This window comes from Manis javanica, chromosome 7 (genome assembly GCF_040802235.1).
Source record: "Manis javanica isolate MJ-LG chromosome 7, MJ_LKY, whole genome shotgun sequence".
Lineage (NCBI taxonomy): Eukaryota > Metazoa > Chordata > Mammalia > Pholidota > Manidae > Manis > Manis javanica.
In genome coordinates, this window is record NC_133162.1 from 89,059,839 (window position 1) to 89,636,554 (window position 576,716).

The 576,716-nt window shown below is 41.0% G+C and overlaps 2 protein-coding genes and 1 pseudogene across 8 annotated transcripts; 1 reads left to right on the forward strand and 2 right to left on the reverse strand.

Annotated features, from left to right (window-relative positions):
- The first annotated feature begins 46,006 nt into the window (after window positions 1–46,006).
- On the forward strand, window positions 46,007–448,602 carry PCNX2 (pecanex 2). Of its 5 annotated transcripts, XM_037017071.2 has the most exons (34): window positions 46,008–46,323; window positions 114,910–115,115; window positions 115,715–115,835; window positions 116,536–116,572; window positions 128,668–129,921; window positions 138,470–138,617; window positions 138,753–138,898; window positions 140,460–140,553; window positions 167,693–167,828; window positions 178,066–178,211; window positions 185,222–185,375; window positions 185,462–185,494; window positions 193,483–193,654; window positions 200,807–200,917; window positions 202,059–202,150; window positions 235,542–235,651; window positions 236,831–236,927; window positions 254,296–254,388; window positions 255,218–255,368; window positions 293,250–293,391; window positions 297,198–297,375; window positions 321,959–322,067; window positions 326,919–327,048; window positions 363,328–363,386; window positions 368,614–368,829; window positions 407,657–407,910; window positions 420,589–420,822; window positions 423,530–423,642; window positions 435,517–435,661; window positions 436,159–436,389; window positions 436,905–437,179; window positions 437,844–438,028; window positions 445,607–446,055; window positions 447,619–448,602. In XM_037017071.2, the coding sequence occupies exons 1-34, from the start codon at window positions 46,171–46,173 to the stop codon at window positions 447,790–447,792; spliced, it is 6,348 nt and encodes a 2,115-aa protein (XP_036872966.1). In that variant the 5' UTR covers window positions 46,008–46,170; the 3' UTR covers window positions 447,793–448,602. The 5 variants fall into 5 exon arrangements, with proteins under 5 accessions (XP_036872969.1, XP_036872970.1, XP_036872966.1 ...); XM_037017074.2 differs by lacking the exon at window positions 445,607–446,055 and having other exon boundaries at window positions 46,007–46,323; window positions 447,619–447,756; XM_037017075.2 differs by lacking the exons at window positions 445,607–446,055; window positions 447,619–448,602 and having other exon boundaries at window positions 46,007–46,323; window positions 436,905–437,009; window positions 437,105–437,179; window positions 437,844–438,020.
- A 4,415-nt stretch (window positions 448,603–453,017) lies between these two features.
- On the reverse strand, window positions 453,018–479,480 carry NTPCR (nucleoside-triphosphatase, cancer-related). 3 transcript variants are annotated; one of them, XM_017677229.3, is made up of 5 exons: window positions 479,306–479,480; window positions 474,824–474,986; window positions 474,266–474,362; window positions 459,042–459,247; window positions 453,018–453,654 (listed from the first exon to the last, which is right to left on the reverse strand). In XM_017677229.3, the coding sequence occupies exons 1-4, from the start codon at window positions 479,337–479,339 to the stop codon at window positions 459,071–459,073; spliced, it is 471 nt and encodes a 156-aa protein (XP_017532718.1). In that variant the 5' UTR covers window positions 479,340–479,480; the 3' UTR covers window positions 453,018–453,654; window positions 459,042–459,070. The 3 variants fall into 3 exon arrangements, with proteins under 3 accessions (XP_017532718.1, XP_017532715.1, XP_017532717.1); XM_017677226.3 differs by having other exon boundaries at window positions 459,042–459,251; window positions 479,306–479,460; XM_017677228.3 differs by lacking the exons at window positions 474,824–474,986; window positions 479,306–479,480 and adding an exon at window positions 474,590–474,781 and having other exon boundaries at window positions 459,042–459,251.
- Window positions 479,481–514,122: 34,642 nt separating this feature from the next.
- On the reverse strand, window positions 514,123–517,465 carry LOC108407695 (periplakin pseudogene; annotated as a pseudogene).
- Window positions 517,466–576,716: the final 59,251 nt, after the last annotated feature.

A 576,716-nucleotide genomic window follows, 5' to 3' on the forward strand; every position in this document is an offset into this window, starting at 1 on the left:
ACATGATATTGTACAGAAAAGCCCTAAAGAATCCACTCCAAAACTACTGGAACTAAAATCGTAATTCAACAAAGTTGCAGGATACAAAATTAATACACAGAAATCTGTGGCTTTCCTATACACTAACAATGAACTAACAGAAAGAGAAATCAGGAAAACAATTCCATTCACAATTGCATCAAAAAGAATAAAATACTTAAGAATAAACCTAACCAAGGAAGTGAAAGAACTATACCCTGAAAACTACAAGACACTCTTAAGAGAAATAAAAGAGGACACCAACAAATGGAAACTCATCCCATGCGCTTGGCTAGGAAGAATTAATATCATCAAAATGGCCATCCTGCCCAAAGCAATATACAGATTCAATGCAATCTCTATCAAATTACCAATAGCATTCTTCAATAAACTGGAACAAATAGTTCAAAAATTCATATGAACCACTGAAGAGCAGAATAGCCAAAGTAATCCTGAGAAGGAAGAATAAAGTTGGGGGGATCTCGCTCCCCAACTTCAAGCTCTACTACAAAAGCCACAGTAATCAAGACAATTTGGTACTGGCACAAGAACAGACCCACAGAACAGTGGAAGAGAATAGAGACTCCAGACATTATCCCAAATATATAAGGTCAATTAGTATATGATAAAGGATCCATGGACATACAATGGGGAAATGACAGCCTCTTCAACAGTTGGTGTTGGCAAAACTGGACAGCTACATGTAAGAGAATGAAACTGGATCATTGTCTAACCCCATACACAAAAGTAATTTAGAAATGGGTCAAAGACCTGAATGTAAGTCATGAAACCATAAAACTCTTAGAAAAAACATAGGCAAATATCTCTTGGACATAAACATGAGTAACTTCTTCATGAACATATCTCCCCAGGCAAGGGAAACAAAAGCAAAAATGAACAAGTAGGACTATATCAAGCTGAAATCTTCTGTACAGCAAAGGACACCATCAAGAGAACAAAAAGGTATCCTACAGTATGGGAGAATATATTCATAAATGACAGATCCGATAAAGGGTTGACATCCAAAATATATAAAGAGCTCACGCACCTCAACAAACAAAAAGCAAATAATCCAATTAAAAAATGGACAGAGGAGCTGAACAGACAGTTCTCCAAAGAAGAAATTCAGATGGCCAACAGGCACATGAAAAGATGCTCCACATTGCTAGTCATCAGAGAAATGCAAATTAAAACCACAATGAGATATCACCTCACACCAGTAAGGATGGCCACCATCCAAAAGACAAACAACAACAAATGCTGGCGAGGATGTGGAGAAAGGGGAACCCTCCTACACTGCTGGTGGGAATGTAAATTAGTTCAACCATTGTGGAAAGCAGTATGGAGGTTCCTCAAAAAGCTCAAAATAGAAATACCATTTGACCCAGGAAATCCACTTCTAGGAATTTACCCTAAGGATGCAGCACTCCAGTTTGAAAAAGACAGATGCACCCCTATGTTTATCACAGCACTATTTACAATAGCCAAGAAATGGAAGCAACCTAAGTGTCCATCAGTAGATGAATGAATAAAGAAGACATGGTACATATACACAATGGAACATTATTCAGCCATAAGAAGAAAACAAATCCTACCATTTGCAACAACATGGATGGAGCTAGAGGTTATTATGCTTAGTGAAATAAGCCAGGCAGAGAAAAACAAGTACCAAATGATTTCACTCATCTGTGGAGTATAAGAACAAAGAAAAAACTGAAGGAACAAAACAGCAGCAGAATCACAGAACCCAAGAATGCACTAACAGTTATGAAAGGGAAAGGGACTGGGGAGGATGGGTGGAATCTGAGGGATAAGGGGGTGGGAAGAAAGGGAGCCTCACGATTAGCATGTATAATGTGGGGGGAGGCACGGGGAGGGCTGTGCAACACAGAGAAGACAAGTAGTGATTCTACAGCATCTTACTACACTGATGGACAGTGACTGTAAGGGGGGTTGTGGGTGGGACTTGGTGAAGGGGGGAACCTAGTAAACATAATGTTTCTCATGTAATTGTAGATTAATGATACCAAAAAAAATGTGTTAAATGTTACTTCTTAATAGATTTATTGTTATTAGAAATAAAGCTGTAAATACATATTTTACAATTTTTTGTTTTTAATTTCTAGTACAGAAATTACTGAGATTTAGAAAGAACCCACACAAAAATTCTTTGAGGTTTTCAACAATTTTTTAAATTTTGGAATTATTGATATACAATTACATGAACATTGTGGTTACTAGATTCCCCCCATTATGAAGTCCCCACCACATACCCCATTACAGTCACTGTCCATTTGCATAGTCAGATGCTATAGAGTCATTACTTGTCTTCTCTATGCTATACTGCCTTTCCTGTGCCCCCGCCTACATTATGTGTGCTAATCATAATGCCCCTTATTCCCCTTCTCCCTCCCTTCCCACTGCACCCCACCCCAGTCCCTTTCCTTTTGGTAACTGTTAGTCCATTCTTAGGTTCTGTGAGTCAGCTGCTGTTTGGTTCCTTCAGTTTTTGCTTTGTTCATTTGTTCCACAGATGAGTGAAATCATTTTGTACTTGTCTTTCTCTGCCTGGCTTATTTCACTGAACGTAGTACCCTCTAGCTCCATCCACGTCACAAATAGTAGGATTTGTTTTCTTATGGCTGAATAATACTCCATTGTGTATATGTACCACATCTTTATCCATTCATCTGCTGATGGACACTTAGGTTGCTTCCATATCTTGGCTATTGTAAATAGTGCTGCTATAAACACAGGGGTGCATATGTCTCTTTGAAACTGGGCTTCTGCAGTCTTAGGCTAAATTCCAAGGAGTGACATTCCTTGGTCAAATGGTATTTGTATTTTTAGTTTTTTGAGGAACCTCCATACTGCTTTCCACAATGGTTGAACTAGTTTACATTCCCAGCAGCAGTGTAGGAGGGTTCCCCTTTCTCCACATCCTAGCCAGCATTTGTCATTCCTATTCTTTTCTATGTTGGCCATCCTAACTGGCATGAGGTGATATCTCATTTTGGTTTTAATTTGCATTTCCCTGGTAATTAGCAATGTGGAGCATCTTTTCCTATGCCTGTTGGCCATCTGAATTTCTTCTTTGGAGAATTGTCTGTTCATATCCTCTGCCCATTTTTTAATAGGGTTATTTGCTTTTTGGGTGTTGAGGCATGTGAGTTCTTTATTTTGGATGTTAACCCCTTGTCAGATATGTCCTTTACAAATATATTCTCCCATACTGTAGGATGCCTTTTTGTTCTGCTGATCATGTACTTTGCTGTACAGAAGCTTTTTAGCATGATGTAGTCCCATTTGTTCATTTTTTATTTTGTTTCTGAGGTCTTCAACAATTTTTAAGCATATAAAGGGGTCCTGAGATTTAAACAGTTTAGACTTGTCCTAGGTTAAAGGGAGGATTAGAAAAGGAAAAATCTGCTCTGCTGATAATGCTTTTATTCAAATAGAGGCATAAGAATTGCTCAATGCCCTGTAATGCTACTGGCCAGTACAGACAAAGCTGGGACATTTTAGGCAAGATGGTAGTAAAGGAAGTGAGCCTACAAAATGGGAAATTCCTCACATTCAACTAGAAGGTCTGGCTTTCTCTCATCAGCTTCCACTTAGACCTGAGGACAGGTAAGCTGAGAGAGTCATGTTGACTTTCCCACCTGCTTTGATTTCCAGTTTCCCATCTGAAGGAGTTTCAGTGACTAATAGCAGAAGAGACCATCCCATTCATGGTGGGTGGAGGGTCTAGGCTACCCACAGGGGTAGCCATGACCTCAGAGAAGAGTGAAAGTTGCTATGGGGGTTGGCAAAGAGATCTCTGATGTTTAAAATTTCAGCTTCAGTAGTGCTGAGGGGGATGAAGTTTATGGGAAACAAATGAGGGTTGAAGACTTGGACATGGTAAAAATTAATTTAGAGCTCCCTTTACCATCAAGGAGTTATAAGAGTCAAGGCTAACAGACATGAGGAAATAGCAATGAGAGAGGGCCATCTTTTATGGAATGTATGGAGTCCTACAGCAGTTGAAAGAGGATCAGTGGTAAGGGGGAGTGTGTGCAAGGTGACTAACTGTCCCACATTCCTGGACATAACAACTCAAATCCCAGTGCTAAAAATCCCAGGATGGCTGGTCAGTCTCAGTATGAGATAGTTTAATAGGTGAGAGAAAACTTGAGTGGGGACTTCCAGGGTAGTCCAGTGGTAGAGGTGGATAAGTGAATGGCGAGGATGGGATCCTGGGAGGCTGAAGGATAAAACATGAAAAAATTGGAGTTACGTTGTTCATGGGTTATTGTGTTTACTCAGTTCTGGAAAAGGGCATTTTCTTGGGAAGAACTGAGAATAGAAGCCATATTAGAAAGGACTTTAAAAGCGGGATGAGGTGTCTGGACAGGAAGAAAGATGAGAAACCCTAGAGAGGTAAGAAGGACAGGTGAGGAAAAATATTCCAAGAACTGTGTGTAAATGCTTTACAAAGTGGAAAAATCTTTCGGATTAAAAAATCATTTCCCAGGATTTTTAGTTATATTTCTCAGACCTTCATACTTCTAGATGTAAAAAACAGAATATTAGGAAGATTATGAACAGGTCAATCGAATTCTGTGCCAAAATTTTTAAGACAAAAGGCATCTTAATTGATACCCTGGGACTTTGGAAATGCCAGCTGTTATTACTCACCTTGGGTTACATTTTGGAGATGAGGGTGTGTGTGTTTGAGTGTGTGTGATATTTTACTGATGTGGTATAATTTGATATAATCCATCATTAACTGCTGAGCAATGAAAAGGACTATGGCACTGTGATTAACAGCAAGAATCTACAGACATCCAGAGTTCTGATTGTGACTTCATCACTTCTTGGTACGTGATACTGAGTCGTTTTTCTCCCAGTGTGTCCTGTGCAACATGGTAGAGCAATGGGATTTCCTCCGTGGTATTGTTTTGAAGATTCATTGAGCTGTAAAATACTAATTTTTAGTGCTAAAAATGTTAATTAGTGCTAATAAATTTTGGGCCTTATTATTGGTTAACTATTTATGGAGGGCCCATTAGAATGGAAAATTCAACACAACGCACATTTATCTTTATTTTTTAACATCATTTTGGTATATTTTCCTGTACCAAAGATGAATTTCATCTGCCAACAAAAATTTTACACTTTTCAATGGGTAGTCAGAATTTAAAATTGAATGGTCATTTCCGAGTCTCTTGCGCATATCTTATCTCAAAACATACGATAATGCTTTTTGAGCAAACCAAATTACACATATGTGCAATGAATTATAACTTTTATCCAATTACCAATAGTCTTATTGTGTATTCATCATGAACCATACTAGAGTAAAAACAGGTAATTACAGAGGTAGTTTGTGATAGAGTCAGGACAATACACAGAAAAAAATGGGTTCAATATTCAACCTTTTTTTTTTCAGTGTTAGGCAGTAATCTAAGTACTTGGAATATAAAGGTGAACAAAACAAAGGAAGTTCTCTATCATCATGGAGCTTAAATTTCAGCAGCAGTAGGTGAGAAATAGGAGAAATAAATTACATGGTATATTCAAATTTGATAACTGCTGTATAAAAATGAAAAGGAGAGCAAGAAAACATGGATCAGGATTGGGGGTGGGGTGGAGTGAGCAGGGGCATATTCTGGTACTTGGTGTGGTGGACAGAATGGCCCCATTTAGAAGGTGAGATTTAAACAAAGACTTGAAGGAGATAAAGAATTGGACAAGCAATTATCTGGAGAAAGATTAAGTGAACCAGTGCCACAAGGGAGTTTACAGTATACTCTGATGTTCACATTCGCAAGAAGGCCCAATTCATTACTTCAATATTGTAGTTGAGTAACTATAAATTAATGTAGTGTACGTAAAAAGTAGTATGAAGTACTTCTTGTTTTCTTCCATCTCTGGCTTCCATGTGTGAGTTTAAAGATACAGGGTTAAACGAATAACAACAATGATGATGATACAGCAACAATAATAAGTTAACATTTATGGGCAGGTATTGTATGTGTTGAAGCTTTGAATGCGGTCTGTGTGTCTGGTTACTGTTTATTCTCAACGTTTCAGCTGGTTTTCAGATTTAGACAAAGTAATCATGATTTTGAGAATTTCTGTAACTTTAATCACTGGGTAAGACTGGAGCCTTGCCTGTCTTGCTTAAAGTTACAGATTATTGTCAGTGCTGCTCAAATGGACAGTGAATTACTTCATTGACTAATACAACAATGTAAAAGTCTGAGTCGATTCAGAAAGCCAAGGTCATTTTTAAACCCTTGAAGGTATCCCTTCTGAAGTAAAGCTACAAAGCCCATGACCTTGGGCCTGAGATAAGAAAGTTGCCTTTCTACTCTGAGTTGCCATTTTTGTACAGTTTGTCCCATCAAAATTAGTTTTATTTATATGTTACTGGAGTCTTTTCAAATATAATGACTAATTCTTTATAAACTGCTTGAAATAATAAAAAGAGGACACAGAGGACAAAGATGATTAAAAAAAAAAAGAAGAAAGAGAGCAAGTCATTCTCCTAGTATCACAGTGAATAAACCACAGAGTAATGGGTTTATACTTGCTATGTTTACTTTTTTATCAAGAGCTAATAGCTTGCTATTCACACTGCAAAAGATACAGTAAGTTAACATTCTTGGCTAAACTGTCCAGTTCTTGGACTCATGGGTCTGTTGTGCCAGCAGAGTTTTCTACTCTGAAATTTACTATGTAGTGCTCTTGTGTCTTACCCATTCTATGAAAATGATGGTTTCTTGCGTAGCAGATCTATTTTGGGGATGTTACTTTCCTAAACTAGACAGAGATACACAGCAAAAGTCAAATTTACACTACTGACCTTTTTAGTGACCTTGAGCTTTTGTTTCAACTCTCCAATTTTTAAATCTATACATAAGATTGGAAGAATATTACCAGGCTCCCTTAATAATATGACGACTATTATGATGCCATAACAAAATTAAGCAGCTTCTTTGAAATTCTTAGATGAAAAACACTAAATAAATCCAAGTATGATTTCTAATTTCTGCTTTAAACATGGGCTAATTTGGCACTGATTTATGTGGCTCAGGTTTCTTTTAGGAAGTCAGCTCTTTTTCTCAGTCTTCAAAATCTCTGCTGAAATGTCTTCAGAACTCTTAGATTAACCTACTGACCTTTACTTTCTTTAGACACAAATGTGGAGCATACCAGTTATAACTACTCTGCTGTAATCCCTTCTGCCTGCTGCTGTTTGCCGCAAAGTTAGCTTTATTCTCAGTAAGAATTTCCAGGGCCCAAAGCCACAGCATCTGTGTCAATTTGTGGACTTCCCAGTTTTATGGGTGTTATTCATACTGTATAGGGTTGGTTTTGTTATCTTGAAGGAGCCAATGGATGTGAAGAACTTTGCAAAGAGTCTTCTGCCATATAAATGTAAAGGATTGTTTTGTGTTTGTTACTTAATCAAATGATTGTATGAAGTTGTCCTAATCTCTTCTCAAGTCACTTTATAAAGTTGATGGTTCAGTGAGGGAATGCTTCCAGTAATTATCACTTTCAGGGGCATTTTCTTATCTGATAATGCTCTTGGGCAAACTGTTTTTCCATAACAGTAAGAATAGCCTTTCAGAAAAAAAACAGAACAAAACAAAGAAACAAAAAAACCTCTGCTTCTCAAAGACTTTAAATTAAACATCTTGAAAAAATATTGACAAATTCCAGTATTATTCAACAGGTAGATTCTGAGCCCCAGCTTCCACTTACACTAGCTATTGATTCTCCTTAATATCAGCCTAAGTCCTGGAAATTTTATTTTTACTATTTAATGGATCCTCAGCTGGCTTTTTCAAGTGAAATTAATATTTTTTTAGTGGCTTATTCTTTTGATTAGTTATCTACTTCTTTTAATATTTTACATGTTTAGAATCCATCTAGAAGAAACCTAGAAAATCTTTGATGTATATGTTCTAATTAGTTTTTGCATACAAATATTTAAAATAAAATATTTACTTTTAATTTCTTAATTTTAAAAATTAAAAATTTTTATATTGAGGTACATACAGTAAAATGCACAATACTTAGTGTAAAGCTTGATGAATTTTGACATGTGTTTTTTTTCTCTTCGTGTTTTCCCCCTTCATCTATTTAAAAATATGTATTTTTAAAAAGTTATGCATACAAAATGATATTTGAAAAGTTAATTTTCCCCACACTCTTTCCATCCCCCAGCTATCCATTTCCTTGCCTGGGTTTAATTTGTATCTCTCCAGAGATAGATTCATACAAATGTAATTTATTTATGTATGACTTTATACTATTGATCTTATTTTATACTTTACATATACAAATATGCACCATTTTATGTTTATACATATATTCTATTTTATACTTGTAAGATAAATTCTAGCTGAAATAAGCAGGTGAAGAGAGGCAACAAAAGGCCAGGTAGTTTATTTGAACGCAAATTCCCGGGTGATGTTTCACAGTCTAGCTATCACAGGCCAGGGAAGTCACACCCGGTCAGGGAGGCGGGGGCTTATAAGGGGTTAGGAGGGGGAGGAATGGGAAGCTATCCTAGGGGGCATGGAGAGGTGTGGTTGGCTAAAGGTGACATAATAGACAAGTAGAAACTTTTTTTCCTTCCAAGAGGGAGGAGGCTGACATCCAGGTCTTAGTTAGCACATCAGAAGGATAGAATTCAGGAAGAGCTGTCCCCTTTCCATGTAAGGCACAGACCTTGGGGTCTGGTCTGTTCTCCTTTTATGGTATCTCCCTGTTCTGTTTGCATGTCCTTGTTTTTCCTTCCTCCAGCCTAACAATACTATGTATTTATGGTATACACTTAAAACACTATATAATTTATATTACTTATAATATATTATCCATATTTTAAAAATATTTTATACTATATTGAATCAGGTGATAGAGGGAGGCAGGCAGATAGAGTTCAGGGTTCTGTGAGTTTCAAGGCCCTTTTAAGTCTCAAGAAGATTCAGGGCCCTGATGATGCTGGGGTTCTTGTTTGCGGAGCCGAAGAATGAGCTTCACAAACAGTCAAGGTAGGAGAGCAAGGTACAGGCTTTTATTTAGAAATAAAGTGAGAGAATAGAGCTCCTGGCTCATGCCAGGAGGGGACAAGAGAGCCCATAGTGGTGTGTTGTCTAGGGGGTTTTATAGGCAGTTGAGGATTTTTCGAGAACATGAAAAAAACTTAGGGGTGTGGACTTGCATCACCTGCCCTGTCCTCAAGATGGGCTGGGTCAAAGTCTGATTGCTAGGGCTGACAGCATAGTCATGGGTTATGCTGATACCCTTGCAGAACACTCAAACATTCCAGGCCAAGTTGCTTCTGGCCTTTTAACCTTTAACTGATCTCACTTAAGATGTCTATATTCTTAGGAATCTTTCCCTAGAGAATTAGTGTGACCTTGACTTTGCATAATGCTTAACAGAAGTTTCAATGGGAATTTCTTTGCCCATTGTTACATTGCTCTGACTGTAAATATTCTGTCCTGCTTTTCCTGGAGGCCTCACCCTACTCTGACTATATCCAGGTTCCCTGTCTCATTCCCCCCTCAACAGATAGAGATGCTAACTGCTGCTAGGGAAGGGGGGCGACAACCGCTCTGGCTCCTTCATGCTGAGAGGGGGCACAGTAAGGGGTGCAGCTAGGTCTCCATCAGTGGTTACCTGAGAGGGCCTCGGAAGATGGGCACTTCTATTCCAGGTTCCATTTCTATTACTATTTGCAGTTTTGTGGCTTCTAGGCAAAATAGAACAAATTGTGTTATTAGGTCAAGTAGCAACATCTGGAGTTGGATTTCCCATTCTGGAGGGACTAACTTGATGAGATTAAGAATGCATGGTTGAATATGAGAACTATAAATAGTAAAACTTTAATTGAAATGATAGGAGAAAACTAAAACATCTGGAAAATCATATCCAAATATTTTGAAGAAGCTAGAATTCTGGATCTAGTTTATGTCCCAATGACCAGTATTAGGATTTAGTATGGATAAGGCTGCATTATTGAAACAATACTTTTCTCTAAAATCACCCTCATTTTTATTAGAAGTAACCAGATTAAGAAAATAATTAACACTTGGCTTTACTATTTGCATAAGTGCAGCAAGAAGAGCAATTGATTACATAGGCTCTTTTAAATATGCTTTGCTGGAACTTATTTTGTAAGGAATTTCAGATTGAACTTTTAAAGACCTCTTGAGGCCAGACAGCCAAGTCAGACTTGCCATCAGGTTTTGCCTGCAGTGTTAGGGTCCAGGAACTCAGGGTTTTCCCAAGAGAACAAAGCACACAGGCATGGAGATGTAAGTACAGGCAAACTCTTTATTCAGCCAGCAAGCTGGGGTCGACAGCACCTCCCCTGACACGCAGGCCCAGTCCGAGCTGCCGACCCCCAGGCAACTTTAGGTATTGCTTACATAGGATTTTCACAGCCGTTAAGGTATTGCTTACATAGGATTTTCACAGCCGTTACACCGAAGCCTGCGCATTTCTACAACCAATAATTTTAAAACACATTCTATATTGTAACCTTTTAGGGAACACTCAAGTTGCCTGACCGCTTCAATTGTTATCTCTTGCTTACCCAAGCATGTCTATGTGACTTATCACAGATCACGCCCCCAGGCTGTTGCCCACTTCTAGTTATCTAACTTAAAGCAGGCGCATTTCAAAGCTTAGCCTCGGGTTGTTTATTCAAAACTGGGTGGCCCATGCTTTAGGCAGTTAGGTTAAATGTTATTAGTCCTTTTTCCTGACTCTTGATGCCCTATGCCCTCCTTTACATTTCCCCCCTTTTCTTGATCAGACTAAGGAATGTTCCGCAGCGGTATCTAGGGCCTGATATTTTTGGCGAAGGACCAGGAGTTGGACAGTGTCAAACCTCTCCTGCACAAACTTAAGCAGCCTATTTATTATACACGGGCCGATGGTAAGCAAAAGTAGCAGGATGACCAGTGGCCCTGCAACGGCCGAGAGGAGGGTAGCAAACCATGGCTTGTGCTTAAACCAAGATTCAAACCAGCCTTCGTTGCTGCTGCTTTCATATTCTTTACGCCGCCTGTCAAGATCTTTTTTTAGTTTGGCTAAGGAATCTCTAACTGCACCTGTCTTATCTACATAGAAACAGCATTCTTCTTTTAGGGCTGTGCATAGCCCACCTTCTTTTAAGAACAAGAGGTCCAGGCCTCTTCGGTTCTGTAGGACCACCTCTGACAAGGAGGTGAGGGATTGCTCCAGGTTTGATACTGAGTGTCAGAGCTGTTCTAGGTCCCTGTAGACTGCCAGCCTCAGGGTTGTGAGCCATTTTTCCTGTGTCACGAGGGCTGTGACCCCAGTGCCTGCCCCTGCTATCCCTAGGGAGACAAGGATCCCAATGGTCAGGGCAGTAACAGCCTCCCTCTTGCTCCGGTGGGGATTCGGCCTTTCTTCCCAATAAGAAAGTAGAGAGTCATGAGAACGATATATTAGGCGAGGTAGAATGGCCACCAGCACACAAAACTCATTATTAGTATTGAACACAGAGGTGGATAGGGCCGTGGTGAGGCCTGTCTTTGAACAGAGCCACCAACCTGAGGAGGGTATAATCCACTTTCCTTGCCCCCACGGGGTGCTATTATAGGAGGAGCATAACTGGCTCTGGGCCGTCGGGACTGTGCCTACACATGTACCAGCGATAGAGACTAGAGCGATTGTAAATCTCCACGGTCTCCCGTCCCAGTAAGTGGGATGGGAGTTGTTGATAGTGTAGGAGCCATTTATCCCGATTGCCTCATAGATGGGGGGTGAACCTGGGTAGCATAGCCAACAGGGATCGGTGAGGGAGGAAGTGGTGTGGTTAAGAGTCTCTACTACTGCCTGCACCATTTCCCACATGGGATTATCTAACCCGGAGGGAGTGTGCTGGGCCCATAACTCAGAGGTCAATGGACCCGGTCCTCTCATGGGTTCTGGAGCAAGCGTCCTGGTCGGCATTTTCTCATCCTTTTTGCTGAGGCCCTTATCTTGGATTGAAGGTTTCTGGGGATTTATAACCGGGTTGGGACCTACGGCGGCGGTGGGAGCTAACATGGTTAATTTAATGGTGAGGGTTGAGCCTTCTTCCTCATGTCCCCAAGACTTATAGTACTTTATCCCCCATGTTAGCCCTCTTATCCAACGTGATACCTCAGTCTTTTTGCCCATCTCAGTGAATTGAATTCGTACCCAATCCCGGTCCTGGTCACAAGCCCTGTCCCTTTGCACGTGACATGGGAGGCCCTGGTTGACATAAGAAAATTTGACAGCATCCCCTTTTGTAACCGGCCATTTCTGACCCCCATCGTTCAAGGTTACACAGGTCAATTTGGCACACCAGAAGGGCCCCCACCCACATGCCTCTCCTTTACCTGCTTTTGGGCAGGCATAAAAGCCCTGGGCCTGGGTGCCAGCCGAAGGGGCGATCCCCCAAAGGGTCCGGTAACCTTGGTTGATCCGTCGAAGACAGAAAAACAGGTCAGGCCACCAGGTTCCAAGTGGCGCACTGTGTTCTGTGCTACTGATGACTTCCCCAGTTGCACCGTTGACCAGCACCCAGGTCAGGCCACATGGCTGGGGGGGGCTGGTCACAGATGTGGTTCCCTTTAAGGTCCATACTAAGGCACTTATCAGCAGGATCCCCTTCATCTTCGGCTTAGGTGTAGTTTCAGGGGATTCGCAGGATGCTGCTGCACCTTCCACTCCTCCTTGTGGGCCCCTGGATCCTGATGAGGCAGGATCTTCCAAACGTGGGTGTGGTGCACCCAAGGAGCGATACCGTCAACCTTGAGAGCAGTGGGGGTGGTAAACAATACAATGTAAGGTCCTTTCCACCTGGGCTCGAGAGTCTTCACTTGGTGTCTCTTGACCCACACCATATCCCCTGGTACTATGCCATGTTCCGGGCTTGGAATTTTCCCGCCCTCGTAATACGCTCTGATCAGGGGCCAGATTTCCTGCTGCACTTTAGCAAGAGCTTGCAACACTTTCAGATAGTCAGGGGACGGGTCCTCTACACTGGGAAGCAGCACTCGCCGGATTATGGGTGGAGGAGTCCCGTACATTATCTCAAATGGAGTTAAACTATGTACATAGGGGGAGTTCTGAGCACGGAAGATGGCTAAGGGAAGGAGGGTCACCCAGTCCCCGCCAGTCTCCAATACCAATTTAGAAAGGGTCTCCTTCAGGGTCCGATTCATTCTTTCTACCTGCCCAGAGCTTTGTGGGTTATAAGCACAATGTAACTTCCAATCTACTCCCAAAGCTAGGGCTAGTCCTTGCAGGACTTTGCTAACGAAAGCCGGGCCGTTATCGGAACCTATTGCTTCAGGGCCCCCATATCTGGGGATGATTTTCTCAATTAATCTTTTTGCTACTACCTGGCTAGTCTCATGCTTGGTTGGAAAGGCCTCCACCCACCCAGAGAAAGTATCTACCATAACCAGCAAATACTTGTATCCATACTTCCCTGGTTTTATTTCGGTGAAGTCTATTTCCCAATTCCTCCCTGGAGCCCTCCCCCTTTCCCAGGTACCTGCCGGGTGCAGCCCTCTTGGGGCTGGTCTTAGCCTTGCACAGCTACTGCATTCATTTGTGATCTGACGAGCTGCCTCATTCTGGTGGGGAAACACCAACTGCACAGACTGGAAAAGGCTGAGCAGCTTTTTCCAGCCTAGATGGGTGGACTTGTGCAGATTAGCAAGAATGTACTGCCCCAATGCTTCAGGCAGGATCAACCTACCTTCTTGGTCCCTACTCCAATTTCCCTTCCTAAACACTTTCCCCGAGACTTGTTTCTTAATCCACTCAAGATCCTGGGGAGAATACTCAGGTTTGGGTGGCAAGGTGGGCAGTTCAGGTATGGGTATTTCAAAGGCTGCAAGTACAAGGGAGTCCGAGAGGGCTGCCCTTTTAGCTTCTGCATCAGCATGGCTGTTGCCGACGGCCTCAGGTGTCTTCTTTGATTGGAGGCCCGGTACATGTATAACTGCTACTGCTTTGGGTTTTTTGACAGCAGCTAGTAGTCTTTGGACTTCTTGCAGATTCCTCAGTCCCTTCCCTTCTGCGGAATGGAATCCTCTTTTTCGGTAGATGGCACCGTGGACATGGACAGTGCCAAAGGCATATCTGCTATCTGTGCATATGTTGGCCCTCTTGCCTTCTGCTCTTTCCAGGGCCTCAGCAAGAGTAATAAGTTCCGCCTTCTGTGCTGAGGTGCCAGGGGGCAGAGCTGCGCTCCAGACAACTTCCCCTTCGTGGGTTACTACAGCTGCCCCTGCTCTCCTGACCCCCTCCTGCACAAAACTGCTCCCATCCGTATACCAATTCAGCTCACAGCTTGGTAACGGTGTGTCTTTCAGGTCTGCTCGCACCTGGATAATTTCAGAAAGGATGTCTCCACAGTCATGGATGGGGGTCGTTGGATCTGGGTCCGGCAGAAGGGTGGCAGGATTTAGGGTTACCGGGTCAGAGAAGGCGATTTGTGGAGAGTCTAGTAGGAGCCCTTGGTAGTGGGTGAGTCTTGCGTTCGTCATCCATTTTCCTGGAGGATGCCTGAGGATCCCCTCTACAGTATGTGGGGCTGTTATTCTTAGGTTCTGGCCAAAAGTCAGCTTGTCTGCCTCCTTTACCAGTAGAGCGACGGCTGCTAGGATATGCAGACAAGGTGGCCACCCGGAGGCCACTGGGTCTAGCCACTTGGACAAATAGGCCACAGGTCCCTTCCATGGGCCCAGCTGCTGAGCCAGGACTCCTTTGGCCACTCCCTTCTTTTCATCTATAAATAGGATAAAGGGTTTTTCTGGGTATGGCAGAGATAGGGCGGGGGCCCGGAGGAGAGCTTCTTTTAGTATGTCAAAAGTCTCTTGTCGTTCCTGAGTCCATTGCCAGCCCGGCCCTTCTTTGGTCGCTTCATATAGCGGTCGGGCTATTTCTGTGTACCCTGGAATCCAAAGCCTGCAAAACCCCACTGAGCCAAGAAATTCTCTCACTCCCCGGAGTGTGGAGGGGACAGGGATAGTCAGGATAGTTTGTTTCATAGCCTGCGTTAGCCACCTGGCCCCATTAGATATTTCGTACCCCAGGTAGACTACTGACCTCTGACAGATGTGGGCTTTCTTGGTGCTGGCTCGATATCCCAGTTCGCCTAGTTCAGCCAACAAGTTCCCTGTGGCTTCTTCACACTCCTCACGGGTTTCTGTAGCCAGCAACAGGTCATCCACATACTGCAGCAGTGTCACGTGGGGGTGGCTCCTGCGAAAAGACTCCAGGTCCTGGCTTAGGGCTTCATTGAATAAGGTGGGAGAGTTCTTGAAGCCCTGTGGCAGTCTAGTCCAGGTAAGCTGCCCTTTTCTTCCTCCCCCTAGTTCTTGCCACTCAAAGGCAAACAAAGGCTGACTAACTTCAGAGAGTGGGATACTGAAGAAGGCGTCTTTCAGGTCCAGAATAGTATACCACACATGTGCAGGTGGTAGGTAGCTGAGTAGGGTGTAAGGGTTGGGCACTGTAGGATGGATGTCTTCTACCCTCTCATTGACCTTTCGCAAGTCCTGCACCCGTCTGTAATCTCCACTGCCAGGCTTCCTCACTGGAAGCAGGGGCATATTCCATGCAGATTGGCAGGTTTTAAGGATTCCTGTCTCCAATAGTCTATGGATATGGGGTGCTATTCCTTTCCTAGCCTCTTCCGGCATTGGATATTGCCGGACCCGGATGGGTAGAGCCGCGGCTTTGAGTTGAACAATGACCAGGGATAGGTGTTTAGCGAGACCAATTCCTCCGGTCTCGGCCCATGCAGAAGGGAACCTCTGTAACCAAGAGTCCATTTCTCCCCGGCCCCCCTTTTCTTGATCCGCCTGAAACAGACGATGTTCAGCGGCCAGGGACAGAGTTAACACATGCACCAGTTGTAGGGGCTGCCCTTCTTTGTCCATGATTTTTATCCCTTCTGGTTCAAAATGAATGCGTGCCCCAACCTTGGTTAGTAAGTCTCTACTAATAGCGGTGTAGTGCTCTCAGGTACGACCAGAAATGAGTGAGAGACCTGATGCCTTCCTAGGTCCACTTTTCTGCTAGTGGTCCAGGCACATTTCTTGGACCCTGTCGCTCCCTGGACTATACTTGTGCATCCTGGGTTCAGGGGAACATGGGCCTGGTTGAGAACTGAATATTGTGCCCCAGTGTCTACCATGAACCCAATGGGAGTCCCCTCCACGCACAGGGTTACCCAGGACTCGGGGAGGGGTGCCAAGCCCCATCCCCGTCAATCCTCCTCTCCTAGGTGCAGGGTTTTAACAGGGTTCCCTCCTCCTTGTTCCCTCCTTTGGAGGCACTCCCTCTTCCAATGTCCATATCTCTTGCACAGGGCGCATTGATCTTGTCCTAGTCGGGATTGGCGGGGTACTGTTCCTCGAGGTGGCCTAGGGCCCTCCTTCACCCAGGCCAGGAATACCCTGGCCATCTCCTCCCTCTGCTTCTTGTTTTCCCTCTTCTGAAATTCTCTGTCTTCCTTCCTATTTTTCTCCTGTATTACCCATTTCTCTTTCCTCAGCCTTTCTTCTTTATCTTCCGGAGTTTCCCTAGCATTGAAGACCTTCTCTGCCTGCTGCAGCAGCTCTCTAATAGAGATCTCCCCCAGGTCCTCCCGCTTGTGGAGTTTTCTCTGGATATCAGGGGCTGCCTGGTTGATGAATGAGAGGACTACAGCTGATCTGTGTTCCTCTGCTTCTGGGTTTATGGGGGCATACTGCCTGTAAGCATCAAACAGCCTTTCCAGATACGCAGCTGGGCTTTCCATTTCCCCCTGAACAATAGTTATTACCTTAGCCAGGTTAGTGGGCAGTCTGGCGGCTGCCCAGAGACCGGTCATCAGAGTCTGGCGGTAGACCCGGAGACGCTCCCTACCTTCTGCAGTCCCGAAGTCCCAATCCGGGCGCGTAAGTGGGAACGCCTCGTTGATGATGGGCTAGAGGGTAGTGGGTCTTCCATTCTCTCCGAGGACATTTTTCCTGGCCTCATTGAGGATACGCTCTCGCTCTTCCATCGTGAAGAGAGTGCGGAGCAATTGCTAGCAGTCGTCCCATGTGGGACGATGGGTAAACATAATGGACTCCACTAAACCTATAAGACACTTGGGGTCCTCTGAGAAGGGAGGGTTCTGAGTCCTCCAATTATAGAGGTCACTATATGAAAAGGGCCAGTATTGATATTGTTGAGCGATGCCTGTACCGATGGCACGCACAGGCAGAACCGGCACTGCTCCTTCTGAGGTGGAGGAGGGAGCCTCCCCTTCTTGTTCCCTGGCCCCCCAAGGCCTTAATTGCATTCCTCCTGTTCTACCTGGTGCCCAGCGTGGGGCCAGGGTGGGGGAGTGTGGGGAAGCTCTTTCCGGCCTCCTGCCTCCCTCTGCTGAAGAGTCTGGGGAAGCTGCGGCCGCCTGGTTCCTGCTGGGTTCCCCAGCCTCGTTTTCTATCCTCCCGGCAGCTTCACCCCCCTTCTCCGCATACGGGGGTGGCTGCTCAATCGGCAGAAGGGGGTAAAGAGGAGAACTGTCAGGGAGGACAGGCGGTGCACTCGGGCGCACAGGATTTCTGGCCCTGCGATCAGAGGGCTCTAATTTTTCCTGAGCAACTAGGATGGAGGTCTTTAGTGGGTCAGTATGAGGTTTCCTCACCAAAAAGGGCCTCAGCCAGGATGGAGGATTCTCGGCTAGATTTTCCCAGACCAAGATACAGGGGAGTTGGTCAGGGTGGCCCTCAGGGCCTGGTCGGGAGATAATGGTTTTGACTTTGCCGATAAGGTCCAGGGAAAGAGATCCCTGGGTCGGCCAGCCTACTCCAAAGGAAGGCCACTCGACTGAGCAAAAGGTGTCAAACTTACCCTTCTTGATGCCAAGGCTCATATTTAAGGCCTGTTTCTTGACCTCCGGGAAATGGGAAAGGATCAGACTCTTAGGAGTAGCCTGAGCCTGACCCATAGTGAAAAAGAAGAAGAAAAAGGATATGAGGGAGACAAAGGTGAAGGATGAAGATGCCACTTCAAACAAGATGACTGTTATATGTGCTTGTGAACGGGTGCCTGTCGTTGCACAGTTTTTCTTCTGCAGGGGACGCGAATTTATCTGGGATTCGCGGCTGTGACCCCCTTATCCTGTCACGGGAGTCTTCTTGCGGCGGGCGCCCTAATGGCTCTTAATTGCTCGTCCCGTGCCCGCAGGGAATGATGTAGTGGCAGAAAGGAGGAACAGAGAGAGCAGTAGAGCCTTAGAACAAGGAAACTTAAAATAAGAAGAGCATAAAAAAATATAAACCGAAACCAAAACACAGTAAAATAAACACCAAGCACACACACCAAATCTGATCACACTCGTTCGGACCGGTCCTTCTCTCACTCTGGTGCGCACCACACTCACCACTTTCAGGATCCTCAAAGACTCTCGTTATTCTCCCGAAAGGCATCCACTCAGACCGTCTCAGGGTGACGAGCTCGATCTTTTCCTCCTCGGGCTCCAGTTTTCTGCCGATTGGACTTGCCTTCCTAAGGCCGAGTCACTCAGACCTTAGGGCCAGGATTGGTTACCTGGGCTTCACCCAGGGTCGCTAACCTGGGAGCTGGGACTACCAACCCGGATTCTCTCACTCAGGGTCACTAACCCGAGACCATACACGGGATGGCGACTCCCGCTTTATAATGGATTTATGCAGACACGAGGGGGCGACCCTCGAATTGCACTGCCCCGTCCGGATAATTAGACCTTGCCTCCAGCCATCCTTTGTTCTCAGGGAAGCCGCACGGATCCCAGACGAGCCCCCAAATGTTAGGGTCCAGGAACTCAGGGTTTTCCCGAGAGAACAAAGCACACAGGCATGGAGATGTAAGTACAGGCAAAGTCTTTATTCAGCCAGCAAGCTGGGGTCGACAGCACCTCCCCTGACACGCAGGCCGAGTCCAAGCTGCCGACCCCCAGGCAACTTTAGGTATTGCTTATATAGGATTTTCACAGCCGTTACACCGAAGCCTGCGCATTTCTACAACCAATAATTTTAAAACACATTCTATATTGTAACCTTTTAGGGAACACTCCAGTTGCCTGACCGCTTCAATTGTTATCTCTTGTTTACTTACCCAAGCATGTCTATGTGACTTATCATGGATCACGCCCCCAGGCTGTTGCCCACTTCTAGTTATCTAACTTAAAGCAGGCGCATTTCGAAGCTTAGCCTCGGGTTGTTTATTCAAAACTGGGTGGCCCATGCTTTAGGCAGTTAGGTTAAATGTTATTAGTCCTTTTTCCTGACTCTTGATGCCCTCTGTCCTCCTTTACAGCAGTACCTGTACATTTGGGTGAACTCTTCTCAAGTTCCCCAAGACATCCTGAGGTTCCTGCACCGCCAGGAAGTGACCTTCCTTACTCACCTGGTAAGGCTGCTGGGAACTCTGTAAGCAAGGTACTAGGCCAGTTCTTCCAAGGAAGGGCCTTTGTTGGCTATATAAAGTCAACCTTAGTTCCTAAAGCTGTTCATATCTGAGTTTATGCATGTGTCTCTCAGGTATGACATGTCAGTCAAAGCCTTAGTAGTACCACCTGTGTTTTTAATTGGTCCTCTTACAAGGAAAGCAGGTTCTTATTGAACTTATGCAAATAAATATACTGCCATGAAATATAAAAATAGTCACTGAGAGTTTTTAAATTTTGGAGAGATCAGGTAGAGAGAAAGATAAAGTTTCAGTTCTGCTTATAGATAGTCATTTAATAAACTGTTGTCAATTTAAGAGAAAAAGCTTAAAGCACTTTCTCAGCAACATTTGAAACAAAAATCCACATAATCCTATGTAACCAATACCTGTTCTGCTGAAATATAGTTCTTTACTAGTTTAGGAGTAATAAAACAGTGACTATAAATGAGAGAAGACTTACAAATGACAATGGTTAAAGATCTGATGATAGCTTACTGTAAGACAGTTGACATAAGGAAATTTGGATATTTCTGTAACACAAAACATTCAGTAACAAAGTTTAGCATCATTCCATTTGACAGTGCTTTCTATTTAATTAAGCAGGTAATTATATATCAGATAAATAAGCCAAATTAACCAAATACTTTCTCCAATGAGAAAAAATTCCTCTGACATGGTCCAGGGGCCCTCTGGAAAATATCAGAGTTAACTAAAGGTAAAAGGACCTTTTTGCATTTGATTTTTTTTTTTTTGCACTTCCTTAAATAGGATTATAGGTCGCTATGAAGCAATACTTATCTATTTAACCAGAATGACAACAAAATACCTCAAAGGCAAATAAAAAAGGTTACACAGTTGTTAGCAAAGTTTAGCTTTTAGTCCTTTTAATATTAAGATCTCGTTCTCTTAAATACTCCAACAACTCACAGACTTTAAGCATGAGAAACTGCTTTGATAAAACAATTAGAGAACCCTTTGCAATCTGTCAATATTTAAGAGCAGACTAACAGTTAAGAAAACTTTGTCTGAAAACAAAATTCTAATTTTGCTGTGTACTTGATACTGAGACTCATTTGTTTTAATTTTATATAGCATGACCATATTAAATTCTTCCACAAACTTTCTACAACCTTCTTTTTACATTTAGAGTTCTCTAAATAAACAGCTGTACTTTAGAACAAAGTTACTTTTTTTAATCAAAAGACACATTCTTTAGCATGCAGAAATGTTTTCCTTATTACTTTAAGTAGTTTAATTAAAACTTAAAACCATTAGGTACCTTAATTTTTAGTGAACACTGAGAAGGAGGCTATTGTAAACATTAAACTAACATTCTTTAGATTGACAAATTTATGAACACGTTTTATAATTTCTGTAACCATGAGCTTTACAGCACAATCTCTCACTGAGCACAAAGTATATCTTCTTAACTTAGCGAAACTTTAAGGTTTTAGGTTACCACAAAGATTCTCAGGCTGTAGGTAGGTATACACACTGTAACACACAATTATTAAGGTGTTCACTTGCCACACTTATTTAGTTCACTCATTCCTAACTATGCTAGATTACTTAAAAAACCTTTACTGAATATTAGACAAAGTCAAGCCTCTCAGCATTTTATTCTTGAAAGATTTAGCAGATAACATCAACTTAAATGACTTTAGGTAAACTTAGGCAGCTGATAACCATAAGGACATGTCCATTTCAGTCCAACTTAAATTAACATTAATGCTTAATATTTTCTATTAGAATTTTCTGGAAATTTTAGAATGCCCAATTTTCACAAGTGCTTGTCTTTAAATCAATTTTCTTAATACCATCCGGAGGTAGAAAAACCTTTCATTTACATGCTTAGACACACAAACATACAGATTGAGACATAATGACTACAGTTAACAACACTTTTCATAAAAGAACATATACACAGACAGATAAACTGATACAGAGATTTGAGTTACTGATATCCAATTGCTTCTCCTTTTAGCTTATTTGACTAAAAGTATCTCAGTTTTCAAGAATACACTCTACAGGCGAGCAGTTTATATAACTGGGTTAAGGTTTAGATGGCCCCAGACTAACAGGGCTGATGAAGACTTTGAACTGATAGGTACTGTGTGTGTCCAGGGGGCTGGAAATGAAATGCAAGTACAATTCTAGCACCAGTCATTTAAAGCCAGGCTGTGTTGCAGAAGATACATTTCTTCTGTTTCAGGGAGTCTAGTTTAAAAACCTCTCAATTTTTGAAGATAATGAACCCAATAAGTAGAATAGATTTCTACCAAAATAATTTACAAAACTAGTTCCACATTATAGTCTACAGGACTTTTGACTAGTTTCTTTCCTTGCATTAAAATAAATTTAGCTGCATAACTTTATTATATTGCGTACTTCTCTCAGGGGCCAAGCCTCTCCGTTAGAGAGTTTGTATTGAGGCCAGGCTTGTGTGAAGAAGATAAGGCACTTTTTTCATGGTCTGGGGATCAAAATTGCTCCCAGTTCCTCAGAATGCATGCCAGAGGCATGTCTGGCTTTAACCTTGAAGAGGATGCTTCCATCTGAAAGAGAGAGAGAGAGAAAGACGGGTCTCCAGCACCTGGTCAGCCTCTCTGTGAGGGCATCCTCTTGCCTTGGAGCTTAGGTGATAGTGGTCAATCACCCCCTCTGCCAGGCCTACTGGATTTAACCAGTCCTTACCAGCATGGCCTGCACCTTGCCTTGATTGCCCCCTTGCCTTCCCACTAAGCAAGAGTCGCCTCGGAGCTCTGGATTTAGTGGGACCTTACCAGTGTGCTCCTACTTTACACCTTTTGGGAGTTTCCCTAGTTTTCTCTGCACTAGCTTTCTTTGAGCGCTCCCTGCCTGTCTGATAAGTGCAGGGACTGTGTGACTTCTTGCTGCCAGAGCCCTGATCTAAGTCACAAGCCTGTTTTGCTTTCCTGGGGCTGCAGAAAAGGAAATGCCTAACCCCAGGACAACTTCCTCTAAGGAAAGGAGATTAGCAGAATGAGCTATTTACATGTTGGTCTCAGATTTCAGCTTGATTACTTTACAGACATCATTTACATTACACAGGAGAAAGTGACACAGGCCTAAGAGGACTGCTTTGAATAGAGAGCAAGGGAACTTTTGCTAAGGCCAGAAATAAAATTCAGGGGCAGCCACAGTTATTTATGGGGAGGGCAGGGGCTTTACTCTCAAACACCAGTTTCTGCCACTGCCTGGAAATTATCTCACCAGTCACCCACTATAACAAATCTGATCACTGAGACAAGAGGTTGGGGGTCATCTGCGACTCTCGCATAGGCAGCAGCCAAGCCGGAGATTCACTCAGCGCCGTCGGATCAATTGGCCGGAGCCGAGATGCAAGAAACACTGTGTACTTACTAGTCTGGTCTGCCCTCGGAGTCTGCAGATTAGGAGAGGAAAGTAGGAAGTTGGCTCAGCCACTCCCTGACATTCCCGTCCATCCAGAGGAGGGATCAAGGAGCAGCAGACACCGGGAAATGTTTCACCAGGGTTCTTGTTCATGAAGCCAAAGAATGAGCTTCACAAATACTCAAGGTAGGAGAGCAAGGTACAGGCTTTTATTTAGAAATAAAGTGAGAGAATAGAGCTCCTGGCTTATGCCAGGAGGAGACTTAAGACTGGTAGCCTACACTAATTGTCTTTTAAATGGCTAACCGGTGCCCAGACACATTTTTATGAGATAAAAAGTACGGCATTTAGATAGGAATAAGAGTGGAGCGTAGGTCTCCTACCTTGTGGTGGTGAGTATCAGGTTCCATGAAATTGATGAAGTTAGGAGAGAGTTAGGAATGCTCCCTGCCTAGGCCAGGGCAGCCTGAAGAAGCAGGCTGGAAGGCAGAGAAAGAGAGACGCTCCTCACAGATACCCAGTTGGGCTGTCCAGGTCTGATTCCAGACAAGCGGACCTTTGAGAAGCCACTGAAGTGTAGCCTCAGCCTAGACTCTCACAGTTGCCCATGGCTTTCCTCAGTCCCTCACATCTGAGGAGATGCCTCTGAAAGGGAATCCCGGCCTCCACTCAGCTGACATTCCCAGCTCCCAACAAAGATGGGGGATCCACTGAGGGAGATGCAGGGGAGCCTGTCGCTTTAGACTTTGAGATCGGCAGCCAGGCTAGTCCCATTTAAGTGGCTGACAAGTGCCCGATTTTGTGTGCCATAGACAGCTTCTTTCTATAAGGACAGTGAAAGAAAAGGCAGGCTTGGATGCCAACACTCACCTCTGAAGTTATCCCAGACAAGCCCCCAAAGATGATGCCAGGGTTCTTGTTCATGAAGCCGAAGAATGAGCTTCACAAACATTCAAGGTAGGAGAAAAAGGTACAGGCTTTTATTTAGAAATAAAGTGAGAGAATAGAGCTCCTGGCTCATGCCAGGAGGGGACAAGAGAGCCCATAGTGGTGCGTTGTCTAGGGGGTTTTATAGGCAGTTGAGGATTTTTCGAGAACATGAAAAAACTTAGGGGTGTGGACTTGCATCACCTGCCCTGTCCTCAAGATGGGCTGGGTCAAAGTCTGATTGCTAGGGCTGACAGCATAGTCATGGGTTATGCTGATACCCTTGCAGAACACTCAAACATTCCAGGCCAAGTTGCTTCTGGCCTTTTAACCTTTAACTGATCTCACTTAAGATGTCTATATTCTTAGGAATCTTTCCCTAGAGAATTAGTGTGACCTTGACTTTGCATAATGCTTAACAGAAGTTTCAATGGGGACTTCTTTGCCCATTGTTACATTGCTCTGACTGTAAATATTCTGCCTTGCTTTTCCCGGAGGCCCTCAACCTACACTGTCTCACTTGTACGTTTCCAAAAAAAAAAAGCTCCAATCCAACTCAGCCATTCAAAAGTACACTTCCATAGACCTGAGCTCTGATTGGTTATGCCCTATGCAAATGAAGTATTGTACTTTCAGCCAATCAAGAGTGGGCAATATCATTAGTTCTGTTCTCTTTTAGGTAGCAGGGTTGGGAGGCTGGCTGAGGAGTGGCATTTCCACCTCTCAGGAGGCAATATAAACCCCAGATGCCACAACCCTAATGGCACCAGCTCTTGGATCACCTCTTGATTATCAGGCGCTTTCTCTTTTCACTCACAGATAAGAGCTTTGCTGGTTGCTCCATACTCATGTCTGCTGGCTTCATTCTTCAGTCACCTCTGAGAAATGATCCTGGGAAAAACAACATCTCGGCTGGTAACAGTATTATTTATATTGCTTTCACTTAATGTATCTTGGGGATCATTTCATAGCAGAACATTTAAAGCTGCCTCACTCTGTTAGAGTAGGTAAGATAGGCAGACATGAGCAGGGAAGTAGGGGTGGGGATTTTGGCCATTGTTTACAATCAGCAGGTGTTTACATTTGGTTGGATGTACATTCTACACATTCCATGTAAGCTATTCTTGTGGGATGTGGGGAGTAAGAATATAGATAACAGACTGGCCACAATGGGCTGGTTCCAACAGGAAGGAGTTGACCCAAACTTCAAAATACACTCATTATGCCCCTCCATCATTAACATAGTAGAAATCACACCTCCACATACCAACAGTTCCAATGAGAACCAAATATAGCCCAAAACTCCCTTACCCCACATGAGGGTGGAGCAAGCCTGAACTTCAAGAAAACCCCACCTGTTCCCTTTGAAACCTATCCCCACTTAGTGAATATTCATCTCCCTTTACATTAAAAGGCTCCCTGTTGTTTCCTTGGCAGGACTCCCTCTGGGTCTGCCCACTCACTCTTGAGTGTGTACTTTTACTCTTCTCTATAAACTTATTTTCCAATAAAACTCCTAATGCTCAACCATTTTTTACACCCATTCTTGAATTCTTTCTTGCAATGAGACCAAGGACCTGTCTGCAGTAACTATTTTCCTTAACTGCTACATATTACCCAGTGTGCATTGTACTGTAATTTCTTTGATGTCCTTTGACATCAGGAAATTTAGGTTGCTTCCAATTTTCTGTTTTCACAAACAGTTCTGCAGTGACTGTCCTCTTATATTTATTTGCCATTTGCACAAGTGCCAGCATACAAGTAGGATAAGTTTCTAGGAGTGGGATTACTGAGTGAAAGGGTATGTGCAACTATTATTTTGACAGATTTGGCTAAATGGTCCTCCATGGAGATTGTACTGCTTTACACCCTGATCAGCAAAGTGTTTGCTCATATCCTCCTCAACACAGTGTGAAATGAAACTTCTGCCTTTGCCAATCCAATAGTGACAGCTGACCTCCCATAGTTTTAAACTGTATTTCTTACTGTGAGTGACACTGAACCTCTTCTCACATGTTTGAGTCATTTGAATTAATCTTTCTCTGAACTATCTGTTCTTTTCCTCTGCCCATTTTTGGTTGCCATTTTTTTACTGATTTTGAGGAGGTCTCCGTATATTAACATCTATATGTCTCAAGTATAACGTGCACATATTTTTACTGGTTTGTCTGGATTTTTTTTCTTTGGGTGATTTTTTTATTTTTTAACAAAGGTTTTTTTTGTTTTGTTTTGATTTGTTTTACTTCTGTGTGATTTAATCTTTTCTTTATGGAGTTCAGGTTGTAATAGAAAAGTCTTCCCCAGTTATTGACAATAGCTGAACCTTTTCCATAAGTTTTCTTCTATACTCTCCACCTACTCCTATCTCATTGACATTTCTATCTACTCACGCCCCAGGGCCACAGTCTTCCAGTATCTGCTAGGACTAGTCCTCCTCAGTAATTTGTTTCCAGAATTTTCCTGGCAATTCTTCTTTGCTTATTTTTCCATGCTGAACACAAACTAAACATGTATATGTGAGTGGCACCCAGGTTAAGGAACAGAACATCATCAGAAGCTCTGAAACTCCCTTTTGCTTCTTCCACTCATTAACCTGATATCATAAATTAGGTTTCTCTCTTTGCTAATTTTATAGACATGGAATCATCAGTGTGTACTCTTTTGAACTTACTTTGCTCAACATTTTATCTGTAAGATTCATCCATGTTGCAGTGCATAATTTTAGTTTGTTCCTTTGAGTTTTAAGAATTGGGATGTGTTAGAGTTACAAGTTAACCCAGCAAGAATTGATCTATTTGTAATATTGAATCTTCCAGGCTCACAAAGAAGGGGTGGACAATGGCTTTTCATAAATAATCAGTGGTTTCTTCTACACATTTTTAATAGCAATTTTTAATAGAGATTGCAAATTTTCCTTTGAGCACTATTTTTTTGGTATCCACTGGTTGTGATATATCATGCTTTCATTATTTTCAAGGTATTCCATTCCTTTGATCTTTACCTCTTTTTTTGAACCAACAGGTCTTTAAGAAATAATTTTTAAGAATTCTAGATGATAAGGGTTGTTTTGTTTTCTAGTTGGGTAATTAACTTCTACTTTGTTAAACTATGAGCAGAAAATACTATTTGTACTGTTTTTCCTCTTGTAAATTCATTAAGATTTTCTTTTATGAATATATGATCAGATTTGTGGATGCTCTGTAAATGTTTGAAATTATATATTCTATATAAGTGGGGCACAGTTAATATGTAAATAACGCTATTTATGCCTGTTTTTTCATTTGTAAAATGGGGGTTATTATACCTCCTACCTCAGAGAGTTGTTTTATACACTAAAGGAGTTAATAGATGTAAAATGCTTATAGTAGTGCCTGGCAGATTATTTAATGGAAGCCATTGCTGTCTGTTATAAAATCTCAGATCCATTATAATAGAAGCAAAAACTTACATTGATCCTTTTCAGAGGACTTTGCAACCACAATTCCATCAACTTCTCAAATAGTATAATTCTAAAGAAAATTCTGAGGCCAGTCTAGTATTTTCCTTATAGATAACTAATTTTTTGCCAGGTTACCCAAAGATTCTTCATCTTCAAAGTTTGATGACTTTGTAAGAATGTTTCTCTTTTTAAAAATCATGATTTTATTTTATGATAGAGCACTTACAGAGAAAAATACATAAATATACATACACAACTTAATGAATTATTATGAAGCAAACCCCTTGTAATAATGACCCAAGTAAAGAGACAGAACTGTTTCATATCCCAGAAGCCCTTTGATACCCTTTAAAATCATAACTTTCTCAGTCTAAATTATTTCCTCTAGAATTGGTAAATATCTCCAAGAGAAAATCTAAACTATCTTATGAAGGTGACCAGATACTTTCAAGCATATATTTTTGTTTGTTTATTTTTAAACTGTTTTTAAACTGCTTTATTGAGATGTAATTCACCTATTTAAATCATACAGTTCATTGATGTTTAGTATGTTCTCAAGTTGTACAGCCATAACCAACATCTAATTTTAGATCATTTTCATCACCCTAAAAAGAAACCCTATGCCCATTAACAGTCATTTCCCATTTCTTTATCTCCTACCTACAGCCCCAGGCAACCACTAATACATAGATTAGTCTCTATAGATTTGCTTATTCTTGGTATCTCATATAATTGATTGGGATATACAGTATGTGATCTTCTGTGACTGGCTTCTTTCACTTAGTATGTTTTCAAGGTTCATCCATGTTATTGCATGTATCAGAACTTCATTCCTTTTAATGTTGAATAATTTATATGGATATTTCACATTTAATTTATCCATTCATCAATTTATGGTCATTTGGTTTGTGTCCATTTTGGGATATTATGAGTATTCTTGCCATGAACATTCATATACTTCATTTCATGTGGATATATGTTTTCATTTATCTAAGTATATACGTACAAGTGGAATAGATAGGTTGATGGTGTTTAATGTTTAATTTTTGAGGAATTGCTAGACTGCTTTCCAAAGTAGTTGTACCATTTAAAATTCTCACCAGTAGTGTATGAACTACAACTTCTGCATATCCTTACCAACACTTGTTATTGACTGCTCATAGCTTTTAAACCTCATCTTTCCCACTGTTGCTTTTCCTTATGTTTGGGCAATTTGATAAGAAAGTCTAAGTGGTTCCTCCTTTGGCACCAGCAGGTGATTCAAACCACTCAAGCCTCTACCTATGTGTGTGGGCCCCCTCATCTCTTCCAACTTTCTAATTACAATAACAACCCAATGCATTTTCCTTTCCCGAGTCATTCAAGCCCTTTTCAGACATGCTTGGGAGACCTGCAGTGTTTTCCCCAGAAAACCTCATTATCTAAGTAATAAAATTTTTCATTCTTTCCTGGTGTTTGTGTGTCACCATCAGTCTTGACATTCAAACCAAATTCTGGGTGAAGGTTGATGCTGCCTTTACAGGATATCTACAACATGTCATTGTTATTTAGACTTCTGTTTACTTATTGATCTGCTTAGTTGTACTATTCATTATTGGTAAGTGGGCTATAGAAGTCTCCAACTATTATTGTTGACTTGTCTATTTCTCCCTGTAATTCTGTCAGTTCTCTATGTTATGGGACTCTGTTGTTAGGTGCATATATGTTATACTTATTATATCTTCTTAATAAATTAATCCTTTATCATTATGAAATGTTTGTCTTTTTCTTAGTAACAACTTTTGTCTCCTCTATTTTGTCTGATATTGCAATAGTCACTCAAATTCTCTTGTTTGCATGTTATAGCTTTTTCAACTCTTACTTTCCACCTATTTGTATTTTTGAATCTGGGATGTATATCTTATAGCAACATATCTTGATCATGGTTTTTAACTCATTCTGCCAATCTTTGCCTTTTTTTATCCTAATGCTCAATATATTTGCACTTAATATAATTACTGATAAGCTAAGATTTACATCTGCCAATTTGATATTTATTTTTATATGTCCCATGTCTTTTTTCTATATTTCTCCATTACTGTCTTCTTTATTGTTAATGGATATTTTATAGTATGCAATTTTAATTCCTTTATTGTTTCTTTTGGTGTATTTTTAAAAATTTAATTTCTTATGGTTGTCAAGGGATTATCTGATTAATCATTAAGATTGTTAATCAGTATCTTAAAACAATCTAATTCAGATAATATTAACTTAATTACAATATTATTTAAAAACTTGACTACAGTATAACTGTTTCCTCACATTTCCTTTATACTTTTCTTTTAATACATATTATCTTTATGTATTATAAACCCTTCAACACAATATTGTAATTCTTGCTTTATGCAGCTGTCTTTTAAGACAGATATGAATATAAATAAGTTATAAATAAAAATATATTTATACTGTTTTTATATTTACTTTTGTTTTTACCTTTATTGGTGACCTTTATTTCTGTGTGGATTTGAATTATTGTCTAGTTTCACTCATTTAACCCTTTTATATTTCTTTAAGGCAAGTAATTGAGCTTGGGGTAGAGGAGAGATGAGAATATCCCTATATAAACATCATAGACCCCACTCTTTTAGTTAAGTTCAATAGTTTCTCTTGGATAGATGATTTGCAGTTCAATCTGTGGCTCTGGTTAATTTTCAGGGTTTGAAATTATTGATTTGTGTGCTTTGCCTATGTTTCATTATTTTTTGGGAGAGTGAATTCACCAAGGTCCTTCCTTACTCTGTGATCAGAAGTCAATTTCCCTAGGATCTATCTTAATGTTAATTTTTTTGTTTGGCTGTTTTTGGGGGATTCATGATGTACCCTTTTAATGTTTAGGTAAAATATTTTATTATGAAGAGTTGTTTAATTATGATTTAAAATATACCCTGATTATTTCTATTATTTCTATTCTGTTCTTCAGGGACACTTACTTATTTAGAAGGTTAGGGGAAAATAATTTTAAACATAAATAATACACACTAGAAAAACACACATGCACACACACACAAAATACACACTGACCTTCAGAAGACTGAAAAATGAATCAGGTGAAAAATAGAGCTGTCATTTTTGCAACAAGCTCTCTGGAGTATTGGTTTCATCCTTTGAAGTCTTTTCCTGCTTTGTAATATCAGCAATGTACCACATTTCACTAGGTTTGAAGAGGTGTTCTGGTGCCATCTAGTGCTACAAATAAGTAAAGGTTACTCTGCTTTTTCCTTTCTTTTTTTGTTTTCCATTTCTTCTCCTTACTTTTTACCTTATAATAAAAATTAAAAATTAATTATTATAATAACAGCTGTTTTCTACTTCAAATGAATATGACTGTTTGAGTTGTAATATGCAGTTAAAAGAGCCAAAAAATGTTATTTATATTATATGTTTACTCTTGGGCAGAACTAAGCATGTTTGGGAAAATCTCAAATTATCTTGGAATAAAGGGTTAGTATTCCACATAGTAGAAGTTTCTCCTAAACACAGTCTTGTCCTTATTTCTACACTTCTTTTTGCCTGTTGGCTGAAGATCAGCCGACCTGCTCTCTGCATCCTCCAAATTCTTTATGCTAGACTCTATGAAATCCCTACATTATTATAAATAAGTTTTGCTTCACCTCCAAATCCTACACAATAGAATAACACCTAATCCATGCCTGTACTCCTCTGTGTGACTTTTCACATGTGTCCTCCATGCTCTGACTTTTTTCTATTGTATAATTCTACATCCATTAAAAATACATCAATTTATATTTCTGACCTCTTAAGAAAGGGTTTAAGGGTTTATGACTTTAAAGCTAATATAGGGAAAGTTTGGATAATAAAACATACACCACCCAAAGGAACCCAAGAAGGAGAATAGAAGAAGCAGGACTAATTGCAAATCATTTGTAAGATAATATGATTAAATTCAAGTATATGAATAATCACATTTTATATAAACAAACAAAGTATCTCAATTATTAAGGCAAAGATTATCAGAGTATATAAAAAATAAAAATGTAACTATATACTGCTTAGAAGAGATAAACCTAGAACATAAAGATTCAGAAAAGAGAGTAAAATTATACAATAAGATAGGTCATACAAATATTAACTGAAAGAAAGCTGTTGTGACTATATTAATATCAGGCAACATTGAATTTAAAGCAAAACATTACTGAAGTGACTACATAATTATAAAAGATATAATTATAAAAGATTCATTTCCTCAGAAAGATAAACAAAAATGTAACTGGATGTACCTAATTGAAAGTTTTAACTGGATACACACACACACACACATTATATATGAAGATTTTCTAATAATCTTACTTAATTTCATAGAAAACACTCTGAATGATTTCAAATATTCGAAATATACTGAGGTTTGATTTATGGTAAAGAATATGGTTTATTTTATAAGTACTCTGTATATGTGTGTTTGTATTTGACAGAACTTAAAATAGACATACTCTCAGTAATTCATAGAAAAGCAGAAATAAATCAATAAGGATGCAGATTACTTGAACAAATGAATATCAGACTTAATCAATGCACATTTATAGAACCCTACATCTTTTTACAATTTTTGAGGTACATACAATAAAATGCATAAATCTTAATGTAAAGCTCAGTGAATTTTGCCATGTTTATTACATTCATGAAACCATCACCCAGATCAAGCTGTCAAATATTCTCACTAGTTTTTCCCCTTTCATCTCTTTTACCCATCTCCCCTTCCGTATGATAACCACCAGTCTAGAACCCTGCATTTTAAATGTGCACATAAACATTCTTTTTAAACACACATTTACAAAACTGACTATATTTTTTCTTATAAAATAAATCTCAACAAATGATTGAAATTTCTCAGAGTATGTTCTCTGGAATTAAATGAGATACCATAGGTTATTATAAAGTGGTCATATGTATCTATACATATTTAGAAGTAATACATTTGTAAATAATCCAGGGGTTAATGGAATCCCAATATAAAATATTTTGAACTGAACAATAATAAAAACATATCAAAATATGACATGTGAAACTAATACCATGCTTAGAAGAAAATATATAGGCCTTACTGTGTATATTGGAGGGAGTGAAAAAACAAATGAGCCAGGCATCCATTTCAAGAGATTATCAAATGAAAAACAAATTAACTCAAATAGAATAGACATGAGGTAAAAATAAGAACATAAATGACCAAAACAGAAAACAAAAATTTGGTAGAGAAGATCAGCAAAATAAAAAATGTATTCCTTGAAAAGTCTACGAAAATTTATAAATCCCTGATGAGTGATCACAACAGAGTGAGAAAACACAAACAACTGATTTGAGGAATGAAAAGGTGCATGTAACTGTGTATCTTACAGGCACTTTTAAAAGAAATCACAGGAGGATAGTATAAACAACTTTATACCAATAAAGTAGAACATTTGAATGAGTTGGAAAAATTATTTTTGAAAGTACAATTTACCAAAAAATCAAAATAAATTTTGAAAAGAAAATTACAGATCTATATTCAAATAGACCTAAAATTGTTAAAGATATTGCATTCCAAATCCATCTTGATGCTTCATCTGGGTTTGTTACTCTCTAGACCTGCTGTTCCATAGGCTGTTATGCAGAGAATTCTTTTTTATTTTCTCTTTCTTTATTCAATACCTTATTTCTGGGTCCCATAACTATCCCTTCCTTAGTATATTCACTCTTTTTGAGGCAGCATATTTTCTAGTAGTTCAGAGAATGGGTATATAAGAGTATAGCAATGATTTGTGGTGCCCGGCAACACAGAGTAGGGCCACCCTCAAATACTTAATTGATTTTTGGATGTTAAACCAACATTGAATTCCTGGGATGAATCCTACTTGATTATGGTATATAATCTTTTTTATAGCTTGTTGGAATTAGAGTGCCAATATTTTGTTGAGTATTTTTTACTTTAGTGATGGGGTATAATGAATGGTCTGTAGTTTTCTTTTATCGTCATGTCTTTATCCCTGGATATCAGGGAAATGCCTCATAGAATGAGTTGACAAGTATTATTCTCTGTTTTCTGAAAATGTTTATATATGCTCATACCTAATTCTGTTAATTGCTAAAATTTTCTTCTACTTTGCATTTTCTCCTCTTTAATAAATGGCATGTTATTTTTAATCAATCTAATCTCTCAAATGTCAGAGAATATTAATTTTTAGGACCTCTGGTTTTCTTCATGTATTCTGTTTTAGTGGGAACATTTTCTTAGAGATGTTAACTTTTAAATTTTTAATTATTTTAATAATTTAACTTTTTTTGCTCATTTATAAATGAGCAAATTAATTAATGAGGACTAGTAGCTAGCACTACTTCTATGAGCAATTTTATTAGTCATTACTTTAATTCTCCAGCAGATACAACTTCTTCCACCTGCCCACACTCAGAGCTCTCTGGGAGTCCAAGGAGTATTTCATCCAGAATAGCTAGTGAACAAAAATGGGCCTGCAGTCTAGCTACTCATTGGGGCTGATATGCTGAAAGCAGATTTGCAGATAAAGAGTCTCTCTTGAGCAACATGAATCCTTCCTTGAGCAGCAGAATTACCTAGTCTCAGTGGGAAGGTCAGACCCAGGTAAAACCTGCCATAGATTCTTTTATCAGCCATTCCTTCTCCAGGGCTCTAGACTGATTCCATTCCCCTAGGGTCTGCTCTTTGGCATAGTCATATCTTTATCCTCTGCAGGAACAATCTTTAGTATGTCTATGTCCATTTAGTGTTACAGTTGACAGGGGCAAGTAGTGAAAGAGGCCTTGGGAAGCCAAGCACATTAGTGAGTTTACTACTTTGCAAAGCCATCTTATTCAATCCAACCCACTGTTTATATTGTGGTAACTCAGACATAGCTGAGTCATTCCCCTTTCTCCAGCCATACTACCCATGTTAGGGCTGCTAGACAAGCACACTTAGCAAGAAATTCCTACTGACTGAAGCCTGGATGTGACTCTGATGTTCAAGGAGTGCTGTTCCAGGTTTCATGTAAATTTCATTATTTCAATACCAATTCATTCCAATTCCATAATATTTCAATTTTTTTACATTGATTTTCTCATCCCTAATCAATTGGAACAATGGCCCACACAGGGTGCCAATAAATACTGTACAAGTATTCTACATAGAAAGTATAAAATTTTATTGAGAGACCGTAATAAATGATGGAATACATTTTACTCATCAATGGAATGGCTTGATATTAAGGATATCAGTTCTTTCAAAATTGACTAGTAGAGGAGGAGCCAAGATGGCTGTGTGAACAGGACAGCAGAAATCTCCCCCAAAAAACATATATATTTTTGAAAATACAACAAATACAACAATTCCTAAAAGAGAGACCAGAAGATACAGGACAACAGCCAGGCTACATCTACACCTTCGAGAACCCAGCGCCTCATGAAGGGGGTAAGATACAAGCCGCGGCCTGGCGGGACCCGAGCAACACTCCTACCCCAGCTCCCTGGTGGGAGGAGAGGAGTCAGAGTGGGGAGGGAGAGGGAGCCCAGGACTGCTAAATACCCAGCCCTACTCATCTGCACTGGGAGTGCAGACACAGTGCATGGTGTGCTGGATACTAGGGAAACTGAACAATAATACCTGTGAGCGGGTCCCCACAGCCGGCGCCCCTGGGACAAAACAAAAGCGAGTGCTTTTTGAAAGTCTTAAAAGCACAGGGGCCTCACAACTGGTTGGAAGCATTCCAGCTCACTCAGCCAAGCAGCTAGGAATCCTGGGGAACTCCAGATGCTCTAACCCCTTGGGCAGCAGTGCAGCCTGGAGGCCCCTAATGGGATAAACAGCCTCTCGTCCCTTCCACCTCTGGTGTGGCTTCACCATAGCGGAGCAGTTGCCCGAGGCTGGCCATGCCCACAGGAGCCACCCAGGCCAGACATAGAGGCCGCACCTCCATGCAGCTGCCCAACACACGCTGCTAGGGATCACCATTCTCTCAGGAGAGGAATGTGAGGAGCAAGCAGCAAGGTATTTAGTTCTCCCAGCTGACACACACCCCATCTGCCCATCACCATGAAAAGGCAGAAGAATTTGATTCAGACCAGAATCACAAGACATCCTCCCCGGAGAGGGAACCTGGGGAGATAGATCTAACCAATCTTCCTGAAAAATAATTCAAAATAAAGGTCATAACCATGCTGATGGACTTGCAGAGAAATATGCAAGAGCTAAGGAGGGAGAATACAGAAATAAAACAATCTCTGAAAGGACTAAAAAGCAGAATGGATGAGATGCAAGACGCCATTGATGGAATAGAAACCAGAGAACAGGCATGCAGAGAAGCTGATGCAGAGAGAGATAAAAGGATTTCCAGGAATTAAAGAATATTAAGAGAACTGTGTGACCAATCAAAACGGAACAATATCCACATTATAGGGATACCATAAGAAGAAGAGAAAGAAAAATGGATAGAAAGTGTCATTGAAGAAATAATTGCGGAAAACTTCCCCAAACTGGGGGAGGAAATAGCCTCTCAGGCCACGGAAGCACACAGAACTCCCAACAGAAGGGACCCAAGGAGGACAACACTAAGACACATAATAATTAAAATGGCAAAGATCAAAGAAAAGGACAGAGTATTAAAGGCAGCGAGAGAGGAAAAAGGTCACCTACAAAGGAAAACCCATCAGGTTATCATCAGACTTTTCAACAGAAACCTTACAGGCCAGAAGCATGGTATATTTAATGCACTGAAACAGAAGGGCCTTGAACCAAGAATACTGTATCCAGCATGATTATCATTTAAATATGAAGGAGGGATTAAACAATTCCCAGACAAGCAAGAGTTGAAGGAATTTGCCTCCCACAAACCACCTCTACAGGGCATTTTAGAGGGACTGTTTTAGATGGAAGCACTCTTAAGGCTAAACAGATGTCACCAGAGAAAATAAAATCACAGAAAGAAAGCAGAACAATCAAATACTAACTAAAGGCAAAAAATAAAATCAACTACCCACAAAAGCAGTCAAAGGAAACACAAAAGAGCACAGAATAAAACACCTAACATACAAAGAATGGAGGAGGAGGAATAAGAAGGGAGAGAAATAAAGAATCATCAGACTGTGTTTATAATAGCTTAATAAGCGAGTAAAGTTAGACAGTTAGATAGTAAAGAAGCTACCCTTGAACCTTTGGTAACCATGAATCTAAAGCCTGTAATGGCAATAAGTACATATTTTTCAATAATCACCCTAAATGTAAGTGGATGGAATGCAGCAATCAAAAGATACAGAGTAATAGAATGGATAAAAAAGCAAGGCCCATCTCTATGCTGCTTACAAGAGACTCACCTCAAACCCAAAAACATACACAGACTAAAAGTCAAGGGATTGAAAAAGATATTTCACACAAACAACAAGGAGAAAAAAGCAGGTGTTGCAGTACTAGCATCAGACAAAATAGACTTCAATACAAAGAAAGTCACAAGAGATAAAGAAGGACATTATATAATGATAAAGGGGTCAATCCAACAAGAAGATATAACCATTATAAAAATATATGCACCCAATACAGGAGCAACAACATATGTGAAACAAATACTAACAGAATTAAAGGAGGAAATAGAATGCAATGCATTTATTTTAGGAGACTTCAACACACCACTCACTCCAAAGGACAGATCCACCAGACACAAAATAAGTAAGGACACAGAGGCACTGAACAACACACTAGAACAGATGGAAATAATAGACATCTATAGAACTCTACATCCAAAAGCAACAGGATACATATTCTTCTCAAGTGCACATGAAACATTTTCCAGAATAGACCACATACTAGGCCACAAAAAGAGCCTCAGTAAATTCAAAAAAATTGAAATCCTACCAACCAACTTTTCAGACCACAAAGGTATAAAACTAGAAATAAACTGTACAAAGAAAGCAAAAAGGCTCACAAACACATGGAAGCTTAACAACATGCTCCTAAATAATCAATGGATCAATGACCAAATTAAAATGGAGATCCAGCAATATATGGAAACAAATGACAACAACACAAACTCCCAACTTCTGTGGGACGCAGCGAAAGCAGTCTTAAGAGGAAAGTATATAGCAATCCAGGCATACTTAAAGAAGGAAGAACAATCCCAAATGAATAGTGTATAATCACAATTATAGAAATTGGAAGAAGAAGAACAAATGAGGCTGAAAGTCAGCAGAAGGAGGGACATAATAAAGATTAGAGAAGAAATAAATAAAATTGAGAAGAATGAAACAATAGAAAAAATCAATGAAACCAAGGACTGGTTCTTTGAGAAAATAAACAAAATAGGTAAGCCTCTAGTCAGACTTACTAAGAGAAAAAGAGAATCAACACACATCAACAGAATCAGAAATGAGAAAGGAAAAACCATGACGGACCCCACAGAAATACAAAGAATTCTTAGAGAATACTATGAAAACCTATATGCTAAGAAGCTGGAAAACCTAGAAGAAATGGACAACTTCCTAGAAAAATACAACCTTCCAAGACTCACCAAGGAAGAAACACATTCTCCAGAATAGACCACATACTAGGCCACAAAAAGAGCCTCAGTAAATTCAAAAAGATTGAAATTCTATCAACCAACTTCTCAGACCACAAAGGTATAAAACTAGAAATAAACCATACAAAGAAAGCAAAAAGGCTCACAAACACATGGAGGCTTAACAACATGCTCCTAAATAATCAATGGATCAATGAGCAAATCAAAATAGAAATCAAGCAATATATGGAAACAAATGACAACAACAACACAAAGCCCCAACTTCTGTGGGACACAGTGAAGGCAGTTCTAAGAGGAAAGTGTATAGCAATCCAGGCCTATTTAAAGAAGGAAGAACAATACCAAATGAATAGTCTAGAGTCACAATTATCAAAATTGGAAATAGAAGAACAAATGAAGCCTAAACTCTGCAGAAGGAGGGACATCATAAAGATCAGAGAAGAAATAAACAAAATTGAGAAGAATAAAACAATAGAAAAAAATCAATGAAACCAAGAGCTGGTTCTTGGAGAAAATAAACAAAACAGATAAACCCCTAGCCAGACTTACTAAGAGAAAAACAGAATCTACACACATCAACAGAATCTGAAATGAGAAAGGAAAAATTATGATGGACCCCACAGAAATACAAAGAATTATTAGAGAATACTACAAAAAACTATATGGTAACAAGCTGGAAAACCTAGAAGAAATGGACAACTTCCTAGAAAAATACAACCTTCCAAGACTGACCAAGGAAGAAACAGAAAATCTAAACAGACTAATTACCAGCAAAGAAATTGAACTGGTAATCAAAAAACTACCCAAGAGCAAATATCCTGGGCTAGATGGATTTACCACAGAGTTTTATCAGACATACAGAGAAGACATAATACCCATTCTCCTTAGAGTTTTCCAAAAAATAGAAGGAGTGGGAATGCTTCCAGACTCACTCTATGAAGCCAGCATTACCCTAACGCTAAAACCAGGCAAAGACCCCACCAAAAAAGAAAATTACAGGCCAATATCCCTGATGAACATAGATGCAAAAATACTCAACAAAACATTAGCAAACCGAATTCAAAAATGCTTCAGGAGGATCATACACCATGATCAAGTGGGATTCATCTCAGGGATGCAAGGATGGTACAGCATTCGAAAATCCATCAACATCATCCACCACATCAACAAAAAGAAGGACAAAAACCACATGATCATCTCCATAGATGCTGAAAAAGCATTCAACAAAATTCAACATCCATTCATGATAAAAACTCTCAGCAAAATGGGTATAGAGGGCAAGTACCTCAACATAATAAAGGCCATATATGATAAACCCACAGCCAACATCATACTTAACAGTGAGAAACTGAAAGTATTTCCTCTAAGATTGGGAACAAGACAGGGATGCCCACTCTCCCCACTGTTATTCAACATAGTACTGGAGGTCCTAGCCATGGCAATTAGATGAAACAAAGAAATACAAGGAATTCAGACTGGTAAAGAAGAAGTAAAACTGTCGCTATTTGCAGATGACATGATATTGTACTTAAAAATCCCTAAAGACTCCACTGCAAAACTACTAGAACTATTATCAGAGTACAGCAAGGTTACAGGATATAAAATAAATGCACAGAAATCTGAGGTTTTCCTATATACTAACAATGAACTAATAGAAAGAGAAACCAGGAAAGCAATTCCATTCACAATTGCATCAAAAAGAATAAAATACCTAGGAATAAACCTAACCAAGGAAGTGAAAGACCTATACCCTGAAAACTACAAGGCATTCTTAAGAGAAATTAAAGAGGACACCAACAAATGGAAACTCATTCCATGCTCTTGTCCAGGAAGAATTAATATTGTCAAAATGGCCATCCTGCCCAAAGCAATATACAGAATTAATGCAATCCCTATCAAATTACCAACAGAGTTCTTCAATGAACTGGAACAAATAGTTCTAAAATTCATACTGAACCACAAAAGACCCCAAATAGCTCAAGCAATCCTGAGAAGGAAGAATAAAGTGGGAGGGATTTCGCTCTCCAACTTCAAGCTCTACTACAAAGCCACAGTAATCAAGACAATTTGGTACTGGCACAAGAACAGAGCCACAGACCAGTGGAACAGAATAGAGTCTCCAGACATTAACAAAAACATATATGGTCAATTAGTATACAATAAAGGATCCATGAACATACAATGGGGAAATAACAGCCTCTTCTACAGGTGGTGTTGGCAAAACTGGACAGCTACATGTAGAGAATGAAACTGGGTCATTGTCTAGCCCCATACACAAAAGTAAATTCGAAATGGATCAAAGACCTGAATGTAAGCCATGAAAGCATAAAACTCTTGTAAAAAAACAAAGGCAAAAATCTCTTGGACATAAATATGAGCAACTCCTTTATAAACATATCCCACCAAGGAAGGGAATCAAAAGCAAAAATGGACTATATCAAGCTGAAATCTTGTGTACAGCAAAGGACACCATCAATAGAACAAAAAGGCATCCTACAGTATGGGAGAATATATTCATAAATGATAGATCTGATAAAAGGATTGACATCCAAAATGTATAAAGAGCTCATGCACCTCAAGAAACAAAAAGCAAACAATCCAATTAAAAAATGGGCAAAGGAGCTGAGCAGACAGTTCTCCAAAGAAGAAATTCAGATGGCCAACAGACACATGAAAAGGTGCTCCACATTGCTAGTCATCAGAGATATGTAAATTAAAACTACAATGAGATATCACCTCACACTAGTAAGGATTGTTGCCATCCAAAAGAGAAACAACAACAAATGTTGGCAAGGTTGTGGAGAGAGGGGAACCCTCCTACACTGCTGGTGGTAATGTAAATTAGTCAACCATTGTGGAAAGCAGTATGGAGGTTCCTCAAAAAGCTCAAAATAGAAATACCATTTGACCCAGGAAATCCACTTCTAGGAATTTACCCTAAGGATGTAGCACTCCAATTTGAAAAAGACAGATGCACCCCTATGTTTATCACAGCACTATTTACAGTAGCCAAGAAATGGAAGCAACCTAAGTGTCCATCAGTAGATGAATGAATAAAGAAGATGTGGTACATATACACAATGGAATATTATTCTGCCATAAGAAGGAAACAAATCTTACCATTTGTAACAACATGGATGGAGCCAGAGGGTATTATGCTCAGTGAAATAAACCAGGGGGTAAAGACAAGTACCAAATGATTTCACTCATCTGTGGAGTATAAGAACAAAGAAAAAACTGAAGGAACAAAACAGTAGCAGAATCACAGAACCCAAGAATGCACTAACATTTGCCAAAGGGAAAGGTACTGGGGAGGATGGGTGGGAAGGGAGGGAGAAGGGGGTTAAGAAGAAAGTGGGCCTTACGATTAGCATGTATAATGTGGGTGGGGCACGGGGAGGGCTGTGGAACACAGAGAAGGCAAGTAGTGATTTTACAGTATATCACTACGCCGATGGACAGTGACTAATGGGGTATGTGGGGGGGCACTTGGTGAAGGGGGGAGTCTAGTAAACATAATGTTCCTCATGTAATTGTAGATTAATGATACCAAAAAAAAATTGACTGGTATATTCAGTTCCAATCAGAATGCCACCAGTGTGTGTGTGTGTGTGTGTGTGTGTGTGTGTGTGTGTGTGTGTGTGTGTGTGTGTAGCTATTTTGACATATGATGTTTTGACTTGCTAAGGAAATGGCATCATCAGCAAAGGCAGAAAGGCATGAAGCAGCATGGAGTGTGCAAAGAAATATAAGCAGTTTGGGTTTCCAGAAATAAGGTTAAAGGAATTAAGTGAGGGCAAGGCTTAGAGGACAGTTAACTGTTCATTGGTTTTTAGTGTGATGGAAAACATTTTAAGAAGGGGTAACAGGTCATATTTACGTTTCGTATAAATCACTTTGGCTTTGGGATCCAGCTCCCTTCACATGCTCTGATCTGTGTATTACAGGTAACTACACTCCTCAGACTTCCTTGCACTGTGGCTCCAGAAGGTTTGGCCAGTAGAAAGTCCAGGGAGACGATTGGAGGCTGAAGGAGAGAAGTCAGGTACTTATGTATGCTTCCCAACCATCACCTTTCTGTGCCACCTCCTGTGGCAGCTGCATATCCTCCAGGTTCCAGCTCTCTCCAGACTAACCTGCTGTGGCTCTCTCTCCTGCTCCCAATCCCTGGCTTCTCAGCTCTGACAATACCACCTCTTCTCACTGTTCTTCTGGTCCTAGAATACTGCTTGTGCTTTGGCTAATCTCTGGATTCTTCAATGTCCATTGTTTACTTTCTCAGCTTTTCCATTTCCCATGTAAAACTGTCTGTGTTTGAAAGCTAAGGGTTTTCCCTGTTTTGGGCTGGACCTTAATTAATCTAAGGGGTTAAATTGGAGACAACAAAAACCCATTAGGAAGTCACTGTGTTAAGTTCAAGTGAAAATTCCTGAGGACTGGACCTGAAGTAGTGGCAGTAGGGTTAGAGCAAAGCATATCTAGTTAATTATTTCGAGATTAAATTGATAGGGTTTAGTGATTGGCTGGATATAGTGGCCAGGGAGAGGAGAAGGACAGAGATGAGGAATCAAGGATAGCTCCTGGTTCTAAATGACTAGGTAGATTGTAGCTTTAACTGAGATCCAAAATACAGAAGGAACAATAAGAGAAATAACAAGAAGGGTAAAGCCAATGAGCACATGTTTGAACATTTTAAAGGTCTTGGGATGGGTGTTCACCCAAGTGATGTTAAGTCTGAGGTTCAGAAAAGAGGTCATGGCTTAATACAGAGATTTCAGAGTCACTAACATATACATAATAGTTAAAGCCAGGACAATATAGTAAGACCATCCCAGGAAAAGCAGAGCAGTGCAGAGGCCACATGCTTTATTTTTCCCCATATTAAAAGCCAGTCAAAAGGAACACTTTGCTGGCACTGTACCTGCATTTACATGGATTGAGATCACACCTACCTGCATGGCCTCTAAGGAGCAGCTTAGTTTGGCTGTGTCTACTCCTTCACTACACGTTAACCCTTTTTTGTTATAATGAGATTAGGCATCTCACTTCACCATCTTCAATCCCTAAAGCTGCTATGGCATAGGTGACTCTTAATGACAATTTTGACAACTTTTAGCCTTTGTGTTTGACCTCTTCTATGGCACTTGACAGTCCTCACCATTTCCTTCTTGAATTGCTTTTTCCCACGTAGTTTGTTGGTGATAATAGGGTCTTGGTCTCTTACCCTCCTCCTTTATTGCCTGTGCCTTTCATCCTACTGGGCCACAGTCCTCATGCTCCTTCCTCCACATTCTTTTCCATGAGATTGTCTCCCCTTTTATGGAACTTCATGATGATTTTCCCCAAGCCTAAGTCTCTTTTCAGACATCTCTCCCAACTGAGCTCCAGAACTATATTCATCTTGTCCCCCACCCTGAAAAGTTCCCAGGCAACTCAAATTCAGTGGAGCCATTTTTTTCTGCTAAATGGACTATATTTTATAACCTTATCTTACAGCATAGACACACTAACCAAAATTGGAAAGTCACCTCATTCTTTCATCTCTACACTGAATTGGTTTCTAAGCCCTAACTCATATTTAACCCCTCAACATCATTTCAATTCCTGTTGGTTCAGCTTTTTACCATTTCTCCCTATACTGCTGTCCAGATCACATTCATGCTTAATGTAAGATGGGAGGTACTGGAAGAAGGGACAGGTCTCACTGTAGGAACCCGACTCAAGCCAAGTAAGGAAGAGAATGGCAAATGTCACTCAAATTATTTAACGGTAGGTCCCTAGCTGCAGGTCCCGCCTAGAATATGTGTTGTAGCACTCTATCTCCAGCAATGCAGCATGACCAATCATCGGTGATTATGACGCCCACATCGGCCAATTAGTTCTGTTTACAATGCCCTCAGGGCTCTCCTATCTCCCTTGATAAGCCTGTTGCCCCTCCTGCTGGGCGCGACTTCCCTGGCCTGTGCGTGGACCAGTGAACCTGGCCCGGCATTGTGCTAATAAATTTTTTTGCCGCTTGCGTGGTCTGGTTTCGTTTACCTTACACTTACAGCCTTAAAGTACCTAGGAGAAGGTATGAAGAACTTCATATGACCCACAGAACTGATCTCTGCTAAGCCTTCTCCTTGTTTCCTATTGATCCATTTCCTCCCTTCCCAGTCTTACCTTCTAGGTATATTCAACTATCCTGACATTTTCCCCAAATTGCCATGTTTCCTTTTCCTCATGTATATCTGCCTGGTGAGCTGTTCACATTCATCTGCCAGGAGAGCTAATAGCCTGAAGAACTCAAAAGACCCAGAGAACTCACTGACACCAAACACCCTTGCCTCACAGACTTGAACACATCTCCTCTTTAGTGCCTCGACTTTCCTACCTGTATGTGTTGGTTTGCAACCTTGGGAGTTCCCTGTGCAGAATCTAAAATTGACCCCTTGACAAAGAGGGCAGGGAGAGGCTGAAGAAAGAGGCAAGCCACTCCAGATTGGTAGGTGGCAGTTTTAATAAGGGAACTTACTTGCGAGGCTTGTCCTGTGCAACTGCACAGCAAGTAGATTATCTGCTGGCATCTTCAACAATAGTATAGCTAGCACACAGCACATTTTGTTGTCTTTGTTAATCTCCCCATCCCCTCTTACAGTCTGTGAACTTCATGGTAGGGACTATATTTTATTTCTATTTGTTTTCTCAGTCTTCACAAAAATGCCTGGCACACAGAGAGTGCTCAATAAATATTTGATGAATCAGGCATGAATGAATAAGGGCAGTCCCTCAGTGTGGGAATGGACCTGTTGTATGGCCATTCCTCCAAGATCCACGCACTTGAAAGTGTGAGTCTTTCTCATGGAGTTGACTGATATATTGATTCATTCATTAAACATTTATGGAACACCTGGTAGTTTCCAAGCATTGAGGCCATGTGAAAACAAGCATCCTCTTGTCTTTGAGAATATTATTCTTCCACTGTAGAAAGTAGCATTGTGACATTTGTTAGTCACTCCTGTAGATGAATGCAGAGTAGATTAAAGAGTGGTTAAGGCTGAAGGCATACACAGCAGTGTTCACTTTATTGTTACCCAGTGTACTTTCATGGCCTGGATCTCCTCCTCAGGATACACTCCCCTTATTTCATTTCAGTGTGGGAAGGCTGCATGCCTTTACTGGCGCTGACTAAAGAAGCTCTGAGCAAATGCTGCTGCAGACCAGAGCATGGCCAGGGCTTACAGAGGCACACAGCTCAGAGAAGAGGTGCTGTGTTTGGGGCAGGGGAAGTAGGCATGATGTAGGAAAGGCATGTGTGGGGATTATCCATCCTTCCAATCCTTGCTCTTCCTCAAGGCCCTAACCCACACAGCGCTTCCTCTGCTCATTCCTATGGAAGATAGTTCCCTTTTGTCTCCTCCTTTTCCAAACCCTGCTCTCTTCCCTGAAACTCATTTAAGTTATCAGTTACTAATAATGAGGGCTTCCTTTCTTCTAACAAAGATGGATTCCTCTGTATCCATCTTTCAGAACCTGCTTTCAGAAGAGAATCTAAAGTTGATTTACCATAAATTATAATATACCATAAAAGCTTAGAAGTTGTTAGTTGAATGATACCTTTTAGTGGATCTTCCCACCTAACCTGAAGGGAAAGACTTAGATCAATGTTCTAAATAACTGGCTGATGCCTGGGATTATGTTCTAGGAAATATATAAAAAAACAAGTAGCCTATCTGAGGATACTGAAAGTATTCCAGAAAGGTGGTTATCTATTCCAGGGAGGAGAAGGAGAAAACGTCAGGGAAGAAGAAAGGTCAAGTGCCAAAGGGCAGGGGAGCTTATCTTGGTAGAACTGGGGTCAGCATTCATTAAGGAAAATGAAGGAGTACAGGCAGGGCTCAAGGGAGGAAATGGCACTGAGTGATGTGGTTATCTTGTGTTACATAAATATTTTGGTGCAGGCGGCCAACGAGGAAAAGGCACAGGAACAAATCCTGGTTTGTGCCTTCTGCATTTATTTTTAAGCCTTTCACGAACAGGGGCGGACAGGAGGAGGCAGCGGGCAAAGGCCGAAGAAGAGAGGCTGGAGGGCCTCACAAAAACCCTTCTCACCCCACGCGGCAGGCCTGCGCAGGGGCTCAGGGCGGGCGCTGGGCGGAGCCTCCGGAGCATCCTCGGAGAGGCCGCCTCTGAGCACCATGGGAAAATCCTGCCCCCCTCGGACATGGCGCCCACCTACTTGGCGGCAGCAGCCGGCTCCGACACCGCGGCTCGCGGGTCCAGGCGGGAGAGCGGCTTGGCCTGGGGTTGTGGGGCGGAAAGAGGCAGAGGGGGCGGTGCCCGCGGGTCCGCGTGTTAGAACGCAGGGCGACTGGGATCCGGGGCGCAGGCGGCATGGTGTCCCAGGCGCTGCAGCTGCTCCGGCAGGGCGTGTGGGCCGCGCTCACTGGGGGCTGGTACCACGACCCCGAGCAGAGCAAGTTCACCAACAGCTGCCACCTCTACTTGTGGCTGTTCTTGTTGCTCTTGCCCTTGGCCCTGCATCTGGTGAGTGGGGAGACGCGCGGCTGGAGGGGGGAAGGGAAAAAGCGACCAAAACCCGCGCGTCTGCCTCGTGCTGGGCAGGGTCGGCAGTGATTTTTCAAAGCTGGGGTTAAGAAGTAAACTTGCAATTATAAAATAAATAAGTAATGGGAAATGTGGTCAGCAATATTGTTAACTTTGTATGGTGACAGATGGTTACTAGACTTGTGACCATTTCTCAATGTGTGCACCAGAAACGAATATAACATTGTCACTTATACCTCAATTTTTAAAAAAGGGTGGGATGGGGAAGGGCTTCAGGAATTTGGGACAGGGAATGTTCAGGGAGAGGGGGAGTCACTGGCAGGAAAAATGAAAAGCACTGTGGGGGCTCTGGGACTCAGTAAAAATTGATGCTGGCTAATAGGATGAGTCAGCCTCTGCTTGTTGCTGACCTATGCTGAACCTATTTTGTGGGTGGGCATTCCTAGGCCTCTTGGCTGGTCAGCTTGGGATAATGTTTGGTATAAGATATTGTACATGACAGCCAAAAGGCAAAGTGAAATGTGAACAGCAAAATCCTATTTACATTTTTGATATTTCATCCAATCTCCTCCCTGTTTTAGTTTGGGAAGGCAGGTTCAATTTTAAATTACTCAACTTGCAATCTCCACACCAACTGTGTAAAGAAACCTGTAGAAAGAGATAATAATGGGTAAAGCTAATATGGTTTATGCTAAGCAAAGTACTACAGCACCTAGTTGGGGCTTTGTGCTTTAGTAGGGCTATTATAATTGAATGCTTGCTGAGTGACTACATAGATGATCTTAGGTGAATTAAATATACCTCATTGAAAGAATGGTGAGCCGTATTTGAAAAGCTGTATAGGTAAAGTGCTCATGTCTTATTAAACTTTATGTGCCAAAAATCTAATTTTGATATGCCTGTTTGGGTACTTTATTCCTAAAACATTATTTGGTCATGTTCTCCATAACAAAAAAAATCTTCCATGAGTTTGTACTGCTAATGGATTGCAAGTTTGACATTAGAGGTTGTGCATGATTTGGCTTCTATTTATTCCCTTTCCGGCAGTTTATCCAGAGTCAGAATTCTGGCTCAGTAGGCAGGCTGTCTAGGTTAAATTTTGGGTCCACCTTTTATCAATTCTGTGACCTTGGGGAAATTACTTACCTTATTTCGTTTCTCATTTTCTCATATGTGAAATGAGAAAAATAATACTATAGAAGTACAGTGTTGTTTGGGGGCTTAAATAAGATACTGTATGTAAAGCTATCCATCTGTCAAGCTTCATTTCAGATTGGACTTGGACCTGGTTTAAATTTATTTTGCTACTTATTAGATGTTTGACCTGATATTTGATCTATCTAAACCTTAGTTTTCTCATTGTTAAAATAGAGGTGATAATGATCCTTTCATAGGAAAAATAAATAGAATTTCATATAAAAAGCACTTAATAGGGGCCGATCCACTAGAGACCCTTCAATAAGTGTAAATTTCCTTCTTCTGTGACCTTGTTCATCATTCTTCCTTGGCCTATAGTCACAGAGTTTCCTCTTTGTTGAGAAGGGCAGCATAGCAGAGTGATGAAGGGCAGACTTGGGTTCGGTCCTGGTTCTCCTGCTTACTAGTTGTGTGAGCTTGAGCAAACTTGAGTGTCCTGGTTTGTAAAGTAGGGATTATAGTACCTCCCTTGTGGGGTGAATATGAGGACTGGGTGAATTAATGAATAGTTGGTTGAATGAATGAATGAGCACATTTCAGAACCTGACACGTAGTGACTGCTCAGTATGAGCTGGACTTTTTTCCCCGCCATCATTCATTCACAGAGAATAACCATCTCTGTCTAAACTTCCCTGATTCCATTCAGTGAGAATTAATCTCTCTTCTTCCTTGCCTTTCTAATGCTCTGTATTTACTATTATAGCGCATTTTGAATTCTGCCTTGTACTTAGTTGTTGGAACATGTATGTTATCTCTAATCCTAGATCATGACCTTTTTGAGGATATGAGTTTTGATTTTGTTGATTCATCTTGGTTTTCCTTATTGTACTTAGCAGAATGTGGTGCATTTGGTTAGCAATGGTCTCATATATAATACACTGGTGGAAATAAATCAACTTGCATCTCTTTGTGTTCCAACCAGCATTATATTGTCTATCTCACTACATATTTTGAGTATTTCTTGATAATGAAAGCAATACATATTTCACTTCTAATACCATTCTTCACCAACAGCCATATTAACATTTAATGTATATTCCTACAGATATTTTTTCTATGCATATGAAGTCATTTTTACATAGCTGTTTTTAAGATTTGATGTATGCATGTGATCCTAACCCTTTATTTCTACCTAACTATGCTTTATTGAATGGTCTGATTTCTACCTTGCATTTGTAGGTAAGAAATTGTCCTTAGTTAAGTTCCTTTTTAATTATATTTTAAAATAATATTTGGCCAACTCCCAAGAGTTTAACAAGTAAAAAACTGACACCTTAAATAAATTTACTCTTATATTGGGTTTTTTTTGCTCAAACAAGTTATATTAAAATGTTTATATCTTTATGCTAATGTGCTTTTAATTATTATGGAGTAAGTTTATGTAGTATATAGCCTCTCTTATTTAAAAAATGCAGGTTATCTTTTACTTGCTCTGATCATCTGGTCCTTGAAAGTGACCTTAGGAATAAAAGACCTTCCTTCCTCGGCTGAGGATTGTGTTGTCAAGGTCTTGATACTTAAAAATATTCTTCTGCACTTAGGTGCTGCCTGTGATTATTAACATCTTTTTCAGTTTATTCCACTACAAGAACTTGGTCGAAAAAAGATACCTGGCTGCTCACTGAGAGTGGGGCTTATTCAAAGTTCTATTGTTTAAGGGTCCCTGAATTTTCCTGGTTTTTGCACAGTTTGAGCTTAAGCATGTTTAATTAAGACAGTTCCACTGAAGAGAGATTCCACCTTTTAATTAATGGGGACCTTCCTTAAACATAGAAATTAAAATTTTGTTATTAATTATTGAGACAAACATATCTTTAAGCCCTACAGTTTATTGAAGTCTGCTTTGTAATGTGGAAAGTAGGTTTCTTTTTATTAGCATTTATAAACTTTGTCTTTCTTTCTTTCTTTTTTTTTTTTTGAGAAATGCTCCAAAGTACGCCAATATGGATAATTTGGAAAGAGTTTTACTGTGATTTATTGTCAACCTAATTTTCTTTTGGATGAACTGAAATATGCCTTTGCCCTCAGAGAAATTTAGAGTTTCATTTATTATACATGTTCGTTTACTTACACTTCTGAGATAACTGACAGCAATTCATGTAGAGCAGTAGAAGAGGAGTACTAAGAGCATGATTAGGCTAGTGTCAAAAGACATTCCTGGGACCTTTTGCAAGTCACTTCACTTCTCCAGGCCTCAGTTTTATCATCTTTGCGATGGGGATAATAGGCTACATTTTATAGATTTAGCAGTTGAGATCCAAAGGTAGTAGATTTCTTGTCTAAGCCATCTAGATAATAGGGGATAAAATTCAGAATTTTAGCTAAGGTCCTGTATCTAAGTCTTTGGTCTTCCCACAGCACTTTGTCGTCTGACCTGGTACACATGAGAGCATTTGAGTTCTCTGAACCTGCAGACCCACATAATGTGGAATTCTGATTATCCTACAGGCAGTATGGTCAAGCCCAGTAGAGGGAGAGTTGAGTAGTGGAAAAAATGGAGTGATGACCTTCACGTTCTTCAACAGCCCATGCAGCGCAACATTGTGTATGATTTTCACACAGAAAACCTGGCTTTCATTTTGTGGTGTAGATTTATGTTTCCTTTCCTTTTATTTTATTTTAGCCAGACTTGCTCTGTTTCCAGTTCAGCTTTTTAATTTACCTTTCTTTGATAAGAACCTCTTCATTTCTAATGTTTATAATTACAATCAAATGGGATTACCTGTGAAGTGCTAGTAAGGCATTAGGCATACAGTAGGCTTTCTACACACACTAGCTGTTATTGTTATACCTCGTTGTTGGCTCATCTGCTGTAGTCTGCAGCCCCTCCCTATTTGGGTCCATCCCTATTTTTCCTTAGGTTTTGTATTTCTCTGGCTACCCCTCCTCCTGCCCCACTTCTAACATACACGTTGATTTCATATGAATTACGAAGGTGGTCAGTTCAAAAAGGAACCCTTCCTGAATCATGACTTGGATACTAGACTTCAGCTACCACTTGACCCTGTCAGTTGGAGGACTTTGTGCAGGCCTTGCTGGGCTGCTTGATTGTTCTTACTTGGAGGAGGGGGGGGGCTCCTGGGCATGTTGCTGTTCCCAAAAGGTCACCTCTTATTCTGGCCAGTCGTTGCATTGATATTTTGTTTCCTTGTAAGAAAACTGGTCCATAGTTTCTTTCCTTTGACTCCCAGAAGCTTGTTATCTATCTGCTCCTTCTACCTCTGGGGACCTTATTTACCTCACACTGAGATGCATGATCCTTTGTACTTACCCTGTGATTCACCTGACCATCTGAACTTCCTGACTCTCACCTGAAACAGATTGGTTTGAAGTGGAGGGACTGAAGCTTGGGGCACTTAAAGGAATTCTTCCTGTGCCTTGGGCCTCCAAAGAAGTGCAGACCCAAGCCCTCTAGATTTGGGCTAAGTGTCATCCCAGGCAGCTGTCTTCAAAATTTTGCTGCCCCAGATGGCTGTTTGGACTATATGTGCAAAGGTCTTGGCTTCGTGAGGGCCTTGCTTTTCTGGTGTAAGCACTCTCATTAGGGATGCCCCTTCATCCCTCAGGCATCCTAGACAAAATTGTCGTCAGTCTTTTCAAGTTAATACCCCCTTTCTTGGGTGACCACTCTTAAGTGATTGCCCCCTCCTGCAATATTCCTCCAGCTTATCCTGTCTACCATCTCAGCACATGGATGCCGGCAGGCAGGTTGTGTTTTGTGTCTGTGGTAAAACCACTAGCACCTACCTTGCTCTGAGAGGAAGCACTGAAAAATAGCCCTTTTCCCCCTTTTCTTGCTGTTCTAGTACTGCAAGCTCATGACTAATTTTCTGATATTTAATTTTATGTCTCTCACCCCACCCTTTCTTCTCCTTGAGCTTTTTGAGATTTCCCATAATTAGTAACTAGTTATATTTGGATGCAGCTCTCCTCAGTTAGGCTGTTTTTTTCCCCCCAATTGTAATTTTCCATATGTAATGTTAATGTTAATACTTTAATACCTTTGATGTTTGTATTGAAGTTGATACTTACCAGGTAATCAATTACTGTTTTCAATTTTTTATTTTATTTTTTATTTTTTATTTTTTATTTTTTTTTATTTTAAGAAGGCATCCCTCATATTTATTGATCAAATGGTTAACAACAATAAAATTCTGTATAGGGGACTCAATGCACAATCATTAACCCACCCCAAGCCTAATTCTCATCAGTCTCCGATCTTCTGAAGCATAATGAACAAGTTCTTACATGGTGAACAAATTCTTTCATAGTGAATAAGTTCTTACATGGTGAACAGTACAAGGGCACTCATCACAGAAACTTTCAGTTTTGATCACGCATTATTAACTATAAGCAATCAGGTCAAATATGAATATTTGATTTTTATACTTGATTTATATGTGAATCTCACATTTCTCCCTTATTATTATTATTATTATTTTTTAATAAGATGCTGAAGTGGTAGGTAGATGCAACATAAAGAAGGGAAACATAATTTAGTGCTGTAAGAGGGCAAATGTAGATGATCAGTTCTGTGCCTATAGACTAAGTATTAATCCAAGCTAGACAAGGGCAACAAAACATCCACGGATGCAGAAGATTTCTCTCAAAACAGGGGGGGTGAGGTTCTAAGCCTCACCTCTGTTGATCCCCAATTTCTCACCTCATGGCCCCCCTATAACTGTGCCTGTCTTAGGTTGTTCCTCCCTTGAGGAATCTTACCCGCCTCTCGCCAACCAGCTGTCTTCCAGGGCCATACAGGGAAATGTAAAGTTGGTAAGTGAGAGAGAAGCAATATTTTTTGAAAAGGTTAGCTTTTGACTTCTTTGCAGATTTATGCCCTGTGACTTTTATGCCCAGCATTTGAGGTATCTTTACCACTTGGAGGAATTATGATACTCGGTAAATTCGATATGAGGCACGAATTCTATTTAAGGGTTGTAATTAGGAAGGAAGAAGAAAAGCTATAGAAGTAGGAGATGGAAGAAAACATGGGAAGATTGATTATTTCTTTGACATGACTTCTTGTAGAGTAACATAAGCATGTATAGGTTTTAACAAACTACTAATTAAATTGCATACACACATTAACAGAATAGGAATACAGCTACATAACAGAAGCAGACCTACAATTACCAGCCATATCCAGTGAAACCAAGAAAACCAGTTAGGTACCCTAGGCATTTGTGAAAACTTATCAATAATATGATGGATATTGTCTAACTGAATTTGAATAGTTTGAGAAAAATCAGACAAATTAAAACAACACATTCCTGGAAACTGTTCACATCCCATATGTTCTTTTAACAGTAGATAGTCTATAGGTGCACGATTTTGGAGCACTGCAACTTGCACTTCTCCTAATTCTTGGTTGAGTTCTGACAATATAGATCCAGTCAAATTTGTTGTTTTACTGTATGCACAGGCGAGCTTAGATATCTCCTTCTTCATTCCAATGGCAAGTCCAGGAACTGGCAGGATGAATGCAGCTACAACTGCAACAGCGCCAGAATCTTTGTTGAAGTTTTTTGATGATCATCTTCTGGAATGACTCTACCAGAGGATGTTGATGTTGGAACTTCTTCATATCATATCTTAGTTCGTTTTCTGGGTAGCCAAATTAGGCTTTGATCCTCTGTATAAACACAAAGAGACCTTTTGCCCACACTTTGATATGCCCTTTACACCATTGTGAAGAACTTATCGGAGGTCACCACACAGGAACTGCTTTTTTTTTAAGAGAAAGGAATATTATCAGAAAAATGTATTTCCATAGCTGATTATCTGACACCCTTTAAGTGATCAAAATTAAGGATATTTAAAGCATGTATTAATCATTGATTTACAGTTAGTTTTATCCTTTCAGGGAGTAATCCCCCTTTCCTTTCTTTTTTTAAATTTTGTTATCATTAATCTACAATTACGTGAAGAATATTATGTTTACTAGGCTCTCCCCTCTACCAGGTCCCCCCTATAAACCCCTTTACAGTCACTGTCCATCAGTATAGCAAAATGCTGTAGAATCACTACTTGTCTTCTCTGTGTTGTACAGCCCTCCCCTTTATCCCCGCCCATTATGCATGCTAATCTTAATACCCCCTTCTTCCCCCCCTTATCCTTCCCTACCCACCCATCCTCCCCAGTCCCTTTCCCTTTGGCACCTGTTAGTCCATTCTGTTCCGTGATTCTGCTGCTGTTTTGTTCCTTCAGTTTTTCCTTTGTTCTTATACTCCACAGATGAGTGAAATCATTTGGTATTTATCTTTCTCCACTTGGCTTATTTCACTGAGCATAATACCCTCTAGCTCCATCCATGTTGTTGCAAATGGTATGATTTGTTTTCTTCTTATGGCTGAGTAATATTCCATTGTGTATATGTACCACGTCTTCTTTATTCATTCATCTACTGATGGACACATAGGTTGCTTCCATTTCTTGGTTATTGTAAATAGTGCTGTGATAAACATAGGGGTGCATCTGTCTTTTTCAAACTTGAGTGCTGCATTCTTAGGGTAAATTCCTAGGAGTGGAATTCCTTGGTCAAATGGTATTTCTATTTAGAGCATTTTGAGGAACTTCCATACTGCTTTCCACAATAGTTGAACTAATTTACATTCCCACCAGCAGTGTAGGAGGGTTCCCCTTTCTCCACATCCTCGCCAACATTTGTTGTTGTTTGTCTTTTGGATGGTAGCCATCCTTACTGGTGTGAGGTGATAACCTCATTGTAGTTGTAATTTGCATTTCTCTGATAATTAGCGATGTGGAGCATCTTTTCATGTGTCTGTTGGCCATATGTATTTCTTTTTTGGAGAACTATCTGTTCAGTTCCTCTTCCCATTTTTTAATTGGATTGTTTGTTTTTTGTTTGTTGAGGTGGGTGAGCTCTTTATATATTTTGGACATCAAGCCTTTATCGGATCTGTCATTTTCAAATATATTCTCCCATACTGTAGGGTTCCTTTTTGTTCTATTGATGGTGTCTTTTGCTGTACAGAAGCTTTTCAGCTTAATATAGTCCCACTTGTTCATTTTTGCTGTTGTTTTCCTTGCCCAGGTAGATATGTTCAAGAAAAGGTCACTCATGTTTATGTCTAAAAGGTTTTTGCCTATGATTTTTCTAAGAGTTTTATGGTTTCATGACTTACATTCAGGTCTTTGATCAATTTTGAATTTACTTTTGTGTATGGGGTTAGACAATGGTCCAGTTTCATTCTCCTACATGTAGCTGTCCAGTTTTGCCAGCACCATCTGTTGAAGAGACTGTCATTTTGCCATTGTATGTCCATGGCTCCTTTATCAAATATTAATTGACCATATATGTTTGGGTTAATGTCTGGAGTCTCTAATCTGTTCCACTGGTCTTTGGCTCTGTTCTTGTGCCAGTACCAGATTGTCTTGATTACTATGGCTTTGTAGTAGAGCTTGAAGTTGGGGAGTGAGATCACCCCTACGTTATTTTTCTTTCTCAGGATTGCTTTGGCTATTCGGGGTCTTTGGTGTTTCCATATGAATTTTTGAATTATTTGTTCCAGTTCCTTGAAGAATGTTGCTGGTAATTTGATAGGGATTGCATCAAATCTGTATATTGGTTTGGGCAGGATGGCCATTTTGACAATATTAATTCTTCCTGGCCAAGAGCATGGGATGAGTTTCCATTTGTTAGTGTCCCCTTTAATTTCTCTTAAGAGTGACTTGTAGTTTTCAGGATATAGGTCTTTCACTTCTTTGGTTAGGTTTATACCTAGGTATTTATTCTTTTTAATGCAATTGTGTATGGAATTGTTTTCCTGATTTCTCTTTCTATTGGTTCATTGTTAGTGCATAGGAAAGCTACAGATTTCTGTGTGTTAATTTTGTATCCTGCAACTTTGCTGTATTCCGATATCAGTTCTAGTAGTTTTGGAGTGGAGTGTTTAGGGCTTTTTATGTACAATATCATGTCATCTGCAAATACTGACAGTTTAACATCTTCTTTACCAATCTGGATTCCCTGTATTTCTTTGTTTTGTCTGATTGCCATGGCTAGGACCTCCAGTACTATGTGAAATAACAGTGGGGAGAGTGGGCATACCTGTCTAGTTCCCGATCTCAGAGGAAAAGCTTTCAGTTTCTTGCTGTTCAGTATAATGGTGACTGTGGGTTTATCATATATGGCCTTTATTATGTTGAGGTACTTGCCCTCTATACCCATTTTGCTGAGAGTTTTTATCATGAATGGATGTTGAATTTTGTCAAATACTTTTTCAGCATCTATGGAGATGATCATGTGGTTTTTGTCTTTCTTTTTGTTGATGTGGTGGATGATGTTGATGGATTTTTGAATGTTGTACCATCCTTGCATCCCTGGGATGAATCCCACTTGGTCATGGTGTATGATCCTCTTGATGTATTTTTGATTTCGGTTTGCTAATATTTTGTTGAGTATTTTTGCATCTACATTCATCAGGGATATTGGTCTGTAATTTTCCTTTTTGGTGAGGTCTTTGCCTGGTTTTGGTATTAGGGTGATGTTGGCTTCATAGAATGAGTTTGGGAGTATTCCCTCCTCTTCTATTTTTTGGAAAACTTTAAGGAGAATGGGTATTATGTCTTCTCTGTGTGTCTGATAGAATTCCGAGGTAAATCCGTCCGGCCCTGGGGTTTTGTTCTTGGGTAGTTTTTTGATTACCGTTTCAATTTCTTTGTTCATAATTGGTTTGTTCAACTTTTGTGTTTCTTCCTTGGTCTGCCTTGGAAGGTTATATTTGTCTAGGAAGTTGTCCATTTCTTCTAGGTTTTCCAGCTTGTTGGCATATAGGTTTTCATAGTAGTCTTTAATAATTCTTTATATTTCTGTGGAGTCTGTCATGATTTTTCCTTTCTCATTTCTGATTCTGTTGATTTGTGTTGATTCTCTTTTTCTCTTAATAAGGTTGGCTAGAGGGTTATCTATTTTGTTTATTTTTCAAAGAACCAGCTCTTGGTTTCATTGATTTTTGCTATTGTTTTATTCTTCTCAGTTTTGTTTATTTCTTCTCTGATCTTTATTATGTCCCTCCTGCTGCTGACTTTAGGCCGCATTTCCTCCTTTTTCCAGTTTCGATAATTGTGAGTTAGACTATTCATTTGGGATTGTTCTTCCTTCTTCAGGTGTGCCTGGGTTGCTATATACTTTCCTCTTAAGACTGTTTTCACTGTGTCCCACAGAAGTTGGGGCTTAGTGTTGTTGTTGTCATTTGTTTCTATATATTCCTTGATCTCTAATTTGTTCATTGATCCATTGATTATTTAGGAGCATGTTGTTAAGCGTCCATGTGTTTTTGAGCCTTTTTGTTTTCTTTGTAGAATTTATTCCTAGTTTTATACCTCTGTGGTCTGAAAAATTGTTTGGCAGAATTTCAATATTTTGGAATTTACTGAGGCTCTTTTATGGGCTAGAATGTGGTCTATTCTGGAGAATATTCCATGTGCACTTGAGAAGAACGTATATCCTGTTCTTTTGGATGTAGAGTTCTATAGATGTCTATTAGGTCCATCTGTTCTACTGTGTTGTTCAGTGCCTCCGTGTCCTTACTTATTTTCTGCCCGGTGGATTTTTCTTTTGGGATTTGTGGTGTGTTGAAGTCTCCTAAAATGAATGCATTGCAGCCTATTTCCCCCGTTTAGTTCTGTTAGTATTTGTTTCACATTTGCTGGTGCTCCTGTGTTGGGTGCATATATATTTAGAATGGTTATATCCTCTTGTTGGACTGAGCCCTTCATCATTATGTAGTGTCCTTCTTTATCTCTTATTACTTTCTTTGTTTTGAAGTCTATTTTGTCTGATATTAGTACTGCAACCCCTGCTTTTTCTTCTCGCTGTTGTTTGCCTGAAATATGTTTTTCCATCCCTTGACTTTTAGTCTGTGCATGTCTTTGGGTTTGAGGTGAGTTTCTTGTAAGCAGCATATAGATGGTTCTTGCTTTTTTATCCACTCTATTACTCTGTGTCTTTTGATTCGTGCATTAAGTCCATTTACATTTAGGGTGACTATTGAGAGATATGTACTTATTGCCATTGCAGGCTTTAAATTCGTGGTAACCAAAGGTTCAAGGTTAGCGTCTTTAGTATCTTACTGCCTAACTTAGCTCACTTATTGAGCTGTTATATACACTGTCTGGAGATTCTTCTCTTCTCTCCCTTCTTATTCCTCCTCCTCCATTCTTTATATGTTGGGTGTTTTGTTCTGTGCTCTTTTTAGGAGTGCTCCCCTCTAGAGCAGTCCCTGTAGGATGCCCTGTAGAGGTGGTTTGTGGGAAGCAAATTCCCTCAGCTTTTGCTTGTCTGGGAATTGTTTAATCCCACCATCATATTTAAATGGTTGTCGTGCTGGATACAGTATCCTTGGTTCAAGGCCTTTCTGTTTCATTGCATTAAATATATCATGCCATTCTCTTCTGGCCTGTAGGGTTTCTGTCAAGAAGTCTGATGATAGCCTGATGGGTTTTCCTTTATAGGTGACCTTTTTCTCTCTAGCTGCCTTTAAAACTCTTTCCTTGTCCTTGATCTTTGCCATTTTAATTATTATGTGTCTTCATGTTGTCCTCCTTGGATCCTTTCTGTTGGGGGTTCTGTGTATTTCCGTGGTCTCTTCGATTATTTCCTCCCCCAGTTTGGGGAAGTTTTCAGTAATTATTTCTTCAAAGACACTTTCTATTCCTTTTCTTCTCTCTTCTTCTTCTGGTACCCCTATAATACAGATATTGTTCCTTTTGGATTGGTCACAGAATTCTCTTAATATTGTTTCATTCCTGGAGATCCTTTTATCTCTGTCTATGTCAGCTTCTATGTGTTCCTGTTCTCTGGTTTCTATTCCATCAATGGCTTCTTGCATCCTATCCGTTCTGCTTATATACCCTTCCAGTGTTTGTTTCACTTCTGTAATCTCCTTCCTGACATCTGTGATCTCCCTCTGGACTTCATCCCATTGCTCTTGCATATTTCTCTGCATCTCCGTCAGCATGTTTATGAGTTTTATTTTGAATTCTTTTTCAGGAAGACTGGTTAGGTCTGTCTCCTTCTCTGGTGTTGCCTCTGTGATCTTGCTTTGCCTGTAATTTTGCCTTTTCATGGTGATAGAAATAGTTAGCAGAGCTGGAATGAGTGACGGCTGGAAGAACTTCTCTTCTTGTTTATTTGTGGGCTTCCTCTTCTGGTAGAATAGCGACCTCTAGTGGCTTGTCCTGGGCAGCTGCACAGACAGGGCTTCTGCTTCCTGCCCGGCTGCTATGGAGTTTATCTTCGCTGTCGCTGTGGGTATGGCCTGGCTTGGGCCGCTGCTCCAAAATGGTGGAGCCATGTTGGAGGGGGAGCGGCTGGGAGGCTATTTATCTCCGTAAGGGGCCTCCATGCTCCCTGCTGCTCAGGGGGTTAGAGTGCCCAGAGATCACCAGATTCCCTACCTCTGGACTAAGTGTCCTGCCCCGCCCCTTTAAGACTTCCAAAAAGCGCTCATCAAAACAAAAGAACAACAATAAAATAAAATAAAATAAAATAAAATAAAATAAATTAAATAAATAAATAATTTAAAAAACACTCGCTTTTCTTTGTCCTCAAGCGCCGGCCTCAGGCACCCGTTCATCAGTCTTGCTGCCCTGTTTCCCTAGTATTGGGGTCTCTGTCCCTTTAAGACTTCCAAAAAGTATCCGCAAAAAAAAAAAAAATGGCCTCTCGCTTTTCTTTGTTCTCTGGCGCCGGCCTCTGGTACCCACTCACCGTTTTTGCTGCCCTGTTTCCCTAGTATCTAGGACCCCACACATGCTCTGTGTCTGCGTTCTGGTCCGGATGGCTGGGGCTGGATGTTCAGCAGTCCTGGGCTCCCTCTCCTTCGTCGCTCTGACTCCTCTCCACCCGCTGGGAGGTGGGGGGAGGGGTGCTCGGGTCCTGCGGGGCTGGGGCTTGTGTCTTACCCCCTTCATGAGGCGCTGTGTTCTCGCAGGTGTGGATGTGGTCTGGATGTTGTCCTGTGTCCTCTGGTCTCTATTCTAGGAAGAGTTGTCTTTGTTATATTTTCATAGATATATGTGGTTTTGGGAGGAGATTTCCGCTGCTCTACTTATGCCGCCATCTTGGCTCCACCTCTGTTTTCAATTTTAACCACTTGGTTTGTCAGGTGATTGCCCAAACTTATTCCCTTTTTATCCACTCTACATCTCTTTCCTACATCCTATGGAAGAAAACAGTGGACTAGTTTTTAAGGGTATTCAGATTTTCCCTTATTTTGTGCTGCATTTTACCCCTTTAACATTTATTATTATTATTATTGATTATTGAACTAGGTAATAGTAACAGCTGATGTTCACTGAGCATGTATACGACAGGCAGTGTTGTTGTAGTAGCTTTGCATGAGCTAAATCATAAACTCAGTCAACCCAGAGAGGTACTGTCATTATTCCCATTTTACAGCTGATGAAACTGTCACAGAACAGTTGGTTAATATGCTTAAGGATGCACAGCTAGTTGTGACCTAATCAGAATCAGAGTTCAGGCAATTGGAATCATTACCCAATCAGCTATACCACCTCTTACACAGGTAATTTAACCACACAGGCATCTATTTCCTGCACATTGGCATGTAAAGATACAGAAATTGAAAATGTGCAAAAGAACATATCGTGAAGAAGCTAATTTCCCTCCTACACTTTCTGTAGTATCTCACTCAAGAGGCAACCACCACTTAGGCTCCTGTGTGTTCTTCCAGTGATAGCTCATACATGTGTGGGTGGAAGTTCGCTGTGATGTGCTCTGGGTTTAATCAGAAAGCAGTGTTCTTTGTCATCCGCTGTCTCAAGTTGCTCTGTAGAGTTTTTTTCTTTACTCCTCATGTGTGCAAACCCAGTGACTTTGGATCACAGGTAATACAAATCCTGTAGTTGCTTTATGGCATGTAACACAGACTTGATTCAGATTTCAGAATATCCAATTCCATATATCACTTAAGCTTCAGTGAACCATGGGGTTGTTCCTCCAGCAGGAAGGGGCATGAGAGTAGCATGTGCTTTCCCTCTGTCTTCCGTCCTCACATAAATCTAATACCTATCCTGTCTTTGCTCTTTGATAAACACTTCAAATTAAATATTTTGTCATATGTGTGTGAACATTTATGTGTACCTACCCTTGTTTTTCCACTTTAGGACCATCTTGGAGATGATTACATAAATAGCTATTTTGTTATTTTTAATGTCTACATTGTATTCTGTATGAGTAAAGGGTAATTTATTTGATCCATCTCCTTTGAGGAATATTTACATTTTCAGATGAGTTAACTTAATGCTAATATTTGGTTATTTGTATAGTTTCATTCAGTATTTGAACAGATATATATCAGATAGGATGTGCTAGTTTGTGCTATTGTAACAAATAGCCTCAAAAAATCTCTGGCTTCACTAAGTTTATTCGTTTTTCATATTATATCTGCAACATGGCCAGTGGCTGGAGTCGTGGTTAGGAGGAGGTCCTGCTCCTCCTAGGCATGTAGGTGTCCAGGCTGATAGAACTTCTGTTTGAGGGTGGCTTGGGGCTCTGCTGACCATCGTCCTCATTCTGGCTGATCACTGCCAGTCTCTGTGGTGGAGGGAGAGAGGGGGTGGAGGCATGCATTAGCTCTTGAAACTCCTGCCAGGAAATTACAAATACCTCTTGCACTCAGACTTCTTTGTCGGCACAAGTGACATGGTCACACCTAACTCCAAAGGGAAAGGAAAGTGCAATCCTAGCGTGTGCCCAAGAGGGAATTAGACACATTTCTTGGACAGTACTTATGCTTATGAGAACAGACTAAGTGCCAGATATTCTTCTGGGTGTTGGGGAAACAACAGGCAAAAGGTAGATTGAAATCTCTCCTCATGAAGTTAATAGATAAAGAGACATGAATAACATGATAACTGTGATTATAGGGGAAATACAAGATGCTATATAGTAAAGATAGAAACCCATCCTGGCTTTGGTATTAGGGAAATCTTCCCAGAGGAAAGAACTTCTAATCTGAGACCTGACAAATGACTAGGAATTAGCCAAGCAAAGATGGGCTAACCGTGAGGAGTTTGGATTTAACTCTCAGTACAGTGAGACCTACTAATCGGTTCTTCCTTTGGTCAGCTTTTCAAGTAGGGTATTACTTTTTACTCCCCAATTCTTATTTTTGAAAAATGTCTTGTCTATAGAAAAGTTATAAAAATAGCACAATGAATGCTATGTATTCTTCACTTAGATTCACCAGTTCTTAACATTTTACCACATTTGCCTCATCATTCTCTTCATTTATTTATACATTTTTAATATTGCCATATCATTTCAGAATAAGCTGCAGACTTAAGACACTTTTCCACTAGAAACCTCAGCAAGTATGTCTTAAGAAAAAGAACATTCCCTCATGTAGTTATCATTAACATGCACAGAAAAAATGTCATTGATATAATGCTATTGTCTAATGTATGGTTCCCATCCAATTTCCCATTTTTCCAATAATACCCTCTATAGCTGGAGCTTTTTGTTTTGTCTGGGTTTAAGATTCAGTCAAGAATCTTACATTGCTTTTAGTTGTCATGTCTCTTAATTGCCCTTTATTCTAGAACAAATTCTTCCAGCTTTCTTATTTTCTTTGGTGACATTAAAAGTTGTTTTGTAGAGTGTCCCTTAATTTTGATTTTTTGGATTGTTCCCTTGAGATTAGCTGTGTGATTATGCATTTTTTTTGTGCATAAGTGATGTGTCCTTGTCATGCATTACATCAGAGGCACATAATGTCACTCCCCCATTGTTGGTGCAGCAAACTTGGTCATTAGCTAAGGTGGTGTCACCTAGATTTCTCTATTGTGAAAGTATCCATTTTCCTCTTTGCATTTGAAAAAGTAATCTGTGAGGGGAAGTCTGGAGGATGCTCTTATTGTATTCCCCTCAAATGATTGTAGCGTAAATTGATGATTCTTGCCTAAAATAATTAATGCAGTGGTGGTTGTAAAATGTTGATTTTCTACTTATTAGTATTCTTGTGTAAAGAAAGGCTTTCCTTTCCCTGCCCCTGTAATTGTGCTGTGCTTGTTAGTGTTGTCTCAGTGATTCACTTAAAAAAAATTCACTGGATTATAATCCATTCCTATCATGATTCTTTTTTGTGTTCAAATTACCCAATATTTGGCAAGTGGTACCTCCTTCAAACAGTCCCTGAGTCCTTTGGGTATGTCCCCATCAGTTTTTGATTACTTTCTTGCTCTCTGGCCCAACAAGATTGTCAGGCTTAGCTTGTATTTTACCTACCTCAGCCCTGAAAAAAAACAGCCATTTCTCTAAGAAGCCCTGATCCTTTTGGTGAGGAATGGCATTTGGAAAATAAGATTTGGGAAGCAACATTTGTGTTCATTGCTACTGGATTGTCTTTCCCTCTAGGTCCTCAGTAGATAGAGCTAGGAGATCATTCTATCTGTCCATCCACCTATTATCTATCACCTGTGTATCTATTTACTATCAATAACACAGGGGAAAAACTCATTATATACCCACACATGTGGGTAATCTGACCTAAACCACCGATTTTTCCTGTCCATTACTCCATATTTGTATCTCTCTTTTCCCACAGTCAGAACCCTGGTTCTGAATAGTATTATTTTTTCAATCGTTAAATATATGCAGTAATTACTACTCCCATACTACTACCAAAGCAGAATCCTTAAGTAAAGTTCAAGATTGCTCTGAGTTATTTTTATATTTTAAGAATATACTAATATTGTATTCTAAAGTAACTTGGATTAATTCTTAAAAAAATTTTTTTATTGAGTATAATTGACATATAACATTAATTTTAGGTGTACAACATAATCATTCAATATTGGTATAGGGTTCATTGTTTATTTTTATTTTTTGGTTTGTCTTTGTGGTTATGCTATTAATTTGATATGTGGTTAAGTTCATCTGTGGGTATATAATATGAGTTTTTCCCCCCATGTTATTGATATAATATTTTCTGGAGGTATACGACATTAACATGGTTCAAAAAACACATTAAAAATATATGCTATTTTACTTCATCAAAAAATTTATCTGGCTGCTATGTGAAAAGTAGGTTACAGAAAGAGCCGAAATAGAAGGGAAAGAATAGAGAAAGAGCAGAATAGAAGAGTAGGTTAGAGAAGGAGCAGGAATAGTGGGTTCAGAGGCTATGCTAGTAGTCCAGTCCAGAGATGGTGGTGGCAACAAAGATGGAGAAATGTGAATAGATTTTGATAAGATTTAGTGATAAGTTCATTTTTAGGGTGGAAGAATGAGGAGCAGAGAGCAATCAAGCATGATGCCTGGTTATCAGGTTTGAACAGCGAATGGATGGGTTACCATTGACTGAGATCGGAAAGCATGGGAGAGAACAGTTGGTGGGAAGGGCTGGGAAACCCAACACCTCATTTTATACATGTAAGTTTGGAATTTCGTTTTAGATAATTAAAGTGGAGATATTGACAAGACTGTTGCATATAGGTGTGGGAGCATAAAGGAGCAATGTAAGCTAGACATCTGGATTAGAAAATCATCAGTGTAGAGATACATTTACCACTAAGGGTCTGAGTGAGAGCTCTCAGGTAGAATGTGTGGAAAGAGAGAAGAGGGCTAAGCATTGAGGTCTAAGGAGCTCTGTACTTAGATGCAGGGCAAAGAGGAGGTGTGAGTGAGGCCAGTGCAAAGCCAGGAGAGCATGGAGTCTTAGAAGCAGAAAGAGGAGGACGTTTCAAGAAGTGAGCAACTGTGTTGAGTGCTGCTGAGAAAAGAGAACATCGTATTAAAATTTGCCCTCAAAGACACTGACAAGAACATTTTCAGTAGAGTACTGGGGAGTAGAAGCTAGATTGCTTAGATTTAAGAGGCAAGAGAACAAGGAAAGGTGAAAAAGTGAAGACAGCTGCAAAAGCTTTTTCTTGCAGGGAGCAGAGAACTGACAGATTATCTGGAGAGAGATTTGAATTCAAGGCTGATTGCTTCCCCAACTATGCGGGAATCTTGACAGTGGGGATGTGATTTGAACTTGGCCCCTGGTATGGTGCTTCTTACACAGTGGATAAGCAAATCACTCTTTCCATTAATGAAATCTAACTGGGTAAGGGAAGACACAGTTTTGGGAGTACATATAACAGTCTGTGGTCGGGCCCATTTAAATACACTCACCACAATGCTGTGGCCAGGATCCAGATCACTGAAAATGGATCTTGAAACTGAGGTGGTACTCTTTGTATTGAATTTCTTTAAGGTTTAAATTGCTAATTTTTCCAATATAACCTTTGCTTTATTATTTATTTGGCAATTATGTATTTCTTTGTGGTGTTTAGGCAGTAATTATAAACTTTTTCCCTATCATGGGAAACTTGGACTTTTAAAAAAAGAAGACCATTGGATCAAACAGAATGATTTTTATCTCATTTACTGATATTGATTGATCTTAAATAGGGAAAACAAATACAGAAGTTTTGGACTGTGAAGGTTCCTAATGGTGCTCCATATTGGATTACATGTATGTTTTCATTTCTTCCTCCAAATCTTTACCATCTCAGAAGAAAATCAAGGGAACTAATACTTCTCATTAGTCTTCCTCATCTTTGATAACTTATTCTTCCTTTCAAGACTACAACTAGGTATTTAATATCAGGAAAGAATAGAAATTCCTGAATATACAAAATATCCTTGAACAATGCCTGAACAAATATTTTGCCAAGAAAACAATTGTCTTGCTTACTTCACAATTCTTTCTTATTATGTATTAATATTTCTGACTGTCTATGCAGGAAATAGAAGCATTTGCTCTGTTGTTCTTTGTTACATCTTAAAGCAGCATATATGAATTTATTATTCCATAGTATTGACAGATGATGTGTAGGTGATGATGATGATGGATAAGTGACACTAACGTTTGGGTGCTAATCATGTATCAGAAAATATATTAGTAAAATAATGAACAATTCTGTTAGAAACTATTATTCCCATTTCATAGAAGAAACAGAGATTTACAAAGGCTAAACGACTCCCCTGAGTTTACAAAATGGTTGAATTGAGAGAAACATAAAACATAGATAGACATTTGTCTTGCCAATGGGTTTCAGCCCCAGGCAAGTTCACTATGGATTCAATGTGACCAAAGAAATTGACAGCAATAAACCCTTTGGGGAAAAAGGGTTTATTACCCAACTTGTTGTAGGTCAAGCACTAGTGTCTCTGTCTCCACCCAGAGCTCTGGGCCGAGCTCTCTATATAGCGCAATAATAGCTTATTGCCCAAAGGTGTGGAAGCAGTAGCCTAGCAACCGGCCAGTTACATGATGAGCTGGTTTAAGTTTAGTGAGGATCCTGGCTATAGGAACCCCAACTTCCCCACACTCCACCCCTCCAGAATTCTCTCCTTACAAACTACATGCTTTCAATCTTCTGCAATGGTCCCTGTGTGAGAAAGCTGGAGCACTGTAACCAGATTCCACAATAGCAACAGAGGATAAGAACAACTTAGAGATAATAACAAAAATTAAGATACAACAAGATTTTGATAGGGTAACAAAAATTATAATAATCCTCAAGCCAGAGGAGGTTCCTAATAACAAAAAATTATAATAATCCTCAAGCAGGAGGAAGTTCCCAATTCACAAAGACTTTAGGGATGATGACACGTTTTAATGACACCAACATAGGCAAATCTTGTTCATCAGGTAGGATGCATGCAAAAGAGTGGTCCTGTGATAGGACTGTAGCAGGAAGGGGGTCCCTTCCAGGTCCGTGGGGGTTACTGAAGGGTCTATATATAGTGCTACTGGAGGTGCATGCACTGGCCATAATGATAAAACAAAACTCCCCGGTAAGATGCTCTTACCTTCTGGCTATTCAGGATATACTACTGTGACCTTTGGCGGCCACTCTGCTGTTATTCCAGGAATACACAGGAGGCCAGCTTCCAGGCCTTGTCCCCAAGGTGCCAGGAGAGCCAGCCTTCATTGGTCCATGTGTCGAAAGGTCCAAGGCCACATCCACTCAATGGAGTCTCTGTGGCTCAGTGCAGTTGGTGCTAGCAGCAAATGATTCTTCAGTGATTTTTCCTTGGTTTGTACTTGCAATTGTATAGGGGAGGCAGCCATATGTGTTAACATGTCTGTGGGGTTCAGGGCTCCTTTTCGGGGTCTCTTGTTCAAATGCTATAGCATGGTCCATAAGTGGACTGACCATCCCAGCAGATTATTGGTATCTGACTTTAGTCTGGATTTTAACAAGCAGTTGTGCCTCTCTGTCATGCCTGCTGTGGTAGGATTGTATGGCACATGAAACTTCCATTTGATTCCCAGCTGTCGCACCCATTCTTGCAGTGTATGTCCAGTAAAATGGGTGCCCTGATCACTCTCAATTACCTGTAGTTGGCCATAGGCAGCAAAGAGACACTTCAGGCCTCTTTTGGTTGTCTACTGGTCTGCACAATGGGTAGGAAAAGCAATCAGAAGTCCAGTAGCTGTGTCCACACAAGTCATCGCATACCGATATCCTTCTGATACAGGTAGAGGCCCAATATAGTCTATCTCCCAGCAGATGAGGGGTATAGGCCCCTTAGCTATCATCTCTTGTTGCTGTGGAACTCAGTGTAAGTCCATTTTGGAGCACACGACACACTCCTGCTGGGCTCTACTAACTTCTTCAAAGGTCAAAGGCAAGCCCCACCGACAGGCTACAGCCCACATTGTCTTTTGTCCTGCATGCAACAAATGCTGATGTAACCATTGGGCTACATCAGAGGCAGACTTTCCTTCTAAGCAATGTATCTGGGCCAATTTATCTGCTTCATCATTTCCTGGGGATGCCAGTGGCAAATGACCTTTCACATGGTATACTGTGATTATTTTAGTCTGACCACAGGCCCATAAGTCTTGCCACAATTCTTGCCCCCAAAGGCATCAGTGACCAACTAGCCAGTTGGCATGGTACCAGGTTGGTAGCCACAGGGTCAAGCCCCAATGGACAGCCCAGCTGTCAGTGCAGACAACTATAGGGGAGGGCTCCTGGCTGATCACAAGCCACACAGCCCAAAACTCTGCCCATTGCCTGATCTTCCCTTCACCATCTTCCATCCATATTGTCACAGTCTTAGGATGGAAAGCTATGGCCCTCCATTTTGGGGGCTGCCCACCGCTGGAGCCATCTGTATACCATGCATCTTCAGATATAGGGGCTCTTCCCTCCAGATAGGGACTGTCTGCTACTAATGATTCAAAAGCAAGTTCTTCCTGCTTTTCACTAGTATATGTCACCAGCCCCAATAAGCGCTGGAGTTCTTCACTCAGGGGACTACTGGAGAGGGCACTATGCTGCTGTAGGTAAGCACCCCACTTGGCTAGTGTGGGCGTTTGTGCCACACCACTCCTTGGTTTTTGGGTCCAGTCTCATACCCACCCCAAGATGGGATAGGTGATTATTACCTTTATTGGGGCCATTCCATTGATGGGTTATGTAGCCAGCAAGGCGTGATACATGGCAGCCAGTTATTTTTCTATCAAAATGTATCATACCTTTGCCCCTTTCCAGAGTTGTGACCAGAACTCAACAGGTTGGTGAGTTCATTCAAGCTGCTGCCAGAGGCCCCAGCCATAACCATCTTTAGTCACATGAACATCCAGCTCACAGGGCCTTGATGAGTCTGTCACACTCAAGGCTTGCACGGCCTTGACTGCCTGTTTTGCTATAGTAAAGGCAGATGCACATATCTCATCCCAGTCTCACCTGACGCCCTTTCATACCAACCAGTATAAGAGCTTCAGAATTTGTGCCAAGTGTGGGATGAACACTCTCCAGTAGCCTAAAAGACCCAGAAACTCCTGTAGCAATGCTACAGTTGTGGGGGTAGGAAAGGCCTGGACTTTATCTATAACTGCTTCTGGTATAACTTTGGTTTTACCTGACCAGATGACCCCTAAGAATTTGACAGACAAACCAGGTCCCTGAACCTTATAGTACTGTTCACAGACCATCCTTTCTCCTGTAGATGTTGCAGCAGTCTAGGTGCTGCACCTTCTAGATCTGAAAGAGAATCAGATGTGAGCATGACATCATCAATATAATGGTACGGCTGCACCGTTGGTGGTTTCTCCCATGTAGCCAAGTCCTGGGCTACAAGTCCATGACAGGTGGTGAGGCTGTGGAGGTATCCCTGTAGAAGGATGGTGAAAGTCCATTGCTGTCCTTCCTACATGAAGGCAAACTGTTCCTGACTTGCCTGCTCAATGTCAATGGAAAAGAAGGCATTAACAAGATCTACCACATCATGATATGTTCCTAGTTCATGGCTGAGGGTATCCATCAAGCCTGCAATAGAGAGGACAGCAGCATGCATAGGGGGTATGACTTTATTCAGTTCTCTGTAATCCATGGTCATATGCAAGGAGCCATCTGGTTTTTTTACTGACCACACTGGGGAATTGAAAGGACTGTGGGTGGGCTTTATAATACCACCATTTCCAGCTCCTGGAGAGTTTCTCCAATCTCTTTATGCCCTGCAGGCAGTTTGTATTGTTTGGTATTAGTCACTTGCCGAGGCACAGGCAAAGCTTTGGCGGGTGCCTAGCATTTCCCCTCAGAACTGCCTTCACCACACATACTCTCATTCTGAACTCACCCTCAGTGGTCTGCAACCATAGACTCTGCAGGATATCAATCTCCAAAATATACTCAGGGATAGGAGATATATACACAGTATACACTTTTGGGGGTGGATGCCCTATTCCCAAAGGGATTTGGGCTTTTTTCACTCTGATAGCCATACCCCTGTATCCATCTATAATAGTGGGAGTCCTGGGGAACTGCTCAGGGTTACCATGAATCAGTGAACATTCAGCCTCTGTGTCCACCAGAGCCAGGACACGTTGTATGTTCACTGGGGACCAATGGATGACTATTTCAACATGTGGCCTGTGGACCCCCCTGGTCCCTCAGGGAAGATACATTGACCTTTCCCTCAGTCAAACCGTGTTCCCCAATTACCTTCCTGTGTGGGCTCAAGTGAGGTTGGCTCGCTCTTCCAGCAGGAAGTCTTGCAGACACACAGGCTGGACTTGTGGCTCTGTCTCTGACCTCTGCCTCTTTGGTCTTAATGGCTGGAACTGCTGCTCTAGTTTCAGCTGTTGCCATAGCTCTAGTAAGATCCTATTTGCTTCCCATCTAATTTCCTTCCATCTTCTACTGCCTGTACTAAATCAACCCACATCTGGGTCCTCATAATCTTCATGGGGCCCTGTAAATTCTTCTTGTGAGTAACAGATTTTATTTCTTTCCATGTTCTCATTGCTTCAGCCTCTCCTAAGTCTGCTACTGTATGTGTTACCTCACTTATGGGATGCCCTAAATGAGGGGAAGGAATGGCCACTGGAGACCCAAAGAGGGATGTAGGAGCCATTTGAAATACAATATCTCATCCCAGTAGTGAAAATCTCTTCATCTGGGCCATAATTCTGTGGACTTTAGGTGGCATTTCTTATGCCTAGCTCTCATAACACCTGTTGAAGCTCAGCATACATCTGCCATCTAACAGGGGATGGCAGATCACCCAGATTGGGCCACACAGCACGAAGTACAGCCATAAGCCAATCGAGGAGGGAGTGACTCCCTGGTGTCTGATGTGCATTTTATTATCGCTGCCTCAAGGCGGGCTGCACTGTCAGGGAAGCCATCCACCGCTAAGTCCCAGAGATGCAGGAGCCAAGCTGATATTGACTCAAAGGGCTTCTGCCTTAACCGGGAGCCCAAATCCACCAGCTCAGCCTGAATATAGGGGTGCATCATAGAGTGCTCCATGACCTGTGTAGAGGGCTGCTCCTCTCCTTGGGAAACTTTCAACTGCTGGGTCTTTATTTTCTTTACAACCACTGGGTGTGTTTTCAATACTGAAGGGGCCAGTGCCTCCGGCACCACCCCTTCATCCTTCCCCAGCTCCTCCATTTCTAGGGCTGATGGCACCTTTCTCTCCCCTCCCCAAAGTGCCTTCTCTGCTACAACCTTTACCTTTTCTACTGTTCCTCACAGCAATGCTAGCTCTGTCTTCAGAAGCTCTCTTATCTTTACTACAATGCTTCGCAGCTGACGTTCTTGTGCCAGCTCTGCCTGTGCTTCCCTTAGGAGTTCTTCTTTTTCCTTGATGGCCTCTTCCTCCTTCAGAACACCTGGCAGCGCTGCCATCTCATTCTGTAAGGAATTGTTTACCTCTCTGATGCCACTTTGTTACTGGCATTCTCGTGCCGCCTCCTCTCACATCAATGCCATTTTCTTCTTCAGGAAATCCACAGAAATTTGCAGCTCACGTTCTCATGCTGCCATTACTTAGTTCTCTTCTGTAGACCTTTTTAATACTGTGGGAAGCAGCCAACCCACAGTCCCTGCTGCCTCACAGGCACTCTGTTTCTCAATAGACCTACTTACTATACCAAGGGCCACCCCTACAGCCTCAGGTGTCACCTCCACTTGCCTCCAGTCCTAGGGTGGGGCCCAGTCCTGTAGGAGGCAAGCCACCTCAGATCACATACCTATTGGGGGACAATCCACTGTCTCTCCATTCACAGGGGAAGCCCGCTGAAGCACCCCTCCCATAAGGGCAGCCTGTCTTTTTCCTTGGTCAACAATGAATCCTGCCATCTACACCAATTGTCTTGCCAGTGGGTTTCAACCCCGGCAAGTTCGCTATGGATTCGATGTGACCAAAGAAATTGACAGCAAAATGTTCTTTTTTTTTTTTAATTTAAGTTAATTTTTATTTAATTTAATTTTTTTTTGAGAGGGTATCTCATATTTATTGATCAGATGGTTGTTAACAACAAAAAAATTCTGTATAGGGGGGTCACTGCTCAATGCACAATCATTAATCCATCTCAAGCCTAATTCTTCTCAGTCTCCAATCTTCTGAAGCATAACGAACAAGTTCTTACATGGTGAACGAATTCTTACATAGTGAATAAGTTCTTACATGGTGAACAGTACAAGGGCAGTCATCACAAAAACTTTCGGTTTTGATCACGCATTATGAACTATAAACAGTCAGGTCAAATATGAATATTAGTTTGATTTTTATACTTGATTTATATGTGGATCCCACATTTCTCCCTTTATTATTATTATTTTTTTATTTTTAATAAAATGCTGAAGTGGTAGGTAGATGCAAGATAAAGTTAGAAAACATAGTTTAGTGTTGTAAGAGAGCAACTGTAGATGATCAGGTGTGTGCCTGTAGACAATGTGCTAATCCGAGCTACACAAGGGCAATAAAACATCCACGGATGCAGAAGCTTTCTCTCAAAACAGGGGAGGGGGGTGAGGTTCTAAGCTTCACCACTATTGTTCCCTGATTTCTCACCTGATGGCCCCCCTGCGACTGTGCCTGTCTTAGGTTGTTCCTCCCTTGAGGAATCTTACCCATCTCTGGCCAACCAGTCATCTTCCTGGGCCATACAGGGAAATGTAAAGTTGGTAAGTGAGAGAGAAGCCATATTGTTTGAAAAGGTTAGCTTTTTACTTCTTTGCAGATTTATGCCCTGTGCATTCTATGCCCAGCACTTGTCTCGAGCTTTACCACCTGGAGGAATTACGATATTTGGTAAATTCGATATGAGGCACGAATTCTATTTAAGGGCTGTAATTAGGAAGGAAGAAGAAAAGCTGTAGAGGTAGCATATGGAAGAAAACATGGCAGGATTGATTATTTCTTTGACATATCTTCTTGTAAAGTACCTTAAGCATGTATAGGGTTTAAACTACTAACTAACTTGCACACACATATTAACATAATAGGAATATGGTAACATAAACAAAGCAAATCTATAATTACCAGCCATCTCCAGTGAAGCCAAGAAAACCATTTAGGCACCCTAGGCATTTGTGAAAATTTGTCTATGATATGATGGATATTGTCCAACTGTACTTGAACAGTCTGAGAGAAATCAGACAAATTAAAGCAACCCATTTCTGGGATCCCATATGTTCTTTTAACCGTATGTTCATATCCCATATGTTCTTTTAACCGTAGATAGTCTATAGTTGTAAGATTTTGGAGTGCTACAACTTGCACCCCTCCCAACTCCTGGTTGAGTTCCAACAGTACAGATCCAGTCAAATTCGTTGTCTCACTGTATGCACATCTCCCTCCTCATTCCTATGGCAAGTCCAGGAAACGGTGGGGTGGAAGCAGCCACAACCGCAGCATCGCCCGGATCCCTTTGGAGGCTTTTTGATGATCATCCCCCGGCATGAGTCCTCCAGAGAGTGCTGATGCCAGAAGCTCCTCCTCATATCGTATCTTAATTCATTTTCTGGGTAGCCAAGCTAGGCCTTGATCTTCTGCATAGAAACAAACAGACCCTTTGCCCACACTTTGACATGCCCTCTATAGCGCTGTGTAGAACTCATTGGAGGTCAGCACACAGGAACTGCTTTTTTTTTTTTTATTAAGAGAAAGGCATATTAACAGAAAAGAGTACCTCCATAGCTGATCATCTGACACCCTTTAAGTGATCAACATTAAGGATATTTAAAGCATGAATTAATCTTTGATTTACCAATAGTTTTATCCTATCAAGGAGTAATCCCCCTTTTCTTTCTTTCTTTTTTTTTAATCTTTAATCTATGCTTACATGAAGAATACTATGTTTGCTATGCTCTCCCCTATATCAGGTCCCCCCTAAAAACCACATTATGGTTACTGTCCATCAGCATAGCAAAATGTTGTAGAATCACTACTTGTCCTCTCTGTGTTGTATAGCCCTCCCTCCCCTTTCTCCCTCCCCCCCCATGCATGCTAATCTTAATACCCCCTTCTTCTTCCCCCCCTTATCCCTCCCTGCCCACCCATCCTCCCCAGTTCCTTTCCCTTTGGTACCTGTTAGTCCATTTTTGGGTTCTGTAATTCTGCTGCTGTTTTGTTCCTTCAGTTTTTCCTTTGTTCTTGTACTCCTCAGATGAGTGAAATCATTTGGTATTTCTCTTTCTCCGCTTGGCTTATTTCACTGAGCATAATACTCTCCAGCTCCATTCATGTTGCTGCAAATGGTAGGATTTTTCCACTTCTTATGGCTGAGTAGTATTCCATTGTGTATATGTACCACATCTTCTTTATCCATTCATCTACTGATGGACATTTAGGTTGCTTCCTATTCTTGGCTATTGTAAATAGTGCTGCGATAAACATAGGGGTGCATCTGTCTTTCTCAAACTTGATTGCTGCGTTCTTAGGGTAAATTCCTAGGAGTGGAATTCCTGGGTCAAATGGTAGGTCTGTTTTGAGCATTTTGATGAACCTCCATACTGCTTTCCACAATGGTTGAACTAATTTACATCCCCACCAGCAGTGTAGGAGGGTTCCCCTTTCTGCACAGCCTCGCCAACATTTGTTGTTATTTGTCCTTTGGATGGCAGCTATCCTTACTGGTGTGAGGTGATACCTCATTGTAGTTTTAATTTGCATTTCTCTGATAATTATTGATGTGGAGCATCTTTTCATGTGTCTCTTGGCCATCTGTATTTCTTTTTTTTTATTTTTTTACTTTTTTTTATTTTGAGAGGGCGTCTCATATTTATTGATCAAATGGTTGTTAACAACAATAAAATTCAGTATAGGGGGGTCAGCGCTTAATGTACAATCATTAATCCATCTCAAGCCTAATTCTTGTCAGTCTCCAATCTTCTGAAGCATAACGAACAAGTTCTTACATGGTGAACGAATTCTTACATAGTGAATAAATTCTTATATGGTGAACAGTACAAGGGCATTCATCACAGAAACTTTCGGTTTTGATCATGCATTATGACCTATAAACAATCAGGTCAAATATGAATATTCGTTTGATTTTTGTACTTGATTTATATGTTGATCCCACATTTCTCCTATTATTATTATTATTTTTATTTTTAATAAAATGCTGAAGTGGTAGGTAGATGCAAGATAAAGGCAGAAAACATAGTTTAGTGCTGTAAGAGGGCAAATGTAGATGATCAGGTGCGTGCCTATGGACTAAGTATTAATCCAGGCTAGACAAGGGCAGCAAGACATCCACGGATGCAGAAGATTTCTCTCAAAGCAGGGGGGGTGAGGTTCTAAGCCTCACCTCTGTTGATCCCCAAATTCTCACCTGATGGCCCCCCTGCGACTGTGCCTGTCTTAGGTTGTTCTCCCTTGAGGAATCTTACCCGTCTCTGGCTAACCAGTCATCTTCCGGGGCCATACAGGGAAATGTAAAGTTGGTAAGTGAGAGAAGCCATATTGTTTGCAAAGGTTAGCTTTTTACTTCTTTGCAGATTTATGCCCTGTGGCTTCTATGCCCAGCACTTGTCTCGAGGTATCTTTACCACCTGGAGGAATTATGATACTCGGTAAGTTCGATATGAGGCACGAATTCTATTTAAGGGTTGTAATTAGGAAGGAAGAAGAAAAGCTATAGATGTAGCATATGAAGGAAACATGGGAGGATTGATTATTTCTTTGACATATCTTCTTGTATAGTACCTTAAGTATGTATAGGTTTTAAACTACTAACTAATTTGCACACACATATTAACATAATAGGAATACGGTGACATAAACAAAGCAAATCTATAATTACCAGCCATCTCCAGTGAAGCCAAGAAAACCATTTAGGCACCCTAGGCATTTGTGAAAATTTATCTGTGATATGATGGATATTGTCCAACTGTACTTGAACCATCAGACAAATTAAAGCAGCCCATTTCTGGGATTTGTTCACATCCCATATGTTCTTTTAACCATGGATAGTCTATAGTCATGAGATTTTGGAGTGCTACAACTTGCATCCCTCCCAACTCCTGGTTGAGTTCCAACAGTACAGATCCGGTCAAATTCGTTGTCTCACTGTATGCACATGCCAGCCTAGATATCTCCCTCCTCATTCCTATGGCAAGTCCAGGAGACGGTGGGCTGGATGCAGCCACAACCGCAGCATCGTCCGGATCCCTGTGGAGGCTTTTTGATGATCATCCCCCGGCACAAGTCCTCCAGAGAGTGCTGATGCCGGAAGCTCCTCCTCATATCGTATCTTAGTTCATTTTCTGGGTATCCAAGCTAGGCCTTGATCTTCTGCATAGAAACAAACAGACCCTTTGCCCACACTTTGACATGCCCTCTATACCACTGTGCAGACCTCATTGGAGGTCAGCACACAGTAACTGCTTTTTTTTTTTTTTTAATTAAGAGAAAGGAATATTATCAGAAAAGAGTACCTCCATAGCTGATCATCTGACACCCTTTAAGTGATCAACATTAAGGATATTTAAAGCATGCGTTGATCTTTGATTTACCAATAGTTTTATCCTGTCAAGGAGTAATCCCCCTTTTCTTTCTTTTTTTTTTTTTTTTAATTTTTAATCTACACTTACATGAAGAATACTATGTTTACTATGCTCTCCCCTATATCAGGTCCCCCCTAACAACCACATTACGGTTACTGTCCATCAGCTTAGCAAAATGTTGTAGAGTCACTACTTGTCCTCTCTGTGTTGTGCAGCCCACCCTCCCCTTTCTCCCTCCCCCCCATGCATGCTAATCTTAATACCCCCCTTCTTCCCCCCCCATCCCTCCCTGCCCACCCGTCCTCCCCACTTCCTTTCCCTTTGATACCTGTTAGTCCATTTTTGGGTTCTGTAATTCCGCTGCTGTTTTGTTCCTTCAGTTTTTCCTTTGTTCCTATACTCCTCAGATGAGTGAAATCATTTGGTATTTCTCTTTCTCCGCTTGGCTTATTTCACTGAGCATAATACTCTCCAGCTCCATCCATGTTGCTGCAAATGGTTGGATTTTTCCACTTCTTATGGCTGAGTAGTATTCCATTGTGTATATGTACCACATCTTCTTTATCCATTCATCTACCGATGGACATTTAGGTTGCTTCCAATTCTTGGCTATTGTAAATAGTGCTGCGATAAACATAGGGGTGCATCTGTCTTTCTCAAACTTGATTGCTGCATTCTTAGGGTAAATTCCTAGGAGTGGAATTCCTGGGTCAAATGGTAGGTCTGTTTTGAGCATTTTGATGAACCTCCATACTGCTTTCCACAATGGTTGAACTAATTTACATCCCCACCAGCAGTGTAGGAGGGTTCCCCTTTCTCCACAGCCTCGCCAACATTTGTTGTTGTTTGTCTTTTGGATGGCAGCTATCCTTACTGGTGTGAGGTAATCCCTCATTGTAGTTTTAATTTGCATTTCTCTGATAATTAACGATGTGGAGCATCTTTTCATGTATCTCTTGGCCATCTGTATTTCTTTTTTGCAGAACTGTCTGTTCAGTTCCTCTGCCCTTTTTTTAATTGGGTTATTTGTTTTTGTTTGTTGAGGCATGTGAGCTCTTTATATATTCTGGACGTCAAGCCTTTATCGGATCTGTCATTTTCAAATATATTCTCCCATACTGTAGGGTTCCTTTTTGTTCTATTGATGGTGTCTTTCGCTGTACAGAAGCTTTTCAGCTTAATGTAGTCCCACTTGCTCATTTTTGCTGTTGTTTTCCTTGCCCGGGGAGATATGTTCAATAAGAGGTCACTCATGTTTATGTCTAAGAGGTTTTTGCCTATGTTTTTTTCCAAGAGTTTAATGGTTTCATGACTTACATTCAGGTCTTTGATCCATTTTGAGTTTACCTTTGTATATGGGATTAGACAATGGTCCAGTTTCATTCTCCTACATGTAGCTGTCCAGTTTTGCCAGCACCATCTGTTGAAGAGACTGTCATTTTGCCATTGTATGTCCATGGCTCCTTTATCAAATATTAATTGACCATATATGTTTGGGTTAATTTCTGGGGTCTCTAATCTGTTCCACTGGTCTGTGGCTCTGTTCTTGTGCCAGTACCAAATTGCCTTGATTACTATGGCTTTGTAGTAGAGCTTGAAGTTGGGGAGTGAGATCCCCCCTACTTTATTCTTCTTTTTCAAGATTGCTTTGGCTATTCTGGGTCTTTGGTGTTTCCATATGAATTTTTGAATTATTTGTTCCAATTCATTGAAGAATGTTGCTGGTAATTTGACAGGGATTGCATCAATTCTGTATATTGCTTTGGGCAGGATGGACATTTTGATGATATTTATTCTTCCTAGCCATGAGCATGGGATGAGTTTCCATCTGTTAGTGTCCCCTTTAATTTCTCTTAAAAGTGACTTGTAGTTTTCAGAGTATAGGTCTTTCACTTCTTTGCTTATGTTTATTCCTAGGTATTTTATTCTTTTTGATGCAATGGTGAATGGAATTGTTGTCCTGATTTCTCTTTCTATTGGTTCATTGTTAGTGTATAGGAAAGCTACAGATTTCTGTGTGTTAATTTTGTATCCTGCAACTTTGCTATATTCTGATATCAGTTCTAGTAGTTTTGGAGTGGAGTCTTTACAGTTTTTTATGTACAGTATCATATCATCTGCAAATAGTGACAGTTTAACTTCTTCTTTACCAATCTGGATTCCTTGTATTTCTTTGTTTTGTCTGATTGCCGTGGCTAGGACCTCCAGCACTATGTTAAATAACAGTGGGGAGAGTGGGCATCCCTGTCTGGTTCCCGATCTCAGAGGATATGCTTTCAGCTTCTCGCTGTTCAGTATAATGCTGGCTGTGGGTTTATCATATATGGCCTTTATTATGTTGAGGTACTTGCCCTCTGTTCCCATTTTGTTGAGAGTTTTTATCATGAATGTATGTTGAATTTTGTCAAATGCTTTTTCAGCATCTATGGAGATGTTCATGTGGTTTTTGTCCTTTTTGTTGATGTGGTGGATGATGTTGATGGATTTTCGAATGTTGTACCATCCTTACATCTCTGGGATGAACCCCACTTGGTCATGGTGTATGATCCTTTTGATATGCGGTTGAATTCTGTTTGCTAACATTTTATTGAGTATTTTTGCATCTGCATTTATCAGGGATATTGGTCTGTAATTTTCTTTTCTGGTGGGGTCTTTGTCTGGTTTTGGTATTAGGGTGATGTTGGCCTCATAGAATGAGTTTGGGAGTATTCCCTCTTCTTCTATTTTGTGGAACACTTTAAGGAGAATGGGTATTATGTCTTCTCTGTGTGTCTGATAAAATTCCGAGGTAAATCCGTCCGGCCCCGGGGTTTTGTTCTTGGGTAGTTTTTTAATTACTGTTTCAATTTCTTTTCTCGTAATTGGTTTGTTTAACTTTTGTGTTTCTTCCTTGGTCAGTCCTGGGAGGTTGTATTTTTCTAGGAAGTTGTCCATTTCTTCTAGGTTTTCCTGCTTGTTGACATATAGGTTTTCATAGTAGTCTTTAATAATTCTTTGTATTTCTGTGGAGTCTGTCGTGATTTTTCCATTCTCATTTATGATTATGTTGATTTGTTTTGACTCTCTTTTTCTCTTAGTAAGTTGGGCTAGAGGCTTATCTATTTTGTTTATTTTCTCGAAGAACCAGCTCTTGGTTTCGTTAATTTTTGCTATTGTTTTATTCTTCTCAATTTTGTTTATTTCTCCTCTGATCTTTATTATGTCCCTCCTTCTGCTGACTTTAGGCCTTATTTGTTCTTCTTTTTCCAGTTTTAATAATTGTGATGTTAGACTATTCATTTGGGATTGTTCTTCCTTCTTCAAGTGTGCCTGGATTGCTATATACTTTCCTCTTAAGACTGCTTTCACTGCATCCCACAGAAGTTGGGGCTTAGTGTTGTTGTTGTCATTTGTTTCTATATATTCCTTGATCTCTATTTTGATTTGTTCAGTGATCCATTGATTATTTAGTAGCATGTTGTTAAGCCTCCATATGTTTGTGAGCCTTTTTGTTTTGTTTGTAGAATTCATTTCTACTTTCATACCTTTGTGGTCTGAAAAATTGATCGGTAGAATTTCAATATTTTGGAATTTACTGAGGCTCTTTTTGTGAGCTAGTATGTCGTCTATTCTGGAGAATGTTCCATGTGCACTTGAGAAGAATGTATATCCTGTTGCTTTTGGATGTAGAGGTCTATAGATGTCTATTAGGTCCATCTGTTCTAGTGTGTTGTTCAGTGCCTGTGTGTCTTTACTTATTTTCTGGCCGGTGGATCTATCCTTTGGTGTGTGTGGTGTGTTGAAGTCTCCTACAATGAATGCATTGCAGTCTATTTCCCTCTTTAGGTCTGTTAGTATTTGCTTCACATATGCTGGTGCTCCTGTATTGGGTGCATATATATTTAGAATGGTTATATCCTCTTGTTGGACTGAGACCTTTATCATTATGTAGTATCCTTCTTTATCTCTTTTTACTTTCTTTGTTTTGAAGTCTATTTTGTCTGATATTAGTACTGCAACCCCTGCTTTCTTCTCAGTGTTGTTTGCCTGAAATATGTTTTTCCACCCCTTGTCTTTTAGTCTATGCTTATCTTTGGGTTTAAGGTGAGTTTCTTGTAAGCAGCATATAGATGGGTCTTGCTTTTTTATCCATTCTATTACTCTGTGTCTTTTGATTGGTGCATTAAGTCCATTTACATTTAGGGTGACTATTGAGAGATATGTACTTATTGCCATTGCAGGCTTTAGATTCGTGGTTACCAAAGGTTCAAGGTTAGCTTCTTTAGTATCTTACTGCCTAACTTAGCTCGCTTATTGAACTGTTATATACACTGTCTGGAGATTCTTTTCTTCTCTCCCTTCTTATTCCTCCTCCTCCATTCTTCATATGTTGTGTGTTTTGTTCTGTGCTCTTTTTAGGGGTGCTCCCATCTAGAGAAGTCCCTGTAGGATTCCCTGTTGAGGTGGTTTGTGGGAAGCAAATTCCCTCAGCTTTTGCTTGTCTGGGAATTGTTTAATCCCGCCATCATATTTAAATGATAGTCGTGCTGGATACAGTATCCTTGGTTCAAGGCCCTTCTGTTTCATTGCACTAAGTATATCATGCCATTCTCTTCTGGCCTGTAGGGTTTCTGTCGAGAAGTCTGTTGTTAGCGTGATGGGTTTTCCTTTATAGGTGACCTTTTTCTCTCTAGCTGCCTTTAAAACTCTTTCCTTGGCCTTGATCCTTGCCATTTTAATTACTATGTTTCTTGGTGTTGTCCTCCTTGGATCCTTTCTGTTGAGAGTTCTGTGTAATTCCTTGGTCTGTTCAATTATTTCCTCCCCCAGTTTGGGGAAGTTTTCAGCCATTATTTCTTCAAAGAGACTTTCTATCCCTTTTCCTCTTTCTTCTTCTTCTGGTATCCCTATAATACGAATATTATTCCTTTTGGCTTGGTCACAGAATTCTCTTAATATTGTTTCATTCCTGGAGATCCTTTTATCTCTCTCTATGTCAGCTTCTATACGTTCCTGTTCTCTGGCTTCTATTCCTTCAATGGCCTCTTGCATCTTATCCATTCTGCTTATAAATCCTTCCGGGGATTGTTTCACTTCTGTGATCTCCTTCCTGACATCTGTGATCTCCTGTCGGACTTCATCCCACTGCTCTTGCATTTTTCTCTGCATCTCATCCCATTGCTCTTGCATTTTTCTCTGCATCTCTGTCAGCATGTTCATGATTTTTATGTTGAATTCTTTTTCAGGAGGACTAGTTAGGTCTGTCTCCCTCTCAGGTGTTGTCTCTGTGATCTTTGTCTGCCTGTAGTTTTGCCTTTTCATGGTGATAGAGATAGTTTGCAGAGCTGGTACAAGTGACCGCTGGAAGAGCTTCCCTTGTTGTTGGGTTGTGGCCTTCCTCTCCTGGGAGAACAGCGACCTCTAGTGGCTTGTGCTGGGCAGCTGTGCGCAGACAGGACTTCTGCTTCCTGCCCTTTTGCTATGGGGTTTATCTCCGCTGTTGCTGTGGGCTTGGCCTGGTTGGGGCTGTTCCTCCAAAATGGTGGAGCCCCGTTGGAGGGGGAGCGCCCGGGAGGCAATTTATCTCCGTAAGGGGCCTCTGTGCTCCCTGCTGCCCAGGGGGTTAGAGTGCCCAGAGATCCCCAGATTCCCTGCCTCTGGTCTAAGTGACCTGTCCTGCCCCTTTAAGACTTCCAAAAAGCACTCTCCAAAACAACAACAGCAACAATAAGAGAGGGAACAGAAAGAATAAAAAAGGAAAAAACACGCGATTTTTTTTTTTTGTCCTCATGTGCCGGTCCCAGGCACCCGCTCACTGGTCCTGCTGCCCTGTCTCCCTAGCACCAGGGTCCCTGTCCCTTCAAGGCTTCCAAAAAGCACCCACCCACCGGTCCCGCAGGGAAAGAACGCTCGATATTCTTTGTCCTCAGGCGCTGGTCCCAGGCACCCGCTCACCAGTCCCACTGCCCTGCCTCCCTAGCACTGGGGTCCCTGTCCCTTTAAGGCTTCCAAAAAGCACTCGCCAAAAAGAGAGAAAAAAAGGGGAAAAACGCGCAATTTCCTCCGTCCTCAGGTGCCGGTCTCAGGCACCCGCCCACCGGTCCCACAGGGAAAAACGCGGGATATTCTTTGTCTTCAGGTGCCGGTCCCAGGCACCCGCTCACCAGTCCCGCCGTCCTGCCTCCCTAGCACCGGGGTCCCTGTCCCTTTTATGCTTCCAAAAAGCACTCGCCAAAAAGAGAAAAAAAAAAGTGGAAAAACGCGCGATTTCCTCCGTCCTCAGGCGCCGGTCTCAGGCACCCGCCTGCCGGTCCCGCAGGGAGAAACACGGGACATTCTTTGTCCTCAGGCGCTGGTCCCAGGCACCTGCTCACCGGTCCCGCCACCCTGCCTCCCTAGCAACGGGGGTCTATCCCTTTAAGGCTTCCAAAAATCACTCGCCAAAAAAAAACCGCTCTAGTTTCCTTCCACCCGCCGGGAGCCGGGGGAAGGGGCTCTCGGGTCCTGCCGCGCCGGGGCTTGTATCTTACCCCCTTCGCAAGGCGCTGGATTCTTGCAGGTGTGGATGTGGTCTGGATGTTGTCCTGTGTCCTCTGGTCTCTATTTTAGGAAGATTTTTCTTTGTTATATTTTCATAGCTCTATGTGTTTTTGGGAGGAGATTTCCACTGCTCTACTCACGCCGCCATCCTGGCTCCGCCCCTTGTATTTCTTTTTTAGAGAACTGTCTGTTGAGTTCATCTGCCCATTTTTTAATTGGATTATTTGTTTTTTGTTTGTTGAGGTGGGTGAGCTCTTTATATATTTTGGATGTCAAGCCTTTATCGGATCTGTCATTTATGAAAATATTCTCCCATACTGTAGAGTTCCTTTTTGTTCTATTGACAGTGTCCTTCACTGTACAGAAGCTTTTCAGCTTAATGTAGTCCCACTTGCTCATTTTCGCTGTTGTTTTCCTTGCCCCGGGAGATATGTTCAAGAAGAGGTCACTCATGTTTATGTCTAAGAGGTTTTTGCCTATGTTTTTTTCCAAGAATTTAATGGTTTCATGACTTACATTCAGGTCTTTGGTCCATTTTGAGTTTACCTTTGTATATGGGATGAGTCAATGGTCCAGTTTCATTCTCCTACATGTAGCTGTCCAGTTTTGTCAGCACCATCTGTTGAAGAGACTGTCATTTTGCCATTGTATGTCCATGGCTCCTTTATCAAATATTAATTGACCATATATGTTTGGGTTAATGTCTGGAGTCTCTTATCTGTTCCACTGGTCTGTGGCTCTGTTCTTGTGCCAGTACCAGATTGTCTTGATTACTATGGCTTTGTAGTAGAGCTTGAAGTTGGGGAGTGAGATCCCCCCTACTTTATTCTTCTTTTTCAAGATTGCTTTGGCTATTCTGGGTCTTTGGTGTTTCCATATGAATTTTTGAATTATTTGTTCCAATTCATTGAAGAATGTTGCTGGTAATTTGACAGGGATTGCATCAATTCTGTATATTGCTTTGTGCAGGATGGCCATTTTGATGATATTAATTCTTCCTAACCATGAGCATGGGATGAGTTTCCATCTGTTAGTGTCCCCTTTAATTTCTCTTAAAAGTGACTTGTAGTTTTCAGAGTATAGGTCTTTCACTTCTTTGCTTATGTTTATTCCTAGGTATTTTATTCTTTTTGATGCAATGGTGAATGGAATTGTTGTCCTGATTTCTCTTTCTATTGGTTCATTGTTAGTGTATAGGAAAGCTACAGATTTCTGTGTGTTAATTTTGTATCCTGCAACTTTGCTATATTCTGATATCAGTTCTAGTAGTTTTGGAGTGGAGTCTTTACAGTTTTTTATGTACAGTATCATATCATCTGCAAATAGTGACAGTTTAACTTCTTCTTTACCAATCTGGATTCCTTGTATTTCTTTGTTTTGTCTGATTGCCGTGGCTAGGATCTCCAGCACTATGTTAAATAACAGTGGGGAGAGTGGGCATCCCTGTCTGGTTCCCGATCTCAGAGGATATGCTTTCAGCTTCTCGCTGTTCAGTATAATGCTGGCTGTGGGTTTATCATATATGGCCTTTATTATGTTGAGGTACTTGCCCTCTGTTCCCATTTTGTTGAGAGTTTTTATCATGAATGTATGTTGAATTTTGTCAAATGCTTTTTCAGCATCTATGGAGATGATCATGTGGTTTTTGTCCTTTTTGTTGATGTGGTGGATGATGTTGATGGATTTTCGAATGTTGTACCATCCTTACATCTCTGGGATGAACCCCACTTGGTCATGGTGTATGATCCTTTTGATATGCGGTTGAATTCTGTTTGCTAACATTTTATTGAGTATTTTTGCATCTGCATTTATCAGGGATATTGGTCTGTAATTTTCTTTCCTGGTGGGGTCTTTTCCTGGTTTTGGTATTAGGGTGATGTTGGCTTCATAGAATGAGTTTGGGAGTATTCCCTCTTCTTCTATTTTTTGGAACACTTTAAGGAGAATGGGTATTATGTCTTCTCTGTGTGTCTGATAAAATTCCGAGGTAAATCCGTCCGGCCCCGGGGTTTTGTTCTTGGGTAGTTTTTTGATTACTCTTTCAATTTCTTTGCTTGTAATTTGTTTGTTTAACTTTTGTGTTTCTTCCTTTGTCAGTCTTGAGAGGTTGTATTTTTCTAGGATGTTGTCCATTTCCTTTAGGTTTTCCAGCTTGTTGGCATATAGGTTTTAATAGTAGTCTTTAATAATTCTTTGTATTTCTGTGGAGTCTGTCGTGATTTTTCCATTCTCATTTCTGATTCTGTTGATGTGTGTTGATTCTCTTTTTCTCTTAATCAGGTTGGCTAGAGGCTTATATATTTTGTTTATTTTCTCAAAGAACCAGGTCTTGGTTTCATTGATTTTTGCTATTGTTTTATTCTTCTCAATTTTATTTCTTCTCTGATCTTTATTATGTCCCTCCTTCTGCTGACTTTAGGCCGCATTTGTTCTTCTTTTTCCAGTTTCAATAATTGTGATGTTAGACTTTTCATTTGGGATTGTTCTTCCTTCTTCAGGTGTGCCTGGATTGCTTTATACTTTCCTCTTAAGACTGCTTTCGCTGCGTCCCACAGAAGTTGGGGCTTTGTTTTGTTGCTGTTATTTGTTTCTATATATTCCTTGATCTCTATTTTGATTTGTTCATTGATCCATTGATTACTTAGAAGCATGTTGTTAAGCCTCCATGTGTTTGTGAGCCTTTTTGTTTTCTTTGTAGTATTTATTTCTACTTATATACCTTTGTGGTCTGAAATATTGGTTGGTAGAATTTCAATATTTTGGAATTTACTGAGTCTCTTTTTGTGAGCTTGTATGTGATCTATTCTGGAGAATGTTCCGTGTGCACTTGAGAAGAATGTATATCCTGTTGCTTTTGGATGTAGAGTTCTATAGATGTCTGTTAGGTCCATCTGTTCTAGTGTGTTGTTCAATGCCTTTGTGTCTTTTCTTATTTTCTGCCTGGTGGATCTATCCTTTGGGGTGAGTGGTGTGTTGAAGTCTCCTAAAATGAATGCATTGCAGTTTATTTCCCTCTTTAGTTCTGTTCGTATTTGTTTCACAAATGCTGGTGCTCCTGTGTTGGGTGCATATATATTTAGAATGGTTATATCCTCTTGTTGGACTGAGCCCTTTATCGTTATGTAGTGTCCTTCTTTATCTCTTGTTACTTTCTTTGTTTTGAAGTCTATTTTGTCTGATATTCGTACTGCAACCTCTGCTTTCTTCTCACTGTTGTTTGCCTGAAATATGTTTTTCCATCCCTTTACTTTTAGTCTGTGCTTGTCTTTGTGTTTGAGGTGAGTTTCTTGTAAGCAGCATATAGATGGGTCTTGCTTTTTTATCCATTCTATTACTCTGTGTCGTTTGATTGGTCCATTAAGTCCATTTACATTTAGAGTGACTATTGAGAGATATGTACTTACTGACTTTGCAGGCTTTAGATTCGTGGTTACAAAGGTTCAAGGTTAGCTTCTTTAGTATCTTACTACCCAACTTAGCTCGCTTATTGAGTTGTTATATACACTGTCTGGAGATTCTTTTCTTTTCTCCCTTCTTATTCCTCCTCCTCCATTCTTCATATGTTGTTTATTTTGTTCTGTGCTCTTTTTAAGGGTGCTCCTATCTAGAGCAGTCCCTGTAGGATGCCCTGTAGAGGTGGTTTGTGGGAAGCAAATTCCCTCATCTTTTGCTTGTGTGGAAATTGTTTAATCCCACCATCATATTTAAATGATAGTCGTGCTGGATGCAGTATCCTTGGTTCATGGTCCTTCTGTTTCATTGCATTAAATATATCATGCCATTCTCTTCTGGCCTGTAGGGTTTCTGTCTAGAAGTCTGATGTTAGCCTGATGGGTTTTCCTTTATAGGTGACCTTTTTCTCTCTAGCTGCATTTAAATCTCTTTCCTTGTCCTTGATCCTTGCCATTTTAACTATGATGTGTCTTGGTGTTGTCTCCTTTGTTCCTTTCTATTGGGGATTCTGTGTGTTTCCGTGGTCCGTTCCATTATTTCCTCTCCCAGTTTGGGGTAGTTTTCAGCAATTATTTCTTCAAAGAGACTTTCTATCCCTTTTCCTCTTTCTTCTTCTTCTTTACCCCTATAATATGAATATTATTCCTTTTGGATTGGTCACATAGTTCTCTTAGTGTTGTTTCATTTCTGGAGATCTTTTTATCTCTCTCTATGTCATCTTCTATACGTTTCTGTTCTCTGGTTTCTATTCCTTCAATGGCCTCTTGCATCTTATCCATTTTGCTTATAAATCCTTCCAGGGATTGTTTCACTTCTGTGATATCCTTCCTGACATCTGTTTTCTCCCTCTGGACTTCATCCCATTGCTCTTGCATTTTTCTCTGCATCTCATCCCATTGCTCTTGCATTTTTCTCTGCATGTCTGTCAGCATGTTCATGATTTTTATTTTGTATTCTTTTTCAGCAGGACTGGTTAGGTCTGTCTCCTTGTCAGGTGTTGTCTCTGTGATCTTTGACTGTAGTTTTGCGTTTTCATGGTGATAGAGATAGTTTGCAGAGGTGGTATGAGTTACCACTGGAAGAGCTTTCTTTCTTGTTGGTTTGTGGCCTCCTCTCCTGTGAGAATTACGACCTCTAGTGGCCTATGTTTGGCAGCTGTGCGCAGACAGGACTTCTGCTACCTGCCCGTTTGCTATGGATTTTATCTCCACTGTTGCTGTGGGTGTGGCCTGGCTGAGGATGCTCCTCCAAAATGGTGGTTCCCCGTTGGAGGGGGATTTTCCGGGAGGCTATTTATCTCCGTAAGGGGCCTCTGTGCTCCCTGTTGCCCGGTGGGTTAGAGTGCCCAGAGATCCCCAGATTCTGCGCCTCTGGTCTAAGTGTCCTGTCTGCCCCTTTAAGAATTCCAAAAAGCACTCTCCAAACTAAAACAACAATAGCAACAACAAAAGAGGAAAAGGAAAAAATGCACGATTTTCTTTGTCCTCAGGCGCCGGTCCCATGCACCCGCCCACTGGCCCTGCCGCCCTGCCTCCCTAGAACTGGGGTCCCTGTCCCCCTTAGGCCTCCAAAAAGCACTAGCCAGAAAGAAAAAAAAAGGGATAATCGCGCAATTTTCTTTGTCCTCCAGGCACCCGCCCACCGGTCTTGCTGCCCTGCCTCCCTGGTATTGGAGTCCCCATCCCTCTAAGGCTTCGAAAAAGCACCAAAAAAAAAGGGAAAAGTGCGTGATTTTCTTTGTCCTCATGCACCGGTCCCAGGCACCCGCTCACTTGTCCTGCCGCCCCGCCTACCTGGCATTGAGGTCCCTGTCCCTTTAAGGCTTCCAAAAAGCACTCGCCAAAAAAAAGAAAAAATAAAGGGAAAAATGCATGATATTCTTTGTCCTTGTGCGCCGGCCCCAGGCACCTGCCCAGCGGTCCCGCCGCCCTACCTCCCTAGTATTGGGAAAAACGCGCGATTTTCTTTGTCCTCAGGCGCTGGTCTCAGGCACCTGCTCACCAGTCTTGCTGCCCTGTTTCTCTGGTAGTGGGGTCCGTGTCCCTTTAAGGCTTCAAAAAAGCACTCACCAAAAGGAAAAAAAAGGGAAAAATGTGCAATTTTCCCTGTCCCCAGGCACCGGTCTCAGGCACCTGCTCACTGGTCCTGCCGCCCTGCCTCCCCAGTACTGGGAAAAACACGCCATTTTCTTTGTCCTCAGGCGCCGGTCTCAGGCTCCCGCTCACTGTTCTTGCTACCCTGTTTCACTGGTATTGGGGTCCCTGTCCCTTTAAGGCTTCCAAAAATCACTCGCCAAAAAAAAAAACAAAAAAAAAAACTGCTCCAGTTTCTTTCCACCTGCCGGGAGCCAGGGGGAGGGGTGCTCGGTCCCGCTGGGCCGGGGCTTGTATCTTAACCCCTGCATGAGGTGCTGGGTTTTTCCAGGTGTGTATGTGGTCTGGATGTTGTCCTGTGTCCTCTGGTCTCTATTTTAGGAAGAGTTTTCTTTGTTATATTTTCATAGATCTATGTGGTTTTGGGAGGAGATTTCCACTGCTCTACTCATGCTGCCATCTTGGCTCCCCCTCCTGAGCAAAATGTTCTTTGAGGTGAAAGGGTTTATTAACCAGCTTGTTCTCCTGGCGGTCGTTCCACCACTAGCTTCTCTGCCTTCACCCAGAGCACTGGGCTAAGCTCTCTGTATAGCTCCATAATAGCTTCTTGCCTAATGGTGTGGAAGCGGTAGCCTAGCAACAGGCCAGTTACATCATCAGGTGGTTTAAGTTCAGTGAGGATCCTTGCCACAGGAACCCCAACTTCCCCACTCCATTACTATCATAAATATTTACCAATATTTGTGAAGCAACTCTTTGCTGGATACTAGGCTGGATGTTGAAGGTGTAATGGACAGTGAGACAGACCTGGCTCTTAAGAATACATGTCTCTTAAGAATAAGTAATTATAAGTAAGAAAAATATGAACATTTTGATAAGTGACAAGTGACAGTTGATACAGAGGAATATATATATCCAATAAACATGTGAACAATTATTTTACTAATAATCCAAGAAGTATATATTAAAATGTGATTTGGCATATGTAGGAAGCAATGATTCAGAAGATAATACTTAGTGTGTGTTATATGAGTAGCCATTCACACAATGTCAGAGGGATATATGTACAAGGTGAGTCATGGAAGTACTGTTTGTTATAACGAAAGTCTAGACCCATTTTCACTGTTAGGGAACTGGTTGAAAGAGCACCCACATAGTTGAGTACTATACAATTGTAATAAAAAAGGGAATGAGAAAGTACTATACAGTTGTGAAAAATCAAAAGCTTTTTTCTACACTGAAGAGGAGGGAAATAGGAGACGTATGTCTAGTTGCTTATATTTTCAAGAAGACAATTTGAAAGGACAAATAAAAAAATAAAAAAGTAGATGGAACGAAATAATGGAGCAAGGCAACAGGGCTGGAAACAAGGAAGCTTCTTTGATATTTTGGTGGCATACTAAAATAAAAATATTTCAAATGACTTTAAACCCAGAGATTCCAGGTCTATTGAGATATAACCTAAAGAGAAAAGAACCACAAAGAAATCTTAAAATGCATCCAGTTAAGTTATTGTCATCAATAAGATTTTCTATTATCAGTTTGAAACTATGTATATATATTCAAAATATTAAACACTGGTATACACACACATATAAAGTGCTTAAGAAAACAAGAAAGCATGTTAATACTTTGAGGAATTATGGTTTCAGCAGTCAGAGAAAATAGATACAAGTCAAATCAGAAGTTATTTACAACCTTGTAATCTTTCATTTGAATTGGAAATACTCATCTGAAATCATGATTTATTTTTTTCTAAAAAAATATGTACTTTTTAGCTCTATTGAAACACCTAGAAGCAGTGATGTCCCAATACAAATCTATAAAAAATGCCATTTCCTTCTAAAAGAACTAGGGCTCTTTGGAGAAATGGCACATTTCAGGTCTGGGCCAGAAAATGTCAAAGTGGAGCTGAAAGTCAAAGAAGCAGTTGAAGAATACTAGGGTCATTTTAAAAGGATCTGGGGGTAAACTTGTAGATACTGGTCAAAGATGGGCCCGTCTGACCTCCATGAGGTCATGACATCATGATGTGCATGTAGAAGTGGAATGTGTCCTGCAAGAGGACAAGACATGACTGCTGTAATGTGGAAGCATACTGGTCTCAGAAGCGCTCATCCCCATCACTTGGAATAGCTAATATGTCAGCAGCAAGACACCCTTCCAGGCTGCAGCTGGGCTGTGGTTGGCTCCAGAATGTGGTGGAGTGCAGGGCACCCTTGTCTCCTGCTGCAGACAACTAGAGAAGCACAGCTGACACCAATGAAGAGACATGCGCTCCTACTCACACCCCTTGGTTATCAGAAAACCTTTACTCCTGAGAAATCTCCATGGCCTCTGCACAGAAGGGTACCACTATTCCCACCAACAGCACAATTCTGCATCACCAGATTAGGGCCTATGCTCCCCCTTTCCAACATGGTAATGAATGGACTCTCAAGGTGCTGGTCTCTTTGACATGATTTCACTGCTGCAGGATCCTCTTTCCCTCCACAGACAACATATTTGTCATCCCCAAAGTACCTTATCAGACAGCCCAGTGAGGGAGCCCTGACACCTTGCCATGAGTCAGCTACTTCTTGCCACTTGTCTCTTTCCCTGGCTTTATCAGCTCCTGAGGAAAGCAGGGTGTGTCCTTGCCACTGTTTGGGAGCCTTGGAAATGTGTGATCAGGGCTCAAAATAATTGCTGAAGCCAAGAAAAGGCACAAGCTGACTGTGGGTCAGGCACTGCAGGATGCAAAGAGTAGACTCAGCCTTTGCATTCAAGATGATTATAATTACCAAAAAGAGTCTGTAAAAGTGAGATGGCCTTCTATCAGCTGCACAAATAAGAGCTGATTTGGAAATTGGAGGGCTTAACACATAGTATACACCCAACCATTTACTAATCAACTGATGAATAAAGAATGGTAAACATAACCTGTGATGTAAAGGGGTATCCTGGCTTTCTTTATCCTGCACGTGTCATTCATTGCTTCATAGTGTTCCGTGCATGGCGCCATTTCCCCATTTTCCTTCATGTGGGCCTGCTCTTCAAATCTATCTGTGTATTTCAGTATCTTCTCTTTCCCTTGATAGTAAAGTCACTCTGATGGCTTTGCCTCTTGCATCTGTGCTAGTGGTATGTGCCTGGCACCTGCCATCACTTAGTTCCCTGCTTCTTATCTTGCATATGTTGCCTGCATGACAGTGGAAGCCCAGCTTCCCCACAAGGCCCTCAACAACAGCTCCCATTCTCCATTGTCTTCTCCACTGCTCTACCTGGACAACCTCAAGCTCAGGTAGAACAGATTATCTGAGTGAGCCCTTCAGTTCTGTGTCACTCTGTACTCTTTGTACACAACTTTATGTATATTAATCTTATCTCACCATCTAGGTAGCTCACTCCTTGAGGCATGTTGATTTGGGTGGAGGACAGCAGAGCACACTCTTGATATGCAATGATCAAGAGCCTGGATGCTCAAAGGGGTCTTGATAAAGAGGTTTGGAAATAATAAGAGAAGTGCTAGGGAGAGTTAGGTATAGCTATTTGCAGAGGGCAGTGATGTGATTCAAATGGTGCTTAAGGGGTCTATCCTGAAAACTGTAGAGCAGAGATGGGGAGATGAGCAAATAAGCTACCAAATTCCCCCAGTAGGGATGGAGGTGCACAGAAAGGGCCCAGCAGCAAGTCGTCACCTGGCTGTACCTAGCTTTGCAGCCTCCTCCCTTCCCTCCCACCAGGGGAGTCAGCTGTACAGGCCTTCTGTATTTCTGAAGCTGCTGTATAGCTTTTGCACACTCTGTTCCCCCCACTTGTCTCTCCAAGTTAATTCTAGTTTATTACAGGATTGTTCCCTGACACTCCAAACTGGGTGAGGTCCCCTTATTGGACAAATAATAAATTAATTCTGTAATTAGTTGTAATTTGTCTGTGGTATAATGGAAGTGCCTTGAAGACATGCTTGTCTGTTTTTCTCACAGCTCTTTCCCCAGTGCCAAGCACACTGCCTGGCCAGAGTATATATTCAGGAAGCACTTGTGAAAGGCTAAATGCATGGGTAGGTAGCTTGATCATCCCTATAACCCAGCTAACCACATGGGCTTTTTTTTTGCTCATAGCTCATTCTGGGCAGCAGACACTTGTTGAGTGGATGCAATTGGATCTTGAGAGGTGTTCTAAGAATCTGTGGGCTCTCTGATGAACTGGTCCTGCTTAGCCTCCGCTTTCAGACAGAGCGATATAATGGGATTTGATTGTTCATATTTCTCAGTTGAAAAATGCTATACATAATCTAGAGAGCTGTAAAATAATAATTACCTTTAGAAATTGTGGTAAAATATACATAACTTAAATTCTGCCTCCTTAATAATTTTTAAGTGTACAGTTGTGTTATTAAGTATATTCAAATTGTACTTCCATCTCCAGAATATTTTCATCTTGTAAAACTGAAACTTTATATTCATTAAATAGTGCCTCTTTCCCTGAGTTCCTGGTAACCACCATTCTACTTCCCTTTTCTATGAATTTGGCTATTCTGATACTTCATGTAAGTGGAATCACACAATATTGGTCTTTTTGTAACTGGCTGATTTCATTAGCATAATGTCCTTCAGGTTCATCTGATGGTAGCTTGTGTCAGAATTTCCTTTTTAAGGCTGAATAATATTTCATTGTCAAAACTATACCACATTTTGTAGATCCATTCACCTTCCAGTAGACACTTGGGTTGCCTCCACCACCTGGCTATTATGAATAATGCTGCTATGAATATGGGTGTGCAAATATCTCTTTAAGACACTGCTCTCAGTTCTTTTGGGTTAAAGTAGAATTGCTGGATCATATGGTTGTTATTCTATTTTTAATTTTTTTAAGGAAGTGCCATACAGTTTTCCATAAATAATAAGTTTTTAAAATAAAAAATATAGCAGCTTACCATATGGTAGCTCCTTCCAAGTAATCACTTTGCAAGATTACTCACTTATTTCAATAATCCTGTCATTGATCCTGATGGTCTTGGACAATTTAAGAAATGTCTTTGAAGTTTCTAACACTGACATAAGAGAACAGAGGTGATAGTTTATATCTACATTTGTGTCCTACTTTACAGTTTTTAAAGTGATTTCATGGAAAATCTCAGTGTATGTTTCTTGGCTGGCGTGCTCATAGATGATTTTGTTAAACTCCACCATGGTTCCATGGAATAAGGGACCCCTTTCTGGTCTCCTCAAGACCAGCCTCCTTCCTATGTCCAGCTTCCCATCCATACTGATGATCTTGTAAAATGCAGATACCACCTTTTTCCTCCCATGCTTAAGCAGCATTTTGTGTGCTTTCTTCATGGTGAAGATCAAATTCTGAAGCATATAGTGTCTGAGACCCTCATGTGTTACCACTGCTGCCCATTTCCAATGCCCCATGTGTATTATTCTGAATTGTCTGCCCTTCCTGGAAGATCCTGCACTTTCCCATGCTGTGCTTCAGCCTGGCTTTTCTCAGCATCCTTCATAGTTCTCCTAGATGTCTGCTTCCTATGGAATAATCTCATTGTTGCCTCACCCCAATATCTCAGTCTGAGTTAGGCACAGCTTACCTTACCAGAATTGTAGCACTTGCAACTCTGTTTTATAATCATCTCCTTGTCTATCTCAACTTTGAACTGTTTGGACTGTTTTTTTTAAAATTATTATTAAGGTATTATTGATACACACTCCTATGAAGGTTTCACATGAAAAAACAATGTGGTTACTACATTTGGACTATGTTTTTTATCTCTATGTTTGTACAAAATATCTCACATACATTTATGGGCTAATCTGTGGTTTTCAGTGTGGGGTCAAGTCTGCATCCCCTGGCCAGGGACATTTGGCAATGTCTGGAGACAATTTTGTTGTCTCACTGGAGGGAGGGCCATTGACACCTACTATGTAGAGACCAGAGATACTAGTAAACATCCTATGGTGCACAGGACAGCCCCACAACAGAATTATCTGGCCCAAGATGTCCATAGTGCTGAGGCTGAGAAACTTGAAGCTGAAAGAATGAGGTTCATCATTTTATAATATCACCGGGTGATGTCTGTGACTCTCGTGGCCTTTGCAGCAACATGATCATATCATACCTACTGCTGTAAATTATAGTTAAGAGAGCAAGCTATTCTAGATTGGGAGCAGTAAATGCCCCCAAGGGTATTCACAATTTTTGTAAGGAGAATTTCTGGGTTCAACTCAATGACTATCACATTAACATTTAAATTAAATGTCACAATAGCATTTACAGAGTAGGGGCCAGACATGCAAACATTTTGCACAGTGAGAATTGGTTGGACCTCAAATGCCAATAGAACTTCTATTCTATTGACAAACATGAATAGAAAGGAGCAGAAACTCATCAGATGATCCTATGGCCTTTGGAAGGATGACAGTAAAGAAACTTGCAGTTAGGTAGAAGGAAAGAAGGAGCCTGAGACTTCAAGAACTTCCAGTTTCTTACTAGCATGCTGAAATGCAGGCTGGGAAAAGAAGGTATGCAGAATCTGCAGGTGGACGTGGAGATGGCACAGGGATCCCTTCTAGCTCAGCCTCCCAAGAGCCCTTTCACCTTGAACCGTGAGCACCACCCTTTCCATGACTCAGCATGGTAGCTCTGCTTATTTGTGAAGCAGAATGTAATTTTATGACACTGAACATTTTCTTTGTCATTTGGGTTTTGAGGTTTTAAAAACACAAAGACTCAAGGAGGTTGTTGATAAGGACTCAGACCTTCCAGTAGTTAATGGCCTTGTTAAATCAGAAGTATTTCTAAAATTCCTTATGAAAAATGAATATATAAGTTTAGATTTATGTTGGTGGGGTATACTTTATATTTTATAAACATTCCCATTATTGAACTCTCATTTTTAATTCTACATAACATTTCTTTCTATCAGGAAACACATGACATTGAAAGTCAAAGATATCCAAACTCAGTATCAGGAGAAATTTATGGTTGAGCTTATCATTGCATCATGGTTAACATTGCTTTATCTTTAATGATCTGACTGATTCAATCATCTTATTTTCTCAGTGTACATTAAAAATGTAAATAAAATGTTAACTCTTACCATGACTATTTGAAATTGAAAAGACAACATGATCCAGATTTCCTGTCTATGTATGCTAAGCACTCATTGACTAAGCTTGCCACTCATTACTCCTTACAAGAAGAAAGGAGAGAGAGAGAGAATTGGAAGATTGCACGTGCCAGCTTTCTAAAGTTTTCAAAGCATTTAGACCCACAAAGATTCTCATTTTAATGACCTGCTTCCAATCTACCCTCCAAACTTTGGCTATTTCCCATCTTATTCCCCGTAGCACTATCTTGCTGATCCAAACATTTGCCTGCCACTCTATCACATATTCACTTCAAGAAAGCTCCACACAAAGAGGCCCTGGAGCTCAAAGAAATTAGAGCAGATCTAATAAGAAAGACTGTAGACCTAAAGGAAGTCAAATGGAGTCCCAAGAGAAAGTGTTGTGTGTTGCTTTATGTTCATCTTACTTTGCAAGATAGAAGAACATATAAGGCTATCTTTTGAGAACCAAATCTCTTCATACTCATTATTTTAAAATGAGTATCTGTAAGGCTGGCCTGTGTCTAAGGGGTACTGCATTGAGGCCTCCCTCCCATGCTCTGTAGGCAATTCCACATATGTCAGCATGCATTTTAACATGTATGTCAGCATTCATGTTCACATGTTTGCCTCTGTGAGTTTTTGACCTGCGTTCCTAGAATCCAAACTATTACTGAGCTCATTCCAGTTTTCAATATATAACCAGGAATTCCATATTTTCTGAGAAAATACGAAATTTGTTTATTTTTCTTCATAAAGGAAATTCCTGAAATATGTAATGAATTATATTCAGTATCTGAAAACCTATAAATCCCTTCACATATATAAATGCAGATAAATGATTGCACTTCTCTTTTGTAGCCTGATTTTTGGTATAGGGGACTCCTCCCCCTCCAAGGAATTATAGTGTACTTATATAGAATTCAAGAGTTCTCCTTGAATGAAGTCATTGGAACTAATGCCTTGACACAGACAAGATACTCCACAATTGTCTGTTGAACAGATGAGTCACTCTGTCCAGTCAAATGCATAAACTGTCTATGTAGATATGATGGCTCAAAAAACAGCATTTCCCTTTTTTGAGCCACTTGAGGGAGACAGAGAGTCAAGCAGATGGAGCTCTGATAATCACTGTTATTGCAAGTGAAGCTATTGTTTGGGAATGTAGTAACTTATATCTGCAGTAGATAAACTTCCTAATTGTGAACTCCAGAGTTACAGAATGACCCACTTGGTCAGGTGCAGCATGGAAAGGTTTGAGCCTCTCTGATTTGGGATCTGATGCCGAACACATTGCAACACGGAGGTGCCGTGCAAGACACAGGTCCACAGCCCAGCCCTGTGAGGGTGGCATGCTCATTTCTTGCCCCCCAAAACACTGGTCAGAAATCACTGATGCAGGAGTGAGCCAGTAGCTCAGAGAGGCCAGTTATGTAGAGGGAATCAGTTATATAGGAGTAGGGAGAAATCATTTCCTTCTTGGAATAATGTGTTTGGACTACCCAGAAGCCTTTTTAAAAAGTTTCTTCTGAGTCCTTGTTTCTGTCAGGTCATTGAAGTGACTAGATAAGTAACTTCCAGATAAGGGGAGAGGTCTATGCTCATCAACTGTGTAATATGACCCACTTTATGCTTCAGCTTCTTTGTTTTCAAGATGAAAGTAATCACTTCCAGAAGTCTTCAAAATTAGTTTGTGAAAGTAGATTGATGAGATTTGTGAATAAGTAAAGGTTGAATACCCGAGAGTGTCCTTCTTTATGTCTGTACACTGAAACCCTCAGAAGTGGCTTATTCTCACTGGACACCAGCATTTTTTATAGCTAGTCTTCACCAAGCCAGATTATTGATATCTTTAGGCTCAGGCGGTGGAAAGTAATAACCCATCAGCCTGAAGTTAAAAATCAGAGTGGTGTAAAATGGCATAGCCACTGTGGAAAATAGTATGACTATTCCAAAAAAATAAATAAACATAGAATTACCAGCAATTCCACTTCTGGGTATATACTCAAAAGGATCGAAAGCAGGGCCTCAAAGGGACTGTTTGCACACCTATATTCATAGCAGCATTATTCACAATTGCTAAAAGTGGAAAACAACCATCCATCAACAAATGAATGGATAAATAAAATGTTACATATACATGTAGCACAATATTATTCAGCCTTATAAAAGAAAATCTTGACACATGGTGTGAGTGGATGATCTTTGAAGATGTTATGCCAAGGGAAATGGGCCAGTCACAAGAGGGCAAATACTGCATGATTCCATGTATAGTTGGTATCTAGAGGAGTCATCTTCATAGGGACATAAAGTAAAATGGTGGTTGTGAGGGACTGGGGCAGAATGGGGAGCTGGTGTTTAATGGGTACAGAGTTTCAGTCTGGGGAGATGACAAAGTTCTGGAGTTGGATCGTTGTGATGGATGCATGACAATATGAATGTAGTTAATGACATTGAACTGTATGCTTAGAAATTGTTATGATGGAAAATTTTATTTTATACATATTTTACTACAACAAAAAAGTTAAAAGAGAGGTGGTTGTGAGAGAGCTGGAGCTGTGAACCTAAGGAACAGAGGTGAGTTCTGTGTGGAGGGCTGTGAATGGAAAGGTCTGGGTGTTCATGTCGGTGGGCACTTCAGGATGGCACCAGATCCTGAGAAACTCAGTTTTGTGATGGGTAGAAATGACTATTTGTAATTGCTTAGCTAGTAACAGCATGTTGTTTTTCAAGTTTTGTCAGAAAAAGTTTCGTCAGATGAGCCACTATATTACTCGCTATTTAATAATGAATGGGAGAACAACCTACAGCTTTTCATTGGCCAAGGATATACTTTCGAAAACTTTTGCCTCCTGTTAATTAGAATGTGTTAAAATTTTAAGTTCATGTAAACAAAGAAACAATTATGATTTCCCTCAGAATAAGTAAATCTCTATTCAAAACCTGAATATACCTTATATGGTGAGGAGGGTCTGTGATAGAAATCAAACATGAATTTAAAACTGCTTATCTATGACACGTTCCTTCCTAAAGCCTCCTCTTCTCCCCTCATTCATAATTCATAAGGACAGAAAGTCTTAGAAGCTGGAGATCTCTTTGTTACCCGGCAGTGGATTGTGGAATTCCTAGGTTCTTGTCTTCTCCAAGGAAAGAATTCAGTTGAGAGACCCACAAAGAGTTAAAGCCTCATGGGACTTTATTTAGCAAAGTGAAAGGAAAGTAAACTTCAGAGGCAGAGGAGTGGGCTGACCCCTAGGATGAGTAGCTGGTCCCTGGGTTTTTATTTATTTTATTTTTTATTAAGGTATTATTGATATACACTCTTATGAAGGTTTCACATGAAAACACAATGTGTTTACTACATTTACAAATATTATCAAGTCCACCCCATGCCCCAATCTAGTCACCGTCCATCAGTTAAGCAAGATGCCACAGATCCATAATTTGTCTTCTCTGTGCCACACTGTTCTCCCCATGATCACGCAAACCATGTGTATGAAACATAATAGCCCTAAATCCCATTCTCCCTCCCTCCCTCCCCACCCGCACTCCAACACTCCTCCTCTTTGGTAACCACCAGTTCCTTCTTGGAGTCTGTGAGTCTGCTGCTATTTTGCTCTTTCAGTTTTACTTCTTTGTTATACTCCACAAATGAGGGAAATCATTTGTCACTTGTGTTTCTCTGCCTGGCTTATTTCACTGAGCATAATACCCTCTAGCTCCATCCATGTTGTTGCAAATGGTAGGATTTATTTCTTTCTAATGGCTGTGTAGTATTCCATTGTGAATATGTACCACATCTTCTTTATCCATTCATCCACTGATGGACACTTAGGTTGCTTCCATATCTTGGTTATTGTAAAAAGTGCTGCAGATAGAGCCAAGATGGTGGCGTGAGTAGAGCAGCGAAATCTCTTCCCAAAACCACATATATTTTTGAAAATACAACAAAGACAACTCTTCCTAAAAGAGAGACGAGAAGAGACAGGACAACAGCCAGACTACAGCCACACCTGTGAGAACCCAGCACCTCACGAAGGGGGAGAGGAAGGCCACAAACCAACAAGAAGGGACGTTCTCCCAGCCATCACTCGTTACAGCTCCACAAACTATCTCTATCACCATGAAAAGGCAGAATTTGAGGCAGACAAAGATCAAAGAGACAACCCCTGAGAAGGAGACAGACCTAACCAGTCTTCCTGAAAAAGAATTCAAAATAAAAATCATAAACATATTGACGGAGATGCAGAGAAATATACAAGAGCAAAGGGATGACATCCAGAGGGAGATTACAGATGTCAAGAGGGAGATTACGAAGTGATACAAACTCTGGAAGGATTTATAAGCAGAATGGATAAGATGCAAGAGGCCATTGATGAAATAGAAACCAGAGAACAGGAACGCATAGAGGTGGACACAGAGAGAGATAAAAGGATCTCCAGAAATGAAACAATATTAAGAGAACAGTGTGATCAATACAAAAGGAACAATATCTGCATTATAGGGGTACCAGAAGAAGAAGAAGAGAGAAAAAGGGATAGAAAGTGTCTTCAAAGAAATAATTGCTGAGAACTTCCCCAAAGTGGGGGAGGAAATAATGGATCAGACCATAGAAACACACAGAACTCCAAACAGAAAGGATCCTAGGAGGACAACACCAAGACACATAATAATAAAAATGGCAAAGATCAAAAACAAGGACAGAGTTTTAAAGGCAGCTAGAGAGAAGAAAAAGGTCACCTATAAAGGAAAACCCATCAGGCTATCATCAGACTTCTCAACAGAAATCTTACAGGCCAGAAGAGAATGGCATTATATATTTAATGAAATGAAACAGAAGGGCCTTGAACCAAGAATACTGTATCCAGCACGATTATCATTTAAATATGAAGAAGGGATTAAACAATTCCCAGACAAGGAAAAGTTGAGGGAATTTGCCTTCCACAAACCACCTCTACAGGATATTCTAGAGGAACTATTCTAGACGGGAGCACTCCTAAGACTAAACAGATGTCACCAGAGAAAATAAAATGACAGCAAAGAAAGTAAGCGAACCAAATACTAACTAAAGTCAAAAAATAAAATCAGTTACCCAAAATGCAGTTAAATGAAACAGGAAAGAGCACAGAATAAAACAACCAACATATAAAGAATGGAGGAGGAGGAATAAGAAGGGAGAGAAGAAACGAATCTACAGACAGTGTATATAACAGCTCAATAAGTGAGCTAAGTTAGGTAGTAAGATACTAAAGAGCTAACCTTAAACCTTTGGTAACCACAAATCTAAAGCCTGCAATGGCAGTAAGTACATATCTTTCAATAGTCACCCTAAATGTAAATGGACTGAATGCACCAATCAAAGACACAGGGTAATAGAATGGATAAAAAAGCAAGACCCATCTATATGCTGCTTACAAGAAACTCACCTCAAACCCAAAGACATGCACATACTAAAAGTAAAGGAATGGAAAAACATATTTCATGCAAACAACAGAGAGAAGAAAGCAGGGGTTGCAGTACTAGTATCAGACAAAATAGACTTCAAAACAAAGAAAGTAACAAGAAATAAAGAAGGACATTACATAACAGTAAAGGGCTCAGCCCAACAAGAGGAATTAACCATTATAAACATATATGCACCCAACACAGGAGCACCAGCATATGTGAAACAAATATTAACAGAACTAAAGGAGGAAATAGAATGCCATGCATTCATTTTAGGAGACTTCAACACACCACTCACCACAGAGGATAGATCCACTGAACAGAAAATAAGTAAGGACACGGAGGCATTGAACAACACAGTAGAACAGATGGACCTAATAGACAACTATAGAAGTCTACATCCAAAAGCAACAGGATACACATTCTTCTCAAGTGCAAATGGAACATTCTCCAGAATAGACCACATACTAGATTACAGAAAGAGCCTAAGTAAATTCCAAAGGATTGAAATTCTACCAACCAACTTCTCAGACCACAAAGGTATAAAACTAGAAATAAATTGTACAAAGAAAACAAAAAGGCTCAGAAACACATGGAGGCTTAACAACATGCTCCTAATCAATGGATCAATGAACTAATTAAAATAGAGATCAAGGAATATATAGAAACAAATGACAACAACAACACAAAGCCCTGATTTCTGTGGGACACAGCGACAGCAGTCTTAAGAGGAAAGTATAGAGCAATCCAGGCACACTTAAAGAAGGAAGAACAATCCTAAATCTATAACATCACAATTATTGAAACTGGAAAAAGAAGAACAAATGTGGCCTAAAGTCAGCAGGAGGGATATAATAAAGATCAGAGAAGAAATAAACAAAATTGAGAAGAATAAAACAATAGCAAAAATCAATGAAACCAAGACCTGGTTCTTTGAGAAAATAAACAAAATAGATAAGCCTCTAGCCAAACTTATTAAGAGAAAAAGAGAATCAACACACATCAACAGAATCAGAAACGGAAAAATCACAACAGACTCCACAGAAATACAAATAATTATTAAAGACTACTAGGAAAACCTATATGCTAAGAAGCTGGAAAACCTAGAAGAAATGGACAACTTCCTAGAAAAATACAACCTCTCAAGACTGACCAAGGAAGAAACACAAAAGTTAAACAAACCAATTATGAGCAAAGAAATTGAAACGGTAATCAAAAAACTACCCAAGATCAAAACCCCAGGGCCGGATGGATTTACCTCGGAATTTTATCAGCCACACAAAGAAGACATAATACCCATTCTCCTTAAAGTGTTCCACAAAATAGAAGAGGGAATACTCCCAAACTCATTCTATGAAGCCAACATCACCGTAATACCAAAACCAGGCAAAGACCCACCAAGAAAGAAATTTACACACCAATATCCCTGATGAATGTAGATGCAAAAATACTCAACAAAATATTAGCAAACCTAATTCAAAAATATACCAAAAGGATCATACACCATGACCAAGTGGGATGCATCCCAGATATGCAAGGATGGTACAACATTTGAAAATACATCCACATCATCCACCACATCAACAAAAAGGACAAAAACCACATCATCATCTCCATAGATGGTGAAAAAGCATTTGACAAAATTCAACATCCATTCATGATAAAAACTCTCAGCAAAATAGGTATAGAGGGCATGTACCTCAACATAATAAAGGCCATATATGATAAACCCACAGCCAGCATTATACTGAACAGCGAGAAGCTGAAAGCTTTTCCTCTGAGATAGGGAACAAGATGGATGCCCACTCTCCCCACTGCTATTTAACATAGTACTGGAGGTCCTAGCCATGGCAATTAAACAAAACAAAGAAATACAATGAATCCAGATTTGTAAAGAAGAAGTTAAGCTGGAAGTATTTGCAGATGACATGATATTGTACATAAAAAATCGTAAAGACTCCACTCCAAAACTACTAGAACTGATATTGGAATACAGCAAAGTTGCAAGGATACAAAATTAACACACAGAAATCTGTGGCTTTCCTATACACTAACATTGAACTAATAGAAAGAGAAATCAGGAAAACAATCCCATTCACAATTGCATCAAAAAGAATAAAATACCTAGGAATAAGCCTAACCAAAGAAGTGAAAGACCTATACCCTGAAAACTACAAGACACTCTTAAGAGAAATTAAAGGGGACACTAACAGATGGAAACTCATCCCATGCTCTTGGCTAGGAAGAATTAATATAGTCAAAATGGCAATCCTGCTCAAAGCAATATACAGATTTGATGCAATCCCTGTCAAATTACCAACAACATTCTTCAATGAACTGGAACAAATAGTTCAAAAATTCATATGGAAACACAAAAGACCCCAAATAGCCAAAGGAACCCTGAGAAAGAAGAATAAAGTGAGGAGGGGATCTCACTTCCCAACGTCAAGCTCTACTACAAAGCCATAGTAATCAAGACAATTTGGTACTGGCACAAGAACGGAGCCACAGACCAGTGGAACAGATTAGAGACTCCAGACATTAACCCAAACATATATGGTCAATTAATATTTGATAATGGAGCCATGGACATACAATGTGGAAATGACAGTTTCTTAAACAGATGGTGCTGGCCAAACTGGACAGCTACATGTATGAGAATGAAAGTGGAGCAATGTCTAGCCCCATACACAAAAGTAAATTCGAAATGGATCAAAGACCTGAATGTAAGTCATGAAACCATAAAACTCTTAGAAAAAAACATTGGCAAAAATCTCTTGGACATAAACATTAGTGACTTCTTTATGAACATATCTCCCCTGGCAGGAAAACAAAAGCAAAAATGAACAAGTGGGACTATATCAAGCTGAAAAGCTTCTCTACATCAAAAGACACCATCAATAGAACAAAAAGGTACCCTACAGTATGGGAGAATATATTTGTAAATGACAGATCTGATAAAGGCTTGATATCCAAAATATATAAAGTGCTCACGCACCTCAACAAACAAAAAGCAAATAATCCAATTAAAAAATGGGCAGAGGAACTGTACAGACAGTTCACCAAAAAAGAAATTCAGATGGCCAGCAGACATGAAAAGATGCTCCAGATCGCTAGTTATCAGAGAAATGCAAATTAAAACCACCATGAGATATCACCTCACACAAGTAAGGATGGCTACCATCCAAAAGACAACAGCAAATGTTGGCAAAGTTGTGGAGAAAGGGGAACCCTCCTACACTGCTGGTGGGTATGTAGATTAGTTCATCCATTGTGGAAAGCAGTATCGAGGTTCCTCAAACTGCTCAAAATAGACTTACCCTTTGACCCAGGAATTCCACTTCTAGCAATCTACCCTAAGAATGCAGCACTCCAGTTTGAAAAAAAGCAGATGCACCCTTATGTTTATCACAGCACTATTTACAATAGCCAAGAAATGGAAGCAACCTACATGTCCGTCAGTAGATGAATGGATAAAGAAGATGTGGTACATATACACAATGGAATATTATTCAGCCATAAGAAGAAAACAAATCCTACCATTTGCAACAACATGGATGGCGCTAGAGGGTATTATGCTCAGTGAAATAAGCCAAGTGGAGAAAGACAAATACCAAATGATTTCACTTGTCTGAAGAATGGAAAACTGGAGGAACAAAACAGCAACAGAATCACAGAACCCACGAAGGGACTAACAGTTACCAAATGGAGAGAGAGTGGGGAGAATGGGAGGGTAGGAAGAAATAAGAGCAGAGAAGAAGAAAGGGGGTATTATGATTAGCATGCATAATGTAGTGGGTGGGGGAAAGGGGAGGGCTGTGCAACACAGAGAAGAAAGGTAGTGATTCTACATTTTGCTATTCTGATGAACAGTGACTTTAATGGGGTTTTTGGGGGTGACTTGGTGTAGGGGAGAGCCTAGTAAAGGTAATATTCTTCATGTAATTGTGGATTAATGATAACAAAAAAGGAGGGGATTACTCTCTGATAGGAAAAAAATTAACTGTAAATCAACAATTAATACATGCTTTACCTATCTTTAATTTTGATCTTTTAAAGGGTGTCAGATGATCAGCTATGGAAGTACATTTTTCTGATAATATTTCTTCCTCTTAAAAAAAAAGCAGTTCCTGTGTGGTGGTCTCCAATAGGTTCTTCACAATGGTGTAAAGGTCCTATCAACGTGTGGGCAAAGGGTTTGTTTGTGTTCATACAGAGGATCAAAGCCTAATTTGGCTACCCAGAAAATGAACTAAGATACGATATGAAGAAGTTCCAACATCAACATCCTCTGGAAGAGTCATTCCAGAAGATGATCATCAAAAAACTTCAACAAAGATCCTGGCGCTGTTGCAGTTGTAGCTGCATTCATCCCGCCAGTTCCTGGACTTGCCATTGGAATGAAGAAGGAGATATCTAAGCTCGCCTGTGCATACAGTAAAACAACAAATTTGACTGGATCTATATTGTCAGAACTCAACCAAGAATTAGGAGAAGTGCAAGTTGCAGTGCTCCAAAATCGTGCACCTATAGACTATCTACTGTTAAAAGAACATATGGGATGTGAACAGTTCCCAGGAATGTGTTGTTTTAATTTGTCTGATTTTTCTCAAACTATTCAAATTCAGTTAGACAATATCCATCATATTATTGATAAGTTTTCACAAATGCCTAGGGTACCTAACTGGTTTTCTTGGTTTCACTGGATATGGCTGGTAATTGTAGGTCTGCTTTTGTTATGTAGCTGTATTCCTATTCTGTTAATGTGTGTATGCAATTTAATTAGTAGTTTGTTAAAACCTATACATGCTTATGTTACTCTACAAGAAGTCATGTCAAAGAAATAATCAATCTTCCCATGTTTTCTTCCATCTCCTACTTCTATAGCTTTTCTTCTTCCTTCCTAATTACAGCCCTTTGGTAGAATTCGTGCCTCATATAGAAAATTACCAAGTATCATAATTCTTCCAAGTGGTAAAGATACCTCAAGACAAATGCTGGGCATAGGAGCCACAGGGCATAAATCTGCAAAGAAGTCAAAAGCTAACCTTTTCAAAGAATATTGCTTCTCTCTCACTTACCAACTTTACATTTCCCTGTATGGCCCTGGAAGACAGCTGGTTGGTGAGAGGCAGGTAAGATTCCTCAAGGGAGGAACAACCTAAGACAGGCACAGTCGTAGGGGGGCCATCAGGTGAGAAATTGGGGATCAACAGAGGTGAGGCTTAGAACCTCACCCCCCCTGTTTTGAGAGAAATCTGCATCTGTGGATGTTTTCTTGCCCTTGTCTGTTTGGATTAATACTTAGTCTATAGGCACAGATCTGATCATCTACATTTGCCCTCTTACAGCACTAAATTATGTTTTCTACCTTTATCTTGCATCTACCTACCAGTTCATCATTTTATTAAAAAAAAAAATAAGGGAGAAATGTGGGATTCATATATAAATCAAGTATAAAAATCAAATGAATTATCTGACTTGATTGTTTATAGTTCATGATGTGTGATCAAAACCAGAAGTTTCTGTAATATGACTGCCCTTGCACTGTTCACCATGTAAGAACTTATTCACTATGCAAGAACTTGTTCACCATGTAAGAACTTGTTTGTTATTCTTCAGAAGATTGGAGACTGTTGAGAATTAGGCTTGGAGTTGATTGATGATTGTGCATTGAGTCCCCTATACAGAATTTTATTGTTGTTAACAACCATTTGATCAATAAACATGAGAGATGCCCTCTCAAAAAATAAAGTGCTGCAATAAACCTAGGAGTGCATATGTCTTTTTGAATCTGAGAGGTAGTATGCTTTGGGTAAATTCCAAGGAGAGGGATTCCCGGGTCAAATGGTCTTTCTGTTTTTAGTTTTTTGAAGAACCTCCATATTGCTCTCCACAATGGTTGAACTAGTTTAAATTCCCATTAGGGAATTTAGGACGGTTCCCCTTTCTCTGCATCCTCACCAGCATTTGTTGTTCTTAGTCTTTTTGATGCTGGCCATCCTTACTGGTGTGAGGTGATATCTCATTGTGGTTTTAATTTGCATTTCCCTGATGATTAGTGACGTGGCGCATCTTTTCCTTGTGCCAGTTGGCCATCTGAATTTCTTTGGAGAACTGTCTCTTCATATACTCTCCCCATTTTTTAATTGGGTTATTTGCTTTTTGGATGTTGAGGCATGTGAGGTCTTTATATATTTTGCATGTTAACCCCTTTTTGGATATGTCATTTATGAATATATTCTCCCATACTGTAGGATGACTTTTTCTTCTGTTGATAGTTTCCTTTGCCATACAGAATCTTTTTAGTTTGATGTAGTCCCGTGAGTTCAGTTTTACTTTTGTTTCCCTTGCTCAAGGAGATGCATTCAGGAAGAAGTTGTTCATGCTTATATTCAGGAGATTTTTGCCTATGTTTTCTTCTAAGAGTTTTATGGTTTCATAACTTACATTCAGGTCTTGGATCCATTTTGAGTTTACTTTTGTGTATGGGGTTAAACAATAATCCAGTTTCATTCTCTTACATGTGGATGTCCAGTTTTGCCAACACCAGCTGCTGAAGAGGCTGTCATTTCCCCATTGTGTGTCTATTGCTCCTTTATCATATATAAATTGACCTTATGTGGTTGGGTTTATATCAGGGCTCTCTAGTCTGTTCCATTGGCCTATTGGTCTGTTCTTGTGCCAGTACCAAATTGTCTTGATTACTGTGGCTTTGTAGTAGATCTTGAAGTTGTGGAGCATAATCCCCCCAGCTTTATTCTTCCTTCTCAGGATTGCTTTGGCTATTTGGGGTCCTTTGTGGTTCCATATGAATTTTAGAACGATTTTCTCTAGGTCATTGAAGAATGCTGTTGGCATTTTGATACGAACTGAATTGAATCTGTAGATTGCCTTAGGCAGTATGACCATTTTGACAATATTAATTCTTCCTATCCATGAGCATGGATGTGTTTCCATTTATTGGTATCTAATTTCTCCAAGAGTGTCTTGTAGTTTTCAGGGTATAGGTCTTTCACTTCTTTGGTTAGGCTTATTCCTAGGTATTTTATTATTTTTGATGCAATTGTGAATGGGATTGTTTTCCTGATTTCTCTTTCTATTAGTTCATTGTTAGTGTATAGGAAAGCCACATATTTCTGTGTGTTAATTTTGTATCCTTGCAACTTTGCTGTATTCCAATATCAGTTCTAGTAGTTTTGGAGTGGAGTCTTTACGATTTTTTATGTACAATATCATGTCATCTGCAAATACTGCCAGTTTAACTTCTTCTTCACAAATCTGGATTCATTGTATTTCTTTGTTTTGTTTAATTGCCATGGCTAGGACCTCCAGTACTATGTTAAATAGCAGTGGGGAGAGTGGGCATCCATCTTGTTCCCTATCTCAGAGGAAAAGCTTTCAGCTTCTCGCTGTTCAGTATGATGTTGGCTGTGGATTTATCATATATGGCCTTTATTATGTTGAGGTACATGCCCTCTATACCTATTTTGCTGAGAGTTTTTATCATGAATGGATGTTGAATTTTGTCAAATGCTTTTTCAGCATCTATAGAGATGATCATATGGTTTTTGTCCTTTTTGTTGATTTGGTGGATGATGTTGATGGATTTTCGAATGTTGTACCACCCTTGCATCCCTGGAATAAATTACGTGATCATGATGGATAACGTTTTTGATGTATTTTTGAATTCGGTTTGCTAATATTTTGTTGAGTATTTTTGCATCTATATTCATCAGGGATATTGGTCTATAATTTTCTTTTTTTGTGGTGTCTTTGCCTAAGTTTGGTATGAGAGTGATGCTGGCCTCATAGAATGAGTTTGGAAGTGTTCCCTCTTCTTCTTCTCTTTGGAAAACTTTATGGAAGATGGGTATAGGACTTCACTAAATGTTTGATAAAATTCAGCAGTGAAGCCATCTGAGCCAGGAGTTTTGTTCTTAGGTAGGTTTTTTATTTCCAGTTCAATTTCATTGCTGGTAATTGGTCTGTTCAGATCTTCTGTTTCTTCCTGGGTCAGCCTTGTAAGGTTATATTTTTCTAGAAAGTTGTCCATTTCTTCTAGGTTATCCAATTTGTTGGCATATAGTTTTTCATAGTATTCTCTAATAATGCTTTGTATTTCTGTGGTGTCCGTCATGATTTTTCCTTTTTCATTTCTTATTCTGTTTATGTGAGTACTCTTTTTCTCTTGATAAGTCTGGCTAGGGGTTTGTTTTGTTTGTTTATAAGTCTGTTTTGTTTATTTTCTCGAAGAACCAGCTCTTGGTTTCATTGATTCTTTCCATTGTTTTATTCTTCTCAATTTTATTTATCTCTGCTCCAATCTTTATTACGTCCCTCCTTCTACTGACTTTGTGGTCTCCTTTGTTCTTCTTTTTCTAGTTTCGTTAATTGTGAGTTTAGAGTGTTCATATGGGATTGTTCTTCTTTCCTAAGGTAGGCCTGTATTGCAATATACTTTCCTCTCAGCGCGGCCTTCACTGTGTCTCACAGATTTTACAGTGTTGAATTATTGTTGTCATTTGTCTCCATATATTGCTTGATCTCTGTTTTTATTTGGTCATTGATTCATTGGTTATTTAGGAGCATGTTGTGAGGCCTCCACGTGTTTGTGGGATTTTTCATTTTCTTTGTGTAGTTTATTTCTAGTTTCATACCTTTGTGGTCTGAGAAACTGGTTGGTGCAATTTTAGTCTTTTTGAATATATTGAGTCTCTTTTTGTGGCCTAGTATATGATCTATTCTTAAAATGTTCCATGTGCACTTGCAAAAATGTGTATTCTGCTGCTTTTGAGTGTAGAGTTCTGTAGATGTCTGTTAGGTACATTTGTTCTAATATGTTGTTCAGTGCCTGCACCTTACTTATTTTCTGTCTCGTTGATCTGTCCTTCAGAGTGAGTGGAGTGTCAAAGTCTCCTAGAATGAATGCATTAGATTCTATTTCCCCGTTTAATTCTGTTAGTATTTGTTTCACATATGTAGGTGCTTCTGTGTCGGGGTCATGTATCTTTATAACACTTATATCTTCTTGTTGGATTGACCTTTTTATCATTATGCAATGCCCTTCTTTGTCTCTGGTGAATTTCTTTGTTTTGAAGTCTATTTTGTCCGATATAAGTACTGCAACTCCTGCTTTTTTTCTCCCTATTAATTGCATGAAATATCTTTTCCATCCCTTCACTTTTAGTCTGTGTATGTCTTTGGGTTTAAAGTGAGTCTTTTATAGGCAGCATATACATGGGTCTTGTTTTTTTTATCCTTTCAGTGACTCTGTGTCTTTTGATTGGTGCATTCTGTCCATTTACATTTAGGGTGATTATCGATAGGTATGTACTTATTGCCACTGCAGACTTTAGATTTGTGGTTACTGAAGGTTCATGGTTAACTTCCTTACTAAGAGTCTAACTTAACTCACTTAATATGCTATTACAAACACAATCTAAGGTTCTTTTATTTTTCTCCTCCTTTTTCTTCCTCTTCCATTCTTTATATATAAGGTGTCATATTCTGTCCTCTGTCTATCCCTTGATTGACTTTGGGGATGGTTAATTTAATTTTGCATTTGCTTAGTAATTAACTGTTCAACTTTCTTTATTGTGGTTTTATTAGCTCTGGTAACAGCTATTAAACCTTAGGAACACTTCCATGTACAGCAGTCCCTCCAAAATACACTGTAGACATTGTTTGTGGGAGGTAAATTCTCTCAGCTTTTGCTTATCTGGAAATTGTTTAATCTTTCCTTCAAATTTAAATGATAATCTTGCCAGATAAAGTAATCTTGCTTCAAGACCATTCTGCTTCATTGCATTAAATATATCATGCCACTCCCTTCTGGCCTGTAAGGTTTCTGCTGAGAAGTCTGATGCTAGCCTGATGGGCTTTCCTTTGTATGTGATCTTATTTCTCTCTCTGGCTGCTTTTAGTCATTTGTCCTTATCCTTGATCATTGCCATTTTAATAAATATATGTCTTGGTGTTGTCCTCCTTGGGTCCCTTGTGTTGGGAGATCTGTGCACCTCCATAGCCAGAGCAACTATCTTCTTCCCCAGATTGGAGAAGTTTTCAGCAATTACCTCCTCAAAGATACTTTCTATCCCTTTTTCTCTGTCTTGTTCTTCTGGTGCCCCTATAATGCGAATATTGTTCTGTTTGGATTGGACACACAGTTCTCTCAGTATTCTTTTATTCTTAGAGATCCTTTTTTCTCTCTGTGCCTCAGCTTCTTTGTATTCCTCTTCTCTAGTTTCTATTTCATTTATCGTCTCCTGCACCATGTCTAATCTGCTTTTAATACCCTCCATTTTGCTCTTCAACGATTGGATCTCCAACTGGAATTCATTCCTGAGTTCTTGAATATCTTTTCATACCTCCATGAGCATGTTAATGATTTTTATTTTGAACTCCCTTTCAGAAAGATTCATGAGGTTGATGTCATCTTTCTCAGTAGTTGAATTAATAATTTTACTTGAACCTGGTTCCTTTGGTGTTTCATATTTGTATACGGCATCCCATAGTATCCAGAAACTCCAATCTCTGGAGCTGCCCAGCCCCTGAAGCAATTTCAGGTGTCTCAGGAAGTGGTATTGGTGCCTGGGGGGAAGAAAGAGCTGTTTCCTACTTCCTGACTGCTATACCTGTCTCCAGTGCCTGAATCAGTGGACTGAGCCCACAGGTATATGCCTCTATGCTTTGCATTTGTAGTTGGTGTAGACAGATCTTCCCTCTGGCTGGCCTAATGCCATGGTAGGGTTTGCCAGTTTGTGAGCCAGGTGGGCTAGCTGGGAGAAAGTCGCAGTAGGCTGCATATTATGGAGGGAGTCCTTGGAGCTGTGTAGCCAGCCAGGGACCTGGAGCACCTGAAAATTGTGAAAGCTCCCAACTTGCTGGGCAGAGTGCACCCAGACAATTTTGTCTACCTGTCCTTTCTCCTGAGCAGTAAGCTCTGTGCAATGCTTGCCCCTTTAGCAGTCCTCTTGCTGTTAGGAAGTCTCTCAGACTGCCCACCTCTCTTTTGTCACAGAGCAGCCAGATATGGATCCCTGCTGTCCGCAATTGGCTGGAACCTTAGTCTCTCCAGGAATTCTGCCTGTCTTAGCTTTCCAACACCCTAATCATGAGAGTACCGTGCAAACACCATGAAATGTAGGTTTGTGCTCCCAGAGCATATCTCCGGAGTTAGGTATTCAGCAGTTCCAGGCCTCCAGTCCCTCCCCACTCCATTTCTCTTCCTCCCGCCAGTGGGCTGGGGTGGGGAAAGGGCTTGGGTCCTGTCGGGCCACAGCTTTGGTACCCTCTTCCATGAGGTCTGCTCTTTTCTCCAGGTGTATGCAGTCTGGTGCAGTCCTCTTTTCTGTTGCTCTTTGAGGATTAGTTGTATTAATTATATTTTTGTTTTATTTATTGTTTTAGGAGGAAGCCTCTGTCTCATCTCTCATGCTGCCATCTTTAATCCTGCCCTGCTTCCTGGGTTTTATAATGTGTCTTTTATGGGGATTTATTTGGTTCCCTCCCTCCCATTTTGTCTCTTACATCATCCTTTGGATCTGCATTGCTTCTTGCCCTTGAGCCTCTGTGCCCAAGTTGGTGTTCATCATTCTTCCCGTGAGTGAGAAAAACCCAGGGTGGGGCCAAAACTATAATGTAAATGATAAAAGAATGATATTAGGATGGCATCAGGGCCGTTAGCAACAAGGTTTTCCTTAAATGCATATGCTCTAAAATTGGGAGGATCCCAGTGACCCGTAATTTTCTTATTAGTTCATGCTGAACTGCAAAAGGGATTGGCCTAGCGGAGACAGGGTGGTTTCTGGATGGAGACTGGGAAGAGACTGAGTGGAGAGCGGGAGGTCTGCTGTCCTCCATTCTTTCTTCCTGCTCATGTCTAACTGCCTACTCTAACGTGTTGATTGAGCATAATGATGTCAGCGGTAAAATGGCCTTGAAAGTAATTTTCAGTGATTTCCGTGGTAATGTAGAATTGGAAGAGCCTAAGCAGAGCTTAATTACATAACATAAAAAATGTGATATTTGAGAGGATCTTAGATTCTGTTTGGAAGGTCTGCTGAAGGGAGAGGTTTTTAAAGGAATGAAAGCAGGGAATTTTGGGAGGAATAATGTGCCATTTGTAGCATGCTGTGAAACCTTTCCTCTTTCCAGGGAATTTTCAGTAAAATCTCCATCTCGCTATGGCCTGGTGAGGTTTATGAGCTTTTTTGGGGGCATGAGGAAGTGCCAAGTGGTCATTCACAGGACCTATTCTCACATGGATTGTGAACTAGACACTAAATCTCATGTTTACTTCAATTCTAACTTATTGCCTTCTCTTAATTTCAACATTATGAAGCCAATGATGTAGTCCATATTTGTGAGGATAAACTAAAGAGTAATATCTCTTCCTATTGTGGCAAGTCAGTTCTTTCCAAGTGAGTTTTCCCATTATCGACATATAATCTTTTCTCTCTCACCCTTCCTCCCTAACATTCTCTTCCCAATGCCTTGAATAGCCTTGAGGTTTTTTCAATTTATCATTAATCTAATTTGAATGCTATCTTCCCCATGGATATATAACCTGCAATATTAATTAAGCTAAGCAATGCCAACTGCCACAGCAGGTAAAGTCCCAAATCTCGGTGGTTAAATGTATCAGAGGTTTATTTCTCATATGTCTATTTTGAGTATAGAAGGCCCTTGTTCCACAGAGCAGCCCAGGAATCCAGGGTGAAGGAAGTTCTTTCGTCTGAAAAAAAAAAGCTTTCAGCCAACTAAAGAGAAGAGGGAAATGGAAGAGGCTAGTTTGTAATTGTCTAGGCTTAGAAGTGCACTTCTACTCAAAGTCAGTTGGCCAAAAGTAGTCACATGGCTGCAGCCTTACTGCAAGGGAAGCTGGGAAATGTAGGGGAACACATGGAATGTTTGGTAAGCACTAACTCTCTATGCTACCCCTACTCATAAAAGTGGTGTGAAGCCCAAGTTGTATTATAATTCAAATAATATTTGAATATAATTTATATATTGCTGGATGCTAATCTATTTCCATGAACATTTGCTAGCTTTTACTCCTTCTTTATCAAACTCTCAAACTCACTCTCTAGCTTTAGCCTAAATATTTTAGACCAGAAATATACGAACATGTTAAGAAAAACTGATGGAGGCTGTCAATGACCCCTATCCCACTTTTTCTTTTTTTTCAACTTGTTTGTATATTGTTTGAGGTTTTTCACAACTTCTTATCAAGAGTTTCATGTGGAAGGTGAAACTTACCTGTTTCCAAATAGGGAACTGACTTTGTTATCTATCTATCTAGTACTATCTTATTTAATTACTCATTTATTTATTTATTTATTTATTTATATTTGTTTGTGGACTTTTCCCCCGAGAAATAAAAGCAGGTCAGTGATGGTAAGAATTCTTTAATTTCTATTTGTCAGTGACAGTTTCCTCTTTCCTTTTTTTTTTTTTTTTTTCAGCGTTCTGTTTTAGGAACAGTCTTACCTGGAGGATGCACTGTCAGATAAGACCATAGTAGAGGACATGACTGTGCCCTGCAGTCTACAGACCCAGCTGTGTTCTGGGTTGCAGCATGGACAAGACTGATCACTGGGTTTCTGAGGTCCTTCAGGGAGGTCCACTGATAAAAGGGTCTCACTGTTTATGAGGCTATCTTTGTTATCATCTTGGGATACCCAGGGATCCCTTTTTATCCCAAAAGAAAAGAATTGAGCTTAGGAAGTACCAGAGAACCTGCAATGGTCCATGGTCCAAGGAGAGAACTAGAAAGTTATGTGGGGACCTACAGAGTGGGACAATTCAGTGGATCCCAGTGATTCTTCTTGTTTCTTGAGTGGAGTGAACAGAATTGACCTGACTTTCACCATGATGTCTGTGCTAAGATCCTTTGTCACTGGTGGAAATATCCCTCTTCCTTTTAGAAGCAGTACACCCTTCTGTGGCTCCTTGCCTGGTCACACCACTGGCCCCATGGTGTTAACCCAGTGGGATATCAAGAAAGGAGACTTCCCTTAGCCTTTCTCCCTCCCTCTTTCCTCTGTTCTCTGAGGGGTTTTGTGTTTTGTTGAAGGAAACAGCCCCTCAAATGCCTTCCTCTGGCCTTAAAGACCAGATGCACAGGAAGATCAGATTAGGCTATGGAGAAGGAATAATAGAAAATGGAGAGGCTCACTCTAATATAGCTTTTGTTCTGTGGGGTTCCTGCTTACAAATAAATGCTGATCATCAGGCAACTAATACCAGTGTCTGAAAAAGAGAAAGACTTAAAAATAAAAAAGATAAAAAGACAGCAGCTCTTTTTCCTCAGGTATTACCTCCGGGAAGAGTTAAAAACTAATAAGTTTTGAAATCTTGCCCAGTTTAGGCTCAATAAATAGTCCAAAAATGCATTTAGATTTAAAACAAAAGATAATCTTATAAGCAAATGAATTTTTTTCTTTCTTGTCTCTTCTTTAGGCTTTTCCTCCAAATACCATCACTGTATTTTTTTACTGCAGTGCAGTGACTATATTCTTCACAATAATCAAATTGGTCAGTTATCGCCTACACCTCATGTTTGATAAAGGAGAAGTAATTCAGCAAAAGACCTCCAGAAAGAAAGAAAAACCAAATAAAGACAATGAGACCAACAGTGAACACATAACTAATAACAAAAATCCAAGGTAACACTTTTAATTAATGCATCAGTTAATAATTTTAATATTTTAACTTTGATTAAAGTACTTTTCGTTATCTCTTAGTTGTTTATGAAAATATGCCAGTACAGGTAAATACAAATATGTACATTTTTCTTATATTTAAGTAAACACTTAAGCATTAAGTTGACAGATTGTCAAGATGGCTTAACTATTATATTACGACCTTATACTATGCTCTTGGATTCATTTCCATAAGGCTTAGCACAACAAAATATTTTATTTCAGTATTTTTATGTTATCATTTAAAAGCTTAGCACATACTGGAGTATTTTCAGAAAGAACATATATATTTGTTAATATGAAAGTAATACATTGCACAGAACTAAAATTTTGAGAGTAATTCTTGAGTAAGCATTGTCACTGTTCTTGCCTTGATTTCTGACAGTACCTTAGGAAAGCATACCTTATTTTAAAGTAATGTTATAACTCTCTTTTAAAAATAAAATCTGCATACAATGAATATGACAAAATAGAATCTAGGAAAAAAATTGTTTTGGAACTAATACCAAGAGTCATAGTTATATTTGATAACATCACTGCTTTCTTGTTTCTCATGGTTTAAGCAATAATAGACAGATTAACAATAGCAAAAAGGAAGAATCCCATAGAAGCCTCTCTACACCTCCCCTCCGCTGCAGCTCCAAAGGGCCGAGCCTGAGCTCTCATCACTCTTCTGGGCTCCTGGTGAGTGGGCTGTTTCTGTTCCGCTCCTCCTGCTGCTGTGGTGGTGCTGATCGTGCCCAGAACTGACCTGTGTAGTGGCAGTTACTTGCACACTGGTTGTAAGTACTGGCCCTTGTGTCTGTGGCTGTTGCATCCCAGAGAGTGGAAATGGCTTGAGGGGTACTGGACCGTAAGGTAAACACCCAGTCGTGTTCTGGAAGTGCATTCACCACGGTTCTGCTGCCACCTCTCCCTGCCGGACCTGCCAATCTGGCCAGAAGACCCATTCACAGACCTGCTCCCCTCTTCTCTTGTCTGTCATTCATTTAAATAATCATCTTTGTGATGCCTTCCCCTGGAATCAACTCCCCTGTCCACATTAAATCATACTTGTCTCTTGGAAAGTCCATTAATCACCTTTTTTCCAGATTGACGTTACTAGGCTCTATTCACTCATTTAAAGTAGCACGTCATTCCTTCTTTTCACCTTCATTATCAAATTCCTTTTCATCATAGCACAGTGGCCTTGGTTAGATGTCTATATGTACATATACTTTATATTCATTTTTGCTACCCATTTTGTTAGAAGCTTGAACAGAACAGACACTATATTGTCTCATGCCATTTAGAAAAACAGTGGCTGCTGCTCAGTGGCTGCTGACTGCCTGAAATTGGGCAATGAGCTGAGTCATTATTGATTTTTGTTCTTTCCTTTATTTAGGAGTTGCCAGCGCAGGAAACAGTGGAAGATCTCAAAGGTAGAGTATTTATTGTCATCATTTAACATTTTATCACAGCATTATCCTCTGTGAAATGAAAAATAATTTTTAGAGATCAGAGTGCCAGTGAATTAATTCAATATAAGAACCATACCTAAGACTGCATAGTTACATGTTAATGTCATTTGTTTAACTCTGAATTTTAATTATTTCTCATCAGAATTTGCAAATCATGTCTACATTTACATTGTGATTTTTTATTGATTGTATTTCATTGCCCTTTCTCCAGTCTATGCCTCATTTCATACGATTCATTTATAGCAGATATAAATTAGGATAAATTCATCATTGACATGCAAACTTTTCTTTGTAGTATTTACATTGAAAAATGACAGAGGGAATTATATTGCATTCTATATATCTGCATTTCTTTTGAATTACAAATTTTTTTTCTGGGAGCTTTCTTTTAACCCTCCAAATTTTTGTTTCACTTTTTTTTCTAAGATTTCATTTTATTGTCTTTTGACTGCTTTCAGAAGACTTAGAAAATAACTTTTGGAGGCCTGAATTAACCCCTTTTTTCCTCTACAATTCTTTTTTTTTTCAATGTTACTACAAATAGAAATTTATGCTCTATTTAAATTTTAAAAATAGCACAAAATTTCATTTTCTGGAAAACAACTGAAATTAGTGCCATGGCTCTGAGAACCTAAAATGAAGTTTCTTTTTTCATCACTCAGCTAAATTCCATAATAGTAATATACGAAGGGTTATCTAAATTCTTTTTACTGTATTACTATTCCTGAAATGAAATATGCATTACTTAGGTCTCAAAATTTTAGTTACAAAGTTTCATAACAATATTATTGTATGTCCACACATGTGCACACACACAGACACACACATTTTCCCTAAAATTAAACTACATATTCTTTCAGATGAGATGTACTATTGCTATGAGCACCATAACTTTACTTTCAATGTCTGTTCTGGCCTTTTAACTTCATTCCAGTTGAAACAGTTCCCTTCTTCCTTCCTTGTACTAGGAGTTGCAGTAGAGGTTTTTTAATATGTCATTTTATTCTGAGGCATAAGTAATATGTGTAAGGTGGCATTTACACCCATACCTGGCTACTAAAGCCAATGTTTTTTCAGCACCACTGCACTAAAGCATTTTTTCTTAGACCATTCTCATAATATACCATCCTAGCATCTAGTTTTTCTTGTTGTTGAAAGACATAATGGCTTTCTTTATTTTCTAAACAGCTCCATTGAGATATGATTCAGATGCTATACAATTCACCCATTTAAGTGTATAATTCAGTGGTTTCTAGTGTATCCACAGAGTTGTATGTCCATCATCACAATTAATTTTAGAGTATTTTTATTACCTTGAAGGGAAACCTCACACCACTTAACCCTCACCCCTCAAACTCCCCATCTCCTCTAGCCCTAGGCAACCGCTAATGTAATCTCTGTCGTGTAGATTTCTTATTTTGGACTTTTCATATAAATCAAACCAGATATGTGATCTTTTGTGACTCTTCTTTCAACTACCATAACATTTTCAAGGTTCATTCCTGTTGTAGCTTGTATCAGTACTTCATTTCCTTTTATTGCCGAATAATATTCCATAAAATACCATCTTTTATTTGTTCATTCATGAGTTGAACATTTGGGTTCTGTTCACTTTACTTTTTGGCTATTATGAATTATGTTGCAATGAAAATTTGTATGGAAGTTTTTGTGTACATGTGTTTTCATTTATTTGGGTATGTACCTGGGAGTGGAATTGCTGGATCAGTTAGTAACTCTGTGTTTAACCATTTGAGGACCTATCAGACTATTTTAGAGAACAAGTGCATCATTTTACATTCCCACCATCAATATATAAGGGTCACAATTCCTCCATGTCTGTGACAATATTTGTTACTACCTATGTTACTGATTATAGACATCCTGATAGGTATTAAATTGCATATCATTGTGGTTTTGATTTGCATTTCTATAATGACTAATTATGTTTATGTTTTCATCATCATCATCTTTAGAGGAAATCTATTCTTGTCCAGTTTTTAATTAGATTGTGTTTTTGTTGGTGAGTTGTAAGAGCTCTTTATGCATTTTGGATACAAAGCCCTTAAGAGACATATTTGCAAATATTTTCTCCCTTTCTGTAGATGTCTTGTTACTATCTTAATGGGGTCCTTTAAAGGACAAAAATGTTCGATTTTCATGAAGTCCGCCTTATTTAATATTTCTTTTGTTGTTTGGGCTTTTGGTGTCATATATAAGAAATCATTGTTGAATCTAAGATCACGAAGATGTATTCCTATGTTTACTAAGAGCTTTATGGTTTTATCACTTATATTCAATTCTGTAATCCATTTTGAATTGATTTTAGTTGTTGTTTTTTTGTTATTTTGTTTGTTTTGTTATCATTAATCTACAATTACATGAAGAACATTATGTTTACTAGGCTCCTCCCTTCACCAAGTACCCCCCCACCCATTACAGTCACTATCCATCAGCGTAGAATCACTACTTGTCTTCCCTGTGTTGCACAGCCCTCCCCATGCCCCCCCTACATGCTAATTATACATGGTAATTGTAGTACCCCCTTGCTTTCCCCCACCCCTTATCCCTCCCTTCCCACCCATCCTCCTCAGTCCCTTTCCCATTGGTAACTGTTAGTCCATTTTTGGCTTCTGTGAGTCTGCTGCTATTTTATTCCTTCAGTTATTCTTTATTCTTATACTCCACATATGAGTGAAATAATTTGATACTTGTCTTTCTCTGCCTGGCTTATTTTACTGAGTATAATACCCTCTAGCTCCATCCATGTTGTTGCAAATGGTAGGATTTGTTTTCTTCTTATGGCTGAATAATATTCCATTGTGTATATGTACCACAGCTTCTTATCCATTCATTTACTGATGTATATTTAGGTCATTTCCATTTCTTGGCTATTGCAAATAGTGCTGCGATAAACATAGGGGTGCATCTGTCTTTTTCAAACTGGAGTGCTGCATTCTTAGGGTAAATTCCTAGAAGAAGAATTCCTGGGTTGAATGGTATGTCTATTTTGAGCTTTTTGAGGAACCTCCATACTGCTTTCCACAATGGTTGAACTAATTTACATTCCCACCAGCAGTGTAGGAGGGTTCCCCTTTCTCCACAACCTTGCCAACATTTGTTGTTATTTGTCTTTTGGATGGTAGCGATCCTTACTGGTGAGGTGATGTCTCATTGTGGTTTTAATTTGCATTTCTCTGATGACTAACGATGTGGAGCATCTTTGCATGTGTCCGTTGGCCATCTGAATTTCTTCTTTGGCGAACTGTCTGTTCAGCTCCTCTGCCCATTTTTTAATTGGATTATTTGCTTTTTCTTTGTTGAGGTGCATGAGCTCTTTATATATTTTGGATGTCAACCCTTTATCAGATCTGTCATTTATGAATATATTCTCCCATACTGTAGGGTACCTTTTTGTTCTATTGATGGTGTCCTTTGCTGTACAGAAGCTTTTCAGCATGACGTAGTCCCACTTGTTCATTTTTGCTTTTGTTTTCCTTGCCCGCAGAGATATGTTCATGAAGAAGTCATGAATGTTTATGTCTGAGAGAGTTTTGCCTATGTTTTTTTCTAAGAGTTTTATGGTTTCATGACTTACATTCAGGTCTTTGATCCATTTTGAATTTACTTTTGTGTATGGGTTTAGACAGTGATCCAGTTTCATTCTCTTACATGTAGCTGTCCAGTTTTGCCAGCACCATCTGTTGAAGAGACTGTCATTTCCCCATTGTATGTCTATGGCTCCTTTATCGTATATTAATTGATCATATATGTTTGGGTTAATGTCTGGAGTCTCTAATCTGTTCCACTGGTCTGTGGGTCTGTTCTTGTGCCAGTACCAAATTGTCCTGATTACTGTGGCTTTGTAGTAGAGCTTGAAGTTGGGGAGTGAGATCCCCACCACTTTACTCTTCTTTCTCAGGATTGCTTTGGCTATTCATGGTCTTTGGTGTTTCCATATGAATTTTTGAACTATTTGTTCCAGTTCGTTGAAGAATGTTGTTGGTAATTTGACAGGGATTGTATCAAATCTGTATATTGCTTTGAGCAGGATGGCCATTTTGACGATATTAATTCTTCCTAGCCAAGAGCATGGGATGAGTTTCCATTTGTTAGTGTCCTCTTTAACTCCTCTTAAGAGTGTCTTATAGTTTTCAGGGTATAGGTCTTTCACTTCCTTGATTAGGTTTATTCCTACGTATTTTATTCATTTTGATGTAATTGTGAATTGAATTGTTTTCCTGATTTCTCTTTCTGTTAGTTCATTGTTAGTGTATAGGAAAGCCACAGATTTCTGTGTGTTAATTTTATATCCTGCAACTTTGCTGAATTCCAATATTCTAGTAGTTTTGGAGTGGAGTCTTTAGGGTTTTTTATGTACAATATCATGTCATCTGCAAATAGTGACCGTTTAACTTCTATTTAGCAATCTGGATTCCTTGTATTTCTTTGTTTTCTCTAATTTCAATGGCTAGGACCTTCAGTACTACATTGAATAACAGTGGGGAGAGTGGGCATCCCTGTCTTGTTCCCGATCTCAGAGGAAAAGCTTTCAGCTTCTCGCTGTTCAGTATGATGTTAGCTGTGAGTTTATCACATATGGCCTTTACTATGTTGAGGTACTTGCCCTCTATACCCATTTTGCTGAGAGTTTTTATCATGAATGTATGTTGAATTTTGTTGAATGCTTTTTCAACATCTATGGAGATGATTATATGGTTTTTGTCTTTTTTTTGTTGACGTGGTGGATGATGTTGATGGATTTTCAAATGTTGTACCATCCTTGCATCCCTGGGATGAATCCCACTTGGTCATGGTGTATGATCCTCTTGATGTATTTTTGATTTCGGTTTGCTAATATTTTGTTGAGTATTTTTGCATCTACATTCATCAGGGATATTGGTCTGTAATTTTCTTTTTTGGTGGGGTCTTTGCCTGGTTTTGCTTTCAGGGTAATGTTAGCTTCAATGAATGAGTTTGGGAGTTTTCCCTTTTCTTCTAATTTTTGGAAAACTTTAAGGAGAATGGGTATTATGTCTTCTCTGTATGTCTGATGAAATTCTGAGGTAAATCCGTCTGGCCCAGGGGTTTTGTTCCTGGGTGGTTTTTTGATTACCACTTCAGTTTATTTGCTGGTAATTGGTTTGTTTAGATTTTGTGTGTCTTCCTTGGTGAGTCTTGGAAGGTTGTATTTTTCTAGGAAGTTGTCCATTTCTTCTAGGTTTTCCAGCTTCTTAGCATATAGGTTTTCATAGTATTCACTAAGAATTCTTTGTATTTCTGTGGGGTCCGTCATGGTTTTTCCTTTCTCATTTCTGATTCTGTTGATGTGTGTTGATTCTCTTTTTCTCTTAGTAAGTCTGACTAGAGGCTTACCTATTTTGTTTATTTTCTCAAAGAACCAGTTCTTGGTTTCATTGATTTTTTTCTATTGTTTCATTCTTCTCAATTTTATTTATTTCTTCTCTAATCTTTATTATGTCCCTCCTTCTGCTGACTTTTGGCCTCATTTGTTCTTCTTTTTCCAATTTCGATAATTGTGATTTTACACTATTCATTTGGGATTGTTCTTCCTTCTTTAAGTATGCCTGGATTGCTATATACTTTCCTCTTAAGACTGCTTTCGCTGTGTCCCACAGAAGTTGGGAGTTTGTGTTGTTGTTATTTGTTTCCATATATTGCTGGATCTCCATTTTAATTTGGTCATTGATACATTGATTATTTAGGAGCATGTTGTTAAGCTTCCATGTGTTTGTGAGCCTTTTTGCTTTCTTTGTACAATTTATTTCTAGTTTTATACCTTTGTGGTCTGAAAAGTTGGTTGGTAGGATTTCAATTTTTTTGAATTTACTGAGGCTCTTTTTGTGGCCTAGTATGTGGTCTATTCTTGAAAATGTTTCATGTGCACTTGAGAAGAATGTCTATCCTGCTGCTTTTGGATGTAGAGTTCTATAGACGTCTATTATTTCCATCTGTTCTAGTGTGTTGTTCAGTGCCTCTGTGTCCTTACTTATTTTGTGTCTGGTGGATCTGTCCTTTGGAGTGAGTTTTGTGTTGAAGTCTACTAAAATAAATGCATTGCATTCTATTTCCTCCTTTAATTCTATTAGTATTTGTTTCACATATATTGTTGCTCCTGCATTGGGTGCATATATATTTAGAATGGTTATATCCTCTTGTTGGATTGACCCCTATATGATTATATAATGTCCTTCTTTGTCTCTTGTGACTTTCTTTGTTTTGAAGTCTATTTTGTCTGATGCTAGTACTGCAACACCTGCTTTTTTCTCCTTCTTTGCGTGAAATATCTTTTTCAATCCCTTGACTTTTAGTCTGTGCATGTCTTTGGGTTTGAGGTGAGTCTCTTGTAAGCAGCATATACATGGGTCTTGCTTTTTTATCCATTCTATTACTCTGTGTCTTTTGATTGGTAGATTCAATCCACTTACATTTAGGGTGATTATTGAAAGATATATACTTATTGCCATTGTGGGCTTTAGATTCATGGTTACCAAAGGTTCAAGGTTGGCTTCTTTAGTATCTTGTTGCCTAACTTAACTCACTTATTGAGCTTTTATGAATACTGTCTGGTGATTCTTTATTTCTCTCCCTTCTTATTCTTCCTCCTCTATTCTTTATATGTTGGGTGTTTTATTCTGTGCTCTTTTGTGTTACCTTTGACTGCTTTTGTGGGTAGTTGATTTTATTTTTTGCCTTTAGTTAGTATTTGGTTGGTCTGCTTTCTCTGCTGTGATTTTATTTTCTCTGGTAACATCTGTTTAGCCTTAGGAGTGCTCCCATCTAGAGCCTTCCCTCTAAAATATCCTGTAGAAGTGGTTTGTGTGAGGCAAATTCCCTCAACTTTTGCTTGTCTGGAAATTGTTTTACCCTCCTTCATATTTAAATGATAATCATGCTGGATACTGGGTATAGTATCCTTGGTTCAAGGCCCTTCTGTTTCATTGCATTAAATTTATCATGCCATTCTATTCTGGCCTGTAAGGTTTCTATTGAGAAGTCTGATGATAGCCTGATGGGTTTTCCTTTGTAGGTGACCTTTTTCCTCTCTCTAACTGCCTTTAAAACTCTGTTCTTGTCCTTTATCTTTACCATTTTAATTATTATGTGTCTTAGTGTTGTCCTCCTTGGGTCCCTTCTGTTGAGAGTTCTGTATACTTCCATGGTCTGAATGATTATTTCCTCCCCCAGTTTGGGGAATTTGTCAGCAATTATTTCTTTAAATATACTTTCTATCCCTTTTTCTTTCTCTTCTTCTTCTAGTACCCCTATAATGCAGATATTGTTCCTTTTAGATTGGTCACACAGTTCTCTTAATTTTGATTCATTCCTTGAGATCCTTTTATCTCTCTGTGTGTCAGCTTCTCTACATGCCTATTCTCTGGTTTCTATTCCATTAATGGCCTCTTGCATCTTATCCATTCTGCTTATAAATCCTTCCAGAGATAGTTTCATTTCTGTAATCTCCTTCCAGACATCATCCCTTAGCTCTTGCATATTTCTCTGCAGGTCCATCAGCATGGTTATGACCTTTATTTTGAATTCTTTTTCAGGGAGATTGGTTAGGTCTATCTCCCCAGATTCCTTGTCAGGGGAGAATATCTGGGTTAGTCTGGTCTGTATCAGATTCTTTTGCCTTTTCATGGTGATAGAGGTATTTGTGGGGAGCTGGTGCATGTGTTGGCTGGGAGAACGTCCCTTCTTGCTGGTTTGCGGCCTTCCTCTCCTGGAAGAACCGCGGCTTGTGCTGGGCAGCTGTGCACAGACGGGGTTTCTAATTCTTGCCTGGCCGCTGTGAAGGAAGCTCTGCCCTGCTGCCTCAGGCTGCTACACCATTATGGTGGTGCCACATTGGAGGGGAAACCAGCAGGAGGCTGTTTATCTCTGTGAGGGGCCTTTGAGCTGCGCTGCTGCCCAGGGGGTTAGGGTGCCCAGAGTTCCCTGGGATTCCCAGCTACTGGGCTATGTTTCCCGGGATACTTCCATCCAGCTGTGGGGTCTCTGTCCTTTTAAGACTTTCAAAAAGCACTCGCTTTTCTTAGTCCCAGATGTGCTGGCTGCAGGGACCCACTCACAGGTCTTCCTGGGCTCCGTCTCCCTCCCTGTTCTGACTCCTCTCCTCCCACTGGGAGCTGTCGTGAGGGGTGCTCAGGCCTTGGCTTGCATCTTACCCCCTTCGTGAGGTGCTGGGTTCTTGCAGGTGTAGATGTAGTCTGGCTGTTGTCCTCTATCTTCTGGTCTCTCTTTTAGGAATAGTTGTATTTGTTGTATTTTCAAAAATGTATATGGTTTTGGGAGGAGATTTCCGCCTGTACTCATGCCGCCATCTTGGCTCCCTAGCCATTTTGAGTTGATTTTTATGTATGATTTGAGGTTGGGGTCCAATGTAATTCTTTTGCCTATATTTATCAATTGTCTTTTTACCATGTATTGAAAAGGCTATTTCTATCCCCAGGAACTTTTCCTGGCACCCTCGTTGAAAATCAACTGACCATACATGTAAGGGTTATTATTGGCCTTTCAATTCTATTCTTTTGATTATTTACCCATCCTTATGCCGGTATCACACTGTCTTTATTGTAGTTGCAAAGTAAGTTTTGAAATTAGGAACTGTGGGTCCTCTGACTTACTTTAGCTATTCTGAGTTCCTTACATTTCCATGTTGATTATACATTTCTGCAAACAGGACAGCTGGAATATTGATAAGGATTGTGCTGAATTTAGTAGATAAGTTTGGAAAAAATTGATGTCTTACAATATTAAGTTTTCTAATCCACAAACATGGGATGTCTTTCTACTTAAATGGATTTTCTGTGATTTCTTTTGATAATGTTTTGTCATTCAGTGTACCAGAATTGTACTTCTTTTAAAAATTTATCCCTAAGAATTTTATTCTTTTAGATGCTTTTACAATTGAAAATGTATTCTTAATTCATTTCAGTTTGTTCTATTTTATACAGAAATACAATAGATTTTTGCACATTGGTTTTATATTGTATAAACTTTCTGAATGTTTATTAGTTCTTACAGTTTTTATTGGATTCCTTAGGAATTTCTTTATACAAGATAATATCATCTGTGAATAAAGATCTGCTTTTCCCTTTCTGATCTAGTTGCCTTTTATTTCTTTTTCTTGGCTAATGGTCCTGGCTGGAATTTCCAGTACAATGTTGAATAGTAGTGGTGAGAGTGGACATCATTGCCTTGTTTCTGATCTTATGGGAAAACATTCAGTTTTTTACTATTAATGCATTTGATGACATTAGTTTTAGATGTTTCATAAATAGCCTATATCAGGTTGAGGAAGTTCTCTTCTCATCTCAGTTTGTTGAATGTTTTCATCATGGAAGTGTATTGGATATCTTAAAATGCTTTTTCTGTATCTGTTGATATGATCATGTAGTTTTTGTCAGTGTCTTTTTTGACATATTTTTTTCTGAGTAATATAGTATGTTTTACAGTTAAAGTGCCAAGGGTAGAAGCCAGATGACTATATTAAGTTAGATTTCATTGTTAGGCAACATCTTGGTATAGCCACTTTAGACTATTCAGTTTTCCTGGTAGGTAGTTCATTATTATTAGTTTTACTTAGGGTTGAATAGGAACTGAGATATGACATGCTAACATATTCACAAAAGGTACATTTATAGTTCACAATATGACTTTATTCATTTATATGCAGTAAATTGTAGTTGGCCAACTTCCTTCTCTTGTCCTTCATGATAGTACATTTTCCTAATTTTCTTCCTTCTCAATGTCCTTTGGTTGTTCAACATCTATAGTCTGGAGTGCCCCTGATATTGGTCTTAGGCCCTTTTCTCTTCTATGGATACCAGGTCTTGCATGGTGATCTCATTCCTAGCTTTAAGTACCATACATGTATTGATTAGTAAATCTGTTTCTACAATTTTGACCTCTCTCTGGACTTCAGTCTCATGTATCCAGCACCTTACCCCCACTTCCCCCTGGATAATATGTCTAATAGTCACAGCAAATGGATTACCACCCATGGAGGTCTCTCAGTTGACTTCCCTAAATCTGTAGCTCCTCCAGTTTTCTCCTGACCAGTAAGCAGTCCCACCACCAATCCAGTTGCCAAAGCTCCAAAATCAAGGTGTTTGCATTGGTTGCTCTTTCCTTCCCTACTCTCAGCTTCAATCCACCAACAAGTCCTGTAAATTCTACCCCAAAACAGACCTCAAACTTATCCATGTCCACAACTACTGCTCTAGCCCAAGACACTGTTAATTCTCAACTGCAGTATCTTCCTCACTGGTCTTCCTTCTGTTCTTTCTGTACTTCACCACATTCTATTCCTCATGCAGTAGGCAGAGATATTTTTAAAAACTGAAATCAGATCATGTGCTCCCCCTCACCCCTCTCATTGAAAATCCTGCTAGATTCACATTATTCTTAGCATGAAATCCAAGCTCCTTACTTTGGCTTATAAAGCCTTATGTATTTTGGACCCTGCCTACCTTGCTGATTTCTCTTCCTCTCATGCTCCCTTTGCTCTTTGACTCCAGCTTTATGAACTTTCTTTCTTTTCCTCATAGGAAAAGGCATTAAATATTTCATAGTTTCATAGGCAATATGAAAGGAGTTCAAAAGAAGAGAGTCATTTCTGGTTTAGGTAATCATGGGAAATTGCAAGTTGAAGGAAGGATATGAATAAGCCTTCAATGAGGTCTTCTTCAGTGATGCAAAAGAATATTCTGGGGGAGTGGGAGGATCATGCCCAGAATTTGTACTAGAGCCAGCGAAGGTCTTTTGTCTACAGCAGTGTAAGGCAGGGTCTTTCAGTTCTTTCCACCAAAGTGCCCCTGGAGGCAGAGGACAGTGAGTATCTTCTCCTGCCTGCTCCACACCCCTGCTTTCCAAGACCTGGAGGACATAGGATGAGTTAGCCACGGCAATGGTTAATTAAAAACAACACATATTTTATCTTAAAACTTTTTCATTCTTTCTCATAATATGCCCTTTTGTTTTGATAATAAGGCAATATTTTTTATTATCTCAACTTGTATTATTGGTCTTTTCCTCTAATATCTGAGTAAATGAGAAGTTGCTTAGTCTGTCTTTCCTGTGGCTTTGCAGACCCTTGGACAATGCACCCCAAAGAATATTCTTCATGATAGAAGGGATGAAAAACTGGAGACATTTATTGATTGAATGACCATAAGGCCAGGGGAGAAAGAAAAACCAAAAGAGGACTCCAGGGTTTCAAGCTTAGGAGAGTTAGGGAATGGTAGGTTCATTAGCAGATACAGGGAGGCTAGGAAAAAGACAGAGCTCACTTGCAGCCACTATCATGAGTAAGTATTATTTGCAGATACAACTTAAAATGTTTTGAAAATATACGAATCACATCAGGTGTATAAAGTTATATTATCCTTGGGGCTTGGACTAGTGCATTCCCTTTCTGTCCTTATAGATCCTCATGGCAACCTTAAGAGGCTGGTATAATTATACCTGTTTTGCAGGTAAGGAGGTTGAGGATTATAGTAGTGGTTCTCAGCTGGGTGGGGTGGGGGTCTGCTCCCCAGAATACATCTGACAATGTCTGGAGGCATTTCTCATTGTCATGACTGAAGGCAGAGTTGCCACTGGCATCGATGGGGTGGAGGCCAGGGATTCGGCTAAACATCCTACAGCACACTGGACAGCCTCTGCAGCAAAGATTATCTGGCTCAAAATGTCAGAAGTGCCAATGTCAGACCAGACGTTGAGGAATCTTGGGTATGAAGGATTAAGTGACTTGCCCACGGCAATGTAGCTAGTAAATAGCAAAGCCCAGCTTTGTTGTTCAGACTGTACAGGTCTGCCTCCCAAGGTCACAAAACAAGAAAAGCTAAAAGTCTGAGCTATTAAATACAGAGATATCAAGAACATTTTCACAGTGGAGGTGATATTTTAAAAATAAGCATCCAATCACATTGGTTGCTGGTGATGTTTTTGATTTTGTTATTATTAAGTCTTGCTGTGGGACATTATTCATCCATCTCAGATGCTAGTAAGATTGCTTTTGTTGTTTATTTCAGGTGTCATTCTGACAGAAGACCAACCTGTGGCACCCATGTCATCTGCCTCACCTTGTATCAAAACAGAAACCATGACCATGTCAGCAGTTCCAGTGAAATCAGCTTTGGCAGAAACTCTAATCAGTGATACAGGGAAAGGACAAGGAGGCAAGGGGCAGCACCCTTTCTGCCACAGATCCGAGGGTGGCTTAGTAGATAAAGAAGCTTTGAAGAAGTTGCCTCACCTGTCTCTATCTCAGTATGACTTACTAGAAACAGATGTTTCTTTCCAGCCTTGGGGCAGTGAGAATTCAGTCTTGATTCCAGAATCTGTGAATTATGCCCAGGGCTCCATCAGGGAGCAGCTGCAAAGTAAGTCACCTCAGGAAAGCCTGAGTAGTAGCTGCCCTCAGTGTAACACTGTTATTGCATGTGAGCCAGTGGACATGCCCCACCAGGGACACCCACACTTGAACCAGGAAGCGGATTACTCAGACAGTGAGGTAACTGTTACTCTTATTGATACTTCTCAGCCTGGAGACCCACTGAGTCTCCATGAACCCATTAAAATCGTCATCACCATGAGCAGTACCCCGAATTCCATGACAGACTTGGAAAGCTCACTCCACTTGAAGGTGATTGGCACTGAGAGAACAGGTTTAAGGTCTGATGCTGAGCCAGCTCCCCCAGGGCTGGCCAGTCCTTCTAACACAGAGCAGATAAGAATTCCTGTCATCACTCTCGAGCTGTCTGAGGATGGGGGAGGAAGCAGGATGTGTACCGAAGGGAACGGCAGTGACAGGACTCCAGAGAGACTGATGGTAGAGATATCCTCCAACCAGTGTTCTGGCTATGAGTCTGGGGAGGGGGGAAATGTCACAAAGGATTGCAGTCCTTCCCCAGGAGACCACTGTGACACAACCCCTTCACTCGCTCCTAATGTGGTCTCCAGGTCTGGGCTGGTGAGGGAAGCCCCGGCTAACCTTGACCCATCATCTTGTAAAACCAGCCATGAAAAGAGACATGCCCGGGTCCTCAGTGTGGACAGTGGGACAGATGTCTTCTCGAGCAGAAGTTCCAGAGATATTAACGATAAAGAGAAAACAATACCAACTTCCAAATCTGACCTGGAGGCTAAAGAAGGACAGATGCCAAATGAATCCAACTTCCTGGAATTTGTCTCCTTGTTAGAATCAATTAATACTTCCAAAGTGGTGGCATCCAATGGAAGGAATGGCTCAGCAGAGCAGAGCAAAGAAAGCGGGCTTCTCAGAGGTACGATTTGTGCTGATGATATGAAGGTGGCAATACATCTCTTTGTTTGTTTTCTGTGGTGCGACTTTGCAAATAGTGGGACAGCTTAATGGGCAGCTGTTCACTGCATGCAGTGCTAAGCTATGTGATGAGTATGCATTAAGATTGGCTGCTCCACCAGGAAACTTAAGGCATAGTGATGAATGTTGGGCTTCCGTACAAGGCAAGAATATTTCCAAGGAAATAAGCCATGATATTTTACCACATTAACAAGAACTCACAAGAGATGTCTCTTCCTTTGTAGAATAGATGCATTCTGGGAAGGCTTTTTGTAGAGCAAATTTCTGCTAAGTGAATCTACTTTTCTGTTGAATTACATTATACAATCCTGTATGTATAATTCCCTAGTTATCCCAAGTTGTAAATATAACAACACAGCTCTTAATTTATGCCAGGCACTGTCCTAAGCACTTTATATATATTAACAAGGATGATTGTCTACTGTGGTTTGCCTGAGAGGGTCCTCATTTACTCTTGATTTGCCCACATAATTAACAGCAGCACCACCTTTCACTCAAAGTGTTCCCAGTCTGAACAATACAGTTACTCTCATATTAGCTCATTTACTCCTAATATAATTTCATGTTATGGAGACTATTATCATTTCTTTTTTTGCATCAGAAGTTTTCACTAACTTTCTCAAGTTAATCTAGCAAGTCCAGCAAGTACCAGAATTGAGCTTTGGTCCCAGGCAGTCTTGCTTCTGAGTCAATGCTCATAAAAAATAAATTATATTTCCTGTATGAATATAAGGTTTTCAGGTTACTGAGTATCTCTGAGCTCAATTTCCTCACTCACAAAAGAGTGGTACTGAACTAGAGTTTTTAGAAAGTTGTTTAATTGTCCATATTTCAATGATTTTTTTTTTAGTACGTCATTGATACCTATATTTCTAATGTGATAGTGTCTGTATCGTAGGACTGCTTGTCAGCAGTTGTGGTTACAAAGAACAGCATGTTTTCTTTGCTGTAGTTGATGGCATTTCTTAGTGCTGGGATTGTCCCATTGCTGTTCTGTACTCTCTTGTTTCTTTTATCTTTCCAGTGCTCTGCCAAAAGGATTGCTCTGCATGCTGATTGACTTGCATTAAACATTAATTAAGTTTGCATGTTTAAATTATGTGAGGTGAATGTATTCTCTATTTTACTCTGTCCATATATCCAAAATCTTGCATATAGAGTAATATGAACAGGAAAGATTCAGTTAAGCTTTATCATTGTTAGGGTCTAGGACTCCAGGGTTTCCCAGAGAACAAGACACACACGGACACGGAGATGAAAATCCAAGCAAAGTCTTTATTCAGCCAGCAAGCTGGGGTTGACAGCACCTCCCCTGACACGCAGGCCGAGTCCGAGCTGCCGACCCCGAAGCAACTTTGGGTACTGATTATATAGGATCTTCACAGCAGTTACACCAAAGCCCGCACAGTTCCACAACTAATAGGTTTAAAACACACTCTATATTGTAACCAATGGGAAACATTGTAACCTTTTTAGGGAACGCGCCAGTTGCCTGCCGGCTTCAGTTGTTATCTCTTGCTTACCCAAGCATGTTTATGTGACTTATCACGGGTTACATCCCCAGGCCTTCCCAGGCTGTTGCCCACTTCTAGTTATCTAACTTAGGGTAGGCGCATTTCTCAGAAGCCTTGGGTAATTTACACAAGAAAAGACTGGGTGGCTCTCGCTCTAGGCAGTCAGGTTAAGTGTCATTAGTTCTTTTTCCTGACTCTTGATGCTCTCTGCACTCCGTTACAATCATGAGCACAGACAGGATGCAGTGTGTTGGTTATTTTGAGATACACAGCTTTCTGACAGATTTGGGTGTTCATAATCTATTTAACATCAAGGTTCATGCATGTAGACCAGCACTGTCCACTAGGAGTTTCTGCAGTGATGGTAATATCTCTCATCTGCTGTTTAATACAGTAGCCATTAGCCACATAGCTGTTAAATACTGGAAATGAGATTGTGCAGCTGAAAAACTGAGTTTTTAATTTTATTGAATTTTTATTTGTTTAAATACCTGCATGTGGCTCATGACTACCTACCATATTGGTCAGCACTGATCCAGATGATATGTGTGTCTTCCTAGTAAGCTGTGTGTGGTGCACAGAGCACTGGCTTTGAAACCTGATAGCCCAGGGCCAAATTTGGTTTTGCAGTACCTGCTGGGTGAGCTTGGACAATTTACCAAATCCGTCTGAGTCACAGCTTATTCAGTAAAGCAGGAATATGTTACAGAGAGACTGTGAGGATTAAAGAAGGAAATTATGTGAAAAGTCTGGTTATTTAATGAATTTCAGCTTTCTCTTCTTACTTTCTCCTCAGGCCATATGTTAGATTTATTTGGCTTGTCTACTTAAGTTTCTGCTCTTAACTTTTTCAGTGAGCTATTGTTCAGGACAGTGTTAAATTGTGAATCTGGGGGTGTGCAAAGAGGTATGGGTGCTATAAAGTTTTCTATGGAAAGGAACAGGCTTGGTTGTTGGGACTTGCAGATCAGCACAGAGGGGGGACTTGTAGGGGATTTTCTGCCTCTTCCAGGACAGGACACAGGTTTTAACTGAAGGTGAAGGAGAAAGGCAGTAGGTCTTTTAGTTCTTGGTAAGCAGCCATTGCCAAAGGTAGCAAATGAGATGGTTTTTCACTGGTGCCTTATATCTTTGATTGGTATTATCTTCTTGCTTCTCTATTACTAAATAATAATTTATTACTTATTGTAATCTAAAAACCCAATTTTGGGGTGTATTTATAAAACAACATGACCATGACTGTGTTTAATGTTATCAGCAGCCTAGGGAATAGTGGGTAAAATTGCAATATTTCCAGACTCTTTCGCCTGGCTTTAGTGCATCTCCACTCAAGAGGTGTTTCTAACCTGTTTCTAACCGGTGGAGAGAAGTAGTTCATCTCCATATCAATAGGTAATTGCATGGGCAAGGGAGGGCTTATCTGGAACAGAGAGGTTGGGTGGGGGCCTCTTTTGCAGCCGGGTCACAAGAGACTCAGGAGAGCAGAAGTGAACTCCTTGTAGGAAATAAATGGGTTTCTCCTACTTTATTTCTCCCTTTGACTGATTTCGGTTTCAAAGGTATTTTGCCCCAGGATTTCCCCCCTGGAGTTACAGGCATGTTCCCTAATCTGTCCCTGCTTGATAGTGAAACAGTGCATGAGCTTGGACATGATTGCAGAGAGATACGTGATTCCCCAGGTCCCCCTGGGGAACTCCTTTGCAAGTACAGGCCATTTCCACAGAGGGCTTTACATCTTCAGACGTTGGGGGTATCCTAAGGAGCGAGGCTGTGGGAAACCACACACTTACCAAAAGCCCTTAAAACCATGTTTTTGTTTTGTTTTGTTTCAGTAGAGCTTTATTTTACTTTGTGGAAATCAACAAAGACCACTCAAATGAGAAGCAAGGGCTATTATTCAGAGCATGCTATAATAGCAAGGGAGTCAGCCACTGTCACTTGCATTTTGGCAAAGAATGAAAGGCAGGCAGAGGAGTGGGAAAGCCTTATAGTGGAAAAAAGGGAAGCTTCGGGTACATTATGATTAGAGGCTCTGACCTGGGGCTGTGGGAGGTGGGCTCACTCGAGCATCCTCTCTGTTGGTTAGCGGGCACACTGAGCTTGGTCTAGTTGGTTGGCTTTCTCTGGTCAGAAGCAGGAACACAGTTAGGGAGGCTGTCAGTAAGTCATCAAGTCCTGGCCATTCTGGACTGATTGTTATAGGGCTTCTTGTTGGGCTCCCTGGGCTACTTGCTAGAAATAATGGTCTAACTTGTACATAGTATGTTAGCTTCCTGGACTGATTATTGTAGATAATGAATTGGTTTCCTAAGCTGGTTGCTGTAGATTGTGCATCAGAGTTCAGTTTTTATAACTATTGTCTGGCCATTGTCCATTTGTCCACATTCAGTCTCATTTAGAATATTTCTGAGAAAATAATGAGTGTATGTAGAGATGCTTATTAAAGAACTGTCTATAGTATAGAAAAATAGAAACAATCTAAATTTACAACAATAAGGCTCTAGTTCAATAAATTATACTGTATCAATGTAATATTACATAACTACCATTTTTGGAAGATGTAGAAGAATGTCTAAGGTCATTAAATATTTATAATCCTTTAAGATAAATGTCACAGTTATAAAACAACATCTATTTATACTTAATTTTTGTAAAAAATAAATACATGTATGTCTGAGAAAAAGATTAGTTCTTATGTCAGCATGGTGGGGTCAAGAGTGATTTAGCACTTTTTTTCTTTTCTCTAGTTTTAAATTATATGCAATTAATGTGTATTGTTTTTCTAAACAAAAAATTCCTATAAATGTGTTTTTTAAAGTGAGAAAAGACAAACAATAGTCCATATATTGACATGATATGTACCCTTTTAAGAGGAGAGCTAAAGATATGATAAAAAAATGTGAACAAATGATTCCAGATCCATGTAGTATTTAGGCTGAAGAACTGTCTAAATTTGCCTCTTTGAAATTTTTTTTGCAAGGTGATCACTGGCTAAAGCTATTTGTTATGATAGCACTTTCTCACAAATATATTTCTTGAAAGCTGTGAAAACATCTATCTTGACAAGCTGTTAAATGAAATGCAAACATTTTTCTACTTAAGAAATTCTAATGGTAATTTCACAGATATGCTGGGAATGTTTATCTTCTGCTCACATAGAAGCCAGCAATGTTTCTCCAATTACTGGAAGTCTAAGGATAAAAAGCTTATATACATAAGAATATGATTTATACCCCAAGGAAACTAACCTAATTTTACTTTTTTGGACCTGGGCAGGTCTTGGTGGGTTTTCTGAATTGGCGTCTTGATAGGGCCTGTGGGTTCAAACCACTCTGTTGTGTTCTTCTCTCAGACAAAAATTTACTCAGGAGATAGTCATCAGTATCTTTGGTCTTGAGAATACAGTGGTCATTGTGACCCTAGAAGTGGCTGTTGGGGTTTCTCCTTAAACCAGGGAGGGCTGACCTTTAGGACTGGATTCCATTTGGTATGATGGTGTAAGCTAAGACCCTTGTTATGGTCCATTACTTAAAGAGGATTCTAAAAACTTCAGAATAAAAAACTTCTTTTTTTTTTTGAAGGGACTGATTTTGAAGGGACTGATTCTATCTTTAGTTTGAAATTTAGATTTGGAGAATGAGTGAGAAGGAAAGATTGATAAGATTTTTAAATGGTAAAGGGGACCTTGCTCCGAAATAGACAGGTTTCTTTATATAGTTTCTTTTTTATCTTATGCTGTCCATTTATGAGTTATAAAACTTTCAGGCCTAACTAATCTAAATGGGTAATTTTCAGCTGGCTAAACAGTGGTCACTGGAGTTACTGTAAGAAAGTTCCTGAATCTCTACACAAAGTAGTTGGTTTTATAAATGTCTAAATAATGCCTCTAACATATATGCACTCTGTTTTTCAAATATATGTACATACTTTTGTTAGGGGGGCACTGTTTATTTTCCTCAGTTGTCCCCGCTGATGCCGGGGTTCTTGTTCATGAAGCCGAAGAATGAGCTTCACAAACAGTCAAGGTAGGAGAGCAAGGTACAGGCTTTTATTTAGAGATAAAGTGAGAGAATAGAGCTCCTGGCTCATGCCAGGAGGGGACAAGAGAGCCCGTAGTGGTGTGTTGTCTAGGGGGTTTTATAGGCAGTTGAGGATTTTTTGAGAACATGAAAAAAACTTAGGGGGGTGGACTTGCATCACCTGCCCTGTCCTCAAGGTGGGCTGGGTCATAGTCTGATTTTTAGGGCTGACAGCAGAGTCACGGGTTATGCTGATACCCTTGCAGAACACTCAAACATTCCAGGTCAAGTTGCTTCTGGCCTTTTGACCTTTAACTGATCTCACTGAAGATGTCTATATCTTTACCCTAGAGAATTAGTGTGACCTTGGCTTTGCATAATGCTTAGCACAGACTTTCAATAGGGACTTCTTTGCCCACTGTTACATTGTTCTGACTGTAAATATTCCGCCCTGCTTTTCCTGGAGGCCCTCACCCTACTCTGACTACACCCACCATCCCTGTTTCACCTCCACAACAAATAATTGAAGGGCAGAGACACAGTAGTGAAACAGAGTAAAACTTTATGTAAACTTACGCACTTAAAGTGAGAAAAAGTGCAGGTGACCTCAGAGAGGAGAGGCACCCTGAAAGTGAGAAAGGGACTGTAAATGTAGTCAGAGTAGGGTGAGGGCCTCTGGAGGGGGCAGGACAAGATATTTGCAGTCAGAACAATGTAACTACATGCAAGGAAACCCCCCCTGCTAAAACTCTATGTTAAACTTTAAGCTCTAGAGTCATTCTTCAGTTAAATCAGTTAATGTTCCCCAGATAAAGAAGAGTAGCACATGTTTTATTATGCTAACCATTTATAATCATGTGTAAGGTTCATTTTAGCACACTGAAAGGCCCAGGCCTATGGGCCGTCTTTCCTCCTTCAGATCTGATGAAGTAATTTTGCAAGCTGGGCAACTAATTTAGCACATAAACCCAGGCATAAACAACACAGTATAAGGCAGGAAGGATTCCACCTTAAAGATAAGATGGCATTTTTATACCCAAGAGGTTAAGACATTAGAAATTCTTCACTTACTCTTTAGCAAACAATGCCCCAGCCCACCTTGGGGGCTGAGCAGGTAGCCTTGTTTCATATGCCCCCAGACCAAGATGCTGGTATCTCAGGGAGAAATCATCAGAGGAAGTTGCTTGTGTTAATTCTAAATATTCAGAGACCACTTAACAAGTCCACACCTCTAAGTTTTTTTCATGTTCTTGAAAAATCCTCAACTGCCTATAAAACCCCCTAGACAATGCACCACTATGGGCTCTCTTGTCTCCTCCTGGTGTGAGCCAGGAGCTCTATTTTCTCACTTTATTTCTAAATAAAAGCCTGTACCTTGCTTTCCTACCTTGACTGTTTGTGAAGCTCATTCTTCGGCTCCGCAAACAAGAACCCTGGCATCAAAAGGTTTAAATTTTATTTAAAGAGAGAGAATGTTCGGGCAACCTCAAAGAGAGGTGCACCCTGAAAGGTTTAGAGAAAGTTTTATTTAAGGCAAAAAAGGTACACATTCAGAGAAAGAGGGATGTGGGCTACAGAGAAGAGGCATGCTGAAAGATTGGGGGTTCCCCTTTTAAAGCTTTTTCAGGAATGTGACAAGGGGCTAGGGGGTGTAGGTTTATCAAGTGGTCTCAAGATGTTTATTTTTGATGAGAGACATTATGTCTCTTCTATTATCAGTCCTCCAGGTAATTCTGCAAAATTAACTTAGCACAAGCAATTTACTGATTCGGTTCCTCCCCAGGATAGCAACTTCCCTCTGGGAACATACCAATCAGGACCACCTGCCCTGCCCCCAGGGTGGGCAGGGTTATTGTCTGTTCACTAAAGAATATGTTAAGAATCTTACTTCTTAACTTCATGGGTTTTAAAATATAATCTTAGCTCTAAGATGGAATCTTTCCCATTTTTACTATGCTGTTTATAACTGGGCTTGTTTGGAAAATTAATCATGATGCTAGTCTCCCTGCCGAGGTTGCAAATTACTTGATTAGGGGCTATAGGAGGAAAAAACAGCATATAGGCCAAGTTAGAGAGTAAGCTGGGCATTTTAGCATGCTAAAGTACATCTTACAATAGCATGATCTAATTGACACAATGAAGACATGGCCTATGTTCAGATACTTTTCTTTATCTGGGGAATATTTGAACATTTCAAGTTACTCCTGGCCTTTGGAGCTTCAACTGATTAACTCACTACTGGCCTTATTCTCTCTTCACCCTGTTCATATCTATTTTCCTGATAATTAATAAAAATGAAATTTTATTTAAATGCATTTTGTAGTCATAAGAGCAATTTAGATTTTCTATCTATTCTTGTTTCAGTTTTGCTAACTTGTTTCTAACTGCTTTCAAATTAATTTCTTATTGTCTATTATATTAATGTAGGATCTGAAAAATCAAAAGTTAGCATAAGTACAGCCATCTTAAAGGCTTAAATACCACCCCCTAACCTAGAAGGAGGAAAATTATTAGAATCTTGAAAAACAAGTTAGTCAGCCAGTGTTAAATGTAGTGACCTTTAGTTAGCTGACCTCAAATCAGTTAATCATACACACCAAGCTTATCTTGCTAGAACCACCCTAAACATTCCGAAGGTAATCTTATCTAACCAGACCCCAGGATGTGGCCCCAGCCAAAGATTTATGTGTCTATGAAAAAACACTGTATTGTGATTGTGGAAAATGTTGCCCCCTTTGAAAATGCTATAAAACCTTCTGGCTTTGTGTGCTCAGGGTCCTTGTTGAGACCCGCTGCGTCGGGCTATCTTGGACCCCAGCTAGCTGGTTCCTGAATAAATTCCTCTTGCTTATTGCATCAAGAGATGCCTTTCGTGAGTGATTTGGGGCGGCGTCCTCCTCTGGGAGAATCCAACATTAACACAGAGATGTTTCTATTTTTTTCCAATGTTTTTCAGGTAATTGCTCCCAGGAGACAAAGGAGGAAATCCTGGAAAGTGAAAAGCCCAAAGGACACAATTCCAAGCAAGGAAAACCAGACATGCCAACTCAGGACCATACAAGCACCAGCCCTGTGCTCAGTGAGCCTGCCAAGATCACAACTCTGTAAGGATGACTTACTTAGCTTCAATTTGGTGCAAAGCATGAGACAGCCTCATTTACTGGCTGCTTCTTTAAATCCTTTGTTAAGGATAAAGAGAGGAGTTACTAATAGTTTTTGAAACTTTTATGTATGTTAAGTTTCCAGGGCAATAGACAAAGACAAATAATCTACAGGGTCACTTCCCTACAAGATAGTTCTGTCTTGCAAGTCATCAGTGGGCCTGAAACATCTGTGCAAGATGAGATATCTGTGGATGCTATGCATGTCTTCATTGATGAACATGGTAAGTCTTTAGAGTTCTTTACTAATGAGGAAGAAGGGGAGCTGGCAGCTTTCTCAGGATCCCACATGGTCTCTTAGCCACAGTGCTAGACTTTGGAACAGGAAGACTGAGTCCTACGATGGCTCACATAAAATGTTCTTAGAACAGGGTGTGCTCCCTCCTGTCCCAGGGCCTTTTCACATACTGTGTCCCTTTATGCCCAATATTCTATTTATCCTTAGTGTCTCAATTCTACAGAAAGTTATTCAGGAAAACCTTTCCTGGACCCACCAAATTTAATCAGGTTCCTCTGCTTTTTGCTGCCTGCATACCTTGTCCTTTTCCTCCTTTGATAGTATTACAGATTCTAATTATTTATTTATTGACTTATAATAATTTGATTAATGTTTTTTCCCCCTTGCAATTGTAAAAATTGTAAAATTCAGAAAGGCAATGGCACCTAGTAAAAATCTATTGGATATATTTTGAAAACTTGACCTTGATATATATATTTTTAGTGCCTTATAATAAAGAGGATTTATAATAGAATAAAGGAAGGAAGGGAGAAGGGAAGAAATCATTAAGGGGCAAGTTCAAAGCTCTACAGATAAGAGAGATAGGTACTAGATTTTTGAGGAAGGGTCTTGGCTTAAGTCCCTTGTAGATCAATTAATGCTTATTATTTTACTTTCAAAAGAATCTTCATTTGGATAATAAATAAATTACTCTAGCTATAGATCAGTAGTTTGAAGTGCTTGGGTATCTGAAGGAATACAAAGACACTTTTACATTTTAAAGAACAACATTAGCATTTATATCAAAGCCTCTGGAAGGGCTGAGGATGTCATTGTTAAGGATTCTCTTGGTGGGATGAACCCTGAGTGGAGGTCCAGTGCCCCAGTCTACATTCCAGCTGCTCAGAACAGACCAGGTGAATTATGCTCCTGTGCCCCCTGAAGAAGGTACTCCTAAAATCTCTCCTGGAGAGGGACTGCTTACATTTACAAAGTGAACTGATTTTCACATCTCAATACCCTGAGGCTCTTTAGCAGAGCTAATTTAACTCTTCAAATTAATTCCTCCTGCTTCTTGTTACCAGGCTGACACACCAGTCAGTGAACTAAGCCACTGCTCATCTGCAAAGGCAGAGGTAGGGCGGTCTCATGTGGCCGACAAGTCAAAACCACACACTTAACAAACCTCTTTCTGCACATGATATGAGAAAACACCCAGCTGCAGTATACACAGATCATATGACACTTGATAAGATTGTACAAAAAAATGAAGAGAATATAATATAAAGGTGAATTAAGAGGTAATACAAATTAATCTACCAAAACCAATAAAGTAATAAGTGACTGAATCAAACTTACCTAAGCATATTTATCTGACAGGAGTGTCAAGATTTTCTGGGCTAAATTAAACATTCTGTGAATAAATATAAAGATTGGACCTCAATTACTAATTATTATTAAAACGGTCCAAAATTAAGTTCCTTCTCACTTGAAAAAAGTGTAAGTTAAAAGGATTATGTGGAAATAATTGTGCAATAATATTTTGCTAAAATTTTGTGAATTTGTAGGGGAAATTAGATCCTGTTATTTAAAGTCTGGAAATCAGAAGGAAGACCCTCTACAGCATCAGCTCTCCAATTATGATAGTTTCTCTCATGCACGGTAAGCAGAGCTCTGCTTTCAGGATTGAGAGCTGTTGTGTTGCTGGGGATATGCAACTTAGTCTGACTGTAAATGAAGTAAGGACTCTAGTGTAGAACGAATGTGTTAATTCTTTGTAGGTGTCAAAGCATGTGGGTTTTGTGTGAAAGAAAAAGGAAATCTGATTTTGTATAACAGTCAAAAATAAATGAACCATTTTAATGGTAGCTGTAAGATAAATTCTAAAATGTCAGATAAATTCTAACTGAAATAAGCAGGCAACGAGAGGCAACAAAGGGCCAGGCAGTTTATTTGAGTGCAATTCCTGGGTGATGTTCCCTGGTCTGGGTATCACAGGCCAGGGAAGTCACACCCAGGAGGGGAGACAGGGAGTTTTTAAGAGAACAGGGAAGGGAGGGGGAAGTGGGCTGTGCTAGGGGTGTGTGGGGAATTTTTACTAGCTCAGGGTTGGATGATGGACAGCCAGAGGTCTCTTCCTTCTGGACGGAGAGGGTCTGCATCTGGGGTTTGTTGGCACATCATGGGACTGGAATCCAGGAAAAGCTGTTCATTCCTTCCCCATACAGCAGAGCTACTTGGCGCTGTCTCTGCTCCACCTGCACTGTCTTCATCCTTCCCTCCAGTGCCTCCAGCTTTATATTCCAGCCTTTTGGTCATAATGGGCGACGACTAGATCTGGCTACTTCATGCTGAGAGGGGGCGCAGTAAAGGGTGCAGCTAGGTATTCATCACTGGTCAGTTGAGAGGGCCTCGGAAGGTTGGTGATTCTATTCTGGGAGGACAAATAAGATGAGATTAAGAATGCATGGCTGAATATGAGAACTAGAAATATGGAGAGTTTAATTGAGAATCATAGACAGGTATCATGGGGAAACTAGAATTCTGGATTGAGTTTACATCTCAATGACTAGTATTAGGATTTAGTATAGATAAGACTGCATTATTGAAACAATATGTTTTCTCTAAAATCACCCTCATTTTTATTAGAAGTAACCAGGTTAAGAAAATAACTAACACTTGGCTTTATTATTTGCTTAAGTGCAGCAAGAAAAGCAATTGATTACATAGGCTCTTTTAAATGTGCTTTTCTGGAACTTTTTTTTTTTTTTTCTAGCACAGTAACAATTTATTACAATAAGTTATCCATCTGACCAAAAGTTGCAAAATCTCATTAGAAACCCATGTACGGCTGTCACCACTTTTTAAAATAGATCTAGAATATCCTCTACTATTTGTTTTTTCTTTAAATTTATTTATTTATGGTTTTTTGAAGAACATTATGTTTACTAGGCTCTCCCCTACCCAAAGTCCCCCCCACAAACCCCATTATAGTCACTGACCATCAGCATACCAAGACGCTGTAGAATCACTACTTGTCTTCTCTGTGTTGCTAAGCCCTTCCCTTTCCCCCACCCCCAACATTATACATGCTATTCATAATACCCCCTTTCTTCTTCCCCGCACTTAACCCTCCCTACCCTCCCATTCTCCCCAGTCTCTTTCCCTTTGGTAACTGTTAGTCCATTCTTGGGTTCTGTGATTCTGCTGCTGTTTTGTTCCTTCAGTTTTTCTTTTGTTCTTATACTCCACAGATGAGTGAAATCATTTGGTATTTGTCTTTCTCCGCTTGGCTTATTTCACTGAGCATAATACCCTCTAGCTCCATCCATGTTGTTGCAAATGATAGGATTTGTTTTCTTCTTATGGCTGAATATTATTCTATTGTGTATACCTACCACATTTTCTTTATCCATTCATCTACTGATGGACACTTAGGTTGCTTCCATTTCTTGGCTATTGTAAATAGTGCTGCGATAAACATAGGGGTGCATCTGTCTTTTTCAAACTGGAGTGTTGCATTCTTAGGGTAAATTCCTAGAAGTGGAATTCCTGGGTCAAATGGTAAGTCTATTTTGAGCATTTTGAGGAACCTCCATATTGCTTTCCACAATGGTTGAACTAATTCACACTCCCACCAGCAGTGTAGGAGGGTTCCCCTTTCTCAGCAACCTCGCCAACATTTGTTGTTGTTAGTCTTTTGGATGGTGGCCATCCATACTGGTGTGAGGTGATATCTCATTGTGGTTTTAATTTGCATTTCTCTGATAATTAGTGATGTGGAGGATCTTTTCATGTGTCTGTTGGCCGTCTGAATTTCTTCTTTGGAGAACTGTCTGTTCAGCTCCTCTGCCCATTTTTTAATTGGATTATTTGCTTTTTGTTTGTTGAGGTACATGAGCTCTTTATATATTTTGGATGTCAAGCCTTTATTGGATCTGTCATTTATGAATATATTCTCCCGTACTGTAGGGTACCTTTTTGTTCTATTGATGGTGTCCTTTGCTGTACAGAAGCTTTTCAGCGTGATATAGTCCCACTTGTTCATTTTTGCTTTTGTTTTCCTTGCCCGAGGAGTTATGTTCATGAAGAAGTCACTAATGTTTATGTCTGAGAGTTTTGCCTATGTTTTTTCTAAGAGTTTTATGGTTTCATGACTTACATACAGGTCTTTGATCCATTTTGAATATACTTTTATGTATGGGGTTAGACAGTGATCCAGTTTCATTCTCTTACATGTATCTGTCCAGTTTTGCTAGCACTATCTGTTGAAGAGACTGTCATTTCCTCATTGTATGTCCATGGCTCCTTTATCGATTATTAATTGACTATATATGTTTGGGTTAATGTCTGGAGTCTCTTATCTGTTCCACTGGTCTGTGGCTCTGTTCTTGTGCCAGTACCAGATTGTCTTGATTACTATGGCTTTGTAGTAGAGCTTGAAGTTGGGGAGTGAGATCCCCACCACTTTACTCTTCTTTCTCAGGATTGCTTTGGCTATTCATGGTCTTTGGTGTTTCCATATGAATTTTTGAACTATTTGTTCCAGTTCGTTGAAGAATGTTGTTGGTAATTTGACAGGGATTGTATCAAATCTGTATATTGCTTTGAGCAGGATGGCCATTTTGACGATATTAATTCTTCCTAGCCAAGAGCATGGGATGAGTTTCCATTTGTTAGTGTCCTCTTCAACTCCTCTTAAGAGTGTCTTATAGTTTTCAGGGTATAGGTCTTTCACTACCTTGGCTAGGTTTATTAGGTTTATTCCTAGGTATTTAATTGTTTTTGATGCTATTGTGAATGGAATTGACTTCCTGATTTCTCTTTCTATTAGTTCATTGTTAGTGTATAGGAAAGCCACAGATTTCTGTGTGTTAATTTTGTATCCTGCAACTTTGCTGTATTCCGATATCAGTTCTAGTAGTTTTGGAGTGAAGTCTTTAGGGTTTTTTATGTACAATATCATATCATCAGCAAATAGTGACAGTTTAACTTCTTGTTTACCAATCTGGATTCTTTATATTTCTTTGTTTTGTCTGATTGCTGTGGCTAGGACCTCCAGTACTGTGTTAAATAACAGTGGGGAGAGTGGGCATCCCTGTCTTGTTCCCGATCTCAGAGGAAAAGCTTTCAGCTTCTTGCTGTGTAGTATGACATTGGCTGTGGGTTTATCGCATATGGCCTTTATTACGTTGAGGAACTTGTCTTTTATACCCATTTTGCTGAGAGTTTTTATCATGAATGTATGTTGAATTTTGTCTAATGCTTTTTCAGTATCTATGGAGATGATATGGTTTTTGTCTTTCTTTTTGTTGATGTGGTGGATGATGTTGATGGATTTTCGAATGTTGTACCATTCTTGCATTCCTGGGATGAATCTCACTTGGTCATGGTGTATGATCCTTTTGATATGCTGTTGAATTCTGTTTGCTAATATTTTATTGAGTGTTTTTGCATCTACATTCATCAGGGATATTGGTCTGTAATTTTCTTTTTTGGTGGGGTCTTTGCCTGGTTTTGGTGTTAGTGTAATATTGGCTTCAATGAATGAGTTTGGGAGTTTTCCCTTTTCTTCTATTTTTTGGAAAACTTTAATGAGAATGGGTATTATGTCTTCTCTGTGTGTCTGATAAAATTCCGGGGTAAATCCGTCCAGCCCCGGGGTTTTGTTCTTGGGTAGTTTTTTGATTACCATTTCAATTTCTTTGCTCGTAATTGGTTTAACTTTTGTATTTCTTCCTTGGTCAGTCTTGGGAGTTTGTATTTTTCTAGGACGTTGTCCATTTCTTCTAGGTTTTCCAGCTTCTTGGCATATAGGTTTTCATAGTAGTCTTTAATATTTCTTTGTATTTCTGTGGTGTCTGTCGTGATTTTTCCATTCTCATTTCTGATTCTGTTTATTTGTGTTGATTCTCTTTTTCTCTTAATAAGGTTGGCTAGAGGCTTATCTATTTTGTTTATTTTCTCAAAGAACCAGCTCTTGGTTTCATTGATTTTTGCTATTGTTTTATTCTTCTCAATTTTGTTTATTTCTTCTCTGATCTTTATTATGTCCCTCCTTCTGCTGACTTTAGGCCTCATTTATTCTTCTTTTTCCAATTTCGATAACTGTGACGTTAGACTATTCATTTGGGTTTGTTCTTCCTTCTTTACATATGCCTGGATTGCTATATATACTTTCCTCTTAAGACTGCTTTTGCTGCGTCCCACAGAAGTTGGGGCTTTGTGTTGTTGTTGTCATTTATTTCCATATATTGCTCTATCTCCATTTTAATTTGGTTGTTGATCCATTGACTATTTAGAAGCATGTTCTTAAGCCTCCATATGTTTGTGAGCCTTTTTGCTTTCTTTGTACAATTTATTTCTGGTTTTATACCTCTGTGGTCTGAGAAGTTGGTTGGTAGGATTTCAATCTTTTGGTATTTACTGAGGCTCTTTTTGTGACTTAGTATGTGGTCTATTCTGGAGAATGTAACATGTGCACTTGAGAAGAATGTGTATCCTGTTGCTTTTGGATGTAGAGTTCTATAGATGTCTATTCGGTCCATCTGTTCTAATGTGTTGTTCAGTGCCTCTGTGGCCTTACTTGTTTTCTGTCTGGTAGATCTGTCCTTTGGAGTGAGTGGTGTGTTGAAGTCTCCTAAAATGAATGCATTGCATTCTGTTTCCTCCTTTAATTCTGTTAGTACTTGTTTCACATATGCTGGTGCTCCTGTGTTGGGTGCATATATATTTATAATGGTTATATCCTCTTGTTGGACTGAGCCCTTTATAATTATGTAATGTCCTTCTTTATCTCTTGTTACTTTCTTTGTTTTGAAGTCTATTTTGCCTGATACTAGTACTGCAACACCTGGTTTTTTCTCCCTATTGTTTGCATGAAATATCTTTTTCCATCCCTTGACTTTCAGTCTGTGCATGTCTTTGAGTTTGAGGTGAGTCTCTTGTAAGCAGCATATAGATGTGTCTTGTTTTTTTATCCATTCAGTGACTCTATGTCTTTTGATTGGTGCATTCGGTCCATTTACATTTTGGGTGATTATCTCTAGGTATGTACTTTTTGCCAGTTCAGGCTTTAGATTCGTGGTTACCAATGGTTCCAGGTTACTTTCCTTACTATCTAAGAGTGTAACTTAACTCACTTAGTATGCTGTTACAAACACAATCTGAAGGTTCTTTTCTATTTCTCCTCCTTTTTCTTCCTCCTTCATTCTTTATATATTAGGTATCAGATTCTATACTTTTTCTTTATCCCTTGATTGGCTTTGGGGATAGTCAATTTAATTTTGCATTTGCCTCGTAATCAGCTGTTCCTCCCTTCCTACCATAATTTTCCTACTTCTGGTGACAGCTATCAACCCCTAGGAACACTTCCATCTATAGCAGTCCCTCCAAAATTGACTGCAGTGATGGTTTGTGGGAGGTAAACTCTCAGCTTTTGCTTATCTGGAAATTGTTTAATCCCTCCTTCAAATTTAAATGATAATATCACCAGATAAAGTAATCTTGGTTCCAGGCCCTTCTGCTTCATGGCATTAAATACATCATGCCACTCCCTTCTGGCCTGTAATTTTTCTGCTGAGAAGTCTGTTGTTAGTCTGATGGGCTTTCCTTTGTATGTGATCTTATTTGTGCCTCTGGCTGCTTTTAACAGTCTGTCCTTATCCTTGATTTTTCCCATTTTGATTACTATGTGTCTTGGTGTTGTCTTCCTTGGGTCCCTTGTGTTGGGAGCTCTGTGGATCTCCATGGCCTGAGAGACTATCTCCTTCCCCAGACTGGGGATGTTTTCAGCAACTACCTCCTCCAAGACACTTTCTATCCCTTTTTCTCTCTTCTTCTCCTGGTATCCCTATAATGCAAATATTTTCTGCTTGGTTTGGTCACACAGTTCTCTCAATATTCTTTCATTTTTAGAGATCCTTTTTTCTCTTTGTGCCTCAGCTTCTTTGTATTCCTCTTCTGTAGTTTCTATTTCATTTATTGTCTCCTCCACAGTATCCCACCTCCTTTTAATACCCTCCATTGTGTTCTTTAATGATTGGATCTCTGACCTGAATTCATTCCTCAGTTCTTGGATGTCTTTCCTTACCTACATTAGGATGTTGATTATTTTTATTTTCAGCTCCATTTCAGGAAGAGTCGTGAGGTCCATATCATTTAAATCTTTCTCAGGAGTTGTATTAACAATTTTACCCTGGTCAAGGTTCCTTTGGCGTTTCATGTTTGTATATGGCGCCCTCTAGTGTCCAGAAGCTCTATACTGGAGCTACTGAGCCCCTGAAGCAATGTCGGGGGTCTCAGGGGAGCGGTACTGGTTCCTGGGGGGAGGAAAGAGCTGTTCCCAGCCTCCTGGCTCCTTTGCCTGTCTCTACTGCCTGAGCCAGTGGGCCGGGCACACAGATATAAGTTTTTGTCCCAGAGCAGCCAGAAATGGATCCCTGCTTTCCACAAGCAGCCAGAGTCCCAGTCTCCCCAGGAACTCTGCCTGTATTAACTTTCCATGCAAGTCTCATGAAAGCACCATGAAATGTAGGTTTGTGCTCCCAGAGCTGATCTCCAGAGCTAGGTGTCCAGCAGTCCCAAGTCTTCCACTCCCTCCCTGCTCCGTTTGTCTTCCTCCCACCTGTGAGCTGGGGTGGAGTGGGGGCTCAGGTCCCATGGAGCCACAGCTCTGGTACATTACCCCATTTGCTGAGGTCTGCTCTTTTCTCCAGGTGTGTGCAGTCTGACGCCATCCTCTTTCCTATTGCTCTCTCAGGATTAGTTGCGCCAATTAAATTTTCTCATTCTGTCCAGTTTTAGGAGGAAGCATCTGTCTCTTTTCTCATGCCACCATCTTTAATCCATATCCTGCTGGAACTTTTTGTAAGGAATTTCAGATTGAATTTTTAAAGACCTCTTGAGGCCAGAAAGTTCAGCCAGACTTGCCATCAGGTTGTGCCTGCAGTACTGGTAGATTTGGGTGAATTCTTCTCTTCTTGAGGTTCTCAAGACATTCCTGAGGTTTCTGCACCTGCCAGGAAGTGACCTTCTTTACTCACTTGGTAAGGCTGCTGGGAACTCTGTAAGCAAGGTACCAGGCTAGTTCTTCTAAGGGGTTTTGTTGGCTTTATAAAGTCAATCTTAGTTCCTTAAAGCTTTCTGTGAATATTTGAGTTTACACACATGTCTCTCAGGTATGACGTTCCAGTCATAGCCTTGGTAATATAACTAGTATTTTTAATTGGTCCTCTTACAAGGAAAGCAGATTCTTAGTGAACTTGAGCAAATAAACATACTGCCATGAAATATAAAAATAGTCACTGAGAGTTTAAATTCTGGAGGGATCAGGTAGATAGATAAAGTTTCAGTTCTGCTTATAAAGATAGTCATTTACTAAACTGTTGTCAGCTTAAGAGAAAAAGCTTAAAACACTTTACTAACAACATTTTAAACAAAAAGCCACTAAGTCATCTTCTTTAGTTTACTTAATCTTATGTAACTAATACCTGTTTTGCTGAAATCTAGTTTTTACTAGTTTAGGAGTAATAGAACAGTGACTATAGATGACAAAAGACTTACAAATGACAATGGTTAAAGATCTGATGAGAGCTTAGTGTAAGACAGTTGACATAAGGAAATTCGGATATTTCTATAATACAAAACATTCAATAACAAAGTTTAGCATCATTCCCTGTGATAGTGCTGTCCAGGTAATTAAGCAGGTAATTATATATCAGATAAATAAGCTAAATTAGCCAAATACTTTCTCTAATGAGAAAAAATTCTTTTGATATGTTCCAGGGGCCCCCTGTAAAATAACAGAGTTAACTAGAGGTAAAAGCACTTTTTTGAATTTGATTTTGGAAAGTTGTCAGAAGAAAGTTTCTTTGGCATTTGCTTAAATAAGATTATAGGTTGCCATGAAGCAATACTTATTCATTTAACTAGAATGACAACAAAATACCTCAAAGGCAAATAAAGAAGGTTATATAGTTGTTAGCAAAGTTTAGCTTTTAGTCTTTTTAATATTAAGATCTCATTTTTTAAAATACTCCGACAACTCACTGAGACTTTAAACATGAGAAACTGCTTTGATAAAACAATTAGATAACTGCAATTTTTTAATATTAAGAGCAGACTAACAGTTAAGAAAACTTTGTCCTTTTTAACTGAAAACAAAATTATAATTTTGCTGTGTACTTGATACTGAGACTCATTTACTTTAATTTTATATAGCATGACCATATTAAATTATTCCACAAACTTTCTACAACCTTCTTTTTACATTTAAATTTCTCCCTCTAAATAAACAGCTGTACTTTAGAACAAAGTTACTTTCTTTTATCAAAAGCCACATTCTTTAGCATGCAGAAATGTTTTCCTTATTACTTTAAGTAGTTTTAATTAAAACTTAAAACCATTGGGTACCTTAATTTTTAGTGAACACTGAGAAGCAGGCTATTGTAAACTGTTACACTAGCTAGCATTCTTTAGATTGACAAATTCATGAACATTTTATAATTTCTGTAACCATGAGCTTTATAGCACAATCTCTCACTAAGCACAAAGTATATCTTCTTAACTTAGCAAAACTTTAAGGTTTTAGGTTACTACAAAGATTCTCAGGCTGTAGATAGGTATACCCACTGTAACACACAATTATTAAGGTTTTCACTTGCCACACTTATTTAGTTCACTCATTCCTAACAACTATGCTCGATTACTTACAAGACTTTTACTGAATATTAGACAAAGTCAAGCAAGCCTTTAAGCATTTTATTCTTAAGAGGTTTAGCACATAACATCAACCTGAATGATTTTAGGTAAACTTAGGCAGCTGATAACTATAAGGACATGTCCATTTCAGTTAAACTTAAATTAGCATTAATGCTTAATATTTTTTATTAGGTTTCTGGAAGTTTTATAATGCCGAATTTTCACAAGCACTTGTTTTTAAATCAATTTTTATTAATTCTATCTGGAGGTAGGAAAATATTTTTCATTTACACACTTAGACACACAAACATACAAACTGAGACATAACGACTACAGTTAGCAACACTTTTCATATAAAAACATATACACAGACAGACAAACTGATATAAAGATTTGAGTTACTGATTTTTAATTGCTTTCTTTCTTTTTAGCTTCTTGTCCATGGCTTCTAGAACCGGAGGGCAAGAGGAGCGTGTTCCAGTGGGGGAAGAGGGTGGTGAAGGTGGAAGGAGAGGGGGAGGGTGTGGTGAAGCCACCAGAAGAGGAGAGGTGCAGGACGACGGCATGGTTGAGAATGTACGACTTTAAGATGGCAGCAACATGGGGGGGGGACAAAGAACTTAAATGTGGTGGTGGAGAGGGGTGGGGGTAGCGAGCTGAGAAAGGTGGGAGACTAAGGTTCTCTGGCGGATCTGAAAAGGAAAAAGGACTGGGCAGAGTAAGAGGCTGACAATCTTTAACTGGAGGTCGTCCAGGAGAACTTGGGTTGTTGAACACTTAATGTGAAGGTTTTGGGGGGAGCGCAATGTCCAAAAAGCCTGCACATATGGGATTTCACTCCACTCTCTGCTCCGGTGTCAATAATTAGTCAAGTTGGTGAGGAAGCCAAAATCAAAAGTTCCCTCAGGGGGCCAGCGAGATTTGTTGTCCAAGGGATACTGAGGCTAGGCCTCAGAGCAAAGAAAGACTAGCTTCCATTTGAAAAATTCCTGGGACAAATACAGAGTAGATAAATTAGAAATGAGACACCTCAAGGGGGTCTGAGCCTCTGCTTTTGAGGGCTGGTTCCCCATGTCTGCGCCACTTCCCAACTAATCCTGCTGAGAGGAGCACCCAGTGTCCCAAGCGCACCAAGTTAGGGGAGACGGCCTGGGAGCCTGGGTGAGGGACATCTCCCACACTGCAGGGCCAGGGGCGGGTGTCCTGGATGCCCGCAGCGGGTGGGCTGGATGCCCAAACCTGGACGTAGCTATGATTTCAGACGGACTAGGTGAAACGGAGTTAGGAAGGGAAACAGACTGGCCGAACTGAGGGACTCACTGTAAAATAGTCTATGCAGCGGAGAGCAGGCTGAGGTCCCGGGTCGGGGAAGGAGGGGGAAGGGCCGCTGGTGGCTGGTAGGGGCCCCACGCTTATACTCCTTCCCGGGTTTCAGCACCAAATGTAAGATAAATTCTAAAATGTCAGATAAATTCTAACTGAAATAAGCAGGCGACGAGAGGCAACAAAGGCCCAGGCAGTATCTTTGAGTGCAATTCCCGGGTGATGTTCCCTGGTCTGGGTATCACAGGCCGGAGAAGTCACACCCAGGAGGGGTGGTGGGAAGCTTTTAAGAGAACAGGGAAGGGAGGGGCAAGTGGACCACGCTAGGGGTAGGTGGGGGATTTTTATTGGCCAGAGGTCTATTCCTTCCAGATGGAGGGGTTCTCCATCCAGGGTTTGTTGGCACATCATGGAACTGGAATCCAGGAAGAGCTGTTCGTTCCTTCCCCATACGGCACAGAGCTACTTGGTGCTGTCTCTACTCCGCCTGCACTGTCTTTGCCCTTCCCTCTAGTGCCTCCAGCCTTACAGTAGCCACTTCCAATATGAATATAACATGAAGGTATAAATAGATGGGAACACTGTGTAGACAGTAATGCTCTCTTTAAGAATGATGGTGATGCAGTTGGAGAACATGCTATTAAATTTGTTCCAAGAAAAGGTGTAGAAATTTAATTAGTTCTCATTTGCACTCATGGAGGCAAATTCTTTCATAGATAATCTAAACATATTTCCTACTTCAGTATGTATTGAATAACTTTCTTAATTATGTTTGAAAGAAGAGAGGGGATGCGAACTCAACAGTTGGAGCAGGTTTATTGCTGAACCTGAGAGGGATCCCTCTCCTGGCCAGCAGAATAAAGGAAAAAAGGGTCTCAACAGGTCAAGAAGCTTTTTATGGCCAGGGCTTTGGTGGGCTTTTTGAGGGGAGGGGGCAGGGGAAAAGTGGGCTTGTGCCTTGCTGACATGTTCTCTGGAGGATGCTTGTAGCCTAAGATGAAACCTAGGTCTCTCTGAGATGGTGGATGGGCTTATTCAGAAGGTTGTATTCAGGTCCTGATTCTATCAATGTTAATTAAGTTGATGTTAATTTAATTTGCATATCCAGAACATACATGGATTTATGGTGGCATTGGCCAAGCTGTAAATCTTATTAGTGGCAGGCTGAATTCATCAAGGGTGTGGTTTCTCTTTCTCCATCACTCTCCTATTCTGTTTTGACACCACCTTCAAACACCTCCCCCTGGTGGTCAAAAGATGCCTATGGTACCCCAGAAGTTAGGTCTTTTCTCATTCAAGCCCAGTGGGCACAACATGCTTCTTTCTCATAGCCCCAATGTAATCTCATTGTGTCTGGTTGGTTTTGTCTGGGTGATGTACCCTGAGCCCAGACACTAAGTCAAGTCCTCAGCTTGGGGTCTCTGCTTTCACAGAGCTGAAATTGTAGGTTTCCTCTGAGAATCTATGGTGGAGGCTCTTAAGAGGGAAATTTGGAGCAGAGTAGTTAGATACTGGGCAGAAAAACTCAATAGATGACCCCTGAAGACTCTATTTTTGGTAAAATGGCAATTGCTGAGTTTCTTTAAAAGAGAATAAAGATGGAGTTTTATAAAAGTTACTTTTCCCTTAATGGGAAGCTTTATACAAAGTCCCTAGTCACCTCTAGCATTTCTTATATGTGTATGTATGTGAACCAAGGTCTTGGTCTACCAGCCTCACATGCCAAATTCTAAGTCTTGGTCCATCTGCTCTTACCCTAAGGTAATTTGATAGGGTGCTTGTCTTTGAAGCTCTAGGAAAAAAATGGCACATAGTCACGGGCATCTTCTCTTTCTTGTGCTTCAAAGTTAAAATAATATATGTGTTTGCTATTATATGTATAGACTGTTTGAGAATATACATGTTCTTGACACTGTTTATGCTTTGAAATAAGTTAGTTCTTTAGAGGGGACTGTGTTATGTGGTGGTGTGGCAGTCCAGTGGCTCCTGTGGGCATAGGTGATGCACAGTGTTTCCTGTTTGATGCATGAGCACAAAACTCTAATCACTTGACTTAGCAAAACTATAGTGTGGCACTGTTCCCTGGACAGCTCTTGGGAAAGCAGTGAAGGGGCTGCCATCCGGGTCACTCATGCTTAGGAAGAATTTCTCAGTCCTAGGTAGAAGCAGATGATCCTGTGGATTTAAACTGCTGCCTGACAGGCTATGGTGGGTAGTCCAAAGGTCTCAAATTCCTCTCTGGACTCAGAGATGTTGAAAGCTGGGCCACCCATTTGTAGGAGGCTAATTTCTTTGGATTTATAATAAGGCTTGGCTTTCATGGAGGCTTCTGATGTAATGATGATTTGGGTATATTTGAATTGCTTGTATGAAAGAAAAATTGTTATAACCAGGATAAAAACAAGGAAGCTGGTTCAATTGAAATATTTTAATCCCTGTGTTAACATAGCTGTGTGTGTGTGTGTGTAGGAGAGTGTCATTCCTATCTCTAATGTAAAGAAAGCTATTGGAGCAGAAAACAGCTGACCAAATGCAATGACAGCAGGTCAGGGTTTTGCAACTTGGAAGGACCATGTACTCATACTTTCTACCCGTGTTCCATTGTGCCTCGGGTCTTTCTGTGGAAAGAGCAATATAGCAGCTTCTGCCCCTAAAGGAAACATTTTCCTATAATGGTTCTGGTAGTAGCAGCCACCACGTATTATATATGTATTATGTGCTAAACATTAAATTATCTAATTTCATCTGCATGACAAAACTGAGATAGGTGGGACTCCATTTTATAGAAAAAGCAACTAAGACTGATTAAGAAACATGTTCAATCTTAACAGCTAGGTAATGAACACTTCAGTCTCCTTCCCTGCTCCCTCCCCAGAACAGGGGCTGCAGACTCAGAGTTCTGCTCAGTGTTACATGCTCAGAGTGGTGGCTGTGGTATACTGTCTGCAGTAGGTACTGTACTACCATTCCCTTGCATCTAGTTGTGCCAACCCTGGGGAAAGAGTTCTTCCAAGTTTTTTCACCAGGAGTCAGAAATCCATATTTATCTGTAAAAATCTATTTTGTTCAATGTTGTCAGGATTAATTTTTTTGAAACACCACAGGTCCCAGATGATGTGTGTGATGGGCCATGGGTGTGGTCACCTCCTGCTCTGAAGCCCAGGCCTTTGCCAGGCTGAGGCACCCTGTGGTACAGCATCTGTGTGCCTCTCTGCTCCTCACTGTCCAAGCAGGTGTGCGGCGAGCCCACTCCTCAAACCCCCGTTACAGCCTCCTCCCTACCTCTCCTCTCCCAGAGACTTGCAGCAGCTGACCTACAGCCCTTCCTTTTCCAAGTGTCTTCTCTTCTTTGCCTCATTCTTTGCCTTTTGAGATTCTCATCTTTCAAAGCACAAAATACAATCTGCCTCTTTCATAATTTTTCCCTTTATCCATCCTTACTGTGAAAAGAAACCCATCTTCCACGTTTTTGAAGAGGAGAGCTCATCAGTTCCTCCTGGTACCTTATCTGTCTGTGTAGACTCCCTGTTCTTCCAGGCAGTGCATGTCTAAAGAAAAGTGTGTGCCCTCTGTAGGTAGATAGTCATATGTGTATGAATTGAATCAAACTGAATCAGTGGCAGTGACAGAGACAGCCCCACTGGCCTCTAGACAGTGAAAAGGCCAACTGGGCACTTAGGGAGAGGAGAGTAAGTGAGAAGCTGAACAGAAAAGGGGTGGACCATGGGAGCCAGGAAGCCTGGTTGAGGAATTCAGGCTTTGTTCTATTTGCAGCAGGTGCAATTAGACCTAATAACAGAGAGAAACAATCCAATGAATGTGGGACTATCAAAACAACATCCAAAGCTCCTTTCCCTGATGATGGTTGAGGGGATGCCAGAAGCACTAGCAGTTGGTCTGGTCAACATATTTGAATAAGGAATCTTATTTCTCCTTTTAATGTTCTTTTTTTTTTTTTTTGGTATCATTAATCTACAATTACATAAGGAACATTATGTTTACTAGATTACCCCCATCATCAATTTCCCCTAACATACCTCATTACAGTCAGTGTCCATCAGCATAGTAAGATGCTGTACAATTACTACTTGTCTTCCCCGTGCCTCCCCCTACATTATGTCTACTAATAGTAATGCCCCTTCTTTTTTTTCCCCTTATCCCTCCCTTTCCCACCAATCCTTCCCAGTCCCTTTCCCTTTGGTAACTGAGTCCATTCTTGGGTTCTGTGAGTCTGCTGCTGTTTTGTTCCTTCAGTTTTTACTTTGTTCTTATATTCCCCAGATGAGTGAAATCATTTGATACATGTCTTTTTCCGCCTGGCTTATTTCACTGGGCATAAAGCCCTCTAGCTCCATCCATGTTGCAAATGATAGGATTTGTTTTCTTCTTATGGCTGAATAATATTCTATTGTGTATATGTATCTCATCTTCTTTATCCATTCATCTACTGATGGACACTTAAGTTGCTTCCATTTCTTGGCTATTGTAAATAGTGCTGCAATAAACATAGGAGTGCATATGTCTTTTTCAAACTGGGCTGCTGCATTCTTAAGGATAAATTCCTAGAAGTGGAATTCCTGGGTCAAATGTTATTTCTATTTTTAGTTTTCTGAGGAACCTCCATACTGCTTTCCACAATGGTTGAATTAATTTACATTCCCACCAGCAGTGTAGGAGGGTTCCCCTTTCTCCAAATCCTCACCAAAATTTGTTGTTCTTTGTCTTTTGGATGGTGGCCATCCTGACTAGTGTGAGGTGATATCTCATTGTGGTTTTAATTTGCATTTCTCTCATGATTAGCGATGTGGAACATCTTTTCATGTGCCTGTTGGCCATCTGAATTTCTTCTTTGGAGAAGTGTCTGTTCAGATCCTCTGCCCATTTTTTTAATTGGGTTATTTACTTTTTGTTTGTTGAGGTGTGTGAGCTCTTTATATATTTTGGATGTCAAGCCTTTATCAGATATGTCATTTATGAATATATTCTTCCATACTCTAGGATGCCTTTTTGTTCTATTGATGGTGTTTTTTGCTGTACAGAAGCTTTTCAGCTTGATACAGTACCACTTGTTCATTTTTTGTTTGTTTCCCTTGCCCGGGGAGATGTGTTCATGAAGAAGTTACTCATGTTTATGTCCAAGAGATTTTTGCCTATATTTTTTTCTAAGAGTTTTATAGTTCCATGACTTACATTCAGGTCTTTGATCCATTTCAAATTTACTTTTATATATGGGAATAGACAGTGATACAGTTTCATTCTTTTATATGTAGCTGTCCAGTTTTGCCAACACCAGCTGTTGAAGAGGCTTTCATTTCTCCATTGTATATCCATGGCTTCTTTATCATATATTAATTGATCATATGTGTTTGGGTTAATATCTGCACCCTCTATTCTGTTTCACTGGTCTGTGGGTCTGTTCTTGTGCCAGTACCAAATTGTGTTGATTACTGTGGCTTTGTAGTAGAGCTTGAAGTTGGGAAGTGAGATCCCCTCTGCTTTATTCTTCCTTCTCAGGATTGCTTTGCTATTCGGGGTGTTTTGTGTTTCCATATGAATTTTAGAACTATTTGTTCCAGTTTGTTGAAGAATGCTGTTGGTATTTTGATAGGGATTGCATTGAATCTGTAGATTGCTTTAGGCAGGATGGCCATTTTGGCAATATTAATTCTTCTTAGCCAAGGGCATGGGATGAGTTCCATTTGTTAGTGTCCTCTTTAATTTCTATCAAGAGTGTTTTGTAGTTTTCAGGGTATAGGTCTTTCACTTCCTTGGTTAGGTTTATTCCTAGGTATTTTATTCTTTTTGATGCAATTGTGAATGGAATTGTTTTCCTGATTTCTCTTTCTCCTAGTTCATCATTAGTGTATAGGAAAGCAACAAATTTCTGTGTATTAATTTTGTGTCCTGCAACTTTGCTGAATTCAGATATTAGTTCTAGTAGTTTTGGAGTGCAGTCTTCAGGGTTTTTTATGTACAACATCATGTCATCTGCAAATAGTGACAGCTTGACTTCTTCTTTGCCAGTCTGGATGCCTTGTATTTTTTTGTTTTGTCTGAGTGCTGTGGCTAGGACCTCCAGTACTATGTTGAATAACAGTGGGGAGAGTGGGCATCCCTGTCTTGTTCCCGATCTCTGAGGAAAAGCTTTCAGCTTCTCACTGTTAAGTAAGATGTTGGCAATGGGTTTGTCATATATGGCCTTTATTATGTTGAGGTACTTGCCCTCTATACTCATTTTGTTGAGAGCTTTTATCATGAATGGATGTTGAATTTTGTTGAATGCTTTTTCAGCATCTATGGAGATGATCATGTGGTTTTTGTCCTTTTTGTTGATGTGGTTGATGATGTTGATGGATTTCCAAATGTTGTACCAGTCTTGCAGCCCTGAGATGAATCCCACTTGATCATGATGTATGATCCTCTTGATGTATTTTTGAATTCGGTTTGCTAATATTTTGTTGAGTATTTTCACATCTATGTTTGTCAGAGATATTGGTCTGTAATTTTCTTTTTCTGTGCAGTCTATCCCTGGTTTTGATATTAGAGTGAGCTGGCTTCATAGAACGAATTTGGAAGTATTCCCTTCTCCTCTATTTTTTGGAAAACATTAAGGAGAATGGGTATTATGTCTTCTTTATATGTCTGATAAAATTCAGCACTGAATCCATCTGGCCTGAAGGTTTTGTTCATGGGTAGTTTTTTGATTACCAATTCAGTTTTGTTGCTGGTAATTGGTCTGTTTAGATTTTCTTTTCTTTCTTGGTCAATATTAGAAGGTTGTATTTTTCTAGGAAGTTGTCCATTTCTTCTAGGTTTTCCAGCTTATTAGCTTATGGATTTTCATAGTATTCTCTAATAATTCTTTGTATTTCTGTGGGGTCTGTCATGATTTTTCCTTTCTCACTTTTGATTCTGTTTATGTGTGTAGATTCTCTTTTTCTCTTAATAAGTCTGGCTACGGGTTTATCTATTTAGCTTATTTTCTCAAAGAACATGCTCTTGGTTTCATTGATTTTTTTCTATTGTTTTATTCTTCTCAATTTTATTTCTTCTCTGATATTTATTATGTCCCTTCTCCAGCTGACTTTAGGCCTCATTTGTTCTTCTTTTTCCAGTTGCAATAATTGTGACTTTAGACTATTCATTTGGAATTCTTCTTCCCTCTTTAAATAGGGCTGGATTGCTAAATACTTTCCTCTTAGAACTGCCTTCGCTGTGTCCCATAGAAGTTGGGGCTTTGTGCTGTTGTTTTCATTTGTCTCCATATATTGCTTGGTCTCTGTTTTAATTTGGTCATTGATCTATTGATTATTTAGGGCATGTAGTTAATCCTCCATGTGTTTGTGAGCCTTTTATTTTCTTTGTACAATTTATTTCTAGTTTTGTACCTTTGTGGTCTGAGAAGTTGGTTGGTAGAATTTCAATCTTTTTTAATTTACTGAGGCTCTTTTTGTGGCCTAGTATGTGGTCTATTCTTGAAAATGTTCCATGTGCACTTGAGAAGAATGTGTATCCTGCTGCTTTTGGGTATAGAGTTCTGTAGATGTCTATTAGGTCCATCTGTTCTAGTACGTTGTTCAGTGCCTCCGTGTCCTTACTTACTTTCTGTCCGGTGGACCTATCCTATGGGGTGAGTGGTGTGTTGAAGTCTCCTAGAATGAATATGTTGTATTCTATTTCCTCCTTTAATTCTGTTTGTTACTCATATGTCAGTGCTCCTGTATTGGGTTCATATATATTTATAATGGTTATATCTTCGTATTTGACTGCCCCCTTTATCATTATGCAATGTCCTCCTTTATCTCTTGTAATTTTCTTTGTTTTGAAGTCTATTTTGTCTGATACAAGTACTGCAACACCTGCTTTTTTCTCCCTATTTTTTGCATGAAATATCTTTTTCCATCCCTTGACTTTTAGTCTGTGTATGTCTTTGGGTTTGTGGTGAGTCTCTTCTAAGCATCATATAGATGTGTCTTGCTTTTTTATCCATTCTATTACTATGTGTCTTTTGATTGGTGCTTTCAGTCCATTTACATTTAGGGTGATTATCAAAAGATATGTACTTATTGCCATGGCAGACTTTGGATTTGTGGTTACCAACGGTTCAAGGTTAGCTTCTTTACTATCTAATCATCTAACTTAACTCTTTTATTAAGGTATTATAAATACAGTCTGATAATTCCTTATTTCTCTCCCTTCTTTTTCTTCCTCCTCCATTCTTTATATGTTAGATGTTTTATTCTGTACTATGTTGTATTTCCTGTAACTCCTGTTGTGAATAGTTGATTGTATTTTTTGCCTTTAGTTCGTATTTGTTTGATCTGCTTTCTTTGCTGTGCTTTTATTTTCTCTAGCTCTAGGATTGCTTCCATCTAGAGCATTCCCTATAAAATATCTTGTAGAGGTGGTTTGTGGGAGGCGAATTCCCTCAACTTTTGCTTGTCTGGAAATTGTTTAATCCCTCCTTCATATTTAAATGATAATCGTGCTGGATACAGTATCCTTGGCTCAAGGCCCTTCTGTTTCATTGCATTAAATATATCATTGCATTCTCTTCTGGCCTGTAAGGTTTCTTTTGAGAAGTCTGATGATAGCCTGATGGGTTTTCCTTTGTAGGTGATCTTTTGTCTCTCTCTGGCTGCCTTTAATACTCTGTCCTTGTCTTTGATCTTTGCTATTTTAATTATTATATGTCTTGGTGTTGTCCTCCTTGGGTCCCTTGTGTTGGGAGATCTGTGGGCTTCCATGGTCTGAGCAACTATATTCTCCCCCAGTTTGGGGGAAGTTTTGAGCAATTATTTCTTCAAAGACACTTTCTATCCCTTTTTCTCTCTCCTCTTCTTCTGGTACCCCTATAATGTGAATATTGTTACATTTGGATTGGTCACACAGTTCTCTTTATATTCTTTCATTCCTGGAGATCCTTTTATCTCTCTCTGCCTCAGCTTCTCTGTATTCCTTTTCTTTGATTTCTATTCCATTAACGGCCTCTTGCACTTCATTTAGTCTGCTCTTAAATCCTTACAGAGATTGTTTCATTTCTGTAATCTCCCTCCTGACTTCATCCCTTAGCTCTTGCATATTTCTCTGCAGGCCCATCAGCATGGTTATGACCTTTATTTTGAATTCTTTTTAGGAATATTGGTTATATCTTTCTCCCCAGGCCCTCTGTCTGGGGTTGTCTGAGTTTTTCTTGACTGGATCATATTCTTCTACCTTTTCAGGGCAATAGAGGTGGTCATAGACAGTTGGCATGTTTGTCAGCTGTGAGAACAAAGTCCCTTCCTGCTTGCTGGTCACCTTGCCCTTCTCTGCTGCCTGTGTCGGTTACCCGCACACTGGGAGCAGCCTCTGGATTAATCCCCTGAGCTGTCGTGGTTGCGGCAGCTCTTGGGATAGCCCAGATTTCTGCTTTGAGTGGCAGGCACAGCGGGTGTCTTCTCCTGTTAGAACATTGCCCCTTCATTCCTTGCCCTGGCTTCCTCTGTCTGTGTTGGTCAGCTGTGCGCTGGCGGTAGCCTCTGAACCTTTCCTGGTTAGTTGCAGGCTGGGAGGAGACTCTGGGAGTTTGTTGTGGGTGGGGCCAGTTCTGGCTGTTCCACCACTGTGGCGGGCCAGCACCGACCAGGTGGAACGAATGGCAGGCTGCTTATAGCCATGAGGCGCTTCAAAACTGTGTTGCCACCCACAGCCTTAGGGCGCCTGATGTTCTTTAGGATTCCCAGCCTGCTGGGCTGAGTGTGCCAGAACAGTTCCATCCAGTTGTTAAGCATCTGTCCCTTTAAGACTTTCAAAAAGCACCTGCTTTTCTTTTGTCCCAGGGGAGCTGGCTTTGTGGACTTGCTCACCGATTTTTACTTTTCCATTTCTCTAACATCCAGTACACCATGCCATGTATGTCTGTGATCCTGGTGCGGATTACTAGTTCTGGTTATTTAGCAGTCCTGTGCTTCCAATCCCTCTCCACTCTGATTCTTTTCCTCCTGCTGGCGAGCTGGGGTGGGGGGAGTGCTTGGGTCCCACCGGGTCATGGCATTTTATCTTACCCTTTTCGTGAGATGCTGAGTTCTTGCAGATATAGCCAGTAGCCTGGCTGTTGTACTGTATCTTCTGGTCTCTCTGTTAGGGGTAGTTGTATTTATTGTATTGTCAAAAATATATATGGTTCAGGAGGAGATTTCGCCGCCCTACTCATGCCGTCATCTTGAGCCCGATCTATAAGGAGGAAAATAAACCTCTGCAAAATGACTGTCTTTGAATCATTCTACATAGAAATTTAAATTTGAGAATCAAATTTGATCTTTGAGAACCTGTATTCCATTCATTCATGAGGAAGTAATTATCTCCATCCATAAAGAAAGATGTCTATGTTGGAAAAATCTGACCATGGGAAACCATACTTCCCTGAAATCAGAGGTTTAGTATCTTGTAGCACAAACATAAGTTTTAGTCTTAGATCTCTCCAGTTTCCAATTCTAGCACTAATAGTAACCTCTTTTTGACATTGGGCCACTTGCTTAACCATCTTAAGCATCACTTTTCTAATCCATAAATAGAAATAATACTAGTAATTAACTCAGGTTGCCTTCAGAAGTTAAATATAATAGATACAGTGCTCAGGGCAGTCCTTGCTATAGAGGACACCAGGTAAATGTTAGCTGTTGTTATCTCCAAACAGAAGTAGGAGGGCAGTGGCTGAAGTTCACTATGACTTTACCTGGCAAAACATTATGCCTTTAGGCCTTTAGAAGCCTCTCCCCTAGCACTTTTATGAGTCACGTTAAGAGATTTTAAGGTGGTTAAGTACTTCGTGTTCTCCCTCCCAACCTGTTGTGTTCCAACATTTTGGCCGCCATGGTGATTTTAGAGTAGCTAAATGTTATATTCTTGGCTTTTAATGCCATTAAATTTTGTGTTTTTCTACTATAGTAAACATAAACTTTGATTTTTCAACTTGGCAGGGATTCATTGTTGGGGCTATTTCTAAGCATTTCACCATAGAAGATATTGGAGAAGCAGCCTTTTCCCCACAAGGCAACTTCAGTGCTCGGAGTGCCTCCAACTAGGCCATTAAACCACCAATTCTCATTACTGGCAGGAAATCCATTCCTTTTGCCATTGTTAAGCCTAGTTGCCATGTGACAGTTTTATATCCCTGACTCCCATGTATAAATACGGACTTGCTTGCCTTGTAACTTCCATGTCTCTTTAGGGATTCCTGGAGGAAACCAGGAGAGGAAACAAATTTCCCTCATTGGCCCCGCTGTCACTGTGGGAACCAGTACATTTCTCGTTAACTGCCAAATAAATAAAAACAGTATTTTCCTGTTGTATAATAGCTGTCCAGAAAGCCAGTACCTTTGGTGACATAATCAGAGTTCTGCTTTTCCCAGAAACTAGGATGAGGGAACTGGCTTGAATTGAAGCATTTAGAATTGCTATTTAAAAAATACCTTCAGAGCATTAATGCATTATCCAGGACACAGGATTATCCAGTAGTTCAGAGCCGAAAGTGAGCTAATCTACCTAGAAAGTTGAAGTTACTAATTTGCCTAGAAAACTGAAGCTGAAGTAGGCTATTTGCCTTGAAAGTTGAATTATGTTTCATGTTCAAAGGATTCATTTTGGAGTGGTCCCCTATATAGGCCTTGTAATTGAAGCTTGATATTTTCTGTTCCTTGTCCAGCAAAAAGATTTACGTTTCTTTGTCTCTAAATTCTTCTAAGTAACGTAGGAGAGCTTTCTTCTGTGCTTCAATAGTACTCTGGTTTTTCCAGTGTCATAAGCAATCTAATGAAAATGCATGTGTAATGTGTATCGCCTGCTCTCCAGTGAAATCTGATGGAAAGACATTATTTACTTTCATTTTGAGTGTCTATTACTCATGAAGTCGGCAGAATGGGTTACTGAATGGAAGACATATTTGAAGCACTGTAGTTTACAGGATTTTTATTGGGGATTTTTGTACCTTAATTTATTTTTATTAAAAGGTAGAGTAGGTTGGTAATACTAATAATAGTATAATTAGTTATCTAGATTCACTGATTTTTGGCTTTTATTTATGAGTCATGTACATATTGAAGTAGGTATTGTTCTGTTTGTAAAATAGCTTACTTTTGAAAGCTGCCCTGAATCTGTGAACCCATTGTGTACTATGCGCCAATGGTGGGTTGAAGCCCTGCACTTAGTCCTTATTGCTTCCTCAGAATTCTTATTTTGTTGATGTTGTCAGCCTCTCTAATCCATACCTTAGTGAAACCTCCCTTTTTGGGATCAGCTCTCAGGAAAGCCCTTTAAAGCCATAATGCTTAAGTTTGCACCTGGTTCCCAATGAAGATAAGCAGGTAGGAAGCTGCAAAAAATAGTTATCTCTTTTAGACTCTCTTTTTCACATTAGCCAGTAGTTGTAGTGACCCCTGGTTTGGAAGTGCTGAACCAGAATGTGGGGCACCAAAGTAAGGCAATTAGGTCTTTAAAATGTGGAGTAAGATGTTGTGAATTCTCCCAGTATTGAATATGGCCGACTCTGTATCCCATTCAAGTGTAAGTGTTGAACATGTCAATTATAGCTATAAACATCTGAGAGTATGTGTGTTGCTGCATCGCTCTGTTGGCTGGCGTAATAGAGAGTTGTGTGTTACTGCTTTAAATTAAAAAAAAGCCTTTTGGACTTCTTGGTGCCATTGATCACACAGGGGCGGAAGTGATCCCAAAGAAGCCATGACCCCCAGCGATTCCCTCTGAAGAGCACTAGCCCTTCCAGATCTCTGTGCTCTCTCTCTTCTGGTTTTCAGTCATTACTTTCTGACCCTTCCACAGTAGTCTGTGTTTTGGTTTATGAATAGACACGTTAGAGAGAGATCAAGTTTTCATCCAGGCACAGGGTCACAGGATGGAAGGTTTATGAAGCTGATACTAGAAAAGCATCTGCTCGTGAGGCACCTTCCCTGAATCCCTGGGAAGATGCCTGTCACACAGTGGGGTTCTGCTCCCCAGTCACAGCCTCTGTGGCCACATGGTGGCAGTCAGACCCCATGCTGGAGGCCCAGTCTTGCTCCCACTGTCACGTCTCCCTTTTTCTCAAATGCATAGACGAATTGTGCTATCATGTAAAAGAAGAGCTGTTAACAGACTTTAAAACAAGAACCTCTGTTAAAATTTTAAACACCAGGTTATAGTTTTCAAAGCAGTGCTGCTTCATTTAAATATCCTCCCTGTGGAACCCTTGGCCATGAGTTTCATTTCTAGGCTGCCCCTCTGGGCAGCTTGTCTCCTGTGGCCCCACAGTAAGCCTGAAGCATAGGCAGTATAGACAAAAAGAGAGGCCCTTGCCCTCAAGCTGGTAGCTATAGTTTCTGAGATCTGTTGATGAAGAATTTCAGGAATTTTTTTCCACATCGGTGAGAAAATGAAGAAGCCGCATGTGTATTTCAATGATTTGTTACATGTAGAAGCTTAGATGCATGAAAACCTGAGGAGTACACTATGGTGGAATACAGTCACCATCAGTTTGGGACCCAGCTCTGCCCGTACAAAGTGCCCCGTTCTGGCCCAGATGAGATCCAAGCTTCCGGTTCCTCTATTTCCTTCTAGTGGCTGCTCTGTTTGTAGTTTCCACCATTAATCACCATTTCTGCTGTTGATCTGGGCTCAGTTTACTTTAAATAAATTTATGCTATTGCCTTGCACCAAACTAGTTTGCCAGAGATTAACCAGAGCTCAAGACCAAGTGGACATAATATTGTTCAGAGTGTAGTTACTATGGGTTTGGAATATTTGCATTCCCAGTGCTATCTTAGAGGAGGACATATTTTTTGAAACTTAGTACTTTCATTGTATTTATTAAATTAAGGGGAAATCTCTGGGCTTAAGTTAGTAAAAAGGAGACTTTAGATGATTATGCAGCTTGCAGTCCATAACTAAAAAAGGGAGACTAAACAACAGATGGTCTGAGAAGAGATAAAAGTAAAAGCAGATAGACAGGGATTCTTAAGACTCCCATCCATTGCGTGGTTTTTGTGATAGCACAGCCTCTTTGGCGGGCAGGCTGGTGCACACGGATTACAACTACAACCCCAGGGCCCCAGAGACACTATATTTAAGTAAGGGGATAAATGTCTTCCAGTTGAGCAGTGTTTACCATAGCATTTAATCATCTCCTCCTGGCTAAACAGTAAGCCCGTGGGTACATGATAATACAGGTTTTCTGATGAGGACACATACCAGTCATTAAGCTCAGGCAAAGATCTTTCTTAATATTATCATGCCTTGTCTAAAATAGTCAACTCTTACAAAAGAGGTTAATTAAGAGGAAACGTAATATGTCATTGAATCTGTCTCTATAAAATAAAGAGGATTCAGTGTGAGTTGAGGGGAAAACAATTTTCCCACATTCTTGCTAATACAATCACCTGGAATTAATATGTTGTTTGTGTGAAAAGCAAAGGGGTCATGTTCTATTTAATATGAACATAAGCAAAGTCAGGTTCTATGTTAATGGGAGGAACTAAAAAGATTAGGTCTAATTAGTAAGTGTCTAATACAAGGGGGCACTATTTGGTGATTTATATCCCTAGTCTGATTTAATGCTCACAGCAATCTGTGTGAGGGACATATATAACCTGTTTCATAGGTGAGGACTTGAGGTAGGAAAACAATATCCTTTTAGCCACAGATACTAAGTAGCAGAGCAGTAAGTCAAGCCCAAAATCTTTGTCTGAAATATTTTGAAAAGAAAAACCAAACTATAGTTTTTTACATTGGGTTTTTAAGTGGCTTGCATAAGAAAATAATGTTACTTACTACTATTTTGCAATTGGAAACATGCTAAGTAACATGCAAATACTAAGCTGTAGTGTATTAGCACTTCCTTTGGTGTCCTGTTTCCAAGCAGGACGCCCCAGAGGCAGGAAGGCCACAAATAACAGCTTTGTTACACCTTCCACAACGGTCAAGTCCTAGTTTATTTCAGTTGCCAAGAGGGGGCGCTATATGCTTTCTAGAGTTTCTCATAGAAGCACACTTTTCCATCCTACCCCTGTCTGTTTAAATAGTCCTCACCTACGATATCTACAGTGAAGTCAGATTTATCTTTTGGTTTTAGTGAAGTTCTGGCATTTGCTAAGACTTAGATTTCTCTGTATTAGCAAGGCACCTGCAATTCTATTGTATTTAGCTGTGAAATGACAGAATTATAATACTCAATGGTTTCTGTGTGAAAAAGAAAAGTTTGAATAACTATCGTCAGATAGTCTTATAGGAAAATAATGTTTTTAAAAAAATGTGGAGAAGTTCATGTACATGTGTGTGTTGAATAATGGAAGTATTTTAAGCACTGTTCCTGTTGAATAAGCATTTGTATGTTGATGAATACAGTACTAGGGAATGAGGAAAAAGAAAGATGCACTAGCTTATCAAAGACTGGGTAATGAAATGTGAGATTAGAAAGCAGAGGGTGATTATATTAGTGTAGCAAGTACATTCTTGAGGAAGTTTGGGTTGCCAGTACCATCAGACCCATGTTCAGAATGGGTTAAACACTAATAAGATGTGTTATTTCATAAAACAAGAAGTCCAAATGTATGATCAGGGCAAGACTGGTTAATTCAAGGGGCCAATGCCATCATCAAGAAATATGTTTCTTTTCCACTCTCAGCTCTGCTGTCCTCAGACTCATCCCTCATGATGACAGTGTGGCTGCTGCAGCTCCAAGTGTTTCCTACTCACATAGCATCTAAAGGTCATGAGAAAGATGGTCTCTTACCTTGTTACCTTTTAAGGAGTAGAACAACCTGCTTATGAGCCTCCTTATCCCTAGCTGACTTCCCCTTGGCTGCACAGTGGCCTCTTAGAGTAGTGTTATTCTTATTCTATTATTATTATTATTGTTAATCTAGTGGTGTTTCCTTCAAAGCTAGGCACTGGCCAGGATGAACTGAGTTACCATAATGGGCTATTATGACCAGGATTTAGCCTTTGGGCTATGGATGGGCTTAGTCTGTTTTCTGAAACACATAGACTTGGATGATTGAATAAAATTAAAGTTATGTTAGCAGGAATCCTGTTAGAAATGACTGCAGGTAAGCAGTCAATATTTTCTCTTCAGAGTTATAAGAACCGTGCTAGAAAAGCAGATAGAAAAGTGTGTCCTCATTTTTACTTTCTGAGTCAAAAAAAAAAAATGCCGGGCTGAGACTGCTTAAAGAGTTCTATTGACTTAAGTCCTGTCAGACTATGTGTGACTAAAGACAATAAAACTATTTAGATCTAGATCACCACTAACTTAGTAATGTCCTCTTCTTCAATTCCAGGGGGGACTTCCTTTACATAATGTGCACTTCCTTTGCTTTGGGGGGTGCGTGGAGAGGGTGTTGAGGGCTGGATAATCACTTGTGTCTTCATGGTTGGTGTCTGGGGATTATCCAGCCATTATTTATTGTTTTCACAAAATACGAAGCTGGAAACTGTTCTACTACCTCCACTCCATTAAATAGTTAGAAAATTAATGTCATCTCTAGAACCCCAGGCACCTACCTCCTGACCCCATGCAACACTGCACTGGACAGCCTAATAATCTGAATATGTGCAATGCTCATTGTTCTTCTTTCTGAAGGTAGCTCTATGTACATACAGTTTCAACTCTTACCTGCTTATATAAGGTGTAAAAACTTACCCACTACCTGCACTGGGGACCCCAAGTGTTCCTTATGTGTGTATAGTAAGTAGGTGACTCCCTGTCATCTCAGGTAACCAGAGCTCTTCTCTTGCCTGTCCTCAGGGAGATGCACATCAGCTCCTCCAGCACCATGACTTCTGAGAGTCAGGATCCTTCTTCAGGGGACCCCACAGTCAGCGCACTTCAACAGCAGCTGTTACTCATGATGGCTCGAAGGACCCAGTCAGAAAACCCCCAGGTATGTTTCAGCATCACTGTTTGTGAATGTTCCAGAAGCAGGAATCTTGGGCCTTTGTCCAGGTTGTATTACCTAAGAGAATTAGTCAGGTCTTGTCCTGAATTTTACTTCGCTGGGTTGTGTATAGCTCACTAGTATGGTGGTCTACTGAGTGAACATGATAAAAGCCATTTAAATGACAAGTAGCCTTCTCTTGGTATTAACAGGGTTACCACTGTCTTAATTGCTCTTCCAAACACATTAGAAATCCATTTACATTGATCTTTGGTTGCTGAGATACACAAATCCCACAGAGCTCACATGGTTAGGATGCCTTTCTTTCCCCATGGCTTGGAAAATATCTGGATTTTTATTATTTATTATGGCCTTATATATTAAGCAGTCAGAGATTCTCAAAGAGAATCTTGAATTGAAGAGAGGCTTTATTCTTGGAGCAAATGGCGTTATCATCAAGGGGCTTCCAAGATGAAGCCTCCCATTATTTACTGAGAGAACTTCTCAATGTTAGTTTACTTATTCAGTACACCCTTAATGAGGCTCTGTGAGAGGCAGAGCAAAGAATTCAAAGCAAAAGAAACATGGGAGGTAAGGCATAAAACTGGACATGAACTTAGAGCTATAGTTCAACCAGGGCATTTTGGAGAAAGAAGATGGAGAAGCTCCTTCATATAGACCTTGAGGAAAGGTGGATTTCAGCTGGCACAGGTTAAGGGAACTGGCTATGGATGGGAAACTGTCAAATTAATGTGATGTTTCCTTATTGCTGTATTCACCTTTCTCCTGGCCATCTTTTGAGTTCTTCTGGAGAACCTCACCTATGAAAAAAGCAATACAGTTTTATATTTGTTTTCATGATTGCTTAACCAAATTTTTCCAAAAGATTCTTGATGGTATAGTGGGTTGCAATTTATACACTATTGGTCAGATGTGCAAAAAAATGATATTATCTTCTAAGTGATGGCATTTTCCTCTGAAATCTTTAACTTCCTTACTAGGTGGGTAAGGGGTGGGAGGGGTGGGTAGGGAGGACATAAATGTGTCAATCAGCCCTTTCCAGCTCGAAGGAGTTTTGGTGCAAACAAGCATTCAGTGAACTTAAAAAAAAAAGAAATCAGTCTTTATGGCATTCAGCTTTGCCTCCTGTCTGTTCTAGGGTCTCTGGGTGCAGGAAGAAGCTTTCCTCGACCCAGGGAGGCAGGTGGAGGTGGGTGGGTGCCTCTGGGGCCCAATCATGGCTGAGATGCCTGCCACCATCCTGGTCACTGGGTGTGCTTGGTGGTGCCTGCAGAGGGATGGCTGCTCCTGCCCAGGTAGGGCCCAGTGCTGGGGTCTAACCCTGCCATCACCCCCCAGCTCTGAGGACTCTGCATTCTGCAGCCTCTTCCACTCCACCAGGATCTTTGAGTTCACCATTATTTTCTGTCCCTCCATGTGCTCCAATGGGCCCAGGCCCCAGCTGCATCCATCACACTAGGTGCCCTGTGCCCAGCCCCACCTTGCCTTCCAGTTCTAGGTCCTACCACAAGCCCTTTAGAATGTGGGTTTTCTCTGAGTAACTTGCATTTTCTCTAACACAGGCCCAGGGAAGCTTCAGCTCCCTACCACCCTTCCCTGCCTCCAGAATGTCCATGTTGTATCTCTAAGAGAGGAAGATTATATAAAAGTATCCAGATGGTTTGGGAAGATGTGAATGTCATTGATTCCATGAGTGGCAGAGCCACAGGAAAACTAGGAACTTTGGATTATCAGAGATGTAAATCCATTGATTTAATATCTCAAAAACATCTCAGGTAGAGCAGAAACTTGGAAATAACTAAATGTTGCATGGATAAATCAGAAAGAGTCATGCCATTTACGTTTAAATTTCCATAAGTGGCATGATTATGAAAATCAGCATATAAAACACTAAATTCATTTGTAGTGTTTCATTTTAATCATTTAACCAAATCATTGACAAACCTCAACCTTTTTAACTTTAAGTAAAACTTAAAATTTTAAGTATACAAGTGGAAAAGTGAAGATTGCTATCCAGGCTTATATTTAGACCGACCCTAAGTAAATATTTACAAAGGTCTCATATCAGAAAAAAATTCTTTAGGTCTATTACCTAATTTTCCAAATTTAACTGATATCACCAGGGAATTAGATTAGGTTTTAACCACAAAATAAAAATTAAGGTGGTTTCCTGCTTGTTATCCCCCACATATTTAGTGAAGGCTTACTCTACCTTCAGCCCTGTGCTAGGGGTGGGCTATAGTGGCCGAAAGACTCAGTCCCTGTCTTCAGGCAGTGTAACAACTGGTTCACCAGTTCAGCTCTGTATAACGGAGATTATGGTCAGGATGACTCAGGTGCTGTGGGGCATAGAAGTCCTAGGCCAAGATGCAGGGGATCAGGGAGGTTTCCTTGGTGAGTGACGTCTCAGCTGAAGTGTAGAGGATGAGTTGAAGTGAGGCAGCAAAACAGCCGAGGTAAAGGGTTGGAAGTGAGGCAGAAAGCTAGTGTGCTCACTTCCTGGAGCGTGGATGCCTAAGGATGATGAGGAGCTGTTTCCCAGGTAAGCCCAACAGAAGTAAGCAGGAAATAGAGCTTTTAAGGCAAGGCTGTTTAATGACTTCCCTTCACCACTCCCCTCCCTCTGTCCTTCACAGCTGCCTGGGTGCAGCTGTATGCGCTGGGAATCCCCCTTCTGCAACCTTATGCAAACTGTTCTCATTCCAGCAAAGGGTCCAGTGGTACCCAGAAAGTGGGCCCAGACCAGAAAAAAAGACTTGTTTGGAATTCTTCTTGGCACAAATAAAATATGTGCACATCAAATGAAGTAGCCTTGAAAGGGGGGTTCTCAGGAGGCCTGGTCAGCTTCTTTTTAGATTAGGCAGATGAGTGGAAGAGGTTCTTTTTCATCTTCATAGCTGCAGAGTTCAGCTCCCTAGAACAAAGAGAAGGATAAAGCTTGAAACATGCATGGGGTTGGTGAAATCTGTCCCCTGGACTCCAGATTAGCACTGTAGGGCTTAGAATATTATCAGTCACACTGTCACATTATCCATGTTATAAACTGGTGCTTCTCTGTGCTTCAGTTTTCCCATCATGTACTTCTAAGCTCATTGTGTATATTTGGTAGATTCATTACCATGACTTTAAAATCCTACATTGTTTCATTATGTTACATAACTGAGCATTTGAGTAATCACCTTGAAACATCTTCTTTATTACATTACCCAGGTTACTCAAAGACAGTTTTGGACCCATGACAATATAGCATTTGCTGCTTGCATTTATCCTCACCTGGATCTGTCTTCAAGTTCATTCAGCTTGTCCTACATTTAAAATGATAGTTTACAAAGTACTTTCACATACAAAACTAAGGCTCTATGTAAGTCTCTAAGAGTGACATTATTATTATTGCTAATACTGGGGAAAGAATGAAAGCTAAGTAGTTCATTGGTCCTAAAGTGATAATATTGGTGAGGACTGCAGAAATGGGCACAGCACTGGGCCTGTCACTCCAGGTTAAAGTAAAGGGAGCATTTATATCATTAAAGAATTTGCTATCATTAAAGAATTAATGAAAAGAGGGACTTCCACATTTTACTCTATATATTTCTGTATCATTTGTATTTTTTTGCCACAGTGGTGTAGCCATGAATTGTTATTTCTTAAAATTCAAAACATTTTTAAAAGACAAAAACCAGCCTTCTCATTTGTATGAAGTGCTATATATAATATTTTATTAAATAATCCTTATGTGTAAGAATATTGGCATTTACTAATAGATGAAACAGATGAAACATCAATTATATAGATGAGATGAGGCATCAAATACTTTCATTATTGAAAGTTTATCTTGACTTTAAAAAAACGGATATTTGCATACTTTTCATTTATCATGTTTACAAGCTCATTAAAAAATCTAATAACATCTACATGATTTGTTATAAATTCTGCAATTTTAACTTTTAAATAGAGCTACTGTTATAGTAGTGTTCTATTTGTGTTTTATACTTTTTATCCTTCAGGGTGTTGTTCATATCTAGATTTAACTAGCAATCCGTTAGCATGTTGGGAACACTGGTTCTCTGCAAGGCATTGTGCTAGGCATTCTCATATTTGGTACACATTATCTTTATAGGAAATATCGGCGGTTAGGTATAATTTCACCTTGAATTTGCCATCAGTTCAGAGTGTCGTGTTCCTTGCAGTATTGGCTGGGTTCCACTCAGTATTCTGGTCACTTTGTCCTTTGGTCTTAACTAGGATTTCTAGTTCTGCTTGCCTCCTCTTCAGCAGCTCCTGCCATAATTTCTCATGAGCCCACTTCTGACACCAGAGTCACTCTCAACTCCGCCTTCCCAGCAGGGGGAAGAGCACATGGTGCCACGTAGGACTATTATTTACAGTCTTCACTCTTCTACCCCTTCCCCCTATACTTTCAGGAATTTTCAAGGTTCCAGCCCCCACCCAAAAAAAGAAAGAAGGCCTATAATTTAAATCCACCTGGGTCTGTTCTTACTTTGCAGAGGTCCTATAGACCTGATCACTTGCTGTCATCTACATAAAGGGCCTTCATTTATAGTTTAGCTTTTATAGGGTACAATTCATGTTTCAAGGTTGTAAATTTAACTTTAAAATAGTTTTAAATAGCACATTATTTATAATCCATTATTACTTAGTCTAAATTTTTTTTATCATTGTCCATTTCTGATGGTTTCCTTTTCAAATTTGTGTTTTTAATTTGTTCTTTCACAATTGTACTCATACATGTTTTCTCTTGCACTGTTCTGCTGCAAAGGTGACTTTCGCCTTACCAGTGAGGACTGCCTGATGCGTGGATTGGCCTGGGTTCTCTAGTGTGAGACTGCATCGAGAGACCAGGCCCCAGCTACCACAGTGCTCCTCCTAACGTTAAGACCTTGGGGGAGTAGCCCAACCTCTCAGAGCCTGTTTCTTTTATTTTAAATGGGGACAGTAGCACTTATGTGGAAGAGTTATTGTGAGGTTTTGAGGATTAGAGATAATACAGGGCAAATTAAACCTTTAACAATCAGTGGCCATTATACTTCTATGGAACTCTTGAAGGTGCCATTGTTTTGAACAGAACTTTTCAAGTAGCCTGGGGAAGGGATGTTAGACTTTTACATTCGTAAACATTTTCAGTCTACCAAAAAATATTTCTGAAATGTACTATATACTTCCCTGCCTTCTTCAACTGAATATGCTAATCATCGTTTAAATTCTTCTTGGTAATTCAGATTCATGAGATGGTCCTTGAGTACTATGCTGTAAATACAGATCCGTATGGGGAGTGTGAGCAAAAGCAGTTATTGTATTTCTTGAAAAGAACTCCCCCTGTTCCCCTACTCTTATTAATCTTTTTCTTCTAATAGTAGAATAAACTTGCAGGCCTGGCTTACTGGGCAGTGTGACATGGCGGCTCTTCAGTGAGGCTTAGTTAATGACTGAAAGCCAGAAACAGCCTTTTGATCAGCGTGCCTGTGCATTCCCATAAGTCATAGATGTGAGTCGCCTTCTCCGTCTCCCCTGAGCGTCCTCCCCTCTGCCAGCTCCTTCACTGCTGATGCTCTCTAGGAGCTCTGCCCTGAACCCTTTTACTCCAGAATCATCTATCTTACAGGCTCCCATGGCTCACTTTTCTCTCTCTCTCTTTCTAGACATATAGATATGGATATAGATATGTTTATATTTGTGTGCACATCACTATTATCATGTCTGGTTTGCAAATCTACTCCCCAGAAATTGTTAATCCCCTTTAAGGTAAAAATTCTTGTCTTGTCATCCTTTGAATTCTCAGTATATAGTTTCTGGCTTAAATAATCTATACAAATATTTGTTGGATGAGTGAACAAATGAATGATTAAAATGAAGAGGAAAAATTTGAATTTGAAATTTGTACCAGAAACAAGTGAAGAATAATTGCTATAATTTACTTTTAGCTTTACATTTAGCTTTGAGCTTCCTTGGTATTAAGGCAAAAAAATGAAAGTCTATGAACCTTACTGTCTCATAAGAGAAGTTGTTTTGGGATGATTTGTGTCCCCCCAAATCTGTATGTTGAGTCCTAACCTCCAGGACCTCAGAATGTGACTGTGTTTAGAGACAGGACCTTTAAATAGGTGATTAAGTTAAAATGAGATGTCCCTAATCCAATACAACTGGTGTCCTTATGAGAAGAGGAGATCAGAATGCAGATACACACAGAGTGATGGTGATACACACAGAGTATGTGAGGACACAGGGAGAATAAGATTCAGCCATCAGTATGCCAGGAGAAACTATCCTTGCCCACGCTGTGATCTTGGACTTCCAACCTCTAGAACTGTGGGAACATAAGTGTCTGTTGTTTAAGCCCCCAGTCTGTTTCTTTGTTATGGCAGCCTGAGCAGACTGCCACAGAAGTCAAATCATTTTTTCTTTGCATGAAATTCTGAGATGATTTTTAAACAAGGGTTTTCATTTAAGTGGCAATAAATTGCATAATTTTAATAACTTGTGCAAAAGATGTAGACATAGTTTTCATGTGATTTATTTTTATACTGACCTTCCCTAACAGCAAAGGGTATAATACTAAACCTTGACTTACGGAGAGCATTTTACTAACAATTCATAAGAATGCTATCATCTTTGTTATTGCTTACCCCTGATCTATTTGTGCATTGTATGTGAATTCTCACATCACAAAACAATAAACCGTGGTCACCCTATGCACATGTTACTGGCGATCTTTGGCATGAAACAGTAAGGAACAGGATGTCTTTTTTGGGGGAAGGTTTTACTATAAACCAGAAATTCATTGTCATTAAAAGAATATTCTGGTCTTTCTGACATGACACCAGGCAGTTGCCACTAACCTCTCTTTTATGTTGGAATAGAACCTGGAACCCAAGCATCACTCACAATCTCAACTTCCCTGTAATAATACACTTCTATCCCTCCTATATATTGCCAGCCTGAAGACTACCTTCATGATAGATCAGCTCTCCCATGAAGTGTCTTTTGCATCAGTATTTTATTGTCTGAATAGCTTGATGCTCCATAAGCTGAGTCAGTGCATAAGTATCTGGGGACAAAGTGATGGCAAAACCGGCCCCTTTGGAGAGTTCTGCAGTGGTCTCTGGGGAAGGAGGTGTGCTGCCTTATGCGTGCCAGGCATTTTGACATCAGTGACTTTCACTGGATTAAAAAAATCATGTAATCTGCTCAAGTATAACCTTCCACTTTATAAATCAGAGAGAAATGTGTGAGACCATTAGCAGACAGCCCCACCTCCAGGCTGCTCTTCTGTGTTGCCCTCATCCCCTTTCTGTCTTAGCTCCTTATCAGTCTCCTGTGTCTCATGTATATAAGCCTATATGAAATTAGAACCTATCATAAATCCTCTTTGGAAAAATACAGGGCAAAAACAAACAAATAAAAATATATATTAGAATGATGCAGCAATTCCACATCTGATTTTTTCCCCCATTTTTTAAATTAAGGTATCATTGATATACACTCTTATGAAGGCTTCACGTGAGCAACATTGTGGTTACTACATTCACCCATATTATCATGCCCCCCCAACATACCCCTCTGCAGACACTGTCCATCAGTGTAGCCACAGAGTCACTATTTGTCTTCTCCATGCTGTACTGCCTTCCCTTTCACCCCCCTACATTATGTGTGCTAATCATAATGCCCCTTAATTCCCTTCTCCCTCCCTACCTACCTACCCTCTCCACCCTCTTCCCTTTGGTAACTGCTAGTCCCTTCTTGGAGTCTGTGAGTCTGCTGCTGTTTTGTTCCTTCAGTTTTGCTTTGTTGTTATACTCCACAAATGAGTGAAATCATTTGGTACTTGTCTTTCTCTGCCTGGCTTATTTCATCGAGCATAATACCCTCTAACTCCATCCATGTTGTTGCAAATGGTAGAATTGTTTTCTTCTTATGGCTGAATAATATTTCATTGTGTATATGTACCACCTCTTCTTTATCCATCCATCTACTGATGGATACTTAGGTTGCTTCTGTATCTTGGCTATGGTGAATAGTGCTGCAATAAACATAGGGGTGCATATGTCTTATTGAATCTGTGATCTTGTTTTCTTTGTGTAAATTCCTAGCAGTGGAATTCCTGGGTCCACATCTGATTTTATCTAAAGAATCTAAAGCAGGGAGTCAAACAGATATTTACACACCTGTATTCACAGCCTCACTGTTCACAATAGCCAAGGGGTGGAAGCAACCCAAGTGTCCATCAATGGGTAAATAGATAACAAAAGATGATATATCTATATCGTGGAATAATACTCAGCCTTACAAAGGAAGGAAATTCTAATGCATGCTACAAACATGGATGACCTTGAGGACATCATGCTACATGAAATAAGCAGGCATAAAATGACAAATAATTCCACTTTCAGGGGATCCCTAGAGGAGTCAGATTCATAGAGAGAGAGAGAGTAGAAGAGCGGTTGCCAGAGGCTGGGGGAAGGCGAATTCAGAGTTGTTCAATGGGGACAGATTTTCAGTTTTGCAAGATGAAAAAGTTCTAGAGATCTGTTGCACAACAGTTAACACTGAACTGTACATTTAAACACAGTTAAGATGGTAAATTTGATGTGTTTTTTTTAAACTACAATTACAAAAAATACAGACTAGAAATAGAAGATCTGCCGGGATATGGGGCCGCTGGAGAAGGCTTACTGATATTAGCAAGGAGATAAACCATAGCCAAAGAGTGAAGGAGGAGGTAAGTGGGAGCTTTGTCTTTAAAGGCCTCTGTGCACAGAGAACAGGAAACAAAGAACAATGTGGAAAGTCTAACTGGAGTCTCTCCACTTCATCTGAGACCCCAAGAAGCTGCACTCTACTGTCAGGATTAAGAAAATAAACTCTGACATCCCCACTCTGGCTAAGGGGACTGCATGTAAAACTGCTCGTCTCAATCCTTGGTGTTGGTTACAGGGACAGAAATCTCTCCTAGGGCCTAATAACCACAAGATGATTTCCATATAGGCTTGTAGCTCTTATTCATACTGCATGCATGGACCAAACACCTTAAAGAATTTATTTTAAAATGGTGCCAGGTTGGTATTGCTTCCATGTGCCTAGCAGAAACAAAGGTAAATTTTAAATGAAAAGAACAGAGCTTTACTATTACTCTTAAAAAACTAATATGAATATTCAAGGAAAATATGATTTAGTGAAAAGTTATCAGATATGCTAGAAAACATGCCACCATAAATAAGATCCAGCAAAAATAAGTCAACAGAAAGCAGAAATAGACTCTCAGTGAATTTAGATTTTCTAGGATCAGATTCAGAATATGGATTAAGTATGTCTAATATATATATAAAGACATATGAAATTGAGTAAAATTTAAACATTTTTAAGTTTTACTGTATGTAGGTGTAAAGATGGAAAAATGAACATTGCTATCCAGGCTTGTATTTAGACCCAGGCATACATTCTGTGTCGGAGTTTGAGTTTGTGTGACTGTTTTGATGTCTAAGGAATGTTTTCTTATAGACATTAAAATGCCAGGGACTGAGTGCCAAATTCTTATATTCCTATTTCCAGCCTTGTGTGAGGCTCCTAAAAGTCATTCACTAGATATTTGTTAGACAAATCAATGAAGGTTAATTGTTTTTTCAAAACTGAGTTCTTCTCCACTGAATTAGAGACAATCAGAGATTAATTTAGGGTTAAAACCTGGGATTAAATTTCCCCACCTGTTTCTGTTTTATTGGTTTAGACGTTTTTCAATAAATATTTCAGTTTTTTTATATAAGGTCTTATCAGAGACTTACATATTGTCAATGAAAATCTTTTTACTCTTAGTAAAATTTATTTCAACATTTATCTCAGCATTACACTAAATAAGATACCTTTCAACAATTAAACCATCTAAAAGCTTTTGTTGAATGCTGATCTTTCATAAGAATTATTTTCATGGTAGTTTCTTGGCCTTAATTAACAGTGGTGTTTTGATATGTGTGTTTGATATGAGTACCATAGTTTTAATGGTATATTATAACGGAATTGAAGTGTGATGGTAAAAAAGACCCTTTTTCTTCATCATTATCCTTTCCTTAGAGTACCCATTTTTATGAACTATGTTGGTTTACATTTCAGAATTTGAACATCTGTTTTTTATACATTTTTATTACAAGGTATATTTATGACAATAACATGCCAATACAAAACCCATTCTCTGTTGTTCCTTTGGTATCTAAAGAATCTGAGTCAGGATCTGGAAGACTCATCATGTTCTTCAACACAAGGAAAATTTAACCGAGAGCAGTTTTACAAGTTCATCATTTTCCCTGGCAAGTGGATTAAAGTCTGGTATGATCGACTTACCTTGTTGGCATTACTTGATAGGTAAGCCACTAAGCATGCAAGTGGACAGATGAAAGACATGGTGGGAGCATAGCCATTGCTCTTGAATGAAAATTGTCATGTGCTAAGGTTCTCTGGAACATTTTCAAGTATACGCTCTGCAGACCCAGAGTTGAAGCAGTAAGATCCTAATAACCGAAGAATTATAATTCAGCAATTAAAATAGGAGGTAGTTGAATTAGTAACATGGCTTAGATTTAAGTTTAGCTCTGAGGATAATATTATGTATTGTTCTACTCACAGCTTGCCACATTTTTTAGAAATGTGTGAGGCTTCCCTATGAAGCACAGGGCCTGACTTGACTGGGATGAGTCCAGGGAGATGGGGAGAGGAGGGACAGTGACATGGAGTGATTTCTAGCTGTTTCCTTTGATGATGATTCTACTTCTCACACCTGTCTGATCACACTAATTGGAATATTAGTCTTTCCTTTAAGCCCTTTTACTCTTTCTCACCTCTCCTTACCACTGTTCCTCCGGATAAAATGTTGTGGGGTTGGAGATATGGTTCCTGAGTGCAGAGGGAGAGGGGCAAGGTCAGGTTCTCTAAGGAATGATGGAGATGGGACTCCATGAGGACTTCCCACTTCTGTGCCCACACCTCAAGAGTTACATAGGAAGGATTTCGATCCTCAAAGGCTGTGTAGTTCTGGAGTGTTGGTTCGAAAATTCAAGAGGCTGTTACTAATGCTGTCATCAGCAAATGCTGAGTTTCACAAATTAAATGCCAGCCAGTGGGGGCAGTGGCAGGCTGGTTGCCTGCCTTGCTGTTGGTGGTCGCCCACTGACTACTTGTTATGGTAAGGTCTTAAATGGTGTGATCACATACTAAAAAACTATAGTCGTGCAAAATTACAACGATAAATTTCAGGACCCACAAGTCAGAGAATGGAGTTATAATGGTTTTCCTAACAACATGATGTTACCCAAGGGCCACACACTTATGATGAACATTTCATACTTAAATGAAGTAATCCAAAATCATACATTCTGTTAGATGAGGCAGTTTATTTGAAATATTAATTTTTTTCTGTTAAAAAGGAATTATTGAAAGTTGGGCTATTTTGTGTTAACTCTTCATATTACAGACACATATTTCTGTTGATTTCTAGGTTTGTTATTTTAAAATCCATTCAGTGACAAAAAGTAACTGAAAATATAATTAAAGGCTTTAAAAAGATGATAAAGAAGATTATTGTAGTTTTTTTTTAAGTTTATAGTTTATAGTTTAGTCACCTTTCTTGCATGGTGATTAAAATCACACTGGTTTTCAACTTTGTGCTCAGGGGTGACCTAGAGCCAGGGCCACTCCCTTATACATGGGTCCCTCAGCTGGAATGGGGAGCTCTGGGCTCTGGTGATCCCATGCAGGTCAGATTCAGTCCCTACTACTTACTAGTGTTGTGACCTTAGGATGGCTTTGAAACCTGTGCCTCAGCTTTCTATCTGTTAAATGGGGATAACATATACCACAGAGAGGTTAAGGTTAAAGCAACATAGCCATAGAAAGTGTTCTTTAAATACTAATTGCCATGATTATAATTATTAACTGCAATGTGGCCGAGAACTCAAAAAGAAGAAAAATAAAAAAATAAGGTAAAATTAGGGTAGCCAAGGTAGATGATGTTAAATCCAGACACTGAGATTCAGGCCGTTAATTCATAGGAGAAATCACCCTCTACTCAGCACCCATATATGCCTGCTGTCACTCATCTGTTAGCAAGCTTGATGATCTGGTTTTCCATTTTGTAGTCAGTTAGGAGGGGAGAAAGTAAGTAGGTGAACCCTCAGCTGACAGCAAGGAAAGAAGAAGAAAAACCCAAAACACCGACTTAGAAAACATGAACAGCTTGGGACCTTTGCAAGGAGAGTGTAATTCCCAGGTGGGGCTGTGGATCAGAATCACCTGGCAGCTTTATCAGCATACAGAGTCCAGGCATGGGACGTCACCAATCCAGCACGACCTTGAGTACAATATAGGCTGTATCATGGCACACCTCTCTAGCTCAGCTTCATAGTTAGATCAGTTATGATCTGGAGGTCTTTGTAAAAAAACAGGAACTTAGCAATGCATTTCACACATTTTTTTTGCTATGATAATAAAATTTCAAAAGGCAGAAATAAATTGCCTTTGCTATTCCTTGGGGGATGTTGTAATTAAAGTCCCAAGTGGATCAACTTGAATTCCTAAATTAAAGTTTATAAAGAAAAAGTATGCATAATAAAAAGCAACCTGCAAGGGTTGTGCAGGAATGGAAGAAAATGGCAAATAGCAGTCACTGAAACTACACAAACCACATTATAAACTCCCAGAGGTTATGGCCCACTGCTTGGGATTTTGCAGCTTACTCTGAAATTCAGGCTTGATCTTCCTTGAAAATGCTTCCTATTCTCTAATCGTGCCTTCATGATTCCTATAATTGCACCTCTGCTGTTTGCCTTTGGTTCACCATCCATTCTATTTGGATATTTTTGTAATCATCCCTGTTCTCCTTTCTTATTTTCTCTTCTGTGTTACCACATCTTGTAAAACACATTAGGTTTTATTTTCATTTATCTAGTTTGTCAGATTGGCATCTAAAATGAAAAGCTGCCCTTCTGGGTGTCATTTTATTGATTCATTCATTCCACAAATTAAACAAAACAAAACAAAACCCCAAGAGCTGTCTCCATCCTGGGCTGTGCCCTGGGCATTGGGTATAGAGTGTGAATAAGATAGACATGGTCCCTGTCCTCATGGGGTTTGCATTCTATGGGGGGGGAGATATGCTAAAAGAACAATTGGTGCTAGGTGCCATGAAGACAAACAGAAAGGCCTCAGTTAGAGGAAATGGGGGGACAAGGGACATTGATGTCAAAACAGATGGTCACAAAAGCCTTTCCTTAGGAGGAAATGCACAAACTGAGGTATGAAATAAAAGAAGCAGCTAGCCACATGACAAGTGGAGGACATATCATTCATGCTTCTCACACTGAGACCATCATCCGTGTTATTATTACAAGAACATCTCTCATTTCTCCCATCCTTAAAAATCCTCTGGACTCACTTTCCCTCCTGCTACTGTCTGGTTTCTCTGCCCTTGTTTGCAGCAAAACTTGAAGAATCTCCTGTGCTTATTTCTGTTTTTCTTCTCCCATTTTCCCACAAACCTATTCCATTCACTCTTTCCTGACCCAACGCCACTGAGCTTGCTGACCTCGTTGAGGTCGCTGCTCTGATCCCACCATTCAGTGCTCATTTCACCAGACCCATTCGCAGCATTTGCTTTCTTCTCTCGGCTTCTGGGACTTGGCCTTCTCTCGGGCTTCCTTCTGCCTTGCAGGCCACCCCTTCAGTCTTTGCCCCTGAGCCCCAGGTGCTGCCCGCCTCTTGGTGTTCTTTCTTTCTCTGTCTACCTTCCTTTTTTTCTTTGATGATTGCACTGAGTCTCAAGGCTTTAAATACCACTAGATAAGCCAATGACTCTCAGATTTAGATCTCTAACTTAGACCTATCTCCTGAATTCTAGGCTTGTTTTTCTTTCAGATTGCCACCTTATGATCACAGTCCAGCTGAGCTCTTTATCCCTACATCATCCCAAGCCTCCCCACCTCAGCTGATGACCTCCAGTTTCTCAGCTGAAAAATGCTGGAGTCATCATTGTGTTTTCTTGCCTTTCACCCCCACATCATAAGAAATTAGGTTCACGGTTTCTTCAAATGTGTGTACTGCGTCTCTCTACCTTTAATATTACTGCCCTTATCCGAGCTGCTTTCATCGCTCATCTGGTTCACTGTAATGGCACTGTCTGCTTCTACCCATTCTTCCTGACACAACAGAGTGAGACTTTTTAAGTTTTACTATTCTGCTGTCTGCCCCGCAGTGGCTCCCCATTTCACTCAGAATGAAAGCTAACATGCTCACAATGCCCCAAATTCTCCGGTGCTCTAGCCGCTCATTTGCTCTCTGACCTCACCTCCTGCTGCCATTACAGAATCCTTCCCACCCACACTGGCCTTCCTGATGTTCTTCACTAAGCCAGGTCTGCCTCTAGGCTTGAGACCCTTGTGCTGGCTGCTCCCCCTGCCTGAAACACTCTCCTCTCAGATACTGCATGACCAATACCTGCAACTTTCACTTGTCATTTCACTGAGGCTTAGCCTGACCTTCCTGTTTAAAATTACAACAGCTCCCTAGCCACATACTCATAATTACTCTCACCTTGTCCTGTTCATTTTTCTATTGCACTAATCATCTTCAAAGACTATTAACTTATTGTTTGTGTACATTACTTATTTTCTGTCACTGCCCACTGGAAAGAAATCTGTAGGTTTGCTCACTGATGTACCTCCAGCATCTAGAGTAGTGTGAACACTGCCATTGATTCTGCTGTGATCCTTTCTACTGAAACCTTGGAATCATCTTTATTCTTGCAATCTGCTCTTCACTGTACATGACCCACTCAGTCACACAGGCCTTTCTGCTTTACTCTGTGGTGTTGTATGTTAAAGTCCCATGTCTTTCCAGTTCCCCAGCCATGTCATTTTCCCAGGCCCTCTTCACCTCTGCCCTGGAATGTGGTTATCTTTCTTTGGTCTTTTTCCTTTGCAGTACAAAATAAATCTTTCCAAAATACAGCCTTAATCATGACATTCTTTCTCTAGCAAGTAAACTTTTTATTTCAGTATTTAAGTATGGATACATGAAGAATGGCATGGCAGTAGAGGAATGGAGTCCTGGTGGAGGGGAAAAAGTGATGTATACTTAAACTTCACTGAACTCACTAAAGAATACATAAGTTTTATGGACCTCAACTAACAAAATAAGTTTTATGGACTGCAACTAACAAAATATATTTAGCTCTATAAAAGAGCATAGTAGAAAATAAAAAACACGTAAATTTTCCTTTTCACCAAATACATTTTGGTCCCCCTGAAATTTTTTTTAATCTTTAATTTGAGCATCATACTTAATTTTTAACTTCAGTATCATAATATCTGAGGTCTTCATAGTTCTAGACATCTCAATTTTATACATCTCAACTGCTTGATTAAAAAATGGGCAAAAGATATGAACAGATACCTCACCAAAGAATATATATAGATGACCAATAAGAATATTAAAAGATACTCTACATCATGTATTATTAGCGAATTGCAAATTAGAATAACAATAAGATACCACTATACACCTATTAGAATGGCTAAATCCAAAACACTGACAACATCAAATGCTAATAAGCTTGTGGAACAATAGGAACTGGTGGAAATGTAAAATGGTACAGCCATTTTGGAAGATAGCTTGGCAGTTTCTTACAAAACTGAACACGTTCTTACCATGTTATCCAGTGATCATGTTCCTGGTCCACACAAAAGCCTGCACACCCATGCTTATAGAAGTTTTATGCATAATTGCCCAAACTTGGAAGCACCCAGATGTCCTTCAACAGATGAGTGGATAAACAAACCATAGTACATCCATACAGTGAAATATTATTCTTAAGCCATGAAAAGACATGGAGGAACCTTAAATGCCTTTTCGTACTATGTGAAAAAAGCCAGTATGGAAAGGCTACCTACTGTATGATTCCAACTACATGACATCCTGGGAAGATCAGGGTTGCCAGGGATTAGTGGGGAGGGAGGAATGCATAGGCAAAGCACAGAGGATTTTTAGGGCAGTAGTAATACTCTGTCTGATACTCTAATGGTGGAAGCATATCATTATACACTTGTCCAAACCCATAGATTGTACCACAGCAAGAGTGAGCCATAACGTAGACTATGGATGTTGGTTGGTAAGGATGTATCAGTGTTGGTCCATCCGTTAAAACAAATGTACCACTCTGGCAGGGGATGTTGATGGTGGGGAAGGGGTTGTGTGGAAACTCTTTACTTACCTCTCAATTTATCTGTGAATCTAAAACTGCTATAAAAAATTCTAATAATAAAAATGTTCAGGAGTGCCTGTGTGCCAGGAATGAAGTGGCCAATTGTCTTTCTCTAAAAATGATCATAATTTAATGGGAAAGACCAATATATGCATGCACAAAAACTGATAAGTTAAGAAGTATACTCCTAATTCCCTCCTGTGAATGACCCATCTAAGTCCTGACCTTGTGGCCCACACCTGTTCCCTTAGTACAGTTCATAACTGCACTATAACTCCATCTTGTCCTCCCATAGCAGCCTTCCACCTCTGAAGTCCTAATCCCAGTTTCTGCTCATCCTTCATATTCCCTCTAACTCCCTCAAATGTTCCCAAACCATCTCTGGCACTGACCCTCTGCTTTCTCCTGTCTAGCAGCCCTGCCTGTCCTTGTTGCATCCCCATCTTGCTTAGGTTGCATCCCCATCTTGCTTAGATCAAAACGCCTTTGCATTAGTACCCCCAGACTCCTCACCTCTCCCATTGCACACCCACGGACAAACCTCACCTGTGGGTGAGCCCCCCTCTCTATCCCACACCTCTTCTGAGGAGTCCCCCAGGAGAAAGCCACCCAATGAGATTGTGGTCACATCACAGCTCAGTCAGACCCTTGGTACTGCCATCTCTCTGGCTGGAGCTCTCCCAGCTCCCGAGGCTGGGCAGCAAATTCTGGCTCTACAGATTATATCTGGAAGGAATGTCCTGCTTTAGCCAGGTGTTAATGCAGCTCCTCCCCCATTTAAAGGAGCCCATGAAACTCTTTATCTGAACTGCATTTCAGTGTTGTGGGTGAAATAGTTACTGCTTTCTCCCAGCAAAACCCACTTTAGCATCCAAGTAGACCCAATGAGATTTTATTTCATTTGTTTCAATAACGGAAATCTGGGATTAAAGTACGGATTTTGTTTATAAAACACAGGAATAAGGAAAAGAAATCTTAAAATCTTGTTACCAAATACAAAGGCAATCTTAAGATAACAGCTCTGCTGTCACTGTCAGTCTTTTCAGAAACAGTTGGCTATTCTTTGCTTAAAAGTAGACAGAGAATATCGTTTCCTTCACTTTTATTTGTTTATTTTTCACAGAACTGAGGATGTGAAGGAAAATGTGCTGGCAGTTTTACTCATTGTCCTGGTTTCACTGCTCGGATTTCTGACCTTGAACCGAGGCTTCTGCAAAGACGTGTGGGTGCTCCTTTTCTGCCTTGTCATGGCCAGCTGCCAGTATTCCCTATTAAAGGCAAGACCTCATCTAATTCTTACCATCACTAGTGTATGCTTGAAATCATGAGATGATGACACAGACACTTCTTATTTGTGTTCTAGAGCGTTCAGCCTGATCCCGCCTCACCAATACATGTAAGTTTCCAATAACAGGCAAGTAGCTTGTTTTGTCTGCTTGTGTAGAACAGCCAAAATCTATTTAAAAGGAAAAAATATCAATATACATATATATTGAATATATGAATAGAAATATCAATGCACGGTGGCCCAGTGTAGTGGGGGGAGGTATGGGGTGGGTGGGCTTGAAGAGTGTGTGTGTGGGGTCTTTTGTATCCACTGGATTCATATTAGGATAGAGCATGGAGCCTGCAGGGGAAGACTGCAGACTCGGTAGTCAGATTGCCTCCATTTATTTCCTGGTTCCTCTTCTTGAGTGTTGGACTCCTGAGTAAGATACGTGTGTGGAGATATAAACTCTCCTGCCTCATTATCATTATCATTATCATTTTGTGGAAATAAGAATAATGAAAATGCCTGTGGGGATTAAACCATCCATGTGACATGCTTAGAACAGTGCCTGGCACATAGAAATGGTTTAATAAATGGTAGTTTTCCTTATTGAGAGTATCAGTTATGGAAGCATGAATCATTCTTTTACATGAAGGTTATCTCTTCCTATTCCACTATTATTAACATTTATGCCATAGCTTTGGGCTAATTTATAATTGAGACTCCAGCTCACCAATGTAGCTCTCTTGGTGGTCTGGGATTCTTCGATGAGCTCTGAGGCACAGGGTTTCTGCTTCCCAGCTGCACCTTCCACCACGGGTGCTGTGGGACAGGGTCGGCATTGCCCCATAGGTCTCCAGCTCCGTGCCTATGCACTGAGACCTGTTGAGAAACTGTCTTTCCTTGTTACGGTGAGGTCCTGGGGGACCCTGAAAATACTCTCCCAGTGAAAGAATGCTTGATCTTTCCTCTACTGCGTTTTTAAAAAATTCATATCCAGGATTTAGGACTGCTTTTAAATCTGTGATCACTCATGTTTAGCTCATGGTAATTAAGAAAAGCTTTTAATTGGACAATCACATGGCATACATTGCTATCTTGTTAAATTCCTATTCCCCTTAATTGGTTTACATATAATACATCTTTTATTCCAGAGTCTGAATGTCAAGATAAGTAGAAGTAGCATAATTAGGGTATTAAGATGTATGGTTGTGATTATCATTAGAACTCTTTGGTAGGTGGTGAGGGTAGAGATGTGTGGCTCTGAAATGTTTTGTTCAAGCCCACCCTAGATGCCACATCCTCCTCCTCCTGCATCAGTAAATAAGCCCTCCTTTCTATAGTAACAATACTTCAGTGGCACTGTTTTTCCTGGGTGGCTCCGGGGTGGGACATGATATGCTGTAACCTTCACTTGCTGTGTGTACTTCCAGGAATGATGCAGAGTGTGCTGGTAAAGGCGGGTGGAGAGTACAGCTGAATAATCGTCTGGCTCTGCAATAACTGCTCATTCTCAGGACCCCTATGTCCTTGCTCTAAGTTGGAGTTATATTGTCTTACATGATCTAATTCCTAGAGGAGTAGATCAAGCTGCTATTCCTTTATTTGAGCAAGCATGTCCTAGTGAGATAGTAGGACATGACCTCTCTCACTGTCATAATAAGACATAGACATCCAATGATGTTTATTACAGTAATTAATTCACTTGCACAGATTTCTAAGTAGATTAGTCCCTGATTTGAGTTGACATTTTTCTAACAGTTCTAGTGAGTAAAGAAAATATAGTAGCTATTATAAAACATTTCCTCTTGCAATCTGTCTGAGCCATGTGAGTATATAGAAGGATGATTTATTATCTCCAGTTTATAGATGAGAAAACCTCAGGAGGGAGATGGCCAAGAGACTGAGCTAAGTGTGGGCACAGAGATGGTTCCCAGGCCTGCTGCTCTCTCCAGCTCTGGCTAAGTTTCATTTGTCAGGGGCTGTCAGGTGAACCAAAGTGCTTTAAAAATGACACCGCTTTGTACGTTTGCAGAGAGGGGCTATTAATAAGTTTAGTCAATTCTTAACTGATTTTTCTTCTTTGTTTCCTTCCAAGGGGCAAAGAGGTAGTACATTTTGAGCAAGTTATTAAACCATAAGATAGCAAAATAAAAACAAAACTTTGGCATGAACTCTTTATATTTCAAATATAAATGCAGTAATGACATGCTAATAGATATAGTGCAATAGACCTGGGACCTGAAAGAAGTGCATCTAGTTGTAAGAGAAACAGATTTAGGAGAGCATAAACAATTGTGGGTTGGGGTGGGTACTGAAAGCACTCTGAGGATCAGAGATGCAATATAGTGATGGGTGATGAGGATATGAATTGGCTGACACAGATTTAGGCACAGTTCTAACCAATGGTAACACATTATAATGGGAACCCAGAAAGCAAAATTCCATGGGATATCTGAGAGGTAGCAAAAAACTACCATCAGTTTCATGGAGCTGGAGTCCCAATACCTGCAGGGTTTTTGAGTTGGTGTGGCTGGGGAAGCACCAGGGAATCTGTATTTTAGCCTCACATCCCCATCCCCACCCCGCCAGGTGATGATGTGGAGGTAATCTCAGATCACACGTGAGAAACATTGGGGTAACTGGAAGTCTGCAGGTTTCAGGAATTCAGGCTAGCCTCACCATGTACAGTGATGGGATCTTAGGTAATTATTTCTCTGTATCTCAGGCTTTTCATCTGTAATAGAGGAAACGTGAGACAGGATTGTAAGGGGTTTAATTTAAACAAGATAACATACATCTGTGGAAGCACTTGACCAATGTTAGCAGTTATTTTTTATGAGTAAAATATGGATAATAGTTACAACCCCATTTGGATCTTGTAAAGAGCAAGTTGTACAATTTATATAGTGTGGCCAGTGCAGTGCCTGAAATGTATTAGGTTCTCTATAAATGGCCCCTTGCCTTTCTTCTTCTGCCCTTGCTTATGTGTCCTGTCTCCCTGCTCACAGTGTGAACTCCATAGAGCAAGGGCCGACACTGTGTGTCTAGTCTGTGAACTGCATCTGCTGCACAGTAAAGCCATTGTTACCACTTCAGATTAGATAAAAATCATTGGGAGTGATTTTGTAAATAAATTTTTTATTTTAGGAGTTTTAGATGTATAGAAAACTGACTGTGGCAGTTTTGAGGGGTATCGGTTAGGGATTTTGCAGATTGTCCCTCGGTTGGAATTTATCTGGTATTTATCTCATGGCTCGACTGGGGTGACAGATTTTGGGGAGGAAGACCACAGAGGTAAAGAGCCATTTCTGCCCCATGCTATGAACATGACTGACCATCGTTGATGTTGGTCTTGATCACCTGGTTACGGTAGTGTGTATCAAAGGAATGATGTTGAATGACAGAATAATTTCTCAGTCCTCAAACCTAGAGGTAAGAAGGCCAGCTTAGTTTAGTGGATCTTGATTATAAGTTCAATAATATTTATCTATTTGCTTGTGTATTTACTTTGTTCAATAAAGGTATTCTTTAAAACATGAGCCATTCCAACTCCCTGCTTTTAATTTGCATTTGCTAGACTTCTACCATTAAATAGAGGCAGAATGTAGGTCAGTACCCTCTGCCATGTCTTCCACTGCCATCAAGGGAAATGCTGAGGAAGTGGGAAAATCTGTGAAACAGGTAGTAGCCTAGTGGACAGCTCCCTGGATGTCGCTCTGAGGGATACTCTGATGTCCATTTCACTGCCCCGGGTTGGGACCCCTGCATTTACTCATTACATCAAAGTCCACAGACCTCAAAGTTAGGAACTTGGACCTAAAATAAATTATTCTGTGGAATTAAATTATAAACTTAATTAAATTAAAGTGAAGCCTATAGAAACTCCTTTGCCTATGTCTTTTCAATTTTTAAAGTACTTAGCAAATTCATACCATATTTATTCTGAAGTACATCTTAGTCAACTGTCAGGAATTATTCAGCTCCTCGGTTTCTGCTTGTCCTATGCTGCTCTCTCTAACAGGCTGGGATTTCCTTATGAACACCCTGGATGAGTCATAAAGTACTTGCTGGCTAGTGTTTGACTGGGCTTCTGCTTTCTGTAGGCAGAGGGTGCTGCCCCCGGCAGTTCTCCTTTTGCACCACATACAAGGGGAACTGGAATGTACAGTTAAAAATGTTCAGCATGACTCTACATAGGTGAACTGTGAAAGCTAAAGTAAAAAGGAACTCATCAACAGGCACCAAGAAACAATATTTATTTAAGCAAATGAATCTGCATATGATGAGAAACTATAAAAACAACAAACCTTTGTTACAGTGATGAGAGCTCAGTGTGGGCAAGCACTGTCATAGGGCCCTGGACAGAGCATGCGGTTACTTTTACACCCTCTCCAGATAAGAGCCTTGCCACCTGGTGGAGGCTTTTTAGGAGAAATCGACACCCCAAGGCTGTTGCCAATGCTTCCCCATCCTCTCTATTGGGGCCATATGAGTAGCGTTCACATTATGTGTTTGAAGAATGATGGTTATGAATGAAATTTAGTGAAGTTGATGCCAGGGTTCTTGTTTGCGGAGTCGAAGAATGAACTTAGCAAACACCCAAGGTAGGAAAGTCAAGGCAGAGGCTTTTATTGAGAGATACAGTGAGAGGACAGAGCTCCTGGCTTATGCCAGGAGGGGACAAGAGAGCCCATGGTGCTGCATTTTTTGGGGTTTTATAGGCAGTTGAGGATTTTGGGGGACCAGATAAAGGCTTAGGGGTGTGGACTTATTAAGTGGTCCCTGAATATTAAAAATTAACTTAACAAAAGAAATTTACTTCTCTGATTTCTCCCTGGGATACCAGTGTCTTGGTCTGGGAGCATATCCAACAAAGCTGCCTGCCCAGACCCCAAGGTGGGCTGAGTTATTGTCTGTTTGTTAAAGAGTAAGTTAAGAATCTTACTTTTGACTTCCTGGGTGTTAAAATACAATCTTATCTTTAAGGTGGAATCCTTCCTGCCTTTTACTATTTTCTTTACAGCTGGGTCTGCCTGCTAAATTAGTTGCCCAGTTTGCAAAATCACCTCATCAGATCTGAAGAAGGAAAGACAGCACAGAGACCTGGGCCTTTTAGCATGCTAAAGTGAATCTTACACATGATTACAAATAATTAGCATAATAAAAACATTTACTACTCTTCTTTATCTGGGAAATATTAACTGATCTCACTGAAGAATGATTCTAGAGCTTAATGTTTAACACAGAGTTTTGGTAGGGGGTTTCCTTGCATGTAGTTACATTGCTCTGACTGTAAATACCCTGCCTTGCCCTCACCCTATTCTGTCTAAGCCCATGGTCCGTGTCTCAAAGTCAGGTCAAATCCCTGGGCCTGGAAGGATCGAGTGCCACACGCAGTTGTCTGCCTAGTTTTGTTGGGAGCTGGCATGAGGCAGCCAGTGGCCAGGTCCAAATCCTTGCTCTGCCCCACTGCTTTCTGTTGGGGAAGCCTGGGTAAAACTTCTGAATTTTGTGAAAAATTAAGACATAAAACATACACCTCAGCTTGCTTTTGGCAAATGAGAATAAAGTGTACTTCTTCAAGTGTACTGAGAATTGGCCTCATAAACACATTTAAAGTAGGTGGAACAGCACCTGGGCATGGGAAGGGTTGGCTGTGTACATGTTAGATGGCATTGCTGTGGCTGCCCCACGTCTGCTCTCAAACATCCCAAATGGCTGAATGTGGCTGGACTGGACCGTGTACACACTCTCTAGTGCGAGGTACTGTCTTCTGCCCTGCAGATCCAGGAAGCAGAAATTGACAGCCCTGGTTCAGTCACTCCGAGGCTGAGCTTCATTGCAGCCTCTGGGCCCTCTAAGGTTCTCTCAGGTGCTCATCTGCCTTAAAATAAATACCTTTTATTTAGTTAGTTAGGTAAACCAGTTTGCAGCATTTGACCAGCCCACTTTATCTCTTTTTTTTTTTTTTTGAAGCAGAGTAAAAGTTTTATTTCAAGTTACTTAGAGAGAAAGTGCAGGCGACCTCAGAGAGAGAGGAGTGCCCTGAAAGGTTGGAGAGAAAGAGTTTAAGATTAAAAGGTTACACACTTAGAAAGTGTGGGTGACCTCAGAGAGAGGAGCACCCAGCCCACTCTTTTGATAAGAGGATAATTAAGTCCTTGTGCCTTAGCGTCAGGCACCACCATCTCCACAGGTTGGGGTCCCAGCCATTCTAGTAGGTTTGCTCCTCTACTCTCTCACTGTTTGCCATCAGAGCATGGGCGGTGAAATGGTGTAAGTAGGTAGGGCTGGTGGGAAACCCAAATGTGCACAGAGACCAGCTTCTGTGAAACAGCCTCCGAGATGCCCCACACCTGAAGTTGGGAGCATTCCCCAATGTAATTTAAGGTTGAAAGAAGCATGGGAAGTAGTTGATAGGCTTTAAAACGTTGTGATCAGACTTCACCTGGGGGAGTGCGAGGAATTTTTCTGTTGAAAGAATCAATCCTTGGGGGTTTTGGTGATTGATTCCTATGTGAAAGAAGGAACTGGAGGGCAGGGAAATTTTATCAGTATATGTTCTTAGGAATCAAAGAAAATAAAAGTAACTTTTATGCTGTGCATTAACAATATGCTGGAATGGTTTAGCGTCGAATGGGAAGTGACGTGTGAGCATGATGGAGAGAGCAGGCTCTTTGTAAGGGAGCCTTAAATTTTGTCTCATAAATTACAAATACAAAGAAAGCATTTCCATGCTCAATAAATAAAGGTTAACTTGACAGATCCAAGATAATATCACAAACTTGTTCAAGGCCAAAAACTTCCAATTCCTAGAAAATGTACTTTTCACCTTTTAGTAAAAGGAAGAATCAGAGGAAGAGGGAGGTAGCTGTTTAACTGTATTTTTCCTAAACAGTGTCACTTTGAAGAAATGTCTCATATATTTGTGTATTTATATACTAAATGGATATCTATACCAGCCAATTTATTTTTCTATTCACTTGATAAGAAATGCATTAAGATTTAACTTAGACTTTAGTTTTAATTTTTTTTAATGCAGAAAAAGTATTCCCATACCCATTAATCTATGACCTAATTGGATTCAAAAGGAAATTTCTTAAGACTGCAAATATTTCTTCAAGACTGAGCCTGGACTCAGGGCCAAACATAGCCAGCCCCCATGGACAGCTTGTGTTTTCCTTCCTATTAAAAGATGGTCTCAGAATAGGACTATTTCTATTATAGAAGCAGTGGCAATTTAAATTACATTTCTAAATATAACATGTTCAAGTCAGTGAGTGACTTTAAAAATTCACATCCGAAGCTGTATCACTTTAATCTTTACTTTTTATACTCAAAGTACTTGATGAATTGCAAAGAATATTGCCCTCCTTAATTCATTTTTGTTGGTTTTCTGAACCTTATGAATTGTGCATTTATTTATGTGATGTAAATTCTTCACTGGCCTTTATCCTTGGAAAGTTGCCATTTTTCTTTTTCTTTAACTTTTCTGTCCATTTAAGGGGAAATATAAAAAATGTTTCTACTTATTTTGAGTGTTAAGATGAGATCTCTTAAGTTTTTGTCTTCCTCAGAGGAAAAAGAATATAATAGTGAATTTTAAAAATTGGATTATTCCACTGTTACCCTGAGATATTTTATGCAATCTTTGCACTGTATTATCTGCTTTGTAAGACAAAAGGAAATTGATGCCCACAACTTACAATTCTGATTGTTATTAGGAGTAGAGCTCAAGGTTGACAATGTAGAGAAAATAATGTTTTATATTAGTTTTGTGCTTGAAATTAACTATACAAATGTAGTTTCACTGTTGGGGAAGCATTGAATTAGACCTAGACTGTATCCTAGCATGGTAATTAAATTTCAGGTAAATTTTGTTGAGTCTGAGAGGCATAACATATTTGTTGATATTTTCATTCTTAATTGACAGAGTTTAAGCATCAATTTTTTATTGTGCTGGTGTTTTGTGTGTATCAGCTGTGGCAAGGGAAGGAGAGAATGTGTTATGTAGTATGAGTTGTATGATATGGTATAAACTATTGAGTATGAGGCTTTTGTCAGTTAATCAAAATTAAAGGTGCCATTCAGAAATTGTGTTTGTTTTCTAGGGATACAACCAAATCATAACATATAGCAGACCAATCTATTTTTGTGTCCTCTGTGGCCTTATTTTGCTTCTTGATACCGGGGCCAAAGCTAGGCACCCTCCCACATATACTTTCTATGGCCTGAAGCTCTTCTCTACAGGGTGCCTCCAAACGGCTAGGGACCTCTTAATAGGTGAGTTAATTTGGGGATCGTGGGAGGAATACAGAGGAGGGAGGATATGCTTGAATCCCTATTTGGAAACCGCTGTACTGGATCCTTGGATGCACGTTCCTTTTAGGGCTTGTGCACTTTCAGAGGACTGTTTGAGAGCTGCAGCCCCAAGGCGCACCCGACAAAGGAATCATTCTAAGGGGTTTTGATGTCCATGACCAAGAAGTTGCAGTGCCATAATATCTGAAGATGTCTCTGTGGTGCCTGGTGGGCTATCAGTGGGGCTCCCTGGGGTGGCGGCAACCACAGCCCTTCCCCATGGCACAGACATTCTGGTAACGCTGGGATGGATGTGGCTCTGTCCTGGATATGCCAGTCACCCAGGCTTTCACTGGGACCCTTTGCTCACCTTAAGGTCTAGGCAGTGTTTGATGTAAAATTCTCCATTTAAACCAGTGTCCTGCATATTGCAATGGTTTGGAGCCCTGGCTCTGGGGCCAGATGGCGGGCTGTTTGAATTCTAGCTCTGCCGCCTCACTAGTGTGTGACCTTGAGCAAAATTCAATAAATGGGGACAAAAATAGTACCGCTTAAAAGTAATTGTAAGTTTTAAGCAAGTTAGTATTTTGAAACACACAAAACAGTGCCTGCAGCTATCATTATCCTTATGCCATGGCCAGCCCAGTGTTGGCCTGCAGCTCTGAAGTTTTGACTTCCAACATGCTGAGAATTCTTGTGCTCCAAGAGGTTTACACACATGCTAACTTACGATTAGCTACAACCACATCGAACAAATATGTGGATAAAGGGTAGGTACCAAAGACACCCCTGGATGTCTTTGCTTTACCTCTTGCATCTGATTCTGGCCAGCTAAAAATCTTACCCAAGAGGAGCTTCTCAAAACCATAGGTGCCATGTCATTCTTGGGCCCCATGACAGCTCCCTGAATCTATCTGGTGGGTCTGGGGAGGGCCTCCAGATACAGCATATCTTTGTGCTTCTTACAGGGGAAAACTATGGTAGACATTCCACCCATTGACACTCCTTCTGAACTCCCAACTACCATCTCCCTGTTCCTCTTCCTGCTCTACTGATAACAAACTGTTCCCTCCCCCAATATTCAGCCACCACAGCCCACCTTTGTTGGAAACTTCAACACCTCTCTTTCCATTGCATCATGTGAGGAGCTGAGTAGCTTCAAAGGGTTAAGTACCATGTTTCAAAGAATCTCTGAGCTCAAATAGGAAACAGAAGCATGTTGGAAGAAAACAGATATGGTTTCCATGATTAGACTCCCATTTTGTGCCTCTTGCCCAAGAATATTTGTTTCTACCCTACCTGACACTTTTCACTTGAATTTTTTATATTACCTGAAGTTCTGTTAGTTGGAAACTCCCTGCCACCACCCCCAACCAAAACAAGACTTTCAGTCACCTTTACCTTCTCAGACATTAGCTCACTTATCTTCCTCCAGAGATTAGCTGCAATGATGAAGTCAGAGTTGAGCAGAGTTGCCAAGTCATGGCTCACACAGTTTGGAGTACCATCCACAGCTGCCACCTTCTTTTGCAAACATCAGAGCTTGAGGGCACAGGAGGCCTGAGGAGCAGAGGTGGAGAGGGCATAAAGGGGTTTTGGAAGATGTCTAAGAGACATTGATGTCAAAATATTGCCTTTCCCTCTCGCATTGTTGTGCACCTCATGGCCATCTTGAGCACCAGTTGGAGGTGATGGGGTCCCATGATCGCAGATCCCAAGGACGGGTGGCCTTGCAGCCCCAGCTCCCATGGCCCTTCCTCATCTCCTCCTGTGCCCATTGTTCTGCTGCCTCCCTGACCCCTCGACTGTGCTTGTTATTAATGGCTCAGTTCCCCAAAATTCGGTTTTGTCTTCTATCTTCTTACAACCCACACTTTTCATAGCACTAAACCCATTTTTCATAATCTGCTTTAATGGCAGCCCCTTGTCTTCACTCTTAACAGCTGAGTCCCCAGCACCCAGCACAGTGGCTGGTACATACAGCACTAAAAAACATTTGCTGAATGGATGAACTAATGAGCACAAAGTATGCTTTAGGTACTGAAGAAACTAATGTATAGGTGAACTTTAGGAATACTGCCCCTTCATAAATCAGGGAAACCTCAAAGTCATTTTGGACTGTTGAACTCAGCCTTGAGAGTAAGCACCTTTGGAAGATGACTTGTACAAAGAGATTTAGGGGAAGAAAAACATGACATATCCCATTCAGAAGTTGTTTTTCTGTACGTGGGTGTGTCCCTCATTCTTGTTTTTCTTTAATTTACTACTGTAAAAAAGCCCGTGCTATTAAATAAATGTAGTTATCTTGGCATAGCAAGCTTACCCATAGCATTAGAATGTGAAATGTTAACAGGATTCAAAGAGTAAGACCTTAATGTACTTGGTAAAAGCCAACAATTTTACTTTTAGCAAAAACCCCTGTTCTAGAATAAGCTACTGGCTATGTATATTCTCATTTATTTTATTTTTCAAATCAGTTCCATTGGGGAGTCAAGAGGGCAGGGAATATGTCATTTCTTTTGTTTTTCACTGGAATTCCCTTTCCCTCATTAAAGCTGCTTTTAATGCACATTTTTGTCTGCTTCTCAACAGTGACAAGTAAAAATAGCGGTAAGTAATCCAGCAAGCTGTCTAAATGACTTCTGGGGTAAAGAAGAATTGAAAAATAGAACAATAGCAATCCCCAAGGAATGCATGTGTTAAACATACTGATTTGCACTGAGCAGGAAAAGATTGTGGAGCAAATTTAGAGCATTTATTTTGAGCAGTTGGGAAAGAGGAAGATGATAGAAGCTCATACAATACTGTTTTTCTGACTTTGTGAGGAAAACAAGGTCAATTCAAAGTCATTTATTCTTCTTTGTGGAACTTCTTTGCCTTCTGTCCTGCAGTTTCCAAGGGACCCAAGGGACATAGAGCTGCTTCCATTTTCAGGTTCAGAGCCTAGCAAGGAGAGAAGGAAAAAATTAGAAGACAAAAAGTTACTGGGAAGGAAAAGGAGAATATTAGTTTCCTGCAGTTGCCATAGCCAAGTACCACCAGTGGGTGGCTTAGGACAATAGAAATTAATTGTCTCCTGGTTCTGGAAGCCAGAAGTCTAAAAGCTCTCAGGGCATGAGGGAAGGCCTGTCCCATGCCTCTCTCCTGGGCTTGTCAATGGCCATCTTCTCCCTGGGTCTCTTCACATCATCTTCCCTCTGTGAGTGTCTGTCTCTGTGTCCAAATTTCCTTTTTATTAGGATGTGAGTCATTAGATTAGGGCACACCCTCATGACCTTACCATGATTTGATAAAGCTCAAAGACCCTATGTGCAAAGAAGGTCACATTTACAGGTACTGGGGGTTAGGATTTCAACATGTTTTGGAGGGATGCAATTCAGCCCATTCAACAAGGAGCATTTAAGTAAAACAGAGAAACAAGAACTATGTATTTGTGACATTGTTTATCATCATGTGGACAAAGATTTGATTGTGCCTCTCATACTGTGCAAATGGTAAAAGGGGTCCTGTTCTGAATGGTGCCTGGGAAGGTGAAATATTTCCTAGAGTTATACCTTCTTGGTGATATTCTGTTACCACTGCTGCTCCTGGTTTCTGCTCAATACCATCAACCTATCATAGGGCAGGAGGTGACAGAGGATGAGGAATGGGAAAGGAGTGAGCAAGCCTGGTGTCTGCTGTGGGCAGGCAGAGCTGATGCCTCACTCCGCCTCCCAGGGCAGAGGGCTGAGTGCAAGCCAGTGAAGGTGAGCCAGGTAGGAATTGGGCAGGTGGCTACAGTAGAGAAGCTCCTTTAATTCAAAGAGAGAATCATCTCAAAGGTCAAGAGGAAGTCAGATGATAGAACAATATAAAAAAGGAAGAATGTACAGTGACAGGAGGCAAGAAAGTTGGGGGCTGAAATGGGCACAAGGAGAGGATGAGGTCAGTGTCAGGGACTAGTTGCTTTCATGGGCTGGGGGTAAATTAAGGAAATAGAAATATGGAATAATATTCCTGCATAATTTCCTTTTGTGATCTCTTGTATATATTCAGAATATCATAGTATGTACTTCTCTTTCATTAGAGGGAAAAGTTCCTTATTTTTATTTTCAGGGGTAGGTACAAGGCCTTCTTAGTCAGTATTCACTTCCTGTGCTCAGTCAGAGACTGGTGACCTCTGGGCTGGTATTTTTAATACTCTCCATTTGTATAATGTCAACAAAAGCCTCGGAGTGAGTCTGGCTTTATAATTGTCCTGTGGATGAGAAAACCAAGAGGTTGTCCCTTCTTGGTACCATATTTCGAAGAGCAATAGCCAAGATAGAATGCACTCTGAGGAACCTAGCCACGTGGGCTGCACCAGTCTGGAGACAAGGCAGAAGAATGGGATGTCCAGCCTGGAGAAGAAATGCTTGGGGTGCTTGCAGAACACACAGTGGCTGCAGATTGATAAAACGCTGTCAGGTCGAAGCGGGAAGGATTTGTTCTCTGTTGGTGTATCATAACAGGTCCCAGCAGATGGTAGGTGAATCACAGCTCAGTGCGTGAAAGGCCTGTAATATGGTCTGGGTTAGAGCTGTCCAGCAATAGCATGGGCTCCCTGGGGAAGCAAGGAGTTCCCTGACATGGGAAGAGTCCAGGCAAGATGAGATGGCCATTGGTTGGGGAAGCGTTCCATGCACTGCATGGGTCATTTCCCCTTCTCTACAATAATGCAGGAGCAATAATGTAACCCTTGGAGGTAATTGGAGGTTTTGTAACCAATTACTGGAACATACCTACTGTCTGCACACCAAGACCTCACATTTCTATGCCTTATAAAGACTTGTGTCAGGGCAGCTAGTTAATACACAGACATGGCATGTCAGAGACACACCATGCATACATTTACATCAACTCTGTAGCTTTCGTTTTATGTCCATGTAATTTAATTCTATATGTTTTCACTCCAAATCTGAAAATATAGCAGTGAATATTATTATTTACCTGTAACAAAAGAAATAAGCAAGTTATAATATAAATTATTTATAAATTTTGCTTGAAGAGAAATGGGACTCTTTTCTCAGAAGTTTCTGCCTTTATGGTAATTATTAGGGAAAATGAGTAGTAGGAATGAAGTAAGAGAAAATTATAGACCTTCTTCTCAGTGCTACAGAGAAAAAAAATCTTGTGTGCAGGGAAAATTGCCAACAACTACAGAGACTTATTTGTTACTTTTGGAAAAAGGACACAATTTCAGCAACTTCAAATATAATTTTCTAGGTGTCCTGTGAATGCAATAAGCATTTGGCTGCTTTTTCATTCACATGAACTGCATGCAGCCTGACAGTTCACCACCTTGCTTCCTTCTACCTTCCTGGTTTTAATTTTAAAGCCTACAGATTTCATCCTCTAATGTGTCCTGGAAGATCTAGATCCTGGGCTCCCTATGGACTGCTGTTCTTCTTCTGTGGTTTCATTAGGTTCCAGTTCTGTACACACAGCCCAGACACCTTCAGGCAGGACTTCCCAGTGTCTCTTACCATCGTGTTTCCCTCAGGTGCTCATTCACGGTGTTCCCATTCTCTTCTTAGTTTTGGTTTCATTGCCCAGGGCATTTCATATAGAGAATACTTATTTACCTATGTACTGCTGGACAGTTGCCAATATCTGACTGCGTCTTATATTTCGCACCCATACTTCCCGCTGCAGCTCTTCATTCCCAGTGTTGTCGCACACATAGGCACTTGAGAAGGTGAACTAGTGAAATCTCATTGCCCCCTCCTTCTGCCCCATCCTGGCCGTGAAGAAAATAGCGTAACATGTGGTCTTCTTGCTGGGTTTTCAGTCTCAAAGTTGAGATTAAATACTAGACAATTTGCATGAAATTATATGGATTAAAATTTTGATACTCATAAGGTCTATAATTACATTTTTATTCATTTCTTATATCTTTCCTTTCCTTTATTTATCTATGCCTTTCCTTTCATATATCTGAGTTCCATTCACAAAAACACGAAAAAAGAAAATGTGTCTTATGTAGGTATGTCTAGCAGAGCAATATTTGTATCTTTTTGCCTACTTTGAGAAATGTGTTACAGATGCTCTAGCTTCTTACAATATAATTAAAATCTTGCTACAGAAAACATTACAAGATCAACATGTGTATCAAAATAAGGCCCCAGTCTCAAGAGAGTTGGAACAGTTCCCTTGGTATTGCAGGGACAGGGGGCAGAGGGGATTGTCCCATGCTTACTTTAAATTCTTTATTAGCAGAATGGATGGGACATACAAATACTCTTATTCCTAAAATTTCTCTATGGAAAGTTTGCATTTATGACTTTTCAGAAATAGCAGAAATGCCCTCCCCTATCATCCTGACTCCCATTGATCACTGTGGTTGATGGCTGGTGTTAGGGTATAGTTCCAATGTTTTGGCATACTGCATTTCAAATAAAATTTCCTTAGCTTTTTTAAGGTTTACTAGTATCAGGCTTCATTAACATCAATCCAATAAACTGAGACAGAAAGGAAGACAGATATATTATAATATAACCAATGGGAGGAGCTTCTGTGTTTCTATGAAACCCACCTTAAATAGAAGTGAAAGAGAGAATGATAGAGAAGTTTCTATAAAATGCAGCTCTACCACATTTTATTTCCTCTGACAAATGATCTCTGTGACACACTGAATCATAGTGTATGGGTGTTTTATTCGGTTGGATGGCGAGGGTTTGGGGAGGCAGCACAGCCTTCAATCCCCAGGTGAAGGGGTCCACATGAGAGTCAGTGTGTGGTGGTTCCTGGTTAATCACCATTACATCTGGCTCATCTGTGACTCTGCAATTCTAACTGAATGCTGGGTCTCCAGTGGCCTACCAGACCCCTCCTCCTACCTGCACATCTCCCAAGTCCAGGACTGCTCTTGGAAACAAGACCACTTGCTTGCACTTCCTGTCCTGGGGTATCTGGTCAGCCCTGTACCTCTCCCCAAGGGAGAGCTCCTTCCACAGGCCTATTTCCCACCAAACTTGACTTTTATCCCTCCAGATTTGCTACCCGGACCTGGGTGGGGTGGGTCTGGGGAGCTGGGAGGGGAGGGAGCAAGACTGCAGCAGGAATCTTGGCCACTGTTACCCTGCATTTACATTAATTACGCCTGTTCTCTTTCAGTGTTTTTATATTGCTTTCCTGCAATATCCCTCCTTGGGCTCTTCCCACAGATTAACACTTTCTGCATTTATCTTTTGGAACAAATTGACATGTTGTTTTTTGGAGGTTCTGGTAAGTCACTGACATTCCATTCTTCCTGTAAAAGAGTCTAAAGTTTTGATAAGGGCTAACTAGCCTTGGGCATGGAATGCCAGCCTGCACAGTTAGGCTTTCTTTATCCAGAGAGGTAAACTGCTTCAGTTTGGGTCAGTCAGGTTAATGGTGGGCCCATCTAGATTCATTCAGCCAAACTGAAAGCAGTACACCATGTTGTTAAAGACACAAGCAAAGAAACAGGGAGGAGCAGTCTCTGAGCCTGAGAATCAGTTTGGGGCCCTCCTAACTATTCTTTGGAAAAGCTGTGTGAATGTGTGTGAGTGGATATAAGTGTGTACAAGTGTCCTAGAGCATGTCATGTATGAGTCAGTCTGGGAGTGTGTGAATGCTAGCTTTGAGTGTCATCCTGTGTCTGAAGCATCGCTATGGCTGTCCTGCGGCTGGCAGTTTTGGCTCAGACCAGAGTGGGCAAGACCTGACCTAATGCTTACCTGGAGGCTATTCAGATTGCTTAACTTTAAAGCTTACTCTTTTCTAAATGGAAATAAATGGGCTGATATCATAGGGTTGCTGTAAGGATTGAATTAAATCATGTACATAAAGAACTAGAGCATAGTGGGTGATCGGTTACTGTTAACATATTACACACACACACACACACACACACATACACACACACACACACACAGTTCTACCTTTCTCCTTCTCACTCCTTCCCTCTCTGTCTTCCTCTTTTCCTCTCTATATCTCTGTCCATCTCCATCTCTGACTTGGTTTCCATCTCTGTCTGTCTCCGTATCCGCCTTTCTCCCCTTTGTTCTGTTGAAGTTGCTGTCCGTGATCTTCCTCTTGGCCAGCATCTTTCATCTGTAAGCAAGGTCTCCCTACCTCCACACTGACCTGTTCACGCAGTCTCTTATCTAACACTGGCATCAAAGGTCCTTTCTAAATGCTTTCCACCTGAATTTTTGGTTAAATGGTCAGCCTCTGTCTTACACTAAGTCATCCAGAGCTTTTTGACTGATCCTGTAGATTATTTGTTGCCCCTTTGGTGGTCATTTTGTCTCTGAAAGTGACCACCTTCTCTTTGTTACAACATGTATTGACTGTGAGACTTGCTCACCCAGAAATGAACTGTTGATGTTTTTATTTCCAGCCGTTTCTGGGATGACATCAGCTGTTTACTGCGTGGCCCGGAGTGCCACAGCTGCAGCCGTGCTCCACATGTTCTGCTTCATCGCAGTGAAGGTAGGTGTGAGCACAGAGTCTTCCCCCTTCTCGCATTCATTAAATCAACTGATGGTTTAAGTAAAAAGATATTTTCTTCCAGTTACAAAAGAAATGGTATCTGAGCATATCAGGAGTAGCAGGGCCTGGCAGGTGAGGCCTCAGCAGTGTTAGAAGGCACAGTAAGATGCCTGATTTTCCATGGAACCCAAAGCCTTCCTGGCCTGACCTCCTCTACAGGTGTCACTCTGGCATGGTTAATGACTCTTGAGGGGCCTCTCTGTAACATGGTGGGAAATAGGACCTGTATGTTTGCCTTCACTTTTTTTTCTGAAATACCACTCAAAAGAAAGTAAAAGGATAAAATTACATTAAATTATATGGGCAGAGGCTATGACAGCAACAAAATTTTAAAATCTAGAAAACATATGGACTATAGACATTTCCAGATGGAGAAAATTGAAAGTTAGACTGGCAGCAAGAGAAGCATGAAATGATTAAAAAAGAAGATAAGCATTAGCTTTAGAAAAACAAAAAGTACATAAAAAATATAACTATTATACATGCATGGCTCAGCTGTGAATAGTATTTTATATTTATGATGATCTGAATAATAGTTGCATCTATATGGGAAGAATGGGGAAGGTGGAGTGTGTGTGTGGGGTGTTTGTGGGAGATGAACATTAGGGTGGTCTGAACCCTGTTTCCCATATTAGAAAGTCAGCAAATAATCTCTAAAATTTGAAAAAATCAAGAAATAACAAAATGACCATGTTATTTGGAAATATGGATAAAAATATGTAGATAAATAAGTAAAAAGGAATAGCTGAAGAAGTGAATTTATATCCCCCAAATCCAAGCTTTTAAAAAATGTATGAAAAATAAATATCTAAACTAATGCTGGAATACAACAGAGCAATATACAAAGTCTGCAAGTAAAGGCTTGTAACACCAAAATTTTGGGGACAGCCATCTTACTAAAAGGCAGTAGAAAGAGTCCTCTCAGAAGTGTAAGGACTTAGAGAATATATATATAATTAGTGTTTCCAGTGTTCTTTTGAAATACACCTGTTAATTCTGTCACAGTGCCCCAAGAATTTCATTCAAGAAAAGCACTTGGATTTAGGTATTTTCTGAGTCCTGCACTTCTGAGGACCTCATTCTACTGCCTTTTGGTAACACAGCTGCCCCCAAAATTTTTGGTTCACAAGCCTTTACTTGCAGGAACCTCTGTAGCTGTTTTGTTCCAGTGTTTTCATATAAATGGAATTATGCAATATGTTGCTTTTAGACTTTGACTTCTTTCACTTAGTATAATGATTTGAGATCCCACCATGTTGTTGCATGTATCAGTAATTTGTTTCTTCTTATTGTTGGGTAGTATCTTTGTGGTTATTCCAGTTCTTAAAAATTTGAATAAAACATCTGTAAGCATTTGTGTTACAGATAGTAGTGTAAATATATGTTTTATTTATCTTGAGTAGGTGTGTTTATATACATATAAAGTGAATGACAATGATATTAGAAATGTTTTGTCATTATAAAGTTCTTGCACTACTCAAGAAGTGGTATAGTGTCACTTTGAAAGTGGATTTGAATTGTAATTATATATTGTAAACTCTAAAGCAACCACTAAAAACGTTTAAAAAAAAGAAGTATAACTGATATTTTGATATGTCCAGAAAGGAGAGCAAATGATCATATAAAGTCAATTAAAACCATAAAGGCAAAAAAAGAGTGGAAGCCAAAAATAGGAACAAAGAACAAGGGCAATGAATAAAAAAACAGTAACATGTGGCAGATATTAATCCAACTATGCCAATAGCCACTGTACCCATCAATGGGCTAATACAGTTGAGCCATGAATGCCACAATGGATGGGAGGGGCAAACCCACACAGTTGAAAATCTGTATATAACTTTTGACTCCTCTAAAACTTAACAACAAATTGCCTACTTTTGACTGGAAGCCTTAAATATAAACAGTCAATTAACACAGATTTTGTATGTTATATGTATTATATACTATATTCTTAAAATAAAGCTAGAGAAAATAAACTTTTTTCAAATTATCACAAACCTCAAAAAATTTTTCAGTATATTTATTGAAAAAATCCATGTATAAGTTGACCTGCACAGTTCAAACCTGTGTTGTTCAAGGGCCAACTGTTCACAAATTGAAATACCGAAATTGTTGGAGAGGATCAAAGAACAAGACCTAGGTATATGTTGTTTACAAGAGACCCACTTTAAATATGTTTAAATAAAAAGCAAATAACATGGTGGAGCCAAGATGGCAGCATGAGTAGAGCAGTGGAAATCTCCTCCCAAAACCATATATATTTTTGAAAGTACAACAAATACAACTCTTCCTAAAAGACCAGAAGACACAGGACAACAGCCAGACTACATCCACACCTGCGAGAACCCAGCGCCATGCGAAGGGGGTAAGATACAAGCCGTGGCCTGGAGGGACCCGAGTGCCCCTCACCCCAGCTCCCGGTGGGAGGAGAGGAGTCGGAGCGGGGAGGGAGAGGGAGCCCAGGACTGCTAAACACCCAGCCCCAGCCATCCAGACCAGAGCACAGACACAGAGTGCGGGTGTGGGGTGCTGGAAACTAGGGAAGCAGGACAGTAAGACCTGTGAGCGGGTCCCCACAGCCGGCGCCCCAGGGACAAAGAAAAGTGAGTGCTTTTTGAAAGTCTTAAAGGGACAGTGACCCCACAGCTGGACAGAAGCGACCCGGGACACTTAGCCCAGCAGCTGGGAATCCCGGAGAACTATGGGCGCCCTGACTCCCTGGGCAGCAGTGCAGCTTGGAGGCCCCTCACGGAGATAAACAACCTCCCAGCCATTTCCCCTGTGATGCGGCTCCGCCATATTGGAGCAGCAGCCTGAGGCCAGACACGCCCACAGTAACCACAGAGCTTAACTCCATGCAGCCGGACAAGAATCAGAAGCCCCATCTACGTGCAGCTGCCCAGCACAAGCCGCTAGAGGTCGCTGTTATCCCAAGAGAGGGAGGCCACAAACCAGCAAGAAGGGACGTTCTCCCAGCTGTCACACGTGCCAGCTCTGCAAACTATTTCTATCACCATGAAAAGGCAGAAGACTTTGATACAAACCAAAATCACAGAGTCACCCCCTGAGAAAGAGATAGACCTAACCAGTCTTCCTGAAAAAGAATTCAAAGTAAAGTCATAACCATGCTGATGGAGCTGCAGAGAAATATACAAGAGATACAGGATGACGTCCGGAGGGAGATTACGGAAGTGAAACAATCTCTGGAAGGATTTATAAGCAGAAAGGATGAGATGCAAGAGGCCATTGGTGGAATGGAAAGTAGAGAACAGGAACACATAGAAGATAACACACAGAGAGATAAAAGGATCTCCAGGAATGAAACAATATTAAGAGAACGGTGTGACCAATCCAAAAGGAACAATATCTGCATTATAGGGGTGCCAGAAGAAGAAGAGAGAGAAAAAGGGATAGAAAGTGTCTTTGAAGAAATAATTGCTGAAAACTTCCCCAAACTGGGAGAGGAAATAATCGAACAGACCATGGAAGTACACTGAACTCCCAACAGAAGGGACCCACGGAGGACAACAACAAGACATATAATAATTAAAATGGCAAAAATCAAGGACAAGAACAGAATTTTAAAGGCAACTAGAGAGAGGAAAAAGGTAATCTACAAAGGAAAACCCATCAGGCTATCATCAAACTTCTCAACAGAAACATTACAGGCCAGAAGAGAATGGCATGATACATTTAATGCAATGAAACAGAAGGGCCTTGAACCAAGGATAATGTATCCAGCACGATTATCATTTAAATATGAAGGAGGGATTAAACAATTCCCAGACAAGCAAAAGTTGAGGGAATTTGCCTCCCACAAACCACCTCTACAGGGTATCTTAGAGGGACTGCTCTAGATGTGGGCACTCCTAAGACTAAACAGATGTCACCAGAGAAAATTAAATCACAGCAAAGAAAGCAGACCAACCAAATACTAACTAAAGGCAAAAAATAAAATCAACTACCCACAAAAGAAGTTAAAGGAAACACAAAAGAGCACAGAATAAAACAATCAACATATAAAGAATGGAGGAGGAGGAAAAAGAAGGGAGAGAAATAAAGAATCACCAGACAGTGTTTATAACAGCTCAATAAGTGAGTTAAGTTAGAGAGTAAGATACTAAAGAAGCTAACCTTGAACCTTTGGTAACCATGAAACTAAAGCTGCAATGGCAATAAGTACATATATTCCAATAGTCACCCTAAATGTAAATGGACTGAATGAACCATTCAAAAGACACAGAGTAACAGAATGGATAAAAAAGCAAGATCTATCTCTATGCTGCTTACAAGAGACTCAAACCCAAAGACGTGCACACAACAAAAGTCAGAGGATGGAAAAAGATATTTCCTGTAAACAACAGGGAGAAAACAAGCAGGTGTTGCAGTACTAGTATCGGACAAAATAGACTTCAAAACAAAGAAAGTGACAAGAGATAAAGAAGGACATTACATAATGATAAAGGGCTCAGTCCAACAAGAAGATATAACCATTATAAATATACATGCACCCAACACAGGAGCACCACCATATGTGAAACTAATACTAACAAAACTAAAGGAGGAAATAGAATGCAATGCATTCATTTTAGGAGACTTCAAAACACCACTCACCCCATAGGATAGATCCACCGGACAGAAAGTAAGTAAGGACATGGAGGCACTGAACAACACACTAGAACAGATGGACCTAATAGACATCTGTAGAACTCTACATCCAAATGCAACAGGATACACATTCTTCTCAAGTGGACATGAGACATTTTCCAGAATAGACCACATACTAGGCCACAAAAAGAGCCTCAGTAAATTAAAAAAGATTGAAATTCTACCAACCAACTTTTCAGACCACAAAGTTATAAAACTAGAAATAAATTGTACAAAGAAAACAAAAAGGCTCACAAACACATGGAGGCTTAACAACATGCTCCTAAATAACCAATGAATCAACGAACAAATCAAAATAGAGATCAAGGAATATTTGGAAACAAGTGACAACAACAGCACAAAGCCCCAACTTCTGTGGGACACAGGAAAAGCAGTCTTAAGAGGAAAGTATATAGCGATCCAGGCACACTTGAAGAAGGAAGAACAATCCCAAATGAATACTCTAACATCACAATTATTGAAACTGGAAAAAGAAGAACAAATGAGGCCTAAAGTCAGCAGAAGGAGGGACATAATAAAAATCAGAGAAGAAATAAAATTGAGAAGAATAAAACAACAGAAAAAATCAATGAAACCAAGAGCTGGTTCTTTGAGAAAATAAACAAAATACATAAGACACTAGCCAAACTTATTAAGAGAAAAAGAGAATCAACACACATCAACAGAATCAGAAACAAAAATGGAAAAATCACTATGGACTCCATAGAAATACAAAGAATTATTAAAGACTACTATGAAAACTTTTATGCTAACAAGCTGGAAAACCTAGAAGAAATGGACAACTTCCTAGAAAAATACAACCTCCCAAGACTGACCAAGGAAGAAACACAAAAGTTAATTAAACCCATTACCAGCAAAGAAATTGAAGCAGTAATAAAAAAACTACCCAGGAACAAAACCCCTGGGCCAGATAGATTTACCTCAGAATATTATCAGACATACAGAGAAGACATAATACCCATTCTCCTTAAAGTTTTCCAAGAAATAAAAGAGGAGGGAATACTCCTAAACTCATTCTATGAAGCCAACATCACCCTAATACCAAAACCTGTCAAAGACACCACAAAAAAATGAAATTACAGACCAATATCCCTGATGAACATAATTTCAAAAATACTCAATAAAATATTAGCAAACCAAATTCAAAAATATATCAAAAGGATAATACACCATGACCAAGTGGGATTCATCCCAGGGATGCAAGGATGGTACAACATTCGAAAATCCATCAACATCATCCACCACATCAACAAAAAGAAGGACAAAAACCACATTATCATCTCCATAGATGCTGAAAAAGCATTTGACAAAATTCAACATCCATTCATGATAAAAACTCTCAGCAAAATGGGTATAGATGGCAAGTAACTCAGCATAATAAAGGCCATATATGATAAACTCACAGCTAACATCATACTGAACAGCGAGAAGATGAAAGCTTTTCCTCTGAGATCGGGAACAAGACAGGGATGCCCACTCTCCCCACTGTTATTCAACGTAGTACTGAAGATCCTAGCCATTGAAATTAGACAAAACAAAGAAATACAAGGAATCCGGATTGGTAAAGCAGAAGTTAAACTGTCACTATTTGCAGATGATATGATATTGTACATAAAAAACCCTAAAGATTTCACTCCAAAACTACTAGAACTGATACCGGAATTCAGCAAAGTTGCAGGATACAAAATTAACACACAGAAATCAGTGGCTTTCCTATACACTAACAATGAACCAATAGAAAGAGAAATCAGGAAAACTATTCCATTCACAATTGCATCAAAAAGAATAAAATACCTAGGAATAAACCTAACCAAAGAAGTGAAAGACCTATACCCTGAAAACTATAAGACACTCTTAAGAGAAATTAAAGAGGACACTAACAAATGGAAACTCATCCCGTGCTCTTGACCGGGAAGAATTAATATTGTCAAAATGGCCATCCTGCCCAAAGCAATATACAGATTTGATGCAATCCCTATCAAATTACCAACAGCATTCTTCAATGAGCTGGAACAAATAGTTCAAAAATTCATATGGAAACACCAAAGACCCCGAAAAGCCAAAGCAATCCTGAGAAGGAAGAATAAAGTGGGGGGGATTCACTCCCCAACCTGAAGCTCTACAACAAAGCCACAGTTATCAGGACAATTTGGTACTGGCACAAGAACAGAGCCACAGACCAGTGGAATAGATTAGAGACTCCAGACATTAACCCAAACATATTTGGCCAATTAGTATATGATAAAGGAGCCATGGACATACATGGGGAAGTGACAGTCTCTTCAACAGATGGTGCTGGCAAAACTGGACAGCTATATGTAAGAGAATGAAACTGGATCACTGCCTAACCCCATACACAGAAGTTAATTCGAAATGGATCAAAGACCTGAATGTAAGTCATGAAACCATAAAACTCTTAGAAAAAAACATAGGCAAAACTCTCTCGGACATAAACATTAGTGACTTCTTCATAAACATAACTCCCCGGGCAAGGAAATCAAAAGCAAAAATGAACTAGTGGGACTACATCAAGCTGAAAAGCTTCAGTACAGCAAAGGACACCATCATTAGAACAAAAGGTACCCTACAGTATGGGAGAATATAATCGTAAATGACAGATTCGATAAAGGCTTGACATCCAAAATATATAAAGAGCTCATGCAGCTCAACGAACAGAAAGCAAACAATTCAATTAAAAAGTAGGCACAGGAGCTGAACAGACAGTTCACAAAAGAAGAATTTCACATGGCCAACAGACACATGAAAAGATGCTCCACATCACTGGTTATCAGAGAAATGCAAATTAAAACCACAATGAGATATCATCTCACACCAGTAAGGATGGCTACCATCCAAAAGTCAAACAACAACAAATGTTGGTGAGGTTGCGGAGAAAGGGGAACTCTCCTACACTGCTGGTGGGAATGTAAATTAGTTCAACTATTGTGGAAAGTAGTATGGAGGTTCCTCAAAATGCTCAAAATAGACTTACCATTTGATCCAGGAATTCCACTCCTAGGAATTTACACTAAGAATGCAGCAATCAAGTTTGAGAAAGACAGATGCCCCCCTATGTTTATTGCAGTACTATTTATAATAGCCAAGAATTGGAAGCAACCTAAATGTCCATTGGTAGATGAATGGATAAAGAAGATGTGGTACATATACACAGTGGAATACTACTCAGCCATAAGAAGAGGGCAAATCCTACCATTTGCAGCAACATGGATGGACCTGGAGGGTATTATGCTCAGTGAAATAAGCCAAGTGGAGAAAGACAAATACCAATGATTTCACTCATATGTGCAGTATAAGAACAAAGAAAAACTGAAGGAACAAAACAGTAGCAGAATTACAGAACCCAAGAATGGACTAACAGGTACCAAAGGGAAAGGGACTGGGGAGAATGGAGGGTAGCGAGGGATAAGGGCAGGGAAGAAGAAAGACGGTATTATGATTAGCATGTATAATGTAGGGAGTGGGTGAAAGGGGAGGGCTGTGCAATACAGAGAAGACAAGTAGTGATTCTACAACATCTTACTACGCTGATGGACAGTGACTTTAATGGGGTTTGTGGCGGGACTTGGTGAAGGGGAGAGCCTAGTAAACATAATGTTCTTCATGTATTTGTATATTAATGATAACAAAAAAATAAATAAATAAAAATAACACATATGTCTTAAAAGTAGAGGGATGGTGAAAGATATACCATGCTAACATTGATCAAAAGAAAGCAAGAATAGCTATCTTTATTTCAGACAGAGAAAACTTCAGAGCAAGGGAAATTATGAGGGATAAAGAGGAGCATTACATAGTATTAAAAGGATCAGTTCTTTAAGAAAACATAACAGTCCTGAGTGTATATTATGTCGCAATAGAGCATCAAAATATGTGATGGGGAAGCTGAAAAGAGAAAAAGGTGAACCCCAATATCACCATTAGAGACTTCAACACCTCTCTATCAGACATGGACAGATCCAGCAAGCAGAAAATCAATAAGGGCATAGCTGAACTCAGTAGCACCATTAATCAACTGGATACATTGACATATGTGGACTACTTCATCAATAATAAGAGAATACACATTCTTCTTTTGACGAAACTCACATGAACATTCAACATGATGGACCACATTCTGGGTGGCCATAAAGCACATCTTAACTAATTTAACAGAATAAAAAGCATGCGCTATGTGCTCTTAGATAATTCCACAATGGAATTAAACTAGAAATCAGTAACAGAAAGATAACTGGAAAATCCCAAAATATATGGAGATGAAACAACACACTTCTAAATAGCACATGGTCAAAAAAGAAATCTCAAGAGGAATTTTAAAAATATTTTGAACTAAATGAGCATAAAAATAAAATTAATCAAATGAGTAGAATTCAGCAAAATAGTGCTTAGAGGGAAAATACTGCATGGACTGTAGATATTACAAAGGAAGAAAGATCTAAGATCAGTAATGTAAGCTTCCACCTCAGGAGACTAGAAAAAGAAGGGCAAGTCATTTCCAAAGTAAACAGAAGGAAATAAATAATGAAAATTACAGCAATAGTCAGTGACATTGAAAATGGGAAGTCTGTGAAGAAAATCAACAATATAGAGCTGCTTCTCTGAAAAAGATCAATAAAATGAATAAGTCTCTAAGAAAAAGAAAAAGAAACAAATTACTAATTTTAAAAATAAAACAAGGGATATACTACAGATCCCATAAATGTTAAAAGGATAATACAGAAATATTATTAGTAACTCTATGCCCAGAAATATGATACCCTTGAAGAAATGGAAAAATTACTTGAAAAACATAATCTATCAATAACTCATACAAGAAGAAATAGTCTATATGATTAGTTTTGTATATGCTAAAAAAATTGAAATTGGTAATTAATAACCTCCCAAAACAGAAAGCTCCAGACTCAGGTGCATTCACTGGCAAATTCTACCAAATATTTAGGGAAGAAATTAACACCAATTTTCTACAGTCTCTTTATGAAGGTAGAAGTAGAAGAAATACTTCCTAACTCATTTGACATGGACAGCATTACCCTAAACCTGAAACCAGATAAAGAGACTACAAGGAAAGAAAAAAGACAAATGTCTTTCATGAATAGATGCAAAAGTCCTGAATAAAATGTTGGTTAAATCCAACAATGTATAAAAGAATATACACCATGATCAAGTGGCATTTATCTTGGATATGTAAATCATATTCAGTATTCAAAAATCAATGTAATTCATCAACAAGCTAAAGAAGAAAAGCCATATGATCATACCAACATATTCAGAGAAAGCATTTGAAAAAATGCAACAGCCATTCATAATAAAAACTCTCAGCAAACAAGAACTATAGGAGAACTTCCTCAACTTTATAAAGAACCTCTACAACCTACTGCTAACATCATACTTGACAATGAAAAACTGGAAGCTTTCCCACTCTCAAGTACAAGGAAAGGATGTCCTCTCTGACCACTCCTTTTCAACATTGTACTGGAAATCCAACCTAGTATCATAAGGCAATGAAAAGAAGTAAAGGTATACTGAAGGAAGAAATAAAACGGTTCACAGGTGACATGATTTTCTATGTAGAAAATTCAAAAGCATTGACTAAAAAAAAAAAACTCTTGGAATAAGTGATTTTAGCAACGTTGCAGGATTCAAGGTTAATATACAAAAGCTAATCACCTTTCTATATACTAACAATGAACAAGTGTATTTGAAATTCAAAATACAATGCCATTTTTACTAGCACACCCCAAAATGAAATACTTAGGTATAAATCCAACAAAATATATACAAGATTATATTAGGAAAACTACAAAACTCTGATGAATAAAATCAAAGAACTAAACAAATATATAGTCCATGTTCGTGGATGTGAAGACTCAATATTGTCAAGATGTCAGTTATTCCTGACTTGAGCTGTAGATTCAATGAAATTTCAGTTACAATCCCAGCAATTTATTTTGTGGATATTGACAAATTGATTCTAAAGTTTATATGGAGAAGCCAAAGATCCAGAATAACCAACACAATACTGAAAAACAAAGCTGGGAAATTAACACTTCAAATCTTACTAAAGCTACAATAATTAAGACAGTATGGTATTGGCAAAAGGATAGACAAATCAATGAAACAGTTTGGAGAGCCCAGAAGTAGACCCACATAAATGTAATCAACTTGTCTTTGACAAAGGAGCAAAAAGGCAAATATAATGGTGCAATGGTAGTCCTTTCCACAAATGGTGCTACAATAACTGGACATACACATGCAAAAAGTGAATCTAAATACAGACCTTATACCTTTCACATAAATTACTTCAGATGTGTAATATATTTAAATGTAAAATGCAAAACTGTAAAGATCCTGGAAGATAACATAGGAGAAAATCTTGACAAGCTTGGGTATGGCAGTGACTTTTTAGATACAATACCAACAGTACAATCCATGAAGAAAGAATAAACTGGATTTCATTAAAATTAAAAACTTCTACTCTGTGAAAGGCATTGTCAAAAAACTGAGAAGATACGTCAGATACGAGGGTAGATATTTGCAAATAACATCTGATAAGGTACTATTAATCAAAATGTTCAAAGAACTCTTGAAAATCATAATATGAAAAACAGCTTGACTAAAAAAAAAAGACAAAAATATGAGCAGAAACCTCACCAATGAAGATATACAGCTATTAAATAAGCGTATGAAAATATACTCAACATCATATATCATTAGGAAATTGCAAAGTTAAATGGCAATAAGATGCTACTACACAAGTAGAATCACCAAAATCCAGACTATTGACAACACTAAATGCTGACAAGAAGAACAGGAACTTTCATTCATTGTTGGTGGGACAACAAAATGATACAGACATTTTGGAAAACAGTTTGTCAGTTTCTTTCAAAGTAAATATACTTGCACCACAGTCCAGCAACTGTGCTCCTTGGCTTTTACCTAAAGAGTTGAAAACTTAAGTCCATACAAAAACCTGTGCACAAATATTTATAGAACCTTTATTAATAACTGCCAAAACTTGGGAACAATCATGATGTCTTACAGAAAGTGGACCAATAAATAAACTATGGGATATTCAGACAGCAGAATATTATTCAACCCTCTGCAAAATGAGGTACCAAGCCCTGAAAAGACATGGAGGAATCTTGAATACATATTACTAAGTGAGATAAGCTAACCTGAAAAGGCTGCATATTATAAGATTCCAGCTATATGACAGTCTGGAAAAGGACACACTATGAAGACAGTAAAAGGATCAGTGGTTGCCATCAGTTAGTGGGGAGGAAGGCACAGCACAATAAAAACACCATGTTAGGACAATGAAACTACTCTGTATGATACTATAATAGTGTATACCTGTTACTGGCATTCATCAAAACTCATAAAGTATAACACCAAGAGTGAACCCTCATGTAAACTATAAACTTGGTTATAATGATTTGTAAATGTAGGTTCATCATTTGTAACAAATTATCACACTAGTGCAAGATTTTCATAGTGGGGAAATCTGTATGTGGCTCCTGGGGATATATGGAATCTGTCTCCACTTTATACTCAATTTTGCTGTGAAACTGTAGAAACAAAGTCTATTAAATCAATTATCCAGGTTTGTGTGGGACTATTTCTGGACTATATTTTATTCCATTTTTTCTTTATGTTTATCTTTACAGCAATGCCACATTATTTTGATTACTGTGCCTTGTAGTAAGTCTTGAAATAAAATTGTCTGAGTGTTCCAGTGTTATTCTACCTTTTCAGACATTTTTTGCTATTATGGGTCTTCTTTCTTTCAATATAAGTTTTAGCATTGCTTTGTGTAGATTTGCCTTTACATTTGGTGTCATTCTCTTTCTGTCTGAAGAACTTTCTTTAACAAAGTTTATAGTGCCAGTCTTCTTGTAGTAAATTTTTTCAGCTTTGGTATGAAACAGTCTTCATTTTGCCTTCATTTTTTTAAAGGTATGTTCACTGGTATGGAATTCTGGGTTGATAGCTTCCCTTTTCCCCCTTTCACTACTTTAAATATGTTCTTCCATTTCTTTTTGGAGTGTATAATTTCTGATCAAAATCTGCTGTTATTACAGTATTTGTTCTTCTGTTAATAATGTTTCTTTTACTTTGGCTACCTTCAAGTTTATATCTTTGACTTCGGCTTTCAGCAATTTGACTGTAGTGTGATTATGTGTGTGATGTTTATTTTTGATTTTGCTTTAGGTTCTTTGAGTTGTTTTGATCTGTTCTTTGTGTATGTGTGTGTGTGTGTGTGTGTGTGTGCGTTTTAGTTGATTTTTCCAAATTGTTGACTATTTTCTCTTCAAATACGTCTTCTGCCTGTTCTGTTTATCTTTTCTTCTTTGGCCTCAAATTATACATGTTAGATGATTTAATATTGTTCCACATCTTTTTGATGCTATGTTCTTTTTTTCCACTCTTTTTTTCTCTGGGTTTTCCTTTGAGTAATTTTGATTGACCTATTAGAAGTTCACTAATTCTTTCCTCTGCTGTGTCTACTCTGTTGATAAGATTACCATGACTCCTATATAAAGTTCCACATATATAATTGAAATTACCCATTTGTTTATGAATGTTTATACCAATCTTTATGAATATTGCCTACCAGTTCTTAGATATTTTAACATATCAATCACAATTATTCTGTAGTTGAGATTTTATAAGTTATCTGGCTTTTTCTTTTTGTCAGTGTGTGAGCCATGCTTGTACATTTCTACATCTTAAGTGGAGATGTCATTTGTCAATATTTAGTTTTAAGGAGAACAAGAATGAGACCAACTTGATTTTTTCCTGCATCCTTGATTTTCTAAAGTTCAAAAAAAAAAAGCAATAGACTTGGTTCTCTTTAAATTTTCTGAAACATCATGTCTTACTTTTTATAACAATGACCCTTATAAATAGGGAACATTTCCCCTCTTATTTTTTGATTAAATATGTTATTAATTTTATTTACATGATGTTTTTAATTTTTTCAGATACTTTTTATTTGTCTTTCATGTCTTTCATGGTTTTCCTCTCTTTATATTTTTCCTTTGTATTCTGGTGTAGTTGCCAGAGTTTCTCAAGGCTAAAACAACAACAGTATCACATATTTGTTGTACCAGGTACTGCTGCTAGTTACTTTACATATTTTATACACTCCACACAGCATCCTTATGAAACAAGTACTGTTGTTATCCTGATTTTATAATCACAAGCTTTTTTCTACATTGTTCGATATGTGGTTGGTTGACTGTTAAGTTGAAGTTAGAAACATGGCATTCATACTGTTCCCTCTTCATAATAGGTTGTTTAAATTGTTAATATACTTTTTGTTCTTTTGAATCACATACTTTCTAAAAATGTTCTTATTTCTCTTTGAAGAAAATATATTTTGGAAAGCATCTTTAAGTCATCCCTTTAGAGAAACATCTCATTTTAAATTTGCTTTTTTTATGTGTTCTACTTGCTCTCATCTGCACAGGACTTTCTTAGATAGCCTACTGTGGTCTTTTTCAGTCCACAGACTTTTGTTTTTGGCCTCTATAAAATTAATTTAGAGCCAACATTTAAAATTAGGCCATTTGATATAAAAATTTGATTTTCCCACTTCTCTTAAATTTGAAGCTCTGGCAACACTGGGTGCACATTTTCACTTGGTGATGACCTACTGAAGTTGAATCATGAGTTACAGCTACCTCAAACTCACAGATCTAATCATGCCCTGTCATCTGTTATACCTAACCCATATTTGATATTTACGTCGTATGTATGTTCAGGTGGACATCAGACTTTGTGGCCCCTGTCTTATAGTCAAGTAGGAATTGAGCTGACTTTTGTCAGATTTTAAGGCTCCCTGACCTAATCTTTCCAGAAGTGCCTCAGGTCTAAAATGTAGGAAGGGAAGAAAAGAAAACAAAACATGTTTGAGTAACCTACTAGCAGTTCAGATATAATTTTCCCTTGGCAAAAGATCTTACTGATGGAGTTTTAGGTAGTTATATCAGGAAGCTTCATCACGAGCAGTAGGTATGAATGGAATGCCTGGGACAGCAGTTGTCCATGTTTCATTCTCTTTGCTCCAACATCCCCACCCATGAACTGATCAAATAAAACCTGCTGTCTCCAAGATAGTGGGGATTCAAATGCTTCCCGTACACACATGTGTAAGTCCAAGTGTTGTGCTGTTTGCCAACTCTGTGGCCTGCCTGAACTCCCACTCTCCTGCTGCTTAGATTTAGGTGATGTCTGCAGGGGTTTATCAGAATTTTCCCCTGCTTACTTCCTCAATATACTGCTCTATCAATTGGGGTTGTGCTTCAGACGTTCTTTCAATGTAGTCTCATCTATAAAATTAGATCTGGCATAAATACCTCAGAGACTGTGGCTTATGTATAAGGACTTTGTCTGGTTCCCATGGTGATTTCATATTTTTCCCTTTTTGTATATTTTATTAGATATTTAATGGGAGGGGAAAGCTAGTTTCTTGTGTTCTTAATACCAGTTTGACCAGGACCCTACACTTCTACACCCTTTTTTGCAACCCTGAATAGCAAACTGAATCTGAGGTAAATATTATTTTTTTTGGTTCATGGAAATGGGAACATGTTCATAAGCTCTCTATAACTCATACAGGAGCTAAAAAGTTCATATTTACATTCAAACTAAATAATTTGAAAAGTAATTAAATTAAATTAATGTAAAAATACATTAATTTTTTTAGAAAGGACTTCCAGGTGCTATAGAGCTATGAAAGGAGAAAAAGGTCCTCCTTCTCTGAGGTTTAGTAATTCATCAAAGATGATGATATGCTGTAAATAATCCAAAAAGAGAAAATCAGTCAGGGGAGGTGCTCATTCAGTAAAGCCTTTAAACGTTGTGTCATCGGGCTCAGAACTGTGCCGTAGGTCATGCAACCAAACATGCGGAACATTTTCATCAGAGCTGGGAGTGAATGGCCATGGCCAGGGGAGGAGGTGGTGAGCAAATCAACCTATTAATGTCAGATGAAAGAGAAGACTGGATGTCTGGGCAGGATGCATCCAAGTTACGGAAAATTTTGAATACAGGGCTAAAAATGTATCTTTTTGATTTAGTGGGCATGTTGTGCATCATAAGAATAGTGATTGCATGATGACAACTTATAGAAAAAGGAGTCTTTGCTGTAAGATGTTAGGTGCTGTGTATGAGCTGATGGTGCCAGTGGTGATAGAGACAAAGGCATGAAACAGTTCCAGTGGACTTCCCAAATCACTCCATGGGTGGCCAGACCAAACAGCTCACTTCCTAATTCTCTGCAGCTGAGTTTTCCATGCTTTCTGTTAAATTACATCTGCGTTCTCTAAATCTTTGGCTTATCGCAAACCTTTGTCTCATGCCTCTTGCTTCTGAATAGGTAAGAATCATTTGATTAGTGAAAAATAATACATTGATAATAGAATCATGGTTGAAGCTATAGAAGACAGAATATTCATCCCACTTCAGGATGTTTTCCATATAGAAAAACTCATAGGACTCTGAGTAATTTCTAAAGAAGTTGTATGTTCTGAGAAACCCATTTCATTTGACAGGTACTGAAGGCTCTTTATTACCAGTTCAAATATTATTTGAAGTAAGTACACCTCTGTGTTTGTTAAATGGCTTTTCCTTGCAAAATTCTTGGAGGGTTTTGGAAACATGAAAAATGTGGTATTCAAAAGGACAGAAGTGTTTTTGGGGTTTTTACCTAATTGTGGGACAATTGGCATCATTCCCTCACCTACCCAAGTCTGACTCCCTCCTCATATCAGACTTTACTAATTGCTCCCAGCATTTTTTTCTCACTGAGGCCCAGGGCCACAGGAAGCCTAGACAGTACTACAAGCAGCCATTACCAGCTGATTAAAGCTGGTCCAAGAGAGAAAATATATTTCTATTCTGGATTGAGACTTTTGTGTATATATGTTTTCCTTTCTGTTTGTGGCATGCTATAGGTGTCAGTAACTGTTGGATCAGAGGAAATAAGATTCTGTTTTGTAACACACTTGGTAATTCTGTGATGGGAAAGACTACTTCAAAGGCTCTGGGGTTTATACAGGTTTTGAAACAGGCCTTTTAAAAACCAAGTGGACTGGGGGTACTTTGGAAAGGTTTATTTCATCTCAGAGAGATACTGACTTCCCTTGCTCAGCACAGAACAAGTATCACTTGTCACTGATAGTCTGGTTTGTTGTTATAGCATCGTAAGTGTTCTGTTTTTGATACAACTTTTGATAAAAATAGAGCAATTTGCATTTGTCCCTTCTCCTTTGTAAGTCCTGAGTTTTCTAATGGTCGCAGTTTGACTCTATTTTAAAATGCAGCACCTATTAAATGCCATGAATTGAATGAATGTGGTTAGCAAATCGGCAAGGGGTTCCTTAGGAAAAAAGAAAAGTTCACTCATCTCCAACCTAACATACTTACCCAGAGCTTATTCCCAGAGTTTAATGATGCTTTTGTTTGTACCTTTTGTGCTTACTCTTTGCATTGCTGGAATTGATATTTTTTTTTCCTTTTATCTCTGCTGCACCATGATGGATTGGTGGGTCCTTGTGAACAGTTTAAGCATGTCAGCTGCCTTGCCAGAGATATATTTCTTTCTGTGGGTACTAATATGCATTTATGTCCTTGATTTTTATTATTCTCACTTTATAGAAGCAGACTGAGGGACTGAGTTAATTTTGCTCTCTGGAATATTAATTAGAGGAAAAATCTGATTCCTGTTTCAATTTTATATTCTCTTTGATTCATCCAGGATGGTAAAGCAACTAATATATAAATGAATATTTGACAGTGAGCTATAGAAACAACCAGAATATTTGCTCCCTGAAGAAATGACTCAGTAGTTAATTAGCTGGGTTTTCCCTATGTCTGGATAAACCATGGTTTCTATTTTTTATTATCCCTTACAAAGGGATTCTATTTTATTGATGGCAAGGGGATTCACAGGTTGAGGCACGTTATTATAATTTAATGTTTCGCAAGCATCATTAAAATCCATTTGTGGGAGATGTTTTGCAATATTCTTTTGGGTACTATAGGGTTGCAGCTAACACAATGGCATATCCCTTGCATTCAGGATTTAAAATCTAACCATAGAACAAACTCACAGTTCTAGAATAGTTTTAGTTCTGAAATGTACGTTAGATATCCCCTCATCCAACCCCTTCATTTCATTATTTCGAATGAGTAATAGGGGGTCCAGAGAGAGATTAAGTGACTTACATAACATCACACATTCCAGATCCCAAATATTGTCTTTTGAGTTTTACCTCTCTGTCATCCTCACTAGCATATTTAAAGGGTAAATACATTTTTTCTAGTCCAAAGAACAATTCACAGGCATATAAAATACCTTGCACACCTACAGTACTTTAATTTTCAAAATAATTTCCCAAGTGTTTTCTTATTTGCTCTTTACTACAGTTCCATGTAACACATGAGGAAGATAATAGCATTTCTGTGTTCCATTGGTGACTGTGAAGCACAAAGTGCTTAAGTTATTTGCCTAAGGGCTTATGGCTAATTCACGTTGTTTTTTCAATTGTAAAATGGATTAGTAATACCTACCATATATGAATGTTGTCAAAACTAAATGGAATTAGATAACACATATAAAGTGCATAGCTCAAGGGTTCTCATTAAAAGGCATGGTGGGCAGAATTCTAAAATTGTCCTAAGACTCCTGCCCCCTGGTGTGTCCCTTCATCAGTGGTTTCCACCACTTGAGTGTGGGCGGGACCTGAGTATGATGGGCTGTCACTCCTGTGATTAGGTTACATTGTCTACAAAGTGGAAGGGATTTTGTAGAAAAAATGAAGGCCTCTAATCAGTTGCCTAAGTTAATAAAAAGCAAGATAACCTGGATGAGTCTGGCCTCATCAGACAAGACCTTTAAGTGAGGATCTAGAGGTTGGAGACAGTAAAGCAGCAGAAGCCTTCCTCTGTTGACTTTGAAGAAGCAAACAGCCATATTGTGAGCTGCCTATGGAGAGGGTCATCTGTCAAGGACTGGAGGGTAGCCTCTCAAAGCCAGAATGGACCGTAGCAGAGAGTCAACAAAAAAAGGAGGACTTTAGTCCTACAGTTGTGAGGAACTGAATTCTGCCAAGTACGAGTGAGCCTGGAAGAGGTCATAAGGTCATAAGGTCACAGCTCTGGCCAACACTGTGATGTCAGCCTGCTGAGACCTGATCAGAAGACCCAGCTACCCTGGACCCATTATTGACCCACAAACAGTGTGAGATCAGCCATTTATGTTGCTTAAGTCTCTAAGTTTGTGAGTAATTGTCATCATACTGCAGCAGGAACCTAATACAAATAGCTATTATTAACATAAATAGGTAATGGTTATGATGATGAAGAAAAGAGTGGTGATAATGTTAATAGTAATAAATTCAAAATTAAGATCCAAGTCTTAATTCACTCTTATTTTTCTAGACTTCAGACTATATTTCATGGCTAGAATCATGTCACTTCTTGCTGCAAGGGAGTGGGAATTATAAGTCTTCCAGCCATCTGAGTAAGTTGTAAGGAAATCATTGCTAGTGGGGAAGAAGGTGGTAGAAATGGGCATTAGGTAGGCAGCTAGTACTTTCTCTCACACTTCCCTTCCCAGAATGTTAAACATATAATTGATCTCTGTACCCAGTTAACTGGCTGGTCATGATCCTCAAGTGTGTGTTGGATGACTATGATGGTAGCAGTTGACACTGATTGGGGGAAACAATGGAAAGGATAGTTCAGTTGTTCAAATTGGAATTATAGTTGTCAATGAAGTAAGATCTGGGCTCAGGGTTTGGTAGTAAGTGCAGAATGTGAAATGTCCACATCCAGGAAATGTAGTAAAATCCATATTGGTGAGATTCAGTGACTATCCAGTTTGGAGTGACAGAGAGAGGGGAGGGTGTATGGGGAAGAAAATTCTAGGCCTGGATATAAGCAGTGGTGATCCTAGTAGAGGTGGGAGACTAGAGGTGGGAGACTATGTTTGTCCCAGCTGTGCTAGCAGTGTATCATTTTCTCTTCCAGAATACTGTGGACAGTTTTGGCTTTGGATGTTCACTCAGTACTCATTTGTTCTGTATGTAATCAGTTCTATGTGGAATGTACAGATGCTCACCATAATAAGTAGTAAAATAGAAGCCTCTGTTTTATCATGTTTAAAATGAGCAACCCTTAAGGTATGTGTGAACACAATATGATATTTATGAAGTGGCTAGTCAAGTCAGTGCCCAACACAGGGGAACCATTACTGTGGGGGTTGTTTCTGCAAACTTTTCATCACCCTGTTTGACCATCAGCTACTCATGTCATAGACTGTGGTTTATATATGTTTCTTTTTATAGCCTATGAAAAGTCCAGGCTATTACATTAAAGGGTTCTATAAACTTTTGGATTGAATAAATATAGGAAATTGAGAAGAAGCTATGAAAAGGAAAGTAAATGAGAAAATTTTCCAAAAAGTATACGTATGTTGTATACTTGTGGTGTGTGTGTGCATTTTCATCTATGTGGACGTAGATCAGTTTGGATGAATGGGACCTGTCAGTCTGTCTTGCTAGCTAATGATCTCATTTTTCTCCAGTACCTATGCCAAAAAGTGAAATATCTTCTTGAATCATAAACATACGATGTTTCTCACCAAAATAAACAAGAAAAATCTACTTGTTGTGAACACTGAAGTCTGATTTGTCATGTTCGTTAGTATGATCATTCATTTATTTACTGGACATGCAGTGACTACCTGCTCTGAATTAGACCCAGTGCTGGGCACTGGAAGCGGAGCCCTGAGGCTGTTCAAGGTTTGGGAGGGGGAGCAGCACTGGCTGCTATACAATCAGCTCTGACTGGGTTCTGGCGGAGCCCAGAGTGTGTCCAACTCATGTATACATGTGCCAGTTACAGATGCCCCATGGGCCATGTGCGAAATAGGGACAGAGAACACAGTACCAGTACTGGGAGACATATCTGATCTTACTTCATTTCTGGAACTATAGGGGCATAGAGTTAAAAAAATAGACCTAGAAATAGGACTCATATCAGAGTCAAAGTGATATGATGCAGCTCTTATTTTAGAATGTATGTAAACCTAGATCTCAGAAATGCCCCTGTGTTTAATGGGCAAAGAAAAATCCATTGCTTTTTCCTTAAAAACAAAGTGTGTGAACCTGTTCTGAAGGACATAGCAAAGTGAGAATTTAGTCTGTTTACATTCACTTTATAATCAAACCGCCTGTTAGTGTGCCCTGTACATTCTATCGTGGAGATGTCTAAAATTTCTAAGAAAAAAGTACTGAAACTAAGATTCTCTTTAGAGAGTTCTTTTATTCAAAACTAAACTTCCCTATGCATTTTCATCAAAAGAATTCCCAAATGCATATGAACTCTACCACAGAATTGTAGGACTGTTAGACAGTTTTATTTCTGCCTCATAAAAATATTTCAAAACCTGTGGGAGTTTTCTGAAGCCAGCACTCATCAGTTCATATCATTCCCAATTCAGGGGCCCTTGAGCTGTATCTCAAAGCAATTAGGAATTTTAATTTTGAAACAAACTGTTACAAGGTGTAGATGTAGATGGCTTCAGTGGGTATGGATGGTTTAAACCCTTGTCTCCCTCCAAAATCTTCATATAATATATCTGTCTGTGTATTATTTATACACACATACATATGTGTGTATTTGTGTCCATGTGTATATGTGTATATGTGAGTATAACAAGTAATATATATAAATAAAATTCAAGACTAACACAGGTATGTTTGAAATATTAAAAGTTTATTTTTACAAACTCACTAAAATCATGCCAGTTGGTACTTCCTCTCTTCCTTTCTGCTTCTCTTTGTATAAATGAAACTGAGCATTGAACTAAATCTTTCAGTTAAAATACACAGTACAACTGATCATTTTCTTTCAAAATCCCTATTGAGGTCAATTGTTCTCTTCTTCCTCAAATGTCAGTGTTTCCTTCTCTAGCCCCAAATAAAAATTAATATAAAAACATCCTCAACTGCTTTTTTTTTCCTTACCATTTTTTTCCTTACTTTGCCTGGATTGTCAGGAGGTTAAGGAGGAAGGAATTAAAAAATGGGGCAAATGTAGTTTACCTTGTTGTGCCCCCTCTCCAAATCTTTATTTTGTAAAGAAATTCTGAATAGTTCCTTTTTGTGATCAATTTGTTTATGTAGTTGGCTGTGTGTATGTGGTAAATTGTGGAGCTGTTAAAATACCAATTTGTTCCTATGCAATCAAAGCATAAGGACAACTTCCAGCAAGCTTTTTCTCTTCCCCTTCGTCCAGGCCAGCTTTTTATCTTCACTCTCCAAGGAAAATACCTCTGTTTTTAAAATAACTGTGAAAAGGAAATACTAATGTCTCCCTAATTGTTACTTTATTTAATCATCAATGCCAGAAAGTTCTTCCTTAAATTGTGCTGAAATCCCATGTCCCATGCTGAAGCATCTTCAGAGTTGGTGGCACTCAGCTGCTTCTCTTCCCAGTGCAGAAAATTATGGGATGATAAACAGCAAAGGTCATTTCCCTTACATGTATTTTTTCCAAGCTTAACTATTTCCCATTCTTTTACCTATCCCTGTGGTCTTTATATATGTTTTATGAACTGTACTTCTAGAATGACTCCCAGCCATACCCATCCTGCAGCATCAGCAGGCCCATGCATGGGGGCAGGATCATGGAGTTCATGCAGCCTGGAAGCATTACACGTGCCTGTGACATGGGACATTTATTCGCAGGCTCATCCCTGGTGTCCCTATACCACCCAACTCCTTACTTGTCTTTTATGAGGCTGTTCCCAGCTCCTGCCAGGTCACTTCTTCTAGGCTCTTACTCTATTATGTGTTACAACAAGCTCTGAAACATCCAGTGATGTTGAATGGGGAGGAATAAAGAAATGTGATTACCTGGAAAGCTGGGAACTGCTAATTTATAATAATTATGCAAAACATACCAACCCCATTTTTATGGAGGTGGATGTCCATATGTTTTGCACAGTTAGCTGTACAAATACCTAGGATGGTAGAGTATACAGAGCACTGAACTAGGGGCTTGGTTCTAGTCTTGACCCTTTGCATCAATCTTTTCCCATTCTTCTGGTCATCTTAGTTGATCAATAATTTAAAGTGGTGAGTCTGGTTCAGCTATGAGATCTCTTCCAAATCTAAAATAATCTTTCTTGAAAATGGTTTTGAAAATTTTGGTATCTATACATGAAAGAATAACTCATGTTGATATCCCAGTGGTCTTTCCTTGCTTCCTTGAAAAATTTCTCTCCTATTTTACTTTATAGATACAGATATAGAACATATATAAATACATATATCTGTATCTGTTGAAAATGAATAAGGTTGAGAACCTAGAGTTGAGGCTGTTTCCATCAGAGCTTAGGAGGGTCCAGGCAGTTTGGATAATCTGTCAAAGTTCAGGTAAGGTCAGGATCTTTCTAAGAAAATGTTGTGTGGGGATGTGAGTTTGGGCTAGAAAACATGCAAAGCAGTGTGTGGGCTCTGCCAAGTTTCATCCTACCCTTCTTGAAAGAATAGGCATGGTCTCTGGCATCTCTTTGCTTTTCACTGTTGAAACGAGTATTCATTCCTTCTGCTCTGGCCCTGTGGCCACACTGTCACTCATTTTTGTGTAACAGCTAGCCTGAAGCTGTTATTTATGCTCAGAAGAAATCACATATGGAGAGTTACTTTCTTTTTTTTTTATTTTGGTATCATGTAGAATTACATGAGCAACATTATGGTTTCTAGACTCCCCCCATCATCAAGACCCCACCACATACCCCATTACAGTCACTGTCCATCAGCATACTAAGATGCTACAGAATCACTACTGGTCTTCTCTGTGTTATACTGCCTTCCCCACTATATTATGTGTGCTACTAGTAATGCCCCTTTTTCCCCCTTATCCCTCCCTTCCCACCCATCCTCCCCAGTTCCTTTCCCTTTAGTAACTGTTAGTCCATTCTTGGGTTCTGTGAGTCTGCTGCTGTTTTGTTCCTTCAGTTTTTCCTTTGTTCTTATACTCTACATATGAGTGAAATCATTTGATATTTGTGTTTCTCTGCCGGACTTATTTCACTAAGCATAATGCCCTCTAACTCCATCTACGTTGTTGCAAATGGTAGGATTTGTTTTCTTCTTATGGATGAATAATACCCCATTGTGTATATATAACACATCTTCTATCCATTCATCTACTGATGGACACTTAGGTTGCTTCCATTTCTTGGCTATTGCCAATAGTGCTGCAATAAACATAGGGGTGGCATCTGTCTTTTTCAAACTGGGCTGCTGCATTCTTAGGGTAAATTCCTAGGAGTGGAATTCCTGGATCAAATGGTATTTCTATTTTTAGTTTTTTCAGGAACCTCCATACTGCTTTCCACAATTGTTGAATTAATTTACATTCCCACCAGCAGTGTAGGAATGATCTCATTTTTCTCCACATCCTCGCCAACATTTGTTATTGTTTGTCTTTTGGATGGTGGCAATCCTTACTGGTGTGAGGTGATATCTCATTGTGGTTTTAGTTTGCAGTTCTCTGATGCTTAGCAATGTGGAGCATCTTTTCATGTGTCTGTTGGCCATCTGAATTTCTTCTTTGGAGAAGTGTCTGTTCAGCTCCTCTGCCCATTTTTTAATTGGATAATTTGCTTTCTGTTTGTTGAGGTGCATGAGCTCTTTATATATTTTGGGTGTCAAGCCTTTATGGATCTGTCATTTATGAACATATTCTCCCATACTTTAGGATGCCTTTTTGTAATGTTGATGGTGTCCTTTGCTGTACAGAAGCTTTTCAGCTTCATACAGTCCCACTCATTCATTTTTGCTTTTGTTTCCCTTGCCCAGGGAGATATGTTCATGAAGAAGTTACTCACGTTTATGTTCAAGAGATATTTGCCTATGTTTTTTTCTAAGAGTTTTATGGTTCCATGACTTACATTCAGGTCTTTGATCCATTTCAAATTTACTTTTATGTATGGGGTTAGACAGTGATCCAGTTTCATTCTCTTACATGTAGCGGTCCAGTTTTGCCAACACCAGCTGTTGAAGAGGCCTTCATTTCTCCATTGTATATCCATGGCTTCTTTATCATATATTAATTGTCCATATGTGTTTGGGTTAATATCTGCACTCTCTATTCTGTTTCACTGGTCTGTGGGTCTGTTCTTGTGCCAGTACCAAATTGTGTTGATTACTGTGGCTTTGTAGTAGAGCTTGAAGTTGGGAAGTGAGATCCCCTCTGCTTTATTCTTCCTTCTCAGGATTGCTTTGCTATTCGGGGTGTTTTGTGGTTCCATATGAATTTTAGAACTATTGTTCCAGTTTGTTGAAGAATGCTGTTGGTAATTTGATAGGGATTGCATTGAATCCATAGATTGCTTTAGGCAGGATGGCCATTTTGACAATATTAATTCTTTCTAGCCAAGAGCATGGGACGAGTTTCCATTTGTTAGCATCCTCTTTAATTTCTCTCAAGAGTGTTTTGTAGTTTGCAGGGTATAGGTCTTTCACTTCCTTGGTTAGGTGTATTCCTAGGTATTTTATTCTTTTTGATGCAATTGTGAATGGAATTGTTTTCCTGATGTCTCTTTCTGCCAGTTCATCGTTAATGTATAGGAAAGCAACAGATTTCTGTGTATTAATTTTGTGTCCTTCAACTTTGCTGAATTCAGATATTAGTTCTAGTAGTTTTCGAGTGCATTCTTCAGGGTTTTTTATGTACAACATCATGTCATCTGCAAATAGTGACAGCTTGACTTCTTTACCAATATGGATGCCTTGTATTTCTTTGTTTTGTCTGATTGCCATGGCTAGGACCTCCAGTACTATGTTGAATATCAGTGGGGAGAGTGGGCATCCCTGTCTTGTTCCTGATCTTAGAGGAAATGCTTTCAGCTTCTCACTGTTAAGTATGTATTGGCTGTGGGTTTGTCCCTTTATTATGTTAAGGTACTTGCCCTCTATACCCATTTTGTTGGGAGTTTTTATCATGAATGGATGTTGAATTTTGTTGAATGCTTTTTCAGCATCTATGGAGATGATCATGTGGTTTTGTCCTTCTTTTTGTTGATGTGGTGGATGATGTTCATGGATTTTTAAATGTTGTACCATCCTTGCATCCCTGAGATGGTTCCCACTTGATCATGGTGTATGATCCTCTTGATGTATTTTTGAATTCGGTTTTCTAATATTTTGTTGAGTATTTTCGCATCTATGTTCATCAGAGATACTGCTCTGTAATTTTCTTTTTTTGTGGTTTCTTTGCCTGGTTTCAGTATGAGAGTGATGCTGGCTTCATAGAATGGGTTTGGATGTGTTTCCTCCTCTTCTATTTTTTGGAAAATGTTAAGGAGAATGGGTATTATGTCTTCTCTATATGTCTGATAAAGTTCAGCAGTGAATCCATCTGGACCAGCAGTTTTGTTCTTGGGTAGTTTTTTGATTACCAATTCAATTTAATTGCTGGTAATTGGTGTTTAGATTTTCTGTTTCTTCCTGGGTCTGTCTTGGAAGATTGTATTTTTCTAGAAAGTTGTCCATTTCTTCTATGTTATCCAGTTTGTTAGCATATAGATTTTCATAGTATTCTCTAATCATTCTTTGTATTTTTGTTGTGTCCTTCATGATTTTCCTTTCTCATTTCTGATTCTGTTTATGTGTGTAGATTCTCTTTTTCTCTTAGTAAGTCTGGCTAGGGGTTTATCTATTTTGTTTATTTTGTCAAAGAACCAGATCTTGGTTTCATTAATTTTTTCTATTGTTTTATTCTTCTCCATTTTATTTATTTCTTCTCTGATCTTTATTGTGTCCCTCCTTCTGCTGACTTGGTGCCTCATTTGTTCTTTTTCCAGTTTCAATAATTGTGACTCTATTCATTTGGGATTATTCTTCCTTCTTTAAATAGGCCTGGATTGCTATGTACTTTCCTCTTAGAACTGCCTTTGCTGCATCACACAGATGTCGGGGCTTTGTGCTTTTGTTTTTATTTGTGTCCATATATTGTTCAATTTCTGTTTTCATTTGGTCATTGATCTGCTGATTATTTAGGAGCATGTTCTTAAGCCTCCATTTGTTTGTGATGCTTTTTGTTTTCTTTGTACAATTTATTTCTACTTTTATACCTCTGTGATCTGAAAAGTCGGTTGGTAGAATTTCAATTTGTTGAACTTTCTGACTTTTTTTGTGGCTTAATATGTGGTCTATTTTGGAAAATGTTCCATGTGCACTTGAGTAGAATGTGTATCCTGCTGCTTTTGGGTGTAGAGTTCTGTAGATGTCTGTTAGGTCCATCTGTTGTAGTGTGTTGTTCTGTGCCTCTGTGTTCTGACTTATTTCCTGTCTGGTGGATCTGTCTTTTGGAGTGAGTGGTGTGTTGAAGTCTCCTAAAATGAATGCATTGCATTCTATTTCCTCCTTTAATTCTGTTAGTATTTGTTTCACATATACCAGTGCTCTTGTGTTGGTTGCACATATATTTATAATGGTTATATCCTCTTGCTGCACTGACCCCTTTATCATTCTGTAATGTCCTTCTTTATCTCTTGTTTCTTTCTTTGTTTTGAGGTCCTTTTTGTGTGATACAAGTACTACAACACCTGCTTTTTTCTCCCTATTGTTTGCATGAAATATCTTTTTCCATCCCTTCACGTTTAGTTTATGTATGTCTTTGGGTTTGAGTTGACTCTCTTGTAAGCAGCATACAGATGAGTCTTGCTTTTTTATCCATTCTGGTAATCTGTGTCTTTTGATTGGTGCATTCAGTCCATTTACATTTAGGGTGATTATCGATAGATATGACTTATTGCCATTGCTGGCTTTGATTCGTGGTTATGAGAGGTTCAAGCGTAGCTTCTTTACTATGTAACTGTCTAACTTCTTACTTATTATCCTATTATAAACACAGTCTGATGATTCTTTATTTCTCTCCCTTCTTATTCTTCCTCCTCCACTCTTTATATATTAGGTGTTTTATTCTGTACTCTTTTGTGTTTCCCTTGACTGCTTTTGTGGATAGCTGATTTTATTTTTTGACTTTAGTTACTATTTGATTGGTCTGGTTTCTTTGCTGTGATTTTATTTTCTCTGGTGACATCTATTTAGCCCTAGGAGTACTTCCATGTAGAGAAGTCCCTTTAATATACCCTGTATAGGTGGTTTGTGGGATGCAAATTCCCACAACTTTTGCTTGTCTGGAAATTGTTTAATCCCTCCTTCAAATTTAAATGATAATTTTGCTGGATACAGTATTCTTGGTTCAAGGCCCTTCTGTTTCATTGCATTAAATATATCATGCCATTCTCTTCTGGCCTGTAGAGTCCCTGTTGAGAAGTCTGATGATACCTGATGGGTTTTCCTTTGTAGGTGATCTTTTTTTTCTCTCTGGCTGCATTTAATACTCTGTCCTTTTCTTTGATCTTTGCCATTTTAATTATTATATGTCCTGCTGTTGTCCTCCTTGGGTCCCTTATGTTGGGAGATCTGTGGGCTTCCATGGTCTGAGAGACTATTTCCTTCCCCAGCTTGGGAAGTTTTCAGCAATCATTTCTTCAGTGACACTTTCTATCCCTTTTTCTCTCTCTTCTTCTTCTGGTACCCCTATAATGTGAATATTGTTCCATTTGAATTGTTTACACAGTTCTTTCAGTATTGTTTCATTCCTGGAGATCCTTTTATCTCTCTCTGCCTCAGCTTCTCTGTATTCCTGTTCTTTGATTTCTATTCCATTAACAGTCTCTTGCACTTCATCCAGTCTGCTCTTAAGTCCTTCTATTGATTGTTTCATTTCTGTTATCTCCTTCTGGACCTCATCCCTTAGCTCTTGCGTATTTCTCTGCAGGTCCATCAGCATAGTTATGACTTTTGTTTTGAATTCTTTTTCAGAAAAGTTAGTTATATCTATATCACCAGGCCCTGCCTCTGGCTTTGTTTGAGTGATTTTGGACTGGACCAGGTTCTTCTGCCTTTTCATGGCGATAGAAATGATTGCCGGCAAATAGTGCATTTGTCAGCGGGGAGAACAAAGTCCCTTCCTGCTTGCTGGTTGTATTGCCCTTCTTCACTGCCTGTGCCAGTTACCTGCACACAGTGAGCTGTGTCTGGGTAAATCCCCTGAGCCTTCGTGAGCAGGGCAGCCCTCGTGATAATCTAGGGCACTGCCAGGAGTCACAGGTGCCTTGCGTGTATTCTCCTGTGACGACTGCACCCCTTCATGCCTTCCAGACTTTGCCCTGGCTTCCTCTGCCTGTGCTCAGCAGCTGCAGTTTGGAAACAGCCTCTGGGTCTGTCCTGGTTAGCTGCACACTGGCAGAAGACTGTGTGGTCACTGTGCTCTCCAGCTGCTTTGCAGCAATGGCAGATCAGCTGGTTTGCTTGCAGTTCTGGCGGGGGGTGGGCGAATGAACAGCAGGCTGCTTATCACCATGTGGGGCTTCAGAGCTGTGTTGCCACCCAGGGTGTTAGGGTGCCTGAAGTTTCTTAAGATTCCATTCTGCTGGGCTGAGTGTGCCTGGACGAGTTTGTCCAGCTGTTAAGCCCTTGTCCCTTTCAGACTTTTAAAGTGCCCACTTTTCTTTTGTCCCAGCGGAGCCAGCTGTGGGGACCCGCTCACAGTCTCCATCTCAGATTTTACTTTTCAGTTTCTCTAATATCCAGCACACCATGCAAGGTGTGTCTGTGCTCCCAGTGCAGATTACTAGGGCTGGTTATTTAGTAGTCCTGTGCGTCCACTCCCTCCCCACTCTGATTCTTTTCCTCCCACCCATGATCTGTGGTGGGAGCAGTGCTTGGGTCCCACCTGGTCATAACTTTGTATCTTACCCTTTTTGTGAGATGCTGAGTTCTTGCAGATGTAGCCTGGCTATTGTACTGTATCTTCTGGTCTCTCTTTTAGGAATAGTTGTATTTGCTCTATTTTCAAAATATATATGGTTTTGGGAGGAGATTTCTGCCACTCTACTCATGTTGCCATCTTGAACATCCCCTGAGAGTTACATTCTTTCATACAGGACACACACCAGAAGGAATGGAATATCTTAATATAGTAAATAAGAATCAACCCTAATAAAATCTATCTACATGGGATGATAATATCACATCTTGGCAAGGTTAGATTTATATTTTGTATGACTGTTCCCATTTCCTTCTTTTCTTTCTGTGATATAGAAACAAAGGATAAAATAAATTTACAAAAATCATTGTTCTTTCCTTTACCTCCTAGAGAGGGAGACCAAACTTAAGGTCAGTTCTAATTTTTTCTGGGAATGTGATTGTACTGCAGTCCTTAATCCCATGATATATCTATCATAGTCTGAATATTTGTGTACCCACAAAATATGTATGTTGAAATCCTCACTGCCAAGGTAATAGTATAAGGCGATGGTGTCTTTGGGAGGTGATTAGGTCATGAGGGTGGATCCCACATGATGGGATTACTGTTCTTATAAAAGAGAACCCACAAAACCCCCTTACCCCTTCCACCATGTGAGGACATGGTGAGAACATGCCAGCTATGAGTGAGAAAGCAGGTTCTCACCAGACCCTGAATCTGCTGATGTCTTGATCGTGGACTTTCTAGCTCCCAGAACTGTGAGCAACTCATTTCTGCTGTTTATACACCACCGAATCTATCTGATATTTTGTTACTACAGCCTGAATGGACTGAGACAGGATTTTGGTGAGGGCATATGTAATAGCAAACATTCATGAAAATTTTATACTGGCTACTCTAAGTATTTTGCACATAATATTTCATATTTTTATAACAACCCTATGGGTGTACATATTAAATTATCTTAGAAAAGGAAATTGAGGCTTAATAATACCTGGTGTCTTAGTGCAAATACTCAGCTGACTTAGGATTGAAGCTGGCAGTTCGGTGCCAGAGCCCACACCTTTAACTGCTGTTGTGTGCTATGCAAAACCACCTCCTGTGTACTTGTGGATTATTAAGTAAAATCACCTGTGACATTTCCCTTCTTAGGTGTGCATTAAGGGAGCAGTCACTGAAACCCAGTGCCTTGGATCCATACATACTTACTAAGTGCCTTTCAGGACCTGGGTCCTGCACAAGGTGTTCAGAATACACTGGGATAAAAAGTTCCTGCTCTCAGTGGGCTGGACCCAGTGGATGGAGCATAGGTTAATCAAGCAGTCACTTAGACAGATCCACAATCCCAGATGGAGATACATACTGGGAAGTTGAAGGGGGATGACACCACTCCCCTTTGACTCCACTGTTTCTGATTTGATGTTTTTACCTCCCACCCCTTTTCTACCAAATGCTTTACCTACTAAAATAGGTAAAGAGGGAAGGTCCCTCAGCACTGGTAAGGTGGGGCTGTCCTTTTGAGTTTACACTGAAGAGCTAATTAAGTGGAGAGAAGAATTATGTAAGGGTATTGGGCAAATAAAAATAGGTAAACTTAATTATTTAAATGTATTTAGTCTGAATTTAATTTATTGTCTGCCAAGACCATACATCATGGGTCTCTTTGTTTTCCAATTAGTAAAAATGAAGTATTGACATCCTTCTTTGCAGTGTGCAAGGCTGTTTCAAATCTCATTAAGTCCTTACAGCAATACTTAAAAAAAGGTGTCATCATTACCCTTTTACAGAAGAGGAAGTTGAGCCTCTGTGAAGTTAAGTGCCTTTCACAGAATCATTCACTCCAGGAAGTGATGGGCCTGGACTCAGTTTCTGCCACCATTTGTCCCCTTGACCTTTCCTGTGTTCTAAGGGTTGAAAATTATCCTCATAGTTACCAAATTCTTCTCAGAGTGACTTTTTTCCAGCATTTGCATGTAAAAGGCATGCTTCTGCCATCACAAAATTGTGAATAAAATGCAGAGCATAGGCAAGTTCATAGGGTCCAATACAAAGCCACTCCCTTGCTCACAGAAGCCCCCGCTTCCTGCTCTGTGAACACCCAGCCCTGAGCATCTGGCTGTCACATTAGCTGCCACACGTGAGTGCAGTGACTTCTGTGCTCTTTCTTTCCCTGATCCCTGTGTCTGTCCTCACAGGGGTGTCCCTAGTGCCTGGCACACAGCAGGAGGCCAATAAATGTTTCATGAATGTACTCTAAGGAAAATAAAACTCCCTAGTGCCAAAAGAACTTTTCTGTTATTTTTCTCTTGTTTGAAGAGAAAAATAGAGCTCTAAGATCAAGGAAATAAGAGGACTACTCTATGGTGCTAGGGGAGGGCCGGCCTGAAGAGGAGGACCTGCTCCTCTTCCTTGGAGCAGGAAGGAAACTCCAAGGGGAAAAGAGAGGAGCAGAGAACACATTTATCCCTGCAGCAGAACTTTCCTGCAAAACTGGTAGGGAAGACATCTGCGAGAATCAGGAAAGTAAGGAATAAGCTCGCTAGGAAGTCACTGTGCCAGCACACCAGGAGGCCACCTGGGGGCTGAGGCGCGCCGGATGTGCACTGGGGCATCAGTCTCACCTCCTGCCTGCCTGGCATGGCTTGCAGCTTTGGAGAGAATTGGCACTCTTCAGTTCCCTTCCAGATGCTGCATTCAGGCTCCTAGACCGTCTCTGTAAGGGAGATAAAGGAAATGTACTTCCATTCCTAGGACAGTGAAGCCTGCAAAAATAAAACCACTGCCTCCACCCAGGGTAACGTTTGCTTCTCTAGACTACGTTAGCAGTCACAGATTAATCTGAGCACACTTAACTCATTCATTTGTATAGTTGATTTTAAGATAATGAATAACTCATCTTCTCAGATAAACACTTGGTGAATTAAATGATCAAAATCTTGAGAGAAAAGCATAGAGTCCTTTACTAGATTCAGCTTTAAGAAGGCACCAGTAGCTTCTACTGATGTTGATTGAAAAGGTAAATATATAGAGGTTTCTTCTTTGTGTGTGAGGCCAGGTCAGTGTTGACCAGATGTGGTGGAAGGAGAGCAAGGTCCTAGGCCCCCCACTGCTCATAGCAGCGGGGGGGGTGGGAATGTATATTTCTGTGCTCAATTCTTCCATCCTGAGCACAGTGCACTGACCACTGGCACCTGTGCTGCTTTCAGCCCAAATCTTAAGTATTTCACTATTTTCATTTCAGCCCGTTTTTCTCTTTCTTCATAAGACTATCTTTAATTTTTACCAAGTTTATTTCAGTCATTCGATATGATCTCTTATGTCATATTTACATATCTTACACCTTTTAAACCACTGAATACATAAACACTAAGAAATGCAGTTCTTATCATCAAGCATTATATTGCCTTCAGAACAGACAACACATGTTTAATGTTACATCTTATAAATCCTAAACTTAATTTCAGAAAGATTAAGGAAATATATCCTCAGAAAAGGTTGAGTAATTGCATTCTCATAAGTTTGTTCAATTAGTTTGAAATTCCCCCACCTGCACCCCATCCCCCATCAATATCAATGCTCATGTGTGATAGGCACGGTTTCTGTGTGACCATCAGGTGCTGCTCTGTCTGTTGGCATGAGTGATCACAGGTCACCACATCCGTCTAGCTGGACCTTGGAGACACATACCTGTCAGTGTTGTGTAGAAAGTGAAATTGACTTCTGTACCTCGCCATGGAGCACCCCACTGTGAAGTGACTTGGTTGTCTGATGTCTTTCATAGGAACCATGGAGCACACAGCACATCCCTGCGCTGTTTTCAGCCTTCTGTGGCCTCTTGGTTGCGCTTTCCTACCACCTGAGCAGGCAGAGCAGTGACCCCTCTGTGCTTCTGTGAGTAACACACACCCACACAGCCGTGCGTGCTTCGGGCAGCCTCGCCGTCTCACCGAGAGGGGAGAAAGCCCATCAGTGCCATGGTGGTTGGGGTTCTTTTGCAGCTAAACTAGCTGGCTACTAGGCAAGGGTGGGAGAAATGTAGACCCACCAGAAGCTAGTGAAAGTCTAGAGTCAACTTCCAGTAAACATTTAACCTTTTCCCTGGTGCTTTGGTATTAAAAGGCACAATGCCAGGAACAGCAGGCTGCCAGCACCCACCTGTGGTCTCTGACTTTCCCCTGGGTGTAGTTGTATGAGAAGCTCCAACCTCAGCAAGAACCCTCTCTGGGCCTGTGAAATGATATTGCTGCCTGTTTTCTGGGCAGTGACCCTGGGGAGACCAGACCTGCACTTCTGAAAGGTTTTTGTTTACCTCTGTTGCTTTTTGTTCCCAATGCAGTCAGTGGCCTCTGGATTTAAAGTGAAGCATGTGCCAAAGTTTTAAAATGTATTTGATAATAGTGTTGTGCTTTTTTTTGATAATAATGTTTAGTCACTTGAAAATATGCTTTCCAGTCTTCCTTTTAATCATGTGTTTTAAATCTTTGATAAATATGCACTTTGGAAGTGAAAACCCTTCATATGATGCCTGTTTCTGATATCAATCAATTGCAATCAGATGTCAATCATCTCATGTAGTTTGTTCAACTTACAAAATATTTAGACCTGAAATAACCATATTGTTTGGGGTCCAGAGAAACCATAATGTTAGGCTGTCAGGTATAGCAAAATGAAAGTCATAGAAAAATGGGGAAAAGTCAAATATTGTTTACATAAGTTTTTCTGTCAAATAATTCACTGGAATGTTGAGTTTTTTTGCCATTTTTTGGTGACAAGGAAGCTGAGTGGGCTGGCAGAAATAGAGAATCTCCATTAGCTGGGTTAGCTGTTGACAGTGGGGGTGCCCATACCTCTTTGAGGGACTTGCCCACCTGAATCAGAATGAAAATTGAAACATTATCTTTGTGACCACTTGCCTATGCACCTCTTTTTCTTTATCTTGAGTTATTTAAAGGAGAGACCACCTGCTTTCATGATTCGTGAGTATGAGGTCTAAGGTGAGGCTGTTTTGCTCAAACATTATAATAATCACATATTTTGAAAAGTAAAACCTGTGTGTTTGTCCATTTTCAGGTCCTTTGTTCAATGCAGATTGCTTCCTAAATTTTTACACCAAAACCTGGAAGAATTGGCTGCTGACCCTCTGCCCCAGAAGATGAAAGAGTCAGTGGTGAGACATTTGTGTTGAGCTCTGTATGCAAAGGTTCTGCTTGCTGGGGTGTGGAGCTTGTCCACAAAGCTCGGGTTCTCAGAGGGGCTCTTGCTGGACGGGAAGGAGAGCGACCAATGCAGAAAGGGGTGCCTCATGTTGGCCCAAACCTAGCACATGACTGTTGAGCTCCCTGCTGGGCATGGACCTTTTAGAGCTTCTCGAAGGTAGATGCTGTGTATACACATGCCACAAGTGCTTAGTTGGTCCTCTGCTGGTGGTGGTCTGCCTGGATATTCCATGAAGCTCAGTCAGTCAGTCCCGTCCACTGCTGGCACCAAGCAGCAGGCGACTGTGCTTGTGAAGTACACATGCAACCAAAATGCATTCCTGAAGTGCACCACACAGCCCTCCCTGCATTGTCTTGCCTCAGACTCATGCTGAGCTCAGAGGGCTCTTTCTGGGGTCTTTTGGCTCAAGGTTGACATTGTTAGGGGCCCTTGGGCTTTCGATTTATGTCTGGGGTGTTGGAGAAAGGAGCAAGCATGTTGGTTGGAGCACATGAGGGGAAAAGGAAGAAGGAACAGAAGAGAGGAAGAAACCTTTGTACAGGACTAAAAGAAAGATGTTCAGCTTCCAAACATTACTTTGAAAAGCAATGCTCAATGATGATGCAATTTCTATCATTTGGGTACTGAGCTTAGAGCAGTCTGATGTCTCAGAGTCAGGCTTTTGCTGTGTTTTGAGGAATGACAGATCATAGAACAAGCATTTAAAGGCCTATTGATTACAAGCTCCTCTAGCCAGCAGCCATGTCTCTTTTGCCTTGTTTGCTGAAGTGCCTGACACATAGTAGGGGAGCAGTACATTCCATTGCATTTAGAGGAGTTAAATTGCAATCCATTTCAAGACAATGTGCCCAATTCAGTCAACATGATAGCACTTTTAAGAACTCATAGTCAGCCCCCTGTTTCTCTGATTGTGGCCATCATTCAAGCTGAAGGTTTTTGGCACCACAAGGGAGTCAATGCACAAATCACTTACCGAAAAGGAGGGTGCTGAAAATCATGCATTTTGAAAGCAGAGATATGTTTAAAATTAGGGTGAGAGATGAAGAGAGCTGAAGAGTTGGAAGCCAGAAAAGAAGAGAAACATTTGACCTCCAAATACAGCATTAATAACCTGATCTCCAGTGTTTATGCAGGAGACCTAGAGGGAGAAGATCCTACAGACACCCTCAGATCAACTTCTGTAAAACCCACAGTGTTGCCTAAAGTGTACCCACACATTTTTTTCATGGATATCAGAGAAAAACTGTCCCCTGCAAAGTTCCTTGATTTCATGAATGATGACAATTGCAGTAAAAATAATGTATGAATTACAATGAAATTCACCCAGAAATTTGCATAGCAGACACTGATGGCATTTCATTAGTATAATTAGACGTGATGGTGTAGGTGCTGCCTCTCTCAGCTTTCATGCACTTTGAAAAGCTTTGTCCGAGGCAGAGCACATAACTTATAGGTGATTTAATATGATGTGTATGTTCATTTCTCTGAAAGGTCTTCTGGTCTAATTATAATATTTTAATGGGACTATCTAGATTCAGCTTCTACAATTTGATGCATTAATGCCTTTTGTGCCATGGTGCACATATAAAATTTCTGTCCTTGTCCCTGATTTTGTTTCTCTGTCTCTCTCTGTCCCTCTTATTCTCTCTCGGTCTCTTTTCTTAAATTTTACCTTGTACAGGAAGCCCCTAAGGAGCCCCATTAGTTCAGTTTTCCAGCCCTTCCCCAGGGGAATCTGCATATTTGCAAAACTGTCTCTTCAGGCAATTCTGTTCAGGTGACCTGCAGAGCATGCTTTAAGGGACAGTGATCTAGAAACAGAGATACCTAAGCTCTGTCAGCTCATTTCCATGTGAACACATAAGTTGTGCACATAGTTTATTACCAAAGTTAGAAAGTTAAGATAAGAAAAATAGAATCTGGTTGGCCAGCTCAGGGGCCTTCCTGTCCTGTTGGCATGGTCCTTCATTTTCTGTGCTCATGCATCATCAATTTCAACCTTCTTTCCATCATGTAGAGATTTGTCCCTTGTATTTTACCTATTTTTCTCAGTTTCTGGAGACAACAAGCCAGCCAACAAGCAAAACTACCTAATTTTTAGTCTCTACAATTCAAATAGCTTCTTTTAAACCATTGGTTGCATCATGGAAACTTGTTGAGGCCCCCTTGCTTCTAAATCTACTGGGTATGCAGTGTTGACCAGGGCTTCAAAAGCTTCTTTTTAGGGTTGGAATATGAAGTCCTACATAGAATGCCATAGTGTATTTGAAACATTCACTCATGCATGGACCCATTGAAATACAGAATGAAACATTAATATTATTGAATATTGTTTCAGAAGTTTGAGCTAGTATAAGTCCTGAAAGAAAAAAATGTGGATTGCATTATTGTATGCACATAGAAAGCACAGAAAAATTTATTGAAATTGATTATGATTAATAAGAGAATTCATGAATGCCACCAGGGCCAAGAACATCCTACCACATCAGAGATAACCTTTGAAAATACAATGCAAACATGATCTAACTCACAACAGTAACAAAATAGATGAGTTAGTAATAGGAATGATGTAACTAGTGTCAGAAATAAATAAAATGACAGCAGTCTATGAAATGTAGATGAGGTCCTGAATAAGCAGTTATATATAGATATTACCTGATTTTGAGAAGAAGGCTGAGATGTATTAAATGCTGATTCTTTCTAATAAATGTGTAGGTTTAATATAGTTAAAAATAGTTCCAAAGGAATTATATTCACAATTTGGGGAAATGATTCTAAGATTCATTTAGAAAATAGTAGTTAATAATAGCTTTAAAAATCTGAAAAAGAATAAGAAAGAGGATCTTAGCACTTTGAGATTAAAATTTAGCACTTTAATTTTAAAGACTGATTAGTCAGAAAAAAAATAAGAGACTCACCCAAGCTTTGAGAATGGGATTAGTAAATCTGTAAAACACAGAAAGGAGACGAATTATTTATATGAGTGTATTATGTGAAAATTAAATGTCACAATCAATACTTGATTAATCATGTATGGTGTTGAGGTGATTGTTTAGCAGTGGGAGGGAAGAAGGGGTTTTATGTGCTAATCCCTCAGAAGATACCAATGGAAGTTGGAGAGAAAAAGACAGATGGAGAGATGGAGAGAGAGAGAGGGAGGTCAAGTAAGACTTCTCTATCTCTGATGTAATGGCAGGATAATTTATCAAAACAAAACTCTCTACTGATTAAAACAAAATTCTTAATAAAATACAAAAAAAATCCTTTTTAAATGTGACAAGAGGTTGACAAAATAATAAGAAATTATCAAGTTAAAATTTGACTAAACAGGGAAACCTGGAAGACACAGAGCAGGAAGCTACTCTTACCCTAAGGGCACTGCCCAACTAGGGGACCTTGAACCTCAGCTTTCAGCCCTTATGCTATGGGGAGGAGAGATTAAAGCCCAAACATGCTGTGGTGGGTTCAGTGGGAGACCCTCTGCTCATGAAGCTGGGATGCTAAGGGGCCCTCCCTCAGTGGGAGGAAGAACCAGAGGATTTCAGCTCCATCCTCCTCAGTGCCCGGGGAATGCAGGCAAACCTGCCTCAGTGAGCAACATGCCTACAGCAGAATAGTCCTTGAGATGTTGTAGCTTTTCATGGATTTACAGTACAACTTCTAACATCTGGATGGCACAAAACCCCTTAAGGTATGACTATAAAGAGCCCCCCAACTGGAAATATCTCTGGGAAAAAATAAACATGAATCCTCCCAGGAGGATTCCTCCCTCCTAGGTCTCCAAGTATTCCCCAAACCAATTTTTAGCTTTCAGTGAAAATTTTTAAATCACACAAGAAAACAAGGAACCAGCAGAAATAGTTCTGCAAATACTTCAGATATTGTAACTATCAGACACAGATTTTAAAACAACTATACTTGTATTATGTTCAAAGAAGTAAAAGGTTAAAATTTTTAGAAAATAGGAAGTATTTTAAAAGATACAGCATGTTTGAAAGAGAACAAAGTAGACCTTCCTAAACAACAAGTCAGTCAACAAAATGAAGCAATGGAAGTAAAAAGACATATGGGAGAATGGATGCCTCTGAAGAGGAAATTAGTAAAAAATAAAGTGAAATATAAAGACAGGAGACAGTATACAGGATGCAACACTGATAGACAAAAAATTAGGAAATATGAAAGAGATAAATTCCAGAAACATAATCAGTATTTGATGAAATAATATCTCAGAATTTACTAGAATTGATGAAAGACACTGATCTAGAGATTCAAGAATCCCAGCAAATCCCAAGCAGGATAAATTAAAGAAGAAAGAATCCACACTGGATGAACCATTGTGAGACTGCACAAAGACACCATCTTGAAGCAGTTAAATGAACGGATTGCATTCAAATGAATGACAGACTGAAAGCTCCTTTATTAAAAGCAATCCACAGAAGCCAGAGGACAGTAGTGTGATACATTTAATGTGTCGAAAAAAAAGTAACTGGCAATCAAGAACTGTATGCCCAGTGAAAATACCTTTCAAGATTGAGGGCAAAATAAAAACATGCTAGACAAACAGAAGCTAAGAGACACTCACAAAATGTAATTCTGAAGGATATTCTTCAACAGAAAGACTTCAGATGGAAGGCCTAATTTTCAGGCAGAACAAAAAGAAAAAAAATGGCAGATACATTGGTAAATCTAAACAAACATTAACTGTATAAAACCATAATAACAGTGTATAGTTCGTTTAAAAAATAAAAGGTAGAATTAAAATGTTATGTATGAAAACATTAATAATAGTTAAATAATTTGATAAAATATTTAAATACTTAAATATTATTAAAAATAATGGAATTAAAATATTATGTTATTGTAACTACAAATAACATACAACTTTGCGTGGGAGGAGAAATGAACTACAAAACTTGTGAGTTCTTGGTAATGTCCAAGAGATGAATAACTATATTTATTAACTTAAGATGATTAAGTATGTGTCTTGGAATGTTTAGTATAACATCTAAAGGAATAGAGACAGAGCAAATAACTTTCAAACCTGTACAGAGGGAAAAATGGAGTTATAAAAAAAATAGAAGTTCTTCATAAATAGCCAAATACAATAGGACTCGTCTGCCACACTTTCTTTAATTCCAGATGGATTATAAATCTGAGTATGAGATGACAAAACCACAAAGTGCATAGAATCATCATAAAGGAAATTATCATTAGGATAGTTCTAAGTTATGAAAGAAATTTTTTAAATAACACAAAAATTCAAATTCATTAAAATCATGACCAAATGTATACCCAAACTGAGACTTATAAAAACAAACTACATAATGGGAAACAATTATTTAAATAGGTATAGTTGGTAAAGTACTAACATCAAGATGAATATAAATTCCTATAAATCTACAAGAAAGCCAGATATCTTAAAAATGAGCAAGAGACTTGTACATGCACTTGGCAAAAGAAAAATTAGAAATGACCAAAAAGCATGAATATATATGCCACCTAATTATTAATGAGGAAACTCCAAACTGAAACCACAATGGTGCTATTTCACACCTACCTGGCTGACAAAAATTAAGAGTTCTCACAGTGCTAAGTGTGTTAACAAAATTATAGAGCATGGGAACTTGTGGTGGTGGTGTGAATTACTATCCATTTTGGAAGCAGTTTGATGTCGTAAAGTTGAAGATACATATACACTACAGCCAGCAATTCTACTGCTAGATATTTATCCTCACACAAATCTTGCACATTTGTACCAGAATATGTGTGTAAATTTCATTGCTCATTGTAGCATTTGTGCAGAAGAGAATCAAGCTGAAGCCACTGGAAATGTGTATAGCAAAAGAAAAGCCCTTACTAGAGGCATATGCAATGGCATAGATGAATCTTAACTATATGATGTTGAGCAAAGGAAGCAAGACACAAAGGAATACTTCCAGTATGATGGCATCTATTGATAAAAATCGGCATACAACTGAACTGCTTACAATTGCATACATAGGTAGCAAAATTATCTTTCCAAAAAAAAGCAAAAAAATTACTTTTCACCAGAGTCAGAGTAGTTGACAGAGACGCCAAGAGGGGAAAGAAGGGTTTATAATCAGGGAGCCACATACAATAGGACTTCTTGCACTCTAGGAATGGTAGATTTCTTGACCCAGTAGTTGACCCAGTAGTTGGTTACTGATGTGTTCCTTTATAATTATTCTTTAAATTGCACATATGTATTTTATGCACTTTTTTGTATGCATGGTTCACATTTTAAAAAACATAAAAGGAATATTCAAAAAAATGGTATGAAATCAAATCAAATCAAACATTTATTCAAATTCTAGAGGGAATGATTTTCCAGGCTTGGAATCTATGAAATAAAGATAAATAAGACACATGCACACACAGATTTGAGTACATAAAAAATTTAAATTCCTATATGTTTAGAAAAGCAATAAAATTCAAATAATTTTATTTGAATAAAGTAAAAGTTTGTTGCAAATATGACAAAGTTAAATATCTTTCTCATACCAACAATTCTTACACCTTAAAAAATTTTAAACTCTATAAGCAAATGATATTAAAATATATATTTCACTAAGGGATGAAATATTTAGTCAGTTAGTGCATGACATATATTTACCCTTCTTGTAAATAAAGAATTGCAAATTAATGTAAGATGGCATTTTTTTGTCCATTCAATTAGCGTAGGATAAATTAATGACATTGCCAATTGTGACAAGATGAGAGCTCTTAGACGATGTTTGCATTTGTGTGAATTACTGCAATCATCTGGAAAAAGAAAAATTTATCAGGGGCTTTAAAAAATATTTATAACCTATGACCCAATAAATTTATTTGTCAGAGTTTTTCTAGAGAATTAATTCAAAATAAGAAAAAAGATTTAGGTCCATAAAAATAGTGATTTCAGCATACTTCATCATGGTAAAAAATGGAAGGCAATCTACTATCTAGCAGAGAATGTTTGCACTAACTATAACTCATTCACTTTCTTCACTGAATTAATGCTTTGATTCACTATGGACACTGTATGTGTATGTGTGTATGTATATGGCACCAGTGACTGTTGGTAAGTTTATATAATAGTGTGTATAAAATGCTAAGAAAAGGAAGTACTGTTGAAAAAGTAGATTATATGCACACTAAGATTAGACCTTTGTATAATATGCTGGAAAAGTCCATATACATCATGATTATAGCTAGAACCATAGCTCAGCATTCACAGGCAAACAGCAGCCCAGAAAACACACAAAAAAATGCTCATATTGTTAGTGTCTGGTTGTAATGATCATGAATGACCTTTCCCTTTTCTTTATGTTTTAGAGTGCTGCCAATTATCCTATAACAGAAACATAATTAATACTAAAAAATTACAGAGTCCTTCTAAATTTGCATTTTGCTTAGATATTTGGTACTCTCATTTTTGTAAGACCTAACATTGTACAATGCACTTTTAAGACAGAATATTTATCAAAATGAAACGAGATTCTAAAACTTTTGTTACAATAAGTAATTCAACAGTCACGGAGTTTTTAGCCCTCAAGCAAGTGAAAGAATAGGGAAGTACCAGTAATTGTCCTTTGGAATAACAAAACTAAAACTGGATCAAAAAACACCCAAGAAACCTCATATATAATTACATCTTTTAGAAACATAAAAATGTACACTTAAATGAGCAAAATATTATTTAATGAAAAAAATCAATCAAAACTACAAACTTTCAACAGTGTTAAAGACAACTGCCACAAGATATAGTAATAATCTCTGAGGCCCAGGTGTCTTTCAAGATTCCTTTAAAAAAAAAAATAGTATTTTCAAAACTTGAAGTTTTGTGCAGAATAATATCTGCTTTCTGGTGTCTGTAGGGAAAGAAAAAACCACTGTTTTTGTATTTCGCTGATGTTACTTTCACCAGTGTTTAGAGAGTGGTCTATAGTTTCATTAATTAACACTGTGAGTGCAAAGCTCAGTAATTACCATTTGCCATCTCTTTTGATGAAGGATATGTTAAAAACTTTTACCCATCTGCAACTGGGAATGGGGTGGGCAGAACTGTTTGAGCTGTAACATTCTTTATTTATTAAAGATAAAACTTTTGTTGGATATATGTTTTAGAAATATTTTTTCCCAGTCTTTGGCTTCCCTTTTCATTCTATAACAATGTCTTTTAAAGAGTAAATGTTTTAAATATTCATGAGGTCCAATTTAAGTACCTTTATTCTTTCACAGTTCCAGGTTTTAGTGTCCTATTTAAGAAAGCTTTGCCAAGCCCAAAGTCACTAAGATTTCCTTTATTTTTCTTTGAGATATTGGGCAGTTTAAATTAGGCTTATGATGCACATTTTTTTATATGTGATGTGAAGTAGATTTCAAGTTTTTTTTGTTGTTAGTTTTTTTTGTAGATGGCTATCTAATTTTTCTAGCACCACTTGTTAAAAAATTATCCTTTCCCTCATTTAGAGATGAGATTGTCTTATGTATTGTAGAATATTTAGCTGCATCCTTGGCCTCTACCCACCAGTATCACCCCCTCCTCCTGAAATGTAACAATCAAAAATGTCTCCAGATGTTGCCAAATGTTACTTGGGAGGTAAAATTGTCCCTGGTTGAGAACCACTGCATTACACTGGAATGGCTAAAATAAAAAAATACTGACTACAGCAAGTATTGTCAAGGATATGGAGCAAATGGAACTCTCATATACCACCAGTGAGAATGTAAAATGGTTACAACTTTGGAAAACTGTATGGCGGTTTCTTAAAAAGTTAAGCCTAAACCCTCTATATGATCCAGCCATTCTACTAATAGGTATTAGTAGAAGAGTAAGAGAAACAAAGCACATGTCCAAAGACATGTCCATGAATATTCATAGCAGCTTTATTTGCAGTAGCCAAAAACTAGAAACAACTAATATGTCTACCCACAGGTGACTGAGCCAACACACTACAGTATATCCATGCAAAAGAATATTATACAGCCATAAAAAGAGCTATTGATATAGACAACCAGTTGGATTAATCTCAGAATACACCAAGTGAAAGAAGCCAGACCCCAAAAGAATATTCTACAGTTCCATTTATATAAGATTCTAGGAAATAAAAACAAACTACAGTGATGGGGCAGATCAGTGGTTGCCTGAGGACAATGAGAAGAGAAGCGGGATAGATTAGGGAAGATCAGGAGAGGAAACCTTGAAATGTGATGGGTATGCTACTTGTCTTAACTATAGTGACAGTTTGATGGGGCTATACATATGTCAAAATCTGTCACATTACACACTTTAAATGTGTAGGTTTTTTGTAAGTTATACATCATTAGAGCTGTTTAAAAGTTATAATACAGGAGAGAAATGGGCAGAAAGAACATTTTAATAAGGGCTTTGTAACGGTTTGTATTTGCAGAAGATACTCATGACACTGAGTAAAATCAGTGGAATTCCTGTATATAACCCAGCTATGAAATATAATATTGGAGCTTATTCTCCTTTTTGCTTCAAGAAACCTAGAAATGTAATGCTCCTCCCCATAGCAGTTGCCCTGGCAGCCCACTATATTGCCTTTAGACAAGGGTGATTGGTCATTTAAAGATGACACTTAATATTTAATTAGAATATTTGGGAAAATGTTTATCTTCCTGTGGATAAGCACTCAGTAATTTTTAAATGACATAAAACCATGTCAGTGAAAAATAGGAAAGAAAAATTAACATATCTCTATAGCCATAAGACTCAGTAAATTACATAACTTCCCTCTGGGAAGGTCTGGACTTTTTTAAGTGTTTGGATTGAAAGGAGATAACCTGAGATTTGGCCATTAAGTAACAGTAAAGTTTTGGTAAAAACCTCTGATCACAAAAATTTTATAGGTTCAGAATTAAAAACCAGTGATTTTCCCTGCACAAAAAGCAAATTACCATTACTAAGAATAAAACTAGAATTTAGTTTACTACTATGATTCCTCCTATATTCAATACCTGTACATGAATTGTAAACTTTTGAGATACGAATTTCAAAACATTAGCAGGTGACTGATAAATTGATGTGGGGAATGTATGTCTTCCCTGTATTATTTATTACATTTAACCAAGCCATGTTGATTATTTCATTAGATGGTTCAGGTCATTATTCCTCCACTTAGTCTGCCCTGATTTCTTCCTATCAGTTGAATGTTAATTCAGTCAGAAATCCAGCAGCATGACTTGCAAGCCCCATATTTTAATTTTAAAAACAAATGAAAAAATTGGGAGAATGTAGGTAGACAATTTCCTGTACAATTGGCTGAACATTCAAACTAGTATTTAAGAGGCATAATTCCTTTTCAGTATAAGATAGTGATTATTGATAGTTTCACAGTTTTCTCATCACAGTGTGATATCTTAAAATGTTCAATAATTGTGTCCTCTAGTTAATGGCTTCTATAGAAAGAAAAAATTGATGATCCCTATGACACTTCTAGATCTTTTAGTCAGCAATATTGTGCCCAGTTTGAGCTAACAGGCCATTGTGCATGTATCTGTAGTATTAGTAACATTCTTTGGCCTAACTTGGCTTTGTTCTTTCCCTGGCCTCTGCTCACACCACAATTCTGTGTGATAGAAAATTATTAGCAAGTGGAAAAAGAGATTAAAGATGGTGGCGTGAGAGGAGAGACAGAGGCTTCCTCCTAAAACCATATACAATTAGAAAATATAGTTGGTGCAACTAATCCTGAGAGCAAAAGGAAAGAGGACTGCGCCAGACTGCACACACCTGGAGAAAACAGCAGACCTCATGGAACAGGGTAACCTACCAGAGCTGTGGCCTGGTGGGGACCAAAGGCCTTCCCCCACCCCAGCTCACAGGCAAGAGTAAAAGAAATGGAACAGGGAGGGAGTGGAAGGCCTGGAACTGCTGAATACCTAGCTCAGGAGATCTGCTCTGGGAGCACAAACCTACATTTCATGGTGGTTTCATGATACCTGTGAAAGTATGGGGTTGGAAAGCTAATACAGGCAAAATTCCTGGAGAGACTAAGATTCAAGTCACTTGTGGAAAGTAGGGATCCATATCCAGCTTCTCTGGGACAAAATCTTACACCTGTGTGCTTCGCCCACTGGTTCAGGCAGTGGAGACAGGCATAGCAGCCGGGAAGCAGGAAACAGCTCTTTCTTCCTCCCAGGCACCAATACCACTCCCCTGTGACCCCCAGCATTGCTTCAGGGGCTGAGCAGCTCCAGATTAGAGCTTCTGGACACTAGAGGGCGCCATATACAAATATGAAACACCAAAGAAACCTGGTCCAGAGTAAAATTATTAATACAACTCCAGAGAAAGATTTAAATGACATGGACCTCGGGACTCTTCCTGAAAGGAAGCTCAAAATAAAAATCATCAACATGCTAATGGAGGGTATGGAAAGACATCCAAGAACTCAGGAATGAATTCAGGTGAGAGATCCAATCGTTGAACAGCACGATGGAGAGTATTAAAGGCAGGATATAGTGGAGGACACAATAAATGAAATAGAAATGAGAGAAGAGGAATACAAAGAAGCTGAGGCACAGAGAGAAAAAAGGATATCTAAGAATAAAAGAATATTGAGAGAAATCTGTTACCAATCCAAATGGAACAATATTCGCATCATAGGGATACCAGAAGAAGAAAAGAGAGAGAAAGAGATAGAAAGTGTCTTTGAGGAGGTAGTTGCTGAAAACGTCCCCAGTCTGGGGTAGGAGATAGTCTCTCAGGCCATGGAGGTGCACAGAACTCCCAACACAAGGGACCCAACTAAGACAACACCAAGGCATATAATAATAAAATTGGCAAAGGTCAAGGATAAGGACAGACTATTAAATGCAGCCAGAGAGAGAAATAAGATCACATACAAAGGAAAGCCCATCAGGCTAACATCAGACTTCTCAGCAGAAACCTTACAGGCTAGAAGAGAGTGGTATGATGTATTTAATGCCATGAAGCAGAAGGGCCTGGAACCAAGATTACTTTATCGGGCGAGATTATCATTTAAATTTGAAGGAGGGATTAAACAATCTCCAGATAAGCAAAAGCTGAGAGAATTTATCTCCCACAAACGATCTCTATAGTCTATTTTGGAGGGACTGCTATAGATGGAATTGTTCCTAAGGTTGAATAGCTGTCACCACAGGAAATAAAACCACAGTAAAGTAAGTAGAACAGGTAATTACTAAGCAAATGCAAAATTAAAATAACTATTCCCAAAGCCAACCAAGGGATAGACAAAGAGTACAGAATATGATACCTAATATGTAAAGAATGGAGGAGGAAGAAAAAGGAGGAGAAAAAAAAAGAACCTTTACATTGTGTTTGTAACAGCATATTAAGTGAGTTAAGTCAGACTCTTAGATAGTAAGGAAATTAACCTTGAACCTTCGGTAACCAAGAATCTGAAGCCTGCAATGGCAATAAGTACATATCTTTCAATAATCACCCTAAATATAAATGAACAATGCACCAATCAAAAGACACAGAATAATAGATTGGATGAAAAAGCAAGACCCATCTCTATGCTGCTTACAGACACTCAACTGAAACCCAAAGACATGCACAGACTAAAACTCAAGGGATGGAAAAAGATATTTCATGCAAACAACAGGGAGAAAAAAGCAGGAGTTGCAGTACTAGTATCAGACAAAATAGACTTCAAAACAAAGAAAGTAACAACAGATAAAGAAGGACATTACATAATGATAAAGGGCTCAGTCCAACAAGAGAATATAACCATTATAAATATATATGCACCCAATAGAGGAACACTGACATATGTGAAACAAATACAGAATTAAAGGAGGAAATAGAATGCAATGCATTCATTTTAGGAGACTTCAACACACCACTCACTCCAAAGGATAGATCCACCAGACAGAAACTGAGTAAGGACACAGAGGCACTGAACAACACACTAGAACAGATGGACCTAACAGACATCTATAGAACTCTACACCCAAAAGCAACAGGATACACATTCTTCTTAAGTGGACATGGAACATTCTCCAGAATAGACCACATACTAGGCCACAAAAAGAGCCACAGTAAATTCAAAAAGATTGAAATTCTACCAACCAACGTTTTAGACCACAAAGGTATAAAACTAGAAATAAATTGTGCAAAGAATGCAAAAGGCTCACAAACACATGGAGGCTTAACAACATGCTCCTAAATAATCAATGGATCAACGACCAAATTAAAATACAGATCAAGCAATATGTGGAAACAAATGACAACAACAACACAAAGCCCCAACTTCTGTGGGACGCAGCGAAAGCAGTCTTAAGAGGAAAGTATATAGCAATCCAGGTATATTTAAAGAAGGAAGAACAATCCCAGATGAACAGTCTAATGTCACAATTATCGAAATTGGAAAAAGAAGAACAAATGAGGCCTAAAGTCAGCAGAAGGAGTAATGTAAAAAAAATCAGAGAAGAAATAAATAAAATTGATAAGAATAAAACAATAGAAAAAATCAATGAAATCAGATGCTGGTTCTTTGAGAAAATAAACAAAATAGATAAGCCCCTAGTTCGATTTATTAGGAGAAAAAGAGAATCAACACACATCAACAGAATCAAAAATGAGAAAGGAAAAATCACGAAGGACCCCACAGAAATACAAAGAATTATTAGACAATACTATGAAAACCTATATGCTAACAAGCTGTAAAACCTAGAAGAAATGGACAATTTCCTAGAAAAATACAACCTTTTGGACCAAGGAAGAAATAGAAAATCTAAACAGACCAATTACCAGCAACAAAATTGAAATGGTAATCAATAAACTACCCAAGAACAAAACCCCCAGGCCAGATGGATTTACCTCAGAATTTTATCAGACATACAGAGAAGACATAATACCCATTCTCCTTAAAGTTTTCCAAAAAAATAAAAGAGAAGGGAAGGGAATACTCCCAAACTCATTCTATGAAGCCAACATCACCCAAATACCAAAACCAGGCAAAGACACCACAAAAAAAAAATTACAGACCAATATCCCTGATGAACATAGATGTAAAAATACTCAACAAAATATTAGCAAACCGAATTCAAAAATACATCAAGAAGATCATACACCATGACCAAGTGGGATTCATCCCAGGGATGCAAGGATGGCACAACATTCGAAAATGCATCAACATCATCCACCACATCAACAAAAAGAAGGACAAAAACCACATGATCATCTCCATAGATGCTGAAAAAGCATTCGACAAAATTCAACATCGATTCATGATAAAAACTCTCAGCAAAATGGGTATAGAGGGCAAGTACCTCAACATAATAAAGGCCATTTATGACAAACCCACAGCCAACATCATACTAAACAGCGAGAAGCTGAAAGCTTTTTCTTTAAAATTAGGAAAAAGACAAGGATGCCCACTCTCCCCACTGTTATTTAACATAGTACTGGATATCCTAGCCACAGCAATTAGACAAAACAAAGAAATACAAGGAATCCAGGTTGATAAAGAGGTAGTTAAACTGTCACTATTTGCAGATGACATGATATTATACATAAAAAAAACCTAAAGACTCCCCTCCAAAACTACTAGAACTAATATCGGAATTCAGCAAAGTTGCAGGATACAAAATTAATACACAGAAATCTATAGCTTTCCTATACACTAACAATGAACCAATAGAGAAGTCAGGAAAACAATTCCATTCACAATTGCATCAAAAAGAATAAAATACCTAGGAATAAACCTAACCAAAGAAGTGAAAGACCTATACCATGTAAACTATAAGACACTCTTAAGAGAAATTAAAGGGACACTAACAAATGGAAACTCATCCTGTGCTCTTGACTGGGAAGAATTAATATCGTCAAAATGGCCATCCTGCCCAAAGCAATATACAGATTCAATACAATCCCTATCAAATTACCAACAGCATTCTTCAATGAGCTGGAACAAATGGTTCAAAAATTCATATGGAAGCACCAAAGACCCCGAATAGCTAAAGCAACCCTAAAAAGGAAGAATAAAGTGGGGGGATCTCACTCCCCAACTTCAAGCTCTACTACAAAGCCACAGTAATCAAGACAATTTAGTACTGGCACAAGAACAGAGCCACAGACCAGTGGAACAGAATAGAAACTCCAGACATTATCCCAAACATATATGGTCAATTAATATATAATAATGGAGCCATAGACATACAATGAGGAAATGACAATCTCTTCAACAGATGGTGCTGGCAAAACTGGACAGCTACATGTAAGAGAATGCAACTGGATCACTGTCTAACCCCATACACAGAAGTAAATTCGAAATGGATCAAAGACCTGAATGTAAGTCATGAAACCATAAAACTCTTAGAAAAAAACATAGGCAAAAATCTCTTAGACATAAACATGAGTAACTTCTTCATGAACATATCTCCATATCTCCCTGGCAAGGGAAAGAAAAGCAGAAATGAACAAATGGGACTATATCAAGCTGAAAAGCTTCTGTACAGCAAAAGATACCATCAACAGAACAAATAGGCATTGTACAGTATGGGAGAATATGTTCATAAATGACAGATCCGCTAAAGGATTGACATCCAAAATATATAAAGAGTTCTCATACCTCAACAAACAAAAGGCAAACAATCCAATTAAAAAATCGGCAGAGAAGCTGAGCGTATAGTTCTCTAAAGAAGAAATTCAGATGGCCCACAGACACATGAAAAGATGCTCCACATCGCTTGTCATCAGAGAAATGCAAATTAAAACCACAATAAGATATCATCTCACACCAGTAAGTATCACCACCATCCAAAAGACAAACAACAACAAATGTTGGTGAAGTTGTGGAGAAAGGGAAATCCTCCTACACTACTGGTGGGAATGTAAATTAGTTCAACCATTGTGGAAAGCAGTATGGAGGTTCCTCAAAGAGCTCAAAATAGAAATACCATTTGACCCAGGAATTCCACTTCTAGGAATTTACCCTAAGAATACAGCAGCCCAGTTTGAAAAAGACAGATGCACCCCTATGTTTATCACAGCACTATTTACAATAGCCAAGAAATGAAAGCGACCTAAGTGTCCATCAGTAGATGAATGGATAAAGAAGATGTGGTACATACACAGAATGGAATATTATTCAGCCATAAGAAAAAAACAAATCCTACCATTTGCAGCAACATGGATGGAGCTAGAGGGTATTATGCTCAGTGAAGTAAGCCAGGTGGAGAAAGACAAGTACCAAATGATTTCACTCATATGTGGAATGTAAGAACAAAGAAAAACTGAAGGAACAAAACAGCGGCAGAATCACAGAACCCAAGAAGGATCTAACAGTTACCAAAGGGAAATGGACTGGGGAGGATGGGTGGGAAGGGAGAGATAAGCATGGGGAAAAAGAAAGGGGGCATTATGATTAGCATGTATAAATTGGAGGAGGGCGCACAGGGAGGGCTGTGCAACACAGAGAAGACAAGTAGTTATTTTATAGCATCTTACTATGCTGATGGACAGTGACTGTAATGAGGTTTGTGGGGGGTACTTGGTGATGGAGGGAGTCTAGTATACTTAATGTTCTTCATGTAATTGTAGATTAATGATACCAGAAAATAATAATAATAATAATAATAATACAAAAATAGAAAATTATTAGCAAGTTACTGACATTTGTTTTTCTTCATATTTGTACATAATATATATTTAAATTATTTAGAAATGGCCTTTTCCCAATGTGACTGTAAAATGTAAAATGTAAAAATCTGTTTTGTTCTGAATAAATCAGTAAATGTGTCAGAGGCCTCTATTTGGCCTACCTAGGCTGTCTGCATGTTAAAATACAAGCTGCTTTAAGATGTTACTTTTTGGAGAAACTGGGTAAGGAGCACATGGGATCTCACAGAATTATTTCTTATAAGTGCATGTGGATCTGTATTCTCTCAAAATAAAATGTGTTTTAATGCTTCAAAAAAATACAAGCTGCTGTAAAGCAGAGGTTATTACAGGTTATTAGCACATTACCCTCCTTTGTCAAACCTGGGTATCTTGTACCATGTAGAGAAGAACTTCATGCCTCTCACACATGTAGAAAACCTCTCGCCTTTCTGTGGTCAGCAAATGTCAGCTCCCCTTGCAGTGTGCTGTTCCTTCCCCAACCCTCTGCCTCTGTCTCCCTGATATTCTCCAAGCAAGAGGTAATAAATGGTCCACTCAGATTGCGCCATGGAGAATGTAACAGGCTGAAAGAGTAGTTTATCCAAGATCAATATTTTGTCACCCAATTTACAGGTGACACAGATTTGCTGAGAGAAACAGAGAAGAGCAAACTTCACAGCTGCTTTTCTCTTTACAGAAAGATATCTTGAAATCAGATCTCATCATCTGCTCGGTGTCTGCTGTGCTGTCATTTGCAGTCAGTGCCAGCACCGTGTTTCTGTCCTTGCGAGTATGTATCCATTCCACTTTATACTGCTCCCACCTCCTGCTTCTCCTTAATAACAGAGCCTGTGGTGGGGCACTGGGGTTACTGACAGGGCAGTGGGGCTGCAGAAGGAAAACAAAAGCAGTTGAGAGGTTTAAGGAACCATATGTTGTCAGGAATTATGTCCAAGATGAGATTTGGTCACATCACAGATCCAGTTGAATTGTTTCACCTTCTCTCCTTCCCCAGCTTGAGAGGTGTTCTGTTTGCAAAAGCAGTAGTGCATCTCATGGAATCCACTGGGAAGATGGTCAGTGGCAGAGAGACAGGCTGACGGCGTGCTTCCATGAGCATAGGGGGGAGGAGTTACCACACCAGGAGGGAGCTGGCGGCCACAGAGCCAAGGAGATGACTGGAACATAATTTTTATAATGAAAAATAGAAGTAGAGAGCTGTAGACGGGATTACTATCTTAAGGTTCTAACAGTTGTCTCTCTATAAAAAGCATTATATATTTAAGATCTCTCCTTTCAATGAAGTAAAGTTTATTAGTTAAATTTGAAATTCTCCATCTCTTCTCTTAAAACACAAAAACGTATTCCAATGGGCAGAATTTCCGTGACTCCTATACCCCCACAGGTCAAGTCTCCACCCCAGGCTGAGTGGTTCTCCACAGAGATGGGTTTCATGCTACATGGAAGAGATTTTCAGAGGCCTGAAACAACTGCGTTTGGCTCTCTGTTCTTGAGGAGGAAAGTGGAGAAAGGCAATAGTGCTGTCTATCTATCTATTATTCATGGGCAACCCTCCCTCAGTCTTCTACACTAAATGAAATTTGTCCTCTTTGTTGCAGCCATTTCTCAGCATCGTGCTGTTCGCCTTGGCCGGCTCTGTGGGATTCATAACCCATTACATGCTCCCTCAGCTCCGGAAGCACCATCCCTGGATGTGGATTTCACACCCGGTCCTTAAAAACAGAGAGTATCAGCAGCGGGAAGTGAGAGGTTAGTGACATCCCCCATACAAAAATAACATAGCTGCAGGCAGACTTTAAACCAGAGGGCATGCACAACACCGTGACTGTGCCCAGTGCCACAGGCCGCACACTTCAGGCAGCCGCCATAGCAGATGTTGTCACTATGTGTCCTTCACCACTGTTAGGAAAAGGAGAGCCTGTTCCTTGGAGTGACACTGTTATGCCTGGATCAAGGGAGCTGACGTGTGCTGAATGAAAAGTATGTTTTATAAAAATAGTAATTGGTTATAAGTATTGAGGAAAAATTGATTTATGTCATTCATACCTGAAGATTGTGCTGCTCTTGTTTAAACTGACTGGAAACCACAAAGAATGTCACTTATCCACCCTGCCATCCACCACAAAATGGGGTGAGGGTGTGTACATAGCAGAAAAAGACCTTTAACTTACTGGATCCCTGAGACCTTCAATTTTGTTTAACTTGCTTTGTTCATCTATATCTGGACTTGTTTCGGATTGACTTAGCAGTTCCCAGGGCAGTCTCTGGTCACAATCATGTGATCGCCTGGTAACCCTGACCATGCCAGAGCCTCTCAGGAGGAAACCTGCCATGGATTTCTGTGCTGGGTCTCCCCTTCCTCTGTGACTGGACAGATGGAAGAAGGATTGATACATCCGATTTTCAGACACATCAGAGGTATTCATCATGCTTTTTAGCTATAGTTTATAACTATCTAATGCCGCTAAATCTGCACCGAACTTGCAGCCCTTTCTAACTCTGTTGCTAAGCAAGTTATCTAGTCATCTCCTTGTCCAGGCACCAGGGAATGTGAGTGGCACCCAGGTTTGCTGAAGCACAGGAATGTACTGGACTCAGCCAGGTTTGTCACCAGTGAGTTCAGTGGACTAGCAGGACAAAAGAGAAAGGGGAGAAAATAATAAAAAATGAAGCAGCCAAAGAATCACTTAAGATGCTGTCAAGCACAGAGACTTCAAGGAACATCTCTGGGTGGGTACGAGCTGCTGCCTTAATTTGAAACAACCAACTCAAGGAAAACAGGGTTGTCTAGTAGAGAAATATGGTACAGTGAGCCTGCTGCCAGCATCGGGCTTAGCACGTGGAGAAGGAACTCAGATGCTCTGCCCTCAGTGACTTGCTCTTCTCACCCACAGTACAAGGGGTGAGCATAAGGATCAAGCCACATCATATATATATATATATATATTTTTTTTTTTACTGAAGGGTAGTTAACACACAGTATTACATTAGTTTCAGGTGTACAACACAGTGATTTAACATTTATATACATGATAATTCTAGGTACCAGCTATCACCATACCAAGTTGTTAGAATATTTTGACTATATTCCTTATGCTATACATTACATCCAGGTTACTTATTTATTTTACAATTGGAAGTGTGTACTTTTTTGTGTGTGTGTGTGAGGGCATCTCTCATATTTATTGATCAAATGGTTCTTAACCACAATAAAATTCTGTATAGGGGGGTCAATGCTCAATGCACAATCATTAATCCACCCCAAGCATAATTTTCGTCAGTCTCCAATCTTCTGAAGCATAAAGAACAAGTTCTTACATGGAGAACAAATTCTTACATAGTGAATAAGTTACATGATGAACATTACAAGGGCAGTCATCACAGATGCTTTTGGTTTTGATCATGCATTATGAACTATAAACAGTTCAAATATGAATATTCATTTGATTTTTATACTTGATTTATATGTGGAGACCACATTTCTCTCTTTATTATTATTATTTTTAATAAAATGCTGAAGTGGTAGGTAGATACAAGATAAAGGTAGAAAACATAGTTTAGTGTTGTAAGAGAGCAAATGTAGATGATCAGGTGTGTGCCTGTAGACTATGTGTTAATCCAAGCTAGACAAGGGCAATAAAACATCCACATATGCAGAAGATTTCTCTCAGAACAGGGGCAGGGAGGTTCTAAGCCTGACCTCTGTTGATCCCCATTTTCTCACCTGATGGCCCCACTGTGACTGTGCCTGTCTTAGGTTGTTCCTCCCTTGAGAAATCTTACCCGTCTCTGGCTAACCAGTCATCTTCTGGGGCCATACAGGGAAATGTTAAGTTGGTAAGTGAGAGAGAAGCCTTATTGTTTGAAAAGGTTAGCTTTTTACTTCTTTGCATATTTTATGCCCTGTGGCTTCTATGCCCAGCATTTGTCTTGAGGTGTCTTTACCACTTGGAAGAATTATGATACTCGGTAAATTCGATAGGAGGCACGAATTCTATTTGAGTTGTAATTAGGAAGGAAGAAGAAAAGCTATAGAAGTAGCAGACAGAAGAAAACATGGGAGGATTGATTATTTCTTTGACATACCTTCTTGTAGAGTAACTTCAGCATGTATAGGTTTTAAACTACTAATTAAATTGCACACACACATTAACATAATAGGAGTACAGTTACATAACCAAAGCATACCTGTAGTTACCAGCCATCTCCAGTGAAACCAAGAAAACCAGTTAGGCATTTGTGAAACTTATCTATATTATGGTGAATATTGTCCAGCTGAACTTAAACAGTCTGGGAGAAATCAGACAAATTAAAACAACCCATTCCTGGGGACTGTTCACATCCCATATGTTCTTTTAACAGTAAATAGTCTGTAGTTGTAAGATTTTGGAGCGCTACAAGTAGCACTTCTCCAAATTCTTGGTTGAATTCCAACAGTTTAGATCCAGTCAAATTTGTTGTTTTGCTGTGTGCACAGGCCAGCTTAGATATCTCCTTCTTCATTCCCATGGCAAGTCCAGGAACTGGTGGGATGAGTGCATCTACAGCTGTAGCAGTGCATGGATCTTTGTTGGGGTTTTTTGATGATCATCTTCTGGCATGAGTCTACCTGAGAGTGCTGACGTTGGAAGTTCTTTTTCATATCGTATCTTAGTTCATTTTTGGGGTAGCCAAATTAGGCTTTGATCCTCTGTATAAACACAAACAGACCCTATGCCTACACTTTATATGCCCTTTATATCATTGTGTAGAACACATTGGAGGACACCACACAGGAACTCCTTTTTTTTTTTAACATTAATCTACACTTACATAACAAATATTTTGTTTACTAGGCTCTCCCCTATACCAGGTCTCCCCTATATATCCCTTTACAGTCACTGTCCATCAGCATAGCAAAATATTGTAGAATCACTACTTGTCTTCTCTGTGTTGTGCAGCCCTCTCCTTTCTCCCACCCCCCCATGCATGCTAATCTTAATACCCCCCTATCTTCTCCCACCCTTATCCCTCCCTGCCCCCCAATCCTCCCCAGTTCCTTTCCCTTTGGAACCTGTTAGAACATTTTTGGATTCTGTAATACTGCTGCTGTTTTGTTCCTTCAGTTTTTCCTTTGTTTTGTACTCCTCAGATGAGTGAAATCGTTTGGTATTTCTCTTTCTCCGCTTGGCTTATTTCACTGAGCATAATACTCTCCAGCTCCATCCATGTTGCAGCAAATGGTAGGATTTTCCCTCTTCTTATGGCTGAGTAGTATTCCATTGTGTATATGTACCACATCTTCTTTATCCATTCATCTACCGATGGACATTTAGGTTGCTTCCAGTTCTTGGCTATTGTAAATAGTGCTGCGATAAACATAGGGGTGCATCTGTCTTTCTCAAACTTGATTGCTGCATTCTTAGGGTAAATTCCTAGGAGTGGAATTCCTGGGTCAAATGGTAGGTCTGTTTTGAGCATTTTGATGAACCTCCATACTGCTTTCCACAATGGTTGGACTAATTTACATTCCCACCAGCAGTGTAGGAGGGTTCCCCTTTCTCCACAGCCTCGCCAACATTTGTTGTTTGTCTTTTGGATGGCAGCCATCCTTACTGGTGTGAGGTGATACCTCATTGTAGTTTTAATTTGCATTTCTCTGATAATTAGCGATTTGGAGCATCTTTTCATGTGTCTGTTGGCCATCTCTATTTCTTTTTTAGAGAACTGTCTGTTCAGTTCCTCTGCCCATTTTTTAATTGGGTTATTTGTTTTTTGTTTGTTGAGGCGTGTGAGCTCTTTATATATTCTGGACATCAAGCCTTTATTGGATGTGTCATTTAAAAATATATTCTCCCATACTGTAGGGTTCCTTTTTGTTCTATTGATGGTGTCTTTTGCTGTACAGAAGCTTTTCAGCTTAATATAGTCCCACTTGCTCATTTTTGCTGTTGTTTTCCTTGCCCGGGGAGATATGTTCAAGAAGAGGTCACTCATGTTTATGTCTAAGAGGTTTTTGCCTATGTTTTTCCCATGAGTTTAATGGTTTCATGACTTACATTCAGGTCTTTGATCCATTTTGAATTTACTTTTGTGTATGGGGTTAGACAATGGTGCAGTTTCATTCTCCTACATGTAGCTGTCCAGTTTTGCCAGCACCATCTGTTGAAGAGACTGTCATTTCGCCATTGTATGTCCATGGCTCCTTTATCAAATATTAATTGACCATATATATTTGGGTTAATATCTGGAGTCTCTAATCTGTTCCACTGGTCTGTGGCTCTGTTCTTGTGCCAGTACCAAATTGTCTTGATTACTATGGCTTTGTAGTAGAGCTTGAAGTTGGGGAGTGAGATCCCCCCTACTTTATTCTTCTTTCTCAGGATTGCTTTGGCTATTCGGGGTCTTTGGTGTTTCCATATGAATTTTTGAAATATTTGTTCCAGTTCATTGAAGAATGTTGCTGGTAATTTGATAGCGATTGCATCAAATCTGTATATTGCTTTGGGCAGGATGGCCATTTTGACGATATTGATTCTTCCTAGCCATGAGCATGGGATGAGTTTCCATTTGTTAGTGTCCCCTTTAATTTCTCTTAAGAGTGACTTGTAGTTTTCAGAGTATAGGTCTTTCACTTCTTTGGTTAGGTTTATTCCTAGGTATTTTATTCTTTTTGATGCAATTGTGAATGGAATTGTTTTCCTGACTTCTCTTTCTATTGGTTCATTGTTAGTGTATAGGAAAGCTACAGATTTCTGTGTGTTAATTTTGTATCCTGCAACTTTGCTGTATTCTGACATCAGTTCTAGTAGTTTTGGAGTGGAGTCTTGAGGGTTTTTTATGTACAATATCATATCATCTGCAAATCTTGAGAGTTTAACTTCTTCTTTACCAATCTGGATGCCTTGTGTTTGTTTGTTTTGTCTGAATGCCGTGACTAGGACCTCTAGTACTATGTTAAGTAACAGTGGGGAGACTGGGCGTCTCGGTCTAGTTCCCGATCTCAGAGGAAAAGCTTTTAGCTTCTCGCTGTTCAGTATAATGTTGGCTGTGGGTTTATCATATACGGCCTTTATTATGTTGAGGTACTTGCCCTCTATTCCCATTTTGCTGAGAGTTTTTATCATGAATGGATGTTGAATTTTGTTGAATGCTTTTTCAGCATCTATGGAGATGATCATGAGGTTTTTGTCTTTCTTTTTGTTGATGTGGTGGATGATGTTGATGGATTTTCGAATGTTGTACCATCCTTGCATCCCTGGGATGAATCTCACTTGGTCATGGTGTATGATCCTTTGATATGCTGTTGAATTCTCTTTGCTAATATTTTATTGAGTATTTTTGCATCTACATTCATCAGGGATATTGGTCTGTAATTTTCTTTCTTGGTGGGTTCTTTGCCTGGTTTTGGTATTAGGGTGATGTTGGCTTCACAGAATGAGTTTGGGAGTATTCCCTCCTTTTCTATTTTTTGAAAAACTTTAATGAGAATGGGTATTATGTCTTCTCTGTGTGTCTGATAAAATTCCAAGTAAATCCGTCTGGCCCCGGGGTTTTGTCCTTGGGTAGTTTTTTGATTACGGTTTCAATTTCTTTGCTCATAATTGGTTTGTTTAACTTTTGTGTTTCTTCCTTGGTCAGTCTTGGGAGGTTGTATTTTTCTAGGAAGTTGTCCATTTCTTCTAGGTTTTCCAGCTTGTTGGCATATAGGTTTTCCTAGTAGTCTTTAATAATTCTTTGTATTTCTGTGGAGTCTGTCGTGATTTTTCCATTCTCATTTCTGATTCTGTTGATTTGTGTTGATTCTCTTTTTCTCTTAATAAGTTTGGCTAGAGGCTTATCTATTTTGTTTATTTTCTCAAAGAACCAGCTCTTGGGTTTGTTGATTTTTGCTATTGTTTTATTCTCAATTTTGTTTATTTCTTCTCTGATCTTTATTATGTCCTTCCTTCTGCTGACTTTAAGCCTCATTTGTTCTTCTTTTTCCAGTTTTGATAATTGTGATGTTAGACTATTCATTTGGGATTGTTCTTCCTTCTTCAAGTGTGTCTGGATCGCTATATACTTTCCTCTTACAACTGCTTTCGCTGCGTCCCACAGAAGTTGGGGATTTGTGTTGTTGTTGTCATTTGTTTCTGTATTTTCCTTGATCTCTATTTTGATTTGTTCGTTGATTCATTGGTTATTTAGGAGCATGTTGTTAAGCCTCCATGTGTTTGTGAGCCTTTTTGTTTTCTTTGTAGAATTTATTTCTAGTTTTATACCTTTGTGGTCTGAAAAATTGGTTGGTAGAATTTCAATATTTTGGAATTTACTGAGACTCTTTTTTGTGGGCTAGTATGTGGTCTATTCTGGAGAATGTTCCATGTGCACTTGAGAAGAATGTGTATCCTGTTGCTTTTCGATGTAGAGTTCTATAGATGTCTGTTAGGTCCATCTGTTCTAGTGTGTTGTTCAGTGCCTCTGTGTCCTTACTTATTTTCTGCTCGGTGCATCTATCCTTTGGGGTGAGTTCTGTGTTGAAGTCTCCTAAAATGAATGCATTGCAGTCTATTTCCCTCTTTAGTTCTGCTAGTATTTGTTTCACAAATGCTGGTGCTCCTGTGTTGGGTGCATATATATTTAGAATGGTTATATCCTCTTGTTGGACTGAGCCCTTTATCATTATGTAGTGTCCTTCTTTATGTCTTGTTACTGTCTTTGTTTTGAAGTCTTTTTTGTCTGATATTAGTACTGCAACCCCTGCTTTCTTCTCATTGTTGTTTGCCTGAAATATGTTTTTCCATCCCTTGAGTTTTAGTCTGTACTTGTCTTTGGGTTTGAGGTGAGTTTCTTGTAAGCAGCATATAGATGGTTCTTGCTTTTTTATCCATTCTATTACTCTGTGTCTTTTGATTGGTGCATTAAGTCCATTTACAGTTAAGGTGACTATTGAGAGATATGTACTTATTGCCATTGCAGGCTTTAAATTCGTGGTTACCAAAGGGTCAATGTTAGCCTCTTTAGTATCTACTGCCTAACTTAGCTCGCTTATTGAGCTGTTATATACACTGTTTGGAGATTCTTTTCTTCTCTCCCTTCTTATTCCTCATCCTCCATTCTTCATATGTTGTGTGTTTTGTTCTGTGCTCTTTTTAGGAGTACTCCCATCTAGAGCAGTCCCTGTAGGATGCCCTGTAGAGGTGGTTTGTGGGAAGCAAATTCCCTCAGCTTTTGCTTGTCTGGGAATTGTTTAATCCCGCCATCATATTTAAATGATAGTCGTACAGGATACAGTAGCCTTGGTTCAAGGATCTTCTGTTTCATTGTATTAAATATATCATGCCAGTCTCTTCTGGCCTGTAGGGTTTCTGTCGAGAAGTCTGATGATAGCCTGATGGGTTTTCCTTTATAGGTGACCTTTTTCTCTCTAGCTGCCTTTAAAACTCTTTCCTTGTCCTTGATCCTTGCCATTTTAATTATTATGTGTCTTGGTGTTGTCCTCCTTGTATCCTTTCTGTTGGGAGTTCTGTGTATTTCTGTGGTCTGTTTGATTATTTTCTCCCCCAGTTTCAGGAAGTTTTCAGCAATTATTTCTTTAAAGACACTTTCTATCCCTTTTCTTCTCTCTTCTTCTTCTGGTACCCCTGTAATACGGTAATACGGAGATTGTTCCTTTTGAATTGGTCACATAGTTCTCTTAATATTTTTTCATTCCTAGAAATTCTTTTATCTCTGTCTATGTCAGCTTCTATACGTTCCTGTTCTCTGGTTTCTATTTCTTCAATGGCCTCTTGCATCTTATCCATTCTCCTTATAAATCCTTCCAGGGTTTGTTTCACTTCTGTGATCTCCTTCCTGACATCTGTGATCTCCTCCGGACTTCATCCCATTGCTCTTGCATTTTTCTCTGCATCTCCATCAGCATGTTCATGATTTTTATTTTGAATTCTTTTTCAGGGAGACTGGTTAGGTCTGTCTCCTTCTCAGGTGTTGACTCTGTGATCTTTGTCTGTCTGTAGTTTTGCCTTTTCATGGTGATAGAGATAGTTTGCAGAGCTGGTATGAGTGACGGCTGGAAGAGCTTTCCTTCTTGTTGGTTTGTGGTCTTCCTCTCCCCCTTCATGAGGTGCTGGGTTCTCGCAGGTGTGGATGTGGTCTGGATGTTGTCCTGTGTCCTCTGGTCTCTATTTTAGGAAGAGTTGTCTTTGTTATATTTTCAGAGATATATGTCGTTTTGGGAGGAGATTTCTGCTGCTCTACTCATGCCGCCATCTTGGCTCTGCCTCTCCATTTTTTTACTTTTAAGACTACTTTAAGTAAGCCTTATCCCATCCTTGCCTCAATGGCATGTTTCACTGAGCTAAAAGAATAAAATTCTATCGGTCATTGTATAGCTCAGCAATCAAATGGACCATGGTGGTGATCACTAAGTTATATTAATGGGTATTCATGAGGTTTTTCTCTTTTCTCTGTCCCCCATCTAAGTGAATCATGTGAGAAAGAACAGAGAGTGCTACAAATAGCACCATATTGTTCATGTATGAAACTTTAAGACTAAATGTTTAAGGCTAGTCAGGGGTGTGCTCAGCCATGTCTCAGTTGGCTATGTGAGATTTTTAGAAAATAACTGATTCTTAAACAATAAAACAAATCTTTTATCCTGAATTATGATGATGATTATAGACAAATGACTTCATTGATTGGCCCCTGTTATAAACGAGTAAGAAGTTGGGTCTGTTTGAATTGTTTTTTGTCTAAGAACTTTAGAAAGGATTTATGTTATTGTGAAAAGGAATAATGGAGTTTAGTCACATTTTCACATGGCCCTTAAAGGAGAAATTTCCATAATACTATCACTCTTGACTCAAGAAATTTAAGAAAAATTTAAGTGATCTGATTAGATGACTATACTCTTTCCATTAATGTGGGTTTTAATAAGGTTAAAGGGATTGAGATAAAGAATAAGTTCATTATTGTTATTTATTTGTTATTTATTCATTCATAAAATGCTTATGCATGTACTATTCATTTTAAAAGTAATTATTGAGTTCCTATATGATACCAAGCCTGTAGACCAGTGAGATAGGATACATGGCTTCTGTCTTTGAGTTTCTGACTTTGTACTCAAACCTATGGCTGTGCCAGAATATAAAAGCTGTAACTGATACACACACACACAATGATTTGGGCTCAGCACTCTGCTTAGCCTTGCAGGAAATACAAAGAAGTAGAAGGCCCAGATCTTAAGTGAAGAGGTTATAATTAATTTCAGGTTCATTGGTTAAGTTTTTCCAACTGGCTGGAGATGCATATAATGTAGAAAATATATGGATATTATAATTAATTGTTGAATTAATGTCTGATGTGTACTAGGTGTTCAGTTATATTGGTTGAATGAACAAAGCAATTATTAGTGCTTTGTAAATTCACTGAAGGAAGAATTCCTCATAGGCTGACATGGGCAGAAAAAAGCTTGTTAGATAAAGGCTTCTTTGAAGGACTCAAGTTTACATACATATAGTAAAATACATATAGACAGACTCATCCCTCTGTAAAAATGGTTGTTGAAAAGTTTAAGCTATAATTTTTGGATATATTAGAGTAAATGGATAAAAGGTTATAGGAATTATTTTAAAATGAGTCAAAAGTCTATTTAAGTTGTAATTTTAAAGATTAACAATTTTGAAACTAATTCTCACTGAATTTGTAATTCATAAATTAGATTTGCTTTGCATTTTAGCAAATCTTGCTTTTTGGTTTGCAGGTAGATGATTTCTGTGAGAGACAAAGTCTTGAGAGAGATTACTTTTCCTAATTTGTTGTTTATATCAAAGTATTAAATAATGTTAAAAATCAAATAGAACAAGTTGTAATGAAAAGCAGCAGACCTCTGTCAACTTATTCCCATCTCTGATTCTCCCTCTCCAGAAAAAAATCACTTTCTACTCTGAAGAAATCTGCAGATATTTCTGCTGGTACCTTTCCATAATTCTTCTAAATAATGTGCATGTTTTGCTCTATCATGATATTTCAGATTTGCCTACTTGCTGACTTCCTATTATGAACAATAAGGATTTATCTCTGTTATCATTCCCTCATTCATTTACATTTTTCCTCTCATTTTCCCAATATAGTTTTAATATTTTTATTGAACAAATATTCATTTTTTTAATATTAAGTCTAATTGTTCACTTCTTGTTCAGTAGGAAACCATGATCACATTTCATTTTTTGTTGAGATTTCAGTTTTTGCATTTGCTAGCCTTTCCACTAGGTATGTAAAAATATCTCTCAGTTAATTTTCCACAAAAGCAAAACTATCAGATAATCTGTTAGTTCCATCTCCTGGAGACTCTCCCCTGAAACCTGCTCCAATTCTTGGTTTACTCCCTTTTTTTGAATGAAGCATGCTCTCCAGTTACTCCAGGGAAAGGGGCATGGCAAGGAAACATTTTGAAACCTTGTCTCAAAGTTCTTTTATTCTACTGTGCACTTAATTGATAGTCTATAGCGCTGTCAGGAAGTAAACACTTCTTTCAGAATTTTGAGGTAATTTTCCAGTGTCTTCAAACTTCCACTGATGCTGTTGAGATGTCTGTCTGACCCCCTGGTCCTTCACTTATGACCAGATTTTTTGCTGCAGGAAGCATTTGTAAAGATTAAGAGTGAATTAAATCATCACACCCAGAAAATGGGCTCTGAAACAAGGCTGGGTGGTCTCAAATCCTGGCTCTGTCACATATTAGCTGTGCTTAATAATCTTTAATTTTGTCATCTGTAATTGGGGATTCCAATAGCAAAGATTTGTTGGGGGATGAAATTAATCAAGATAATAGATGCAGAGCATTTGGTATAGTCCTTGAAGGCAGAACATACTTAATAGATGAGTCCCCCTCCTCTTCTTCACCAAGGTTCTGAAATTCAATCATTTTACACCTTGTTTTGTACCTTGTTTTACCCATTGTGTTAGGCAGTTGTGGTGGTCCTTAATAATCTGGATGTATATGAATTAGTTTGAAATTTTTGTCAATAGGTGATAGTACTATCTGAATGACCTAGTTCCCAGAATTTCCATGGTAATTAAATCAAAACCAATAATACATGTAAAAATCCTTGTAATTACAGATAGTGCTTTATAAAAGTATGTGGCATGACAGACAGTGTCTGATTTCAGAGCATAAAGGCTATGCTGTGGTCTTTGGAAAGGTCTCATCCTTTTGTGCATGATGAATGCCATACTTCTGGGAAGAAGAATTTTGTCCTTTCTATCTCCTTTTCCCCATATAGAAAAGATGCTAGCATCATAAGGTAGATTAGAGACTTGGAAACCCCTGCAAAGCCACTTGAATTCCAAATGGCTAAAATAGTTTGAAGTGTGAACTGAACCAGTGCTTGCTGACATCATCTCATTTGCTACAATGCACAGGCCAACCTTGGCCTGCATTAGGGGGGAAAGGTTTGGAGACAGAGCGCCACAGTCAGCTGCAATCCTCAGACTGCACGTCCCCAGGAAAATACAGCGTATTTGCCCAAGTACCCACTGCGATTCTCCTAGACTGCTGAAAAATCTAAAACAATGTGAAAATAAAACAAATGTTCAGTAATCGGAGAAAGATAAAAAACCCTAACACTGAAAACCAAGAAGTCTTAGCACGCAGCACATGGCATCTGTGGGCTGGCAGTGCGGCGGCTGTGAGCCCCTCTGGCCCAGTGTGCAGAGGAGGCCACCTCGAAGAATGATGTGAGTTTTCAGCCCCTCTGGTGAGTCCTGACTCAGTCTCCCTCATGCACATCTGTTGGAATCTTATCTGAAGTAACTTAACCGTCATAACTCTTATGACAGGATAATAGATGGAGATGCCAGTGGAAAAATACAAATGATATTTGGAAGTAATCTTGTAATTTAAATGACATAAAAAACACATTTTACCAGGAGAGAAATTTTGACTTTATAAATTGACATTCATTGAGCACCTTCTATGTACTAGACACTGTGCTAGGTACTGAGAATGCAAAAATGAGTAAGTGTGACTAATCCTTGCTCTTGGTGAGAAGTGTCTTCCTTCTTTTGCCCATAGTGAGACCATTTAGAAGTGAAATGTTTTCATGTGAAAATTTTGACCTAACCTTCATGTATAAAGTTTATAAATGATTTCGCTAGTGTTTTTATTTTTAAACATATGGCTTGGTATCAGTAGAGGACCGGTCTATCAAGAGGAGAAAGTGCGTTATTACACTGAGTCTCCCAGTAGTTTCTCAATGCCTTTGAGGACATGTGAAGGATGTACTTTTATTCCCACTAAATTAATGGAAAAGAAAAAAATCAGTGGGATGGCTTCAGGAAAATGAGCTAAACATTTTAAAAAATTGAGTAAAACTTTTGTATCAAATGAGATTCCATGTAGATTAAAAATGTTTTAAATTTTTTTTCAAGGAGGAAGAAGAAAGAATCAGAATAGCAGTGCAGGAAAATATAGGTCAAGTTATATAATCTTTGTTGGGAAAGAAAAAATAATTTTCCAAGAATGACCCCAAAGTCAAAAATCACTAAAGAAACAACCAAATAGTTTTAATCCTTTAAAAATATAAACTTCAGTATTCTGATTCCCTAATGTTGCTCTCCACCACCTTGTATTTTTCTGACAGGTTTACCATGATGTTGAACCTGATAATAGTTACTAATTCATTCAAAACTGTCTGTAGAACCTGTCATGAGCCAGGGGCCACCGGGAGTGCTGAGAAAGCCCCAGGGAGCAAGGCTAACATGCTCTCGTCCTGGGCGAACCTTCCGAGGAAAGGACGCCCTTCTGTGAGGGGTAAATCCCAAACCCCTGCAAGGCAGATGGTGCCCCATCTGGAAGCTTAGCTTCTCTTCAGAGTTTGTTCACTAGTTGTCTACTTTGGTTAATTAAGTTACTAATTGTTCGATTAATCAGTCATGTTGCCTGAATCTATGGAGTGGCTCCCATAGGTGGGGTAAAGTGCTAAATGCTGAATGTGATGGAGAAGCACAGCCCTGGCATCCCAGCTGTAGTAGCAAGATAGTCATCCATCACACAGATTAGATGTACGTGTATAGTGAAGGAAAAGTATAGGGGACTGGGAGGGAGTATAAAAAGAAATCCTAATTTAGATTTGAGGGGAAAAGAAAGGCTTCTTTGAGGAATGACATTTAATTTGAGGCCTGAAGGATAAAGAGGTGCTTAGTCATCAAAGTGGAACAAGAAGATTCCAGGCATGAGAAAAAGCCACATGCATTGGCTAATGGGACAGAAAGGTCATGAGGACCTTGGGATTGTCCTAAGCAGAATTATGGGGCTTTGAGCAGCAGGGTGATGTGATTTGCTTTACATTTAAGAATGATTATTACCTCAGTTCATGCTGTTGGGTTTGGAATTGAAACCTATTTCTAGAGAATAAATCATGATATGTGTACATATTAGTACTAAGGACTTTGCAGTCTGAGATTTGATGCAGTAAAAAAGATGACAGGGAGAAATGCTCATACGAAAAAGCAATTGCCTATAATAAGGGGAGCTACCAGCCTGGATGTGGTCATTGTATTTTGCAGGGTTTCTTTGCTTTAGAAGCCTTAGGATGACAGGGCCCACTGAACTGAGCTGCACCATCCTGACATGGTGATAAACACATCTGGACCCTGTAGCAGGAAGCCGTGTATCCTTGCAGCTTACATTGTAATTTAAGATTTGAATTGGAGAAAATTATCTTCCTAAAGATAAAAAATATCCTCAGGATTTTTTATTAACTTTTAATTATTAGGAAGGACTTATTTTAGTAACATAAGCATCTAAATAAAACATAACCTGAAAAGCCTTTGAGAAAATTTAGTGTTCAGTCATAGTAAGTCATACATAAATTTGTAAATGGCATAGTTGGCAATCTTTTTCTCAAGGGCCTAATATTCCATGGAAAAGAGAAATAATAAGCTAAAGTAATTATCTTTTTATGGTCTGTTTGCATAATCAGGACATTACAGAAAGGCAGTTGTAAAATATTACAAAAATTTTCTTTTTAACTTGACTTTGTATAGATACTGAGACAGTTTGGGGATTTAAGAAACATATTTATCAGCTATTGCAGTTGTAAGCTTTCCTTTTTATTAGCTTTTCATGGTTGCCCCATAAGAAAGGATTAAGCTGAGTCTTCACGAATTCAGAATTCTGGAATTGTGCTTTTGTTTAAACTTCCTGCTACATTATTATTCATCTTTTATTTGCTTCTGTTCTACTTCCAAATATAAACATTTGAGACTAGTTTGATTTATCTGTTAAATGCTTTCTACAGTTAAAGATTGTAGCATTTCATTGGAATAAATTGCTAAACTTGGTAGAAGCATTCTAGAGACCTGTAAGAATTAAAGTGGAATGAATCTCCTTACAATGTAACAAGGTTAGCAGGGCCCAAAGTCCCAAGTTTGGAGTTGGTGATCTGGGGGTGTTGCTCTCTAATCTGTCATCCCTAGGTATTTATTTTAACTCCCTTTCCATGCCATTTCCCACCCCTTCTTTTGCTTAACATCCTCCTAAACACCAACCAGGGAAATTGTGCTTCGGGGTGAAACTTTACCAAAAATGTTTTTCCTTAATCTGCAGTGCATGCACTTGTGTGTGTTGGGATATGCAGACAGCAAAAATGCAATTGCTGTCTACTCATCAAGAGATTCAGAATTAATCAGGGGAAGGCATGGGGCAGTGGAGGTGGGGGCTTCTATTTCACATTTAAATGTCAGCAGTCACCACCTTTATTTCTTTTAGTGCCACAGGTGGTAAACTAAAGCTGAATTATGCAGCACAATCTGGCTTCCAGCTCAGTCTTTTTTGTGACTCAATAGGTGTTAACTAACAAAAAAATTAGGAAAGGTTTTGGTAACTTATAAACGAATTGGTTTGTAGTTCTCTAGAGTTCCTTTGATCCTTCTGAAGTCTGACACAGAGCTCCTTTGTAGCTGTCACCTTGTTTTGATTGTAACTACATACCCAATTATTGTCTTTTAAAGATCCAGGGCCTTCATTGTTCATATAAGTTAGTGTGGCCATATTGCATGCAGCTCCTGTGAACTCATTGCTCCAAAGTCAGGCAGCATGATGGTGCTTGCACACCAGCACTTCCTACAGCCTAAATTCCTTAGCCACATGCCTTAAAGTTGTGTTTATGATACAGTTTCACACATGCACTCCAGGTACCTCAGATGGGGGGAGAGTCTCACTGAAAAAGTACTTGCACTCACACATATTTGGAAAGGCATGGATGGTGAAATCAGAGTTTATTGGTGATTTTTATATTATTTGTAATTCATTGCTCTATGGGTTTCTGGGATGGATAAACTGACATTTTTATGGCAAACACATACTTGGTATCATTTTCTATAGTAAATCCTTGTATACTACAATAGATTGTGTCCTGCACTCAGATCATCTCTATGCCCACTCGCTGGAAAATATCATCTTCTATAAGTAAATGAAATGAGTATTTGAAAGTCTGAATCACATTCCCCCATCCAAAAGGCACCCAGTTCCTTCCATAGTGATGAGCTGTGCAAGTGTGTCTTTTAACTCAAATATTTTTCTAACAGTACTAAAGGATGAGATAGGCTTATAGTCTCATGATTCCCATATCTTGGCAGGAATTAATGAAGGTTGTTGTGTTTCTCTGAATTGATGACAAATGTCGATAGAACCCTGGGAATGTGTTTTTTTTTTACTTTTTATTAGGTATTATTGATATACACTCTTATGAAGGTTTCACATGAAAAAACAATGTGGTTACTACATTTGCCCATATTATCAAGTCCCCACGCATACCCCAATGCAGTCACTGTCCATCAGTGTAGTAAGATGCCACAGATTCACTATGTGCCTTCTCTGTGCTACACTGTTCTCCCTGTGATCCCCCACATCATGTGTACTAAACCTAATAACCCTCAATCCCCTTCTCTCTCCCTCCCAACCTGCCCTTCCACACCCCTCCCCTTTTGGTAACCATTAGTCCTATCTTGGAGTCTGTGAGTCTGCTGCTATTTTGTTCCTTCAGTTTTGCTTCATTGTTATACTCCACAAATGAGGGAAATCATTTGGCACTTGTCTTTCTTCACCTGGCTTATTTCACTGAGCATAATACCCTCCAGCTCCATCCATGTTGTTGCAAATGGTAGGATTTGTTTCTTTCTTATGGCTGAATAATATTCCATTGTGTATATGTACCACCTCTTCTTTATCCATTCATCTACTGATGGACACTTAGGTTGCTTCCATTTCTTGGCTATTGTAAATAGTGCTGCGATAAACATAGGGGTGCATCTGTCTTTTTGAATCTAAGTTGTATTCTTTGGGTAAATTCCAAGGCTGTGGGTTTGTCATATATGGCCTTTATTATGTTGAAGTACTTGCCCTCTATAGCCATTTTGTTGAGAGTTTTTATCATGGATGGATGTTGAATTTTGTCAAATGCTTTGTCAGCATCTATAGAGATGATCATGTGGTTTTTGTCCTCCTTTTTGTAGTTGTGGTGGATGATGATGATGGATTTTTGAATGTTGTACCATCCTTGCCTCCCTGGAATAAATCCTACTTGATCAAGATGGCTGATCTTTTTGATGTATTTTTGAATTCGGTTTGTTAATGTTTTGTTGAGTATTTTTGCATCTATGTTCTTCAGGGATATTGGTCTGTAATTTTCTTTTTTGTGGTGTCTTTGCCTGGTTTTGCTATTAGACAGATACTGGCCTTGTAGAATGAGTTTGGAAATATTCCCTCTTCTCCTACTCTTTGGAAAACTTTAAGGAGGATGGGTATTAGGTCTTCACTAAATGTTTGATAAAATTCAGTGGTGAAGCCATCTGAGCCAGGAGTTTTGTTCTGAGGTAGTTTTTTGGTTACCAGTTCAATTTTGTTGCTGGTAATTAGTCTGTTCAGATTTTCTGTTTCTTTCTGGGTCAGTCTTGGAAGGTTATATTTTTCTAGAAAGTTGTCCATTTCTTCTACGTTATCCAGTTTGTTAGCATATAATTTTTCATAGTATTCTCTAATAATTCTTTGTATTTCTGTAGTGTCTGTAGTGATTACTCCTTTCTCATTTCTGATTCTGTTTATGTGAGTAGACTCTTTTTTCTTGATAAGTCTGGCTAGGGGTTTATCTATTTTGCTTATTTTCTTAAAGAACCAGCTCTTGCTTTCATTGACTCTTTCCATTGTTTTACTCTTCTTAATTTTATTTATCTCTGCTCTAGTCTTTATTCTGTTCCTCCTTCTATTGACTTTGGGCCTCACTTTTTCTTCTTTTTCTACTTTCATTAATTGTGAGTATAGTGTTCATATGGGATTGTTGTTCTTCCCTGAGGTAGGCCTGTATTCCAATATACTTTCCTCTTGGCACAGCCTTCACTGTGTCCCACAGATTTTGCAGCATTGAATTATTGTTATCATTTGTCTCCATATATTGCTTGATCTCTGTTTATATTTGGTCACTGATTCATTGGTTATTTAGGAGCATGTTGTGAAGCCTCCACATGTTTGTGGGATTTTTCATTTTTGTTGCATCATTTATTTCTAGTTTCATACATTTGTGGTCTGAGAAACTGGTTGGTACAATTTCAATCTCTTAAAATTTCCCAAGGCTCCTTTTGTGGCCGAGTATATGATCTATTCTTAAAAATGTTCCATGTGCACTTGAGAACAATGTGTATTCTGCTGCTTTTGGGTGTAGAGTTCTGTAGGTGCCTGTTAGGTCCTTCTGTTCTAATGTGTCGTTCAATGTATCTGTCTCCTTACTTATTTTCTGTCTGGTTTATCTGTCCTTTGGAGTGAGTGGAGTGTTGAAGTCTCCTAGAATGAATGCATTACATTCTATTTCCCTTTTAATTCTGTTAGTATTTGTTTCACATATGTAGGTGCTCCTGTGTTGGATGCACAGATATTTATAATTGATATATCTTGTTGGATTGACCCCTGTATCATTATGTAATGTCCTTTTTTGTCTCTTCTGACTTTCTTTGTTTTGAAGTCTATTTTGTCTGATACAAGTCCTGCAATTCCTGCTTTTTTCTCCCTATTATTTGCATGAAATATATTTTTCCATCCCTTCACTTTCAGTCTGTGCATGTCTTTGGGTTTAAAGTGAGTCTCTTGTAGGCAGCATTTAGATGGGTCTTGTTTTTTACCATTCAGTGACTCTATGTCTTTTGATTGGTGCATTCAAACGATTTACATTTAGGGTGATTATCGATTGGTATATACTTATTGCTATTGCAGGCTTTGGATTCGTGGTTACCAAAGGTTCACGGTTAACTTCCTTACTATCTAAGAGTCTGACTTAACTCACTCAATATGCTATTACAGACACAGTCTAAAGGTTCTTTTTTCTCCTCCTTTTTCTTCCTCCTCCATTCTTTATATATTAGGTATCATATTCTGTACTCTTTGTCTATCCTTTGATTGACTTTGGGGATAGTTGATTTAATTTTGCATTTGCTTAGTAATTCACTGTTCTACTTTATTGTGTGGTTTTATTAGCTCTGGTGACAGCTATTAAACCTTAGGAACACTTTCATCTATATCAGTCCCTCCAAAATAGACTGTAGAGATGGTTTGTGGGAGGTCAATTCTCTCAGCTTTTGCTTATCTGGAAATTGTTTAATCCCTCCTTCAAATTTAAATGATAATCTTGCCAAATAAAGTAATGTTGGTTCAAGGCCTTTCTGCTTCATTGTATCAAATACATCATGCCACTCCCTTCTGGCCTGTAAGGTTTCTGCTGAGAAGTCTGATGTTAGCCTGATGGGCTTTCCTTTATATGTGTTCTTATTTCTCTCTCTGGCTGCTTTTAATAGTCTGTCCTTATCCTTGATCTTTTCCATTTTAATCACTATATATCTTGGTGTTGACTTCTTTGGTTCCCTTGTGTTGGGAGATCTATGCACCTCCATGGCCTGAGTGACTATCTCCTTCCCCAGATTAGAGAAGTTTTCAGCAATTACCTCCTCAAAGACAGTTTCTTTCCCTTTTTCTCTCTTGTTCTTCTGGTACCCCTATAATGTGAATATTGTTCTGTTTGGATAGGTCACACATTTATCTCAATATTCTTTTATTCTTAGAGATCCTTTTTTCTCTCTGTGCCTCAGCATCTTTGTATTCCTCTTCTCTAATTTCTATTTCATTCATTGTCTCCTCCACCATATCTAATCTGCTTTTAAAGCTTTCCATTGTATGTTTCATTTCTGATCCTGTGTTCTATAATGATTGGATCTCTGACTGGAATTCATTCCTGAGTTCTTGAACATTTTTCTGTACCTCCATGAGCATGTTAAGATTTTTATTTTGAAATCCCTTTCAGGAAGGTTCATGAGGTCAATGTCATTTGAATCTTTCTCAGGAGTTGTTTTCATTATCTTACTCTGAACCAGGTTTCTTTGGCATTTCATATTTGTATATGGCACCCTCTAGTGCCCAGAAGCTCTACTCTCTGGTGATGCTCAGCCCCTGAAGCAATGTCAGGGGTTGCCAGCAAGCTATCGGTGCCTGAGGGGAGGAAAGAGCTATTTCCTGCTTCTCAGGTACTATGCCTATCTCCACTGCCAGAACCAGTGGGCCAAGCACACAAGTATAAGCCTGTATGCTTTGCATTTGTAATTGCTGTCAACAGGTCTTCCCTCTGGCTGGCCTAACGCCAGGGTAGGGTTTGCTGGTTTGCAAGCCTGCTGGGGCTGGCTGGGAGAAAGGCACAGTAGGATGGATATCATGGAGGGGGTCTTTGGAGCTGTGTATCCAGCCAGGGAGCTGGAGCTCCTGAAGATCGTGCAAGTTCCCAACCTGCTGGGCAGAGTGCACCCAGACAATTTTGTCTACCTGTTCTTTCTCCTGAGTAGTAAGCTCTTTGCAATCCTTGCCCCTTTAGCAGCCCTCTTGCTGTTAGGAAGTCTCTCAGACTGCCCACCTTTATTTTGTTCCAGAGCAGCTGGATATGGATCCCTGCTTTCCACAAGCAGCTGGAATCTCAGTCTCTCCAGGAAGTCTGCCTGTCTTAGCTTTCCAAACCCCTAATCATGAGAGTACCATGCAAGCACCATGAAATGTAGGTTTGTGCTCCCAGAGCAGATCTCCAGAGTTAGGTATTCAGCAGTCCCAGGCCTCCACTCCCTCCATGCTCCATTTCTCTTCCTCCCTGCTGGTGAGCTGGGGTGGGGGAAGGGCTTGGGTCCCTCCTGGCCATGGCTTCGGTATGTTATCCTGTTCTGTGAGTTTTATGTTTTCTCCTGGTATATGCAGTTTGGTGCAGTCCTCTTTCCTGTTGCTCTTCGAGGATTAGTTGTATTAATTATATTTTCATATTATATGCAGTTTTAGGAGGAAGCCTCTGTCTCACCTCTCACACTGCCATCTTTAATCCAGTCCTCTCTGGAAGTGTATTTTTATAAGACTGCATTTGATGTGACAGCCCAGTCTGATACTGTTGGACTCATATAAAGTGAGAAATCAGAAAAAAATAATTTTGTCTAGAAGGAAACCTAACTGTAGTTGAATGTACTTTCGCTGAGATTAAAATAGGAAATGTTTAATATGTCACAATTAGAAAGCTTTTTGTACTGTAATCAAAAAGTAATTCCAAGGGGCTGCTTTTTTTAGTCCCACTTTGTTCAGTGTCATTATTCAGAGTTCCCTCAACCACTGAAAATGATAAGATTACAAATGAAAATTTACTGAAGCATAACTCTAGGCCAGGCATTCTGCTAGGTACTTCATTTACGAAATCAATTAAGACATGGCAACTACTCTTGACAATTCACAATCTAGTGAGAAGATTAGCATTAAATAAATACTTCCTCTAGAGTGAAAGGTACTATAACTGTAGAATTCACAGTGTACAGTGATGGCACAACAGAATAATATATCTTGCTTTAAACCTAAAGGTAATGATATAGAATGACTGGCTCAGTGTTTGGCAGGCACCTAATGGGCCCTCAATGCCTGGCAGTGGAGCACCACAGGTGGGGAAATGGTAGGGTTCTGCTCAGGAGCAGGGATTTTAAAAGTAACAAAACCAATTAAAAGTTGGTCTCCTTTTTACTGTCACCATGTGCCAACAATTTTAAACAATGTCAGTGATAAACCCTGCTCCCAGTGGGATGAGTGCCTTGAATGCCCAGCCCCTGGCAATCGTTTGTAGTGCCTGTACTGGGGCAGTGAGGAAGGAGGGGAAGGGGCCAAAGAAAGCCCCAAGGGCAGGCCCCCAGGTTCTGTAAAGTGATTAGGAGCTTCTCAAGCAGGAAATGTGGAAGGGCCTTCCAGAAGGCACTGGCACATAAAAAGCATGTAAAACAGCATAATATACTGCAGTCAAGGGGCAAATGGAAGTTATTTTCAATAAATAGTGATGGTCAATTAGGTATCCACAAGGAAAAAAAATATAGGTCTCAACCCCTATCTTACCCTATGTCATAGTCAGTTCTAGGTAGCTTGCAGATCTAAATGTGAACTATAAAACAATAAAGGTCTTCAAGGAAAGCATAAGAGAATGTGGTCATGATCTTTGTCTTTTAAACAGAACACAAAAGACTCTAAAAGGAATAAAAGAAATTGGAGCAAATTAAAACTAAGTATTTCTTTTCTACAAAAGGTACTATTAAGAGAGTTAAAAACAACCCATAAAGTGGGAGATTTTCCTCATCCATTTCTTTGACTAAAGACTCATACCTGGGAAGTATAAAGAACTCCTGAAAATCAGTAAGGAAAAAACATACAATCCAATAGAAAAAAGAACACAGCAATAGACCTGGAGAACATCTCACAAAAGTGTAAATGGCCAGTAAACATATGAAAAGGTACTCAACTGCATTAGTCATCAGGGAAATGCAAAATAAAACCATAATATGATATCACTCTACACCCACCAGTGTAGCTAAAATGAAGGTGAGAGAAAATGTTTTGGCAAGGATGTGGAGCAAACAGAAGTAACTTTTTGCAGTGATTGTGAGAGTGTAAATTGACACAATAACTTTGGGAAATTGTTTGGCAATATCTCCTTGTGCTTCCTATGTGAATGCTTAATAACTTATCAATTCCACACCTAGATAGATACTCCACAGAAATGTGCACATGTTCGCAAGTGTTCATAGCAGCATTCTTCATAATAGACATAAACTGTTAACTAACCCAATGCCCAGAAGCCATAGCCTGGAAAAATGATGTCTAATTCATAGAGTAGATTGCTATACAGCAGTGAAGATGAATACAGCTACACACAAAAATGGATGAATCTCACAAGTAGTATTGAACAAAAGCCCCAAAAGAACAGGAAGCCAGACTACACAGTGGTGGTCAGGGTCACGGCACTGGTTTCCTTGGGGACTTCAAGGGTGTTTCTTCATTAAGGTGATGGGGACATAATTCTACATGTGTGATCTGTGAGTGTTTCTCTATATAGAAAAAGTTAAATGAAAAGGTTTTTTAAAAACCAGCATGGCTAATTCAGGTAATAACCAGTTCAGTATAGAATATACATGGAAAATGGATGGAAAGTGATTTAGGGAGTTAGAAGGTGGCAGGTTATGGAAGGGGCCACATTACAGTACTTGGATGTGTTCACAGACACAGCGGGGAATGACTGAAGGATGTGAGCAAAAGAAATGCTATGGCTAGATTTGCATGTGAAGCAGATCATTGGTGGCAACAGGGCAGAGAAAACAGATGGCCTATAAAGAAGCTGGAACTAAGATCTCTCATTCATTACTCAACAAATATTTATTGAGGGATTACTATTTGACAACATTGGGAATACAGCAGTGAACAAGATAAAGTCTTACCCTCATGAAGTTTATGCTGTAGTGGGGAAAGCAGACAATAAATAAACACACAAATAAATAGGATATCAAGTTGAGATATGTTTTATAAAGAAAAATTCATCAAGGTGAAGAAATAGGTAGTGAAAGAAAGAGACTGTTTCAGAAGTGGTGGTCAGGAGGGGCCCCACTGAGGATGGACACTTAAACAGGATGAGGGAGAGAGCCCAGAAAATATCTGGAGGAGGAAGCCCCAGACAGAATGAAGAGCAAATGCAAAGCTTCTTTCTGAAAGGGAAAAAACGTGGCATATTTAGTATTCAAGGAACATCACCAAGAATGAGAGTGCATAATGGAGGAAGTGGTTGGAAATAAGATTGAAAAGGTAACCAGGTGCCAAAGTATTTAAGCTCTTCTAAGGCATGGTAAAGACTTTGGATTTTTTTATTAGTTAAGGGGCAGGCAGAGGCTAAATAACATAGCAAGTAATGCCAAATCTCAGTGGCTTAGCAAAATAAAAGCTTATTTTTTGTGCATACAAAGTCCAGTGGGAATGTGGTCAAAAGGTTTTTCCTAGTGACTGTCCCTTGCATAATGAAGGAACATGGTCACTTGAAGACCAGGCTTCTTCCATCCTGTGAATCTATCATATTGTGGTCTTAAGGTCACCCTTGAATCCTAACATTCTTGAACTAGCAGAGAGAGAGAACAAGCATGGCAGATCATGCACCTAGTTAATAACCATTTGACCTGGAAGTGATACACTTAACTTCTGCTCTCATTCTCTTTGCAGGAATGAGTCATGTGGCCCTCCTACATGCAAGGAATAACCAGGAAATGTAATTCACTTCCTAACATCAGCTTTATGCAATGGGAAGTATGAATCTTTGGAGATAAGCTAAATACAATTTGTTTGCCTCAGGTTTTACCATAATTAGGATGGAAAGCCATTGGAGATTAATAAGGGAGAGACAAAGTCTCATAAATCTTTCTAGTGGCTGGTTGGATTAGAGACTGGAGGTGTGGAGACATTAAAAAAGAAAGGAGATCAGTTTTAAGGAAGTTTCATTAGTCTGGATAAGAAATGATGGTGTCATGGACCAGAGTGATGGCAGCACAGGAAGAGAAATGTGATTAGATTTGGGATAGATGTTGAAGGTAAAGCTAATAAGATTTGCTTATAGGTCAGATACATTGGATATAAAACAAAAAGTAGTGAAAGAATTTTGACAATAAAAACTAGGTAGTTGGGCGGTGCCGTTTACTGAGATGATGTTCAAATGGCATTTTGCTTCTCGAATGGCATCTTCTCAGTTCTGCCAACCATGTCATCCTATTTTTCCATTGTAGTCCACATGAACCACTCTAGAACTGTTGATCCTCTTCACTGTACTCTGTTTTTACATAGCACTCATCACCTGTCACCTTCTGATAGATTACATAATTTACTTATTATATTGATAGTTTATTGTCCTATTAGAATATAAGCTCCATCAGGGCAAGGTTTTTTTTTTTTAATGTTTTGAGCACCAATTATCCCATGTGCCTAAAAAAAGATGTCCAGCATATAGCTGGCCCTGAGTAATGATTTGTGGAAATTAAGGTGAATACAGGGGAAGAGCAGGTGCAGGAGAGAGAGCATGGAATGAAGACCTTTGCTCAAGATGCTTATTAGACATTCTAGATGTGGTGAATAGGTAGTTGGATATACTGGTTTGGAGTCCAGTAAAGAGGTTGTGGGTAGAGAGATGCTTTTTTAGCAGTCAACAACATAATGATGGTACTTAAAGACATGGAATTAGATAAGATCATGTAGAGCATTACAAGAAGAAGAAAGCAACTACCAGGATCAAACAGTTCTGGGAGGTTAAGATGAGGACTGAGACTGGCCATCGGATATATCCAAAGTGGAACCAATGAACTCCTTAACAAAGCAGTTTCCTGGAGCATTTAGGATGAAGCTCTGATTGGGGTAGACTCAGAGAAAGGAAGAAAAGAAAGGCAAATAAATTGTACAGAAAGTGTATGTAACCAAAGCTCTTTTGAGATATTGTTACAAGGAGCTGCAAAGAAATGGAGTGGTGTCTGGAAAATATCCAACATCTGGATATAAAGGGCCAAGGGGCACTCTTTTTTTTTGAGGATGGAAGATATAACAGTCCATTTGTATTATGATGAGAATGATCTGGTAAAAAGAAAACACAGGTAATGCAGAATGGGCAATAACCTGCAAAACCGAGGAAAGTCCTTAAGTAGGTAAGAAATACTAGTGTCCAATGCACACAGTGGCAGGGTCAGGAAAGAGGTTTTATTTATACAAAAGACAACTGCAGGTTTTTGACAAGAGAATTGAGGATCTGAGCAGTGAAGATAGAAAGGGAGAAGTAGATATGCAAGGAGTAAGCACATAGAATCAATACAGTTTACTCCTGTAGAAAGGACAATCATCTAGAGGTTTGCAAACCTGAGCATATATCAAAATCATTTGCAGGTCTTGTGAAAATACAAATTACTAGGCTTAACCCACAGGTTTCTGACTCACCATGACTGGATCTGAGTATCTGCATTTCTAGCAAGTTCCCAGAGGTTATGCTCATATTACTGGTTCCTGTTAATCAAAGTGTGGTCTGAGAATCAGCAGTAGCAGCAGCATTTGGAAGCTTATCACACTTGCAGAATGTCTGGCTCCACTCCAGACCCACTGGATCTGATTCTGCACTTTAACAAGTGACTTATTTGCAGGTCAAAGTTTGAGAATTATATCTAGGACAGTGTTTTTTAGCCTTGTCCCCAGGTAATTCCAACATACAGCTATGATTGAGAAGACCTGACTTAGTATGACTTCAAGATATATTGCCTGCCTGCCTAAGTGAATGCAAGTGTCCCTAAATAAGAGAAAGAATGCATGAGGATGAGCAGGCATGTGGAGGCTGACAGTTCAGTTTGGGACATGTGGTATTTGCAGATTCCTTTGGGACATAAGATGAAGCTATTCAGTTGAGCATTTAGATTTGGAGGCCAGGAGAGCAATGGAAGATTGAGTTATAGATCTGAGTGCCATAAGCATGCAAATAATAAAGTTATGGGTGTTGAGAACATCAGCTCAAGAAAATCAGGAAAATAAAGAAAGAGATCCAAGGAAAGCAAGTGACCAAGATTTGGGAAAAAGGAGCCTGCAGAAGAAGTGGGAAGAGCAGTGTGAAAGGTTTGAGCCCAAGCAGGAGTTGATGGGATGGAGAAGCTAAGGACAGACAGAGTTTTAAAAAGAAGGAAAGATCAACAAGAATTTTTGCCCAAGAAAGATTCAGTATGACAGACTGAGAAGGTCTAGCTATTTGTGGGATAGGAGGTCACAGGTGACCTTGCCTCGCATGGTCTGGGTCAGGGTAGCAGCAAACACCCAGGGGAAGACATTGCAGCAGCACGTAGAAGATAAGGAACCAGGGGTGTCAGACATTGACAACCTGTGGAGAAGCTTGGCTGTGCAGAAGAGACAGAGTGAACACTGGCAGTAGGTGCCGGCTGGAAGGCACATTTTCAGTTTGGCAAAGACTGGAACCTTGCCACTTGCCATTAGGAAAGAGCTATTGGTGAGTTGGGGGGAGTGACCAGTGGACTGGGATGTCAGGAAGAAGGGGCCCCACCTTCGGAGGAACAAGAACGTGATGTGAATATAGATACATTTGTGATTGAAGGGTAGGGTGGTGAGGCATTCTGGGCAGGTGTGTCTAACTAACCCTCAATTTTCTCTAGGAAGTAGGGGTCAAAGTCATTTGCTTGGATGGAGTGGGAGCGGGATTGTGATTATTTGTTTTTCTTACTTCAAATATGCTTTCACAACAGATTAAAAAAAACCCTTTTATCTGTATGTAAAACATATGTATGCCTAGATTTCATGAATTACATATTATTAACTTCATTAGCTATGGAATAACCTATTTCCAAATCTACACCAGAAAGCATTACACATTAACCATTAACAATACCCAAAATATAGTTCCTGCCCAACATCTTTACTTTTTTAGCTTAATTCTCCTCCAGCTCTTCTTCCCTGTTTCATTTGTCACTAAAATTTCTTTTTCTTTTCTTGGTAATTTCTCATTGTATCTCTCTTCTACTTAGTAAGGTCATCGTTATGGTATTTGTCCTTATTATTTCTCATGTCACAAAGTATTTCCACTCTGTGCACTCTCATTATTCCTATCTCATTCAAATACATTCTTTTTTTTTTTCATTTTGGTATCATTAATCTACAATAACATGAAGAACATTATATTTACTAGACTTCCCCCTTCACCAAGTCCCCCCCACAAACCCCATTACAGTCACTGTCCATAAGCGTAGTAAGATGCTGTAGAATCACTACTTGTCTTCTCTGTGTTGCACAGCCCTCCTTATGCCCCCCCAACATTATACATGCTAATCGTAAGGCCCCCTTACTTTTTCCCTACCCTTCTCCATCCCTTCCCACCCATCCTCCCCAGTCCCTTTCCCTTTGGTAACTGTTAATCCATTCTTGGGTTCTGTGATTCTGCTCCTGTTTTGTTCCTTCAGTTTTTCTTTGTTCTTATACTCCACATATGAGTGCAATCATTTGGTACTAGTCTTTCTCCGCCTGGTTTATTTCACTGAGGATAATATCCTCTAGCTCCATCCATGTTCTTGCAAATGGTAGGATTTGTTTTCTTCTTATGGCTGAATAATATTCCATTGTGTATATATATCACATCTTCTTTTTCCATTCATCTACTGATGGACACTTAGGTTGCTTCCATTTCTTGGCTATTATAAATAGTGCTGTGATAAATATAGGGGTGCATCTGTCTCTCTCAAACTGGGCGGCTGCATTCTTAGGGTAAATTCCTAGAAGTGGAATTCCTGGGTCAAATGGTATTTCCATTTTGAGGTTTTTGAGGTACCTGCATACTGCTTTCCACAATGGTTGAACTAATTTACATTCCCACCAGCAGTATAGGAGGGTTCCCCTTTCTCCACAACCTTGCCAACATTTGTTGTTGTTTGTCTTTTGGATGGTGGCGATCCATACTGGTGTGAGTTGGTATCTCATTATGGTTTTAATTTGCATTTCTCTGATAACTAGTGATGTGGAGCATCTTTTCAAGTGCCTGTTGACCATCTGAATTTCTTCTTTGGAGAACTGTCTGTTCAGCTCCTCTGCCCATTTTTTATTTGGATTATTTGCTTTTTGTTTGTTGAGGTATGTGAGCTCTTCATGTACTTTGGATGCCAACCCTTTATCGGATCTGTCATTTATGAATATATTCTCCCATACTGTAGAGTACCTTTTTGTTCTATTAATGGTGTCCTTTGCCATACAGAAGCTTTTCAGTTGATAGTCACACTTGTTCATTTTTGCTTTTGTTTCCCTTGCCCGGGTAGATATGTTCATGAAGAAGTTGCTCATGTTTATGGCCAAGAGATTTTTGCCTATGTTTTTTTCTAAAAGTTTTATGGTTTCATGACTTACATTCAGGTCTTTGATCCATTTCGAATTTACTTTTTCTTTTTTTTTTTTTGAGAGGGCATCTCTCATATTTATTGATCAAATGGTTGTTAACAACAATAAAATTCTGTATAGGGGAGTCAGTGCTCAATACACAATCATTAATCCACCCCCAGCCTAATGCTCGTCAGTCTCCAGTCTTCTGAAGCATAACAAACAAGTTCTTACATGGTGAACAAATTCTTAAATAGTGAATAAGTTCTTAAATGGTGAACAGTACAAGGGCAGTCATCACAAAAACTTTCGGTATTGATCACTCATTATGAACTATAAACAATCAGGTCAAATATGAATATTCGTTTGATTTTTGTACTTGATTTATATGTGGATATCACATTTCTCTATTATTATTTTTAATAAAATGCTGAAGTGGTAGGTAGATGCAAGATAAAGGTAGAAAACATAATTTAGTGTTGTAAGAGAGCAAATGTAGGATGATCAGGTGTGTGCCTGTAGACTGTGTTAATCGAATCTAGATAGGGGCAATAAAACCTCCACGGATGCAGAAGATTTCTCTCAGAACAGGGCGGGGGAGGTTCTAAGACTCACCTCTGTTGATCCCCAGTTTCTCACCTGATGGCTCCCCTGTGACTCTACCTGTCTTAGGTTGTTCCTCGCTTAAGGAATCTTACCCGTCTCTGGCTAACCAGTCATCTTCTGGGGCCATACAGGGAAATGTAAAGTTGGTAAGTGAGAGAGAAGCCTTATTGTTTGAAAAGGTTAGCTTTTTACTTCTTTGCATATTTATGCCCTGTGTCTTCTATGCCCAGCATTTGTCTTGAGGTATCTTTACCACTTGGAAGAATTATGATACTCGGTAAATTCGATAGGAGGCATGAATTCTATTTGAGTTGTAATTAAGAAGGAAGAAGAAAAGCTATAGAATTAGCAGACAGAAGAAAACATGGGAGGATTGATTATTTCTTTGACTTATCTTCTTGTAGAGTAACTTAAGCATGTATAGGTTTTAAACTACTAATTAAATTGCACACACACAGTAACATAGTAGGAGTACAGTTACATAACCAAAGCAGACCTACAATTACCAGCCATCTCCAGTGAAACCAAGAAAACCAGTTAGGCACCTTAGGCATTTGTGAAAACTTATCTATGATATGGTGGATATTGCCCAACTGAACTTGAACAGTCTAAGAGAAATCAGACAAATTAAAACAACCCATTCCTGGGAACTGTTCATATCCCATATGTTCTTTTAACAGTAGATAGTCTGTAGTTGTAAGATTTTGGAGCACTACAATTTGCACTTCTCCTAATTCTTGGTTGAGTTCCAACAGTATAGATCCAGTCAAATTTGTTGTTTTACTGTATGCACAGGCCAGCTTAGCTATCTCCTTCTTCATTCCCATGGCAAGTCCAGGAACCAGTGGGATGAGTGCACCCACAGCTGTAGCAGCGCCTGGATCTTTGTTGAGGTTTTTTGATGATCATCTTCTGGTATGAGTCTTCCAGAGAGTGCTGATGTTGGAAGTTCTTCATATCGTATCTTAGTTCATTTTCTGGGTAGCCAAATTAGGCTTTGATCCTCTGTATAAACACAAACAGACCCATTGCCCACACTTTGATATGCCCTTTATACCATTGTATAGAACTCATTGGAGGTCACCACACAGGAAGTGCTTTTTTTTTTTTAAGAGAAAGGAATATTATCAGAAAAGTGTACCTCCATAGCCGATCATCTGACACCCTTTAAGTGATCAAAATTAAGGATATTTAAAGCATGCATTAATCATTGATTTACAGTTAGTTTTATCCTATCAGGGAGTAATCCCCCTTTTCTTTCTTTCTTTCTTTTTTTTTATCTTTAATCTACACTTACCTGAAGAATCTTATGTTTACTAGGCTCTCCCCTATACCAGGTCCCCCCTATAAACCCCTTTACAGTCACTGTCCATCAGCATAGCAAAATGTTGTAGAATCACTACTTGTCTTCTCTGTGTTGTACAGCCCTCCCCTTTCTCCCTCCCCCCATATGCATGCTAATCTTAATATGCCCTTTCTTCTTCCCCCACCCTTATCACTCCCTACCCACCCATCCTCCCCAGTCCCTTTCCCTTTGGTACCTGTTAGTCCATTCTTGGGTTCTGGGATTCTGCTGCTGTTTTGTTCCTTCAGTTTTTCCTTCGTTCTTATACTCCACAGATGAGTGAAATCATTTGGTATTTCTCTTTCTCCGCTTGGCTTATTTCACTGAGCATAATACCCTCCAGGTCCATCCATGTTGCTGCAAATGGTAGGATTTGCCCTCTTCTTATGGCTGAGTAGTATTCCATTGTGTATATGTACCACATCTTCTTTATCCATTCATCTACCGATGGACATTTAGGTTGCTTCCAATTCTTGGTTATTGTAAATAGTGCTGCGATAAACATAGGGGTGTATCTGTCTTTCTCAAACTTGATTGCTGCATTCTTAGGGTAAATTCCTAGGAGTGGAATTCCTGGGTCAAATGGTAGGTCTGTTTTGAGCATTTTGATGGACCTCAATACTGCTTTCCACAATGGTTGAACTAATTTACATTCCCACCAGCAGTGTAGGAGGGTTCCCCTTTCTCCACAGCCTCACCAACATTTATTGTTGTTTGTCTTTTGGATGGTAGCCATCCTTACTGGTGTGAGGTGATACCTCATTTTAGTTTTAATTTGCATTTCTCTGATAATTAGCGATGTGGAGCATCTTTTCATGTGTCTGTTGGCCATCTGTATTTCTTTTTTGGAGAACTGTCTGTTCAGTTCCTCTGCGCATTTTTTAATTGGGTTATTTGATTTTTGTTTGTTGAAGTGTGTGAACTCTTTATATTTTGAACGTCAAGCCTTTATCGGATTTACAAATATATTCTCCCATACTGTAGAGTTCCTTTTTGTTCTATTGGTGGTGTCTTTTGCTGTACAGAAGCTTTTCAGCTTAATATAGTCCCACTTGTTCATTTTTGCTGTTGTTTTCCTTGCCCGGGGAGATATGTTCAAGAAGAGGTCACTCATGTTTATGTCTAAGAGGTTTTTGCCTATGTTTATTTCCACGAGTTTAATGGTTTCATGACTTACATTCAGGTCTTTGATCCATTTTGAATTTACTTTTGTGTATGGCATTAGACAATGGTCCAGTTTCATTCTCCTACATGTAGCTGTTCAGTTTTGCCAGCACCATCTGTTGAAGAGACTGTCATTTCACCATTGTATGTCCATGGCTCCTTTATCAAATATTAATTGACCATATATGTTTGGGTTAATGTCTGGAGTCTCTAATCTGTTCCACTTGTCTGTGGCTCTGTTCTTGTGCCAGTACCAAATTGTCTTGATTACTATGGCTTTATAGTAGAGCTTGAAGTTGGGGAGTGAGATCCCCCCTACTTTATTCTTCTTTCTCAGGATTGCTTTGGCTATTCGGGGTCTTTGGTGTTTCCATATGAATTTTTGAATTATTTGTTCCAGTTCATTGAAGAATGTTGCTGGTAATTTGATAGGGATTGCATCAAATCTGTATATTGCTTTGGGCAGGATGGCCATTTTGACGATATTGATTCTTCCTAGCCAGGAGCATGGGATGAGATTCCATTTGTTAGTATCCTCTTTAATTTCTCTTAAGAGTGTCTTGTAGTTTTCAGGGTATAGGTCTTTCACTTCATTGGGTAGGTTTATTCCTAGGTATTTTATTCTTTTTGATGCTATTGTGAATGGAATTGTTTTCCTGATTTCTCTTTCTATTGGTTCAGTGCGAGTGTATAGGAAAGGTACAGATTTCTGTGTGTTAATTTTGTATCCTGCAACTTTGCTGTATTATGATATCAGTTCTAGTAGTTTTGGGGTGGAGTCTTTAGGGTTTTTTATGTACAATGTCATGTCATCTGCAAATAGTGACAGTTTAACTTCTTCTTTACCAATCTGGATGCCTTGTATTTCTTTGTTTTGTCTGATTCCTATGGCCAGGACCTCCAGTAGTATGTTAAATAGCAGTGGGGAGAGTGGGCATCCCTGTCTAGTTCCCGATCTCAGAGGAAAAGCTTTCAGCTTCTCGCTGTTCAGTATAATGTTGGCTGTGGGTTTATCATATACGGCCTTTATTATGTTGAGGTACTTGCCCTCTATTCCCATTTTGCTGAGAGTTTTTATCATGAATGGATGTTGAATTTTGTTGAATGCTTTTTCAGCATCTATGGAGATGATCATGAGGTTTTTGTCTTTCTTTTTGTTGATGTGGTGGATGATGTTGATGGATTTTCGAATGTTGTACCATCCTTGTATCCCTGGGATGAATCCCACTTGGTCATGGTGTATGATCCTTTTGATATACTTTTGAATTCGGTTTGCTAATATTTTATTAAGTATTTTTGCATCTACATTCATCAGGGATATTGGTCTGTAATTTTCTTTTTTGGTGGGATCTTTGCCTGGTTTTAGTATTAGGGTGATGTTGGCTTCACAGAATGAGTTTGGGAGTATTCCCTCCTCTTCTATATTTTGGAAAACTTTAAGGAGAATGGGTATTATGTCTTCTTTGTGTGTCTGATGAAATTCCGGGGTAAATCCGTCTGGCCCCGGGGTTTTGTTCTTAGGTAGTTTTTTGATTACCATTTCAATTTCTTTGCTCGTAATTGGTTTGTTTAACTTTTATGTTTCTTCCTTGGTCAGTCTTAGAAGGTTGTATTTTTCTAGGAAGTTGTCCATTTCTTATATGTTTTCCAGCTTATTGGCCTATAAGTTTTCATAGTATTCTCTAATAATTCTTTGTATTTCTGTGGGATCCATCATAATGTTTCCTTTATCATTTCTGATTCTGTTGATGTGTGTTGATTCCCTTTTTCTCTTAAGAAGTCTGGGTAGAGGCTTACCTATTTTGTTTATTTTCTCAAAGAACCAGCTCTTGGTTTCATTGATTTTTTTCTATTGTCTTATTCTTCTCAATTTCATTTATTTATTCTCTTATCTTTATTATTTCCTTCCTTCTGCTGACTTAAAGCCTTATTTTTTCTTCTTTTTCCAATTTCGATCATTTTGATATTGGACTATTCATTTGGGTTTGTTCTTCCTTCTTTAAATATGCCTGGATGCTATGTACTTTCCTCTTAAGACTGCTTTTGCTGCATCCCACATAAATTGGGGCTTTCTGTTGTTGTTGTCATTTGTTTCCATATATCGCTTGATCTCTATTTTAATTTGGTCATTGATTCATTGATTATTTAGGAGCATGTTTTTAAGCCTCCATGTGTTTGTGAGCCTTTTTACTTTCTTTATACAATTTAGTTCTAGTTTTATACCTTTGTGGTCTGAAAAGTTGGTTGGTAGAATTTCAATCTTTTTGAATTTACTGAGGCTCTTTTTGTGGCCTAGTATATGGTCTATTCTGGAGAATGTTCCATGTACACTTGAGAAGAATGTGTATCCTGTTGCTTTTGGATGTAAAGTTCTATAGATGTCTGTTAAGTCCATCTGTTCTCGTGTGTTTTTCAGTGCCTCTGTGTCCTTACTTATTTTGTGTCTGGTGGATCTGTCCTTTGGGTTGAATTGTGTGTTGAAGTCTTCTAAAGTGAATGTATTGCATTCTATTTCCTCCTTTAGTTCTGTTAGTATTTGTTTCAAATATGCTGGTGTTCCTCTGTTGGGTGCATATTTATTTATAATGGCTATATCCTCTTGTTGGACTGACCCCTTTATTATTATGTAATGTCCTTCTTTATCTCATGTTACTTATTTGTTTTGAAGTCTATTTTGTCTGATACTAGTGCTGCAACACCTGCTTTTCTCCCTGTTGTTTGCATGAAATACCTTTTTCCATCCCTTGAGTTTTAGTTTGTGCATGTCTTTGGGTTTGAGGTGCATCTCTTGAAAGCATATAGATGTGTCTTGTTTTTTTATCCACTCAGTGACTCTATATCTTTTGATTGGTGAATTCAGTCCATTTATATTTAGGGTGATTATTGATAGGTATGTACTCATTGCCGTTGCAGGCTTTAGATTCATGGTTATCAAAGGTTCAAGGTTAATTTCCTTTCTATTAAGAGTCTATCTTAACTCTCTTACTATGCTGTTACAAACACAATGTAAAAGTTCTTTTCTGTTTCTACTCCTCTTTCTTCCTCTTCCCTTCTTTATATATTAGGTATCATATTCTGTACTTTTTGTCTATCTCTTGATTGACTTTGTGGATAGTTAATTTAATTTTGCATTTGCTGAGTAATTAGCTGTTCTACTTTCTTTGCTGTGGTTTTATTTTCTCTGGTGACAGCTGTTCAACCTTAGGAACACTTCCATCTATAGCAGTCTCTCCAAAATGCACTGTAGAGATGGTTTGTGGGAGGTCAATTCTCTCAGCTTTTGCTTATCTGGAAATTGTTTAATCCCTCCTTCAAATTTAAATGATCATCTTGCCCGATAAATTAATCTTGGTTCCAGGCCCTTCTGCTTCATGGCGTTAAATGCATCATGCCATTCTGTTCTAGCCTGTAAGGTTTCTGTTGAGAAGTCTGATGTTAGCCTGATGGGCTTTCCTTTGTATGTCATCTTATTTCTGTCTCTGACTGCTTTAAACAGTCTGTCCCTATCCTTGATCTTTTCCATTTTAATTACTGTTTGTCTTTGTGTTCTCTCCCTTGGGTCCCTTGTGTTGGGAGATCTGTAGATCTCTGTGGCCTGAGAGACTATCTCCTTCCCCAGATTGGGGAAATTTTCAGCCACTACCTCCTCAACAACACTTTCTATCCCTTTCTCTCTCTCTTCTTCTTCTGGAATCCCTATAATGTGAATATTGTTCCGTTTGGATCGGTCACACATTTCTCTCAATATTCTTTCATTCTTAGAGATTCTTGTTTCTCTCTGTGCCTCAGCTTCTTTGTGTAGCTGTTCTCCAATTTCTCTTTCATTTATCATCTTCTCCACCATATCTAATCTGCTTTTAATTCCCTCCATTGTCCTCTTCAATGATTGGATCTCTGACCTGAATTCATTCCTGAGTTCTTGGATGTCTTTCCGTACCTCCATTAGCATGTTGGTGATTTTTATTTTGACCTCACTTTAAGGAAGAGTCATGAGGTCCATATCATTTAAATATTTCTTGGGAGTTGTATTCATAATTTTACTCTGTACCAGGTTTCATTGACATTTCATATTGGTATATGGCGCCCTCTAGTGTCCAGAAGCTCTATTCTGGAGCTGCTCATCCCCTGAAGCAATCTCAGGCATCACAGGGGACCCTTCTTCCCGGCTGCTGTGCCTGTGTCCACTGCCTGAACCAGTGGGCCAAGTACACAGATATAAGCTTTTGTCTCAGAGCAGCGGATATGGATCCCTCCTTTCCAGAAGTGGCCGGAATCCCAGTCTCCCCAGGAACTCTGCCTGTCCCAACTTTCCAACCCTGTAATCAGAAAAGTATGATGAAAGCACCATGAAATGTAGGTTTGTGTTCCCAACGCACATCTCCAGAGCTAGTTATTCAGCATTCTCTGGCATCCACTCCCTCCGTGCTCAGTTTCTCTTCCTCCCACCAGTGAGCTGCAGTGGGGAAAGACTTGGGTCCCTCAGTGCCACAGCTCTGGTGCGTTACCCCATTCGGTAAGGTCTACTCTTTTCTCCAGGTGAATGCAATCTGGTGCCATCCTCTTTCCTGTTGCTGTCTCAGGATTAGTTGCACCAACTATATTTTCTAATTGTATCCAGTTTTAGAAGGAAGCCTCTCTCTCTCCTCTCACGCTGCCATCCAAATAAATTCTTTTCAAGTAATATTCCTGAGTGCCAATCCTCTCCTCATATTTTAATCCAATAAAGACAGCTTTTGTGTTTTCAAGTTCTTAAGATAATATATTCTCCCAGAGAAATGTACACCATGAAAAACAAAGCAAAATACCAGTTCTCAGTTTTGTGTATGTGGCATATGTGAGTGTTTGTGCTGCGTCCTGAGATCAAATGTTGGAAACAGGTACTTTGTCTCCTAATTCTGGATAAGCTGTATTAAAACGGGACAGCCTATTTTATGCCACTGCTGTATCACTCTGCACAGTGTGTGAACTGTTTCCCTTATATAAGTTGGTTCATTTGTGACCCACATAATGTAAAAACTACATGGATCTCTTGGTTCTCACTAATGACTGGGCTCTGAGTTTAATTATAAATTGCTGGAGAATGTGATTCCAGAAGTTTGATGGAGTCTCCTGCGCCCTTTGCAGATTTGGACGTTGAGGCTCACTATGGAGAGCATCAAGTCCCTGGCTAGTCTGGCTCATTTGCCCAGATATAGGCTGGTGGATTGTGGTTCACCTCAGCCTCCCAGTGACTAGCAAGCAGAGACCTGAACTGGGCCTTCCTGAGGTTCCTGGGCCTGAGCCTGGTGTGTTCTTCTCATGGAGGGGGAAGCAGAGAAGAAGCCCTGCTCTTGTTCTGCAGCCTTGTAACAGGGACTCAGTATTCCTACCCAACAGCCCCTGCCCAGAATCTTGGCCTAAGGAAGTTTGTGCTCTGACCAGTTGGACCAGTTCTGCTCCTCCTCCCAAGAGAGAAAAATAGTCAGAGACCAGCCAGGATCAGTTCTGCTTCTCCTCCCAAGACAGAAACATAGTCAGAGACAGGACAGGAGGCACTGCAAGCATGCATTCCACAAACCCCAGCATGGGCTGGGAAGAGCAGCTTTCTCCTCTGTCATGAGTAGTAGGAAAGAGAGGCCATCACTTCTCCAGGAGCAGACTCAGAGGATGGTCAGGCCACACAAGACCAATGCTCAGAAAGAGGAAGTTCCTGGTGCCTGGCCTCGCGGTCATCACTGGCAGATCTGAATGCAAACCCGGATGGGTCTGACTTAGCCCCTCAGCCCTTGGGGGACAGACCGCTCTCTTTAGGGTGCTTCCTTCCTTGTGAAGGATCACAAAAATACAATGCATTCATAGCAACAGAGAGTTGGGGATCAGCTTTCTCTGGTGTTTGTATATTGCCCAGGGATTGATGGTGGATTTAAAGACACAAAGAGGGAGTGGACAGCTCAGAAACCGCTCAGTCTCAGGTGTGACTCCAAGCTCAAGAGCAGATGGGCCCAGGAGCATCTTCCAATTTCCTCACTTCCTAATCTTACTCTGAGATGCCCTGGTGTTATATGACAGCTCTTTTCATTGTATCCAGAAATAATTTTGTACAGAAAAATTAACTGGCACACTAGTCCATATTACCATATATTATTATTGTAGAAACAAAACTAAGAGTTGCTTCCTGGAAAGAAAATTGTTATGTGGTGTCTAGTATCAGAGTTCTTGATCAGCATCAGCATCTTTTGAATTAAAGGGTGGGCATCATTATTACATGTACTTAAAAATAGTTTGATCAGTTAGTTGCTGTTCTAAGTGTTTTATGTGTTTCTTTCAGATATCGCCCACTTAATGTGGTTTGAAAGACTCTATGTTTGGCTTCACTGTTTTGAAAAATATCTATTGTACCCAGCAATAATTTTGAATGCCCTCACTATTGATGCATTTTCGATAAGCAATTACCGGAGACTCGGTACCCAGTAAGTAGCTAATAGTTTATTCTCATAATGATTTGGATCACAGCATTTTCAAAATCTAGCAAATTTTCTTCTAACAGGCTACAGCAGAAGCCAACTTCTATTTACTAATTACTGACCATGTGAAAGGAAACCGTGGTGGTCTTTTACCCAAACTCATGACAGCTAGATGGTTTTTGTCGAGTGACTGGTGTGCAAATGAAGTTAGGTCTGCTTGAAGTGATGTTGTGAATAAATGTCAGTGGATTTGAGACTCATCCTACAAAAGCTCAGTCAGTGAGCCTTAATAAGATGACGGAAGCACAGTGTGATTCCAGGGCCCCTGGGGCTCTTACTATCATGCCTAGAGCCTTACGCACTGCCTCCTGTCATCTCATTTAGCAAATGCTCTATCATTTTGTGCTTGAGGGAGGGGGAAATTAATCACTGTCACTGCTCTCTCTGCATTTATCAGAGAAGCCTCATAATTACAAAAAAGGAGCACAGAGACTTCATGCTGTTAAGATGGCCATGTTTTTTAAAAGAATTAACAATTTGTGGTAGAGTTATTGGTCTCATATATTAAAATTAACTCTGCATTTACAAATGGAAATCTTGTGGATCTGTTGTTCTGACAAAAGGTTGACATTTTTGGTTGAATACATTAGAGCAGGAGGATGCCAAAGAGAATATTCCCCAGGTTTGCTTAGTAGTTATGTTGCTCAAGAATTGTGTGCCCAAGTCACCCCCAATGCATAATCCCAAGCACACTAATTCCAACCTCATCTTCCTTTCAGGGTGTGATGAGGACAAATTAATAAATATATGGCAAAGGTTGAGCAAGCTAAGATAAAAGACATTTGATATTCTGTTGGACTTTGAGTAGATCAATAGTCACACAGAGCAGACACTAAATGAAATGATCCTACAACCCGCCTGTACTTACCACACTCTTCCTTTTTCCCAATCTAGACCTGTTGCAGTTAGGCCAGGGCAAGGAGTCCATGCCCTTTGGTATCTAAAAATCCTAGACTTCACATCCAGGGATGAAAATTAGTCCCACTGGATAAAGAAGGCAGATGACAGACATCCCAGTCCGGGAGGTGACTCTGCATCTAAGACATCCAGTACTTTTCCTGGTGGCAGGTGTTTGTAGGATGGAACAGTCTTGGCTGATCCCATGATGACTTCCAATTCAGATCCCCAGTTTCTAGAACATGGGCTCAGAATCAGAACCAATGTAGCAAAGACAGTACCAGTGCTGCCCAAGGTGATGAGTAAAGAATTAAAGCTTTCCTTTTCTAACATCAGGATTAGGACCTTGGCTAAGCCTGCAGGTTGAGGCCAGCAGTTCTGGATGTTGGCAGAGGACATATGCAAGGTCAGGGAATCAGGTAGGGTCAAATAAATAATCCAGAGAGAGTCTACCTTGAAGTAATCTTACTCTCTATCCTCTGCAGTTTTTTTTCCCAAACACTAAAATTAGAAGGTAGCACCTTACTTAAATGTGCCTCCGCATATTCTCAACCCAGATGATACCAATACAATTATTTTTTTAGAATCCAAGGCTGACAATTCCTTCCTATTCTTGAGGCATCCATCTGAAGACTTAAACTCTCTCAAGATTTCAAGCACCCAACTAGACCAACTGCTCTCAAACAGGACAACAGGAGGCTGTCTATCAGCCTGTATATCATCTAAAGGCCTGTTTCAAACCATATAAGCCTAACCCCTTCCTGCCTTCATTGAGAGACACTGTACCCCCTAGTCAGACGATGAACTCAAGAGCAGGCACTGTTTCTCATCCAATTTGGAATACCAACCCCCTAGCAGTGGTGGGAGGATGGGGGATGGAGGACTGAGTGGGGCCTGGTAAATGGATGGGTGGTTGAATTGTGATGTCTTGTTAGGTATTTATATTTATATTTCTTTATAAATGGGTGCTTTGTAGCTATTCCAGGTCATTGTTCATGGCTACATAATGTGATAATACCTTCAGTTAAGCCTACAACAGTCTATGAGCTGTGAGCCATTAACTGTAACCATTACTGTTGCAGCATTATAAAAGCCATAAACATCCATCCTTAAGATCTCCCCTAGTCTTAACCAGTCACCATGATTAAACATAGCATGAATATTGTCCAGTTTAACCACAGTGACAGAAAACAAAGTGTTGACCCTTATCTAGCCTTGGCTTGAATAACCCAGAAAATCACCAATCTACCCTGCAAACCAAAACATCACTAGTCTTGAAACACTTGTCACCAGGGTCCCTCCGAGGGCTTTCTCTATCCCACAGAGATTCTTGTACCCTGGACTGTTGTCAAAGGCAACTGGACCTGAAGTTGGGTTTGTATGCCAAATTTCATTCTAGCCATTTGTTGTCCACTGGAAAAGAAAGACAGTTAGGGAGCAGTGTTCAACCTTGCTGCAGGGACACCTGAGGCTTTAAGTTGAGGTTATGAAAAAACACTCCCACTCTCCCCAAATCTGCATGTAATCAAGGGCTAGTTTTTCTCACAAGGACTTTGGACAAACCTCACTGGTCTTATCTTGGGGCAGAAGGGAAAAATATCACAGCCCTAGGTCAGAAAGCTTATAAAACAAATTCAGTTCCCAATGTTACATCTTTTTGATGACAAAAATGACAATTTTGCACCTGATAGTTGCAAAGACTTCGAAAGCACTATTTAAATGCCCCAATCCTGACAGAGGATTTTAATAATTCTGATAAGAGTCCAGAGCCCAGGATCCCTCTAGGCTTAGGGAAATTGAGGCACAGCCACAATTTTCTGTACTTAGCCAGACAAAGAAAATCTTTCTCTCAGAGTACAGGGTACTTCCACCTCTGTCTCTCTTTTGAGTTCCCAAATAGGATGTTGTAATTGGAGGGGAACCTGCTTAAAATGTGCAAACCCTTCCTTCAGAAAGACAGGCCCCTCAAGGAGGTGCTTGCTTGCTTTGTTAGGCTGTTCAGAGCTGTTCTCATTCATGTCCCAGTCTCAGGGTAGGTAGATTGCTCATTGTTGACTTCATCATCTGGTGGAACTGTACACAGAATGCATGCCCCCTCCAGGGATTAATAATCTGACTCCCTAGACAAGGGTGTTCAGTTTAGTCCTCAAAGCAAAGTCCTGGTATTTCTTGGCGAAACTGCCTTGGTGAGCTTCTGCACTAAAAGGGCCTATGCCATGGGGAAAAACATTTTTTGATAATATCATTTTCAGCAGACAGGAAGCTATATTCACCAGGATGACAGATACACTGAAAAACAATGAAAGTTAATATATAAAAAGTAAAAATGGCTTTATTAAGACGCTGGGATTTTTCTTCTTTTAAGAATTTAGTATTAACTATGATTACATCATGGCTGCCATAAGATTATTTTATAATAAAAAGACATACATGGGGCAGATGCTACCAGGATAGCATGCCTTCTGTTTTCTCACTTACCATCAAGCTTTCTATGAAAACTGTCACCACCATAGTCCTTCAGATAAGCTCCCAGGAAGCACTGTGTCCTTGCTGAAGGATGGAGGATGAAGAAAAGCATATGGTAGAAAGGAACTGCTTCTCATGGCAGAGTAGGTGCTCCAGGGTCCCTTGGGACTGAGTTTCAATCCCCGTGAGAACTTAGGTGACTCAAACTCTGATTTGGTTTACTGCTCTGTCAAATATAGACAGTAACAAAGCCCACCATCTCGGCTTTTGTGCTTATAAAGTGCAGTATAAATAATGCACAGTAACTGCTCAGGAGACATTAGCTGCTGTAAGTTACCACGTGGTTACCCAACCCTCACTGACTGCTTCTTTTCTTTCTCTTCCAACAGCTGGGACATTTTTCTGACAACCGCTGCTGGCATGAAGCTATTACGTACCTCTTTCTGTAACCCAGTTCACCAGTTCATTCACTTGAGCTTCACTGTGATCTTTTTCCATTTTGACTACAAAGATATTTCAGAGAGTTTCTTACTGGATTTCTTCATGGTGTCCATTTTATTTAGCAAGGCAAGTTAACTAGCCATTTTCTTCATTTTAAAATTTAAAAGGTGCATTTCTTATCAAAGGTTTTAAGAGTTACATTTTCTTTTTTAAAAAAATAAAAGAATGAAATTAAGTTGAATTACACATGCATGCTGCATTCCTGTTGCCATTTTAGGGACCTTTCCAGTGGAGTGTAAGTATGTCAAGTTATTTGACAAAAATCACTAATTAAAATGAATTAGTCATTAGTGTAGCTTGAAATTTATGATCTTTGTCGTTATTAACAATCTCACTATAGAACTTCCCCAGATCTCAAAATGCTCTGAATTAAAGATTAGCAACTGGACTTTTTTTCTTTTACTTAGCTAACATCTTGCTTTTTGAGGTAAAATTTGAGAACTGGTACCTGAGAGCCAGATCCTTGGAGTATTTTCATTCCCTTCACTTGTCTTGGGTCAAAATTCCATCTGTTGTAAATTCATACCTGGGCAATGAGAAATCCTAACCATGCACATACATATGTGGGGATGGTAGCTACTGCGTAATGTGAGGGAGATAAAATCCCTTGCTATTTGCCTGACCATATTCTGAGCACCTAACAAAGTCTAGGTTTGCAAACAGAAATGAAAAGGAATGTGAACAGCTCACAGTGAGTAAGCTCAGAGACACCACCCCTCTCGTGCTGAGTTTCCTCATGCATTCAGTGTAAGGCAGCAGCCGGGGGCTTTCTGCCCTGAGATGCGCCTAACAATACCTCTCCCCTTTGGTTAATCATTTTCGAAACTAAGGTTTTTCACCTGACCTTTTTATTTTTTTTTACTTCTTTTCCAAGCTGTTCTTTTCCTTTTTACTATTTACTCTTTCCTTCTACTGGCTTTCTCTTGGGTTGTTTTTGTAATCAGAACTCTCATATGGCACTGAAGAAGTGCCTGAGTGGCTGTGGCCACCCATCACTGCATGTGCATTCCCTCTGTGACTCTGGTGGCCACTGATTCTTCCGTTGCCTGAGTCGTTCCTTGTGTCCTCCACTGACTCCTGACCATCACTCCCGCGGCCTCGCCACTTCCCACATCTTAGCCAGAGCCCTGGCAGTGGCCCCTTACCCACACACCTTTGTTCTCTGTTTGTATGAGTTGTGTTTGGTCTTGATAAATTTATCCCATTTCTTCAATGGCTCAAATCACAGGCTTCAGTATTCTATTTTCCCTTCATTATGTATAATATTCCATTATCTTACATAATAAATATAAAATTATATCCTATGACCTTTAAAGCATTTATGAAGTAATTATAAATAATTTTACCAATTGCAGAAGCAAGAGCTTATTATCAGATGTAAAATGTGCTGGGATAAGGTTGAATTTCTGCGTCTGCCATTATCTATATTTTGACATGGTAATGTATATATTTCTTTCTGAACTTATATTCTCTAAAATTGAAATAATGATGCCAGTTTCACTTGGGTGTTCAGAGGATTAATATAATTATGAAAGATTGAAGCTTAAAAACTAGTAGAACATGCTTTCCAAATACAAGATAGAATATCTGGAGACATTGCAAGTAGAGAAAGAGAAGGGAGGCACTGCGGAGTGCATGAAGGAGTGTGGTTGGTTTTCCGCACTCAACTGCCTGCTTAAGCGTCATCCTGTAAAGGGCGAGGCCTTGGGTGAACAGAAGCATGGCAGAGAGGAGGAAGGGTCTTGAAGTCTTAAGAGCACAGCTTCTAGATGATTCTATATCTGCAGTGGGAACCCTGGCTTTCATTTCCTGGAGCATAGGCGGCCTTTCCCTGCTGAGCTGCCTGCTGTCACCTGAGAGCAGACCACTGCTAAACGCTTGTGGCTGATGCCGGCATCTGGACAGAGAGGCTGCTGGGGGTGAAGAAAGGAATTGTGTGTAGCTGTTCATTCTTCCTGGCACTTCATGCCATCCTGTGCATAGTGTGGAAGGTGGGACCTGGTGGAAAACAGTCGAACTAAATCGGTCAAAAGTTAATTGCTGCAGGCATTTGACTTTCACTTGCTGTAATCTTTTCAAAGTGCCAATTAAAACTTAATAATTTCAGACAGAACCATAGGAGCAGCATTCTTACTTTCTCTAATTGCAGGAGCATCAGCACACTTAATTTGAACAGTCTGCTTTTAGGCTGGGGATAATAGCTCCATATAAAAGAAAACAAGCAATGGTGCAAGTGAGACAAAAGCTAGAAAAATCAGCACACAGTGCAGCCAGTCCTCACACATCCTGAGCTCCTTGCCTAGCACCTCTCACACATTATCTTGAGAGAGCTAACAACAGAGCATTTTCCAGGATTCCTTGACCAAAAAAAATAATAAAGCAAAAGACAGCACTTGATAATAATTCTATAGCATCTTACTATGCTGATGGGCAGTGACTGTAATGGGGTATGTGGGGAGGACTTGATAATAGGTAGAGTCTAGTAACCATAATGTTGTTCAAGTAATTGTACATTAATGATATCAAAATTAAAATTAAAATTAATAAAAATAAATAAATCGTACTATATTAAAAAAAAAGACAGCATTTGAAATCTTCTTGGGGAAAAACACCACTAGAAATGAGTGACAGAAGGCGGTGGTGGCAATGAGGAAACCCACAGTTAATGTTTCCCATAAAGATCTGGCCAGCAAATTCCAACTGATGCTTCCGTTCTTTCTCCTCATTTTTTTTTTTAAATTATATTTTTATTTTCATTTCATTACAAGTATTTTTAAAAATTTCTTTTGTGATTTCTTCTTTGATCTGTGGGTCATTTGGAAGTGTTCTTTTTGTTTGTTTTTTTTTTTTTTGAGAGGCATCTCTCATATTTATTGATCAAATGGTTGTTAACAACAATAAAATTCAGTATAGGGGGGTCAACGCTCAATGTACAATCATTAATCCATCTCAAGCCTAATTCTCGTCAGTCTCCAATCTTCTGAAGCATAACGAACAAGTTCTTACATGGTGAACGAATTCTTACATAGTGAATAAATTCTTACATGGTGAACAGTACAAGGGCAGTCATCACAAAAACTTTCGGTTTTGATCATGCATTATAACCTATAAACAATCAGGTCAAATATGAATATTCGTTTGATTTTTGTACTTGATTTATATGTTGATCCCACATTTCTCCTATTATTATTATTATTTTTATTTTTAATAAAATGCTGAAGTGGTAGGTAGATGCAAGATAAAGGTAGAAAACATAGTTTAGTGCTGTAAGAAGGCAAATGTAGATGATCAGATGATCAGGTGTGTGCCTATGGACCAAGTATTAATCCAGGCTAGACAAGGGCAGCAAGACATCACGGATGCAGAAGATTTCTCTCAAAGCAGGGGGGGTGAGGTTCTGAGCCTCACCTCTGTTGATCCCCAAATTCTCACCTGATGGCCCCCCTGCGACTGTGCCTGTCTTAGGTTGTTCCTCCCTTGAGGAATCTTACCCGTCTCTGGCTAACCAGTCATCTTCCGGGGCCATACAGGGAAATGTAAAGTTGGTAAGTGAGAGAGAAGCCATATTGTTTGCAAAGGTTAGCTTTTTACTTCTTTGCAGATTTATGCCCTGTGGCTTCTATGCCCAGCACTTGTCTCGAGGTATCTTTACCACCTGGAGGAATTATGATACTCGGTAAATTCGATATGAGGCACGAATTCTATTTAAGGGTTGTAATTAGGAAGGAAGAAGAAAAGCTATAGATGTATCATATGAAGGAAACATGGGAGGATTGATTATTTCTTTGACATATCTTCTTGTATAGTACCTTAAGTATGTATAGGTTTTAATCTACTAATTTTCACACACATATTAACATAATAGGAATACGGTGACATAAACAAAGCAAATCTATAATTACCATCCATCTCCAGTGAAGCCAAGAAAACCATTTAGGCACCCTAGGCATTTGTGAAAATTTATCTATGATATGATGGATATTGTCCAACTGTACTTGAACCATCAGACAAATTAAAGCAGCCCATTTCTGGGATCTGTTCACATCCCATATGTTCTTTTAACCATAGATAATCTATAGTCATGAGATTTTGGAGTGTCTTTCTCCTCATTTTTATGTATCTCTTTAAAAATGGTCTCTATCAATATATTTCCTGGAGGCTTTCTAGAAACCTCCAATATTGCTTTTGCAGGCAATACTGCTCTATAGGGTTATTCATTGCACAACATGAAATTTTATTTTTTCAGTAGACTCACCAGAGTCCTGCTTATGACATGTCCTATCATCTGACCACTGCAGAAGTCTCTAAGCCCTTTCCCCAGCCCTTTTCCTTTCCTGCTAAATAGAGAGCCATCATTAGCCTCACAGCCCACCTCACAGAAGGACTACAAGGTTAATGAAGAGATTGGGAGGGCATCCTTGGAAGAAGGAGTTGCATGAACATAGGACTCACGATTACTAGAAGTCATTTGCCCTAATGTTTCAGTCTCTATGGGTAGAAAGAAAGGTGAGACCCAATTAGAGAGGTGATCTATAGAGTGAGATCCCTGCACCAAGAGTCCAGAGGGTGAAACAGATGGCTTCCAGAGGGCCCAACAGATGGCTTCCAGAGGGCCCTGCCATCATGCTCCTCTCTATTTTCCTGAATTCCCAAGCCCTCCTGAGGTCTGAAAGATGAATGGGGCTCATCTCTTCAGTCTGCCAGACCTGGTGAAAATTGGAAATAATGAGTTCAGGGGCCAGAGCTCCATGGGAAAGACTTAGGGCAGCCCATACATTGACATGGAATGGGGCGGTTCATAGTGGATGTGTCCTGGCCTTGGTATGGGGGCCAGGTGGAAAGAAGGGTCCTGAGCACCACATCTGGAGCTGTGTGATGCACCAATCACATGCCCTGCACAGCTTATCCCCTTTGGAAGTCAGGCCACCCTTTTTTGCAGTCCCCTTCCTTCAGCCATTCTCCTAAGAATGAACTAGTGTACTTAATTTGTAACACACCCAATGTGCCTAGTTTTTTGGGGGACAGTAGGACACACACCAGATGTAGATATTTGGTGGTGAGGAATATTTGGCTGTGACAGGAACAAATGACAAGGCTCTTTAGTGCTCTCCCACTGTCCTGGAAAAGTTATTAGAAACCAGCTTGTCTTAAAAATTTTAGTCACTTTTAGCTGTAGAAGCAGGACTTGAAAAATCAGAGAATAATTCTTCCAGCATTTCCAGAATATATTAAACATGAAATTCTGTAGATCATTAGTTCAACACGGGGACTAGCACTGCTACCATTTAGGAAATTAAAACAAATGGGTGAGGTTTTCATATAAAGTTGTATAAATAATAGCACCTGAGAGCCATGATGAGCGGCTATGTTATAGATGACTTCAGTTAGCATTCAAGTTATTTGAAATCAGAGTTTCCAAATGTCATTTTCCCTTATTTTCTGAATTCAGATAGAAAGTCTTGCATTCAAATCAAATGGCTTATGGGGAATGCAAGTGTTTACAGGAATATATATTCAAAATGCTTTGTTCAAAAAAGTCCTTAAGTACTGGGCATTGTCCTAGGCACAAACATTACTCAGAAAACATTGGTAACAAATCCTTAGTTGGTGCTTTCCATGGGCCATACACTATTTTCAGCACTTTGCACATATTGACCTGCTTCATCCTCCTAATAGCTTTGTGGTTGGGTTCCCCTCATTGTACAGATGAGGACACAGAGGCACAGAAATTAACTGTCCGAAGGTCTCATAAGATGGTAGAGCAGAAGTATCTGCTCTGTGAGATACTTTGTCACGCTGGTTGGGGAGTCTGGAAAGCAGGCACATAAGTAAAGAGATATTCAGTCAAGTATCATCAGAGAGATAGCAGTGGCAGAGAACTTAAAGAGTGCATATAAAAATGGTGCCCAGTCCCAACAGGAGGATCAAAAACAATGATGCTTACCTCGAGCTTTGAAGAATGAAGGAGTGAGTCAAGCAGGGAAGGCAGAGAGAAGTGACTTGCACACAGGGAGTTGCTTGTGTAAGGGCACAGAATCAAGCGTGTGCCATGTTCTGGGAATTGGGAGATGTGTGCCAAGCGTGGAGGCATGAAAGGAGAGTGGGGAGAGAAGAGACTGGGGGGATCGTCAAAAGTCATGTGGCAGAGAGCCCAGCATGCCATGCTTAAAGTTTGGACTTCTTGCCACATCAGGTGCAGGTTGTTAGGCAGGGAGTAGGAGGATCAGAATTGCATTTGAGAAATCCCTTCTTGTGGGAGTGAGTGAAAGAGCATGGAGTGTTGGACTGGGAAGGAGACTGCCACTAATGATAATTGTAATAATTGAGGCAACTTGAAGTACAGTAGCAGAAGTGAGGACAGAGAGAAGGGAACAAACTCAGGAGGTGTTTATGGCTGGCATTGCTGACATTTAGTGACCATTAGGATATTGGGGGAAGTGGGCAGGGAGAGGAGGAGCCACACACTGGAGAGCTCTCCAACCACTTACTTTAGTGACCAGATGGTATCATTAACTAGATTAGGAGTGTCAACTTTAAAAATAAGGCTGTCAGTTATATTACCAGCTAAGTGTGTTTGTTTACATGGGAATAGCAGAGAACTACGATTTGGGACAAGCAAGCTCTGGTAAAACCACAAATGTGGGAGAACAAAGGAGAGGAGTGCTGTTTTATAGAAGAAAGGGAGAGAGTTGGGGGATTGTTCTAAGCAAAAAGTCCATTGGAGGAAACCGGAAGTTCCCATGTGTTGTGGCTGCTTATTGGCTGAGTTGTAAGTCTCTCATTGGCTGGGCTTTGCCAGTCTGTTGCTGGTGGAAGCAGAAATTCTTCCCTCCTCCTACTGGGTGGTAAAGCTCTCAAAACAGTAGAGTTGCACGGTGTCCTCTTCTTCCTGTGGGGCCTGCAATTAACCAAGAGTGGTGGTCCTGAGCACTACCCCTTCAGGCCTCCTGACCCCATGCCAGTGAGGTACATTTTGGAGGAAAAAGAATGTTGGTTTTAGATGTGTTCAACTGTGGAATGAGAAGCAATGTGAACCAAAAATAAAGACCTAGGGAATAGGATTTTTCCCCATTTAAATACTTTAATTTACATAAGTCATACATAAATGTGTGCTCATTGTACTAAAACTATAAAAATAATGGGAAAATGGAGAAAATCTGTCTTTGTGCACATCCTTACTCCTTAAACTCACTGTAGAACAATTCCTTCCATTTTGTTTTCCTAGAATTCACCCCTACCCACACACACACACATCACACACATTTAAAATATTAATAGGACCATTCTTTTCACATTTTTACATCCCTTTTCCACTTAAAAATATATCTCAGCAAACTTCTGTGACATTATGTATCACATTGCCTCTTCCTTTTGACACCTGTGTAGTATCCATAGTACATATCACAATTGGACTAGCCATTTCCCTATTGATAGACATTTAGTTTATCTCCAATTTTTTCCTGAGGTAATTGGGACCATTATGTTCACAAATTCCAGAAACCTATATGAAACTAGCTTAGTGAAAAAGGGGGGATTTAATAGTTTGCATAACTGATTGGGTGATTCAGAAGCTTAAATGATGGCTTTGATATTGTTTGAATTCCTCCTTCTGGTCCGTCTTTTGACAGTTCTTCTCTTCTTCATCGACTTCATTTTCAAATTAGCTTTATCCACCTGGGGTAACTTTGGCCCTAGCAGTTCTAGGTTTATAGCATTCTTGCAGCTAATAATCCCAGAAAGAAGAGAAAGCACCTTTCCTGATAAGTCCAGCCCAAGTCCTGGAGGAGAGTTGCATTGACTCCTTTTGTGTCATCTGTGCGTTCATGAACTAGGTACATAGGCCAGAGGGATGCAAGTCCTCTTATCAATGACTTCTTGCCACCCCCTCAAGTCCTAACCAGGCTACAGGGACTGGGAGTCAGAGGGAATAAAGAGAGGATAAACAAGAAGTGCAATCACTACACAAAGGTCATATATAACATTCTAGCGTTACAAAACACACAAGTGTCTCAGAAACATCGATTCCCATGGTGGGAATTTCAGGATCACAAAAGGGTCTCAACAGAGAATACTTCCTAAGACTTACATTCCTTCCAGCAAGAATGACCAGCATTTAAAAACAGGTGGAGGAGGAAGATGCAACAAGAGACATTGAGAAGTAACCTATGAAACATTATAAAGTACAGTGTAATGTAATGGTAGGCAAGAAAGGAATCAGTTTCAAGAAAGAGAATTCACAGAGATCAAGTACTAAGACTGAAAAGTGGACATGGGTTTAGCAAAGGAGGAGTCATTGATGAAATTGCTGGCATAGTGGGGATGACACTGGTCATGCCAGTTCTCTGAGGTCAGGGACCTAGTGTCAGTCCTGTTTTCTATCCTCTTGTGCTGACTGCAGTGCTCTTTGTATAATGGCCCCTTAATATGTGTTTGTAAATGACTGAGTGTATTCACTGACCACAGGTCAGTGTATTAAAATGTGGCTATTTTGGGGAACTTTATAGTATGCTATTCAGTGAAACTGTTTTTAAGAGAAAAATCCACAAAGACAACCACATGGGTTGTTGATATTTTGTTGGCTTAGAAGAGGTGAAAAGTTTCAGACATGATATTCTCCTTATGTAAAAAAGATTTAGTGTACTACCCTTGCCAGGAATAAATATGCTAAATGTGTGTGATGTGAAGGGCTAGTGCACAATGTTTATATAATGCCACAATCTCAAGATTTAAAATGCAGGGCTGATACCTAATACAAGGATTGAGTTATTAGGCATCCACAGGAAGGAAATCATTAATAACAAATACTGCGTCCTTTGGAGACATTTACTTTAGCAGGGCTTACATCTGCCTCCTCTGAATTTCTGGATGGTGACATCTGCAACCACCTCCTAAACAGGGTCACCACATAGACTGATTCTCACCGTCTTGAAATAAGGTGATGGTTGTAGCATCGCTGTATTATCTTTTTGGCTGAATAATGTTAACTGATGCTCCATTTTCAACTCTCAGTATATTTTTAGCTCACTTTCCCTCACCAAGTTGAGGAATGGATTTATCAGGTTTATTGATGTTTATCATAATTCTGGAATCTTCCCAATTGACTTGCAGTTTCATTTTTACTAGAAAAGACTAACTCTCATAGTAACATCAATCCATAAGGACCAGAATGCTGTTTATACCCTATAATGTCCTATCTTTAAGATGAATCTTCTCTGAAAACTTTTAAATCATCTGTAACTTTCTATAAGAAATCTATTTGGATTACATACTAGCAGCCTGGTTGTGATTTAAAAGTATGAGTGAGAAGAAATAGAGAGGAAAGAATGGGGATGATTGGGAAGGAGGATCACAAAGCAGTAGAAACTTACTATCCAACTAAATTTGGCAGGGGGATTGTCTGGTTACTTGAAGTGAAGCAGGAAATAATAATAAATGGTACCTACATACCTATCTTATAATTTTATAATAGCTTAAAATTTATACAGGAACTCTTATTACCAGTCTTTTGAAGGAGAGCACAGCCTTTTTTTTGAGTAAGAATCTACTGAATGAGGACTTATATGGTCTTATTGCATGAACCATGCCCATGTTTTCTAAGAAGTTCAGTTTCCATTTCCATTTTAAAAATTCTACTTGAAATTAGAAGTTAAAGTTACCTGTGAAGCAATCGACAGCAGTTCACATTTTCTTTGTTCCCCAAACTCTTCTCATTCATATGAGTCCATAGCAATATTTTTAGAGATTTGCCTTCATCACATCATTAGCATTCAACTTTGTTGTGATAGAAACAACTCTTTTTCATTTGCACTCATATTGCATCAGTTTGTATAATATTCAATTGAAGTATAAATTCATTATAATGTCAAATAAAATTGATATAAACAGTTTGGGCAACAAGCATAACCACTACTGGTTAAGCATTCAACTCAAGTGGTAGGATTGATAGGGAGTACACAAATGAATTAAAAATTAACTGCCTGCCTTTGAGTATTCACTGGATTGTGGGACTCATCCATAAGTTTTGTAGTGCAAAAATAACCATCTCTCCCCTTTTCTGGTAGTAGGATCATCAATCTGTTTCCTCCCTGACCTGACCCTGTTGACTGTTTTTTTTCTCTGTTAGGTGAGATGAGCTGGAGGGAAAGTAATTCCCTTTCCCCAGCTGAGACACGGCTCAGGCAAAGCCCTTTACGCTTTAGGGTGGGCCACTGTGTTTAACAATGCCTCATCATCCCTCTGTCTGCCTGACCCAAGAGATGATCTTCCTTGACTCTTTACCATGAGAACCTACTGGGATTTCTGGAAACAAGACCGTGAAAGTACGGAGGGCCCCTTAGGACTGTGGTGTTTAGGGCTTTCTGAATCTCATGCTAGCCCACACAGCCTCCAGCACTTTGTCAAAGTCACCATTTACCATGTGCTCTCCACCTGGCAGCTCTAGAAACTCCTGCCCCAGCTATGTGGGTTTCACTGATGCTTTGGATTCCCCTGTCTCTCCAGATCCCAGAATGGCAGGTTTCCCCATGACATCAATTGTTTAATGGGTCTAAGAAGAGCCATTGATTTTCAATTTGTCCAACTTTTTCTTGTTGTAAAAGTGAAGTGAAAACTTCTACTCTCATTTCATGTTGGAGATGAAACTGAAAGCCCAAGTTTTTCTTTTAAAACGCAAACCAGATCTTGTCCCTGCTGAGAACCCATAAATGGCTCTCCATTTCGTACCGAGTAAAAGCCCCATCACATACACTGGCCCTTGGAACAGCACCAGCTGGTTCCCCCTGATGACTTTGACCACCTCTCTCATTCTCCCCCTTGTTTAATCCTTGCAATTCTTCATTGCTCTTGCTGTTGCCTCTAAAAAATCTGCTCTACAGATACCCACTGGGCTCACTCCATAACTTCTTTGAAAGCTTTGCTCAGATTTCACCTTCTCAGTTAGACCCTCCCTGACTACCCAGCTTCATGTTGCATCTTGCCTGTACTCTGCCCTGCACCCCTACCTCCCAGTCCTTTTGTGTTACACTATTTTTACCATTTTTCCATTGCACTCATCACCTGTGTAGTCTATCATTGACCTGTCATTTTATTGTCCCTCCCACTAGAATGTGAGTTCCATGAGGGCAAAGATCCTTGGCTCTGTTGTTTACTGATATGTCCCAGTTTCCCAAACAGGGTCAGGCACACAGTATTATACAATCAATCCCTGTGGAATGTTGAATGTTGATCTTTTGTACCAGTTATTCAGTAATTTATCCAAAGTCACTCTCACACAGGCAGACTTGGACTGGGTCCTATTCCCAATCTCACTAGCGCAGGAGTAAAGAATGGTTTGCAGAATGTTCACAAACCACTGCAGGAACTGGGCATATCTTCTGGGCTCTCGGGCACACGTTCCCTTGTAGTTGCCACCTCGGGTGGTTCAGAAGAAGAATCTCCAAAGCTCTACACTGTGTCCAGAAACAAATAACACAAATAAACTCAGTATGTTTGTGTTGCTAAGATCAGGAACTCCTCCTTGAATGGTGGGACCATGGCTGTGCTTATTTATCCCCCACCTCCTGCAACCTCTAACAAAATGCATGTCATACTGGTTACTCAGTACATATGAATTGAATTCAGCAGAGAGCTCAGAGATGGAAAAACTGGTTTTTGAGAAATGAAGTCTCAGCTTGGTTGCAGTGGTTGTGTGATATTTTATTATTCTAGAGAGATGATGATTCACAGTGCAGGGGCAGGGGAGTATGTAGGAGGACGAAGGTTTTAAATTGAGCATATGGGTCATTTAGAGTTCCCTCCTCGGTCTTTTCATGGTGTGTGTTTTGATTTTCTTGGCTTCCTATAAATCTTGTTTAGTTGTCTCACTGCTGTCTGTTCACCATGGGGGAGTTAACAAGTGGACAGCAGCTCTGGCCTCTCTGACGTGAGCATGTTGCTCTTTCTCTCTGATCAGCTGAGCCCCTCTTACAAAACTAAGAGGAGTAAATCACAATCTGTGTCCAGCTGTAGATATACCCCAGTGGTGACAGGCTGATGTCATCCAATTGGCTAGCTCACTACATGAGGCTGTAGTCATGACTCTGCTCTTAACTGTGTCATATAACTGCTGGAAAGTGCCTGGATAGCCCCAGACACCCTTTAGTCAAGATTTATAGCCTAACATGTCATCCACCCCTGAGTACAGGACCCACACATCAGGGGGATGGGATTCCCTTAACTTGAACCATGCACGTCACTATAATTGATTTCCTGGGAAGGGTCGTAGTAAGGCTGAAATAGTGTAGCAGCTCCTCTGCCCCTCAACCTTCAAAGTAAGGATTAATTTTTTCCTCTTCTTTTGGGGTATCAAACCTAGTATACAGGAGTTATACCTTTTTTTCCCTTTCATTTTCCTTTATTCTCATGCCAAAGTATATTTTAATACATATATGGATTTGGTCACGTTATTCAAAGATCTACCTAGTTAAGGGTCCCTGTCAGTATGTCATAGAACTATTTCCAGGTTCCGATCATTAAAAAAGCCCACAGCTTTCCCTACCAAAGGAGGCTGCTGGCTGGCTCAGTGTTCCCACCCATCCCGCCGGGACAGTGGGTGTGCCGTCATCAGGGGAACTGAAGAGTCAGTGCTGATGAACATCTGCAGCCCCGGGAAGCTGATGTGTAAGGTACATGAATCCAACCTGAGTGGCCTCAGGGAGTTCAGGAGAGGTGACAGCTCTAGACTCTTCCCTGAAAAAACTGTAGAAAGCTACCTTACTCAGCCAACTGGAGAACCCTCTTCAAAGGCCCCCATGAGAGGCTTCCCGACGAAGAGCTCAGTGTGCTCGTGCATCAGGGGAGCATCTTCTTTCCAGACCCACCACCGGCATTTGCCATCCTTTGCCAGTCAGAGGCCTCTGGTCCTGCAGGACGTACATATGTGAACCTGCAGAGTCCAGAGAGTCTTCTTTACCAGTTGTTCATATTCGGGACAAAATCTTCAAGGTTAGAGACTTCCCCATCATTTCTTTCTTTGATCTACCAGTTTTGGAAGTACTCTGAGTTGATTACATCATCGTGCTCCTGCCACAGGTGAAGAAAGGCTATTGATGAGGTTGAGATTGTTCCTGGATAAGTTTAAGACATTCAGGGAGACGAAGTGGACAAAAACCTCCCTTGTAAGGAAAATCTGTGGCAATCACAAAGCTCTGGCTTATAAATGAGAATCAGCCGGTAACAAGAGAAACTCCACTGAACTCGTGCTGCTCTAGGCGTGCATGTGTCACTTGATGAGCTGGGAAAACATCTGAAGCTTTACTTCACTCATTGTTCCACTTTCCGAAAAAGAGTCAGTGCACTTCCATCCATTATGTGCCTATCCTACTTATCTGCTAGAGGAAAGTGTCCAACTATAAATAACACCCAGTGCCTGCAGCCTGTGAGCAGACACTCCAGTGGTGGAGGCAGGAGAGAAAAAATACATAAGAAATACTTTGTTTCAGAAGTGCAGTAAATAAAATGATCTGTATTTATTGAACACATATTATATGCTGAGTCCTGAGATAAAAATTTACATGAAATATCTCATTTAATCTTCACAATAAATGTCTGAGATAGGTGTCTTTACCATATATACTTTGCACATGAGAATTCTAAGACTCAGTGGAGTGAACTTGTCCAAGATCACACAATCATTGAGAGGCAGAGCTGGGATAGGAACCCAGGTCTGTCTAATTCCAAAGCCCATTTTTGTCACCAGGATGCTGTCTGACTTTTCATGTGATCTGAAGTTATAAGCCACATATTGTGGGGGCCTCCAGAGAGAGCCACTAATTAAAGCTGTCAGAGAAAGAGTAGCAGGAAAAATATGGAGAGGATGTCACTTTGAACTACTTTTTAATTCTGTTTTATTTCTCCAATTGACTTATTACCTAGGCCTCTTTTTAAAAAGCCATTGCTCTTACATTAAGAATGTAAATCTTTAATTCATCAGAAGCTACCTTCAAATAATATTCTACCACTTCATGTTTAGTGTAAAGAATTTCAGCAGTTCCCTTCTTTCCATTCTTTGTGGTATTGTCATACATTTCATTTTTACATATGCTACAGTCCCATAATACACAGTTACTATTTTTGCTTTAGAGCAAAACTGCTCCTTTAGAACAATTGAAAATAAGATAAAAACCATTTTATTGTCACTGATTCCATTTCTGATGCCTTATTTCTTTGGATACATCCAGGTTTCCAACCTATATCATATTTACTCTGCTTGAGCTTCCTTGAGCAGTTTGTGAAGTGTAGGTCTATTGGCAATGACCGTGAGCACTTAAAAAAATCTCACTCTGTTATCTTCTGGCTTGCATGGTTTCTGATAAAAGTCTTCTATAATTTTTACTCTTGTTTTTCTCTATGTATTATGTCCCTTTTTTCGGTTGCTTCCAAGATTTTTTCTTTGTCTTTTCAGAGTGACATGCCTAGTTGTTGTGTATGGTTTGTTGTTTCTGTTTGTGTATTCACTTGTTAGTTTATGTGGGTTTTTGTCCTTTTTGGTGTTATCTGATCTTGAATCTGTGGCTTGGTGTCTGTCATTATATTGGAAATTCCTTGGCCATTACTTTTTCAAATACTTTTGGCCTGTTCCCTTTCTCTTCTTTTTCTGTGGTTCTAAGTATGCAAATGTTAGTTTAATATTGTTACGCAGCTCTTGGATATTCAATAATATTTTCTGTTTTGAATTCATTCACTTTTATCTTTGGGTCTCAGTTTTGGTCATTTCTATTGATCCTTTCCTCAACTATGTTAGTGTGATAAGCATACTGAAAACATTCGATATCTCTGTTACTGTGTTTTCCATTTCCATCATTCCCATTTGAGTCTTTCTGTTATAGTTTCCATCTCTCTGCTGAAAGTGTCTGTCTAATCTTTCATATCGTATACTCTTTCCATTAGAGCCTTTAACATATTAATTATAGTTCTTTTGATTTTTCCATCAGATAGGTCTAACATATGTGTCATATTTTAGTCTTGTTCTGATTGTGCTATATCTTTGAGGAGTGTATTTTTCTTTCCTTTTTGTATACCTCATAATTTTTGTGTTGAAACCTGGACATCTTGTGGAGGACCATGTAGAATTAAATAAATAGTTTTTATGACTGGAACTGAGCATGCCTTTACTTCTGCTGGATTTTTGATGCAGCAATGTACCTGTTCGCTATACCTCAGACTCTGCTTATTTGTACATCAACTATCATATACAGAAGGGGATGTCAGAGTATGACCAGCCCAGTCTAGACCATGTGTTCAAGCTCAGGGGAGTGCACTATGTTAACAGCCACCACACTAGCTTTGTATGATCTCTTAGATGAATGTATGAAGTTTTCTTTATACTTTTAAATTAATTTTGCAACCTCGATATCTATCAGTAGTGTAATGATTCAACAGATTGTCTAGCCAAACCATGGAGTATTATACAGCTAGTTAGATGTGAGGTAGAGCAATTTGTACCAATGTTGAAATATGTTCATGATACATGAGGTATAAAAATCAAGATTCAGAACATTATACATTGATAATTCAATTTAAGTTAAATTTATATATATAAACATATATTGTGCATGTGCACATGTAGAAAAATGCCAAAAAGGGTAACTCCTCAAGCAATCACTAACTGTGGCTTGGGCTGGAAGTTGGGTCACAAGGAAGTATATAACAGGAAACTTTTGCTTATACTTCATGCAATTCTGAACTATTTGGTGTTTTCAAAAGTGAGCCTGCATTATTATATTTTTATTTAAAAAACAAATCTTGAAAGTTTAGGTGCTTAAAGCAGTTGGACCATCACTGTATGAATCATCTTATTCCTGCACTTACTGGATTGATGAAATGTTTTTATGAGTATAAAATCTCAAGAGAGTATTACATTAGATACTCTGGAGGTATGTGAGGCATGGGATAGACAGGAGGGCATTAAAAGAAGGTGGGGGAAAAACTGCCTCAGAGCTGTACACATTAGCATTATTTGTGTCTCTTATTAAAATGCTATACAAGTAAAAGTAGCAGCATGTGTCCTGATGGGAGACTTATGAACTTGGCCCTCATACCCTCTTCCTAAAGGCAGTATTTGCCACCCAGGGGATTATAATGGAATTTTGAGATAGGAGAATTCCCAAAACAGAATCTAGAAACCTGCCTTTTCTTAAATCAAGTCTGAAACAAAGATAGAGAAACTGTATCCTACATAGTTAGATGAAGGCTAATATATGGAATTTAAAAGATTAACAAATTGAAAAGGAAGACAGAATGTATGCATAAACTATATTGTTCACTTCAAGGTCAATTTGGACAGGCTGCTTAAAGAACTATCACCAGGACCTTTCATTATGTCCTCTTTCCTCCATGCTGAACTCCACGCTTACCTTCTTCCTCTGTGACCCACCTCTCCACGTACCTGCACCTGCATGCCTGCTGCCCACTACAAGCAGAAACACACACTTAGATGCAGGGCTACATTGAATTCCTAATTCTCAGGGGCCTCAACAAGACCTTTTAGGCTTGTGCATTCCTACCTCTTGGTAGGTTATAAAATTTCACTGTGCAGTAGTGACTTCATTAGCATTTATGGATACACTAATTAGCAGCAATGAAATAGGAACCTAACTAACCTTTTTTGTCATGTTCTCCTAGGGGTTCAAATTTGTCTGACTACATAAGACTGGCTAATCAAAGGATCAGCGCTTGTTGCATTTTCCTTTATTAACTGCAGAATCATTTGCCTAAGTAGCCCACCCCTGCTGGGTACTCTCATCCTTGATTTATTCCTATTTCTCTTCCTAGTAACAATTTCCCAAAGTCTCCTTCACATATGATAAACTATTACCCTGGGTTCCTTCTCCTTCCTTATATTTTAGTCTCCGTTAATGGTTGTTTTCATTTTTCTGTTGTAGGTTCATCACATTCATCTTGTTTGATGCTTCTTGCCTGAATAATCCTGATATTTTACATTTTACTAGTAGATATGGTTTTTACTGCAATATAGCCCTGATCTTCTATCACATTTGAGAAGAACTCTTTTATTTCTAGGTTGCAGGGAATTTTTTTGAGTGAATGCTGAATTTATTTCTCAACATCCTTCCTGTCTCAATTGGACATCATATGGTTTTTCTTTGTTTACTTTTTTTATTTTGTGAAATATAATGACATTTTTTCTAATACTAAACTATTATGAGATGAAACAAATTTTATCACAATGTATCTTTATACATTCATATATTCATTTTGTAAATATTTTATTGAGGAGTTCTGCATTTGTATTAATAGACAACATCTATATTTTCCTTTCTCATATTTTTGTTCATTTTTTATATTAAGAATAGCTTGCCAATATAAACCATTCAGTTTTCTAAGATGTACATTTTAAGGCTATATCTTTTCCTCTACAAACAGCTTTAACTGAGTTACACAAATTATGATTGGTACTACTGTTTTTTGTCACTCATTGAAAAATGTTTCCTAATTTTGATTGTCATTTATTTTTGTTAATTCAATGTTGTTTATGTTGATGTTATATACAAATGCAAAGTTTGTGCTGGTTGTTGTTATTATTATTTGTCACCTATTAATAATTGGCTTCTAATTTTATTGCAAAAGATTTGCATTATATCACTTCTTGGCATAGCTTAAGACTTCTTTTGTAGTTTAGTAAGTCACCAATTCTTGTAAATGTACCTAAGCTTATTAATTGTGTTGGTCAAATATTTTATGTGCTTATTTTTTAGTTAAACTATCATTTCTGAGATATGTTTCTTATTAATCTCTCCTTATGACTGTAGATGTGTAATCTTACCTTGTAATTCTGTCCATTTTCACTTTAGATATTTTGAGACTATGTGGCTAAGTACTTATATTCCAATTATATCTTCCTGGTCGTTCTTCCTTTTTATCATCATATACTTATTTTTATTCTTTTTTTGATTATTTTAGGGATTTCATCTTCAATTTGTACCATTGGCACTTCTTTCTTTTCCAATACCATGTCTTCATTTTTCATGTAATGTTACTCTTACATTGTTTCTTTTTTTATGTCAGTTCTTTATTCATTTATTTAGATTCTTTTATATTTTTGTATTCAAATTCTTGGGGTGCAATTTATCTTGTGTATTGTATCTATTGACTTTTTCTCATTTGCTCATTTCCTAGTGTAGTTTTAAATTTTCGCCGTGAACTAATCTCCAGAAGGAGAGTTTTGTTTTATCTGTAGGGAACCTGTGTATCCTGGTTGTAGAGTCCCTGCAGTCTGTTTATGCATTTACTTTTGCAAGTAAGTTTTGTCATCTTCCACTACTTTTTATGTTAGTCTCTTCGTTTCACATTCCTGCCCTTCTGTAATAGTTGAAATTTAAGTTCCACTCCCCTACATTGTGATGGCTAAGGTTTTGGTATATTGTAGGTGACAGATTTTTATCTAGTCAATATAAGGCAGAAGGCAAACTTTATCCCAACACTGGTAGGGCAGCTTTTCTGATTCACTTTTTTTGTGAGCATGGCAGACCTTCAAGTCCATTGAAAGCCAAGCCTTCAGCCCCTAAGGCCCGTGTCCATTTCTGTGTCCTCTCAGGGTCATCATGGTGTCAGTTCAGACTTAAATCCTCATTTTAAATTCTCTCTCTTCCATTCTATTAGAGGTTTTCCCTTCCTTTGAACTCAACTATTAATTCCATTTTTTGTTACAATCTTTCATATTTACATTAGTTTTGTAGTGGAGTGGTGAACTTTCTGCATTAATATGCTCCCTGAAGCCCATTGATCTTTTGCTAAATTTTGTACTATTTAGTAGACTCCCAATACATATTCTATATTGAGATAGATTCTATTTTTGAACTCCTGAAATTCAGTCTTGTAATGAGTTATAACCATTGTCTAAATATGTTTAATTCACTTATAAAATTCTAACATATATTGTCAGCTCCTGTTTGAGAATATTTGTTTTAAAGCTAATGTCCCAAAATTTAATTATAATATTTGCCATTATTAATCCATCATTCTATAAAACTGGTGCTCTTTCTGTCCAAAAAGTGGTATCCCTCATATGAGATGTTCCTAGCTTTACTTTTTCCATTCTTTCTTGAACATTTGTCTATTGCCCCCATCACCACCTGTGCCTCAAAATGTCTGATAGTTTTCCCCAATTCTTTTTTATTCCTGGCATTTGAATCCCTCAGCTAGGTTCCCACCTGAGTTTATTAACCTATTCCCCTTGAACCTCCAAATTTCTTCCCATCTCATCTGTCCGCTCCTCTTTCAAGTACTCAATGCGTGTCTGCTCTCAAGCACTGCCTGCTTGAAGATGACAAAACTTACTTGCAAAAGTAAATGCATAAACAGATTGCAGGGACTCTACAACCAAATTTCTTCCCATCTGTCCGCCCCTCTTTCAAGCACTCAATGCATGTCTGCTCTCTTTCAAGTACTGTCTGCTCTCTTAGGGTTCTCTCATTTTTAACTCAGTTCACCTTTAATCCAGCAGCCTGTTTCTGGGATTCCTTTCAGTCCTACATGCCTCTTCAAGTTCAACCATTGACAGTCACAAGTTGCATATATTTCTGAGAAGGAAAGTAGCTGAATCTGATAACAAATGCAAAAAGATGGTAAATGATAGAACTCGTCCAGGAGACTAGTAAAGTTGGAACAGTAAGAGGAAGGGTGGTGATGAGACTCGGGAGAAAATTACCATTTAATCAAATCGACTAGTATATGTGCAGCACTCTATGACAATGCCCAACAGGAGAGTGTTCAATAAATGGTGAGTTTTTCATTGAAGATTTGTAGAGGGAGTATCCAGAGGGAAGATGGCATATGCCATATTTCACAATGTATTAGCAAGGAAATATGTTGGGGTCATCTTTACTTGGTAATATTTCTCTTAAGACAGTTTGTGAATTTACGTAGATTGGGTTTCCTTTCAATAGCAGAGACATAACAGCATGTCTATGCCTACCTAATTCAGAAGATATTTCAAAAAAAAGTCCTTAGAAATGAGAGTATTCATGGTGTCTTTCTTTGGGCAATAGGCAGAATTACTGCATTGTGACTTTCTTTACTGTTTTTCTAGTATTTTCAGTGGAAAAGACCCAAATGATTAAGTTTTCTTGTGTAGTTATGCTTGGGTGACTTGTGAAGTTTTTTATGCTTTAATAGAGCTGAGATTTAAGATCTTGGAAGCAAAACATTAGGAATAAGATAAACTTCATGAGAACAGAGGCCTCAAGCTAAGGAGATGCAAGTTCATAGCTAATTTAAATGGGATTTCAATATAAAGTCCTTCAATGCAATATTACTGCCTGTGGGAGTAACTACTAGAAAAGCGTTGGTGTTGCTGTTTCATTAAATCTTACCTTAAATGTTTCATTATTTTATACACATGGCCTAATATGGTACCTAAAATGCCTCTTTATACAATTCACATTAATGATCAATATTTAGATTTCTTTTTGTGGTTAGATATCACTTTTTGGATACCCACACATTTTTTATTCTTTCACCTGATTTCACCCTTGAAGAGAAGGAAAAAGTTTAAAGGGAAAATATGAAATTGACTCTTTTTAACCTGAAACACCCCTCTCCACACTTTTAGGAATAAAATATCTAAGCCATATCAATCTCCTTGGAGCTGTGCATTCAAGAAACACGGATGCAACCTGCCACCTGCCTTGGTGAGATCCACATGAATGTCCCCAGGCTGTTGGGTGGTATTATATTTTATTAATTGGGCATTTATATTGAGAAACACAGACTGTGGCCCTTTATCACTGTGCACACGGAGAAAAGGTCCCAGATAGTGGCTGCTGCCACAATTTGTTATGTCCATGCCTGTGACCCTGCCTCAGTGCTGTAGCAGGAAGGCCTAAGTGGAGGAGACCTTTTCTCAGCTACTTCACATCAAGCAGGTTTTCTTGCTACTGTCCTTCAAGGAAGGCTCATGGCCTTGCGGAGACATGCCAAGTTTTGGTGGTCAGAAATACTTATCACTGAGGGGTGAACCAGGAGCTTTGATCTCTAGTTTCACATGACCCAATGATTCACTGTCTGAGTAGCCCACTTAACCTCTCTGAGTCTGGTTTCCTCATCTAAAATATAAGAAGACCTGGACTTGGTAAGTTACAGTTGTTTTAGAAGATGGCTCTAGAATTTCCTGATTGTGAGCTAAGTACATCCTCAAAATAAGATATCCTCTTGTCCTAACATTTGCTTATTAAACTCTTACATTGCACTTATAGTTGCCAGGCACTATTCTACGTCCTTAACAAGGATGAAGTCATTGAGTCCTCCAGTGACACTGAGGAGGTACTATCATCATCCCCATGAAAGGTGCCAGCTGGGATTCAAACTAGGCAGTGTGGACCCAATGCTCTTAATCACTGTGCTGTGTTGACACCTGACACATTTATACCACATATTTTTTTCTGGTGGGCTTTTTTCTTAAGAGCATTAAATTAGTGTGGAAGAATCATAGATACAAAGAACTGGCATTCAGGAAATCTGGCTTCTTCAGTGATTGAGAACAGCAGAGTCTGTTTCATGAGCTGCATATTGGAAATCTTCTAGAAACCTTGTATTTTACTCTTCATAATGTGCATGAAAAAACCAAGGAATAAGGAGACATAGGAAAAGATACTGGGGCCTTGGCTTCAATTAGACCATGAGAGTGCATATGCCTGATTACTTGTATTGCTTATTTGTAAATACAAGTTGCTGTTGTAAGCAAAAAATAATTGTAATAGATTCATTGAATCATAATGCAGCCAAGTTTAACTAGTTGAGGCTTTAAACTTGCAGATGAGGCTTTCCCTAGGGCTGCCTGTCTGATTGTAGTTGCTATGCCTGACCTACTTACCATCTTTGTCAGAAGGTGGCTCAAAAACCTCCTAGGATATAGTCATATACTGAAAACCCAACAGGAGTAACTTTTCATAAACCCGTGATTCATTTGTAGGGTATTTGGGGCATCATATAGCATATAAGGTAATCTTGTTTATGCTTATAATTTTCACCAAGGCATGAGTCACAAGGTTAATTTTTTTGCTTTTTTTTTATTAAGGTATCATTGATATACACTCTTATGAAGGTTTCACATGAAAAACATTGTTACTACATTCACCCATATAATCAAGTCCCACCCATGCCCCATTGAAGTCACCATCCATCAGTATAATAAGATGCTGCAGATGACTGCATGCTTTTTTGTTGTTTGTTTTATGTTTGTTTGTTTTTTGTTTTTTGTTTTATGTTTGTTGTTTTTTTTGGTATTATTAATGTACAATTACATGAGCAACATTATGGTTACTAGACTCCCCCTATTATCAAGTCCCCACCACATACCCCATTACAGTCACTGTCCATCAGGGTAGTAAGATACTATAGAATCATTACCTGTCTTCTCTGCGTTATATTGCCTTACAAGGTTAATTCTTAATAACTAGACTAAAAATTCTTAATATTAGGGTGACTAGTGAGTTTCAAACCCAGAAGTATTTTGTCTGATAGTTTGGTTAGACCTAAATGAACAACTTAATACGAGAGAGACCACCACCGTGTCTTAGAACTATTGCTTTTGATGTAATCTAGAGTTACGTGCTTGGGTGTCTTCTCTTTTGTAATTATCATGTCTCCCTTCAGGTTGGGTTAATGGTGGGGATGAAAGGAAATGATATTGGCCTTTAAAGAAAATCGTATCTTTTAACAGAAGTGAGTCAAGAGTTTGAGTCTGTTAGAACTGTCAGTCGCAGTTTGTACAAGTCACCTATGGACTTGTAAAAGGTAAGGTGGTGGGGAGAAACTCTTTTTTATGTGAACCTATGACCTGTGACCTCAAGCTGACATAACAGATTCAACTACTGTTCTCACAATTGTCAGAAGCTCAAAGGCACTGGGAGCTGTGGAGTCCCATCCAGAGTGGATTAAGGAAGCTTAAAGAAATCCTAGTACTAAACTAAAGTGGCCTTTCTGAAAAAAAGAAGTTGGGAGCCAGTTGAAATCAGCCTTCTGTGGTTGATGCATGTGAGCAAGAGTAAAGAGAGTGAAAAGTTATTAGCAAAAATGAAACGTCTGTTTTTGTTTCCCAGAATCCATATTCCTTTAGTTTGATTCTATCATTTCTTTCTCCTCCATTTTCACTTTCTTTTTTTACCCTCCCAATTTTCTCCATATCTTTATATCCCTCTCATTCTCTCCTCTCTCCCTCTGTCCTTCTGTCCACCTTCCCTTCCCTTCTCTCTACCTCTGATTGTGCATGGCTAGGTCTGTGACTAGTCCCTACAGGACACATTGAGACCCCAGGAGTCCTGTCATAATCAGATATTGCTTCTTAAGAATTCCATTTTTGCTGTGCCTTTGAGAGAACTTTTGTCCTTGATTCATCATCTGTGGGCTTTCCAACATTGTTTAATTCTACTTTAAATTTGTTTTCCAAACCAAGATATTCATGAGAATATGGTGAGATGAGAAAAGTGAGAGGAAGCTGTGGCAAGGATTCTAACTAATCTCCTTTTGTCTCATGACACTTGCATGGATCAATGTAGAGTCACCTCATCTTTTGGCTGCAAAGTCACCAGACTTTTTACTGAAGGACTAAGGTGTCTTGTTTCCTTGGACCTTTCCTATTGGCCCTACATCCCAACCTTTGCCTTCTTGTCATTGTGGTCTTATACAGAACATAGATGTTCACCTATGGGCTGAACACCTATGTAACATTGATTGAGCTGAATTAAGAACTCTATTTTTTCTTCTCTTTTTAAATCTTGGCCTTGGAGAATGTATTTTATTGTCTCATATACAAGCCAGTCTAAAAACAAACACATCCTGCCACTTGAAGTTTCCATCATGGATGAAGAGTGGATGTAGAGTTTTGGGGAACATCCTGGTAGGACACTTAACTAACTATATGTAGAAGTGACAGCAGTAGATTTCTCATCTAGAAGTTGTCAGTTGCCTCTTACCACACAGCAGAGGTCTACCGCTAGGCAGTCCATCTTCTCCATCCTTCTCGGCACATTCGTGTTTTGCATCTCCAGCCCAAACCACTAAGCATGTCTCCCCTTCATCTTCATCCTTTGTCCATATAAAGTTTCTTTCTTTCACGCCCTACTCTTCCCCAGAACTCAGTTTTTTCCTGTGCTGGCTTGTCTAGCAAATGCAGCAGCTTCCATAACCTTTTTTGGCTTTCTAAAGTACATTGTAACTTCCAATCCAATGGTATGGAACTATTTTCTCAAGAGAGCAGCTGAAGAAATAAGATGAACTTAACACAAGAAAACATAAACAGTGTCAAAGATGATAGGTCTTTGCATCAATCTCCCTCTAAAAGGTCCTCTGTGAAGGAGAGAAGAACAAGCTATGAGTGGTCCTCTAAGAAAGGCAGAGACGCACCATATCTATTGGCTGAAATAATTAACCTGCTGAGATGAGCCACATTAAGGTTTCATCTGATCATCTTGTTGCTATTTTAAAATATCCTTAAAACAGCTAGCTGAATTGCATTTAGGACAAAGGAAGGTAAGAGTGAGAGGGAAAACCATGGCTTAATGCTCCTTCCTAACTGTAGCACATACCCTTTAAATGACCTTGACACAGCTACCACTGTGGTTGCTGTCTCTGATGAATCTTTCTCTTTTGTTTTCAGCTCGGGGACCTGCTTCACAAGTTACAGTTCGTCATGACATATGTGGCTCCTTGGCAGATGGCTTGGGGGTCTTCGTTTCACGTGTTTGCTCAGCTCTTTGCAATCCCTCATATCCTTTCTGCTTCTATTTTCACCCACGAGCTGAGATTCACATTTTACGGATGCAGGCTTTTCATTGAACACTGGCAATAAAAAGATTTTAAAGTCTTTAAGATCACATTTTAATGGAGATATGGGGAGGCACTTTGGATTCCCTTTAGGCCACTTAGCCTTAAAAGATGTTTCTTAATTTTGAACTCTTCCTGCTGCTTAATGCATATTCAGGAGTTACTTTATTTTTTCTGATTCTTCATTTCCCATGCCCAGATATGCATTAAGATATCCTGTCTTTTAAATGAAAACTTACTGCTTCAGTGATTCATTTGACTTGTATAAAATAGTGCAAATTGATTTGCTATTATTAAACATTGTGGATAGGGTTGATGTGTTTGATATATTATCATAGATTATGTAACATTATAGTAAAATATAGTTTGGCTATTGTATACTTGACTAATATTCAAAAACCCAGAATTAAGTACAAACAGAATTACCCAAATATTTTTGAAGATAAAAACATGATTTATGGGGGGTTTTTTAGTTGCTATTATCCAAGGAGCCTAATTTTACCATTTATATCTTCATTTGGTTTCTTTATGTGTTTTTAAGTGTTTCCATAATGATAATTACCTTTAATTTACTTCAAAACAAGTTTGAGATGCTCCTTCTAAAGATCACATTGACATAGATAACTAAATTGTATGTGGTGGGGGAGAGGGGTGGAGAGATTAATAAATAATATCCTTGAAGTGAGAGATTAAACAAAAATATTCTTGTGTCAGGCCTAAAATATGCCCTCAAAGGTTTTCCTTTCCACTAAATTTATACTTTCTAAACTTGTGTCTTCCAGGATACGGCTCAGGGACCACTTGCCTCAGAATCCCTGGAGGAGCTTGTTAAATAAGTGAATTCCTGATCCCAGCACATACTTTAAAAATCACATTTCAGAGGGTGGATCCTGAAATCTCATTTATCACAAGCTTTCCTGGGATTCTTCTCCCACTGAATGTGTGAACCCCAGTTCTAGACTCCAGCATTCCATTATGGGTGCTATTAGATAGTTTTAGTGACCACTCAGAGCTTTCTTTCATAAGAAATTTACATAAGATCCATTAAGACAATTCATAAAGAATTGCTGGGGTCTGAAGTTTGTGTACAGGCATGGAAACTCACTTGGGATAATCATTAAGTGATAATATATTCTAGATTTTTTTAAATGCTCTTCTCCAGACGCATTTGTTTAAAAAATGTTTTAAGCACATTGTTTTTTATTCCTACTCTTAGGCCTGCATTGATATTTCTAAGGTATATCAAGGTTATTTGATATAATATAAGGAACAGAACAATATAAGGAAAAAAAATTTTGCAGAAGTGTGAGCTTGTATACCAGCCTTTACATTTAACTGCATTCATTTTCTATTATACCTATAACTTCAGCGTTTCCAAACAGAGTCCTTTAAAATAAAGACAGTGAGATGAAAGGGGGAGGTGATTTTTATTTCTGAAGTGTGTCTAAGGTATCCTGTCTGGAACTTAAAGCCTGTTTATTAAATAAAAATTATTTGACTGATGCAAATTTGCAGTTGAGGAGTTGCACTAAGAATTTAAAACCAGATGTTATGATTTCCGATTTTATCCTATCTTTGGTCTGATGTAGATTGGTAGCATTTCTTGTAGCGATTTATGTCTTGTTAGGTGAGTTCAGTAATACTAATTACTCCTTCTAGTTCTACAACTGAATTAAGACTGTTCTGGGAGCCATAACTCTCAATTACATGACCTAAAATGTGTGATGAGGGTTCAAACACAAGCATATCATATCTGGCACTTAATATCTCCTTTAAGGATAAAAGCAGCATTACCATCTATCTCAGATTGCACACAGTGCATGTTAAATCTAAGTACTTCTCATGATGGGAGGACTCATTCTCTTAAGAAATTGAACACATCTGAGATGTAAATTTTGCTGGGCACTTGGTAGTTCTGTTTCAGAACACTTAAATTGATCCCCATGCGTTGTTCCTATAACTGACCCTGTGTGTGACATCCACTTGCTCCATTCTGTGAAGATAACAGGGCCTTCACAGTGATCGTGGAGCTTGCCCACTGCAGTGTGTGATGGCATCCAGGGCCTCCACATCCCTGCCTGTTATTCAAGGACACCTTCCTATCCTTGACCAGTTGTAAAGGTAGAGATTCATTATTTGGAATCCAACATCATCCTATTCAGATGCCATCAAGACAAAGCCATCAGGTTTCTAAATTCCAGCCCTGGATCTGGAGTAATTTTGAAATGTTAATTATTTTATCACTCTATTAAGAAGCTGTGGGTGCCATCCTGGCATTGAGAAGGGACTAATTTGCTCCATTTTGGAATTGAATTCGCTTCCGGACCAGCAGAGCACTGTTTAGTAAATTGCTTTTTCCAGCACTAGCGTGTTTTCTCCCCAGGTAGCCTCTCCTGGTCTCTGAGCTTGTCACTTCCAGGGAATGAAGCAGATGCTCATCCTTTGAATACATATATAGAGAGAGAAAGAGAGAACCCCTGCAAGACCATTATCTTCTAATAATTAGATTTAGCCAGATTGTCTGTGTTAACTGTGTACATTGGGAAGGCTGCTTTCTGTTCAATACATCCTTTTGAATTTCTAATGATTTTCTTTTTAACTTTAAGCATTGATGTAGATGTTTTCCTAAATATACTCAAAACTGACACTTTGAAAGAAGTCACACCTGCCTCTTAGGCTAACCTCTTGGCAAGAAATAAAGAGGGCCCCCCCATGTGCTTGCTTCCTAGGATTCCCCACTTCTTGACACTCCCTCAGTAGGTATAGTCAGAGCCTTTCATATTTGCCCTGGTGATCTATTACTTTATTGATCTTCCCTAAAAAAAATCACCTCTGAGGCCATCTATTCACTTCTGCCCTACTTTTGACCTGTTAAACTTCATTACCTTTCCTACCACATTGAACTTTACCCTCCTCACTTACTTCTCAGTTTCTGGATAATTGTTTCTGGCATTTAAAAAATGGAGAACATTATCTTTGGGGAAAGGTTAAGAATCGAAAAGAAGAGCAGGGCCAATCCCTCTAGCATCCTGCAGTTCCAGCTTCTTGGGGCTTTGCCCCAGTTCTGCAAAGTGCCCTCTGTTGCCCCTCCCTCTCCCCATGACAGAAATCCCCCTGTGACTCTGCCTTCACACATTTCTTCAGTACATTCCCCAGTGACATTTCCCATGCAGCTTCCTTTTCTTCCAGTGACAAGGGGCTTTGTTAATCTGGTATGTTTTGTGAACAAGGTATCTAGATATTTCCAACTTTCACATGGAGAGGAAGTGAGTGGGTGATAATAGCTATCACAGTAGCTCATTGTTTTGTGGGTCTCCATTTGAACCTGGGTCAGAATAGAAGGAATTGGATTCAAGTTGTAGCACAATCAAGCTATTTTTGATACCCAAACAATTCAACATCAGAAGGGATTATCAGTGGAGGATCTGTCATTTCACTCCTGAAGATGCTTGGAAATAATTAGCAAGTTAAAAAAGAAATGACACTGTTAGTCCTGAAGCAAACCTCTGAGCTTAAATCTATGAAATTGTACGGGGATTGCTGAGGACAGCTAAAGGCACAGTCCCTTTTCTGGATTTATATGTAAGTGTGGCTGTGAAGGTCTGCCTCCACCTACCTTATCACATAACTAAGCCATGCCACTGTCTTCTGTAAAAGCACTTAGAAGCCTGAGTTACTTCTATTTTGTGACTGACCATGAGCTTCCTGTCTGTGCCAAGCATTTTGTTTTCACTTTCTGCCAGAAACTGTTGAACACAGGCTAAAGAGACAAGACCTCCATTTATGGAGTGGTGAGAAAGAGGTGCATGTCCCTTTGCAGGTGGGAAGGTCAGTCTTGCAGGAGATCAGACCAGACTAGCAGCAGAACACTCCAAGCCCTTGCCCCACAGGACAAGGAACACCATGCATATGTAGGACTTGGGCAGTCTGGACACCTTCCTATCCTCACCACTTCCATTCCCCCTTGTTCTTCCAGCCCAGGATCCCACAGTCACCTCTGCACCACGGTGATACAGGTGTGATTGGCAGCTGGGATCTGGAAAGTTCGAGACAGGGGAGGGACAAGCCCTCCGGCACCTCCCTCAGATTTTCAGAGATCAATTAATTGGACTTACACCAAAAATTACAGCTCTACCAATTTTAATATTGAACAGTTGTGTTTCTGATCAACACTTGCATAAAAGTGAAGCACGCCAGTGAGAAACCCATACAGGATGCTAAAGACCCAACCCACAAAATGCTGTGACTTCTTATTTATGTGTTTTTAGCTTATAAACCAGACATGACTTGGTTGGAGACATCAGTGTTCAGTGTATGACAAAGAATATATATTTTTGAATTGTGGGGAAAGATGTTTTGAGAAAGAGATGTACCTTCCCAAACAGTGTTGTTTATTTATTTTTTAAAGTGTAATTTAATTTTAATTATTTATAAAGCTACTTAATACTTTAGTAAATGCACCACAGTGTGTTTTGTCTAGCTAATGGTATCTTAGTAAAAAAAAAAACCTGTTCTTTTCAAACTGTAAATATTAAATCTTTGCCATGAACCATACCGAGAATGCTGGGATTTTTATGAGAATCCTTTGGTTTTCATAGTTTTCATGGTGGAGAAATGAGACCTAGCAGGATACTACTGAAACTTTTATGTCTCCATATATGCACATAGAGAGATCAAGTGTATATCCATTTCCCTTGGTGAGAAAATGCCTTTAATGTTAACTAGTCAAAATCTGAGCTGATATTTAGAAATATAATGATGAAAGATTTTTTGCCTTAACTCAAAATTCTCAGATTCTGCCATGCTTTTCTTTCAGACCATCGCCACGTCAGTCTTTTCTACTCCACTGAGCCCATTTCTCGGAAGTGTCATTTTTATCACATCCTATGTTAGGCCAGTGAAATTCTGGGAGAAAAACTACAAGTAAGATTCCCAAGATTGATGCTATCTTGCTTTATTAGATTTGTGCTTCAGGATGCACCCTTGGCCCTCCTATGGGTACTGTGTCTACCTCTGTTCACACCCTCAGCATCGGAGCTCTGAATGAAACATGACAAATTTGCAATCAGGTACTAACTAGTCCAGGTTTCACCAGGTGTGAAGGAAACATGAATTATCACTGCCCAATGCTATGAAAGGTTGGCTAAGGAGCCATTGTCACGTCATTTGCTATTCAGAGATGACCCTGGATGCACCCCTTCTGTGAGCATTTTAAATGTGGGTGTGGTGACAAGTGTGCACGCATCATAGCTCAGTGTGAATGGGAACACCAGTTTTCTGAGTGCCATTCAACTCGTAAAAGATGATTTACGTACTTTTTCTTGACTATTTGGACTGGTCAGTCATACATTCCCTCAAGCAAACAGTGATGAAGTTGGGGCAGTTATTTCTCAAGGGAAGGTGTGAAGGGGGAGTAATGGTTCACTCAGTCATTTTCAAGAACTCTTAATGTTCTTGTGGAAGGAGGACCTGAGAGCAGGCAGAGGAGGAGGGAAGCATGGGGAGCCAGCCTGCCTTTAGTTCGGGGCAGAGGAGACACTTCTTGTGTTGACAGCGGATTTCCATTTCAGATCCCCTTTGCCCTAATTTACCAGCCATACCTGTGCCACTCCATTCCCGTAAAGCCTACAGTGTGTCTACATTTTGCACAGCTCAGGCATTTGATAGTGTGCCTTTTGTGTCTCACAGAGGACATTAACTCAGGACATTTGGGTTTCTGTTTCTCCCCGAGATGGCTCATGCCATCATAAAATGCTTCTTTCTGGAACAGGCAGCAGGGTGGAGTGATAAAGGCTCAGCCTGTCAACAGCCTGCCTTACTCACCCTCACCTCTACCACTTAGCTCTGGAAACCTTGGGCCTTCCTCTCCTCATAAAATGGGGCCAAAAGAATAGGATCTACTTCACAGACTTACTGTGAGGAGAAAATGAGTTAATATACATAAGGCACCTAGAATAAGGCCTGGTGCAGTGACCTCAGGGGGCCTGTGCTGGTGTGATCCCTCCCTGACTGCTCTTCAGAGAAGGCCTCATGCCCACTTGACCCATGACAGCAGGTTTTGTCACGACTCAGTACATTGCATCTGGGCAAGCTCACCTTGCGGGATGCTGTGATATAATGAATCATAAGAAATACATATATTTGGTCATTCACATGACCAAATATATATATTTCCCAGGTATAGTTGGTCTTCATCCACAGTTCCTGAAAATACTGCAGAGTCTTAAAGGTGAAATGGGTGTTTTGTCATGTTAATGAGAGACTTCGGACCCCACCCAAGTGTGGGGGCAAGAGGCTGAATCAGCGAATAGTCAATAATTTAGTCAGTCATGACTAAGCGATGAAGCCCTCACAAAATACCTGAGAAGAGCTTTTTGCTCTTGCTCTGCTGTGCCTGCTCTGCTTGGTTGGATCCTGTTTTTCAGTCAGAGAGAGTTTCTATGCTTGGGGAACCAGATCACGTCCACGTGCTGCCCAGCCAGGCCCCAAGCACCACAAGGACAGAAGCTCCTTTATTTGGGACCTTGCCCTGTGTCTTGTATTGTTTATGGAATCCTTTATTAAACTGGGAAAATAAGTATTTTCTTGAGTCCTGTGAGTCGCTCTAGCAAATTAGTAGAACCTAAGGAGGAGGTCGTGGGAACCTGCAATCTGTAGCCGGTAGGTCAGAAGCAAAGGGAACTAACTGCCTGGGACTTGCAACAGGCGTCTGGAGTGGGGGTTGGAGGACAGTCTTGTAGGATGGAGCCCTTAACTCGGGAATCTGGGGTGTCTCTGGGCAGATAGCATCAGAATTGAGTTGAGTTCTCAGACACCCTGCTGGTGTTTGCGAATTGCTTCGTGCAAGTATGTGTGGGAAGACCCCTCTCCCACTTATTTGCACACATGGGAATCGGGTCCAGGTACCTGAATGAAGTTATACTACTGTTACTGCTGTGTATAATATTGTTTCTGTTATACATAAATGTAGGGGAAAAAATACAACATTGTGTTTGGTGTTGAACAAGTGGGAATCACAGGTGCCCTGGGGAAAACTAACCAAACCAGAGTACCCCATGGCGGGCCAGTGCTGAGACCATGAGGAGGTGGAGACCCTTCAGCCCTCAAGTTCCTGGGAGACTCTTGATGTTCCAATAGAGGTGGCTGTTTTGCACTATAACAAGTTCTTGAATTTTACACACAAACAAGAGTTCTTTATTGCATCAATTTAAAGGAATATGATGCATATTTACAGAGTCAGAAAATAAAAGAAACCTACCATCACTGGCTTTTTTTTTTCAGAGAAAACAATTTGGGGGACCTTTTTGAAGATCTGCAAATTACACTTCTGTAAAGTGTAAATGCTTGTTAATAAGAGGAATGGCAATCACTCTGCTTTTAATTATGCAGGAAAGTGCAAGCTATTTTAAACTTGATCTCTAATATAAAAGATTTATTTCTGTCTCCTAGTTAGGAGCCAGTCTTTCTGGCCTGGGAGGATTTGATCTAAGGAAAATGCATGCCCCTTGAGGGTTGTAAGGGTTGTAAGCTTCCCCTGATAGAATGGGGAAGGAGAAATCTTTGTGGGGAGGTTTTATTGCAGGGAGGCATATTAGCACCTAGGCAGAGCAAATTATGTGTTTTCCTATTTAGCCTCCTCATTTCCAAGATTCAGCGACCCTTCACGGTGGAACATTTTGGTCTGAATGGTTGGTTCATGTTGGTTACTTAAAATATGGGCTTCTAGAGCAGGATTTATGCTTCCTTATTCAGTCTCACAAACCATGCTCTCATGGTCCATTCTTCCTCAATTTACACTCTGTTACGTGTGGGAGTGGTCTGTCTTTGGCCGCTTGTCCATGGGTAGGGAGGGGACGACGGTCTGCGCGTATGGATTAGGATGCCAGTCTTTACCAGGTCTCTCTGCAGGGGCCAAGTTGGAGAAAATGTTCAGTCCGTTGCAGGAAAAGCTCCTAATGGGAAACCCAGGGAGCTGAAGGCTGTGGTCACCTTGTGGTAAGTTTCAGGACACAGGCTCTTGTGGCCCCATCTGCTTAAAAAATCAGGGTGGAATTCAGGACAGTAAAAGGGCTTGGTGCAGGGAAGGAAATGGCAGGAAATTTCATCTGGATTCCTGCAGACATTCTAGAAAGCTCATTCTATCATTCTTAATCTGTTGGTTTTTATTTCAGATAGGAATGACTGCTAGTGCTCTTATTTGGTGTCCTTGTAGCTGCTTCATTACCTTCCTTCAGTCTGATTCAAAGGAGCAGCTGGTCACTAACTGATTCTAATTGTTTACTGGTTGGCCCGTCACTTTACAAGACCAGCTAAAAGATACTCTCCTCTGGCGCTTTAGAGAGCATTTTGTGCCATGTGGGCCACAGGTTCAGCACCCCAACCTCGTGGTGTGCTGAGGGGCCCTTCCAGCCCTTCTCGGGTCCTCCGGTCTCTGTTTCAGGCTGGCTGACCCTTTCCACCCCTGACCCTCACTCTCTAGTCCTCTGGTCTCTATTTCAGGCTGGCTCTGGTGTTTGCAAGGCTTCAGTAAGCCCTGCACTGTAATGAAACCATTTTAATACTCTGAAGAACCCACAAGTAAATCATCAGCCACCTGATCCCCGTGGCCACTTGCTGCCCTGGCCTGGGCTTTATTGAAATCTGCAGACATCCTGTCCCCCAATGCCACCCCTCACAGGGGGCAGATGGCAAACGTGGCCTCTGCCCTCCTAACTCAGCTGCTCTCTAGTCGGTTGCCAGACCCCACCAGGTGACTCCCTGTTGCCTGAGGAACGTGGTCTACCACTTATAGACCAGCACAGTGCAGTAAGTTCTGCTGGTGAAAGTGGCCTGTACCTGCCTTGTCCAATAGGGTAGCCCCACCAGCACACACGGCTAGTCCACACTTGAAACGGTCTAGCAGGACTGGGAACTGAATTTTAATTTTATTTCATTTTCATTAATTTAAATTTAAATAGCCAGAGGTGACTAGAGCCTTCCATATTGGACACTATAGATGAAGACCCTCCCCTAGTCTTTATTTCACCTTTTAGCCTGTCTCCCACTACATTTTTTCATACAGCACATGAGGTGGGCTCCTCACTCCAAGCCGTTCCTTGGGCCATGCCCTTCACATAGAATGCCCTTCCCTCCCTCCACCTTTCCGTTTCCCATCCACACCCAGATTCAAAGTGGGGGAAATAAGTTCCACCTTTTGATGGGTGAGTGGTAAGGTTCAAAAAGGACTTGTAGGATGACAGTTATTGTAGCAGTCATTTTTGGAAAATAACTTTACTCTGTGGCCACCAGTAATTCTACCCACGATTGGTATAGACTGTATTTACCTCCAAGTCTGGACTCGTTTACTTTTCAGCTTTGTGTCCCTATGGAGCCATGCACACAGTAGGCATCCTGTAACTATTTTCTTCAATGAATTAAATTCAACAATATTATATAAAAGGGAAAACTCACCCTGAGTTTTATTGCCGTTGTTAGGGAGTTCACTGTTAATTGATGGTCCCTTGATTAGGAAGGGCTTTAAAATCTGTCTTGATGAGCTCCACCTGTTGTCTCCATGTAAATTATAGGCATTAATAGAAAATGCACCATAATAATAGTGCCTTGTGTTTATAAATCCCCTCATGTCAGAGTATTTTAAAAAGCTTTAAAACACATTTTGATATTATGATTTATCATCCTTCGCTTTATATATAAACAATCATTGAATAACTAAACTTGGCCATTAACATGAAACAAATGTTTAGGCTAGGAAGGATTTGACTCATGTCCTTGGTTGTCTCAGCAAATGTCTTGGTCCTAAAGGAGCTGACTATCTTCAGCCCTAAAGAATCAAAGTCCTGGTAACAGTGGTTTTGCTTTAATACACCAAAAGTTTTCTATAAAATGTCAAATACTAGCTATGAGGAGGCAATACAGCTTTCATGGTTGGGACATTTCTACTGTATTCTTCAGATTGCTTTTAAAATGTTAAATCATTCTGTGCATTATCCTTGTTAATAAATATGCATTTAGCATCTATGTGAGGGCACTGCACTAGGCTCTAACTAACAGGAATAATTCTGTGATGGGTCTGCAAAACTGTGAACTGTGCACTGGTTGTCTTTGGTCCTGTCCTGGTTAGCAAAAAGATACTAATTCCCAGGTGCTCCTGGGGGTGGTGACGGTACATCAGAAAGCATGAGCTTTGTGGGCATCAGACCTTGATTAAAATCTGAGCCCATATGCTTGGTCCAGTGTCTGGTTGTGAAAAATTATTCAGCCAGTGAGCCTCAGTTAACTCATCTGTAAAATGCAATGTCTCTATGTTCTTCCCAGAAGTCATAAATACCAGATGAGACAGAGTCGGTCCACTGCGGCCAGGATGCAGGTCATTTGTATGTACAGCATTTTTTATCCTTTGTCCCATCCCCATTTTGTTCTCCTTCCCTATATTACTATCTACTCTCATTCGACCTTTAATTCAGTATGTCTAGACATACTTTACATACCCTTGCAACCTACTTTCAATCCTTTCTTAAACAGCAAGACACAGTCATACCAACCAGTGAAAGGGCATGTGTTGCATGTGCCAGGTCACATCACATCTGCAGCCAGCATGCTGTGAGATGCCCCATAAACACTAGTCTTAACCTTCAGGTGCTGTGTTTATTTTGATGCCTCAGCTACAGAGCCTGGGTTTGTTCTTGGAGCATCACAGCTGCCTGAGTGGAAAAGTAAGATCTCTATAGTGCCACAATTTTGTGGTTTATCAAACAAAATATAGGATCAGAATATTTCAACTGGTCCCCATAGGCTCTCATGAATCTTACTGTGTTATTTCTCAGCCCTCTCTTGGGTTCATAATACAAAGTGAGACTAACACGGACTGTGGGAATTACAGAATCCCCTCTGTAGTATCCACTGAAGGCAATCCCGTGGCCCCTGCCTTCTCCTTCTCCCGGTGGAGCAGACCTTGTGAGCTCTGTTTTGTGAGAACTGCACTGAACCTGCTCCCACGGTATTGTCACCAGGAGAGCAGTCACCTGGATGTGCCTGCTCATTCTCGACAACCCGCACCCTCATGCCTCTGACACGTCCCCTCCTTCCCCCATTTGAAGGCAACTCTCCTGCCCTGCCCTCCTCCTCAGGCCAGACAGCCCACACTGCTCCTTGTGTGAAGTGCTGGGGACCTGGTGCCTCCTAGCCGCCCTTGTCCAGATGTTTACTGGGTCGTCCTGAAACCTGCTCCCCAAGCCTGCTCCACATGTCATCTATTCATCTCATTCATACCTCAAAATCTAAAACCTCTCAATCGTTTTACTAAAGTATTGCCAAGCCAAGGCGTCATCATCCCAATCTTATGTATGTGTTTCACTGAAAGTCAGAAATTTACATTTCCTCTATCAACTCTGAAGGTATTGGCTTTAACTCAACATTCCAGTTCATAGAGGTCTATTTCCATCATGTCATTCATCATCTCTCCAGCTCCCTCACTTGTGCTCTCTACAGATGGGATTACCTGTCACCATCTGGGTATTATTCATGGTTTGTTAATGATGAGAAGTACAGAGCTGTGGATACCTGACTTGGTTAAGGCAAAGGAAGAAGTTCTCAACTCCATGCTTTTTTACCCTTTTCAGAATGGAAAGGATTTTGCTGGGTGATGTCCACCCGTTGAGCTATTTTAAGCATAATTTGTAAGATCTTTGCACAAAGCATTGAGCTCCTCAGAAGGCATTTTTGTCCTTAAGTACAAGGCAAGAAGCTACTATAGCTTATAGGTTAATAGTACAACGTGGCACTATAATTAAAATTTGCAGTTATGCAGGGGAGGGACTTGCATATTTCAACTACAGTTGAGCTACCTTACAATTTATTTGAATATGTTTACAACATGCCTGGACATATTTAGTCACTGTTGAGATTAAAGTCATGAAGCTGCTTAGCACTCTGAGCACATACCTAGGAGTGTGTTGGTTCCCAGATATATTATTACTAATGATAATAACGAAGGTAGTAAGAGCAAAGCAGCGGTACTAGCAGTTATGGTAGCAGTCCTCATCTTTTTATATTTCTTGAACACCTGATCACCTCAAATGCGTTCATCCTTACACCTGATGTCCCACCCCATTTTGTTCTCCTTACACCCACTCTGGAAGGAGAACTTCATTTTTTCATTTCAAAGATCAGAAAAACAAAACTCAGGGAAGTTGAATAACTTTCCCAAGGTCACAGAACAAGTCAGTGGCTGTGCCGAGATAATAACCAAGGTCTGGTTTTAGTCCAAGCACAGAGCACTTTTCATTATGACCTGAAGCCTCTCAAGTGCCTCCCACATTTAAACAAAACTAAGTGCATGTCCGTTAAAGCATTTGCTCACAATTAAAAAGTGAGGTCCTGCCACAAAAACCCTGTTTGGCAAGAGGAGCCTGTCCAGGAGGGAAGGCAGTCAGCCCAGGGCCTGAGGCCACTGGCTGAATGTGACTCAGTCCAGGATGTCTCCTCTCACTGCCTAAGGGGGCATTCCACTGGCTCCTCCCAGTGGCGGAAGAGTGGCAGGTGGCGCTGAAGGTGCCTGTCACTTTCTAAATGCCCCTCAGAAGCAGACATTGCTTCCAAACCTCCCTTTGGTCCCCAGGGAGGACAGAACTGATGTGGGTCTGAGCCCACAGGACTCGTCTAGGACTCTGAAACCCAGCTGTGCTGTCACTTAGTGACAACTGGAGCACAGAAGGCCCAACACCACGGAGCCCCTCCTCTGGCTGTGTGATAGCCAGGCGAGAGACACTCTGCAAGGCTGGGGCCAGCCACAGCTCACATGTGTGTCTCCCTGCTCCCAAAGGGGTCTTCCTGGTACTTCCCCACGGCCGCAGTGTGGCAGTGGTTCTCAGCAAGGCCGCCTCCATACTGGGCCCTGGCTAGGTGCATTAGCCCAGACTCAGCAGCCCAGAGCCCGAGGGGTCAGACAGGTGGGTACCCTTTGGGTGCTGTCTGCTGCCCAGCGCTGCCAGATTGTGGGCTCCCTCAGACTGGGAAACCTGGAACCACCAATAATGTGAGGTGGGACATTGGTTCTAGACCTTTCCAGATCTGTAGCCTTGAGAGATGAGCAGGGATGAAGACTCAGTGACCCTCAGGGGCAACGAGTGACCGCCTGAATAAAAAAAAGCTCAGGTGCAGAAAGGGGGTCAAACTAATTGATTCAGATGCAATTTTCTTTTTAAATGGGTGACTTGAAAAATTCCCATTTCAGACCATCACTCATCTTTCATTTTCCAGGGTGTTAAATGACTGGAAGAAATGCCCTCACTTTTCCCAGGAGGTAATGTTAGGTCTTTGGGAATCCTCCTTGCCTTAAGGGACTCAAGAGTTGTCTGGATGCATATATGAATGTAAGAATTTTAAGTAACTTAAAAATGCTTAGGAGTCACTTTGAGATTGCCCATGTGTGTCTACTGATAAAGAAATGTGTTCAGGGATGAACACAATTTAGCTACTGCAGCCATGTCTGGGGAGACAGGGGGTACTGGGATTCACAGGTTCAGCCAAGGTAGGCATATGGACAAAGACTCAAACTTTCCAAAAGAAGTAGAAGTCAGGAGACACTGGAAGGAAACAGTCGTGATTGTGTATGATGACATGGAAGTGTCAAGACAGATGGAGTAGGCAAAAGGATCTCAAGAGTAGAGTATCAGGGAATCTCAGCCAAGTGGCAGGGACACGTGGGCTGGCTCCGTGCATGCACTGCAGTGCAGCACCTTCCTCCAATTTCATTTCCCTCTAGTAAAACCTAGCTCTGCATAAATTGTTTCCCTGGACCTAAGGCCAAAGGTAAGCAAGAAACAGACAAGCAAGTGAGACTGTGGACAGAGGGCCAAGGCAATGGAAGACAAGACGTGAAGCCCAGAGTCCCAGAGGTGGACGGCCTCTGCCTGGCCTGAGTGAGTTCTGGGACCATGGGCTATGGAAGACTTGCAAGGCAGACAGTCCTCTCCTTTCTGCTAGACACAGTGGTGTGGGATGTCAGACTTATGCCATGGGCAGCCTTCTTGTTCCCACAAGGGGAGAACTGGCCAGAGAATGTGGCAAGCACAGAGGAAGGCAGGGCCACGGGATACTGAGAAAGATTCCTGATGATGCCACTCTGGCTGCTGAGTCCAGCTGGACCCAAGCAGCCTTCCAGCTGTGTGAGCCTGTGAATTCCACATTTTCATTAAGTCATTTACAGTGGGTTTTCTGCCACTAGAAGTCAAAGGACTTCTAATAAAAGTAAGTGATGGCTTTTATCAAAGGAGTCCTTCCCCATACTTTTATTTTGGGGGAGTGACAGCACAAAGGTTGGATCTTTATCATCATATTCTGTGGGTCTAAATAGTGTAGAATGCCAGAGAAGGTGCCAGGCATCCCAGATGGACCTCCAGGGCTGAGTGGCAGTCCAGGAGTGTAAGCCTTCCCTGGCTCTGTAGCTGAGACTGACTGTATCTCAGTCCAGTTCTGGCACCTCCCTCCTTGGCCTCAGAATTCCTCAGCTTGAATTCTAGTCTGGGTCTGAACACTGCTCTGTCTGAGGAACTAAATGAGGAACATGGCCCCATCCCCCTGTGTTGCTGACAGGTGAGAAAGCGCTCACACACACGCCTAGGGGTAAGGTTTGATGCCAGGTGTTCTGAGGAGCCATCATGCAGATATATTCTAGAAGGGTGATGCCTTTGAGGAGTTCCAGTGTGTTCAATTTCTCAAATAGCACTAGTTTGAGCTTATTATTCATTATGCTGTGGTGCATAATTGTATTCAGGATTCTCTTCCATTTTGCTGAGCAGTTAAAGAATGTGAGAAGTGCAGAGTGATGAAGCTGACCATGTGCCTGGAGGAAGGAGTTCCGCATGCCCACCTGCTTCCCAGCTGGCTCATGCTGCTGATGCAACACTTCAAGGTCACCCAGGAGCAAGGCTTTGTGACTGAGTCAGGTTGATGGATGGTTGCAGGGGGTCTAAGTCTAGTAGAGCATGAGGACAGAATCCTTTTCTCCGTCTGCAGCAAGTGAGGGAAGTAGGGTCCTTTTCCAGCTTTTAGTGAAATGCTGGAGAAGGGATTCATGTGTTCTAAACTGAGGAAGCCAGGAAATATTCTGCTCTTAAATCTGCAATCTCTGCATGGCTCGAATGTACAAGATGCAGGAGATTTACTGGGCAGATCCAAGGTCCCTGCACAGTGAGGTTCACTCCCCAACTCCAAGAACCCTGACTACTTTAAAAAATCTTCCCTGTGACAGGTCAACATCTAAAGTGGATGTTCCCAGCTGTGGGACAGCTTGGTCTCATTCTCTCCAGGACTGACACAGTCAGCTGCAGGGAGACCACGCTGGGTCGTCGGGGACTTAGGCATCCACAGCTCTAGGACATAACTCTATCCTGAGCATTCTACTAATTAGGTAGGGCTTCTTTCATTTTGTCACCCTGGGCATATTTCCAAGACTGTAATCCTACCTTATTGAAAACTAAGACTTGGCCCAGGCTTCACATACGGTTGCTGCTTCCCAATACACAGCAGTATGGAGTGATTAATGAAACTAATAGGTAATGTGAACATAGGGAACCATGCTCTTTTTCTTGTCACTGGGGATACAGTCTGCCATCACTGCTACTCTGGAGGGGTTTGTGGATAAAATGAGAGTTCCTGTGGCCAGGATTCTCACCTGTCCCTGGTTGACTAGCTCACTGCACACATGTGGGAAATACATTGCTGTTGACTCGATATAAAGAGCTCCGCCCAGTGCTCTGGAAATGACACGGTGGCATGGCTGCAAGGCTGCAGGAGAGCAGAGCAGAGGCTGGAGTGGTGGCAGTACCAAGGACAGAGGCCCAGAGGACAGCTGTTTAGGATGACTGTGCAGAGAGGCCCAGAGGATGGCTATGTGGACAGAGGGGCCCAGAGGTTGGCTGTGAGGACAGAGGGGTCCAGAAGTAGAGCCTGACTTGCTGCATACACACTCGCTCTGAGTGAACAGGATTTTAGTGACTGATCTGCCATGTGGAAATAAAGTTGGGTATAACCCTTTCACCCCAAGAACGTTTTGCTGTCAATTTCTTTGGTCACATTGAATCCATAGTGAACTTGCCCAGGGTTGAAACCCATTGGCAAGACAATTGGTGTAGTTGGCAGGATTCATTGTTGACCAGGGAAAAAGACAGGCTGCCTTTATGGGAGGGGTGCTTCAGCGGGTGCCCCTGTGAATGGGGAAACAGTGGATTGTCCTCCAGTGGGTATGTGGTCTGAGGTGGCTTGCCTCCTGGAAGATAGCCCCACCACAGGACTGGAGGCAAGTGGAGGTGTCACCTGAGGCAGTAGGGGTGGCCCTTGGTATAATAAGTAGATTTTTTGAGAAACAGAGTGCCTGTGAGGCAGCAGGGACTGTGAGTTGGCTGCTTCTAACAGTATTAAAACGGTCTACAGAAGAGACCCAAGAAATGGCAGCATGAGAATGCAAGCTGCAAACTTCTGTGGATTCCCTGAAGAGGGAAATGGGCTTGATGCGAGAGGGAGCAGCACGAGAATGCCAGCAGCAAGGTGCCCTTGGAGAGGTAAACAATTACTTACCAGATGAGAAGGCAGTGCTGCTAGGTGTTCTGAAGGAGGAAGAGGCCATCAAGGAAAAAGACAAACTCCTGAGGGAAGCAAAGATGGAGCTGGCACAAGAATGTCAGCTGCGAAGCATTGAGGTGAAGGCAAGAGAGCTTCTGAAGTCTGATCTAGCGTTGTTGCAAGGCACTGTAGTAGAGGAGGCACTTGGGGTAGGGGAGAGAAAGGTGCCATCCATCCCAGAAATGGAGGAGCTGGGGAAGGATGAAGGGGTGGTGCCAGAGGCATTGGCACCTCCTGTATTGAAAGCATGCCCAGTGGTTATAAAGAAAATAAAGACCGAGCAGCTGAAAGTTCCCCAAGGAGAGGGGCAGCCCCCTCCCCAGGTTGTGGAGCACTCTATGGTCTGCTCCTATACTCAGGCTGAACTGGTGGCTGTGGAACTTTGGGGTGGATGGAATTGTTCTGTCGGGATCAGAGATGGGAAAGCTGTCTTCCCTGATAGTGCAGCCTGTCTTGAGGCAGCGATTACAAAATGCGAGGTGACACGTATAGTAGCTGGAGCAACAAGAACCCAGAAAGAAATAAGACCTGTTACAGGAGGAATTTGTGGGGCTCCTTGAGGGTTACAAGGACTCTGATGTGGGTTGATTTGAGATGGGCAGGAGCAGATGGAAGGAAATTAGATGGGAAGCCAAATAGGAGCTATGGCAACAACTGAAACCAGTGCAGCAGTTCCAGACATTAAGACCAAAGAGGCAGAGGTCAGAGACAGAGCCACTAGTCCAGCCTGTTTGTCTGCAAGACTTTTTGCTGGAGAGGCTGGAGAACAATGTTTGACCTTCCTTGCACAGGGACCATTGCAGAGGACTGAGGGCACATAGATTGAGAGGAGAGAATCCTGCAGGGTAAAGTGTGGATAAAATAAGAGTTCCTTTGGCCAGGATTCTCACCTTGCCATAGTTGACTAGCTCACTGCACACCTGTGGGCAATACATGGCTGTTGACTCTATAAAAAGAACTCTGCCCAGTGCTCTGGGCATGACACAGTAGCAGGGCTGCAAGGCTGTAGGAGAGCAGAACAGAGGCTGGAGTGGTGGCAGCACCAAAGACAGAGGCCCAGAGCTTGGCTGTGTGGGACAGCTGTGTGGACAGAGGGGCCCAGGGAATGGCTGTGAGGACAGAGGAGCCCTGTGGCAGAGACCAGCTTGCTGCATGCAGACTTGCTCTGAGTGAACAGGATTTTAGTGACTGACCTGCCACCTGGAAATAAAGTTGGGTATAACCCTTTCACCCCCAGAACGTTTTGCTGTCATTTTCTTTGGTTTCACTGAATCCATAGCGAACTTGCCCGTGGCTGAAACCCATTGGCAAAACATCAAGACAGGGTTATAATGCTTTTTCATGTCTGGATTGCTGTGTTTCTCTCTGTAAACACAATTAAGTAGACTGATGCTCCCTTTCAAAATTTTTAAAATGAAAAATGACCAGTAATGGAAAAATAATCACATATGTGAGAATTAGAAAAAAAATCTTTTACCTGATAAAAATCAGTGTGATTTAATATATTGTGTTTCTTTTCCATTTTGTGATGTCTTACTCTGTTACATTAAAAAAAATTATTTGTGTTAGAAGTTGTCTAGTTGGAGTTCATTTTTCCAGAGTCGAGAAGACTTCACAGAGAGGTATACTTGAAGGTTTGGAAGAATGGAAGGAGAGTAAGTTCTTAGTGGACTTTAAAGAAAATTGTTTGGGTAGAAAATGAAGTTTTTAAAAAGCCTAATTGTAAGAGCAGTCCAGAATGATCGAACACAGGCTTTCTAGTTAAAATCATCATGGATATAGGACAGGCACTTGGGAAGCCTTCTGAGGAGCTTTCACGCAGTTATCGAAGAACCTGTTTTGGGAAAAGCTGAGGTGGATGGAGGACATCTGAGAACAATGAATGAACAATTACCTGTGGACTATTGTCCCTATGCTCCCAGGGCTGAGATTCAACAAAGACTATTCTAGTATTGGAAATATCAAATTTGAAAAACATTTTCAGAATAAAAATTTCTATTCCTCTTTCCCCCTTAGAAACAATCTATACCCAGATGTACTGAGGCAGTGATATCAAAACCATTGGCTATTTACTCATTGTCACTCAGTGTTCCCTTGGCTAGCTGGTTGGCCTGTTAGAAGGCGAGGGTGATTCTTTAGTTTTGTGGGGTAAATAGGCAGGCATAGATGCAGCTCTGTATTTTAATTTCTTAGCAAAAGTCGTGTGCTTTGTTTAGTTGCTTTTTTATGCAATCAGAAAACTGGGGACCAGAAGAATTAAGTTCATTCCCTCCTTAGACCCCTCAAATAATGTCATCATAAACCAAGTTAGAAACAGAAATCAGATTTACTGGCTTAAAGTTACAGTTTTGTTCTTGGGGGTCCCCCTGCCTTATATTTCCAGGTTAAATCGTTTTTCATAGGGTTCACTGTCATAAAAAATGCAAATGTGAGAAATCACATTTGCATATGATAAGTTTCTTAATTTAAGATTACACTAATATAAGTCAGTGTACCTTATTTGATAAGGTCCTCAAGATGATTACAGAATTAGGAGAATAATTTTAGGTGGACTAGATTTTTTAACAGATTTTAAGTACAATGTTATGCTGTGGAAGTGAATAAAGTCTTAAAGGAAAAGTGAACCCCGTCTCAGCAGAAACATTGCTGGTGCGATTTTATTAAGTGCCACCTCCTTCAGTGACAAAACAGCACTGTGTGTTAATGGTGCTTCATGTTCAGAGAATGTGTCTTCTCAAGTTGCTGCCTTTCCTGAGACAAGTGGCCGTGAAAACTGAGTTAATTTTGCAGGGCTGTGTGTTTCACTGTGCAAACAGCTGCAGGTCTGTTCTCAAGGGTTACCATTTATTTTGCTGTTGGGGTTGGGGGAGCCTTCATCCAAACTCTGTGCTTACAACTGGTAACTAATAAAAAAAGTAAATATCATCCCTAGGAGAAATTTCACCAACAACTCTGAATAAAACACTATCAAGTAAATGACATAGTGCTCTTCTTACCAGAAGAATATAGCACTCAGAAGTCCTAAAACAGGCATGTTAAACTTGGAGAAAAAAAACACCACCACCTTGATAATATAATGCTTATGAATCTTCTATAATCCTCTACATCTCCATTTATTCAAGTCCCTGTTTGGCAGATGTGTCCAACCCCATGCAGCTTGAATTTTTTTTATTACTATTCTTACTGGTTGCATTTGCAGAAACAAAAGAAACACTTTTCACCCCCTAATTACTTATGACTATCCAGTGAAAGAATAGTTGGACTTCACATGCTGTATTTGAAATGTTGGATAGTTTTGGAATATTCTGGCTAAAATGTGAGAAGCAATCTTAATTTGCAATGTAAAAGTTGGAATCAGCAACGAGAATCACACATGAATGCATTATAGTCACTGAGTTCAGACCAGCGATTAGCTCTGGAAATATTTTTATTCTTTTTTTCTACTTTGAATATTTTATTTCTCTTTAGAGCACTTTTAGATTGATGGTAAAATTGAGAGGAAGGTACAGAGATTTCCCAGTTAGATTTTTCTTTTTTTTCGTTAAGGTATCACTGATACACAATCACATGAGCAACATTGTGATTACTAGATTCCCCCCATTATCAAGTGCCCACCACATACCCCATTCCAGTCACTGTCCATCAACATAGTAAGATGCTAGAGTCACTACTTGTCTTCTCTGTGCTACACTTCCCTTCCCTGTGCCCCCACTACATTATGTGTGCTAATCGTAATGCCTCTTAATCCCCGTATCCCTCCCTTACCACCCACCCTCCCCAGTCCCTTTCCCTTTGGTAACTGTCAGCCCATTCTTGGGTTCTGTGAGTCTGCTGCTGTTTTGTTCCTTCAGTTTTTGCTTTGTTCTTATACTACACAGATGAGTGAAATCATTTGGTACTTGTCTTTCTCCACCTGGCTTATTTCACTGAGCATAATACCCTCTAGCTCCAACCATGTTGTTGCAAATGGTAGGATTTGTTTTCTTCTTATGGCTGAATAATAATCTATGGAAATATTTTAAAATTAAACTTTATGGATTAACATAGAGTTGAAAGAAATAACAGAGAGATTCCTCCATATACCCTTTGTCCAGTTTATAGGTGTTAATGTCTTGCAAAGCAACTACAACTACCATTTTGATATTGATACAGTCAATATAAAGGACATTCCCATCACCACAAAAATTTGTCCTGTTACCCTTTTTAAAGTACACAATATTCTTTCTTGCCCCTACCCACTTCTTAACTCCTGAGAGCCACTAATCTGTTCTCCACCTCTATAAGTCTGTCATTACAAGAATGTTATGTGACTGGAGTCATGCAGTATTAAACCTTGCGGGATTGGCTGTTTGCATTCATCATAATCCAGTGTAGATCCATCCAGGACATTGTGTGTGTCAATAGCTGGCCCCTTTTTATTGCTGAGTAGTATTCCATGCTGGTATATATGCTGGCACAGATATACCACAGTCTGTTTAGCAACTCACCCACTGAAGGACATCTGGGTTGTTTCTAGTTTGGGGCTATTATGAATAAAGCTGCTATGGACATTTGTTTCCAGGTTTTTGTGTGAACATAAGTCTTCAGTTCTCTGGGGTAATTGAACAGGAATGCAATTGTTGTATCAAATGGTAGCTGTTTTTTTTTTTTTTTAAAGAAACTACCAAACTTTTTTTTAGAGGCACTGTACCATTTTACATCCCCACCAAGAATGTATGAGAGATCCATTTTCTGCATTGCAATTTTAATTTATATTTCCTTAATGATTGATGGTGTCAAACATCTTTTCCTGAGCTTTTTTGCCATTGACATACCTTCTTCAAGGAAAAGTTTTTCCATGTATTTTGCAATTTTCTAATTGGATTCTTTGGAATATATTCCTGTTGAATTTTTTTTATCTCATTAATCTACAATTACATGAGGAACATTATAGACTACCTCCATCACAAAGTCCCCCCATGAACCCCATTACAGTTGCTGTCCATCAGCATAGTAAGATGCTGTAAAATCACTACTTGTCTTCTCTGTGTTGTGCAGCCCTCCTCATGCCCTCCCCCCATTATACATGCTAATCATAATGTCCCCTTTCTTTTCCCCCTGCCCCTTTATCCCTCCCTTCCCACCCATGCTCCCCAGTCCCTTTCCCTTTGGTAACTGTTAGTCCATTCTTGGGTTCTGTGATTCTGCTGCTGTTTTGTTCCTTCAGTTTTTTCTTTGCTGTTATACTCCACATATGAGTGAAATCGTTTGATACTTCTCTTTCTCCATCTGGCTTAATTCATTGAGCATAATACCCTCTAGCTCCACCCATGTTGTTGCAAATGGCACGATTTGTTTTCTTCTTATGGCTGAATACTATTTCATTGCATATATGTACCACCTCTTCTTTATCCATTCATCTACTGATGGACACTTAGGTTGCGTCCATATGTTGGCTATTATAAATAGTGCTGCAAAAAGCAAAAAGGTGCATATGTCTTTTTGAGTCTGAGAAGTTGTATTCTCTGGGTAAATTCCAAGGAGTGGGATTCCAAGGTCAAATGGTATTTCTATTTTTAGTTTTTTCAGGAATCTCCATATTCCTTTCCACAATGGTTGAACTAGCTTACATTTACACAGCAGTGTACGAGGGTACCCCTTTCTATGCATTCCGACCAGCATTTATTGTTCTTAGTCTTTTCTATGCTGGCCCTCCTTACTGGTGTGAGGTGATATCTCATTGTGGTTTTAATTTGCATTTCCCTCATGATTAGTATGTGAAGCATCTTTTCATGTGCCTATTAGCTATCTGAATTTCTTCTTTCGAGAACTGTCTCTTCATATCCTCTGCGTATTTTTTAATAGGATTATTTGTTTTTTGGGTGTTCAGGCATTTGAGTTCTTTATATCATGTTAACCCCTTGTCGGATATGTCATTTACAAATATATTCTCCCATACTGTAGGATGCCTTTTTCTTCTGCTGATGGTGTCCTTTGCCATACAGAAACTTTTTAGTTTGATGTAGTCCCATGTGTTTATTTTTGCTTTTGTTTCCCTTGCTCAAGGAGATGTGTTCAGGAAGAAGTTGCTCATGCTTATATTCAGGAGATTTTTGCCTATGTTGTCTTCTAAGAGTTTTATGGTGTCATCACTTACATTCAGGTCTTGGATCCATTTCTAGTTTACTTTTCTGTATGGGGTTAAAGAATAATCCAGTTTCATTCTCTTACATGTAGGTGTCCAGTTTTGCCAACACCAGCTGTTGAGGAGGGTGTCATTTCCCCATTGTATGTCCATGGCTCCTTTATCATATATTAATTGACCATATATGGTTGGGTTTATATCAGGACTCTCTAGTCTGTTCCATTGGCCTATGGTTCTGTCCTTGTGCCAGTACCAAATTGTCTTGATTACTATGGCTTTGTAGTAGAGCTTGAGGTTGGGGAGCATAATCCCCCCAGCTTTATTCTTCCTTCTCAGGATTGCTTTGGCTATTAGGAGTCTTTTGTGGTTCCATATAAATTTTAGGACAATTTTCTCTAGTTTGTTGAAGAATGCTCTTGGTATTTGCATTGAATTTGTAGATCACTTTAGGCAGGATGGCCATTTTGACAATACTAATTCTCCCTATCCATGAGCACAAGATGTGTTCCCATTTATTGGTATCTTTTTTAATTTCTCTTGGTAGTGTCTTGTAGTTTTCAGGATATAGGTCTTTCTTTCACTTCCTTGGTTAGGTTTATTCCTAGGTATTTTATTCTTTTTAATGCAACTGTGAATGGAATTGTTTTCCTGATTTCTCTTTCTGCTAGTTCATCATTAGTGTATAGGAATGCAACAGATTTCTGTGCATTAATTTTGTATCCTGCTGCTTGGCTGAATTCATATATTAGTTCAAGTATTTTTGGAGTGGATTCTTTAGGGATTTTTATGTACAATATCATGTCGTCTGCAAACAGGGACAGTTTAACTTCTTCCTTGCCAGTCTGGATGCCTTTCATTTCTTTGTGTGGTCTGATTTCCATGGCTAGGACCTCCAGTACTATGTTGAATGGAAGTTGGGAGAGTGGGCATCCTTGTCTTGTTCCCAATCTCAAAGGAAAAGCTTTCAGCTTCTCACTGTTAAGTATAATGTTGCCTGTGGGTTTGTCATATATGGCCTTTATTATGTTGCCTACCATTTTGTTGCGACTTTTTATCATGAATGGATATTGAATTTTGTCAAATGCTTTTTCAGCATCTATGGAGATGATCATGTGGTTTTTGTCCTTTTTGTTGATGTGGTGGATGATATTGATGGGTTTTCGAATGGTGTACCATCCTTGGATCCATGAGATGAATCTCACTTGATCATGATGGATGATCTTTTTTATGTATTTTTGAATTCAGTTTGCTAATATTTTGTTGAGTATTTTCGCATCTATGTTCATCAGGGATATTTGGTATGTAATTTTCTTTTTTTGTGGTGTGTTAGCCTGGTTTGGGTATTGGAGTGTTGCTGGCCTTATAGAATGAGTTTGGAAGTATTCCCTCTTCTTCTACTTTTGGAAAACTTTAAGGAGTATGGGTATTAGGTCATCACTAAATGTTTGATAAAATTCAGCAGTGAAGCCATCTGGGTCAGGAGTTTTGTTCTGAGGTAGTTTTTTGATTACCAGTTCAATTTCATTGCTGGTAATTGTTCTGTTCAGATTTTCTGTTTCTTTCTGGATCAGCCTTGGAAGGTTGTATATTTCTAGAAAGTTGTCCCTTTCTTCTAGGTTATCCAGTTTTTTGGCATATAATTTTTCATAGTATTCTCTAATAATTATTTGTATTTATGTAGTGTCCATAGTGATTTTTCCTTTCTTATTTCTGATTCTGTTTATGTGTGTAGACTCTTTTTTTCTTGATAAGTCTGGCTAAGGGTTTATGTATTCTGTTTATTTTCTTGAAGAGCTAACTCCGGATTTCATTGATTCTTTCTGTTGTTTTATTCATGATTTTATTTATTTCTGCTCTAATCTTTGTGTTGTCTGATTGCCGTGACTGGGACCTCCAGTACTATGTTGAATAGAAGTGGGGAGAGTGGGCATTCTTGTCTTGTTCCTGATCTTTAAGGAAAAGCTTTCAGCTTCTCCCCGTACTTTGGGCCTCATTTGTTCTTTTTTTTTCTAGTTTTGTTAATTGTGAGTTTAGAGTGTTCACATGGGATTGTTCTTCTTTCTTGAGGAGGCCTGTATTGCCATATACTTTCCTCTTAGCATGGCCTTCACTGTTTCCCACAGATTTTGTGGTGTTGAATTATTGTTATCATTTGTCTCCATATATTGCTTGATCTGTGATTTTATTTGGTCATTGATCCATTGGTTATTTGGGAGTATGTTGTGAGCCCCCACGTGTTTGTGGGATTTTTCGTTTTCTTTGTATAATTTATTTCTAGTTTCATACCTTTGTCATCTGAGAAACTGGTTGGTACAATTTCAATCTTTTTTAATTTACCAAGGCTCTTTTTGTGGCCTAGTCTATGATCTATTCTGGAAAATATTCCATGTGTACTTGAGAAGAATGTGTATCCTGCTGCTTTCGGGTGTAGAGTTCCATAGATGTCTGTTAGGTCCATCTGTTCTAATATGTTGCTCAGTGCCTCTGTCTCCTTATTTTCTGTCTGGTTGATCTGTCCTGGAGTGAGTGGAGTATTGAAGTTTCCTAAAATGAGTGCATTGCATTCTATTTCCCTTTTAATTATGTTAGTATTTGTTTCACATATGTAGGTGCTCCTGTGTTGGGTGCAAACATATTTATAAGAGTTATATCTTCTTTTTGGATTGACATGTAATGTCCTTCTTTGTCTCTTGTTACTTTCTTTGTTTTGGTGTCTATTTTGTCTGATACAAGTACTGCAACTCCTGCTTTTTGCTCCTTGTCAGTTGCATGAAACATCTTTTTCCATCCCTTCACTTTTAATCTGTGTATGTCTTTGGGTTTAAAGTGAGTCTCTTGTAGGCAGCACATAGATGGGTCTTGTTTTTTATCCATTCAGTGAATCTTTGTCTTTTGATTGGTGCATTCAGTCAATTTGCATTTAGGGTGATTATCAGTAGGTATGTACTTATTACCATCGCAGGCTTTAGATTTGTGGTTACCAAAGGTTCATGGTTAACTTCCTTATAATCTAAAAGTCTAAGAACTCACTTAGTATGCTGTTACATCACAATCTAAATGTTCTTTTCTTTTTCTCCCCCTTTTTCTTCCTCCTCCATTCTTTATATATTAGATATCATATTCTGTCCTCTTTGCCTATCTCTTCATTGACTTTGGGGATAGTTGATTTAATTTTGCATTTGTTTGGTAATTAACTGTTTTACTTTCTTTACTGTGGTTTTGTTACATCTGTTGACAACTATTAAACCTTAGGAACACTTCTATCTATAGCAGTCCCTCCAAAATATACTGTAGAGGTGGTTTGTGGGAGCTAAATTCTCTCAGCTTTTGCTTATCTGGAAATTGTTTAATCCCTCCTTCAAATTTAAATGATAATCTTACCAAATAAAGTAATCTTGGTTCCAGGCCTTTCTGCTTCATTGCATCAAATACATCATGCCACTCCCTTCTGGCCTGTAAGGTTTCTGCTGAGAAGTCTGATGGGCTTTCCTTTGTATGTGATCTTATTTCTCTCCCTGGCTGCTTTTAATGGTCTGCCCTTATCCTTGATCTTTGTCATTTTAATAAATATATGTCTTGGTGTTGTCTTCCTTGGTGTTGGGAGAGCTGTGCTCCTCCATGGCCTGAGAGACTTCTTCTTCCCCAGATTGGAGAAATTTTTAGCAATTACCTCCTCAGAGACACTTTCTATCCCTTTTTCTCTGTCTTGTTCTTCTGGTACCCCTATAATGTGAATATTGTTCCATTTGGATTGGTAACACAGTTCTCTCAATATTCTTTCATTCTTAGAGATTCTTGTTTCTCTCTGTGCCTCAGCTTCTTTGTATAGCTGTTCTCCAATTTCTATTTCATTCATTGTCTCCTCCATCATATCTAATCTGCTTTTAATTCCCTCCATTGTGCTCTTCAATGAATGAATCTCTGACCGGAATTCATTCCTGAGTTCTTGAATATTTTTCTGTACCTCCGTGAGCATGTTAACGATTTTTATTTTGAACTCCCTTTCAGGAAGATTAATGATTTCGATTTCATTTGAATCTTTCTCAGGTATTGTATTCATAATTTTACTTTGAAACTGATTTCTTTGGCATTTCATATTTGTATATGGTACCCTCTAGTGCCCAGAAGCTCTACTCTCTGAAGGTGCTTAGCCCCTGATGCAATGTCAGCAGTTGCAGGGGAGTGGTATTAGTGCCAGGGGAAAGAGAGAGCTATTTCCTTCTTCCTGGCTGCTATACCTGCCTCTACTTCCAGAACCAGTGGGCCAAGCACACAGGTATAAGCCTCTATGCTTTGCCTTTGTAGTTGCTGTAGGCAGAGCTTCCCTCTGACTAGCCTAATGCCAGGGTATGGTTTGCCAGTTTGTGAGCCAGGTGGTGCTGGCCAGGAGAAGACCCAGTAGGCTGTGTGTCACAGAGTTGGTCCTTGGAGCTGTATAGTCAATGAGGGAGCTAGAGCACCTGAAGATCAAGAAAGTTCCCATTGTGCACTGTTGGGCATTGTGCACCCAGACTATTTTGTCTTCCTGTCCTGTCTCCTGAGCAGTAAACTCTGTACAATCCTTGCCCCTTTAGCAGCTCTCTGGCTTTTAGGAAGTTTCTAAGACTGCCTGCCTTTCTTTTGTCCCAGATCAGCCTGATATGGATCCCTGCTTTTCACACATGGCTGGATTCTCAGTTTTTCCAGGCATTCCAGCTGTCTTAGCTTTCCAACCCCCTATTCATGACAGTACCATGAAATGTAGGTTTGTGCTCCCATAGCAGATCTCTGGAGTTAGGTATTCAGCAGTCCCAGGCCTCCTCTCCCTCCCCACTCCATTTCTCTTTCTCCCGCCAGTGAGCTGGGGTGAGGGAAGTGCTTGGGTCCATCTGGGCCATAGCCTTGGTACGTTACCCTGTTCCATGAGGTTTATTCTTTTCTCCAGGTGTATGCAGTTTGTCTCAGCCCTCTTTCCTGTTGCTCTTTCAGGATTAGTCATCTTAATTATATTTTCATGTCATATGAGGTTTTAGGAGGAAGCTCTCTCTCACCTCTCATGCTGCCATCTTTAATCCTCTGTCTGAAAGGTTGGTCTTCTCAGCAAAAGATGTTGAGGCATCCAGACACCCACATGTAAAAGAATGCAGTTGAACCTTATATGTCATCATATACAAACATTAACTTAATGTAGTCAAAGACTTAAGTATAAAAGCTAAAACTATAAAACTCTTAGAAGAAAGCATAGAAATACATTTTAATGATCTTGGATTTGGAATGAATTCTTACATAAGCCACCAAAGTAAATAAATTTGACTTTATCCAAATTAAAAGCTTTTGTACATCAAAGAACACTATCAGTAAGGTGAAGACTATTCCACTCTGAGGTATATGTACAAGAAAATTGCAAGGAAGATTTTCTAACAAGAATAGTACACAAAAGTTCATAGCAGCATTATTCATTGTAGCCAAAAAGTGAAAACAACTCAAATGCCATTAACTGAAGAATAGATGAACCAAATGCCATATATCATACAATGGAATATTACTTAGTCATAAAAAGTAATAACATACAAATATATGCTACAAGGTAGATGAACTTTGAAAACATTATATAACATTACACTAACTAAATGCCACATACTGTGATTCCATTTATATGAAATATCCAGAATAGGCAAATCCATAGATGCAAAAGCAGATTGGTGGCTGTCAGAGTCTGGGGAGAGGAACAAATAGGGAATGACTGCTAATAATGGGTATGGGGCTTATTTTGGTGGTGATGAGATTTTCCAGAATTTGTGGTGTGGTCACACAACAATGTGAAAGTATTAAAAAAACAATGAGTTGTATGCTTTGAAATGTTAAAATGGTGAATGTTATGTTATGCATATTTTACCCTCAATAAATTTTTTGAAAAGTTGGATACATTTGTGTGAATCTATTTCTGGGATCTGTTCTGTTCCACTGTTCTATATGTCACTGCCTCCAACAACCCTACAAGTTTTATCACTGAAGCTGCATAGTAAGTGTTGAAATTGCATAAGTTCTCACTTTCTTATTTTTTTCAAAATTACTTTAGTTAGTATTTCTTTTCTTTACTGTATAATTTTACAAAATTTTTAATATATAAACATATTTTTGCATCTCTGTTCTTGAGGAATGTTGATCTCGTAGTTTTCTTTTTTTAGTATTTTTCTTTCATTTTTTACTGGACTCATAGTAACTTCATAAAATGAGTTGAGGGGTATTGTTTCCTTATCTATATTCCAGAAGAGATTGTATATAATTGATGTTCTTCCTTAAATATCTACAAAAAATATTGTGGGCATTTTGATAGGTGTTGTGCTAAACCTTTATATCAACTTGGAGAGAATTGACATCTTTCCTATGTTGAGTCTTCCAATCCATAAATATGATATGTACCTGATTAGAGCTCCTTTGATTACTTTCCTCATCATTTTTGTACCTTTCAGCATACAAGCCCTATATATGTTTATTAGATTTAAAAAAACCTAACTATTTCCTTTTTTTTTTTTTTTTAGTAGATGGTCTTTATCAGGTGAAGAAGTTACCCTCTATTCCTATTTTTCTGAAAGTTTCTCCAAATTATGAATTGGAAGTGGGTTTTTTCAACTGCTTTTTCTGCACCAATTGACATGATCATATGATATTCCTTCTTTAGCCTGTGACTATGGTGGATTACACTGACTATTTTCATATACTGAACCAGCCTTGCATTCCTGGAATAAAACAGATGTGGTCATGTTGTATAATTATTTTTACATATTACTTACTCTTTTGGCTACTTTTTTGTTAAGGATTTTTATATCTATATTCATGAGAGATTTTAGTCTGTAGTTTTTTTTTTTTTCATTCTATCTTTGTCAGATTTTTTGGTTTCCTCTTGTAATTTCTAGAAGAGAGTGTTTATTGTAGGCATTAATTTTCTTTTAAACATGCAGTAGAATTGTTCAGTAAAACCATCAGTGAGTGGAGATTTCTTTTGGGGGAGTTACTCAAATTACCAATTAAATCTCCTGAATAGTTACCGGGCTATTCAAATTTATCTGTTTCATAGTGGGTGAATTGTGGCAGTGATTTTTGAGGAATTGGGCCATTTCACCTAAGTTACAAAATTTATGCATAAAAAGTTGTCTGTAGTATTCCCCTTATTCTTTTGATATCTGCAGGGTTGACAGGGTATCCTGATACTGGTAATTTGCATTTTCTCTCTTTTTTTCATCAGGCTTACTAGAGATGTGTCAATTTAATTGATATTTTCAAAGAACCAGTCCTGTGTTCTTTGATTTTCTCGATTTTTTTTTTTCAATTTCACTGATATTTTGCTCCTTGTTTCTTTGCTTAGGTTTTCTTTGGGTTTATTTTGCTCTTCTTTTTCTATGCTCTTGAGGTGGAAGAGTTAAAAAACTATTAACTTTGAGACATTTCTTTTGTATATATGTAAATGACAAGAATTTCCCTTTCAGTACTGCATTAGCTATGATTTTGGTATATTGTATTTCCAGTTATATTTTTTTCAGTTCAGTGTATTTTCATTTCTATTGTAGCTTTATCTTTGACCCATGGATTATTTAGAATTATGTTTAGTTTTCAAGTATTTGGATATTTTTATGCTATCTTTCAGTTACTGATTTCTAGTTTGAGTCCATTGCAGTTGGAAAACACACTCAGTATTATTTCAGTTATTTCATATTTGTTGAGATTATTTTATGTCTCAGGATATGATCTATCTTGGTATATGCTCTTTGGGCTCTGTGGTGAATGTTATTGGGTTGATTTTTCAATAAAAGTTGATTAGATAGTTTTGGTTGATATTATTGTTGGATTCTTCTATATCCTTGTTGATTTTCTGCATAGTCATTCTATCAAATATTGACAGATGGGTGTTGAAATCTCCAACTGTAATTGCGGATTTGTCTGCTTTCTGTTCTATCAGTTTTTCATTCATATATTTTACAACTCCATTGTTTGCTGGAATCATATTTAGGATTAATGTATTTTCTTTATGTAGTAATAACTTTATCATTTTGTCTCTGTCTTTGATAAAGTTCTTTGCTATTATTATATTATCTAACATTAATATAACCACCCCTGCTTTTCCTTTGATTAATGTTTACAAAAGTGCATCTTTTTTCATTCCTTTACTTTCAATTGGCCTATGTCACTATTTCTAAAGTGTGCTTTTGTAGACAACATACATTTGGGTCATGTTTTTTAGTTTACTTTGCCAATCTCTTGTTGGTATATTTAGACCACTTAAATCTAATGTCATTATTGATATATTAGAACTTAAATATGCCACTTAATTTTTGGATTCTATTTGCTGTTTTTTCATTACTGCTTTTTCTCAGCTTTCTTGGTTTCCTTAGCATTTTGAAGAATTCCATTTGATTTATTTATGAAATAAATAGTACATTTTGACTGTATCAATTAGGGATTGTTCTAGGCATTGTAATGACTTATCAAAGTCTACTAGCATTGTCATTTTACTAGTTCAAGTGAAGTGAGAAAGCTTACTTCCCATTTATGTCCTCTTATTCTCTCCTATTTCTAATATAATGTCACAAATGTTTTCTTCACATACCTTTGGAACTGCATTGACAGTTTATGATTTTTGCTTCAAATGTAAAATATAACTTAGAAGATACTTGAGGAGAAAGGATGTATGTTGTATTTGTTCATATTTTTGTTTATCATGTTCTGATGTTCTAAGGTTCATTCTTTTATTGTGTCTTCCTGGAGAACTTCCTTTACCTATTATTTTAGGGTAGATCACCTTGTGACAAATTCTGTTAGTTTTCCTTCATTTGATAATGTCTGTTTCTTCTTCATTTCAGAGAATATTTTCACTGTACATATGATTCTAGGTTGTTAGTTCTTTTCTTCCAGTACTTGAAAAATGTGTCATTTCTTTCCAATCTCCATGGTTCCTAAAAAGAAATTCACTGTCATTCAGATTGTTTTCCTATATTGGTAAGTTCTTTCTCTCTCACTGCTTCTGAGAGTTTTACTTTGGTTTTAGAAGCTTGACTAGGATGTGTCTTAGTGTGAATTTCTTTGATTTTTATCTCCAACTTCTCTTCTCATGGGATTCTGATGTTTCAGTCTATTTTCTCTCTGTTTTTCAGATTATGTAATACCTACTGTTCCATCCTCCAGTTCAGTGATTCTTTTCTCTGTCCCTTTGATTCTGCCTTTGAGTCCTTTTATTGAATTTTTAATTTTATTATATATTTTTACTTGTAAAATTTCTGCTTAGCTATCCTTTATACCTTCTATTTTATTTTGCTGAGACTTTCTAATTCTTGCAGAGATTCTATTTTTTCATTTGTTTTAAAAGTGTCCTTTTTAATTGAGGTACATACAATAGAATGCACAAATCTTAATGGACAGCTCCATGACTTTTGACATGCAACCACATACACTCATGTAATCATAACCCAGGTTAAGATATTGAATATTCTCACTAATTTTCCTCCTATTTCACCCATCCACCCCCCACCTTACCTTCCCAATGGCAACCACTAGTCTGCTCTCTGTCTACGAATTGATTTCTGTTTTGTTTGTTCACTTATTTTGCTTTTTAGATTCCTCATATAAATGAAAATGTGTAGTATTTGTCTTTCTCTGTATGACTTATTTCACTTAGCATAGTACCCTCTACATCCATCCATGTTGTTGCAAATGGCAGGATTTCATTTTTTGTTACGGTTGAATAATACCCCATTATATATATTCACTACAGATTCTTTATCCAGTCTTCTATGGATAGACACTTAGGTTGCTTCTATATTTTGGCTATTGTAAATAATGCTTCAATGAATGAAGGAATGCATATATATTTTCAAATTAGTGATTTTGTTTTCTTCAGATAAATTCCCCGAAGTGGAATTGCTGGGTTGGTTCATATGCTATTTCTATTTTAATTTCTTGAGACTTTCCCATACTGCTTTCCATAGTGGCTGCACCAGTTTACAATCCCATCAGCAGTGTATGAGGGATTCCTTTTCTCCACATCCCACCAATACTTGTTATTTTTTGTCTTGTTTATGTTAGCCGCTTTGACAGGTATGAGGGGATATCTCTCTGTGGTATTGATTTGCATTTCCCTGATGATTAGTGATGTTGAGCATCTTTTCATGTGCCTGTTAGCCATCTGTATGTTTTCCTTGGAAAAATGTCTAGTCAGACCTTCTGCTCATTTTTTAATCTGATTATTTGGGGTTTTTTTGGTGTTGAGTTATGTGAGTTATTTATATATTTTGGATATTAGCCTCTCATCACCTATATCATTTGAAAATATATTCTTCCTTACTTTTTTGATGATTTCCTTTGCTATGCAAAAGCTTTAGTTTGATGCAGTCCCATTTGTTATTTTTGCTTTTGTTTCCTTTGCCTGGAGAGACATATCCAGAAAAAAATTACTAATGCTGATGCTCAAAAGTGTACTGCCTATGTTTTCTTCAAGGAGTTTTATGGTTTCAGATCTTATATTTAGGTTTTAAGTCCATTTTGAATTTATTTATGTGTATGGTATAATTCAGTGATCCAGTTCCATTCTCTTGAATGTAGCTGTCCTGTTTTCCCAGCACTATTTGTTGAAGAGACTTTTTACTTAAAGTGTTCTTAATTGTTTACTGAAACATTTTTATGATGGCTGATGTTAAATTTTTGTCAGGTAATTCATTTCTGTCATCTCAGTTTTGGCAGCTATTAGTTTCTTTTTTTAAATTCAGCTTGAGATCTTCCTGGTGTTTTTATTATTATGACAAGTAGTTTTCTATTGAAATGTGGACATTCTGGGTATTGTGTTCTGAGACTCTGGGTATTATTTAAACTTTAGATTTCAACTGGCTTTCTCTGACACCATTCTGGCAAGGGAAAGGAGCCCCTGCTTTGTTACTTACAGGTGGGGTTAGAAACCTAGGTTCCCCACTCAGCCTCTGTGGACACCTGTGATGGGGGGAAGTTACTTGTATTGCTCATTAGCCATAGGACTTCAGACTTCCCTGTATGAGATGAGTAAGAATACTTAGTTAGGCTTCCCATGTGACCTCCTTACCCTATACAATTAGGAAAATCGAAGCTCCGTACTAGCCCTCTGTGACAGCACCCCAGCTGTAGAAGGGACTTACTGCCTGACAAGGATGGAAGTCTAGGTTCCCTGTCAACCTCTGCTGGTGTGGGTAGGGGTGGGGACTGTATTTTTTCCTGTGGATTCTGGCTGGAATAGAGAATTATCATCTGAAAGTCTTTGTCTTTGTAGGCTTCCCCTTTCCTGATTCTTAAGGTCATAAGAGTGGGATTTTATTATGGCTTTTTTGTTTCCTGCTCCTGTTGGCATTTATGGATTCCAGTTTCTGGGATATATGAGGCAAAATAAAACCAAGAGAACTTATCCCCATGTCCTTGGATTCCACAGTACTTAGATGGTCTGCCTTCTTTACCTTTTGGAGGTGTATTTATTGTATATAATATCCAGGGATTTGGTCATACTTAGTGAGAGAAACAGGAAAATGTATCTTAACTCTGTCTTCCCAGAGAATACACCAAGGTTGCAGTTACTTATTCATGCTCAGCCCCTCCATTGTATATTCACATGGTTGGTATTATGACACCATAACATGGTGGACACCAGCATAGTGAGTTGTTCTTTCACCGTAGGCCTCAAGGAGGTTTTCAGGAAGTAAACTTTCACAATAACGTTAGCGGTTAAGAGAACTGCCTCATTATACCCATATGGCTGTATGTGAGCGCATGTACAGGTTTATAGAGTCCTGGAAATTTCACCTGTAGCCAGGCTGAAGCGCAGCACAGTTTCTGTGTTTTACAGTTTCTCTATAGGAGAGCAGAGCAAACCAGAAAAGCACTGAGGAAATGCAAACAGAGAGAAAGAAGGCTAATTCAAAACCAGGCCAGAGGGTGGGATAAAGCTGGGCAAGCTTTATAAGCATAAGAGGAAGAAGTAGAGCTGATTCAGTTTTTTAATTTAAAAAGGTATTATTTTGAAGAGTTGTATAACTGAAGTATTTTCTTTCCCTTATAAAAATCTGGTTTAGAAATTTTTAGCTCCAGAGATATAGCAGATTAGAGAAGCTCAAAACATTCACTCCTGCTACAAGTACCAAGAAATGATAGATAGTAAAGTCCTTCTCAATGCATATTTGAGCACACACAAAAAAACTGGAAAATTTCCCAGGGCTGGGAACAAAGATGGAGCAGAAAACAGTAAAACCACTGTTGCTGTCTGGGAAAGGTGGGGCTGGGAAGTGGGTCGGGGTTATAGGTCTCAGTAATCTAAGGGCTGAGATTTACAAACCCATGTAAGGCTAGGTAATAAGGCCTTAGTCTTACACAAATAAAGCTTGAACTGAGACTTCCACAGAAAGATAAACCATTGAAGGGCTTCCGCCTCTGTGAAGGAGTAGAATGCGCCACACAGAGAAATGACAAGAAGCCTAACTTTGTCAGACAGAGATCAGAACGGGAATCCCCACTGTGAATGTTTAATGCTAAGCCTGTATCACATTTGGATTTGGAGATCAAAATTACATGACCCATACCTAGAAATCCTCAAGTTGAGCAAGTAACATAAAAATGGTTCTGGCATATAATATGCATAGAATAAATGAAAGAAGCAAATGTAAAATTATTCTTAAGAGGCATACCCTGAATGAATCCCACAAACATTTGAAATGAGCTGTCAGTTGGATACTGCAAAATACAGGGAAAAACTTTCATCATGAATAAGAGCCATCAAACAAATAACCAGCAGATTTAGACCCTCCAAAACTATACATAATTAGACAAACTGTATTTATATTTAGAATGAAAACTCATATAAAAATAAGTAAAACCATAAGGTCATGGATGCTGTGAACACATGACAATTTAAAAGAAATAGAACTATAAAAATAAATTTACATAGTCACTAAAACATATAATATAACAGATAAGTTTGTCAGTCAACACAGCTAAAGTAGAAAATAATCTAAGAAAATTGCCCAGAAGGCAATAGAGAAAGATAAGGATGTGGGAAATGTTCCAGAAAGGTTAAGAAACATGGGAAATAGAATGAAAGATGCAACTAGAAGTCTCAGTGGAGTTCCTGGAAGAAGGAGTAGAACAAATAGCGAGAAGCATAATTTTAAGAGAAAATAGTATGAAGTTTTCAAAATTGATGAAAGACACAAATCCTTACATTAAAAAACTCTAACAAGTCATGACCATAATAATAAAAAATAAACCCACATTTCTACACACAAAACCAACATTTCTACACACTAGTGATGTTTCAGAGCACTAAATGGTAAGTGACAGCAGTATAATAGAAGACTTCTAAATAGCAACAGTGAAGTAAATATAGTTAACCCTTGAGTAACTGAACAGTGTGGAATCTAGTAGTGTCCATCCTCCTTGCAGTTGAAAATCCAGTGTAATTGTTGACTCCCCGAAAAAACTTAACTACCAATAGTCTACTGTTGACTGGAAGCCTTAACATAAATCTGATTAACACAATTTTGTATGTCCTGTGTGTTATATACTGTATTCTTACAATAAAGTAAGCTAAAGTAAAGAAAATATTTTTCAAATTGTTTCATGTTAAGGGTCAGCTGTGTGTAGTTGTGCTCCTCTTTCTCTTACAATTTGTATGTTCTCTCTTTCCCTGCATCCCTTATTCTCCTTGTTCTTCCTGTTTTCTTCCTTTTATCCTTTTTCTTCTTTTCTGGTAAATAATTTTGTTAGATGTTTATATTTTCATATGTGTGGGTAGTTGTTTAGCTATTGATTCCATCTGTTTAACAGCTATAGGTGTATTCTGTTCTTCCTGAGTTAGTTTGAGTGTGTTATACCTTTTAAGGAAATTAGGTATCTCATTTAAATTTTCAAATTGATTGGGGCAAAGTTGTTCATAATATTGTTTTATAACTTATTACTTTATAGTATTGTCTGATTTTTTTAATCAGGCCATAATAGAATGTGTTCAAAAAATCAAAGAAAAAATAAAATTAGATAATAATATAAACTATGAAGACAGAACCAAATGCAAAGACATAACTGAAATTTGTTTACTTAGAAAAGTAGAAAATAAAAGAATGAGATAAAGTATTAGGCAAATGTAAACAAATTAAAGCAGAGGTTGAATTTGGGATAAAAGTCATTAAGATCAAGAACATTTTATAATGGCAAAGACTAAAATTCACAGTGAAGATATAAGCTATAAATAGCAACGCATAAATCCCATAGAAATTTCATAAGGAAAAGAATAAAAAATTTGACAAAAGATAGGTATACAATAGTGGTAGGAAATGTGCTTCACTTTTCTTAGGTCATGACTAATCAAGTGATTGAAAAGTGGGTAAAGATGTAGACGACCTACACAACATGATTAATAATGTAGCTCTAATATGTATCACATAACGCATGCATACATGTACACACAGAAAATGGGATATGCCTTTTCAAGTGCCCATGGAATATTGAGAAACACTGCTTGTAAGGCAATTAAAAATGATCCCCCCTTTCCATAATTTCTATAAAGTATAATAGTAATTTTAATTTCTACTAATGACATATTAGGTAGTCAAGATCAATCTTCCCTACTGAGGGCAACTAATGAAAAAGGGATGAAATATTAAAAAAGAAGCCAACAACTTTCTTAAAACTTTCCAGGATCTGGCCCAAACCCAGGAGAAGGGACACACTTACACCCATTTTCACTCAAGAGCCTCTGCGGCCTGGAGGAAGGAACAGCCAAGCTGAGCTGTGCTTTGTAGTCTTGCAGAACAAATGCAAAGAAAGTCAGAGCCCAGGCCTGACAAAGGTGGTCACACTGCCGAAGACCCCCACCTCCAGTTTGGGATCCCAAAGAGCTACCCACTAAGGTGTCAGGAACCAGAACTAAACCAGGCCCCCCAGATGGTAGCAAAGCTGGAGTTTACCTGAATGTCTGTCCTTCAGCAGAGCCACCCTGCCAGCTGTACAGCACTGTGTCCTCAGGAAACTCCTCTCCTGCCAAGTCATTCTAAAGTACATGGCGACCCAGCAGCCAGTGAGCCCCACTGGCATTGAAGGAATTAATATAGTTGCCAGTGGCAGCAAAAATTAAAGATGAAAAGCAAACTGTGATGAACCTTGTGTATCTATCCAACTTGAAAGTGGCAGTGTCCTTCTAGTTAAGCACTGGCTGCCTTCTCATGTTCCAGATTTCTCTAGGGTTCTCCTGCTCCATGAATACAGCTACAGCCCACCCATAACTCTGTGCTGGGTTTGCCATGTGAACCAATCAAAGTTCTCACTCCAGCCAATCCTACTTTTCCTTAAAAAAAACAAAAATGGGAACACTTCTACCACAAATAGCCCCTGTGTATGCTGACAAGTGAGAATTTAGAACAGTATAATTAAAGAAAATTACAGTTAAATTATTGAAGTTCAGCAGATGAAGAGAGAAGGTGCTTGACTTAGTATGACAGACCAGAAGGTGAGCAAATCAAATCTGAAGGGAGGAAACTGACTATGGGTCTGCAGTCCACATCAGCGCAAGGGAGAGACACTTCCAAGTAAGTTGACTTGAGTAGACAGACCTGTTACTAGGTTTCTGGTGTGTGGCCCTCAGGGCTAACAAGGAGTGACTTTTACAGGCAGGCGCTCAGAAGAGTATGTGCAGATTCACAGCTAACACATGCCAGCATTCTGCATGCCCCATGAGATAGGAGCATAAGACATTCGCCCCTAATTTTGCATTGAGCAACAGAATTGATGTTGATGCAACAGGACAGTCAAGGCAGAAATCCAATTACTGAGCTAATTAGCACCTTTGAGTGGTAAGCACCAAATTGACAGGAGGAAAGCCCTGGGGAAAAGCTTGAATTGCCCAAGATGGCTGACAGTTCACCTTCTAGAGAGTCTGGTGAAGATCCAGAGCCCTGGGGCACCTGGGCAGCTCTGCTGAGTTGTTGCTGATCAGAACTGAGCATTCTGAGTCCTATAATTTTTGAAAAGATAGCTTCCCAGTTAACAGAGTTTTAGGTGTCATTGTTCCCTAAGGAAATTGGTAAATGGCTTCTTTGGGCTCAGTCCCACTTAAAAATTATTTATTCTGCCGCTAAGAATTCCATTTTTCCTAGGTCTTAAGGTGAAATTAAAAATTCCATTCAGGGATTAACTGTGCCAACATGGGATTTTGGCCTTCATTAGAAGGGATTTTGTTGTTTGCTTTATTTTCTGCCATTGTAGGTTCTTTTATTTTCAGAGCTGATCTTAGGGTATTTAGAAGGAAATTTTCAGCAGAATAGGGCAGAGTGCTGGGGTTAACAGCCTTTTTGAGATTCTTCCCATAACTATTCCTTCCCATTAACACATCTCTGGAGTCTATTCCACAAAGCTAAAACAGGATCTTACCTAGACCGTTCTCAAGTATCTGAGACATGTGAGGAAAAGAGAATACTTTTATTTTCTGAAGACAATCCTTTCCACTTATTCAAATTACAGCTCTACCTAAATATCTTTCATCTGTTCTGATTCCCAAGAGACAAGTTCACAAAAGAAGTCTGCATTGTGAGGTCTCTTCATGAGCAACATTAACAACAAGTACTTTTGTCACTTATTAAATCAAACTCACTATGTCAATGGTCATGTTTAAATGTTACCTAGTAGCAGCTAAGTCCTTTTTTCTTAGCAGGTATCATGGGAGAAAAAGGCCTTGTGGAAAAGCGTTATCTCTGACTACTCATTTATTCATTCAGCAGTCATTAGTGAGTGACTACTATGTGCCAGTTGTGAAAAAATCTTGCCCTCATGTTACTTAGGGTCTGGTGTAAGAGGCAGATATAATCAAATAATTACACAATAAATGATGTAGAATAAAGGCTCTAGAGCCAGCCTTACTCGGGCTCAAATCCTGGCTCTCCTACCTGTTAGCTGTATGACCGTGGGTGCTTTATTTAATCTCACTGTCTCAGGTTCCTCCTCTGGGAGCATGGCTAATAAAAATAGTACCTACCTTAGAAGGTGCTTGTGAGACTATAATGATTTAATATATGTAAAATACTGACACAGGAAGTGCTACATCAATGTTAGCTGTCATCATTAGTAGTAATATTAACCATGACAATTGCCCCAAAGGAGAGGTAGAGGTGCGAAGAAAGAGCACGGGACAAATCAATCTCACCTACAGCAGGTCTCAGGAAGGCTGCCCAGGGGAAGTCATACTCGAGCTAGACTTGAAGGATGAATGGAGTGACAGAGGAAACATAGGTGGAACTGGAAAGGCAGTACTCCAAGTAGAGACACACAAGAGAGCAAAGAACTCAGGGTGGGGGACAGAGTGGGAAGTCGCAGCATGTTGAAGACATAGAAACAGAAGGCCGGCATGGCTGGAGCATAGAAAGCAAAGGGCAGAGGGAGTGAAGGCACGAGCCAGGCATGCATGTTAGTAAGACCCTCATTATGTTCAAATTTGTATGTAACCCTATGTTCAGTGATATATTTTTAATGAAAGCCCTTTAAAGGCTTAGGTTTAACCATAGGAAATTGCCATTTTTGGAAGTTATAAACAGTTGAATATCCAAGTTCATGTGGTTGACATCAATTTCATATTTCATCCTCTAAGGATAATGAGACCACCACTAAATACCTGAAATAAACAAAGCTGATGAGGTCCCATCTCTCTCAGCAGAGCAGATTGCTGCACTTATAAGGGTTTTCAGGGCATGTGAAGTTCAAGGACTGGTGGAGATTTACAGGCATATGTGGGCTGATACCATCTGTACAGGTAGTTACTGGGGAGGCTGTTGCTGATCAGTTGCAGTCACCTCTCAGAAGCCTGGAGGGAGCCTGCCCCTCACTGGCTGACTTTTCAGAAGCAAAGGACCACCAAGGATTGACTGGCTTACCACACTGTGAACTGAGGTGGCTTGTCATAAATGAAGAGGTTTAAAACCCATTCTGCTCACCACTTGTTACCATAGCTACAATCTGTCTTTTAAGTTTGCGAGAGCTGTTTTTATTCCTGTAGTTCAATTTAAGAATGGCTTTTAAGAAACATTCAACTCTTGAAAGCAAGTGACAGTGACTTTGATGACTCACCATGGTTTTCTGGAATCAGTTTGAAATGATAGTTACCTATGTGTGCATGCTCTCAAGTTCTGAAAGTGAGTGACATGCCATTTGCAGTTCAAGTGCTTGCTTTTATTTTGTGGACCAGTGTTCAGAAATAATAAGGCACAGGGCCATTCTCCCAAATCAGGAGGCGTACTCATTTCTTCCCTCCACGTGTTTCTTGTACTTTTCTTTCTCTTGTTTACCATGAGGCCCCTCTCTCTGCCTGCAGCATGGAGCAATCATGTATGTGAGCTCTATCTCCCTTCCATTTCCCATTCATGCAGCTGACTGTTAACCAAGTCTCTCATTTGTAGATATCTAATCATGACCTTTTACCTTTCTGTGACCTCTTCTAGTACAAGACGTGTGGATAATTCCAACACAAGACTCGTAGTCCAAATTGAAAAGGATCCAGGTAAGAAACTATTTTTCTTCACTCTTTTGAAATGATTTATTTTATTGTGTAGATGGATGTGTACAGTCCAAAGACGGGGATTAAGTACTCACTGTTTTTAATCATTGTAGAGACAATGCATGTCTTGGTGAGTATACTGACTGTAAAAATAAAACTGTGCAAGTAGGCTGATGAAGCATCCTGATTTGATTTAGAAATGTATGCCTCCATTATTTAGAATTGATTAGATGTGTGTTTAGTATTGAATAACTCTGTTAAGGCACTTTAGTTTGCATACAATAAATGTCAAATATAGACTATAAACATTGTATTGGTCTCATCAAAAAATTCCTTGGAAAAGCATCAGCATTACGATGTTCTCAAAGGCAAACCATTCCAGGATCCTGAAGTCTTCAGAAATGTAGTTTAGCATTAAGCTATGGAAGGATTTACCTGTTAAAAAAATCATTTACTTCTGTCTCATAATCTATCTCACATTTTTACCCATCATCTCAGAGTGCAAATTTTAACTGTTTTCTATTTTTCTCCATTTCACTCTCTCCCCTGTGCCAAAAAATGTTGTCTAGGAAGAATTACATCATTCTCATTATCTATAGTTGAATTGCACATACATGGTTAATTTGAAATCATAATTTGAAGTTTGAAAATACCTGGAGAGACAGGTTTACTTGTTGCTGAACTTTATGCCAGTACAACTTGCCAGAGAGGGTGGGGTAAATATCTCTCTGAGGTGCAGCTGTGGGGCCCTGTGACATTACAGGGCCATTGATATTAGGCACATGAACAGTTCCGCAGCACTTCGTGCCTCTAGTTATTCATCATTATTTCTCATTTTTATCTAATTATTTAGATGTGTGATCAACATGCTCTAAGAAGATCTCCACTTTCAGTGCTTTAAATCGTTTTGTTTTATTTAAACCTCAAACAGCTCAAACAATTAAGCAGAAGTTAATTCTCTCATTCAGACCTTTCCTTTAAAAATGCCAGAAACTCAAAGTAATCTCTAATTAGCATCTGGAATGCAGGCTGATTCATCATGGAAGATGAATATATTGGCAGGTCAGGCAAGCTTCATATGCATAAATGATTAAGCATAGTGATACTCTCTTAGACTGCCTGACATGACTCAACCCATGGTACAGTTTCTTTCTCTCCATTAATCATAAGTAGGTTATAAAGGCACTAATTTCAATTCCTCTTTTGATGTTCATGAATGCCCTACAAGGATATTCATGATTTGGTAGTGTCACCTGATAGATCTCTTAGAGGCAGGTCGGTGCTCTTCCTTCTGTAGGTGCACTGGGCGCTTTCCCATCCCCAGTCTTACTCCATCTCCCAAGGGTGCAGAGCAGGGGAGTCGGTTTGATCTATCGTCTTTATCCTGAACCTCCAGAATCTCTCCACTCAATAGACAGCCTGGAAGGAAGCCTTGAGCTTGGCTTTAGATGTTTTCTCTCTGGGACAACTCTATGCTTCTCTGATCTTCCAGAGCCAGGATTTACTCCCAAAGGAGAGATACTCCTAAAACAGAAGCACTGACTACACATTGTCCTCCTGTCTCCTCCTAGCATTTCCTCCATGGAAAGACCACAGGGCCAGGAGTGCTTCCCAGTTTATCTGGCCTCCTCCTTAACAGGTTTCTGTCCTTCATCATGAGAGATCCAACAGAGGGAGTGAAAGGGAGATTAAGGGAAATGTACCACAACCCCAGTTCCTTGGCTTCTGAAGCCACCCGGCCCCCACTGGGCAGCAGACCACACTGCCGTCCCATCTCCTGACCGAATCTGTCCTTCTTTCCCTTGGTGGCTCACTCCCCAGTTAGAATGGCTGAAAGTAAACAGACACACAGCAGCTGATGACACCAAGTTCTGCCAAGGATGCAGAACCACTAGAGCTCTTTCGCTTCTCAGGGGATGTGAAATGGCACTGCCACTGTGGAGAGGAGCATGCCAGGCAAGGTGTTTACTCAAGAGAAACAAACACTTCTGTTCATGTAAACTTATGTTCAAGAATATTTGTACTGGATTTGTACTGGATCACCAAAAACAGAAACGACCCAAGGTCCTCCACCGGATGCAAAAAAACTATAGCACTTGCATGCAACAGGGTACTCTATGATAAAACGGAACAAACTATTCTTGTGTCCAGCAATATGGATGAATCCCAGATGCATTATTCTAAGTGGTGGTTACGTGACTATATGCATTTATGAAGACTATCATAGGATGATACACTAAAAAAGGTGAATTTTACTCTACATAAATTATTCCTCAATAAATCTGTTTGACATATATATATAATTTTAAAATAAATGGCATCTACATAATATAATAATTTATATCTATGTATATACAATATATGAGAAAAATTGGATATAACATATAATACTAGTAATAATTATTTACATAAATTGATGCTGTTTATTGTCTATAAATTATACCTCAGTGATTTTGATTTCAAAACAAGTCCTGGAATTATTTGACAGGTATGTTCTTAAAAACAAAATTTCTCTTAAAGAAGCTATATGATCTACAGCATTATCTATCAGTCAACAGACACTTAGGTAGTCCCTGCTACATGTTAGGAATTCTGCAAGTATCAGGATATGAAAACAAATTTAGATATGTATCTGTCTTCACTCTGTAGTGCATTGGAGAAATCAGGTGTTTTAATCAAATAACCATATACACATATGCACACAAAAAGCAAGGCAAATTCCAACTGTGACAAGTGCTTCAAAGGTGAGGAGCACAGAGCAAAGAGCCTGAATTGGGGATTTGGTCTGGCAAAATGGTCAGTGAAGGCTTCCCTGAAGTGGTGATTGGCCTGAGGTCTGAGAAATAACAGAGTTATTAAGCCAGAGAAGAATGGAAGTGCAGCCCAGGCAGAAAGATCAGCAGCTACAAACCCCCAGTGGGAAGAGGCCCGTAAGTCCCTCAGCTGAAAGGAGTTCTGTGTGGCAGAGCACAAGGGCGTGCAGGGCGGGCATAGTCAGCGTGAGGTGAGGGCAGGGGTGAGGGAAAGAGCAGAGCACGGAGTCTCGTGTGACCTACAGCCTGGGTTTGCTCAGGACTGTCCTAGCTTGGACCTGTGAATGATAAATTACAGGGGACCCTATGATAAGACCTATTGTCTCTCTCTTAAGAGTATTGAGAAACCATGACAGACATTAAATTGGAGGGTAGGGGGTCCTGGTTGGCACGTTTAGGTTTTCCATGTGAAAAGCTCATTCTGTGGTGTAGAGGACGGATGAGGGAGTGTCTTGCCAATGGGTTTCAGCCCCGGGCAAGTTCGCTATGGATTCAGTGTGACCAAAGAAATTGACAGCAAAACGTTCTTTGGGGTGAAAGGGTTTATTACCTGGCTTGTTCTCCAGCAGTAAGTCGAACACCAGCGTCTCTGCCTCCGTGCAGAGCACTGGTCCAAGCTCTCTATATAGTGCAATAATAGCTTATTGCCTAAAGGTGTGGAAGCAATAGCTTAGCAACAGGCCAGTTACATCATCAGGTGGTTTACGTTCAGTGAGGATCCTGGCCATAGGAACCCCAACTTCCCCACAGGGAGCAGGTCCCAGTGAAGATACAGCAGTGAGTCACATTATTGTTGTGGTTATCCATTTGAGAAATATTGTAGCTTGAATAGGATGGGGTAATGGAAATGACGAAAGGTAGAAAGATACAAAAAATATTTGAAGAAAATAAAATTGAGAGTCATGAGTATTAAAGAGCGGGAGCACAGGCCCCTAGGCAGTGGCTGACTAGATGGCAGTCCTGCTCACTGAGAGGGGAGCCACCTGGGCCTGACTTGGATGTGGTGAAGGTAAGGAGCACTTTAGGCACACTAGCAGACATACAGTCTAGAGCACAGACAAGAGATCAGCTGGAGAGAGGAATTTGTGAGTCACATGCATTTAGGCAATAATTGAATTCACTTGTGTAGATGAGGTTTCCCAGAAGAAGTATGAAGGGAAAAAATAGGAGGTTCTCATAAAATCAATTAAAATGGGTGGATGTCTTACCAATGTCTCTTACCTTCAGCTCAACGCTTCACTGCTGACGTTCTTGTGCCACCTCTGCCTGTGCTTCCCTCAGGAATTTGTCCTTTTCCTTGATGGCCTCTTCCTCCTTCAGAACACCTGGCAGCACTGCCATCTCATCTCCAATGGCACCTTGCTGCCGGTGCTCTGGTGCTGCTTCCTCCCTCATCAATAGCATTTCCCTCCTCAGGGCATCCACAGAAGTCTGCAGCTGGCATTCTTGTGCTGCCTCTTGCAACAACGCCACTTCCCTCCTCAGGGGATCTACTGAAGTTTGCCGCTCGTGTTCTTGCGCCGCCATTTCTTGGGTCTCCTCTGTAGACCTTTTTAAGAATGTGAGAAGTAGCCAACCCACAGTCCCTGCTGCCTCATGGACACTCTGCTTCTCAAAGGATCTACTTATTATACCAAGGGCCACCCCTACTGCCTCAGGTGTCACCTCCACTTGCCTCCAGTCCTGCGGTGGGGCCCAGTCCTCTAGGAGGCAGGCCACCTCAGACCACATACCCACTGGGGGATGATCCACTGTCTCCCCATTCACAGGGGCACCCGCTGAAGCATCCCTCCCATAAGGGCAGCCTGACTTTTTTCCTGGTCAACAGTGAATCCTGCTGACTACGCCAACTGTCTTGCCAATGGGTTTCAGCCCCGGGCAAGTTCACTATGGATTCAGTGTGACCAAAGAAATTGACAGAAAAACGTTCTTGGGGTGAAAGGGTTATACCCAACTTTATTTCCAGGTGGCAGATCAGTCACTAGAATCCCATTCACTCAGAGCAAATCTGCAGGCAGCAAGCCAGTCTCTGCCTCTGGGCCCCTCTGTCCACACAGCCATCCTCTGAGCCTCTCTGCACAGTCGTCCCCTGGGCCTCTCTGCACAGTCATCCCACACAGCCATTCTTCTGGGCCTCTGTCCTCGGCACTGCCACCACTCCAGCCTCTGCTCTGTTCTCCTGCAGCCTTGCAGCCCTGCCACCATGTCATGCCCAGAGCACTGGGCAGAGCTCTTTATATAGAGTCAACAGCCACAGGTGTGCAGTGAGCTAGTCAACCACAGGAACTCTCATTTTATCCATAGTGGAGTATCTGAAAAGTCTGATTTTCCCTTAATCAAATGACAATTCACTCTTCTCTAGGTCTGAGTAGAGAATAATAAGCTTTCAGTGATCATGTTTCATGCTTTGTCTTTAGGGAATGATGATAACAACCTCAACTCCATCTTCTATGAGCACCTGACAAGGGCCCTCCAGGAGACCCTCTGCGGAGACTTGGCTCTCGGCCGTTGGGGGAACTACAGCTCTGGTGATTGCTTTATTTTGGCCTCAGATTACCTCAATGCTTTTGTTCACCTGATTGAAACTGGAAATGGTCTTGTCACCTTTCAACTTCGAGGACTGGAATTCCGAGGTAAGAATGTCTTCGTTTGCGGATGTTGTCAGAAGTGAATCACTTGAGTTAATTATCATGTAAAGCTTTCATAAGAAGGCACCCTGATGGGGAGAATTAAATGCCTTTCCTGCAAATGGGAATCAAGGCACCTGCTACAACTCCTTTACCCACATTTTCTGATATAAGCAAATCCCAGTCATTGGAGGGAATCATGAAGTGAAACAGTCTGATATAAACCTTTGGAATAGCAAGTCGAAACTTTAGTTTCAATCCTTCTGGGAAGAACTCAGAAGTGGCAGGAGGCTGTGGAGCACATGAGGGTTCCATGTGGAGTCAGCCAGACCTAAAACCTACAGCCCACTTCTGGGGATTACTGGTGTTGTGGTCTGTTGAGGGCAAGTCAGTTAGTGTCTCTGAGCTTTGCTTTTCATCTATTAAAAAAAATAAGGATGGCGACCTCATGAAGTGGTGTGATTTAAGTGAGATCATGTATGTGCAGGCCCAACTAGAATGCTTCTCACTTTGTAGTTCCTGCTTCAGCCTGGATCTTGGAAGTGTGAGCCCTGTGTTCCCATCAGTCAGACGGGGAGTCGTGGGGTCCAGAACGCGAGGATCAGCTTAGTGGATGTGCTCGTGTTTCCAACTCCTGTGCTCTTTGTTCATTCCCTCATTCAGTACATGCTCTTCTAACACCGACTCTGGGTCGGGCAAAGTTCTAATGGTAGAGAGGCAGTGGGCACATGACCTGAGACTCTTCTCCTCCTGATGATTTCCTTCAGTGAGAGATACAAATGAGCCAGCTGGTTACAGCTTGGGGAAAGCCTATGAAGGCGGGAAGGAAGGTTCTGTAATCGCCATCACTGTAGAGGGTGAGGATGGTGAGCTGCTCCTTTCACGGAATGGTCCAGGCAGACCTCTGGTTTCCAGGATGGGAAGAACAGGAGGAAGAATGTTCCAGGCTGGAACTGATCATTGCCAAATGGATAAGTTGGAAGCAACTTGGAGCATCCCAGGCACCCAGGAGTGCTAATGTGGCCAGAGCTTACCAGCATGCTGGCAGCAACGTGGCACAGGAGACCAGAGTCTAGGTCACAGGGACATCACAGCCAGAGCAAGGGGGTTATATTTTATTCTCTGCATAATGGGATACATGCAAGGTTCTGGAAAGGGGAATAACCAGCCTAATTTGGACTTTAAGAGATGGTTCTGGTGGCTGTGTGGAGAATGGGTTAGAGGGTGATGCGTTCACAAACAGGAGACCACTTGCAAGGGTTTTGTGGTCATCCAAGCAGGAGCACCCGGAAGTGAAGAGAGATCTGGAGGTAGAAAGAGCAGGGCACAATGTTGGGGTGAGGGGCAGAGGAGGGTCCTCATGCTCCCCAGTTTCCAGGTGGAGTGCCTGAGCAAAGGTGCATTTACTGACATTGGGAAGTCTGGAAGAAAAGCAGGACTTTTGAATTTGAGGTATAAATCAAGAGCTCCATTTTGGATATTTTAATTTTAAAATGTCCTTGATTCATCCAAGTAAATTTATCAAGTAGCTAATTGGACATATGGGTCTTCTATTCATATAAGATATGTATTTTCAGCACTGATTTTATATCAAGCACTGGGCCAGATGCTGTGAATAAACAAGTGAGGGGCCACACCTTAAGGTGCTTGGGGTCTCACTGAGAAGACAGCATGTAATGAGCAGTTAACTGCCCAGGGAAATGTGTGCTTGGCAACACCATGCATAGGGCCCATGGGAACCAGAGAGGGGGGACCGGACCCAGACTGGGTCTGGGTCAGCTTGGCAGAGGACAAGCTGCAGGTGCAGGGGGTAGGGGGCCAGTGCTGTCACTGTTAATAAGGAGGCATGAGATATCCAGACATGGTTTTCTGGTGGTTTGGGAGGAAGGGGTTCAAACAATGCTAGAAAGGTAGGTAGGTGGGTCACAACCAATCAGAACCTCACAGTGACAAAAGGACACCTTTTAGCCAAGAGCACACTGCTGCCATTATCTCATATCTTTAACATGATTACCTGAAGAGGACCAAGTCTTTTTGTTCTTTGGATGAGAATTTCTAAGCATTAGTTTTGTGAAAATCTATTCCTTTTATTAACATTCCTAAGTAAATCTGTACAAAAGATTTTTTTCTGTAGTGGTGGTTTCTATGACCTATACATGTATTCTGTGCATCCTTACACATTTTATTAATCTAATTTAGGGAGCTTATTTTGGAAAAGGTTATTGGGCTGAGGGAATAGTGATCTGATTCTACAGAACAAACAAAAGCAGCAATTCCCTGAAATTTTGTGCAAATGCTAGAAAACGCCACAGGAGGTGGTGAGCATTGATTGTCTCTGGTGCAATGATGCAACAGAATTGTCTATTTTGAGGGCTTTCTGGTTTTCCTGGAAGTCACAGGAAGAACTCTTCAGTTAGCCTAGTGGAATCTAAGTTATAGTTTCTATCACTAGTTCTATGTGGCTTATAGCTTCTTCAGCAAACTTATCTGATCTTTGAGTTTAAAGGGTTGAAAGGTAATCAGAGTTTAGAAGTTTGCAATACTGTGTCTGCCAGCTCCATACCACAAACAGGGGCTCTTCATAGTCTGCCATCCTCAGTGATTGGGTCTCGCCTCCTGTCAACTATTTTTGGAGGCATAACCAGCCACCAAAAATCTTACTGGCTTCAGACAACAGGGATGCACTCTTTCTCACTCTTGTGTGAGCATCTGGTTTTTCTGCCACTCTTACTCCTGCAGCTGTATTCAGCCGAAAGATAGATGGGCCAGGATTGGAGGTGCAGCCACTACATCCGGGGCTGGCTACCAACTCTGGCCCCTTGCCTGTCCTCCAGGTGCCACTCAGCTTCCAGTGGGCTGGACTAGGCATCTTCACAACTAGGTGGTCTCGGGGCTTTTAAAGGGGGCACAGGAACACTGCAAGGCCTCTCATGGCCAAGCCTCTGGGATGGGTGCCATGTCAGTCCCACCACAGGCTACTGGCCAAAGCCATTCCTGAGGACAGTTCAGATTTAGGTAGAAAAATGGTCCTGGCATGTTGGACCATTCATTCACTGGGGGCCAACCTCCTAACAACATACAAGACTTCTGACACCTCATGGAGGAAATATGGAAAGAGGCTCAGGACTGGCATACACGTGGTCAGGCCCAAGACAGAGGTGGTGGTTGTACAGGTGAGACCTCCAGGATGGTCTCTCTAGGCGAGTTTCCTTCCTCCTGCCTACCACAGTAGGAATGTAACCTGACTATAAAGGTGGCTTAAACACAATAATGATGTTGCGAGAATAAAATGCCAGTTACCCTGCCCCATAGCACTTACTCTTGTGCAAAACACTTTCTGTGACCTAGTTGTACTGCAGTTTCAAAGACAGGGCTATCAAGAGAGCATGTACCTTGACAAAAATCTAAATTATGCTTCTGTTGCAGGGGGCAGCCCATTGACCTAGAATGGCTGTCCTGATTTGTATTTCTTTGCAACATATAGTACAGTATTCCCAGGGAAGATCTTGTTTCCTTTCTCCTCCTTGTAATTTTTCTAAGATATTGCTTCAGCATTTCACTCTTCTTTCCAATTCCTATTTTCCTAAATAGCAGGCTTTGTTTTGCTCAAGTTTAACCTACTTAGGCCAAACCTGGGGCAGTCAAAATACAGATAGGTTGGTTCTCCCTCTGGAAGCATACTGAACCTTCAGTGGAAACATGAGTGGCTCACAGCACAGGTAGACTCTCAGGTGGTCTTGGAGTTTTTAAAGGGGTCACAGGACCGCTGCAAGGTGTTTATTACTATGACTAAAAACCCCGGAGGAAAACAACTCCCGAGACCAGGGAGCAACAAGGTCTGCCCGTCTTTCTCTCACTAAAAGGGATGCATTTGTATCCAAAGGAGTTTTTAGTTGCAAGCAGCAGAACTGACCTCTAGTTAACTTAGGCAGGGGAAGGCCTCACTGGAGGTTATTGCACGGGACATGAACTTCCTGGGAAGGCTGGAAAAGCAGGCATGGTGACCATCAGAAAAGAGGCACATGTGAAAATCACAGTGCAGCACTGACCGTGAAGCAGTCTCATCTCTGCTGGTGGCCCAGGCCCTGCCTAATTTTCACAGACACCATGCCCCTTAATACTGGACACTGCTGCTACCACTGCTTCCCCAGAACCTGGATGAAAACCCCACCACCTCCCTCCAGAATCTCATGATACCTGCTAAGAAGAAAGGGCTTAGCTGCTACTAGGTAACATTTAAGCATGACCGTTGACATACTGAGTTTGATTTAATGAATGCATTCCACTTGAACCCTGCTTCTTTGTACCACCAGCTCACTACTCAAAGTCTGGTTGGGTGCATTCAAAGGGAAGCAATGGAGGGATGTGAGGGAGGCTTTTCAGTCCATAGAGTAGGAGGCGATCACTGTCTCTTGCTGAGACCCATCATATGGGTACACTGGCTGAGGTCATGCTAGCTGCCCTAATAGTTAAGTCCTAAATCTCAGCGACTGACCCAGTAGATGTTTATTTTGCACTCACATGGAGTCCAGTCAGTGAGAGGAGGGACTGGGGTAGGGAGTGTGTCCATTCCACACTACCAAGAATCCTGGCTAAGAGAAGCTCTGCCTATTACCTAACACCTTGCTTTTGAGGTCACTATGGGCTTCAGAATCAAGGTGGCAGAGAATGAGGATTGCAGGGAAGATTGTTATGGGCCAAGCCTGAACCTGGGATACCTCATTTGCTCTTATTGTCTGTTGTCCAGATTTGATATAAGAATGAGAGAAACTGAGAAATGTCATCTATCTGGCACCCAGGAGAAAAGGTAAAAGGTTTTGGTGAACACTTTGGCCACTCTCTGGCACACTGGGTAATATTTTAAACATAGAAAGGGATGCAGATCTGGGGTGACCCAAAAGAATGATTGAGGTCCATGGCACATCCTCTTTCCACTGACTGGCGCCATAGTGAATGACTGATACAGATTCAAATCAGGAATACAAACAAGGAAGCCACATTTTCCTATCCTACTCCTTTTGGCTTACACATCCCAGAATAGAAATAAGTTCTTTTCTTGTTAATATAAGGGAACAGGATCATAATGCCTCTGCTGCTCTTGGGTTTATGAGTATTACTTGCATCTACCTAACCAGGGAGCCTTTAAGGACACCATTCAAGAGGTGACAGATTAATCATTGGCTTTAAATCTAAGGCAAGGTAACAGATAATGCACTTTAGAAGGCCAACAGTGTGAGGGGCACCAACTTCAAGGTTTTTCAAAAGAAATGGAATTCTTTGGACTTTAAGTTCCATTTAACCATCATTTGAGTAGGTGGACACAGCAATATGGAGAAGTGAGTTGATTATCTGTCCAATGCACTTGTATTCTCCTTTAGCCATCCAGGTGGTCTAGGCTGATGGCTTCGCTTATTTCTATTAAAGGAGGAGAAAAGTGAATGAGGAGTCACAGCACTGACAATAAGAGGCAGCAGGCAACTTGAAAACAGTTTCTGAGGAGACAAAGAACCAAGACTAGAAGCAAAAAGAAGGCACTGGAGGGAGTCTTCAATGAGGCTGAGCTAGGGAGAGAACACTCACCCGCAAAGGTGGCATCTGCCCTCAGAATGACCACGACCCCACTGCTTCCTCCCATTGAACTCATGGGAAAAGCAAGGGCCAGGTCTTGCGTTCCCGAGCCAGGCAGAGGGGCAGCCCAGTAACCCACATGACTGTTTCTTAACCAGAACCTCTCTTTCTACCTGACCAGTTTCCTTTTCTCCTTTCTCCTTTTGGATATTTGTTCAAAATTTGTAGCATAGGAATTTTTTAGGTAATTGGGGTATAATGCCTTCAACACAACCTTTCAAAAGCTCCACATTGTATTTCTAATTACAAAAAAACCACAGAACCCTTTATATCAGGATACTTGCCAAAGCACTGAAAGTGGTTTGGCCTCTCAGATTCTCAATTTCTTCATCAGAGACTCAGTGCGATTTCCAAGTTCCTTTCCAGCATGGGCAGTCCATCAGTTTAGGAGATATAAAATATTTCCACCATATGGCATGCTTGAAGGAAAGTTGAGCCCCTCCCTGCTGGAGTTTGACTGGGATTCCCTCCCAGGGAACAGGTGCTGCTGGTGACATCCCAATGCTTGGGACCATGGCTGGTGTCAAGGGGAAGTTAAGCAGCTGCTTACTTTCCATGGCTACAGTGCCATATCAGGGAAGGTCGACACGCCTGAGCATTAGTCCACCAGCTAGTGTTGGGTTGAGCGCTAGAAGCACGACCACAGCAGTGAAGCAGAGTGGAAGAATTTAAGGCAAAGGGGTGAAGAGGACTTGCTATGATGGACTTGTAAGTGACAGAATCCCAAGGTCTGGAGGATGGAATCTGTGGTAGCTCATCTACAGTGACAGGACAGAAGGGAGAGCATGAAGAAGATGGTGTTAGAGGAAAGGTGTGAGGAGGTGAGAATGGGTGGACTGGGGAAATGTACTGTGAGAAGAGCTCCCTTGAGGCTAGTGATCATGATTTTAAAGGATGACCTGTTTAAGCTTGCTCATGTTTTTCTCGGAGCCACATTCTGTTTCATGGGTGCGGGTATGGAATGTCAGAGTTGGAGTTAATAAGGATTGACTAGGTCAATGAGCATCATGACATAAAACAAGGATTAGGGAACTGACAGTGTTTGTGAGGTTGTGATAATGAGTCTAATACCTGGCCATGGGATGGCAGCTGAGAAACCAGGGAAGTGAGAGCAGGAGAGAGGTGGGAAGCAGACCTGGTGGTAGTTCTTCCGGCATCTGGAAAAGATACAAGGATTGTTGAAGTTGAAACACTAGAGGAAATGAGCTGGAAAGAGGTGGTTGCTGGAGAGTAGGATATTTGAAACTGATGTTTACAGACGGGAAGCAGTTTTTGGTCTTCAGAGTCTAGAGTTATGACCATAGAATGAGTGGCTGAGGTTGAGTAAAAGATGAGATCACTGCAGGGGTGGAGGCTGGGGGCCAGGATATTAGAAGGAGCATCTCTGTGGCTCCTGGCATTTCAAGGGTGCTGACATAGAGCCAAAATCCTCATGGAAGGACTGGGAGTGACCTAGAGGGACCCTAGAAGATGGTGGCAAGAGAGAATGGTGTGGGCAAAGTGAGAGGTGGCCTGACAAGCATCAGTGAGAAATAAGAGGATGTCTGCCACCTGCTTTGGACCCAGTGGTGAGAGGGTGTGTGAAAACCATCAGCTCCACCTGGGAGAGCTGTAAAGGGAACAAGTTTCCCACAGAGCAACAAGGAGGGGAGAACATTTAGAAAAGTTGAGGGATAGATCATAACTTACAAAGGGCATAGCACAAGGATTTCAAGAGTTTGTGGCCTGAGTGGGATGGGGTAGTGGTTAAGGTGAGTTTGAAAAACTGATTTATAGAACGGTATGGAAACTAGGCTACAGGAGTCCTGGGCTTCCTGTGGCCAATGATGTGAACTGCAGCAATGCAACGTTCTCTCAAGATATGAAGAAGCAGGTCCTAACCTCTAAGGTTGGGTCACATGCATGGATATTTTTGAGGCTGCTGAGAGGACAATCATGCATGTAGATATGCCTTTTCTCAGTATTTCCTTGCAATGAATGATACTGAATTTGTGTATATTTTCTACATTCTCATGTGATCAAGTATTTCCAGTGTTCACTCATATACTAGTTCAAACAAGAAAACATAATCAATATAGATTACTTTGTCCTTTTATTTAAAACAAAGTAGCAATGCAAATTAGGTTTATTTTTAAGTGTTGTATGTGTAGATCATGAATTCTTGGGATCAGGAAATTATCCATGATGGTCGGCATGGTGGGTGGTCAGTAAACGTTTCTTGATAACAAAATAATAAGTAATAATTTGAAAACCAGCTCTGGTTTATTTTCAATATTCTTGCAAAATTTATATATTCAGTTCTTTCTTCCTGCAGGCTATGAAGTCAGTTAAACCAGGCTCTTGTTAGACTGTGAGACCCTCAAAGACCGAGGCGCCTTCCCTTTCACATCTCCCTCACAGTACACTGACTGGCTCGTTGTAGGATGCCCAGTGAATATTGGTCGAGTGAAAAAGTGCAGACAGTCTGAAGTTTACTGAGCAACAAGTATATGCCAGGCACCATACTAAGCACTCTACTTATGTTATCAGAATATTCCTTACAATAACTCTATAAAGTAAGTAGGTGTTATCATCTTTGTTTCAGACATGAGAACATTGGATTAATGACCATTAGTAAGTCTTAAAGTCTTCAAGGTTTCACAGCCACCATTGATGGGGGAGGGATAAACACCTAGATGAGGAGGGCTCTGAAGTCCATGACCTTTGCAGTGGACCCCACTGCCTTGGAGGTGAGGGAGCAAAGGAGGTAGGAAGGAAAAAAGGGAGGAGGAAGGAGAAAATATGAGAGAAAAATATAAGTAACCATTTTAAAAAAACTCTCTGGTTGTTGAAATTCAAAAAGAAGAGTTTTAACTGAATGTGCTCTTAATTGCTAATAATGGCACCACCATTTTCAGCAGCTCAATTTCTTGAATTCTGCCTGAGCAACTGTGAAGCCTGGATGGCTCTCACAGAATGAACATGGAAGCAAAGGCATATTTCTCAGGAGGCAGCTGCACATCGCCATCAGGTCTGGAAAATAGCAAAACATTGGATTTATGTTCCTGTCTGTGTGAAATGTTATCAGCCATCTCATAGTTTGGCCAACACCCCATAATCACAGTCCCATGGGGACATTTAAAAAACATCTGTGTAACCTAATCTTCTCTAAAGCTAATCTGACCAAAGCCTTTACCCTAGCTAGCTAATCCAGGTAGAGACTCAGCTCCCCCACTAACCTTGGGACTATCTAGAATTCTCTTTTTCTCTATGGCAACAGTTAGGTTATTAGCAAGTCCTTAGTTTCTATGTCCACACAGTTTGTGTAATCTGTTAAATCCCTCAGTTCTAAATCTACCCTTAAAATAATAGGTTCTCCATTCGGAATTCCTAAATGTATTTTTCTTCATTTCTTTGGGTGGTGTGGTAGTGAGGGAGTCAAAGCTGTGCTTGGCTAGATAACAAGTCTGGAGGACAATGGACTTTCCTGTTGAATATTAACAGTCTGGCTATTTTAACATTCAACACTCAAAAATAAGTCTGTAGGAAAAAAGTAAGATAATACAATTTAGAGCTAAATATGAATTAGAAAGTACTCAGTTTTTCCGTGTAAAGCTGAGTGCACTGGTTTTCTTCATCTGTAAATAGGGCAGGAGTTGGGGAAAACCGCATTACTCACAGAAATAATTGTTACGTACTTTAACGTTTCTTGCACTTATGCTTCGAATCTGCCCAGTATAAGTTACCACGTGTGCTAAGTGATTTGGTTTGCTTCACTTTCTCCTGTGGCTTGAGGAAAAAAGTAAATTCCACAAACTTTTGCTCGTAATTTGTCAAGCTTCACTATACAGTGTATGATAAAGGAAAAAATACTGATTTTAAATTCAAAAGACAAATCCTTCTACTGGACAAGTTGCTTTTGAGACAACGTCCTTATTTATAAAAGGGAAGTGACACCTGCCTAACCAGGTTGTTGTGTGCAATAAATCCGGTGCTATCCGAGAAATCAGTTGGTAAGTGTCACATAAATAGATGATGTTTTGTAATAAAAATTCTCTGAGAAAAACAATGCAATTTCATTTAAAGGTAGTATACTGGATTCAAAAATCTACCTTTTAAAACGGGTCACAAGAAAATTTTTATTTTTATTTTTTTTTTAGAAAAACTTGCATTTTATCTACATTGAAATAGCAAATCAACCAAAGTTGAAAACTGGTTAGATTCATTTAATATCCATTTTTAAATCATTATTTGAAACTTTTAAGGAGTTAAAACAGCTCATTCTACTTTTTTTATTGAAATATAACTGATAGGCAATATCATATTAGTTTCAGGTGTACAACATAGTGATTGGACATTTCATGTACATTATGACATACTCACCACAATAAGAGTAGTTACTATCTGTCACCATACAAAGTCATTACAGTGTTACTATATTCCCTATGCTGTACTATCATCCCCATGATTTATTTATTTATTTATTTATTTATTTTTGAGAGGGCATCTCTCATATTTATTGATCAAATGGTTGTTAACAACAATAAAATTCAGTATAAGGGGGTCAATGCTCAATGTACAATCATTAATCCATCTCAAGTCTAATTCTTATCAGTCTCCAATCTTCTGAAGCATAACGAACAAGTTCTTACATGGTGAACGAATTCTTACATAGTGAATAAATTCTTACATGGTGAACAGTACAAGGGCAGTCATCACAGAAACTTTCGGTTTTGATCACGCATTATGACCTATAAACAATCAGGTCAAATATGAATATTCGTTTGATTTTTGTACTTGATTTATATGTTGATCCCATATTTCTCCCTTTATTATTATTATTATTTTTATTTTTAATAAAATGCTGAAGTGGTAGGTAGATGCAAGATAAAGGTAGAAAACATAGTTTAGTGCTGTAAGAAGGCAAATGTAGATGATCAGATGATCAGGTGTGTGCCTATGGACTAAGTATTAATCCAGGCTAGACAAGGGCAGCAAAACATCCACGGATGCAGAAGATTTCTCTCAAAGCAGGGGGGGTGAGGTTCTGAGCCTCACCTCTGTTGATCCCCAAATTCTCACCTGATGGCCCCCCTGCGACTGTGCCTGTCTTAGGTTGTATCTCCCTTGAGGAATCTTACCCGTCTCTGGCTAACCAGTCACCTTCCGGGGCCATACAGGGAAATGTAAAGTTGGTAAGTGAGAGAGAAGCCATATTGTTTGCAAAGGTTAGCTTTTTACTTCTTTGCAGATTTATGCCCTGTGGCTTCTATGCCCAGCACTTGTCTCGAGGTATCTTTACCACCTGGAGGAATTATGATACTCGGTAAATTCGATATGAGGCACGAATTCTATTTAAGGGTTGTAATTAGGAAGAAAGAAGAAAAGCTACAGATGTAGCATATGGAAGGAAACATGGGAGGATTGATTATTTCTTTGACATATCTTCTTGTAGAGTACCTTAAGTATGTATAGGTTTAAAACTACTAACTAATTTGCACACACATATTAACATAATAGGAATACGGTGACATAAACAAAGCAAATCTATAATTACCAGCCATCTCCAGTGAAGCCAAGAAAACCATTTAGGTACCCTAGGCATTTGTGAAAATTTGTCTATGATATGATGGATATTGTCCAACTGTACTTGAACCGTCTGAGAGAAATCAGACAAATTAAAGCAGCCCAATTCTGGGATCTGTTCACATCCCATATATTCTTTTAACTGTAGATAGTCTATAGTCATAAGATTTTGGAGTGCTACACCTTGCACCCCTCCCAACTCCTGGTTGAGTTCCAACAGTACAGATCCGGTCAAATTCGTTGTCTCACTGTATGCACATGCCAGCCTAGACATCTCCCTCCTCATTCCTATGGCAAGTCCAGGAGACGGTGGGCTGGATGCAGCCACAACCGCAGCATCGTCCAGATCCCTGTGGAGGCTTTTTGATGATCATCCCCTGGCACAAGTCCTCCAGAGAGTGCTGATGCCGGAAGCTCCTCCTCATATCGTATCTTAGTTCATTTTCTGGGTATCCAAGCTAGGCCTTGATCTTCTGCATAGAAACAAACAGACCCTTTGCCCACACTTTGGCATGCCCTCTATACCACTGTGCAGAACTCATTGGAGGTCAGCATACAGTAACTGCTTTTTTTTTTTTTTTAAGAGAAAGGAATATTATCAGAAAAGAGTACCTCCATAGCTGATCATCTGACACTCTTTAAGTGATCAACATTAAGGATATTTAAAGCATGCGTTGATCTTTGATTTACCAATGGTTTTATCCTATCAAGGAGTAATCCCCCTTTTCTTTCTTTCTTTCTTTCTTTCTTTTTTTTTTTAATTTTTAATCTATACCTACATGAAGAATACTATGTTTACTATGCTCTCCCCTATATCAGGTCCCCCCTAACAACCACATTATGATTACTGTCCATCAGCTTAGCAAAATGTTGTAGAGTCACTACTTGTCCTCTCTGTGTTGTACAGCCCACCCTCCCCTTTCTCCCTCCCCCCCATGCATGCTAATCTTAATACCCCCTTCTTCTTCTCCCCACCTTATCCCTCCCTGCCCACCCATCCTCCCCAGTTCCTTTCCCTTTGGTACCTGTTAGTCCATTTTTGGGTTCTGTACTTCCGCTGCTGTTTTGTTCCTTCAGTTTTTCCTTTGTTCCTATACTCCTCAGATGAGTGAAATCATTTGGTATTTCTCTTTCTCCGCTTGGCTTATTTCACTGAGCATAATACTCTCCAGCTCCATCCATGTTGCTGCAAATGGTTGGAATTTTCCACTTCTTATGGCTGAGTAGTATTCCATTGTGTATATGTACCACATCTTCTTTATCCATTCATCTACCGATGGACATTTAGGTTGCTTCCAATTCTTGGCTATTGTAAATAGTGCTGCGATAAACATACGGGTGCATCTTTCTTTCTCAAACTTGATTGCTGCGTTCTTAGGGTAAATTCCTAGGAGTGGAATTCCTGGGTCAAATGGTAGGTCTGTTTTGAGCATTTTGATGAACCTCCATACTGCTTTCCACAATGGTTGAACTAATTTACATTCCCACCAGCAGTGTAGGAGGGTTCCCCTTTCTGCACAGCCTCACCAACATTTGTTGTTGTTTGTCTTTTGGATGGCAGCTATCCTTACTGGTGTGAGGTGATACCTCATTGTAGTTTTAATTTGCATTTCTCTGATAATTAGCGATGTGGAGCATCTTTTCATGTGTCTGTTGGCCATCTGTATTTCTTTTTTGGAGAACTGTCTGTTCAGATCCTCTGCCCATTTTTTAATTGGGTTATTTGTTTTTTGTTTGTTGAGGCGTGTGAGCTCTTTATATATTCTGGACGTCAAGCCTTTATCGGATCTGTCATTTTCAAATATATTCTCCCATACTGTAGGGTTCCTTTTTGTTCTATTGATGGTGTCTTTCGCTGTACAGAAGCTTTTCAGCTTAATGTAGTCCCACTTGCTCATTTTTGCTGTTGTTTTCCTTGCCCGGGGAGATATGTTCCGGAAGAGGTCACTCATGTTTATGTCTAAGAGGTTTTTGCCTATGTTTTTTCCAAGAATTTAATGGTTTCATGACTTACATTTAGGTCTTTGATCCATTTTGAGTTTACCTTTGTATATGGGGTTAGACAATGGTCCAGTTTCATTCTCCTACATGTAGCTGTCCAGTTTTGCCAGCACCATCTGTTGAAGAGACTGTCATTTTGTATGTCCATGGCTCCTTTATCAAATATTAATTGACCATATATGTTTGGGTTAATGTCTGGAGTCTCTAATCTGTTCCACTGGTCTGTGGCTCTGTTCTTGTGCCAGTACCAAATTGTCTTGATTACTATGGCTTTGTAGTAGAGCTTGAAGTTGGGGAGTGAGATCCCCCCTACTTTATTCTTCTTTTTCAGGATTGCTTTGGCTATTCAGGGTCTTTGGTGTTTCCATATGAATTTTGAATTATTTGTTCCAATTCATTGAAGAATGTTGCTGGTAATTTGAGAGGGATTGCATCAAATCTGTATATTGCTTTGGGCAGGATGGCCATTTTGATGATATTAATTCTTCCTAGCCATGAGCATGGGATGAGTTTCCATTTATTAGTGTCCCCTTTAATTTCTCTTAAGAGTGACTTGTAGTTTTCAGAGTATAAGTCTTTCACTTCTTTGGTTAGGTTTATTCCTAGGTATTTTATTCTTTTTGATGCAATGGTGAATGGAATTGTTTTCCTGATTTCTCTTTCTATTGATTCATTGTTAGTGTATAGGAAAGCTACAGATTTCTGTGTGTTAATTTTGTATCCTGCAACTTTGCTGTATTCCGATATCAGTTCTAGTAGTTTTGGAGTGGAGTCTTTAGGGTTTTTTATGTACAGTATCATATCATCTGCAAATAGTGACAGTTTAACTTCTTCTTTACCAATCTGGATTCCTTGTATTTCTTTATTTTGTCTGATTGCCATGGCTAGGACCTCCAGTACTATGTTAAATAACAGTGGGGAGAGTGGGCATCCCTGTCTGGTTCCCAATCTCAGAGGGAATGCTTTCAGCTTCTCGTTGTTCAGTATAATGCTGGCTGTGGGTTTATCATATATGGCCCTTATTATGTTGAGGTACTTGCTCTCTATTCCCATTTTGCTGAGAATTTTTATCATGAATGGATGTTGAATTTTGTCAAATGCTTTTTCAGCATCTATGGAGATGATCATGTGTTTTTTGTCTTTATTTTTGTTGATGTGGTGGATGATGTTGATGGATTTTCTAATGTTGTACCATCCTTGCATCCCTGGGATGAATCCCACTTGGTCATGGTGTATGATCCTTTTGATATACTGTTGAATTCTGTTTGCTAATATTTTATTGAGTATTTTTGCATCTACATTCATCAGGGATATTGGTCTGTAATTTTCTTTTTTGGTGGGGTCTTTGCCTGGTTTTGGTATTAGGGTGATGTTGGCTTCATAGAATGAGTTTGGGAGTATTCCCTCTTCTTCTATTTTTTGGAAGACTTGAAGGAGAATGGGTATTATGTCTTCTCTGTGTGTCTGATAAAATTCCGAGGTAAATCCGTCTGGCCCCGGGGTTTTGTTCTTGGGTAGTTTTTTGATTACCGTTTCAATTTCTTTGCTCGTAATTGGTTTGTTTAACTTTTGTGTTTCTTCCTTAGTCAGTCTTGGGAGGTTGTATTTTTCTAGGAAGTTATCCATTTCTTCTAGGTTTTCCAGCTTGTTGGCATATAGGTTTTCATAGTAGTCTTTAATAATTCTTTGTATTTCTGTGGAGTCTGTTGTGATTTTTCCATTCTCATTTCTGATTATGTTGATTGGTGTTGATTCTCTTTTTCTCTTAATAAGTTGGGCTAGACGCTTATCTATTTTGTTTATTTTCTCAAAGAACCAGCTCTTGGTCTCATTGATTTTTGCTATTGTTTTATTCTTCTCAATTTTGTTTATTTCTTCTCTGATCTTTATTATGTCCCTCCTTCTGCTGACTTTAGGCCTCATTTGTTCTTCTTTTTCCAGTTTTGTTAATTGTGATGTTAGACTATTCATTTGGGATTGTTTTTCCTTCTTCAAGTGTGCCTGGATTGCTATATACTTTCCTCTTAAGACTGCTTTTGCTGCGTGCCACAGAAGTTGGGGCTTAGTGTTGTTGTTGTCATTTGTTTCTATATATTCCTTGATCTCTATTTTGATTTGTTCATTGATCCATTGATTATTTAGTAGCATGTTGTTAAGCCTCCATGTGTTTGTGAGCCTTTTTGTTTTCTTTGTAGAATTTATTTCTACTTTTATACCTTTGTGGTCTGAAAAATTGGTTGGTAGAATTTCAATATTTTGGAGCTTACTGAGGCTCTTTTTGTGAGCTAGTATGTGGTCTATTCTGGAGAATGTTCCATGTGCACTTGAGAAGAATGTATATCCTGTTGCTTTTGGATGTAGAGTTCTATAGATGTCTATTAGGTCCATCTGTTCTAGGGTGTTGTTCAGTGCCTCTGTGTCCTTATTTTCTGCCTGGTGGATCTATCCTTCGGGGTGAGTGGTGTGTTGAAGTCTCCTACAATGAATGCATTGCAGTCTTTTTCCCTCTTTAGTTCTGTTAGTATTTGCTGCACATGTGCTGGTGCTCCTGTATTGGGTGCATATATATTTAGAATGGTTATATCCTCTTGTTGGACTGAGCCCTTTATCATTATGTAGTATCCTTCTTTATCTCTCATTACTTTCTTTGTTTTGAAGTCTATTTTGTCTAATATTAGTACTGCAACCCCTGCTTTCTTCTCACTGTTGTTTGCCTGAAATATGTTTTTCCATCCTTTGACTTTTAGTCTCTGCTTGTCTTTGGGTTTGAAGTGAGTTTCTTGTAAGCAGAATATAGATGGGTCTTGCTTTTTTATCCATTCTATTACTCTGTGTCTTTTGATTGGTGCATTAAGTCCATTTACATTTAGGGTGACTATTGAGAGATATGTACTTATTGCCATTGCAGGCTTTAGATTCGTGGTTACCAAAGGTTCAAGGTTAGCTTCTTTAGTATCTTACTGCCTAACTTAGTTATATACACTGTCCAGAGATTCTCTTCTTCTCTCCCTTCTTATTCCTCCTCCTCCATTCTTCATATGTTGTATGTTTTGTTCTGTGCTCTTTTTAGGGGTGCTCCCATCTAGAGCAGTCCCTGTAGGATGCCCTGTAGAGGTGGTTTGTGGGAAGCAAAATCCTTCAGCTTTTGCATGTCTGGGAATTGTTTAATCCCGCCATCATATTTAAATGATAGTCGTGCTGGATACAGTATCTTAGGTTCAAGGCCCTTCTGTTTCATTGCATTAAGTATATCATACCATTCTCTTCTGGCCTGTAGGGTTTCTGTTGAGAAGTCTGATGTTAGCCTGATGGGTTTTCCTTTATAGGTGACCTTTTTCTCTCTAGCTGCCTTTAAAACTCTTTCCTTGTCCTTGATCTTTGCCATTTTAATTACTATGTGTCTTGGTGTTGTTCTCCTTGGATCCTTTCTGTTGGGGGTTCTGTGTAATTCCATGGTCTGTTCGATTATTTCCTCCCCCAGTTTGGGGAAGTTTTCAGCCATTATTTCTTCAAAGAGACTTTCTATCCCTTTTCCTCTTTCTTCTTCTTCTGGTATCCCTATAATACGAATATTATTCCTTTTGGCTTGGTCACATAGTTCTCTTAGTGTTGTTTCATTCCTGGAGATCCTTTTATCTCTCTCTATGTCAGCTTCTATATGTTCCTGTTCTCTGGCTTCTATTCCTTCAATGGCCTCTTGCATCTTATCCATTCTGCTTATAAATCCTTCCAGGGATTGTTTTACTTCTGTGATCTCCTTCCTGACATCTGTGATCTCCCTCCGGACTTCATCCCACTGCTCTTGCATTTTTCTCTGCATCTCATCCCATTGCTCTTGCATTTTTCTCTGCATCTCTGTCAGCATGTTCATAATTTTTCTTTTGAATTCTTTTTCAGGAGGACTGGTTAGGTCTGTCTCCTTCTCAGGTGTTGTCTCTGTGATCTTTGTCTGCCTGTAGTTTTTTCTTTTCATGGTGATAGAGATAGTGTGCAGAGCTGGTACAAGTTACCACTGGAAGAGCTTCCCTTCTTGTTGGTTTGTGGCCTTCCTCACCTGGGAGAATAGCGACCTCTAGTGGCTTGTGCTGGGCAGCTGTGTGCAGACAGGGCTTCTGCTTCCTGCCCATTTGCTATGGGGTTTATCTCTGCTGTTCTGTGGGCGTGGCCTGGCTGGGGCTGCTCCTCCAAAATGGTGGAGCCCCGTTGGAGGGGGAGCGGCTGGGAGGCTATTTATCTCCATAAGGGGCCTCTGTGCTCCCTGCTGCCCAGGGGGTTAGAGTGCGCAGAGATCCCCAGATTCCCTGCCTCTGGTCTAAGTGGCCTGTCCTTCTCCTTTAAGACTTCCAAAAAGCACTCTCCAAACCAAAACAACAACAGCAACAATGAGAGAGGGAACAGAAAAAAAAAGGGAAAAAACACTTGATTTTTTTTTTTGTCCTCAGGCGCCGGTCCCAGGCACCCGCTCACTGGTCGTGCTGCCCTGCCTTCCTAGCACCAGGGCCCCTGTCCCTTCAAGGCTTCCAAAAAGCACCCGCGCACTGGTCCTGCAGGGAAAAACAAGCGATATTCTTTGTCCTCAGGCGCCGGTCCCAGGCACCCGCTCACCAGTCCCGCCGCCCTGCCTCCCTAGCACCAGGATCCCTGTCCCTTTAAGGCTTCCAAAAAGCACTCGCCAAAAAGAGAAAAAAAAAAGGGGAAAAACGCACGATTTCTTCCGTCCTCAGGTGCCGGTCTCAGGAACCCACCCACCGGTCCCGCAGGGAAAAACGCAGGATATTCTTTGTCCTCAGGCGCCGGTCCCAGGCACCCTCTCACCAGTCCCACCGCCCTGCCTCCCTAGCACCGGGGTCCCTGTCCCTTTAAGTCTTCCAAAAAGCACTCCCCAAAAAGAGAAAAAAAAAAAGGGGAAAAATGCGCGATTTCCTCTGTCCTCAAGTGCCGGTCCCAGGCACCCGCTCACCGGTCCCGCCACCCTGCCTCCCTAGCAACGGGGTCCCTGTCCCTTTAAGGCTTCCAAAAAGCACTCGCCAAAAAGAGAAAAAAAAAAGGGGGAAAAACACGCGATTTCCTCTGTCCTCAAGTGCCGGTCCCAGGCACCCACTCACCGGTCCCGCCACCCTGCCTCCCTAGCAACGGGGTCCCTGTCCCTTTAAGGCTTCCAAAAAGCACTCGCCAAAAAAAAAAAAAAAAAACCCTTCCGGTTTCTTTCCACCCGCTGGGAGCCGGGGGGAGGGGCGCTCGGGTCCCGCCGGGCCAGGGCTTGTATCTTACCCCCTTTGCAAGGCGCTGGGTTCTTGCAGGTGTAGATGTGGTCTGGATGTTGTCCTGTGTCCTGTGGGCTCTATTTTAGGAAGATTTTTCTTTGTTATATTTTCATAGCTCTATGTGTTTTTGGGAGGAGATTTCCACTGCTCTGCTCCCGCCGCCATCTTGGCTCCCAATGATTTATTTATTTTATAAGTGCAATTTTGTACCACTTAATGGCCCTTAATTTTTTCACCCATACCCCCAAACCTCTCCCCTATAGCAACTACCAGTTTATTCTCTGTTATTTATGAGTCTGTTTCTGATTTGTTTTTAGATTTCACATACAAGTGAAATCATATGGTATTTGTCTTTCTGCCTGGCTTATTTCATGAGCATAATACCCATGTTGTTGCAAATGGCAAGATTAGAAAATTCTAGTTCTTATGTACATCTTAAAGCAAATTGAGGCTCCTTGGAATTTAAAATTATTATAATAAAAATCTCTGCTCTATCTTACTATGCTGATAGTGACTGCAATGGGGTGTGACAGGAGGGACTTGATAATATGGGTGAATTTAATAACCACAGTGTTTTTCATGTGAAATCTTCATAAGATTGTATATCAGTGGTACCTTAATTTTAAAAAAATCTGCTATGCCCACAAAATCAAACATGCTATAATTATTCTAACATCCTTTTTCCTGTACTGCACACTGGGTCAATACATTTCTCCTAGATTCTCAGTGTGATATTTAAAAGTGCACAAGTCCAATGTTGTTGATGCACTGCAAGTTGGGAGTTGGGGAGAAATTGTCCAGTAAAATAATCAAGAAGTAGATTTATTCAGTGTCTCAACAGGCTGCTCCTATGCCTGGCTTTAGTAACACTCTGTGACCTTAGTCATGTCATGTGTTTTTGCACTCTGTTTCTCCATCTTTAAGCTTAGATTGATTTAAAGGGGTGATTATCATATGAATGTTTAGCAATTAGGAAACAGGAAGTGTAATGGGATCACTTTACATATAAATATATTATTGTTATAATAACTATTTATCTCCAGAAATTAAATCTAGTGAGGGCTGGTAGATATAGGGGTCTCCTCCCAGTGGCTGGGGATAGATGACATACATGAACGCTCCTTAATTTAAGCTCATGTTTTAAGATTCTGTCCCAGAGAAATAATGTGGAGTGGAGGAGGGGCTGAGAAGGGCATCTCCATGACACTGAAGTTGCAAGAGAAGTTTAGGGGCAGGAGGAATCATACTGTGACCTTCTTGAAAATTACAGTAATTCAAAAGCTTTTTAAAGCTTTCTCTGACACTATTTCATTTGGCCACAGAATGGCATTTGATATGACCATCTAGCAAGAGGCAATGATAGTTTAGATTTCCAGCCTTAGGAAAATGTTATAGATGCCCTCTCCCTGTTCACCTCTCTGTCATTGTATGTATGGCATGACATTAAGAGAGCATAAAAGAGACAACATCTCCAACAGGAGCTGGCTGGGCCTGAGCCTGTTTCCCACATCTTGTGCTTCTAACATGTAACATGCCCTCCAGGCTGTGTGAGGCCCAAAAGTGTGTGGAGGTGAACTGCTCTGAGCTTAGCAGCCAGTTCTGGTGATTTCCTACTTGTGACCCTGAGCAATTCAGGAATGCTCTTCACTGGGACTTCACAGGGAATACATTTTATGTAATAATCCAACACACACATCCCAAAGCATGCATCTGTCATCCCACCTGCAGCTTGAAAAGCACTGGCCAGACTATATCTTTGCCTAATTAGAGTCCACTCTATGGGCAGGGTCTAATTGTATTTAAGGGTAATCCAAGCCTCTCCCTGTCAGTCTCCTCCTCATTGTTGGTGTATGTGAAACACCAGCCCAACACCCACCACAGATGGCTGATGAAGGCAGAGACCATTTGAAACTCTATTCAAATAAATGTCTAGTAAAGCTGTTTTAAAAAATTAGCAGTGGATGACACCATATGTATTAATGAGGATATTTTCTGTGGAATACAGTCAGTCAGATTCTTTGGGACAACTGAGCTTTGTTTCTCAAAATACTCACATCAGATAAGGAGAAGAATTCGAGGACCAGGAGGCCCAATCTTTAAGTGTGGTGCGCATTTAGACTTTAATGCACATGTTCCTGCTGGAAGGCTATAGAGCAAGCTCACGTTTTTTTCAATGCAGCCTTTCTTTGCAGGGGAATGTGTCCTTTCAAGTCCTTATCACATAAGGGCTCAGTGTTTCCATCATTTCCTCCTGGTAAAAGCCTAAACCCTGGTTCCAGTTCCCATCACTTGTCACATGAAATGGGGCCGTGGGTGGTTGTTCTCTTCTCCTTACTCCCCGAAGGCTGCAGGGGAATCTTTCTTAAGAGCAAGTTTCCTCATGTTTCTTTGGGATTTAAAAATCCCCATCATCTGCCTGTTACTTATAGAATTTCATCCAAATGTCTCCATCAGAGTCAAGTTTCCACTCCAACCTGCTCTGCATAACCTTCCTCTATCCCAGGATTCCCATCCAAGAGAATACCTTCCTCATTGTTTGAAATGGATGGTGGGTGGGGGGACACTTTATGTTTATTTTTGGTTTTCCAGGATCTTCTGTTCAGGCAGCCATTCTTTGGCTTCCCAACTTTCCCAAGACAATGTCAACCCTACCTCCTACTTGGCTGACTGTTAAAGCAGGTGTGTCTACACTAACCAGCCACACAGAGTAGCTACACTCCTGTGCTTGTCAGTGAGATTACATTAAAATTTCACCATTGCTCAACACACAGTAATTGTCAGAAGCTAGATGGAGAGAAATGACCCATATCAAGAACTTCCTAAAAGGTATGAAGTTCTTCCTGTCCTAAAGACACTCTAAAATCTGCTGTTGGGTGACGCCAGACTTCTGCAGAACTACGTACGTAAGACTGAGTTGTTTTGGCCACCTATAGAAATGCTTTTCTTATGTTAGAATGGCTCAGTGAACCTTCTGTTTGTGTTGATCATATTGCAAAATGGTCTTTTTATGAGGGTCCTGTGTATATCATCTTTCTGGTATCTTTGCCAGAAATAGTTATGATCTTTCCAAGCAGTTAAGGACACTAAGAAACTATTCAAGTTTTCTTTCTATATTGGCAGCAAGAAAGTGTGTGAAATCTGACCCCCCTTTAGTAAACACACAGGGCATCTCTTGGTACTATTTTGGCTTCATCATACGTTTTTGTGCCCATTTTCACCTAAATTTTATCATTTGCTTTTGTACTGTGTCTGCCTTTTTAGATGGACTTCATTCCTTTTTGGAATTAAGTGTGAATACATAAGGCAGGCTTGGCCTGTCACTGGTAGATATGGCAACTGGCACTAAAAAGGGGGCAGTGCTCCTTTGGAAACAACTGAAGATGAAAGTGCCAGGTGGTCAGGAGTGGGCTGCTGGTCCCAGCAGCAAAGGCTGCCCTGTGTTTTGGCCTCATTTGGGTAATTGATACATACCCTGTATGGCAAGACATCTGGGATCTTCTAGATAGATTTTTCAGTTCAAACACTAAATTTCCACAGCTTTAATAGTAGTTCTTGTCTATCAGAAATAAAAGACTCCAACATACTCTCAAAATTACTTTTTCAAATATTTATTGAGTGCTATCTATGTCCCACTGACTTAGATCATGGGAACACAGCATCAGTTTAATGGGACACAGGCTGAGACACAACCATTTCACCTGGCTGGGAAGGTCACAGAGTGTGGGGGCAATTGGCCTTCAGTGTTCCCTTCGGAGGGAATGTTTTCTAAACCCATGAGCTTCTCTGAGAAGAACATGGGCCTTGATTTTCATTTGAACAGCAAAATCAGTGCATCTGCAGAAATTATTTGGTTTCATTATTTTCATATTCTTTTACAGTGTGATCCTGACTATGAATCTTGTCTTCCTAAGAGAAGGTAGCAAGATGTACGTGAACTGAGCATCTATTAAAAACCTTTGACGGTTACATATCTCTCAACCCTAGCAGTCCTTCAGGGCAAATTTTCTTCAACTGTCCCTTCTTCAATGTAGAAACACACTCATCCTTCTCAGTGTGTGTGTGGTGATGACTTATTTCATTCAGATGGTAGAAATCCAAACTCTACCTTGTCTCATGTACACACAGACCCACACGTGTGTGTGTGTGCACTCACATGCAACACTCCTTCCAGTTTATTTATGTAAGGAAAAAGCAAAACCCTGACATGTAACCCAACATGTTAAATGTTAGACCTGGATAGAGAAGAATGAAGGAGAGAGAAATTGGAAAGAAACTCAGATTTTTGAGGCATGTCATTTGACCAGTGTTATTACTCTGTTTAAGGAGAAATAGATTTATGCTCCTTTATCCTGGTTCTTTTTTTTCTTTTCCTAAAAACTGTTGTACTTCTTTCATCGCAAGAGAGCTTCTTCCTAAATTATATTATTAAGTTGTAGCAAACCACAGTTGTAAGTGTGCTATTTTGGTGAGATAAGACATCTACCACCACTGGGGTCTATGCCTGCAGTCCTACGGTCCCAGTGGGTAAGTCAGTGAGGACATGGTGGTCATTACTCACTCTGGATGCCCCCAAGTATGTGGGCTGATTACTCATTGCTTACAGTTCACCTTTGTATCTCTATACATATTTACCAGAGGGAATAAAAGGTTTATATTGCAGCATGAAATGTTTAAAAAAGAAATGTTTTAAAAAGAGTGCTTTTAGCTGAGTCCTAAAGCAGTGAGGTCTTGGGGAAAGACAAATGGAATCATTAAGATCTTAGGTCAGCCCTTCACTGGTTTACCTTATTTTACAAAATTGCTTGCTTTGCCCTTCCTAATCTTGACTCAGATTTCAAAGACTGTTATCCTGACATTTCTGTGTGTACATTGTTATTTGAAGATTGTAGTTTTCCATCTCTGATCACTATGAGCATCTCACTCATGGGTTCTATAGGGAGGTTTAGTCTAAACATTGCTCTTCTTTATCTGCCTCCTTGTGAGAGGTTAATAGAGTATGTTGCATCTGCTAAGCACTTTTCTCAACAAGGTTTCTGTTGCCCGTACATACAGTGATTTGGTTAAGAATTCTTTCATTTGTTCATCCAATCATTCATTCAGTCATTCTACCAAGTACATTGTTAGCAACTACTAAGTACTAGGCACTATGAATAATGATATGGGACCCCAGAAAAGGTGAATGGTGTAGAAATGGGTGTAGAGGAAAGTTTAATGTTTGAATTAAATCTCAATAGATATGTAAAAGGATTCAAAGACTTAATCTTTTGACCATGACTAAGTAACTAGTACTGGAATATCCTTCCTGCTATGAGCAACTATAAAACTGAAAAATATATTAATCAACCATTTGCAGATACTGGACAGCAGACAGAATAAGGCTCTGATTACTGGGAGAAAGGAAACAAAGTGAGCTTATAACTGGCCCTGCCATCTTCCTGTAGGCACTTTTTTATCTGTAAGACAGGGAGATGGAGCCTAAACAGAGCACAGTGGTCTTGCTGAACTAACGAGGCAAAAATCAGAGTTCTAGGCTGCTAAGGTACTGGACTTCATGGGTCAGAGTACCAGAGAGGACTGAATTTCACAGAGAAGGAGTTACAGAAATCAATATAGGGATCCACTTTATAGTGATGGGATAAATATTAACCTGCTCTTAGGGAAGTATAAGCTAAATAGAGATAATGGAGAACATATAGTGCTGAGAGATATAGAAATTCCAGTCAGCCAGTGGAGAGACCTTGTTGAACATCTCAGTAATTCAAATAAGACCCCAGAAAGACCAAGCTTTGGAGTAGAGATAATATCACCCTAGAATAAGGGCTACTCTGGACATTCCCAGCCAAAGATTATAAACAAGTTTGAAAAAATATAATGCTGATAAACTTCTGTGCAAATAAATTAACTGCTTAACAAAACAAAACTGCTTCTAAAGGAAGATGAAAAAAATCCAGACTTTCATCTTTTTATAACATCAAGAATATCCAGCACATAAAAATTTCTACATACATAAAAAAGTAGAGGAAAGTGATCCATAGCCAGGAAAATAAAACAATAAATAGGAACATATCCAAAGATGTTGGAGATATCAGAAAAGAAGTTTCAAACAGATATTAGTATGTTTAGGATTTCAAAGAAGAAATTAATCTAATGAATGAACTGAAAGAGAATGTCAATAAAGAGGAAAAGTATTGAAATTCTTGAAATGGATAAAACACAATGTCTGAAATGAAGAATTTAGAGGATAGGTTTAACAGAAGTAAAGATCAATGAACTTAAAGACAAGGCAATAGAAACCATCCAAACTAATGCAAATAAAAAAGATTAAAGAAAATAGAGACTCAGTGATCTTGTGGGATAATAGTAAGTATTTTAACATATCTATAATTAGAGACCCATAAAAGAAGTGATAAAAAACATTGAAGAAATATTTAAAATTTTTAAATACTTAAAATTGGTGAAAATTATCAATCCATAAATCCAAGGAGCTCAGCACACTCCAAGCAGGATAAATACTAAGAAAACCAAATCCAAGCACATAGCTGTAAAATTTCTGAAAACTAAAGATAAAGAAAAATCATAAAAACTATCTGAAGGTTTTTTATTATCATTTTATCAAGACCATAGGAAACTTAAAAAAGAACACACATTCTATATTTGTGAATTATCACTAATTTTGCATAAGAAATAATGCAAGCCAGAAAATAGCACAATCATATTTTTTAAGTGCTGGAAGAAAAACAAAACTGTCAGCCCAGAATTCTATACCTAGTATAAATATCCTGCAAATGTGAAGGCAAAATTTAAATATTGAAAGATAAACAAAAGTTGACATAATCACCAGTTAACCTATGCTGTAAGAAAATAAATAAGGAAAATATTTCAGGCTGAAAGAAAATGATAGCAGATAAAAAATTGATTCTACATAAAAAAATTAAGATATCCATAAATGGCAAATGTATTTTTTAAACGCCATTTAAAAATTGATTATTTAAAGTAACATAAGAACAGTATATTGTAGGGTTGAAATATATGTTTAAATATATGTTAAATATTTGATAACAACACAAAGGATATGAGAAAGCAAGAATGTGATTAAATAGTATTACATTACAAGAAGAGTGGTATGAAATCAATCCATCACAGATTGTGCGAGGTAAAATGGACATTGTAAGTCCTGAGAAACTGAAAAAATAAAACAAAGAGTTACAGACAACTGATATAAAAGCTAATGAGGATATAAAATAAAATACTAAAAATTATTCATTAAAAAAAAGAATGCGGATGACTCAAGATGGCAGCACGAGTAGGGCAGTGGCAATCTCCTCCTAAAATCATATATGTTTTTGAAAATACAACAAATACAACTATTCCTAAAAGAGAGACCAGAAGATACAGTACAAAAGCCAGGCTACATCTACATATGTAAATAAAGCAGAGGAAAGTGATCTATAGCCAAGAACATAAAACAATAAAAAGGAACACATCCAAAGATGTTGGAGATATCAGAAAAGAAGTCTCAAATGAGAACTCAGCATCTCATAAAAAGGGTAAGAAACAAAGCCATGACCTGGTGGGACCCGAGTACTCCCCCCACACCAGCTCACCTGCAGGAGGAAAAGAATCAGAGTGGGGAGGGAATGGAAGGACAGGACTGCTAAATAACCAGAACTGGTAATCTGCACTGGGAGCACAGACACACATGGCATGGTGTACTGGATACTAGAGAAACGGAAAAGTAAAATCCGAGATAGAGACTGCAAGTGGGTCCCCACAGCCAGCTCCCCTGGAACAAAAGAAAAGTGGGTGCTTTAAAAGTCTTAAAGGGACAAGGGCTTAACAGCTGGACAAAATCGTCCCAGCACACTCAGCCCAGCAGGCTAAGAATCTTAAGGAACTTCAGGCACCCTAACATCCTGGGTGGCAACGCAACTCTGAAGTCCCTCAAAGCAATAAGGAGCCTGCCATTCATTGCCCCTGCTGCCACTGCGAGCAAACTATCTGACCTGCCACTGCTGCAAAGCAGCCAGGGAACAGCCCTGTGCACAGCAATCACACAGAGTCTGTGTGCAGGGACTGACCCAGATGCTGCTGTTGGTGTGCAGCTGTCCAGCACAGAGAGGGGAAGCCAGAGCATGTTCCAGAAGGCACGAAGGGATGCCATTCTCCCAGGAGAACACACCCAGGGAGTCTGCGAGCCCCCGCAGTGCCCTAGCCTATCCTGAGGGTCGATCCACCCACGGCAGCTCAGGAGATTATCCCAGAGGTTGCTCCCTGTGAGCGGATCACCGGCACAGGCAGCACAGAAGGGCAAAGCAACCAGCAAGCAGGAAGGGACTTCGTTCTCAAAGCTGACACACGCACCACCTGTCAGAGAGCACTTCTATTGCCATGAAAAGGCATAAGAATCTGGTCCAGTCAAAAATCACTCAGACACCACCAGAGAGAGGGCCTGGTGAGATAGATATAACCAATCTTCCTGAAAAAGAATTCAAAATAAAAATCATAACCATGCTGATAAACCTGCAGAGAAATATGCAAGAACTAAGGGATGAAGTCTGGAGGGAGATAACAGAAAAGAAACAATCAATAAAAGGACTTAAGAGCAGACTGGATGAGGTGCAAGAGACTGTTAATGGAATAGAAATCAAAGAACAGTAATATGAGAAGCTGAGGCAGAGAGAGATAAAAGGATCTCTAGGAATGAAAGAATATTAAGAGAACTGTGTGACCAATCCAAATGGAGCAATATTCACATCATAGGGGTACCAGAAGAAGAAGAGAGAGAAAAAGGGATAGAAAGTGTCTTTGAAGAAATGATTACTGAAAACTTCCCTAAGCTGGGCAAGGGAATAGTCTCTCAGACCATGGAATCCCACAGATCTCCCAGCACAAGGACCCAAGGAGCACAACACCAAGACATATAATAATTAAAATGGGAAAGATCAAACACAAGGACAGAGTATTAAAGGCAGCCAGAGAAAGAAAAAAGATTACCTACTAAGGAAAACCCATTAGGCTATCATCAGACTTCTCAACAGAAACCTTGCAGGCCAGAAGAGAATGACATGCTTTATTTAATGCAATGAAACAGAAGGGCTTTGAACCAAGAATACAGTATCCAGCAAAATTATCATTTAAATTTGAAGGAGGGATTAAACAATTCCCAGATAAGCAAAAGTTGAGGGAATTTGCCTCCCACAAATGACATATACAGGATATTTTAAAAGGACTGCTCTAGATGGAAGTACTCCTAAGGCTAAATAGATATCGAAAGAAAAAATAAAATCACAGCAAAGAAAGTAGACCAACCAAATACTAATTAAAGGCAAAAAATAAAATTATCCACAAAAGCAGTCAAAGGAAACAAAAAGAGTACAGAATAAAACACCTAACATATAAAGAATGGAGGAGGAACAATAAGAAGGGAGAGCAATAAAGAATCATCAGACTGTGTTTATAATAGCATAAAAAGAGAGTTAAAGTTAGACCATTAGGTTGTAAAGAAACTACCCTTGAACCTTTGGTAACCACGAATCCAAAGCCTACAATGGAAATAAGTACATATCTATTGATAATCACCCTAAATGCAAATGGACTGAATGTACCAATCAAAAGACACAGAATAATAGAATGGATAAAAAAGCAAGACCCATCTATATGCTGCTTACAAGAGACTCACTTTAAACCCAAAGACATACACAGACTTAAAGTGAAGGGATGGAAAAGATATTTCATGCGACTAATAGGGAGAAAAAAGCAGGAACTGCAGTTCTTGTATCACACAAAATAGACTTCAAAACAAAGAAAGTAACAAGAGATAAAGAAGGACATTACATAATGATAAAAGGGTCAGTCCAACAAGAAGACATAACCATTGTAAATATCTATGCACCCAACACAGGAGCACTGACATATATGAAACAAATACTATTAGAATTAAAGGAGGAAATAGAATGCAATGCATTCATTTTAGGAGACTTCAACACACCACTCCAAAGGACAGATCTACTAGACAGAAAACATGTAAGGACAAAGAGGCACTGAACAACATACTAGAACAGACGGACCTAACAGACACCTACAGAACTCTACACCCAAAAGCAGCAGGATACACATGCCTCTCAAGTGCACATGGAACATTTTCCAGAATACACCACACACTAGGCCACAAAAAGAGCCTCAGTAGACAAGTGCTGGGCATAGAAGCCACAGGGCATAAATCTGCAAAGAAGTAAAAAGCTAACCTTTGCAAACAATATGGCTTCTCTCTCACTTACCAACTTTACATTTCCCTGTATGGCCCCGGAAGATGACTGGTTAGCCAGAGACGGGTAAGATTCCTCAAGGGAGGAACAACCTAAGACAGGCACAGTCGCAGGGGGGCCATCAGGTGAGAATTTGGGGATCAACAGAGGTGAGGCTCAGAACCTCACCCCCCCTGCTTTGAGAAAAATCTTCTGCATCCGTGGATGTATTGCTGCCCTTGTCTAGCCTGGATTAATACTTAGTCCATAGGCACACACCTGATCATCTGATCATCTACATTTTTCCTCTTACAGCACTAAACTATGTTTTCTACCTTTATCTTGCATCTACCTACCACTTCAGCATTTTATTAAAAATAAAAATAATAATAATAATAGGAGAAATGTGGGATCAACATATAAATCAAGTACAAAAATCAAACGAATATTCAAATTTGACCTGATTGTTTATAGGTCATAATGCATGATCAAAACCGAAAGTTTCTGTGATGACTGCCCTTGTACTGTTCACCATGTAAGAATTTATTCACTATGTAAGAATTCGTTCACCATGTAAGAACTTGTTCATTATGCTTCAGAAGATTGGAGACTGACGAGAATTAGACTTGAGATGGATTAATGATTGTACATTGAGCGTTGACCCCCCTATACTGAATTTTATTGTTGTTAACAAGCATTTGATCAATAAATATGAGAGATGCCCTCTCAAAAAAAAATAAATAAAAATAAAAATAAAAAAATAAAAAATAAAAGTAATAATAATAATAATAATAATAAGGGAGAAATGTGGGATTCACATATAAATCAAGTATAAAAATCAAACAAATATTCATATTTGACCTGATTGTCTGTAGTTCATAATGCGTGATCAAAACCGAAAGTTTCTGTGATGACTGCCCTTGTACTGTTCACCATGTAAGAACTTATTCACTATGTAAGAATTTGTTCACCATGTAAGAACTTGTTTGTTATTTTCAGAAGATTGGAGACTGTTGAGAATTAGGTTTGGAGTGGATTAATGATTGTGCATTGAGTCCCCTATACAGAATTTTATTGTTGTTAACAACCATTTGATCAATAAATATGAGAGATGCCCTCTCAAAAAAAAAAAAAAGCCTCAGTAAATTCAAAAAGATTGAAATTCTACCAACCAACTTCTCAGACCACAAACGTACAAAACTAGAAATAAATTGTACAAAGAAAACAAAAAGGCTCACAAACACATGGAGACTTAATGACATGCTCCTAAATAATCAATGGATCAATGACCAAATTAAAACACAGATCAAGCAATATATGGAAACAAATGACAATAGCACAAAGCCCCAACTTCTGTGGGATGCAACGAAGGCAGTTATAAGAGGAAAGTATTTAGCATGTTTAAAGAAGGAAGAAAAACCCCAAATGAACAGTCTAAAGTCACAATTACTGAAACTGGAAAAAGAAGAACAAATGAGGCCCAAAGTCAGCAGAAGGAAGGACGCAATAAAGATCAGAGAAGAAGTAAACAAAACTGAGAAGAATAAAACAATAGAAAAAAATCAGTGAAACCAATAGCTGGTTCTTTGAGAAACTAAACAAAATAGATAACCCCCAGCCAGACTTATTAAGAAAAAAAAGAATCTACACATATAAACAGAATCAGAAATGAGAAAGGAAAAATCATGACAGACACCACAGAAATACAAAGAATTCTTCGAGAATACTATGAAAACCTATTTGCTAACAAGCTGGAAAACCTAGAAGAAAAGGACAACTTCCTAGAAAAATACAACCTTCCAAGACTGACCAAGGAAGAAATAGAAAATCTAAATGGACCAATTACCAGCAACGAAATTGAATCAGTAATCAAAAAACTACCCAAGAACAAAACCTCCAGACCAGATGGATTCACTGCTGAATTTTATCAGACATACAGAGAAGACATAATACCCATTCTCCTTAACATTTTCCAAAAAGTAGAAGAGGAGACATTACTTCAAAACTCATTCTATGAAGCCAGCATCACTCTAATACCAAAACCAGGCAAAGATCCAACACAAAAAGAAAATTACAGACCAATATCCCTGATGAACATAGATGCAAAAATCCTGAATAAAATATTAGCAAACTAAATGCAAAATATATCAAGAGGATCATACACCAAAAATACAACCAAGTGGGATTCATCTCAGGGATGCAAGGATGGTACAACATTTGAAAATCCATCATCATTATCCACCACATCAACAAAAAGGACATAAACCACATGATCATCTCCATAGATGCTGAAAAATCATTCGACAAAATTCAACATCCATTCATGATAAAAACTCTCAACAAAATGGGTATAGAGAGCAAGTACCTTAACATAATAAAGGCCATATATGACAAACCCACAGCCAACATCATAGTTAACAGCAAAAAGCTGAAAGTTTTCACATAAGATCAGGAGCAAGACAGGGATTCCCACTCTCCCCACTGTTTTTCAACATAGTACTAGAGGTCCTAGCCACAGCAACCAGACAAAGCAAAGAAATACAAGGCATCCAGATTGTAAAGAAGAAGTCAAGCTGTCCGTGTTTGCAGATGACATGATATTGTACATAAAATCCCTAAGGACCTCACTCCAAAACTACTAGAACTAATATCCTGAATTCAGCAAATTTTCAGGATACAAAATTAATACACAGAAATCTGTTGCTTTCCTATACACTACTGATGAACTAGCAGAAAGAGAAATCAGGAAAACAATTCCATTCACAATTGACTCAAAAAGCATAAAATACTTAGGAATAAACCTAACCAAGGGAGTGAAAGACCTATACCCTGAAAACTATAAGACACTCTTAAGAGAAATTAAAGAGGACACTAACAAATGGAAACTCATCCCATGCTCTTGGCTAGGAAGAATTCATATTGTCAAAATGGCCATCCTGCCTAAAGCAATCTACAGATTCAGGGCAATCCGTATCAAAATACCAACAGCATTCTCCAATGAACTGAAACAAATAGTTCAAAAATTCATATGGAACCACAAAAGACCCTGAATAGCCAAAGCAATCCTGAGAAGGAAAATAAAGCAGGGGTATCTCGCTTCCCAACTTGAAGCTCTACTACAAAGCCACAGTAACCAAGACAATTTGATACTGGCACAAGGACAGAGTCACAGACCAGTGGAACAGAATAGAGTCTCCAGATATTAACCCAAACATATATGGTCAATTAATATATGATAAAGGAGCCATGGATATACAGTGGGGAAATGAGAGCCTCTTCAACAGCTGGTGTTGGCAAAACTGGATAGCAACAAGTAAGAGAATGAAACTGCATCATTGTCTAACCCCATACACAAAAGTGAATTCAAAATGGATCAAAGACCTGAATGTAAGTCATGAAATCATAAACTCTTATAAAAAAAAATAGGCAAAAATCCCTTGGACATAAACATGAGTAACGTCTTCATGAACACATCTCCCCAGGCAAGGGAAACAAAAGCAGAAATGAACAAGGGGGGCTATATCAAGCTGAAAAGCTTCTGTACAGCAAAGAACACCACCAATAGAACAAAAAGGCATCCCTACAGTATTGGAGAATATATTCATACACAACATATCTGATAAAGGATTGACATCCAAAATATATAAAGAGCTCATGCACCTCAACAATCAAACAGCAAATAATGCAATTAAAAAATGGGCAGAGGAGCTGAACAAAGAAGAAATTCAGATGGCCAACAGGCACATGAAAAGATGCTCCACATCGCTAATCATCAGAGAAATGCAAATTAAAACCACAATGAGATATCACCTCACACCAGTAAGGATGGCCACCATCCAAAAGACAAACAACAACAAATGATGGTGAGGATTTGGAGAAAGGGGAACCCTTCTACACTGCTGGTGGGAATGTAAATTTATTATGGAAAGCAGTATGGAGGTTCCTCAAAAAACTAAAAATAGAAATAGCATTTGACCCAGGAGTTCCACTCCTAGGAATTCAGCCTAAGAATGCAGCAGCCCAGTTTGAAAAAGACATATGCACCCCTATGTTTATTGCAGCACTATTGGCAATAGCCAAGAAATGGAAGCAACCTAAGTGTCCATCAGTAGATGAATGGGTAAAGAAGATGTGGTATATATACACAATGGAGTATTATTCATCCATAAGAAGAAAACAAATCCTACCATTTGCAACAACATGGATGGAGCTAGAAGGTATTATGCTCAGTGAAATAAGCCAGGTAGAGAAACACAAGTATCAAATGATGTCACTCATATGTGGAGTATAAGAACAAAGGAAAAACTGAAGGAACAAAACAGCAGCAGACTCACAGAACCCAAGAATGTAGTAACAGTTACCAAAGGGAAAGGGACTGGGGCAGATAGGTGGGAAGTGAGGGATAAGGGGGGAAAAGGGGCATTATGATTAGCAGACATAATGTAAGGGGGGTGCATGGGGAATGCTGTACAACACAGAGAAGACAAGTAGTGATTCTATAGCATCTTACTATGCTAATGGACAGTGACTGTAATGGGGTATGTGGTGGGGACTTGATAATGGAGGGGACTCTAGTAACCATAATGTTGCTCTTGTTAATGATACCAAAAAAAAAAGAATGCAAAAGGAAGAAATTGGACAAATAAAAGCAGATAACAAGATGATAAATTTGCACCCAGTCATATAAACAATCACATTAAATACAAATGAACTAATCACTGTAATTAAAAGATATAAGATTATCAGGCTGATAAAAAACTAAGTCACATATATATTCACTTTACAGGATACATGTTTTAAATATAAAGCCATGGATAGCTTAAAAATAAAATGATAGAATACTACCCCTCATAAACACTAATTACAAGAAAGCTGAAATAGCTGTATCAATATCAGGCTTTACGATGAAGTGTATTATCAAAATAAAGAAAGATATTTCATAATGATTGAAGAATCAATCCATCAAGAAGACAAAACAGTTGAAAATGTGCTTACACCTAAGACCAGAGCTATAAGGAATAAAAACTAACTAATGAGTTATAAAGTATTGAAATGAATGAAATTTAAAAAATAAAAAATTGGTGGGATGTATCTAAATATATCACCAATATGAAAAAACAATAAGTATATATCCATTATAATATACATATATAATTACAATATCCAGTATATATTTATATATCCAGTATAAAGAAAACAATGCAATATAACTAAAGCAATGTATAGAGAAAATTTTACAGCTCCAAAATTTTATATATTAGTGAAGAAGAAAGGTTTTAAATCAATGATCTAAGCAAGGGGTGGGCATTATGTCTCATAAACCAGAATGACTTGTACATGAAAAAGGATGAGAGAGGGGAGGAGAGAGGGAACAAAGGAGGGAAAGAGAAAGAGAGAGAGGAGAGGCTGAAATGACAGAATATGTGGCCCCAAAATCTTAAAATATTTACTCCTGGCTCTTTACAGACCAAAAAAAAAGTGGTAGCTCCTAACCTATGCTTCATCTGAAGAAGCTAGAAAGAGAAAATCAAATCAAATCTAAAACATATGAAAGTAAGAAAATGAAAAAGATAAGAGCAGGAAACCTGTAGACTAGAAAATAAAAAACAAAGAGAAAATTGATGGAAGAAAATATTGGCTCTCAGAAAAGGTCAGTAAAATTTAAAAATCTTGATCCAGACTGATCCTGAAAAAAAAGAAAGAAAATCCAGATTACCAAAATCAGGAATTAAAAAGGGAACATTACTACAGATCTTACAGATGTAATAATAAAGACATTTTATAAATTTGACAAGTTAGATGAAATTAAGAATTCATTGAAAAATACAATTTTCCAAATCTGACAGCTGAAGAAACAGAAAATCTAAATAGACTTATATGTGCTAAAGAATTGAATTCATGAAGGAAAATAAAACAAAAACAAAACATCTTGGCCACAAAGAAAACTGCAGAATTACATAGCTTCACTGTTGAATTCCATTAAATATTGAAGCAAGAATTGCCACCAATCTTACTTAAACTCTTTAGGAAAATAGAAGAGAAAACACCTACCAAATCACTTTAGGAGGTCAGCATAAACTGAACATATAAAGACATCATGGGAAAATAAGCCTACAGACCAATATACCTTATAAATGTGTATGTAAAAATTCCTAACAAGTTATTAGAAACCCAAATCAAACAATATATAAACATGTGATGTTTATCCCAGTAATGAAGGATTGGTTTAATATGTGGAAACTAATCAATATAATTAACCATATTAACAGAATAAATGCCAAAAAATCATTGCCACCCGAGTAGATGCAGTAAAAACGTTTGTTAAAATTGAATACCTGTTCCTGATTTTAATACAGAATTTTTGAAAACTAGAGGAAGAAGACTTCCTTTCCCTGATAAAGAACAATTATGGAAAATCTTATATAATGCTAAAAAACAGAATATCTTCCCCATTAACTCAGTAACACAACAAGAATGCTACCTCCCACCACTCCTATTCAACATTGTATGGGAGGTCCCAGGGTGTGAGTGAGGTGTCAAAAAAAATAATGCAGTCATAAAGATTTTTAAAACTCCTCAAAAATATTGCCTACTTTTACTCTCTGATTTTTTCCCTCCATTCTGTCTCTAGTTCACTTTGATCAGGAATCCCCTCCCACAACCATCATTCCACCACAACTTCTCTTGCAAAGATCACCATTTGCTTCAATTGTCTAACAGATAAATCATACGAAATCTGACCTACAAGCATTATTTGGCATAGCTGATGTTCCCTCTTCCTTGGAACTTTTTTCTTTAACTGGCCTTTTACTACTTCTTGCTTTTCTTTAGACCTCACAGGCCACTTACGTCCAATTGCTTTGTTGATGGGGCCTCCCTGCCACGACCTCTAACTGTGGGAATGCTCCGAGCTTGGACCTCTTCTCCGTGCTATCTGTACTCTCTCCCCCAGTTACTTAGAATGGCCCCTAAACTGATCATTCTTTCAGATGTTATAAATCTCTTCCCAGAACCTCTCCCCTGAACTCCATATTTCTTAAACCAACTGCCTACTTGACATCCCCATTTTGATTGATAATGGGAAGCTAAAATGTAACATATGCAAATGTAAATTCCTGATCTTCCCACAGGCTGCTCTCCCTCCAGTCTTCCTTTTCACCATAAATGGGCATTTCATTTTTTATAGCTCCTGTATGTGCTCTCCATCCTAACTCCATTTTGATTACTGTTTTTTATATTTATAGTTATCTTCATATATTATTTGTATTTATTTTATATTGCTTAGGTCAGAAAATTCAACATCATTCTTCCCTCATCTTTTCAGCTTCCCATAGCCAACTTGGTCAGCAAATCCTGTCAGATATACCCACAGTCTAATCATTTCTTGTCCCTTCCTCCAACCACGTTGGCCCAAATCACCGTTGTCTCTTATCCGTGATCCTCCTGCAACATGGCAGACCACATTGCCTCTGAGCTGAAACCATCCAAGACTTTCTCATTCCTAGAAGGATCTTTCCCTAGCCCCTTCTCTGTTTCATCTCCTATCACTTTCTGGCCTGCTCACTCCACTATACATGCACGGCTCCCTTGCTGTTCTGGGACCATGACAAGTGCGCGCCCATGCCTAGGTCTTGATGAGGTGTTCTGTCTACCTGGAGAGCTCCCTCTGTCACCTGATGGTGTGCTCCCCTATCTCCTTCAGGCAGCCCTTAAGGCCTCTGCCAATCCCCCTGCTTAAAATAGCTTTCCCCACCCCAGTACTCCCCATCCTCTATTGCTTTTTTATTTTTCACCCTCTGACATATTTTATTATTTTTCTTTTCTGTTTGTTGTCTGTCTTATTCAACCTAAGCTTGTAAGCTACACAGGGAAAGAGATTTTTATGTTTTTTCATTCTTATATCCCCAGTGTGTAGAACAGTGTTTGGCACCTGGTAGCCACTCAGTATTTGGTGACTGGATTAGCTTGTTAGCTCATTTTATTTGTTTATTTATTCACTCATTTTTCTCCCTGCCAATCACTGTTTTTATGGAGCCTACAGTCTAGTAAAAATAATAGTAATATATTGGGTGGTTCTTAATGAGTTTACATAAGTCATTTTATCTGATGCTATTGTATAGATGAAGAAACAAGCCTGGAGCTATCAAATAACTTGCTCAAAATCAAATAGTTACTACCATCTCCCTTTCTTCAAAACTGTTAATGGTTGCCTCCCACTAAAATAACATTCTTTTATGCTGATATTTGGATGGTATCATATGCCCCAAAATTATTTGAAATAATTTAAATATATTTAAATATAACACTTGACAAATAATTCCTGGATGCAGACCCATAGTGAAGCAAGCGTCTCTTAAAATGAAATTTCTTGGGGACCCTCATATACTCTTTCTTACCACCTCCTGTGTTTTCTCTCCTTAGCTGCACTTTGATGACTTTTATTTTATGAGCTGCTCTGTTTCATGTACCTTTACTTTCATCTCTGTATCTGCCTTTTCTTTCTGTTGCTCCTAACTTACCCAGCTCATCTGTCCTCTGCAACTCTTATTTCATCCATCTCTTTAATTGCTTTTTTGGTTTTTTGTTCTTTGGTACTTTTCTCCTTCTGTTAATAACTATGCTTAGAACTCAACTCTCTTGAAAAATATATGAACCGCCACCATCACAACCAGTAACAACTCCTTCAGTTGCTCTTGCTGTCCTTCCTAGCTTCAGTCTTGTGTCTATTAGTTCGACTAATAGCTACAACTAATAGTTCCCCTCTGGTTTTCAGTACCTATTCTTTTGTTGTCACCGATTTCCTTATCTTCTTATCTTCACAGGACAGTCCATCTCATTATGGAACTCCCAGTTATTAAAATGACCTTTATTATAATAAACTCTATACCCTGAAGTTTTCTCCCCATTGGTCATAATGATGCCCTCTGGAACAACAGAGAATATTTCACATTTCCACACAACAGCCCTTCAGATAGTTGTTGAAGGCAACCATCATTTTCCCCAAAGTCTTTCTTTTCTACAAAGCAAAAGTCCCTGGATGTTTCAGCCATTCTTCAGTAACATAATTTTGCATGATATTACAACCCTACAGGATTCGTGTAGCAAGCAATCTTTATGGCCTTGTTCAAATCAGTACTAATGTACTATTATATTTTTAATGGAGGAAGTGTTACTTGCTCAGATACTCCAGATTTATTTCATTTTATCCATGACTCTCTCTGTGTAGCATCTAAAGGAATAATACCAAGCATATTCTCACCCAAACCAACCTTTTGTTTTGATGCTAGTAAGTTCACACCCAGTGTTTAAGCATAATCCAATTTCCGGTTCATTCAATGAAACTACCCAACTATTTGTTAAATATGCTACTATATATTCTATATATATTCTATATATATACTATAGAATATATATACTATATATATTCTATATATAGTAGCTTTATTACTATAAATTGTGTCACTGTTTTCTTTTAAACATAGACGCAGGATATTCCCTTTATTCCTATTAATTTTCAGTATAGTAGCTATGATCCACCATCCATCTGCTAAGATAACTTTAATTCACAATTCTGCATGCCAGGTGGTATCGTGTTGAAGAAGATATGGTGCCTCATTTTCAGAGATTGTTGACACCCATCATCTTATCATGTTTTTGGAATTTTCTCTTTTGGGAATGCATTCAGCTCCCCTGGCATCTGGCTGTCAGTCATATGAGGCGAGATGGTGTGTCCTTGTGGTTTAGCAGTGGAGTCTTTCCAGGGCACCCCTCTTGGAAGCACTTCAGCATGCACCTAGTTACTCTCAAACATCTCTGTTTGCCACCTTCCTTTAGCTTCCCATCTGCTCAGCTGTGACCTGCACGTTTCTGGAAAGAGGAACTTGAGGACATAACCAGTGAGCATTTCAACCATTCATGTCCATGAGAATCAGAATGAATATTAATGAATAAGAGAGTTAATGATTAAGAGAATTGTGACTTATCTGGTGACACTGTTTGAACTAAGAACAAACAGATTCCTAGACTCTCTTCAGTATCTTCCCTTCTAATGGAGGCAAGGGGAAAAGCAATTCTAGACAGAGGTTGTCTGATGACTTCTTGTATAACTTCTATTGTGTTTGTACACTGCAGGAACCTACTGCCAGCAGAGAGAGGTGGAGGCCATCATGGAAGGTGACGAGAATGACCAAGGCTGTTGTTCCTGCAAACCAGGACACTTGCCCCACCTGTTGTCCTGTAATGCTGCATTTAACCTCCGATGGCTCACCTGGGAGACCACACAAACACAGTACATCCTGGAGGGCTATAGCATCATAGATAACAATGCAGCCACAATGCTGCAGATTTTTGACCTCCGGAGGATCCTTATCCGCTACTATATCAAGGTATCGCTCTGGGTCCTAGACACTTGCCTGAGCAATAATGCTGGGCTGGCTCAAGAGGTTCCTGTAAAGCTTAGCAAAGAGCTAGATTTTGAAGCTTCTCTTTAGCTTCTAAACCTGAGGACCAGATAGGTTTCAGAACCACTGGTTCCATGAAAAATCTTCAAGGGCTTTGGGTTAGCCTGGGTTCCTGCTGCAAGTCACATTTAAGCCCAGGCATTAATAGGCAATGATTTTCTTACCTAGACCTGTTTCTTCAACTCTAACACAGCATGAGTTATGGTAATGATTGTGATGATATATTGAGACATCCTGAAAATATTACCAAGCCTCAATGTTTGCATAAGTGTCGATTTAGATGCTCTGTAAATTTCCACTTAAGAAGCAAAATTATTTTTTAAGTTCAATAAAAACTCAAAAATATAGCTAAAGGATCCAATCAGGATAATGACAGCCCTTTTTGCCTTACTCATGTGGGGATTAATAACATATTTTTTCAGTTGCTCTGTACCACATCTGCTGAACCAATATTCAATCTCAGAAAGTGTGCCAAGTTGGAATAAGACTGGAGAACAAATCTGAGATCTGGCCAAAGATGCAGAGTGATAATCTGAGTGAAAGTGTTTTCCAAGGGGAAGGGACAGATGAGGGCAGCCATGACTGAGGAAGTCTTTGGGGTGGTTTCTATTTTGAATAATTTGTCTGGTAGGAGCCCTGGGCAGTGCTCAGAGGGACCCACACTTTAACGTCATTCAGACAACATACCCAAGCTCCCTGCCAGTTGAGACTGAGATAGATGGTCCAGCAGAAATGAGGTAATACAAAATAGAAAGATGTCATGAGTGCCTGAAGGTTCAGGAGTTTCGGCCAATTAAAAAGGAGGATGTTGAGGTTGAAAAAAGATGGTGGCATGAGAAATGAGGCAGAAACCTCTTCCCCAAACCACAAATAATATGCAAATGTAGCAAATACAGCTAATCCAGAAAGAGCGATAGAAAGAAGACCGTGACAGACCGCCTATGCTTGGGGAAAGAGAAGACCTCATGGAAAAGGGTGAAGTAGCAAAGCCATGATCTGGCAGGACCTAAGTCTTCTCCCCATCCCAGCTCACTGGCAGGAGGAAGAGAAATGGAGCAGGGAAGGAGTAGAAGCCCAGGACTGCTAAATACCACCCCTGGAGATATACTCTGGGAGCATGAACCCATGTTACATGATGCTCTGGAGTTAGAGGGGTTTGAAAGCAAAGACAAGTGGAATACTCAGAGAAACTGAGATTCCAGCCACTTGTGGAGAACAGGTACCAATAACTGTCCTCTTTGGGACAAAAGAAAGGCAGGTACTTTGAAAGACTTCCCAATAGTAAAAAAGCTGCTAAAAGGGCAAAGATTACACAGAGCTTGCTGCTCAGGAGAAAGGACAGGTGGACAAAAGTGTCCCAGCAACTCAGCCCAGCAGGTTGGGCACTTTCAGGAGCTTCACGCTCTCCATACCCCTGGCTAGCAATATAGCGCCAAGACCCACCACTGCAATATGTAGCCTGATGCTCCTTCCTTCCTGCCAGGACCGGTTCACAAACCAGCTCCCCCCACCATCACACCAAGTCAGCTGGACACTGGCCCCTCCTGCAGCAGCTACAGGGGCATAATGCAGAGGCTTTTCCCTATGCACTTGGCCCACTGGTCCTGGCAGTGGAGGCAGGTACTGCAGCCAGGAAGCAGAAAAGAGCTCTTTCCTCCCAGCAGGCACCAGCACCACTCACCTGCGACCTGTGTCATTACTCCAGGTTCTGGGCAGCTCCAGAGAGTATAGCTTCTGGGCACTAGAGGGCACCACTTACAAAAAGTTATTATTCCATGAGAATCATTAGAAATATGAAATGGCAAAAGAACCTGGTACAAACCAAAATGTTAAACACCAGAAAGCGGCCAAGTGAAACTGAAATAACCATCTTCCTGATAAAGACTTCATAATAAAAATCATAAACATGCTCACTGACAGCTACAGAAAAATCCTCAAGACCCCAGGGAGGACTTCAAGAAAGAAACAGAAACTTTGAAAAAAAATATGGTATCTAAAATGAAACATGCCATAGAGGGATTTAAAAGCAGATTACATGAGGTAGAGGAGATGGTAAATGAAATAGAAACTAGAGAACAGGAATACAGATCAGCTGAGGCACAGAGAGAAAAAAGATTTCTAGAAGAGAAAAATATTAAGAGAATGTGTGACCAATCCAAATGGAAAAATATTCACATTATAGGGGTGCCAGAAGAAGAAGACAGAGAAAAGGGGATAGAAAGTCTCTTTGAGGAAATAATTGCTGAAAACTCTCCCAATCTGCGGAAGGAAATAGACTCTCAGGCCATGAAAGTGCACAGATGCCCAAACACAAGGGACCCAAGGAAGACAACACCAAGACAAAGATCAAGTACATGGACAGAATATTAAAAGCAGCTAGAGAGAAAAAAAGATCACACATGAAGGAAAACCCATCAGCCTATCTTCAGACTTCTCAGCAGAAATCTTACAGGCCAGAAGGGAGTGACATGACATATTTAACGTAATGAATCAGAAGGGCCTTGAACCAAGAATACTCTATCCAGTAAGATGATCACTTAAATGTGAAGCAGGGAATAAACAGTTTCCAGATAAGCAAAGCTGAGGAAATTTACCTCCCATAAACCATCTCTACAGTGTATTTTGGAGGGACTGCTGTACATAGGAGTGCTCCTAAAGCTAAATAGCTGTCACCAGATAAAATAAAACCACAGTAAAGGAAATGGACCAATTAATTACTAAGCAAATGCAAAATGAAATCAGCTACCCACAAAGTCAGTCAAGGGATACAAAGAGCACAGAATATAACATTTAAGATATAAACAGTGGAGGAGGATGAAAAAGAAGGAAAATTTTAAAAAACCTTTAGATGGTAAATGTAAATGGACTGAATGCACCAATCAAAAGACACAGAGTTACAGAATGGATAAAAAAGCAAGACCCATCTATATATGGCCTACAAGAGACTCACTTCAAACCCAGAGACATACACAGACTAAAGTGAAGGGATGGAAAAAGATATTTCATGCAAATGATAAGGAGAAAAAGCAGGTGTTGCAGTACTTGTGTCAGACAAAATAGACTTCAAAACAAAGAAAATAACAAGAGACAAGTAAGGACATTACATAATGATAAAGGGGTCAGTCTAACAAGAGGATATAACCATTATAAATATCTGTGCACCCAGCACAGGAGCACCTACATATGTGAAACAAATACTAACAGAATTAAAGGGGGAAATTGAATGCAATGCATTCATTTGAGGAGACTTCAACACACAATTGACTCCAAAGGACTGATCAATCAGACAGAAAATAAGTAAGGAGGCAGAGGCACTGAACAACATATAAGAACACATGGACCTAATGGACATCTATAGAACATTCCACCCAAAAGCAGCAGGATACACATTCTTCTCAAGTGCACATGGAACATTTTCAAGAATAGATCATATACTAGGCCACAAAAAGAGACAGTAAATTCAAAAGGATTTAAATTGTACCAAACAGATTCTCAGACCACAAAGGTATGAAACTAGAAATAAATTATGCAAATAAAATGAAAAATCCCACTAACACATGGAGGCTTCACAACATGTTCCTAAATAACCAATGGATCAATGACCAAATAAAAGCAGAGATCAAGCAATATATGGAGACAAATGACAACAATAATTCAACACTGCAAAATCTGTGGGACACAGTGAAGGCTGTGCCAAGAGGAAAGTATATTGCAATACATGCCTACCTCAAGAAAGAAGAACAATCCTATATGAACAGTATAAACTCACAATCAACAAAACTAGATAAAGAACAAATGGGGCCCAAAGTCAGTGGAAGGAGGGACATAATAAAGATCAGAACAGAAATAAATAAAATTGAGAAGAATAAAACAATAGAAAGAATCAATGAAACAAGTGGCTGATTATTAGAGAAAATAAAATAGATAAACCCTTAGTCACACTTATCGAGAAAAAAACAGTGTACACACATAAACAGAACCAGAAATGAGAAAGGAAAAATCACTATGACACCACAGAAATACAAATAATTATTAGAGAATACTATATTTGTTATGCTAACAAATTCAATAACCTAGAAGAAATGGACAACTTTCTAGAAAAATACACCCTTCCAAGACTGACCAAGGAAGAAACAGAAAATCTGAACAGAATAATTACCAGCAATGAAATTGAATTGGTAATAAAAAAAATGACCTAAGAACAAAATACCTGGACCAGATGGCTTCACTGCTGAATTTCACCAAACATTTAGAGAAGACCTAATAACCATCCTCCTTTAAGTTTTCCAAAAAGTAGAAGGGGAGGGAGTACTTAAAAATTTATTCTATGAGGCCAGCATCACTCTAATACCAAAACCAGGCAGACACCAAAACAAACAGAAAAAAATTGCAGATCAATATCCCTGATGAACATAGATGCAAAAATAATCAACAAAATATCAGCAAACTGAATTAAATAATACATCAAAAAGGTCATCCATCATGATCAAGTATGATTTATTCCAGGCATGCAAGGATGGTGCAATATTTGAAAATCTGTCAACATCATATGCCACATCAACAAAGAGAAGAACAAAGTCACATTATCATCTAAATAGATGCTGAAAAAGCATTTGAGAAAATTTAACATCCATGGTAAAAACTCTCAACAAAATGGGTATAGAGGGCATGTACCTCAACATAATAAAGTCCATATATGACAAACCCACAGCCAACATTATATTTAACAGCAAAAAGTTGAAAGCTTTTCTTCTAAGATGAGGATCAAGGAAAGGATGCCCACTCTCCCCACTTTTATTCAATATAGTACTGGAGGTCCCAGCCGTGGCAATCAGATCTCACAAAGAAATAAAAGGCATCCAGATTGCTAAGGAAAAAGTTAAACTGTCACTGTTTGCAGATGACATTATCTTCTACGTAAAAAACCCTAAAGAATCTACCCCAAAGCTACTAGAACTAGTAACTGAATTCAGCAAAGTTGCCAGATACAAAATTAATACACAGAAATCTGTTGTATTCCTATATACTAATAATAAACTAGCAGAAAGGGAAATCAGGAAAACAATTACATTTACAGTTGCATTAAAAAGAATAAAATTCCTAGGAAAACCTAACCAAGAAGGTGGAAGACCTATACCCTGAAAACTACAAGACACTCATGACAGAAATTAAAGAAGACACCAATAAATGGAAATACATCCCATGTCCATGGATAGGAAGAATTAATATTGTCAAAATGTCCATCCTGCCTAAAGCAATCTACAGATTCAATGCAATGCCTATCAAAATACCAATAGCATTCTTCAACAAACTAGAGCAAATAGTTCTAAAATTCATATGGAACTACAAAAGACCCTGAATATCCGAAGCAATCCTGAGAAGGAAGAATAAAGCTGAGGGGATCCATTTCCCATTTTCAAGATCTACTACAAAGCCATAGCAATCAAGACAATTTCGTACTGGCACAGGAACAGACCCACAGATCAATGGAACAGAATAGAGAGCCCAGATAGAAACCTACACATATACAGCCACTTAATATATGATAAAGGAGCCATGGATGTACAGTGGGGAAATGACAGCCTCTTCAACAACTGGTGTTAGCAAAACTGCACAGCTACATGCAAGAGAATGAAACTGGATTACTGTCTAACTACATACAAAAAAGTAAACTCAAAATGGATCAAAGACCTGAATGTAAGTCATTAAACCATAAAACTTTTAGAAGAAAACATAGGCAAAAATTTCTTGAATATAAACATGAGCAACTGTTTCCTGAACACACCTCCTACACAAGGGAAGCAAAAATGAACAAATGGGTCTACATCACTAAAAAGCTTCTGTGCATCAAAGGACATCATCAGTAGAACAAAAAGGTACCCTACAGTATGGGAGAATATATTCACAAATGACTATCCAATAAGGGATTAACATCCAAAGTATATAAAGAACTTACATGCCTCAACACCCAAAAAGCAAATAACTCAATTCAAAAATGAGTGGAGGATCTGAACAGATACTTCTCCAAAGAAGAAATTCATATGGCCAACAGGCACATGAAAAGATGCTCCACATGGCTAATCAATAGAGAAATGCAAATTAAAACCACAATGTGATATCACCCCACACAGTTAGGATGGCCACCATCCAAAAGGCAAGGAACAACAAATGCTGGTGAGGATGCAAGAAAGGGGAATCTTCCTACACTGTTGGTGGGAATGTAAATTAGTTCAACCATTATGGAAAGCAGTATGAAGGTTCCTCAGAAAACTAAAAATAGAAATACCATTTGACCCAGGAATTCCACTCCTAGGAATTTACCCTAAGAAAACAGGATCCCAGGATTCAAAAAGACATATGCACCCCTATGTTTATCACAACACTGTTTACAATAGCCAAGATATGGAAGCAATCTAAGTGTCCATCAGTAGATGAATGGATAAAGAAGATGTGGTACATATACACAATGGAATACTATTCAGCCATAAGAAAACTAATCCTACCACTTGCAACAACATGGATGGAGCTAGAGGGTATTATACGCAGTGAAATGAGCCACATGGAGAAAGACAAGTACCAAATGATTTCACTCATTTGTGGAGTGTAACAACAAAGCAAAACTGAAGGAACAAAACAGCAGCAGACTCACAGACTCCAAAAGGGGACTAGCAGTTACCAAAAGGAACAGAGTGGGGAGTGGGGTGGGGAGGGAGGGAGAAGAGGATTAAACAGCATTATGATTAGCACACATAATGTATGGGGGTCACAGGGAAGGCAGTATAGCACAGAGAAGACAAGTAGTAATTATAGCATCTTACTGTGCTGATGGACAGTGACTGCAATAGGGTAGGGGGGTCACTTGATAATATGGGTGAATGTAATAACTACAATGTTGCTCGTGTGAAACTTTTATAAGATTGTATATCAATGATACCTTAATAATAAAACGGATGTTTAGGAACCTGGACTAGCTACTATGGGGCACCCCCAGGGTGTGCTTCAATCGCTGCTGGAGTTTATAGCAATGGAAGACAGCCTATGAAAGTCAGGTTAAGTAACCTAAGATGACTGCAACATGAAATGTTTGTGAAACCCTTTTCTGTGGAAGGACTTTTAAAACAGGTTTAGTGGTTTGTAACACCACCTTGGTGTGTGCTAGAGGGATGCAAAACTTCATACCCAAAGCTCATGGAAAACTATAGCTTTTTTTCCCCAACATTACATAAATTGTAAAGATCTGGAAAGCATTTCAGGAAGTTGTGACCTCTTGGCTCACAACTCTGCCATTTGTCCCTCTGCCAGTATAAATTAGATGGCAAGAAGTTTTTCATACACAGAGACAACTCTAAGCCATTCAGTATAATAATTGACATTCGATTTGGCAGTGGGTCATGATATAACTGTGGACCCACGTAATGGGTGTGTTTCTCTCACACACAAATGAAGGTTGGTATGATGGCTCTGTTCCACAAAGTCCTCAGGGACCTGGGTTCCAGCTCCCGGCTCCACTACTTTCAGTGTCTCTCCCACCTTTGCATTCAGGATTTAAGGTCCAGGCTTAAATGGGTGAGGAAAGAGGAGGGGCATGCACCAGTGGTCCCTTAAAAAGGTTCCTGGAAGTTGACATTGTATGCTCCTGCTGTTTCCCATTGGCCAAAAGGCTGTTACCTGCCAGCTTCAAGAGGGTCTGGAAAGTGTATTCTGGGCAGCCATGAACCTGGATGGAAACTGTATATTCATTGGAAGTAAAGACAGATGTTAAGTGGCAACCAGCTATTTCCCTCAAAAAGGAGAGAACATGTCCCTTGAGTACTATGTTTGGTTCATAGGTGGCAACAGGGTGGGGTCATTGCAGGAGGGCTGGATCCAGGGGCTGACTGGTCAAGGGCACTGTGGCAGGCCCATGCAGTCACAGTGTCAGGAGTTTACCCCGGAAGGTGCAGCATAGGTGTGCTGGGTCTAGACAGGTCAAATGGATGAGTCCTGGAACCTCGGGAATAGCACTGGACACTTGTATGCCATTCAGAACCTTCCATTCTTGTGACCAGCTAGGTTTTCCACTCCCCACTTTTGCACACATACATACACACTCACTGTGCTCCCCATCCCCACCTTGGCACAGTGGTGTCCCCCTCCTGCCCCTCTCTCCTTGTGATCTCTGCATGTTCACAATCTGCCCTGGGTCCACGGCTGGCGTTAACCTCCCTTTCCTCTGAAATCTTTTCTGCTTCACCTTCTGACAACTTCCTAAGCCCAAGAGCCCTGCACATTTGATTCCTCTCTGGGTCCCAGAGGTTAGGAGGACTTGCATATTGAGGTGTCCATTGCATTTATTGGACTGAATGGATAAAGGTTTCAGATAATGTGGAATCTGGAGTCCAGGTCACAGTCTGGACACATGAGAGCCAGACAGAGGCAAGGGTCTGAGTGAGCTGGGAGAATGGAGCTCAATACTGAGCTACATGTTTGAATCTGGGGCTACCTGTAAATGGCCTTGCCATGGGACAGATGGGTGTTCAGACCTGGCCCCTCACAGTGGGGCTAGCAGATTGCCATGAGTGGGAGAAAAGGGAGAGGAAAGAGATAAGGTGTCCTCTCTTCATTTACCCATGTGACTTTTCCAGGGGCCTTACAGGTGCTGTGCCAGGACCTGCTGTTTGAAGCACTGATAATTGGTATTACCATCCCTCCTCTCCTAACTCCGGGAGACATGCCTCCGAATCCCTATGTGTTTTCTGAAAGGACAATTTGCAGTCTGAAAAACAACTCAGCATAATATGCAAATGCAGAGGGCCGAGGGGGTGCCCCAGAACATTCCAGGCAGTAGTTGGCTTGTGGGAAAGCAATGCTCTTAACTCTGTTTTCCAAGAAACGGGAGCGATGCCTACATGAGAGGTTCAGGTGGGGTAGGAGAAGTGCACAGTGCGGTGGTTTGTTATCTAGAGGGGCACTTCTCATGAGCCAGGGGCAGTCGGGGACATCAGCCTCCCCCAGCAAGCTAGATAATGACAGATTTCCAGGTCCAACCCAGAAATCTGCATTCTGGGGCCAGGGGATGGGTCCAAATGCCTATTTTCCAACACATTTCTGAAGTGATTTGGGCTTGGGAACAACTACAGATAAGTTTCTGCTCAATAGAAACAGAATGTTCTGAACTCCAAATCAGCAGTCAGGAGGGGGTGAGATCTGGGAGCAGATGGGGCCTCATGGAGCCTCCTTGTTAGTCCACATTGGCACCAACAGGTCTAGTCATGCAGGGCTTTCTCTGAATGGAGCCCTTTGCGCTTCCCACCGTCTGCTGAGGGGCAGCTCAGAACTTGCACTAATTCCCCTGTGGGGATGGGTAGAGGAAATTTGGGGAGTGCTGAGTGGCTATTAGAACAGAGGAAACAGCATCTTAGGGTTAAAAACTAATGAATATTAGATGTTTACATGAGTTTATACACAGTGTCAAAATTCATCAAATGGCACACTGAGATTTTCATTTTATTGTATGTATCTCAATATAAAATTTTTAAAAATTATTTTTAAGATTTAGAAGTGCAAAAAAGAAACCTGATGAATATTTTCTTCTTTGACCTTGGTTACTTGGTGAACAAATTTGCCTTTGTAGCTCTGAATTGCTTCAAGTTTGAAAGTTCAGTTTTGTTCTTTTTATTTTTTTATTAAACAGACAAATCAAAAAGGAAAAAAAGCTTGAAATAGTTCCTTACAGAAAAGAATTGTTTTAATCTCCTAATAAACTGGGTCAGTCTCCCCCCCCTACGAATATATGTGAAATCATTTCCTTCCTGATGACTTGAGGTTTTCCCTGGTGCCTCATCCATCACTCCTCCATTTTTAGTGCTTAAAACCCTCTTAGGAGTCAGGACATCAGCTTTCTGTGAGGGCTGGTTTTCCTGCTGCCATTATTCCTGCCCAGTTTCTTTAGGAAGGAGGTGTGCTATCACTTGCCTTGCATAGTGAGCAGTGAAAAACCTGGATGGATGTGCTGGTGTGCCTGCTGGGCCCCCTTCCTAGAAGGAGTCATCTGATAGATTGTGCTGACCTACAATTTAAGTGAGGAGTCAGGAGCATTTCCTGATGAGGAGCCAGATATGGTGCTTAATTCCAAAGAGGTCCTGCTTCAAACATGAATCCAGGTCTATGAATTCAACTCATATTCCCCATCTTTACTTAGCAGTTTCACATGGCATTATATCCATCTCATCCTGACAGGTTCTGAAGGATTTCATGCCCCTCATTAATCCTGACTCCATGACAGAATTTCTGCCTAAACAGGGTAAAAGTGGGATATGTTTTGCAACTAGTTGGGGGGACTCCATTTTCCTCTGGTGAGAGGAGTCTGGACTGATTCCCTTCATGCGCAGGAAAGCTGAGCTCAGATTGGGGTTAAGCTCAGAAGTCAGCACAGCAGGATCCTGCCAGAACTGAAAGGGGAAGTTCTCACCTCCTGGAGTCAGAGTCCTCGTTAACTCTTATGACCTCATCAGTTGAGGGGTTGTTTTAATTCCTCTCTAGAAATCAATGAAAAGGTAGATGTTGGCCTTTGAATGTTTGTTTGTTGTTCTGATCTGGCACAAGTGATGAGCGCACACTGGGGGCAGCCAGACCAGGTGTTTGCCAAGCCCAGATGGTTCTACAGACTACGTTTCTTTCCACCTTTTGCCATTGTCAGCTGAGAACTGGTGCCTTTAGCCACAGTCATGGGTCCCCTTTTGCTTATAAGTTTGGGCCACCTGCTTGAACTGCCTGCCTCATGGAAGCTTTCAATTATCTGCCAGCAAGTAGGCAATAGAAAACCTTCCAAATTCAAAATTTATATTGTTGAATATTAGATGCATCCTCTGGTGACCACCACAGACTCAGTCATCTCCTGTCCCCTGATGCCATCCTGTCCCCTCGTCCCCTGCTCCAAGCCTCTCCTGGGCTTTGCACTGAGCTTCAAGCTTGCTGGGTGGGTAAGTCCTACATGCCAAAGATGTAGCATGTGCCAAGCTGCATGCCAAGTTCTTCACACACATTACCTCATTTTAAACGTCCCAAGAATGATGAGAGGGGGCTTCATTCACATGTCTGTCTTTCCCACCTCCCACTTTCATCTCCTTTGACCTCTTCCACCTTCCCTCCTTCTGCCTCCTTCTGCCCTTTCACTGAAGGGACTTCTTAAGCCCGGCATTGTTGTGCTGGGCACAGGGCCACAGAGGTGGGAGAATGTGTGAACCACCAAATTTTACTTAGTGTCTGCCGACTTCTCCTGCTTCCCGCTTTGGGGTCAGGAGGACTGTGACGCCTAATGGAGAATATGCCCAAGAGGAGTCACAGGCTAGTCTCCCCATAGTCCAGGCTGCCCTTCATCCTAACAGCAGAGGGAGGCTGGGTCAGGTTTGTTGTTTTTAGTCCAGACCCAGAGGCCACATATGTCTGTCTGTGTGCCTGCTACAAGTCCTGAAATAACCTGAATCCAAATAGTCCTCAGCAGCCTGCGCCCTAGGCACTCTGGATTTCAGACCCCAGCTGCAGGAAGGGGGAGCAGGAGAGGAGCGGGAGCCTGCCTGGAAGAGTACATGCTTGCCCAATTTCACAGTCACCGAGCTGTGTTGATGCCCACACCATGTGTGTTCCCTCCTGTCTTTTCCCCTGGCAAGAATGGGTTTTTATCATCCAAGAGGGCCATTAATTCAAGATCTGATTTTATGGGAGCACCCACCATTGCTTCCTTGTGTCAAATACCGGCCCTCTTGTTGCTCAGGATTTCCAGATGAGATGTAAGCTCTGTTCCAGCTCCACCTCAGCCTCAGTGGCCCTCTTTCCTTTGATAGGGATGGCGCAGTGAAGCAGGGCAGGCGCTCCTCAGTGGTATACTCAGATGTTGCTGATGTGCTCACATCAGACTTAGATTTTCATTTTCTCTGTTGCATTTTTACTTCTCTGGGCTGGGTGTGAGCCTGTTCGAAGGATGAATTCATTTGGAAATTACAAGATGGCTTTCAATAAAGCTGTGACTCTGAATAATAAAGCCCGAGGGTGGCATTTTCCCCAACTGGGGAAACAGAGTGTCTGATGGAGGAGCAAACACAGGTTATTTTGAATGCACCTCAGATGTCTGCTGTCTGGGCTCAGGACTACGTGTAAACGTGGGTTACAACAATTCCACCATCATAAGCACTTTCCATAGAAACTGTGTTGTTTTAGTTCATGAAGTACTCTTTGGCTGGGGCCCTGGAAGAGGGTCTGTCCCAGTCTCTTTCAGCTGGACTGGCCAACCCTGGCATCCACAGAAGCCTGCAGGGGTGCTTTCATGTGCTTTTCTCAGAGGAGGCAGGGTAGCTGCCATCTTTTCTGTCCATGGAAATTCTCTTCTGGGACAATCTTTTCTCAGTTTCCTCTTCTCTACACTGACCTTGAGAGAGGACATTTCAGAATGTCTCAGGTGGGTTCCATGCATTAAATCTAGCAGGAAATACAAATGATACCACATGTGGGGAGTTCATGTCTCATATTTCCCTGACATTGACTGACTTTATAAGGTACAATAAATAAAATGTCTTGCTGGCATTAGAGAATTCAGTAAGGGCTCAAAATCTTGCTTTCTCTCTGCAGAGTATAATATACTATATGGTAACATCCCCCAAACTCCTCTCCTGGATCAAAAATGAGTCACTTCTGAAGTCCCTGCAGCCTTTTGCCAAGTGGCATTACATTGAGCGTGACCTTGCAATGTTCAACATCAACACTGATGATGACTATGTCCCGTGCCTCCAGGGAATAACACGAGCCAGCTACTGTAATGTTTATCTAGAATGGATTCAGTACTGTGCACAGAAAAGACAAGAGGTAGGTAGAGGGGATGGATGCTGGAGGTGTTGAATGGATATTTAAAAACAAAGAACATTATAAAGTTCATCTCTTTCCTATACTCTATGGTAGAATATAATAGAATAGAGGAGAGAAAATACATTAGTATTTGGATAAATGTTTATTTAATACATAAGCAAAATTAAATGGAATAATTCATATATCACATCTCTGATGAATGACCATTGAAGGTTTATTTCCTTCTATACTATGCTCAGGGGCAGGGCAGCTTTAAGCCTCTGTCATAGCTTTAAACCCCTGGAACATTTCTTTTAGAGTTGCTTTTTGAAATATCTGTGTAAAATATATCTATGCTGAAATCTGGAGGAATTACTGAACACATTGAATCATGGACATGCAAATTCCTTTTAGCAACTAGAGTGGTTCAGGTAACTCCTGTGGTTGTTTTTTCTTGTGCATTATTGCTTATGTGCTGAGGACACTTCTGGAGATGAATAGAGCCTCTTAGAACAAGGACAGCAACAGCTTATGAAGAGAAGAGGAGGAGGACACAGAAGGAAAAGGAGAACGGGGAAGGAAGTAAATGGAGAAAGTCAGTTAACATTGCTTCTTGGGATCTGAAAAGCTGAATTAATGTATCATTGATGGAGACAGTAGATCAAAGTTGAAAATGAACTCCTTAGCTGCTGATGAAGTATGTTGTGTGACAGGTAGAGGGGAAACCAAATTATGACACTATCCCAGGTCCTTGGCTTTTCACGAATGGTTAAAAACAGTTGCCAGAAAAAGCAGGTGGCCAAATCTGCTTCCTCCAGATATGCAAAGAAGAATGTGTACTGATACTTCAACCCATGCCTGGCCTGCTCTGATAGCTGAGATAGTCAATCTACTGATATTCATGGCTATCCTGTGATGGCTCTCCTCTTTCCTCAGTTGGTTCATGAAATTATTTCATTGTTCTTACAAAAGATATTTTGATTTTTTAAAATTTTATTTCTAAGCTTTTTTTATTTTTTGATATATTTTTATTTAAGTATAGTTGATATGCAATATTGGTTTCAAATATACAACATAGTGATTCCAGAATATATACATTATTAAATCCTCATCCCCACTAGTATAGTTATTATCTGTCAACATGGAAAGATGTTACAAAACTACTGGCTATATTCTCTGTTCTGTGCTTCCATCCCCATACTAATTTACATTATGATTGACATTTTGTGCATCTTATACCCTTCACCTATGTCACCCACCCACCCTAATTCCTCCTCCATGGTAACCACCAGTCACTTCTCAGTATTTCTATTTTGTTTTGTTTTATTTTTAGGTTCCACATATACTGAAATCATATGGTTTTTGTCTTTTTCCACCTGACTTATTTCAATTCACATAATACCCTCTAAGTCCATCCATATTGTCACAAATGGAAGGATTTCTTTCTTTTCTGTGGCTGAATACTATTCCAGTGTGTATATGTACCACATCTTCTTTATCCAGTCATCTATTAACCTCACTTTGGTTGCTTCCATATTTCGGCTACTGTAAATAATGTGGCAAAAAACATAGGGGTGCTTATATCTTCTTGAATCAGAGATTTTGTTTTCTTTGGGTAAATTCCTAGAAGTGGAGTTACTGGTTTATGTGGTATTTCTATTTTTCGTTTTTTGAGGAACCTCCATACTGCTTTCCACAGTGGCTGCATCAATTTACATTCCCACCAACAGGGTAGGAGGGTTCCCTTTTCTCCACATCCTCACCAACAATTGTTATTGCTTGTCTTTTGGATAGCAGCCATCCTAACTGGTGTGAGGTGATATCTCACTGTGGTTTTATTTGCATGTCCCTGATGATTAGTGAGCATCTTTTCATGTGCCTGTTGGCCATTTGTATGTCTTTTTTGGAAAAATGTCTATTCAGGGCCTCTGACCACTTTTTATTGAGTTATTTGTTTTTTTGGTATTGAGTCATATGAGTTCTTTATATATTTTTAATGTTACTAAATATATATATTTAATGTTATTTTGTATCCTGGAATATGGCATTTATAAATTTAGTCTCCCACACTGTAGGTTGCCTTTTTTATTTTGTTGATGGTGTCCTTTGCTGTACAGAAGCCTTTTAGTTTGATGTAGTCACACTTGTTTTTTTTGCTTTTGTCCAAAAGATGTATCCAGAAAAAAATTACTCATGCTTATGTTCATGAGATTTTTCTTCTGCATTTTTCCCATTTGTTTTTTTAAGCTAACTTTGGACAACCCCTTAATTCAGTTGTTTATGGTGGCCTTATGGTCAGTTTAGTGGGCTCCTCATTATAAAGAAACAAAAAACCCTTCTTTGCCTGTGATTCTTGTACTGCTAGACATGCTTGTGCCCTGCACTGGACAGAGATAAGGTGGGCATTTGTTTGACTGTAAGCTCTAACTATCTTCATGAGCTGGAGTGCTGTTTTCAAAATTCTGGGGAATTAGGCCAGCAAGCCACATGTTAGTCCCTTTCCTCTCCCTAAAGTAGCTTCCTCATTTAAATTTATTTTTCCAGGTCCAGCCACAAGAGAAACTGCTTCAGGAAGCAGAGAGTACTCTATCCCCTGGGTCATTTTAGAGCGGACTGGATAACCATGGTGGCTAACTTAAACAGCTTCCTGTAACCCCACATGTATAATTCTGTGTGGCTGCACATTGGAACCCAGGTGGAAGTTGAATTAACATCCTTGTTCTTTCAGCCTTCAAAGAACATGGACAGTGACGAGGACTCTCCGTTAGTGACTCTGTCCTTTGCCCTGTGCATCCTGGGAAGGAGAGCTCTGGGAACGGCAGCTCACAATATGGCTATCAGGTACCTGGAGAGCCAGCTGGCACAGGCACCCACATTTTATATTGTTGACAGATTTTTGCCACACATTTCTTTATTCTAAAGTTGGACTACTTATATTTCTTTCAGATAGTTCTTTCTATAATAAATAATGTTCAGCTTGCAAGAAGACTTTTTTGATCATTAATCTTTTGGAATATTAGATTTGGAAATGGCATTAATGTGTGACAGTCAAAATCCTGGAATTCTGACTACAGGGCCTTCTATGCTATAAGAGTCCTTGTAGATTTGATGGGAAGATTAAAGGAAGTCATGCATATGGAGTGCCCACCCTGATATCTTGCTAAATTAATACTCAGTCAATGTTCACGCCCTTGTCCTGTTTTTCCTCCCAGAAGAAAATCCATACCTGGGCCTCATTGAAACCCTACTCTGCCCTGACTCTGTGGGGCTTTGATTAATTGGATGCCCCTTCTTCTGTTTTTCAAACTCTCTTTCTACTGGATCTTCCCCCTCTGTATGTAAATAGCCAGAGTTTCTCTTCGCTTTTTAAAAATTGAGGTATAATTGACATATAACATTATATCAGTTTCAGAATGATTCTATATTTGTATATATTGTGAAATCATCACCATACAATGTCTAGTTAACATCTATCATCACACAGTTACAAATTCTTTTTACCTTGTGATAAGAACTTTTAAGATCTACTCTCTTAGCAACTTTCCAATATGCAATACAGTATTATTAACTATAGTCACCGTGCTGTACATGATCCCCTGGACTTATTTATTTTGTAACTGGAAGTTTGTACCTTTTGACCACCTTCTCCCATTTGTCCATCCCACGTCCAGTGTGGCCAGTCTGCTCTCTGTATCCAGGAGCTTGACTTCTTTATTATTTGGTTTTGTTTCTCAGATTCCCTGTGTAAGTGAGGTCATATGGTGTTTGTCTCACTCCGACTTATTTGACTTAGTATAATGCCCTTACGGTCCATTCATGTTGCCACAATAGCAAGATTTCCTTCTTTTTATGGCTGAATAATATTCCCAAGTTTGTGTGAAAGAACAAACCCCATGTGAGCTGTCTCCTGGCCTTCCCCGCCTGGCACTCAGAGCTTGCCTTGCATTCACAAACAGGCTCTGAAACTCCCACTCACAGGTGAGGCTGTGCTCACAGCCCCACCACCGTGCTGCCAGTCTGCCACCTGCCCCCGGCAGCATGGCTCCTGTGGATCCCACCTGTCACCTTGTCATGCCCAAGTCGGTGGCCTTCCAAGACTCCTCCTTTGGTGACTAGCACTGTGGGCCAGAGGGTCTGAACTCTACCTGCGCCTGAGAATGTTCTTGATGAGCACACATCAAAGTGTCCTGAGGGGCTGTTAGATACCCCGATGTCCAGCCTCCAGCCCCATCCAGACAAGTTACATCAGAATTTCTGTGGGTGGACTATGCATCAGTATATTTTCTAGCACCTCAAGTGCTTTAAGTGTGTGGCCAAGGCTGAGAATCATACAGAACAAGGAAGCTTAGAAAGAAGAAGGTCTTAGTTAGCTTTCCCCACTGGTCTCCCTTCTGTTTGAAGCTTCTTCAATATTTCCATCTTGTGTTGTTGATAAAGTGCCTGCAAAAGGGGTTCTTTTGATATTGGACTTGGGTGAGTTTCATGTTATTATGTTGGATTACAAAGTTCTTCAGGGCAAATCCACTTGCGACTTGGTTTACAGCTTGCACAACACCTGGACACGAGGCAAATAGTCCAGGACGCCTTGTTGGCTGTGTTTCCGGATGCCCTTCCTGCACTCAATACTGGTGGCAGGCTCTGGGAAGCCAGCATCAGGCACGTGCGGCGGTGAACCGGTGGTGAGCATGTGGTGTCATTGGCAGTGCCCTTCATTTCTCCCTGGGGGCAGCAGCCCTAAGTCACTGAGAGGGAAAGCTTAGAATTGGTGACAGCTACTCGTCCAACTCCCACATCCCAGAATTGTATGATGTTCTTCAAAGGTGAGAAATGCTAACTGACACTTCAAGTATTGTATGAATTCTCATTATAGGAAATGCTGTGGGGAGAAGTTGACTGGCTTCCAGCCTCTCTCTTTCCTCCTTCCTGATTCACCCTCATTCTAGACCCAGGCAACCCCCTGTGTCTGGGAGTAAATTGGGTGGTTGAAAGTCTAGCAGAAAGCTCATTCCTGGACTTTGGAGAACAGTATGATGTGACTCTTACAGGGGGCTCCTTATTAAATTGTAAATGGAGAGTACTGCTTGAGAAGAGCTTCAGAGGATTTTGACTTGGAATCACAAAATGAGTCTTCAGATATTAATAGCATCCAGGCAGATGATCTTTTGTTTAATTTGAATTTTATTTATAAATTTAAAATTTTCTTTATAAATTGCAAATAAAATGCTTTAAGGGTTTTACTGTTTCAGTTCCTACCTCAGATACTTTCAAAGACTTCTTCAGTCTTGCTCTTTGTGTAACTCTTTCGAATATTCCTGTTCCAGGTGTTTTTTGCTTGGTCTGCTTTATTTATTTTTTCCTTGATTAAGCCCCATACTTACCAGCTGCTTTTTTAAACCTTGTTTTGATGGGATTTTCTTTGTAAAACAGTTTCTCATACTCAATACCAGCTCTGCTTGTTCCAAACAAATCTGGGAATTATATCCTTGGTATTCTCAGGAAAGATTGGATTCTCTGGAACTGGTTCGCTTCACTGAGAGGTCCCATACCGTAGTCAGATCCTACAATGTGCTTTCCTCTCAGTCTTTGACTTACAGAAAGTGACTGGCTGCCTCAGGCGGGTGGTTCTGGGTCTATGGGCTGTGAAATTCCGACTTAGTTGGGTATGTCATGTGGAGTGGGAAGGGACACAGTATGGTGGGGTGGGGCCTCCAGTCTGACAGAGCTGCCTCTGCCTCAACCAAATAGCTGTGCGCTACATTTCCTATGCTAGAATTCAGTAAAAGGTGTTGCATGCAGGAAATGCTTTCCCAGCTCAAAAAGTGTGTAAAAGTAATTTTTATAGATATAGTCAAATTACAGTCCAAGTAAGCTGTCTCACTTTGTACTCTCTCCAAATGTGTTTTGCCATACCTCCCTAATGCCAGATGTGCAATATTTTTAATTGTTCCAGTCTCATGGATGAAAAATTATCTTTCTCATTTGAATTTGTATTTTCACTAATAGTGAGTGTAAGAATCTTTTAGCATATTGTTCACACATTTTCCCTATGACTTTCCTGCCCGTTTACATACTTCACCCACTTTCGTTAGACGTGCACTGATTTGGGGGAGCTATTTCGTATTAATTAGTATGTGTTATAAATATTTTCTATCAAGGCACACTTGTCTTTTTATCTATTACATCTTTTTAACATTTTTATTTTACAATTTCTGGATTTTATGTCTTTCTTAAAAAAATTTTTTTTGGCCATTCCAGGATATAAAAATGCTAGCTTCTGTTTCCCTCTGATACATCTACAGTATTATTTATTTCCCTTTAGTTTTAAAATCTGTTGGGTCTTGGGATTTGATTTTACTCTGCTTATTAGCTAATTAGCCATTTTGTTACTTTTTCATGGATTCTGGAGGACATGACACTCCTGGGCCAGAGACAAAGGATTTACTTCTTATAGCACAGCAGCAACCTGAGTATCAGCATATTTGTCTCAGTACCCTTTCTACCAAGGCCCACAGGGGTGATGCAGGGCACCATTGGCTACACAGGAGAAGAACACTGAACTTGGGAATTAGCCATTTTTTAGCAGAGAGAGATGTTACTTCCTCTTTCAAGGGCACTCACTTCAGACACACCCTAAGAAATGGCCTGGGCCTGGCATTCTTGGTACACCCAGTGGGGAATGTGGAGGGCAAGACCCAGAGTACTGGCTCCCAATGAATCCACACAGAACATGTTTTCATACATGATGGAATATGAAGATCCATTTTCCCCCAGATAGATAGCTGATAGTCCAACATTTGCTAAGTAGCTTCTCATTACTTACTTACTTAGTTAAAATCACCACTAACTTGAAATACCATTTTTGCCATATACTATATTCCCATGTGCAATAGTGTGCTTTTGGATTCATACTTTTCTGTTAAAGTGATCAATTTCTGTATTCTTAAAATAAAACCATACCCTTTGGTTTGCAAGGGACACATTTTTTCTATATCTGATAAGCCTAGTCCCCTGTCTTTACTTTTTTCTTGTCTTTTATAGTTTTATGGTGGGGCATTATTCTTGCTCATTTTCTTATGAGGTAAAATTTAGCTTAGAATCACATTCTATGAAAACCTATGTTGGAACTTTGATTGAGATTGTCTTGAATTTACATATTACTTTGAGGAAAAAAAGCATTCAATAACGTGGTGTATCTGTATTCATTCGGTTTCTTTTACTGTCTTTTAGGAATATTTTATCACTTTTTTGAGATTTGTAGTCTCTTAATGGATTTATTTCTAAGTATTTCATAGTTTTATTGTAATTGTGAACAGAATCTTTTTTTGTTGCCACATTTTCTAATTGGTTGCTGCTGGTATACAGGACAATTTCTTTTTTTTTTACATTTATCTCATTCTGGGCACCTCTACTAAACTCTATTATAAACTTAATATATATTCCAATTAATTCTCTTTGAATTTCTGGTGGAAAGACATATCTGCAAATAATGACAATTTTGACTTTTTTCCCCTATATTTATTTATTTATATGAAAAGAATATAAATTCTTTTTCTTATTACATTGGCTATGACCTCCCATACAATGTTGGAGGTGGGCATCTATGTTAGTTTCCTATTGCTAGTGGAATAAATTAGCACAAAGCAACATAATTCTATTATCTTATAGTTCTAGAAGTCAGAAGTCCAAAATGGGTTTCAGTAGGCTAAAATCTAAGCATTGGCAGGGCTGCATTTCTTCTGGAGGCTCTGAAGGGAGAATGTCTTCCCCCATCCAGAAGTGCCCACATTGCCATAGCCCCTTCCTTCATCTTTGAGCTAGCAAAGTAGCATCTTCCAATCTCTCTCTGACTCAAACTCTGCCACTCCTCCTTCCCTCTGTCATGTGTAAGGACTCCTGTGAGTGCACTGGGTCCACCCAGATAATCCAGAATAATCTCTCCATCTCAAAATTCTTAGTTTAATCACATCGGCAAAATTCCTTTTGCTATGTAAGGTAGCATATTCACAGGTTCCAGGGATTTAGGACACAGACATCTTGGTGGGTCATTATTCTGCATACCACAGCATCCTTCCCTAAATCCAGTCATTAGAGGGAAAACACGTAATGTTGTAGCATTAAAAAATAAAGTTTGCCTTAGGTTTCTGTTAGACCATTTTTATTAAGTCAGGGAGTTTCCTTCTCTTCCTAGTTTGGGAAAGATTTTATAAGGAAAGAGTGCTGAATTCTTTTAAAATCTGAGGGCATGCATTCAGGTAATATTCTTCTTAAATCTTTGGTTTACGTGAATAGATATTCTCGTGCTGAAATGTGTAAGATTCTGCAATAAGCTTTACTTGGTCATGATATATTATTCTTTTTAAACAGTAATGGATTCAACTTGTTAATATTGTATTTAGTGTAGTTATATCTATGTTCAAAGTATGACTGGCTCACAATCTGTGTGCATGTGTGGGTGTGTGCTCATGCACTCTATCCTTGTGTAATTTTGAATCAGGTGTATGCCCTTAGATGTACTTTATGAGACCCAACAAAGTCATTATCACATATTTAATGTTAAAGAGTGACATGATTTTTGAGGACTGTTTCTCCAGGTATAGCAGCCTAGTGTAAGTCTGTTTCATTTGATGGATTTGTTGGGGAAATATTTTGATTTTACAACAGCACCATAGCTCTACAGGGTAATCCTCAAAAAAGAAAAATGCATACATGCAAAATTAGGGAAGATGAGTAAATTGAGAATCATCCTAAATGAAAAGCTGAATGCCAGGGAGCAAAAGAGTGTAAGTATATAAAATGTCTTAAAATAAAATAAAATGTTGATGTATTATGGTGATAGAATGGGTTAATATGGATGTGACAAGTAAACACTGATCATTTTTTTTAGTTTGGTGTTTAGGGCATAGCTCCTTTGGAGAACTGTGTCTCCCACTGATGAAAGGAATACAAATATGAAGGGATGTTTTAGTAGGAAGTCCAGAGACTAAGAGATGGCTTGATGACTGTTTTCAAGAACAGGGAAACTGATGAGTGGATCCTGGCTGATAAATGCTACATTTATAGAGATAAAAGTAGAAGGTGGTTGCTTTTTATAGTAGCAATGTGTTTGCTTGAAGGAGAAATTTTACTGACTCTTGGAGTAGACTAAGCTTCCAAGAGGATAGGAAATTTCAAGATAAATGTCATCTTGAGAAATGATAGGCAAACACACCAGCCATAGACACACTATACCAAGCCCTGTGCTCGAGACAGAGCCCTGTCTTACATACGACCCAGTGTCCAGAGGTCCTGGCCATGGTCTGAGATCATATCTCTCATTGACCCACCCATCTCGGCCCCAGTAGACTGAAGAAAAGAGTGCTTTTCAAAAATGCAGAACACAATTGTAGTTCCTCTTTCCCATCTTCTATTGAAGTAGAGGCCCCAAACTGGGGCCAGACATCCTCCTGGATCATCTTTGCTGACAAGATTGAGGTCTGTTTGCCTGAGTGGAAACTCAGAAATCAGAATTTAGAAGAGAACTAGACAAAGTAAACATACTGTGAGATCCCGACCCAGTAAATTAGGATCAGGTCATCCAGCTAAAATCCAAATCTTGGAGCATGGGGAAAATATATACATTTGAAAGATATATACATAGGAAAAAGTATACAGCCTAGAAAAAGGAGCAAAAATTTCTGGACCTTAAATTGTAACACTGTGTGGGAAGTCTTCTACCAGGCCTCCAGCTCCCTTGCTTCTCTGACATGTCTGACAGCCTTGGGAGACAACCAGGTTCCCCAGTCCTGTGAGTCCCCAGCCTCACTGGACCTCGGTATTACCTGGGCTGCTTGATCAGAATATAGGCCCCAGGTCCCATCCCAAACCACCAACTTAGAATCACTTGGGATTGGGTCTGGAAATCTATTTTTGATTTTGAACAGCTGCTGTGTGACTGGTCCTTCTGGGGCCAGCCTGACACTGGTCCTCAGTCTGGCCTTAGGAAGCATTTTTCAGTAGATAAAGCAGTTGATCCTGTTGAGATGGAGGTTCAGAAGCATGAAACGGTTCTGTGTTGAAACATCATAAGGTCAAATGTATTTTGAAAAAGCTTTTCATCAAATCTTGCCTTTCAATTACTTCTTGCTTGAGAATGAACATTTCACAATTTGGGATTTATTTGAAATAATATTACTTAAATATCTTAGCCACATGATTACTTTCCAGTCATTGTATGAGATTCTGTGATACAAACCTCCTTAGGTTATATCTGAAGCCTGTGTCACCTGGGCCTCTCACAAGAGAGGTGAGATGATGAGGTAGGTGCTGTTATGGGCCCTATTTTACAGCTGGGAAAACCAAAGCACAGAGAAATTTTTGCAGTACTTCACATGGCAGAGCCATGGCCAGACTCAGAGTCCTGCTGCTACTTGCTGCACTCTCTGGCCTTTAAACCCCTCTGCTCTGTAGGAGCTCTTCAGATTGCCTGCCATCTATGTGACCATTTCCCCGGGGTGGCGCAGCTACTCCATGGTGCCTACCTTTTCCTCCTCAGCTGCTTAGATTCCCTTTATTGATGTACCCAGGCCAATGTGTGCTGCCAAGAGCTGCAGGAGGTGCCTGAAGTTCCCTGTGGCCTGTGCTCAGGGCACTCTGCCCTCTTGGAGGCACCTTGCCCTCTCCTGCTGGCCCAGTGCCCTTTCCTATCAGAGTTGCCAACACCTTGCACACTCAATACTCCAGCTCTCTTGGACATGTCTTCTGTGTCTATCGGGAGTCAAGCATTGGTCCCAGAGGACAGATGAATGCTGGACACTGGGGTTTATCTGTTCCCTATCCCGCTGACATGTGTCCAGGTCATCAAACCACATGTGTGCACTCTGTCCCCCATGTAAGGAGATTCTTAGCCAGCCCTTCACGCAGCCTCCAAATACCCTGGACAAGCTTGCCTCTAAGGATGAACGCAGATAGACATGAATGGTTATGAAGACAAGACATTTGCCTCAGTGTCAACAAGACATATTAGAGCCAATACTGGAGCTCAGGTTTGGAGTTTCTGGCCCCATTCCTCCAGCTGTCACTCTGTGTGGTCCCTGAATTCTAAAACCACATAAAGCCCCTTGGAGCTGCTTGAGAAACACCACTGCTTTCATGCCTACTGCTCTTTACCAGGCAGGAGATAGCTGGCTCCAAACCAGGGATTGGTTTGATTTTAGAGCCAATAGGGTAACTTCCTAGATAAAAAGTATAAGAAAGAATTCCTAATACACTATCAATTCAGGATGTGTGCTGGGTATATACACACCAATTTAAATGCTGGAAAATTGGTGGTGACTGACCTCTGGAAGATGAGGTGGGGGTGAGTTCAAGAAATATACTCTCCTAGTATTTTTACTGTGTGGCTCAGTTGAAGCCTTTGAAGAGATTGGCTTATTCTACACAGCCTCTGAGCTGGTCTTTAAGAAGATGACTCCAGTTAGATGTTGTAAAAAGCTACTCTGTTTCCTAGAGATGGAGGCAGCCCAGAGGTAGCCATGGACTTGCTTCTGTCTTTAGTGTGGCATGAGATATTGAATATTTTTCCCCACCTATCTCATCCTCTTCTCAACTCTTTCTGGCCTTTTATATGAAAGTGTTGTATAATACATCTTGTATGGGCATCCATGAGAATGAGATGAGCTAATGGAACAGAAAGTGCTTAGTAGCCCAGATAAGTGGAAGGCATTGTCCTCTTTCTGCTCAGAAGTGATGCTGGTCACCTGGACTGTTGTTTTGGGGAAACTGTAGCAGGGGAGTGTGGTCAGGACCGACAGAGTTAACTGTGAAGCCAGTGCATAGTTGCTGGATCCCACTGAGGGGAATGAAACATGCATGAAGTTCTTGCTGCCATGGAGGTGCCCTCTATGCCTGAATACTGGCTTAGATAAACAAGCACCAGTCCCCAAGTATCTCCATTACTAATCAGTAAGCTCAGGGAAAGCCAGCCTGCAAATCACATGTAATTGTTTGCATATGTTCCACAGGCACTCCATGTATGGCAATGTGCTGTAACAGAAGGCTCTTCACAAGGCCGATCTGTAAACACATTGTATATGGACCTGTCTGGAAATTAACTAAAATGAACAAATCCATCATTGTTCTGGAGATCCCACTGTGCAAGCTGTAGAAACCATGCCAGCATTACAGTTCTTTCCCTCTGGATCCTAAGTTTCCTTAAGGCTGGATTCTGGATAATGACCCATTGTCCGAAACTTCCTATCTGTATCATCCAATGGTACTCTTTCCTGAAAGAGAAAGGTTTCTCAGCAATGGCATGATTAACATTTGGGCTGCATGGTTCTTAGTTGGGGAACTGTCCTATGCACTGCATCTTCCCTACATAGTCCCATGCCCTGGACACGGTTGTCCTAGCACTGCTGATTGTCTGGCCAACCAAATCCATGACAGGGTGGGCTGAGAAGACCTTCACTAGCATCCCCAGGTGGGCTGGGAAGGGCAGCCTCGGACCAGGTGGGGGATGGTCTAGTCCCCATGGAGGCCCACCTTGATAAACTCAGATGTAACACCATTTCTGCACTCCAGCTGATGGCCGGGGACTGGGAGCCCATTATTGCCTCTCAGAGTCTTAAAAAAATGAAGCCATGTGAAGCTCCAAATCAGAAGTGTGTTGCAGGAGTACTGGACATCTCTGCCTCTCCCCCAGCCCCATGCTAGTGCCAGCTTTCACAGTGCTCTGCCTGCCTCCCTTGAGGATAAAGGCAGGTAATGAAACACCTTGCTTTTAGGATGACTTTACCTTTCAGGTGCTAGAAATAATACCCCCAATCTAGTGGAATTCTACTTCAGGCTTTGCTATGGTGAGAATCATTTTAATAGAACAGCATTAAGTATCACAATGGTCATTTTCTCTGAAAATAGTTGTGACAAGGAAAGCTTCTATTGCTGGAGCCTCAGATGAGAATGGAAGCAAGCATATTAGTGAGGCTCCCGGGGAAGTGATGTTTTCCCTACTGATAAGTAAGTAGGTGAGGTTGCCCTGCACGTATCAGTGAGCAAACAAGAGTCTGGTGCCCGGACTTCCTCTTTTGTCTGCAGATGCTGCCCTGGGTGTCCAGGCAAGTAAGTCCCTTTGTCTTCCACTGCCACCATCCCCATCCCTACATCTAGAGGAACGTTTTCTCTTACTGTATGTGCAAGCAGTGTGGCATTCCTAATCCTTTCCAGAATAAACCCCATCCATGGTTTATGGTTTAGCTCTCCTTTTGCAGCACTTAGCTCCTATCTGATGACAGAAGCATTGTTGAATATTTTCAATTATGACCAGATAGTACTTGTTATCTCAAAGCTTCCACTCTGGGGCTTCTCCCTCTGTACCCGGGTTCTGCTGTCCTGTGACTCCCCTCTTGGTGCCTCATAGATAGTCATGAAAACTCACAGCCCCAGAAAGTCTTTGTTCCGTGAGGGAAGAGACTTTTCAGGAGGGCTGCTTCCTGGGACTCTTTCTGGGGGTTCTGGGCTTCTCCAGGCCACAGCACTCCAAACCCCAACTGAGTAGACCCTGGCTGCTTCCGTTTCCCACAGTGTGCTCTGACACAAAGCCCCGGCATCTCTCTCAAAGGATTTCTAAAAGGAAATTAATGATAGTGGTACATTTTGCAACAAAATGTTAAAATAGCAATGAGGGAACAATTTCCCTGATGTGCAAGTCTAATGTGCTGTGTTGAATCAAAAGTCTTGTTCAGTGAGTCAACTCATTAAATCCTATGAGCAGCCATCCTCAGGAATTCTCACTCACATTTTCCTGTTTATTTTGTCCCAGCCTAGCCCTTTCAGGGAAGCTGTTTCTTGTTCTGGCCTAGTAACTACCTCTCGGAGATGTTAGAGGCCAGGATGGTTATGGACAGCTGTGATTGAGTATATTAATGGAATCTGGAGTATATAAAGGAGACAAAGAAAGGGGGCATGGTTCTTGCTCTCCCCACAATCTAAGATGAGTCTCTTCCCCAAATTCGGATTCCCTACATTCACCAGAACGTAAAGGACCTAGACCATGGAAGAGTGCCAGTGAGTGATTCCCATTTTTCTCGATCTAGGAGATGCTCAATTACACACAGGGAATGGACACAAAGCAGGAAAAACCTAGAAACATGAAGACCTAGATAGTCCTGAAAAATCCGCCAGTTTTCATTTTACCCCTATCTATGATGCCTCCTCCACTGTCATTCAAAAGAGGGTGGGACTGGGAAATGGATATTCTCGGAGAGTCTAAATGACTGACTTGAAGTTTCATTGGGTTTCATTTTCTCCCATTATATTGTGGTAGAATCCCACTTTTACTATAATATAGCCCAAAAGTGATATTCAGAAATACAAAGGAGAATAAAAGTGCCTGGGCTAGCCCTGTCACCTCCCAAGAAGTGCCAAGCTGGGGGCTTTACTGGACTAGAGCAGCCTGTGCACGGCAGGCCAGCTTGGTCAGGACAACTGCCATCACATGTATAGGTCAAGTACTTCTGTGGCTCTTAAATGACTGCAGGTGACCATCACCACACCAGCTGTCCCAGGGGCCTGAATGTGGCTCTGGTCATGTGTTAGGAGCAATCTCTGCTTCAGCAACTTAAAGATATTAAGATCTTTCTCGACGTGACAAATGGCAGACACAGACCTTGCTCAGAGTGATGGCTTCTGAATACCATTTGTTCAGTATGAATGAACAGTAATCACGACTCTGTTTTACAGCCTGGATTCTTTCCTGTATGGCCTTCACGCCCTCTTCAAAGGTGATTTCAGAATAACAGCACGAGATGAGTGGGTGTTTGCTGACATGGACCTACTGCATAAAGTTGTTGCTCCAGCCATCAGGATGTCCCTCAAGCTCCACCAGGTAAAGTATAATTCATTTCTTAAAAGTAAATGCCTGAAACATTAGGGGAAAAAATAACCTTTCAAAAATCTGGTCTCCTTTCTTGCCATGACATTTGTGACTGGGGCTGTTACTTAGGTAATTAAGCATTGAGGCCATCCCAATATTCTTGACATTGGCCGATGGCAATTTGCCCTCAAGAGCAGCTAGGTGGTGGTGCCATTCCACTAGGATGGGAGAGCAGGGAACTGGCTGGAGAAAATGACATATTTTTACCAGACTGTATGGAAAAGTCATAAAAACCTAAGCCACAAAACTCCTCATAGACACATTACAGCAGTAAGGGCAATGGAATGGGGAGGTGTCCTCTATCTAGCTCAGAATTAGGAAGAACAGGGGAGAACAAGACGTGGAAGTGGACTTGGCTTTGCAGGTCATTGCCCAGGTCGCCACCACACACTCACCCGAGAGTCAGCTCTCCGGGCCTCACCGAGCCTACATGGACTTGTTTCCCCCAGGACCAGTTCACCTGCCCTGATGAGTATGAAGACCCTGTGGTCCTCTACGAGGCCATCCAGTCCTTTGAAAAGAAAGTAGTGATCTGCCACGAGGGCGACCCGGCCTGGAGGGGCGCAGTGCTGTCCAACAGGGAAGAGCTGCTGACCCTGCGGCATGTGGTGGATGAGGGTGCTGATGAGTACAAGCTCATCATGCTGCACAGGGGCTTCCTGAGCTTCAAGGTGATCAAGGTACAGTGGGCGCGAGTGTCCAGTGTGGCAGATATGTGAAAAGAAAGAATGGCAGGGGCAACAACATGCAAGTCCCTGTGCCTGCATCCTCTGTTCAGAGACTCAGCCCCAGAGGAGCACTGGCCAGTGAGTGGAGCAAGGGGCCGGGCCAGCTGCAGTCCCCTGCCAGGGCCAGGGCCCCTCAGAGAAGTGTGTAGGTGAGGCTCTGGCAAGGAATCCTGGCAGACACCCATAGAGATGAGGATCAGGGTCTAGCTTATTAGTAAAGACTTTGTGATTCCCTGAAGTACCAGACCTTTCTCTAATCTATTCATGGACCCGAGACCTCTTCCCAATGATTCTTCTCTCCATATAACTTCAAACCACTGGGCTGAAACCAAAACTTTGTTTTTATTTGCTCTGCCTCTCCATGAAAATGGCATCATATCATCTGCAGGACTCCATTCCGGCTTAGCGTTGAAAAGCTGGAAAGCACATGCCATCTGCCTTTCTTCTATTCCTTCCCTGACCTGTAGGTTAACAAAGAATGTGTACGAGGACTTTGGGCTGGGCAGCAGCAAGAGCTCATATTCCTTCGCAATCGCAACCCCGAGCGCGGCAGCATCCAGAACAATAAGCAGGTCCTGCGAAACTTGATTAATTCCTCCTGTGATCAGCCCCTGGGGTACCCCATGTATGTCTCTCCCCTAACTACATCCTATCTAGGGACCCACAGGCAGCTGAAGAATGTCTGGAGTGGGCCTGTTACTTTGGACAACATCAAGGCATGGTTCCGAACCAAGTGGTTAAGGTGGGTCTTTACGATGAAGGCCTTTGCCTAGAAGCTGGGGAGGGGATTGGGGCAGAATTTTACTGTCCATCACTATTTTCTCTCATGATTAAAACTGCTATACCCAAGTGGCAGCTAACAGATCATTTGTTTCAATAAGCAGTTTCAGATTCTGAACCAGCGGGAAACTTCATACAGTGAGACCCTATTTCCCACATGTTCACAAAGGCTGAGAACCTGGCTAGAGTGCTTGCAGGGCTGCAGAGGTTCCGAGTTTTTAGGAGTAACGGTCCCACATCTGTTACAGAGAGCGGTCTCAGCTCGCCTGGCACTCAGCCTTCAGCCACTAAGCCGGCTTACCTGGTTGTAATAATGTCTCTGGTTAGATGGAATGAATTCTGGGATGTTTGCCTGAATATGGCAGAGCTCCTGATCAGCTTCAAAGCCAAGGGTTCTGGTGAAATGAAGGTCGAGACTCCACAGCTATTCAGCAGGATGCAGTTCGTGTTTTATTAGATGCTGAGATTTGGAGGACCAAAGCCTCTCTCTCCACCAGCATCCCAAATTTGCAGTTCATATGCAGAGTGTCGTCTTGGATCCAGATTTAGACAGTGAAGTGGTGGGGCATTTAGGGGGTTAGACATGTTTTGGGGAGAATCCTTGAAGCATCTCTCCCACTCAACAGAGTGCAGAAGGACTGCAATGCCAGCCAGCACAGCGGCGGCAATATTGAGGATGTGGACACAGCGGGGGCCCCATCCACAGGCGGTGGTGATGCCCCGAGTGGTGAGAGCCAGGAGAGCAGCACAGAACAGCCCAGAAAAGATGGGAGCCACCGCTGGTCACCCCAAGAAGGGCCCCGAAAGACAGGTAGGTGTAGCGGGCCTCAGTCACTGGTAGCAGCTCCTTTGGTGCAGTGACCAGCACCATGCGTTATGCTATCATTCTAGCCTCTGGAAGCTCCTTGCAAAAAAATAAGGATTGGGTCAAAGGATGTCCCCAGTTTACTGACTCTCATAGATTCTATTCAGAAAACACTCTTATTAGTTAGATTCAGCCTTTATGCTTTATCCATTACCACAGCCATCTGTCTGCCCATTGCCCAGTGTCCCTGCCTTCCATCCCATGTTGGCTGTGTTGTAGCTATTGATCCAGGATAGCACTTGACTTTCTGAGAGGTGCTCCCCCCATCCCAGGTCTCTGGCCTCCTGCCTTTCCTTTCCCCTTCTCTTTAGTTCTCATCTTCCTCCACTGACACTGGACGCTTCTGAGGATAAGGGAAGAGGGGGAGACAGGTGCCAGCTAACCAGAATGGAAGAGGCGTCTCAGTCTAAGTTTGGGATGAGCTGAAAGTTTAAACTCATGTTTAAATTAATGCCTACTATTCAGGCTCCATCAGATGGATGGCTTCAGAAGCCCATCCCCTGGGACAAGGGGCTGGGCTAGCCACGGCAACCCTGAGGCTCGCAGAGGTCAAGGCCAGGTGGACACAAGACAGACAATTCTCAGTCTCGGCTCTCACCAGCACATCGGTGCTTGGCTTGGCCCTTCCACACGTGTTAGTGGTTTCAACTTTTGGCCTCCCTGCTTCCTCACCATCAGGAAGCACTCATTAAGCTCTTCTGTGTATGTTCCATCTGCTAGCTCTGCACCAAATGCGTCAGCAAGGGACAGCCCCTGCCGGCAATGCCCAGAGCAAGGCTGAGGATTCAGCTGAAATAGTCGGGACTTATAGAAACATGGGCAAGACAGGAGATAGATGGCTGTATAGATAGGGAGATAAACAGATGATAAAAAGATAGATACAGATAGATAGATGATAGATAATAGGAAGGAAGGGAGGTAGGTAGAGAGGGAGAGAAAGACATAGGCAGATAGGCAGGTAGGTAAGTAGATGGGCAAATTAGTTGATATTTGCTGCTCACGGGGAAAGGCCCCTTCCTGCCTGGGGTCATCTGCCCTGAACCTGGAGCAGCGCACCTGCCCTGCTGGAGGCCCCCATCCCAGGGGGGAGGTTTCTCTTACTTAGATAAAAGTGGCTATCACATGAGAAATTTAAGTCTCAAAATCATGTAAATGATTTTCCAAATGGGAAAATGAAAGCTAGGTTCCAAATGGAGACAGACCTGTGCATTTGGCATTTTTGTCCAGGTGACTTGTCTGAACCAGAGAAAACAGGGGTGAGGGGAGGTGTAGCTGGAGGGCCACAGGCTTTAATAGAGTTGGAGACAGGCATGCTGACTGAGCCTCCAACTTAGTGAGCCCTCTTCCCTTTCTAACTAGTGCAACAATGCCAGCACTGGCTTGGCCTGGAAAAAGATAGTGTTCCTTCCTGTCCCAGAATCCAGACGCCTTAGGTAGTGTATGGCCCTCCCATTTCCAGCCAGAGGCCTGTGGCTGAGAACAACCACAGATTCTGGAGGCAGATGTCAGAGTAGATCCTCCAGAGCCCAAACCAGCTGTTAAATTTTCATTATTGCTGCTGAAAACTCCTCCCAAGGCCACTGCTGACTTCCATGCTTTTCAAGGTAGCAAGGCATGCCTGGCAACATCGCCCAAGGGCTCCTAGCCCACATGACCATCAGCCCCTACTGTCAGCCTGAGGCCACTTTAGGCTCCCAGCCCACTGTCACCTGCTTTGTTGGAGGCTTTGCAAAGCCCTCCACCAGCATCATCAGCTTTAAAAGGAGCGTGCTGTGCCACTGCTTCCATTCTTTCTGGGCCCTGCAGTTGTATTGAGTGCATCCCTGTTGCGGTGATAATAAATAATAAATAATAGTTCCCCAGTGCTTAGCACATGCCAAACACCATCCCCAGTGTTTTACAAGTGCAAATCCACTTAATTCTCACAGTGGCTCTAAGAAAGAGGCACTTTTCCTACCCTTAACTGGCAGCTAAAGAAATTGGGGCTTAGGGAAATTAAGTGACTGCCTAAAGTGGCTCAGCTAGTAAGTGGCTGATTTGGAATATGCACTCAGGAAGATGGACCCAGAACCTGAAATCCTAACCAACATGCCCAAACCCATCACTCTGGCCCCAGGGTGCTGCCTCCCTTCAAGTGCTGCCCTTGTGTCCAAGCCCAGGAATGAGCCAACAGGGCCACTGCCCTGCACTAGCTCCCAGTGCTCCATCTGTGCTGCTGACAATGTCCCTGCACTGCCTGACTAGGCTGGCAAGGAAGGAAGACCGATTGTGATAGAAGCCCGCTTCCAATCAAGGAAGACCCCCTCTCTTGCTCTCTAACTCTCTCTGGCTGTTTTTGCAGCCCTGGCAACTGTACAAGATCACGAATCTCTTCTCCATGTAGCTGCCAGAGGGATGCTCTTTTACCTCAAGATAGTTCAGGTTACTCTTCTGCTGAGTGATGGCTTCCTGTCTTACTCAAAGTAAACCTGTATTTGTTTGCTAGGGCAGCAGTGACATAGCACAAACCAAGTGGCCCACACAACACACGTTGATTATCTGCAGTTAGAAGTTACATATCAAGGTGTCAGTGGGGTTGATGTCTCCTGGGGGTGTTTGAGCCTCTGTCCCCAACTTCTGTTGGCAGCCCTGCAGTCTTTGCCATTCTTTATCTTGTAGAGGCATCACTGACTCGCCTTCTTTGCCACATGCTGCCTTCCCTGTGTGCACATCCATGCCCACATTTCCCCTTTTTATGAGGATGCCCGTCACACTGGATTAGGGTCCAATTTACCCTGTATGACTTCAACTTAACTAATTACTCCTGCAGCAACCCTGTTTCCAAATTAGGTCACCTTCCAAGGACCTGGGAGTTAGGGCCTCAGTATATGAATGGGGGCACAGTTCAGCCCTCCCCAGCCTGCAAGGTTCTCCAGGATCCACTGTCTCTGGCATCCCCTTCACTCTCCTGCTGGCTCATGCTACCCCAGCCATGTGCCTCCTCACCGTAGTTTGCTCCTGTCAAGCATGCTCGCCAGTCACCACTTCTGGCTCAAAATGCATTCCACCATGCTAGTGTGGCCCTTTGGTCACTCGCTCAGCCTCCGATCAAAAGCTGCCTTATTTGACAGACCCCTGGCCAGCCCTCCATGCAGCACCGCCCCACTTTGTCTGCCCCAGGGCTTGGCTCTGTTTGAAGGCTCCTTGAAACTCTTCTCTAAGCTCACCAGGAGTTTCACAGCCAGCGGCATAAGGAAAACTCCCATTCTAGGAGCCCACCTGGACCAGTCAAAAGGATGCAACGTGTGAGAGGGTTTGCTTAAAACTAGGAACTGGGACCCCCAGGAACCCCTGAAAGCAGCAGGGGACTCCAGAGACACTAAAGCATGGCAGGACCCCGAAAGAAATCTAGAAACGCCCAAAATGTTCTGGGTGGAGACAACTTGCCTCCCCACACTCTGGCCCCTGGTTATCACTGCCACTGTGGTTAAGGCGCTGCAGGGCATCTGCCACCTTTGCTGTGGCTCATTGCACCTGCTCACTCCCTGTGATTAACATGAGGAGAGGGCCTGTCTCGTCTCTCCGTGTCTTTGGCAGTTAAAATACACACCACCTCAGAGAACCAAAAGCACAGGAAGACGTAAGCTTCCTGAAGGCTCCATGCTGAGTACCTGAGAAACAGGAGGTGCACACCCAATGTCCCCACAAGCATGAGAGTTGCACCTGGTGGCTTGTGGCCCCAAAGACAGCCAGGAGCCCCTCACAGCACCCTGTTCCCTAGCTCAGGCATTCACGGAGGTTTCCAGCTGTGAGCAGGTCATGGCACGAAGGTTCCAACTTCTGAGGCCATGTGTGCAAGCCCTGAGGAGGGGCCACACATGGGAGGGGCAGCCCCACCTGGCCAGCCATCCCTGCCCTGTGGGTCTTGTCCCTGCTTCTGAGGACTCCTTTCACAAATGATGCAGTTAGTGGTAGGCAGCCTGAGGTACATGGGAGAGGGAGAACACTGCAGGAAGTCCCCGCCATGCCCAGCAGCTGGCACTCTGCAGGGAACCTGCCCTGCGTGGAGACCCTGGGTTCAGTTTCAGCTATGGGTTTCTCTGGCCTCCCAACCCTCCTGCCTATGGAATCAAACCACTGTGCCCACACGAGCTGAGACAGTCCCCAGAACAGAGGCCAGGGCCTGCTGTGCCAGTACAGGGAAGTGAGAGGCCGCTCCCTGGCCATGGGGTTATTCCTGAGCCTGGATCCCTGTACATGACCCAGAACGACAGGAATCACTAGCCCAGCTCCCTGCTCTACAGCAGAGGCTGAGGCCCAGTCTGCACATGCCCATGTGGAAGTCTCAGCCTCCAGGTCAAAGCAGGTTTTTAAGCTTCCCAAATGGTTCTAAGGCCAAGGGTAAGAAGCTCTGTACCCACCCTATTTTTCTGAGGCTAACTGTCCCTAATTGGGGGTTTGAGAAACTCTAGGGTGCAGTGCGAATTGGTCCTGGTGACCCTGACTTGCCAGTGTGCCGTGTGCTCAGCCTACGGAAATGCTGCAGTCATTGTCACTGCAGACGGGAGGCAGAATGGTGGAGAGCATGGAGTCACATGGCCTGCATGCTATGGGCATGCGGGAGGGATGCCCAGGGCATAGCTGGAGGACCTGGCTCTCTGGAAGGGCACACGAGCAGCTCAGTCAGGTAGTAGTGACTGAGCACTTCTGAAGGATGAACGTGAACCAACTCTAAGAATGGGGATCTTGTTTACCTCATGGTGCCCAAGGCTCAGTAACCATAACTGGGCACCCAGCTGCTCACTCCCTTGTTCCCTGCCTTAGTCTCCCAATCCTGGGCCCTCACAAGACCCTCTCATGGCCGGCCATGCTGTGTGTGTGCTGCCCCTGTGTACCGACTGGCACTTCACACTCAGCTGGTGAGCTTACACTTGGTGTGCCCTGAGCTCACTGGGCAGCCCCAACTATGTGGCCTGACAACCCGCAGTCCTTTAGGTGGGCTACCGAGTGTCTGCCCCAGCTCAGGGGACTTGGTCCCATGGTGGAGTCTGGTGGCCTACCTACTGAGAGCACTGGGAATTCATCCCTAATCTGAATCTGAAATGTAGAGGGTGACTCTGGTCTTCTATGGGTAGAGGTTTGTTCCACAAGCTTTCAAACAACAAAGACAAAGGAATAGTGCCAGGATAATGAAACAAGGAGGCTAATTTATATGATATTTCAACCCAGGTACTAAGGAAGTTTTCCCTAAAAACACTCATAAGTTAATATAGAAGTAATTTGCAAAGTAAGTTAAATTGTAAAATAACGATCCTGTGTGGTACAGATGCATTTAGCATGGTTTGCTCAGTTGTTCCATTTGAAAAATTAATTTTAAAAATCAAGAGCGATCAAAAGAAAGCAACAAGAGAATCTGAAGCAATGAAGTTGGGGGCCAGCGGCCCTCACCCTGCAGAGAATGTGGACCATTCTCCTTTGACACACACACATAGATCTTTGTCCCCTCATTTCTGCAATTGGCTGAGAAGTTCCCCCACCAAATACGGGTGGTCTTCTATCCACATCAAAATCACTGACTGGCAGATGAATGTGGAGTATTTTGGGACAGTAATCAGCATGACAGTACAAATCACAAACAGATGTTTGGCCTTGCCAAACTCTGAATAAACTAACAAATCACTGTCCCTGTTCTTACTGATTTGTCAGGGCCCCTCTTCCCCTTTCTTCCCCTGTAAGGGTAACTGATTCAACCCTTCAGCAGGCACCATTCAGGTGGGCCCCAGCCCCGGTGGGAGCCCCAAGCCAGGGGCTTCCCACACTCATCCCAGGGAGCCTAAAGCCAGTCCTGCAGGACTGTGGGCAGGACCGTGTGGGGGTGTCCAGTTTTCTCAGCTGATGGCAGGAGAGAGCCAGGCAGGAACACTGGTGCTGCAGGAAGGGCACCCCACCATCACAGTGTCCACATGCACTAAGGTCAACATGAGGCAGGGGCTCTTCCAGGCAGCAAGCCTCTGGGGAGCGGAGGACCAGCCAGCAGTGGGTGGTGCAGAGGGGGGGTGGGTCCTGAAATCTCCATACTAACATTTGTCCCCTTGGAAGTTCTCTTTCACAAGATATGACACGTCCCACACTCTCCTATAGACATACATACATACTGTAGAATTGCTGGATGCACAATGAATAATTTGGGCATTTTGGGGTGAGGTGAAACATGAGAACACACACAGGACAGTCATTCAGGGCGCCATCCTTCAGTTCCCTCTGTTTTGATTGACTGAATGCCTAACTGTAGCTGTTCCCAGAGACATGCCGATGAGGCACTTGGGAGAATTGTGATGGCACCCACTGCTCCCTTCAAAATAGTATTTTGAATTAGGCCCTAGTAACTCCTGTTGTTTAAGCTTCTGATTCAATACAGTGTTCTAGCCAACACAAGGTCTCCTCACTGCTCAGCCTATAAAGGTCATGCACAGGATGGGTGCTTCAAGTCTTCTTTCTTCTAGAAGGCTGGGAGGGACCAAATCTTTGGGGCATCTAATCCCTTGTCAAAAATGGCTTTGTCTCAGCAAGTCACAGCAAGAGCTGGGCCGGGAGGGACCCTGAGGGCAGGGAGCGCTGACACAAGCAAGTTGGGTGCCACACACAGAAATGCAGGCCTGGGCCTGGCCATAATGCCGCAGCCACGTGTGGGTGCTGAGGGCTTCCTCTTAAAGACCTTAATCTGAAGGCAAAAAACTTTTCTAGAAAACAAGGCCACAACATGTGGCTCACATTTTTTTTTTAAGGTAACGAAAAATCATAAAAACCTGCATGATTTCCCTTTATCAATGCTGGTCAGATAAGCATAGGAACCAAGGTTCAGAAGCAGGAGCAAAATCAGATTTGCCTGATGAGTCTCTGTCACGCTGCTATCATCACAGTTTGCCTGGGCCTGGGGCATTCACGGATGCAGGACTGACTTCTTATTTAACTGAAGTATTGCTGGCATACAATATAATATTGAGTTTGGGTGTACCATATACTGATTTGACAATTATCTATGTTATTAAATGTTCACCACCATAAGTGTGGTTACCATACAAAGATATTACAGTATTACTGACCAACATGGTCACACTAGCATTTCTCCCCTCAGGAAGCTCCCAAACAGGAAGCTCAGGGTGGAGTTGGTGGACAGCCCATTTTCATGTACTGCATAAAATACAGCATTTCACACCTGTGACTTATTTATTTTATATTTGGGAGCCTGTACCTGTGTAAGAAATACAGGACTTTCAATGCTCAAACCAGGAAAACTGCAAACCAGCGGTCATCCTCGCCACTACTCCCACAGCAATGCCTCCCACCCCACCTGTGGGCTGCTGGGTGCCCTTGGCACAGCCCCTGAGTTCTCAGAGCCGACAGTGGGGCTTCCAGGTCTCCGTCATGACCTTGAAGGTGGAGGACCAACCTGGGTCGCTCAGGCCCAGGCCACCTGCCTCACTTTTGCAAACAGGGATGCTGGAAACCACCAGCTATAGCAACCTGTTCTTCTTTCTTTTAAAGGCCGGAGGAAAAGCAGGAGTCAGTCTGTCCAGGCACATGCAGCCTTAACCCAAAGGCCACACATCCTGAGCTCCTCTGGCCCGAATTTAGAAAGACACCAAGTCTTCCTCCAGACTTCCACGTCAGTGCACGAGTTAGCCCAGAGACTGTCAGGCAGCCGGCACTCCTTCCACACATCGGCTGCTTCCCTGCACTCTCAGCCCCCACCCATCACCACCACGGGCCACCTGAGCGTCCGCGAGCGGGCCGAGGCACTGATCAGGTCCAGTCTGGGCTCGTCCACCAGCTCCACCCTGAGCTTCTTGTTTGGCAAGAGGAGCTTCTCCAGTGCCCTTGTCATTTCTGGACTCTCTGCTGCAGAGGGGGGCAACACCAGTGACACCCAGTCGTCCAGCAGCGTCAACATCACGATGGGCCCTGTGGCCAGGGCCACCAGCCAGGCCACTCCGGTAAGCGGCCCAGCAGGGCCGGGGCGGGCGGGCGGCTCTGGCCTGATGACCCCTGTCCAGCTGCCTGCGGACTGCCATCCGCCCCTCCGCAGGGCTCCCAGGGTGACAGACAGTCAGCCAGGAGATGTTTCAGCTGCGCTGGAAGGCAGACAAGACATGTAGCACAGGCCCTGTAAGTAAGAAGGTCAGCGGACATAGCCCCAGGCGTGAGTGGGAGTGGGCGCCACCGCTCCTCACAGCCAGACATGGCCCACACTCCATTCTTTTTCACAGTCTGGCCCCAGGCAGAGGAAGGGACACACGTCAACCCTGGAGTTGATTTTCATCAATCACCATCGATTCCTATCCACCACATTTGATTCTAAGGCTGCTGAAGTGGCCTTAAATATTTAAGATTCTGAAATATTTATGAATTTAAGTATTAGAGTTTTCAGGTTATGAATTTAAGTATTAGAGTTTTGAGGATTTCACCCCAAAAAACTCACTTATCCAGAGGTCCAAGCTAGCTAACACTAGATGAATAATAAAGCTTCATAAGAGAGTGAGTAAGTAAATAAAAACTCAGTAGTTCTCCTGGTGCTGTGGTTGGAAGGAGACAAAGGGCAAACTCGGTGTCGGACTGGAGAGTTCTCTGCTCCAGAGTGTTCACAGTGTTCACGCCCTTCAAAGTCGGAGAGTCACGGCGCTGGGGCTGGGGGTTCCGCGCAGCTGGGAGGTGGATGGCGGGGGCTCCACCCTCTCTCCCACCCACAGGGATCTCTCCTGCAGGCCTCCCTCTCCGGGGAAAATACAGGGCTGCACTCAGCCACCTGGAAATACAGCTGGCAGGACTGCCCTAAACAGAACCATGGGGGTGCAGCAGAGCTGTGCCATCCTTCAAGGGGGTCTTTGTGGGCTTCCTAGAGTCCCCAGGAGGCTGAGGGCAAGCAGGCTGGTTACTTCAGGAGTTTTATTAACATTAGTTAGATGACTAAATGTATAAACAGCCTTCCCTCCCTCTTGTTATTTCCTCATAAAAATACATAAAGTATCACAACTTTCTCCCACCCCCAATCTGTGTTAAAAGTACAACCACTGGGGGTAGTTCTAGGATTCTGGCAAATTCTCTTTGCCCCTCTCCAATGAGGATACTGGAATCCTTGAGACTATATGCATGCAGAATAAGGGCTCTGTGCTGCTGTCTGGGGTCCAACCTGCAGGACTGAGCATTTGGTTCAGGGGGCAAATGCGTATGAGGTGACACTGATCAAAGCCCAGGAAATCCAGGCACACCTGACTTGCCCCTGAGGTCATGTCTTTTCAGCATGTTCAGAGTACCTGAGAAAAGGTCCCCACATTCAGAGGCAACCCTGCCCTCTACCCTATGCTGATTGGGGCTGATTGGGGGCTCAGTCCTTTCCTCACAGGCCACCCTTTTGGTTCTCTGCAACTTGACCTGACTTCAGAATCTGACCTTTTTCTGGAACACTGGTGGGTCTGCGCCTACAGTGGTGGGGGATGCTAATCAGAAGGGGCAGGAAATGCTTGCTGAGCTATTTGCTGCTTCTCTTTTCTCTTCGGAAGCACTTCTCGGAGCCCTGTGAGCCTACGGAAGCCACAGAGAGGGGGCAGCTTTGTGACAGCTGTGTGGCTGAGGCCATGATGGAGAACCTCAAGGTGATCTGCAGAAGAGCAAGCCAGGAGGACATGGGCCTGGATGACACGGCTTCCCAGCAAAGTGCTTCAGACGAGCAATAGGGAGCACGGGGCTGGAGGAGCCCCTGCAGTGCTGAGAAACAGAGCCCTCCCTCCACAGCTGGCTTCCCTTCCTCCCCTCCCTTGTACTCCCCAAAACCAGAAAGAGCAAACCCTGTGGTCCACATGAGGCCCTTCCTATGGGAAAATGAGAGCTGTTCTAGAAAACAGAATAACTTTATCTCAGGTTCTTTAAAAAATTGCACATGATTAAAAAACTTGCAACCAGGCCTCTGTCCCCAGTGCAGCTCCAAGCACCTGCTACCCAGGAGCTGCAGGACTAAGGCCACCAATGCTTTGCAGAATTTGAAACTTCAAATGAAAGCCATGTAATCTCTTAAAACAACTAGAGTAAGTAGAGCACATAAATAACTCTCCTGCCCTGAAGGGAGTAGGACAATGCATGTGGGACTTGACACCTTCCTGTTACCATGAAGTGAACAGCAGCACTTATCTGACCATCAGCTGGTGAACTCGCTGAGGTTAATGCCAGGAATAAGGAAAATCTCACTTCTTTACATTTATGCCAATGTTAAGTATAAACCAGTGACAGCTTTACCACAGAATAGTGCCAGTGCATGCAGTCACATCTAAAGTCTCCTGTGCAAGAGCCCAATGATACCTAGAAATGTGAGTGTAGAGATCTAGACATGGGGAGCAGGGAAAGCCATTTCAGACTCACATGATGCCCTGCACAAGCCAGGCCTGTCTCTATGCTTCTCTTTGCTTCACAGATGCACGCCTGTTTTCCAAGCCTTACTGTATCACACACTTGCACACACCTTTGTTTTTGAGATTAAATGTTTATAGTTACTGCTGTTCATATTGTTTGGGGTCTATTGAAACTGTTGTCTTTGGCCAAAAATGTACCCTTTACAGTGAGAAGGACATTTGGGAAAATTCTGAGACTTTTCCCATCTAAAGATTCCCATTAAGGAGGGCAGAAACCTGGCTTCTTGCTGACATGAGGGAGGGGAAAGGGTCCCAAACACAGCCCGTGAAGAATATCATCACTGACCTGGCGAGCCATGCCTTCTGGAAAGGCAATAAAGATACTCAGTTTGGAAATAGTCACACAAATTTCTTCAAGGTACCTAGGATTTGGAAGTGTAGAATTAGGGGAAGGTATTGCAGAGAATTCCTTACCCCTTGGAAGTACATGGTAATATTATTTTTTTTTTTTTGGTAAAATAAGAATTAGCAATTAGTAACAACAGGTGGGCTCTATAATCAGAGACAGTGCATTATTCTCACATCAATGATCCCCGGAGACACAAACTTAGTTATTTCTGATGTATATGCAGGTGTTTGTCTAATGAAAAGCTGCTATAACCTTACTACATTTTCTAATTTGGGCAACAGTTGGCAACTAAGCTTGGCAGACAGTTCTGGAAATCCTCTTAGGCAACTTTAGAGCCAAGCCCTAAGAACTACATGGCAGGTCCTGAGCTGAGTGTTGTCTCCCCACATAGGGTGTTTCCTTGAATTGATACGAAAAATGACAAATGCCCAGCAGTGGTCAGCCTGACATACAGCTCACCACTGCTTTGGCATCCAGAAGTAAGAAACACATAAAGTCACAGGAAGTGCAATCTCCTGAAAGCTGGAAATCAGTCTGTGGAGAAATGGAACTGCCAACAAGAAGGCAGAAGCACCTGGAACTCTGACTTCTCCTTCCACAAAATTCTTTAATGGCTTCTCAAACTTTTGAATCTATTACTTAGTCTGAGTTCCACCACCTGGTTCTAGGTACAGCCTTTCGGGGAGGCAGGGGAAGAAGGAAAGCTGTAGTCTATCCGGAGCAGGAAGGCTGAATGCCTCAGATTCTAATGCCAGTCTGTGCCCTGCCTAGGAGGGTGGAGTCATGTCGAGTGTGCATGCGGAGAGTGTGTACACACATGCACACTTGCAGCCACAGGTGTCCAAGCCCACAAAAGAAAAGGTCATCGTTGGACTCTTCATGGCTGTCAACAGCACGAAGCACTTTTGTTTGTGATTGTGGTAAACAACTTTTATATTTACAACTCATGAGCCTGTTACTCTGGTGATCAGCCCGTCAGTTGTTCATCAGAGGTACTCCTTGCAAACTACTGCATTATTAGTGCCACTTAAAGGAGATATTCCCAAGGTGGCATTTCTTGCCAGAGTTATTCAGATGTTCTGCTGACATACAGCTAGCTATTTTCTGCATTTGGACACTGAACAAAATATTTCTCCTCTAAAGATGATATAAAAACTATAGTTAGTGCTGGTTTTGTATAAATCATGTGGCTAATCTGGCATTATTGATTCTAAATTTTGCACTGTGTTGAAAACGTGTCTGGCAAGTAGTTTTTAAAAATCACTTAATGCTTCGACTTGTTCTTGTCCAAGAATGTGCAGGGCCTGTTTATGTAGCCCTCTCCTCTCCAGCCTTCTCCTCCTTCCTCCTGTTTTGTCCCAAGTCATTATGCTTCAGGGACATGAGCATCTTCCCTCAGTGCACACATACCTGCAATCTACCCAGACACAGTCTTCTTTGAACACTTAGATGGGGAAATGGCACAAGGCCCATTCCACTTTTTCTGGGCTGCCATCGACCTGCTCCCACCCCTGCACCTGATGATGGAGTGAGCAACTGAAGCTGCAGCTCCCCTGGGGATCTCTTCCTGCCAGTCCCAACAGCAACGGTGGTTATAGTCTGAATTTAAGGACTTGTCCACCTCCCTACATGTGCTTATTCAGAGGTAAAAACAAACAATTGAAAAAAATACATGTTAGGTGGCTGGTGGTACAATCAGGAAAGAACAATTTAGTAAAATTCTCCACATCAGTCTTTGTCCCATTCAACCATATTATTCAAGCTTAAATACTTCATACAAGCAATACACATGCCCACCTAGTGCTTTTCAAAGTGAACTTCCTTCAAGTCTGGACTCCTACCCAACTGGCTGCCAGGTGGCTGCCTGTGTTTTCACAGTGGGCATTTCAAACCCAGGTAGAAGACAGAACTCAGCTCCACCAGTTCTCGTTACTGCCCCTCTTTCCTGGACTCATTGTTTCAGTGAGGCCCTCAGCCTCTCCTGCTCTCTGGCTTGTGCTCACTGAATGCTCTCCTTGGTGTCTCTTCCTGATGCCCCACCACCAGCCCTTCCTCCTTTAAACCTCAGCAAAATGCTGTTTCTACAGGCTCTGCACATGTGGTCCCGAGTTAGAGTTACTTGTGAATTCAGACTGTGTGGCTTCACAACCAGTTTATTTCTCACAGCTCTGGAAGCTGGGAAGCCCAACATCAAGATGCCAGCAGACTCAGTGACTGGTGAAGGCCCCCTTTCTGGTTCAGAGGCGGTCTTCTCATTGCATCCTCACGTGGTGGAAGGGCTAGGAAGGGCTTCTTTTCTAAGGGCATTAATCCCATTCATGAGAGCTTCACTCTCAGGACGCAATCACTTCTCAAAGGCCCCACTTGCTGACACCTCACACTGGGGGGTTAGATTTCAACATAGAAGTTTGTAGGGGGCACAAGCATTCAGATCATAACATTACCCTTTATTAAATTTCATTTCCTAAAATATAGAGATAGCATCTGACATCATTCATTCTCCCTGATCATTCTGTTTGACAAAGTCATACAATTATTTAAGGATCTTGCCATAGCCAACACCAAATGCTCTTTCAATTTATAGCAGCTAGTTTCTCACAGCTACATGTCAGCTCTGAGATCTGAGGGCACATGATGTACTGGAAGACAGAAAGCCTAAGTGGGGATGCAGGGGGAGCAGTGCAAATGCATAGGCTCCACAGCCACACAGACTTGGGTCCAAATCCTGTACATGCCACTAAAACCTTGTTTCCTTACCATTAGAGAAAGTGTGCAGAAGATCCCAGAGCCATAGCAATGTTAGGGGCACAGAAGACACTTCCCAGGAGTTCTAACAATGCTACTTCTCCATAAACGTATTTGGCTTCAGCTGTAAGCCTCCTCAAACTAGCTATTCTACTTTCTGAGTGAATTTCATTAGCTTTCCTTCTAATTGAAGACAAAATGAGTCTACCAAACAGTTCTAATTAAAAACATTGAGCTTCAAAGGACAAGCAGCAGAAGGAAAATGTCCATTCATACTTCAGAAGGATGTGAACCCTCGTAAACACAGAGCACCTTCCTGAAGGTGCCAGTAAAGGCTCCGTCCTGATGGGGTCCCACCACCACCAAGCCAGACCAGCTGCACAGGCCTGGGGGCTGCGAGCAGGTAGACAGTGGTTCCCCAGCCTGCCGCCCCCTTTCTGGGTACACCTGAGGGCCGAGGCGGGCTCACTCAGGGTGGGAGTTGAATGAGAGCAGATGTATTGTAGGGCTTGGTTTCCAGACCTTTGTGGGAAGGTTCTACCTGATTCAGAGGCTGGCCCGTCCCACCAGCTGCAGCTCGCAGACCACACCTGTGTGCAGTGCTCCTACTGTCCCAGCCGAAGCCACACCCAGCCCGGCAGGTGTCATGAGTTTGGTGTTCCTGATCAACCAACCAGGCATGAACATTGGGATGGAGATGCCCTCCTCCTCACATTGGACATGGCACCATTTTAATGATTAGTTCATCATCTACTAGGCCTTTTGGTCATGGTCCCTCCAAACCAGGCAAATTCAGACCAAACTCACAAAGCTACCTTGGGATAAAGCGCTGAGGAAAGACCCTGCAGTCGGTCTGCTACCCAGCTCACAGGACACCCAGATGGGTTCCAGGTTACAGACAGGGGCATACCTGGTGTTAATGCCAGCTGGGCATGCAGGTAAGGCTAGCTGCTACAAAATCCTGGACATTCACAGACCTTCACCCAGAATGACCTAAGAACACTGAACTGCTTGTCACTAACCACTTGGAGGGCAGTTCTTACCCTCATGACTGCTGGGAGTGTCAGCAGTCTTCCCTACAGTTGCCCTACTGTGAGGTCGACCTCACCTACCCACACTGTTCTTTCTGACAACCCAGCCTCTGGCCCTGGGCACTCTCCACGGGGGTCACAGGGATGGCTGTTGATGGTTTTCACCCACCTGGCATGGCCTTCAATGACACTCATTTTCCCCCTTTGCTGGAAGGGAAATGAGGCATAAAAAGGGCTCAGAACATGACCGAAGTCAATGAGCACAAAGTAGGGCTCTGAGCTGCACTGATGGGCCCAAGCCTGCTGGGCCTCAAATACTATCAACATCTCTACGGACTGACTTTCCCTTCCTACATAAGGACTCACATGTCTGTAATCATCACATTTATTTTTTTTATTTTATTAAGCAATAAGCAAGCAGTAAGAAATGGGTTGGAGAGGACCTAAAATGGTTTTCTTCTGAAATAATTTTAAAAACCAAATAACTGGTATCACTTTAAGCTGCACAAGATAGCAGCTGCACCTGGAGAGGGATTTAATTTTCATGACATGCAAAATTGATTAGGTAGTGAACTCTTCCCTCCCCCTTTCCCTGAACACATTTATAGACTTCAATGGGGGCAAATTCCATCTAATACTATGAAAACCATTTTTCATTTCATAATTTACCCAAATCATACGCATAACTGCAAGAGGAAATAAACAGAAACCTCTCAGCATAAATAAGTCACAATGGATTGTTAATCTTGTAGAGCCAATCCAGCATTAAGGCTAATTTGATCTCAAACATTTTATGGAAACCAGCTGTCAGGCTTTCTTTGGAAAAGTCCACAAGGTTTCATAAACCTGAAGGTATAAAACGATGACATGCAGGGCACTGCTCAGCTCTTCATCTGGCGCATTTCTTCATGTGCAGAAAAGCTGTAACACAAACTGTCCTCACTTCCTGCTGCTCTGCACACATGTCACAATAGCTGGCAAGAGGTGGTTTCTGTTTTCCTTGGTGACCTGTGGGAAAAAGCAAGAGGTGGGCTTCAGAGTAGCTTCCCTTTCCTCCAGTGGTCTGACAGGAATATTCTGAGCGAAGAGTCTGGAAGGCCAGGAGAGAGGAGGGAGGCTCTGCGGCTCAGGGAGACCTGCTTGAGAGCACTGAGGCAGGACAGGTGGGTGGGTTCCCACCACCATGGCTGCAAAGTGGCAGTGGGTTCTGATGACTAATGGGCTTATCTATGAAGAGAGCTGGGAACAGAGCCCAGTGATGAGCTCTGGAATGGGTGATGGGAATGCAGATGGGGCCTGGGCCACCCTGGAAAGAAAGGCCAGGATGCAGCCAGGAGAGCCACCTGCCAGGAGCCCCTGAGAGCAGCCGGAATGCTGGCTGACCCCTCTCAGGACTCCGAGATGCTCCCCAAGTCACCCATCTACTCATTCCTCCAGGAACTTCAAAAATCTGTGCTGCAAAGAGCCTCTGACATGAGTCAACTCTGCATTTACAAGATGCAGCTGAGGCCTGGGACAGTGCAGGAATTTTCTGGAGCTCAGAGGCTGGTGGGGATGCAGCCCAGTGTGCATCCTCTGAGACTAATATTGTCATACAAATAAACAAAAGAAACAAAGAGTTTATTCAAGCTTTACCTGATAATCTGTTTTATTTTTCTCTTGCTACCACAGTCCCAATGAGCACAACACAAAAATTCAGACAGTGCTAGGAAGCTGGATGGAAGGCTGTCCCCCAAGGAAAGCCAAGGCCATCTCTTGACCACTGCTTCCTGTTTGGCCCCCATATATGTTCATTTAACACTCACTGATGGGGTGTCCACCAGAAATGGGGCAAGGTGCCAGGGACAGAGAGATGACTCGGGCCTTGGACTCATGGAGCTTGCAGACCACAACACAGGGACAGCAGCTGCGAACAATAGGGACAGCAACAGAAGGTAAAGCGCATGTGAGAGAAAGTCTGGAGGCACATGTGGGAGCTGGGTGGGGCATGGAGGTCAGGAAAGGCTTCTGCAGGCAGTTGGGCCTGGACAGGACCTGGCAGGTGGGCAATGGGAGCAGGGCCCAGACAGAAAAGGACCTGGCAAAGACTCATGGCAAGAGGAAATGAGTGCCTGTGGTATCCCCAGGCTGCGAGCAGGGGGCTCAGTGTCGGCAGACCCTGAGAGGAGGGCTGGTCTGGTCCCATCGCAGAGCTTCACACCCAGGTGTGACAGAGGGCCTGGCACACAGCAGGTGCTAAATGAAGGTCTGATGGGGGACGCATAGTGGACTTCACCACTTCTGGATCCCCAGCATCCACTATCCTTCTCCTAAGAGAGCTTGGACTCTCCTTGAGAGACCACAGCCTAGGAGACTGGCCCTTGGTCAAGGACAAGCTGGGCCCTAGAGATTGACCTGAACTTTGAAGCCTGAAACAAGCGAGCAGGCAGTAGAGTGCTGAGGCTGACACCCTGAAAGCATCCAAGGGCACTGGCCGTGGTCCCTGCTGTGTCACCCAACAGGGCAGCTCGAGCCCCACCAAGAGGAGAACCACCAGCTTTGGCCTTCCACTTGATGAGGAACTGCACAGCCTTGCAAGGCTTTCTGTTGCTGTTTCCCCTTAAGTTAGCCAGAGCCCATGCCTGCTGTCTGCATCCCAGTAGCTCCTGACATGGAATGGAGGAGAGGGGGATGCAGGTGGGCGTGCAGCAGGTGCTCTGGGGGCTTGCGGGGCAGCCCTACGGCTTTATCAACAGAGTGGGGAAAGGACCAGTTAGCACCTCTTCTGCAACCAGATATCACCAGGAATTACACTTGCTCCTGCCTTCAGTGGAGAGCTCACTGCGTGTCTCACGAGGAAGATTCGGAGAAGGGGGCATTTGGGGCCACTTGCTCGCCTGAACATTTCATCACTTCCTTTATAGATATCAGATGAAGGATGGCCTGTTGAGCTGGGAGAGGAAGAGGAGGGAAAGAGAGGGAGAAGAGCCCACGAGAAATCAGGAGACCGGGGTGGGAAGAGGAAACACTGTCCAGATGAAAGGAGTGACTGCGGGGGTGAGTGACCAGAGGCAAGCACAGCCTGTGCCCTCCAGACCCCTGCCTGGACTTCCCCGACACTTATTTCTCCAGCCAGCTGTCAGTCGAGCTGCCTGCATGGACCTGGCGCATGTGACTCCACCAGTTCCGTCCTGGACAGTCCCTGCTACTCAACTGCAAATACAGGCTGGCGTGAGGTCGCACTCAGGTCCCGGAGCAGCAACACGTGCAAGGCTGGGGAAGGGCAGAGCAGGCCTCCTCGGGACCATTACTAGGCTCCATTTATTTTCCTTCTACCCCTGAGCCCTCAGACGGAATGGATGGGGGCATGTGATGGCAAGTGAGGGGTGGTAAGGTGGAAAACCCATGACTGAGACACTGGTCCTGACGAAGGCCATTTAAGTGGTACAGCCAAGGCTTGTGGAGAAGTCAGACTGGACAGGCGTGACTCTTCAAAGATAATAACAAAGAGCCCCAAGAGCCATACAGCCACAGGTCCATATTTCAGGGAAATGCCTCATCAGCTACAGCATCAGGACCACAACTACAAAGCAATCCAGCAGTCAGTACACCGAGCTCCCCAGGCCCCATCCCATCTCATTTCAGTTTCATGCCAGGCATGGTACACAAGACCTGTTGACTGTCCCCACTGCACGCAGGAAGAAGCTTCAGAGCAGGAGATGATTGATGAGCTCAAATACCACATCTATCCCCCAGGCTGCTGGCCGAACTCCTGCCCTGTCCTACCCCTCAGAGAGACCCACGATCCCTCCTCAGGAGGGGCGACAGCAGGGAAAGTGCCAGCCTCCACCAACACACAGACAATGCTCTCCAAGCCATGGCTGGGTATGAAAAGAATAAAAACTGAAACTGGAAGATACATTTTCAGAATGTACTCTCGTAACATGACCAGAATCAAAACTGCATTAATATTTTGCTAACCCCTTTTGATTTCCCAAAGATTATTTCTGAAAATTATCCAGTAAGATTTCTATGTGAAATGCCACTGTGTTCAGGTGGCTCGTTCCTTGTACAGTGAAGCCAAACTCTCTAATGCAAGGACAAGTAAAGCACCATCTGGCAGCCTCAGGGGCTCTGACCTTTATGCAGAAGTCTGGTCTACTAGAATAACAATTCTGTACAAGTTCACCCACGAGGAATTTGGTTGCACGAAGTCCTTCCTGACAGGCTAGCTAGAGGGAACTGGGGGCTGGGTACAGAGAGAGGCAGTGAGGAAGGCTGCAAAAAGGAGCAAGAAATCAACACAAAACCACATATTAACACAGATCAAAAGTTATTACTAGTCTGTTTCATGTTTTGTCTTTATTTCATGGTATTGAACCTAAAAGTAGGATCGCTCATCAATCCAAATCCCCTAACCCTGCTCCTTGAAGTTTAAATTTTTTAAACCAAGAATTATTTTGCCAATGGGGCTTTCAGCAACCCAGTGCCCATGGCAGGGAAGGGACGACATGTCAATGGCCAGTGGCAGCATCACGCTTCACTAGGGAGAAGGAAGGCGCCATAGCTTCTTTGTTCACATCTCCTGCTACTGACTCTGTGTGAGTTACAGAAAAGCTCTCCTGAAATGTAATTCTTTTACTGTTAGTTCAACCTCTCAAAGGGTGGGATTCAGCGGTTTTTGGTTTTTAGTGTATTCACAGAGTCGTGTGATCAGCAGCACTATCTAGTTTGAATATTTTAATCCTTTTCACCCCCCACCCACCCAAGTAACCTCATTCTCACTCACTACACTTGATCCTTCCCCCTAGTCCCTGGCAGCCACTAATCTATTTTCTGTCTCTACATGCCTGTTCTGGACACTTCATATAGATGAAATCATATACTATGGGATCTTTTGTGACAGGCTTCACCTAGCCTAATGTGATGTTAACTCATCCATGTTGTAGCACGTGTCCCTTCTCTATCCCTTTTGTTGCCAAATGATACCCACAACCAAAACTAAGGCCATATAAAGTAAAGGATAGAGAAGGGAACATAAAACTCTGAAGACAAGGGCCTCACAGACCTTTCAGAGACGTCAGTGAGGACATGACTTGCATGGCTCTCAGGTCTCGGCTCCCAGGTCAACTCCTTAGAGACCTTCCCTATGCCCACCTCCCTTTGCCCACCTCCAGCCCTCAACTACTACACTGTACTGGTCTATCTTCTTTGCATTTATCAGTATCTGAAATTACCTAATTGCCTACATTTTTGTTATCTAGACCCCACGAGAATGTCAGCAACATGAAGGCATGGACTTGGTCCGTCTCAAGGATTTGGACTTAGAACAATGCATAGAACAAAGTAGATGTTCAATCTCTATTTACTAAATGAATAAACATATGAATGAAGAAAGGTACAAACAAGTTTCTCCAAATCTGGCTGGTCTAACCCAGTTATTTACTGCTCCAAAAGTGCCCTGGGATACTTTGGTGACAACATAATGTCCCAGCAGAACCAGATAGCCAAGATGCCATTTCAGCCAGTGATGTAAGGGGTTCATTGGTACTCTGCAGCTAGAGCTCACTCTCCACCTGCCAGCCTGGCTTGTTCACGTGGCACTGGTGGGTCAGTGAGCTGCTAAAGTGGGGGGTGGAGAGCAAGGAGTATGAGCAGAGCTTGGCCAAGAGTAAGGCTATCACTATCACTGACACAAACAACTGAGGTGGTGCGGGGGAGACAAGAGCTGACCAAGGACACAGAGACAACGGGGAAGGAAAAAGCAAGTGTTCAGGCCATGTACCAGCAGTCTCACCATGGTTCAGACACTGCCACCAGGTGGTGTGACGGAACTGCTCACCTCACGCACGTGCTCTACTGCAGGGCTTCTCCAACTGCAGGGGCCTCATGACCTCCCAAGAGTGCCAGGCCCAGAAAGCGGCTCGCAACTCTGCTCGGCTTATGAGCTCCCAGGTGCTGTCTGTACTGCTGACCTACAAACCTCACTTTGCCCAGCAAGACGCTCACAGCTGTGCCATCCACGTAGCTTACTGAGCATCTGAAATGTGGCCAGTGTGACTGAGGAACTGAATTTTTTATTTAAATGTCAATGGCCACATTAGGGGCTACTGTACTACACCACAGAGGACATTTCCATCTTCATCAAAAGATCCACTGGACAGTGTTACTCTACAGCATCTAGAAGCTATGCTTCCAACTGTAGCCACAGCCTCTTTTCCCCACACACAGAAGTGGGTCAGTTTAAACAGGAAATAAAATGGCACTTATTTGCCATATCCTAACCCATCCATCACCCTGAGAAGAGATGCGCTCAGCCCAGGAGCACCAGCTGCTCAGGCGGCTCTGATGCTGGAGAAGGCCTGGTATCTGCGGGGGAAGTGGAGGGTTAGACACGGAGGGCTGGTTGTACTCACATTGAACACTTTCACGTCGTTTCTGTGTCTTATTTCTTCCACAAAGGCCAGCGGTTTTCCTTTAGGTATTGGAATCGTGCCAAGGACCACAGTCCCTGGGGTGGCCAGTGTCTGATGAACAGCCTGGATGAAGGGCTGACTGAAGAGCTCCATTTTCCCAATCTCATCGATGACACACACTCTCTGCCCTGGGCCACTGTTGGGACCTGCCTGTGGAGGACAAAGACATCAGTTAGGACACCAAACAGCAAAGGACCCAGGAGGCCCACACTCATTCACCCAACAGGCACACTGGGTGGTGGCTACACTTTGGATGTCAGACTATCTCACAATCCACACAGAACAATGAATCAACAAAGGAATCTGGAGCGGTTCCCTTAGAGGCCAGAAAATTCCATTCCCTGGCCACCATTTTCCTGGCAATGCTTACTCCTTTGAATGGCTCCAGTAATAAGCACTTTGTATTTACATTCACCCAAGAAATAAGCAGGACACAAGTGCCTCAGGTTTAAATGAAATGAGACAGAATGGGAGCCCTTATTAATAATACTTGCCCCTTTTCTTCACCAATTCTGAGGCATATGAGATTCCACGTCTGCTAGGAGGGGTAACGGCTGCAGGCAGACTCCTATGTATTTCATAATCTACACTAAGGGTTGGTGGAAAGAAGTGAAAATTAAAAGGGAAGGAGTCTTGGATAGAAGGAAAAAGAGTGAGCAGAGTTGTCCCTTTAAATCTCAGATTCCCTGTCTAATGATTTTATACCAATGTCCACTCCTTGCTAGAACACCCCACTAAGAACAGGTGTGGCAACTAGCCTCCAAGAGTCCTAACAGTTCTCAGCTCTGGGGATTTGCACCCATGTGTAGACCCCTCCCACAAAGTACCAGGGCTGGTCTGTGATCAGCACAATACAGTAGAGGAGATGGCAATGTCACTTCCGAAACTAGGTAAAAAAGGCTATCTCTACCTTGGTCCAAATCTTGACCAATCCATCTATGTAGCTATCAAACAATCTACCTATCTATCTTGGATCACTGGCTCTTATGGAAGATGGTTGCTATGTTGTGAGGACATGCAGGCAGCTGAAAGCCAGGTGCATGCGCCAAGAAACTGAGGCCTCCTGCCAACAGCCAGAGAGGAACTGAGGCCTCCCAGCAACCATGACAGTGAGCTTGGAAGCAGATTGTTCCCGGTCAAGCCTCAGATAACTGCAACCTCATGACAGACCTTGAACTTGAACCACCCAGCTAAGCCTTCCTGGATTCTGGGCCCAAGGGAACTGTTTGAGTTAGTAAAAAGATTGTTGTTTTAAGGTGCCAAGCTTTGAGGTAATGTGTTACACAGCAACAGTTAACTAATGCACAGGCCCACTCTAGAAAGCCTTTTCCAGAGTGTGGGTTGTGACGGGGCGTGTGTGGCTAGTGACAGACGGGGCTCAGGGATAGATCCCGAAGCTGCGTGTGGTGCACAGAGGAGTGTGGATTCTATCCAACAGCTGAGAGATTCTAAGCCAAGGAAGGATCACAAGTTGTGTCTGAAAGCCGTGTGGAGTCAAGGAGACGTTAGGTATCTTCTGAAGTGAGACTGTGGAGTCTAAACCCAGGCAGTGAGTGGAGGGAAGCATTAGAGCAGCGGTTTTCAGACTTTCATGTAAAGTAGCACTCTTTTTGTTTTCCTACTTAATAGCATATACATATAACACACTCTTACACTCATTTTATTAACAGAAAGACTAGGAAGAAGACCACTGTTATCATCCAAGAAAGGTCTATAAAATCATTTAAAACATATATATTTATGTCTATTTATTATACTTGAAACTGTGTTTCCAATGCCCTTGATTTTCACCTTGTGCGGTGGGCACCTGTTATCTGCACGCCTGTCTCCCTGAGGCAGGGCCAAGGTCGCGGTCACCTTCCTCTTTCCCATGGTCCAGTCACTTATTCCAGAATTTTTCTTCGAAAATGAATGCCAAATTTGAGAGAAATAAAACAGCTATCGGCCACCTGTTCATTAGCATACAGACAATCCCATAAGAACAAGCTATTCCAACTGACCTGACTCTCATCAAGGAGTATTTGGGTCATTCTGCTGTCTCCAGAGGCTGAAATTGTAGATGTTGTCTGTCTGGAGGCTACCATCTAAAAGCCAAGGGGACCTCTGGTTTGTCATATCAAAACAACAACCAACTCAGAAAAAGGGAAACAACTGATGAAAGAACATGTGTGTGCCTTAGTACATGTGTAATCTGGGGTGACATATGTGGGCAGACAAGTGCGTGTGAGTATGTTAAATACACAGGAGTGGGTATGAACATCACGCAGAGGCTCTATGACCATCCTTCCTGCGATTCTCTGCAACATTCGCCAACAGGATTCCCCTCTACTTATTTAACCTTCTGCACAAAGGTATCTGGACACACATATATGTACTTTCTACTAACTCGAAATGCTCATTTAAAATCTTAGTTTATATAAAGTCCTCATTTTGTCCAGAATTAGGGACTTTCACTACCCAGGAACTATAGGAATCTCAAAAATAAGTCTGGAATTTTTAATGAAAATAGCAGTTATTCAGGCTCAGTGGAGAGATACACCAGATGCTAACCCAGTCGGAAGCCTGTAATACTGTTTTTCTAAATAACAAATGAACATATATTTAAGAGCTTAATAAAAGAAACCACTGACATTCACAATTGTTTTATTTCTATATAAACTCAAGCAACTTGAAACAAAAATAAACCAGTGAGCCAACACTACCCTGTCTGCATTGTTCCAACTTCTCTTCTGAGGCAGTAAAGACACACCCTTATAGCACCAAGACTCAGATGTGAAGCCCATCAGGAGCCAGCCTGCCCCATCCTTCCCCATTCCCAGTGCTGGGAAGTAATTGCAAGCTCCTGGAGTAACTGCCTGAAGGTACGGGATAAGGAGCTCATGCAGAACTGGGGTAAAATCACAGTGATCACCCCATCTGGGGTGTGACCTGCCTCTTTCCCCCACCCCCTGGTGGTGTGACTGCTGCCAGCTACACTGCGGCCTCTGTCATTCACTACACTCCTGTGGCTTCCATTGGGTTGGTTAGGCATTTCACTATCACAAAGAGGGAGAAACACTTCTTTGTGCAAAGCATATTTTAATTCCTCTGTTTTTCTGAGGGAGAGGATATTTCCTTAGGACAGAGTCCTAAAACTGACCAGCAGGGTAAGAGAAGCTATGAATAATTTCATGGTTGCACTCAGCTAGTTTGCTTTCCAGAAAGAGTAAATCAGTTTAGAGTAACAACGCAACATCTTTATACTAGCTATGCCAGAAAACTGAAAATAGTATGGTTTCTTTGGTCCTTTGTTTAATCTTTTCATATACTTTTAAGAATACAAAGAAAATATATACATAAAATAAGCAATTTCATTTAACCAAAATATTGAAATGAGAGTAAGCTAATTAAAGTGGGGTTTGCCTTATTCTGAATTATTAACTTAATAAATATTTCTGGTGGCATTAAGGTTAACTTTTTTTAAAAATCAGACCCAAGACTTCTGAGCTTGCCCAACTGGAACAACAAATATCAAAATTCATGGGAGAGAACAGGGAACTTCTGCCAGAAGTTAGGTAGCAGAACTGCAGCCCTTCCCCACCGACAGCCACAAGTTCTGGGGAAGCTAGAAAGGCCACTGATGAGCAGCAGCCATGACTGAGCCAGCCCACAATTCTTCAACCCTCATAAGTTATTAGCTGAGAATGCAGGGCTCCAGTTAGACGTTTATGTGTGTTATTCTAGGCCTAAAGTTTCCAAATCCCTTAGCAGTCTGGTGGCATGTCAACTATGTCCCTGAGCAGTAAAATCAGAGCAGGCAGCCAGAACAGGATGTCTAGACTGCCCGACATGCCCTGCAGTTCAGCCCTCCCCACTGAGGCACGCTCTGGGCACAGGCTGCCCCCACAGACATCCGAGAGGCCCGGCCCCATGGCCCCGCAGACTAATTCTGGGCCCCTTTTGGGTGTCCCAACAGACCTCTTGGGGGTCTCACCCCCATGAGCACCTGATCACAGAGCACAAGACCTGTGCCCTTGGCATTTCCAAGCTGCAAGAACTATGCTGAGGCTGAAGCAGCATCTACTGGCTGACAGGCAGCCCAATGGGTAGAGAACCCAGGACTCCTCATGATCCCAGTGCCTCAGGGCTGAACAAGACATCCGGGCTCACGGGTCTCCACAACAGGTTTACCACTCACTCTGGCCCCAGAGTTTCTGGCCAATGCAGACTGTTGATGTGAGGCTCCTCCTAAGGTATTGTCACCCATTGCTTCGCTCACCTTCTCAAGAAAAATAATGAGAACTATCTCAATGTTTTGCACCTCCCAGCAACTAGGGACTAACACACTTGACAAGCATCATCACATCATCACATTTGGTCTTAGTAACTTCATGCACCAAGGATCAGCACCTCTGCTTCACAGATGAGGAAGGAGGAGGGTCACACACAGCCACTGAGCTCCCAAGTGACAGAGCTGGGAGCGAAACCCAATCTCCTGATGCTGAAGCTCTCCTCCATAGCCCGTGTGCAGTACCACCTGCACACTTTCCATGTGAAATGAGGGAAGAAAGGAATCCAAGAAACTCCCCTGTGAAAAAACCTCTTCTCTCCAGAGAAGCAATAGCACTTTAGTTACAGACGATAGCCAGGAAGCCTTATTTTTTGAGTAATCACATTACTCAAAAAGAACTACATACTTATGGTCTCAGAACAACTACCACAGTCATTTTATCCAGTACAGAGAATGACCCACGTTTGGAGGCAGATATGCCCCGTGGCTGAGGGACCCCCACCCTCCACCGGGAGCACAGCTCTCTCCCCACAGAAGAGCTACGGCCAGGCCCCCCAAGGTGGACCGACTCTTGCCACTCCCTCAGGCTAACAGTATTTATAATGCCTCACTTCTTTATTTCACTTGCTTATTGAAACTTTATTCAGTATTTCAACTTCTGATAAAAGTTCTATATCTTTGATGCTTGATATCCTTTTATTGGAAATTGCTTGGAGGAAGAAAAAATTGATTCTTTTTGCTAGAGTAAAATGGTAATTACTTTTTTTCTAACTAATGAGGTAATTGGATACAAATATAGGAGTAGAGGTTAGATTAGGAAAAATCAACCAGTATGGCTTTTTCAGGTCAGTTTTTGAATGTACAATGATTTTATGTTTGTTAAGTTACTGCTTAATCTTGTTAAAGAAAGTATTTCAAAAGGCAGTGGTTAAATTTGCTTTCCAGTTAAAGCCCAAGGGAAAGTTATTTTCATCTTAAGATAATCTCATGAGGTTTAAAAAAATTAGAATTAACTAGGAGAAATTTTGATGAGGAGAATGTACATGGTCTTAAATGTCTCCCCACTCAGTGCTTAGTAGTTTCAAAGAAAAAAACATAGCAAATATTAAGGAGAGAAATCGGACAATTCCTTGATCAAGGAATCAAAATTAACATCCCCAAACATCAATGCTTCCAGATAAGGTGTCCAAGAAAGATGCATCACCATTTCGTAGTAGTCCCGCTGAATCTTATCATGAGTAGACATCAGAAAAACCCCAAAAAGGGAATGTCCTATTAAAATAGAACTGTACTCTTAAAAAATGTCAATGTCATAAAAGACAAAGACTGACTGAGGCTGAGGAAATTTTCCAGACTAAAGGACACTATGGAGATATGAAAGCTAATCCAATACCTGACCCTGGGTTAGAGGGAAAAAATATCACAAACCAATCCTTAATCTTAGGAAAAATATACTGAACATTTAAGGAGTTAACTGCTATGATGATCACAACATATGCTCAAATGGCTCCCCCCACAAATTTATATATTTATACATACACACGTGTGTACTGTGTGCATGCATATACACACACACACACACATACACACACACAGAGGGACTGAACAAACCACAGGGCAAATGTTAATTAAAAACAGGTGACTGGTTAACAAGTAAAGAGGTTGTCTGGCGCTATTCTTATTCTTGCAATTTTCTCTAACAGTAAAATTGTATACAAATAAAGTTTTAAAAAATTTAAAATAAATGCAAAAAAAAAGTACTCTCACACACCTTCTCAGTATCAGACTCAAGAAACCAATTCATCACATGTGAACTTCCTTCTGAAGGAGTGTAGGGCGTTAGACTGATGTGCAATGGAGGCTAGCCAGAAAAGGATTGGAAATGGAACAAAGTTAATGAGTAAAAGGGAGAAAGGGGGCAGTCTACATAAACTCTACCCCAGGCGCCCTGAAGGAGCCAGTGACTTCTCCGTGTTTAGTGTGCTGTGCAAGAACAGCAAGGCAGTATCTAACCCAAGAAGCCTGCTCAGAACTTAAATCCACAGGGCCACCCAAGGACAGCATGAGAAATAATGAAGACTCAGCCCCTGCCCAGTGGAACTAGGGGCATTATTTAGTAAGGAATGCCACGATATATCCTGCAAGATAAACTGCAGAGCCAACCTTATACCGAACTTAAAATTCACTCCCCTGTTTTCATTCACTGAAGGAATGTTTTTACTATTTTAAAATTAGTTTTTTAAATTTTTATGTTTGGGCCAGATAGCTTTTACTTTCCCTGGCTGATGTTGCCATACACATGCGTGATCATGATACAGAAATAGAAAGTGAAGAGAAACAAAGAATCAAATGCCATGCCTGCTGATGATAAGGGAGATTCTAAGACAATGCCAGGACTCCTGTCAGCATTTCAGGAATGGATACTGATGAGACCCTGATGTTCCTAAATTCTTTCTAAAGTCCAGTGGCCTGACATACTAAGGCCAATTCAGGACAAGGGGTAAAAAATAACCTTTCTCTAAACAGAAATTCTCTCATCTTCAAATGAAGTTTCAAAGATTTAAAGCAGAGTCTTCTTTCAGAATTAAAAGCAGATCCCGTTCTCAGAAACAAACACTGAAAGTCTTATTTTGATCTGAACAGGGAAAAACAAGGATGAAACTATGGTTACTGTCTTTGGGTGTTCTGGTCCTAAACCATTCCTTCCATGGATCTTTATTGGAAATGACACAGTTCAGCCTAGAAAACAGGGGTTTGAATAGATGTTCTTTGCTCTTTAAAACATTGTAATCTATTGTAATCTATTGTTATCCTTTTGTGCGAGTAGGAGATATACTGAGAACCAAACAAAATGTTAAATCCTAGTTGCATCAAATGCTAATAAAACATTCAGTGTGGCTGTCAAAAAGACCATCATGAGAAAGGTCAGTGTTACCCTGTTCACCTTGATCACTAGAACACTGAGAAATAATTCTAAGTACAACAGCATCAGAAAATAGAAGACTTACGAATAACCTTACCAAAAATTTTTCAAAGGAAGAAATGGAGAGAGATACTATGTTTTTGGCTGTAGAAAATGAAGGTTGTCTGAAAAATTAAGATATTCTTTACACTGAAATAACTGTAATTGTATACAGTTCCAATAACTCCATCTATGTAAGACTTTTATAATGGACAAAAATATCTTGATTTTTACAATTCATGCCAGCTCTGCCACTTACAAGCTGTGTGTCTCTGAGCAAGTTAATTTCTATTCTATGCCTCAGTTCCCTCATATGTAAAACAGGAATACAGTAACAGTGCTATTCTGAGGATTATATGAGTTAGTACCTGGCCCAACATGCACTCAGTAACTGTTAACTAGCATTCCCACTACCACTTACTACCATCACCACCATTACCACCAACACTACAGCTGAGAAAAAGGAATGAATAGTAATGATATGACAATTTTTTGAAGAACAATAATACAAGTAATTACCATGGTAATTAAAATAGTAAGGTACTGATGCAAAAATCAAACAGATCAATGGAAGAAAACAGATAACCTTAAAACATTATATATATATATATATATATATATATATATATATATATATATATATATATATACACATTTAAAAAATACATATGAAGCATAAGCTAATGAGAAATGGGTTATTTTTAACAAATGGTTTTGGTAAACTGGCTAAGTATTTGGAAGAAAATCAACTGAGAGTCTCACTGTGTATTATATTCAAATATATTCACATGGATTAAAAAATAAGTGTTTTTAAAAAGTACACAGAAGAAACAAATTTTATGTTGACCTGGAATAGGGACAGACTTTCTCACCATTAAAAAAAATATGAAAGAAGTCACTTAAGTGGCAAACTGAAAAAATACAATCAATAAATGTAAAAGATTATGTGCCTTATAAAAAGATCTTTTAAGCCAAAAGAAAAAATGGGAAAAGGAACGAACAATTTAGGTTTTAAAAAATACCCAGTAAACAACTGAAAAACATTTAACTGCATTAGTAACTTAAAAAATGCAAATCAAAGCAAAGACATGTGTTTTAGTACCAAAAATGAGTACAATGCTAAGTGTTGGCCACAGTGCAGCAGGGCAAACACACACATTCACTGGCAGCAGGATGCAAAGTGACACAACTGTCATGGGAGCAGGGTGGCACAAAGGTAAACCCTGCAAGCCCACCCCCTTCACCTGCACCTCCATTCTCAGATCCTTCCCAAGGTAAGTCTGACTACAGAAAAAGAGTGATGTACAAACGGTATTTGTAGCAAGGTTACTTATAATAGTGACAAATAACCTCAGTGTCCAACACTGAGGGAATATGGTTAAATCAAACATGAAAACCGATACTATTTAATATTATGCAACCATTAAAATATCAGTTTTGAAACTCATCGTGTTGTAAGGCTATTCCCATGTCACTCAATCATGTTAAGGGAAAAAAAACCAAGTCCATAAAACTACATATAGCATTTTCCCCAGTTTGGGGTGGCTGAATAAATAAGCTAGGTATAGAAAAAGGGCAGAAACAAAACATGCTAACACTGGTTAACTCAGTGATAAGACTGTAAGTTATTTGTTTTTGGGTTTTTTTTGCATGGTTCTTTTTAGTTTATTGTACGAAGGAGTTTATTTAGTTTATTGCACTAGTTCAAGTTAAAAGCCGACCCCCAAATGTTTACATTATACAAGCTGTGAGGTTTTTAAACTTGTGACAAGGGACAGAAGAGAAATTCTACTCATTCCAAGGAAATCCTCACTTAAGCTACAGTGAGCCAAAGGTCTAAGAACAGGCCTCCAGCTGGTTGTCCTCAGCCAGTCCAGTCTTACCAGGTACTTGCATATGTTCACCCTGCAGCTGAATTATTTCCCCCTATCCTGGATGCTCTATTGGAGTACCATTGCAGGCAAATTTCTTCTTAAATGCCTTCGTTAGTTTATCACAATCATCAACAATCCTTTGGACAGTATGAGGATCTTGCCGTTTCTCTGTCAGATTCTTACATGGATATAATCCGCAGTGCTAGCAGGAAGCAGATCGTCACCCTTCCGTTAACAAAGGTGTGTAAAGAGTGGAGGTTCTGGAGGGTGGACATGTCTGCCTCAGTGGAAATGGTCTGTGGAAGGCAGTGGTGGCGGGGAGATGGTGGGCGGGAGGGCGGAGCATGGGGAAGCGACAGGGCCAAGGGGGAAACTCATGAGTCCTCTGAGGCTCAGTGACGGGGCCTTATTTTTCTTTTTTACAAATTTGCTACCTTGAGTATGTAGAACTTTAACACTTAAGAAAACAATAAACGTTGCCAAATAGGGAAAGCTGTCACCCACAGAATGAGAAAAAAACGAAGTCAACCCTACAAAGGACTATCTAAAAACCTCACTGAGACTAGAAATGTTTACCAGTCTCCTGATAGTGGGTCTCCATTCCTGCCTAAAAGGTCCCCAGAGCGCCTCAGCAGGCAGGGCGGGGTCAGGCCCGAGGCCCTCCTCCAGGCAGTTTCCAGGCCGCAGCCACCCTCTCACTTCCCAGAGCACAGCAGGCACACCCTGCCAGCCCAGTCAGTTATTCTTCTTACATTTTTCATAAGGAACAACTCAAAATATTTCCATCCATAGTGAAATTTCTGACACATGGTAGGCATTAATAGATATTTCTTCACTTGATGTCCGTCTGTGTTTTCGTATGTCCTGGGCACTATTAAACTAATGTTTATCAGTACTAAGATTTTCACCAATGTAAGTGTAGTTTCTAAAGCTTCCAGTTTCCTTTAGTTGGTCATTCCAACTGCAATAATAAAACTTGTCATAGTTTTATGTCAAAGTAGTCCACTACTTTTGCTGCCTAGTTACTTTAACTTCTTTCTTTCTCTTTAAGAATAAAGGCAAAACATGAATTTTCCTTTCTTCAGTTCAATAAAATATATGATAGGAGAAAAATTGTTGCTTCCAAAAAGAAATCCATGGCCTTGATTGGGTAAGAGCCCAAAGCCAGGCACCTTTTCCTACCTAGACCATGAATGTCTGGTTTTGAAATCAAAAGTATAAAGAACTGGGAGAAGTCTGCTTTTCTTTTATGTTTAATTAAAGAGAGACATTCAAGCTTATTCCAGTCAGTATACAACCTCTCACATCACCTTGCCAACAGACATCAAGCATGTATGTGCACACTGACATCAAGCATGTATGATTCAGGCTGTTCTGAGCAAGGCAAGTAAAAATCAATTATTTGTATTGATTCAGTGCCCAAACCTAGATTCTTTACTGGGAATTTATTTGAAGTATTTCACTTGCCCTTTGAACACTTAAGAAGAGAGTTATATATTTGATGGGAAAAAACTATAGAGAGAAAAATATCATATTCTTTAACCGCTCCTGTGCAATATAACGGCAACAGTCCCCAGCACAGGGGATGAGGGCAAGTTCCAAGAGGAAGGAATTAGGAAAGAAGATAGAAAGAACAGACAAGGGAGGGAAACCAAAGGAGAAGGTGGGCTCTGAGGAGTGGCAGCTCCCTCCCAGAACAGAGCATAAGATTCTCATAGCCCTTGGAAATTAGCAACCACCCTCAGCAGGCTATAGTTAAAATTTTGAGCAGCCTTGGGCAACTACTAAAGCCTCCACCATACATTTTAGCTGAGCCCTGAATGGGAAAAAAGAGCAGAGAGGTGAAGATATTAGGAATATCTCAACCAAAGAAAATGGCAAATGCCAAAGGCCAAAGGTTGGCATGGCACTGACCCTGCCATGTGTAGGATGCATGTCTGAATGCATGTCTGAGCTAGAATGGTTAGGGAATGGTGAGGTGAAGTTGGAGGTTAAGAAGCCAGGAGGCCATGGGAAGGACCTTGGACTTTAGTGCTGCTGCAGCAGGTCTGTACAATTCAGTTTTTACAAAAGTAAATTAAAGTTGTAAATCTTTAATATATTAAATGGAACCCATATTCTTTAATATGGTCCACAAAGTCCTGAATGATGTGATCCAACCAACCTTACCTTCTTCACCTGCTCCTGCCTCAGAGTTCTGCAGCCTCAGTGTATCTGTTCCCATTATCTATATTATTATGCCCAGACCCCCCCACCCCGCTCCAATATTCTCTGTGAAAAGATGGTGCTATTTCATCTTTCCATATCAGTTTAAATGTTACCTCCTCAGAGCTCTTTCCTGGCCACCTGGTGTGAAGTCAGTTCCTCTTACCTATCTCTCATAGAACCTTGCTTTTTTCCTTCACAGCATTTATGACAACTGTACATTCATTAGTTTAATGTCTACATTTCCCACTAGAGTGCTGAGAGAGTAAAAACACATCAGTGTTATGACTGTATACCCAGGATTTTATTTGATGAATGAATGCAAGAAACAAGTAACACATAATCAACAAAGCTAAAAATTGGCTCTTTGAAAAGATCAATACAACTGTCAAACTTCTGGCTAGATCAGCCAAAAAAGAGAGAGAATGTAAATAACTAAAGTAAGGCATAAAAGAAGGGAAAATACTACAGAGCTTTCAAAATAAGTTATTATAGGGGAGTATATGAGCAACAAATATAGGTAACAGATATGGATAATGCCAAACAAATTAGATAACTTAGGTGAAATGGACAAGTTACTGCAAGACACAAATTACCACAACTGCCTCAAGAAAGAAAAAAAAAGCAGACCTGTAATAAGCAAAGATATTGAATTTGTAATTAAAAAGCTTCCCATGAAGAACATCCCACACCTGCATGACTTCACTGGTAAATTCCATGAAACATTCAAAGAAAACATTAATACCAATCCTTCACAAACTCTTCCAAAAATTAGAAGAGGAAGGAACACTTCCTAACTTAATCTGTAAGGTCAGTATTACTCTGGTACCAAAACCAGACAGAAGGAAAGAAAGAAAAGAAAGCTACAGACCATATCCTGTATGAACACAGATGCAAAAATCGTCAACAAAATACAAGCAAACATAAAACTCCAGCAATATACAAAAGGATTTGCATATAATTCTTTTGAATCCAGCAACGTATAAAAAGAATTATACACCACAACCTAGAGGATTTATTCCACTAAAGCAAGAATGGTTTTATGTCCAAAAATCAATTAATGTAATACACTACACTGATATAATAAAGGACAAAAATCACACAATCACCTCTGCAGATGCAGAAAAATGATTTGGCAAAATCCAATACTTTTTCATTGTAAAACACTCAACAAACTATGACTAGAAAGAAACTTCCTCAACCTGGTAATGGGCATCTATAAATAACCCATAGCTAACATCATACTTAATGATAAAAAAGTGAATGCTTTCTCCCAAAGATCAGAAACAAGACAAGATGTCCACTCTCACCACTTCTACTCAACATTTTACTGGAGGTGCTAGCCAGGGAAATTAGGCAAAAAAATGAAATAAAAAGGTATTGAAGTAGAAAACTATCTCTTGCAGATGATATAATTTTGCATATAGAAAACTCTAAGGAATTCACTAAAAAACTATTAGAATAAAGGAGTTTTTGCAAGGTTACAGGATACAAGATCAATACAAAAAACATTGTATTTCTATGTTAGTAATGATTATTCCAAAAGTGAAATTAAGGAAACAATTCCATATATAATAGCAACCAAAAGTATAAAATATGAAGGTACAAATTTTTTAAGAAGTGTTAAGACTTGTATGTTGGAAACTATAAAACAGCATTGATGAGATAAATTAAAGAAGATCTAAGTAAATGGAAAGACATCTCATATTCATGGATAAAAAGACTTAATATTGTTAAAATGGCAATATTCCCTAAATTGCTCTACTATTCAACACAATCCTTATCAAACTCCTAACTTCAGTAATTAAGGCAATGTATTACCAACATAAGAATAGATGGAACTGACGTAAAGATTAACGAGATAGAACTGAGACCCCAAAACAAATTCTTGTATTTATGGTCAATTGATTTTGACAAGAGTGCCAAGATAATTAAATGGAGAAAGAATAGTCTTCAACAAATGGTCCTGGAACAACTGTATATTTACATGCAAAAGAATGAACTGGGATCCATATTCACACCACATATAAAAATTAATTCAAGGTAGACCACAGTCCTAAATGTAACAGTAAAATTATAAAACTCCTAGAACACATAGGAGTAAATCTTCACAAAATTGCATTAGGCCTTCTCTGATAAAACACCATTAGAAACATAGATACACTAGACTTCTCAAAATTAAAAAATTTGTGCCTCAAAGGCACTATCAAGAAAGTGAAAACAACTGCAGAGTGGAAGAATATACTTACAAATCATATATTTAATAGCAGACTGCTATACAGAACTTAAAAAGAAATCTTATGACTCAATAGTAAGTCATGAGTAAGTCATGGGCAAGGGAAATGAGTATAATTTTCTCCAAAGAAGACACACAAATGGCCAATAAGCACATGAAAAGATGTTCAACAAATCAGTCATTAGGGAAATGCAAATCAAAACCACCATGTGGTAACACTTCACACTTACTAGAATGGATGAATTTAAAAGACAGACAAACATGTATTGGCAAAGATGTGGAGAAACTGGAATCCTCATCCATTGCTGGTGAGAATACAAAATAGTGCAGCTCATTTGTAAGACAGTCTGGTAATTCCTCAAAAAGTTTTATATAGAATTACCATAGGACCAAATATCTCCACTCCTGGGCATATACCCAAGAAAAATGAAAACAGAAGTCTACCTAAAAATGTGTGCACAAATTTCAGAGCAGTATTATTCACAATAGCCAAAAAGTGAAAAGAATCAAAAAGTCTATCAGCTGATGAAAAAATACAATGTGGCACATCCATAAATAGGATACTATTCAGCCACAAAATGGAATGAGGCACTGATACGTGCCACAACATGGATGAACCTTGAAAACTTTGTGTTAAATGAAACAAGCTACTTACAAAGACTACATATTATATGATTCCCTTTTTAGGAAATAACCAATAGGCAAAAAAGTAGGGCAGGAGTTGCCAGGGACAGGGGGTGACACAGGAATGAAGAATGACTTTTAACTGCATATGCTATTCTTTTTGGGATGATGAAAACATTCTAAGATAAGACTGTGATGACTGGTTGCACAACTCTGAATATACTGGAAAAAAAAGAAATGTACACTTTAAATGAGTGAATTGTATGGTATGTGAATTGAATCTCAACATGCTATTTGAAAAAAATAACAGGTAATACAGTGATATAGTCAGGTGCTTACCATCATATTCATATAATGACATTTTCCTTTCTAAATGTTTATTTGTTGTGCTGTGAAAACAAGGTTAAAATATACGGGGAAAACAGAGGAAAACTTATCTTTGAGCGCCTTGATACCTGAGCATCAGAGCCTTCCCTGTAACATATTTACCTGGATGAATTTATGTGACAAGGCATTTATTTATAGTTCAGAGTGATAGCAGACTACATTGCATATTTTTATGGTTGTTAACAACAATAAAATTATGTGTAGGGGACTCAATGCACAATCATTAATCCACCCCAAACCTAATTCTCAACAGTCTCCAATCTTCTGAAGCATAACGAACAAGTTCTTACATGGTGAACAAATTCTTACATAGTGAATAAGTTCTTACATGGTGAACAGTACAAGGGCAGTTATCACAGAAACTTTCGGTTTTGATCACGCATTATGAACTATAGACAATCAGGTCAAATATGAATATTCGTTTGATTCTTATACTTGATTTATATGTACATTGCATATTTTTTTAAGGCTCAATCAATTGGACTTCCAAACTGTAAAATGCAAAACTGGCCTGTCCGTAAGGGCGAAAACCACTCTGTCCTCAGGGCCAGCAGCAACCACAGTGCGGTAAGAACAGATGGGCTCAAGCAGAAACCACTTACTCACATTCCTCAAGACAGGAAGTGCCAACTGCTCGAAGGAAGTCAGATCCACTACATACTGGCCAACTCTGCATTCACGTTTTCCAGGCAGAAGTTCTAACCTGAATGAAAAGACAAAGTGTTCTTAACTGCTGAAAGACCCCTGTATCAATTTCTAGTTTTTAGCTGCTTCACTGAGCCTCCAACCTTCTGCATATGCTCAATCATTCTTAAAAAATCACGTACACAGACAAGTGGTCGTGTGCAAAGCTGATCTGATTCCCTGGTTTCTCCTGAAAGCAGGGCTACCACTAAGTGTGTGCATCACCACCATTGATGTGGCAGTTACCTCAGCAGGGCCAGCCCTGAGCTCCAGGCAGACAGGGCAGCAACTATTTTTGAGGAACAGGGCTGTGAGTTACAAAGTGAGAAGAGCTTATTTTTATACTGTTTTTCATAGGAGGCTTCAATTTCCATATTCATTCTCTGACAAATCTGTAAAGGCCCCAGGTCTTTAAGATAGATCATTTGGCTCAACTGTCTGCGCAGGGGAGAATAAAACACAGAAAAGAAGTATCAGTACCCAACTCTAGACAAAAGCCCCCGTGGGCCAGATAATGTGACAACATCAAATCCTATTCTTCTCCCTCCCTGTCTGACTTCTTCTGTATAAAATCCATCGACAGGTATACCAGAGGACTTTAAAACCTCACTGGCTTTCTGGATCAATGTTGTTTTTCCAACTCCTAAAAAAGAAAAAAAAAAGCCCATTAGGAACCACTCTCTTGCTAGAAGACACAAGGCACTCCCTGACTCTGAGAGCAATCACAGTGTACAGTGGAGAGAGAAATGGGCTGCACATTAATTTTATAAATAGTTACTTCACTTTAATCTTGGTTGTGCCAGGTGTTAAAACTTCTTCATTTCAAGTAGCAACAAGCATAATAAAAATATGAATGACATCTTAAAGTTTACTTTTAAATTCTGAAACATTATTAGTTTTGTCACATATACAATCTTAGAACTGACTGAGTGGTTTTCTGATGATAGTCTCAAGTTCAGTTTGCATCCTATGAGCAAAGCTACTATTTTCTGTTGGGTTGACTCTCTTCCTTGGGTGGGCAAACTCTTTCACTCAGGAAGTAAAACCGGTCAGACTTATGTTAAAGGCTGGGAACCTTAAACAAGTATTTCAATCTTCAGGACACTCTGCACCCACATTTAACAATGGGAAAATCCCTTCACTCCTCTGTGGACATACACTGCTCTCTCCTGAAAACGTATCTCTTAACCAGAACTACCACCACTAGGAATGACAGCTTTTAAACTTCTTTACAAGAGCAGTCCTACCAGGTTGCCAACCCCTTCTATCACTTTCTATCACCTTCCGTAAGCATTCCTTGGGCTTGCCCCCAATCCCTTCCCAAATTATAACCAATGAGCCTTCACCCTTTTCCTCCCCAATTCTGGCCCCTTCCTTTCCTCTGAGTCTAGCCCACTGCCCAACAGGTGCCACTGACATGGAGCCAGGCATTGTTCTGGCACATGTCACACCTATTTTCTTGGTTAAAACCTCACAACCATCTTCTGAGGCGGTTACCATTCTTGTCCCTATTTTACAGATGAAGAAACTGAGGCACACAGAGGTTAGGTAACTTACCCAACTAAGAAAGACCATACATTTTAACAGGGGCCTTCATCTGACTTTGTTTATGTGAGTCTTGTTTCCTACAAATCTACATAAGTGGCATCATGATGAACCAAAAATGAAAAAACAGGGAGATTTTGAGCAGGTCTGCAATAGAGCTATTTTGAGATACCCCAGAGCTGTAAATCATTCTTCTTCCTATGGCTGCCCACACAGAGTCACTGGAGCTCCCCAGGAACCCTCTTAAATGTCAATGAAATAAAATAAGATCCGCTATTCTTATTTAATGTCTCTCCTCCAAATTTCACACTAACAATTACATCTGGCCTTTGGGAACATGAACCAGCCCAAGAGGATTCCAGCCCTATGCTCACTGGGGCTACTAAAAAATTGTGTAGGGTTCTAATCCCAGCTCTACCCTTCAGAAACTGTTGCTTTAAGAAAGTCGTTGAAAAATCTGTTTAATGCAGACAAGTGGCACTGGTGGTTATGGAAGTCAAGACTTTCCCAAAGGGCAATTCAGTGTGCCTTCTGCAGCACACAGCAATTTCTACAGCTAGGAATTCATCCTCAGTAAAAAAATCTGAGAACAGTACAAAGATATATGAAACAGGAGGGTCACTTCACCATTCTTTATAATAGCAAAACGTTGAAAACAACCTAAATGTTGATCAGTAAGGGAATATTAAATTATGGTATCATGGATTAATGACACATAAATACATAGGGATACCACACAGCCATTAAAGAGAATAATGTTTACTTATGTTTATCAATTTGGAAAAGAGACATATGAAAATAATAGAGGAAAAGCAGCTTAAGACACAGTACACGTTCACAGCATTATTCCATTACAGTTCCCCAAAAAAGTGAAGTATACATGTCTATAAAAGAAAATGTTGAGAATATGGAAAGGTTTACAGCACTTTTACCTGTATGTTGGAATTCCACGATTGCCACTTTCCTCTTTAAAACTTTGATTTTTTTGATCTTATAGTAAGTGTGAATTACCTTTAATGTTAGAAAGCTACTTACATTTTGAAAAGATAACATGCAGCAACTATAATCAAGGTGACATTATGTATTTTGTTGTTGCTTCAGCTGTTGTTTACTGACACACTGGTGGGCTCTATGGCAACAGGCCTGGTGGTGGCCACAGTAGTGGGGAAAATAGAAGGTAGTGGGCGGAGTGTTTGTCTACAACAGAAACTGGGTGGAGTGTTGGAACAGAAGTGCACAGTACACACGTCCTGTGTGTTAGACAGAACATAGTAAAGCAGGAGGCTGGATCAAATCCTTTTTTTCCTCTTCAGTTCTAGAAATCTTTCAGTTAATTTTTCATCTCCATTAATTAAGCTGCTACCCTAGTGCTGACTTGCTAACAAGTGGCCTGTGCTGAAGGAAACCCAGGACAATAGTCCTATATCACACACAGGCACACAGAGCAGGTCACAAAGCTCCATGGTCCTGGTTCTTCCATACAGTCAGTCCTGAATAAATACATTCAAGTGCAGGGAGTTTAATTTGGGAAGCAACCCCAAGACACCCTAGTTAGGAGATAACTGTATTATCAAGCAAGTTACCTTTGTGGGTAGCTGGAGCTTAATCCTTCTGGGAAATCCTAGGAGACAATTCTGCACATGTCACTCAGTTACCCTGTCTTATGAGGGAGTAGGGAGTTTATCCACTGACTTCTATCTCTCTTGGGTTGGGAGACTGCTCCTGGGGTACAGGAATTCCCTGTCCCTTCAGCTCTGCCCTGTATGCAGGCAGGGTGGGCTCCAGTGGCCAAATACAGCCCTCCAAGATGGGTCACAGTTGGACAGGTGAAGTCAGGAAAAATGCTAAGTGCCAAGGAGACATTATACAAAATGCAACCTCCTTTTAAAGGTACATTACCTGAGAATCTGAACATGTAGAGAGCCTAGGACAGCAGGCAGAGTTTGCAATTGAGTTTGGTGATAGAAAGAAACTAAGTAAATGAAAAAAGCAACCACCACCACCACCACAACAGACAACTCCCAAAGGGCAAAAAGGTTGTGGATAAAAGGAAATGAAATCACTGATCATTACATGACTTAAGACTGTAAACAATACTGAGCTAATCAAAATTACATTACAATTGCATCTGGAAGCCAGGGGAAGGGCGTGGGAGCACAGGCTTAAGAGAGCTATACTGTAGAATTACTTGAGTCTCTCAATTATGTGTACATAAAACCTTGATAAAGAAGGAATTGCAAAGAACCAGGGCTGGCCTGGCCAGCCTTTTGTCCCCAGCCCCCTCCAGAACTCAGGCAGGTACAATCCCAATAACAGGACATCTCTGAGATTAAACATATAGATGTCTTGGGGCCAGCCCGATGAGAAAGTGGCATTCCAAGTTTCAAATAAAGGGCTGAAAAATCAACTTTCAGGAGACAGCACTTTGCAATATTAGGGTGTACCTTTGGATATTAGAAATTTCTAAAAGCACCCTCCTTATTGCTCCCCCCACTGCCTGGTAAAAATAAAATTCCAAAGTCTGCAATATTACCTGTAGTCTTTGCTACTTAAGGCTTAACATCATCATCGAAATAAAGTGGAAGACAAGCCTAGGCTAAGGTTACAATCTTTGATATCTGAACTCATAACTAACTTGAAAATTAGTCCTGTTTTGCAAAGCTGCTTAAGAAACCACTTTCTCCACTCCAAGTGCATCTTTCTTCCTTAGACTAGCTGATGCTGCCATGACCTCCCTGCCTGCTTTTTTGGTCACACTTGATTCTTGCGTAGCACCTTGGTTTAAAAACCTCTTCTCCTCTAGTCACATGTTTGAATGCACTAAGGGATTTACCCAAGGGCAGGCCCTAGAGAGGACAGACACAGGGTCTAAGCAGGGGGTTCCTGTAGGTACCAAGGCTCCTTAGCCTGCAACCTCATCCACAGAGGGAGTCAGTGAACTTGGATGGGGAAAGAAAGGTCACACCTCTCCTTTCACCATCCTTCAACTGAAATGTGCATTTCCCTTCATTAATAATGCGACCAGAGCCACAGTGCCAGCAGCAGGCGGTGACTAATAACAGACGCCAGCCTCCTTCAAATCCACCGCCGCTGCGGCAGAATCTCTCGGGATCGTTGGTGCACTTCAGTTTCAAAGCTGCAGTAGTTATCATCGCTGCCGCTGGACCCTGCTACTAAGACCTCAACAAAGAAGCCCCAAAATTACATAACGTGTTTGTTCTTCCTTTTACCATAGCTGGCTACGTTTCTAGCTCCAAATGACGTTTGCTAGAAAGCGATACGGAGGCTTCCGGGTACAACGCGTGTAATTTACCAACTTCAGGGGTGCCACCGCCCTCCCAGCCAGCAGGGGTCCCACCCCGCGCGCCCCCACGCCTACCCCTCGGCCTCCGGAACGCGGAGACCCAGGCGGGTTACCTGGGGGCCCCGTCAGGAAGACGTGCAGGGCCATACAGGTGTACCGAGGTCGGGGTCGCGGCCGGGTCGAGGTCACTGTCGCAACCAAGGGGTGAAGATCGTGTTTCCGGGGCCCGCCCCCGGAGTGCTTCAGGCCCCGCCTCCGCCGACCGGAAGCAACGCCGCCTTCACAACCACGCCTCCGCCTCAGCAGGCAGCCTTTGGTCACGTATGCCTCCCCCAGGTCCTGGCCTCAGTCACGCATGCGCTCTGTTTTGTGCTTCGGTCTGCGGCGTCCTGGGCTATTATTGGCTGGGTAGGTAAAGTGGCGATTCGGGCCTTCCTGTGGCACTATGCTTCACTCTCGGTGCTAAGCTCACATGGGGTGTTGCGAGGACATGGCGTGAGAATGTCTGTTACCATACCAGGGCTGCCCCACGGGAGCGCAAATCCCCGAATCCTGCCCCCTGGGACCCGTACGTGCGGGTTGTAGTTCCTCCAGGCCGGGGGCGGGGAACGCCTTTGTGAGGGAGGTGTGGATCCTGGAAGCCTTCCTCAAGGCAGGGAGCTTTACTGCCCATTGGAACTGTGTGCCTGGTGTCGGCAGTCATATCTGCAAGTAGAATTGCTTGATTAAACGTGCTTGACGTCTGGGCCCCACCTCCAGTGGTTCGGAGTGATTGGACTTGGGCGACTCTGGAGTATCTGGATCTTTGTTGTTTAAATTCCCCAAATACGCCGTGGTGGAGAAACACTCGTTTATGCAGACTTACCATCTTCAACCGTGCACATAATAACCAATTTCCTTACCTTACCTCCATGCGTAAGTGTAAAAGCAACTCAAGACCCAGCAGGAGGATCTCTCCATGCAAAGAATAAAGTGGTTTTTCCCCCTTCACTTAACCACTTGAAATTTTTCAACCAGCGATATGAAGGGGCAATGGCCTTGGGTCAAATTTACGTGTAAACTCGGTCTAAAGAGTATAGTTTGATTTGTGATGACTCATTCCCCATCCTGTTTGAGAAAGCAATTTCACTGAATGCTCAGCTTAATTGGTTTGTTCCCGCACAGGACCTCCACGGCACCCCTTAAGTCTGCAGTATTAATCAGATAAACTCAGTTCCCCGCTGCTTAGAAAGTAGTCATCCAAAAAAGTAAGATTTGTACAGTGTAGCTGTCGCCATCATGTCTGCACCATTTATTGTTGCACCACTGGTAACATAGAACCTTCCACCTAAATCTGTCTTTAACCTCCATGCAAATTGGAATAAAAAAGAACTGACATAGCCAGGTAAACCCAAAGGAGTAGTTTCTGAAAGACAGGAAACCTGCCGTTACAAGTATACTCTTGTTTTTATCATTTACTTTTTAAATGCTAATTATGTAACATTTTCCATTCCTGAAAAGCAATTTGTATTTGCAAGGCTCACTAAGGGTTGGATTATTTTCTTATAATACTATACCTGGAATTCTGGTAGCTACTGACATCAGTTTAGATAGCTGGAGGAACATGCAGACTCCAGGTGTAGAGAACTGGTATCTCAGAGAACAGAGAAATTTCTACCATAGATGGCTATATTCTTTTTCCATTAAAAACTATTTCTTTGGGTGGTGAACATGGGTGCTTCACTTTATACATTGATCGGAGTCTCTCTACAGTTTCCTCAGTGTGATAAACGTAAATAACAACAGATGAAATACCTTATATTAGATATTAACAACAAAAGGAGGAGGGCCTAACTGGGAACATACTTTAAAGTAAATAGGTGTAAGTCTGGGGAGACGAAATCCCAGGGCAAAATACCTCTAAAAGCAGAAATCAGTCACAGGGAGAAATAAAGTTTAAAACCCATTTATTGCTTACAAACTACAGTCCAGGGGTGTCTTTCTCCTCTGCTCCAGTAGAAGCAAGCCAGCCCCTCCCTTAAAACTCTCAGCTTCAGACACACCCCAGTTGCCCAGGTAGTTACCCATTGATGTGGAGATGAACTTATGTCCACCCCTGAGTATTTGCAAATACACTAAAGCCAGGCAAGATACTCTGGAAATGTTACAATTTCACCATCCAGAAATCTTGCCTTACGATCTACTTGTTCCCCTTCTTCCGCAATGGTCCCAGGGTGAGAAAACTGGAGCATTATGACCAGACTAATGACATAAAAATAGCAACAGTATAAAATCATGACAATCCTCAAGCCACAGGATTCAGCGAGGTTCAAAGTCTTATGCACATTAAGTCCATAGCTTGTCCATTCCATAGGCAGGCAGTAGCTGAGGATCCAGAGCAATCATCAGGTGGCAGCTGCAGCCAGGAAGTGCATTCAGACCACAAGGACTGTAGGAGAAAATAACCTTAAGGTCGATAAGATACATGTTTTAATGACATCAGTATAGGCAAATCTTGTCCATCAGGTAGGATACATGCAAGAGAGTGGTCTTGTGATAAAACAGTGTCAGGAAAGGGATCTCGTCCTGGTTTAGTATACCAGACTTTCACCCCACTCCCTGTGGGAGTTACAGATGGGTCAATATATAGGGCTACGGGAGGTACATGCACTGGCCCTAAAGGTAAAACAAAACTTCTCCACAAGATGCTCTTACCTCCTGGACATTTTGGGTATACTACCATGACCTTTGGGGGCCATTCAGCAGTTACTCCAGGAATACACACGAGGCCAGCTTCCAGGCCTTTCCTCCAAGGTGCCAGAATGACCATCCATTGCTGGTCCATGTGTCAGAATGTCCAGGGCCAGGTCTATTCACCAGTGTCTCCAGGGCTTAAGGCACTAGGGGCTGGCAGCAGGGTATTGCTCTGCTGGCCATATCCTGGCTTAAATAACTCGTCTTTGGCTTGGATGTGCAATTGTATAATAGGCAGCAAGTTGTGTGAGCATATCCACAGGGCTTAAAGCTCCTTTATGTGGCTTCTCATTCAAACACCTCAGCACTGCCCATTGGCAAACAGACCAACCCTGTAGACTATCGATGTCCAACTTCAGGCCAGATTTCAACAAACCGTTGTACCTCTCTATCATGCCTGCTCCAGTAGGATTATATGGTACATGAAATTTCTATTTTATTCCTAATTGCTGCACCCATTGTTGTAATGCCTGTCCAGTAAAGTGGGTGCCTTGATCGCTTTCAATCACATGCAGCCGGCCATAGGCTGCAAAGAGATGCTCCAGGCCCCTCTTGGTTTGCTGATAATGCACAACCTACAGGAAAAGCAACCAGTAGTCCAATAGCTGTGTCCACACATGTCATGGCATACCGATATCCTTCTGATATGGGCAGAGGCCCAATATAGTCTATTTGCCACCTGACAAGGGATATTGGCCCCCTTAGTATTCTCCCATGTTGCTGTGAGACTCGGTGTAAGTCCTTCTTAGACCACACAAGGCACTCCTTTCGGGCTCTGCTGACTTCTTCAAAAGTCAATGGCAAGCCCCACCTATGGGCTACAGCCCACATTGTCTTTTGCCCCGAATGCAACAAATGTTGGTGTAGCCACTGGGCCACATCAGAGGCAGGCTTTCCTTCTAGCCAGCACACCTGGGCCAGCGTGTCTGCTTCATCATTCCCTGGGGATGCCAAAGGCAAATGGCCAATCACATAATATACAGTAACTGTCTTAGTCTGACCAGAGGCTCATAGGTCTTGCCACAACTCTTGCCCCCAAAGGAGCCAGTGACCTACCGTCCAGTTGGCATGATACCATGTTGGTAGCCACAGGTCAAGCCCTGATAGACGGTGCAGCTGTCCGTGCAACAACTATGAGGGAGAAGGCTCCTGTGTGATCACGAGCCATACTGCCTGCAACTCAGCCCATTGACTGTTCTTCCCCAATCCTCCATCCATATTGTCTCAGTCTTAGGATGGAAAGCCACAGCCCCCCACTTCAGGGGCTGCCCACGACTGGAGCTGTCTGTGTACCAAGCATCTTCAGATATAGGGGTTTTTCCCTCCTGATAAGGAGTCTTGGCTACCAAGAGCTAAAAAGCAAGTTCTCCCTGCTTTTCACTGGTATAGGTTGCTGGCCCCAGTAAGTGTTGGAGTTCTCCACTTAAGGAGCTAGTTGAGAGGGTGCTGTGCTGCTGTAAATATGCACCCCTTTGGCCAGTGTAGGTGTCTGTGCCACGCCACTCTGTGGCCTTTGGGTCCAGTCTCGCATCCACCCCGTGATGGGATAGGTGGTTATTACCTTGATTGGAGCTGTTCCAGCAATGGTTTCCATAGCCAACAAGGCGTGGTACACAGCAGCCAGTTGCTTCTGTATCAAGGTCTATCGGACCTCTGCTTTCCATAATGGTGACCAAAATCCAGTAGGTTGGTGTGTCCATTCAAGCCACTGCCAAAGACCCCATCCATAACCATCTTCAGTTACATGAACATCTAGTTCACAGGGCCTTTACATTGTGGGTGTATTACATTCAAGGCCTGTATGACCTTGACTGCCTGCTTGGCAGCAGTAAAAGCAGCTACACATGTCTTATCACAGTCCCACCTGATGCCTTTTCATAACAACCAGTATAAGGGCTTCAGAATTTCTGCCAAGTGCGGGATAAATGCTCTCCGGTAGCCTAAAAGACCCAAAAACTCTTGTAATACTGCCTGGGCCACAAGTTCATGACATGGTGGGACTGTGGAGATATCCCTGTGGAAGGGCAGTCAGAGTCCACTGCTGGCCTTCTCACGTGAAGGCAAACTGTTCCTGGCTTTCCTGTACTATGTCAATAGAGAACAAAAATTAGCAAGGTCTACTACATAGTGATATGTTCTGAGTTCATTTCTGAGGGTGTCCAGAATGTCTGTGATAGAGGGGACAGCAGCATGCAGTGGGGGTGTGACTTTATTCAATTCCCTGTAGTATACAGTCATACACCAGGAGCCATCTGGCTTTCTCACTGGCCACACTGGGGAATTAAAAGGACTATGAGTGGGTGTTATGATGCCCACCCTCTCCAACTCCTGTAGAGTTTCTCCAATTTCTTTGTGCCCCCCAGGCAATTTATACTGATGTCACCTGCCCAGATACAGGCAGAGCTACAGGTGGGTGCTTAGCATGTCCCCTCAGAACTGTCTTTACCACACATACCGTCAGTCTGAGCCCACCTGCAGTGGTCTGTAACCAGAGGCCCTACAGGATATCTACCCCCAAAATATATTCAGGGATGGGAGAAATGTACACAATTTGGGGGTAAATGCCCTATCCCCAATGAGATTTGGGCTTTTTTCACTCTAATTGCCTTACCCCCATAGCCATTTATCACAGCAGGGGTCCTGGGAAAATGCTCAGGGTTCCCATGAATCAAAGAACACTCAGCTCTTGTGTCTGCCAGTGCAAGGACACGGTGTACGTTCACAAGGGACCAATGAATTGCTAACTACATGTATCCTCTGGTCCCCACCATGTCCCCCAAGGTGGGGACTTTGACCCCCACCTCAGTCGAACTGCAATACCCAATCATCCTCCTGTGGGGGTGAGGGCTCAGGTGAATCCTGAGTACTGTCTCCCGTGAAGTTTTGGCAGGGACGCAGGCCGGGCGTGAGGCCTTGACTTTGGTTTCCATGTCCCGGACCTCAGTGACTAACTGCTCCTCTGGCTTTAATTGGTGCCACAGCTCTAACAATATTCTGTTGGGCTGCCCATTGAGTTTTTCTTTCACTACCCTGGCCTTTATCAAATCAACACATATCTGGGTCCTCGAGACCTTCATGGGCCCTTTTGCACTTCTCCTTTCAGTCGTGGCCTGTACTTCCCTCTGTGCCTTTATTGTTTAAACCTCCGCCAGATCTGCTAAAGTATGAGTAGCCTCACTTTTGGGTTGCCCTTGGTGGGGGGCAAGAGTGTTCACTAGGGACCCAAAGAGAGATGTGGGAGCTGTCTGTAGCACCAGATTTCTTATTCCTATAGTGAACACCTCCTCATCAGGGCCCTGGGGGTCCATATTATAGATGGTATTTTTCATACCCAATTCCTGCAGTACCTGTTGGAGCTCTGCATACATTTTCCAACTACTGGGAAAATATGGTAAATCACCCTGATTAGGCCAAACTATCCTGATGGCAGCTGTCAGCCATTCCAGGAATGTCTGATTCCCTGAGGCATGACAGCCATTTAGCAACTGCTGCCAGAGGAAAGGGTGAATCATCAGGGAAGACGTTCTCCTCATCTCAGTACCCTACACAACAATGTTTTCCACCCCAATATCCCAGAGACGTAAAAGCCATGTAGGCAGAGATTCTGATGGCCTCTGCCTATACCGGACACTCATGTCCACCAGCTCATCCTGGGTAAAGGGGCAGAGCATGGAGTGCTCCACAACCTAGGGAGGGGGCTGCTCCTCCCCCTGAGAAGCCTGCAGTTGTTTCATTTTTATTTTCTTAATTACAGCTGGGCAGTCCTTTAAAACAGGAGAAGGTGGTACCTCTGGCAGTGGCCTGGGTAGCAGATCCACCAATGGCCCCTCCTCCTCTTCCCCCTTGGGCTCCTCCACCAACAGCTCCTCCTCCACCATTTCCCAGCTGAAGGCACTACTCTTTCCATGGCCTCCTGTAACATGGTTTTTCCTGCCATCTCCCCCCTTGGTGCTAAGGAGTCTTCTAGGAGCATGACCTTTCTTTTCAGTAACTGTCTGTCTTCTTTAATATCATCCCATAGGTTATCACCCAGCTCCTCTGAGTGATGCTGAAGTGTGTTTCTTTCCCACCTAAGTCCCTCTCTCTCCTCGCTAACCCTCTCGATAATCCTCTCTCTCCTGTATAACATTTTTCACTATCTCCATGAAAAGAGACCCTACAATGCCAGCCGCTACACAGCCCCTTAAGGTCTCCAAGCAGGCTTCCAACTCACAGAGGGCTGGTTCTGCAGCTTCTGGTGTTTCCAACCTTCCCCAGTCTGAGTAAGGCCCCACCCTTCTAGGAGGTACTTTACCCTAAACCAGTTAAGCACTAGAGGTTCCCAACTTGGAAGCCCCATAGCTGGGGGGATAATAAAAGGTGAAGTGGCACTCTCTGCCACTACATCCCCTGGGGTGTCCCCACCATCCACAGGGGCAGCCCTCCCAAATGTCACACCCATTATGACAGATTTTGGGTTCAGATAAACTGCCACCATATGTAAGTCCGGGGAGAGGAAATCCTAGGGCAAAATACCTCTAAAAACTGAAATCAGTCAAAGGGAGAAATAAAGTGTAAAACCCATTTACTGCTTACAAACTGCAGTCCAGCGCCATCTCTCTCCCCCACCGGCTCTGTAAGAAGCAAGCAAACCCATCTCCTTAAACTCTCAGGTTCAGACACACCCTCTGTTGCCCAGGTAATTACCCATTGACATGGAGATGAACTTCTCTCCACCCCTGGGAATATGCCAATGTACTAAAGCCAGGGGAGATATTCTGGAAATGTTACAATTTTACCCACACCCAGTCTGATATTTTGTCATAATCATATCAGTCCAAATGGACTGAAACAGTAAACAAGCAATTTTTTCTTAAAATAGTTATTTATGAGCTGTTTGTTGTGAATATAGGTTTTTTTTCCTTAAAAAATAATCTTGTGAGTGATTATAACTAGAGAGCCCATGTAACACAGTCTGCCCCTGAAGCCCAACCTATTAGTACTGGAATCGTAGTCACTGTGCAGAATCAGGGATGACTCTACACCCTCACACCCCCTCTTCCTGCCTTTCCTGCCTGCATCTCCCCCCTACACCATTCACACACACACACACACACACCTGGGATACAGTGGCCACCCCCTCCCTGGCCTGGACACAAAATAAGGGTTGTGACATATAGTTAGGGAACATCCTAAGTACAGAAAAACAGAACAGAACAAAGAACATAGCTACTATGAATGAAAAAAGATGAAACAGGTGTGGGAAGAGTGGAGGAGTTGGGAGGTGAGACACAAGCAGGGTGGGAAGTCATGTACTGAAGGTGTTTTGTCAGCCCAGCATTACTCCCCCATAAATTCTCCTTTTAGGAATAGCCCTCCCCTACTTCCTTCCAGTCCCTGTAATTGGAAAGGGTAAATCCTCCCCCCAGGGGAGCACATGACCCAAGCCTGGCCAACAAGAGCATTCCATCTCTCTGGCTCTGTGATTGCATCCACAGGGCATATGACCTAGCCAGGTCATCCGCACATAAACCCAAGACTTGTATTTGACCTTTTCCTCCTCCTCCTAATCATGTCACTCCTTGCAACTTGGAAGGGGGACAGCCACCACCCAGCATGATATTTGCAGAGGGACAAGGTGAGGGGACCTGAAAGGCTTCTCCACCAGCTCTCCCCACTCACCTCTTAGTCATCCTATAAAACAGATTCAACTGTCACTGCTCTAGGCAGGCTGTCTGATTCTCCTCGCCTTCACACAATTATGACAGTGCAAGAATCTGTTCACATCCACTGCTTCTCCTGCCACCCAATAATGAATTCCTCGAAAGGCAAGGATCTAAAGAATCTTTTCTTACTCTTCTCTTTATACCTAGGTCACAGCATAGTACTTACAGCACATTCATTCTCTCACTGTGTGCCAGGAGTTGATCTAGGCTCTGTGGGTACAGCTGTAAATAAAACAGCCTCTGCCCCGATATAGCTTGTACTCTAGGAGAGAGAGACAAACAAGTAGAGAAGAAAATATGTAGACTTCCAAATAGTGGTAAGTGGTAAGGGGGAAGAAAAACAAAAGTATAGGGCATGTGTGTATTTTACAGCAGGTCATAAGGGAAAATACTGCTGAGAAGATACTGCCTGAGCAGAGCTGTGAAGGAGGCAAGCTTTGTAGAAGTCTGGGAAAAGGCAGTCTAGAAAGATAGATCAGTGTGTGCAAAGGTCCTGAGGCAGGAGTGGGTGGCCCAAGGGAGGAACAACAGTGAGTGACTAGGAGACAGAGACCTTAGGAGATGAGATCAGAGGGGCAGACTATTCAGGCTTTATATGCCATGATGAGGACTCTGGCTTTTACTGTAGCAGAGCAGGAAGGCCATTGGAAGATTTTGAACAAAGGAGTATCATTCTATCAGTTATTTTCAGAAAAATATCCTCAGGCATCTGGGTGGAAAATATACTATAAGAGGACAAAGGGGAAGCAGGAAGATCAATTAGGAGGCTTCTATAATAATCCAGATGAGAGATGACCATGTGTTTACTGGTGTGTATATATAAGAAATACCCACTAAATGTGTTCTTGAGTGAAAGTGTGACTAAATGAATGCCATCCCCACACAAAGCACCAGACTGTCAGGGAGGAAGAGCAATGACAGAGGGACAAGAGAGTCTCACAGGCTTTGCCACCCTTAAAAGGTTGGTGTTAAATTGAAGTGACATTAAATAACCATCTTCAGGTGATGTCCCTGTAACACAGTCACAAGACTCTGACCAAACAAGTAGGGCAAGTAACTCACTACTAGGGTTCCCTTATGGTATGGACAACCAGGTGTTCCTCAGTGTGATATACTAGGTGTTGGGACAGCAAAGCCCCACTGGAAAGTCCCCAGTCACAACCCTGTGGTTCCCCATTAGGCACACACATACTGTCCCATCAACCTCACTTTGCCAAGGCCTCTTGTAGTGACAGAGCTTGGCTGTGGAGGGAGGGTGGCTGGCTGCAAGAATTGCTTTAAGGAGCCTCCAAGTGTGCTGTTGGAAAAGGCAGCAGTCCCACTTATTGTGGGCATAGTTCTAAAATAACCCTTCAAATTCCTTGCTCCCCTGACCTGTACACACCACGCATAATCTTTAGGACTGTGAATATGATAGCTCTTTCTCCCATGATTAGGTTATGTTATGTTGTACAGCCTTAAGTTGACTCTAAGACAGGGAAATTGTTCAGGTAGGCCTCACACAAGTCCTTCAAAGCTTAGAGTTTCTTTGGTCCCAGAAGGGGAAATCAGACATTCAAAGCTCAAGGACTCAAAGGACCTCTGCTGATTTGAGATGGAGAGCCATGTGGCAAAGGTTATGGGTAAACTCTAGAGCTGAGAGCCAGCTGACAATCAACAAGGAAATGGGACCTCAGTCCCACAACCTCAGAGCCCAGAATTCTGCTGAAAACAAAGAAGAGCTTGAACATGGATTTTTCCCCTAAGGCCTCTCAATGAGAACCCCCATCCCATCTTCTGAGCAGAAAACCCAGCTCCACTATGACTGGACTTCCGACCTATAGAACTACAAGCTCATTAAGGGGTAGGATTTTAAATTGTTAACTAGTAATCTGTAACTCAGCAATTGAAAATTAGTAGACCACTCACACATCTGCACCCATCTGAGAACTTTCCAGGCCAACGCCAGGCCCTGGTACCCTGCTAGGTAAATTTGGAGTGATATTGGAGTTATAGACCCTACCTCCTAACTGGATGATTTTCAAAGAATCTGTAAGCATGTTTTAAAACTACCACAGCCTAAACTAGACCTCCCATGAGTTAAGCACAGGACACATAAGGACCCACTGAATACTAATACACCCTGCAGGGCAGAGATTCTCACACCCCTGCAACCTGCTACTCAACAGATAATCAAGCCTGGAGAAACTGAGTGGCCTGCCCAGCCAAAGTCAAAGAACTATTAGGTACTAAGGGTGAGACCTGACCCAGATTTGGTGCCTTCAAAGCCCATGCTGTTACACATTGACTTTAGTGATGAACTTTTTTTATAGTTCTCCAACAAATAAAATAGTATTGTGTTCTTTTAAAGTCAACCTCTTTTTGAGTTTCTATAGTTGGTGGAGTTTCTTTTTTAGCTATAAGTTTAAATTATTGTATAATTACTAAACTTGGCTCTTCCCAGAGAGGCAATGTGCATCGATTCCTTTCCCAGTTCAAATTTCATCAACCCTTCCTAACACCATGTAAGGACTGAAAGCCAGTGCAGTTGGAGATATGAAGTGGTCATTTGAGGCAGACTAGTAAATAATTTAGGGCATCTGAAACCAGGTTATGTTCTCCCTTGCCATGAAAAGTCCCACATTGGCAAGTGGAACAAAGATCCTTAATTCTTGATTTTGGTTATGCCAGGGTGAGACTGAGCAGATTTCCATAGAGATGTGAACACAGAACCTGTTCCACTTGAAGACCCCTACATCCAGACCTTATTTGATAATGATGCACCAAGCTGAGTCAAGGGCAGGGTAAAGTTGTTGGGAAAAGCAAAGACCCCATGCCTCATTCTGTTCACTGCTCCACAGACCCTTACATTTGAAGAGCTAATGGTAGTTGGCTCCTAGGCTGCCCTGCTTGCAAGTAGCCCAGCAAGATACTAAGAATGCCCACTGCCACCTTGGTGCAGGAGAGTGGAAGTGATGGCATTGTATTGTTGGCTGGGCCAACCTCGGGTTTTGTAGGGCTCCTTCTGGGTAGGAAGGAGATGCAAAATGTTCTTACTTGCCCAAAGGAATCATGTTCTCTCTGTCACAAGGCCTTTGCACATGCTATTTCTTCTGCTTTGAAGGCTTTTCCCCTCATCATATTCCCCCATCTAACATAAAGCCATCATTTCTGACCCCCCCCCGAACATGCCAAGCATCTCTAATATATGCTCCCTTAGCTTTCTGAAGTTCCAGTTCAAGTATTGTCATTGTAATTGAATAGTTATTAAAATTTAATGACTTTCTCCTCTGCTAGAATGAAAGCTTCATAAGAGAAGGAACTGGAGCCCTTTAATAACCCTTTATTAACCACTAAATCCCCAGCATCTAAATATTCAATTAAGGCTTACTAAATAAATGAATTTCTAACTCAATAGTTTATATTTTAGTGGAACATTTTTGCCACATTTTATTTCTTGTGAAAGAGTTCTCTACTTATAGACTATCAATATTCTCTGACTATAAAAGTGATTCATGTTTGTTGTAGAAAACATGAAGATACAGAAAAACATAAGAAAAATCAAAACCATGCATAATCCAGCCACTTACAGATAACCAATACAAGGTTTTAATCATTTGCCTTCAGGTTTATTTCTGTGCAAACATAATTTATACATCTATACTTTAAAATAAATGGGTGGGCATTACAAGTACAGATGAGATATATGTTGTCTGTTTCGTGTTGATAAGAACAGCCAAAATTCTAATACCAATTCCAATTGTGTGGGAGGGTGGGAGGTTTTCCACATCACCAGCAATTCTCCAACACCAGCTGGGTGTCCTACAATTCAACTAAAGCCTGACATGATCTGCCTAGAAAGAGCATCAGATCCCACAGGTTAAGGGTGCAGTCCCTCAAGACTGCCCCACCTCCACTTCAGATGCCAATCCTAAATCCAGTTGTCACCTGTGCTTCTGACTGACCGACTATAGATTGGAGGTCCCAAAGACTCCCTCCTTAGGTTAGATTAATTTGCTAGAGCAACTCAAAGAACTCAGAGAAACATTGTACTTACTAAATCTACAGTCTATTTGTTAGGGTCCAGGACTCCGGGGTTTCCCAGAGAACAAGACACACGGACACAGAGATGAAAATCCAAGCAAAGTCTTTATTCAGCCAGCAAGCTGGGGTTGACAGCACCTCCCCTGACGCGCAGGCCGAGTCCGAGCTGCCGACCCCGAAGCAACTTTGGGTACTGATTATATAGGATCTTCACAGCCCTTACACTAAAGCCCGCGCAGTTCTACAACTAATAGGTTTAAAACACACTCTATATTGTAACCAGTGGGAAACATTGTAACCTTTTTAGGGAACGCCCCAGTTGCCTGCCTGCTTCAATTGTTATCTCTTGCTTACCCAAGCATGTCTATGTGACTTATCATGGGTTACATCCCCAGGCGTTCCCAGGCTGTTGCCCACTTCTAGTTATCCAGCTTAGGGTAGGCGCATTTCTCGGAAGCCTCCGGTAATTTACACAAGAAAAAACTGGGTGGCTCTCGCTCTAGGCAGTCAGGTTAAGTGTCATTAGTTCTTTTTCTTGACTCTTGATGCTCTCTGCACTCCATTACATTTCCCCCCTTTTCTTGATCAGAGTAAGGAATCTTCCGCAGTGGTGTCTAGGGCCTGATATTTTTGGCAAAGGACTAGGAGTTGGACGGTGTCAAACCTCTCCTGCACAAACTTAAGCAGCCTGTTTATTATACACGGGCCGATGGTAAGCAAAAACAGCAGGATGATCAGTGGCCCTGCAATGGCCGAGAGGAGGGTAGCAAACCATGGCTTGTGCTTGAACCAAGACTCAAACCAGCCTTCGCTGCTGCTGCTTTCATATTCTTTACGCCGCCTGTCAAGATCTTTTTTAGTTTGGCTAAGGAATCTCTGACTGCACCTGTCTTATCTTTGTAGAAACAGCATTCTTCTTTTAGGGCTGCGCATAGCCCACCTTCTTTTAAGAACAAGAGGTCCAGGCCTCTTCGGTTCTGTAGGACCACCTCTGACAAGGAGGTGAGGGATTGCTCCAGGTCTGATATTGACTGTCGGAGTTGTTCTACGTCCCTGTCAACTGCCAGCCTCAGGGCTGTGAGCCCTTTTTCCCGCGTCACAAGGGCTGCGACCCCAGTGCTTGCCCCTGCTATCCCTAGGGAGAAGAGGGTCCCAATGGTCAGGGCGGTAACAACCTCTCTCTTGCTCCGGTGGGGGCTCGGCCTTTCTTCCCAATAAGAAAGGAGAGATTCATGAGAATGATACATTAGGCGAGGTAGAATGGCCACCAGCACACAAAACTCACTGTTAGCATTGAACACAGAGGTGGATAGGGCCGGAGTGAGGCCTGTCTTTGAGCAGAGCCACCAGCCCGAGGAGGGTATAATCTACTTTCCCTGCTCCCACGTAGTGTTATTATAGGAGGAGCATAACTGGCTCTGGGTCGTCGGGACTATGCCTACACATGTACCAACGACTGAGACTTGAGCGATTGTAAGTCCCCACGGTCTCCCGTCCCAGTAAGTGGGATGGAAGTCGTTGATAGTGTAGGAGCCATTTATCCCGATTGCCTCATAGAAGGGGGGTGAACCTGGGTAGCATAGCCAATAGGGATCGGTGAGGGAGGAAGTGGTGTGGTTAAGAGTCTCTACTACTGCCTGCACCATTTCCCACATGGGATTATCTAACCCGGAGGGAGTGTGCTGGGCCCATAACCCAGAGGTCGATGGACCCGGTCCTCTCGTGGGCTCTGGAGCAAGCGTTCTGGTCGGCATTTTCTCATCCCTTTTGCTCAGGCCCTTGTCCTGGATTAAAGGTTTCTGGGGATTTATAACCGGGTTGGGACCTACGGCGGCGGTGGGAGTTGACACGGTTAATTTAATGATAAGGGTCGAGCCAGCATGCCCCCCATATTTATAATACACCATTCCCCACGTTAGTTCGTTTATCCAGCGCAATACCTCAGTGTTTTTGCCCATCTCAGTGAATTGAACTCTTACCCAATCCTGGTCCGTTTTGTCACAAGCCTTGGTTTTGTAAAGGGTCATAGGCTGGTGATGAGGGATGCCCTTGTTGACATAAGTAAATTTGACAGAATCGATTGTTGTAACTGTCCATCTCCAATCCCCATCGTTCGAGGTTACACAGTCCCAGCTGGCACAAAAGAAGTCATGCCCCCCCCCCCACAGTGCCTTCCTTTACCTGTTCCTGGACAAGCATAAAACCCATGGGAGCGAGCCAAATTTGGAGGGACGGATCGGTAAACAGGGTTGATCTGCCAAAAGCAGAAATACAGGTCAGGCCACCAGGTTCCAATTGGTGCACTGTCTTGTGTGGAGTTGATGACTTCCCCATTGTCGCTATCAATCAGCATCCAGGTCAGGTTCCTTGGTTGATGGGGGTTGGTGCTTCTGATCCCCACAGATGTGGCTGCCGTGAAGATCCATACTAAGGAGCTTATTAGCAGGATCTCTTTCATCTTCGGCTTAAGTGTAGTTTTAGGGGATTGGCAGGATGCTGCTGCACCTTCCACTCTTTGGTTCCTTGGATCGTTACGAGGTAGGATCCGAATGTGGGTGTGGTGCACCCATGGAGCGATACTATCAACCTTGAGAGCAGTGGGGGTGGTAAACAATACAACGTAAGGTCCTTTCCACCTGGGCTTGAGAGTCCTCACTTGGTGTCTTTTGACCCATACCATATCCCCTGGGACTATGCCATGTTCCGGGCTCGGAATTTTCCCGCCTTCGTAATATGCTCTGATCAGGGGCCAGATTTCCTGCTGCACTTTAGCAAGAGCTTGCAACACATTCAGATAGTCAGGGGACGGGTCCTCTGCACCGGAAAGCTGAACCCGCCGGGTTATGGGTGGAGGGGCCCCATACATTATCTCAAATGGAGTTAAACTATGTACATAGGGGGAGTTCCGAGCGTGGAAGATGGCTAAGGGAAGGAGGGTCACCCAGTCCCTGCCAGTCTCCAATACCAATTTAGAAAGGGTCTCCTTCAGGGTCCAATTCATTCTTTCTACCTGCCCAGAGCTTTGTGGGTTATAAGCACAATGTAACTTCCAATCTAGTCCCAAAGCTAGGGCTAGTCCTTTCAGGATTTTGCTAACGAAAGCTGGGCCGTTATCGGAACCTATTGCTTCAGGGACCCCATATCTGGGGATGATTTCCTCAATTAATCTTTTTGCTACTACCTGGCTAGTCTCATGCTTGGTTGGAAAGGCCTCCACCCACCCAGAGAAAGTATCTACCATAACCAGCAAACACTTTCATCCATACTTCCCTGGTTTTATTTCGGTGAAGTCTATTTCCCAATTCCTCCCTGGAGGCCTCCCCCTTTCCCGGGTACCTGCCGGGTGCAGCCCTCTTGGGGCTGGTCTTAGCCTTGCACAGCTACTGCATTCTTTCGTGATCTGACGAGCTGCCTCATTCTGATGGGGAAACACCAACTGCGCGGACTGGAAAAGGCTGAGAAGCTTTTTCCAGCCTAGATGGGTTGACTTATGCAGATTAGCAAGCATGTACTGCCCCGATGCTTCTGGCAGGATCAACCTACCTTCTTGGTACCTACTCCAATTTCCCTCCCCAAACACTTTCCCCAAGACTTGTTTCTTAATCCACTCAAGATCCTGGGGGGAATACTCAGGTTTGGGTGGCAAGGCAGGCAGTTCAGGTATGGGTATTTCGAGGGCTGCAAGTACAAGGGAGTCCGAGAGGGCTGCCCTCTTAGCTTCCACATCAGCATGGCTGTTGCCGATGGCCTCAGGTGTCTTCTTTGATTGGTGGCCCTGTACATGTATAACTTCTACCGCTTTGGGTTTTTCGACAGCAGCTAGTAGTCTTTGGACTTCTTGCAGATTCCTCAGTCCCTTCCCTTCCGCGGAATGGAATCCTCTTTCTCGGTAGATGGCACCATGGACATGGACAATGCCAAAGGCATATCTGCTATCTGTGTAAATGTTGGCCCACTTGCCTTCTCCTCTTTCCGGGGCCTCAGCGAGAGCAAGAAGTTCCGCCTTCTGTGCTGAGGTGCCAGGGGGCAGAGCTGCACTCCAGACAACTTCCCCTTCGTGGGTTACTACTGCTGCCCCTGCTCTCCTGACCCCCTCCTGCACAAAGCTGCTCCCATCCGTATACCAATTTAGCTCACAGTTTGGTAACGGTGTGTCTTTCAGGTTTCCTCGCACCTGGATAATTTCAGAAAGGATGTCTCTACAGTCATGGATGGGGGTCGTCAGATCTGGGTCTGGCAGAAGGGTGGCGGGATTTAGGGTTACTGGGTCAGAGAAGGCGATTTGTGGAGAATCTAGTAGGAGCCCTTGGTAGTGGGTGAGTCTTGCATTCGTCATCCATTTTCCTGGAGAATGCTTGAGGATCCCCTCTACGGTATGTGGGGCTGTTACTCTCAGTTTCTGGCCAAAAGTCAGCTTGTCTGCCTCCTTTACTAGTAGAGCAATAGCTGCTATGATACGCAGACAAGGTGGCCACCCAGAGGCCACTGGGTCTAGCCGCTTGGACAAATAGGCCACAGGTCTTTTCTCTCACTCCCCGGGGTGAGGAAGGGATGGGGATAGTCAGGACAGTTTGTTTCATGGCCTGCATTAGCCACCTGGCCCCATTAGATATTTTGTACCCCAAGTAGACTACTGACCTCTGACAGATGTGGGCTGTCTTGGCGCTGGCTCGATATCCCAGTTCGCCCAGTTCAGCCAGCAAGTTCCCCATGGCTTCTTCACACTCTTCACGGGTTTCCATGGCCAGCAACAGGTCATCCACATACTGCAGCAGTATCACACAGGGGTGGCTCCTGCGAAACGGCTCCAGGTCCTGGCTTAGGGCTTCATTGAATAAGGTGGGAGAGTTCTTAAAGCCCTGTGGTAGTCTAGTCCAGGTAAGCTGCCCTTTTCTTCCCCACCCCGGCTCTTGCCACTCAAAGGCAAACAAAGGCTGACTAACTTCAGAGAGTGGGATACTAAAGAAGGCGTCTTTCAGGTCCAGAGTATTATTGCCAGACCCAGATGGGTAGAGCCACGGCTTGGAGTTGAACAACGACCGGGGATAGGTGTTTAGCGAGACCAATTCCTCCCGTCTCGGCCCATGCGGAAGGGAACCTCTGCAACCAAGAGTCCATTTCTCTCCGGCCCCCCTTTTCTTGATCCACCTGAAACAGACTATGTTCGTCAGCCAGGGACAGAGTTAACTCTTGCACCGGTTGTAGGGGCTGCCCTTCTTTGTCCATGATTTTTATCCCTTCAGGTTCATAATGAATGCGCGCCCCAACCTTGGTTAGTAAGTCTCTACCTAACAACGGTGCGGGGATCTCAGGTATGACCAGAAATGAGTGAGAGACCTGATGCCTTCCTAGGTCTACTTTTCTGCTAGTGGTCCAGGCACATTTCTTGGACCCTGTCGCTCCCTGGACTATACTTGTGCGTCCTGGGTTCAGGGGACCGTGGGCCTGGTTAAGAACTGAATATTGTGCCCCAGTATCTACCATGAACCCAATGGGAGTCCCCTCCACGCACAGGGTTACCCAGGACTCGGGGAGGGGTGCCGAGCCCCATCCCCATCAATCCTCCTCTCCTAGGTGCAGGGTCTTAACAGGGTTCCCTCTTCCTTGTTCTCTCCTTTGGGGCACTCCCTCTTCCAATGTCCATATCTCTTACACAGGGCGCAGTGATCTCGTCCTAGTCGGGATTGGCAGGGTCGTGTTCCTCGAGGTGGCCTAGGGCCCTCCTTCACCCCGGCCAGGAATATCCTGGCCATCTCCTCCCTCTGCTTCTTGTTCTCCCTCTTCTGAAATTCTCTGTCTTCTTTCCTATTTTTCTCCTGCATTACCCATTTCTCTTTCCTCAGCCTTTCCTCTCTATCCTCCGGAGCTTCCCTAGCATTGAAGACCTTCTCTGCCTGCTGCAGCAGTTCCCTAATAGAGATCTCCCCCAGGTCCTCTCGCTTGTGGAGTTTTCTCCGGATATCGGGGGCTGCCTGGTTGATGAATGAGAGGACTACAGCTGATCTATGTTCTTCTGCTTCCGGGTTTATGGGGGTATACTGCCTGTAAGCGTGAAACAGCCTTTCCAGATACGCGGCTGGGCTTTCCATTTCCCCTTGAACAATAGTTTTTTACCTTAGCCAGGTTAGTGGGCCATCTGGCGGCTGCCCGGAGACTGGTCATCAGAGTCTGGCAGTAGACCCAGAGATGCTCCCTACCTTCTGCAGTCCCGAAGTCCCAATCTGGGCGCGTAAGTGGGAATGCCTCGTCGATGATGGGCTGGAGGGTAGTGGGTCTTCCATTCTCTCCGAGGACATTTTTCCTGGCCTCATTGAAGATACGCTCTCACTCTTCCATCATGAAGAGAGTGCGGAGCAATTGCTGGCAGTCGTCCCATGTGGGACGATGGGTAAACATAATTGACTCCATTAGACCTATAAGACTCTTGGGGTCCTCTGAGAAGGGAGGGTTCTGAGTCCTCCAATTATAGAGGTCACTAGATGAAAAGGGCCAGTATTGATATTGTTGAGCGATGCCTGTACCGATGGCACGCACAGGCAGAACCGGCACTGCTCCTTCTGAGGTGGAGGAGGGAGCCTCCCCTTTTGTTCCCTGGCCCCCCGAGGCCTTAACTGCATTCCTCCTGTTCTACCTGGCACCCAGCGTGGGGCCAGGGTGGGGGAGTGTGGGGAAGCTCTTTCCGGCCTCCTGCCTCCCTCTGCTGAAGAGTCTGGGGAAGCTGCGGCTGCCTGGTTCCCACTGGGTTCCCCAGCCTCGTTTTCTAAACTCCCAGCAGCTTCACCCCTCTCCTCTGCATACGGGGGTGGCTGCTCAATCGGCAGAAGGGGGTAGAGAGGAGAACTGCCGGGGAGGATAGGCGGAGCACTGGGGTGCACAGGATTTCTGGCCCTGCTATCAGAGGGCTTTAATTTTTCCTGAGCAACTAGGACGGAGGTCTTTAGTGGGTCGGTATGAGGTTTCCCCACCAAAAAGGGCCTCAGCCAGGACGGAGGATTCTCGGCTAGATTTTCCCAGACCAAGATATAGGGGAGTTGGTCAGGGTGGCCCTCAGGGTTTGGTCAGGAGATAATGGTTTTAACTTTGCCGATAAGGTCCAGGGAAAGAGACCCCTGGGTCGGCCAGCCTTCTCCAAAGGAAGGCCACTCGACCAAGCAAAAGGTGTCGAGCTTACCCTTCTTGATGCCAAGGCTCATATTTAAGGCCTGTTCCTTGACCTTCGGGAAATGGGAAAGGATCAGACTCTTAGGAGTAGCCTGAGTCTGACCCATAGTGAGAAAGAAGAAGAAAAAGAATATGAGGGAGACAAAGGCGAAGGATGAAGATACCACTTCAAACAAGATGACTGTTGTATGTGCTTGTGAACGGGTGCCTGTCGTTGCACAGTTTTTCTTCTGCGGGGGATGTGAATTTATCTGGGATTTGCGGCTGTGGCCCCCTTATCCTGTCACGGGAGTCTTCTAGCAGCGGGCGCCCTCATGGCTCTTAATTGCCCAACCCGTGCCCATGCTGAATGATGTAGTGGCAGAAAGGAGGAATGGAGAGAGCAGGAGAACCTTAGAACAAGGAAACAAAATGAGAAGCGCAAAAAAAATATAAACCGAAACCAAAACACAATAAAACAATCAATGATAACACCAAGCACACACACCACATCTGATCACACTCGTTCGGACCGGTCCTTCTTTCACTCTGGTGCGCACCACCCTCACCACTTTCAGGATCCTCAAAAACTCTCGTGATTCTCCCGAAAGGTGTCTACTCGGACTGCCACAGGGTGACGAGCACGATCCTTTCCTCCTCAGGCACCAGGTTCCTGCCGATCGGACTTGCTTTCCTAAGGCTGAGTCACTCAGACCCTAGGGCCAGGATTAGTCACCTGGACTTCACCCAGGGTCACTAACCCGGGGGCCGGGACTACCAACCCGGACTCTCTCACTCGGGGTCACTAACCCGAGACCATACACGGGATGGCGACTCCCGCTTTATAATGGATTTATGCAGACACAAGGGGCGACCCTTGAATTACACTGCCCCGTCTGGACAATTAGACCTTGCCTCCAGCCGTCCTTTGTTCTCAGGGAAGCTGCACGGATCCCGGATGAGCCCCCAAATGTTAGGGTCCAGGACTCCGGGGTTTCCCAGAGAACAAGACACATGGACACGGAGATGAAAATCCAAGCAAAGTCTTTATTCAGTCAGCAAGCTGGGGTCAACAGCACCTCCGAGTCCGAGCTGCCGACCCCGAAGCAACTTTGGGTACTGATTATATAGGATCTTCACAGCCCTTACACTAAAGCCCGCGCAGTTCTACAACTAATAGGTTTAAAACACACTCTATATTGTAACCAATGGGAAACATTGTAACCTTTTTAGGGAACGTGCCAGTTGCCTGCCAGCTTCAATTGTTATCTCTTGCTTACCCAAGCATGTCTATGTGACTTATCACAGGTTACATCCCCAGGCGTTCCCAGGCTGTTGCCCACTTCTAGTTATCTAACTTAGGGTAGGCGCATTTCTCAGAAGCCTCGGGTAATTTACACAAGAAAAAACTGTGTGGCTCTCTCTCTAGGCAGTCAGGTTAAGTGTCATTAGTTCTTTTTCCTGACTCTTGATGCTCTCTGCACTCCGTTACATATTATAAAAGGATATAACTCAGGAACAGCCAGGTGGAAGAGATATACAGGGCAAGATATGGGGGAAGGTGCATGGAACTTCCATGACTTCTCTGAGTACACAACCCTCCCCAAATTTTCACATCATCATAAACCTGGAAGCTCTTAGAACCCAGTCCTTTGGGGTTTTGTGGAGTCTTCACTACATAAGTATAACTGATTAAGTTATTAGCCATTGGTGATTGAATTCAATGTACAGCCCTTCTTCCTTTCCCAGAGATCATTGGGTGGGACTGAAAGTTTCAAACCTCTAATCACTAGGTCAGCTTTCCTAGCAACCAGCTCCATTCCTTAGGTGCTATTACAAAGCTGCCACATCAGCATAACAAAGGACACCTTTACAGCTCTCAGACTTAGGAAATCCTACAGGTTTGGGGAGCTTTATGCCAGAAATGGGGACAAAGAGCAAATATATATTTTTATTATAAATCATGATATCACAGGGGCCAAATGCAGCAGCTTATTCTTCATCTTGGAAGAGATATCTTGACAGAGTCCAAATAATTGGTCTCCTGTAAAGTTAAACAATGGGGTGGTACCCCTCTGAATTTTTGTGGGGTTTGTTTCCTATCCTTTGTGTCTTATCAATGTATCTAAAGTAATTGCTGTCAAGAGCAGTGAAGGCTCTGAGATTTTACCCTATGTATAAGCTAACAAGTTACCTACCAGTTTCATGGATGTTGGTAGAAGACATGAAACCCCTGAGTCAGAGAAAAAGTGATGCCAGGGTTCTTGTTTGTGGAATCAAAGAATGAACTTAGCAAATGCCCAAGGTAGGAGAGCCAAGGAGAGACTTTTATTTAGAGATAGAGTGAAAGGACAGAGCTTCTGGCTCACACAGGACCGGACAAGAGAGTCAGTCCATACTAGTGCATTGTCTAGGGGTTTTATAGACAGTTGAGGATTTGGGGGAACCGGATAAAGGCTTAGGGGTGTGGCCTTTGTTAAGTGGTCCCTGAATCTTTAGAATTAACTTAATACAAGCAACTTCCTGCTCTGATGATTTCTCCCTGAGATACCAGTGTCTTGGTATGGGAGCATATCAAACAAGGCAGCTTGCCCAGCCCCTAAGGTGGGCTGAGGTATTGTTTGCTAAAGAGTAAGTTAAGAATCTAACTTCTTAAACTTTCTGGGTGTTAAAATGCAATCTTAGCTTTAAGGTAGAGTCCTTCCAGCCTTTTACTATGTTGTTTACAGCTGGGTCTGCATGCTAAATTAGTAGCCAGTTTGCAAAATCACCTCATCAGATCTGAAGAAGGAGAGACAGCACATAGGCCTGGGCCTTTTAGCATGCTAAAGTGAATCTTACACATGATTACAAATGATTAGCATAATAAAAACATGTGCTACTCTTCTTTATCTGGGGAATATTAACTGATCTTACTGAAGAATGACTCTAGAGCTTAATGTTTAACACAGAGTTCTGGTAGGTTTCCTTGCATGTAGTTACATTGCTCTGACTGCAAATATCCTGCCTTGTTTTTTCCAGAGGCCCTCACCCTATTCTGTCTTAACCCTATGGTCCCTGTTTCAAAAGAACTTTATTATTCAGAGCAATAGCAATAACTAAACTATCAGCATTTCTTCTACCAGTTTCCAAATCCAAGTTCCCACAGGGTGACACAAAGAGGACCTTGTGGCACCTCTACACACAGTGGGTTCCATTACAGGAGAAGAACCCTGAACTTAGAGAAACTGAATCTTATATGATGGGTGGTAAGCACATCTGCTCTTTGTTCCAGACGGAGACATTACCATTGTTATACTTACTGTAAGCATGCCTAACCTTCGCTTTGGAGGGATACACTGTATCTTCCAAGGCTAGTAATTATACAAGCTTCTTTGAAAAGACAGTTCAGAATAAAGGCAGTGACTCTGCTTGTAAGACATGTACATAAATGTGAAAAACATTATCTCCCAATGGTTGCTTCTTTCTGTTTACCAGGGAAAAATCAGTATGATATTCCAATATAATGGACTGCCATGTTGTTTGGTGTAATGGAAAAATTATTAAGTTCCCTGAGTATTAGAATATGACTTAGGACTGGAAAGTGAATATTGCTCTGAGATAGGACAGTCAAGATGTGCTTCTGACCCTGCCAGTTGAAAGCAAATAGCTTCTTATGGTCCTTACTAACAGGTGCAAAAAAAAAGTTATTTGCCAGATCAACAGCTATCTTCACTTGCTAGGGGATTTATGATTTGATCTAGCAATAAAACCATATCTGGAACAGTAGCTGCAATTGGAATCAAAGCATTATTAAGTTTGCAATAATCCATCATCATTTTCCCAGATTCATCTGTCTTCTGTACAGGCCAATAGGTGAGTAGACTAGGAATCTGATAGGAATCACTGCTGTTTCATCTTTTAAGACCTTGATTAGGTGCCACTAATCTCTGAAATCTTTCCATGAATGTAGCTGTGCTTTTAGTTTGCTGTGTAGTTAAGCAGAGACAGCTTTAGTGGCTTCCACCTGACCATCCTTAACCTAACATCCTCACTCCAGACATTACGGAATGGATGTGGGGAATTTTTCTGTTGCTGAGTATGTGTATTCCAATGTATGCATTCTAAACTGGGGAAAGCCCCCCAGGGTGGACTTGGGACTCACTGGTTCCACTATGAAATGTACTCACATCAACACTTGACTGGCCATCTGAACTTCATAAGCCCCTGTTCTTACTAGTGGAGCACAGTGGTGTTTTGGCTCCAGAAATTAGAGTTTAGCGCCAGTGTCTTATAATCCCTGAAAAGTCAGATTATTTACCCTTTCTCAATACACAGTCCCTCTGGTAAATGGCCACAGGTCTTTCTGTAGGAAGATTATGATAACATTTGCTGTGTAGTATGGGCCTTCCTCTGAAGAACTTGGCCTCCCTCCCTCAAGGGCTCTCTTGGCTGGGTCTAGGGTGAGGCAGAGGAGCTCAGACACAGAAGTTGAGGAGGAGGTTACTCTCCAGGGCCTCACACACCAGTCCTGCATTTGCATCAGCCTGAGAGTGAGTGTGTCCTTAAATTTAAGACCTTAAATGCCTTTCTTGCCTCATTCCAGTCCCAGCCTGGGATTGGACATGGACCAACTTGAGTGTGAGAACTGGTTGAGGGGCCGTAACAATCTATTTGTGGTGACCCAACTCGGACTTCTGTTCACCAGATGCAGAGCTTTTCTGCTTCTACAAATTAAGACTTCAGTTAAATGCCCTACTATTTCAGTTCTAGGGACACGATGACCAACACCAAAGACACTGCAAGTCAGGTTACTCTGATTACTGAATAGCTTTGGCCCTGCTGTCTGTTACCACATGTTCTCATCTGGGACTCAGTGCTCTGCTTAAACTCAGCACCCAAGGATCCTAAAATGCCCAGGGAGGGCAGGGAATCCAGCTCAGTGACAGCAGTTCCCACTGTTCTGGCCCAAAGACAATCTCACCAGCACATCCTCTCTAACAATCAGGTGTCAAGAAATAGTGATGTAGGAAGTTTGCTATAGAAGTCCCAAAGGTACAGACACGTGGTCTATGAACCATAGCATTTTGTGTGAATGGAAATAACACTCTTGGCTTTGGTGCACTGTCCTCACTGGTTAAACATCTCAGTTTTGTAGCTCAGTGGTATTGCCACACTGATACTTAACACAAATAGCCCTGTCTCACTGTCTGGCTGGTTGGCCTGTTGCCTGCTGTGTGGATCTGTTTTGCAGGAGCTCAGCCTCTCAGTACATGCCAAGCTTGGCTGGAGAGAGGACACCAAATAGCCACAATGGCAGCCAGGGAGCATCTTCAGCATCCTTTATCCCAGGACTGGTTGACAAGACATCAAAATACCAAGCCCCAGACAGTTCAAACCCTCAGGTGGTCTAGAGTACATCATAGGGCCCATTTTCACACCCCCAATTACAAAAGCTAGAGAAGACACAGGGAGATGAAGGAACACAGCCTTATATCGCCCCAGAGAGAGGAAATAAATAACTTTATGAATTTGCTTCAAAGAAATTTTCAGATCTACTTGTTTACCAGGCAATATTGCAGAAGTATGTGCTTTTGCCCTAAATCTCTGAGTTCTTTTTGGACAAGATAAACACTCTTAAATTCCCCAACTGTAATTTTAAAGGCACATTTAGTTCTTCTCTGTGCCAGGTTTGATTTGTTCCAGTGGTCTCTGGATTGCAGAGTGGCCAAGCATCTGGGTAGGTTTATATGGATATAAATTACTTTTAAGTTGCTCATGAATTAAGCCTGGAGTCCTTTTTAGAAAACGGAAGGACTTTGCTAAACCACTCATAGTCTCTTACTATAATTTAAACAAACTTAAATTAATGCTTTTCTTGCTTTATGTAAGACATGTTTTGTTAAATTGCAAATTTTGAGTGTGCACATTTTGCCTGTCTACTAGGTCATATGATTGAGTGGTAGTTTAATTATACAAACAAAGACACTATTTTAAGTTGGAAAGAAAATTAATCTTTCCTTTCTTCATATCTGAAGGGAAGCTATTTTCCTTCTTCCTCCCCTTAATTCAGTCCCACTGAAAATATTAGATTTATTTTCATAATACCCCAAGTCTTTGGAATTTGGGGAGAAGTTTTAAACAGATAGATAACTTTGCAAAATATGTTTTTCTCTAGTGAATTATGGTTTCCATTTTGCAACCAGAAGCTTCTAATACTACTTCAGAAACTGCGTCTATTATGTGTTGGGATCTATGCTGAATGCTTTACAGGTATCATCTCATTTAATCTACATAACATTACTGATTAAGCACTTTTTAAAATAAAGATGCACACTCTTTGATTCATTTTGACAAATGTATGACAGATAGTATTTCATCTGGAAAGTTCTTTGTGCCCCAAACCAAATAACCCCACTGCTGCATGTACACCAAACAATCCCTGATCTGATTTCTAGCAAAATAGTTCATTTTTTTCACATTTAGAATGCCATGTGGTATATATTTGTTTGTGTATTTGGCTTTATTCACTTATAATATCCACATTCCTGGTTCCATGAGTTATAACCAAGGGGCCTGTCTATATAAACTCAGCTATAAAGCTATAGAAAACAAGAAGAAAGGAAAATAAATAAATATGAATTTATTACATGGAGCTTTTTCTTCATTCCTTTTTATTGCTGAATAATACTCTATTGAATAGACATAACAGGGTTTGTTCATCTGTTGATGGACATTTGAGTTATTTATAGTTTGGTGCTATTACAAAAAAAAGCTACTATAAGCATGTGTGTACCCATCTTTGTGTGGATATATGTCTTTATTGCTTTTGGGTAAATATCTAGGAATAGAATGGCTGAGATATATGATAGGTGTATATTAACTTTATAAGAAACTGCCAAATAACCAATGTGTCAAAACTTTATATGGCTACTGGAAATTATGCCTGTTGTAGTTTCTCCACATCCTTGTCAACACTTGTTATTGTCAGGTGTTTTTTTAATGTTATCCATTAAACAATATCTTGTGTTCTTTATTTTAATTCCCTAATGACTGATGATGTTGAACATCTTTCATGTGCTAATTGGCCATTTGTTTATCTTCTTTTGAGAAGTATCTGATCAATTTTCCCATCCCCTTTTTTTATTGGATTGTCTTTTTGTTACAGAGTTATGTAATTCTAGATACAAATCTTTTGTCAGATAAATAGCAAATGTTGGCTCTGACACTTATTAGCTGTGCTAGAATTTAAACAAAGGATTAAGTAGACAGATTGGAAACTTGAGAACTTTATCAATTAAACATTTATCAATTTGAGATTACACATTGCAGGAGGAGTATAAGACAGGATCAGATTTAATAATGAAGATGGCTTTTGTGATTTCAATAGACAAGAGGTCACAGATAGAGCCCAGTGCTGCTAAAATGCAAGGGACTGATTCCGGCCATGCCATGTGAAACTTAAATTAGCAAGATTAGTATGCTAATGTATTCTGGTTAAATCTGGAGCAGGAGGAAAAGCTGGCTCTCAGAGGTCAAAGCAGTTAGTTCTGTAGGAAAGCACAAAGTCCAAAGAGAATAGGTTGTTTCTGTCTATATCTCACAGAGACTAAGCAAAGAGAGATCATCAAATGAAACAAAAGTGCAATAACATAGCCCTGTGTACATTAGTATCCCATGAGAGACCAATGAGGGGGCCATTCAGTAAAAAATTATAAAATAATAAAATAAAATAACATTAAAGGTGGTGGAGAAATAATTTTTAAAGAGCAAACACTATGCATTTTCCTTTTCTAGGAGCCATTGACTAATGATTAGATGGCTTTTTAAAAAAAGAACTTGCATTTAAACTGTTGCAGAAAGTAAGCGGCTCCTAGCTGCCTGTAGCTTTCTCTTGCTTGTATGAAAGAGGTTGTTAAGGATGACTGTGACTATGCAGATTTATCTCCTCAAACTATGACTTTAAGTGTCAAGGGCTTTTACAAAAGGGTGAAGTTTCTTCATTCCTCACTGAATCTGTGGTCCAGAGATTGGTATAAAGGATCAGGCAGAAAATGGAGAACAGTGAGCACAGATTTGTTAAACTAATACAAGTCATTGAAAAGCCTGACCCTTCAAGTAGAAAGTGGTATATTTTTCCCCTCATTTCAATGTTCTACTCAGATCTGGCTTCAAAGACAGGAATTTTTATTCAGTGTCATATGTTTCATTAAGGTACATATAGCATTGTCACAAATGAAATGTAAAGACTACAGAAATTTTCAAGCACCACACTTTTAGCCAAATCACTCTTGACATGGGATGTATTCTGTCCACTTATGTTTGGTCATCTATTCTTGATCCACACCAGAATCCAGCACTCTGCAATTCTGCACTGACACCAGTGGGCGTGTGTTGGTGTCACCTGTCTGCTCTGCTGTGTGGCTAGTGCTGCCTGGACAGTAATGTGTTATGTTTGTATGTGCCGGGCACTGCAAGGACCCAGGTCTCATGTCTAGCTTGATTCCACTCTCTTAAAGGTACAGTTGTGGCACTGCTGCATACCTGGGAGGCCTTGTGCTTTTGGAAGATATTTCTGCCACCATGTTTTTCAAACTGGGTGCACTTATCTTTAAGGGAACATGGGGAAAGGTCAGCTAACAAACTGAGCCCCTATCATACACCAGGCACTGCTGAAGACAGACGTTAACTCACGCCATCCTCATACCAAAGTCCTGTGAGGTGGGTGCATGATTATCTCCCCTTCCAGAGGAGAAAACAGGCCTGTGGTTGTGAGTGATCAATCTTAGGATCTTCCTCTTGCATCTCTATGTATCAAAGGTAACTCATGTTTTGGTTTCTCTTCCTAGGACTAAACCAGTTCCAAAGCCTTGACCTTTGAAGTCCCAAATGAAAATCAGTACATTTTTTAAGTTTCAATCCGGGAGTTAATTTATTCCCCAAAATTCATTTAAGGAATTTATGCTCTATGTTATCTCAGTCCTACTTGGACAGCACATTCATTGTGCTCTTATCACATTTCCCTCTATGTCACAGACTTTGCTGATTGTTCAGCTTCCACTCTGGACTCCTGCATGACCTTGGCAAGCCCTGTGACCTCCATGTAGCTCAAGTTTCCCCACCTGTAAAATGAGAAAACCCTCCACTCTTTTGCATGCTGGCTAAGGCTTCATCAGGATGTAGTCATTTCTTTAAAATGCTGAGAGGGACAAAAATGCCTAATGAGTGTTAAATGACAAGTTGCTTGGAGCTTGTCGTGCTGAAGAGCCTAACACTTCATTAGCTCACCACTGCCCTGATGACAGAGACAAAACTCCTGGCACTCTTACAAGGCCTTCAGCAACTGGCCACTGCTTATATCCCTGGCCTCAACTTTTGCTCAGCCCTCTGAAACAACATTCCAGCTCCAGTAACATGGCCGCTCACCAGTCCTGTCTGGTCAGAACCCCCTCTCCTCTGTCCACCCTTGTGGGACTATTTCCTACACACTTGGGTTCAGCTTTCATGTCACTTCTCTGGAAAGTGTTCCTTATAGCCCAAGTCAGGGACACAGCCTCTTTACTTACCTATATTCCTTCACTTCTTTCTAGATGCCAGTGTTTTTATGAAATCCCCTGTACCTGGTACAGTGTTTGACACATGGCTGGTGCTGTATAAATATTATTGGATGAAAGAATGAATAAAGGAATGAATGTAAGTTTGGGAAGGGATGGGCTACTGCCAGTTCTCCCAAGAATGAAAAAGACAAGCTCTCCAGAAATGTCTGTTTTCGGCAATGAATAGATAAGAGACTCATAAGTGTCCTTTTTTGTGAACCTGGAGAATTATCTGGACAATAAGGAGGAGGAAGGGTCAGGGCAGGAGCTAGGAGAATCTGAATCATAACATGCATGGGAGTAAAACCCAGAAGGCCATGGGTTTTTTTTTTTGCCGTGGAAGTGCCAAGGAGAGTGATTGTTTAGACTTTGCTGTGGTGGGAGGTTGTTAGTTGGGAAAGCCATGCAATCACATCCCTGAACCAGAAAGAGTATTGGCTCTGCTGACATCTAAGAACAAGACCATCTCACCATCAACCATGTGTTTTCTTTTTCTTGTACTGGATCCTATCACAAAGGAATTGCTGTCTGCGAAGGCCAAGTGGCTCTAAACTCCTTAACAGCCTAATAAAGCTTTACTTGTTCACAAGAGAGAATGCTGCATAGAAGCTAATACTATCCAGTAAAGTCCAAGCCATATGCCTCCCAGCAGTTTTTCCTGGAAAGCTGTACCTAGCCCAGCCAGTCTCTCCTTGCAGGACTCAGGGCTAATGCACACTGTTCATTTCATGGATCACTGTGCTTGACTATCTGTTCCTGAAATATTATTTCAGCCTTCATTCTTTTAATTACTAATACATTCATGTTTAGCTGGTCATCTAGGTGATGAGGGAGTTGGTCTAAAATTACAATCATCCCTTCAGAGCAAGCACTGCCCAGACTTTTACTTCTTGCCCATGGGAGGCAATCGATAAATACTTGTTGATCTGGTTCAATTGATTCCTCTCTTTCTTAGTGCACATGAGTCACAATGGATGGTCAGTTTTCGTCTCACAATCTAGCTTCCAACAGCCCCTTCTTGAATGAGTCCATTTGCCTGTGTGCAGTGGGAAACCTAGGTGGGCAGAAGGGATTTGGCTTTCCCCACCCCCTTTCCAGGGTCTGGCCATGGGCCCTGCCTGAGTGACCCTCTGGCATTGTGTCTTGCCGGCTCACTTCAAAGCAAGGGCCGGCCTTTTGAACAAAGGCACAAAGACCTAGCAGGACGATCCTGCAATGTTGCTGAACATAAATACATCTAAGAATGAGACACAGATTCTTCCACTGACCACAGCACAGCACCCCGAGGGCCCTTGGGGAGCCCAAAGAAACTGCAGCCTCCTGCCCTAGAGCTTTGATGTGCCACTGTAACTAATGCACAGCAGCGCATTGCACCCTGGCTTGAATTTAAGCCATCCTGTTGAATTTGAGCAAACCTCTCTTTACAGGAGAATTAAACAATAAGCACATCACAGGGAAGTCTTCAAGTAGCAGTAAACATCGGCTGGAAGCATAGTGACAAGCACATGGCCCTAATGGCCCATGGCTCCCACTGAAGAAGTGCAGGTGTCTATATAAAGGAAGAATTTTGTTTGTAAGACACATTTGGTCTGTACTTGTTCTTTGGCTCTTGTTAAATGAAGAACTTAGCAATATATTGAAAGAAACCATTTCATCCCCACCCTGCAGGGCCAAATTGTTTCCTTGCTCTTTCTGGTTATCTGGCAGAAGAAGTAAGTCTCAGCCTATCTCAGTTGATTAGTGGAACACCCTCAGTATAACCAACAGTGCATATGACAGACCTATTGTTCTTAGCAGAGCAGTATAGTCTCTAAACAAAGCACAGAATCAGGTGTATAGACTTGGGCTCCAGTCCCTGTTTTGCCACTGTGTGGCCCTGGGTACGTCATCATCACTCCGCATATCATTTTCCATCTGTAAAAATCAACAGTAGAAACAGACAGTCTCTAGGGTCCCTTTAGCCCTAACATCTGGAGTTTCTGTCATATGCAGGTCTCTGGACTGGAGAATTATTAGCAAATATCTACCTCACTTACACCATCCTGATGTGGTGTCTATCCATTGAGAGGTAACATAAGGCTGTAGCAATTATCTAGGAAATTTAGACAATTCATCATAAATTGCCAAAGAGGGTTAATCAGGCTCCAGGGTAGATCTTTGCTAGTTCTGAATAATCCATGTTTATGGTCTGTCTTGGAGACATTCATGAGATAATTTCCACACACATTTCCCTTGTGTGATGTGGTCTCTGGGAGAACTCAGGTACAAAAAAAGCAGATGTCACAGAAATGTTAGATCATTCCAATTCATTGCATTTTGTCTTTGCAATTATGCATAGGGCACAACCCAGAAATACAGAAGTGAGCCAAGCAGAAGAATTTTCAGTCCCCTCCACTATATCTTTGCTCATATAGACACATCAGATACAGCCAGATGCTGTGACCTCCCACCCAGTTGCTGTTAATGTCCATGTCGCTGGGGTAAATGCATGAGCACATTCCCTTGTCCTGAACCAAGGGTGAAAATGTTTGAAATTTCAACCCTATCGTGATTCCACAGAGGTCCTTACATGACCCAAGCAATGCCATTTGCCAAATAGTCCCCATTAAAATGGAAGATGGTGACATGTGGTCATTCTGTCACACCAGGTTCCAAGGCCCAACCCAGTGGTGTTGCTTTGGGAGATCCTAATATCCTAATTATAGTGACTGCATTTTTAAGCACCCATGAAGAGTGATCAGGGCCTAACAGTGACACTGAGGTCAAGGTTTTTGATACTGTGTGAGCCCAGTCAGGCAGCCTAGGAGGAGCTGCCCACAAAGCCTCTGGTCCCTCACTGCTTTCTGAGCCATGTTTTGACTTAGGAATGGCTTAGTATAACTAAGGGTGGTTCTGTTCCTCACCACAGCTTCTAGAGACTGAGATGCTAGTGATAACCCAGTTCACAGGAGAGAAGGAAAAAGAGAGCAAATGACCCAGCCTTGGGTTGGTTTCCGGTGAGCTCTAACCTCCTCGATGCCTAACAGCATGTCTGGGCCTGATTTAACAAGAGACACAAGTCAATATCAGGGAGCATGTGATGTGTAACAAGTCATAAGAAATACATGTTTGGTCATTCAGATGACCAAATGTGTATTTCCCAGGTATAGTTAGTTTTTATCCACAGTTCCTGAAAACACTACAGAGTCTTAAAGGTGAAATGGATGTTTTCTCTTGTTAATAAGAGACCTTTGGACCCCCACCCAAGGGCAGGGGCTGGAATTGAATCAGCCAACGGCCAGTCATTTAGTTAATCATGACCATACAATGAAGCCCTCACAAAACCCATAAGAAGAGCTTATTGGTTCTTTGTTCTCTTGGATTCTGTTTCTCAGTCTGGGAGACTTTCTGTGCTTGGGGAACCAGAATGCTACTGTGTGCCACTGAGCCAGGCCCCAAGCTCCATGAGGATAGAGGCTCCTTTATTTGGGACCTTGTCCTCTGTATCTTCATCTGGCTGTTAACTTGTGTCCTTTACAGTATCCTTTATTGAACTGTAAATGTAAGTGTTCTCTTGAGTTTTGTGAGCCGCTCTAGCAAATTAATTGAACCTAAGGGGAGGTCAGGGCTTATGATTGACTTGTGTTTGGAGTTGGGGGTGGAGGGCGGTCTTGTAGGACGGAGCCCTTTACCTGGGAATCTGGTGTTCTCTCCAGGCAGATAGCATCAGAATCAAGTTGAGTTCTCCAACACCCTGCTGGTGCTCAAGAATTGTTTGGTGTTACGTGTGGGAAGACCCCCTCCCACACACTTACACTTATTGGAATCGGGTCCAGGAATCCGAACTGAGTTACACTACTATTATTGGCTGTGTATAATACTATTATTGTTGTATATGAAAGAACACATTCCAGAACCTGATCCCATCACCAGAAGCATCCCACATTTGGAAGAGCATTCCTCTACCTTTACCTCAGCTCACAATGAATGCCCTACCCTTCTTTGCAGCCATAGCAGGGAAAGAGGTAGCAGTTCAGCACAACACAGGAACCCTGGATGGGAGGCAAGGGCTGAGTGTTCTCTCTGCCACAGGAGTGGTGGCGTGTCCTCACTCACCCTTGCTCCCTGCCTGCTGCTCACTCTCAGCAGAGCAGACGGTCAGAGCTGAGTAAGTCAGGTTCTCCCCTGAACACAAGGGACTCAAGTAGGAATTTACTAACTGGGACAAGAGTGAGCTGGAAGAGGTAATGAGCATCTACCATTGCTTGACTCCTTCCTGATTCTTTGCCTACCACACTGAGGCAATCTGACTCAGTGTTGGTCAAGTGCTTCCATAGAACATATTTGAAATAAAAGTTCCTTCAAGGTCCCCTTATTATTGTGAAAGACACCAATTTTTTGAGAGAGGAAAGCAAATACTCTAGAGTACTAGGCACCTTGCTTAAAGTACACATGGGATGCATAATCTATCATTGGGTTGGCAATGTGCCACCATTGTCCCAAAATATGAATCCACTGGTCAACTAAGTCTGTAACCAGTCAAGTCAGGAAATTTTTAAAAATCAGTTAACGTTTTACTTACTAAATCATCAGGCAAGTTTATGCAAAAACAATCAAATTACTACTAGCAAGTAGACACAAGATTCCTTTGAAAATACCTTCAATTTTTTTTTTTTAGAATCAAGCCACCAGGTGTTTATTTTCACGCTATCAATAGTTTCCTACTTCTCATTTTCCTACATAATGAGACAGAGAGAATCTGAAATTCATCTGGCAAGAAGTCCACTGTCTAGTACACCTAAACAATGAGACAATAAGCAAGACTTGCAAGGCACTGACACTGAAACTGATAGTAGTACTGTGCACGGTGAAAATCATTGCAGAACCATACACACTGGTGATGGTGCCTTTTCCTGGACAAGCCAGCTGACAGGACACCTTCACTCTGGCACCAAGGGCCAGACACTTGTGTCTTCTTTTCCCTCTTCTGGGCCAGAGCCCAGATCTATCTCCCCAGAGGGCCTGGGGCAGAAGTTCATCTCTGAACCAGAATCCCGTAGGGGCCTAGTCCTTTGATGAAGGGGAAGGTGTGTGGTGGGTGCCTTTCTGCTCTGGAGCCCTCATCTCGGTGTGCAGGCTGCTGCCATGGAGGGGGCTTGTCCGCTTTAGTCACCTGCATTAGTTTTTGGATTGCTTCCAGGTGCCACACAAGGAGCCTATTGATGAGACGACTGCAGTCTGTTGTAGGAAAAGGAGGGAAAAGAAGGGCAGGGTGGCTGCCACATCATTGGAGGAAAAGCAGGTCAGTCATCCAGGCTGAGTGATGGTTTGGCCAGTGCCCATCGTACTGGTTGATGTGTGGGCTCTGAGCAGCCTGATGGCAAGGGTGTGGGAGCATGCTTGGCTCTGCATGGACTGGGAGCATGCACAGGGCCGAGGAGGAGGTCACTGGGCAAGAGAGCCAGCTGTAGCAGAGGGCAGGGTGGTGGCTACTTTTGCCCAGACACCAGGACAGCCAGCTCCTGGATGGACATATCCTTGTTGACGTAGCAGTCATACTGAGCTGGGGTCAGCCTTCCATTCTGCAGGGCCTCTTCAATGGAAAACTTCCTGCCTGATTTCCTGTCATGGATCATGGAGGACTCCCCATTGGGACCCTTCACTGATATTTCCTCCCAGTCACTCTCCTGGCTCCTGAGTTACACAAACATGTTACAGTCAATGAGACAGGCCCGGTGGGCTTCTTTCGGGGACAGCTCCCAGCCAGTGTTGGGGTCAAAGACCACAATGGAGCACCGTAGGTGGTTCTCCCTCTGCTCCCTCTTGATGGCCATGGAGCCCAGGCACTTCTGCAGCTCGTCGATCTCCAGGTCCTTGTCCTTGAACAGCCTCTTGAGGTCGTCCAGCTCTTGCTCCAGGCACCATCACTTTGGCATTTTCCTCTTTCAAGGCCCAGATCTTGTGAAGCAACTCAGTCTTTTTCCCTTTGCTAGGTGCGAGCCCTGGCAGCCTTGTCCTCATACTGGCGTTTGAGGTCACCAACCTGCCTCTCCATTGCCACATCCTTTTCTACCTTGAGCACCTCCTTGACTATGATCTTTCCCTCAGCCAGAGCCTCTTCCTTCTCCAACCTCTTCAGCTTGTCCTGGAAGAAGCTCAGTTCTTCCTCCTGCTTCTCCCTGAGACTGGCCTCCCGCTCTTGGTCCTCCTGCACCTGCTGGTACTCTCCCTCCAGCTGGGGGTCATTCTACAGCTTCACCACCTCCTTCTTGGTGACCTCCTGTGCCTGGTTCTCCGGGGCAGTGATGTGCTGCTGCAGGAAGGCCACCTCTGCCCCTGGGTGCCCTTCTGCTGTTGCAGCTCCTCCAGCTCCCCCCTCAGCCTCAGGACCTTGTCCACCTGGGCTCTGTCCAGCTTGATGCGCAACACCTTCTTGACCACAAACTCCTGCCCCCTGCCTGCAGCCTCCTGCTCCAGGACATGCAGCCACTGCCACAGTGCCTCCAGCTCCTGGTTCTTGTGCTGCTCCTCTGCCAGAGTCTGCTGCATCTGCTGGAAGCTCTCCTGCAACCCAGGGTCCAGCACCTTCTTCAGCACCTCCTTCCTCACCACCAATTCCTGGGGGCTCTGATTCTGCAGAACCTGGACTTCCTCCTGGGCACTTTCGACCTCTTTCTCCAGCTACTGCCTTCACTCAGTCTCCTCATCCAGCTGCTTCTGAATCCTCCATGTCTCCTCCACTCCCGAGCCTGGCTGGCTCCTTTGCAGGGTCTCATGAGTCACTCCTACCTCTGGGGTAGTCTTAGTAGATTCAGAGCAAACTCTAGATTCTGCAGTCTCTCTCTGTTGATGGCTATGACTTCAGTGAACTTGGCAGTAAGAGCCACTTCCTCCTCCCTCACTTTGGTGGTGGGGTTCTGCAGCCGGGCTCTCTTGCTCAGGTGGCTGCTCCTTCCATTCTCCAAGTCAAGAAGGGACCTTAGTTTCTCTGCTTCTATCTCATAGTCCTTGACAGCCTGCTGGTACTGCTGGGAGAGGGTGCAGATGCTCTGTACTTGCTGCTCCCTTCTTGCTATTTCATCCAGCAGGTTCTTCTGATCGTTCACCTTGGTCTCCATCTGACTGAGGCTGTCTTGTCTCCTGAGGCTTGTAGCTGGGGCTGTGGGACAAGAACTGTAGCACATGGTCGCAGCCACCACAGCAGTTGTCATAAGTGGCTCTGGCACTCTGTAGGCTGTGGACCCTGAGCTCAACCTGCTGGCAGAGGTTGTCAAAGCGCTGGCACAGCTTGTGCGCCTTGGCCTCCTGGCACTCCAGGTCATGGCAGTGCTCCTGGAAGTGACTGGCCAGCGAGCTGGAGCACTGCTTGGCTGCCTGAAGGTTCTGCTCCACCTCAGCAAGAAGGGACTTCTGGGCCTGCAGCTCGGAGACCAGGGCCACCAGCTCCTGCCTCTTGCTGTCCAAGGCATGGCCGGTCTCAGGCACTGTGTCATCCTGGGCCAGCTGGTTCTAGAACACAGCCAGCACCTCCCAGCCCTGCTGCAGGCTCTTCTCCAGGCATTGGCAACATCTAACTTCTCCTGGGCTGAGTGCAGCAGCTGCACCAGGCGCTTGTATCTGCACTCAGTGTCCTCTGCCCAGGTCCTCAGCAGGGGTGCACTGCCACTGCCTGGGAAGGCCAGCACGAACACCTCATCCTCCACCACGCTGTGCGCCTTCTCTCAGGCTCAATCCATAGCAGCTCTTTGGTGATGTTCTTGAGGTCCTTGGCCCACTTGGTGCTGTCCTGCATGGCCTGGCCCTGCTCCAGTGGTGGCCGCAGGATCCCCGTGATAGCCTTCTGCTGCCGGTCCAGGCGCTGGCCACCTTGTCCATGCCAGCTAGCAGCTGCTGCCCCTGTAAATCAGAAGCATCTCTGGGGTTCTCTGCTTTCAGCACCTTGTACCGCTGCTGGAGGGTGCCTCTGCTGCCAGCTTCCTTCTGCCACACACTCCAGAACTTACTGTCCAGGCTGTGGTGCTGGAGATCATGAAGCAGATGGTGGGGGCAGTCAGCTTGTTCCCTGCACTGTTGGTGAGGTTCCAGCTCTCCCCGTTGTTGCTCTGCAGGGTGTAGCTGTAGCTCTGTGAGATCAGGCCCTGGTCACCTCAAAGTCGCAGAGCGCCTCCACAGGGATGGGCTTAAGTGGCGTCTCCTGGCAGTACCTGAGGGGCACCACCTGCTGCCCTCGCTTCTGCAGGCCCCACACCACATGCTTGTACTTGTCCAGAGCCTTCTTCTGGTCATTCAGCTCCTGCAGCAGCAGCTCAATCTGGAATTGATCCTTGAAGTCAGGGCTGTACTTCTGGTTCAGGTCTGAGTCCACTTTGCATAGCAGCTCCTGAGCATCCTTCATGTCTTTGTGGAACTGGTGGTAGTCTTCCATGTACTTCAGGTGGCTCTCCTCACAGATGAGCAAGTTCAGGTACTCCTTTCAGTCTGCATGCACAGCTTCCATGTGCACCTCAATGGAGTTCCTCCTGGGGTGCTTGGTGGCTAGCAGTTGGTCACCCTCACTGTGCAGCTTATTGATTCTCTCCTCTTTGGCCTCCAGGTTCCAGGTGATGAAATTCTTGTACTGGCACCGGTGGCTAGGGTAGTCCAGATTGCTGTCACTCCAGTCGTACTGCATGCGGCCCTGCGCCTGCTGGTCCAGCCAGTACAACCGTTGGTGGAGCACTGCATGTAGTCTTGCAGCAAGCTCAGGTGCCACTGCCGAGCCTTGGACGCTGCCAGCAGTTTCTGGTACTTGACCTAAAGATCACTATTCTGTTCCTTGCCCCCATCCTTGGCCAGGTGGGGCCCAATGGCCTTGACCTCATTGTGGAAGATAATTGTGCTTCTCCACCTGCTGGTCCACCAGCAGCAGGTCCATTCCAAAACTCTGGCTGCTCAGTTTATCCAGCTTTTCCTCCACGAGTGCCACTCAGTTGACCTGCGAGTCCACCTCCTCCACCACCAGGTTGTAGATCTGCTTGTGTTTCCTGCAGAGTTTGGTCACAAAAGGCAGAATTTCTTCTTCCTCAGGAGGTTTCAGTCTTTTTCCCTTAAAGTCTTCGACTGATTGTATGACGCCCATCCTCGTTAATTTGTTTTAAAGTCAACTGATTTAAATGTTAGCCTTATTTTAAAAAATACTTTCAGAGCAACATCTGGAGTTTGGTCACAGATATCTGACCAAACATCTGGACACCACAGACTAGGTAAGTTGACGTTAGAATTAGCCATCATGTGACTTAAGTTGTACAGGGCAGAATACCCAAAAGAGAACTAAAAGTCTACTTTTAGAGCAGTGGTTCTCAAAAATGTTCTAATGTGTGTCTCACTCACCAGGGAAGTAGAATAAAAATGTGGATTTCTGGACCCCACTCTTGGAGAATCTTCCTCAGTAACTCACAGGTGGCATCCAGGCATGTAAGCACTGGAGATAACTGATGTAGATACTACTACGGAGGTATACTCTGTGCAATGTGACATTATAAAATCATTATTTTGTTATCCTAATGACTTCCTAATATTCATAAATACCCTTTTAAATTACCACCAGTAAACAAAACACATGATATTCCTTTTTGTTGCTAATAAGAGAAAAGCAAATTAAAACATTGTTGCATTAGTTTGCGAAGGCTGCCATAACAAGGTACTGTGAATTGTGTGCCTTAAAGAACAGAAATTATTGTCTCACAGCACTGGAAGCCAGAAGTTCAAGATCAAAATGTCAGCAAGTTTAGTTTCTACTGAGGGGTGTGTGGGAAGGAGGTGTCTAATGCCTCTCTCCAAGCTTCTGGCCATCTTTGATAGTCCTTGATTTGTAGGAGCATCACTCTGACTTCTGCCTTCATCTACAAATGACATTTTCCTTGAGTGTGTGTCTCTGTGTCCAGATTTTCTCTTTTATAAGGGCAAAAGTCATATCTGATTAGGGCCCACCTTAATAACCCTATCTTAACTAATTACATCTGCAAAGACCCTGTTTCCAAATAAGGTCACATTCTGAGGTACTGAGGGTTAGAACTTTAACATATGAGTTTTGAGGGGACAGAATTCAATCCATAACAAAACAACTATTTGTACAAATTTCCCAGAGTTGTATTCAATAAATAGTTGGTGGTGATATGAAGACCACCTCTGTGGATGGTGCAAGGAAAAGAGCTCAAGCCCCCTAACATGGTGGTGGCAGGAGGGGAGAGTTCTTTTTTGTTTCTTTAGATTCTTTGTTGGAATTTATTTCTTTGAAGTCTTGATTTCACCCAAAGTAGGTGCTATAAGAAAACCCAAACCTTTCCCAAGAGTCCTTCTCTGGAGATATTCCCTGAGGAAGGCCTGGACTATGTAGATTCGGCCAGCTCTGCTCTAAACTTAAACAGAAACTCTTTTTGCTGTTTTGTCTAGAAATATTCTTCCTATGGTCTATGTTATTCCTCAACAAGGCTACATGTAAAGGTGGAGAGAGGTGCCAACATGGTCTGGATAAAAGGTAAGGATAAAATAAATCAAGGTTTAGAGACTGGAAAGAAACAAAAAATACATCATTACTCACAAGGGACATGATTGTGCATATAGGAAACCCAAAGCAATTGCAGTTAAAATATTGGAGTTGAAAGACAATTTAGCAAGTTCAGTGACTATAAAATCAATTCTATTTCACTATAACTACAAAAAACAATTAGAAAATGAAGGTGTATAAATGATATTATTTACCATAGTATCAAAGCATTTTATACCAAGGAATAAAACTAATGAAAGATGTAAAAGACTTAAAAAAATACATTATGATAAATTGATAAGGACCCAAAACAATGCAAAAAGTAAATCAGGTTCAAGAAGTAGATTCGAATGCAGTCTGGCTCAACATTCCAATAGGATTTTGTGAAATTTTGCAAGCTGATTCTAAAATTTGTATGAAAATGCAAATGGCCAATAATAGCCAGGGTGATCTCAGAAAAAAATTAAGTGGGTTTTGAAAATTATGGATTACAGCAAGTTAAGAGAGTGGTATTTGGGCAAGGCAAGACAACTATACTGACTGACTAGGAAAAAGAATCTGAAAACAGGCCCACTGATAAATGGACACTTGATTGGTGACCAATATACAGTGCAGAGCACTGGGGAGAGGGTAGTTTTTTCATTAAATGGTGAAGGCTCAAATGCGCATCTATATGGAAAAAAGTGAAACCTGATTCCCACTTCACACTGTACACAAAAGGTAACTCCAGGTGGATTTTAGAACTAAATGTAAAAGTTACAACAATAAAACTTCACCAAGTTAACATAGGAGAATATCACAAGGACCTTGGGATAGGAAAAGATTTTTAAACAGGATGCAAAAGAAACAAAACCAAAACCCAAAGCCCACTTACCTTAAAGAAAGGATTGATAAATTTGAATGACTACATTAAAACTAAGGACTTTTATTTATCAAAGACACAATATGAAAGGCCAGCCACAGAGTCTTGAACAGGTATTTCATTAAGCTCTCCAAATAGCTAATAAATATATGAGAAGGTATTCAACATTATTAGTAATCAGGAAAATGCAACTTAAAACCTCTAGACACTGCCATTTAGACATTCTAAAATGAAAAAGACAGACAATACCTAGTATTTGCAAAGATATGGAGCAACAAAAACTGTCATATGCTGTCAGTGGGAGGGTGTTTGTACAACCCTTTGAAAATGGTTTAGTATTATCTATTGAAGTTTATAAACTCATAACATATGATAGCAATTTTGTGCATGTGTGTAAAGACTTGTAAATAATCATCATAGCGTGGCTATTACTGTTAGGCTGGAGGAAGGAAAAACAAGGACATGCAAACAGAACAGAGAGATATCATAAAAGGAGAACAGACCAGACCCCAAGGTCCATGCCTTATATGGAAAGGGGACAGCTCTTCCTGAATTCCATCCTTGTGATGTGCCAACTAAGACCTGGATGTCACCCTTCTCCCTCTTGGAAGGAAAAAAGTTTCTAGTTGTCTATTATGTCAACTTTAGCCAATCATACCTCTCCATGCCCCCTAGGATAGCTTGCCCACTCCTCTCCCTCCTAATTCCTTATAAGCCCCCACCTCCCTGACCGGGTGTAACTTCCCCAGCCTGTGTTCAGATGGAGGAACATCACCCGGGAATTGCGCTCAAATAAACTGCCTGGCCCTTTGTTGCCTCCCATCGCCTGCTTATTTTGGCTAAAATTTATCATACATTTGGTACCAAAACCCAGGAAGGAGCATGAGTGTGGGACCTTGTCCGGCCACTGGTGGCCCTGCCTCCTCCTTCCCCGACCTGGGACCTCAGCCTGCTCTCCGCTGTGTGGACTATTTTCTGGTGAGTCCCTCAGTTTCCCCCAGTCTGTTTCCCTTCCTAACTCCATTTCACCTGGTCCATTAGAAATCATAGCTACGTCCAGGTTGGGGCATCTGGCCCCTTGGGCATCCAGCCCACCCTCTGTGGGCATGCGGCCCACCCCTGGCCCTGCAGTGTGGGAGATGTCCTTCACCCAGGCTCCCAGGACATCTCCTCTGACTTGGCACACTTGGGACGCTAGACGCTCCTCTCAGCAGGATTAGTTGGGAAGTGGTGCAGACATGGGGAACCAGCCCTAAAAAAGCAGAGGCTCAGACCCCACTGCGGTGTCTCATTTCTAATTTGGCTACTCTATATTTGTCCCGGGAAGTTCGCAAATGGAAGCTAGTCTTTCTTTGCTCCAAGGCCGGGCCTCAGTATCCCTTGGACAATCAATCTCCCTAGCCCCCTGAGGGAACTTTCGATATTAGCCTCCTCACCGACTTAACTAATTATTGCCACTGGAGCGGAGAGTAGAGTGAAATCCCATATGTGCAGGCTTTTTGGACTTGGCACTCCCACCCAGACCTTTATGTTAAGTGTTCAACGACCCAGGTTCTCCTGGCCTGATCTCCAGTTAAAGATTGTCAGCCTCTTACTCTGCTCAGTCCTTCCTTTTCAGATCTGCCAGAAGACCTCAGTCACCCGCCTCCCTCAGCTCGCAATCCCCTCCCCTTCTCTCTCTCCACCACCATCTTTAAGTCCTTTGTCTTCACATGTGTCGCCGCCATCTTAAAGTCCTACATTCTCAACCATGCCATTGTCCTGCTCTCCTTTTCTGGTGGCTGCACCACCCCCTCCCCCTCTCCTTTCCCCTTCACCACCCTCTTCCCCCACCAGAACGCGTTCCTCCCGCCCTCTAGTTCCAGAAGCCACAGACAGGAAGCTGAGGAGAGGGAATGCAATTGGATATCAGTGACTCAAGCCTTTATATTGGTTTGTCTGTCTGTGTATATGTTTCTGTGTGGGAGGTGTTACTGACTGTAGTTGTTGTGTCTCAGTTTGTATGTTTGTGTGTCTAGATGTGTGGATGAAAAATATTTTCCTACCTACAGGTGGTATTAATAAAAATTGATCTAAAACCAAGCACTTGTGAAAATTGGGCATTCTTAAACTTCCAGAAAATCTGATAAAAAATGTTAAGCATTAATGCTAATTTGAATTTGGCTGAGGTGGGCATGTCCTTGTGGTTATTAGCTGCCTAAGTTTGCCTAAGATCATTTAAGTTGATGTTATCTGCTAAGTCTTTTAAGAATAAACTGCTTAAAGGCTTAGCTTTGTCTAATATTCAGTAAAGGTCTTGTAAGTAATTTAGCAGAGTTGTTACGAATGAGTGAACTAAATAAGTGTGCCAAGTGAACACCTTTTTAATTGTGTGTTACAGTGTATCCCTACCTACAGCCTGAGAATCTTTGTAGTAACCTAAAACCTTAAAGTTTTGCTAAGTTAAGAAGATATACTTTGTGTTTAGTGAGAGATTGTGCTGTAAAGCTCATAGTTACAGAAATTACAAAATGTTCATAAATTTGTCAATCTAAAGAATGCTAGTGTAACAGTTTACAATAGCCTGCTTCTCAGTGTTCACTAAAAATTAAGGTACCGAATAGTTTTAAGTTCTAATTAAAACTACTTAAAGTAATAAGGAAAATATTTCTGCATCCTAAAGAATATATCTTTTGATAAAATAAAATAACTTTGCTCTAAAGTACAGCTGTTTTTACAGAGAGAACTCTAAATGAAAAAACAAAAGTATAGAAAGTTTGTAAAAGAATTTAATATGGTCATGCTATATAAAATTAAAGCAAATGAGTCTCAGTATCAAGTACACAGCAAAATTAAAATTTTATTTTCAGTTAAAAAGGACAAAGTTTTCTTAACTGTTAGACTGCTCTTAATAATGAAAAATTGCAATGAGTTCTCTAATTGTTTAATCAAAGCAGTTTCTCATGCTTAAAGTCTCAGTAAGTTGTTGGAGTATTTAAGAAAATGAGATCTTAATATTAAAAGAATTAAAGCTGAACTTTGCTAACAAGTGTGTAACCTTCTTTATTTGCCTTGGAGGTACTTTGTTGTCATTCTAGTTAAATAGATAAGTATTGCTTCATAGCAACCTATTCCTATTTAAGCAAGTGCCAAAGAAACTTTCTTCTGACAACTTCCCAAAATCAAATTCAAAAAGGTACTTTTACCTTTAGTTAACTCCGATATTTTCCAGAGGGCCCCTAGAATATGTCAGAAGAACTTTTTCTCATTGGAGAAAATATTTGTCTAATTTGGCTTATTTATCTGATATATATTTACCTGCTTAATTACCTGAAAAGCACTGTCAAAGAAAATGATGCTAAACTTTGTTACTAAATGTTTTGTTACAGAAATATCCAAATTTCCTAATGTTAACTGTCTTGTAGTAAGCTCTCATCAGATCTTTAACCATTGTCATTTGTAAGTCTTTCCTCATTTATAGTCACTGTTTAATTACTCCTACACTAGTAAAGAACTAGATTTCAGCAGAACAGGTATTATTTAATTAGATTAAGTAAACTAAGGAAGATAGTTTTGTAGCTTTTTGTTTCAAATGTTGCTGATAAAGTGTTTTAAGTTTTTTCTCTTAAGCTAATAACAATTTAGTAAATAACTGCCTTTATAAGCAGAATTGAAACTATCTTTCTCTCTACCTGATCCCTCCAGAATTTAAAAACTCTCAGTGACTATTTTTATATTTCATGGCAGTATGTTTATTTGCACAAGTTCAATAAGAATCTGCTTTCCTTGTAAGAAGAGCAGTTAAAAGCACTGGTTATATTACCAAGGCCTTGACTGGAACATCATACCTGAGAGACATGTGTGTAAACTCAGATATGAACAGACAGCTTTAAGGAACTAAGATTGACTTTATAAAGCCAACAAAGCCCCTTAGAAGAACTAGCCTGGTACCTTGCTTACAAAGTTCCCAGCAGACTTACCAGGTGAGTAAAGAAGGTCACTTCCTGGCAGGTGCAGGAACCTCAGGAATGTCTTGAGAACCTCAAGAGAAGGATTCACCCAAATGTACAGGTTCTGCAGGCACAACCTGATGGCAAGTCTGGCCTGGATTTCTGGCCTCAAGAAGCCTTTAAAAGTCCAATCTGAAATTCCTTATAAAAGTTCCAGCAAAGCACATTCAAAGGAGCCTATGTAATCAATTACTCTTCTTGCTGTACTTATGCAAATAATCAAGCCAACTGTTAATTATTTTCTTAGTCTGGCTATTTCTAATAAAAATGAGGGTGATTTTAGAGAAAAGTATTGTTATAATAATGCAGTCTTGTCTATACTAAATCCTAATACTAATCATTGAGATGTAAACTCGATCCAGAATTCCAGTCCCCTGTAATGGCCTGGCTTATGCTCCTACTGGGCCCCTTAATAACAGTTTGTGGTTTACTCTTAGTTGTGCCTTGTGTCCTCAGGGTCCTCCAACAGCAGCTAACCCAGATGATCCGAGTCACCACCAACCAGATGTTACTTCACTGTTACGCACCTCTTCCCACTGAACCCCCTCCTTCGGCGTAATGCCAGCCTCAAACCCCCATGATGCCCCTTGTCAGCCAGAAGTAGCCAGATCGAGTCATCACCCATTATGACCAAAAGGCTGGAATGTTAGGCTGGAGGAAGGAAAAACAAGGACATACAAACAGAACAGAGAGATACCATAAAAGGAGAACAGACCAGACCCCAAGGTCCGTGCCTTATATGGAAAGGGGACAGCTCTTCCTGAATTCCATCCTTGTGATGTGCCAACTAAGACCTGGATGTCACCTCCTCCCTCTTGGAAGGAAAAAAGTTTCTAGTTGTCTATTATGTCACCTTTAGCCAATCATACCTCTCCATGCCTCCTAGGATAGCTTACCCACTCCTCCCCCTCCTAATCCCTTATAAGCCCCCACCTCTCTGACCGGGTGTGACTTCCCCGGCCTGTGTTTCAGACTGAGGAACATCACCTGGGAATTGCACTCAAACTGCCTGTCCCTTTGTTGCCTCTTGTCGCCTGCTTATTTCAGCTAAAATTTATCTTACAATTAGTAATGATCAAAAACTAAAAACGACCTATATGTCTGTCAAAAGAATAGGTAGGTAAATAAATTGCATATATTTATATAATGAAATACCATAAAGCAATGAGTATAAACATTTGCTGCTACATACAACAATGTGGAATAATTTCACAATCTTAATGTTGAGTCTAAGATGCCAGAAAGAAAAGTCCGCATACAGTATAATTTCATTTTTATAAATTTCAAAAGTAGGCAAAATTAGACTTTGGTGTTACAAATAAGAATTCCTGCTACCTTTGCAGAGGAGGAGAGGGCAGTACCTGAGGAGAATGCAAGGAGATTTCCTGGGTGGGAATATGGTTTTATTTCTTGTGGTGACAAGATGTATTACATTGGAGATAACTCATCAAGCTATAGATTTATGGTTGTATGTCACACTTTAATAAATAGAGCTTTTAAATTCTTTAGATGATTTAGTAGACAAAGTTGAGGATGTCTGAAACAGAGAATAAAATGGCAGAAAGTATTTTGAGATAGTAAAAGCTTATAAAGTTAAAGGATTAAGCCTGAGTTCCATATCCAAGTACTAATAGTTTCAGAAAAAGATTACAGAGGAAAATTGGAGAAGATTATCCAAAAATAATTTAATAAAAATTCCTAGAACTGAAATACACAGTAGCCTTCTGTAACTCTGGGCTGGAGTGGGGTTCCCCCTCCCAGCCCCTTGCCCTTGTCTGATGTACCTTCCACCATTTCCAGAACTGACAGCAGCTCTATTGCTGCTCTACAGAGTGCCTCTATCTCAGTTACCACTTTATCCATTACATCTCCACAGCACCTTGCCGCTTGTGTTCTTGGGCTGCCTCTTCTCATGTTTCTTGCAGGAGTATGTCCTTCTCATCTGTAGCCTTTTTTAACACTGTAAGAAATAGCAAACCCATGGTTCCCACTGCTAAATGGGCAGTGTTTCTCCAGGAATTCCATATTTTGTAGAGGGCCTCCTCCACTGCCTCAGGCATCACCTCCACCTCCCTCAAGTTCTCAAGTTCTAGGGAGGGGCCCACTGCTCTAGAAGGAAAGTCACCTTGGACCATATTCCCATTGGGGGATACCCAGGTGTCTCCCCATCCATAGGGGCAGCCCACTGGAATACCATTCCCATGGAGGCAACTTATTCCATTTCTTGGTCTACAACAAATCCTGATGACTATGCTAAATGTAGCCTCAGGCTGGAAGAGGTTCCCAGCTCCGAGCAAGTTTACTCTGGATTAGATGAGACCAAATAATGACAATGGAACATTGAGGGTGGTGATAAAAGGTCTTACACCAAGCTTTTTCTTCTAATGGCAAGTCAAGTACTGAAATCACGTCCTTATCCAGCAAGTCTTCATGCAGCAAGTGCATCTCCATCTCTGCCTCTGCTCCAGCTTCTGCAACAAGCACTGGGTGGAGCTCTTTATATAGCAACACAGGCAATAATGGTTTATTGACAACACATGTGCAAGCATCTGCCTGTGCAGTAGGCTAAGTATTACATCATTGCATATGCATGATGGGCAAGTAGATTAGGGTCAGGTAAGGATCCTGGCTGTGGAACTTCTGTTTTCCCTACACCTCCCAATATCCAGTTAAATGTGTGAAAAAGTAAGTACATCAAGACACATTATGGACAGACTTTAGATACTGGGAACAAGGAGCAGATACTAAAATCTTGCAAAGCAGAAGTTGGGAAATGCCAGCCACAGAAGACCAGAGGCAAACCCATGTACTTTATCAGTACTAGGCCTAATAATCTATGCCAGACCATGAGAGAAATAAATCTTGTTAAAACAATATTTTTTATTTTAGCATCCCATGGAGGGCCACCATGAGCATACAGCTCAACATCAGGTTGGAAGGCATCTCTGAGATCTTCTTTGCTGGGGAAGCATGGATGTTTTGTGTAAGTTTGTGTCTTCCCAATGGGTTTCAGCCCTGGGAAAGTTCGCTATGGATTTAATGTTACCAAAGAAATTGACAGCAAAACGTTCTTTGGGGTGAAATGGTTTATTACCCAGCTTGTTCTCTGGTGGTAGGTCAAGCACTAATGTCTCTTCCTCCACCCAGAGCACTAGGCCAAGCTCTCTATATAGCACAATAATAGCTTATTGCCTAAAGGCAAGGAAGAGGTGGCCTAGCAGCAGGCCAGTTACATCATCAGGTGGTTTAAGTTCAGTGAGGATCCTGGCCATAGGAACCCCAACTTCCCCACACTCCCACCCCTCCAGGATTCTCACCTTAACAATCTACACGCTTTCAGTCTTCCGCAATGGTCCCTGTGCGAGAAAGCTGTAGCACTGTAACCAGATTCCACAATAGCAACAGAGGATAAGAACAACTTAGAGATAATAAAAATTGTAACAGCAAGATTCTGATACAGGGAACAAAAATTATAATAATCCTCAATCCAGAGGAGATTCTTAGTAACAAAAATTATAATAATCCTCAAGCCAGAGGAGATTCTTAGTAACAAAAATTATAATAATCCTCAAGCCAGAGGAAGTTCCCAATCCACAAAGACTTTAGGGGTAGGGGCAATAAGACACATGTTTTAATGCTACCAACATAGGCAAATCTTGTCCATCAGGTAGGACGCATGCAAGAGAGTGGTCCTGTGATAGGACTGTAGCAGGAAGGGGGTCCCTTCAAGGTCTAGTATACCATATTTTTACTCCTTTCCCCCTGGGGGTTACTGAAGGGTCTATATATAGGGCTACTGGAGGTGCATGCACTGGCCATAATGATAAAACAAAACTACCCTGTAAGATGCTCTTACCTTCTGGGCATTCAGGATATACTAATGTAAACTTTGGCGACCACTCTGCTGTTATTCCAGGAATACACAGGAGGCCAGATTCCAGGCCTTGTCCCCAAGGTGCAAGGAGAGCCAGCCATCATTGGTCCATGTGCTGAAAGGTCCAAAGCCACGTCCACTCAATGGAGTCTCCACGGTTCAGTGTAGTTGGTGCTGGCAGCAAGATGTTATTCTGGTGGCCGAACCTCGGCTTCAGTGGTTCTTCCTTGGTTTGTACTTGCAGTTGTATAGGGGAGGCAGCCATATGTATTAACATGTGTATGGGACTCAGGGCTCCCTTTTGAAGTCTCTCATTCAAACGCCATAGCAGGGTCCATAAGCAGACTCACCATCCCCGCAGACTATTGTTATCTAACCTTAGTCTGGATTTTAACAAGCCATTGTGCCTCTCCATCATGCCTGCTGCAGTAGGATTGTATGGCACATGAAACTTCCACTTGATTCCCAGCTGTTGTACCCTTTCTAGCAGTGTATGTCCAGTAAAATGGTTGCCCTGATCACTCTCAATCACCTGTGGTCAGCCATAGGCAGCAAAGAAATGGTCCAGGCTTCTTTTGGTCGTCTGCTGGTCTACACAATGGGTAGGAAAAGCAATCAGAAGTCCCGTAGCTGTGTAAACACAAGTCATTGGATACCGATATCCTTCTGACACAGGTAGAGGCCCAATATAGTCTATCTACCACATGATGAGGGGTATAAGCCCCTTAGCTATTGTCCCATGTTCCTGTGGAACTCGGTGTCCCTTTTGGAGCACACAACACACTCCTGGCATGCTCTACTAACTTCTTCAAAGGTCAAAGGCAAGCCCCACCGACAGGCTACAGCCCACATTGTTTTTTGCCCCACATGCAACAAGCACTGATGTAGCCATTGGGCTACATCAGAGGCAGGCTTTCCTTCTAACCAATGTGTCTGGGCCAGTTTATCTGCTTCATCATTTCCTGGGGATGCCAGTAGCAAATGACCTGTCACATGGTGTACTATAATTATTTTAGTCTGACCATAGGCCCATAAGTCTTGCCACAATTCTCGCCCCAAAGGGGTTGGTGACCAGCCAGCCAATTGGCATGGTACCAGGTTGGTAGCCACAGGGTCAAGCCCCAATAGACAGCCCAGCTGTCAGTGCGGACAACTATAGGGGAAGGCTCCTGGCTGATCACAAGCCACACAGCCTGCAACTCTGCCCATTGGCTGCTCTTCCCCTCACATTCTTCCATATTGTCTCAGTCTTAGGATGGAAAGCTATGGCCCTCCATTTTGGGGGCTGCCCACAGCTGGAGCCATCTGTGTACCATGGATGTTCGGGTATAGGGGCTCTTCCCTCCCAATAGGGACTCTCTGCTACTAATAGTTCAAAAGCAATTTCTTCCTGCTTTTCACTAGTATATGTCACCAGCCCCAACAAGCATTGGAGTTCTTCACTCAAGGGGCTACTAGAGAAGGCACCACACTGCTGTAGGTAAGCACCCCACTTAGCTAGTGTGGGTGTTTGTGCCACACCACTCCTTGGCTTTTGGGTCCAGACTTGTACCCACCCCAAGATGGGATAGGTGGTTATTGCCTTTATCGGGGCCATTCCAGTGATGGGTCCTGTAGCCAGAAAGGCGTGATACATGGCAGCCAGTTGTTTTTCTCTCAAAGTATCATACCTCTGCCCCTTTCCAGAGTTGTGACCATAATCCAATATGTTGGCACGTTTGTTCAAGCTTCTGCCAGAGACCCCAGCCATAACCATCTTCAGTGACATGAATGGCCAGCTCACAGGGCTTTGATGGGTCTATCACAGTCAAGGCCTACATGGCCTTGACTGCCCATTTTGCACATGTCTCATCCCAGTCCCACCTGATGCCCTTTCATATCAACCTGTATAAGGGCTTCAGAATTTGCACCAAGTGTGGTATAAACACTTTCCAGTAGCCTAGAAGACCCAGAAACTCCTGTAGCAATGCTACAGTTGTGGGGGTAGGAAAGGCCTGGACTGTGTTTATAACTGCTTCTGGTATCACTTTGGTCTTACCTGACCAGACGACCCCCAAGAATTTAACAGACAAACCAGGTCCCTGAACCTTGGTACTACTCACAGCCCATCCTTTCCCCTGTAAATCGTGCAGCAATCTAGGTGCTGTACCTTCTACATCTGAAAGACAATCGGATATGAGCATGACATCATCAATATAATGGTACAGCCACACCATTGGTGGTTTCTCCCAAGTAGCCAAGTCCTGGGCTACAAGTCCATGACAGATGGTGAGGCTGTGGAAGTATCCCTGTGGGAGGATGGTGAAAGTCCACTGCCATCCTTCCCATGTGAAGGGAAACTATTCCTCATTTTCTTGCTCAATGTCAATGGAAAAGAAGGCATTAGCAAGATCTACCACATAAAGATACGTTCCTAGTTCATGGCTGAGGGTATCCATCAAGCCTGCAATAGAGGGGACAGCAGCATGCATAGGGGGCATGGCTTTATTCAGTTCTCTGTAATCCACAGTCATATGCCAGAAGCCATCTGGCTTTTTTACTGTCCACACTGGGGAATTGAAAGGACTATGGGTGGGCTTTATAATACTCACCTTTTTCAGCTCCTAGAGAGTTTCTCCAATCTCTTTATGCCCTCCAGGCAGTTTGTATTGTTTGGTATTAGTCACCTGTTGAGGCACAGGCAAATCTATGGGTGGGTGCCTAGCATGTCCCCTCAGAACTGCCTTCACCACACGTACTCTCAGTCTAAACTCACCTGCAGTGGTCTGTGGGTTTGATAGGGTTAATACATAATTCCAGTAAGGTAGAAATCAAGTGTATAAGCAAACATGACTTGATTGTTTTTCCCATACACTGTGTTGATGTGTAATCAAGGACTGAGTGATGAGAACCAAAGCAGTTCTCATGGCTCAGAGCCACCTTCACACAGTTTGGTATCCTTGAGAAGCGTCGTGACCTTGGGCTAGATTCAAGGCCAGATAATGATGTTTGAGTTCATTGTAAGTTCATTTACTCAATAAATATGAGAAATGCCTTCTTGGCATTGCTCTTGAGCTGTTACACCTTGAACCCCCTGGCTGGTCCTTTCAGGTCTTCAACAACTCATCACATTTCCTCCCTTGTCTGTGGCTTAGAAGCAGGGAGGGGACTGACAATGGTCTACAACCATAGATCCTGCAGGATATCAATCCCCAAAATATACTCAGGGATAGGAGATATATACACAGTATACTCTTTTGGGGGTAGACACCCTATTCCCAAAGGGATTTGGGCTTTTTTTCACTCTGATAGTCTTCCCCCCATATCCATCTATGATAGTGAGGGTCCCAGGGAACCATTCAGGGTTACCATGAATCAGTGAACATTCAGCCCCTGTGTCCACCAGAGCCAGGACACGTTGTATATTCACTGGGGACCAATGGATAGCTATCTCAACATGTGGCCTCCGGTCCCCCCCTGGTCCCTCAGGGCAGATACTTTGACCTTTCCATCAGTCTAAACGTGTTCCCCAATCACCTTCCTGTGTGGGCTCAAGTGAGGTTGGCTCGCTCTCCCGCAGGAAGTCTTGCAAACATACAGGCCGGACTCATGTCTCTGTCTCTGACCTTTGCTTCTTTGGTCTTAATGGCTGGAACAGCTGCTCTGGTTTCAGCTGTTGCCATAGCTCTAGTAAGATCCTATTGGACTTCCCATCTAATTTCCTTCCAACTTCTCCTGCCCGTATTAAATCAACCCACATCTGGGTCCTCGTAACCTTCATGGGGCCCTGTAAATTCTTCTTGTGAGTAATAGGTCTTATTTCTTTCTGGATTCTTGTTGCTTCTGCCTCTCCTAAGTCTGCTACTTTACGTATCGCCTCACTTATGGGCTGCCCTAAGTGAGGGGAAAGAATGGCCACTAGAGACCCAAAGAGGGATGTAGGAGCCATTTGAAGTACAATATTTCTCATCCCAGTAGTGAAAATCTCTTCATATGGGCCATAATTCTCTGGACTACAGATGGCATTTCTTATGCCTAGCTCTTGTAGCACCTGTTGGAGCTCAGCATATGTCTGCCATCTAACAGGAGAGGATGGCAGATCACCCAGATTGGGCCACTCAGCACAAAGTACAGCCATAAGCCAATCGAGGAGGGGGTGACTCCCTGGGGTCTGATGTGCGTTTTCTAAGTGCTGCCTCAAGGCAGGCTGCACTGTCAGGGAAGACAGCTTTCCCATCTCTGATCCCGACAGAACAATTCCACCCACCCTTAAGTTCCACAGACGCAGGAGCCAAGCTGATATTGACGCCAAGGGCTTCTGCCTGAACCGCGAGCCCAAATCCACCATCCTAGCCTGAGTATAGGGGTGGACCATAGAGTGCTCCATGATCTGGGGAGGGGGCTGCTCCTCTCTTGGGAACTTTCAGCTGCTGGGTCTTTATTTTCTTCACAACCACTGGGTGCGCTTTCAATACAGGAGGCGCCAGTGCCTCTCGCACGACCCCTTCATCCTTCCCCAGCTCCTCCATTTCTGGGGCTGATGGCACCTTTCTCTCCCCTCCCCCAAGTGCCTCCTCTGCTACAACCTTTACCTTTTCTACTGTGCCTCCCAGCAATGCTACCTCAGTCTTCAGAAGGTCTCTTACCTTCCGCTCAATCTTTCACAGCTGACGTTCTCATACCACCTCCGCCTGTGCTTCTCTCAGGAGTTCATCTTTTTACCTGATGGCTTCTTCCTCCTTTAAAGCACCTGGCAGTGCTGCCATCTCGTCTCCAATGGCACCTCACTGCTAGCGCTCTCTTGCTGCCTCCTCTCTCATCAATGCCATTTCCTTCCTCAGGGCATCCACAGAAGTCTGCAGCTTGCTTGCTTTCTTGTGCCACCATTTCTTGGGTCTCTTCTGTAGACCTTTTTAAAACTGTGAGAAGCAGCCAACCCACAGTCCCTGCTGCCTGATGGGCACTCTGTTTCTCAAAGTATCTGCTTACTATACCAAGGGCCACCCCTACTGCCTCAGGTGTGACCTCCACTTGCCTCCAGTCCTGGGGTGGAGCCCAGTTTTCTAGGAGGCAAGCCACCTCAGACCACATACCCACTGGGGGACAATCCACTCCTTCTCCATTTACAGGGGCAGCCCACTGAAGCACCCCTCCCATAAGTGCAGCATGTCTTTTTCCTTGGTCAACAATGAACCCTGCCGGCTTTCGCCAATTGTCTTGCCAATGGGTTTCAGCCCTGGGCAAGTTCGCTATGGATTCAATGTTACCAATGAAATTGACAGGAAAATGTTCTTTGGGGTGAAAGGGTTTATTACCCAACTTGTTATCCAGCAGTAGGTTGAGCACTAACGTCCCTACCTCCGCCCAGAGCACTGGGCCGAGCTCTCTATATAGCTCAATAATAGCTTATTGCCTACAGGTGTGGAAGCGGTAGCCTAGCAACAGGCCAGTTACATCATCATCAGGTGGTTTAAGTTCAGTGAAGATCCTGGCCATAGGAACCCCAACTTCCCCACAATTTGTAAAGACAATTGTCCACATTTTTGGGTTCCTGTGTTCAACTACCATTCCTCTTATTTAGCTCTGTCTCAACACTCTTCACATGTGTGTAGCCTCATTCCTTCAGTTGTCTTCTATGCAAAATACCATCCTCTGAGGTGGTCTTTCTCTTCACTGACCTTTCCTGTGGCCCTGTCTTTCAGCTTTCTCATATTTTCTTCACCTCCTGCCTTCCCCTGCCACCTCTACTCTGATTTCTGCATCTCTCAGGGCTCCACCAGCTTGGCCAAGCCTCCTTGAGTCACGCTCACCTTTCTACAACTCCATGTCAGTCCACTGGGAGTGGAAAGTCTTCCCAGTGGCACTGGCCCCATGGTCCAGCTGCAACAGTAAATAAACCTCCAGAAGAAAGGTTTACTAATTCCAGAAACAGTATAATTTGTTCAAGAAAAGAAATGTAGTCAGAATTCAATAAACAGGTAAGCTGAAAATATGTACAGGATCATAATGTAAACACTCAATATAAAAATTATTATGTAACAAAATTGGATGGAAGGGAATGTTAGTGTGGAAAGGAAAAGATGTGAGTGGCATGGGAAGAAAAATAGTGACATCTATATTTTCTTAAATAATAAATGGCAAGAATTTCCAAGCTATTGAAATATCAAGAAATGGTGGCAATAAAAATTAGCTAAAGAGTTAAAGTGGTTGCACAAGGGAAGTGAAAATTGGAATAGAGAAGGAGCATGGTAGGAGGCTGTGGTTTTCTTCTGGAACTATTTGACATCCTAAACCAGGAACAGCTACAACTGATAAAAATCCAAAAGCTGGGTACAAGCAATTATGAACAATAAATTACCATTATGGAAGGCATTTCCTTCTAAATTATGCTTTCCAATTATGGAGTACACACCCAGTGTTAGTGTGGAGGGATTAGTAGGGAAGGCTACTTCGTTGTAGTCCAACATGGGTAGATAAAGCAAGACAGAGTAACAGAAATGTAGGCAGAGACAGCCTGATGGGAAGGCAGGAAGCCTGGACAGGCTCTGTACACTAGCTGGTGGAAGCTTGAATCCATGTAAAGGATAGAAGTGGTCTTTTCTACCAGAAGGAATCACTGAACCATGAACTTACCATGAGGAAGTAGCCTAAGACACAGGTAAGCATCTACATAAGAGCATTGGTTAGGGTCTTTCCTTGAAAGCATCCTTTACCTTGTCGGGCAGTATGACCTGACAGGAGTAGGAACCAGAAGAATTAGGCTGTAGGATTCTTCCTGAGAAGATGGTCAATCTACTTTCTAACTCACATCTGAACTAGCAGAAGTCCCTCACACTCATTCAGCCAGTCAGCCAGCCAGCCAGGCAACATTTCTGAGCCCCAGTTATTGGACAGACATTTGCTGAGTGCTGTATACTTGGCAAATGAAAGTTAGGGGCAGCCTCAAAAGTCCTAAACTTCCACTGAATCTCCTTCCCACCTTGCCAGGCTCATCTTCTCACATAAGGCTTTACATAATGAGATGTTGAGAATTTATCTTTTCCTCCAAATATGTACTCCTTCTTTACCTGCATGAACTTCACACGTAATACTGACACCTTTCCAACAAGCTCTTTACTAGGTCAGTGTAGATAAATCAAAGGGTGTTCTTTGTTCATCCCTTGAGGGGTTCTATTTCATGAGCAATTCCAAAACAGGGTTAACTGACGAGGCAGCTATCCTTTCTGTCACCTGCAGCATTGATAACAAAGAGAAAGCACAATTTTGCTGGAGTCTGAAGGTGAGCCTGTGGCCTAGTTTCTGGTCCTGTTTAATGAACACAACTGTTAATTGTTCTCTGACTTAGTTTACCATTCCTCTTCCCTAATAGGTTTGGAGTTCCTCAAGGGAATAAATATTATTTTTTTCATCTTTATTTTTCCCTTTAATGCCTACCAAATGGCCCATAATATAGCAAGTACTCAAAAATATTTCCTTTTCAATTAATGAATTAAGTAAACTTAGTCTCCTTGGCAATACTATGAATACAACTCTCTATCCCCCAAACCCATTTTTGAGAAGCAACACTTGGAGGCTCCATTGTATTTTATTAATTATGTTCCCTGTTGATTTTTCCCTCCTAATTCTATGTTATATTCATTCTATATTGGTTTATTTTTTTCCTCTCCTGGCTCTACATTCCATCATTTCCTCTGAATATTCCTTAAAGCTACAATTCTCAGCCTGTGGTAATAGCATCCATTAGTAAAAGGATATTGTAAAAGTCTACAAATTTTTTGAACAGCAACATTTAAATTTCCACTAATTAAACATTGAATAAATAAAGCATGTTTAATTTGGTTAGAGGGAATCGAAGAGGAAGTTAAGGAATCAAATAAACAGGATGTTGCAATTTCCAGAAAGCTGGGAAATGCCTGCCCCAGAGGACCAGGAACAAACCTGTTTATTTTTATTAGTACCAGGTCCAACAATCTGTAACAGACCCTGAGAGAAATAAATCTTGTTAAAGCAATATTTACTTTGAATTTTTCTTTTTTAGCAATCATAACTTGGTTTTATTGTGGTGTGTCCATTCCGAGGACACTGTCTAGAAATTTGTCACAGGGGCTTAAAAGCCAAGCAAAATAAGGACAACGTCATTCATGCATTCACTAGAAAGTGTCTATACTCTTGCCACAATTATAAAAGACACAGGTGCTGCTCACGTGATTTTGTCTTTACTGGGCGTTGGAATCATGACAGTCAAAGTCTCAGAGTTGCTTCATGGCTCAGGTGACCATTTTAACAATTCTCAGAAGACTACATTCAGTTATTCTGAAGTCAATAAAAGCTTCCTGGAAAAATGACTGAACTTCCTTCTGATATTATATCTAGAAGTTTAGAAGCTTTTTCTCCTATTTTCATTCTATTACTTTTCACCTATGGTCAACATCTAGAATAAAACAACATTATCTAACTCCTCTGCAGTTATTATTTTCCAAGTTGTCTTTCTTTCTCAAACTCCATATATCTGAGAACTGGAAACTGCCACCCCCAGGATCCAGGAATGGGTCCACTGCAGCCATTGACTGCATATCCCAAATTCACCATATCCTCATATACCACACTTGGACATGGGAAGTCCTTTCCTGGGCTCAATCTCATTTCCTGCCCTTGTATTTCATAGCTTTCTTCTGAATATAATCAGAGGAATGTAATACAATCCATCAAAATTACTTGAAAATGTAGCTTATTTTTGTAGCATCTCTTTCAATGATTATGTTGACATTTGTATCATATTGTAACATAATAAAAAGAATTGGTTGGACTTAACTAGTCTTATTTCAGAGTATGATGCTTAACACAGTTCTCTCTTATTTTTAAAGTTAATTTTAATTCATTTATCAACTGGGTGGTATGTAGAAAGAAATGATTGTTTTAAGGAAATACCAGTAATGTACTTTCTGGACCCTTACATAGGAGATGTTTTCCTATTAACTTCACAGATAAGTTTTGCTGGATATAGTCTTCCACTGGAGCTCCATTGTTCTGGAATGGAATGTTGAGATAAGTCTGTTCATTCCTTATTCCCTATATTTCCTCAGACATTCCTGCCTGGATATAGAAACACTTTTTACATTATCCTTGAAATTCAAATTCCTCCCCCACTAAGACTAGGTATTAGTCTCTTTTGCTTTCTCTTACTCGGTAAGCCTTTTGATATTGCTAAGTTTTTCCTTTGTTTGGAAAGCTTTCTTCCAATTATTAATTATCTCTTATATTTACTCTACTGTTCTGAAATTCCTCTATATTGCTTATATTTTACTCTTCAGTTTTGCATTTATTTTCCTTTTGGGTGTGAATTCCAGTGTTATTTCTCTCCTGGCTGACAGTCACTTAGCTGATACCCATAACAGCACTCCTGTGCTGCCCTACTGCAGTTCTCCATTTAGCGGTCACATTTACCATTTTCTCTCAGTGTTTTATGATTTCAGAAACTTGTCCTCTCTAGGTTTATAGATGTAAAGTTCTCTTAAATCTTGTTACAAACCTGCATTTGAAAATTTCCAGATTTTTCTTGTGTTTCTTTTAAGTACCACCTTTAGAAACTTTTGTTCTAACTCATGGGAATGTGTCTCTTAGCTTTACCTGCATTATCTTCCAGAGTGTCAAGTGGGTTTTCTATTTGGTCGCCCTGAGAGGGAGGGGTGCCCTTGTTTAAGTCCCTGTCTATGCGTGTTAGAAATCTTTAGGCCCAGATAAAGAGAGGAAACAAAGGAAAGGATTGTTTTTCTATAATTTTACTTTGCCAGGTGAGAGACTTGAAAATGGAAGAAAAGAAGAAAGAACTATAAATTGAGCCATCTGCTACAGGAAACTTCACTGTTGGGACAGATTTCCTTTTGGCTAGCAGTCAGGAATTGGCTGGACCAGGCTCCTTCAATTTCTCTGTATGTCACTGCAGGGAAAATGGAAGTTCTTATAGCCAGGATCCTCACTTGACCCTAAACTACTTGAAGGTGTAATTGACCTAGTGCTGGACTAATGCTTCCACACCAGTTGTCAATAAACCATTACTGACTGATTCACCATATAAAGACCTCTGCCCAGTACTCTGGAGGGAGGCAGAGATAGAGGTGAATTACAGACCTGCAGACTGCTGGATGCAGATGTGATTCTAGTGCTTGACTTACTGCTGTGAGAATAAAGCCAGGTATAAACCCTTTTACCCAAAGAATGTTCCATTGTCATTTCTTGGTCTCACAGAATACACAGTGAACTTGCCCAGGGCTGAAATACTCAGGCAGACAGCCACCCTCAGTAAATCCAGCTAAGGGTATCTCAACTTGTGGCCAGTGTTGACTGATACATGTCAACACCATCTCAGAGGGGCTGGGGTAGGTACAAGGATAGAATCAAGGAGACTAGTTAGGAAGCTACTGCAATAATCCATGGCAGCTGAGGGCACGGGTAGGGGTTGGGGGGTGATTCTGGATATGCTTTGAAACAAAGTGGACAGGTTTTTACTTCCCACTTTGGGGAGTGGAGTATGGGAGATGCAGATCTAGTACTTTTTATCTGGGCAACTTGAAGAATGAACTTGCCATTTACTGATATGGAAAGGACTGTGGAAACAAACATGCTCATAGATAGAATACAGGACCGATTCTCACTAAGGCAGCAATGGAGAGGCAAGAAGAGCCGCTGGATTTTACACTACTCTCTTAGGGGAAGGCAATTGCACTAAATAATTTCAGGGCCAGGAGTTTTGGTTCTTAGCTTTAAACATGGACAGTTTTAGAGGCTTATAGAGCCTCTGGGGAGATGTCAGGTATGTGAGTGTGGACTTCAGAAGACAGGACCAAGATGGGGACATAAATATAGAGTCTTCCTCCTACATATGTCCTTAAAGCTGTGGGACAGGGAATGAGCATAGAAAACACAGAAGAGTCTTTTTTTTAAAGGGCTTTTTAATCAAGAACAAGCAGTGATTCCTGAAAAGCCAGGACTTGGAAGTTGGGAAAGAAGAGGAGAAACCGACAAATGGGACTGATGCTGGGAAGGCGTAGAGGACCACAGAGCGGCATTCTGGAGGCACACTGCCCATGGAGCCAGCAGCTCACAGGTCCCTGGCTACCTGGCCTGGGGTAGAGTTGGAAGGATGGGAGGATGCAGGCTGGTCAGGCAGGTTTGTGAGGTACAGAGGAGAGGAGTAGAGCCGGCTGCCTTTGTAACTAACTTTAGGAATGTGGCTGGGAAGGGAAGCAAAGAAAAGCCACCACAGTGGGATCAAGAAAGTCTTGTTGGTACTCCAGTGCTGTCCTTGCAAAAGTGACAGCTGCTACATCATATGGATAGGATAGAGTGAGAAATGAGTGATAGGCAATATGGTGGGGGTGACAGGTGGCACTGTGCTCCTAGTATACACAGAATGCACGCACAGGTAGCCAAGGGGGTCTCATGGCCAGACATGCAAGTGCTCATAGATCACTTCACTTTCTCAAGGAAATAGGGGCAGGGACAAGTACTGAGAGTGGACAAGGGAGGGGTTGACCATGGAGGCCTAAGGTTCACTCCAGTCCCTCCTTCAGGACATGCTCTGCCTCCTACCTTTATTGAAAACAAAGCCTGTGAGCTGAGTCTTCACCAGTTGATGATTTCCAGAAAGTTCCCTTCTTGTTAATGCACTTTGCAAATTACTGCTGCCTATTTAAATGAGTTAATAGGATTATATGTGATGTGACCATCTCCATTTCTTTCTGTCTGTGCTGTTGTGATGGGAGTGGCATTTTAAACCGCATTTAGAGGAAAGAGCAATTCAGTTCAGCAACTATTTACTGAGCACAGGTGCCACGCACCTCTGGCCCAATGTCCAAGCTCCTGGCAGGTCCCCACACAGTGCCACCATTTGTTTTTTATGGAGCAGTTAAATGCCTCCTGGTAGCAGAAGCTGTCGCTGCTGACCTTTATGGGCATTTTCCACTCACCCAGCACCAGCCCAGACCCCTTGGGCTACAGGAACCATCACAAAGGCTCCCTGTTATGCTTGGAGGGCCATTTTCCTCTGAGGAGAAAACAAGAGAAAGAAAATAAGTTTCAGGGAGTCTCCCCATTTTGCACCTGGCTGGTTTTTCTGGTGGGTAGGAGGCTTTGTTTTATGTCTTTAAGAGAAAATAAAGCTTCAACTACTCTCTATATTAAAACCTCAATGACAAATTTAGTCGGAGACTTAAAAAGCATCATTAAGAAAGTGGAGTAGAGAGATGTTCCATGAAACCTAAGTCATACAGTTTCATTTCTAAGACCTAAGAATGTTTCTTCTGAGTAATGGAGAGAGAGAGAAAGAGGAAGAAGGGAGGGAGAGACAGAGAGAGAGGGAAAATGAGAAAATACAAGTTATTATGTTTGATGAAAGGCAAAAACTTTTTTAGAAGACCTGCAAAGAAGAAATATGGAGATAATAGAATAGCTGTTGGAAAATGAATTCATCTTGAATTATTAGGAATCTTTTAATTTACTAATGGAATAGCTACGTTACAGCTACCCTCATACTACTAAGGGGAAAGGAACATATTTAACTTGTAGGCACTATTAGCACCAGTTTAAAGTTGCTCTTTTAAGTCAAGTAACAAAAGCATGGAAGGAATACATTAAAATATCAGGAAAAAAGAAAATCCAATTTGTGAGTAAATTCCCACAGAATGCTTCTTATTCCCTTCTCTAACCGCCCTCCTCCACCAGCACCCCTCCCAATTTTTTTTAAGAGTGTATGTCTTCCACCCAGGTTTATTACAAATGAAGTTGTGGTTTTCATCCGTTTAGGTGCAGATTCCTGAAATGCAAATAACTCAACATTGAGGAATAACCACAGACCAGTAGGGATACAGACTTCAGGGAAAATAAAAATGCACTGGGGGAGAGAGATTCTGACAGGCCTCATGAAGGGAGCGTGATTTGAGTAGGAGTTTGAGATGTTAGTGGGTCTTTGACAAGCACAGGTGCTCAAGAAATGTTGCCTGTCTGTAATAACCATAATTCCTAGTTTCTGTATTTGATGGTTTGATATCTGGGGTCCAGAAGGACTGCCACTTAGAGCTAGCCAATTCCTACAGACAGAAAACAAGACAACTGGGAGGGAGCATGCCTTTCATGTGCCAGCCGATGAATCCAGAGGCCGCTCCCCAACCACCTCCTGTACGGGGCTCTCACGCTGCAGGCACTGCCGTCCTGCCATAATCTGCCCCCATCACCAGGACCAGGTACCAGACAACAGGGACAGCCCCACACCCACAGTCTGCTGAAATTATTCAAACTTGCTGATTCTGAGCTCCTGTGCCCACATCCCCAGCCTCCCCCTGTGGCCCAGTGGTATGGTGTGTCCCCTCCTTTTGGGAGCTGTAACACACTGTTTTCAGTGGCAGTGGTCTCCTGATCTGTTGGGCTTGCCACACCTGAATAATAATAAAACTTAACATCCTAAAACTCATTCCTTAAAGTGCAGAGATAAATACAACATAGCCGATGTCTTCCACCTCGTCTTGGTGCAGCTGCCATGCCACTGGCCCTCAGCAGGGTCTGTAAATGGCTTCTAAGCACTGCCCAGAAACTCCTCTATTTGCTGTCAGGATGTTGCAGTTTTTTTCCCAGTCATTTTGTACCTATAACCATAAATAAAACAGTGCATTTATTAAATCATCATGAATACTTTCAAAGAAAAACATTTTCACTTTCTCAGGTAGTCAGGGAAATATGCCATAAGTTAGGATGCTTCTGGCAGAAACCCTAACTTGAACCCACTGAACCTGTAAGAACATTTCTTTTCTCACCTACTAGGAAGACCATGCCGGTGTGTGTGGGGAAGGCTGGGAGGGTATCTCCCCTCCTCTTTGTGGCCCCGGCTAGTTTGCCACATGGCTGCAGCTGTTCCAGACATCCTATCCACACCAACTACACCCAGTAGAAAAGAGCCGGACTTTTTCTCGAAGTTCTTTCTTAGGAGAGAGAAACCCCGGGAGGGCTTTCCCTCACTTCTCATTGAACAGACTGGGTCACGTGCCCACCCCAAATCAGTCCGGGTAACAGGAAATGACATCATTGTTCTTACACACACCTGGCCTTTCTTTGTGGCTGGGGGTGGAATCTGCCTCTCCTGAGGCAGAAGGCTTAGCAAAATTGAAGTTCTCACTGAAAGGAAGAAAAATGTGCTTGCGATCAATAGTATCTATAATAGATAAATTATGACAATTTGACCGGAATCAGAAAAATCCATTTTGTCAGTGAGAATGATTCCTAAACGTGGCTTTCTCCAGTTCAGTTGAGCACCCATGCCAGAAGGTGCTGCCTCAGCAGGCCTGAGGAGGGTGCAGGAGTCTGCTCTCTGGATGGTCTGGGCTGCAGCTAGATTTCTAACCACTCCTGGCCTCTGTATGGTAGCAGAATGGTGTAGGGGAATGTCCCGCCTCTCTTGACTGTCATTAACCACCTGGAAAACTGTTCACAGATCTCTCAGCTCTGCCATTCTGCCCTCAGCACTCTCTGGAGAGCCCCTCTGTGCTGCGGCTGCACAAGGCACTGGGGCTGGGCTGGCCCGATGGGGATGGGCCTTCAGGGAGTCACTGCCCAGTGAGAAGACGTTTGTCTCAGTAAAGTGGGACACTACCAGCAGAGCCCAAGGCAGGAATGTGTTCAAGAGTAATAGGCAACTGACCACACTGCCTTGGACACAGAGGGGTATTCCATGCTTTCTTTGCCTAGTAGGCTCAGGGAAGAAGGATTTCCAGAGCTGAGAACAGCTGTGTGGCAGTGCCAACAAGCACCTGTGGTCTCTTTACCTTTCTGCTCACCCCACAGGACAGTCTAGTAAGCAGGCTGTCATCTAAGTGAGCCGGGGGCAACTGAAGAAGCAGAGCCTACCTGCAGGGGAAGGTGCAGAGGCAAGGTACAGGCCTTACCTACCTCAGTGCCCAGGTCCTGGCAATGGGGTCATGTACACAGTGGGCAAACCCAGGTCAGACCCCACATCTTAACCAGCTTCTGAAAGATTTTGATACCATGATATTCTATAAACAGAGAAAAATGACCAGGAAAGCACAAAGCCTCACCATGGAATAAAATACATGTAGTTTAGTATACTGTTAATGTCAGCCGGCATACATATATGTAAGGCTGTGTATGATGAATTCAAGCATTCATTTTATTGTGTTTACAGAGGTTTAAATTAAAGAAGCTTCTCAAGCATCCTTAATTATATGTCTACATGTAGATACATATGCACATACAACATATAATATACAATGTGATTTTAACTCAAAGCTTACTCCCTTCTATACTAATTAAGAATAGATTCGAGAGTGGGAGCCAAGACGGTGGTGTGAGTAGAGCAGTGGAAATCTCCTCCCAAAATCCCATATATTTTGAAAATACAACAAATACAACTCTCCCTAAAAGAGAAACCAGGAGACACAGGACAACAGCCAAACTACATCCACACCTGTGAGAACCCAGTGCGCCTCGTGAAGGGGATAAAATACAAGCCCTGGCCTGGCAGGACCCGAGTGACCCTCACCCCAGCTCCCAGTGGGAGGAGAGGAGCCAGAACGGGGAGGTAGAGGGAGCCCAGGACTGCTAAATAGCCAGCCCTAACCATCCGCACCATCCACACAGTGCGTGCGTGGGGTGCTGGAAACTAGGGAAACAGGACAGTAAGACCTGTCAGCAGGTCCCTGCAGCCAACACCCCTGGGACAAAGAAAAGCGAGTGCTTTTTGAGTCTTAAAGGGACATGGACCCAACCGCTGGATGGAAGCATCCCGGGACACTTAGCCCAACAGCTGGGAATCCAGGGCAACTCTGAGCACCCTAACGCCCTGGACAGCAGTGCAGCTCGGAGGCCCCTCACAGAGATGAACAGCTTCCTGGTGGCATCGCCTCTTATGCATCTCTGCCATATCAGAGCAGCAGACCAAAGCAGGTCACACCCACAGCAACCACGGGGCTAAACTCCATTGTGGCTGGGCAAGAATCAGAAACCCCATCTGCTTGCAGCTGCCCAGCACAAGCCATTAGAGGTCGCTGTTGTCCCAGGAGAGGAAGGCCACAAACCAACAACAAGGGATGTTCTCCCAGCCATCACTTGCGCCAGCTCCACAAACTATATCGCCATGAAAAGGCACACGAATTTGATACAGACCAAAATCACAACCCCTGAGAAGGAGATAGAACTAACGAGTCTCTTCCTGAAAAAGAATTCAAAATAAAAATCATAAGCATGCAGATGGAGCTGCAGAGAAATATACAAGAGCTAAGGGATGACGTCTGGAGGGAGATTACAGAAGTGAAACAATCTCTGGAAGGATTTATAAGCAGAATGGATAATATACAAGAGGCTATTGATGGAATAGAAAACAGAGAACAGGAACGCATAGAAGCTGACACAGAGAGAGATAAAAGGATTTCCAGGAATGAAACAATATTAAGAGAACTGTGTGACCAATCTCAAAGGAACAATATCCACATTATAGGGGTACCAGAAGAAGAACAGAGAGAAAAAGGGATAGAAAGTGTCTTTGAAGAAATAATTGCTGCAAACTTTCCCAAACTGGGGGAAGAAATAATTCTTCAGACCACAGAAGTACACAGGACTCCCAACAGAAGGGACCCATGGAGGAAAACAACAAGACATATAATAATTAAAATGGCAAAGATCAAGGACAAGAACAGAGTATTAAAGGCAGCCAGAGAGAGAAAAAAGGCCACCTACAAAAGAAAACCCATCAGGTTATCATCAGACTTCTCAAAAGAAACCTTACAGGCCAGAAGAGAATGGCATGATATATTTAATGCAATGAAACAGAAGGGCCTTGAACCAAGGATACTGTATCCAGCATGATTATCATTTAAATATAAAGGAGGGATTAAACAATTCCCAGATAAGCAAAAATTGAGGGAATTTGCCTCTGACAAAACACCTCTACAGGGTATTTTAGAGGGACTGCTCTAGATGGGAGCACTCCTAAAAAGACCACAGAATGAAACAACAAACATATGAAGAATGAAGGAGAAGGAATAAAAAGGGAGAGAAATAATCATCAGACTATATTTATAATAGCTCAATAAGTGAGTTAAGTTAGATTGTAAGGTAGTAAAGAAGATAACATTGAACCTTTGGTAACCACGAATCTAAGCCCTGCAATGGAAATAAGTAGATATCTTTCAAAAATCACCCTAAATGTAAATGGACTGAATGGACCAATAAAAAGACACAGAGTAATAGAATGGATAAAAAAGCAAGACTCATCTATATGATGCTTACAAGAGACTCACCTCAAACCCAAAGACATGCACAGATTAAAAGTCAAGGGATGGAAAAAGATATTTCATGCAAACAACAGGGAGAAAAAAGTAGGTGTTGCAATACTAGTATCAGACAAAATAGACTTCAAAACAAAGAAAGTAAAGAGATAAAGAAGGACACTACATAGTGATAAAGGGCTCAGTCCAACAAGAGGATATAACCATTATAAACATATATGCACCAAATACAGAAGCACCAATATATGTGAAACAAATACTAACAGAATTGAAGGAGAAAAAGAATGCAATGCACTCATTTTGGGAGACTTTAACACACCACTAACCCCAAAGGACAGAACCACCAGTAAAGACACAGAGGCACTGAACAACACACTAGAACAGATGGACCTAATAGACATCTATAGAACTCTACATCCAAAAGCAACAGGATACACATTCTTCTCAAGTGCACATGGAACATTCTCCAGAATAGACCACATACTAGGAAACAAAACGAGCCTCAGTAAATTCCAAAAGATTGAAATCCTACCAACCAACTTTTCAGATCAGAAAGGTATAAAACTAGAAATAAATTATACAAAGAAAGCAAAAAGGCTCACAAACACATGGAGGCTCAACAACATGCTCTGAAATAATCAATGGATCAATGACCAAATTAAAATGGAGATCCAGCAATATATGGAAACAAATGACAACAACCACACAAAGCCCCAACTTCTGTGGGATGCAGTGAAAGCAGTTTTAAGAGGAAAGTATATAGCAATCCAGGCATATTTAAAGAAGGAAGAACAATCCCAAATGAATAGTCTAATGGCACAATTATCTAAATAGGAAAAAGAACAACAAATGAGGCCCAAGGTCAGCAGACAGAGGGACATAATAATGATCAGAGAAGAAATAAATAAAATTGAGAAGAGTAAAACAATAGAAAAAATCAATGAAACAGAGACCTAGCTCTTCAAGAAAATAAACAAAATAGATAAGCCTCTAGCCAGACTTATTAAGAGAAAAAGAGAGTCAACACACATCAACGGAATCAGAAATGAGAAAGGAAAAATCACGATGGACCCCACAGAAATACAAAGAATTATAAGAGAATACTATGAAAACCTATATGCTAACAAGCTGGAAAACCTAGAGAAATGGACAACTTCCTAGAAAAATACAATCTTCCAAGACTGACCCAGAAAGAAACAGAAAATCTAAACATACCAACTACCAGCAACGAAATTGAAGCAGTAATCAAAAAGCAACCCAAGAACAAAATTGCCAGGCCAGATCGATTCACCTCGGAATTTTATCAGACATAGAGAAGATATAATACCCATTCTCCTTAAAGTTTTCCAAAAAATATAAGTGGAGGGAATACTTCCAAACTCATTCTATGAAGCAAACATCATCCTCATACCAAAACCAGGCAAAGACCCCACCAAAAAAGAAAACTACAGACCAATATCCCTGATGAACGTAGATGCAAAAATACTCAACAAAATATTAGCAAACCGAAAAATACATCAAAAGGATCATACACAATGACCAAGTGGGATTCATCACAGGAAAGCAAGGATGGCACAACGTTCGAAAATCCATCAACATCATCCACCACATCAACAAAAAGAAGGACAAAACCACATGACCATCTCCATAGATGCTGAAATAGCATTTGACAAAATTCAACATCCATTCATGATAAAAACTCTCAACAAAATGGGCATAGAGGGCAAGTACCTCAACATAATAAAGGCCATATATGATAAACCCACAGCTAACATCATACTGAACACTGAGAAGCTGAAAGCTTTTCCTCAGAGATTGGGAACAAGACAGGGATGCCCACTCTCCCCACTGTTATTCAACATAGTACTGGAGGTCATAGCCACAGCAATTAGACAAAACAAAGAAATACAAGGAATCCAGATTGGAAAAGAAGTCGTCAAACTGTCACTATTTGCAGATGACATGATATTGTACATAAGAAACCATAAAGACTCCACTCCAAAACTACTAGAACTGATATCGGAATTCAGCAATGTTGCAGGGTACAAAATTAACACACAGAAATATCTGTGGCTTTCCTATACACTAACAATGAACCAATAGAAAGAGAAATCAGGAAAACAATTCCATTCACAATAGCATCAAAAAGAATAAAATACCTAGGAATAAACCTACCCAATGAAGTGAAAGACCTATACCCTGAAAACTACAAGACACTCTTAAGAGAAATTAAAGAGGACACTAACAAATGGAATCTCATCCCATGCTCATGGCTAGGAAGAATTAAATCTTCAAGATGGGCACCCTGCCCAAAGCAATATACAGATTTGATGCAATCCCTACCAAATTACCAGCAGCATTCTTCAATGAACTGGAACAAATAGTTCAAAAATTCATATGGAACGACCAAAGACCCCGAATAGCCAAAGCAATCCTGAGAAGGAAGAATAAAGTGGAAGGGATCTCGCTCCCCAACTTCAAGCTCTACTACAAAGCAACAGTAATCAAGAAAATTTGGTACTGGCAGAAGAACAGAGCCACAGACCAGTGTAAGAGAATAGAGACACCAAACATTAACCCAAACATATATGGCCAATTAATATACGATAACGGGGCTATGGACATACAATGGGGAAAGGAAAGTCTCTTCAACACATTGTGCCAGCAAAATTGGACAGCTACATGTAAGAGAATGAAACTGGATCACTGTCTAACCCCATACACAAAAGTAAATTCAAAGTGGATCAAAGACCTGAATGTAAGTCATGAAACCATAAAACTCTTTGAAAAAAACATAGGCAAAAATCTCATGGACATAAACGTGAGTGACTTCTTCATGAACATATCTCCCAGGCAAGGGAAACAAAGGCAAAAATGAACAAGTGGGACTATATCAAGCTAAAAAGCTTCTGTACAGCAAAGGACACCATCAGTAGAACAAAACGGTATCCTCCAGTATGGGAGAATATATTCATAAATGACAGATCCAATAAAGGATTGACATCCAAAATATATAAAGAGCTCACACACCTCAACAAACAAAAAGCAAAGAATCCAATTAAAAAATGGACAGAGGAGCTGAATAGACAGTTCTCTGAAGAAGAAATTCAGATGGCCAACAGACACATGAAAAGATGCTCCACATTGCTTGTCATCAGAGAAATGCAAATTAAAACCACAATGAGATATCACCTCACCAGTAAGGATTGCCATCATCAAAAAGGCAAACAACAACAAATGTTGGTGAGGTTGTGGAGAAAGGGGAACCCTCCTACACTGCTGGTGGGAATGTAAATTAGTTCAACCATTGTGGAAAGCAGTATGAAGGTTCCTCAAAATGTTCAAAATATAAATACCATTTGACTCAGGAATTCCACTTCTAGGAATTTACCCTAAGAATGCAGCACTCCAGCTTGAAAAAGACAGATGCACTGTGGATGTTTTGTTGCCCTTGTCTAGCTTTGATTAATACTTAGTCTATAGGCACACACCTGATCATCTACATTTGCCCTCTTACAGCACTAAACTATATTTTCTACCTTTATCTTGCATCTACCTACCACTTTAGCATTTTATTTAAAATAATAATAATAATAATAATAAGGGAGAAATGTGGGATTCACATATAAATCAAGTATAAAAATCAAACAAATAATCATAATTGACCTGATTGTTTATAGTTCATTATGTGTGTTCAAAATTGAAAGTTTCTGTGATGACAGCCCTTGCAGTGTTCACCATGTAAGAACTTATTCAATATGTAAGAACTTGTTCACCATGTAAAAACTTGTTCATCATGCTTCAGAAGATTGGAGACTGTTGAGAATTAGGCTTGGGGTTGATTAGTGATTGTGCATTGAGTCCCCTATACAGAATTTTATTGTTGTTAACAACCATATGATCAATAAATATGAGAGATGCCCTCTCAAAAAAAAAAAAAGACAGACGCACCCCTGTGTTTATCACTGCACTATTTACAATAACCAAGATATGGAAGCAACCTAAATGTCCATCAGTAGATGAATGGATAAAGAAGATGTGGTACATACACACAATGGAATATTACTCAGCCATAAGAAAAAAATAGATCCTACCATATGCAACAACATGGATGGAGCTAGAGGGTATTATGCTCAGTGAAATAAGCCAGGTGGAGAAAGACAAGTACCAAGTGATTTCACTCATCTGTGGAGTATAAGAAGAAAGGAAAACTGAAGGAACAAAACAGCAGCAGAATCACAGAACCCAAGAATGGACTAATAGTTACCAAAGGGAAAGGGACTAGGGAGGATGGGTGGGAAGGGAGGGACAAGGGCGGGGGAAAAAAGGGAGCATTACAATTAGCATGTATAGTGTGTGTGGGGGCACAGGGAGGGCTGTACAACACAGAGAAGACAAGTAGTGATTTTACAGCATCTTACTATGCTGATGTACAGTGACTGTGAAGGGGTATGTGAGGGGGACTTGGTGAAGGGGGGAGCCTAGTAAACATAATGTTCTTCATGTAATTGTAGATTAATGATACCAAAATTTTTAAAAAGTTGAAAAAAAAAGAATAGATTCAACTGTAAGCACATTAAAAACCCTTAATAAGAGTAAATTTGATGAGACAGAAGCTTATTTTTCTCACACATTGTATCTGAAAGTAGGCTGTTCAAACCTGGTATGTTTCCTTTACTTCCTAAAATTCTCAGTAATTCAGATTCCTTCTATTTTGCTGCTTTAGCAAATATGCCCCTCAAAGCACTTCATGGTCCAAAGTGGCTACTCCAGCTCTAGTTGCAATATCAGGAGTTCATGCCAGAGAGCAGCAGCTTGGAAGGGAAGAATAAAGGCACACCTTGGCATTTTAAGTTGTGAAACAGAACAGGGAAATAGGACAAGGGTAGTCCCATTGTAAAATCTATTTAGCCTGCACAAGAAAGGACCCACTTATTCTATTTTTTTAATTATTAAAGTATTATTGATATAATCTTATGAAGGTTTCACATGAATGACATTGTGGTTTCAACATTCATCCATGTTCTCAAGTCCTCAGAGCATCCCAATCCATTGCAGTCACTATCAGCATAGTAAGATCCTAGAGAGTCATTACTTGTCTTCTTCATGCTGTACTGCCTTCCCTGTGACCTACTGATATTGTGGGTGCTAATTATACTGCCCCTTAATCCCTTTCTCCCTCCCTTCCCACTCGCCCTACCCAGCCACTCCCCTTTGGTAATCATCAATCCCTTCTCATAGTCTATGTGTCTGCTGCTATTTTGATCCTTCAGTTTTGTTTTGTTTTTTTACTTCACAAATGAATGAAATCATTTGGTACTTATCTTACTCTTCATGGCTTATTTCACTGAGCATAATGCCCTCTAGCTCCATCCATGTTGCTGCAAATAGTAGGATGTGTTTTCTTCTTATGGTTGAATAGTATTCCATTGTGTATGTGTACCACATCTTCTTTATCCATTCATCTACTGATGGACACTTAGGTTGCTTCCATATCTTGGCTATTGTAAATAGTGCTGCAATAAACATAGGGGTGCATAAGTCTTTTTGAATCTGAGAACATGTATTCTTTGGGTAAACTCCTAGGAGTGGAATTCCCAGGTCAAATGGTATTTCTATTTTTAGTTTATCTATCTATCTATCTATCTATCTATCTATCTATCTATCTATCTATCTATCTATCTATCTATCTATCTATCATCTATCTATCATCTATCATCTATTTATTATTATTATTTTATTTTATTTTTGCTATCATTAATCTACAATTACATGAAGAACACTATGTTTACCAGGCGGCCCCCTCACCAAGTCTCTCCCCCACTACAGTCACTGTCCATCAGCATAGCAAAATGCTGTATAATCACCACCTGTCTTCTCTGTGTTGTACAGCCCTCCCCGTACACCCCCACAACACTATACATGCTAATCATAATGCACCCTTCCTTTTTCCCTACCCTTATCCCTCCCTTCCCACCCATCATCCCCAGTCCCTTTCCCTTTGGTAACTGTTAGTCCATTCTTGGTTTCTGTGATTCTGTTGCTGTTTTGTTCCTTCAGTTTTTCTTTGTTATTATACTCCACATATGAGTGAAATCATTTGGTACTTGTCTTTCTCTGCATGGCTTATTTCACTGAGCATAATACCCTCTAGCTCCATCCATGTTGTTGCCAATGGTAGGATTTGTTTTCTTCTAATGGCTGAATAATATTCCATTGTGTATATGTACCACATCTTCTTTATCCATCCATGTACTGATGGACATTTAGGTTGTTTGCATTTCTTGGCTATTGTAAATAGTGCAGTGATAAACATAGGGGTGCATCTGTCTTTTTCAAACTGGAGTGCTGCATTCTTAGGGTAAATTCCTAGAAGTGAAATTCCTGAGTCAAATGGTATTTCTATTTTGAGCATTTTGAGGAACCTGCATACTGCTTTCCACAATGGTTGAACTAATCTACATTCCCACCAGCAGTGTAGGAGGATTCCTCTTTCTCCACAACCTCACCAACATTCGTTGTTGTTTGTCTTTTGGATGGTAGCCATCCTTACTGGTGTGAGGTGATATCTCATTGTGCTATTATTTGCATTTCTCTGATGACAAGCAATGTGGAGCATCTTTTCATGTGTCTTTTGGCCATCTGAATTTCTTCTTATAGAACTGTCTATTCAGCTCCTCTGCGCATTATTTAATTCGATTATTTGTTTTTTGTTTGTTGAGGTGTATGAGCTCTTTATATATTTTGGATATCAACCTTTTATTGGTTCTGTCGTTCATGAACATATTCTCCCATACTGTAGGATACCTTTTTGTTCTATTGGTGGGGTCCTATACTGTACAGAAGCTTTTCAGCTTGATGTAGTCCCACTTGTTCATTTTTGTTTTTGTTTCCCTTGCCTGGGGAGATATATTCAAGAAGAGGTCACTCATGTTTATGTCTAAGAGATTTTTGCCTATGTTTTTTTCTAAAAGTTTTATGGTTTCATGACTTATGTTCAAGTCTTTAATCCATTTCGAATTTACTTTTGTGTATGGGGTTAGACAGTGATCCAATTTCATTCTCTTACGTGTAGTTGTCCAGTTTTGCCAGCACCATCTGTTGAAGAGACTGTCCTTTCCCCATTGTATGTCCATGGCTCCTTTATTGTATATTAATTGACCATGTATGTTTGGGTTAATGTTTGGAGTCTCTATTCTGTTCCATTGTTCTGTGGCTCTGTTGTTGTACCAGTACCAAATTGTCTTGATTACTGTGGCTTTGTAGTAGAGCTTGAAGTTGGGTAGTGAGTCCCCCCCCCCAACTTTATTCCTCCTTCTCAGGACTGCTTTGGCTATTCAGGGTCTTTGGTGTTTCCATATGAGTTTTTGAACTATTTGTTCCAGTTCATTGAAGAATGTTGTTGGTAATTTGATAGGGGTTGCATTGAATCTGTATATTGTGTTGGGTAGGATGGACATTTTGACAATATTAGTTCTTCCTAGCCAGGAGCATGGGATGAGTTTCCATTTGTTAGTGACCTCTTTAATTTCTCTTAAGAGTGTCTTATAGTTTTCAGGGTATAGGTCTTTCACTTCTTTGGTTAGGCTTATTCCTAGGTATTTTATTCATTTTGATGCTATTGTGAATGGAATTGTTTTCCTGATTTCTCTTTCTATTGGTTCATTGTTAGTGTATAGGAAAGCCACAGATCTCTGTGTACTAATTTTGTATCCTGCAACTTTGCTGTATTCCGATATCAGTTCTAGTAGTTTTGGAGTGGAGTCTTTATGGTTTCTTATGTACAATATCATGTCATCTGCAAATAGTAACAGTTTGACTTCTTCTTTTCCAATCTGGATTCCTTGTATTTCTTTGTTTTGTCTAATTGCTGTGGCTAGGACCTCCAGTAGTATGTTGAATAACAGTGGGGAGAGTGGGCATCCAGGTCGTGTTCCCAATCTCAGAGGAAAAGCTTTCAGCTTCTCAGTGTTCAGTATGATGTTAGCTGTGGGTTTATCATATATGGCCTTTATTATGTTGAAGTACTTGCCCTCTATACTCATTTTGTTGAGAGTTTTTATCATGAATGGATGTTGAATTTTGTCAAATGCTTTTTCAGCATCTATGGAGATGATCATGTGGTTTTTGTCTTTCTTTTTGTTGATGTTGTGGATGATGTTGATGGATTTTCGAATGTTGTACCATCCTTGCATCCCTGGGATGAATCCCACTTGGTTGTGGTGTATGATCCTTTTGATATATTTTTGAATTCAGTTTGCTAATATTTTGTTGAGTATTTTTGCATCTACGTTCATCAGGGATATTGGTCTGTAGTTTTCTTTTTGGTGGGGTCTTTGCTTGGTTTTGGTATGAGGGTGATGTTTGCTTCATAGAATGAATTTGGGAGTATTACCTCCTCTTCTATTTTTTGGAAAACTTTAAGGAGAAAGGGTATTATGTCTTCTCTGTATGTCTGATAAAATTCTGAGGTAACTCCATCTGGCCCTGGGATTTTGTTCTTGGGTAGTTTTTTGATTACCATTTCAATTTCATTGCTGGTAATTGGTCTGTTTAGATCTTCTGTTTCTTTCTGGGTCAGTCTTGGAAGATTGTATTTTTCTAGGAAGTTGTCCATTTCTCCTAGGTTTTGCAGCTTGCTGGAGTATAAGTTTTCATAGTATTCTCTAATAATTCTTTGTATTTCTGTGGGGTCCATCTTGATTTTTCCTTTCTCGTTTTTTATTCTGTTGATGTGTGTTGACTCTCTTTTTCTCTTAATAAGTCTGGCTAGAGGCTTAGCTATTTTGTTTACTTTCTTGAAGAACCAGCTCTTGGTTTCATCGATTTTTTTCTATTGTTTTATTCTTCTCAATTTTATTTATTTCTTCTCTGATCTTTATTATGTCCCTCCTTTGGCTGACTTTAGGCCTCATTTGTTCCTCTTTTTCCAATTTCAATAATTGTGACATTAGACTATTTATTTTGCATTGTTCTTCCTTCTTTACATGTGCCTGTATTGCTATATACTTTCCTCTGTAGACTGCTTTTGCTGCATACCACAGAAGTTGGGGCTTTGTGTTGTTGTTCTCATTTGTTTCCATACAGTTGCTGGATCTCCATTTTAATTTGGTCATTGATTCATTGATTATTTAGGAGCAAGTTGTTAAGCCTCCATGTGTTTGTAAGCCTTTTTGATTTCTTTGTACAGTTTTTTTTCTAGTTTTATACCTCTGTGGTCTGAAAAGTTGGTTGGTAGGATTTCAATGTTTTTTAATTTACTGAGACTCTTTTTGTGGCCTAGTATGTGGTCTATTCTGGACAATGTTCCATGTGCACTTGAGAAGAATGTGTATGCTGTTGCTTTTTGATGTAGAGCTCTATAGATGTCTATTTAGTCCATCTGTTCTAGTGTGTTGTTCAGTGCCTCTGTGTCCTTACTTATTTTCTGTCTGGTGGATCTGTTTTTTGGAGTGAGTGGTTTGTTGATGTCTCCCAAAGTGAATGCATTGCATCCTATTTCCTCCTTTAATTCTTTTAGTATTTGTTTCACATATGTTGGTGCTCCTGTGTTGAGTGCATATATAATTATAATGTTTATATCCTCTTGTTGGGCTGAGCCCTTTGTCATTATGTAATGTTCTTTATTTCTTCCTACTTTTTTAGTTTTGAAGTCTATTTTGTCTGTTACTAGTACTGAAACACCTGCTTTTTTCTCCCTATTGTTTGCATGAAATATCTTTTTCCATCCCTTGACTTTTTTATCTGTGCATGTCTTTGGGTTTGAGGTGAGTCTCTTGTAAGCAGCATATAGTCGGGTCTTGCTTTTTTATCTATTCTATTACTCTGTGTCTTTAGATTGGTGCATTCAGTCCACTTACATTTAGGGTGATTATTGAAAGATATGTAGTTATTGCCATTGCAGGCTTTAAGTTTATGGTTATGAAGTTTTCAAGGGTAGCTTCTTTACTATCTTACTGCTTAACTTAACTCGCTTATTGAGCTATTATAAACATTGTCTGATGATTCTTCATTTCTCTGCCTTCTTATTCCTCCTGCTCCATGCTTGGTGTTTTATTTTGTGGTCTTTTTAGGAGTGCTCCCATCTAGAGCATTCTCTCTAAGATACCCTGTAGAGGTGGTTTGTGGGAGGCAAAGTCCCTCAACTTTTGCTTGTCTGGGAATTGTTTAATCCCTCCTTCATTTTTAAATAATAATTGTGCTGGATACAGTATTCTTGGTTCAAGGCCCTTCTGTTTCATTGCATTAAATATATCATGCTATTTTCTTCTGGCCTGTAAGGTTTCTTTTGAGAAGTCTAATGATAGCCTGATGGGTTTTCCTTTGTAGGTGACCTTTTTTTTCCTCTCTGACTGCCTTTAATACTCTGGCCTTGTCTTTGATCTTTGCCATTTTAATTATTATGTGTCTTGTTGTTGCTCTTCTTGGGTCCCTTGTCATGGGGGTTCTGTGTGCTTCCGTGGTCTGAGAGGCCATTTCCTCCCCCAGTTTGGGTAGTTTTCAGCAATTATTTCTTTAAAGACATTTTCTATCCCTTTTTCTCTCTCTTCTTCCGGTTTTCCTATCATGCAAATATTGTTCCATTTCGATTGGTCACACAGTTCTCTTAATATTGTTTCATTCCTGGAGATCCTTTTATCTCTCTCTGCCTCAGCTTCTCTGCATTCCTGTTCTCTGATTCCTGTTCTCTAGTACATTAATGGTCTCTTCCATCTTGTCCATTTTGCCTTGAAGTCCTTCCCAAGATTGTTTTATTTCTGTATTCTCCCTCCTTAGCTCTTGCATATATCTCTGCAAGTCCATCAGAATGGTTATGACTTGTATTTTGAATTCTTTTTCAGGAAGATTGTTTAAATCTATCTCCCCAGACTGCTTCTCAGTGAAGTATGTGGAGGATGTCTGGGTTAGTCTGGTTTGAATCAAATTTTTCTGCCTTTTCATGTCGATAAATGCAGTAGTATGTTGTTGGCTTGTCTTTCAGCTGGGAGAATCAAGATCCTTTCCACTTGCTCCTTGCCTTTTTTTCCTGGGACAATGGTGACCCCTAGCGGCTTGTGTTGGGCAGTTGCGCGTAGACTGGGTCTCTGTTTCTTGCCCGGCCACTATGAAGGAAGCTCCTTTGCTGTGGGCGTGGCCAGTCTCAGGCTGCTGCTCTGGTATGGCGGGGCGTGCTGGAGGTGGAACTGGTGGGGGGCTGTTAATCACCATGAGGGGTCTCAGAGCGGTGCTGCCACCCAGAGGGTTAGGGCTCCTGGAGTTCCCCAGGATTCCCAGCTGCTGGGCTAAGTGTCCCAGGATGTTTCTGTCCAGCTGTGGGGTCCCTGCCCCTTTAAGACTTTCAAAAAGCACTCACTTTTCTTTGTCCCATGGGTGCCAGCTGCAAGGACCCACTCGCAGGTTTTACTGTCCCGTTTTGCTAGTTTCCTGTACTCCTTGCACTGTGTGTCTGCGCTCCCAGTCTGGATGGCTAGGGGTAACTATTTAGCAGTCCTGGGCTCCCTCTCCCTCCCTGCTCTGACTCCTCTCCTCCCACTGGTAGCTGGGGTGAGGGGTCCTCGGGTCCCACCTGCCGGGCTGGGGCTTGTATCTTATCCCCTTCGTGATGTGCTGTGTTCTCGCAGGTGTGGATGTAGTCTGGCTCTTGTCCTGTATCTTCTGGTCCCTGTTTTAGGGATAGTTGTATTTGTTGTATTTTCAAAAATTTGTATGTTTTTGGGAGGAGATTCCCACTGTCCTACTCATGCCACCATCTTGGCTCTGCCTGTATTTTTAGTTTTTTGAAGAACCTCCATATTGCTTTCCACAATGGTTGAGCTAATTTACATTCCCACCAACAGTACAGGAGGGTTCCTGTTCACTACACGCTCACCAGCTTTTGTTGTTGCTTGTCTTTTGGATGTTGGCCATCCTAACTGGTGTGAGGTGATATCTCATTGTGGTTTTTATTTGCATTTCCCTGAAAATTAGTGATGTGGAGAATCTTTTCATGTGCCTATTGGCCATCTGAAATTTTTCTTTGGAGATGAGTCCATTCATATCCTCTGTCCATTTTTTAAGTGGTTTAATTGCTTTTTGCATGTTGAGATGTGTGAGTTCTTTATATATTTTATATGTTAACCCCTTATCTGGTAAGTTGTTTACGAATATATTCTCCCATACTGTAGGATGCCTTTCAGTTCTGCTGATGGTGTCCTTTGCTGTACAGAAGATTTTAGTTTGATGTAGTCCCATTTGTTCATTTTTTATTTAGTTTCCCTTGCCCCAGCAGATATGTTCAGGAAAAAGTTGCTTATGTTTATATTCAAGAGGTTTTGCCTATGTTTTCAGGACCCACTTATTTTTTAACTTAATTTATATGCTATTCTTCCTCTTCTCCCAGCTCATTAATCAGTTGAGTAACTTTGTAACCAGGAACAGAGACAGATCTTTACAGTGTAAACATACCTACTGTGGGTAAAGAATGCCAAGATCCAGATCAACACATAACTAAATAACCCTATCTTTTGACAAAACTTCAAAGGAATTAATCACTTGTATGTATCATGCCTTATATTGACCCCCTACCCAAAAGGCTCTATAAAACCCCAAACCCTAAACCCTAATTATTTTCATAAATTTTTTTCAAGACAAAGACAGAACTGGCTGACCTCTACCTCCAGTGGTGTCTTCATCTCTTCACTATTTCATTCACCTTTCTAGTCTTAAAATATAGTCCTTTTCTCTGTTCTTTTTTGATCTCAGCCCTGTAGGGAGGCAGCAGCAGGAACCTCCAAGTAGGGTGGGGCTTGCGCTCTCCTGCCACTTCGGTGACATGGACAGTACTGCAGCCATTAAACATGTTCTTTAGCAGCCTGCCCGAAAATGTCTCCTTTCCTTGTTTTGGGAAGTTCTCAGAACATAATCTCAGTCCATTCAGAGCTCCACAGATCCTCCAAATGCTGAGATGGTAGGGATGTGGTTCCCACACAGTTCAGATTAGGTGGGCACTGGACGCCAGGAGTCCCTGGCTTTAGGAGTTGGCAGGGGATTGCACAATGTTGAGCAGGAGTTCAGTGAGTGTCCCTTTTACTCTTTGGTTCTTGTTTGCTCTCTGCTGTCATGGCTGCACAAATAAGGGTCACTTTTCCAGGCACTATGCAACTCTGACACTTGCTACTGCTCTCATTTTGATGAATTCTTTTCTTATCTGTATGCATTTGACCTGTTTTCGAATTCTTACACTATCAAGGTCAAGAGCCCTCCCTCCCCTGGAGTTGAGGTTTCACAGAGCCAGCAGGAGAGACCTCCCTAGGAGGGGTTGCCTGGACCTCCAACTGCCCTTGCAGCAGTTGTGTGGCACTCTTATTTGTATTCCATTGGCTGGAATTCAATCATATAGTCACATGGAGCAGCCAAGAACACTGGAGAATGTAATCTGTACTCTAGGCAGCCATATGATCTAGGATAAAGTTCAGTGGCTCTGTTACTAAAGGAAGAAGGGGACAGAGAGCAGGCTTGGCTTCCTCATCTCACTGAGGAATCACTGACATGTCTGGGGGATGCAGATTCCTACTGCTCCTCATTCCCTGTTCTGTGTCTCAGTGATTCTCCTCTGCAATCCCTGGGAAACCATGTCCATGCAAGTGGTCTGAAATGACATTTCCCTGTATTTTCAGAGAGAGGAGAATGGGCGCTGTGGCATTTTTATTTGTCATTTTCCAGGCTCCACCTCACTGTTGAGGTGTGCCGATTGTAATGCCTGGAAGGGCTGAGCTGGCATGGAGGACCCCAGAAAGGGCAGATGCTGGGGATCCCTGTTCCTAAATCAGCAGCATAGAGTAGATACAATCTAGGCTTTTAAGAAGACTTGCTTTTCTCCCATGCATCATTCTCTCTAAAGGGAAAGCTGCAGTTGCTTATTACCAGGAAGTGGTTTCCTGTCTTTAGTTCTCCTTTTCTCTCTCCCTGTCTCCACCTCTCTCTCTCTGCATAATTTTAACAGTTGGGATGGTGACATGGGCAGCAGGAGATTAGCGTCTAGGTTATGGAGCACCTGAGAAAGGCTCTCTCACTTCCCGGAAGCTTCGGGCTCTGGTGGCACTTGTCTGGCTCAAACAAACAGACCCCCATGTCTTGTGAGTTTGTTCTCTAACTGTAGGTGTGCATTATATATACAAACTATGGGGAACCCCTTAGAGCTTCAGGGAATGAGCATGGTAGACCTGGAATTTAGTACAGAACTGAAAAGCACACTGTTGCACCGAGAGGGAAATAGACTGTTTCCAAGTTTAACAGTGATTCCACCTTTGTGCAGAGATTTCAGAGAACACAGCTTCACAGTGCCACACCCAGTGGCCTGGCTCTCCTCCTTAGATGCCTGGGTGCTGCAGAGCCACAGCAAAGCTGGCTGCTCCCACCATTTGTAGGTGGGGGCAGAAACTGTCCCTATCCCCGCTTTGTCTCCTAACCACCAGTGGGGTGGGTCCAGCTCTCTCTAGGAATGGCCGCTTTGCTCCGGACCACAGGGAGGGAGCTGCAGGAAGATCACAGGCTGCTGGGACTGACTGTGGTCACCACCTGTCCCTTCAGGGGCTGCATTTTAATCAGCTCTTCAATATGTGTGCCCTGAGGGTTTCTATCCCAGCCTCCTTGGGGGAGGAAGGAGACTGAAGGTCAGAGTTCTGACTCTCAGCTCTGGTAAATTTTTATCAGGTCCCCTAAGAAACTTCTTTTGACTCTCTGTAGTTTTCCCTGAGTGAAGGAAAAACACCCTACTCTTTCCTTAAAGCCTAGATTTTCCCAAGAGATTTTAAGTCTGGTTTTCAGAGCACAGTTTTTATATTGCTGTATTTCTTTGTAAAAATACCTCATGGATATATTGCTCCATTTCCTGGGTTTATAAGTTTATTCCCTGAAAACCATACCAATTAACTTACTTCAACCCTTGTCACCAGAACTGTTTATTTGTATGGTGATTACATTTCTGAACCCTAAATCAGAATTGATTATCTAATGCATATTTAGAAAACAAATAGTTTAAATAGAAACTGACCTGGTAAATCTGAGATACTTGGTTGATAAATCGTTTGGGTCCAGTTAGCCAAGATTGTGATTTTGAGGGCTTTTCCCTGTGACATGAATACTAATAAAACTTACTGTGCACTTTCGATGTTCCAAGTGAATGGACTAAATGCTTTAAAGACAACGCTTTGGCAGAATTGTTGCAACTAGCTGGGGACTGGCAATATGAAATGGCTACCTACATGCCATTTATGACCCATCTCTTGTCTTTCTCTAATTTAAAGGCAGGCAGCAAACACAGCAATCTTTCCATATTTCCCTGCAGCTAGGGATGATCATGTGACACATATCTGACTAATGCCACATAAGCAAAAATTTTTTTTCTATGGAGAAAATAATGAAGCTTCATGGCAGAAGGCTTGGTCTTTTCTGCCTTCCTTCTGCCTGGACTGCAGCCTCAAAGCCTGGAGGGGTAGCTTGAGGATGAAAGTTATAAGTCTGAGATGGTGGCAAAGGAAGTGAGAAAGAGCCTGAGTGTCCGGTGGCAGCGCTGAGCACCCCACTGGCCCCGGACTGCACACTGTGGGACTTGTAGCTGTGTGAGATGAACAGTATTCTTTCTGGGTAAGTCTAGGGTAACTGAGTGCTCTGTTAGCTGCAGCTAAATCATAGCAAATGCATAACTTTTCACAGAAGGGACCCAGGTTTCAAGAGATTGTCCCTTGCTCTGTCTGCACAGCCTACCAGTGGTAACGCTGGGGTTGCAGGTGTGTCCATCTCTAACTCCTGTGCTGGACCAGTATGCTCTTTTCCTCTTTAAGAACCAACCAGCGGATAGTCTGGAGCTATCCAGGGGCTCCCAAGCCTCCTGCCACGACCTTACCACTTCCCTCTGCTCCTCACATAGTCCTGAGACTTCAGCATCCCTAAGCAAGTCCAGAACCTTCTCAGGATTGAGTGGGTACACTGCTCCCGAGATGTCAGTGTGTCCTAGAGAAGGCACATGCCCCAGTCCCAGCCCTGCCATGGTCCAGCAGTCTCCCTGACCCCTTACTAATTAATTTCACAGCATAACTTGTATGTGGCCTTCAGGTACCTGTCCGTTTTCTAAGGAGAGGAATCCAGTTTTTGGTTACTTTGAAAGAACTCATGTTACCTTTTTCAAAAACCACTCAGGGGTCTACAGGTAAAGTGGAACCCTTGCTGATGGTCTTCCCAGGCCCCTTGAAATATTCAAACCCACTGGGCCCATCTGTCTGCTTGGGCCTTCTCAGACAATGGGGCTAAGGAGGCCCACCTATGTCACACCATGCCTCAGGGGCCCTGTGACCCTGGCCGCCCCAGTATTTACATCAAGAGGACAGTGAGGAACTTGTTCACTAAGAAACTATTACAGAGTTTCTTCCCTGTGAAGAACCTTGGGAAAAATATGTCTCCCTCCCTAGGAGGGAGAAATGCTCATCTCCTGAGGAGCTGACTGGATTTTATCTCCTGAGCACTGGGACTCACGTAATTGGTTTTATTATCCTGACTGAGTCACCTGGAAGGAAGCATTGTGCCCAGTCAGGTCACTAATCCCTTTTGCCCCTATCTTCCCTCCATTTTGATTTATTTTTAAAACTCTGTTGCATGCATATTTTTGGAGGCCACCTGACCCCCCCCCCTTTTTTTAATGACAGCACTATGTAAATAAATAAAATTTCACCTACCTCAGGACTTCACTGAGTGCTTCTTACTTGGCTGCTCTTTTACTATTGCCAACTTTCCTCAGCCTAGGGGAGTCCCCAGGCACCAGCAAAAATCTGTTGGGTAGTGACAGCTTGTCCATTGCTCACACAGACTGAAGCCAGCATCCACTGAGAGTATTGAATCGAGGAAAAGAAATGTGAGGACACCTGTCAAAAAGAGATGGACACAAGGCTTCCCAAATGCAGTTAAGTGATTTGACAGGCAATTATTTTCTCATTCAGCCTAATCTAAACATGCAAAGCTTGGCAGGCAGTTTGCAGGTAAATGCTCTTATCAGTGGAGTGCCTATCTGACACCTGGTAACTCCAGCCACTGTGATGATTCAGAGAGTCTTGCCAAGCAGGATGCCTGCAACCTGAGCCCAGGGTGGCTGGCAGAGTCACCATCTTTGTCAAGTGGCCCTGCTATCGAAGTGGGTTGTCAAAATGTATGGCCTGGGATGTTAAGACCCTGGGATTCTAAGAGTGGATCTTCATGTTAAGTGAGGGGGGAAAATAATAAGAACAGAGATCTTGATCCTTCACGTTTACAGGGCCTTCTGAGGGGCCCACAGATCTCCATCCCCTTATTATCATTAGTTCTATGCCCTATGCCCATGGAAGACAGGAAGGAGGCAGACACACTGCCTTCTTTTACAGAGGTTTCTGTATATATATATATAATTGGTAAATAGCATTACCGATTATACACATAACATAAAATGTACTGTCATAACTATTTTTAAGTATATAGTTCAAGATATTAAATATATTTATGATGTTCTATAACTATCACTTCCATCCATCTCCAGAATTCTTTTCATCATGTAAAATTGAAACTCTATATTTGTTAAATAATGATTCCCCATTCCCTGTCTCCAGTCCCTGGTAACCAACATTCTGCTTTCTGTCTCTATAGTTTTAACTACTATAAGTATCTCATGTAAGTGAAATCATGCAGTATTTGTCCTTTTGTGGCAGCTTGTTTCACTCAGCATAATGTCTTCAAGGCTCACCCATGTTGTAGCATGTGTCAGAATGTTCCTCCTTTTCTAAGGTGGAGTAATACTCATTGTCACTGGACACTTGAGTTGCCTTCATGGTTTAGCTATTATGAATAGTACCTTTATGAACATGGGTGTACAAATATAACTTTGAGAACTGCTTTCAGTTCTTTTGGGTGTGTACCACAAGTGACATTGCTAGATCATTTGGTAATTCCATTTTTAAATTTTTTGAGGAATTGCTGTTTCCCATGGCAGGTGGTCCATTTTACATTCACACCAATAGTGTATAAGAGTTCTAGTTTCTCCATATCCTTACCAACACTTGTTATGCCCTGAATTTTTCTCACTTTTTTTTAGTAATAGTCATCCCAGTGGATGTAAAGTGGTATCGTGTAGCTTTGATTTGCATTTCCCTAAGAAGTTAATGATGTTGAGCATCTTTTCGTGTTTTTTTTCCCACCATTTGTATATCTTCTCTGGAGAAATACCTATTCAAGTCCTTTGCCCCCTTTATAAATGGGTTGTTTCTTTTCTTGTTGAGTTTTAGGGGTTCTTTATATATTCTGGATGTTAATCCTTTATCAGATACATGATCTGCAAATATTTACTCCTAATTCTGTGGACTGCCTTTTTGCTGTGTTGACAGGGTCTGGAGGTCAGAAATCCTAAAATCAAGGTTTCAGCAGGGCTGTGTTCCATCCGAGGGCTCTAAGGGGGAACATGTTTCCTTGCCTCTTCCAGCTTCTAGAAGCTACTTGCATTCCTTGGTTCATGGCTCCTTCCACCATCTGCAAAAGCAGCAGTGGTTTATGGAGTCCCCACATCTCATCCCTCCGCTCTTGCTTCCAGTGTCCCATCCCTCTCTGATGCTCCTCTTCTGATTCCCGCTTCCACTTATAAGGACCCTTGTGACCTCATTGGGCTCACTCCGATAATCCAGAATAATCTCTCCATCTCAAGAGTATCTGGTTAGCAAATTTAGCTCTGTCTGCAATTGTGGATTCCCTTTTGCCATGGAACCTAACATAACCACAGATTCCAGGGCATGGATATCTTTGAAGGCCATTATTCTGCTTACTACACTGGAAAATGCATGCCTTAAAAAAAAAAACCCTCACATGCACTGAAACCTAGAATTTTAACATCAGAGAGCCATTCCTTTTTGTCAAGGTGCCCCTATAGAAGAAACCAGTATACTTTTAAGAACCTTGACTTATTTAGCTCCTTTGATGCTGATTTTCTGTGGGTAAAATTGTAATATTTCTAGAATATCTCACCTGGCTTTAGTGCATCTGCATATCAACAGGTGTTCCTCAGGAGTGGAGAAAGGTTAATTTCCATATCAATGGGTACTTACCCTTGTGGCAACCGAGGGCTTATCTGAACCTGAGAGGTTGGGAGAGGCCTCGCTTGCTTTTGCTGAAGCAGAAAAGAGACAGTCCTGGACTGCAGTTTGTAAGCAATAAACGGGTTTCAAACTTTATTTCTCCCTTTCACCGATTTCAGTTTTAGAGGTATTTTGCCCCAGGATTTCCTTTCCCCAGAGTTACAGTTTCATATTGTAAGTAACTCTAGTAATAGAGAATTATAACCCACACAATCAAGTATAGATGAGCTCATATTTTGCTCCTAGACTCATAATCTTTTAGCTCTCAGATGGTGAAGCTTATTTATTTATTTATTTATTTTGATTCATTGACACTCTTTGTTATAAGATGCTTACAGCTGCGAGTCTTCAGCTTTCTCATGCTAGTATTAGAGTCTAAGTCCCATAATTGTCAGTAGAAAGACACAAATGAACTAAGGTGCTTCTTCTGAAATCCTCCTAAATTCTAACTGAATCTTGTAAAACGTGTAGTGCTTATGGATCAGAATGATATTGAGGATGAAGCATGCAATTTTGAGGCTGAAAGAACTGAGTTGAAAGCCATCTTTATGATTTATCCCTGTGTGAACTTTGACCAGATACTTATGTGCTCTCAACCTCAGTGTCTTAATCTGTGACATGTATTTTTCCATACATTGTAGAGTTGTAATGATGGCGATAGATGGTATAAATAAAACCACTCCTCATAGTCCATGCTCAACGCATGGTGGCCATTATCACTCCAGTATGTGCACCCAATAGGGAATGGCCATTTTCTATGCTGGTCTCTGCAAGGAGTTCAAAGAAAAATAAAACACAGTAACTGCTATGGAAGGTATTTGGTGTATAATAAGAATTCACAGTGGCAAACAAAAAAGGGAGATAAGTGATTTTGACCAGATCTTGTTTTTCTGAGGTTCAGTTCTCTAATCTAAAAAATAATGAACTAAATTTGATGGTCTTTAATGTTTCTTCCAGGCCTGACATTCTGCAGTTCTAAGAAGTATCTTGATTGTTCTCAATAAGACTAACCCATGAAACAAATAATACTTTCACCACTTAAAACTACTGGCTATATATGAATCCCCAAAAGTGTGTGCAAAGAATGTAAAGTTATGTCCAGTACTGACTTTAGGACCTTGCAAGCTACATAACTGTCATTCAACCACATCACTTTTAATGTTTCCTTTGGACTCACCTTTGGGCCAAAAGATACTGTGAACCAGAACAAAATGCAGGCAGCAGATCTGGAGAGAAATTGCACACAAAACACAAAGGAGGCATTTGCTCTGGCCATGAAAATGGGCCAAAAGGGAAGCATTTAATACAATTGACTTAGCACAGAGCTAAATTATAGTCACTGAATTCCAGCAGTGCTGAACTGGCCACCCAAAACTAATGAAAATCTGCCATTTGTTCCCAATATTTTCTGATACATTTCATTTTTTGTCCTTCTCTTTGGGAAAAAAACAGGAGGTTTTCAGCTTGGGCTCTTTGTATTCAAGGCTTTCTTTTAATGTGTAATTGTCTACCAGATCACGGCAAGAACAAATTATATGTCAACCAATGATTTCACAACAGAACTAATTTCCATCTGTAGAAAGAGGCAAAAGGTGGCAATGTGCTCTTTCCCAGGAACATCCTCTCATGCAGAGTGATGGATTCAAGTGCAAAGCTTAAGCAGATCAAGCCCAGAAACAGCCAAAAGAGACAGGTTGTGAATTAGAGGCTGCCCACAGTGACAGCTCCCTGACTGAAATAGAAGGGCTGGAAAGATGATCCTAGGGAGGGCAAATGACATTTGTTTGTGGAAGTACTAACAGGAGAGCCAGCAAACTCAAACCCCATGGAAAATAAGAGTCCATGTCTGATACTCACAAATAGAGAGGAGGTTGTTGTCAATGTGAGACTTACATACTTTGGGAATTAGAGCTCTTAGTTGATAGTGATGCACAATAAATGCTAGCTGACAAATATTTACAGACTACTTATGGGATCAACCCTGTTGGGTTGTCTCTCAGTGTCCCATGGGGAAGGCCTGGTATCAGAAATGACCTGCCTGATATCTGGACAAAGATTTTGAAAATTAGAGGAACAACATGGATTTTATTATTTCCCTTCTGCCTCTCATTCTAATTATCATATGACTAGCAATGATAGGAAGTTGACTGGAAACTATTTCTGAAGGTAATGTCAGCATAAGAATTAATTATAGATCCACCCTTTATTTCCCTGTCTTGGGGTTTTGTCTCTTCTATGACCAAGCTGCTGCTTTTCATCTCTTCTGAGGTGTTCCCAAAGGGAGATTTAGCATATTTCAGAGTTTTACTTTTGAAACAATTGCATCTGCTCTTTTCCGGGTTGACAACGTGAATAGATTGTTGCAGGATCGGAAGCTTATACTTGCTCAAGGTTGGAATCAATTAACAAAATTGGCCCTTAATCTCTTGCTCCTACTCCAGGTCCCATGGGGTGCATGTAAGTTTATTTATGCAATTCTCACTTTTAATAATTCTAAAATAAAGATGCAATTGGATAAAAGTGAAAATATGAACATTTTGAAGGTTTGCTTTGCACAATCATCAGTTAAATAGTTACTTAATAAAAGAAAGTGAGAAGGAGAAAGAGAAAACAAACCAAAAGGAATGAGAGGGAGAGAGGAGGGGTACTGGGGTGGGGTGGGGACGACAAGGGAGTGGGAACTGCCTGCCTAAAGGTAACTGCTCTGATCATCATCTAATGCAGCCCCAGCATTATTTTAAGGAAGCAGCCTTCCCCTTAATCGGAACCACATTTAGGCTGGAAAGTTCACTGGGCTCAGGCTTGGCTCAGTCCTGAGTCTTTTTTTAAAGGTAGCTTTAACATCAAAGCCTTTTTAATTCCTTACCTTCAGTTATTCAGAAAGATCAGTTTTCCCTTCATAACTTCCATGTTCACCTCTTTCTTATCCTTTGTCTCTTGATTATTATGGGGGTGGGCAGGGGGCTGAAGAGAAAAGACCTTCCTATAAACAGCAATTTTTATTTATTTTCTTATTAGAAGTATACACCAAATATTACGCAGGACATATTTACACTAAAAAAAAATCTGTTGTTTACTGAAAGTTCAAATGTAACTCATCATCCCATGTTTTTATTTGCTAAGGGCAGCAACCTGTTCAGGGGCTTCTGCCTCATGGGCTGCCTTGGGCACTGCCCTTGAGAGGCTTACCTGGAATCCTGTGGCCAGCTTCCCCTGCCCCAGACTCCAAAGGGGCTTCCTGTGTCTCAGAGGTGCTGCAAACACAGCAAAACTCCTTCCAAAATGGGGAGTGAACATTTCCTTTCTACCACCCTACTCTCCCTGCAGAATCTCCTGCCCTTTAAATTCAGCATTTGTAAAAAAGCTGCATCTCATTAAATGACATGATGTTACACACAAATCCTTCCAACTAGATCTTTAAAAAACATCATGCTTTTGTTTCTTTTTACCATACTCTGAATTCCAAAGCACACATAGGCAGAAGTGTCTGAGCTTTTAAAGAAATACAGTATCTGCTTGCCAGTATTTTTCCACTTGGTAGCCATAGTTGTGCTGCGTGGATGCACCTAGCAGTTCTCTGCTCTACTCTGAGCACTTTTCCTGCGTCACCCAGAACACAGGGCACTGCACATCCCCAAGATGAGAAGAGAGAACCTCCTACTAGAAGTCTCTTGTGTACTTAACTTCCACATGAAGGACTGGACAAGAATGTAAAAGTTGATTAGACTCATCACTCTGCTTCTTAGTGGGAAGGAATTTGAGACATATCATTACTTTTACCGACTTAGTGTCTATATAACCTATTCACTCCAAGTGGCATGAGCATGAGCAGTCGATAATTTGATAAATATACATAGAAACAGACATATATGCATGTGTATTACCTGCTTCTTTCTGAACTGGTTCGTTCAGCAGACAAGGAGTGAAAGGGACCTGAGGAAGCTGCACAGCTCCCGCACGGGAAATGCCCCTGCCTAAACATGGTGGCAGTTCTTCCGAGTGAATTTTACAGGGAGTATCATGAAATGGTTAGTGACTTTCTTCTTGTTGGTGAGGGTACAAGAGAAGCAGCTGTATGAGCTCTGCCATAGCCACTCCAACTGCAAGTGAAGAGGAGCAGAGAAGTAATGGGGTATGTGTGAGGTGTCCGTGGCAGCAGGATGCCCTGTGTGTACAGCTAGTGTGAGGATCTCAGGAGAGACAGGGTGGAAGGCCAGGTGGAGGGAGCAGCTGCAGCCACGGTGGGTGGGAAACAGGCTGAACTGGGGCATGTGGGAGAAAGGAGGGTAGGGCTCCCCAGGCTCCATCCCTCCTGGCCACACTGACGGGCAATGTTTTGCTAAGGTCACCAGAGTGGGCAGGTGCTGGACAAGCTGAGGTGCTGGAAGAGAGAGGCTGAGGCCTGTGAATAAGCTCAGGCATGGGCTGCAGACCTTTTGGCTCAACCACTGCCTAGGGATGTGACCTGACCTAAATCTGCAGCCAGTTTGAAGAGAACTCTTGAACTGAAACAAAAAACAACAGATAACTAATCAAACCTCTTGCGTCAATTTGGGCAGGGGAGCCTGCCAAACATAAGACTAGAGATGGCAAGGAGGCAGAGTGCCCAGAGAGAGGCTGGGAGCGGGCTCCCCAGGTACCAGGGGCCTGTTCTGGCACGCACCACTTAACATGGGGAGCCTCAGAATCCTTGTGCACAAAAGGGTGACTGACATGAACAATCTGTGCCTTGGGAGGACTGAATGAGGGGGGTGATAGAAAGGGGCTGCTTGGTGGGAGGCCTGGAGGAGGCGCTGAAAGGTAATCATGATGATTACAACCACACTGTGCCAAGGCCCCTGTTTTCAGTCTCCAGGATTATTTGGGTATTTATAAGAGCCATCAGGAGGCAGGGGACTGTGCAAGTTGCTCCATTAAGGGGAAAACAGGGCTGGAACCCAGCCAGCCCCCTCTTCTCCCACAGATGTGTCATCTGCTCAGAGGCACAGGCTCAGTATTTGGGGCATCTTTCTCTAAATTTGTTCGATGGCATTACCTGGATAAGTGGAGGCCCTGGAATGAAGTAGCCTCCATCACCCTGTAACATTATCTGGGAGGGGAATATGGTGTTGTCCCTTGGGCCTAGCCAAGTTTCACTGAAGTCAGAATGATTGTTGGGGTGCCCCCTTGTCCCAGGTGCCTCTGGCCTTTCTGGTCTCCCTGGTCCAGTGCTACCTTCTCCATAACATCCCCACCCAGCCCACCCCACGCCCAGCCCACTACAGTGAAGGTAATGCATTCTTAACCAGACAATCAAGTCTCCAGGCAAGCAGATGTGCAAGCTAACTGTCTCCTTGAGCCACAGGAGCGCGGAGGTCCACCCCGTGCTGGTGTTGACGGAAGGAACTTCTCGAGTCTCTCTCTTTCTTTCCAACACTCTTCCTTTTTCTGTAGCCCTTGCTTTGAAGGCCTGGTGCCTCCAGCCCTTCCTCCAGAAATTCCCCTCTTGCCAAAGGAAAAGGGGATTCCGGAGCCCTCTCCCAGAGCGGGGGACCTTAGGTTTGCTGTACACGACTCCCTTTCCTGGGGAGTGCGTTCTGCACTAGAAAAGGGAGTAGAGAGGAGGGCCGAGGTCCCAGGGGCTGGAGGGAGGGTGCCAACTCTACAACTGCTTCCTGGCCAGCAAGACCAGAGGCTGAGTTTCCTCCTGAGTCTGAAGAAGCACATGGAGCCAGGGCTGGTGTTGATTCTCTTTGGGAGACGGCACAATCTAATCTCACTATGGGAAAAGAGCATTTCTTTCATTCTCATGGATGGGACCTTTCCCCTTATGAAATAAAAAGCCTGCCATTGTCAGGCTGAGAAGCATTTGATCTTTCCTAGACCTGGCTTCTGCTCTGAGTAGCACACATTAGCTGAGATGGCTCTCCATCTATTTGCCATTCTGGCTGGGAGGCCCAGCTCATATTAGATTGTATGTTTTTAATTCCAAAGTATTCTTCATAGCTAATGGGTTTTCATTTTTTTCCATCCAAGTTTATTCTGCCACTGCTATTAATGATGATCTGTCACTAATTTACAGTCCATATACCAGGAGGGTCTAGGAGCGATGAAAACTCTTCTGCTTCACAGTAATAGAGAGAGCACCCCAGGCGGGAGTCTAAGGCTCCCTCTGTAAAAGAGGGCAGTGTGTCTGCCTCCTTCCTGTCTTCCATGGGCATTGGGCTTAGAACTCTATGAGAATAAGGGGATGGAGATCTGTGGGCTCCTCAGAAGGCCCTGTAAACGTGAAGGATCATGGCCAAGTTAGAATGAGCGTGGAGTCTGTGTACTCCACCCACATGATGCTCTTCATGACGCATCAGCAGGGCAGTGCCTGGGCCAAGGTGCATGCATCTGCCAACCTTATAGCCAGTTTGTAGAGGGACCTAGAGGGAGGTGTGTGCTCAATGAGAAGTGTCTCCTCAGGGGTGAGAGGTGTGCCATTTTGGGTAGATTGCTCCCACAGGCCCTAGTATACAGGCCACTCTACACAGACTCTGGGTTTGGCCCTGTGAGTAGTTTTTGCCAATGAGACATCAGTTAGCCTGAGGCCAGCAGAGCCTTGAGAAGGCTATGAGGAAGCCCAGGGAGTCATATGGAGAGGCCCCTGGCCGTGGCTCCTGCCTAGCTCCCAGGAGGTGGCTGCCCATTCATTCTAGGATGTGGCCATGTCCTTCCACCTACCCCAGGAACCCAGCAGAAATACTGAGTCACAGAATCACATAAAGCAGAATTGCTCAGTCAACCCACAGGATCACGAGAAATGATAAATTGTTTTGGGGTGTTTTCTTCCTGCAACTATAGATGACAAAAACACCATTCCAGTTAATTCAATTCAACTGACTTTTCTTGAGTGTTTACTGTGTTCAAGTTAGTCTCTAGGAACTGCATGCCCATTCTTAGCCAAGATGCCAGGCCAAGGAGAAAGGAAAGAAACAGAGAGAGATGGAGGGCTGAGACAGAAGACTGCAGGGGCCCTGGTCAGTCTGGAGGAGCAGGTTCAATGACCAGGCAAAGCCTCAAAGTGAGGATCTAGAGCTACACATGGGCCATTTGCTGGGCATCAAAATAAATGTAGAAGCATATTTTAAAAGTGAGATCAAAATCCAAGCCAGGGTGTTAGCAGAATGATTTGCTATGTAGGGACGGTTCTCAGGAAACTAGAGGGGAGGAGGCCAGGAGGAGAGCCAAGGTGTGCACGCAGGCATGGCAATGGGGCTCAGCACTGATGCGTACAGTGGAGCCCTTCTCTGATTACTCAGACTCATGCGTCAGCCTTTTGGCTGTTGTCATTATGCTGGTGAGGCCACCACTGGGCACAATGCCAGGTGTTGGTGGCTGTGGCTCAGAAAGCAATAGTAAAGTGCAGGGTGTCTCCTCACCACAGAGGGAGCTGAAGGCAGGAAAACACTAAGCTGCCCATCTTTGGAAAAGATAATAATGCTACGTTGGGAAACCCAGTGTAGAGGTTATCTGGAGAGTGTGTGTAGAAAGGAAAGAGAGAAAGCTGAGAGGTTGTCTGGCATTTTATGTCAGGAAGATGAGAAAGCTGCAAAGGGGTCTTGAAGTGGCATCCAGTGAAAAGGGGGCAGAAGCAAGAGACAGCAGATGGAGAGGGGTGCTGGGAATTTGAGAAAGACAACATCTGGCCACCTGGAGGTCATCAGCGACCTTAATAAGAGAGTTTCATTGAAGTGATAGCTCTGAAAGTGATGGCTGGAGGAGGCTCCAGAGAGAGAGGTGGCCTTCTTCTCAAGGACAGTGGCTATCAGTGGGGTGAGAAAAATGGACCAAGAACTGGAAGATGGGGGCATATTTTTGCTTAAGATGGGAGATGTTTCAGCGAGTTTGTGTGCTGATGGAAGTAAGGCAGCACAGAGGAAGCAATGGGAAGGAGAAGGCACAGCACCATGGGCCTTGGGTAGGCGGCAGTGTGTACATTCAGGGACATGCTGGGGAGTGGCCTCTTACATAAAAGCACACCAATTCATCCAAGTCATTTAGCTTTCCCGTGCCTCAGTTTCCTCATCTGTGAAATAAAAATGGTGGTGGGTCTCTTGCAGGGCACAATAAGGATTAAGTGAGCTGGGGCCTGTAAAGTATGTAGAACTGCATCTGGAATAGTAAGCACACAATACATTAGTTCTTTATCTTCTTGCCATTATTATCCACTGAAACAGGAGGAAGAAAGAGGATGGAACCAGAATGGAAATGCTCTTGTTGATGGGCGGATGAAGACATGTACCCCCATGAGCTTCTCCTTTCCTAAGAGAGAAAGAAGCAAGATCCTCAGTGACAGGGGTGGTGTTGCAGGGGAGTGTAGTGGGATCAGGAGGCGGGGAGGAGGTGAGGATATCGGGGGAAGGGCTGGACAGACAATGGAAAGGGGCAGGCCATTTGATCAGAGGTCCTAGCAGAGAAAGCACAGTTGGAGTGGAAGCTATGGCAGGTGACCCCAAAGGTGAGGACGCTGGTCAGAGCATGGGGTGTTGGGAATCAAGATTTTGGAGCTGATGCAGCTTGGGCAATGAGAAGACAGACCATGGCCAGGAGCTGGGAGGCTGGGTCAGAGAGGAGGAAGGACGCAAAGATCTGAGGGGCTGGGGGTTGCCATTGTGAATGTTGAAGGTGCCAAGAAGCAGGCAGGCATTGGGGGAGAGAAGGACAAAGCAACAGGATAAAGTCATTCATGAATGAGGGTACATGGCCCCAAGCTGGTGATTGACTACAAAATAGAGGAGTGGCGCATAGCATAATCAGATGGAATGTTCTTCAAAGGAGCTGGTCATTTTTCATTTTGTTTATTTTTTGAGGTCAGAGAAGCCATGCTGTGGACATGGCAATGAAAGACAAGGAGGACACTTCTGATACTTAAGGTCCAAGATCATGGGATGTGAAAGAGCAAACCAACAAAAAGGATCACTTCAGACGGTTTCAGGGGAAGCAGAGTCCTCTGAGAGCAGCCATATTTCAGTTGGAGCAGGAAAGGGGAGAGAGCACTCACACAAGCAGCTGCAGACATAGAGACTTAGCTGGTGACAGACCGGGAGTCCACAGGGCTCAGCAGAGGGACTGAGGAGGGCTGTCCGAAGCCACATGGCAGGGAGAGTCAAGGTGTTGGTGAAGGACTGGGAGGTTTGAACTTAGTGTTAACTGAGGTGAACAGGAATGCAGGGCACTGGGGCAGCAGTCCAGAAGGTTTCATAGGAGAGATTAGGGAAGTTCTCTGCAGCTTGCCATTGCCAGTGCAAAGCACCCAGCAAAGATGTTCTGTACATCTACCTAAGCACCCTGGAGACCAAACATGCAGATCAACTGACATGGTCAGGTGACATGCCCACAGGAAGCAGCAATGATCATAACCAAAGATAACTATCAGGGGTTAGAGAGTTTGGAGTGAAATGTGGCTGGGCAGAAGCTGAAATCATCAGGTAAATGGTGTGATGCCTTGTTGATCAGCGTCCAGTTAGTACATGCCTAGTGGGTGATCAGACCCAGAGCACAGACGTGCTGGCTGGAGTCCACTGGGAGTCCAGGAGCTGGAGGGATTCCCTGATGAAGATCCCCTCATAGCCATTCATTCATTCATTAACCCATCCACTCATTCATTCAATAAATATTGACAACCTAAACAATCTTAGTTAAGGTATAGTACAATGGTCTCATAACAGGCAGATCTTTAATTAAAGTTTAAAGCAGTTACTTCCCAGGATCATAAGGTGGGATTGTTCAGCAGTGGGTTTTGTCATAATTAACATATGAAAGAAAGTGATTAGCAGAAGCTAGGTGTTGGGGCCAAACTCTACATTCCTCTAATCATCACTATCATCACTGTCTGATCAGGCAGGACACACATTCCCATAAGGGCTGGATGGGGTCCTAGTTGCCATACATCTGCACCCAAAGGCTGATGTGGAGAGCAGCTACCCCCAGACTGTGTCAAGGTGACAAGCTGTCTGATTCCCACTTAGGAACCCAAGGTGCCCTTTAACTTCTTTAGCGCTCACTGGACTCCAGGTAGAGAGGAAGGAGACTATTTCCAGGTGTCCCTGGCCCCTAATGACCTGCCAGTCTTGGCTGTCCTGCTTCAGGACTCAGGTGGACGGTGTCCTCCAGGCAGCAAGCCTCATGGAAGGCCTTTGGTGCAGGCTGCAGAAGGTGGAAGCAGAAAGAAACATGCAGCCCTCCTCCAGATGGAAAAAAATGAACAAAAGTAGAAAAGCTTAGTGTGTGTTTGGAAGAACAGGAAGGAGCTGAGTTATGTAAGCCACAAAGTCTGTGAAGGAAGACGTGAGTCTGGATGTGATTCAGAGAGCTCTCTATGCAGGGTGTGGCATTTCTATTTATAGTTATTACAATCTCTGCTTTTCTTCCTGACATGAGAGGGATCCAGGTAGGGATTGGAAGGGAAAGGTTGAAATTCATTTTCAGCATGTGAAATTCGTTTTTAAGGCCATTGAACACATCTCAAGGTAGCATATCACATAATAATTTCTTTAGTGGTTTGCATGCTCAGAACTGTACTCTGTCCAGGAGTGGTACCTGTGAATAAACCCCTGTTCACAGCCAGGAAAGACTGGGCTCATTCTTATCCCTGAGGTCTGAATAGGAGTAGATTCTTATCCTCTGTTAGAGCCCAGGGTAAGGTGGAAACCTTGACATTTATTCATGGTGGGCAGAGATGTAGGAGGATGGAAGAGGATAACAGGAGGGGACTCCAGGATTTTCAAGCTCCTTTTTGCTGCAGAAGCCAGTACTGGGTTGATGAAGATGAAGCTGCCCTGGGTAAGGTAATGGAGGTCTGCCTTCTCCACCCCTAGAAATCCCCGTCACCATCCAGGTAGCAGCCTCAGAGGATCCCCACCAGCCCTTGTATTGATGACAGTTCACTGATTTTCAGCTAGTTTACCTCTGAGCAAAAGGAGAAACATGTTTTAGAATTTTAAGCCTTAAAATTCTATGATTTACTCAGCCTACAAAGGAAGGAAGTCCTGACACCTGCTACAACATGATGAGCCTTGAGGACATCACGCTAAGTGAGATAAGTCAGTGACAACAGGACAAATACTGTAAGACTCCACTTGCCTGAGGTCCCTAGAGGAACTTAATTATAGAGACAGAAGGAAGATGGTTGCCAGGGCCTGGGGGAGGGGAGGGGGGAGTTAATGCTTCCTGGGGACAGAGTTTGTTTGGGAAGCTGAAGAAGTTCTATGGAGGGGTAGGGGTGATGGCTGCACAACACTGTGAATGTACTTGATATGGCTCAACTGTAAACTTAAACACGATTAACATGGTAAATTTTATGTGTAGTCTACCACAATAAAGCAAGATGGGTGATTAAGAGTTGGTGAAGGACATAAGGGGTGATAGCCACAATACCACTTGAGATTTCCCCTCCAATGATGTTTTCAGAACTGCAGCCAATGTTCTTTTTGTCTGCTTGTCTTCTTGCTGATGACATCCAGCCTCCTCCCAAACATCCAATGCCTGGCTGCGGTGACTCAGTGGGTTCTGCATGTCCTCAGCTGACCACACACTTGAGGATAAAGTGAAGGTTCCTATGGCCAGGATCCTCACCTGAACCTAAACTGCTTGATGATGTAACCGGCCTACTGCTAGGCTAACTGCTTCCACACCCATAGGCAATAAGCTATTATTGACCGAGTCACTATATAAAGAGCTCTGCCCAGTGCTCTGGATGAGGCAGAGACAAAGGAGGATTACAGACCTGCAGACTGTTGGATGCAGATGTAATTCTAGTGCTCGACCTTTCACCAGGAGAACAAGCCAGGTAATAAACCCTTTCACCCGAAGAACGTTCCGTTGTCATTCCTTGGTCTCACTGAATCCATATGAACTTGCCCAGGGCTGAAACCTGTTGGCCAGACAATACTCCTGGGCAGAAGGTGTTGAGCATGTTCTAAAGAGATGACTCCACCTCCCTACCACCACCCCATCTCCCTGTGCAGTCCTTGCCATGGTGAGGCTCATGGAGATCCTGGCCCATACATGACTTAAGCTCCGCTGGTCTTTCTATTCTGGTATTTCTTTTCCCAACTCCAGGTTGGATTTGGGGAGGGTACCTTGGGATTTGAACAAAAACTGTTTCTAGCTTTCATTCAACTAGAAGCCCCCTGACTCTCAGAGCTGAGCAGAAGTCTGTGTGCAGAACTGATCCCAACCCACCCCTCATCCCCCACCACCCCACACTCAGCCTTCACTCTAACTCAGGTCCTTAAATAACAGGGCCAGACCCCAGACTGTCCTAGGGCCATTTTTAAGTCTCACTATGATGAGTCAGCAATGTTCCCTGTGCCCCTGACATACAGCTGGAGACACTGGTCGGTGGGGAGTTCCAGGGAAGAAGAGGTCAAGTCCCTGCCTTCTAACAAATCCTAACCTCTAAATTACAAACATATACATGTGATGGAAACAGGGCACTAGGATAAAAACCATGATTTCATAAAGGTATTAGTAATTAGTAAATGCAAAACCTTTTTTAGACCAGTTGGGATATATCCTATTTGAATAATCAGACTTTAAAAAGATTTTAAGGAATTTTACTTTAAGCTTATTGAGTATTAGCAATACTTCCACAAATTCTGTGCAGGTACTGGAAATCCTGACCCTGCTTGGCTGAAAGAAAATAAAAGATGTTGTATTTTCTCACATAACTTGGAAGCCTAAGGTTAGGACAGGCTGGAGTTGAA

What these genes read in the sequence shown, in the direction of transcription:
- NTPCR (XM_017677226.3), bottom strand. Translation starts at nt 479,339, where the DNA reads ATGGCCCTGCACGTCTTCCTGACGGGGCCCCCAG. An exon ending in CTTCCTGACGGGGCCCCCAG is followed by an intron (nt 474,987 to 479,305) that starts GTAACCCGCCTG and finishes TTTCTTTTTTAG; the next exon opens with GAGTTGGAAAAACAACATTG. An exon ending in ACGACGTGAAAGTGTTCAAT is followed by an intron (nt 453,655 to 459,041) that starts GTGAGTACAACC and finishes TTTTTCCCACAG; the next exon opens with GTCACCAAGGAAAACAGAAA.
- PCNX2 (XM_037017071.2), top strand. Translation starts at nt 46,171, where the DNA reads ATGGTGTCCCAGGCGCTGCAGCTGCTCCGGCAGGGCGTGTGGGCCGCG. An exon ending in TGCCCTTGGCCCTGCATCTG is followed by an intron (nt 46,324 to 114,909) that starts GTGAGTGGGGAG and finishes TCTCTTCTTTAG; the next exon opens with GCTTTTCCTCCAAATACCAT. An exon ending in CCGTGTTTCTGTCCTTGCGA is followed by an intron (nt 254,389 to 255,217) that starts GTATGTATCCAT and finishes TCTTTGTTGCAG; the next exon opens with CCATTTCTCAGCATCGTGCT.